This window comes from Malaclemys terrapin, chromosome 10 (genome assembly GCF_027887155.1).
Source record: "Malaclemys terrapin pileata isolate rMalTer1 chromosome 10, rMalTer1.hap1, whole genome shotgun sequence".
Taxonomy (NCBI): domain Eukaryota; kingdom Metazoa; phylum Chordata; order Testudines; family Emydidae; genus Malaclemys; species Malaclemys terrapin.
Window position 1 is genome coordinate 5,750,815 of NC_071514.1, and position 523,731 is coordinate 6,274,545.

A 523,731-nucleotide genomic window follows, 5' to 3' on the forward strand; every position below is an offset into this window, starting at 1 on the left:
CCCTAGGCCTCCTTACGCTACTTTGCTTCATCTCAGGCATGTAAATCAACCAAACACGCAGCCAATTTATATACCAGACACTATATGAGGCAGAGGACAGAGCAGGGTAGAACTTTTTGGGAGATTTGCCAACTTCTTTAGATCAAGTTCTCTTAGCACTTACAAAATTCCCATAAACTGGGAAGGAGTTTTTATTTGCTAGATATAATTAAACTGATTTTAGTAAGGCCAAAGCCATTTAGTTATGATTGGTTATCATTTGTCATTTTTATATCCGCTGTTATTAAGGACCCTTCACCATGGTATCTGGGGCACTTTCCTCCCATAGGAAAGGACTAACACCATGACAAGAAGGGGGAGCCTCTGTAACCACCTACTCAGAGTTCTGTCAAAGTAGATAGTATCCAGAAGATTCAGCATCAGGGAAACCTTGTGCTTGTGCTGTTGGAAATCCTGGATGAAAAGATTTCTCACCCTGACCATGGGCAGGTAGGCGCTCGGGTATATTTCCAGCAGGTTTCGTTCCAGAAATAGGGATCATAGAATATCAGGGTTGGAAGGGACCTCAGGAGGTCATCTAGTGGATGCCACTGACTCCCCCAAATTTCAGCCTGTGGGTATGTAGTCCAAGTGCACTTACCTTGGTAGGTCACAGGGGTTGGGATCTCAGATAAACGTGGCTTGGACCCTTTAAAGGCTTGTAGCTCACAAGCAGCACTTTGAATTGCATCCAGAAGGGATGTGGCAGCCAGTGGACAATGCACGGCAGTCCTTTGCCACCCCAGTTGGAGCTTTGGTGGAGTCTTCCCAAAGCAGCCTCCGCTAGAACCCCTTGCAGCAGTCAGGCCGGGAGGTGGCAAGAGGGCAGCTTACCATAGTGAGCCGTTCTGACCAGCTGGAAATAAAAGAAGCCAATTCTGGCCACTGCAATAGCTGTGCTTCCGGGAGCAGTGAGGAGCCTAATGAGACTTCAAGACTGAATTACTTTCACAACTGAGGTGGGCAGAGACCTTCAGTTGAAGGAGCCTGTGCGAGCTTTGCCAATTCACGAGACTGCATCCCTCCGTTGACCATTATAGTTCTACTGGATGGAGCTGAAGCCAACTGCCTTCCATTCAGGTCCCTCAGCCATTGAGGGGATGGGGGAGAAATCTCAGGATGTGTGGAAAAGGAGATGCAGCACTGAGTATTGTTAACGTGTTGATGAAACATTTTAACTGATACCAGTGCGTCCTCTTGGAGCCAAATACTGCTCTCATTTATACTGGCGAGAATCCAGAGTCACACTATTGACTTCAGTATATTTGCTTTGGATTTGCAGCAGAATTCACCCATGATCATATATTATTGATGCATTCTTATTCTGGCCAGGAAATAATTTGATAACCTCTTCTTATCTACTGCATTTCTAAATGCAAAATATTTGCTAATTTGAATGGTTTCTAGCTTGGTACATGCAAGAAGTGTTCTTCCCTAACATGCTGTATGTCAGCATTCAGAGGGAGGCCAGTGGTGACCTGCATGACAACAAACTTCATGGTCATCAGCCCACTGCACGCTGGGGGCATTGGTAATCCTCATGCTTTTGACTCCAGAAATGTAGGCCTTTTACCACTGAGCTAGCTGAGTGCCTCCACTAATTCATCCAGTGGAAGGAACTTCAGGGAGTCATATGTTTCCGAGCGCTCTGACTTGTTTGCCTGACTTTCAGCAATTGTGTGTTTCTAAGACTCCTTTCTCTGCTTAATTACCATCATGCTAATGGGAAAAAGTCCAAAAGGGCTGATTTATTGGCGGATTGCTTGTGCTCCCAAGTAATGTGAGGGATATGTCAAACACATACTTGACTTACGAGATATATTTACTTTCTACCTTCTGCATGTTATAGCAGAGTTAATAAACTGAGTGTTAATAATTATTTGGTAGCAACTTGTATCCCCAAAGGGTCCCAACGTTATAATTATAAATTATACACTGATGACATACCTGGCTCACTTCACCTGCCTCTTTGGTGGAACACAGCAATTCACAGCAGTTTAGGATAGCATGTGAAGAAGAATGCTTCTGTTAATTGCAAGGGAGATTTAAGTAGGTTAAATGTATGTACTACGGTTGGTCAGGATGCTTCAGTGACTTGCAAAAAGTGCCCCTGGACCTTCAGTGACTACAAGTGATCATCAGGACTTCTCTTGTCCATATCATACAAAGATGGCACAGTGTCTCCTGTCTCGGATGGATTAAAGTCTGGTTGGGAAGGAAGAATATTGCCTATAACGCTTCTTGCAGTCTTTCACATTATTGTGAGGTCTCCTATCCAGAGAGATCAGACCCATGAGATGAGGGAAGCTCACTTCCCAATGCACTGTAACATGGCTGCAGGCAGTGAGTAGTGCTCTACCTTTCTATTTGCCGTCTGTCAGAGCACGGGTGCCCAACCTCCGGCCCGCGGGCTGTACATGGCCCACCAGAGCATTTCATAAGGCCCGTGACCTGCTTCAACACAATATACTAACGGCCAATTCATTAGCGTTTTTGTCATCACGTGTAAACTAAAATGATGTAAACAAGTGTGTAAAAAGGCAATACTGTACATAGGTTGTTTCTGTCTAAATACATATGAAACAAGCTGAACTTAAAATATAAATCAGTACAGGTGACTTTAAATCTTATTAAAATATGTAGAGTCTGTTTGGCCCACACAAGGTTGTGCTTAGGTTTATGTGACCCTCCCTCCTGTGTAGTAAGTTTGGACACGACTGTCCCAGAGGATGTGTATTTAATAGAATGAGGATATTTTTAAATTTTTAAAAGCCTATTGTGGGGCTAGAACAGACCTTCCTTTCCTTCCCACATGTTGTTCCCTTACTTTTTTTAGACCAATCTCTTCATGCTGTCCCCTCTCTCTTCCTTTCTCAACTGCTGTGTGGATAACTGGCTGCTTCCTCTGGCTGTCCGAGTCTGCTCTTGCACTGAAAGAGTTCACCCACCAAAGGTCACACGGGGAGGGAGAAGGGAGTGTTTCCAATTAGCTTGTTACATGTGAATGTCAGATTCCTGGGGCTTGATGGCAGGCAGAAAATGATTGTATGCTGTTGGGGCCCTGCATCTTTCAATCATAATGCCTTTAAACCAGCCCTATAGGGGAGAAAAGCAAAAGTGACCGTTAACGCACTTGCTCTGTTTATGAACTAGCTGCAGTTTATTGACCATCCAGATTGCTTTGGTGTAAGATTTCAGGTGAAAACATTTCAGGGGTGAAGATCTTGTTTCTCTTTGGCGCTATATTTTATTTTATTTTCCGCTGCTGCTTCCATTTCATTATTAACTTTATCTGAATAATCAAATTCAGTGCACGGTAAGAAGTACAATCTGCCAGAGTTTATATGCATAATTCCTTTTAATGTATTGGCACATCAAGAAGAAAATATACCTCTTGGTGTTCTCAAAGTCTCAGCTTGACTATAAAAGATATATTTCTGCAGCAGATGTGCACACATGCCACCATTATAAGGACACTGCAAGCAACATTTTCAAAGCCTGCAAAATGCGTGAGCCAAACAAAAGAGGGGTGCACTCCTTGACCACAGAAATCCTCACATTTTAGCGTGCAAATGGTTATTTCTGGATGTAAATGTGGGGCTTTGATTTCACAAAGGATGCACATGCGTTTTGCACAGTTTACCTGTTGCACAGGGCTTTTAAAATTAGGACATAAATTACAGGGACAATTTGCAATGAATTACCTTAGTACTATCATCTGAAGCCTGGGGAGACTTCAGAGCATTAAGAACCGCTTCATATTGAAATCCTCCACGGAGAACTGTGGGAGATGAAACATCAGGAAAATTGCCTTCTTGTGTCATGTTCCATGTCGCCAAAAGGACTACTATTCTTGTGCCTCTGAATGCAGGACTTATCGACTGGGGGGAGTGTAGTTATGTTAGCGGCCCTTCAGAGTCGGTTTTTCTTGTATTAGAGCACTATGCCACGTAGCTCTGGAGATTATACATTTATATTTAAATTTAAATTTCTGTTTTCCAAACTTCAAATTAGAGGGTTTTTTTTCTTCTTATTTGGTTAGAAATACACCATTTCACTTCATTGCTGATAAAAACATTCATTATAAATGTCTAACTCTACATTTTGTTTGCCTGTATAGGAAATGTAATTTTTTCCCATCAGGACAAAGTCCTTTTCGGATGCGCTCCGTGGTACTGTAATAGAATTAATTAATGTTTGTATTGTTGTGACAGTCTGTTTTGTTAAAAATAAAATGGGCAAATTAAAGTTGAGCTGCTGTAAGCACATCGGGAATATTCAGTGCTCAAAACAACTCCTTATAGAGCTTTGGGGCTGTTTTTAATATGCAAAAAGGTAGTGGGGGGTGGCCATAAATTCATGGCTTTTGCTAAGCATATAACAAAATCAAAGAAAAAGCAACACATGAGCACATATCTAAATAAAGTTACAAAGACCCCCCGGGGACCTTGCAATAAAACTAGGAAGTACCAAACCACACTCATATTGTGTAAAAAGAATAATAAAGTTAGAGATACTAATCTAGACTGAAATAGAATCCAGAACATAAAATTTTATTAATTGTTATGCAGTGCTTTATGATGGACATAAAAAAACTCAGAAAACTGCAATGGCATCATGGCAAGGAGGGTGCATATTGGCCAATATATTTTAGGATTATTTTTAAATAGTATTTTTTTTTACCTCATATTGCTCATTAATTGTGAGCAAATTGTATACATTCGGGGCCAGATCTTCAGTTGGTGAAAATCTGATTTGCCAAGGCTGAGGATCTGGCTAGTGGCTATTGGTTTATGGGGAAACACTTGAGCCAGGCAGCCAGAATCTTTAAAGAGTGCAGAGAGAAAGTTAATAATATCGGGGTCACAGTGGGGTGATTATATTCAGTAGTTTGCATACATTTCGACACTACACTAACAAAAATCAGTGTAGGGGTTAATTACAGCTCATTACAGTTGAAGCCCTACTCATCAGTATTTTTATTACACAAATCTTCATCTTCATACATTTTGAATGGCATGGTGTGAATATTGGTGCTAATTTTCATCAGTATCTTTATCAGTCACTGTTTTTAGCTTCTTTGACTGAATACTGGAAAAACTTGTGTTCTGAGAAATGGCAATGATCCTTAATTTTATTAAAGCTAATGTTAAAAAATGATATAGTACACAGGTTGAGAAAAGAGTGTCTGTACGTTTGGGCATAGTCCTTAGATTATCCACAAATACAAAGTTTGTTTTTAAAGCCATAAAATGCATACAGTGCATTACTTTTGTATCAACTTCATGGAAGTAGGTGGTTTTACAATTTTTCTGGTTAACTGACATCCCATGTAACCTTGAGTTTTATGCAATTCGTTCATGAATAGAGACATTCGTTGCTTCATTGAAATGCCTGGGCAATAGGAGTGGAGTGCGTGGAAACTTTATAGCTTAGCTACTACTAACTTTTATTGGAATTTTACACATTTCTCCAGTCTTTTTCTTCCCGCAGTTATGTTTTTTTTTATTGTATCAATTGTTGTATCTGATTGCAAATGTTATAACTAACAATTTTTTGTCAACTGATGGGCATAATGTACCACGTTAAACTGTTGCTCTTTTATCTTTCTCTTCATCATATATTGAGTTTCCTGAATGGATGTTAAATTGAATCTTGTATGATTTTATCTTTCTAAAATACCCATGAAGAAATGAACTCTATTCATTATTCTTATTTTAAATGCTATTAACTTGCAGTGTATAAAATGTGTCCTCAAACGTGTGTGGCTGGTTCTATAACACATTCCTCTTTCACCGTAAAAGACATTACGTTTGAGTAAAACATGCATTAGGCTAGTATTCGTTCTTACTGTTTGCATTTTGCAATTTTCCCTGCTTTTAACAGACACAGAATGGACCAAAAGTAGCCTGATGTAACTCAGCTTACACCAAAGATGGATTTTTGGCTCTGTTTTACTGACAAGGGCATACTATGGTCAAGACAAAAGTCTTCTGTGATCTTTTTAAAGTATTCAAGTAAATCAGTATTAAAAATCTGTTAAAATATTACCCCATCCCAACCACTATCCCAATAAGGGGGGGAAAACACCCCAAACTAAGCAGTACGGAGTAAAATTGCTTTCTTATTCCTTAATCTTCCATAGGATTTATTACTTCTCATAAACTTTATATAATGGGGCTGGCCAATCAGAGCTAGTGAAATTATTGTCCTAAAGATCAATGTTTTTGAATCACTTTAAAGGTCCCATAATCCCACTTGGTTGCATTAATATTGTAGCACAAGAGTAAAGTGAGTTTATCTTAATGGACATCTTGGGCACGAGACTGAAAATGCTAGCAGCATCTTTGTGATAGAAGGCATGGTGTTTACTCTTTCAAGTTGTCAGCTGAGTGTGAAAATTTTTTCTGACTGCTTTAAAAAAAAAAAAAAAAAAAAAAAAAAGGAACATCCCTTATAAACATATAGCAAATTGTGTGATTGAATTTGCACTTCATTTTAATGTTCGGCTGGTAAAGTTTATGCTAATTTTGACTGATGCATTTGCTTTGAGCTTTCCTTGGTCAAATATGTAAACGTTGGGCAAGATTAATCTGTGGGGCAAGTCTCTTGGGTTCAGTGGAGTTACAGTAGGGATGAATTTAATCTGATATGTTTTAAGTGAGTTATCTGACTTCATTCACCTCTGTCACCATCCTCCATCACCGTTCCTGTGTTGGACAGCATCAGCATAAACTAATGCTTACTGGGTGAAACATGAAACTAGCATATTTTTATTCATAAGCATTGTCTTAACCTGCTGCAGCATCTGTGATTTAGCCCACCAGAAACCTTGCTAATGTCATTGCCCTCCTAGGGTGAACATTTGCACGCCATGAGTATATTTCCATTTCTTATAAGGAAGCAGGTCATGTTTTCTTTCTCAAAAGTGAGTATTAGTCGGAAGCTTTGAGAGTCATTGCATTCAATCACTCTTCTGGTGATTGCTCTTTATTTCAGTTAAATATTTCATTGCAAAAGCCTAGGAGTTTTAACAGGGTCTAATGATTGTTTGTTTTCTAGCTTATTTAACATTGTTTCTTTATTCCTGAGCTCTAGAATTATCATCTATTTTAGGTTAATTACTGCATGATCATCTGCCTTATTGAAATCAATTTCTGCAATCAGGGGATGATAAGGGCCAGAATGTCAAGCCTAGCTCCTGTTGTTCCAGACACAGTTTGCACCAAAACTAATTGTGTCCACGGTGAATTACTGGGGAAAATATTAGTAGGTGAGGTTGCCCATATCTGGTTGTGTTCACCAGCCAGCTGGTTAAACATCTAACTATTCATATGTTCTGCTGCAGATTGCAGGTGATAAAGATGCAGGTGTAGTTATTTGCTGGCACGAAATTCTTTCCACCAGAAGGGAGGCCCATGTGAAACTCCCCGTTAGTCTCCTTCAATCTGTCTAGTCTGGATTTGATTTTCTGAGTCAGGCATGAAGCTTTTAGGAGAACAAAGATGTAACAATTTTAGTTAACATTTTGTCTGCACAAAAAATACATCAGAAGATTTATGCAAGGTTCAAAGCTTGAGTTCTAGGCAGAGATTGATAAATAAGTAGAGTAATTGCACAGACCATGGTAAATTGGATGGCTCACTGCTGGGCTGCACATCTCAAAACCTTTTTGTAATTTGCAAATACCATGGATTTAAAAAAAAAAAAACCCTCCTCCCTTTTATGTGATTATCCCTCTGAAGACAGAAAGTGTGCCAGGTGTCTGGGACACCTTTTGAAAGTTTCTCTCTGATAAATGGTGACTGATGATCTTTGAAGAGTATTTCTCTGGTGCATTGGGGGTATTGCTTCAAATCTAAGGTTGCTGTTGCAGACATAGTTAAATTATTTCAGATCAGGACAAGAGCATTTCTGGTGTGTATACAGAAGTCTCTTCAAGTTCTGATATGATCTGAAAATGTTGATTTCACTTCATACTGCCTGCAAGTGACTACTTTTTTGAAGTAACTAACACTCAGTTACCAACCTCTGCTCCTTTCCTTTGTACCAATTTCATACTTGGGTAGGATTCTTTAAAGGGGTCTCTTGTAGGTTACACATGACCCCTGTAGGTCACACCTTACCCTGTCTCTACAGGAACCTAATAGACTTTTCAGTTACATATGAAAAAGTTCATTTCTAAAACTATGTATGGAATGAAACACAAGACATTCTCTGTCCCGGAAAGCTTACAGTCAATAAAGACAAGTGCAAAGTACTGCACCCAGGAAGGCCAAATCAAATGCACAGCTGCAAAATGGGGAATAACTGGTTAGGCAGTAGTACTGCTGAAAAGGATCTAGGCGTTAGTGGATCACTAATTGAATATGAGTCAACAATGTGATGCTGTTGTGAAAATGGCTAATCTCATCTTGGAGCGTATTAACAGGAGTGTTGCATGTAAGACATCAGAGGCAATTCCCTTGCTCCATTCAGTACTAGTGAGGCATCAGCTGGAGTACTGTGTCCTGGATGCCACACTTTAAGAAAGATGTGGATAAATTGGGGAATGTCCAGACGACAACAAAAATGATAAAACGTTTTGAAAATCTAACCTATGAGGAAAGGCTAAACTGGCCATGTTTAATTTTGAGAAAAGAAAACTGAGAGGAAACCTGAGGACAGCCTTCAAATCTGTGAAGAGCTGTTCTAAAGAGGACTGTGGATCGATTGTTCTCCATCTTCACTGAAGGTAGGACAAGAAGTAATTGGCTTAATCTGCAGCAAAGGAGATGGAGGTTAGATATTAGGAAAAACTTTCTAACTCAAAGGGTAGTTAAGCTGTGGAATCAGCTTCTAGGGGAAGTTGTGGAACCCCTGTTGTTGGAGGTTTTAAAGAACAGGTCAGATGAATACCTGTCAGGGATGGTCTAGGTTTACTTGGTCCAGCATCAGCACCAGAGGGCTGATCTAGATGACCTCTCGAGGTCCCATCTAGCCTTTCATTTCTACGACACAGCTGAAGGACTGTATATTGTTCTGCATCACATGAAGCTGGATCCCCAGAACACTCAATCAGTATACGATGTGTGCAACTTATTATGAAGCCAGAACAGGATTTGCATGGTTAAGTTAGTCCTTAGCTTTTCATTTTCTTGATGGAATGTCATTCAATATCAGACTGTCATTCAGTTCACTGCACAATAAAGATTGCACTGTGCTGTTTCTAAGCCTCTATTTTTTTTCTTCCCCTGGGGCAAAACATACCACATGCTGTATATCTGGCAAAGGCTCTCACTTTGTCTCTCCACCTTTCTAGCTAGCGGCCACAGCTCATCCTACCTTCCGTTGATTTCCATTGAGTTGTAGCCCCTGTCCTATTTCTTCTTTCAGGGTGGCCACCAAGAAATAGCTCTGTTTATTTAGAAACTCCGAGGGCCAACTCCTCAGCTGGTGTCAGTTGCTGTAGGTACCTTGTCTTCAGTGGAACTATGTCAGTTTACACCAGATGGGGCCCTTGGATTTCAGTTGAGCTAGGTAAACTTTACACCCGCTGAAGATGTGGCCCATTGACTTCAACAGAGCGATGCTGATTTACATCAGGTGAGGATCTGGGCCAGAATATGCTACTCGATGGCTTCAGTAACTTCATGGCAGGCTTCAAGCTGCCCTTGGCTAGTATAGGATACTGCGAAGGGCCCTGCAGATTTCTCTGAGGCTTTACAGCATCCCTCGAGGACCCTATTCTTCAGATAAGTCACAGCGGGGGGCACCTAAATGTGTGGTGATTATTTTGCAATTTCATTCCTGAATTGAGTTTTTTCATTGTATTGTGATGTATGGAGAATTTCTGGCTAGCCAGGCACCACCTGGTGGCCCTGTGTTTCCAAATTGCACATCACCCCACTGGCCCTTTCCGTGAATTGGCTCAGACCAGCTGGAAATCTCAATATATGCAAGTAGGGGGTTGGTGCTTCCACCTCGCCTTGGATGGTAACGGTGGATCTGAAGGTTTGTCTTTTTCCGGGAAGAAGACCGAGGCATTGACACACTGCACAACGCATGGTGTGAGTTGATGTCTCTGCATTTCCATGGAAACAGATGTGATAGGCTAGAGTCTAATCTGGACTATTTGGACACACACAAATTGGTGTTAGATACATGCTGAAGACCCCAACTCAGGCAAGCGCTCAAGCACATGCTTATTTTTAATTGTGTGCTTAGGTTGCATTGACTTCAATGGAACATGAGCATGTGCTTAAAGTTAAGCATGTGATTATAGTTTTCCTGAATTGGATCCTAAGAGAGAGATTCTAATTTCAGGTGAACCTTTGCTAGCTGAGCTGTCAGAAACGTGGGAGTCCCAAGCATGCAGAGAGGAATGACTTACGAAGACTTAACTTTATTACCACAATGCATGAACGCTTGTGGAAACAGGGCAAATCAGATTTCCATATATTGCTCACCGGAATTCAATTATTCTGTCCTTTATGTCTGACAGCCCTGCTCAGTTAGGTTCAGAAATGTACTCTTCTCTTATACACAGAGTTGGGGGAAAGATCTGCCATCGCAGTTCACCTTCCCTGGTAGCCCTGTGACTATACATTTCAATAGTTACAAATTCTTTCATAATTTAAACCACTGAATTGCCTGCTCATGTGACAGTTTCTCGAGAAATGCTCTGCACCTTGTCCTTGTCAATAGTAAGGAGGTTACACTTCTGAGATGCATCATAATGTCTGGTTGAGTAGGCATATTGTCCGTCTTCACTCTATCCTCTGTAGAGATTTTTGGTGGATTCCTGAACTGAACATGTGTTTCCGGCGGTACTGTCCACTTGCTGATACAGCACCAAAGGCCGTGCACTCTACAGGCTGCCTCCCAAACTTGGTTCTGAGTAGCAGTCAGGATCTGATGTATCCGTGTTCTTGCTTGTACGTCGTCCAGTAGCATTTTCATTTAAGAACTGTGTTCATCAAAGGTCCCATTGTGTAAAAGGACACTAATTTGTGGTTTCAGCTCCCTCAAATTCCTGCAGCATTCCCCGATTGTTGCTTTGTCTGTCAGTAGAGAGAGACATGCTTATCACCTCACCTACCCTGTCTCGTTAAAATCCTAGGACCAAAACAAGTACAACAAAACTGCAGAAACCATGGACAGCTCCATTAGAGTCCAGCCATAAGCCAGGGCCTGTAGTATAATCTCTGTGTGCTACTCTACTACCGCAGTGGCCTGTTTAGTCCATAGGCCAAGCTTGCCTGTTATACTCACTGGCTTGCCTTCACTATATTTTAGCTGCTTTTGTTATACTCAGCTGTAATGCAAGAAACCTACAGGCCTGTATCCTGTAAGACATTACTACAGCATAAATTAGCACAAGTGGGGTTAAGTAGGCCATAACTTTTGGCATAGATTAATGGCCTAACAATTACTTTTAGATTTTGGGAACTAAGGAAAGCTTACTCACTGTAGGAGTTAGAATGGACCAAAAAGTGCTACCACAAGGCACATGGATGTAATAACCACAACTCCATTTAAGAAAGGGCTGACGGGTCTGAGGATGAGCTGAAATGGCGGTTACATGTATCACTATCTTAACCGATAGAACAGGGGTAGGCAACCTATGGCACACGTGCCGAAGGCAGCACGCGAGCTGATTTTCAGTGGTACTCACACTGCCTGGGTCCTGGCCTCATCTCCAGGGGCCTCTGCATTTTAATTTAATTTTAAATGAAGTTTCTTAAACATTTTTAAAACCTTATTTACTTTACATAAAACAATAGTTTAGTTATATATTATAGACTTATAGAATGAGACCTTCTAAAAAGGTTAAAATGTATGACTGTCATGCGAAACCTTAAATCAGAGTGAATAAATGAAGACTCGGCACACCATTTCTGAAAGGTTGCCGACCCCTGCGATAGAATAAGTACACCTCAGTATTATGTGGGTAAAAAGATTAAATCTAGGCATGGAGGACTCGCCCTATAACAGGGCAGTCACCATGTGGTCTGGGGCTTGATTTCTCCTAGAATACTTCCATTGCTGTCTGCTCCTTCAGGAGCTTGGCCCATCGGACACTGGCACGCCAGACCGGGCTGGGCCTTTTGTCTCTTACCCCAGGTCCTCAACAAAGGGCGTGAGTGTGCAATTCTAAGAGCTTATGCATAGAATGATACCACAGATAACCCTGATATTGTATTATCTCTATCCTGTTGTGTCTTGGGCCTTTTCTAGCTTTATCCATTATGTTAATAAAGATGTCTAAGGTTTTACATTGCCTTCCATGTGAGTGTTTCTGACATCCACCCCGAGACTCCCCACCAGATATTGAACTCTGGAATGTTAGTTCGGTGTAGCCTAATTCTGGGGGAAGAATCTTATCACAGTCAGATCAACTGGCTATTACTCCAAACATTATTAATCTTAGAAAGGGTCAGGCAACAGAGGGGGACAGGATATGTTTGAGAGAGCTTGAGAAATTATAGCTCAGTATTTGATGCAAGGCTCTAGTTCGGTTAGTGCTCGTGCGCTGGGTGGTAGCAGGCTAAAAGCTTTCTCTTTCATCCCTGGTGTAATCTTAATGAGCAAAGTATAATAGAAATAATAGACAGTGGTTATCAATGCCTTTCCCACACTTTAGAAAGAATAAAGTGTTGAGCGGGTTCTGCATTTTTCCCCCTTTGATGGGGACTGTTGTTCGTAGCTGACTTTGCCTTTCTTCTGATTAGCCTTGCTCATACTTAATCTTTAACTTCCTTTATATGGCTGTAAATCCCCAGCACTGCTTGTGGACAAGAACAGATGATTGAGTACCATCTAGTGCATTAATGTACAATCAAGCACAACATACGATACAAAGGCAGCCTTGTTGATTATGCTGTCCAAAGACATGAGGCAGGAAATAGAAAGAGACAGTACTGGGTATTTACTTCCCGAATGAGCCACTTTGATCTTGAAAAATCTTTGTATATTTGTCTTTATAAGTCATCTGTAGGCTTCTCTGACTGCCACGTTGCGGTTGAATTGCTTTGTACTACTGTATCCTCCATGAACACTTCCTTGTTCAGAAAGCTAAGCAAAGCGTTAGTGGGAACAACTGGAAAAGATTTGGGAATTCACATGTGCCATGAGTTTAGTCTTGCTTGAATCAGTGTTTTAAGCTGAAGTTCAGGAGAAAGTCAGCTCTCCAATCAAACATAGCTCTTTTTTATATGCTCCCTGGTTTCGCCTTCATACCGTTCGTAATTTGGCCCTTTTCTAGCTCATGGCAGATGTTCAAAGTTTGCCAGGTACAGAACTTCGGCATTGATTGTGATTTACTCTGCAGTCAAAGGTGCTCATGCTGCACCTGGGGACCTAATACTGAACGCTTGTGGCACGCTTTTTATCCAAGAACTCAGTGTCTTACGGAAGAAGGGCCCTGTTTTATAGGTAGGGGAAACTGAGGCAGGTGAAGTAATTTGTGCAAGTTTATACAGCAAGTCACTGTCACAGCCAAGTTAAACAGTCTGTTCTGAGCAGCCATTCTCAGATTCCCTAAAGCCAAAGCCACTGACATAAAATAACTTTTAGTGATTTTAATACAAAAAAAGTATTCATATTTTTTTCCTTCAGTCCTCAGTTTGCCATATTGAAGCTTATATTTTACTGGTTCCTTAAGAAATGCACTCGAGTGCCATGACAGTCTGTGCTACTGCTGTACGCTCCTTTAGAGCATTGCCTTTCCAATATTCTGTATTGATCCTGCTGCACATGCTGGTTTAGCAGCACTGTTACTTTTAATTCCTTCTCTTTTGTTTGTTCTTCCTTGCCTGGTTATAATGGCTTCAAAGAATGGCCCTTCCCTGCTCATTAACGGTGTTGTAAATCTTACATGACCCTTTCCTAAGCACTGTCAGTTTTAGAGATGAGAAACCTGTTGAGGTGCTGTGCAGAATCCCTCTTGAGTTGAATTCCCTGGTCAGCATTCAGAAATCTACTACCTTAGCAACCCTAAAATCCCTCCTTCGAGCCTGCCTTTGCTGCGATGCCTTCAGATAACAAACCCGTGGTACTCGTTACACTAGTGGCTAACTGTGACATCTGAAAGCCCTGGACAAATGTTACCTTTTATTATTGCTTTTTCCTCCCCTGGGCCTGCTTAGGGATAGTGCAATGGTTTGAGCATTGGCCTGCTAAACTCGGGGTTGTGAGTTCAATCCTTGAGGGGGCCATTTAGGGATCTGGGGTAAAAATCTGTCTGGGGATTGGTCCTGCTTTGAGCAGGGGGTTGGACTAGATGACCTCCTGAGGTCCCTTCCCACCCTGAGATTCTATGTTATCCACCTGTTGCAGATTAGTCAAAATCCCGGATGGTGAGCAGTCTCGGGCAGGGCCTGTCTGTGTCCCTTGTTTGTACAGTGCCTAGCGCAGAAAGGCCTTGATCCCTCATTGGGTCCCTTAGATGCTCATACAAAGGCAGTATACACCTCTACCCCGATAGAACGCTGTCCTCGGGAGCCAAAAAATCTCACCGCGTTATAGGTGAAACCGCCTTATATCGAACTTGCTTTGATCCGCCGGAGTGCGCAGCCCTTCCCCCCCTCCCCCGAGTGCTGCTTTACCGCGTTATATCCGAATTCGTGTTATATCGGATCGGGTTATATCGGGGTAGAGGTGTAGTTAGGAAATTATCGAGCAGTTGAGTGACCAATAGCTACCTCTGCTGTTTTCTCCTATATGCAGGACAATGCCTTGAGTAACCAAACGAACTGCAAACCAGAACTTGCCAAAGTCAGATGTGCTATCTGCTTCCTCTTTCTTTTTTAATAGGAGCTTGCCTTGATGAGAAGGAGAGCTAATACCAGTGCATCGTTTTGGGTAGGGTTCTTAGCATACTGGCTTCGGTGGCTTTTTTACCTCTTGTCCCGAAGTTGCTTCTATCCCACTTCTGCACTATCTTATTTAATGGAAAACGAGGTGCTGTTTCTGGGATGCTTTGGGGTGGAAATCCCAGTGTTAAGGATCGATGAAGTTTATTAGTAGTGATTAATGAGAGAGTGTTGATTGTTGACTGTACTCATTAGAATTACAAACGGTCCGCAGTTGGCAGGGAAGTATAACTGTTCCAACTGCAAAGCCAATTTAGATTCTGTTTTGTTGCACTGCATGCAGTTTGCTTAGTCTTCTTTAGCCAAAACACTAATCAAATAGCTTGACTAAAAACTACTGGTGCAAAATTGCATATTGCAAGCCACCGTTACTGCAAAAATACTGTTTGTATCTCTCCATCAAAGAATCTAGGCTAACCTGTGATTTCACTCATCCCAGGGTAAATCTGGAGTAGCACAACTGGTTTCAGTGGAGTACTCTGGATTGACCCCTGTGCAACTGAGATCTGAAACAGGTCCTTGGGTTGCTAACTTGTTGTGGAACAGATTCTGACGCACTTGTAGGTCTACTCAAGGAGTAAGATGGTACTCCGTGTGAGTGAAGCTGGTAGTATATGCCATGAAATGAAAGGGAAAAATGTGTGCATATAATATATACTGAATTTCACGGCAAGGTAGGTGAGGTAATATATTTTAGTGGATCAACTTCTGTTGGTGAGACCTCTGTCCTCATCCACAAAGGAAACCTGCACAACACAACACCATGACGAGTCTGGGAGCTTAAATTCATAACTTTTTTTTCTAGACACCAGAAATCATGGACTGAATAGAGACACTGGATTTATGGCTTATTATAACAATCTGTAACCCACTAACCTCCCTGTCCCTAGCTGCCTTCTCGCCCTTTCCTTTCCCTCCTATAACTGGAGAGGTATTCACCCTGAGTGGTCCCTTGAAATATGTGTTTACTTATATTAGACAATCTGTTTTACCCTGTGTTTAGCTGTGACAGAGTACCGTTCCCAGACCTGCAAAATTCTGTGTAAGCTTGAAAGCTTGTCTCTCCCCACTACAAGTTGGTCCAATAAAAGATATTGCCTCACCCACCTTGTCTTGCTAATATCCTGGGACTGACATGGCTACTACAACACTCATGGACAATTTGTGGTTGTTTATTATTCTCATTTTATTTTCAGTGGGAACATGGCATTAGCGATGTACTAGGCACTCTGTAAATAGTAGATCTGTGGGTAAATTTGATGATGGTGGTACATCGCTACAAAACTCAACCCTTCCCTTTCATCATGTCATGAAAGAAGAAGAATGCACACTTCCAAAGAAAACCTCTTCCTTTTAGCATGACATAACCCCTTTCTTAGCTGAAAGCGTAGTGCCGCCAGTTGAATTGCATGCTGTTTAATCTGTATTAGAAGCAGCACTATGTAGCCTTTGGCTGTCTTTAGGAGAGTAGGAACTGGTGAACAAAAACAAACAAAAATACATGAATGTCTTTCTAGCACAGATAGCTATTAATGGACTGCAGCTCAGGCCAAGTTTTTACTCACTAGCACAGCAGTTTTTTATATACCAACAGAGGGCTTTTTGCTCTTTGTGGCATCACGCTTTCCTGCTTATAAACAAGAAAAGAAATAAAGCTTGTGTTCACTTGATGAGAAACCTAAACTGACTTTCTATCAAAGAAATACTCTTGTCCTTGCAGTGGGTTGTGAAATTATGCCTTCATACTTGATTAGGGGTTGCCAGGTGGAGTTTTGTAGAGGAAGAGTCTGATAAAACGATCACGTTTCCTGAGTTTTTGTTAAATTTGCTTTCTCTTCTTTTTATCGTGGTTAAAGAATTTGCCTGTTTTTTTCAGCACTGCTGTTCAGGTAGAGGAGCATTTTCAGTAACCAGTGATGAAGACCTTAAGATGTAAGGAGATAGAAAAGAAGGGTGGGCTTATGAATAAAGCACTGCTCTGGGACTTGGAAGATTTGTGCTCAGTCCTTGGCTCTCCTGTGGACTGTCTCCTACCATGTGGTTTGCACAGCACCTGAAACACTACCCAGGAAATGTACATGACCAGGGGTGCTGGAACAGTTTGTATAGTGGGGGAGAGGGGCTGAGAGCCATTGAACCAAACTGTGAACCCTGTATATGATGGAAACCACTTCAAGCCAAGGGGTGCGGCAGCACCCATGAATGTGGCTTGGATAATTGATTTATTTGGAAATCAACATCCTTCTCAGATGTTCCCAGTGTGGAAGAATGGAGCTGATCCTTTTCTGCTCTCATGCACACATCACTATAGTATTGCAGTTCCCACAAGTCAGGAAGAGAAGAGCTCTTCCAGTAGCTGAGTTATCGCCCGTCTAGGCTCCTCCTAGCAGCCAAAGGGAAGGATGGAGGATGTTAATGGAATGAGAAAAGATGACTCAGAATTGTCGTTTCCTCTCAAATTCTCTTATTTACAAGAAGGAAACAAACGGAAATTAAATCAAAAAAATGTTTATGCAACGTTAAGGGTACGCCTACACTACCCACCGGATCAGCGGGTAGCGATCGATCTATCAGGGATCGATTTATCGCGTGCAGTGTAGACACAATAAATCGATCCCCGATCGCTCTCCCATCAACTGCTGAACTCCAGCTCGGTGAGAGGCGGAAGCAAAGTGGATGGGGGAGTGGCGGGCATTGATCCCATGCCGTGAGGACGCGAAGTAAGTAATTCTAAGTCGATCTAAGATACGTTGACTTCAGCTACACTATTCTCGTAGCTGAAGTTGCATACCTTAGATTGATCCCCCCCAGTGTAGACCAGGCCTAAGATTAAAAATGTGAAAACAAGTCAGGAAAATGTAAAGTTTCTCGTGGTGACACTAACTCAGTCACATACACTTACTTCATCTTCTTGAGCATTACCAATTAGGTTTTTAGGTGGATCCAGTATTTGGTATACAGTATGTGCCAATGGCGGAAATTGGTGCAAGGGGAGACAATATGGGACCACACACTGAAGTCCTCAGAAAAATTCCTCCTGTGCTTCAAATTTCCTGTGTGTGGTCTGCAGCAGCAGAGAACACTTGGCCCATTTTTGAGCTTTTTTTTTTTGACAAAACTGGTTGGAGATGGGGGAGAGGGGTGCTGTGAAAAAGACATAGAGTAAAAATTTCAAAAGCACCTAAGTGACTTGGGAGCCTGAGTCCCATTTTCAGAAGGGACATAGTCACTTAGGAGATTACATCTCATTGATGGGACTTGCGCTTCTGTGTCCTAAAATAGAGCAAAGAAAACACTATCTGCATTTTTGAAATACGGGAAACAAGAAATATTTTCAGAAGCACTCAAGGGACTTAGGAACTTCAATCCCATGTATAAGTATACAGACTTACACCGTTAAGTTCCTAAGTCACTTGCTTCTGAAAGTATTTCCTGTTACCCATATTTTGAAAACTCTTCTAATATTTTCTTTGCCTCAAAAATGGCTTGTCCTAAAAACTTCAAATGAAAGATGTGACAGAATGTCTTGCCCTTTGGGCTGGAGAGCTTGGAGTTCAGCCAGCCCGATTACAGACTGAGCCCCACCTGAGGGAAACCAGGCAATTTCCCCATTAAGAGCAGAAGATGGCTTCAGTAATGGCAGAGAGCCAGGCAGAAAGGTCAGAGCGTGAGAGAAACTCCCCAGGCAGAGAGAGACCCTGATTAAGCAGGGAAGAGACCGAGGAGAACTTCAGAGGCTGTGTTCCCCCATCAACCCCAAGGAAGGGACATACAAGCCCATCACAGAGGTTGTCCAGCCCAGTAAGAGGGGGCTACAGGCTGAGGCAGAGCCCCAGAGAGGGGGAGAAATTTTTGTTTGTGTTAAGGACAATTTTTGGGACTTGTAGTTCGCACAGTTGTGACCCTGGAAGGGGTCGACTAAAGAGGGTGACCTGGCTGGAGGGTGAGTCTCTGGAAGTGGAGCCCGAGTGACAGTTGGTAGGGGGCATTAGCCCAATGAGAGAGCTGCTATGCCATGCTGCTCATGAGGGGGCTCCGAGCAGAGCGTGTACTTGGTTACAAAAAGTGTTTGCAAGATCTAGCACGTGGGATGTGTTTTGAGATAGGAAAAAGTGAATCTTTTGGCAAATTAGGCACATTAGAATAGACTGTTCTGTCCTATGTGGGTTCTTACACAGTGCCCATCACCATGGGATTTGGGGGTGTTGGACTCTGTCACCAAATAGTTGTTTCTTCTAAATTTCACCTAATCTCTGAATTTTCTGATTTCTAATTGTGAGATAACTAATGTTCTTGTAAGCTTTTATAACTTTAAGCTACCAATATTTGCTCCTTACCTTAACTCCAGTTTAACCAAGTTTTATTTTGTTCTTCAGGCCGGGATATAAAATCAGTTCGATTTCATGTCAATGTTTTGTTCATGTGTTGCAAAATGATTGTCATAGACTTGCCCTGGCTTCTCTTTGCTTAGCTTAAGTTTGCTATCATTCCTCATGCTTGTATTGACATCCTCTCAGGTGACTAGGGAATCAGAATCGTAACAATGGCAAATCTTTGTATTGTTTCCCATGAGCTGGTAAATGGTTGGATCTTGCTGTCGTTCTGTGTGCAGAGCTCTCACCCGCACCAGTGGAGCTCTGTTTGCAGGTGAAGAGAGAGCTACAGAACAGGTCTGTAACGTTGAGGATAGGCAGATTCCTCCAAGACAAAATTGCTCTTTGTGTGGCACGAGGTGTGATATTTCTCATGCCATTGGGGAATGCGAGCTTTGCTTCTGGAAGTCCTCCTGCTTCAAGCTGGCCTGAGAAGCAAGAACCTTGAGGATTCCCCGAGCCAGGATAAATAATAATATATGGAGATATATCTATCTCATAGAGCTGGAAGGGAGCCTGAAAGGTCATTGAAATAGTCCAGCCCCCTGCCTTCACTAGCAGGACCAAGTACTGATTTTTGTCCCAGATCCCTAAGTGGCCCCCTCAAGGACTGAACTCACAACTCTGGGTTTAGCAGGCCAATGCTCAAACCACTGAGCTATCCCTCCCCCTTGGAACTTGCACAAACTTTTTTTTTTTTTTTTTAAGTCAAGGCAATTTTTCAGCGTGAGCTTGGAAAAAACATTTGAACTCAAGTTTCAGAGTAACAGCCGTGTTAGTCTGTATCCGCAAAAAGAAGAACAGGAGTACTTGTGGCACCTTAGAGACTAACAAATTTATTAGAGCATAAGCTTTCATGGACTACAGCCCACTTCTGCATCCGAAGAAGTGGGCTGTAGTCCACGAAAGCTTATGCTCTAATAAATTTGTTAGTCTCTAAGGTGCCACAAGTACTCCTGTTCTTCTCTTTGAACTCAAGTGTTGGTTCAACTTTATAGATGCTTTAACCCTTAATCTGCTAAATTATTTTTTCACTTCAGATAGCTACACCCAAACAACATTGAGGTGTCAACTGACAAATTGTATGGTAAACTTTAGTCCAGGGCTATATGAAAAATATAAGATCCCAGATGCCTCAAAACGATGGTCATTAATAGACCTGGGAGAAAATTTTCAATCAAAATTTTTTTTGATGAAAAATGCAGATTTGGGTTGACCCAGAACATTTTGAAATCGGTGTAGATTTTGCTTAGTTGTTTTGGTTGGGGAGGAGGGGAGAAATTGAAACATTTTGTTTTGACTTTTTTTGAAATGAAACATTTTGATTTTTTTGATTCAGAACAACAATTTCGTTCAGCTTATTAAAAAACATGAAAAGAATTGTAATTGAAAGAAAACATTTTAGTTTTGGGTTGAATGAAATGTTTGTTTGACCGTGTGACAGGACCGACTAGGCCTGGAGGCCTCAGGGTCCTGCCACACCCTGTCCCAGAAAGGAGCAGAAGAGAAGTCCTGTGAGCAGAGTGGTTGCAGGGAAGCAGCCAATGAGAGAGGCTGCAGGGAGCAACCAATCATGGCCCAGTAGGGTCATATAAAAGGAGCTGCAGGGACACAGTGAGTTCAGTCTGCTGGCAGGGACCATGGGAGTGATAGAGTGGCTGCCTGCCTGCCTGCCAGGACTGAGGCCAAGACAGTTGCTGGCAGGGACCAGGGGGAACAACAAAGGAGCTCCGGGCTGGGTGCTAGGACTGAGTCTGGGGAGGGCTGTAGAAAGGTAGTGTCTCCAGGGAGGAAGCCCTGGGGATATGGCCCCATACCAGGGCTGGGACTAAAAGACTGTGCCCAGGGAGGGCTAGAGAGATGCCAACCGAGGGGTACCGAGAGAGGCCCCTGGTGAACTGTGTATCCTGGAAGGGGTCTGTTCTGATTCACATACAGACAGTGTGTGACTTGGCTGGAGGGCTGTGTAACTGGAAAACTGCCTCAGAACCATTGACAGGGGGTCACCAGAACTGAAAGACTGCAGACACACCCAACCAGAAGGAGGCGCTCGCAAGGGATGGGTGCTGCCCCGTTACAGACCCAAAACAAAATGTTAATGACTTTTTTTTTCCCGTTTGCTGAAAATTTCAAAAGATTTCAGTGTCAGGTTGAACTGATTTCCCCATCCCACCCCTTGGAATTGCCAGCAAATCAAAGAATCCACTGTTTGCACAGCACACGTCCTTACCTGCTATAATAACCTCCTAAAACTCAGTCACGCATGGGAGGCATAAAGCGTTCCATGCAGAACTGGAAATAAAGACTCTCAGACTGAGACAGGCCTGGGAGAATTTACCGGATACCTATTGGCCAAAGGATCAGACTTGTTAGCCACTGCTGATCGCAAAGATGGATCTCTGCTGGAAGTTTATGAAGGGATCAGGTACTGATCTTCTCCTGATGTGGCCCTGTAAGAGTACAGCCTTGGTTACTCGGTTTACATCCCTTGACTATTGGATGTGTGGATGCAGGTTCTGTTCTTCCTTTCTCCTCTTGGCTGATAGGAGGAGGAGGAAAAATTTACTTGCTTTTCGACAGCTGCTGTGTGTAAATCCATTTTCTCCTCCCGGTGACCTTCTCTACCTGGCCAGCAGGGGTGCTGGGGTTGCATTCTCACAGACTTTGGGATGCTTTGCTCCAGGTGCTGTTGAAAAACAATCAGAGCCAATGGCTGGCTGGCAGCATTGAGAGCATTGCTGGGAAAGGTTGACCTTCTGTGGTATAGGGGAGGGCCCGTCCCACACAGCCAGATACATCAATGGGAATTGTTGTATTTTTGAAACATCCTTGTGAATAGAAGTCCTTGGGTTCTACACATGAATCCCTTTCCAGGGGTCTGCCTTCTGAAATCTACTTCTGAGCATTTTTTGCTTGCCGGGCCACGGCGATAGTTCATGTCTATTTCAAAGGTTGTAGTGCAAGGATAGAAAAGTAGCAAGCCACTGAAAATCAGTGGGTAATGATGATGGTTGGTTGTAGTTTGGTGCCTGTGTGTGTTAGCCTAGAAATGGAGACAGCAGTACAGGGGTTTGTCTGCATCTGTGCAAGAGATGCTTTACGGCTCAGTTGTCCCTTGGACTGCATGCCTGCATAGGGGTGTAAGGGTAAAACTCTGCCGTATGCTCTGCAAAGGCTACCCAGACTTTGGTCCAGGCAAGTAGGAGTACACGTATTCAATGCCCATGTCTGTCCCCTGAGTAGGTGCAGAGGGAATGAGTGAATCCTTCCCCGGACATGCCAGCCAGCAAACCCGAAGGGGGAGAATAATCTGCTGGTGTGGATTAGCAGCAAATTACTCCCCCTACCCCAGGCTGCACAATACCCTGTCTATCCTGTGAGTCCCCCAGCAAAGTAGACTGCTTCAGAAGGCCTGCTTTGCCTTCTCCTCAGAGGGTAACTGCCCACAGTTAAGTTACCTCACAGCCCTTTCTAAGCACGCACATTTACTCTTAAGATAAAAACATTACAGAGTAAACATTAAAACAAAAAGAACCTACACACATGCTAATAAACTTGCCAGAGATCACCCCAAGTCCAACCAGGGCTCTGGCAGGTGACCTGTCCTTCAAACCCCACCCAGGGGGTTTTCTGTGGTCACCACTTCAGGACAACTGTTAGCTCAGAACAGGCCCTCCCTGGAATCAGAGTCCCTCTTTATCCAATCTGGGTCTTGGGACTGCAGAGACCATGAACAGATGGTCAGCCAGACAATGGTCCCGTACTCAGCTTCAAAACGGTCTTTACATAACCGGAGCTGGTCATTTGCATTCACCTCCGGCAGGTATTTCCTACGAAACCTGCTTGGTTTGTCTGGCACATTGTTTCAAATAGTCCTTTGAAGCTCCTAACACTTCCCCAGGTTTATATTGGGCACGTCCTCCCCCACCCCAAGAAGTTCCCTGCAAACCCACAATAATACCTCAAATTGCAAATTTAATGCAGTGGACTCCAAAGATACTTAAATTTAATTTAATAAGCTTTAACTTGCTTTCATTGAGGTTTGTTCAGGATATTGGAGGAAATTGCTTATCTGTTACACATGCCTCGTCTCTCACTGAGTTTGTGGCAAAGCCCCAGTCTAGCCCTTTGTAAATAAATAAGGCTCTGATCCTGCCAAAGCTTTCGGGTCTAAAACTCTGCTAAGTTGTTCTTCTCAGCATGAAAAAAATACCCGTACAAAATGTGTAAGTTTAAAAAAAAAATCAATATTGACTGAAAATGTTTAAAATGACGAGCACGCGCTGAATCCATAGCTATGTCCGAGTCTGAGAGGAGGAATCCAATTCTCCTTCACAAACGTACGCTACGTTGACTCAAGTCAGCAGTGTTTTGTTTTAGTAACGGGTGGGTTTTTTTCCCCTTCCCCCCCCAAGCATTCCAAGTAAATGACATTTAATCCTTGGTGCATTAGACCTTGTCTGAAACTGTTCTGTAAGTATTTATAATAAATTAATTAAAGTGGACATTTTAAAACCAATCGATTTTGATGTAATTATGGTGTTGGTGTTTGCTACTCAGCAGACAGAACAATGAATGTTAAGCAGGTTTTTGTTTTATTTAAATCAAACACCCATATCTTAAAATAAATTCTGCATGCGACACAGAGATGATCTCTGTGATTTGCTTTGGGATGGGAAGAAGTTCTCCTGGGACTCTCCTCCTTCCCCTCCCATTTCTAATGCCCATATCACTTCCTCTCTTTGGCAATGAGGGCTGTAAGTAACTCCCAGCCGACGTCCTTACAGGGCGCTAGCCAAAGAGGAGCAACATGAAAATGAGCTGCTTTCTCCCCAATAAGAAGAGAAATCTGCCTCTGCTGCACCCCTAATCCCTGCTGTCTAGTATTCCTGGGACATGCCCATTTTCAACACGGTAACCCTTTGGCTTGTGAAGCTTGCTTGTAGGATGATACGAAATTACGAAAAACTTCTGGAGCCAGTGAAACATCATGGTGGCAAATTGCTGTGGGATGACAACTTTGCCTGGCCAGGTTGGAGAATGGGGCCAAACCATGCTGTGGTGGTTATTGCAAACTCAGGCCTGCAGTAGCCTTGGCATCTGAGCAGTGCATCTTCGCATGCACACGCACCTCACCATCTGCACCCCTGGCCACTGTGGAGCTGTGCTCTACAGCATTCTCTCAGCACAGCCAGATTCATTTTCAAAATCTGGCTGTGCCGAGAGAATGTTGTAGAGCACAGCTCCACAGTGGCCAGGGGTGCAGATTTCCTGCACCTACACCCCGCATCCTGCCTCTGTTCCCTTCTTCGAGTGGGGGATTAGACAGGGCACTGTTTCCCCAGAAATGACTTGGTTCTGCAAGCCTGTGAATCTGGGATTCCTGTTTGAGCACAGACCACCAGCGAGCCTACTCTTAAGTTTCTTCTAAGTAGTTCAGTAGTCTCCATTGTGAGGTAACCTCATTTTCCATTAGTGGGGATGGTGGGTTGCATTTTGCGTATTGCTTTCCATTTTGTATCTTAAAGGCTTGATCGATAGCTCACTGCAGTCAATAGGCAGCCTCCCCTTGACTTCAGTGGGCTTTGGGTCAAGGCCTTAATGACTTGTGTTTTTTCTCCCCAAAACCTTGATTGCATTGGGTATTGCTGAAGAGAGGGCTTTCTGTCCGTTAGCATATAAATAAAAGTCATGCTTCAATTAAGTTTTTATAAGGAGTGTTATTACGTTAATGATTTTTCAGTTGTTAATCCTAACTGTGTGTGTGTGTGTTTGTGTGCGCGTGCGACTGACCCACCGGTTTGCTCAAATGGCAGTTGGCCAAATTTGCTAAAAGAAGATTATGGGTTGTAAGTCATAGTCAACAGCAAATCTGCTGACACAAGTAGGCAGTCTGAAAACATCTGAAAGGCCAACATTTTTTGCTGTTGTTTTTAAACAGGAGAAAAAGGTACGACAGGACTTCCTACTGTTTGAGTTACACTGGATACTACAGGGCCTATGCTAGGTGATCTGCATGCTGCTAGACTCGTCCTGATCTTTTCCAGGGGAAGTCAGTCTAAATCTAAACCGTATGAAAGTGCCTTTGAGGGAGATTTAGGAAAGTAAATTGACCAAGCTGTGATAACAGAAAAATAGAGTTAAATCTGATAGATTGATAAGAAATATTTTTCAAACTCTATTTACAAATCCATTGTTATGTTATATTAAGTAGATATGCTGATTATTATTTAAATGGCTAACAAGTTGCAGCAGAGCATACATACTGGCTGGTGAATAAACTAGCTTTTAAGGCCCAGTAGCTTGTTTAGCTACCATCCGTGAAGGCAAAGAAAAGAAAGCGGGCAACACATTCAGAATGATAAATTTCCTGAACGAAGACACGTGCTGCACACACTCAGGACTATTGAATAGTGTACAAGCAGCAACCTAATTCGACTAATAAACCGTCAATGGAACTCATGCAGTGAGGTCCTTTCAAGCATGCTGATTCCTTGACAGAGACCTTAGATGAGAAAGAGAGCAAATTAAATAGAGGAGGGATTTATTTTAGATTGTGACATTTTAGTGGAAAACTTCAGGAAATGGAAAGGCTTTTCATACACTGTTTTTTAATATATTTATTTGGTTATTTTTGGATCTTTTCCTGGAACTTTGAGTCATTTCCCCCCCCCACTCCCAGTCTTACTGAAGGAGGTTAAAAAAAACATGCATTTCAGGCAGTGATTTATGCACAGCTGGGATTGGAATTTTGCCCCATTTTACAGGTCAGATTAAATGTTTTCAACTACTTTGGGGGCGGAGACCATTACCTGAAAGTGACTATGTTTGAGTCATTTTCAGAGGCAATGCTCTTAGGATCTGGCATTTAGAAACCCGGATGGAGAAGCATAGAGCTTACAACAGGGAAGGGTGCTGCCCTCCCTTTTGCTGAATACCATTAAGCATTGGAGATGATGCAATGGTGTGTGTTTTTAGTGATGACTGGATCTCCAATCCCTTACCCTGGGTTATTACTAAGAACATACATTATGTGATATCTCAGCTACAAGAGTTTAGTGTAGGTCAGGGGTTGGCAACCTTTCAGATTTGGTGTGCCGAGTCTTCATTTATTCACTCTAATTTAAGGTTTCGTGTGCCAGTCATACATTTTAACGTTTTTAGAAGGTCTCTTTCTATAATATATAACTAAACTATTGTTGTATGTAAAGTAAATAAGGTTTTTAAAACGTTTAAGAAGCTTCATTTAAAATTATATTAAAATGCAGAGCCCCCCAGACCGGTGGCCAGGACCTGGGCAGTGTGAATGCCACTGAAAATCAGTTTGCGTGCCGCCTTTGGCACGCGTGCCATAGGTTGCCTACCCCTGGTCTAGATCCCTGATTCATGGCAACCGACCGGACGAGCCTCTCTTTGTCTACTTTGGGCAATGACCTTTTGAACTCTTTTTAATAGAACAGCCATGGATTTGGCATTTGGTTTTTTGCTTAGCTTAGAAGAGAGCCTGGAGGCAATGAGGTTGTCAGGGCCGCTTCTGACGCTCAGCGGACACCTAGCATTTTTCTCCGACTCAGCCGCATCGTGGAAACACTTCCTCCTGGGAGCGTGGACCCAGGCTCAGATGGAGTAAGAGCCTTTCTGCACCTGTGTAGATCTTAGTTGGATTAGTCTGGTCCTTGTGTGGCCATATTAAGAGTTTATTTGAACAATACTGAATCCACCTTTGGACAGGTGGCTTGATGAATGTACAAATCCGCTCTGTGCCAAGGAAACACTAGTATCAGCTGAGAAAACCTGCTATTTCATTTCTTCAACCAGATCTCCTTCTAACAAGAGACCTCCACTCTGTCCCAAATCAATGTTTCATCCTTAAACTTTGATTACAAACTATTGCTCCTTTTATTTGGAACAGTCTCCCACTACTTGTCCTGCCAAGCCCTCTGTGGCTACTCATTCACATCCTACTTCTTCTTAAAACCCACTTATTTCAAGAAGCATCCGCAGTTTGCCGTTTACTTTTCTGCTCTAGTCCTGTGCAGTGTATCTTTTCTGAGTTACACGGCAAGCTCCTTGGGACAGGGAATCTTTTCTTTCTGGGTGTTCTTGGAAAGAGTCCTGTTTGCTCATGGCACGCTAGAAATATTAAACAACATGATTATTAAAGGACGATATTCCTCATTGCCGTGCATTATGCAATATGGTTTTATGACAGTGCAGCATTAGGCCCTAATTCTGCACACTGCTCTCTGTAGACACACCCTAGTATTCATGCAAAGTTCTCTGCAAGATTGGGGCCTTGGATTGCACAGCATCTTTCAGACCAACTTTGGCCCAAACCCTGCCCTACTTGGGAGAAAAATAATGACAGGACCACTGGGAATTTGAACTCATGGGGTTTCCTACACATCAAGCTGTTGGTGCATGCGTTCATTAACAGCCCCACTATATGCTCCCAGATGGTCAGAAGTGTGGCTTCCAAAGGACAGTATAGATATAACAGGAGCACAGAGTGGAATACCCATTTCTGAAGTGGGAGGGAGAAGAGAGGCTGCATCCAAGTTTTTATGACCACACAGTATTCCAGTTAGGGTCAGTGTTGTTTTGTGTCGAATCGGAGGGGGGTCATCCTGTGCATTATATAGCCCTGGAGGTAACCATTATAACTATAATTAAGTGAAATCTTAAAATAATAATAAAAAAAAAGTGGTGATGAAAACAGAAAAAATCTTAACATTCAGAATATTGGAGAATAAAACAAGCCAAGATTGTGAGCAGATTTCAAAAGAAATGAATTGTGCTAAAAGATTAAAAAGAACTCATAAGTAAAAGCAAGAATGTCAAGGTAACTCTCTACAGCACAGCCTCTCTTGGAACAAAGCTGTATAGTGAATATTTAATAAACCAAAGCTCCATGTTTGGCTCCATGGAATTTTTTGGAACACTGGGCTGGGGCTTTTTACAGGACACTAAGACCAGTTTTGTATTCCTTGCACCAACTAAAAGACTCCAGTTTCTTCAAAGCGGACGTTTGTCAGTGTAATGAGGGCAGGTTCAAGTGCCAAATCACCACTCTCAAGGGCATTTTGTGATATGCAACCCAATGTGAATGGATTTCTCTGGGTCTGTTTAAAAAACAGATTTTTGCAAATTGTGGTGAAGGGAGTGACAGGATCCCATCACTGTGTAATCATTTATGGATCAGATAATGATTTTCTCGACTCGGGGGAACCCAGACACATTTGTCAAATGTTGCTGATACATCCACTTATGTCTGCCAATGCTGCTCAAAGAGAACTGTCTTATTTATATGCACTCTCATTGTTAAGTGAGCAAAGGAATTAAATAAGAATTGTCTTCATGCAAAATCACTTGCATGAAAATTCCTTGTCATTTCAGCAAAATGAATGTAGAAAATCGATTTATACATAATGAGATTATTTTTAAAAGAATAGCCATTTTTGTATTTTTTGAAAAAATTTTCAGTTTAATGTTGGAACATATGATTGGATATTACATTTAACAGGTATAGTTACTTTTGTGGGAATTCTGCGCCAAAAATTAAAAATTCTGCACACTATTTTAAAATTCAGCAAAATGTTGCAAATTTTATTTGTCAATAAATAAATGTGGGTCTGGGTGCAGGGGGGCTCCAGATGCAGAGAGTGAGGCTTCTTAGGGTGTGGGTTTGGGTTCAGGAGGGTCAGTGGGGGGAGGTTCTGGGTGAAGGGGATGAGGCTTGGCTGGGTGATCTGGATATGAGGTGGTGTAACTGTGCCTCCGTGGGTCACAACTGAGGATGCCAATTTAGGACGAACTGCTGAGAAATAGGGGAAACATAACCCAAAACTGGTGGCTAATCTTTCATAAGATATACCAAACCAGCTACAAAAGTAAACTCCTGTTTCACCACACTGGCTAACAGGAATTCATAAAAGCAGTTTCCTTGGGCATTCCAGTTCTTATATCACCACCAAAAACACTGGATTCAGAGATGAGTGGTTCTTTACAACCAGTCTCATCAAATAATAGGTTCTTCGGATCCCAAAGGACCCGCTACACACCCAAATCAATATATAACTTAGATCTTACCAAAAAATCACGCTGATGCCAATCCTTTTGTATCTAAAATCTAAAGGTTTATTCATAAAAAGAAAGAAGGAAAGAAAGGTGAGAGTTAAAATTGGTTAAAGGAATCAATTACATACAGTAATGGCAAACTTCTTGGTTCAAGCTTGTAGCACTGATGGTATAAACTGCTGTCTTAAGTCAAGTCTCTGGAGTACAGCCACAGCTTGAATGGGTCATTCCATAGGCACCAACTTTCCCTCTGTCCAGTGGGTGTTGACCCTCCCGTCCTGTCCCGCCCCGCCTTTTCCCACCCCAGCCCTGCCCCCTTCCCGCCCCCATTTCACCCCCTTCCCCCAAGTCCCCGACCCTACCCCACCTCTTCTCCGCCTCCTCCCCTGAGTGTGCTGGGTCCCAGCTCCTCCCTCTCCCTCCCGGAAAGTCCTAAGTGCTTCCAAACAGCTGTTAGGTGGTTGGTGGGTAGGAAGCACTGGAAAGGAGGGGGAGAAGCAGGGACCCGGTGCGCTCGGGGGAGGAGGCGGGGCGGAGCTTAGTGCCTATGGGTCATTTAGTCCTTTGTTCAGAGCTTCAGTTTGTAGCAAAGTTCCTCCAGAGGTATGGAGGATTGAAGACAAAATGGAGGTGTTTCCAGGGCCTTTTATAGCTTTTGCCATGTGGAGGGCATCCTATTGATCTTACTGTGGAAAATTACAGCAACAAGATGGGGTTTGGAGTCACATGGGCAAGTCCCATGTCAATGGAATTTCCTGCTGTGACTAGACGAAATGCATGAAGTGTAGAGGGGTGTCTCCCATGGTCCATTTTCAGTTACATGTTCTTTTGATGGGTCACTCAATTTGAATAGTCCCTCCAAGATGTGCTGGCTAGCTACCTTGTGGGCGTTACCCCAGGAGCAAATACTTGAAATCCAAGTATAGAGCCAATACTTCAAATATAAAAATGATACATGCATACAGATAGCATAATCATAACCAGCAAATATAACCTCTTCATAGACACCTCACTTGACAACCTTTGTACAAGATTTGCAGCAAATATATAACAGTGGTTGCAACAGTGGTCTATATGGTCATATTTTAATCAGATAACGTTACAGATGGGTCCATGACTGAGGAGCGATGAGGGCGGTGATGTGGAGCTTCCTGCAGCCAGAGAGGTTTCTGTGGGTGGGTCTGACCCAGCCCTTGCTGCTCCTTGCACGGAAAGAGGAATTCCTGTCCTCCCCAGCCCAGCCAGGACTAGCAGCTTAGCTTGGCACAGGGTAGGAACCACTGGCTGGGGCATCCCCAGCCCCACCCCCACTGATTTACCTCCCTGCTGGCTGCTCCAGGCGCCCAAAACAATGCACCCACACTGCTGGGAACGGCATGTAACAGCTCTTGCGGCTTCCCTTTGCTTCCACATCAGAGAGTCACTTTTCTGCGGGGAAGCAAAGAAATCTGCGGGGGGCATGAATTCTGCGCATGAGCAGTGGCGCAGAATTCCCCCTGGAGTAGTATAGAGGAATTCTAGACTCTTTCCAGAAGTACATAACTCAACTTATTTTATTTTTAATACAGCAACATAGTTCATAAGTTGTAATGGTTTTTTAATCATGTATGTGCCCCTGGAAAGGAAAGCTTGCTCTTTCTCTTACACATGCACTTGCACATACATACACACGCACATGTGTACCATACCATGTTTGAAAGTGTCCCAACATACATCATTAATTTGCAGCCATTCAGTCAGATAGCTTGACTAGAGTATCGTTCTGCACCATGTCCTAGAATTTAGTTTTCCAAATAAACTCAGTGTGTCGTTGATGCCCAGGGAGGATCAATAGAATGGAAATTGCTTCCAGTTTCCCCTAAAGTGTTGCAATGGATTACTGCTCTCAGTTTTTCACTCTATAGTCTTTTCTCTGCCAGAGAGGGCATGCATTCATTCCAAGCACATACAGTTTTAGGAAACAGAAAAATGAAATCTACAGACTGTGCTCAGCGATCATACTTTTCCTTCTCTTTTCTGTGTTACGTGCTTGTGCCCAATCCTGGGAAGTGCTAAGCTTCTTCATCTCCCAAAGAAGTCAATGGACTCTCAGCACCTCACTAGAGGTGCTCAGAACCTTGCGGGATTGGGCCCTTATTTCTCAAGTGTTGTGTATAGGTAATTATGAACAGAACAGTTTTAAGAGAAGTGTGTTTGCATGCGCACAAGCACCTGCCTCCTCTGATCATGGGGCTGCACTGCCTCCTAGGCCCTGGATTAAATCAGTGCAGCCTTAAGGCTGCTGTAAATGACACTAGCTGCCAATGCCCCCTAAGGGTGTTCTGGCTACTCTCTCTAACTGGTAGCTGGGAGAAATTGGTGTATGATGCCTCTACTCCACTGGAAGATTCCCTGTGAAGGGGGAATCCTTCACTGGCTTATCTGCTGGCTTTGAGGCAGTTTTAAACTGGGAGAAGGGAACAAAGCTTCCCTAACAGATGTAAGAAGTAGGCCTAAAACATGTGTGGATATTTCTTTTTGTGGTTTACTCAACCCTTACTCCTGTGAAACTCCCATTGAAGTCGATCCTTGACAAGTTAATTGAACAAGTTAAATGCAGTTAACAGAAGGCTGTGCTGCTGAAAAGTGTACAGTAGCTAGCCAGTTTTGGAGTGCAGTCTCCTTTCTGTGTAAAGTTTTTTGCCTTAGCATTAATGGGAGTTACTCATTTGCATCAAGAGGAGATTAGACTTCACAGATTGGTTTGTCATCTTTCCAGTTTTCCCTTCCCCACCTTATATTCCGTGTGCCATACAGTGTTTTTGTATTGTTTGATTTTTACCCATATAAACTCAGTAAAACAGCATATGATAATGCTTAGGAAAATAGGGGGACCTTGATTAGAGATCCAGTTTCTATTCCAAAGCAAATAGATTACACTTTCAAGGTTGAGTCACTCAGTATGTACACATGATGCAAATGAGTGAACTGCCTTTAGTGCTAGGCAAATTACATGCATTTTGAGACAAGACTGGACTCCAGCATTCACTAGCTATGCCCCACTGAAACATAACCATAAGCATTTATTTATTACTGTGCCCATTTAGCAGTGCAGCCCACTCTTACAGTTTTCTAGTGTGTTCGGTCTGTAATTATTGCCAAGCTTTGAGCTCAGTGGAAATTTTGCCTGAGTGGAGGATGGAGTGAAAATTTAAAAAAGGTCCCCAGGATCTGCCCTGGAGATTTGTATCAATCTATCTGTCTCTCTAGGGTTTTGTTAGCTCACCCATCACTGTGGTATCTGACTCCTGGGGTCTTTCCCATTTCAGTGACTTATAGAGTGGAAGATTTTTGGGCTTTCACCTATTTCTTTTTCTGGGCTACGGTCATCCCCATCTCTCTCTGATTCTGGATACATCTGCACTACTTGTTTGCAGTCACTAGGATGAACTCAAAGAGTAGCATGTACTTATTACCCCTAATCCACCAATCCGTCTTTCCCACGCTCCCCAGATTAGTTTTTCCACTGCAGCGTGAGGTGTGAGAGAGTCCCATTAGGGTCTCTCCCTTACAGGGTCTCCGTGGCGATCGTCTCTACGTACTCGTAGTCCTAGGATTTGGTTGAAGCAAAACAAGACCCAGATGAAAACCTGGAACTCCGTCTGCATACTGTAGGTTTGTTTGGCACTTCCCCAGTATCGGCCTGTATTTGTAGGTTCCCTGTGGTTCCACCATCTGTGGATGTTTGCTTCAGCCATTGAATGTTATCCCAGTGCCCTATTGTGCTGCCAGATAAAAGGCCTGGTCTCAGGAACAACCTCCTTTCCCCAGTGTTGGGGAGTTCAGACTTATCAAAGGAGGGACACTTCCAAGCTTTGGGAGGGAAGCAGAGGGCAAGAGGCTGTCTGCTAGCTCTGTTCTTTCAGCCTTCCTGACGACCTGCTAATGGAACACCCTCTTGGCTGAAGATAAGGCAGTGAAATAGTGCTGTGTGTGTGTGTGTGTCTGTGAGGGAGCAGGGAAGAACGTAGGGCTCCAACTCTGGTGTGTCCATGGTTATCTCATTTTCACCTACGGTGGGAGAACTTTGCTCTGGTGCTCCCTATCATCTGGCTGTTTGGCACAATAGGCGGATTGTCACGTTTTCCAGATTCTTTGAGTGCAATCAAAGTACATGCTGCAACAATGTCTTTCCTGTATACATGGAAAAAACATTATCAGATAATTAGGCCGCGTGTGTCATGGAGATGTAATAAAAATCTTTAGGAAATTAATTAGTGTTCATGTACAATAGCTCCTTTTAAGCCACAACATTTTAGCCATATAAAATTAGGTTCTTTTTTAAATAGCAAAAGCAATTAGTCTCCTCTGACTGATCGTTTGCCAATTTTTTATTTTTTTAATTTATAGCATTTCTGAGTTATGAGCGAAAAAAACAAAAAATGCCTGTTCTTAGCTAGGAAAGCATCATGCCCTATAATTTTTTTTCTTTATGCTCCATTTTTTTCTTGCCTCTCATAGTCTTCAAGTGAAGCTTTGAAACTTCTCATTCATTGCATCTACAACTATGAGCTGATTGACTCTTTAGCATCAACTAATATCTTCTGAGTTCACATGAAGGAAGTCAGGCAGCATTTGGTAAATCAGATAATTCCCTCCTGCTGGGCTGATTCTGGAATCTTACAAACCCGTCTCCCGGTTCATGGCATCCTGGGTATGAACTCAAGACCCACATTATTGGCCCTGGCACTTGAACCATGATTTTAGAAAAAGTAACCCTGGGGCTTTGGAGCTGTGCTCTGGCTCCGCTCCAGCTCTAGGCAAAAACCTGCAGCTCCACTGCTCCGGAGCTGCTCCATGCTCCAGCTCCGGGCTCCGCTCCAAAGCCCTGCCAAGATAGCCAATGGGAAAGCAGTAAACACAGCATCTCACTAAAACGGCAATAGGCCTTCAGCACTGAACTGAGTTTCCGCATTCAGCCCGGATTCAGCAAAGTAGTAAGCACATGCTTGACTTTAAGCATGTGAATAGTAGTCCCCTTGGCTTCAATGGGTCTAGCTTTGTGATTTACGTTAGGCACGTGAGGTTGTTGAATTGGGGCTTGAATTGTTGAATCTGAGGGTCAGACATTATTTACAAGGGTTTGTGTGGTTACAAATAAATAACACTGCCCCTCCACCCCCTCGATAGCCAGTTACTGATTGTAGCTAGAACTTGTTCATTGCTGGTATTGTCCTGGGACTTGTGGGGTTGAAGAGAACCTATGGTCATCTCTCTCCAGGCATGTCTAGTCCCCTGACCAGCTAGCAAGCATGCTGTTCATGGCAGCAAGTGCTAGCCAGGGAATTCATTGTTTCCTTGCCGTGTGTATCCCAGAACATGCCCTCTGGCTGGCAGGATTCCTTGAGCAGAGGGTGTGTGTGTGTGTGTGTGTGTGTGTGTGTGCCTACCTACCTTCCTACACTACCCACACGTAAAGAAATGGCCTTTACGTTTTAAGATCCTGTGGTAGGAAGAGACGAATTATTGACTATGTGACAAAGGAGAAGAAGGATCACTGTGCATATTAAACAGGGGAAGAGTGATTGCTGAATGCCTGATGTAAAAGGAGAAGCTACACAAAATTAAATACAAACTTTCACTGGAAAATAACTGTTGCCTATAACGTATATTACTGGGTCGACCTATAGTAAATTGTCTACCACTGACAGCTTGAGTTTAATTTTCTTATAATTTCTGGTTGACACATTTACCTGCTTCCCTCTCACTGTGGTGAACGTCCTCCTACAACATCAAACATTTTGCCTCTCTATATAAAATAGTTTAAAAAAATGTAACAATTTCAAGAGAGTTATGAATAATCTTGTGAGGTTTGGGGTTTTCTTTCAGTCTCAAAGTTCTCTCATTGCTCATAAACCTCTTGAGCTTTGCTGTCCAGGTTTATGACATCAGTCAAAATCGCTGGGTTGAATTATAGTTGTATTCTGTTCAATGCTGCTGGATTTACAATGTCCACAGGTTAAGCACAAAAAAAAAAAAGTTTGCGTTAAATTAACTTAAAATGTTATTAAAATGTGATTTTTTGCTGTATGTTAAAGGGCATATTCTAGCCTCTGATACAGGCCTACATTCCCACTGTAGTCAGCGTGACTTGGGTATAGTTTGGTCATTGATTTATTAAGAAGACAGGAAACGATTTTGTTACGCACTAGAAATATCTGGTCTTTAGCTCAGCTTCTTGTAACTTCTAAACAAAGGACCATGGGAATGGTTTTGAGAAGTGTGTTTAGTTAGGTCTAGATGACTATAATTGATTATAACTTTCAGTGCCGAGATTGTGCTCGGCACTGTACAAAACACATTGACACCCGGGCCCCTGGACGCTGCTCTGGCAGCGAAGAAGGGCTTAAAGTGGGAGTGAATGTAATCTATAAGTCCCCTTAGCACTGCCAAAGTGGTATAAAGGGGCCAGAGTGTCAAAGAGAATCAGACTCTAAAAGACAGAGAAAGGTCAGACAAAAATGTACTGAGAGACACAGAAGATAGTAATAACTTAGATTAAAATTATGTATTTAAATTGGGTGCTCACTGGATTGTATTGAGAGGGGTTAATGTTTGACCAGCTTGCTGAAGAAGTATTTTCAGGAGGGATTTGCATGAGGAGAGGATGTGGTTTTAGCATGCTGGGACAGGGAGGTTGACAGGGTGGAACGAGGTCTGAAGAGGGGAGTGGGAGAAGGAAATGAAGAGAGCCCTGAGGCTGGCCTCCTGAGTGGAGCAGAGGAGACAAAGTGGGATGTGACAGTAAACAAGAGCAAAGATGTAGGTGGGAGAAGCAATTTAAAACCCAACAAAGTGGAGGGAGGGGGCTGTTTGAGTAGCCCGACCTTTGGTATTTCTGGCAACTTGCATCAGAGCTTGTCACTATTACTTTGTGACCTTATGGATCTATCTGTTATCTATCTGTTAATGGTGAAGTCTCCTATGTGTCATGTCATTAATAGTGGAGCTTATTCAGCAAGAGTGTGTGACCTGTAATCAATGGCTGAGACTTGAGATGGTAAATTAAATAGCATTTGACTAGCACCTGAGATTGGGTACTGCATAAGTGAGAACTCCAGTAATGGCATCTTATGAATAACATAATAGCCAAGAACCAATGAACAAGTGGAAATACCTGGAATGGAAAGCAACATGATGGCTAGTTTACCTATCACTTGACGTTAAAAAGGGTATAGTCATGGTGTCAGACAGATTGGATGCTTGTTGAAGGCTTGCATGGGGGCATGATCATTTTGCATTATAATCAGTGACTTTGGTGGGTCATCAATGCAAAAGAAGAGGTGGTGTCTTTTATCTGGGTGACTGAGGATAAGACTGAATAAAGGCGGCTTGTCACCTATCTGTGGAATATGGATTTTGACAGCAGATTTGCAGAGGGTCGTATTTTTTAAAATTGCTAAACACTAAGGCTGTCACAGTTCCATGTGTCTTCTCTGAAAAATGAGTGCTAACGTAATAGAACTGCAAACAATTTTTAGGATCCTCTGAGCTACTGCTAGAGATTTGTTTAAATCTTCCTTTTGTTTTGGAACATTACTATGTCAAACCAAAAGTGAAAGGAATGGACATCGTCAAGTAATTTAGACCAGACATTTCACCTGATTTCACCCTGGTATTATTTAGTGGGGGAATATCCTCTAGTGTTAAGATACCTGTTTTTAGAAAGAAAAAAAAAAACCCACTCCCATAACTGAATTCGGAAAAAAAAACCATACGAGCCAACCCAGTAGCTACTCTTGGGATTAATGTTCTGCTGAAATGGACTACAGATGCAAATAGGCAGCCAGCAGATGAAGTTCAAGATAACTAACCCTGGGCCCAATCTTCCCATTGCACAGGGCCTATTAGGCCATATAAGAGGGTCTATTCTTGTGCTTAGGAGCCAGACCATTCTCCAGCACTGATGGATGGCCAAGTACATTTTTTATTTAAAAAAAAAAAAAATTGTTTTCCCAAAATGTCAATGCTTATTCCTAGGTTTCTGTAAGCTCATGTGTTGAGGAGTTCTACCTGTTAGCCTTTCCCTTTCCCACCATGCACCCCACCTCCGTGTGCTTTAACATTAAGGCTAATAAAGCTCTCTCTTGTTTGGGATCTAGTTTTAGAACTGGCTTGTTTAACCGATTTTCCTCTAAAAGCTGCTTCTCTTTCATGTAAAACAAAACTTTGGCTAAGGCTGATCTGCTGCCTTGTGTTCCTAGCCTCTTCTAGCCCTTGTGCTGATGTGTGCTCCCAACTTTATGTTGGATCCAGAAGAGCCTTTCGGGCAGAGGCTGCTGAGGGGATGTGCTGAATTTGCATAGTCAGGGAGGGTCTGCTCTCCTCTCCTCACTTTTTAACCTGTGCTAGTTTTTATAAGGTCTCCAGTGCGGGGGAGGGGAGAATTGTAGCCACTTTCCAGCTCCATTTGGTGGGCTTTCCAAACTGGAATTCTGTCTGCATTTACCTTGGTGTAACCAAGCTTGCAGTCTTATCGAGTATTGCCAAACACAGGCATTCAAAAATAACGCTAAGATCCCCCAAATCATAAAACTGGCTTAAAAATCATGGGATCGTAACACAAGAAAAAGAGTCCCATGGTTGAGTCTTCTAGTGCCGTAACCATTAGAGGTCATGTTTTCAAGATTTTTCTTTGAAACCTTAAGGGCTAAAAACTTTTTAAAATGAAAGGTAAGATTCTCATGTATTCACATGACTCCAGGAGCTGGGGCTTTAAGCAAAGCATCAGATATAGTGAGGCTGACAATAGTTGGCAACACTGTTCTATTTGAATATCTTAAGGATTGAAGAAGTTAGAGACCAGGCACTCAGATTTGATGATGAGTGCAATATAAAAAGCTGAATAGGGTAGAATCATTGTTGCAAGAAGTACAAACGGGAGGGATTGTTGGTACAGGCCACCAGCAATGATGGCATAGAGATAAGCACTCTGGTAGTGGTGTGCTTTGTGACCACATCCTGAGATGTCCATCTATCCCTCACTTCAGCGTGAAGTCCCTCATCTTGCAATTACCTCAAGGCCCATCGTTATTGTTCTCACTATAACAAAACTTGATTGTGGTGCTCAAATTTCTTCGCTTCTGCCCTACTGTTATAAAAGGCGAAAAATCATACTCTGTGATTGGTAGCCAATTTTATTAATCTTCCTGTCAGCTGCTAGAAATCTTTCCAATTAAAATATAATGCATACTCATGAGAACTACCAGAAGTCCAGTGTCTGCCCTCCTCATCTCTTCTTCTTCTAGGAGCTTTAAACAAACTAAGTTGGGTATTTGCTACTTGAAGTGCTGATAATTACTTACCCGCCTCCCTGGTGTGTTGTGAGGATTAATGAATGCGTGCACAGTGCTTGGAAAATACTGTATAAATCATTGTGTAAGTGCTAAGTGGTATTATTATGTGGTTGTTGTAACGTGCAATATGTATAGTGCGTGGTGTGGGACTCGGTTCTGTCGCTGCTTATTACTGTATGTTAGGCAATTAGCGGCCGATTTTGACAAAAGCCTGGAGTCTCTACAATTTGTGCACAATTTGTGCCGGCAAAGTTTGCACCCACGCAGTGCACTAGGGCTGTGTAATCTGCGCCTGTCTGTAGGAGTGGGACTTGTCCCTCTTGTGGAGTTTGTCACATAGTCCTATGGCTTTGTCACTCTGAGATTAGATTACTGCATTGTGCTCCACAGCGGGGAGACCATGTGGAAACCACAGAATGTGGCTGCCAGCTTAATGATCTGTGTGTTGTGCTCAAGCCACCGTGCCGCAGGGCCCTGTAGTCCCTAGAGCCCTGGAAATCTGCGGATATCAGCCCATCATCTTTGCAGATTGCGGATCGGATGCAGATACAAATTTTGTATCCGGGCAGGGCTCTAGTAATCGGCACCGCTAGCCAGTAATTCTAAGGTGGAGTTGGAAGAGTTGGTTTTAACCTACCTGCCCTTGTGATGCCTCAGAGGCCAGGTGTACCTGAGATCTCTCCTCCAGGCACTCCGGGGGTTGCTCTTTCCAAGTGACAGGCTTCTGCCTGCGCTCTTCCAGGGTGGAATTCCATGGGCTCACCCCATTTTAGACTGGACCACCTGGCTACAGCAGCCTCTATTCCCACCATATGGCCACAGTTACAGGGCGAGCGGCTCCTTGGGAGCCCCTCAGAAGTCCACCCCTCTGGTGAGTGCTTCCGCCACCCCTCTCTCTGGGTGGAACCCCCTTCTCAGCCACTCGGAGACAGGATCCCTGGATGGCAGACCCTTGTTTCCAGCTGTGTTAGGCCCAACTGCAGTTAGCACCTGCAAGACATTGTCTGTGGGTGCCTGTGACCAGTGGCTGATGAAAGTGATCCATAACAACCTCTTCCAAACAGATGTACCTAAACCTAAAGAGCAAGCAGGGGGAAGGGTTAGACCCACAGGGGGAAGGGTTAGACCCACAGCAGGTCCGCACCTGCTGGGGCTTGCCTGCAGCTCGTCACCCCTCTCAAAACGTAGGCGACCCCAGCTGTCTGAGGCATGTCTTAGTTCCACATCTGTGCTGCTTGTTCTACCTGTCTGTGTCTCTCCCCAGGACAGCTGTCTGCTCTCCCTTTTTTCGTCTTGGCCAGGGTTTTTTTTACAGCTTGGTGTTCTTTTGCTCATAGGCCTATTTTTCCAAGTCCAGAGATTATCACCCTTCTGGCTACAAGCAGGTAAGGATTTCCCCATGATTAGTTCATCCATTCTTTCTCTCAAGGACCCTTAGGATTCTCCCTGGAGATACCTATCTCTGTTACTGTTGCTGCTTGCTCTCCCCAACTACCTTCATGCACTCAGCCAGAATAATACCGAACAGGTAGACTCAGATGCACATAATCATACAGAATAATACAGATATCTTCCTTCTCCACAGCCCTAAGTGGCTTGAGACCTGGTTACCTGAGAGTTTTTTCACTTTCTCCATAGAATACTGCTGTAGGTGCGATCAGTGGAGTTGGAGATCCCTTGTTTATGTAGGGAAGGCCTCTGGACTATGGAACCTGCTCCCCCAGTTTGGTCACCAGAGGCCACGTTTGTGAACCTTCCAGACATGCTGCAAAAGCCATCATTTTTGCAGGTGGGTTCATGGATTGGTGAGCTGGGATGCAGGGAGTTATTAGCGTGATTACCTGGATGGCTTGTGGTAATGTTATAATGGCAGTTCAGTTAATATGATAAGATCTTAATTGGTGGTGTAGAATATTGTCTTTTTAAGCTATGCAAAGTGTGTAGGGCATGAGAGGGAGTTTTAAATCTAAATAAAACCACAATGCCTGTGCCTCGAACTTCCTTATTAGCCTCTGCCAGCAGATTGTTAACGATGCAAGCATCCACACTCCAACTGAGAGGGTGAAGCCGTTAATGGTACAAATTGTGCCCACAGAAGGGAGGTTGTTAAGGCCCAGTTTCCAAAAATAGAGGCTCCAAGTCCATATGCAGAAAAATATGCATGTGTGCTGGCCAATGCCAGTGACCTCCAGAGCTGAAAGCACAGGTCTCGGCAGTCGGAGCTAAAGAGCGGTGCTTTGTAGGTGGGGCTGTAACAGACTCCCATCCTCTGATATCTGGCATAGAAGGGAACGTGACACGCTGAACAGGGGTTATATAGCGTGACTCCATTTACAGCATGCGCCTACTCAGTTTGCATTGGCAGTTGCCGAAATGTTGACGGCTCCTTTGAGGAGTGTCCCCAGGGGTGCCCCACTATTTGATGGGACGTTTTTGATAGCAGTGCCTGTTTTGGCTTACGCGTGTGCTCTAGAGGTCCTTGTGCCCCATACTGAAGCTAGATAGAGCTGCGTGGGTGAACTGCCCTCAACTGCCCTATATCCTGAGATGGAGCATCTACTAGCCATAGAGTTCTTAGTGTTAGTTTAATTTACTTAGTTTATTGGGGTTGTCTTCATTTAAAACCCCCTTCAGCCTCCTCCCTCCATCTGAAGGGTTCTCTTCGGGGGTTGTTGTTGACGTGGCCTGCCGAGATCCCTGGATTGAAGCACTGCCTCACCTGTCAGGGATCTGTCCTTGTCAGCGATAGCCGTTCCTGGTGCAGCCACTGTCTGGGACACCCACATTCCAGATAAGTGCAAAATCTGCTCCGCTTTTAAGAGCAGATCGCCGGGGGGGGGGGGGGTGGTTCGGCGAAACAGGAGATTAAATTGAGGCTCTTTATGATGGAGCACTCCCTTTGACCATCCTCTGACCAGGCCCAGATACCCCTTTCCATTGACCTCCGAGTGACCAGAGTGCCGTGTCAACCTCCGTACCCCACTTGCCTGGATGTTTATGGATTAAGAACACGGAGTGTCCTGGTAAGGCTCCCAAGAAGAGAGGAGATCCAGATCTCCTCACAGAAAGCCTGCTCCAAAGAAGGCCTTGGTCACCACAGAAATCGATTTGTTTTGGAGACCTCATGTCCCAGTCTCGCTGAGGCTACAGGCGTCTCCAGTACTGAGTGCTCATCAAAGATCTTGAGGTCCTCCAGGACCCACGGTACCAAACATGCCTCAGTACCAAAGAGGTCCTCAGTATTTTCCAAGCGTGGCCACACCAGCAGACGCTCTAAACATTGCGTCAAGGAAGTCTGCACCATCTACAGGCATTTCGGTGCCACCGCCAGTGCCTAAACTGGTGCTTCAGACCGCGGCACTGGTACCTCTAAAGTCTTCAACACCTTTGGTTCTGGCACAATCTGGTCATGACAACTTCTGGTCATGTGGCTTTGCCAATGAACGAGGCTCTATCTGACATTGCAAAGACCATCTGGCAGACTCTGGCTAGTATACCACCTACATGTAAACAAGCCGATTAAAAAGTAATACGTTCCCGTCACCAATTCCGAATTTTTGTTTGCACCCTCCACCCAATTTTTTAGTTGTAGACATGGTCAATGAACAAGGTGGACAACACCATACTAAGTCTGCGCCATACGATAAGGACCAAAAATGCCTTAACCTCTTTGGTTGTAAGACCTACTCCTCCACGACCCTTCAATTTATAATTGCAAATTTTCAGGCTCTGATGGCAAAGTATGACCACACCAGCTACAGTAAATTCTGCACTTGTATTGAACATCTTCCTTCAGAACATCAGGAACAGTTCCAGGCCATCATAGCAGAATGTTAGCTCTAAGTGAGGACCTCATTGCAAGCCTCCCTAGATATTGCCAACATTGCAGTTCCTTCCATTTCTACTGCTATCATCATTCATACAACATCTTAGCTCCAGCAGTTGGATTTCCTAAGGAAGTTTAAAACACTGTAGAAGACCTCCCTTTTGCTGGACTAAAACTTTTCAGTGAGCCCATTGTTGAATCCCTGCACACCCTGAAGGATTCAGGTACTACACTCAGGTTTCTTGGCATATACACACCTGCAAATAAAAGAAAATTTCAGGAGATCCCAGATGGTACAGAGATCCTGTCCATTCCAGTATTCCAGCATCCAGAGATCTGCTCAACCACATAAGAAGAGACCTAGACACCAAAAGAAGAGACCTCCCACTGTGACCATTAACACCACCCAGCCTTCCTCATCATCGAAACACCAATTTTGATGGTTTGGTCGAGGTCCGGAGCATCCTTACCTCATGAATCCTTAATTGCATCACTCTACCCACCTCCCCCCTTTTGCTCAGGATCCTGACAAGGGCATTTGGGACCAAGGGAGTTTGAGGTCAAGTTCCAGGCCAGGGTCAATACCAAGGATCAACGTCCAAGTCAGGTTTCAGGTTCTGGGTCAGGAGGCGAGGTCCAAATCAAGCTGAGGTCGAAACCAGGAGTTCAAGAGCAGGGATCAGGAATGGTCATGGCAGCTATAGGAGATCCATACTGCTGTGTGCACACTTCCTGCAATGCCCCTTGGGTTTATACAAGGTGGGGAGTCAATCAGAAGCCATGAGGCTGCTGCCTGTCAGACCCCTGGAGGCAGGACTTCCATGGTCTGTGTCCGCCCAGCAGGTAGTGAGTAGTGGAGCACAGGCTGGTTATAACTACTATTAGATGGCAACATAGAGATGTCCACTGCCTGGCACCTCTACGGGCTTGGGTCCTAGACCTGTTGTGGGTTACACATTTGGAAACTGACATTTTTGACCTGTGTGGGAGCAAATTACCTCTGAGACTTGGGAGTGAGAGGTTATAATATCTGGTTACTCCATCCATTTCACCGCCATTCTCCCTTCTCAGGGACTCATCTCACAAACATTTGCTGAGACAGGAAGTCATCTCTCTCCAGGGCAGGGGACCAAGAACAAGTTCCAGTCTAGTAGAGGGGGAAGGGATTTTATTCCAAGTATGTTCTGGTCCCAGTAAAGAACAGGGGATGGAGACCAGTAAATATCAGACTCCAAAACACCTTTGTGGAAATGTAGAAATTCAGAATGGTGACTCTTGCAGCTAGAATTCCACCATTAGATTCCCGGCATTGGTTCACAACCCTCGACCTTCAGGACATGTACTTCCACGTTGCTCTTTTCCCCTCTCACAAGGGGTTTCTTTGAATCAGCCAGGGTCACTTCCAGTATTGAGTGCTTCCCTTCAGCCTCTCCTGAGCCCTAAGGGTATTCACAAAAGTCCTGGCAGCGGTAGCTGCTCACCTTCGTTGGCTGGGAATAATCACCTTCCCTTACATCGATGATTGGCTGTCCAAGGGCCGGTCGTATGACAAAGCTCTTTCTGCACTACTGACAGCGATGTGCCTGTTCCACAGGATAGGACTTCAACTAAAAATTGAAAAATCTACTTTGACTCCCATTTCAACAGATAGATGTCACAGGAGCTTCTCTGGATGCCGTAACATCCAGAACTTACCTACCTACCTGCAAACAGGTTTACAACACTAAAAACCTCGTATCCAAGGTTTAAATAAGCTCCCAGACAATGGCAAGAAATTGTCTTCAGCTGCTAGGTCATTTGGCAGCTTCTACTTTCGTAACACAACCCACCAGGTTACATTTCCGCTGCTTCCAGGGATGGCTCAGGACAGTCTATATTCTGAACAAACACAGTCTAGACAAACTGGTGTATGTCCCTTGTTGGGTACTAGACTCACTCAATTGGTGGAAGGATCTGTCCAAAGTTTGTGCAGGAGTTCCTTTCACCCAACCACCTCCTAAAAACACTATGATGTCAGATGTGTCCCTCATGAGGTGGACGCATACCATTCAGGGCCAATGGTCTGCCCAAGAGTCTCTTCTGCACATCAGCTTCCTGGAATTAAGAGCAGTCAAGAACATTTGGATCCACTTCCTCCCTTAATCAAGTTCCAAGCTGTCAAAGTCATGACAGACAACGTAGCCTGCATGTTCTACAGAAATCGTCAAGGAGGGGGTGAGTTCCCTTTCTCTTTGTGCCAAAGCAATAAAGCTGTGGAACTGGCGTATAGCCAATTACAGACTCATCTTTCCAGACATCATGGCCAAGGATCTGAGCAGGCACTTCTCCCAAGATTACGAATGGAAACTGGCTCCTTGATGGTTCTAGAGGATAGAGGTTTCTGGCTTGACAGAGGTACAAGAAGTCCTACTAAACAGCAGGAAGGTTTCTACTAGAAATACTTACCTTCCAAAATGGAAGCGATTTCACCATTGGTATATTTAGAGAGTTTTTACCTGTTCATTTTTCCCGGTCTGCTGTTCTGGATTACCTATTGGATTTAAAGAAGTCAGGTCTTTCTGTGAGTACCGTCAGAGTTCATTTGGCAGCTGTCACAGTCTTTCATTCTCCTGTGCAGGAATTCTCAGTGTTTGCCCACCCCACAGCAGCAAGATTCATCGAGGGATTGGTTAACCTTTTCCTGAAGATTAGAGAACCTGCTCCTGTATGGGACATGAACTTGGTCCTGAGTTTTCTCATGAAACTCTGAATGATGATGGTGGCACATGTTCAAATCTACATAGCCCCAATTAGACAGGACTGTTTAAGCAGGTCTTAAACAAAGGAATGTGTGTGTAGCTCAGTTTACGTATAAGTTGTAAACTGGGTTCTCAGACAGCGAGAGGAGGACAACAGGAGACAAGGAAAATCTGCATTTCAGTGAACAGAGGTTAGACGAAACAGCGTGCAATAGGGTTACCAACTTCCTAATTGCACAAAACTGAACACCCTTGCCCTGCTCCTTCTCCGAGACTCCATCCCCCCTCCCTCTGTCGCTCGCTTTCCCCCACCCTCACTCACTCGCTCATTTGTACCAGGCTGGGACAGGGGTTAGGGTACAGGAGGGGTGAGGGCTCTGGCTGGGGGTGTGGACTCTGGGGTGGACCCAGAAATTAGGTGTTCAGGGTGCGGGAGGGGGCTCTGGGCTGGGGGGTGGAGCTGAGGGGTTTGGAGTGTGGGAGGGGGATCTGGGTTGAGGCAGGGGGTCGGACTGTGGGAGGAGGTACGGGCTCTGGGCTGGAGGTGCGGGTTCTGGGGTGGGGCCAGAAATGAGGGTTTCAGGGTGTGGGAGGGGGCTCTGGGCTGGGGCAGGGGTATGTGTGTGTGTGTTGGAGGGAGTTTGGGTGTGGGAGGGGGTTCCAGGTTACGGCAGGGGGTTGGGATGCGGGAGGAGGTGCAGGCTCCAGCACAGCACTTACCTTGGGGGGCTCCCCAGAAGCGGCAACACATCCCTCGGCTCCTAGGCATAGGGGCAGCCAGGCCAATGGGAGCTGCAGAGCCAGCTCACGGGGTGGGGGCAGTGCACGGAGCCCCCCTGGCCGCCCCTGTACCTAGGAGCCACAGGGATGTGTTGCCGTTTCTGGGAGCTGCCCGGAGCCAGATAGGGAGCCTGCCAGCCCCGCCAACTGGACTTTTAACGGCCTGGTCAGGAATACTGACCAAAGCCGCCGGGGTCTCTTTTTGACTGGATGTTCTGGTTGAAAATTGGATACCTGGCAACCCTAAGGTGCAACCTTTTTCACCACCAGACACTATGTTGCCTTTTTTGGGGAAAATCCAGGCCTGGGAGTGTGTTGAGGTCACCCCGCAAGTAGTAACCATGGCTGCTGGAAGCCAGAGTGCGGCTGGTGTTTGCTGACAGGCTGCTGGGCTCAAAGTTGCTGGACCAGAGCTGTGGCTACACCCAGACACTCAGGGTGGGACCCGCATGCTCTTTGGCTGTTTGTGAGAAGCCCAGGTTGGAAGCTACAGCAGCAAAGCATTGTGAGGCACCCTAGGTTGAAGGGCAGGATGACGTAGCCCCTCACCAGCCTGTACTGCCCACGTTAACCAGGGTTATCCACCCTCCTATTTTTCCCCCAAAGCAAGACCTGATCAGAGAGGAAGCTGCACTCCATACAATGGGCATTAGAAGGGCAATGTCTTTCTATCTGGACAGAACCAAACTGTTTAGATTCTGTTGTTTCGTTAGTGGACTGATCCAGAGAATCTGATTTCCACCCAAGGACTTTCACAGTAGGTTTCTGGGTATATTCTCTCTCGTTACAAGTTTGCGAAAGTTCAGCCCACTCTGCAGGATCCCAGTCTATCCCCATGGCCCCGTTTAAAAACATACCAGTTGCCCAAATTGCAGCCTAGCAAATTCCCACATCAGTTCACACTTTTTCCCCAAACATTATGCCCTTGTACATGCCTCCAGGTCAGATGCTCTTGTTGGCATGGCAGTCTTTTCATCAGTCTTTCATCTGGTTTCAAATCTCCGTTCTTCTTCAGGGGAGACCACTCGAGAGTCACCTGAAGTGAGCCACTTATAGGGACAGTATTTGAAGAAGAAGGTGAGGTAACTTACCTTGTACAGTAAGTGGAGTTCTTTGAGATGGGTGCCCCTATGGGTGCTCTCCTTCCCCTCTGCTTTGAAATCTTGCCTCTCGGTATTTTACAGTAGAGAAGGAAAATGAGGACGGTTCACCTCTGTATATCTTCGATATGGGGCATGAGGGACTCTAGAGTGCTCGTGCAGGCCGCACAGACACTGCTAACAAAAATCTCGGGTCACAGATACATAAGGTTCATGTGCACATAGAGCATGGCACCCATAGGACACGCTTCTTGAAGAACTCCAGTTACTGTACAAGGTAAGTTACCTCACCTTCTTCTTCAAGTACTGTCCCTATAAGTGGCTTTCTACTTTTTTGAAAATGTGTCCTTTAAAGGAAAGTATTTTCACTAGCTTGGGGGTGGGGGAGGCTCACTTTCTCCAGAAATATCTAATTTTAATAAGCCTTAGACTGCAAGACTGAAGGAAAATATAACATGCCTGAATCCAACGTGCCTTCCTTTTTATTTTCTCACTTGCAGGGTGATATATTGTTGTGTTAAATTATCAGGATAATGAACACACACATCGCCTCATCACCACCAAAGAGGTGTATTATAAACAGAGTTTTATAGTAACATCCAATTCAATTTTAGTCACCTAGTTTAGAGTGTAGTTATTTCCCTTGAAATGTGTATCAACCATCAATAGAGAGGGGTAATGAATTACCCAGAAAGGGCTTGGATCAGGGGTGGCCAACCTGAGCCTGAGAAGGAGCCAGAATTTACCAATGTCCATTGCCAAAGAGCCGCAGTAATACGTCAGCAGCTCCCCCATCAGCTCCCCCACCCCGCTCCCAGCGCCTCCCGCCCACCAGCAGCCCCGCCAATCAGCGCCTCCTCCTCCCTCCCCGCACCTCCCAATCAGCTGTGCAGGAGGCTCTGGAGGGGGAGTGGGGAGGAGCGAGGGCACGGCAGGCTCAGGGAGGGGGTGGGAAGGGGTGGAGTGGGGGCAGAGCCCGGGGGTGAGCAGTGAGCACCCCCCGGCACGTTGGAACGTTGGCGCCTGTAGCTCCAGCCCGGAGTCGGGGCCTATACAAGGAACCACAGATTAACTTCTGAAGAGCCACATGTGGCTCCGGAGCCACAGATTGGCCACCTCTGGCTTGGATCATTGTCCTGGATCATTATTTTTGAATATCTCAGCTCAGATGTATCAATATTACCTATTATTGGCTTGTTTTCAGTAGTGCTCCGTGCTAGCTGCTGCACAGACACAAAAGAAGGGTTGGTCCTAGAAGACAAGACAATCGGGACAGAGATGACATAGAAATAACCGGATCAGGTGGTGAATAGCCACATCTGGAATATAGAGTATATTGGTGGTAACTTAAATATTTAGTTGTTTTCCTTAATATATTTTACACCCCCCCACACCAAAAAAAAATCTTCTTCCTAAGCACCTCCACTACCTCACCCCGCAGTCAGCCATAAAGGGTAGGTCTACGCTACACATTTAACCTGGTGATTGGTACCCAGGTCTGAGCCACCCGGGTTAGCCTAGTCCGAATATGAGCATCTCCGCAACAAAGCCCTACCCACGTTACTGCGTCTTCCTTGTTTCTGCCCTTGACCATGTGTGTCTGGCGGCATGTCCCGTGGCCCTGCGTGCTGAGACGCTCGGAGATTCATGGGAGAACTTGTCTGTGCCTCGGGGTGGGGAATGGCTGAAGAATTCGTGGGAAGGCCAGTGGACTCGAGGGATTTTACTTGCAGCCTCACTGAAGCGTGGGCCAGTTCCAGCGCCAGCTGAAATTCAGCTCGGGCTTTAACCCAGCCCCCCAGCTGTGCAAGCAGGCACTGTTTCAAAGTGACAATAGGCACTGCCTGAGGGTTTTGTGTGTGGCTTGTAGGGGTTGGGCTAAAAACACGTGTAGGACCATGGGCTAAGAGTACAGTGCATAGGCACCGACTCCGTGGGTGCTCTGTGGCTGGAGCACCCACGGAAAAAAAATGGTGGGTGCACAGCAGCTCCCCATGGCCCTGCCCCGCCCCCCGCTCCAGCTCGCCTCCGCCTCCTCCGCGAGCGCACCGCCGCATCCTGCTTCTCCCCCCTCCCTCCCAGCGCTTGTGCAGCGAAACAGCTGATTCGCGGGGCAGGGAGGGAGGAGGGAGGACGGGGAACGGGCACACTGGGGGAAGAGGCGGGGTGGGGCGGGGATTTGGGGAAGGGATCCAATAGAGGCAGGGAGGGGGCGGAGTTAGGGTGGGTCTTGGGGGATGGGGTTGGAATGGGGGCGGGGCCAGTGGCAGGGATGGGTGGAGTTGGGGTGGTGTCGGGGCAGGGAAAGGGGCAAGGGAAAGTTGGCGCCTATGGTACAGTGTAGATGTACCCATAATTTCCCGTGGGTGTCATGGTAGAAGTGGGTCTGCCTGAAGGATTTGGAGGCAGGTAGGGCAGCGGCTTTGCGGATGGGCTCAGGCCATTCCGTGCATAGGAGGCAGCAGGGAAAGAAGCATGAAGATGCTCCTGGGGGAAGCAGACAAACTATTGCCAGCAGAGAGGCTGGAGTCATTAGCGGAGCACAGGGGATGGAGGGGACTGTTCAAAAAGAAACGAGGGCAGATGAATAGCGAGGAGCAGAGTTACACAGGGCCTGTCAAGGACAAGAAGCTTGATGCGTTGGGCAGAAGAGGAGCCAGTGGAGGATTCAAAGAGGGGGAAAGACAAAGTCTAATGTTTCAGGGAGTTGCTTGTATAAGGTGATGAGTCAGTCCTGTGCTAGGCTCCAGCCAATCCACAAGCCAGGAACTGGTCTTGTGACTCGCAGACTAGGTATATGAGCCTCACCAGAGGAACAGCACCTGAGTCTGCTCAACGTGACTCCGGGGCTCAGAATTCTCTAGTCCTTAGCCTGCTGCAGCCTTGCATTTGCCCTGGCACAGTTCCTAGCCTGCTCCTAGTGCTGCTCTAACTCCGAGGCCTGATTCGGCCTCCTACCATTAGGCCTGTGTGCTCTAGCTCCGACCACTAGGCCTGACCCATCCCCATCACAGTTTCTGACAGCTTGGCTATGAAAGTTAAAACGATGCCTTGAGGGGATTCCGAATCCAACCTGTCACTAATGAAATTAGTTTCCAGGCTGAATGTGTGGAGGATGTGATGTGCCCATCCTGAATATCACATATTACACTGAGCACATCCACTTTGCAAAATTCCAGGGCCAAGCTGACATGGCCATTGAGCTACTCCTCAACTTCAGAACACTCAGGTAGCTAGTTTCACACATTGTGCATGGTCTAAGAATAAATAGAAGACTGCAGATTTCAGTGCGAGAGCGAGCGAGCACTTAATTGTCTTGAGCACATGTTCCCTCAGCTAAAGAAATATTCTGTCTTCATTCTGTTTTTCTCCCCTCTGCCTTTTTATTAGGAAAGAGGACTGCTGCATCTTTAATGCACTGCTTTACAACCTTTTATGTAGAAAGATTAACAAAAAGGAACCACACTTAATTTAAAATGACAACTTAGGTTTGCTTCTGGATCCTTTTTTGGCAGATGTTCTCTTAGTAAATTACATTTGACAACCTGAAATAAATTCTAACCAAGATTTATGCTTGCATTTGCTCTCAGGGCTTCGGTTCATCAGATTGTACGGTTAAAAAGCTATGAAAAGTAACAACTAATTTAAAAATTGATTTTTAGGCAATGGGATACCCATGCTACCACTTCGTCTAAGGGAAATCAGGTTTCTGAATGCATGGCTGCAGTTTTGCAATTGATGATAGAGTTAGTTACAGATATTTGCATAAAAACAAGAAAACAGAACATTACAGAAGACTAAGAAATGGCTCATAATGATAAATCTTCTGTTGCGACTTAACCAAAAAGAAGGGTTTAAAAACATAGCCAAGGACATGCCATCTTTGAAAGTTTTCCCAAAGGAGAAGTCAATGTTAGCCGAGATTGCCAGAATTTACTTTAGCTATTACTATGGATGAATAATTATGTTCAATTCAGCCAGTGATATGGGTTCACAGCAGGTTAATTGGTAATAATGGGTTTCATTCCAAACAGTGAGGAATGATATTTCAACAAAAAAAAGTTCTCTCCCTGAGAGCTGAAGATGTCCTTGCTTTCAGTGCTACCCATTCATAATATCACATGCTGCATGTCCGTGTTCTTGGTTCTATGGCACTCTGTTGCCCTCACTCGCTCCTGGGGATTGAAGGAGGGTATAGCAACCTGCCGAGTTTGTACAGCCTTGTCCCATTTTTTGTAATCAAGAAATTGCCTTCCAGGGCCTCGGACAGTGATGTTATCTAAGGAGAATGCAGTGACCTTGTTAATATCAACAAAGCAGGAAGCTCCTTGTCTTAGTTATATCAGCATCAACCCGGAGTAAGTCATGTGAAATCAATTACACTGGTATTACTTGGACTGGGGGCAGCGATTGTCTATTGGGGGAGTGTGTCTGTGTCTGGTGCCTAGCACAGTGGGGCCTCTAGGCATTACCACAATACAAATAATAAATCATGAGAAACCCAGAATAAATCCATTGACGCGAATAGAGGTATTGCAGGTTGGTACTGGTATAACTGAGGTCAGAATCTGCCACTCTCTGAGTGTAATATCTTCCCCTAAAGCATGGTTAATTTATGGCACTATGTGGAATTCCAAGAATTAGTCAAGTAGATGTTTGGGATAAGAGGAATCTGAAATTCACCTGGTTCAGAGGGGCAGCAAAGGGCCGATGCACCAGTTAGATCCCATGCCATTCCTGTCTGTGTTGCAAAGGCCCTTTTCACAAGGGTGAATCTCATCCCATGGGAACTTATCAGCTTTCCCTTTCTATTAGCATTCCAGTCACCTATTGCTGCCTTGGTGATTTCTGCATTTGGTGATACTGGTGACTCTATCAGGAGCTGTCCAGACTGTAATGTGTAAATCTTGAGGTTTTTTTAAAAACAATTATTTTAGTCTTTTCATTACTTCTCTTCACAACTCCTCCACCCCCCCCCCCCCCAAGTATATGCAGGGCCAGAAGCAGCTAAATCCAGCTCTAACTGGCAGATTTATAGGCCAGTCAGTCAACATGAAGAAAAGTTGGAAATACATTATAAGGACATTGTCAAGGTTGACTGGGCCAATATTTTATCCTTCACCCTAACAGCGTTTTGTTTTTTTTTAAATATCCTGGAGAGCGAAGGGCTGCCATAATGTAAAGATCCCCACTCCCTATATTGACAACCCAACCCCAGCAATCCCCTGGCAGTGGGGGCTGGCTGCAGGGGGAGTGTGGGGGAGGAAGATGATTAATGTATACAGACTAAGGTTGGGCTATCCCTGTGAACTACATACTCCAGACCTGGCAAAGGATTGAAATTGACAAGACTTCTTGCATGTGAACACCCCATTTGCTATAAATCCAGTGCCTTTGGTTGGTTTGTTTGGTGACTTGCCCAAGCCAAGAACTGGGGTGTTCTGTCCAGCCGTCTGTCAGACATCTCTCTCTTTACAGAATGCTCATCACCACATTTTACCCCTGTTGCAGCCTTTGTTTTACAGATCTGGTAGCTTTTTCATAAGCAGGGGGATGAAGAGGCAAATGGTAAAGCTTACTATATGTAGCAAGAATAAGAGTGAAAGGTATGGATACACTGCTTTTGTTTTTTGACTAGTTCACCTGGATAAAAATTGGTCACATGATAGAAAAAGACTAAGGGCTGGTTAATGCTGGAAAATTAGATCAAACCTGCTACATCACTCAGAGGTGAAAAATCCATACCCCTGAGCGGCGTAGTTAAGCTGACCGATGTCCCTGTGTAGACAGTGCTAGAAGAATTCTTCCATCAATCTAGCTACCACTGTGACGGTGCCCCCCGTAAGGCTTTATGGAATATGCTTATGAATGTATATGTGACATAACTGGAATATGTTTTAGGCTATATATGCCATGTAACATATCTATGTAAAGGTTATGATCTACTGAATGTATTCATCCTATTTGTATGCATGCATCAGTTTTGTATTCGAAGTTATGAATATTGGCTGTGTACTGGCGTGATTTTAACTAGCCTAGTAGAGCATTTGGTCAGCTTCTTGAGAAAAGTGCAAATTAAGTGCCCAATCAAAAACCACTTAAGCCAACAATGAACTTGAAGATGCCAATCCACATATGAGCCTTCCCAGGAATGTGGCTTGGATGGTAAAAACTGAGTCATGCATGGACATGTGGCTTTGCCCATGTGACTCCAAAACTCCATCTTGGAGTTGGACTTCGCATAGGCGTGAGGGGGGGGGGTCTCCACCCACAAGAGAGAGTCTATTTAAACCCCTGGGAGACCCTTCCATTTTGTCTTCAGCTGGCTAAAGAGAGAGCCTCTCCACCCCCAAGGATACCTGAAAGGAACTGGAACAAAGGACAGTAACTACAGGGGGTGTGAGTGATTGCTGGACCCAGACTAGAAGGAGACTAGTCTGTAAAAGAAAGCTTACTGGGTGAGGTTTTTATCTGTATTCAGTTTCTTAGACATAGACTTGCGTGTTCTATTTTATTTTGCTTGGTAATTCACTTTGTTCTGTCTATTACTACTTGGAACCACTTAAATCCTACTTCCTGTACTTAATAAAATCACTTTTTACTTATTAATTAACCCAGAGTATGTATTAATATCTGGGTGCGGGGGGGGGGGAGGAAACAGCTGTGCATATCTCTCTATCAGTGTTATAGAGGGCAAACAATTGATGAGTTTACCCTGTATAAGCTTTATACAGGGTAAAACGGATTTATTTGGGGTTTGGACTCCATTGGGAGTTGGACATCTGAGTGTTAAAGACAGGAACACTTCTGTAAGTTTCTTTCAGTTAAGCCTACAGCTATTAGGGGATGTGGTTCAGACCTGGGTCTGGGTTTGCAGCAGGCTAGCGGGTCTGGCTCAAACCAGGCAGGGCACTGAAGTCCTAAGCTGCCAGGGCAGGAAAGCGGGGGCAGAAATAGTCTTGGCACATCGGTTGGCAGCCCCAAGGGGGTTTCTGTGATCCAACTCGTCACAACTGCTTCTCCGGGAGATGGATTTACAACAGCAACAGGAGAACCCCCCTGGACACTGTAGTGTCTATACTGAAGTATTATGGCAGTGTTTAAATGTAGACATAGCCTAGGTGTTAATCTCTGGTAAAATATGTATGTGTACAGCATCTGGCACAATGGGGCCTGGGTGCTGTTGTAATACAAGTAGTAAATAATAATACATCATCCAGTCCAATTCTCTTGGGCCTGTACAGGATTCTTCTCTACATGACATTTTCTAATGCTCCGTCCAGTGATCGTGTGTCTACCTTTTCTCTTTGGGAGGCTGCCCCCCCCCGCTGCACCTTCCCCCCCCCCCCCCCACCCCGACCATTGATAGATTTCATCGTCTGGAAGTTCTCCCTGATATTCAGTCTAAATTTTCCCATTCTTAATTTCTTCTTCTTCTTCGTAATTATAACCCCTCATGCCATCCTGTGCAATTCTTCTCCCTCCTGGGTGTTTATAGCCTTCAGACATGAGTAGGCTGTTATCAGCTCTAAGCAGAGGTAGGATGCACTGAAGGGAACATATGAATAACTCACCTTGATGCCTTTATCTGCCATAGATAATGTTGGAAGACTGGCCAACAAGGCTGCCTGTCTTCCCCCAAGGGCTGTCTATCAGTTCCACCAATGTCTCCTCCTAGAGAGTCCTAGCCAACAGCTGCCCTGCCCTCTCCTGCTAGCAAGAGGAGCCAGCAAGTTTCCCAAACATTGCTTACTTACGGGAGTGGGTTGTATGCACTGTAGTCCATGGGCACACAGGGGGCCTGGTTCTCCTCAGACCTACATTGGTGGAGACCAGGAGGAACTGCTGAAATCAAAGGTGCTGAGCTGCCGTGTCAAGAGCAGATCGAGGCCCAGCAACTTCAGTGCATTATGTTTTTGGTGCAGAAATCTTTGTGCTGGAGTTGCCATGGGTCAAATCCTAGGCTCTTGCATGAATCTTTAAAGACATAGAGGCGGCCAGATCCCCACTAGTGTTGTAAATCAAAGGTCTTTCAAAGTCATTTTACATCAGCTGGTGATCTGGGTGTTTTGTCTACTGCATAGTCTCAGATCCACAATCATGGACCAATTACCCATGTCCATCATCCCTCGCTGCTCTGCTGCGGGATTGGCCTGCCTTGCATGATCTCTCTATGCCTTGCTTCTTTATTCTTGCTCCCATGTACAGGAGTGTCCTAGAGCTGAAATTCTGCATTTAGGGCCTTCTGCAGGTGCAGAGGGGAGGTAGGATTAGGCCCCGTGTCCTTGATGACTTCAGTATATTAGAACAACAATCCAAAAGAGTAATAAACCGAACAGTGAATGTGTTGGCTAAAATTAACCTTCTGCTTTGGGCATTATGCCTCTCGGGAACCATATTTTATCCTCTGGAAATATTTCAGTGCTTCTGTTCCCTGAGCCTGTCGCTAGTGTAATTGCATAATATACACACCATGCAAACACGAGGTGAATGCTGTGCTATGATGAAGGGTTTGCATACACAAACCAGGACATTCAAAGTTAAGCCGGGGCCTGATTCTGATCTCCCTCTCACCAGTGTGAACTCTGCTTCTGTCTGTGGAGTTATTCTGGTCTGAAACGGATGTAAAGCGAGAGCAGAAACAAGCGACTAGCTGTTATTGCCGTGCATGCGCACACAGTGCATTTCTCTCAAAGCAATCACCTGGGGTGAGAGCCTCAGCTGGTGTAAATCGGCATAGTTCTGTTGAAGTCAATTCAAGTGTGAATTGACCCAGGCAATTTATCTGTCCCCTTTAACTATGGATCAGGCAATCCTGTGATACTTTAATTTAGGGCGAGGTCTGATCCCCTTAAAAGCCTATTTAAAAATCGCAGGCACCTCTGCGTGTGGAAAAATTTGTTTAAAAATGTGTTCCCCTCCCCCCAAGTGTTTTGAGTGTTCAAAGGCAGTCTTGCAGTGTTAGCTCTTGTATGGAGATGGAGGGATTTGGAGGAAGATGACAGGAATGAATCGAGGCTTGGAAATTCTATATTGAAAACATTGGGATTGTTTGCTTTCAGAGAGGAGACAAATAAGAGGGACCACGATAAAGATCGACTAAATGAGTGGTCTAGAGAATGTAGATCAGGAACTTCTATTCACCTTATTCCCATAACACAAGAGCAAAGGTCATCCAGTGAAAATGAAAGGTGGCAAATACATTGATAAAATGAAATATATTTTTCACACAATGCACAATTAGTCTGTGGAATTCACTGCCACCAGTTGTTGGTGAGGCCAAGAGCTTAGCAGGGTTCAAAAAAGGACTGGAAATTTATATGGATAATAAGACTATCCAATGTTATAATGGTAGGGGTTGAAAAAGAACCTTGAATTTTGGATGGGATATAAATAGTCATACTTCAGGGCATCAGCCAACCTCTAGCTAATACAGGTCAGGAAGAAACTTTACTTATGGATAGTTTATTAGGAACCACTGTTTTTGTTCTGTTCGTATAGCTCTTAGCACAATAGCGGTGTGGTCCATGAATAGTGCTTTGCAACATTGTGGTAATAAAATAATAATAATTATTATTATTAATAATTGCCATCAAGTTTTCTTGCATCTACTTCTCAAGCAGCTGGTCTGACCACTGGTTAGTATCTTAGAAAGAAGGCTGATCTAAATGGACCGCTGGTCTAATCCAGTGTGGCAGTTCCTAGTCCTTATGTTCCTATAGCTTTTTCAGTGTAGGGAATGCACTAATGCAGCAACGATAGTTACTGTGCAGTAAGTTTTTGGCTTATCAGTTTAAGGAAAACTTCTGATTCTTCTGGCCTTGTATCACAGGAATTAGACTCTTGTAATCAGATTCCAGATCTTAAATATATTCTCTTACTCAGGCTCAAGGAGAAGATTTATTAGTAAAAAATCAACTCATTGATTTTTATTATGCTTAAGGTAGTGGGAATGGTATTGATTGATATCCCGTAATGATATTCACTTGTGTTGTTTATATGTTTTCATGAGTGTAACTCAGATAAATGAGGACATATATCTATAATGGCAATATATTAATTCTGTAATAGTACAAAGATCTAGTTTCCATTAGTGCACCCTTCATACGGTCCTTTAATTCCTTGAGTTGGTCCTCAGACTAGTGACGGGAGCTGCAAAACTACCTCCTCCCGGCCATTCCCAGTCACTGTTTGCTAAACATGTTTGATAATCCACAGATTGCATCACCCCTAGTTCAAGGACATAATTTACTCCTGCTGTTTCTATCCCCTAGGAAACTGAAACCCCTGGCTAACACCAAGACTTTATTCTAGTTAGGTTTGCTGTCACCTCCCGCTCCTCAGAATAGGAACAGTGCACAGCTTGTTCCAGGTGTGAGCACAGCCAGTTCTCCTGTTTATTTCCTCACCACTCCCTCAGCCATCCCAAACTGCTCTGCTCCAAGAGGGCAGAGTAGATGACATCTGGCTCTAGTCAGTGCCACTCCGCTAACTTGCTCATGGAGACACTCCTCCGGTAGTGGGGATGTGTGCCATGTCCCCAAAACATGTGGGGCCCAATTTTCCACTCCCGCAGATGTAAACCAGATTGTACTCCATTGAAGTCAGTGCGGTATAACCAAAGTGTGCGAATGGAGGAATTTGGCCTATAGAATCTACTGGGTCCCACATTTGCCACTGAACCCAGGTGGCTCAGAACCAGGGGTGGACAACAAGAGAAAAAAAAATCAGGGTTGAACACTGTCATCTTCAGTGTGTAGGGTTTTTTTCCCAGGGGTTCTGATTTAATCTGGATTGACACCAGCCTTGTGTAAATCTCTAGCTGCATTACTCCATTTTAACAGCTGCTGGGGTTGCTTGTGTGGCTTGGGTCCAGCAAACATACTTTGGGGAGAGCTTGTTAAAACTTGATGTAGGGAAAGTGATGTTTAAATTAGGCTGCAGAAAAGCCTTAAAGGTTTACTTTTTGTTTATTGCAAAAACCTACCATTGGTAGTCATTTAGAAGAAATCAGCCTTCCTGCATTCTTTGGAAGTGCACATCAGCGATCAATATGGAGTAGTCTCTGAGCTTGTGATATCAGCAGAATGTGTGAGAAGAATATTTTCATGCTTCCAAAGCTGTTCATCAGAAAATATTTTCAGGCTTTTAAAAACAATCAGTGTATGGTTGGGGTTTTGGTAACATTTGTACGGCTTCTAAAACTTTAGGACCAAGATTTTTCTACTGGTTTTGGATCCCTCAAGTTTTGGGTGCCTGATTGGTGGAAACACTTTTGCAGGGCTGATTTTTCAAAGGGAAGGTGCTCCGTACTTTCAGAGAACCAGCCCTGTTGAGGTGTCTCCCGGTCATCATAAAAAATTCTGAGTCACTTGTGAAAATGTTGGTCTACACACTGGAGTGCCTGGAGACTTTGTAGACCCTTGCTAGGATAGTACATTTCAATTTATATTAAAATATTTGGCAAATAGGATGTTAGGAATAATTAAAAAGGGGATAGAGAATGAGATGGAAAATATATTATTGCCCTTATATAAATCGATGGTACGTCCACATCTTGAATACTGCGTACAGATGTGGTCTCCTCATCTCAAAAAAGATATACTGGCACTAGAAAAGGTTCAGAGAAGGGCAACTAAAATGATTAGGGGTTTGGAACAGGTCCCATATGAGGAGAGATTAAAGAGGCTAGGACTTTTCAGCTTGGGGGATATGATAGAGGTATATAAAATCATGAGTGATGTGGAGAAAGTAGATAAGGAAAAGTTATTTACTTATTCCCATAATACAAGAACTAGGGGTCACCAAATGAAATTAATAGTCAGCAGGTTTAAAACAAATAAAAGGAAGTTCTTCTTCACACAGCGCACAGTCAACTTGTGGAACTCCTTACCTGAGGAGGTTGTGAAGGCTAGGACTATAACAGGGTTTAAAAGAGAACTGGATAAATTCATGGAGGTTAAGTCCATTAATGGCTATTAGCCAGGATGGGTAAGGAATGGTGTCCCTAGCCTCTGTTTGTCAGAGGGTGGAGATGGATGGTAGGAGAGAGATCACTTGATCATTACCTGTTAGGTTCACTCCCTCTGGGGCACCTGGCATTGGCCACTGTCAGTAGACAGGATACTGGGCTAGATGGACCTTTGGTCTGACCCAGTACGGCCGTTCTTATGTTCATTATTTATATTTTTTTCTTGGCACTATTCAAACAAATGCAGGTATTGAAAAATAGCACCATTCATATACAAAGCAAGTACGAAGAGAACATCTGTCAGATTCATAGTTTGAGATATTGAGTTACCTATCCGTCGGATTATAATTTAAAATAAATTCATATTGCAGTTGTCATTTTAGTGTCTTGAGAGTTGTATTTAGTACATTTTGGACACCTGGAGAAAGTGATTTGTGGCATGAGACTTTGAGCATTTTTAGCTGTGCACCTGTTATCCCATATTCCCTTATTTTAATGATCAGTTTGGGCAATAAAAGTGATTATTTGTTTTACGTGTTTTCTCATCTTTTTGGCACAGGATCCCTCCTTTTTCCCATATTGTGTTGGAACTTTACACCTCTTCCCATTAAAAAAAAAAAAAAAAAAAAGACTTTAACCTTCCTTTAAGAAAAGCATCAGAAAGGTCAACTCTGTGTTTCCTCTGATTTTCAAGGCTCAGCTGGGAACTGATTAAAGCTGCCAGCCATGGCTTGTCAGGTTTGTCAGAGACAACTATATAAACTCTTTGTTATTCACTTTGCTGTATATGATAAATATATTTATCTTCCTCTGTCAGGCATCGACAGGACAGATGCTCGAGGAGCAGTGCGGCAGTGGCATTAAATGCTCTATCTGTGTCATTAGTTAGTAACTCGCACCAGGAAGCATGCATAGGATATTCAGGAAACTCGCCGTTGCTCTTCCCTGAGGAGCTAAGTGAGAAGGAAACGCCACCCTGGCATTATTTATTTTTAGGAGACGTGAGCTCAAACCCTTTCAGCAAAGCTTGTGCAGTATTTTGCCCATTTTTCTTTTTTTTTTTTTTTTTGTAACCTAGAAATCATGGGAGCGGACATCTGTCTTAACACTCCTAGAGAGAGTATAGAGACATTGTTAGTATCAGTCGACCAGGAGCACTCGGAGTGTAATATCATCTTGTGCAGTACATTGCATCCTGAGGGTTGTCTCTCTTTGGAAATGTGATGAGAATTCTCAATATGAACGTCCTTCTCTCACTTACTCTGGTATAAATTCAGAGTATCTCCTAATGAGTTGCGCCTCATTTCCAGCAGCATAACAGAGAAGGGTTTTTGGCTCCCTGGCTTTTGCTTTGGTCAGGAACCTGAACTTTGCAGACAGGGCCCATATCTATGCTCAGTAGCTGTAGTGGCAGTCTGGGCAAAGGCCCCTAATAAATAAAATACCTTGGTTTGCAGCAAGGAGAACGAAGGAAAAGAAACAAAATAATGAGTTGAAGTGGGAAGCCAGGAAAACGCAATGTCTTCTCCTGCCACATTAAGTGTTCCTGTTTCTCTGGAAGTCAAAGGGAGTTTTGCCACTGACTTCTGTGGGAGTAGGATTGGGTCCCTAATGAGATGACTTGCAATATATTGCTAGATGGAAGAAAAGAGCAGCTGGGGTATTGAGCCGCTGTGTGTGGCTTTGGGAACTGAGAAGGTGGCTGGGACGTGGCAACCACAGAGGATTTTGTCACAGCAAATAAGCCAGAAGATGTAGATGCCTGAAAGCATCCAAGAGCTCTGTGCAGCTGTGACACCCCTGTGGCTTCATGTAGGGTTGGGACTGTAGTGTTCTGCCTTTGGATCAATTCAGGGGGGTTTTGCTGGCAAAACTCATCATGGGGTAGTGGGTGGATTCCTTGCACAGAGAGGACCTAATCCTGCTCGCTTCACTCGCACAAAGAAAATGGGCTACTCCTGTATGGTGAGCAGGGTCCAGCCCCAGGAATGCCAGTGGTCTGTCGTTCGTGATAGGAAGGCTAATGTGCAGCTCGCTCTGTGGCTGGCGCTCAGGGAAGGTGGAAGTTGATTGCTTTTCGGTAGTGCTGTGGGGAATTTAAACCGTGCCGATTCACTCGGGTCCTTCAAGTAGGGCTGCTGTGAGAGTCAATCATTAGCTTAATTTATGGATTTTTAAAATGTGTTAATTAAGGACTCTGTCCTGCTTCTGTTCAAGTCAGTGGCAAGCGGAACAGTCCCTGGACGTTAATATTGTATATAAAAGCAGCACATATTATTTCCAGCCAGTGTCGGATGTTTGTGGGCAAAGTAGAGAAAGCAGGCTAGTGCTGTTAAAGGGGTGTTTTCAAGGCTTTAAGCCACAATATTCATGTTTTCTGTAAATATTGTAGCCCCGTCTGAAAACCAATGGGGCATTTCCTTGTCAACCAGTTCCCTACACCTTACTGTCAAACTAACAAACATACTAGGGTAGTTTGGGCTCCTGAAAGCAAAACCTTCCAGATGGGGCCATTGTCAAGGTGAGGTCAGTTCAGTTTAAAAACTTCGGCGGTGCTCTTTTAAAGTAACTGCTGTGACGTTTCACTCCATATTCTTTATGAAAATATGCAACATTTAGACTAGATTAGAATATTTGTTTTTAAACCCCAGTAAATTGAAACTAATGTTGACGTACAGTATTTCCACAGATTTATTGTATTCCACTCTCATAGTTGGGAGACATGGCTTTTAGTTGTGCTTAGCCACACAAGCAACATGAATTTAATGTTTTTAACAAATTCCCTCACGGACACTTTAATCAGGAAAACTGATGTGTACAAATTTGAACATGCTGTACAGTATAAAGACAACCTGTTGAAAGAGGCGGGAATAGAGTGGAGAAAGGCAAATGGAGGTTTTCTTCCAGGTCATGTCTGAGTGATAGCATTAATACTCACATTTGAGGCAGATTTAGGTTATAATCAATATTTGACATTAGTTTAATCACAGGAAAAAATAAGCTGGGAAAATAAGCCAGATTTCCCCTAGGAAAACCAAGAGGAGAAAACAGTTCATTGGTGATCTACCTCTAATCCAAACCAGTGCTTCAGTGATCTCTATGCTTTGTGACAGACCCAGACCAGTGGGGTACAGGAGTCTGGTAGAGGGCAAATATACTGGTCACTGGATGAGTAGTTTTCTGTTCCCTGAGTGACCAGAGCAGGGGCTGCACTAGAGTAATCAGGAACCTGCTAGAACCAGTTAAGGCAGGCAGGCTAATTAGGACACCTGGAGCCAATTAAGAAGAAACTGCTAGAATCAATTAAGGCAGGCTAATCAGGGCACCTGGGCTTTAAAAAGGAGCTCACCCCAGTTTGTGGAGGGAGTGTGAGAAGCTGGGATCAAGAGGCACAAGGAGCTGGGAGTGAGAGGTCGTGCTGCTGGAGGACTGAGGAGCACAAGCCTTATCAGACACCAGGAGGAAGGTCCTGTGGTGAGAATAAGGAAGGTGTTTGGAGGAGGCCATGGGGAAGTAGCCCAGGGAGTTGTAGCTGTCATGCAGCTGTTACAGGAGGCACTATAGACAGCTGCAGTCCACACGGCCCTGGGCTGGAACCCGGAGTAGAGGGTGGGCCCGGGTTCCCTCCCAAACCTCCCAATTGACCTGGACTGTGGGCTCTTCCAGAGGGAAGGTCTCTGGGCTGTTCCCCAACCCACATGGTGAATCTCTGAGGCAAGAAAATCCGCCTATAAGCGCAGGACCCACCAAGATAAAGGAGGAACTTTGTCACAGCTTATTCATTTGTTTGTCCCCGTTTCCTCTCTCTGGTGTGGTTCCTGATAACTTGGCTAGACAGCTGCATGAAACAGCAAAGTACTTCCCGTGTGGATTTGTTATCTTTAATACAGTGCAGGGTGTTTCTTTACTTTTGGTCAAGTAAAAACCAAGTTAGTTTTACTAGTATTACCATGTTTCTTCTGCAACATATTTTGCAGGCAGATACACCTGCATGGGCTTGCCCATGTGCACACTCTACATTTTTGCCCAGAAGAACAACTGCTGCAGGAAAGTTAGGTTTGTAGTTGAGGCATGTGTTACTCCCATGTAAATAATCTGAAGAGCTATGTAATGGGATTTGAGTTGTGACCAAGTGCTGCAGTGTCAGGCATTGTGCCTCTTTAAGAATAATGCCTCCTAGGCTTTAGGAAGAAGAGTGGGGCAAGCAACATTTGCTTTACCTTTAAAAAGGTACCCAGTGTTCCTGCTGCTAGTGGCCTTGCTAGGGCTTGTGCGTAGAGTTGGGTGACATTTTTCACGCAAAACTTTTTTTCACCAAAATAAAGGAAAAATTTGCAGACCAAACCAATTCAAAAATTCGAGTTGGTGTTGGGAAATTGTTTTGGTAGTGGGAGGGGGGAGCCCCCCAGAAATGTCAAAATGGTTCATTTCAGCATTTCCAAAATGAAATGTTTCAACTTCATTTCAAAAAGGTGTTTTTTGTAATTTCCTTTAAATGATTGAAAAAACTCTCAAAACTTTAAACTAAACATTTAGTTTCAGGTCAATCGAAACATTTTTGATCGACCTGCAACACATTTCTTTATTGTGTCAGAAAATTTGAAACATTTTAGTTCCAGGTTGATCCAAAACTATTTTTTTTCTGATCTGCACCCAAACGGACCATCCAGGCAGCACTACCTCTGAGTCCATGGAGGTGGCAATGGTTCCCAATCCCCTCCTGCTCACAAGCTCCTCCTTCGGGCCATGGAGTGTTGCATTCAGGGCTGGGTCCCTGGCTTGCATTCCCCAGTGCCCTGCAACCAGGCTGTGGCTGTCTGCTGCCTACTCTTCTCCCTTGCAACCCACCCACTCAGGTCCCTTCAAACTTGGGGGGATAGAGAACAGAGGCTGGCACCCCCAGTCTGTAAACTCAGCCCTCTCCATCCATGTCTTTCTGTAGCCTTAAGCCTCTAAATAAGAGACTCCCAACTCTCACAACTGTATTGTTTTTTTGGGGTGGGGTGGGGCAGGGACTGGCTTGAAAACCAGAATTCCATTTTATGAAAAATATCAAGTTTTCAGAGCTTGTTTTTGTTCCACATTGGACCAAAACTTAGACCTTTTGAATTTTTGTGTGAAAAAACCAGGAGCAAGAGAGACCCTCACCCATCACACTATATCCCCTGGGGATAGGGAAATCCCAGGTTTACATCCCAACCTGAGGCTGCTACATGCCAGGTGAGTGCTCTAACCACCAGGCTATGGCATCAGTCTCTCTAGCATAATACATATTTAATAATTTATCTGAAGTGAAGCAGCCCCAACAGGCAAGATGGAGAGAGAGCTCTTAGAATAGCCCATAGAATAGCTCTTAGAATAGCTTGCTGGTTAGGGCACTCAGCTGGGATGTAGGAGACCCATGTTTAAGTCCCTGGTCTTTCAGAGCAGGAATCTGAACATGAGTTTCCAACATCCTAGGAGAGTCTCTCTCTCACATGCAGCAGAAATTCCATCCTGGACCTTGCTCACTAAAGTTTGGTCAAATCTGATACATTACTGCAAAAAGTTCCAGTTTTGATGAATTGGTGCTTTCCAGTGGAAAAACATTTTTGAAAAATTCCCAATCAGCTCTATTTTTTTTTCCCTTGTGTAACCTTGGGAATAATCAGCCCTCTTCAAAGTCAGGAAATGTAGTATATTAAATGGTCTCGCATCTTTTCCATTTGAAACTGAATCTTGTTAGTTAGTTTGTGAATGTAAGGAAGCCCTTTGTCGGAGAAAAAGTTCTCACTCTCTTTAGTTGGGTGCAGCAAAGTCAGATACTCTATTCTCAAGCAATTGCATAGAGGGAGAGAGTGCACTAGGACACACTGCTTGCCCCTCCTAGGCAAGTGTCTCTCCAGGTAAACAATTACAGCAAGCATTTATACCTTTTTGTTACATACAATAATGCGCAACAGCTGCATTTTGTTTATACATAGGTCATCCTATATCTTATTTTTCACATCTATTTAGACTCTAGTCTACATTCCATATTTATCTACACAAGGTTGCAACAACTTCTCACACAGTTCTTTCCCACTCGCCTCACACAATCCTCGCTTCTACAAATCTCGTGTTATTAGGATAACAGCTAGCCTGACTCTTGCTCACAGAAGAGACTATTTAGACATTGAAATCCCCTTCAAATCCCTGTCAGTTCTTGCTCTACTTCCACACCTTAAAAATGGCAGCTGTACAGATCAGTAACTAGTGGAGCGTGACAAGTGGAGAAGCTTGGCCAGTTGTTCATGTCCAAAGTACATGCCGCAAGAATGTCATTATCTCTCTTTCTTTTCTAAGGTGTAGTTGAGCTAGCTGGTAACGGACCTTACAGATTATCCTCATCTACAAAGGTGAGAATTAAGGTAGTATGAAATTAAAATAAATAACTCCCTCTTTATGATATTGAGTCAGAGGCCGCCTAATAGTCTAGTGTTTGTGAAACCTGGGATTATTTACAGCCCAGTTGGTTACAGAAAAGTAAATGGGAATTTGAGACACTCAGCGTTTTTATTTTGAAAGAAGCACTGTTTCCTGATTAAGTCTCCATCTCAGAGGTATGTTTGTCTCTTTTTAGGCAAATATTGTTTGACACATCTCAGAACTGATGTTTCAGAGCTGAACAGCTAGAAACTGGGAAATCGTTCAGTTGCAAAAATAAGCAATAGTTCAGGTGTTCAACTACTGATGTGGAAAATTGCTCTGACAGTTATGATGTTGCTCTTCCTTTTAGTAAGACTTACACTATCATTTACTTCAAATACATCAGCTGATGTCGTGCTGCCTGGTATAAGCCAACCTGTGCTATGTTGTTGCAGTGATGTGTGCCTGCTAAAACAATATACTGAATGAAGAGGGGCAAAGAACTTTGCTTTATTGTATCTCAGATATGGGAGGAGTTACCTGTGTTGCAAATTTGTGTGTTTGCTGAAGCACACTATAGATATTAATGCAACAGACAGGAACGGCTTTGTAAAACCAGCCTGGGGTTTTGTGCCTACATTTTTACACCTGCAATTTATTTTGGAGGCAGACATGCAAGCAGTCACTAAAGGCTGTCTTTTGAGTTTAAATTTCTGTCTTCATTTTCTAGATTCATGATTTGGTGATGAAGGAAAAGCAAATGAAATTAGGAAAAGTTTTGGTATTTCAGCTCCTCCAATCTGGAAGTCGCTTTAGTTGTAGCTTGGGAGAAAGGGTTGCTTTAGAGAACTGTGTATGTATGTGGCCCTGGAGATTTTTAATAATGTATCTATTTATTTGTTTCTATATGCTGTGGAATTATCTGGGGAAGGAAAATCTGCGAAAGCTGTAAGGAACTAAAATTCTTAAGTGGCCGCTGTTGCTACTTGTGAGACTGATTCTCCGAATTTACACTCTAGGAGACCAAAAAAAGAAGAACAGGAGTACTTGTGGCACCTTAGAGACTAACAAATTTATTAGTCTCTAAGGTGCCACAAGTACTCCTGTTCTTCTTTTTGCGGATACAGACTAACACGGCTGTTACTCTGAAACTTATCTAGGAGACCAGTAAATCTTACACTGTACTTTTAGTGTCATTTCATTCATTGTGGAATGTACAAGCACACTATGATGGCTTAAAATGCATACAAAAATGACTTTGGGAACTACTTGAAAACATTGTCTGCTGTAGATAGGTACCTTGTGGAAAAATATGCTAGCAATATGATTATGAGAGAGAAAAAACGATTGTCCAGTCACACAAACTTGGTACACTTGTAACTTAGCGAAATAGAATCAGATGGTTCTCAACACTTGCAGTAGGTACATCATTTTTCAATTCAGGAAATATATAGAAATAAGCCTTTTTGTTTCCTTTCCCCATTTATATTTAAGTTCCCCTCCAGCCATCCGAGTGATGAACCCAGCGCAGAATCTTTCCCCAAACACGTGACTTTTTCTCTACAGTACTAAAGTGGCTGAATTTGACTAAGAGGTATGAAGGCTGATGGTGGAAGGGAAGATGAGTGCCCACAAAAATAAAATTTGGCCATGAGGAATATAAAGACCTCCCTGATGTGAAAACTCCTTCACAAAAATGATGGGTTTTAGGATGTTAATGAATGAACACCCTCAGACTGCTAAAAATGGCAGCGTGGGGAGAAATATCAAAGAATGAGCATCAGCTGTGAGGCTTTCTGATGTCATAGAATCATTATGTCACTCAATGCCAATTGATTTCTAAGGCTGATTGCGAGCAATCATTAATCATTTTGTATTGAACAGCATGCCAGCTCCATCGCATCTGGGGCAAATACAAGCGGCACCTATTTAACCAACATCCTGCTCTCAGCGCTTTCATTCTTCAGCTTTCAAAGTAAACCAAATTGCTAGAGTTGCAGCAAGGTTGCTTTTTCTTTTTCTTTCTTTTGCCAGAGATTCTAAACCGGTCAAAATGAAAGCCTTGGCATGCTTGTGAGCTCGCTGCTGTTTGCCCATACTGACAGCGATGTGCCACTGCACTACCAGAATATGTCCGCCTGTTCCAAGTGGAAGCTAGCGTGGCCACTGTAATAATACTTGGAATTTCAGAACTATAGCACCGCATCATGAGCGCCTACTAACGGTGTGATATTTTGTATGTGCATTAACCCCGGGGAAAGGAGGGACTATGCTACTGACCACTATTCATGCCACGGTAGCTTGGGTTGATGAGCCAAAAGCAAGATGGAGGCCCTGTTTTGGAAACGTTGATGCAAACGCTTAGCGTTATAAAGAGCCCTGTGGCACCGTGCAGACTAACAGACGTATTGGAGCATAAGCTTTCGTGGGGGAATACCCACTTCGTCAGACGCATGTAGTGGGAAATTTCCAGAGGCAGGTATAAATATGCAGGCAAGGATCAGTCTAGAGATAACGAGGTTAGTTCAATCAGGGAGGATGAGGCCCTCTTCTAGCAGTTGGTTCTCCTCATGGTTCCCAACTGCTAGAAGAGGGCCTCATCCTCCCTGATTGAACTAACCTCGTTATCTCTAGACTGATCCTTGCCTGCATATTTATACCTGCCTCTGACGAAGTGGGTATTCACCCACGAAAGCTTATGCTCCAATACATTTGTTATAAAATTAATAAGGAAACACGTAAGCATTTGCAGGTTCAGGGCCATAGCTTGCGGGAAATCAGGATCCAAATGAGGTGAGTTTTGTAAATATCACCCCCTGGCAGCTGTCCTACTGCGTTACTGTGAGGCATTCTATCCATTCTTTGTGCTGTCGTCACATGAAGCCAGGTGATCTTGTGTCTTTAAGTTCTTAAGAAATCCTTCACCAAGTCACCATAGTGAAATTAAAGTTCCTTTTCACCATAAAACTTTGACGCTCATAATCATTTACAGAGACATTTTTTTTTAGAAATCATTTGGAAATACATTTTTTAATATAAATTTCCCTCAATACCTGCTCTTGGAAGCTCTATTATTTGTAGCCGAAATGTCATATTTCAGGAGATTATTAAATGCTCTTGCTCTGTTCTTATCTCTGATTAAGAATCTTACTTACTCTTTTGAACTCTCTACCTCATTTCTGTTGGTACAGTCTTATTGCATTGTCAGAAGCCTGGGTCATAATAGATCAGTGTCAGTTGCCCAGAGGCAAAAGAAAAATAAAACTTGTGAAATGGTCCCTTGTGGCTGGTGCTGTTCCACAATTTGGGAGAGAACTCACCTACAAATTCAGATGTTATAAGTAGGACATATCTCATTACTAAACTGGGCCATCTGATATATACACTCAAATGTCACAAATTATTTCTGTAGAGAAGAAGAAAAATGTTAATGCTAATTCCTTCCTAAAGTTTCCTAAACAATAGTCATTGAAGTAAACCTTAAACTACAGATACTACATATTTTTGTTTTTTTATGTAGCGTAATTAGATAATTCTCCAAGGAACTTTTTATCACATGTTTTCCTTAATTAACATTAAATGTCAGGAGCAGTCAGTCAACTTCACTTGATCAAAGATAGTATCGTATTTTGAGAAATAACATATCATTTACTAATTATATTATTGATCTTTATGGTCTGAAAAGTCCTAATTATATGTGATTCAAACTGGACTTGGCTGAGCCTGCTGGGGGAACTTTGAACATGAATAGTTCCTGGCAGTTTTCAGCATCTCACTTGTATAAATCACTTCTGGGGCTGATTGTGCATCTGTTTTCAAAGGTGATGATGTTTTAATGGACTTTGAAATCTGAAAAAGTGTGTTCCGTCTGACTCCGCATGAAAGAGGAAAGCGCGTTGGGATTTTTTTAGTTCTGATTTTAATCGTTCTGAAAGAGATTTTAGATCTGTAGGCAGATACATTTGAAAAGTAGAAGTAAGATGTGATTAGTTTATTTTAATTAGTGGGCCATCCTAATACAGATTTTCCCAAAGCTCCCAACAACATTTTTTTAAAAAATTTGATTTTTAGTACATTCTTCAAAGCTAACAATAATTTCAAATGTTTGAAAGCATAGCCTTGTGCAGCGGTCGGCAACATTCGGCACGCGGCTCGCCAGGGTAAGCACCCTGGTGGGCTGGGCCAGTTTTACTTACCTGCTGACGCGGCAGGGTCAGCCGATCGCGGCCCCCACTGGCCGCGGTTCGCCGTCCCAGGCCAATGGGGGCAACGAGAAGCCGCGGCCAGCACATTGCTCACCCGCGCCGCTTCTCGCCGCCTCCATTGGCCCGGGACAGCAAACCGCGGCCAGTGGAGGCCGCGATCGGCCGAACCTGCCGTGTCAGCAGGTAAGTAAAACTGGCCCGGCCCGCCAGGGTGCTTACCCTGGCGAGCCGCGTGCCGAATGTTGCCAATCCCTGGGCTTGTGGAAAGGTAAAAATGTGCCAAAAACACATGTCAGCTGGTGACAATTTGATCAGCACAAAGGCTATATCAAGTAACAGAAATTATCATTAATGTGGCTCATGGTGAAGGAGTGAAATGCTTTCACAGGAGAGAGACAAGGAATTTAGATCAGCGACGTAATTAGAAAATGTTACTCCTTTCCCTTAATGGCTTATGCTTAAGAACTTGAAAAGCCCTGTTTTATACAGAGCATATGTGTAATTAATCTATGCAGTTTCATGACATTGCAGTTTACGCTTAATTCATCGTAATAAGGAGGTAAGACATTACTCGCAGATCTTTTGTTTAAACTGTAAAATGCTGGGCATTATTCAGGCTGCAGCCTGATCTTTAGTTTTTCAGCTGTCACTTATGTGCCACTTCTCCATTTCACACTGGGATGCTGTAAGGAACTGATAGGAATATGATGCAGAAATAACACTGTCGGATGTTTAGTAAATGCCAGGAGCGCTAATTGCAATAAGCAAAAAGGACTGCTCTTAAGCCTTATGGTCACTGTAGCGGGGTGAACACCCGCTCCAGCCCTGAAGGGGTTGGAAAAGCTCTGCAGAGGGCTGGGGCTATGGAAAGGGGCAACCCCGGCTGATTGGGGAAGTGGCCGCAGCTGGGGCCACGCTCCAGCCGAGTAACTCAGCCTTATAAGAAGGCCAGGGCAGCCAGAGACTGAGGAGTCTCCCTCTGACTGTAGAGAGAGACAGGCCTGGCTGCAGGGAGCTCACCCAGGGACTTAGAGTGAGGCAGGGCTGGGGAAAGGCCTTGGGGACTGGGAAGCCCTAGGCCTGCAACTCCCCAGGCTGCAGGGCCTGGTCCTAGGCCCGTATAGGTATTGGGGTTGCAGAGGGGCAACCTGAGGGTGGGTAAAGGCAGTCAGTCCAAACCCCTTGTTGCCTGTGATGATTGGCTGATAGACTGCAGTCTGCCCCAGGACTAGATGGTGACAGGCAGTAGCCATGACTGAGGTGACATTGGGATAGGGGGTGGGGGTTCCCCTGGGTGGGGAGACCCAGAGAGAGTGGGGTACTGCCAGGGGGGGCAGCACCCAAGCCAAGGGCACCGAGGTCCGGGAGGGACTCGGGGGCGTCCAGCAACAACAACAGGCGGGACACCTGGCCTGCAGAGGGCGCTCTGGATGCTGGTGAGCTAATTCCCGAGATGACCAGTAGGAGGCGCCACAGGGGTGAGTTGATGCCTGATTAGTCTCCAAGAAATTCAAGTATTTTTGTATATTCTAAATTCTGGTTCCGCTTAAGTTAATGGCAAAGCCCTATTGATGGGGCCAGTGTTTGGCCTTATGTTGTGTGGCTGATGTTACTGTCTGTAATATTGGGAGAGTTTTGTATCAGAAATGATTGTGCATGGGCCTAACTCTACTGGCCTTTATGAGAGAGGCCCCAGCTGAAGTCAGTGGGATTACTTGTGCACATAGGGTGGGAAGGATTTGGCTTATATGAGCTGCCATAATATGTAGGCACAACCAGGACTCTCAGGAGCCACGCTGCCAGGCTGTCCTTGACTTCCCCGCCTTCTGAGGGTTTTGGAGCTCAAGGAGCACCATCCATAGGGTCAGCTTTACCAGACTCTGATTAATCCTCACAGAGTTTGTGGAGAGACCGTGTTGCTGAGGCTGACCTAGCCATTCTCACAGATTCCAGTCAGGGTTACAGCCTGGCTGGTATTTGCCAGAAAAATAATGTAATCTGCTGGTTTTCTTTTATGTGGGTCTAAAGACTTGCGTTGTTACCACAATACACTGGGATATCTGCCGTTAAAAGTTTGTGTCCAGCTTAAGGTGCTGCAGTATTCCCACTTCCACAGTTTATGCGATAACCGATCAAAACTGTTGAAAATACAGCAGCTGTTTGCCCACCAACGTACGTGTGTGTGTAAGAGAGAGGGTTTGAGTGACTATAAAGGGCTGTTGAAGGGAAGGTGCGGAGTTGCCTTGTGGTTGGGGATTGGGGTTGCAGCAGGCTTGCCTTGTGTGGAGGGGTGTATGTGTGCCGGCTGAGAGTGTGGTGTGTTTGCATTTCAAAGGTGGTAACCCTAATCCCAGTCCCCATGGAGGGCACTCACAGAGGGGCTTTCATAGATTATAAAGCCAGAAGGGACCAATATAATCTGACCTCCTCTCTGTATTGGCCACAGGAATGTCCCTGTATTGGTTCTTGAACTAGAGCCTACAGGGGGAAAGGAGATGGGGCAATAGAGGGGTCATCTTTCTTTCCTTTCAGCAGCCACTAGATCGGTCATCTCCACTAATGTGGCAGCGAAGGTATGATGTTGTGTTGCCACCTCAAAGGGTGTCGTCAACTAGCCAGCGCTACCCCCTTGCACGGTGCGTACACCTGACAGGAGCAGAATTTCAGTTCCCTTTAGGTGAGTGGTTGTCTGACTCTGGGTCGGGACCCCAAAGTGGGTCGCAACCCCCATTTTAATGGGGTTGCCAGGGCTGGCTCGGACTTGCTGGGTTACAAGGCTTCAGCCCTGGGCAGCAAGGCTCAGGTTATGGGCCCCTGCCTGGGGCTGAAGGCCATGAGCTTCAGCTTTGCTCCCTCCATCCGGGGTGGCAGGGCTTGGGCTTTGGATTTCCCCTCCTCCCCCATGCGGGGCCGCAGGGCTTGGGCGGGCTCAGGCTTCAGTCCCTGCTCCTGAGGTCATGTAGTAATTTTTGTTGTCGGGGGGGGGGGGGGGGGGGGGTCGCGAGGCAATGAAGTTTGAGACCTCCCTGCTCTAAGTGACCGTTTTAAACGGGGAAGCCCTTTGTGGGATGTAAACACTGGACAAAATGTTGCTGATCTGCTTTTGAGGCCTTGAGAGGGGAAGAAGGGGACAGGGGATGTTACCACAGCTACCCGGCCTTCTCCTGCTGATGTTTTGTGGAGCACAGATTGGGTCAGTCAGAAACTTTAGACAGCCTGTAGGGTAATGTTAGGACAGTTCCTAAATAGGTGGGTTACAGATGCAAACAGTGACACCTTCCCTCTCTCCCCCCCCCCCCCCCAAACAATCACTCACACCTCTCTGATATTTCAGCAATAGATGGAATGTTTTCACTCCCTTATTATATTATACTGGAGAGTCCAAATGGGTAAAAAATAAGTGTCATCAGTCTAAAATAGTCTTTAGTTGTGTTAGCTCAAAAACCAGCTCTCTTTCTTGACAAAATTTGGGAGTAAGAGCTGTCTATCAATGTATCTACATATCTATGTATCTGCTATTCTGTCTGACTTATCTTGCAAGCTCTGTATCTATCATTCTATCAAGCTGATCTTGCTAGCTCTGTATCTCTTTATTTATGGTATTTTTATAATGCCATCATAGTATCCAGGCACTGTAGGCTGTATTAGAGGGATGGAGAAAGGAGTCCATTTGTTTGATTGGCACATTTTATAAAGCCATTTAAAAACCAGGAGAAGAACTACCCCTAGGGACTGAGAGTAGCACAGTGACAATGCCATTAGTTAAGGGATTGTTTTGAACTCTGCTTCCCATGGAGGGGGAAAAAAATCAAGTAATAAAGGTTGTAGCTCTTCTTATAGCAGATAATTTATTGAATTTCCAGCCAAATAATGTCATGAAGCTGGTGTTCTGCTTGTTCAGAAAATATGTATCGGTAACAGGAAGGGGAAATACCCCATTTATAGAATTGTGTGTGTTAAAGATCTAAAGCCAGGACTTTAAAAGCTAATGTTAAACTGAAAATAACCCAAATATTAGAAAGCATGGAAATGCAGAGTTAGGGTACCACTGTGCCTCCTGTCAGGTAGAGATCTAGTGGACTGAGCATTGTGCTGGGACCCAGGAACTCAGTGTTCTATTCCTGGGACTGCCAATGAATTTGCATTTGCATTTAGGTAGCACCTTTCTTCAAAGTGCTTAACAAACATTAATGAGGCCTCACAATCTCCTCTGTGAGGTTTAGAAGAAGTACTTGCCCCATTTTACAGACTGGAAAACAGAGGCGGCGAGAGGTTAAGGTATATGCATACACAGCCCTCAGCTTGCATGTGCGAAACATATGCTATTCTATTCTTTTCTATTTTATACACGTTCTTCTATTACTTTTATCACCAAAGTATCTGAGCACTTTCCAGTGGTACATGAAGTGATGTGACTAATGTCTCTCACGTGGTTCATTCTTTCTCTCATCTTCTCCCCAGGGAGAGAACTTGGGCACATGTACAAAAGCACATGGAAAACTAAGGCCCTGCTTTGCACATCAGGTCTGCTACACAGCTGGAAATAGAACTCTGAACGCTTGACTCCCATTTTTGTTCTTTAGCTGCAAGACCATCCTATATGAATCCAAACGGTACCTTAGGAAGAGTGTGGGGAAGAAAGAGCACTTTGACAGAGCAGGCTAGAGAACTGTTCAGTTAGAAAGGGTAAGGTCAAAAGTCTAGGCAAACATTACATGCTTTCATTCGCATGTCCAGTAAGGGACAGCAGGTCATACGAAGACCTGGAGGGACCAGCCTTCTAGAGAAGTTCAAGCTGTGTGTTTCGGGTTTGCTATTGTCTTACCTTGTTACAGCCATTTTTATTTCAGCGTTATTGGGTGGGAAGCAGAGAATAAAAGGTTACTTGGCTGGAAATGCCCAGAGCTTTTACTAATGGTGCCCTATCTAGCAAGAGAACTGTTAGCCTCTCTTTTTTTATTGTGGAAGAGGTTAATTAAGTGTAGGCACAGTGCATGCTCCTGCCCACAGATTCATAGGTTCCAAGGCCAGAAGGGACCGTTGTGATCTTCTAGTCTGACCTCCTGTATAACGTGGGCCATAGCACTTCCCCCAAAACGATTCCTAGAGCAATTTTTTTAGAAAAACATCCACTCTTGATATAAAAATGGTCAGTGATGGAGAATCCAACATAACCCTTCCTTAGTAAATTGTTCCAACTGTTAATTACTCTCACCATTAAAAATGTATGCCTTATTTCCAGTCTGAATTTGTCTAGTGTCAATTTCCAGCCATCGGATCACGTTATACCTTTGTTAGATTGAAGAGCCCATTACTAAATATTCAAGCTGGAAGGGCATATCAAGTGGGGTCTTGAAGGGATCAGTTCTGGGTCCAATTCTGTTCAGTATCTTCATCAACGATTTTACATAATGGCCTAGAGAATACGCTTTAAAGTTTGCGGACAATGCCAAGCTGGGAGGGAAGTGCTTTGGAGGATAGGATTAAAATTCAAAATGATCTGGAGAAATGGTCTGAAGTAAATAGGATGAAATTCAAGAAGGACAAATGCAAAGTAGTCCACTTAGGAAGGAACAATCAGTTGCACACATACAAAATGGGAAATGACTGCCTAGGAAGGCGCACTGCAGAAAAGGATCTGGGGATCATACTGAATCACAAGCTAAATATGAGTCAACAGTGTAACACGGTTACAAAAAAAGCAAACATCATTCTGGGATGTATTAGCAGGAGTGTTGTAAGCAAGACACAAGAAGTAATTCTTCTGCTCTGCTCGGCATTGATTAGGTGTCTTGAGTATAGTATCCAGTTCTGGGCTCCACATTTCAGAAAAGATGTAGACAAATCGGAGAAAGTCCAGAGAAAAGCAACAAAAGTAAGTAAAGATCTAGAAAACATGGCCTATGAGGGAAGATTGAAACTGGGTTTGTTTCTTCTGTAGAAGAGAAGACTGAGGGGGGACATAACAGTTTTCAAGTACATAAAAGGTAGTTACAAGGAGGAAGGAGGCAAATTATTTTCCTTAACCTCTGAGGATAGGACAAGAAGCAATGGGCTTAAATTGCAGCAAGGACAGTTTTAGGTTGGCCATTAGGAAAACTTCCTAACTGTCAGGTGGCTAAGCCCTAGAATAAATTACTTAGGGAGGATGTGGAATCTCCACCATTGGAGATTTTTAAGAGCAGGTTAGACAAACACCTGTCAGGGATGGTCTAGATAATACTTAGACCTGCTGTGAGTGCAGGGGACTGGACTAGATGACCTCTTGAGGTCCCTTCCAGTCCTATGATTCTATGCTTCATTTATGTGAGTCATGGAGAGGAAACAGTAGCTTGTATGGAAAACACAGGATTTCCACAGGCCAGGTGTTAAATAAAACAGGCTCACAAGCTTACACTTGAGCTGAACAGTGATTGAGGTTGTGGATTGGTGTCTAGTCAGTGCAAGAGAGGGGCATGCATGTAGTGATCTATTGAAAAACATTCCTTTGTCTGAGGTTCACCTGTCCCCTCTTTTTTTAGATCTACAAAGACAGGCTTTAGATTTCTTGGGGCAAAAAAGGAACATGTGAGAGCGTACTATTAAGATCTGGACTGCTGTGATTTCCTCCCTGGGACATATCCTCAATCACTTTTTGGCAAGTCACGGGGCTCTTTTTTCCTCTGAGCAGCTAGGCAGATTCCAACTCATCCGTTCTAGCTGGAGAGAGTTCGCTAACACAGAAACTTGGTCAGCCTTCCATTTAGAGTCATAGAACCACAGATGCAGGATTTGTTGTGTCTAAACCAGTGGTGGACAACCTCTGGCCTGTCAGGGTAATCCTCTGGCGGGCTGTGAGACAGTTTACATTGACCATCCGCAGGCACAGCTACCCGCAGCTCCCAGTGGCCGCAGTTCGCCGTTCCCGGCCAATGGGAGCTGCGGGAAGTGGCGCGGGCCACAGGGACGTGCTGGCTGCCGCTTCCTGTAGCTCCCATTGGTCGGAAATGGCGAACTGCAGCCATTGGGAGCTGCGGGCGGCTGTGCCTGCGGACGGTCAATGTAAACAAACTGTCTCGCACAAGCTGGGTGAAAATCCGATTGAGTTTTCCCTCTGAGTGCCAGGTGTTTGAAAGCGAGAGGGGAGAGCCGGCTATGGAGGGGGAAGTAAAAGATCGTACCTTTTTATTGTGCCATTCTTGATCAGAGGGAGAGAGAGATGTACTTGTTCTCAATTGTGCAGAAAACATTAATATGTATTGGCTCTAAAATCCCCTTGAAAGCCAGAGCTCAGCCCACCACTTTTATCTCTATTACAGTGTAATGACTTTGGGAATAACAATAACAGTGTATGACAGCAAATTTAAAAGGGCAAGGCCCGGGAGAGAGATGGATCACAGCCACCTATAGAGGCCAGATAACGAGATCTGCATTTGCCCTTCAATTAATTCCTGTGACCCTTGCGCCATCTGCATTCAAAGACCGAACTGCTAGATCCAAATTCTCTGCTGGTGGAAACTGACACATTGACTTCACCAGAACTGTGTCATTTACACCAGTAGAAAATGTGGCCCTTCTGCATTATATTTAAGACATTTCATTGCAGTCCCTTGGTTCATTATGGGTTTGCTCTGTCTGATGTATTAATGAATGTTCTTCCCCATCCCTGATGACAGATTTTTTTTGCCTGGTGCTCTGTTACTGTAAGCCAGGTGCTTTTACCCTTAATGAACAATTTCCTGGAAAAAAATGAAATAAACAATAGATAAAATGGGCCAGAGAGGCAGCAGAGTGAAGAGCTTAGCACAGTTATGTGAAATGAAATAGGGGTTGGGGTCACGTTCTCGTTTTGTCTCTCTCTTCATTATTCTAACAGTTCAAAGCCTTGGAACAAATTTTGAAAATTTAAATGGTGGTTCCTGGAAAGGTGAGGATGCTCTATGGGGCCAACCAACTGCCTGGATCTGCTGGGAAGTCTGGCCAGATCCACCTTTCTCCAGCACACGGCACAAGGGAGAGCAAAGGAGCAGAAACAATCCCCACACATGGAAGCGGAGGACTCGCAACTCCCTCCAAGCTCCTGGAAACCCTTCTGTATGAATATATGATTGGGTCCTGTAGGCATTCAGGGTGTGACTAATGGGGGGGTCAGTAGTGAGGTAGTAACTGGGCAGCATATTCCCTTGAAGGGCTCAAAAGCAACTGCAAACAGCTCTGAAAACTAGCACTTCTTTAGCCTTCGCTATCTCCTCCACAGTCCGCCTCCCCTTCGCTGAAAGGGTCGACCTACTCAGCCACTGTGTGGGGCTGGTTGGGGAGCCAGTCGCAAAGAGACGTGTGTACAAGCCATGCTATCAAAGCAAGGTTTGGGCGGATGGAGGAGCAAACTGCCCCATACATCTAGCTGGGGGATTTGAGATGTCTCTTCCCCAGCCTTGGTGGGTTTTGAAACCCTTTCTCTGGGCTTCATCAGTGAGCTGCCATCCCCACCTGGCTGAAAGCATGATCTGGTGACAAGGGCCTGACTAGAATATTCAGTGTGTTTTTCCCCACCCATGGGAGAGGAGCCCCGGGCCTCTGAATTTGGCCTGTGTATTTAGCTGTCAGGGTTGTATTAGTTGAGATTTAGGCCTGTTTAGGGGGATGGTCTTTAACTTGCCAGTTGTATTACCTAGGCCTTAAATAACACGTCACCATTTTCTCAAAGTTATGTGGCTGAAACTAAGCATCTGAATCCACATTTAGGCACCTAAATAAGTGGCTTGATTTTCAGATGTGCTGAGCATAGGAGACACAGGGATTTAAGAGTGCTCAGAACCCCTGAAGATCAGGGCACTTATTTAGGTGCCTAAATATGAATTTAAGCTCCTAACTTCAGGCTTCCAACTTTGACACGGTGGGGCAAATCCCTGTACTCCAGTATCTACTGTAGTCCAGGGATCCCCAGTGGGGAGTATAGGGAAGTACAAAGGAATACTATAGCTGGGTAGCCTCATGTGTGTTAGGTAAAATGGGCAATCTTTTAAAGTGCCATCACTACACTTTATTTTCATACCACTGGAAATGTAGAAAGTGATTAAACAACCCTCTCAGACTTAGCAAGAACTTGGCAGATGGTGATTTAAAAAAAAAAAAGTGAAGTTTCTCTCTTGGCTGCCCTGCCAATGCCTTAATGGATATGAAGTTGGAAAACTTTGGATTAAGGTTTCTAGAGGCCCAGGGGAAAATTGCATGCTGGAAGAGAAGTCTGACTGCTGCTGTAACTGAGAATACAACAGAGGATAGAGTGCTGGGGAAACAAAGTGATCTGGAGAAGGGGATCAGATAAAGACTTACTCTGTCGGACCAGTGAGGTTTCTAAGGGTGAAGAAGCAGGAGAAACAGATTGTTTTACATTCCTTCATACACACTAAGGAAACAGTTTTGACCTGTCTGCAGCATTTCATGAAAATCTGAGTTCAGTTTTCAGCGGTTTTGTTTTATTTGGATTACGATCTCAAGAGTTTCTTTGGAGACTAAAAGGCATTAGCAAGCTTTGAAACCAGACTGGAAAAACTGAATCTGGACTCGCGTTGATGTCTCCAGGTTTACAGACCAGACTTCTCCCAGAAACACAGCACTGTTCAGGAATAGAAGAGAGGGGCCTTGGGGTGAAAAATGAGATGTAGCATTGGGATTCAATAGCACTGTTATGGATCAGCAGCCATCAATCTAATTTAGTTAATTTGTCACTTGCTCAACTGTTCATTGTACTTGGGCTTTTTAGTTGTTTGGTTCATTATAATTTCCTCCAAGATAAATGTAGGCAAAAAAAGAGGTGATAAATAGCAGCAGTGTATTCAAATGAAAATACAGAGGAAACTTTACACTTCCTAACAGAGGCTTCTGCTTGACTTTTGTGCTACGTTAGAATGCTGCTGTATTTGTTCAGTTACACATATTTGAAGTTGCTTATTTTTCATTCAGTTGTGTCAATGCCACTTGTCACTAATCTTGCCCATAGCAGAAACATACATGGGTTTGTAGTTCAGGCAACATCTGCGTATGTAATTTTGCACTGGTATAATTATTTCTGTTAGAGGTGTGATTTTTTTTGTGTGTGTGTTTGTTTTCACCAAAATAATTACACTGGTATGATCTCCTACTGTGGATGCAGTTATACTTGTTTAAAGGTGCCTTATACCAGTATAATGTCTTCCTCTTTCCCCACAAGAAGAGCTATCCTGGAATAAAGCAACTATATACTGGTATAACTGCATTCACACAATGGGGTACTCCGCTTTAACTATACTAGTATATAGTCAAAGCAATACAACTTTTGTGTATAGACAAGACTTACATGTGTGGTTACCCTAGGCATACTGCAGCCTGGTGGTGGTAGGATGTATGGGATACAAGATCTGTGTTATTTGAAGTAGCAGGTAAAGCAAGGGTTGCAAGTGTTTTAATGTAACTTTTAAATCTCGCCCTGTATCAGGAATGAGGCGATTGGGTGGCTTTCTAGTGTGAAGGATGCTGGGGACTGTGATTGCTACACTTGATCTAAGGCTTACTTGAGGCTATACCTCATTGTGATCATGTAGGGTGAGCTTTTCAAAAGTGCTTCAGTTGGAGCAGAGTTAGGCCATTGCTGAGTACTTTTGAAAACCCCATCCTTAGCTACTGCTATTGGTACCTGCAGTGATCGCAGGTTGCCAAAGCAGAGGCCACGGTGAGGTCGGACTAGATTATCACAATGTTCGTTTCTGGTCTTCGAGTCAGGCTGAATCAAGCCCATTCTGCCTAAGCCTATGACAAATAACGCTGTAGTTCTAGTGAGAGAAACCATATAAACTAAAAGAACAAAGGTTCAGCGGTTTGTACATGTCACTAGAAAGACTCATTACAAGAACAGTTTAATGCTTTGGGTGTGGTTGGCTATTTCATGGACTGATGTAGGTGCCAGCAAAATAACACAGTCAGCGCATGGAGTTGTCAAACAATGTAATTAAGGCTACATCTACACTACAGGGGGGAGTCTATTTAAGATACGCAAATTCAGCTACGTGAATAGCGTAGCTGAATTTGACGTATCGCAGCCAACTTACCCCGTTGTGAGGACGGCGGCAAAATCGACTTCTGCGGCTTCCCGTCGACGGCGCTTACTCCCACCTCCGCTGGTGGAGTAAGAGCGTCGATTCGGGGATCGATTTCTACCCGCCGATTCAGGCGGGTAGTGTAGACCCAGCCTTGGATTCTTGTCCTTGATACTGTAGAAGCACTAACCAGAGGGGTTTGGGAGGACATAGTCCTGCAGCGGATCAGCTTACTTGCCTTTCACTCTATTTTGAGTCCCAGTTTATAGCTTTAAATCACAGGAGGGAATGTACATAAAGCTGTGAGGGTGCCCAGGTACTGTTATCTCTATGGGGTCACTCCTCCCCGCCACACACGCCGACTCTAGCTGCAAACAGCAGTGCCTGTATAATCTCCTTGCACCCTGGAGCTAAAGTGGGAAGAGGAAGGGACAGTGCCGGGGTTCCCTACACTCTCCACAGCTCCCTGCATGGCAGTGCACAATAGCAGGGGAGAATGGGCTGAGGAGGGGTGAGACCAGAGAATCCACCCAGTGGATTGCCAGACCCATAACATGGGTGCGTTGGGACCATGGACGACTTCACCAGACACTGGGTGGGCTTGCCAGCTGGTCCATAGCCCGCAAGCCTTCTTCCCCTTCGGAGATACCTCTGGGTGTCTGGATTTTGCCCACAGTGCCTGCCAATGTCCCTTTGGAGGAAATTGCTGTTGAAGTGTTTGCCGTGTGTGTGTGTGTTATTTTTCCCCAGTCGAATCCACCATCAGTCTCTGTGTCGAGAATGAACATTCACGTCCCAATGAACTTCACTTTAGAATTATGACTTAAAAGTCCAAACGTTCAAAGACCTGACTGCTCATTTTGTGCCAGTTGTTGATTTCAAGCGCAAAATTACAAGATAACATTTTAATTTTGTTCTAAATAAAATGACAAGCCTATTTTTTCAAAAATAATCTCTCTGAAAGGGAACCAGCAATTGTCTGCACTTCGGCTGTGGTTTGCTGACATTTTTATGTGCTGTTGATGTAGAGTTTTCATTATAGTTACGCTGGGCTGTCCATGGATTGTAATTACTCAGTTATTTAAGGAAAAGATTTTTTTTTTTGTATTTTTAAAATTAGATCGTTAAAGATGTAAAATCACAAGTATTGACCCCAAATGATGTCCCAATTTCCTAACCTATTGATCTAGGTCTACCTCGTTACCCTAGTGCCCCACAATCTTTAATGTATTTATCCTCCCAACAACCCTGAGATATAGGGTGGTGCTATTAGACCCATGCTCTGGATGGGCACCTAAGGCACAGAGACACTTAGTGACTTGCCCAAGGGCGCACTGCAAGTCTGGGGTAAAGGAGAGATTTGAACACAGATCTTCTTGGTACTAGACTAATGCCCTAACCACTATCCCAACCTTCCTCACACCAAATGGCGTTTGTAGTCCTTAACAAAACCAGTTACATATATTTCTTTTGCTTTCCTTTCTGCTAGATCATTGAAAAAGCAGATGAATAATGGTCTGTATGTGGCACTCTGGCCTCGCTCTCCCTTGAGGGTTTTGGAGAAACTCCATGCATTTCCAAAAATCTGCAATAGATTGATTGAAACTTCTTCAATTATTGTTCATTCCATGGCATTGGCTTTATCCTGCAGTCCTTTATCCAGCCAAGCTCCCAATGAAAACTTTCTCAATGAGATCGCTACAGACTGCTGAACTAGGCTTTTAGAGCCAGATTTATTGAAGGAATTTAGGTGCCGAATTCCCATTTAAACTAATGGGAGTTGGGCACCTAAATACTGTTTAAATCTGGCCTTTCGATGTCTCTGCAGTATGGCCCATGTACTGCTCTTGGTAACAGTTTAAATTGACACTGAAATATTTTACAGGTGAGACATTCAAAGCTGCTTAATGGATTGGGATGCTCAATTCCCATTAGAAATGGGCATCCCGATCCCCTGGTCTGTTTTGGAAAACTCTGCTGATATCTGTCAGAAAATGTGCTAAGAGATGACAACTGGGCATCCTTTAAATATAGTCAACCCCAGCCCCCCCATGGTTAGGGCTCCTGTAGGGTTTTCTACAGTCTAAAAGAATCCCTTTAAAAATAGGTCTTGGTAAATGTAACTTCTTCCTTCAATTTTTGAAGAGCAGATTCTGACCCTTGTGAGCACACTGAAGCTCCAGGAAGAGTCCTGATGAAGTAGATTCTCCTCAAATTGAGCAAGAGAATCAGGACCTGGCCCTTTACATGACTTCACCCTCTTCCCTCCTCTCCCCCCCCGCCAGCTTTCTCAATAAATGTGTAAACTCCGTAATCTCCCTTTTCTTTTCTTTCTATTTCCTATTCCACATCAATTATCTAACATGTCACCTGATCCTTGTTTAATTTCGGTTTCATTCCTGCCGTTCACTTTTGCTCCTGCAATAAAACGTTGGCCGAGCAGCAGGGGTTCATGGCTCTTGTGTGTAACTTTTTGTGTAGTTGATAGCATGATTTATCCTGAAAACATGAGTTTCCTGTTGTTGCTGGGACATCTCTACGTCTGGAAGGACAGATTTTGTACTTATGTATGAGGAAAGAGCAATTCTGGTGCTAGACACAAGGGCAGACTGCTAATGCTGCTGGCACTGTCCTCTCCAGAGGGATTGGGAACAAGCTAGCCCTGCACAATGGGGTGTGTGTGTGTGTGTATGTCCGCGCTCTCCTTCCCTTCTGCTCCTGTAGGCCCAATAGGTCCCATTCATGGTTATGCTATGGCTCTTTTATGCTAATTCAGATCTGGTCTAGGTCACCTTGCGCAGGTACCCCCAGGGCATGAATCATATTGGGGCTTTTTGCAGAGATGAGGGACATTCCTGTACCCCAGCTATTTCCAGTGGCTGGACTGCCCCCTTGAGGCCATAGGTGGAAAGCACAAGTTAAGGGAGCCCCATGGCTGCTCTAAGCCACACCAGGGCCTGGTTGTGACTGCAAGGAATAAGGGAGGAGATGGATTTATGATAGCATTATTTTTGCCTGGTGCCCTGTTACTGTAAGCCAGGTGCTTTTACCTTTAATGAACAAAATTGGAATGGCAATGAATTCCAGAGGTTTCAGCGAAACGTCGATTGTTAGCAGAAATATTTCCTTGCCTATCGTGCCGTGTATTCCTATTAACACCTTAGATAATAAATAGAGGAGTAATTCAGAAATCCAATGCCCAATCCAGCGTTTATACTGATGGCTTTATCATTTGTACTTATCAAAGCTTGGACAATGAGAATCAATTGAGTTGGTTTCAGATAATCTGTGTTTTAATGTTGGGTAACAGACATTTCCAGTAAAAGTTTACCTGTTTTTTAAAAACCATTTTCCAAGGGAATTAAAAATAAATTATGGAAACATTTCTGTGGGTCTTGGCCAAGATTTTCAAACATGGCTAGTGATTTTGAGTTCCCCAAATTTTGGTCGAGACACCTTGAAGCGACTTGGTTTTCAGAGTGCTCAGCAATGTCTGAACATCAGCCCTCCTTATGGTGTCTGAAGTTGGTAACCATAAACTTGCTAGTCAGTTTTGAAACCCATGGCCAAGCTTCGCTTTTGTAACAGCCTGTTTTTAACAAGGTCTAGTGTGAAGCCAAGTGTCTGTTCAAGTGGTCCCTTGCTTAAACTATCACAAAACCCTCAGATGGGGAGAAAGGACTGGGTTCCATCTGTAGACAGTAAAATGGTATGATCAACAAACACACAGGCACTTTTTTCATACTTCGCTCAATGGTGTCTGTCTAATTCATTATCTGCCTCAGCTGAAATGGATAGTTCTGTTGTCTTGCAAAACTGCTCACATACATTTATGAGTAAACACCCCAGTACCTTTTAACCCAGTGCCTATTGATTTCTCCGGTTAGGATATCTGCTTATGTATGCATGTTCCTCCCATTTCTACCTTAAGCCACTTCTGCTCCCTCTCACCACTCTTTATTGACCTGTTTTTGTACCTCTTGACTGTTTGCAGTGCCCAACGAACTTTTGAAGAGCCCAGCTCTGCCAATGCAGTGTGCGTTCCTTAAAGCCCTGATAGTCTGTAGACACAGGATCCAGGAGGAATTTTCAACACACTGAGGTAAGGCAGTGTAACACAGATGCTTCTGCTTTCCTATAGGGTTTTCAGAGGAAGAAATGTCTTTTTGTTCACTGCATTGGATGGAATCTGTGGATGTCTACCTCAAAAACGTAGCTTAGGTTAGTTTCCTGAATCTACATTTAGGCGCCTAAGGGGGAGAGTTTCAAAAGCACCGTGGGGATTTAGGAGCATCAAATCCCATTGAAAGGTCACTTGAGTTTTGGGTGCTTTTAAAATCCTCTCCCTTAAAATGCAAGTGTCCTGACTTTCACAGGTACTGGGGAACCCCAAACGCTACTGAAATCAATGGGACCTCTGGGTGCCCACCACCTTTGAAAAGGGAATATTTTCTGCTACATGTGTGCTCTACTCAGCAGGTGTCCATTGAGTTTTTGTCCCCTCTGCTTGTAGGCCTTGATCCTGCTAGGTGCTGTGTGATCTCAGCTCATGTTACATATACTGAGGGTTGGGGGAAACAATCTGTTTTTATCTGTTTGTGTGACACTTCATTCAGTTTAAATGATTATCTGCATCTTTCATTGTCTCTGCAAACCCAACCACGTTTCACCAACAAAGCATTTTGCAAAAGGAACTCTCAGACAAATAAATCAATGGCTTGCCACTTAGTGGGTTTTCTGTAGCTAAGATTAGTGGGTTAACAGTGAGAATGCATTACCATTCTGCTGTGATGAAACCAGTGGAGTGGGTTTCAGGATGAATACTCCTGTGTCAGTACTATAGCTGAGGTCATGAAATTAATTCTAAAAAGAGCCTGGTATGTGAAAATGGCTTTATGTATAACAGACACGTGACCCAATCCGTTGTGATTAACAGAGAGCGACACCATGGGAAAAAATTACACCATGAACATTTTGGACAGCAAGGGCCCCTATTTTGTCAGATCATGCCTAGCCTTGTGCACCTTCAATTCCCAGAGCAAGCCTCTGGAGCTCCATGTGGGCCAGCCAGTCCGTCATCCCTGATGGCCCACTACTGGCCCACAAAGAACCCACTGGTTGGCTGGCTTGTGGGACTGAGCCTTGAGGTGAGAGATTGGGAAAAGCACAAATTGACATTCTCTCCCTGTTGTTCCTCATTCTCCCTGCTTGGTGAGCTGGACCAGACTGGGGTTCTTCTCTGTGGCTTTAGGGCTCTGTCTGGCGTCTGATGTAATTGGGATGCTGTTATTAGTGGTGACTGGCAGTAACCCACTGCGTTTCCTGAAGTGCGTGTGCAGCCTGGTGAGATAGCTTCATTTCTACCACCCTGCATGAGAAAGGTCACAGCTTTGTCTGCTGTCAGGCTGAGGGCAGGTAGCCTTCACAAGAGGTCAGATTTTGCTCAGGCTTGCATTCAGCACCGAGGCTGGGTCCCAAGCCGGTCCTTGGGCTGAGGAAGTCCAAGGACGTAGCGCCACACTTCCAAAGCACAAGGGGAGATACAGCACAAGGGCCCATCTGCCTCCACGTCAGACAGAAGAAGGGGGAGAGAGGAATTGCATACTGCAGCAGTCTCCCTCTTCCCTCCAGCAATGCAGGGCTCCCTACAATGCAAGTGCGTCCAACACAGCCGATGGCTTAAGAGCCATGTTACTGCCCTCAGTTGTTAGTGCCTTCAGTCATTCTGCAGGTGGGGAAGGTAGGCCCAGACTTAAAAAGGTATTTAGATGCTTAAAGGTGCAGAGTGGGGGTATAAAAGGGCTTGAAATCAGTGGGACTTAGGTGCTTTTGTAAATCCCACTAGGCACCTAAATACCTTTCAGTCTGGCTCTTGGTCTGTTGTGGGATGAGTTGCCTCATAAGACCTCAAAAAACCCACTTTAGGGGTTGCCAGGTTTTGGCCTGGTGTCTGCTGTAGCTGCAGGGCATTGTCAGACATGCTGGTCTGGGTCAGATGGCCAGGGCTGTGCAGACTTCTACGAACCATGAGAAGTTCCTGCACTTTCTCATTAAGCTCAAGGAGCTGCCAACAGTTAGGAGCCTGGCTGCACTTGCCCTTAGGGGTGTAGACAGTACTCACAGCAATCGATTAGTTATGTCTTTGACCACAATTTTATTAATGTGCTCCTTTCCCTCAGAAAGGTGTTGCATCCTCCTTAAGCGGATATCCACAGCATTAAAGGAGCACAAGAATGTGGGGTATATTATACTGAACAATGAAAATTATAGTTAAAAAGCATAGCATAGGTGTCAAGGCTGCTTCCCCACTTGGAACTTTAGGGTACAAATGTGGGGGCCTGCTTGAAAACTTCTAAGCTTAACTACCAGCTTAGATCTGGTCCGCTGCCACCATCCCAAAGCTAATTCCCTTCCCTGGGTAGCCTTGAGAGACCTTCACCAATTCCCTGGTGGATCAAGATCCAACCCCCTTGGATCTAAAAACAAGGAGAAATTAACCCCCCCCCCTTCTTCCTCCCACCAACTCCTGGTGGATCAAGATCCAACCCCCTTGGATCTAAAAACAAGGAAAAATTCCCCCCCCCCTTCTTCCTCCCACCAACTCCTGGTGGATCAAGATCCAACCCCTTTGGATCTAAAAACAAGGAGAAATTAACCCCCCCCCTCCTTCCTCCCACCAACTCCTGGTGGATCAAGATCCAACCCCCTTGGATCTAAAAACAAGGAGAAATTAACCATCCCCCCCCCCTTCTTCCTCCCACCAACTCCTGGTGGATCAAGATCCAACCCCCTTGGATCTAAAAACAAGGAGAAATTAACCATCCCCCCCCCTTCTTCCTCCCACCAACTCCTGGTGGATCAAGATCCAACCCCCTTGGATCTAAAAACAAGGAGAAATTAACCATCCCCCCCCCTTCTTCCTCCCACCAACTCCTGGTGGATCAAGATCCAACCCCCTTGGATCTAAAAACAAGGAGAAATCAATCAGGTTCTTAAAAAGAAGGCTTTTAATTAAAGAAAAAGGTAAAAATCATCTCTGTAAAATCAGGATGGAAAAATAACTTTACAGGGTAATCAAACTTAAAGAGCTCAGAGGACCCCCCTCTAGCCTTAGGTTCAAAGTACAGCAAACAGAGAGAAACACTCTAGCAAAAGGTACATTTACAAGTTGAGAAAACAAAGATAAACTAACACACCTTGCCTGGCTGTTTACTTACAAGTTTGAAATAGGAGAGACTTGTTTAAAAAGATGTGGAGAACCTGGATTGATGTCTGGTCCCTCTCAGTCCCAAGAGTGAACAACTTCCCAAACAAAGAGCACAAACAAAAACCTTCCTCCCCCCCCCCCCAAGATTTGAAAGTATCTTGTCCCCTTATTGGTCCTTTGGGTCAGGTGTCAGCCAGGTTACCTGAGCTTCTTAACCCTTTACAGGGAAAAGGATTTTGGAGTCTCTGGCCAGGAGGGATTTTCTAGTACTGTACACAGGAGAGCTGTTACCCTTCCCTTTATAGTTATGACAATAGGTCATTGTCTTAGTCCGTTTTGGGTGATCGTTTTTAATATGTGATCCTAATTTTAGAGTTTTATTCTAAATCTTGTAATATAAACTATCTGGCCTTTGAGAGAGAGAGATTTTCTATCAAACGTGATGAAAGTAAAATATTTCATAAACGTTAGGGTACGAGCCACTCTGGATAAATGAGGGTACTATTGTATTTGGAAAGTTGCATATTTCTGTAATCTGATTTAAAAGGTTGGGAAAATTCCTTGCAGAAAGCAGTGTATTTATAAACAAATAATAAAACAGTATTAAAAGTTCAGAAAAGTGTTTTGAATCTTTCCTGCAATACATTCTAAAATTCCCCCCCCCTTGTTCCAAAGGCTATTTGGCATTACACGTAATGACAATTTAGGTATTTGTTTGAGTTAGAAAACCTATTGGCATTTTATCACTTTAGGAATCTAACTGAACATTAGGAGAGTTACTGGATTTAATGCAGGGCTGCTGTGGGTAGATGAGAAAAGATTATTCTTCCGTCCTTCGTTAATTTAATGAGAAACACGTACTTTAGTGTTCCTAAGAATCTAACAAACGGGGCAAAAATTGTGTTGATTAAAAATAAGAAATAATTTAAAAAATCCCCTGGATGATTGTCTTTACTTCAGTGGGTTTGCTCTGTACTTCCTTTGAGGGTTTCTTTTGTTTAGAAGTAGTCTTTCCTTTAGAACTCTTTATACAACATTACTTTGTATCAAAGCCAAAGCAAATCTACATGGGGTAAATTGCAACTGATAAAAACAGTGATCACTAGAGCCTGTCCTCTGTTCTTCAGAATTATCCAAATGGTAGCTAATCAGTGCAATATCGTAGGTGCCTCTTTGTAGATATTCTTGTTAAAGAACTGCCCTTATATTACATTGTGCATTACTGTGGCGCATTACGTTTCAAGATGAAATACTGCTCTCTAGGAAGAAATATTAAGCAGCTCTCAGCAAACTTTTAAACACCAGTATGGTTAGGCCTTTATTGCACAAGCCCTTGCAGGTGGGCAGCTGGGAGTTCAATGTTGTTTTCCTCCATGCCCAGGCAGGGTTTGGGGGCAGGTCTGGTTAAACACTCCACACTGAGGAAGTAAGACTGAGTCCTTCTCATCACCAGCTCCCTTCATCTCCTGAGTGCAGGACAGGAGAGTCTTTCCATGGATTTCAGTGAGCTTCGGAGCAGGCTGTGGGTGGGAAATGGGCATGTCTGAATAGACACAGGCTTAAGTGTATTCTTCAGCGTGCTAACGAGCGACTTTGCTACGTGTTCCTCTCTTTATTAGAGCTACTAGACAGGAATCGCTTTGGAGCCTCACAGGAAGGGCCTGATCCCAAGCCCATTGAAATTAATGGGATTCTTTCCATCTTGTTCTCTGGGCTTTGGATCAGGCCCCAATACGGGATCCGCTTTCCCTCTCTTGTTCATTTTACTTTGTGCTTATATGCTCAACGCGACATCTGTGCTGGGCAGGATCAACCCCTTAATGTGGTCTTTATGCCAGTTCCTGCAGTGAGGTAATGTAATGAGAGCCATGTGTTTTGTAGACAGCAGAAGGGAGATCTGTTCTGTTGCTAGGGGAAGCCTGCTGGCAGTGTCTGAGGTTAAGTTATGGAACCATGTTGGTTACAGTGCTATATTAGAGGAGGACATATTTATGTCAAATGCCTGAAATCGAAATTGTAATTTTATTGTTCACTGAGTTTTAATACTTTATTTCCTTAAGAGGCTGCATTGTTGGATGCAGGGTTGACATATTAGCCCCAAGTTTTCCATCCAGCTGGAGTTCTTGACAGTTGTTTGAGAAGTCTTGATTAGTAGCACCACTCTGGTCTGAAGATCGAAGTATGTAGCCTAGTTGTAAAGAAGAGGTTTGCAAAGCCTTTTTTCCCCAGGCTTGTACGGGTTGAGATAGTTGATGCAAGGAGTGTGAAGAGGTTACAGGGGAGTCTTTGGAGTTGTATCCTACTTTGCTTGTTCATTTTAGTAGTCTCTTTGAAAGCATCTATTCCATTCTATATGCATCCGAAGAAGTGGGCTGTAGTCCACGAAAGCTTATGCTCTAATAAATTTGTTAGTTTCTAAGGTGCCACAAGTACTCCTGTTCTTCTTTCTTTGAAAGCTGTTCTCATGAATAAGATAAGAGGAATTTTGGCTCTAGGTGATTTTCAGTTAACCTCAGTGACCACAACACTGACCAATACACTGTGTTCAATTTATATTTATAGATCTATGTATAAATCTTCGTGTATATATAGACTAACACTTCTTCAGATACATCTATCCTTATAACATCGATTTAGATGACGAAGAATCCAAACCAAATGAGTTCAGGCATTTCTACTTCATATGTTCAACATGTCTATTATTTATTTCATCATTAGTATGACATGGTGCAATCAGCTGACCTCTGTCACTCCGAATGGACGCCTCTTAATAAAAGCTGAAAAGTGAATTGATTTTCCCTCGGTCATGTAATAAGCATATGTCTTTGAGATCTAGCCTACTCTAACGCATGTAAATCCCCTTAAAATTAATGGGAGTGGGTTTCACCCATGGGTTGATGGGAGTATAGATTATTTTAATAGCTCAATTATTTACTTTATTTGTGAAAGCAGCCTTAATGATATTCGGTATCAAAAATCTTCTTGGGAAGAATCGTGGGTATTGATATCTTGGGTAGCTTCCCCCTCCAATTTAAGCTCAAACCTACTGAAATCTGTTTAGATTCCTAACTTTAGGACATGCCTCTGCACTTAGTAGTGGCCTGATTGCCTTTTTGCAGGTATGAGCCCCACTATTAAGGCTGTGTTGAGATTTGCACTTAAAGCAGAAGTTAAATCCTCTTTGAACATATATGAATAATAAAATGTATCCCTCACGAATTTACAGCAATGGCTCTGATTAGAGGATGAACTTTTTGAGAATTTTTCTGTAAATTAGTTTCTGAGTTATAAGCATGTTAATATAGTTCCTTTAAGAAATTATTTGGTGAGTCTCATCTATTTTTTTTTTCCAGAGCTTTCCAGTAAATACATTCCTGATTGCTCAGATCTGAATATTGACTCGTCTAGATTGTAGCAAAATATAAGGCATAGGCCACTTACTGACTTTTTATTACGGTGTCAGTATTTTATTAACATTTCTACTGATAAGCCTTTCTGTCCACACCATGATAATAAATAATTGTCCCTTGGAAAGATTGTTTGCAGTTCATTATGAGTGTGAGGAAGGGGATCAAAATGAGTTTGTGCTGAAGTTCAGGCCTAGTGTTGGAAATATTAAGCAGATGTTCTTTCATACTGATCTGTTAATGAACATTGTTTTGTTCTCTTCATCTAGAAACAAGGATGGTGGTCTGCATACTGTTGTGGTGGATTCTAAAAGTGCTTACCCTGTCTTGCTTGCTGAAAACGGCTCTGTCCTTAAATCCAGATGATCCCAATGTTTGTAGTCACTGGGAAAGGTAATGTATAAACAGTGTCTCCTTCGTTTGATAGCCAGTTCAGATTTGTACACTGTAAAGGCAGAAGTATTATCACCAGGAGTAAAATTCTGTCACCACTGCGCACGAACAGACACTGATCTATGCTGCAGAGGCAACACGAGTGAGCACCTGTGTCTGAATTCAGAGCAGCCAAAGTAGTCAGCGCCAGGGATATGCATGAGGGAACATAGTACCATAGTACTTATCTTCTGTTCTGCTCTGGAATGCTCCTTCGGAAGAGGAGCTCTCTCCATGCATTCAGGGTTTGAGTCTGTCTCCCTCTTCTATTGGTGGGTGCAGAGTTCCTGGCCAGTGGCTGAGCACAGTGTTTGGCACTAAGTCTTGATCCTTTGTTGGTACAACGTGCAGGTTTGTACTGTGAATTCTGAACTTCTTGGTTTTGCCTGCGGAATTGCCATCAACACCAGTGAAAGTTCTGCATATGAGACGAAGGCGGAATATGCAACACAGCCCCCTAGACTAGAGAGCTCTATGCACTAGAGACCCCAATTGTGAATTAGGAGAATTTTGCTCACAGCACATCTTGTTATAGGGATGTGCTGTCGTCCTATAACTGGATCTGTGTTGGTGGGCTCTTGTGTCTGCATGGAGCCCTTTTGCCTTCAGTGGGGCTCCATATGGATGCTGGGGACCATTTGCAGCGACCACAGATACTAAAGTTGCTGCACTTTTAGGTTTAACTCATGGAGCTTCCATCCCAGTTACGTGTATTATTCCAGCATAGGAGTGAATGGGGCCCTGACATTTCTCCATAGCTTATACTACAGCAAGCATGGCTCCTGTAACAAGAGTAAATATGCATATGTAACACAGTGGCATTTATGAAGTTCATTATGATTTGATTTTTGGAGGTCTTTGTTAGAGCGTGAAGTGGCTTACAGGACAAATGCAGCTGCAAAGAGAAGCATGTTTATGTGCAGAAATGGTATTTTGCAGTCGTGGTGAGGGGAGATGCATTCAGAGCACAGGAATAAAATATTGATTTTGTGTGAAGAAAGTCAGCAACCTAGAGACCCAGTGAAGGAGAAACAAAAATTAAATAGCAAAATTGATTGGTTGTACTGACCAAGACGACTTTGTTACTTAGATGTTAATAAATCAACTGAAAAAGATGAAGTTGGTGTAACGCTGGGTAACAAATAAGTTCATATAATAATAATGATTTGTGGATGTTATTGTTATACATTTATAATGAGCAATGTAAATAAAAATCCCACCATCAACAAAAACCTCCAGCAAGTTGTTATACAGAGAACAAAAGTGATTGTCTTGTGGCTGCCCAGGTAGAAGGGAAATATGACCGGTAGATCAATGTATTAAGAGCCCAATCGACTGACTTCAATAGGAGTCAACTCTCCAGGCAAATATTGTGACCTTGTCTGTTATTAAGAGTGCAGTTCTGAAGCCTTTAATCACGTCAGCAGTCCCATTGACTACAATGGGATTGCTTGCATGATTAAGACCACTGATTTAATTAAGGGCTTGCAGGATTTAGCTCATAGGTCCAGGTCCTGCAGTTAGTAAAGATGGTAGGTTTCTGCAGGGAAGATCAGTGCAGGATCAGGGCCTTAGAGTGCAAGATTCTCAGCTTTGTGTTTGCCTGTGTGCAACACGCACACCTAGGGGGCTATGGGTGGAATTTTCTAAAGCATTTAAGTGAGCTAGGAGCACTAACACAATTAATGAACTGCCTCAGTATTTCCCCTTCCTGTTCCCTTAAGGGCACCCAACTCTAGGCTCCCAATTCCTCAGCTGTCGCCTATCTCGGGTAGAGATCCACGTCTTTTTTTTTTTCTCTCCCCCCCCCCCCCTTCTCACTGGGGTTTTTCCAGGCTGCAAAGTTCCCTGCCTACAATGAGTTGTCCCCCGCAAGTCAGACTGCCTAAAAAGTCTGCATTTTGCTTTCTCTGCGAAGGCTTATGAACAGCTGGAATTGCCGACGGTTACAAGTTACCACACAGCTCTTTATAAGCAAATACATTTATTCTTAAGGTGAAAGCCTTACAGAGAAAACATACTGAAAACAATAAAAGAACCTACACACATGTGATAAGCTTACCAGAGATCACCCCAACTCCAACAAGGGCTCTGGTAGGAGTCAGTCCTTCACACCCCACCAATGGTTCTTTCTGTGGTTATAAATTCATAACCGCCTTAGCTCAGACCAGGCACACCCATGAATAGGTTAGTCTTTCCTTTACACAGCTTGGCCTTTAATCTTCAGATTATAGGTAATCTGCAGACAGTGGTTCTCTCCTTTGGGAGTAGCTTCAAAAGGCTGGATTTTTGCATCACTAGAGGTGGGGTATTTGCATTCACCTCCCCCTAGAGATTCCCCAGGTTAACACTGGACACTGTTTGTCCCCAAAGTCCATTCTTGTCTGGCCCATAGTTCAGTCTAGTTCTTTGAAGTTCATAGCACTTCCCAGGGTTCAAATCCCATCTGCCCCGCTAGAGAAGTTGCATGCAGTCCCAACCCACAATAATGCATAACCTTTGCATTTAATACAATGGACTCCAAAGATACTTAAACTTAATTCAGTAAGGTTCTTCAAGGATGCTGCAGGAAATTGGCATACATCTCATTCCCACATCAGTGGGATTTGTGCTTCTAAGTCACTTAAACGCTTGAAAATACCAGCCTCATCCAAATAAATATAATTAATAATAGTAAGGTAGTACCTGTTGCACAAAATAAGTAATATGTAGGGATGGGGGATGACTGCTGACATCTTCCCAATGTCTTCGCTCTTTGTAATTTTTAACTAGTTTACCCAATTTCTGCCTATTGCAATCTGTTCAGGTCTGTAAAAGATATCACATTCTGTCCGAATCTCAAAACCTTAACATGCCCAGACAGCACTTAACTCATAATTTTATGATCTGCAATTAGTTCCCAGGTTATTTCTGCTACAAATTACATAGGATTAAAAATTGTGCAGTTTAAAAATAAACACCCTTGAGACCTTTTATAAATTATCCCTGGTTTGATTGGTGCTCCCAATATTTGTTGAAGTAATGACGCTCCTTCATCATAAAATGAAACATAAGAATCCCACCATGCTGGTAAAACTCAGCAGCATTAAGTTAACATGTGCTCACATTAGCATTTTGGTATACAAGGAAAAATTAACAGTCCTAATAGGAAGACCTCTGATACGATTTTAAAGACATGGAGGATTTTTTAGCTCTTCTAAGCCAAACCATTTTGCTCTACATACTTTTTGTTTTAGAAAAAGTAAAGCATTTACCAGTTGCCCTTCCCAGATTTTAAAACACGTAATGCATTTTGGGGAACATTTATTCCTCCCTCTGAAAGAAATGGATTTTTAAATCCGTCGAAAATACTCCACAAATGTCTCAGTTGTGCCTTTATATGCAATGGTCCGGGCTGGGAGCAGAAGCTCTAGGAGGGATTTTGCCTCTAGGTGAAAGTGGGGAGAGAGGGGGAAGATTTCTTTGGGCTTTGGATCAGGCCCATAGTTTCCAAGGCTGTTGATTTTAGTTATTTCTCAGGCTGGAATTAGGTGTGGGCGCATGTCAAGGAAGCAGAGGGTTTTTTCACGTTGTAAAGAACTGCCTTTCCCTCTTTCATTGTCTGTTCCTAGCTATGCTGTGACAGTGCAGGAATCTTATGCGCACCCTTTCGATCAGATCTATTATACGAGATGTACTGATATACTGAACTGGTTCAAGTGCACTAGACATCGGTAAGTGCTGTTGCCAAGATATTTTAATTGTATTTCGCCTTTTCATCTCCCCGTATATCCAAACCTTTGTGTTACCTTCCTGATACTGAAGGAAATACAGGCCTTTCTGCAACAAAATCCTCGTGACTGATACTATTTCAGAAGCCTTTGTACTGAGAAATCCAGAGTTCAGGGCAATCTAGGAAACCAGGAGAAGGACAGGTTTCAAAGTAGCAGCCGTGTTAGTCTGTTTCTGCAAAAAGAACAGGAGTACTTGTGGCACTTTAGAGACTAACAAATTTATTAGAGCATAAGCTTTCGTGGACTGTAAATTTGTTAGTCTCTAAGGTGCCACAAGTACTCCTGTTCTTTTTGCAGGAGAAGGACAGTGACTCTCTCCTGAACTTTGATCCAGCTACATCAGGGGTTCTCAAACTGGGGGTCGGGAACCCTCAGGGGGTCGCAAGGTTATTACATGGGGAGTCATGAGCTGTCAGCCTCTACCGCAAACTCCGCTTTGTCTCCAGCATTTATAATGGTGTTAAATATATTAAAAAGTGTTTACATTTATGGGGGGGGGTAGCACTCAGAGGCTTGCTATGTGAAAGGGGTCACCAGTACAAAAGTTTGAGAACCACTGAGCTCCACAGAATAGTTCAGTTGCCTAGTGCAAGATGGGACCAAATGGCTTGGGATGTATCACAGAATCTCTTTCTCTTTTAGACTGTTAGTTTGAATATGGGTCAGGTTGGTGATGTCTAGAAATGGGACCAAGCTACAAAGTTGGCATCCAAATCTGAAGCTGAACTTCCCATAAATTTGGAGTTTGGGGCCCATCTCCATTTCTAGCACGGAGTGAAAGTTGTTGCCATCTGATCAGATTCTCCTGGGTGGTGTGAAATCAGTTATTGGTGGCTTTGCTCCCAGTGGAAAGCCATTCAAGTAAACACCCAGCACAATTGATCCTCTTGGGGTCTCTTCCTGCCAGCAGCTACTAATTGGGCTCAATTCCCATTGACTCAGTGGCAACTGAGGGCACTCAACACCTTGTAGGTTTGGAACTTCATTTTCGTTTCTGTGGTCTGGTGCCCAGAACTGAGCACAGAAGTTGAACTGCTCATGCCAAGAATATTGGTTTGGTTGGAGTATAGCAGACTAGGTGGGGTTGACTTGTCTAATAGAAAGAACAACAAAGGCTGAGCCAAAGTACATTTTTCCAAAGTATTGTCCTCTGTGCTGCATGGAGAAAGCTAAAACTCCTACAGAACGCTCAGTATGGTGGCTTTTTTTGCGCATTAGAGGCTCCTGATAGAGAAAGCTGCCTTACGGTGCTTTCTTGATTGCAGTGTTACGCCACCTTGCAAGGGAATGAAGTCTGGGAATAATTACCTAGTGGAGACATTACACTTTTGGGGGGTTAATTTCCCAGTCTCCTGTAACAAGAACTAGAGATGCGAGGCATGCTGTAATAGTTCCTTGTGTGGCATACTGAAAACGTAGTTTCCATAGAAGATTGTGTTGATCCCATCGCTCATAGCTGACCTTGCTGAAATGCAGAGAAGAATGGTTATTCCTGAAAGAGCTGCTTGCCCTCTCTTTAGTTCTGTGACTATGTTCTCAGATAGCAGTACCACGAAGGGCTATGTAGGCTGATAGTCGCAAATACTGTGTTTATAATACATGTTCTATTGCAAGTTTCAAAATACATATCGATTTTTTTATGGTGTTTTTTAATATCAAAAGCCTTCATGCATTTTAAAGTAATTATTGAATGCTCTCCTTGCTATAATTTAACACAAATATAATTCCAACCATAGGCATTGATTTCCAATACTGTCAAATGGCTTTCTGTCTTGCAATTTAGAATAAGTTATAAAACAGCATATCGAAGAGGACTAAGAACAATGTATCGGCGAAGATCTCAGTGCTGCCCTGGATATTATGAAAGTGGAGACTTCTGCATCCGTACGTATATAGTTTTTATTCATACATTACAATTAAAAAATCTCTTCACCCAGAAAGTGTAGAAAAATCAAAGATGCTAATACAACAGTAATCAATAAAATTAAGGGCTGATTTTAGAGCTACTGAGCATTCACCGCTCCTCCGACTTCAGTTAGAAGTGTGGGTGCCCAGCATCTCTGAAGGTCAGATCTGGGGCCCTGATTCAGGAAATCATTCCAACTTCAGCACGCACTTAACTTTAAGCATATGCCTAAATCCCAGATAGTTTGCATTATTTTTAGGTGCCAGATGTTTGCCACATTACTTTAAAAAGTAGTAATACTCTGAGTCTCCAACCAACAGATCAGGGCATGATAGCACATTGTATCTTTCCAGTGTAATATTTTTCTACCTGGTTCTTTCTCTTTCTAATGTGTCAAGTCCCACGCTGGTTTTGTCCCTATTCATTTTCAAGAGCTATTTCCACTCTAAAGATCAGGTTCTTCACTGATCCTTAACTGCAGTCATCACAGAACCCGCCCCCCTCCTCATTCTAGGAGAGTGATTTTAGGTGGAGCAGACTGTGGCCTTGTTTTCACTGCTAAAAAAGCTGTATTTTTTTAAAAATCTCCGTGTAACTAATGTGCATGAATCCATCTGAGCCATCCCGAGGTAAAAACCCAATGAAGACCAGGCACATCCGTTTTACCAGGAGGTATACAGCTGTGTGCCCCTTCCAGGGGTTGATCTCAGTGAGTTTACCTCCCATTAAAACTAAAGTGCCTGGTCTTCACTATGTTTTTCCAAGGGATAGTGCTCACTCATTTATGTGCATTGGTTTCCCTGATGTGCAAAATACACCCTTTTCAGCACTGAAGACGACTTAGGTCTGTGTCTACTGTTGAGATCCTTCCCGTCGCTTCCCCTTCTCATCCACCACCCTGTCTCTGGTTTTTTTTAGCCATCCTGCCACTTTCTGTTGGTTATTTTTGTTAGTTTTTTTTTACATGGTGATCACTACCCTGCTACTATCCCTGGACCATCTCGCTCCTAGGGGTGTAAAGTATCTTGCTCCCTCCCATGGCAGAACCCCCAAGAAGAGGTCCAGGGTCACCTAGAAATTCACCTTATTGAATTCCCTTCCAATGCTGCCTTAATGAGAGGAGGGGGAATGGTTTGGAGACTGGGATTCAGCCTCCAAACTACGCAGATCCTGGGTCCCACTGGGGAAAGGAAGCTCCAGCCACTACAGAGGAGATGCTCCTCCACATTGCTTCACTCAGCCAGTCCTTTAAAATCTGTTTCATTAGGATTAGTGGGAGTCGATGTCATGTGGCGAGGGGAGACTATATCCCGCAGTGTGTATGATGATCAAAAGAAAGTTTGATTAAAAAACAGTGTGTAGATTAAAGGCTAATTGGGTCTTCTTTCATTAATAGCAGCCTTTATTTCTTGCAAAAGTTAAATAGCTTTGTAATTAACAATGACATGCTTAGGCTGCTGAAGGCTGAGTTTAACTTTCTATTACTGGCTCTCAGATTAAAAGCAGGAGAGACGGCTTTTTTGTTGTTGTTTTTGATCCTTTTCCCCTCTCGTTTATTGTCCCTTTAAAGAGGAATGTCAGATTTTTTTTTTCTCGGCTGTTGTGTTTGGTATTTCCAGTGTGAATTAGCACTGATATAATCCGTTTTGCTTAGTCTTAGCTACTCAAGTAATCCGGAGATGCTTGGCTCTGCCTTTCATTCCGTGGTGCCTTTTTCACCCTTCTCATGTCAGTGATGATAGGCAGGGGGTCAAATATTTTTTTTTTCTTTTTTGAATTGGAAATCTGCCCAATTCTGCATTGTCTAGTTGGAGTGAGATCTCTTCGGGACAGGGACCAGTCTTTTTACATGTCTGTAAAATGCATAGGACAATTTGGAGTGCAGTGTAACACTAATTGCTAATTCAGTGTCCTGTCTCTGGTACGGGAGCAGCTATCAATGTAGGTTCTCATCTTTAGCTCCTTGAAGTCTCCAGCAAAACTCCCATTGCCTTCAGCAGGAGTGCGAGCCGGCCTCTGTGGCTGGAATCATTTTGTTGTTAGTAATGAATTTGGGATACAGTCAATCAAAGAATCAATGTTGTTGCTAAGGAGTTGGACTAACGTCGACAACTGCCGTGTGACATTCCTTCTCACGAAACTCTGGCAGAATTATTTGGTTACAACTTATACCACCCCTCACTAGTTAAATACTGGTAATTTTTCAACAGAGATTGCCATTGGGGCTGAATTGTACTGAGCAGAGCTCTTCCATTATGGAGGAATGTTTACTAGGAAGTACATTGAGCCCATCAATCTAATTTTATTGGTGACCTAAGATGGATGTGACTGCAGGTGCAGAGGTGAAAGATTAGAGAATTAACCTATTTCAGCATCTTACCATATAGCTTTGGGAATTTAACTTTGAGGGAGGAGTTTGTCTTTGTGGCATTTGCTTTTATTGCCTCACTAGGCAAGATTTAAAAAAATCAAACATGAAAAGTGGACGCTTTTCTCCCCCCTTCCCTGTTGGTGTCTTAGAAATGGTCCCTACCAGTCTGGTAGTTGTGCAAAATGTTTTTCCTCCTCTATGCATATATTTATACATGACAGAGTTTTCCACTGAGCTGCCTCTGAAAACAAACTGCATCCTCCGGGTAGTAGATCAGAGCAACTATGATTTAGTATACTTTGTTTGCTAAGGGAAGCTTTTGGCAAAGCAAGTGCATAAACTACAGAAAATCTTTTTTAAAACGACGACAAGGGTTCAAATGCCCTTCGGGAAGGATTTTTAAATTGTACCAACTAGATTAGCATCTGTGGTAGATAAAGCAGCTTTGAACGCTTCCTTGTTGCTTTAAAAAAGAATGTTACATGGGTCTTTTGTTGTTTTGCCCTTTGAGCAGAGTGTGATTGAGGATTTCCCTTTAAAAAGTGCATCCGGTGGAAAGAGCCCCTAATTCACTAAATGGACATCTCTTTGTCTGGGAGACCAATGCTTTCTTCAGTCTGTCCCTTTTAATCTTTTCTTGCAGGTCAGATTTATATAAAGCATCCACAGGAGAAGTTTGTTCTAGGTAGCACAAGGGGCAGATATCCAGACATGAGAAAAGTGTAGGGGAAGGCAGAAAGCAGCATATTCTCCCCTCCACCCCAACCCTTGTATATTGATTCTAGGCAGGAAAAATAGTCAAAGGACAGGAGGATGGCAATTCACTTTTTCTTCACATTCACATTTTGGGTCATGGAGTATTTTAATCACCAGATGGTTTTTTATTTTTCATTTTCAAGGCTAGTATTCTGTTTTCATTCACTTTCTAATATATATCCCTATGCAGTGTGACTAGATAGCTCAGAGATTTGATAATGGCAAATGGAGTTCTCTAGGTCTTTGGTTCAAACCTGACCTAGGTCAGTAGTGTCTGAAATTGGTTGTGTCTTGGTGGTGCTCTCTGGGATGAAGCTAGGTGATCACAGCTTGCTTCCAGTGAGCAATTATTTGTGTTACAAAAATATTGTCCGTATTACTACTGATTGCCCCCCTTGCTAGGAGTCTTTATAGAGAAACAATGGATTCCACTGGTGGAATCTCCACTCTGTCAGCCAGAGTGGTGCTCCATCACAGTCAGTCTAGGCACATGATGATGTTTGTGGGTCGGTCTGTTCTGTCAATAAACAAAGGATTTCATCCAGTTGCCAGCGCAAGTCGTGACCTTTGAATTCACTTTTGAACAAATGAAGAATGACGTTCCCATCAGGAGCAGCCTGTGAATACAGTAGGACCCGCCTGATTCACCCCTCTCCCTGGCTGGCTGTGGAAGTCAGCAAGTCTCTTAAGCCCAATGGCCGCAACTGGTCTCTGGTTGCTCAATGCTAATGCCCGAAGCTATGATTGCGTCTGTGCCTGCCTTGTTCCCAGCCCTGCTTCCCTACTGGAGTCCTGGCTTTGGTTCCTGACTGGCTCAGACCCTTTGGCTCTGATTACTGGCTGTGGCCCCTGGCTTCAGTTTCTTGCTCCTGCTCTGATCACTAGATCTGATTCCAGTTCCAGCTACTAGGCCTGACCACCCACATCTGGGTTCCTGACCGTTATTACAATAGTAAGATAAGATGGTATTATGTACAAGTGAGTTTTGGAAACTGATTTTTATCATGATTTTTAAATCGTATATTCCATGTCTAATATTTTAAATAATACAAGCGACAAATTGCAGTATATAATTTTGTATTCTACTCGTATGACAACTCATACCTTAGCATTATATGGGTTTACAATCTTGCAATATAGTGTCGTTTATTTAAAAAAAATTCTGTGAAAAGATTGTTTTATTGGCGCCATATGGCCTGATTGTTAAACATCTGTGTAGTAGAAGTAACAATTCCAAAGCGTCCTGCTATCTGGATGAATTCCAATACTTGCAGTTTCATGCATGTGATGCAACAACACACTGACACAGCAGTCAAGGATTCTTATGATGAAAAGAAAAATAATAGCATCTGTGATCAGTGCAAAAGTTGGACAGTCAAGGAAAACACTGAATCAGCGGTTTTAACTTCCTGAATATTCATAGCAGTTGTTTGTATCATGTCAGAAGATTTGTTAATTTTTTCCCCCTCCTTCCCCCCCCCCCACTGCCCATGGATCATTAAAATTTTAAATGTTGGCCTGTGATTTTAAATTGCTCTTGGCCAGCAGTCCTGTAACTTAAAGTATATTTTCTAAATCTTAACACGTTTCAAACAATATTTTTTTCATCTTTGTAGAAATGTGTTATGCCAGTGTTAGTGCTTTCTGTAAGAGCCTTAGTGATACATTATTCAGGCATCCAGCATTCTGTGCATCAATAATGCATCATAAATAAATGGAAATGATATAACTATACATAGACACTTCATAGCAGGGAACATATATGCGCGCTCTCTCTCTCTGGTTTTATAGGACACACACACACACACACACACACACGGTGGGGAAGGCTATTGTTCCTGTGGCCTTAGTAACTATGGAATTGAAGTGACGATGGGAAACACGTTCTCAGCTCAGATATAACAGTTTGTTTGGAATTCCTTCTTTTTATGCCCATTTTGTGTGTAAATTCACACAGGTTCTCCTGTGCCGAGTAACAAGGATACACAAGAACTCTTCTCCTCCTTCCCCCCCCCCCCCCAAGCCTTCCTAGCTACACACGCCTTTGGGGCAGTGTTCTTAGTTCCTGTCCCTGCTGAGCCTTTCCTCTAAGGGACTAGCTCCCCATTCTCCATCCTTCCTAGCTGGGTTCTGCTCCCTGCAGCTTAGCCCTCCCCCAGCCCCTCTGTCTGGGTGCTAAGGAGAATCTCTCTGTAGAGCGGCTCAGACAGCCTTCTGGTCCCTTTCAGTCTCTCACTGAGCTCATGCTGACCTTTCTATCTCCCAGCAGGCCTGGTTCTTGATCACATGCTCCTATCCTGCAGACCCCTGTGCTTGCTCATTCCCATCACCTTGGGAGGGAGGCTAGGCCTTGAGCAGGTGAGACTGAGCCCCAGCCCTCTGAAAGGGCCAGGGTACCCTGTGATTCAGACAAGGTGTAGGGCAACTATTAAGGTAAGGGAGTGTGTGCAGACCTCATTGGTGAAGATGTGACAGGCATGAGTCTCTTCTGCTTATGCCATTGTAAATCAGGAGTAATTCCCTTGAGGTCAATGGAGTTCCACTAGTGTAAGTGAGAGGATAACGAAGTCCCACCAAGGGAAGGTAATATGGAGAAGATGGGGTGGAAAGAGGAGGGGTAGGACAGTTCACAGACCTGAAAAGAGAGAGGAGTGGAGGAGAAGAATGTAACAGCACAAGGGGTGAGGTGCAGCTATAGAAAGTCTTAAAGTGGATAAACATTTAAATTAAAAACTAAGGCACCCTGGTTATCTGGGAAAAGGAGGCAGAATTGCTATTTCTGTAGAATGACAAGAAAGAAACTTTTCTGCATAGGCAGGAAATATAACAATCAAGAAGGACACAACAGGCAGGATCAAGGTTCAGCAATGCTCATGTGTGTATTTGTGTTAGCAGCGTTCCAGTGCAGGAGGGTTTGTGGGAAGCAAACATAAGAGTCACAGATATAGTCAAATGTGAATTCACTTTCAAAGTCCAATATCCAAGGATCTATTTTCTTGGGTTAAGTTGCTTAGTTCTAACTAGCCCTTTTTTTTATTTATAGAGAGAGAGACACAGACATCTATCTCCTAGAACTGGAAGGGACCCCGAAAGGTCATCGAGTCCAGTCCCCTGCCTTCACTAGCAGGACCAAATACTGATTTTTGCCCCAGATCACTAAGTGGCCCCCTTAAGGATTGAACTCACAACCCTGGGTTTAACAGGCCAATGCTCAAACCACTGAGCTATCCCTCCTCTCTTTAAATGGAGAGTTCCCAAAGACAGGCTTGTAGAAATCAGCATAGTTCCATCAGTGTCAATGGAGTCTGTGTATTGCCTGTGAGGCTTTATATAACCTTCTCCCCGCTACACTTTTGCTTTAATATCTCTCTGCTCCCCACCTTATTCTTTAGTCTTCTCCCACTTTCCTCCCCCTCTGTCATCACTGCTCTTATGCGGATTTGCTCTAGTGAAAGATCTATCCTGAATAAGACAATTACTGGATTATAACGCGTGCAATATGATTATTGAGAAATCATCATAAGTGATAATTGCCACCTATGCAATCAATTCAGGTTTATTATAGGCTTGTCACTCCTGAGTAAGTAACTGACTTAGTCCAGTCTGTGTCAGTTCCCATTTTTTGCTACCCTTGCATGGATAATGGTTGTATATGGATCTTTGAATTACAATTTAATGCAAAGAAGTTTTAAGCTATATTGTTGGCTCTGGCAGCTATAGCTGCTGTGGTGTTTGTGGCTTGCAGGGCTGGCACTTTGCTAGGGGAGGTGCATCATGTCCTTCCTTCAGCATCCGTGTAGTGCCATCAGCTGCTGAGCAAGGCTGTGGCCCATTTGGCATGGGTGGTGCTGCTGATGGTTCTAACCATGGCCCACATGTTGCAGTCAAAGGCCTAGGTTGCTTGGCCCATACTCCTGCTGATAAGCACCTACTCACATGAGTAGTTGCATGAGGTGAGTGCAAGCAGCAGGATTCTGGCTGTCCCTATGTGGACAAGCTCCCTTGCATCACTGCCTCCTTGCACACTTGTGTGTGAGGCACTTACCCTCAGTGGGCACGGTGAAACTCCAGAAGATGGCAAACATTGTCACCCCAAAAAGGAATTGTGAAGATGATTGATAGTCTGGGAGTGTGGAGACATCTTGAAATCAATAAGGTTGAAAAGCAAAAGGACATGTGAAGTGAAATCCATGTTTAAAATTAAGGTTGTTTTCTTAACCACTCCTTTCCGTCCCTCTTTAATGGAATTATTTTCCTCTGCTCTGATGTACTTTTAGAGTGGGGGGAGGGGAGGTGGATAGGGAGGAGAGAGGAAAAATAGCAACTAAATCAAGATAACCTTTAAAAAGCACTCCTAGTGCACATACAAAATCTGAGCTAGCATCTTTTTCAATTTCTCCTATTGTAGTCTCCTCCAGCTGTGACCCTCCCCTGACTGGTCCCTTGTTCTTTGTCATACAATAGCTTTAAACATCAGGGAAGCTATCAGAAATAGGGGGACAAATCTCAAACAGATTCCCTCGTTGATTCAGGAAAAGAGCTACTGCTAACCTGGGTGATTTTTTTTTTCTTCCCATTTTTGGCTGCCTTACACCTTTTTAAACTCTAACTGAAAATGAATCAATATCACTACAAGGACATTTGACGAGCATATAAAACAGAATAAAAGTGACATGCAACAGTGCCATATCTGATAAAACAGGGTCATCAATAGGACCCTAAGTGAATTTTCTCACGTTTACCTAGTCTTTGTAGCTCTGTTGTTCTAATGGCAACAGAGAACCATTCAGAAAGCTGGTGTGAAACAATCTTTCAAATTATTTCCCAAGATAATTTAATAACCTATATATGCCACTTCCACCTTAAATGCTGAACACAGTAATCATATACAGTATTTCCCCTTTACATTAACATTAGGAATTTGCATGCTATGAATGATTCTTTTGTCTTACCACTTCCTCTGAATTCCTTACCACAGATCCTACTCATATTAAACTTGCTGGAAAGCAGCAATGCCAGACGAGCCTGTCACTTCAAGTATTAAGTCAAAATGGTTCCATCCAGTGACATTAGTTATGCTGTGCAATATACTGCAAGATGTCTTAGGAAAACAACCCGGCTCCTATACAGCTTAATGCAAATAGATTGTATTTTAATTATTAAACAGGCCTTCAAAATGTGTGTGGAACTTAGCAAGTAACCACAGAGGGTGAAATTGTGTTTTAAAAAAGCCTGCGATTTAGTGGCTTTCAAAAGTGGCTTAGGGACAGATTTGCAAAAGTATTTAGGTGCCTAAAGATGCATATAGATGCTTAGTAGGGATTTCCAAAAGTGCCTGAACTCCCATTGAAATCAATGAGCACTAAATTCACTTAAAATCTCAGACAAGAATTCAAGACAAGCATAGATAAATGAAATGTTGAATGCAGGGCATTCGGATCTGATCTCACTAAGTGCTGAAGCCAACGAAAGTTCTGCCATTGGATTGGATTCTGCCTCCCTTTCCCCATGACTAGCAAGCACTCCGCATAAGTGACCGAGGTAGAGTCTGGCTCATAGACTTCGCTGGGCACAGGAGCAAGCCTCTTGTCTTTGTTCAGGACTGTAAAGAACCAAACACACTTTTGCAATATTAGCCTGATTTTTTTCAAAGGTGCTGAGTACCTGCGGCAGCTTCTGTTGACTTCTCTGGGAATTGTGGGCGCTCAGCATCTGTGAAAGCAAACCCAAAGAAGAACAATAATATGTGCTCGGTTTGAGAGTGAAACTAACTGGCCAACTGCTGGTTGCAGTGGTGCTCTTGGTGGCCATGCTAGCTTTTAATTTATTCATATAGTGCTGTAATTTCTGTGCGTTCAGCATTTGTCGCTTTGGCCCGGTGGAAGGTAACTGAGCAAAGGAGCAGGAAACTTTAGTAACCAAAAGTAAACTGAAAAATGTGTGATAGGTTGAAATAGCCAGAGGAAGTGAATTCAGGGCTGGTCACTTGCATGCATATATCAGTTGTAGGTTTGCAGGGGAGCCACTCATGAAATTGGTGCTCATTTCTGGTTCCCTACTTGTTTTCAGCCAGGGAACGGGCTGAAATTGGCTAATTGATTGGAAAGTAGAGCTTTGAAAATCCAGAATATCCGTAGCCCCTTTTTTGTGGATTGTGGATGGAGGCGGACCCAAATTTTATATCCAAAACCTTGCAAATCTGCAGATAGCTTCTTTATATCTGTGGCTCGTTTTTGCGGATTGTAGATTGGTTGCGGATACAAATTTTGCATCTGCACAGGCCTCTATTGAAAAGCGTCTGTTAGCAATTCTGAACTGAGTGCTGTGTAAAAGAACCCATAAGACATCAAAACCGATGTCTGGTATCCCTCTCCCCCGTGTGTTTTACTGTATCTGTAATCAAGATCTACCCACAGCTAGATCACCATGGAGAAATCTATATTTGCTGCATGGCCAGGCCTGGTATAAACTCCTCTCTCTGGATTGGGTACAGAGACACACCCAATGCTTTCCTCTTACAGGCTTTTTTTTTTGTAGGACTGTAGCATTTCACTTTAAATGTGCATGTGGTTGTGTCTTGAAGTCTATACACCCCATGGTGGTTTGGCAGCCAAAGGGTTAATGAAGCAACTGTCTACTCTGTCAGAGCTGATTGGCAGCCCCACAGCAGCTGAGAGGATAAGAGGGCAGGGTGGTGGCCAGAGAGACTGAAAAGGGATTTCTGCAGCAGACTAGTGAGAAGCTTCCAGAAAAATCCAACACTCCAGAGGCAGGACCAGAGGCTGGGGGAGCAGCAAGGGACTGAGGGGGGCTGGCTCTGGCTGTGCCAAACAAGGGTCCTGAGCCGGAACCCAGTGGAGAGGGCTGGAAATCCATCCCCTACCAACTCCAGCCAGGGGCTTTTGGAGGAAAGGGTCTTAAAGGCAGGAGACCTAGGGCTGATTAGTCCCCACTAGAGCCACAGCTTCTGACTCCCCACTATCCTAAAGGGAAAGGAGACTACTGAGGTCCTGGCCAGGAGGGCTCAGGTCACAACAAGGTCTTGACAAATGCAAAACTGGGTGTGATGGCATAAAGGGTAATGGCACCAGGTTGGTGTACCCCCCTATCTTGCCACAAAAGGGGAACTAGCAGACAAGGCCCCCATATTACAGGTTGGTTCTATTGTGGTACATGCATTCTCCTTAATAAATATTTCTTAAAGTCCTCCAGGGAAATTGTGCTTGAAACTTGGAGCATTAGAGATTTCATTGAAAAAAATAAAATTGGGGTTGGAGGGTTCAATTTATTTCCAGCTCAGTATTTCAACCATTGATATTTATACTTTCCAAACCTCACTTTCTTGGATATGGTGGGAAAAGAGACACTGTCAACCTATTTATGCCCAAAGTTTACTGTGCTTTAAAAATACAAATCCCATTTACCATCCCTGATGAATATTACAATGATTTATTTGTATTACTGTAGCACCTAGCAGCCCTGGTCATAGATCAGAACCCCGGTGTGCTAGGCACTGGACAAACACAGAACAAACACATGGTTTCCTGCCCACCATCCAAGTTCATATATTGGGCCAAATCCTGAGATCTTTACTGCCTCAGTAAGGAATCAGCAACTACCCTAGTACCTAGGGAGATGCACATCATGTATGCAGTCTTGAAAAAAGACTCGATTTTTTTTTAAAATCAGACCAGCTATCTTCTGCAGCATCTTTGTACAAATACTGTACATAAATAGGCAAAAGTCTGCTCGCAGATTCAATACAGTAATCAATGGATGAACTGCACTGAAGTTAGAAAAGTTATTGGTAAAACACAGGTGCAAGAAGGATCAGAAACTGTCTGTCTGTCCACCTTCACAGGTCTCAGATTTTTGGGGTCTTCTGTAATCTAGATCTAGCCACTTCCACACTCCTTATTAAAATGATGTATAACAGTTACCTTTATGTAAATACTACATAAGATTTACCTCCCTTTTAAGGGGGCCTACGCAGGTTGACCAGAATCTCAGTAACTTGTGACAATATATGTAGAGGGAAAAGAAGTCTCTGTCTCCAAGGGCTTTTTTTCTGGTTTGGAGTGGGTGCATGGATTGTGGGTCGTGAATCGGACCATAAATCTGACTGTTGCGATAGTAAAGGGTTCCCCTTAGCGATTAATTACGAAGGCAAGACAATGGGCCTGAGTCTGCCCTCATTGCACTTGAGTAACCGAGGCTCATCAAGTTTCAGCGTGGTAGCCGTGTTAGTCGGTATCAACAAAAAGCACGAGGAGTACTTGTGGCACCTTAGAGACGCATTTATTTGGGCATAAGCTTTCGTGGGCTAAAACCCACTTCATCCAATGCATGGAGTGGAAAATACAGTAGGAAGAGATAGATAGATATACAGAGAACATGAAAAGATGGGGGTTGCCATACCAACTCTAACGAGACAAATCAATTAAGGTGGGCTATTAGCAGCAGGAGGGAAAAAAAACTTTTATAGTGATGATCAGGATGGCCCATTTCAAACAGTTGACAAGAAGGTGTGAGTAATGGTAGGGGGAAAAATTAGCATGGGGAAATAGTTTTTACTTTGTGTAATGACCCATCCACTCCCAGTCTTTATTCAGGCCTAATCTGATGCATCCAGTTTGCAAATTAATTCCAGTTCTGCAGTTTCTCGTTGGAGTCTGTTTTTCAAGCTTTGTTGTTGAAGAATTGCCATTTTTAGGTCTGCAATTGAGTGTCCAGGGAGGTTGAAGTGTTCTCCGACTGGTTTTTGAATGTTATAATTCTTGACGGCTGATTTGTGTCCGTTTATTCACAAGTATTACGTTGGTGGCCTGAGATCAGAATCAGCCCCAGTAGTTGTACAGTAATTTATGTCCTGGATCTCTTTCAGCTCAATTCTCGAAATTACTTTGAAATGTAGCTAGTATTTTGCCACAGTTTCTTTTAAAGGCAAAACTATTGTATTCATATAAATATTGCATCCCCACTAAGGTTCGTCTAGCTCTCCCAAAACACTCTAGCATGATCTTCAAACTGATTGCCCCTCTATCCCTGATCTCATCGGAATGACCTCCATTTGCAGTGTGGGGACTCATCTGAAATGAAATCTGACTTTGGCCCTGTAGGATACGTGTTGTATAATATCCCAGCTTCAGTCACAGCTCTAACTTTAGCAATTTGGCCACATTCACCCTATTTATTTTTTTTGGAGGGGGGTGGGGTGAGGAGGATTTTGTTAGATTTGTTTGATGGAAGTTGGAATATGACCGAACAAGGATCTCATTTGAAAAATCAATACTTTGCTCCGTGCACTACAGGGCTAAAAGTCATCTAGGGAAATCTGTGTAATTCGATTTTATTAGGTCTTGCGTTGCAGTGCAAAGAACGCAAAAAGCATAGTGTGGCCAGGAGTTCTCAATTTGTCTACTTTTGATCTTTCTGTTGTAATAACGTTTTTGGGCACCCATTCTCGCTCACATACACAGTACGCGCATTCTGCCTATGAAGATCAGTCGGCAGTGAAGCAGTGTCACTCACGGACAGAAAATATGATTTTCAGGGGAAGAGGGCCATAATTCATGGCAAGCCAGAAATCAGGGCGTTATGGACATGTGGCAATGTTTTGGGATACAAAAAATATGTTTCACAGGAGCTAGGTTATGATAGATTGAATTTGTACCACAGGGGAATTCACTTAATATCCTGGGTGTGTAACTTCTAGCAAAATGTGCAAGCAGAGCAGTTCTGAAGTAATTTCTAGATCTCCAAGGCTGCATAGCTTTGAGACTGCATTAGAACATTTAGGGCCAAGTTCTGCCTACGTCCCTGTCACCATGGCTCCAATTGCACATCTCAGGGCAGAATCTGGCCCTTGTAATTGATGTTATAATTGCTTTTTTGATAGTAGCCCATTTACTTTGGCAGTCTCTCACATGCTTCCTTTATCACAATTGAAATCAGACAGGCACTAGACCAACGCCGGAATGTAGAACGTCTCAGCATTATTTCAGTAATGCCGTCATCGGAATAAACCAGGACTAAGCATAAATCAGAGCAGGGTGTTGGAAAATAATAGAGCTGAACGGGCTAATGCGAGGCCCTGCTGTCTAGGAACAGAATCTCCCTTCAGCTGAAGGGTTCTGTGTGTCCCTGCCCGTACATGATAGAAGTATTTACGTGACCGTCTAGAAATCGGCTCCTGCTTCATCTGCAGGCCTCGGTATGCTCCAACCTCTGTAGGTGAGGGAAGTGCTCACTTCTCTCTGACATCCCATTTTTAGCCACAGGAGGGATACTGTGCATGTTGGCTATGTTACCACTTCTAGCTGTGTACTTGGCAGCCGGGACTCCTCTCCCACTTGAAGCCATCCCCTGGGCCACCTCTGCTACAGGGCTCCTATGGAACCCTGCCCTCACTCATAGGCGCCGACTCCGTGGGTGCTCCGGGGCTGGAGCACCCATGGAAAAAAAATTGGTGGGTGCTCAGCACCCACCGGCAGCTCCCTGTGGCCCCCGCCCCCCTGCTCCAGCTCTCCTCCGCGAGCGCGCCGCCACATCCTCCCAGCGCTTGCGCCGTGAAACAGCTGATTTGCGAGGGAGGGGGAACACAATGCGCTGGGGAAGAGGCGGGGCTGGGGCGGGGATTTGGGGAAGGGGTGAAGTCGGGGCGGGGAGCGCGGGCACGCACCAGTGCCGGAGAAAGTTGGCGCCTATGCCCTCACTTAAAACTGCCCTCCCCAAATACGCCCTTGAAGGAGGGCACCAGTCTAGACACCACCTGTTCTCCCCCAGGAGTGAGTTCTGGCGGGCCCCTGCTTGTTTAGGGTGTGAGTTTAGTTTCACCTTCCCTGGGCTTGTGTGGGTGAATCAAGTTCAACCTGTGCAGATTATACCAGGAAGACACATGGTGCAGATCATGCCGCTCGATGGGGACACCTCTCCTTCCTCCATCAGGCGCTGGTGCTTCTCTGTGTCCTGGCAAGATGCCCCAGAAACTCCTTAGCTAGGTAGCAGCTCCTCTCACTCTTCCTAATTCAGATTCCGCAGCCTGGTGAGATCTTACCTCAGCACAGGAGGAGGGAGAGCTGCATTCCCACAATCCTTGGAGCGTGGGCAGCAATCTTGCTTTTAGCAGAGCAGGAAGAGTTGCTTTCCCCTCCGGGCCTCATTCAGGCAATACTCCTATTGACGTCAGAGTTTTGCTGGAGTGAGGCCAGCAGGATCAAATCCTTCAAAATCAATAATTTGCAGCACACAGCACGAGAGAGAAGTGTTAAATATTTCTCTATTGCTCAGAAAATACAATTTGTTACCTCACAACAGCTACAACATACAATACTATTCATAGGTAAAATCACATTAACCTTGCGGATACCAAGGATCAGTTTCCAGAAGAAAATCTGTGACTGGAAGAGTGTCTTGTTGGTGAATTTAAAAGAGAGAAAAAAGAACCTTTCCTAGGTCAGGTGCTGTGCTCTGCTGATTCCGCCCCTGTTTTAACCTCATTAACAAGTTGAACAAGTGTGTTCCTCCTTGCCAAGTGCGCTAATGGTTGTTTTAAACCTTGCAGTCGGGAGTGGAAAATCATTTATCAGAAACCGTTAAATGCTGAGAATAATCCCCAAGAATATTATTGTACTAGAATATCGATTAGCAGAATTGATTGAAGCCATGCAGCTTTCACCTGAACATAGGAGGAGGAAACGATTGTTTTTAGCTGGAGCAGCAGCAGGGACTTTATAAAACCAATTGCTGACTTTCACTGATGCACAACTATTAATATTTAAACCACTTTGAAAGAGTCTTTGCAGGCCCAACCCTACTTGCCTTGAGAACAGAGGGAAAAGATTGGGCCCTAAAAGTGGCAGGGTCGATGTGGGCCTAATACTTGTAGGCTATTTTACAAAGAAATGAGTTTGCCTTCTTCACACAATGGCTAAACCCAGGGGGTGAGGTTAAGCTTTTTGCGGATTCCTTGCAGAGGGTGAAATCCTTGTCAATTGACGCCAATGGCAAAACTCCCACTGACTCGATAAGGCCAGGATGTCACCCAGAGTCACACATCATTGAGGGGCATAATTTACTTCCTTATTCCACAGAGCAGGTTGTGGGGCCTGTGACACTCCCAACACTGACACAAGAGTCTGAGGGTTAAAAACCAGGGTACAAACTCCAAATTGGTTGTGAGCTGTAAATTTAGATTTCACCAACCAACTTCACCAAGTGCAAACTCCTCAGGCACTTTGACCGCCTTAACACGGCATCAAAGACCGTCCCTGTGGGTACTCCCATCTGTCTTGCCAGCGAGGAGAGCGTGTCTCTGTGATAAATGGTCCCTTATGCCAAGAATCATGGCAATATTTAGGTTAGTCCTGGTCCCAAAGGACCGGTCACTTACGCCAGGTCAGTTTTGGTGTGAAACGTAAAGCACAATGCTTGCAACCAATCCTATAGTAATCTATATGAAGGTTTATTAAATAGGAAAAGGAAATGAAAGAGTTATTTACAAGGCTTAAGCAAACGAATAGTCAGGTTTTAAAAATAATATAGGCTTCTTTATTCAGCAAGCTCTGCTTTCCTTTAGAGCTATTCCCAGCTGGGGATCTTTTGTTTATGTCTAGAAACTCCTCCCGAGTTCAGGCAGCATAGAGATCCTTAGTTCCTTTTGGTTGGGGTTTTTATCCCTCTCCTGCCATGTGCTCTGAGCTACAAACTTAGCTGATGGGAAGAGTCCACCTGGAGGACTCATCTTCATGGGGAAGAGAGCAGAACAGCAATAAGTATCTTTAGTCTTTTTGTTGGGGGTTTCTTGGTCCAGATGTAGGGAGTTTCCAGTTGTAAGATCCAACCACAGCCCATTTGGTATTGATGGGTCTCCTCTTTCTGGAGGGTCTTACCAATTTCTGTAGAAGAGCTGCTCGTCACACTAAGTAATGTCCCTCTCCTGTATGGCGATTCATTGGTCACAGAGGCTCACAACACAACCACTCAAATATTACATTACGATTTGGAACACTGATATTATAAGTAAGATGAATAAATACAGCAACTCACAAGTATTCAATAGAGCCTAAACATTAAATGCAGTCCTATCATTTGAATGCCTATTTTATCAATACTAACGCATGAGTGAGCCAGACCGATCCTAGCTATGTGTCTGTCAGTGTCCAGTTGAGAGGTGGTGATGTTGGCAGGCCAGGTGCCAGCTCATGCCAGCATCACAGGGCCTGCCTCCCCAACTCCCATGGATCCCTGGAAGCCAGGGCCATCCATATGGAGGCTGTGGGTCCTGGACCCTGGCTGCATGGATCTCAAGGTTCCCCCTTAAATATGACTATGTTCTTAGCACTCTTGAAACTGGACATTAATATGTCTTCACTGCAGAGTTAGGCTTGGGCTCTTACTTAGGTGTTCTCCTAACCCTGTGTCTGGTCCACAGAAAACCCCTCACCTGAGGTTGGTGGTTCATTAAACCCAACCTAGCTGGCGTGGCTGATGGTATAGGCTTGAACTTGAGTGCGGCTTTCACATGGGCTGGTAACCTGCCCACTTTGCAGTGAGGCTAAATCACTCAAGTGCTGATAGTCCTCTAGTGCCCAGGACAGACAAGTTCTCCCACAATTTACTGGCAAAGAAGCCTAGAGTGACTCAGCTTTCTGCAGCACAAAGAACCAGGATATGTGCCCCTGGCAGTCCTAGCACCACACGGAGAGCAGGGTACAAATGAGGAGACAGTAATTCAGGTAAGGCTTTGCAGTATGGCTGCTCACTTCCAGGTCAGGCTAACGCAGGTGCTCAGACCCAGGTGCTGATCACCTAAGTTAATTCTTCAGTGAGGACATACTTTAAGCAGCAGAGACGCCCACCCATAGCATGGTGCCATGCAAGAGAAGTACACTGTGGTATTTCCAAAGCTCCACAACCAGGAGACCTGGATGATCTTTCAGGTTATCAGACAAAACACTAAATTTTTCTAATCAACTCTTTAGTATCTGGAGCCCAACGTTACTACAGCAATTAAAAATAAACACTAAAGTTAGAGAAAGCTGAATAACAATGCAGAGTCTGGGAAGAATTTAATTTGTAGGTCTGTTTCACTGAGGAATGACCTTACATGTGGAGTGAATCAGTGTTTGTAATTATAAAGTGAATAAGTGATAAGTATCAAATGAATTGTTTCAGAACTCCCTTTGTTGACTTTATTCCATGATTAGGAGCAGTTGCTGTGTGACCTTGAATATGGTGAAATAACTCATGCTAAACGCATTGCTACAAAGTTGGCATTTTGGCAGGACTTTGATGTAGGTCATTTTATTACCAGGCTGAATCAAACTACAAACTGATCTCATACTCATGCCAAGAATGCTAATAATAAACTGATCAATGAGGTGCTGGATTGTTCAAGAGAAGGTGATCAGGGAGGAAAATGCAGACATAAAATCACTGGAATTCCAAGGGTTGAAGTGTCAGCCTTTGTGCTGGGAGGGATTATATTACTTGCATTAGTGCAAGTTTTCTTCATTCCAGGGCGTTCTAGCTGTGTGTCAAACAGGACGGTGTCAGAACGCACGCACTCATCTTTATTTTTCTTGACCTTTCCGTGCAAGTGATTTTTATAGTTCCATTAACTAGTAAGATCATTTGAAAACCACTGTACAAAGTTTATTATGAAGAATGCCTTGGGGCCCATTGTATCTTATAATGTGGAATGTTAATAGAATGAAAAATTAAATTAAACTCTAAAGATTATAGCAAGACAAGACTTCCCATTTTATATGGGAGAATTTGAAATTTTTACTTGCAATGGTGATATTTTGGAGTAATGCCCTACTCTGACCTTTTATATGGATGCTATAGATCTGATTCAGATCAAAGACAATAACAGCATTCCAAATTATACCTATCCTAGAATAAATTGGCTTATGTCAAACTAGCCTTCCACTTAAGGCAGGGGCTTTCTGTACCTTTTACACACAAGGCCAGTCAGCAGTAATTCCATTGCTTTAAATGGCTTTCCTTCAGTAAGTTTAGAACTGGGGCTCTGCCCTATTCATTTAACACATTCTGTTCTGTCTTGGGCAGGGCCCTGTATAAAAAGACAAATTGGGTCAAACCAACTCAGAAAGTTGGTGGCCTCCAAAAGGGAAAGCTAGGGACTGAGTTGTGGGGTAGTATGAGTAGAGTCCTGCAAACCTGCGGATATCTGCTTTATGTCCGTGGAATGAGATGCGGATATCCACGGACCATGTTTGCGGAACGCGGATTGGAAGCGGATACAAATTGTGCGGGTGTCTAGGCATGAATCTCAGTGGAATTTTTATTTTCATTTCTCTTGGACTTCCAACAAAGGCTAAGATGTGCCTAACTTTACCAGCTAGTGGGATGGGATGTTCACCGATGGAAAAAGCAGATTTTTCCCATTGTGTTTTCATGTCAAATTTTTTTTTGTCATAGTGAAAAACGTATCTTTCACATTTCACAGAATGGTGAAAATAAGACTTTTTGTGCAGCTCTTATGCGGGATGCAAGGTTCTTTTGGGCTGTGTAACAGCAGACATCTATTTAAGGGCTGTAATGTATCACTTTCTCTACCTAGTAGACATCTGTTTGAGGCATAAAATATGCTACAATATGCTTCTATGTCTGGTGCCATTTAAGCTTAAATAATAGACCAGTAACACACTGAAAATGCCAGTCAGTTTCACAAACTGCTTAGGTGACAGAAATCCTGGTGAGGGAGGGAACAGAAATGTCTCCTGGTCAGCCTTCTGCCTCACAATGTATGCTTTAGCCGGGAGCTAAAATAATTACCCACTTTAAAAAAATAAAATAAAAGTGCTGCACAGTTTTATAGAAAGAAGATGATCTGCTGTTTAAAATATACGTAAAGGGAACAGAAAGCTCTTGGACTCTTTTGGTCTAGATTCTCTCCTGTACACCAATGTAAATCATGAGGGGGGTCTCTCGAAGTCAAAGGACTAATACTGGTGTCAGTGAGAACAGAATCAGCTTCTAGGCTCTGGACCCTGCCAGCAGGTAGGGGATCTTGGGGGACAACTACTGCACTGGTGGGGTGTAAAATAAACTTTATTAAGAAAATGCAAAAACAGGGAAAATTTAATAGTGAGGGGCATGGGGTTTGTTAAGGTAGACAATTGGGAGGGGTTTCTTTTAATAAATAGGATAGGGGGTTTCAAGAGTGGGGTACAATACAGTGGGTAACCAATTAACAGTGAAATATAAATGTAACCGGTAGCTAACAGTTTCTATGTAAAGGGTGTGTCACAGCAGCATATAACCAACTAACAGTTATGGGTAAAATGTGTTAAATAACCAACAACTCTAGGTAAAAATGTTTCACAGTGGTGTAAATGTAAAATGTGAGGGGTGTTAGAAAGGAAAAGGGTAACCAATGGGGTTTTATGCTAGACTTCAGTAATACAGTTGAGGTTTGGCAGCAGTAGGAGCAGGGTGAGCACGTGGGGGAAGGGATTGAGAGAGAGAGAGAGCAGACAGGCTGCAAGTTTAAACAGCAGAGAGACAATTATACAGAACACAGCAAAATCTTATCTATGATTTAATTTAACCAAGACTACACAAATTAGCAAGTAACAAAACACAATGCAACAATTCTTTAAGCCTAACTTACAGAGTACAATGCAAGCAATTTTCTAAACCTAACTTAACCACAACTATGCAAAATGAAATTACAATTTATCTAGACTAAAGGCTAAATCTAACTTAATGGGTGCACCTTATACTAGGGGTAGTTCCAGAGGGCAGAGTGGTGCGTGCCCAGGATACAACTTCAAGGGGGGGGGGGGGAGTTGTTTAACTAGTGGTGGCTGCAAGCAGGCTTATTTCTAGCAGCAAAGACTCTGCGGAGCTAGAAGCAGATTACAGATACAGACCAAGGAGTTAGCTTGGGTTTGCCTGCTGGGGAAAGGAAGCCAGCAGCTAGAACAAGGGGAGTGTGCAAGAGGTTTTTCCTTACCAATCCCCAAAGCAGCAGCAGGAACAGCAGTTTCAGCATCAGAGGACGCAGAGAGGGCTCGATTCGCTTACAATAATCAGGAGATCTCCAGGCACAAATTCGTTGTTCGGGGGAGGGGAGTTTAAAAACAGGGGTACGCTCAAAAACAAACGAGAGCGGGGAGAGGGCCCCCCAAAGATCCCTAGCTGATCAGACCAGGTGGCAAAGCAAGGACCTTCTCCGTGGGTCTGATCAGAAAAGGTCTGGTTTTAAGGGCAAACTCAGGCAGTTTCCCGCCAGTAACTTTGATTGGTTCCCCTTAATCCAGCAGAGGAGAGAAGGCAGGGAAACTGCAGGTAGGCACAGGACCTGCCTGGGCAAGCTCTGAGTTACAGGTATGACTCATATGTTTAGCTATGTGGCCACTTGAGGTCTTGCATACCTGGGCAGAGCACCCTACACCGAGCCGGGTCCGAACAAAGAAGCTAGACAAAGGAGCGAAAAGCCCCCACCTCCCTGAGCAAAGCAATGGCTCCAGTCAGTCTGCACAAGCCATTTCCATGAGCAGGGCCAGGCTGTGACTTTGGTCAGTTCCATGGCCGGGGGCCACTCAGAATCCAGCAGGGGGACAGCTGTAACAGACTGCTACGACTAGGCATGACATGTGCAAATGCTGTTCAAAGTACTCTCCACAGCTCTTCCAGCATATTGAGCCTTTATATTGCCCTGTAACTCCACTGCTGGTCCATACTCTATCTCCTCCTGCCTGTAGATTACCAACGGTCCTGAAATGTCTTTGCTAAACTGTGTGGTGGCTCACATTTCTGTATGAATGATCTCCATTTCTCTCTTGCCCTGGCATGGATTTGATCCCATGCTTACAGAGCAGAAGAATGCATACCTGTCTTTGGAAACCCTTATGGAAATAAAATAAATGCACAAAATAGGGTAGGATAATTAGAGCCTAGAGTATTAGTGATCGATATTTCATACTCCCTGCAATGGTGTCCAAACAAAAGATATGAAATATGAATGAATTACAGTTTTGACACACACAGAACCCACAAAGGAAACAAGCTAATAGAGAGAAATCCTGCAGTCTTTACAGTCAGGCAAAATTCCCATTGATGTTAATGCAGGATTTGACTGGCTGAGGTCTATACATTTTGTCCTATAGGTAGGATTGTAGGAAAACCACTTACGAGTTGGAGCTGGAGAAACTCTTAGTTGTGAAATCCGAACAGTGTCCCTAATGATCCAAACCCAGAATTTTCAGAGGAATGGCCACCTAGGGTTTAATACCAACTTGTGCTGAAACATGGCTGTAGAGCTCCTAGCTGGTATTCAGAACAGACTGCCAAATAAGAGAGCCCTTTCGGACACATGCCTAATTTGTGGGGATCCTAGGTAGTGATCACAGAGTGATTTCCCCCCAAAGCACCTGACATTAGAAGACAGGATACTGGGCTAGATGGACCATTGGTCTGACCCAATATGGCCGTTCTTATGGTCACATGATGGCTGTTCACTGGCTAATGTGAAAAGAGTTTGGTGATCACAGCGAGTATCCCAAAAAGATACTTTCAGAGTCAGCCCTCATAATGGCCTTGTTTTAAAAACCACTAAGCTCTGGACATTTTAGTTATGGAAAACCTGATGCCCTTGAAAAGACAGGGGTACAACTGTAGCACTATGTGTAAAATTATTTCTTTTCCTCAGTCTATTTTGACAAATCTGTTTTGGATCTTCATACATCTTAACACCGAGTTCTTTCTTTCCTTATGAGCTGTAACACTTTTGTCTGATTGTGTTATAAGAAGCTGGCATTCTCGAATTACAATCATAAGGGTCAATTTGGTAAAGGTTTTATTTATTATGAAGTAATAATTGCTACACAAAGTAATTACTGGTGTCAGGGTTTTTTTCATTACAAAAAGTCAGATTGGGATATGAGATTTTTAGTGTCTAACAAGAGAGACCTATATGGTTACTTTAATAATCTAGTATTAATTAAAATCTGCAAGTAGCGCTTTTGTTTTTTTAAAAGAAAATATTGACCTTTATGATGCAATTTAAGTGTTGTGCTTACCAATCATTTCACACATTTGACAATACCGTGTGACGTTTCTCCTTCACAGCTCTCTGCACAGAAGAGTGTGTGCATGGAAGATGTATATCTCCAGATACCTGTCATTGTGAACCAGGCTGGGGAGGCGTTGACTGCTCCAGTGGTGAGTAGAGGCCCAGTAAAAAATATGGGTATATTAAAGACACACACTGTTTTTAAAAACAAGAAGTCTGAATGAAATCGGTGGCTTAGGACACGGTTACTTTAAATAGAAAATGAGAAACATCAGTTTGATTATTTTGCAACAGTTAATTAATTTGGGGAATCACTCCTGCCCTGCTAATAAAGAGGTGATGGCTTTAATTTTCTTTGTTCTTGTCTTTATAAAGCTTTATTAAATGCAGCGGAGGATATTTTTAAACTCTTATTTCCTGTTAGTCAAACATTAATGATAGATGCTCATACAAGACTGTCTCTGAAGTGAAATTGCTTTGCCTCGTGTTTTAGCCATGCCAAAGTCTTCATCAAAACACTTCCTGTGATGGACATAGGTTCTGGATGAAATCCTGGACCTGTGGAAGCCAATGGGAGTTTTGCCATTGACTTCAATAGAACTAAGATTTCACCTCCTGATTCTAAGCTTGTGCACTTGTCCTTTATCCAAAATGCAGGAATGGATGATGGTAGCTGGTGGGTGTTGTGCTCATTTTAGATATTTTCATTAGAAGATTCATTTATACTTTAGGGCTCAAGAGTCTTTCAGTTGGAGAAGTTGCATATGTCAGAGCTATTCTTAGTAAAAATAGGTTTCTGTCCACGTGATTAGTTCATGCTAGAATGAAACGGCTAGTGTTCTTTCCAGAGTAAACATTGGAGAGTTATGCAACGTAGGCTCCAGCCATTATTGGCATAATGGGAATAAGTTCACATGAAGGCTCTTTGTGTGGCAGGCAACTACATAAAGCTGCATCATTCTAGAAAGATGCTGCAAGTCACGGACTGAATGGTCTTGTTTCCTCCCACCGCTTTCCCAAATTGATTGGAAGCTGGAAAAAGACACATTCTTACCAACCATCAAGACAATAGACAAAGTAACTGTAGAAAGAGACAGGTTAGCGATATTGACAGGCTCAAAGGGCAGTAGCAGTTAAATATCCCCCCGGGGTAAAAACAGTTCCTGAGATTTTACCGTGTTGCCTGAAGCCAACGCAATGGAACTTTGTCTGGCCAAGGACATCATGAATGTTCTGTGTTCAGCTCTTGCAGTGTCTTCAATTGAGGGAGCAGAGGCAGTTGTGGGATGGGAGAGAGTAGGAAGTTCATGAGGACATAAGGATTCACTCTGTTTAGGGGATGGGAGGGCCTCTAAGGCTTCTCCGCTGGGGAAAAGAATCAGAAAGGCAGCATAAAATATTGAAATAGCTATTTCGAGTAACTTTTTTTTTAAAGCCCTTGGGAAAAAACTCCTTCAATTATGAAATATTGCCCAGAATCTCAAGAACGAATTCTACCCTTTGGTTATTTTTAAAAAATAATGCTTTTGCCCCCAGTCATTCAGTATTTGTGCCGTATATAGATAAGCACTTCACTTATGGTTGTAGAGATGTTAAATAACAAACCTGGGAGGGGAAAAAACCTTGTGATAAAGTACATACAGAGTAATAAAAGCTCCATTCTGTGTAATAACAAACAGTAAAGGATGAGATGTCAACATGGAGATGGGTCTCATGGACTAAAACTGCCCAGTGCCTTTTATTAAATTGTACTAATCTTGCAAGCGAAGATAAAAAGAAAAAGGGGTTTTTCCTATATTGAATATTTAGCTTTTTAAAGTAATTAGGAATATTAAAGCACTGACAATGATTGAGATAGAAACATTATTCATAACTTTTATTTCCGCACTGGGCAGCGATCCAGTATATTTCATTTATGAGATTTCAGCTGCGAAGAGAGGCGAGTTAGCCAATTCTTAAATTAAATATGCCCTGTTAACTTTTATAAATGATATTCCCAGGATTAGCCTCAAAATTTAAGCTTTCATTTTATTAATAGAATTACTGTATTCACTGGACTATAGTGTCCATTGTGTCTCTTCCCATTTATAATATGTAGTGCAACAAGCATTCTTGTCTTAAAGCCGATTCAACAAGCACTTATGCTACCAAGCGTAGTGCTTATTACTGTGAATGGTCCCATGGACATCAGTTATTACTGACGTCCATGGAGCTACTCGCAGTACAAAGTGTTGTGCTTGGTGGTTAGGGATTCGAAGACTGGACCCTTAATCCTAAGGGGCTTTGATTTTGTTTAGATTAACACGTACACAATAGATTTTGATTCTATATAGTGCACAAAGAATCCAAAAGAGCTTTTGTTATGAGTTATGTGCTGGTAATTTAGAGCTGGTCAAATGCCGGTGCCTCAAGAAGCTTTCTGAGAATGGAATTAATTTCTGGTGAGCTGAGCGAGAGAGAGTTAGTGAGACCGAGCCTGACCCAGAATAGCCAATAGCCTGGTTGTTATAGTCCTCACCTTGGTTGCGGGAGAACCAGGTTCAAATCCCTACTCTGAATAAGGTAGAGCAGCAACTTGAACCCTATTTGGCTGTTCTGGGATGGGTCTCTCTCCATCTCTCCTGTTGGAGCTTGTGACCTCCTACTGGTTGTCTCTGGGAATTAGCTCAGTCCAGTGGAGTGCCCTCTCCAGGTGGTGTCCCGTCTGTCGTCTCGCCCTTGGTTGGTGTCTGAGCCCGCGTCGCTCACTAGCTCGCAGCGTCTTCTTCAGGACCACTGCCCTCCGGCAGTGCCCCTTAGTCCATCCACACCCCCTTCCGGGGGTTGTGTGATCAGCAGTCTTCCTACACCCCAGCCACCATGTCCAACCACACCCCCAAAGTCTAATCCCTCTTGTCAGGGATCTGGCGTAGTCTATGATGGCCGCTCCCCACAGCTGATGGCTGGATGTACTGCAAGGGGGGAAGGGGGGGACCCAGGCCTGCCCTCTACTTGGGTCCCGGACCAGGGACCCTCTGGCAGCAGCCTCGCTGTCCTCCTCCTCTCCCCTCATCTGTCCACTTCCCTGGGCCACTTTCCCCTTCGGCCCCTTGCACCCGCTAGGCCCTTCCCTTCAGGGCCTGCAGCCTGGTAGGCTACGGGCTAGAGCTCCCTTCTGCTCCCCGAGCCTGGCCAGCACTGTGCTGTCCATGGTGCTAGTCTCTCAGCCCTGGAGACAGACCTTCCCCTGTTAAAGGTCTGGGACAGACTGACTGCTCTCTTCCTGGGCAGCCTTTATATAGGGCCAAGCTGAACCCTGATTGGCTGTCTCCAATCTTGGCTCCGATTGGCTCCCAACAAGCCCTTTTCTAATTGGCGGCCCATCTGCGCAGGCACACTGGCCTGCTGCAGCCTACACTCTCAGGAAGTGGGGCAGCCGCCCCACTACAGAGCTGTACCACTTTTATATAAAAAAAAAAATATTTAGTATGGCAGGGACTTGAACCTGAGTGTCCCCCTTCCCAGGTGAGTGCCCTGGCTACTAGTCTACTGAGGGAGGTGGGGGTCTCTTGATTTTGTCCTGATGCTGAATGGGAACATTTTTGACATCTTGAAAATATTTGTGGGATGGGACAGTGAGCGTAGCTCTGCTGGTATCTTTGTGGGCAAAGACAGTGGCCATTACGCTCTCAGCGCTGGATATCTTAACTGTTTTAGTGGCAGAGGGATTGCAGAGTAGATTACTTGAGTCGCCACCTACTTTCTGGGTTCTTTTAACTGCTTCCTGGGCAATCTCATTTAGGGTTAGAACCTATTCAGTACTGAGCACACTCCACTCCCATTTACTTCAGTGGGAGTTGAGGCCGCTCAACCTCTTGCAGGAGAAACGACGCTTCCTAGGTGTGGATCCTAGCGCCTCCCCAAAACCAAATGCTGCACTATGGGTGAAATTCACCCCTATGCTCAATGGTGCCATTTAAATCCTCAACATTGGACTGAAGCGGGACTTAGGTGGTGCATGGGCTTTCTGTTGGCTCTACACATGGGTGAATTTCACTCTGCCAGGAAGGATTATGAGTCGAGGTGCTGACACTGAGCACAAAGCTATGATTTTTTTTTACTCATTGGCGAGACTCTCACATTAAATTTAGATCATTACCGCTAGCCGTGTCAGTTGACTGGAATAGATACCGTAAATGTTTTTTAAATAGTTGCATCCATGGCTGTAATTACTCAGGCAGCTGCAGACGTTCACGCTGATAACTCGTCTGGTAGGACGACATTCAAGTTACGATTCTCTGCAACTTCCCCATGACGGATCATATTGCGTGTTAGAGTTCAACGGCTGCCAAGGTTAAAATAACTTTGGATGAATTGCTAAACAATTCCAACCTTCCCTCCCCCAAACCCTGTGCCATATTCAGCTCTGCATGCTTCTATACCTGTTTTACTGCATGCTGTCGTACATCTGTTGATGCCCGCAGGCCTAGCCTTGATTTCATACTATAAAGCTGCAATATATTACGGCGCGATTACCATAACAATAAAAAGGGGAGTAATGAGGTATTAACTCAAGAAACTGTTGAATAAAATGTTTTTCAAGGTCTTGATGATGCTAAAAGAGAGAATTTTCATTCATTAAAAGAAAAATCATTTTAAAACATCACTCTTGCCCCCTTTCTTAAACTTGCTTTCTGAAGCCTGCTCATTTTGGCCGTGCAATCTGCAATGTTTTTTCAGATGCAAAGGAAGACAGCAAATGCTCCATGTGAACTTTCCTGGTCACCTGTTCAATTATTTCAAAGCAATTAACTTCAAACAGCATGACATAGTGGCTTGGATTTCTAGTAGGAAAGTGATTTGGTATTGGAGGCTTACCTGTCTTCATCGTTCTGAATAATAGCCTTCCCAATTTGCGAGTATTTAGGCCCTGATCCTGCCAAGTACTTAAGCACATCCTTAACTTTAAGCAGGTGAGTGACAATGGAACTGTTTATGGGCTTAAAGTTAAGCATGTGCTTAAGTGCTTTGATGAATCAGGCCTTGAGGACTTAATCCAAAGCCCATTGAAGTCAGTGGCAAGACACCTGTTGAATTGAACAGGCTTTGGGTCAGGCCCTTATAAAAGTAAGACTTTTCTTTTATTAAAATACTATAACTCATCAGGCCAGACTGTTGAAAGGAATTAATGGGGTGGGTATTTTTCATTTTGGGGAACATTAACTTGTGGCCCACCCCCCCCTTCCTCCCAGCAGTGGGATTCATGTGCATGCGTGAAGAAACTGACAGGCTAACTGGGGATGGGCGTGAGGCACACAGTTGAGATTGAGAGCTGACTTTCCTGAGAGTTTGGGTGCCAGGATCAGGGAATTTAACTCTAAGGGAGCAGGTAATAAATGAGATTTTCAGGATGTTTTACTGTATCAGTTTGGGCAGCAAATATAGGACTCACCCAAATAGTTAATTTAGGGACTGTTGTATATTACTGCCACAGAGCAGTGGGGGAATGCATCCTTCATATCCCCTCGTTTGAGAGACCGAGATTCTAACAGTCCTGACTTGTGACAGGTTGGTCAGCAATATATACAGGTAGTTTAGTTTTCATCAGAATTTTTTTATACAAACCATCATTAGAGAGAGAACCTATTTCATCTTTATCTCTGTGTCAAAAAATAGTGAAGGTCATAACAACAGGCAAGTATAACATCTCAGCAAGATCACTTTTAAGGGTATAGCCCTGGAGCAGCTGGAATGCTTCAGTTCTGAGATTCGTGATGAATGAGAATGGTAGCTGGTTTGCTAAACCTGAAGGTGGTTTGCTTGACTAACCATGAAAACAGTGGTAAAAATCAGAGGAGGAAAATGGAATATTTTTAAAATGAGTCTGACATTTTCCAGGCTTGATTTTTTTTGGGGGGGTGAGGGGGGGCTCAAATGTTCATAAAAAGCTTTGGACAGTTTCTGAGTGGACAATAAAAGCTCTAGGGAACCACTACTGATTTGTGAGTACAGGTCAAACTCAAATCAAGGCAGATTTCAAGGACTGAGTCAAAAGTTCAGCACAGTTCTATCCTCAGCTTTTTAAAGCAAGTGGGGATGTCTGGTGGAATAAGTGGTTGTGACCTGGGCCACTCACATGACCTGGACTTTAAGGGGCGCATCCTCAGCTAATGAAAATTGTCATAACTCCATTGAAGTCAGTTACATCAGTCGAGGATCTGCCCCTGAAGGTTAACACACTTCCACAAAGGAATTTAGAAATTTCTTTTCATCTGAAGAAAATTTAAAATTGGCCCAAATAAAAACAGTTCTTGGGGGAGCACCAGTTGTGGGCTCACATGGAAGTTACCTGTCTATCTGTGCTTGCTGCTTTGTAGTCCAATAACATTGTCATTCCTTACTCCTGTTGGACTGAAGAATCTCTCTTTTGCGGGAGGAGCACCTGATGGAATCTATTGATTATATGCTAGCCACAAAGAGCTCTGAAATCCAGTTCCTGTGCCCTTCAACATGTTCATTTTCTCCACCTAGCTTGATTTAACAAAAGACTCTGAGAGTCTAAACCAGGAGTGGACAAAATATGGCCCGTGGGCCGGATCCGGCCCATCTAACATTTCTGTCCGGCCCACCAGGCTCTTTGGCTGCCCCTTTGCGATCTCCGGGCCACTAAAAGTCTTTCAAAGCTTGGTCCAGTCTTGAGTGAAGTTGGGACTGATTTATACATGTGTGGAGTTTGCAGTTTTAACATGGTCTTCAGTGCAACCAGGTCCAACTTTGACTGTCTTTTATTTTAGCTTGAATTGAAAATTAAATGTGAGGATTTCATCATGCAAATGGATGCAAATGCACGTGGATCAGAACAGAAGCTAATGCTCAAATGAAGCCTTGCTAAACAAAAACCCACTGAAGAGCCTTCTTGGCCAACCTTTATAGGCAAAGGAGCTTCCTGTAGTAATTAAGGAGCAGAATTGATTTTTGTCTTTTTCAATCCCAACAATCTGCTCTTTCCTTAAAAGTACTTTTAAAAACACCCCAGTCCATCCAACCGCTGCCAAACTGGTGTAATCACACCAAGGTTAACAGCTTGTGTTTATGTTTTTCCTCTGCTGGATGTTGGGCCCACGCACATGGGCCCATGTGCCCACTTTGTGTGTGTGTGTGTGTGTTTTACAGTGTCTCACTGCCAGCATAGGCCCAGCCTACGCAGGGCTCTCTGGGTCCAGAGAAGTGAAGATGTAAACACAAACTGCTTTTTAGTGCAGACAAGAGCACGTAGGGATATTCCTGTAGGGTTTTAAACTTTGGCTGAATCAAACTGGCCTGATCTATCGTTTATCCTTCCATGCCGCTCATGGAATTCTTTTTCCTGCTGGTAAGTATTAAAATCTGCCTAATAGATTTTTCTCGCTGTTAGTGGCTGGGGAATATTCTCCACTTTGCAACCTCTGTAACAGAGCCACGTAAGAAATGCCAAAATCTTTGTCGTGTTCAGGGCAAGATGCAAAGCTCGTCTTTTGGTGTAGCCTTTCCCAGAGCCAATAGAAGACGGTAGCTGCTTGTGGTTTAAAAAAAAATGGGTAGGATGTTTTTGACAGAACTGGCTGTGCACCTTTATATGACTCGCATGCTAGAAATGTGTCCATCTAGCCTGGTACCAACTGCTTTGGAGAGAGGCAAAATTCACATTCCCTGTGCACTCTGCCTTTTCACACCAAACGATGCTAGTCTTTGAATTCTTCCAGCTGCCAGAGGACTTTCTTCTGAGCCCTGCTCCTTAAATCAGCTATTGGCATCTGTGATCAAGGGAGTGGCAAGAAGTTTTCTCCTAGCAACAGCAACCTTCCTTTGAGACGTCCCTCTTTGCTTTTGAAGGGTAGGTGCAGTTGATGGACCTGACCCCTCTTGTCGGGCTCTGGAGGGGACTTCCTTGGATCCTAGCTCCCTTTGTTAGGGTCCGATCTAGCAATGTGCTTAAACATGTGCATAGTCCCATTAAAGTCGGTAATGGAACTGCTTGAGTGCTCAAAGTTAGGCATGTGCTTAAGTCCCTTGCTGAATCACAGCCTAAGGAGCTAAGATGGGGCACCATAATGATGACCCCCCCCTTACTGCTGAACAATGCAAGGCAGTTCCTCCAGTGATTGACTAGCACTCCCAGGTCGTGCCAATCCAGAGAGGCTGGAGCTTGACTCCAAATATCCTGCATGGCAGAGCACAGCCAGCAGGTCAGTGAGCTGAACCTACTCGTTCATTTTAAAGAGTGATGTTATTCTAACTTAACAGCAACTGAAGTTGTGGGTAGGGGGTGGGAAGGCAGGTTGCTTACCAGGCCTACCGTTGTATAATTAATAAAGATTTCAAAACTGTAATATATTATTGGAATAATTCAATGCAATTATCTTAAGGTTACAAGAGTCGCTGCTTTTATGGAAGCAACCAGTTATTTCCATGTTTGGCTCCTTTGGTTAAGGAGGTGAGCTGGTAATGGGTTATGCGCTGAAGTGAATATTCCTGTATAATTTAGATAATCTTCTGGCAGTGGACTCCTGGTCTATTAAAATCCTCTTTCTATTTGTATCCCGTCAGAGTGGCACCTGCTGGAACAGCTTTATGGTAACAGCTTGTACTGTCCACATGTCCTGGTGCCATGCCACCTTGTCAGCTCTCTCACGTGTTGAGGCGGGGAGTATGGGTCATGAGTAAGTTGGGAGACCTCCAAGGAACATCTTGGTGCGTCAGGAAATACTGTGGTGACTCCGAAGGTCCCGCTGCCCCTTCACAGTTAATATGGAAGCAAGGCCTCAGAATTGCACTAGAAGTTGTTGTGCTTCTGGAGGTGTTGGATGGGAAAGTCAAACTCGCCGAGGGGATTTAAATGCCCAATTCCCCTTTTATTTCTAATGGGAACTGGGTGTCTGAATTACACAGGTGACTTTGGACATCTTGGCCGCTCTCTTTTTGGTAAGACGTAAATCAGAGACCCTGAGCTGTGGCTAACTTGCAAAATACACCTCTACCCCGATATAACATGAGTTCGGATATAACACAGTCAAGCAGCGCTCTGGGGTGGGCGGGGCTGCGCACTCTGGCAGATCAAAGCAAGTTCGATATAACGCGGTTTCACCTATAATGCAGTAAGATTTTTTTGGCTCCCGAGGACAGCGTTATATCGGGGTAGAGGTATATTAATTAGTTTATGTTTGAAGGTGTACAGAACGTATGGTGATTGTTCATAAAATAAAATAAAAAACGTCTCATGGCACTTTCCATGGTAAATAGCATATATGACTCCCAGGGGAATACTGCACCAAAAAAATTAAAAATTCTGTGCACAATATTTTAAAATTCTGCATATTTTATTTGTCAAAATAACACAATATAATCATGCCAGTTTCAATTATTTTGGTAATTTATTTCAAAATACCTGTCAGCAGTATGTCTATAACAATACAGCCAACAAAAAAGATTCAGGAAATGTTTTTTGACAAATAGATTCCTTACTAGGCATATTAATACAGAATTTTGAGTAATAATTTGTTTAAACTACAATACAGAAACGTCTTTCTCGCACCCCTCAGAAGCAGTGCAAAGCGTTAAGGAAGTCAGGAGGAACAGAAGAGCTGAGGGAGAGGGAAGTAAATTGCTGGGTAGGAGCGTGGAAGGGAAGCTGGAGGGTTATTGGGTGTGGGTGGGAGAAGTATGGAACAGTTTTTCGGGGGGGGGGTTGTTTTTGAGTTGGGTGGGAAGCCTCCCCCATGCAGACCCTGGCTGACCTCAGCCACTCCCATTCAGTCAGGCACAACTGCCCCATCCCCATGTGTCCCTGTATGTTCCCTCCCTCATGTGTCCCTGCACCCCCACTCAGACACCCCTCCATCCCATCCACATGTGGCTCTGCACCCCCATCCCAGTCAGCCTCTGGCTCAGTGCTGTCACCTCCTAGCTCCTGTGCCCCCACCCCAGTCTATCTTCCCCACTAGTCCTTCTGAACCCCAGTCTGTGACCCCCCCCCAGCAGCCCCATGTACCCCACTCCATACCCTGTGTCTCCTCACTTGGCCCTGCAGGCAGGGCACTGTGAGGAAAGCAGGCACTGCCCCCTCCTTCTCCACAGCTGGGAAGCCTAAAGCAGGGGCATAGCCATCTGTAAGCCACATGGCTTCTGGCCACTGAACGTGGTGGGCATTCTGTCTAGGGTTACCATATTTCAGCGAGCAAAAAAGAGGACGGGAGAAGCCCCGCCCTAGCCCCGCCCCTGCCCCTCCCACTTCCCGCCCCCCCGACCTCCCAACCCTCCCCCCGTTCCTTGTCCCCTGACTACCCCCTCCTGGGACCCCTGCCCCTAACTGCCCCCCAGGACTATCTAAGCCTCCCTGCCTCTTGTCCCCTGACTGCCCCAACACCCCCACCCCCAGACAGACCCCTGGGACTCCCACGCCCCATCCAACCACTCCCCACCCCCTGACAGCCCCCCCCCCGAACTCCCAACCCATCTAAACCCCTCTGCTCCCTGTCCCGACTGCTCCGATCCCTCTCCCCACTCCTGCCCCCTGACAGCTCCCCCCCAGAACTCCCAACCCATCTAAACCCCTCTGCTCCCTGTCCCCTGACTGCTCCGATCCCTCTCCCCACTCCTGCCCCCTGACAGCTCCCCCCCAGAACTCCCAACCCATCTAAACCCCTCTGCTCCCTGTCCCCTGACTGCTCCGATCCCTCTCCCCACTCCTGCCCCCTGACAGCTCCCCCCCAGAACTCCCAACCCATCTAAACCCCTCTGCTCCCTGTCCCCTGACTGCTCCGATCCCTCTCCGCACTCCTGCCCCCTGACAGCCCCCCCCAGAACTCCCAACCCATCTAAACCCCTCTGCTCCCTGTCCCCTGACTGCTCCGATCCCTCTCCCCACTCCTGCCCCCTGACAGCTCCCCCCCAGAACTCCCAGCCCCCTACCCCCCGCTCCTTGTCCCCTGACTGCCCCCTCCTGGGACCCCTGCTCCTAACTTCCCTCCAGAACCCCACCCCCTACCTAAGACTCCCTGTTCCTTGTCCCCTAACTGCCCCCTCCTAAGACCCCCCCCCAACTGCCCACCAGGACCCTACCCCCTACCTGTACCCTGACTGCCCAAAACTTTCTCCACTCCCCCCAAAAAGCCCCCCCCGTTTCTTGACTGCCCCCTCCAGAACCTCCCTGCCCCTTCTCCTGCCCCCCTTACCCTGCTGCTCAGAACAGGGTGTTGGGCTCTGTGCAGCCGGACACGTGGCTGCGCTCCCCAGCACAACAAAACCCGGTCCCTGGCCCTGCACAACAAAACCCGGTCCCTGGCCCGGACCGGGTTGCAGGGGAGAGCTGCCCTTGTATCAGCACAAAGTGCTCTCGCTCCCGTTTTGCTACGCTGCATGGCAGTAACCGCTCCCAGCTGCAAAAGGGGAGGGCTGCACTTTGTGCTGAGACACTTGCTGGAATGCAGGGCGGAGCTCCTCTCCAGCTGCTCCGGAGTCCAGCCCGGGACTTTCCTGCAGCCCTCCCAGCCGCTCTGGGGGAGGGGGGAAATCCCGGACATTGTGAGTGCTTTACAAATTCCCCCCGGACGCTATTTTTAGCACAAAAAGGAGGACATGTCCGGGTAAATCCGGACGAATGGTAACCCTAATTCTGTCCCATTCCACGGGAGTTTGGAGAGCACTCTGGCTGATCCTCAGGTGGTGTAACAGCTACTGGGGGCTATTCTAGCACCCCAAATGCCCCAAGAGTGGCAATGTCGAAAGGTGGGGGAAAGACAACGCTGCGCTCTTCCCCATTTGCTGTTCTTGGGGATCTGGCCCAACTTTCCAAAGGGGTCAGGGGACACTATTTCTCCACTTGGCTATTGTATTATTCTTTGGACTGTGATTAAAGGTTACAGTCGGAAAGGAAAAATGAAAGGTTTTGCTCAGGGGACAGACTTGGAATGCACTTTAACTATTTTCCAGCAAATTTTACCTGCTGGAGGCCTAGTCATTCATCATCCGGCATTAGGTGCTTTGAGCAGATGGTTCCTTGAAAGTACAGAAAAGCTAATAGGATCCAACAGCAGCCAAAGAGTACTTGAGTTTCTAAACCCTAGGGTGAGAGCCTATAAATCGAGTGATTGTTCTGCTACTTTCTAGTAAATCTAAATGGTTTAAAATAGCTTCTCGTGACCTTGATACTAGCTCGAGCACTTGGTTAGAGATCAGCTTCGGCTGAATCACTATGAAGGTTTTAGCTCTTCATTTAAAAAGTGTAATTTCACTGACCTCAGCGGAGTTACTCCTGATTTATGCTGGGGGAAAGGAGCACAGATTCAGTGACCTCATTCAAAATACTCTCAAAGAATGTGTCCTAAAGACGTATCCCCGATGCCAGGAAAGGTGTGTGGGTGGGAAGTAAGGATTTGGGAATGCAGCACCCCTCTACTGGCTGGCTGGCTAACTGTAATTTCTTGCATACATGTGCAAAGAGGCCACAATGCTGTATTTCCACCAATAGCAGCTAGACTCTCGACCCCTCCCATGTTTTCACTGCTCTCCTACCCTGGGCATAGGTCTGTCTGTGAAGTCAGGGCAGTGCTCTTGTTACCGGCAGAGTGTTGCGTGCTGAAAACTTGCCCCCCACCTCCACACTGATGTTGGGTGGAACCAATACAAGGTCCTACAGTGAAACGGTGAACACCTGTAGTTACCACAGACTTCAATAGGGGTTGAGTGTGATCAGCACCTTCCTAAATCAGGCCCTTAATCAGATCAATAACACAATCAAAAATTGAGAGACCATGGTGGGTTGGTAAGAGTTCTCCGTTTCTGAAGAACGCATGTTTGCCATCAACGGAAGTTCTTCTTGAAAGGAGAATGAGGTAGAATATGGCATCGAGCATTGATACCATGTGTTGGAATTCAGTATGCAGTCTGGCAACTGATTTGCTAACTTTAAATATATACATAGATCATATTTTTATGTCTGCAGAAGAATACACTAAAATTATGGATCATGACAGTTCAAAATGAGAGAATTACAAGCACTGTGTGCTCCTTTGCATAATGGATATACAACAATACATAAACCATTCCTTTACTAAATGTTGCTATGGAAGTTATTTCCATGTAAGAGATATTTGTGCATAAATGCAAGACATTTTCAAGAGACAAAATTAGTAATAAATATGTCACTCTACAACAGGTAAAATTCAGGTCAGATCCTTCTCTGGAGTTTCCAAAGGCATTTTATAATAACCTCTCCACTGCTTGTCGTTGTGATAGGTTTTCAAGGCCCTAAGTCAGTGTTTCCCAAACTTGGGATGCCGCTTGTGTAGGGAAAGCCCCTGGTGGGCTGGGCCGGTTTGTTTACCTGCCGTGTCCGCAGGTCCAGCCGATCACGGCTCCCACTGGCTGCGGTTCGCTGCTCCAAGCTAATGGGAGCTGCTGGAAGTGGCGGCCAGTACGTCCCTCAGCCCGCGCCGCTTCCAGCAGCTCCCATTGGCCTGGAGCAGCAAACCGCGGCCAGTGGGAGCCGCGATCGGCCGGACCTGCGGACGCAGCAGGTAAACAAACCGGCCCGGCCCACCAGGGGCTTTCCCTATACAAGCGGCGTCCCAAGTTTGGGAAACACTGCCCTAAGTAGTTGCTATGCTTTTGAAAATAACTTCTTTTAAAAATGGGAAGCAGCAATGGGCTTTCTCGTTTGTACTGTCTGCATTGCCATAAAGTAAGTGTGTGTGTGTTTATGCACACGACTTGCAACAATTTGAGGCCTAATTCATCACTGTAATACTCCAACCTTATGTCGGTGTAACTCCATTCAAAACAAACTAAAACTGTTTGGAAAACTGAAGTTTTTGTCCCATGAGAAATTTCAACCTTCCGAAACTAATTTCCATTCAAAGAAACAAAAAGTAAAAAAAAATTAAAACTTCACAGAATGCAACATTCCAAAAAGTTTCAAATCAGAAAAGTTGAAATGACAAATGTTGATATTTTTGATCAATTTGAGACCATTTGATATTTTGAAATGAATTTTTTCATTTTGATTCTCGCGATCAGATAGGGTGACCAGACAGCAAATGTGAAAAATCGGACAGGAGGTGGGGGATAATAGGAGCCTATATAAGAGAGAGACCCAAAAATCAGGACTGTCCCTGTAAAATTGGGACATATGGTCACCCTACGATCAAAAAATTGAAAAACTTATTTGAAATCAATATTTTCCCTTGGAAAATGTTAGTTTCAATGGATCTACATTTTCTGATGGGAACATTTTTCATGCAGTGTGTGTGTGTGTGTGTGTGTGTGTGTGTGTGTATACCAGCTGTATCCAAAACAGCAGAGTTACGTCAGCCTAACATGGGAGCAATACACTGGTCAGTCAGGCCCATAATTTAAGCACAATTGTAAAGCCGCCTTTGATATCTTGATCTGCATCTCTATACAAAAATACATGCCATTGTTCCTAGGAACCTGCCTACAAAAGCAATGGACCTGGATAGAGTATATGTCTCCACTCCTGTCACACAGGAGGTTTGGGAAGCCCTGGAATGCTGAAATCTGTTTAGACAGCGGTTTCTAAGGGAGAAGGAACCTAATGAATACCAAGCAGAATCCATGGCTGAGTTGCCTGGTAGCTCTCAGAGCTTTCATGAACCAACAGCCATGGAGGAAAATCTGGTTCGGAGAGTGCTAATATTTTCTCTCATAAAGAATAACTCCTGGTTATTCTGTCTCTTCCCAAGGAGCCAACCTTGAGTTCTCACTCTACCCATGTAATGCATTTCCAGACTGCTAATGGAAACAACGTTTCGATATGCAAACTTTATAAAATGCATATGTTTCCAATACTTTTTAATTTTAAATGCAAAACACTCACCACATCACCTTAAGAACATTTTAAGCAAATTTGATATTTTTTTAAATTTTATTTTCCAGAGTCACTTTCTAAACATAAATTTGAGCTTAGATTGGAAACGGAACTTGCTCTCAGAAGAAAAAAAAATTGTTTTACAATTCCTGGGCCAAATGTTGCGCTGGGTTGTATATGTGATTCCCATTGGAACCAGTGTTTTGAATCTACAAGTGTGCCTGATAATCTGTACAAATCTCATCAGCCCCAAGAGAGGCCTAAATTAATATACTGTCATTATGGAAGATGATAAAAACAAAGCCGGTTTCTCCAGTTTGAAGAACAGAGGGATGTATTCCTCAGATATGGTGGGACTAGTGCTTCTAAATTCAGTTCTGGTGTCCACAATTCAAGAAGGATGTTGATAAATTGGAGAGGGTTCAGAGAAGAGCCACAAGAATGATTAAAGGATTAGAAAACATACATTATAGGGATAGACTTAAGGAGATCAATCTATTTCTCATCAAGAGAAGGTTAAGGGGTGGCTTGATTATAGTCTATAGGTACTTGCATAATACAAATGTACAAATATTTGATAATGTCTTCAGAGTTGCAGAGAAAGGTCTAACATGATCCAATGGCTGGAAATTGAAGCTAGACAAATACTAACTGGAAATAAGGTGTACATTTTTAATAGTGAGAATAATTAATCATCGGAACAATTTAATTTCTCTGTCACTGACATTTCTTTACATCACGATTGGATGTTTTTCTAAAAGATCTGCTCTAGGAATTATTTTGGGGAAATTCTGTGGCCTGTGGTTGTACAGGAGTTCAGACTAGATGATCAAAATGATCTCTTCTGGCCTTGGAATCTGTCATTTAAGCTCTTTGGAAAATAGGACCCAGAGCCCTCAAATTATGCCCTCATGCTTGTCAAGAGTCTTTGCAAAAGGATGACCTGAAGGGTAGCCATAGGAGGAGGCATCTTACATCTCTGGGTCATGTGACTATGTGTGCAATCAGGTTGCCACCATCTCTTGATAATAGTGAGTGAACTTCGTTAAAACACGGCGAACAATTATAAATGCCAATCTGAATGTGAATCCAGGATTGTTCAGAAGAGAGTTTCTGCTCTGGATACCCATAAGTGGTGGGCATTTTGCTTTGCTTGCTAATCTAGCATTGGCAGGGAACGTAGAAGAGCTTTGGATTATCTACAGGGAAAAGCATCCAAGATGAGGAAAGGTGTGGTGACCAAGGAAAATAAATGAGCAGATGGTGTCCTAACCTGATGCTTCTAGAGGAGATTAGAGTAGTAAAGCTACAAATTACAATTGTGGTTGAGAACAAGGGGCCAAACCCAAGAAGATCTCAGGGGAATAAAGTGCAGTAACATGAAATCAAAAGCAACAAGAACTAAAATGAGACCGGGCAGGGAAGAAGTCTGGGGAAAGGAAACAGCTAAATCAGAGCAAGCAAACAGGTGAACTGACATGAGAAAACCATTTGGGGTGGAAATAGAAGTGGGAAGTGGACAGATGACTGGAATTGAGATAGCAAATCGCAAGGCTCAAAAACACTGAGATAAGCAGCATGCTGCATATGTGGGGAAAAGAGTTTCACGGACGTTTGAGTAGTCGGTTGGTGGCTGACACTGCTGAATGTAAATTACAAATTGCATCAGAATGATAGAGAGAGACGGTGGGAAAACTAGCAGAGCCAAGGCAATGATGTTGGGAAGAGAGAAAACAAGAGAAAAGGTAGATTAAGAGACGACGAATCTCATGAGTGTGTAAGACTATCTCAGACAGAGGAAGCTGACCTGCTGAAAGAATGGACCGTATGATTGTAAAGTAGCAGTAATAATTTGACAGCAGAAGGAGTCAGAGATGAGTATTCCAGCTAAAGAGGCATTTATCTCCTCGTGGTGCCCGCAAAGGTATCTGTTAAAGTGTTTATTAAAGAATGTAAAGCTCTCTTTTATAGTAGTCATCAGCACTATAGCCTCAATAAACATTGTTTAATGTTTAAACATGACGTATTGAAGTGGGATGCTGGAAGTTACAGTGCATTCAACTGCCAAAACTGCTTTTTCTCTTCCAGAAGAACGTTGCAGGAAGAAAATGCAGTTTTCAGTTGTCAGTTTTTATTTTGTTACTGGCATCAATGTTGGGTGAAATACCAGAAATTTTGCAGTTTAAGGAGTATTTCTGCAAAGGGAGAAGTTCACTGGTATTCTTTCGCTTGTGAAACCATTTGCACATCTCTATCCTTAACCCTTTGATCATCACAGATTTCTTTCCTATCCTGTCTTTAACCAGCACTACTTTGAGTCACTTCCCTACAATTCAAAGTCACTTGCCTCAGTCCAGAGAATTTGTAGCTTTTCATTTATTAAACAGACCTATGCTAAACCCAGCAAAAATCAGGAAGTTTTGAAATTAAGTGAGAGTCCAGAAATGCTCCATCTTCCTGAAGATAGTGTGGTGAAGACTATCAGAGAACCTGATAAAGATCCTGGGAGTTATAGATTTGGGTGTCGTCATCTTTGCAATGGCAAGTATATTGAAATCTGAAGAATGAGGAGGGCTGCATAATTGGAGCAGATGTGGCGTTCCTGTGCTTGTGTGACTTATGGAGCGCAATAGAGAGAGAATGATTGCTCCATGGGGAGTGATGTTTAGTGAACTTTGGGAATGACTCTGGAGAAGGGATGTGAGAGAGGGCATGAAACTAGTAGTGGCCAGTCATGGCTACTGCATGGTAGTTAGGAAAAAAAGCAGAACCCCTATAGTGTATGCTGTTCAAAGAAGGATTTCGGGCCCAATGGGGATCACAATAATTGCCAAATGGAAATTTATCTCTGTAATGTCACTGAGAGGATCTTATATCAAGAAATCCTTGGTGGGCTTTGCCTATGAAGAGGAGATGAAACATTCATTCTTCATCGTTGGGGAGTGGATATGCCATGTCCTGTACCTGCATCTCTCCAGTTCATCATTCTTCATTGGCTTTCCTGTCTGGTATGCCATGCCTGCTCATGTTCTATCGGTTAGCCCCTCCCAGGCCAGCCAGAAGGATAAAAATAATGTTTGTCTAATGTGGTGCATATTGATTTTGTGAAATTATCCTGCACAATTCAGGTTTCAGCAGAGCTAGCTAAAGCCTAAGTGACAGACACTGATACTAATAATAAGAGGTTGAGGGGCTTAGATCTCATCTCAAGCATTCATTCCCCTGACAGAACTCTCTGTAGAAGAGCTGGAGTTTACTGCAGTGTTCCTGCTCATGCCACAGTGTTTCTAAATAACGAAAAATTGATTAGAGGAGAGTTTAATAAGGGCTCAATGTAGTTTTCCCAAGTAAAACCGAGGGCAAGATTCTCCTGTGTTCAAAGTGAGTGACCAGACAGCAAATGTGAAAAATCGGGACTCGGGTGGGGGGTAATAGGAGCCTATATAAGAAAAAGACCCCAAAATTGGACTGTCCCTATAAAATTGGGACATCTGGTCACCCTAATCTTCTGCAACATTCCCAGGCAAGTCTGTTCCATTGTCCTATTGTTCTTACAGTTAGGATGTTTTTCGTGAGATTTAATCTAAATCTTCTCTGCTGTAGTTTGAACCCATTGCCTCTTGTCCTGCCCTTTGCAGCAAAAGAGAACAACTTTTCTCCATCTTTTTTATAGCAGCCTTTCAAGTATTTGAAGACTGCTATCATGTCCCCTCTTAATCATCTCTTTTCCAAACTATAGATACCCAGTTCCTTCAGCCTTTGCTCATATGGCTTCATCTCTGCATCCTTTCCAGTTTCTCTACATCCTTTTCTATACATTGGTGACCAAAATTGGACACAGTACTCCATCTGAGACCTAACCAGCACTGAACAGAGCAGTACTGTCACCTCCCATGACCTGCATGCTATGCCTCTGTTAATGCAACCTAAAATTGCTTTTGCTTTTTTTTTTTTTGCAACAGCATTGCATTGTTGACTCATGTTAAGGTTGCGATCCACCACAGCTCCCAGATCCTTCCCAGCAAGCCAGTTATCCCCCATTCTGTATTTGTGCTTTTGGTTTTTCTTCCCCAAGTGTAGCACCTTACATTTGTCTTTGCTGAATTTCATTTTGTTGTCTATACCCAGTTCTCCAATTTATCAAGATCCCTATGAATTTTAGTTTGATCCTCCAAAGTCTTTGCAAACCCCCTCAACATTGTGTCAGCTGCAGTTTTCATCAGTCTGCTCTCTAGTCCTACATCCAGATCATTATTAAAGACGTTAAATAATACAAGATCCAGAATAGGTCCTTGTGAAACCTCACTTGAGACCTCCTTCTAATCTGACATCATTCCATTAATAGTTACTTGTTTGCGGCTGTTTAACCAATTATATATCCACTTAATGGTATTTCCACCGAGCCAGTGGTTCTCCAGCTTACTTATAAAAATGTCATATGAGACTGGACTTCAGCAAGGCTTTTGACACAGGTATATTATGTCCATTGCATTCCCCCTATCCACCAAACCAGTAACCCTGTCAAGGAAGGAAATCAACCTGATTTGGCATGATTTGTTCTTAGTAAATCCATGCTGGCTGCTAGTGATTTACCCCTTCATCCTCCAGGTATTTGAAAATTGAATGTTTTATAGATTGCTCTAGTAGCTTCCCAGGTATTGAGGTCAGGCTTCCTGGTCTACAGTTCCCCAACTCCTTCTTTTCCCCCTTTTTAAAAATGGGCACTATGTTAGCCCTTCTGCTGTCATCCATGAGTGTGCAAATATTATTGCCAGGGGCTCTGAGATTTCTTCAGCTAATTCCTTCACTACCCTGGGGTGAATAGCATCAGGCCCCACTGATTCGAATTAATGGAAAATAGAAGACCTGTGAGATGTTCTTTACTTATCCCGATCCGTGTCCTTTCCCCTTTTTTGTCTATGATAACTTTGCTAGTCATCTGGTTACATGTTTTTTTGAGAAGACTGAAGCAAAGTAGGCATTTCTTGCCAGCTGTTACTCGTTCTTTGCCTTGACTTTCCTGATTTTTGTCCATACACACTCATGCTATTCCCGTGTATACATCCTTGGTGGCATGCTTCTTTTATTCTTGGTTCTTCTTAGCTATCCTGTTGCTGTTTTTTTGGGTTAGATGAACAGGTGGAGTTGAGATGAGGATGCTGACATCTAGTACCTCAATGCAGAGATTTATTCTCTTCTCTTTCCGTAAGTCTCACTGCAGGTAGAAGGCACCTCTTTCAGGAGCTTGTCTGGATCCAAATATCAACTGCTGTGACCTTTTCATCAGCCCAACATCTTCATGGGATGGATTTGGTAGCATCTTCAGCTCATGAATACACAATGTACCAATGCATATGCAAAAGAGTTGTAGCTTCTCTAACTTTGCGGTTATATTGCTTTGTCTTTGTGGAGGAAACTTCTCCGTTTTAACTTTTTTTTATTCAGTTGGTTTTCTGAGTGATCCTTTCCATTAATAGCAGTTGAAATTCTGTTTCAAATAAATTCAAACATCCCATTTTCTAAGAGAAAGTCTTTCAGCTTTTGAAATAGTCTTTTAAAAGATTCTTAAAGAGAGGTTTTTAAATGGTCATTAAAGAAGGTATTTTCTCTTCTTCTTAACAGTCCTTGGAGAGGTTCTTCCTGTCTTTTCTGAGTTTGGAAAGGAAGTTGCTTTAAGATAACTAATTAGTGTAAATATTTGTATAGTGAAATGACTTCTTATATTAATAACCACTTTTAGTGGGGTCATTTGATTCTATATTGGCACCTAAAACATCCCATTATTCACATAACAACGATATCAGGAAGTTGTTGCATTAGATGCTTACATTTAGAAAGAATTTGCAAATGAAAATCAGAAATTAAGCTTATACTATCTTAAGCATTTAAAGAATAAACAAAAGTTTTCACCTTTATATGGAATCATGAGTTTAGGAGTAACCAAAACATTTCCCAACTATAGATGTTTTCCTTAAGGGTAAGAGAAGGAACGTTTTAAAGTGTGCATGAAAGTCTCACTACAAATATTTCTAGAATACTTTCTGTGTGTGTTTAAAAGTGAGGTTTCTCTCCTTGAAGAAATGAGGGGGAGAGAAGGTGATGAAAGCCTCTTGGTTTAGCTTTTGTGGTCTCCATAAACCAGGTGCTACACATCACTTCTCTTTGAGATGTTCTAGAAAAATGTGTCCACGTTCTTTAACAAGGGAGTGGTGTCCTGCTCTTTGAGAAGACACTCCTGGTAGTTGTTTGCCTTCTAATCAAACAGTTCCCAACATTACAATGTACAGTAACTTCACCCACAGTGTGTAATTAAAGGCTTCTACCAAATACTCTATGGAAGGCAAATATCACAATATTTAAGTAAAATATAAAGTATAAACCTGAATTCTGGAGTTTTTGCAATCAAACCTGGTGATCATAGGTCCAATAGAAGTTATGGCCAAGGAGGTGGTATTCTTCTTGGCATCTTTTGTGTCTGTCCCTTATCGAGAGAGAGCAGAAATTTCCTACCAGTGTCTTTAATTAGCCTTAATGTGTCCTTTAATAAAACAAGCAATCAAAAACATAAGCACATGAGCTGTCATTCTTCATGCATCGTGTATATAAGAATAACTATATTTCCTAAAATTCGGTAAAGGCAAGTTTGCAATAACTTAAAACTATCATAATAAATTGGAACTGTATTAATAATATCTTTAAGTAATATATTTGAGCTTTATCCCCTACACTCCCATTGAAAGATCACGTCGGAAAGAAGGAAAATATTTTTAAATATTCTGATTGGGGGACCTATTTCTGTTGCCAAAAATTTACCTTTTATAGTGTAAGTCCATGCCCTTAGGGTGAAATTTGCTCATCTGAAAAGGGCCAGTGTGAGTTTATGCACATTTAGTCTCATTTAAGCCCTCAGAGTAGGGCATAAGTGCTGGAAGGGCCTGGTGCTGATACTTAAGTCTAGTGGTTCACTGGTCTTGTGTGACTCCTCTGTGCGGGGCTGAATTTCACTCTTACAGTACACAGTGCATTGTTTACATTTCCAAAGCTTTGTCATTATCATATACTAATGGCTGTATGACTGATTAGCATTTATTTACCTCACTCCGAGTGTCTTCCTCTAGAGCAGGGGTCGGCAACGTTCGGCACACAGCTCGCCAGGGTAAGCACCCGGGAAGCGGCGGCCAGCACATTCCTCGCCCGCGCCGCTTCTCGCCACCCCCATTGGCCCGGGACGGCGAACCGCGGTCAGTGGGGGCCGCGATCGGCCAAACCTGCCGCGACAGCAGGTAAATAAAACTGGCCCGGCCCACCAGGGTGCTTACCCTGGCGAGCCACATGCCGAACGTTGCCGACCCCTGCTTTAGAGCCATGTGTATTCATGGATGCAATCTAGAAACTGAAATTAAATGTCAACATAGCCTCTGATGCTTCCGAGGAGACAGGCTTGGAAAACCCTTATAAAAATAGTTGAAAGAAATCATTTGAATTTTATCTCGGCCCTAACCCGAGATATAGTTGATTCTACCTATATGCTGGCTGTGTGTAATTGCTTTTTAAGTAAGTGAACAGACTGGCCTCAGATGCAGGATTATTTGTTTGGCCGTAATTAGTTAAATTAATCACCAAGTTTCTAGTGCACAGTGCAGTTCTTCTGAAATGAATTGCAAATGACAAATCTAGCTATTCACTGTGCTGACAAGGTTTAAAATACAAAGATCACTAAGGTGAGTCAAATTTACAAGACTATTAGGCTCCGAGTAAATGAGACGAAGCTTTCAAACAACTCCCGCGGAAGGGCACAGACTGTTAGTGTTACACTAGATATGCTGAGGTTTTAAACGGGGACAAAAACCTAGATCCATCTAATTTAGCAGTTCCTCTGCTTGTGAGCTAAAAGCGTGTACATCATTGGATGTTAAGTTCAGGCAACAGATGGATATTAATTTGTTAATGCAATGTTGTCCCACCCTGGGGGCTGTATCTGGACTGTCTATCTGTGCCTACTGATATCAGCGATGTGGTTCCAGAAATGTATCTGCTTCATAGTCTGGATTGTTTTGTGTTCTCCTTAACTTACGTAACATGCAGATTGATAGTGCCACCAGTCCTTTTAAAGACCAAAGTCTACGTGGCTGAAGTCCTTTACACAAACCCCCTGTTGTTAGCAAAGGGATATCTGACAATTAATGGGAAATACAGAACGACACCTTAATGAGGCTTTCTCATTTGTCTGCCTTTTTATGTCCATTAGTCTTTCAGCACACTGATCCTCTGGACATGCTAAACATGAATCAGTCCCTTTGTTTTAGTAGTTGGAGTGCAGTCCCATCCCTCATTAAAAATCTTAGTAAAAGCAAACAATGTCAAGTTTCTAAAACTTTGATTTTTGTGTCTTGAATTTAAAGAAGAAAAATCTGTGATTGTTGAATTTCATTTTGTTGTCTATAGCTCAGTTCTCCAATTTATCAAGATCCCCTTGAATTTTAGTTTGATCCTCCAAAGAGTTTGCAACCCCCCTCAGTTTATAAGTCTCATAAATGTCAAGTTTCTAAAACTTTGATTTTTGTGTCTAGAATTTAAAGAAGAAAAATCTGTGATTGTTTATAAATCTCATAAAGGCTGTAGAGAAGCCCAGCTTTTCCTGGTTACTGCTTAGGAAAAGTCCTTGTGACGTAAATCCGGGCAGTTGGAGACTTTGTTGCTACAGGTTAGTGGATAGATAACTTCCAATCCCCTCGTGCTAGGCTCAGACATACACCTCTACCCCCGATATAACGCTGTCCTCGGGAGCCAAAAAATCTTACCACGTTATAGGTGAAACCGTGTTATATCGAACTTGCTTTGATCCTCCAGAGTGCTCAGCCCCGGCCCCCCCACTCCCCGGAGCACTGCTTTACCGCGTTATATCCAAATTAGTGTTATATCGGGTTGTGTTATATCGGGATAGAGGTGTACTTGCTATGTGTGTGTCTCTCTCTCTCATCAGCCCTTTTTTCTCTTCTCATCTTCTCTTTCACTTTCTATTTTCATTCGTTCTCTTCTTCTTCTTTGCTTTCCTCCCTGCTCCCTCTAATACCACATGAGACTTGGGGTGAGTGCTCCAGTGCTGGGACATTTGCCTTCCCCTCTGAGCTGCATTATGGGACTAGAGAGACGTAAGGCTTGGGCCAGCAAGCTGCTTCTGAACTTGCATCTCTGTATGGGCGAGCTACTCTTGTGGATAGACACAACCACGGGGCAGAGAGTAAAGTGGGTTTCAAGGAGTTGCCCACTGCTTTACCTACAACAACTTACTTTCAGTAGAGACTAAATGGCTCTCAATCCATGCAATGTGTTTTAGAACCCTGCTGTTCCTCTCCTTGCGCTTTACCCACTAGTCCGGTGCGGCCTGAGGAGCCTACCCCACGGATAGGGAAACTGTTTTATATCATGGGCGGGGTCCCAAATGAATTTCAAAATGACACAACTCTTTTTCAAGCCATTCACACAAATAATATTTATTCAGTGTGGCTGCGTTCTGAGCTGAATCACTGTTTAAGTGGGAACAATCAGGCAGTTGTGGTCTCCCTCTCTGATTACTGTGCATTTGCGTATCATATGTTCAAAGCAGAGCTGGGCAACGGAAAGCACTTACTTAGTGTAATTTGTTACAAGTGAATTTAGTACTTGCGAGGGATGCAAGACTGACAGCCCTGGAGACTGAAGTCATCTATTTATATACTTGAACTTTAATTACCCACCCCAAAAAATGTATCATCATTTACCAGATGTTTCTTAAAATTTGGGAACTAAGAGCAGACAGTCTGTAAAGCACAAGCAAGCTTGCTGTGTTTATTGTTTCACTGTATTTTTACTAACTGACACAAGTTCATATCTGCAGAATCAGTGGCTGTTGCTGAAACGCATTAGCGCTACCATCTGAACCTGATTTCACATTGCTCTTCGATACAGGTGCTCCAGCTCCAAAAGCATAATTAGAATGAACAGAATCACCTTTTCGTTAGAAATTGAACCCAAACCAATCTGGGATGCTGGCGTACTCTGAGAACAGGTGGAGATGATGAGGTTTCTGGTTTTGGCCATATATTGCACCAAGTCTCCTGGCAAATAGACACTTACTTGGTGTCTTTTATTACTTATGATCATTAAAAAGTAATTAGTGGAATTAGTGAGCTCTTTTGGGGGTAACATACTGAATATTTTAAAGCTGTTTTTGTTTGTTTGTTTGTTTGTCCCAACTTATTTCCTGATGAAGCTGTTTCCTTTGGAACTCAACAGGGTCAGAATATGCACATGTAAACTCCTGTGTTTGCTGTGCATAGAATAAATGTACGGAGCTAAATTGTACCCTGCCCTAGTGGGTGCATGAAATGGAGCGTGCCAAGAGCTTCCCCTCCCTGTGTAGTCCACACAAGAGGAGGCAATAATAACAGTAATGCTCCTTTTCTGCCACCCCAGTGCATAAACCACTCCACAGGACACCCCACCCTCTTTGTACCGATCAACCCCACTAGCTGTGTTTGTGCCTGGGGATTGGGCTACAGGACCAGAACAGCATGTGCATTCTTGGTGTGTTACGGAGTTCCAGGAGGCAGACTGAAAGCACGGTCCCTTTGGGAGTTCCCCCTCAGCTGATCGTTTGCTCAGCGCCGGACTGTGTGTGTGCGCACGCATAGGTGTGTGATGTGTTACCATTCATTTGTGTAGCACCTTTCATCACATACCAAAGGATCCCTTACAGATTGGAGCCTTAGCCTGAGATTTCCAATTGGAACTGCCCAAATCTCAGCCTTAAAGTGTAAGTCAAATATTCACTTCAGTTCTGTGCTCACTTTACTCTAAATTTATTATTTTTGTAGAACTAGCCAAAGTTAACTCGGCTCCAGCTTGAAAGAAGGTGAATATGCAAATATTGCTTTAACTTGTGGGGAGCTGAATTATTTGTTTCCAGCGTAATTTTTTATGCTCCCTTTTTTATAGCAATTAATATTTAACATTGTCTGAAATAAAACTGCCACAAAATATAGTCTTAGCAATATGATATTAAATTATCTACCTATTCCTTATAAACCGTTGTAATAAAGCACTGGGACATCCATATTGAGTAGTGATTTAATTCAGTTATATTAATTCAAATACAAAGATGGGGCTTAATAACTCACCTCATCTGATTCCATTTAATTTTTTAGCTTTATGCAAGAGAGAGTTTAAAAAATGCAGGGTATAAGGACTTTTATGATTTTTAAGGTATCCGTTCAGTGGTTTTTCTCTCTCACGTTTTGCAGGCTGTCTGGGAATGTATTTCAATTTAATTCTCTAGTTATAAGCAATTTGCAGCTTGAGGAATAATCTTCATAACCTTTGCTACAATTGTGTCCTTGATGTAATAGGAAAAGTTAAGGTAAGACATTAGTAGTCCCATGCTGAACTGTGGCTTTACCTGAGATCTAATGATATTTAACTCTGGACCTAATTTGAGCTTACAAACGATTACAAGCTGTCCCCTGGGACATTTGCTGCAGAAGAATTTCCAAGTAATTCATCACTGGTTTGCAACTTAACCTGTAGTCCTGTCAAAATCAATTATCTCGCATGACAACTCAACTATGCATTCTCCTTTGTTGTACTGCAATATGCTAAAAATGGGCAAAAAATAAACCAAGTCCATGAATGTCAAAATTCTATTATAGGATTACTGTTCCAGATTCTGCTTTTATTGTGCACCCAATACTCCCATTGACGTTAGCAGGAACTGTGGATGTGCATGTGCAAAGAATCCGTGTTCAAGCATATCGTTCATAAAAAGTGATTACACTAAAAATGCCACCAAAAACTTTCTGGTTTACACATTATTATTCCTGGTGGTGTCCAATCCGTTGGCCATCTTCCACTTTGGGGTTCTAAATCTACTTACTATTGATGAGCTCAAGCGGCAAAATTCATGTCTGGATCCAAGTCCTGGATTGCAATACCCTTGAAGATTGGGAGTGCGCCAAGACTGTTCTAATTTACGCCCTTGGGCTCAGTGGACGGCAAAGTAAGCTTTGAGCTACCATTACCCCTTTGTATCTATCCTGAGTGCAGTTTAGATAGTTCCATGAACCTGGCCTGTGCTGTTGAGGTTTTGTAAAAGTTGACACTGCTCAGACCTATTGTTTTAGGCTGTCTGCAGACTCAGGAAGGCAATGCTGCATCTGTTTATACTCAATTCATGTTAAAAGAAGAACAGGAGTACTTGTGGCACCTTAGAGACTAACAAATTTATTAGAGCATAAGCTTTCGTGGACTACAGCATATATGCATCCGATGAAGTGGGCTGTAGTCCACGAAAGCTTATGCTCTAATAAATTTGTTAGTTTCTAAGGTGCCACAAGTACTCCTGTTCTTCTTTTTGCGGATACAGACTAACACGGCTGTTACTCTGAAACCTGTCAATTCATGTTGTTAAGGTTCTCTTCCCTACTGTGGTGCCCAGAAACATCTTTTAAAAAACATGGAGTCTGTAGCTGTGAGACTGCCAAATACATGGAGCCCTGTTTATGACAGTGGTACCTCTTGCTCCAAGATTCTTCAGTGGCTTTGGAAGTGTAAATGAGTAGAAGTATATTGCTGGTGGAAGGAATTGTGTAACGATTCTTTTGCCATGGAGTAAATACAGCAGGACCCGTTAGGATCCTTTACCCCAGTCGTTCTTTCTTTTTAGTCTTCGCATTGATTTTTCTCCTCTTCGTGCGTGATCAGCTGCGCGTCCCTTGACCTGTTGCTTGGAAATACGTTGTGGCACCAACAATAAACCATGTTAAAAGACAAAGTTGGTTTTCAGTATATTTAAAGGGATAGGATCAGTAATATCAGTACGCGGAATCTGATCTGTACTGAGAAGCCAGTCAGGTCTGTGCACAACATATTTATCTGAGGCTTCCTGCTAGTTGCTGAACACAGCGTAAAGAACATAGTCCGTCCTGAGGCTCAGCTATTCCACTGTATTCATCGTATGGTAGAAGAAGAAACCTTGTGCCCGATATTTGGAATTTGACACTGAAACAGAGGGTCAAGCAAATCTCTGCCCTCGGTTTCGGCGCACAGTTATCCAGTTTGGATGCGCTCATTTGCTGAATGCCCTGTGGCTAACACACTGAGCGTGTCTTCTTGCTAAGAAGATGTACAGGAAGGGGGCAAAGGTGGTGGGGGGGGGAACATGTGTATGTAACTTGGGAAAGCTGGAATAGAGTCCTTAGTCTCTTTTGAGAGGATGTTGCGTAAGTTTAAATGTGCCATTGGCAAAGAACTTCCTGAAAGAACATCTGTGCTTTTGAATGAAAGCCTCCATTTAAGATTTCATGGTTGCTTTTTAACAATTAGTTCATCCATAGTAGGGACCTATATGGACAGTCTGAGCATCTGCAGGTCAAAGTGCAGGATGTCCCACTGTAGAACCTTCTCCTATGACTATAAAGGCTGTTCTCTCTCGGAGCGTTATTCTGGGTCCAGCCACTTCCTCTTCCTTTGACCGTTTTTTTCCCCTCCAAAATGCTCTTAATATTTATTGTTGTCGAGCAGTATTTTAATTTAAAATATCCACCCGGCAATACTTGATATCGCAATTACTTTGTGACTGTTCCAAAGAACAAATATAGTGAAGGTAGAAATTTCATAACTCTGTACAGTGCAGCTTTGGATTTCCTACAGTGCAATTTTTAATAATACAAATAATGGTAATTGTTTTATTAAAGTAGGACCTAGAGATCCCCTATCAACCCTGGAGCCCCATGGTCATAGGCATTGTACATACATAGTAAGAAATAATCTCTTCCCCAAAGAGCTTAGGGGGGAAAAGGGTAAAACAGAGACCCCAAGAGCCAGGTTTTCAAACAAAAGCACAGCACCCAAAATTGGGGCTGGATTTGCAAAAGAGCTCAGCTCCACTTTAGGCATCAAAATAAGTGGCCAGAGTTTAAGAAACTCATTTAAATATCCAGCCATGAGTGGCACAATGGGAACTGCTGTGTGCTGAGCGCTTTGGAAGATCTGGGCCCAGTTGTGTATGCTGAACACTTGAAAAGCCAGCCCAGGCAAGTGCAGTGACATGCCCAAGTCACACAGCAGGAGCCAGGAATAGAACTCAGGTCTCTTTAGTCCCTGTCCAGACCATGTGCCCTTTGGACCATGCGTGCAGTTTTCTAGCACCGTGCATCTGAAGCATCACAAAGGTTTTAATTGCACATTTTTGTTTTCATTGGAAAAACGCTGCACTTTTTACTGTTGGTGTTAGTTTGTGTTTTTTTTAAACACTCTGTTTTACAAAGAAAGATAGGGACCCATTGATAAAACATGTACAATGAAAGGGTGAAATCTGGGCCCTTTTGAAATCACTGGGAGTTTTGCCATTGACTTCGGTAGGGCCAGGATTTTACCCAAGATATTCTTCTTTGTCAGGGTTGCTCATGTCTGCTGTAATGTAAATAAATACCAGTAGTGAAAGTTATCCAGCTGCAATTACTTTGTGCATTACATCCTAAATATCTACTTGTACATGACATTTACTAAAGAAAAACACTTGCAAATTACATGTTTGATTAACATTACATCTTTCACAATTTAAAAAGGGTAAGGTAATTGAAAGCAGCCTTACTTAAAAACCATGAACTTTATTTGAGCTCCACTCTGACTACAAATCTTTCCATTCTTTTATTGAATATTTTTCTCTGGATTTATTAACATGTGTTTCATATTGTGTGTGGGGAAAAAAAGCCCTCTTAAAGCAAACATTCCTGAATCCAGAGATGAGGAGTCACTGATATTTCCTGCTTTGTCCTTCAACAATGGGACAGGGAAGATGCTACTGTGAGTAGCTATAGGAAGAATATATGGGGTGAAATCCTGGTCCTATTGAAGTCCATGGAAATTTTGGACCAAATCCAAATCCGGACTTCAGCGGAGCTCTGCCAGCATGTGCCACTGGTGAATTGGACTCTACGGCATGTCACCAACCTTGAGGACAGTGGGTGGTTTTTTTCCTCCTACCAGCTGAGGCCATGTAAGGACATCTTAGCTTTAAACAATGGACATGTGAGGAAGGGGAATAACTACACTGTATTTAGGGCGCCCCAGCAAAATAGAATTAGGAGTCTTTGTGAAATGGGCATCTGAGATATTGTCCCCTCAACTTTGTGGGCCAGATTCTCAGCCAGGGTAAACTGGCACAGCTCCATTCACTTCAGTGAAGCTCCACTGATTAACACTGTGAACTGACTATAAATACATTTAGGCTGGAAATTAGAAGAAGGGTTCTGACTGTCAGAGGAGTAAGGCTTTGGAACAACTTCCCAGTAGGAGGAGTGGGGACAAACAACCTAGCTACTGTGAAGCTGGGGCTTGATAAGTGTATGAAGAGAATTACATGACGTGCCTGTGATAGCAGGGGACTGGACTCATTGACCCAGAAGATCCCTTCCAGTCCTATGTACACCAGCTCAGGATCTATCCCTGTTTCTCCAGCTGCTGTTAACCGAGTTCCCTGCATACTGAGCTGAACGATGTCCCTTAGTCACATGCAATGCACTTTTAATGAGAAATAAAATCCTCAAAGTGTCTTGGATGTGAATGTATTGGGAATATGAGAGGATTCCGATGGGAATTTTCCTGCACGGCAGTCCAATTCCAATGAGCAAAAACGAGGCTGATGTTATATGGATATTTCCCTCTGCAACTCCTATTTCAGTCTGTGCTGCAGGTGCTCAGCATCTTTGAAAATCAGATCCCTAATTTTTCTGTTTGGGGAGACAGTGTTAACATGAAAGTGAATACGATGAATGTTAGCACTGACCCAAATAAATCGTACCTAGGCTCTTTTGTTGCTTCTTATGATGCGTGGATGATGTAAATTCTGAAAATCTGTTTTTGTGCTATTGCCAGAAGCCTGGAAGTCGAGTAAATAAGAGTTATGGCAGCATTAATGGCATCACTTATGAGGAAATAAAAAAAGGCAAACATGTCCATATAGTACATATAAATCTATTATAAATTGCTATCTAAAGTTTTTGCTAGGTTGTTCTCATATTATCTCCCTAGCACCATGCAGTTGATGCAGTGGAGAGAATTTACTGTGCATTAAAGTTGCAAACAGATTATCTTGTTTTAAAATATTGGAATTTTTTTTTAAAAAGCCCTAATACATTTTAAATATATGAATGGCTGTAGAGGGGTAAGATTTGTAAAGTCAATTAAATGTGAATTTGAAAGTTATTATTCATTTGTAATTGCAGTTGGATGCTCAGAAACATTTTCACATGGCATTTACTGTCCGAGGGCCGGATTCCAATGTCAGCTGCACATGGCACATTGGGACTGATGTTGAGAAAATCACTGCCACCCTTGCAGGCACCTGTTGTCAATAGAAATTCCATATCTGGATCAAGGGCAGGAGGTGGCACTAAAATTGGAATCGAGCCTCCGAATACCATAACCTGGTTTACTGATGCATGTGTTGCCTAGATAAACTCGGCTAGATTGTTACTGTAAGTGCACCCTGAGCATGAGGAATACTTAAGTTGTACTTCCCCGGTGGGAGACATGGGGTAGGGGGATACAGTTCCTCCAGGCCTACTTTTTGCCACCGATGGGGGAGGGGGCAGTAATTTTGCTATTGGCCTATACCAGCCCCACACTGGCTCAGCTGCTCTGGGTGGGGGACAGGGGTGGAGCCAAGGTGCTGGCCAGAATTTTCACAAATGATTAGTGATTTGGGGTCCCTCCATTTTTGGTGCTGAACTTGACACTTCCAAGGGCCCTGATTTTCAAAGGGCTCAGCACTTTCTGAAAATCAGGGCCCTGTTTGAAAATATTGTTTCTGCCCCCTCACCCCATCTACCTGCTGATTGATTGGCAGCCTTCCCGCTATCCAACCCTGCCAATCCCCAACAGTTTCCTTCTAACCAACCTGCTTGGAGCCAGGACTCTCCTCTGGAATGCGTTTGTGTGCCGGTTACCTTGTGTAGCTCTGCTCCTCCGTCCATGGTCTGGCTCCGATGTGGGCCTTTCCATGAAGTGAATTTTACCATAAAAGATTTGTAGAGTTGAATGGAACTAAATGGTGCAAAATATAAATTCACAATTAAAACCTCTGGACATTTCCCCTCAGACTGGGTTTTATGGTATTTCAATTGTTGATTCACCCATACCACATGAATGTTATCTCCTTATCTCATTTCTCAGACTTCGCCACAGCTCCCAGTGGCATTCCCGAAAATGTCATGCTTGCTTTTTTTGTTTTGTTTTTAAACCCTTTGGGTTCTGCCCCCTGCAGTGTGCTCATATGCAGTAAGCCGTGATGATTAATAATTGTATTTCTACCCATTTTCTTTCTAGTGTGGCCTTTGCCCATACTGGAGCAGACAGGTCACCATGCAATATAATTAAAAATGTAATGACACAGAATCGAAGCATTGTGGTTAAAAAAAAAAACAAAACTGTTTCAGGGAAAGCGTTAAATAAATCGAACCGCGCTGGCAAATCTAGGGAAGCTACTGCACTTGCGCTGTTCAGGCCTTTGAAGTACAGTAGTGTAATGTATTATTTACCATGCATCTGCTGCTTCCCCAATAATTGCTTATGGGGAGGGATCTCGTAGATGTCATTTAAGAATGTAGAGGAACATGAAGTAGCCCTAGTGAATCACACACGTTAGGCCTGGCTGTTCCTATGTGAAGGAGCTGCAGGTGATGGAACTTCCCACTTCTCTGACTGACTAATGACTAACGCGCCGTGAAGCTGTGTCCATGGAAAGGAAAAGAACTGATTTGTTTTTTGTCACTAGGTGAGTGAAGGGCTGGAAGAATAAGTACTTGGGGCCCCAGTCGGCCTCTGCATTAACAGGGCCTACAATGCCCCAAGGGGTGACCCACCTCCAAGGAAGGGCAGACTGTTTCTCCAGTGCCCCTTCAGGGAATTGCCAAGCATGGGCAGAATTTAGGCCTTGATTCAGCAAAGTGCTTAAGCAAGTTCCAATCTTTAACTCCCATTCATTTTGCTGAATGACCATAAGCCAGTTAGGCCCACTACGGTTCCTGTCTCCCATCCATTCATAATCTGCCCCAGACTCGCCCCCTGCGCTAGGAGCTGTGGGAAGTAGACATAGGCATTGGCTTCACCAGATCTGTAGCTTCTGGGGACTCCCCCATTCTGGGGGTATTCCTACTCGGGCTTGTACAGCAGCTTTCCCATCCCATTGTGCCCCTTGAGCTGTGGAAAGGGGAATGGATTAAGATGTAAAATTTGTCCTGTAGCTCTGCTTCTAATATTGAATCCCAACAAAGCACTGAGAGGAAGAACTTGCTTAGGCTATGGTGATTCACTTGCGCTTATTGATGCCGTAATGGGCAGACACATGACTTTTCGGGGGGGAAGGGAATGTGTCTAGTGATGGGAAGCCAAGCAATTTGGCAAAGACTTCCGAACTGCTGGCTCTACCACAGACTTGCTGTGTGACCTCGAGCGGCTGTTTTACCTCTGTATGCCTCAGTCTCCCCACCTGTACCCTGGGGATAACAACACTCACCTCAGGGATGTTGTGAGGCTGGATGCTTGTAAAGCACACTGGGATCCTCAGGTGGAAGATTCTAAATAAGTGCCAGGAATTATTATCTCGTAACTGCCTTGGGAAAAAAGAGTGTTTGGCTGGAACATTGGCTTTGCAGCTGGTATATTCCTATAATAAATATGTTTGTTTTAAAATTTCATAAGCTGTGTTTGTTTACTACTGTACATGAACTAAGGAGGGTTCTCCATTTCAATGATAATGGAATTCTCATATTTGCCTGTCTACATTATATAAATTATCTCTAGAGCACCCAATTTAGTACTATTACAGTCCAGATGAAATATTTGTGTAATTTCCCTTCTTTTGGTATAAAGTTCAGTTATCTGGAGAAAATTGACTGTAAAAATGACATTGTAGGACTCCGTATTTATCCTCTCTCAGTGATTTCCATATCAAATTGACTCTGTTTGCCAGTTAAAGGTTTTATTCTTTTCTCTCTCTCGCCTACTTGTAAGCATGGCAAACTGAGCATGAAATTGTAACATCATGCTGTGTTACTCCAAATCACACTTGTCACCCTTGCTGGTAATCTCAGCAGAGGAAAAAGACTGACTTAGCATACAGGCTACACCTCTAGCAATGATCCCTCTGCCTTGGATGAGCCCGAGTCAGCTGGCAAGGGCCAGCAATGGTTTTTTTTTTTTTTTTTTTTTTTTTTTTGCTGTGAAGACATACTATCTGCTGAAAAAGAACTGCTTTTCAGGGATGCTTTGCAGGGAGTACCACTGGGAAAGGTAGAGGTTAGAGCATGATGTGGAGGTGGTGCTAGTAGATAAAGTTGCTTATTTAGTAGCGGGCCCTGAACACATCCAGCTTAAGAAGTAAAAGTGACGTATTGAGAAATGGAAAAGAGCCAAACTAAATTTCAAGTTAGATGGTTGGGAGAAACTGTTGCAATAAAAGGCTGCTTTTTCAAAGGGAATGGCATTCTTGGTTCGGCTAAAAGCAGGTGCGTTTCTCTGAGTTTACATTGTCTGTAGTGACACATCAGATGCTTGCTGAATCTAACCCATAATTTTTAAACTGCCCTGTGCCATATCTTGTCTTCCTACTGAAGAAGAACTCTGACTATTAAGTTTTTAACGCAAGTGAGGGAGAGAAAAAATTCTGACTGTTGAACATAAATACAGATTTAAAGCCTGGCGGGGTATTCCATGTAAAGTCAAATTGGTGATCACTGTTACTTTAAATAGATTGTTTGTTATTTCTTAAAGGTGAAATCCTATTTTATTTTAAAGCTTAATTTAAAGCTTGTATTTTACTGCCAAGCACTCATTGGTTATTGTTTAAATCCGTGATTAAAACAATGAACAATCAGTAAACAGAAGTTCTACACACGGACTTTTGTCCACTTTAATTTCAAAGAGTCTATTATTAATACACTGTTAAAGAACATCCTTTCAGTCCAATGAGGTACCTTCTTACTGACATGAATTAATTTCCTATGACTATCATGCACTAGTACAAAACACACTACTGTATATTCTGGATTGTGCTGCAACACTTAAAATTGCTGTGTTCCTGTGCTCCATTGCTGAAAAAAGGATGGTATGTTCATAACTGTAATTTACAGATGGCAATTAGCTTTCTAAACCACTAACCTTTCAATCTCCTTCCTCTTTGCGCTGGGGAAAATATTGACATTTGGAATCTGCAAGCAAATGCTGCAGTAAGAAAGTGAATTTTTTTAAGGGAACTTCTGTCGTGTGTGTGTGTTGGTGTGTATAGGTATATATAATTTGCATGCATGTTAATGTATATATTGTGCTGAATTTTAATGGGCTGTTTTATATTGGAGAAAAATAGCTGATGTAGTAGCCAGGACTTAATGAGCATGATTTTAAACATACCCAACGTGGATGAAATTCACCCTCTGCAGAGGGCCAGAATTACTGCCCTCCAAACAGGGCTGATGTGCTAGCTACGAGAAGCTTAACAACAGTTACGTAGCTGGTGTGCTAAGAGCGCTGCTTATTATGCTGATCAGGATTGTTTGATTGTTTCCTTGTGTAACCCTTCTGCCTGGTGGAGCCAGCAGCAACCAGGGCTGGTTCAATATCTAGGGGTTCCTTTCAATTGATACAACACAGGACCGGCTCAAGCCTCCACCCAGTAACCTGGAAAATTTACCCCCCACCCCAAGTGCCTCTGAGAGGCAATACTTCACCACTCGCAAGCACAGAGTCTGAGGGTAGAAAAGAAACTTTTAATAAAAGGAGGGAACCAACTTGGTGTTAATCTGGGAAACTCCACAAACAGGGTTCATAAACATAAACCATGAGACCCACCCCCAAGTAGATTGGGCAGTGTTTTATTAACCATGGGTTGTTGAAGTCTCCAAAGTGGCTGTGAGCAGGTGGGATAATTAATCAGAGTACCATAACTATAATTATTGGAAATTTTTGAGGGCTTGTGACTGCAGGTTAGTGGCTTGCTTTTCAGAGGGGCTTGGTTTGTAGAGACTATTAAGGAGTAGGATAGAACTGGTACAGCGTGGAATAGCAGTAACACAGCAAGCATATGCTGATAATATCACTGCAGCAGGAATGACTGTATAGAACAGCTTCCATTGGTTCTTAAACCATCCACCAACATGGATTTTGGTAGAAATCTATGAGGAGGATGAGGCTGTGCTGATAGGAAAGAAGGGAGGGAAACAAGGACAGATTTGCATTATTAATGAGCCATTAATGCATGCTTAATCAAAGGTGAAGCTTTACAAAAGCCACAAACTAATTTAACTTAATTCTATGAAACCATAAAAGTGCTGTGGATATCAAGGAATTGTGTGATCTACCTGGACTGTTTACTTGCCTCCTGTCTGAAAGGAAATCTCTAGGCCACAAACGATCAAAATTAGTATTTGCATTGCTTTCATGAAAGGTTACCTGGAGAGCGCCTCACATTCATTGTGAAATTTATTTCCTGATGAATCCAATTTACATTAATGTGGGCTCATTAAAAGATAATTATTGTACTGAGAAGAGGGCCACAGCATACATCAATGGAACATCTGTAATTGTGTTAGTCGTATGATAAAGAGATAGTCCTGAGTTCAGCATTTCATAATGCCACGTTTATAAATGTCAAAACTAGGTTCTTATTTTAACAGCTATCGCAAAATGTAATTGTCTCATTACTCTTATAATTGTTATCAAGCTGAGGATGCCTGGCACCAGATCACCTCTTTGATGTTGCATAGAATAAAAATCTTTAATGTTTTGCAAAATTGGGATTTAAAAAGTGACCATTAGAACCATAAATATTGTAATGACTGAAACAGCTGAGTTCTGCTGAAGGAAAAAGGTCAGCTTCTGAGGGATCCTTTCAAAGAGACTATCTACTAATGATCCAGTTGCAAAAACATCATGTACAATTTCCCAATTTTCGATAAAGCTTGGAAGAGTTCTGTAATTGTACTAAATGGAGGGTGCTGCTTATTCTGCAGGGATCTGACTAAAGGTTTGAAAATATATACTGCATCTCCAGTTTTATTAGCTGACCCCTGCTTGACACTACATAATAATAATTAATGATTACTTAGCATTTATATAGCTTCCTTCATTTTCAAAGTACTTCACAAACATTAACTAATGAATTCTCACAAACAGCTGCATGAGGTAGGAAAATATACTGTAGAAGAGAACTCATGGTCTGTAATCCTAGTCTTCCAGGACAAAAGCACAATAATTTCTTCACAGTGTGTGTAAACAAGTGTCTTGTTAAATGGAGGAATGAATAAAGAAAATGAAATGGGCAGGAAGGAGCTTGTACAGAAAAGCAGATGAAAGACCCAGTCTATGTCCTATTGAAGTTGGTGGAAGTGATAGTTTCAAGAGTGCGCCGTTTGTGTGTGTGTAAATAGGTAGTTAACAAAAATGCACAAATAGATGGTGATCAAAAATATGTAGCATTGTTCATGGGTTTTGTAGGCTCGGTAAAGTTCATTGTGTTGTGCCCGCAGAGGGCTTCTTTGTGCAGCTGTTCCCATCGGCTCTTAAAGTGCCTCTTTGGACTTCTTTGGATGCTGGGTTTGGGCCCAAATTGAAGCATAGATGGTGGGTTTGGACCTCTTTTGCAAAATGAACGTACATTTTATTCCTGCTTGTGGCACCTAGAGATAATGGTGACAGGCACATTATCAACAAGAAGGAATGCTTCACTGTCCAGAAAAGAACAGATGTTTGTCTGCTGAGGCTGTTAAAGGTGAAGTGCAGAGCTGTCAACCAAACCAAACCAAAACCCTGAACTTGTGATCCCACATCTGTGTCAAAACTGCTGGATGGCATACACAAGAGTAATAATAATACTTTGAACTTCTAAATCCCTTTTCATCGGAGGATTTCAGAGCATGTTACAAACATTAATTAAGCTTTTCAGCAGTTCTCCAAACAGATAAACTGAGGCACAGAAAGGCTGAGTTGCTCCAGTGTCACCCAGAACATCAGTGGCAGTCAGCAATTTTTCCCAGAGGTCCTAAATCCCAGGTCCCTGCTCATACCCCTAAATCATACTCCATCTTCGAACTATAGTACAGCATGTATGATTTTTTTCTATTATATTTTTTTATTTCGTTGCAAAGGGAGAGGGACCTTCTACTGTTTTTACATTTTTTAAAGTGTATGTGTGTCTATATTTAAGCCCTGATTCAGCCGTTCATCCCTATTTAGGAAAGCACTTAAGCACATGCTTATTAAGTCCCATAAGCATGTACTTAAAGCTAAGTGTGTTCTTTTAATGCTTTGTTGAATCAGGGACAGAGGGAAAACCTGATGGCTTGATGTTGTCTAAGGCCTGGTCTACACTGGGGGTGGGGGGAATCGATTTAAGATGCGCAACTTCAGCTACGAGAATAGCGTAGCTGAAGTCGACGTATCTTAGATCGACTTAGAATCATTTACTTCACATCCTTGCGGTGCGGGATCGACGGCCGCGGCTCCCCCGTTGACTTTGCTTCTGCCTCTCGCTGAGCTGGAGTTCAGCAGTTGATGGGAGAGCGATCGGGGACCGATTTATCGCGTCTACACTACACGCGATAAATCAATCCCCGATAGATTGATCGCTACCGGCCGATCTGGCGGGTAGTGTAGATGTAGATGTACCCTAAAAGTTGTATCATTGTTCACAAGTACCAAAGCCAGTCATGATTTCTGTGACCATCTCAAATGAGTGTTGATTGCATCTTTATACCACACTGCCCATCACATAACTCTGTACATGACACATGCTTTCCAGACCAAAAAAAAAAGAAAAGGAATTTTACAAATGTTCCTCGGTGGATGGAACATTTATTAGAATTCCTATATGTGCATCTGTCTTTAAAGTCAGATGCCTGAGTTAGCATGAAGCCAACTATACAGAACTCAGGGAGAGCTTTGAACACCTTCTTAAAATGATCTGTAATAACTTTTCTGTACTAAAAAAAAAATCACCATTGTAAGGTCCAATATCTTGGCCCATTCCATGGCTAGAAGCAAGTTCATTTCCAAACTGGGAGTCTCCAGTTACCTAGAATATATCATTTGGATCTCACCAGCACATATATGGTAGAATGAGCGTAGATATATGTATCTGTATGGGTAGAAGATAATATAGATGTGTTGTATACCCACACTATTAAAGCAATCTGTGAAGATGTTTTCATATCCAGAACACACATCTGAAATATCACGTCACATTGATTTCTGAAGTAAAACCTAACCAGATGTCCTCCTAGGAAGACAGGAGATTGATTTGCTTACTAAGTTACCCAGGGGGCAACGCTGATGATAAAAGTTAAAGCAATTACAAAGAATGGAGAACAATTGGATCCGAATCTAAAGTGATTTTTTGAGAGGGCTGTTCCATTCATTTCCTTTGACTTTTGCTGTGATGTAGGCATCTATTCCCATCTCCCTGCCAGGGTGCTGCATGCATAAAGCCATGCTCATTGTGATGGGCCTGTATTCTAGGGCCTGGACAAACAGATCTATAGTTTCTTTCTTCTCTCTCTTGTTCAGTTTACAAAACCGTCCTAAAGGGATTCATGTCTAGATATATTCATGAAGGTGCTTCAGCTTAAATCAAAACTAAAGATCTTGGGGGAGGGGAGGAAACGTTCTGCTATTGGTTACCCCTGTGCAATGCCAGTAAAATAAACAGTGGGGTCATATCTTCAGCACCGAAGTCTGTGGAGCCACAGAGCTTTGTCAGTTTATACCAGCTGAGGGTCTGGCTCGTCGGGCGTGTACCGTTTTTTTTCTGACAGCTGAATTTGGCCCATCCTGCTAGAACAAACGTGTGAAAAGAGAGAACAAAATATACTCTGCCAGTGTTTGTATTTTATTAAGGGCCTCTCCCTCACAGTCCAACTTATTTTGCTTGAACCTGCAATGAAGCAATATAACCAGGTAGGGCCTCAAGCGGTGTTAATCTGTGCAGCTTCAGTGATATCAGTGGACCAAACTATCGTTGAAGCCAGTGGTTTTCAATCTTTTTTTCATTTGTGGACCCCTAAAAATTTCAAATGGAGGTCCGGATCCCTTTGGAAATTCTAGACATACCACAGGTTGAAAACCACTGGTTTAAGCACAAAAAGTGGCATATGTAGCTCTCTGCAGTGCTTAGTAAACATGGATGGAATAGCCATGCAAAGCATCTGAAAAGAGAATAGATTTGTGCTGCAGTTTTGATACATCTGAAAGTTTCCCACTGTGGAAGCCTCTTCCCTTTCTTTAAAGGATGTTCCCGCGTGCCATTGAACCTTTGTTACTAGCTCCCTTTTTTATGTTTAAAAAAACCCATGAGAATGTCATATGCAGAGTTGGAGTTCTCTGTTAATGCTTTATAATCCTTCATTTCAATCATTCTGTTGCTTTTGAGTTTATTCTATGAGAACAGCTATCAATTCTGTTAAATTATCTGCCACAATGATCACAGCTAATTATGATGATTAATACAGCCAGATCCACTCGAATTGAAATAAACCCCCGGTAAAGCACTCTTGATTGGTAAAGGGTTAAAAAAGCCAAGTCTGCTTTGTCACCTTCAGCTGTGACACAATGTTCTCCCCTCCCCCTCGCATCTTAACACCAATTGCAACTCGGACAGAAGCCAGCAAGAATCTGAAAGCTGGAGCAAGTCAATTTGCTTAGACAGTTTAATCCACCTTCTCTCAGCTGCATATGTGAGGGGAGTCGGCAAGCACCCAGTTTCTGCTGATTTGGAAAACACTGCTTAGGAGTGCCTGCCTGAGAGAGGCTTGGCAGACCTTGAATAAGCAAACCGCAAACATCAGCGCTATATTTAGAAAGGACCTGACCTTCTGTTGTCCTCCATCATTGATTTGTGATCAGTAAAAAATGAATAGTGGAATTTGATAAGTGACCTCTGACATGCTGGAATACAGCACCTTACATACGGAAGCAGCAGCCAGGGAGTAAGATACCTTTCATGTGTCATTTACAGATGGAAGGCTGATAAGGAATAGGCAGCCATATGTTTCTTGCTTTTTAACTGTCCTTGTTTTCCCTGGTTTCTTTCTTCACCCTCTGTCAGAAGAGAGATGATAGTAAAGAAGTTTTATTACACATTAAATTAGCATCAGTAAGTGCTGTCATTAACTAGATAATAAAAAGAGGTGTTGAAAAATAATTGTTTTTAAAAACGTCAGATAATTACCAAATAGCTCCATCACCTGCCTACTAGCTAGCTATCATTTCCAATAATGGAGACCCCAGCAACGGAACATAAGCTTGTCTACTCCCCCCTCCTACAAAGATGTACGTTAAATGGGCCCTCATCCCTGGTGTAGAAGTGGCTTTGGATAGTAGCTGGTCCAAATTGGGCCCTGGTCCTCTCCACTCAGTCCTTGTCGCTTCTGGACATTCCAGAAAGGAATGTTGTCAACGGGATGATCATAATCGTGTTCTGTAGCTGAACTTTGTTTCACAAGTAGTCTCAGTGATACCATGGGGAGCAAGGCGTGAGGGAGAGCTAGTGGCCCAACCTGGCCCTAAATGTTTGTTTCTGTTTAAGCTAAGAGGAGCAGTTACACAACAGAGCAGAGGATGGGGATATGCTCCAGGAGGCAACAACCTTACATTTTCATTCGTCTGTTAAAACATACGTATTACTCTTGATGACCCCAATGCAGAGGCTGTATAGAATATCGAACCGCCATCTGAAAACCAGCTTCTCATATTAAGTTGGAACATTAAGCTAACATTTTACATTTTCATAGTGCCGTTTGTGTGAAAAGTGAGCCTGTGTTATTGTGGGGATGGTTTGGGATAGGATGGTACCCCATTTTCCTCCAGGCCTCTGAAAACTGGCTTCTCCTTTGCTGTGCATGGCTCTGACTGAATCTTGACTGAGGTGGGTTAAAAATCTCACCTGTTTATTCAGAGGAACGCTATTTTCACTGTTCATGTTGCCTGCTGTATTTAAGCCCCGATTCAACAAAGCACTAATTTAAGCACATGCTTAAATGCTTTGCTGTATGGGGATGGTCTTAGACACCCGTTGAAAGTTAAGCATTTGGATAATTGTCTTGTTGAATCAGGGCCTTCGTTATGATTTTGTGCCCTGACAATTATGGGTCCTGTCCTTCAATCTCTGTGCATCTAAAGCTGTCATTTACTTCAGCAAGTAAGCAGCACTTGCCCAGAAAGAATGTTCAGCAGCTGGAGTTGACCATCAAGCCTTATTTACAGTTTAATAAGGAATAATCAGTTACATTAATATATGGTACCATCCTGCCTTGAATATTCATGCCCCTCCCCCCATTCTGCCTGTCTGTGTAGCATAGTGGATAGATTGCAAGAAACAAATGAGACGTTCTTGCAAGTGTTGTATAGAAAGTGCGCAGTCAGGTGCTGCTACCTTTACACTGTTCTTCAACGCCCATTGACTCAAATGCCAGGATTTGGTCCCTTATTAGCGACAAGTGAAAGGGACAGTTATCAAATAGGTTGATCCCACACACACACACTCCCCAGCAACATGGCCACCTCTAAACTGAGGCCAGACTATGGGTCAAATTTTAATAGGGAGCTCAGGGAATTAATTAGGCTGTAAAACTTGTCAACAGTAATGAGAGCTCCTTGCCAAATATGTAACCTATAGTTAAAGAAAAGTTATCACCTGGGGACATATCCAGACACTGATTTTTATGTAAACTCTCCTTGACTTCAGTGGGAATTGAGTGCATGATGTGAAGGTGGAAAATGACCCTCTGGTCATCGTTCCTTGCCCACAAGGTGTGGTACAGAGAATAGTTCTTCCGGTGGAGTGGCAGAAGGCTTTTATTGATGTGAGTTTGGGGTTACTACATAACCCAGCAGTGACAAAGCCATTAGTAGATTATGTGGGCCGTCTCAGATTCATGCCACTAAAACCTACATCGTGTGTCACACTGTCATCTCTTGTGTGTGTGTGTAAGTAAAATATTCGGCATATATTAAGAAAAACTGGTTTGCAAATGCTTTGCAGAGTTCTAGTACACTTGTGTGGGACTATTTTTCATATCCCTGCACCAGGTGTCATAGTTACGCTATGGTTGTCACTGTATAAAAATCTCAAAAAGCAAATCAAACCCTCTAAATGCTCCTTTGCATTTCTGTGTACAGAATATCATGACTTTAAAGTCTGTTCCCTTGGGACTTTCCAGGCTAGGAGTTAGTGTGGGGCCTTTGCCAATAAGAAACTGAGAATTTTCCCCTTTCCAGCAGTACAAAACTCTCATTTAGCTCATGGCGTGTATAGAAAACCTGTTAGTGTTTCAGGCCGAATCTTTCCCATGCTGGACCCTGGGCAATTGGGTGTAGTTTTGGACACGTGGGGATGAGGGGAGAGGGAATTGACCTTCGGTTTTTTGTTTGTTTGTTTGTTTGTTTTTAAATGGTGCCTTGTCAGGTAGGGATTTGGAAGATTGAATCAGTCCCCAGGAAGATGGATTACTGAGCAGATCTCAGGTGAGATGGACAGTTTCATGATAAACTCATTTATCCCATGGATTCATATTGTACGTGTGGGTGAATATATGTATGTGTGTTTAGATATTGTGACAAACCCAGACCAGTGGGGTACAGGAGTCTGGTAGAGGGCAAATATACTGGTCACTGGATGAGTAGTTTTCTATTCCCTGAGTGACCAGAGCAGGGGCTGCATTAGAGTAATCAAGAACCTGCTAGAACCAGTTAAGGCAGGCAGGCTAATTAGGACACCTGGAGCCAATTAAGAAGAAGCTGCTAGAATCAATTAAGGCAGGCTAATCAGGGCACCTGGGTTTTAAAAGGAGCTCACTTCAGTTTGTGGTGTGAGTGTGAGGAGCTGGGAGCAAGAGGCGCAAGGAGCTGAGAGTGAGAGGGTGTGCTGTTGGAGGACTGAGGAGCACAAGCATTATCAGACACCAGGAGGAAGGTCCTGTGGTGAGAATAAGGAAGGTGTTTGGAGGAGGCTATGGGGAAGTAGCCCAGGGAGTTGTAGCTGTCATGCAGCTGTTACAGGAGGCACTATAGACAGCTGTAGTCCACAGGGCCCTGGGCTGGAACTCAGAGTAGAGGGCGGGCCCGGGTTCCCCCCAAACCTCCCAATTGACCTGGACTGTGGGTTCTTCCAGAGGGGAAGGTCTCTGGGCTGTTCCCCAACCCACATGGTGAATCTCTGAGGCAAGAAAATCCACCAGTAAGCGCAGGACCCACCAAGATAGAGGAGGAACTTTGTCACAATATGTATGTGTGTGCATATGTATATACAATAAATAATATAGAAAGTTTATTCCTAACCAAGAATTATTATTACAATACTGATGAGATCATTTTGGCAAGGAAAGCAAGATGGTATTGAACAACGTCTCGGTAATACAAAGGGAAATCTTTGGTGCGTGGCTTCTTCATGAAATGCTAAGTCCAGTAAAGTGACTGCAAAATGCATACAAGGGAGGACCACAGGAGAAAGGAGAGGGAAGAAAAGAGCAAAAAGGAGGGAACTAACAAACCAAATCCTGACTCCGGACACAGACAGGCAATTCCCATTGGTCCATATTCCAATCTCAGTTACACAAGTATGAATCTGGAGTAACTCATTGACATTAATGTTTTGTAGACCAAATTAAGATAGAGGTGGAAAGGAAGAGGAGTATTAGGAAGTTGTAAAGGAGGAAAGAGGACTTGGACCAAATGTAGTGGTCTCAACAACAAAAGATCTGGGGGTAAAATTTTCAAAATCTGACTGAGGAGTCTACATGTCATTGGAAATAAATGCACTTCTGAAAATTTGACCCTAAATTCAGTATTTTAATTATAAAAATTAAACAAGTCCATAGGCTACCGCATCTGTGCAATTCTTTACTGTGAGTATGATGAGCATTTTCTTTTGTGTTTGTGATTGCTGAAAGTCACTAGTACGGAGGTAAATTTGAAGTTGCTGTTCTTTTTAATAACTTAGCTACGCAGTCCCTAAAACTGGGAGGGGACTTCCTGGGCATTGGTTTCTAAGCGTTTCGCATAGTTTGGAACTGAACCCGTGGGATGCTGTATGCAGGGCTTTTATCATTTTTTGCAATATTTGGAAAGTATTTAGAAAAATCAAATATGTGAAGAGACTAACATGTTGTATATTAATATGATGCATTTTTGAGGCTCTTAAGCTGTTATTAAGACATTACAGTGAAAAGTCATTCCATCTAGAACACATTATCAGTTAACGCAAACGCAAGGTTTTAAAAAAGCTATTACATTCTTTGTTGGTGCTTGCAGCAAGGAAACAATAAAGCAAACACAATCTCATCAGCTCACATTTGTGACCTCGCAGGAGGTGACAGTACTTCATGGTGCTCTCTATAAAGTTATCAATAACCCACTGTATGACTCCGTTATTCGCTGTTCAGACACTTAACTCTTTTTGGAAAACAGAGCCTGCTTCGGACAGCTGTGACTCTAATTAGAAGACAATAGGCAGTCACAGCTACAAAATCTTCAAAGTGGGTCAAGAAAACCTTTTGATCAACTAATAGAAGCATTTTAGAATGGAAGTCACAAATGTTAAAAGCCCATTTCAAAGCAGTCTTGGAACAGAATAGGCAATGCTCTGAGCAGCTGAGGTCAAGCAATTGTTTAGCAGCCGTTCTTGACGCAAACGACAATGGTTACCTGGTTGGCGAATCAACAGGCTGGTGCTGGAAGAGGGTGAAATTACCTTCTGAGGTTCAAATGTACACCTCTACCTCGATATAACGCTGTCTTCGGGAGCCAAAAAATCTTACCGCGTTATAAGTGAAACCGTGTTATATCAAACTTGCTATGATCCACCGGAGTGCGCAGCCCCGCCTCCCCCGGAGCGCTGCTTTACCGCTTTATATCCGAATTCGTGTTATATCGGGTCACATTATATCGGGGTAGAGGTGTATGTCCAAAAACCTAGGGCACATTATTCTACAGAAAAGTGCAGCTGCACAAATGCAGACAGCTAAGAATGCATTCCTATTCACAGTAGTGAAGAAAACAGCATATGGTCTCATCCAGGGAGGAAAAAGGGGTATTACCTTGGGGAAAAATGCATTATGCCGACCATGCAATCTGGTGGGTCGCGCACTGGCTGTCTGCTTGCAATTGATCTCAGCACCAAGGGTAGAGCACAAGAGTTGCTTCAATCTTGGCCAAACTGCCAGTGGAGAGGGGAGCTGTGTGAAAGGTCAGCCCAGGTCAATTGGTAAGGGAGATAGTGAGGTACCTTCAGAACCCAGTAGGTAGCATGGGGAGGTTATCTGCCACAGATGCCTGCTTGAATCTGTGTGTATTTTTGTGCCTGCATTGTGGTATACTGAGGCCCAACCCAGCAAAGCACTTAAGCCACAAACATAACTTTAACCACAAGTGGGGCCATTGACTAAATATCATGAACAAATGCTGTGTAATGCTTTAAAAACATTACTCCGCATACATGCGCTGAATAAACGGCACTATAAGTAAAATAAAAATCATTTAACTAGCAATCTTTAGGGTAGGTAGATAAATGTCCACCTCTAATTGAGAAACATGGCTTTGAAAGAGTCCATGGATGATCTTTTCTTGATTCCTCAGGTGCAATTTCCTGGCCCCACTGAACTGTGGTATCTATAGTTAGCTTTTGAGTTAGTGTTTGCCCTGCTCCTTCACAAGCAGGAGAGCCTGCAGGAGTCCTTTCTTTGTTGTAACCCAGTCAGTGGTGTTGTCGGTAATAATAAAAGAGTCTGTGTTACTAGTTGATTAGAATTAGGTAGTAGTTTGCCACATGCAATTTTGCCTATTTTGTCACCTTTGATCATCTTCTTATTTATTTGTATTGCTGTAGCATTAGTTACGGACCAGGACCCCACTGTGCTAAGAGCTGTACAGACACCGAACAGAAAGATGGTCCCTACACCAAGGAACTTACAATCTAAATATGAGACAAGAGACAACAGATAGATACAGACAGGCAGGGGGAGCACAAGTTAAGAATAAGTCAAAGCAGGTCAGCATGATAGGCAGTGATCTCTTATTGTGTATAACACTTTTTATCTGTGACTGAGTGGTACCTAGCTCCCATATTTGTCTTCATGGAAGGCTGCTGCCAAACTCTTTGCTCTGTATCAATTTACATAAGATGGCATGTTGTCTCCTGCCAGCTTCTTTTATGTGCTTATTATAAAAGATTCCTCAAAATTCTGGTTTTAGAAGATCCACTTGAGAAAGTTTAGTCCAAAAAGTAAAACCGATGGTGCCTGGAGGGCTGTTCTGTTCTGTAGCTAATGTTTCCGTTAATAAGTAAGATGATGAGCAGTTTCTTTCTGAGTGTCCTTTTCTGACTTCATGGGATGCAAGTTGCCCTTTAACATTTGAACAAACAGCTCAGCTGTGCCATTGGAGTGTAGGTAGTGGGGGGCAGTTGTTGGGTCTGTGATTCTATTTAACATTATAAATTCCTCAACTCCGATGAAGTAAATTGTGGACCATTATCCCTGGTGGTCTGCTTTTGGATACCAGTTCTTGTAAGAGCCAACTCCTCAGCCGGTGTAAATCAGCTCCATTGGAGCTAGGACAATTTACATCAGCAGAAGATCTGGACATAAGTGCATAGTACTTGTTCGGTATGTGCTGATGAATACGTCTGGCCATTTCACAGCCCGGTCCTGGAAATGTCCCTTGAAATCCACATGCTGCTATAGTATCCTCAGCCTCCCTCAAGAATAGCTGGTGCCTCATCTGGTGTATTGTGTATTTGTTGAAATGTTGGAAGTTGGTGAGTGTTTCAATTTGGCTATCCCTGTATGGCCACCGAACATAGGTTCTTTCCAAAGCTTTCATTGTAAGAATCTCTAGATGGCCTAAATTCATGTCTTCCAAAGCTTGTTTCTGCTTCCTCGGGGTGACTATTTGAATGCCCACATTAGGAACCCACTATGAATGACAAGCTCTTCCTTGTGACCACAGAATGAGGAGAGAATATACTGGTGGTCAGGCCTCTGTCCTTTCCTAACGTAACTGTGCACAGAGAGGATCACTCCTCGTTTCTGTCCTCCGGGTCACACAGGATATGGGTAAGGTTTCTATCTGAGATATAGTAAATACATCCACTGAGTGTTCTGAATGAGCAGAGTCCATCTTAGTCTCACGAAAGCTGGCAGTTGCATTTGCAAGTGCAATTTCTGAGTGTCTGTGGAAGTCTTACTGTGATTAAAAACTGCAAGTGGAGGTGAGAACAGTGAGAAGAGACATAGATGCAACTCAGTGTGTTGGTGGAATTCATTGAGTTAGCAATTCCTCCAGAAATGCATAAATCTATAGGAGTCTAATGCAAATGCCTCCAATTTGTTTGAGCTTTCAACTGGTGGCACCTTGTGGACCATGAAAAACTAATGTACCCTCTTGTTTTGCATTCCTTTCCTCTCAATATGTGCATTACCCTCCCATCCACTTAGTATGGGATTGTGCTGAAATTTGGAGTGAATGTGATGTGATATATCCCCTAACTCCAGGGTTATCATAATAAGGTTAATATAGGCTGAATAGCAATTAAATTCCTATAATAAAGAAAAGATGGGTTAAACCAGGTGGAACAGCACATGTACAAGACTTGAAAGCAAGACTGGATTTGGAATTTATAACCATGATCTTATAGTCACTGAGAAATAATAGTTCATGCAGCCTTGGGTTTTCTCTTCTTGCCTGGGCAACTGCCCAAATTTTGCATCTCTGAGTTGCAAGGGGAAGTTACATTTGGCACTAGTACAAATTCCACAGTCACTGAACTGCTTTCTTCATTTAGTTAACGGTCTTTCTGAGCAACACTGGCTTGCATTCATCTTTATTATACAGCGATGGGAGTCGCTGCATGATAGGCTGTGATCGGGAGTTCCGCATAAAATTGCAGTTTACAGATGCTTTTATCTCGCAAACCATTAGCACAATAGACTTGAAATTGATATCTAGGTAGGTGTCTGTCATATCACTTACCTACAAGTGAAGAGTGATGAAATTTAATGTACTGCCTGTGCTTTGGAGCTGCTGAGCTGTGATGTGACCCCCACATTTAGAAGTACAAAATGTCCATCACTGCCACTGACACATAGTAGAAAAATTGTAAATGTACTGTGAGAAATAATTCAACCATTTCTGCAACAGTGGGCAACTTTAAAACGCCTTACCACACTGATACTACATTTTAAGTGATTTTTTTTTAAAGTAATTTTTCAGGCTAAAGTCAATGCATTGCAAAGATAAATGATTCCTATTTAAAGCTGTCCGCCATAGTGTGGGTGTCCCAAGATAGCTCTGGATTTTCACATTTAAAAGATATGGACAGAGAAAAAGGCTTTTGAAAATCTGGCTTAGTACAGTATAGTAAAATACAATTGCAAAGGGAAAAAAGCTGCATGCTGAATTTCTAGAGGGCGATAGAAAGGGTCAGTGTGAAGCTGAATAGGGGGAGGGGAGAGAGATAGCTCAGTGGTTTGAGTATTGGCCTACTAAACCCAGGGTTATGAGTTCAGTCGTTGAGGGGACCACTTAGGAATCTGGGGCAAAAATCTGTCTGGGGATTGGTCTAGTGGGTTGGACTAGATGACCTCCTGAGGTCCCTTCCAACCCTGATATTCTATGATAATTTATTATGTGGCACTTGGGAGCCCTCAAAATGGACCAGGACCCCTAGGCACTGTACAAAAACACAACAAAAATACTATCCCTGCCCCAAAGAACTTGTAGTCTATGAGACGAGAGAACAGATGGATGCAGACAGATACGAGGCACGCAAGCAAACAGTGAGACAGTATTGGACAGCATGACAGGTTCTGGTATCAGCATACCAGCAGGCTAACCTTGGCCCAGTTTTTTGTAGGCATCACAGAAAAGGACCATTTGAACAAGGATAATAAGATAGCTTTGCCGATGTTTACTGGAAGCTCCTCCCAAGTGAGAGGCAATATCAGAGACAGCACCAAGGTGCAATGGAGGCTCGCATCATGGGATGATGGAGGGAGTGGACTTCCTGATAGTGAATGAGAGATGATAGGTAGAGTGGGGACAGGCCATGAAGGACCTTGGAAGTATAGCTTATGTACGATGTGATAGAGAAGAGGGAGCGAGGCTGTGGAAGGATGCAAAGAGAGAGGAGACCTGGTGAAACAGATGGGCTAGTAAAATGATCTTTGCAGCAGCATTCTGTGTGGATGTGACTGGGGCAAGGTTGCATTTATCAAGTTCAGAAAGGAGGATGTTGCAGGAATCTATCATGTACAATACTTGATGATTACACAAGGAAGTATGGTGTAATGTAAATTGATGTCTTCTGCATTCCAATAAAACATGAGACTCTTAAGTACACCTCTACCTCGATATAACGCTGTCCTCGGGAGCCAAAAAATCTTACCGCGTTATAGGTGAAACTGCGTTATATCGAACTTGCTTTGATCTGCCGGAGTGCGCAGCCCTGCCCCCCCGGAGCACTGCTTTACTGCGTTGTATCCGAATTCGTGTTATATCGGGTCGCGTTCTCCAAGGGCATAATTTGACCCTAAGTTTGGAAATGCTGTAACTACCAGTGTTGTATGAAATAAAGAAATATTAGTGGATTTACATGCAGTTTTTTCTTAATAATGCTAGGGGAAGTGTTATCATTCTTGTAATGCAAACTTGAATCACTACAGCAATGATTATTAGACTGATCAAACTCTTGGACACATGCTAATGATTACAAAACAGTCATTTAACTGTCTTAGCTTTGGGATTTATGCAAATAGTGATTTTATTTATGGTATTGTTTAGATTTGCCCATGTTTATAAATTTTTATGCTGCTTAAATATTTAGTGCATGAGTCTGTGCATAACTGTTGTTAGCATTTATGGGTTTCTGTTGCCTAAATTATCCTGAAAGTTCCCCCATAATTATCCCCTAGCTTATGACTAAGCACATAAAAATTCCAGCTATAAGGAACTTTCTTGCAGAAGTTTAGAAGAGGGTAATTAAAATGAGGGTTAGAATGGAAACTGTCTCACAACCACAACAATGTTTAGCTCCATGAGCTATAAAGTTAATTGCTTCAAGTATGAGCTGATCACATAATTAAAACATGGCTTAACATCACTTTTGTTCACTTTTTTCCTTGTTCTAGTCTCCTTCTGCTTCTTCACATATGAATACATAGATTAGATACATGCACGTATGCCTTGGTAACAATGAAGTTGTTGTTCTGGGCAGATATTCGTGCCATCTGCAAATGTTGTATATGGTTAATTTATATTCTGATTTTAGAAACATAATATGTATATGAAGGCTGCTGTGACTAAATACAATACAGGATCTAAACCTGTTAATGTTCAGTGAAACTACTGGTCTTTTTTCCTTTTTGATGTCTCGTGTATTTCTGTATGTTTTAGAAAGGAACCAATGGCACTTGTAAGAACTATTCTCATAAGTCACGATTTTGTGGTCAAGGTTCGTTCTTTCATTAAAATGTTTTGACATGTGGAGGGAAGGATCAAACTCTTTCAAACAATTTATGAATCACAAATCAGAATTAGGAGACCCTTTTCACCCACCCCACGCTACCAAAGGTGCAGTGACCGTTACGTGAATATTGGATGCTTTACTGAAGTTTTTTACAGTTCCTATTTTTTGATGCAATAAAGACACTTGTTAATGATTTAGTACTTTCACCTCTGTTGCCAGAGCCAAAAACCTTTTCTCTGTATTACCAAGGTTCTGGTCTCTGTTTCTGCTCCATTATCAATTTGGGCAACTTTATTGGTTACAGTATCTAAGTTAGAATCAAAACACCCCTCAAGTGTGTGAGCAACTGTAAGATTTGATTCAGTGGAGCTATTAGGTATAGTAAATGGTTAACAGGAAACAGGTTTTCTGAAGTGTAACTTCAGGCTGGTCTACATGACAAAGTTAGGTCGGCTCAAGAGTTCTTCCATCAACCTAGCTACTGCCTCTTGGAGAGGTGGATTTACTTCAGTGACATTGCTATCATAAGTGTCTACCCTACAGCCGTGCTGCTGTCATGTGTCTAGTGTAGACATAGCCTGAGGGAGAACATGGTGAGGATTGGAGCACGAGGGAGGGCTTCTTTGTGTTAGCCCCATGTGATGCCAGAAGAGTCTCTGTGAAAACATTTCCTAAGGCAGTTCTCTATCTTTTATTGTATGTAATCCTGCAGCCCTTACACAAATATCCCCATTAGACAGGTCCCATGAGTGAGGACTGATCGCTGGAAATGTAGCAGGAGCAGGCTCTTTATTTGTCATTCTTTGATTGTAAACAGATTACAAAGGACAATGAAGTGTAAGTTAAGGAAATTAACGAGTGGCAGCGCAAATGAGAAGTACTGCGTTATTACCATACTATTGTGTGCTGTGCAATGCAGCCTATTGATTTGGTGTTCGCTTGTCATTTTCCCCCTCTCGCTCTCTAGTATAAAAACAACACTAAGATTTATATGAACTGTACTGTTTTAGAATACCAACTAGGCCTGCAAAACACAGTGTGAACCTTAGGAAACTTACTATTGGAAAAAAAGAGCAGTCTAGGTTAATTCATAAAGTGCTTTACAAAATAGGATGAATGCCTTGTGTTACACGGTGGGATTCCTTGGCTTTTTCCCTCACACCTGACTGCCTATTAATCTGCCTTTTAACTGTGCCTGCATGCAGCCGCACATGGCTAAAATCACCAGCAAGGTACCGCTCTCCAGGCCTCTCCAAACTGGGTCACCCTTTTGCTATTGGTTAGCATTAAATTATTCCCTTTGAGATAACCAAGACACTCCACGGTGCTATCTATTGTCATGTTCTGGCACTGAGATTTTATAACAGATTATGGGCAGTCTGTCATTTTAGGCTGTTCAAGGATTTATGAAAAATTAGACACACGTTGATCTCTCAAATTGAGGAATTTTAACAAAAAATTCTTTTCTCTTATAAATGCGTGTTCCATTATTATTGCCTTTTAAAAATGTTGTGATTAATAAAACCATGATATGTAGTTCAAATAAAAATTAATAATTTTGGTGAGTTAGGTGAGCATTTCAGATAATAAAAACATTCGTATGGGTCTTTATGAAGAAGAATTTCAAATACCTTCTGTTAGCCTTGCCATGAGGCTCCTCACTTATGTCAGAAAACGCCAGCCTGCAATAGTGATTTGCATGGACACAGAGGTACACTTAGGTTCTGATTTCAGGATTTGGGCCAGCGGCGATGGGTACTGTGGTGTTTAAATGAACGAATACAGTTGTCAGTCAGTTTCACCTTTCGGTTATTCTGTAATGAATGTGTCCGAAGGTTACTTTACATGTTGGCTTCTCCTTTTATTTGGTTAATGAAAATCTAAATGGTTTCCAATACTGATGTTTTGATTTTAGAATGAGGATTTTCACTTTGGCCTAAAACATACACAGCCTCTGGCCTGCATTCAGCAAAACACCGAAACGTGTGCATAACTTTAAGCACACGCTTAAATCCCTTGTTGACTTAAACACTACTGATGCCTCCTTAATATGTTGTCATTTAGCCCCAGATTCAGAAAAGCACTTAATCATATACTTAAGAGGTGGAGTTCAGAAAGTGCTTCGGTCCTTTCCTGAATTAGGATGTAAGGACATGATCTAACACCTGCTGAAATCAATGGAAACATTTGTATTGACTTCAGTGAGCGGTAGATTGGGCCCATGAACAGTAAATATATCTGAGTGCGCATACGTGGATGTGAATGGATTGATACGGTATTAAAAACTATCTATGTGTGTTTGGATGTATGGTATGCCCATATGCATGTTACAGATATGTATTTATATACAGCCACACATGTATGAGTGTGTGTGTTTGTGTGTAATATAAAATAGACTTTCTGTATTTAATGAATGATAATTCCAGGCTTCCTGAGGGCTATTAATGTGTAATGAAGACTCTAATCATATGCGCATACCGTAGAGCGAAATAAGCGACACTCTTCCATTTTGCCAGGGTTTAGCTTTATTGGCTTTCATGTCACTTCCTTTTACTGACCCTTATTTCTACTCTCTAGTCCTTTCAAAAGAGCCTTTTTGCTAAAATGGAGGCAGCTGGTGCCCTTCACGTTCCTTTATTTGCTCTTGTCAGCAGTGCTCCCCTTTCTTGTCTTTTCTGCCTAAGAGGGCTTTTAAGTTCAAAAAACGTCATGGTCTTTTTTCCCCAGACATGAATTTGAATGGTGCTCTCTGTCTCGTTGAATGCTCTGTCTACAATCTCTGTCTGGAGTTCCTCTCCTTCAACTCCACCGAGCCCCATCTCCACTCTGGCTTCTGTCCCTTGAACTCCACTGGAGCTGCTCTCACCAGGGCCGGCTCCAGGCACCAGCTAAGCAATCTGGTGCCTGGGGCGGCAGACTGTTTGAGGCGGCATTCTGCCCAATCCTAGGGCGGCACGGCCACTTTTTTTTTTGTTCTTGTTCCGCACCAGCCGCCCTGTAGGGGGCGGCAGCGCGGAGAACCAGAGCGCCCTGCAGGGCAGTTCTCTTCCTTCCCTCCCCGCCGACCGGAGCGGAGCCCTCGCGGCAGGCGGCAGGAGGCGGCGCAGTGGGAGGGGCTGCGTGGCAGTGCCCCTGCTGTAGCCCTGGCCACCCCCTTCTCTCTCTCTCTCCCGCCCGCTCCCTCCCCCGCCCCCAGCCGGTCCCCCTGCACTCGTGCTCCGGCCACGCCGCAGGTTTTTTTTTTGCTTTGCCATTCTGGCCGCCCCGTTTTTTTTTTTTTTGCTTGGGGTGGCCAAAAAGCCAGAGCCGTCCCTGGCTCTCACCGAGGTCTTCTAGTGAGCTCGTCCTAGCCAGGCCCTGGCTCTCACCGAGGTCTTCTAGTGAGCTCGTCCTAGCCAAAGCTCAGAACCTTTACTCCATCCATCTCCTCCTTGACCTGTCATCGGCCCTTAACAAAGCTGACAATGCCCTTCTTGGAATCGTGTCCTCCCTTGGCTCTGTCCTCTCCTGGTTCTCTGCCTACTTCTCTTGTCACTCCTCTAGTGTGTCCTTTGGAGGGTCTTCCTCGTCCCCTCTCCAACATTGTGTGTGGGTTTTGCAGGACTCTGTCCTTGTCCCCTTCTCTTTTCCCTCTACACCTTCTCTCTTGGTAATCTAATTCACAAACACAAATTCAGCTACCATCTCTATGCTGATGGCTCACAAATCTACCTGTCTACTCTAGATTTGTCTCCTTCTGTCCATATTAAAATTTCGTCTTGTCTCTGACATCTAATGGAAGTCTAGCCATCAACTCAAGCTCAGCATGGGGAAATAGAGATCATAACACCTCCCCCTCGCCACAAGTGTTCTCTGCTACCTCCTATCTCAACTGCTGTAAACACCACCACCATCCTGCCTGTTGTTCAGCCCCGTAACCTGGGTGTCATCTTTGACCTGGACCTCTCTCTAGGTCCTCACCTTCGGCTATCTCTAAATCTTGCTGATTCTTTCTGCACAGTGTCTAATGTATGGCCTTTCCTAGCCACCTATGCAGCTAAAACTCTCATCATGTCGCATCTTGATTACGGGAACTTCCTTGTCTCTGGCCTTGACAAATACAACCTTGTCTTGTGCATGTCTGCTCTGAATGATCTTTGCAGAAGCATTTTCCTAGACTATCACTTTGACATTATCATCCTTTCACTGGCTTCCCTTCTGTATCACATCACACATAAATTATTGGTCCATTCTCAGCCTGTCCTCACCTTACCTATCATCTCTAATTCACTACTGAGATGTCCGTTTCCCTCCTTTGATCGGCCCAGGATGTCAGCCTCCATCACCCACTTGTTAAATTTTCAATCAAGCACCTTCGTGCTTTCTCCCATGCTGCCCCTGACACTTGGGAGGAGTTCCCTGCAAACGTTCACAAAAATTATCCTCCTTCAAAACTCTCCTTAAAACTCTACTTTTCCATGGGGGCCCCCAAAAAACTTGCCAGTGTCTAGGTTGCTGGTGTGCTGGGACCACTGGCTATCATGCCGACCAACATTGTCACGTTGTTTCCTTGTACTCTGTCTATATCCATGGGTTGCATCTCGTCTTTTACTTAGATTGTAAGCTCTTTGGGGCACAGACTGCCTTTTTGTTCTGGATTTGTACAGCGCCTAGCGCTATGGGGTTCTGATCCATGACTAGGACTCCTATGTGCCATGGTAATACAAATAATAATTATTATTAATAATGTCTGTTCTGCACCTCTTCTGCAATATACATTATATGCAGCTCTCCAAACCACAGCTTGAGAGCCTGAGGGCTGGGTGCCGGGTTTGGATGGGACTACTCATGGACGAAAGCACATTCTTAAGTGCTCTGGTGGATTGTAATTGGTATATTCAGCCCATTTCTGGATCAAATCCTGAATTTGCAAAGTGCTGAGTGCCCTCGGTTCTTGTGGATGTCAGTGGAGTTTTAGGAATTCAGGCCCTAGATCAGCAAGGTACTTTTAAACTCATGGGTAGCCCAACTGAAGTCAATGAGACTATCTCTATGCTTCAAGTTAGGTGAGTGCTTAGGTCCTTTTTACTGAATTAGGGCCTCCGAATTTTGCAGACTCTGCCTCTCATTATTGTAAACTCTGGAAAGAGATAATCTCTGATGTTTAAACATTGCCTGTTGGTAGCTGTGTTGAACATCTTTACTTAATTCTGTGCGTTAGGGGGAGAATTGTTTTTCAGAATGAAATTTGCAATACAAACATTAAAATGATACAAGCTGTTTAAAATGTCACATCTCGAGTCAGTGCAATGTGTAATACTTTCCAGTGTGGCATGTGATTTTATATCAGCGTTCACAGTGGCCATGACAAAGAGAGAACACAAGTGGAGAAGTAATTACAAAGCATGTATAAGCCAATCGACTTATTGAATACTGTAAATATTTTAATATTATTTATGGAGAGTTTAAATAATCAAAGCAGCAGCTTCAGAATATTATGGAAACTGATTTTATTCTATTATAAAAAATGACTTACTAGCACAGGGCCGGATGGTGACTGCTACCAGCCCTGAGAAAAAGGAGTTGGAAGGTGAGCTGTTCCGGGGCTCGCGTGGTGGAGGGAGTTAATCTGCACCAGCCCCATACTTGGCTCAGGTTGCTGTGTCAGCTCAGTTGTGCTGGCCAATTCATTAGAAGGATGAAGGCTGTGTTTAGCTCACTCCTTGCCACCTGAATGGGACGGAAAAAGCATCCCCCAGAGAGGCTGCTCTCCCCTCCCTCTGTGATGAGCGTTCCAGGTAGTGAACACAAGGGGAGTTAGGGGGTCCATTGTGCCCCGTATACCACTGCCCGGTCATATGGCAAGGGTCACAATCTGCCCCCAAACTGAAACCCTGGTCCTGATCCTGTAATCATTAGACAGGCAACTCTCCCCATTGAACTCAGTGGGGATTTTTGCCTGAGTAAGGATTGCATGGGACCCTAATGTGTAGTAACTTCATGTGAGACAAAATAGTATGTGGAAAGCAAACCACTCCGTATTTTTTCCTTGTTTAGGCAGTTGTGCACCACGGATACATGTTTACTAAGTGGATCTTTATTTGTGTTGCATCTTCCCCCAGCAAACATCATTTTAGGAAGCTGTATTTTATGCGTTCGTTTGGTGTGTACATTGTGAACTCTGGAAATGGCATGCTGAGTTGACATGATAAATAAACGTCAGACTCTGAAATGCTTTGCCAGTCTTGGCATCAGAAGCCAAAGCTTAAGCTTCTGTTCTATCGGTCATGAAAAAACAGGCTCTTTTCAGTCTATCTTGCCTGCGTCACTTGATCTGTCTGAATGCTTATAGGTTTCTCATGGTAACCCAGTCTCACGTCAACCGCAAGCCCAAGAATGATTTTTAAATGGTGTCAGAACATTTGTCTCCTGGCCGCTTGGACAGTAGAATGGGAGCGCTGGGGAATTCTGAATGTGCAAGGACAGCAGAATCAGGATCTGTGTTAGCTCCTGTTGCGACGGTTCCCATCACGTGGCTGAATCTCGTTTGTTTGTGAGCCAATGCCTTCATTTGAGTTTGACCTCTGAGCAGGCAGTTTGCAAAAGAAAAAAACCCAACAGCTAACTACATATTTGAAGCTTTCTTGCTGTGTGCAGCAAGCTGTTTGACAATACACAGTACTGTAGTACATCTAGAGCCTGCTTTTGAATATTGCATGCCCAGAAAGGTATGTGCCGTTGTGTTTCTAATTTGTATGTGCATTTACCATGATTATGGAATCATGGACAATTAGATGCATAAATAGCCATCTGGGAATATTAAAAAATAGGCAGGGATGTTTTGGGGTGCACATATGTTTAAGAAAATCAGGCTTGTAATATAGTCCTCAATTCAAGTAGGCTGGAATGAAATGGACTAGACCAATTTGATCTTTGATTTGACAGCCTGTATTCCTAACAAGTGCAAGAAGGGAACTTGAAATCCAAGGGACATAACAACTAAAGCTTTAACCCCGAAGTTTAATCACTGTTAGTCAGGGAAGACTAAAAAGCCAGCTTTATTTGACCTGCAGACAAGATTCATAATACAGGGCATGGGAATGTCACGGAGACAACCAGGCTGAGCTGGGGAAGGCCTTTGCATTTTAAAAAGGCAATTTTAAGATCCCTAGAGTCACTAAGAACTTTGTCCTCAGCATTCTGTTCAAGTCATATATCTGGGACCCTGGATAATAACGGAGCAGAGCATGGATTACTGCCTCAGTATTAGATAAAGACATCTATATGGAGATATTTACAATAAAATATAGATTTATATAGTACCTGTCATACAAGTATTGCAACAATTTCTTAGGTGACAGAAAGATGCTCCAGCTACAGATGTTATATCATGCTGGGAGGAATATCTGTCTCAAGAACGGAATCCATATTCGTAGCAACACCTGCAGTAGTGATATAACTGTGTCAGAGCAAGAACAATATTCCAAAGCCGGGTAGCAGGCCCCCCATTGACTAATATCCAACAGACAGGATAAAAGTAAACAATGGTGACAACTATAATAATCTGCTGCTGCAGCAAGATAGGTTGATTATCATCGGCATAGCAACGATCATCTCTGTTCATTGTGAAAGCAGGATCCCAATACACTGATTCAGTCACATCTCCAAGAGGGCTGGATCTTGATGATGGAGGGTTGTAACCCTGCAGTAGAAATCCCTCGAAGGAAAGCATGTGCTCACCTCTGTGGATTTAGCTGTCCCTTCACCACCCTCTTAGAAGTAGCCTGCACTCGAGAGGATACTGGCAGAGAGTAGTGCCCAAGACTCTGCCCATCTCCCGCATGTTGGCATAAGATAGGATCCCTGTACCCTTTCTGTTCCCCTTAAGCACCTGCATTTGTCCAGACATGATCTAGTCTGAATATGTATTTGAATCACTCTTACATGCACCTTCTGTTTACTCAGTTTTACTGCGTGCTTGTGCAGAGATGTGAAAATATAGTATCCATTGTAGCCAGAGTTAGATTTTTTTTTTTCTTCAAGCAGTTTGGTAAGGAGCTCTTTAAATATTCCTATAGATTGTGGCACACCCTACATTCTCAAAGTAATGTAATGAGTTGTGGGTGCTTTGTTATCTAATGGTATCTGCTGCTGATCATTCTCATTCATTTCCATGTTTCACTAATTGCTAAATTTCTAGCACTAGAAGGTATAAAATTGTCAGCCAGGAAGCCATTGAGTTCTTTGGATAGAACAGTAGTCGGACCTAGATTCATCATGCATGATCCTTAGTACTGTGGGTCTTCCAGGTGCCTTTGGTGGCAGTTCTGCATGCAATGGCAGCTCTGGGCCTTTAGCTCCTGTACCTCACCCTCGAACTCCAGTGAAGGAGGAAAGATGTTGCACAGTGAATGCTTCAGAAAGAAGAGAATGAAGAAAGGATTGTTCTCCAGGAGAAAAATAAAATGAGTATTTGTCACCCATACAAAAATGTATACCTCCCCTTAATTAAATCAGGTTTGAGTGAAAGGAAAGTAAATGGCATGAATGAATTCATCTTGAGTGAAATTTCCCTCTGTGCAGAGAGCCTGCACCAGGCCTGTTTTAGATTGCGAGCCCTTTGGGGGAGGGGCTGTCAGTTACTAATGTTTGTACAGCATCGAGCACAATTGGCAGGCACCGCCAGTGTGCCCTAGTAGCTAGAGCACTTCCTTGGGACTCAGGAGACCTGGGTTCTATTTCTGGTTTTGCCACTAGCTTGCTGGGTAATTCACTTCAACTATGTGCCTCTGTTTCCTCATCTGTCAAATGGGGATAATGATACTGACCTCTTTGGTAAAGCACTTTGATATCTATTGATGAACAGTTAGGTATTATTATAAGCACAGTATAAATATTAAATTATAATAACAGTAGCACACCACTTAGGTGCCACTTAAGCCCTCGATGTTGGGCTTAAGTAGAAGTTAAGTGCTATCATTGGTTTTGTGCTGGCTCTGCACTGGAGTGAATTGCATCTTGGATGCATACTTGAATTTATCACCCCTGTGGTTTTTAGAAGCTCTACAGCACAGCGGACTGGATTTTTCCAAAACAAAAAACCTCTAGCCTCTGTGATTATTTTTAAGCCTGCAAGTTAGTTAAACGCTCCCTTTTGTTTTTCTGTTTGCAGTCTCTTTCCACATGACTGTTGATATGATTTGCAGTCTCATTAATAGCCATGTGGCATCATGTTGACACTAAAGACTGGTATGGATTGTAAACAAACACTACCTTGATGAAATTCCATGTGGCCTTTACATCTTGCCATACAGCTCAGTCAGCTTGTACAGTATAAAATTAGTGCAGAATCTGACCCTTTTCATGGTCCGTACTTTTTCTGAGAATCCTATTACTAGGGCTGTTAAAAAAAAATTCCATCACAACTGTTTTTCAGTGGGAAAGTGAATTTTCAGTTACATGAAAAAATTTGTGGAAAGTTTCTTCTTGCTTCAGAAACTTTTGGCTTTTTATCAAAAATCAAAAACTTTTAGCTCAAAAACCAAAAAAAAAAAATTATTATTATTTTTTTTTTTTTGACAAAAAGTAGAAATTTTCCATGGAAATTTTTGATGATTTTTTCCCATCGTTTTAAATTGAAATTTCCACTGGGAAATTTTTTTTCCAAACCATCTTTCTGTATAACCACAATGCAAATATGGGATACAAAGAAACTCCTCCTTGGGTGGTTTCATCAGAGCCCTTAGACAGCCTGTGTTTGCATGAAAAGGCTGCTTAACTATTATTTTTTATTATCCTGCTTTACTCTCGCAGGACCTGAAATGAAGCCTGTTTAAAGCCAATAGCAGTTCTCCCACTGACATCAGTGGGCTTTGGGTCTGCCCCAAGTATTCTCAGTGTATGTGAAAAATGAAGGTGATAGAGTTCAGTGACAGATGCACCTTTCCCTTCTTTTACCATCTTTTGCTCTCCCATGTCCACTCTTCCTCCCTGCTCCCCTTTCTTTTCCCGTTCACTGTCAGGAATGGCCACCTCTGGAGGTCTGGTTGAGCACAGCATCACGCCGGCAGAGCCTAGTGGAAACCGCAGCTACAACAGTGAGTGGTTTCAAAATATCAAGTGTCTAATTTTGGGGGGGGGGTCGGGTGAGTGGGGGGGAATTAGGGTGTTTTGGTCCAAATTGTTCCCTGTGCATGGTTTTTCTCCTACATGTGCCCTGACTGACCATGTTCCTTTGGAGCCCGATCCTGACAGATGCTGAGCACCTGCAATTGTGCTCCAAGCCAGTGGGAGTTGTCTACCTTCAGCTGGTGCTCCGCACCTTTCAGGATTTGGTCCTTTGTTGTTTTTAACTCAGTTGACTCTTTTACACTCCTGTGTTTTAGGCAATTGATGGATGTGATTTATGGTCCGTATTTTTCCCCTCCATATCTTGAGCTGCGATCCTGTCCGACATCACAAGCTGAGCAAGCTCAGGCAGGGTTGTTCGAGAAGCCTCCAAAAGGCCAGCTAGATGCTGCATGAAATGGGGTTGATGATTTAGTGCCTGCATTCTTTCCCAGCGTGGTGTTGCTGAGAGATAAAATTGATGTCCTGACCCCTTGAGGTCATTAAAGATCCCATGACACTTTTCATTAGACTAGAGCTGTTAACTGCATATCCCAGCCAAATTTCAACTTGGGTAATTATGTAGGACAAACCTTGAGGTCCTCGCTCAGTTTTTACTAATTCTTTACTCAGAGCCCTAGTGAAACCGGCTCTCATTCAGTTTCCATTGCATAGAGCAGTTTTTGCTTGCTGCTGTATTCTGTTCTGCAGTGTTTCTCGCCACCCAACAGTTGCTGTGACTTACCCCAGCGGTTAAAAAGATCTTTGTGTTGTCTGTGTATTAGTTTATCTAATGCCTTGCAAGCCTTTGGCATGAAAGGCACTGTATGAGTGGAAGATATTATTACGAAGATTGCATTATTATTTTCAAGGACTTGACTAACGATCCCAAACTAGGGATAGATTCACAGGCTCACTCCAGTTGCTTTGCGCTGCTGTGGCAAAACAAATCCAGCCAGCTAAGCAGGGTTCACAGCTGCTTTGCGTCACCAAGGCAATGTAAAGCAACTGATGTGTACTGGTGAAGCTGGTGGTTACTGTTTTTTCACGCTGTTTCCCCTTATGTGTGGGTGGCTCGCAGTAACAGGTACTGAGGCTAAGTGGTAATGGAACGATGATGTGTGTAATTAACACACTGGGACCAAATCTGCTGCACCGCTGGTATAAGTGGAATGACAACAGCAGAACTGCACCCGCTTACACCAGTAATTAATCTGATCTTGTTGAAAGTGGTCTTATGAAAGCATGGGACTTTCTTTTGACTAAACTCTGTTAAAACAGTATTTACAATGGACCTGTATTTGCTACTATTGTAACCTTGGTTTATTTTTTTTTCATGCATGTATGCGTATTCACACTGCATGGGCATTTAAATGCCAGTGGAAAATATATTTACAAAATCTATTAAGCGACATTTTTAAAAATGGGAAGTTGTAAAAATGGAGTTGGTAATAATAACCAGACCAAGGATTTGGTATTTACTGTGCTTGCACAAAATAGTGATTCCCTCATTAGCTACGCATGAGTGAAAAGGTATTCCCATATCTCCTGGAGATAAATTCCAATACTCTTTCATTGCTAGGACAAATATATATATGTGTATGCATAAAAACTTCTTGCATTGCCAAGTAACATTGACTGATTAAAGTCAGACACTTGTTTTTTGCTCTGATCTAGGATCAATGCCAGCAATATTACACAGCAAAAAAAGGCAGGCCAGGGCCTGATTCTGCTCTCAGTTATGCTTGGCTAATCGAGAGCAGAATCTCCCTCAATGACACTGTTGCTAGTGTAATGAACCTATCTTTGGAATACTGATCTTTCCCTTATGAAATCTGGACACGTTCAGAAACAAAGTTGTGATGTAGTTGGAATTTACATAATAAAAAGTTAGGTGATATATTTATAGGCTGTGGACTAGTTTTTGCCCTCAGTGGGGTCAGACATGCGTGATAAGTCCATAGGGGGTCGCATAACAGCCAGAAACCCCGGGATTAATTCTGGATTTCACACAAGCTAGACAAATTCAGACTGGAAATAAGGCATACGTTTTTAACAATGAGCGTAACTAACCACTGGAAAAATTTACCATGGGTTGTAGTGGATTCTCCATCAAGGGCAATCTATAACTCAAGACTGGATTTTTTTCTAAAAGATTTCCTCTGGGAATTATTTTTGGGAAGTTCTGTGGCCTGTGTTATAGAGGAGGTCAGGCTAGATGATCACAGTGGTCCCTTTGGGTCATGACATCTATGAATCGACACACACAATCAAAGAGATATTTGTCTGGCAATGTCCCCGTGAAATCAATCCGAAAATAAAAGACCCGTGCTCACATAGTGGGGCTCTCTATCGTCCTCTGATGGCTGTACCATGTACACGTTTATGAGTCTGTAGAGCCTGTGAGCGGAGTCTCTTAGCTGACGTAGTAGAAGTTCACACTTATAGATCCAGAGGTCCAGGGTTCAGTGCCTACCAGAGTCAAAGCATTACATTTGCAAGAGCATGTCTATCCAGAGTCGGGAAATCAGGCCTCTGACTTCAGTGTCAATGACTATTCCAGCCTCTAGGGCAATAGATTCTCACTATAATGCTCAATCTGTCTGTCTCTTTCTATACCAATGGCTTTGTATATGTGATATACCTACATGCACTGTGTATGTATGTTATTATTTTAAAGACTTGTCTCGTTCATGGTATTGTATGTAAAATATACATACGTTGCCCAGGATATTTTTATATGACTCTCTGGAAAAACAAGGTATACACAACTGTAATCTTCACATTTCAGCATGCAGCTTGTATCTGCTAACAGATGGGCTGAATTTTGGCCCACAGTGTTTGTATGTGAAGTCTGCCATAATATTCTAAACTAAATAAAACCAGAAACAAATTATACAGGAAAAAATACATGAACAGTTTAACAGCACGATTATGTTCCACATTCTATTGCTTTTCCGTTGCCATTTCAAGAATAGTAAACATTAAACATGAATTTAAATAATTTACATCTTAAATTAGACATCTTCCTTTGTGAAACGAGCCTAGAATGAAAATGAGCTGGGATTGTAAGGCCATGCATAATGGAACACATCAGTGAGACCTACATTCTTAATTATCTGTCCATCCAAAAGGCGAAAGAGCCATCCATGGCCCTCCCAGCTTCTGTTCTGCAAAGCCATAGGCCTTGGTGCTATTGTGCAGGTGGAAATCAATCCCTGCCTGTCTTAAGGCCTCATGTGAGCAATTCACTATTAATGTCTGATTTGTGCTTGAGACTTTGTGGGATGAGTCAAATACTCCTCCTCCCAACCCCCACATACTGACCTGATGCTTCAGCCCAGCACCAAGGTCTCTGCTCTGGGTGCTCCCATAGCTGCAGTCTGTCTCCTCTGCCTTTCTCTTCTTCCTGGTATGTCTCTCATGAGAACATAAGAGTGGCCATACTCGGTCAGACCAAAGGTCCATCTAGCCCAATATCCTGTCTTCCGACAGTTGTCAATGCCAGGTGCCCTAAAGGGAATGAACAGAACAGGGAATCATCAAGTGATCCATCTCCCATCGCCCATTCCAAGCTTCTGGCAAACAGAGGCTAGGGACACCTGCTTGCCCATCCTGGCTAATAGCCATTGATGGACCAATCCTCCATGATTTTATCTAGTTCTTTTTGAACCCTGTTATAGTCTTGGCCTTCACAACATCCTATGGCAAGGAGTTCCACAGGTTGACTGTGCATTGTGTGAAGAAATACTTCCTTTTGTTTGTCTTAAACCTGCTGCCTATTAATTTAATTTGGTGACCCCTAGTTCTTGTGATATGAGAAGGAGTAAATAACACTTCCTTATTTACTTTCTCCACACCTGTCATGATTTTATAGACCTCAATCATATGCCATCTCTTTTCAAAACTGAAAAGTCCCTGTCTCAATCATTTAAATAACTTTTTCTTGCATGTGTTTTTCACAGTCCTGGGTACGTGCAATTTTCCTCCAGAAATTATTATTTAGGGGGCTGATGTGGGATTCAGTTGATAAAGGATAGGAAAATAATTAATTCCAGTCAACATGATTATATGGAAAATAGGTCTTGTCAAACAATCCTGATTTCATCATGTGAGGAGATTACACGTTTAGGTGATAAAGGTAACCACGTAGATGTAATATACTTACTTTTGTAAGGCGTTTGACTTAGTACGGCACAACATTCTAAATAAAAAAAATTAGCAACTGTACAATATTTATAAAGCCAGTTCTTAATATATTTAACTGATGCTAATTCAAAAAGTGGGCAATCATCATTGTACTGAAGTGTTTCTAGTGGGGTTCTGTGGGGATTGGTATTAGGTCTAATGCTATTCAACATTTTCATCAATGACCTGGAAATAAATATAAAATCACTGCGGATGATACAAAGATTGGCAAGGAATGATGATCAGGAATGATGACAAGGCAGTCATGGAAGGTGATCTGGATCACTTGATAAGCTGTGCCCATTTAAACGAAATATGTTTTAATACATCTACAAGAAATACAGGCCGTACCTACAGAATGGGGAGGCTGTATCCTGGAAAACAGGACTCTGAAAAGGATCTGGAATCATAGTGGACAGTGTGAGCTGCCAGTGTGATGCTGTGGCAAAAAGGATGAATGCAATCTTTGGCTCTATAAACAGGGGAGTAGTGGGTAGGAGCAGGGAGGTCATTTTATCTCTGTGTATGGTGCTGGTGTGAGTGATGGTGGACTACTGCATCTAGCTCTGATGTCCATGTTTTCAAATAGATGTTGAAAACTTAGAGAGGGTGCAGAGAAAAGATGCAAAAATGATTTGAGAGCTGGAGAAAATGCCTTACACTGAGAAACTTAGAGAGCTCAATCCTTTTAGTTTATCAAAAAGAAGATTGAGAGGTGATTTGCTTACAATGTATAGGTACCTTTACGGGGAGTGAATACTCGGAACTAATGGGCTCTTTAATCTATGAGAGGAATGCGTTACAAGAACCAAAGGCTGGAAGCTGAAGCCAGAGAAATTCAAATTAGAAATCAGGCACGTATTTTTAACAGTGAGGGTGCTTTTCTTTGGTAGTTTGCTCCACAGGTTAGTGGTGGATTCTCCTTCTCTTGAAGTCTTCAAATCAAGACTGGATGCCTTCCTGGAAGATGTGCTGTAACCAAACACAAGCTGTTAGGCTGAGTACAGAAGTAACTGGCTGAAATGTAATGGCCTGTGTCATACAAGAGACCAGACTAGATGATCTGACTGTCACTTCTGACCTTAAACTCAATGAATCTATAACTTGCTGGCTGCGGACACTGGTAATGGGAGACAGAGCATTTCATCACCAGGACAGCAGTTCTTTTATGACCCAGGTCAGCAGAGATACAGACACAACATGTATCTGACCGGACTCAATACTGCTCTTAGGGCTTAATCCAAAGCCTATTAAAATCAATGAAAAGACTCCCATTGATTTCAGTGGGCTTTGGTCAGGCTCTTAATGCAGGTACCCCCATAGCCTCATTGAAGTGTAGGGCTGGAAGAGACCTTGAGAGGTCATGTAGTCCAGGCCCTTGCACTGAAGCAGGACCAAGTACACCTAAACTATCCCTGGCAGGTGTTTGCCTAACCTGTTCTTAAAAATGACGGGGATTCCAAAACCTCCCTTGGAAGCCGGTTTCAGAACTTAACTATCCTTATAGTTAGAATGTTTTCCCTAATATTTTTACGTATATCAGAAGCAGGAAGCTTGCCAAACAGTCAGTGAGGAGGGAGGCAGTACCCCATCAGGTTGGGCATCAAATTGTTGGCTCTTTCCATCATACCATTGCCAAAGAGGCTAGTGGGGATTTCTCCTCCTCACCTTTGGAGTCCACTTTGGCCCAGTGGCCATCCCTCTTCTCCGTGGCTGACTGACACAAATCTGTCATTTGGAAAGACACCAGTTCTGGGGATGTTAAACATCTTTGGGTCATACAACAAATCACAAATCTTCCCAGGCTTACTAACCTCCCATTCCACTTCCAGTTATTGTGGGCAGCTACATAGTGTTCCAACCAACACTGCACAACTGCTGCTGGAGGCACTGGAGAAGTAACTTTCCTTGGAACAGCAAGGAACCCCAAGTCTGGGTAGCCAGGAGGGTGCTACAGAGGTTGCCTTTCCTCTTAGCTTGTAACATTCTGAGATTTATCAGCAATTCAAAATGGGCCGCGCTCAGCCGAACAAAATCCATCCATCAATCTACATTTGGAACATGGCCACAGACTACACCCGAGGTGACTGTTCAATTGTACTAATGATCAGCCTCACTTATGAATTCCCTTCCTTCATTGGATTCTTTTTCTCTTACGATAATTTAATTGATTGAGCACACTGGCTTCTACTTATGAATCCCTCCTTAGCATAACTCTCGCTTTTCAGAATCATTGCTTAACATCCCTATAATTAGAGTTTGTTGCTAAATCTGTATCCAGGTGATTACCGGAGTACAAGAGAGACATATCTGGAATTGATCAAATCAGGGATTTTTGAGAAAAAATGCCCTTGATCCATATTTAACAATTTGTTGATATATTATGCTCTCTAGAGTGACATTTTTTCCCAACCCATAGGACTAAATGAAGTAGAATTATGGAGGTTAATGTAGAATTAGGAAGATGAATAATTTTCAGAGTTCTATCCTTACTGTTAGTGGTGATTTTTAAAAAAATGCATAGGATGATATGCATGGTTCTTTAATGTTGTATTTATAATGGAGAGGAACTCAGAAGCAACATAGTTATGTTCCATTCTGGAGCCTGCAATGCAATATGTTCCTCTGGTCAGTGAGACCAGTCCTTCTTACTATTCCATTCCGCAAGTGATTCATAATAAAAAAAAAAAAAAAAAAAACCCTGAAACCAGATGAACTGGTTTGAGGTTTTCTTCCAATTTCCAGTGGTTGATCCAGGTTCACTGAGAGGTTTATCAACTAGCACAGACCTCTGTGCATTGCGTTAGTCCCACTTGTACGCTGGAATGCCCAGGCCTAGTTTGTAAGGGGTCCAAACTGGGTTTGGAGCAAGTCTGGAATGGTGTATGGTTTCAGGTGGAAATGAAAGAAAACTCTTCACACTTTGACGTGCAACCAGGTGAAATATGGGAGATTTGGCATAATTTCCCTTTCCCTTTTGTTTTGAGTCCAAATCACACAGCCAAACTCAAGAGGTGCTAACCCCCATCAATCACCACTGAGAAAATGTCTGAATGACTTTTGTAAACCTGAACCCAGGATACTTTCCCCACAGTCCAATTGATGACAATGAGGACTTTGCAATTAATTTCAACAACAGCAGTGTTGCGCCTTATGAGAATATGCGTAGTAGGTCAATACTTTTCTTGTAATTTGATCTCATTGGATTGCTCAAATCAGCGGTACACATGATTTGTGTCTTTTTTTGACTTTATAGGAGACACCAAGGTAAAATTTGATTTTGCTAAATTTATGGTATGATCAATCACCCTAATAAAGAGTAATGGTTCCACAGTCTGACCTTGTAGGGTATCTGCTATGAAACTTAGTATGACTGTGGAAAGATTGTTTACAATATAACTCTTAGCTAGGGTATGACAGTCTATTGACTGAAATACCTTTAATGCGCAAATGAGATTATAACCCGAGAGAGTCTTGATTGCTCTGGGTCTTTTATTTGATGCAGTTTTCTGTTACAGGCAACTTTTGGACACCTTTTTTTGAGACAGTTGTACATAGCCAAGACATTTCTTTTGTGAAAAATGATACATCAGTAGATGCTATGGCTAGACTATTTTCTGAATTCTCTTCCATGTTTAAGAGACTTGGTTATGATGGGGCCATTGCCTTTGGCTGCTCTTCATCCTTCAGATCTCATACTCTGTAATGGTGTCTTCAAGCTTTATTGGCTGTTTAGTTTTCTGGAAAGTCCAATGTGGACAAGACAGGGAGAGCAAGCACAATTTCACATTCTAGTGGGGCGTCATTCTGCAGCTGGGGAAGAAGTGAAGAATGGCTTTAGTGGCCAGCCTCCATTCCATGTAAATGAGCAGATCTGCTTTACTTCCCCCTTAGGTCTAACAATTATTACGAATTTATATTGCTATTCATTCTCTATAATAATGAACAGAAAATGTTTTTGCACTCTTAACCTTTGCTGTTAGATAGAAATAAGGAAGAAGTAGTGATTACAAAGTCATCTTATGTGTTTGTGGCACAATACTTATTGCCACCATTTGTACTCTGGGAGACAACGAGTTTATGCTATATCATGCCTGTGCTCCCTTACAGCAAAAGTAACCCGTTAACACTTTCTTTTTCTTCCTTGTATATTTGCAAAATAGATTGATTTATTGCTTAAATAAAAGCATACAACGTTCCATGTATATTCTGCTTTTTTTTCAATTAAATATATATTTAATTTTAAATACAGGAATTGCCCCAAAAGTAGCACTAATGTGTTGCAATCGAAAGTACATTTCAGTATCTTATTAAAATTTAAACAGCCATTATGTACCTGAAAGAATTTTTTGTTGTGGTTTGTGAGGTGGTATAACAATAATTACCAGAGTGCATCAATCATTTTTCATTGCCTAGTTTATATCAGTGGGATAAGTAGCGCCAATTAAAATCCCATTTTACATAAATAGCTATGGTTTGGAACAAATCACACTGTTTCCCCCTCTCAAATACCCTGCCATAGGAAATCTTTCTCATTATTCAAAACGTATGCTGTGCACTGCTTATCTTTTTATGCTTAAAAAGACATAACTCTGCAGGCAGGCAGGCCTCGCTACAGGTTTGGCAGGAAATAAATAACTGTTACTGTAATTATCTATCAGTTTACTGTTCCAAGTATTTTTAGCCAAAAACTGATTTAATACAAATCACATGTTTATTACTGACACATCATGGATGGAGTAAGCAGAAATAAAGGATATTTCGTATGCATTAACCACTGTATTTTCTTTAATATTAGCGATTTGAGCTCTGTCGTACAAGTGGTATGCTGAGGCTGCTTGGACTGTAATGTAGAGAATTGTGAAAAGTGGAAGATTGGGCAAGTTTCCTATCACTAGAGTGAAACTCGCCCTGCAGTGTTATGCAAAGAATGGACAGACTGAGCCTTTTCCATTTGCTCCTGTGCACAATAACTTTTCACAATCCCAGCCCTTTGCCCCGAACACCAGGCTAGTGATGACCACAGTGCTGGGTCCCTTGTGTGGGGAAGGGCGTGGAGATGGTCAGCTGCCACTCCTCATTGGCTTTTAGAGCTGGGGGAAGAGGGAGGAACACTTGTTAAAGGCTGTCACCAGGGATGTTCTGGCCCACGTTTCCCTTTGCTCCTGGGAAATGTACCTCTGCACCTCCCCACTGCATGCAGGCAGTGGTTTACATGGCATGCCCTCCTTCTCGCTGGGGTAGGCACAGAGTTCTGATCTGATTGCAGACATGCATACAGCTTATGGAAGTGCTCCAACCATTGCTGTCACAGGGGAGCTATATCGGTTGTACCAATGGGGTCGGGAGGATGCTAGACCCTGGTTTAGAAAAGCACTTAAGCATATGCTTAAATCCCACTTACTTCAATGTAACTTAAATGTGTGCTTAACTTTAAGCATGTGCTTAAATGCTGTCCTGAACAGGGGCTCTTTGGTGAATCAGGGCCTTAATTCAGACTAGGCTGCAGAGGTCACTGTCAGGAAGCTTTTCCTGATCTCTCTTAAATTTTTCCTTTTCTTCGGTGGACAATGTCTTCAGAAGAGAAGAGTGAAGGGGGATTTGATAGCAGCCTTCAACTACCTGAAGGGGGGTTCCAAAGAGGATGGAGCTTGGCTGTTCTCAGTGGTGGCAGATGACAGAACAAGGAGCAATGGTCTCAAGTTGCAATGGGGGAGGTCTAGGTTGGCAATTAGAAAAGACTATTTCACTAGGAGGGTGATGAAGCACTGGAATAGGTTACCTAGGGAGGTGGTGGAAACTCCATCCTTAGAGGTTTTTAAAGCCCGGCTTGACAAAACCCTGGCTGGGATGATTTAGTGGGGTTGGTCCTGCTTTGAGGAGGGAGTTTGATTAGTTGACCTCCTGAGGTTTCTTCAAACCCTAATCTTCTATGATTCTATGAATGTCTTCTAGCTTTGCTTTCCGCAGCTTGCCGCTATTATGAAAATGCCCTAGGTTGTATCAGAACCACAAAGCACCAGATTCAATTCCTGAAGTGCTGAAGCAGTAGCTAGTGCCTGTGTTTTTATTTGTAAGGTGAAGAACACCAGCTCATAGCTTAGGGATCATCAGGCTGGTTAGCTGACAGAGTCAGTCCCGCTCGTGGGTCTTTTTTACGCTTTCTCAACAGGAAATCAATTCTGTCAGGAACATTGGGATCATTCTACTCTTCCAATCAATAAGCTCTGATTAAACCAGTGGTGTCTGTTGGGTAAATTTGCTGCATCATAATTAGAATTATTAATTAAAAATAGGAAATCAATTGACACAAATTAAGCAAAAAAGAAATTTGGTTTATTTCTTTGACCTTGTCTCCAGAGGCCCTGATAACTGTGACAACATGGATGTGACTGAACTCATTTGTCAGTTTTTAAAAGTAAGAATCGTGTTTTAAAAACTGTCTGTCTGGTGAAACGTAGCGGGTGCCTCTGAAATCGTCACCGCAGACTTGAGGGGTTGCCTGTGTGAGAAATGATCATTTGTTTATTACATTTAATCATTTCCTGCGTGTTGAAGGGTGACAGGCAAATGTCATCTGAGCATCAGTGAGGAAAAGAAAATAGCTAGAGACTCTATGGCTGGGTACAGGCTGTAGCTTACCCCTTCTATCATTGTTCTACATTTTCTCGGTTAACAAGGGTAAACAGATTGATTCGTTGCATAGTAGACCTAGTGGGCTACCCACTGTTGCTAACTTACTATTACGTGGTGGTGACCTACATTGTTCTCCAAGGCCAAATTATGTGGGCCACTAACATGGAGAAACCTTGCTAAGCTTTTTTGCAAGGGCAGTAGCAATAAAAGTCCCCCCTTCACCTCCAACTGTCTCTACCTCTCCTCTCTCAAGTTTTTATTTCTCTCTCTAGTTGTTTCTGTTTTTTCCCTTCCTCTCTTCCAGCCTCGTCCCTCTTTCCTGTTTCTTGGGGGGTGGGGTTCAGATTTGTTGACTTCCTTTAATTCCTTTCTCTTTGCCTTGTTTGTTTTTCATTCTTCTATCTAATTTTTTCTCTCTCCTACATTTTCTTCCTCCTCCTTATCCTCTTTCCAGCAGGCTCAATAGAGTAGTGCAACACTACGTTCAGGAATACTTTGGGCATGGCAACTGGCAAGAATGGAGCCAATGCACAGCCAGTATGCTCTTGGGCACTTTATATCTGCTGCTAATACCAGGTGTTTTGCAATAACTTGCATTCAAAGGGTATTCTAGCTGTTGGGAAGCATGGTAGGGTGCTTATATATGACACGGGGCCAAGAAACTTTGTTGTTGATGCACCACATTGATTGTTTGGGGGAAAACGTGTTCTTAAGTGTTTTGAGGCTAAGTATATAATTCCTGAATTATGGTTGAATAAATTCTGATATATTCAAATGGTAATGGGATTTGACAGTGGGTCAGGAATGGATAAGTGCTAATCTTCATGTTTCGTTATGATCCCCTGCATAAAATATGGGAATAAGGAATCTCATGCATTTATCTCTTAATAAGTACATGCATGTAGTGATTTTCAATGGGTTCTAAACCAGTTAGATACCTGTATCCAATGACTTCCAGTTACAGTTAGCATGTGACTCCCATCCTAAAGTGTTCATCTGTTTGTGCCAAGTTTTGTTGCCATAGGTGAAGTTAGAAACTGGTTCAAAATGAGTTGTCAATTATGATGATGTAAATCTAGAATAACTCCCTTCAGGTCTATGGAGACACTCTGAATTTATACCAATGTTACTGAGAGCAGAATTTGGCTACTTTGCCATAGTTATGCTTAGTAAAATTTTAGTTTTAAGTAATATGCTCTTTTCCGAAACGAATGGTAGCTAGTGAATATTAACCTATAACTCCGATAACCCCAAGGCACAAATTACAAGATAGTTTATATGCAAGCAATTAAGGGTCTGATCCTGCAGTCTTTATTGGGACAAAACTTCCATTGATTTAAAAATCAATGTGAGTTTTGTCTGAAGGACAGTAGGATCAAGGCCTAAGGCTGTAAGTAGAGACGTAAGCTTGAAACTCAGCTGAACCTTTGCGGGGGGGTGGCTTTTAAATTTAAACCCCTGCATCTGAACCTGCTCCAACGGTTATTGGTTCAGGGTCAGATCCAGATCCAGAAGGAGTCTATTCCTTGATCCAGTTTAGAGAGACAGGGAATCTCCCAAGATTCCACCATTTGGGGCTAAAATATTGTAAGATTTCAGCACTGTCCAACCTCAAACCGTTACACCAAACCCAACCTCATGTGGTACCATGTCTGGGTATGTATCTGGATCTAAACACTACCTCTTTGACGCATCTTGATCTGTAAGTAGACATTTTCTGCCACACAAAGATCTGGCCATATATGGGCCCTCACTGGTTCACAGAACAATGCTAGATACAGCATGTATATGCAATGAACTTTCTATCACAACCACCAGATGCATAAAACACATTTCTGCAATCCCTCCCAAACACTGGGAAGTTTTGTTGAAGAGGGACACAGGAGGGATTTGGCACCTTGAGTGAAGAACTTGTCCTGAAAAGGAGAGCTAGACTCAGGAAAGACCTGGAGGCAGAGAGACTGGGTAGGTGGATGGCAGAGCATAACGTGATGTGTATTTACTAATCCTTAGTGGTATTATTAGTTTCCTAATGATATCAATCTAGTCTGATTATTTAATTGCTATAGAAGTCTTGGTCACCTGCAGCATAAAATTAGCATATGTAGAAAATGTGCTTAATGAAATCTGAGGCCGTTACCTTGGAAATAATCCTTAAGCAAGAACAGTGGAGTGAGTTTGTGTGCACAGAAGCAAACCTTGTCTCTTCTTATCTTTGGGATAAGTTGAGTAATTTATTTTTTGTTTTTTATAGACATTGAATTATGAGTGGCAAAGTTTCTGGGCCATTTGCGTAAGATGAATGGCCATGAGCCTTTACTGAAAACTTGTACCACAGTAAGATTTAAGAATCAAGTTTACAACTATTCCATTGAGAGAAGCTTTGCTACTTGGTTTCTATATTAAGATACTATGGTACTTCCTAATGTCACAGTGCACTTTTCAAGTGCCGCTAAATGAGCTTTCATTAGTCCACTGGGAATTGTAATAGACATTATTCTTACAAACCCTGGCATTTTTATTTTTATGTTTTTAATGTCCTTATTTTTCCAAGGAATGGCTCTTTTTATTTTAGCATGTAGTAAGTAGCTGACGACCTGAATTGTTCTTCTGGGTAAAAAAAACATTATTCTTACAGTCTTCACACTGTAGGAAATCCAAAGCCAGCAAAAATCTAATCAGCTCAGTTGTGCCAAGCTTAAAATATTTAGGAATTCAAGCCCCATATTTGTTTATGATCAACTTAAAGTTAATTTGGCTTAATAACTTTTACAGAATAAAATAAGGAAGTGTTTTGTGGGGAGATGCTGACAGGAAAACTTTACTGTTTTTTAAATTATAATTAATGGACTTGTTTATTGGGTATTATATTACACTCAGACTTAAAGTAATACTTTAAGTTGCTATTTATTACTAATATAGAATTCTAGTTGTACCATGTAAGAGAGAACAAGAAGAAGATGATTAAGAAATACCAAAGAATGGTTGTGCTGACTCAGACCAATGGTCCATCTAGCCCAGTGTCCTGTCTTCTGACAGTGGCCAATGCCAGGTGCTTCTGAGGGAATGAACAGAACAAGGCAATGATCAAGTGATCCATCCTCTGTCGTCCAGTCCCAACTTCTGGCAGTCAGAGCTGTACCACCCAGAGCATGGGGTTGCATCCCTGACCATTTTGGCTAATAGCCATTGATGGACCTCTCCGCTATGAATTTATCTAATTCTTTTTTTGTGAATCCAGTTATACTTTTGGCTTTTACAGCATCCCCTGGCAACGCGTGCCACAGATTGACTGTGTGTTGTGTGAAGAAGTACTTCCTTACATTTGTCTTAACCTGCTGACTATTAATTTCATTGGGTGACCCCTGGTTCTTGTGTTATGTGAAGGGGTAAATAACACTTCCCTATTCACTTTCTCCACACCATGCATGATTTTATAGACCTCTACCTATCCTCCATAGCCATCTCTTTTCTAACCTGAACAGTCCAGGTTTTAGAAATCTCTCTTCATATGGAAGCTGTTCCAGATCCCTAATTTTAAAAATCAATGTTACATTAGCTACCCTCCAGTCATCTGGTACAGCGGCTGACTTAAGTGATAGGTTACATACCATACTTAGTAATTCTACTATTTCACATTTGAATTCCTTCAGAAGTCTTGTGTGAATACCATCTGGCCCTGGTGACTTATTACTGTTTAATTTAACAATTTATTCCAAAACCACCTCTATTGACACCTCATATTTTTCATGTAAAAAGAATGGGTCAGGTGTGGGAATCTCCCTCACGTCCTCTGCAGTAAAGACCGATACAAACAATTCATTTACCTTTTCCACAACAGCCTTGTCTTCCTTGTGTGCTGCTTTAGCACCTCAAATCATCCAGTGGCCCCACTGGTGGTTCGGCAGTCTTTCAGCTTCTGATGTACTTAAAAAAATGTTTGCTGTTAGTTTTTTTGTCTTTTGCTAGTTGCTCTTCAAATTCTTTTTTGGCCTGCCTAATTATACTTTTACACTTGACTTGCCAGAGTTTATGCTCCTTTCTATATTCCTCGCTAGTATTTGACTTCGTATTTTTAAAGTGTGCCTTTTTATCACTAACTGCTTCTTGTACTCTGTTGTTTAGCCATGGTGGCATTTTTTTGGTCCTCTTACTGTGTTTTTTTTCAATTTTGGGGTATACATATAGTTTAAGCCTCTATTATGGTGTTCTTTAAGTTTCCATGCAGCTTGAAGGAATTTCACTCATGTGACTGTTCCTTTTAATTTCTGTTGAACTAGCCTCCTCATTTTTGTGTAGTTCCCCTTTTTGAAGTTAAATGCTACTGTGGTGGGTTTCTTTGGTATTTTGCCCCTACAAGGATGTTAAATTTAATTATATTATGGTTGCTATTACTGAGTGGTTCAGCTATACTCACCTCTTAGACCACATCCTGTATGCCACTTAGGACTGAATCAGGAATTGCCTCTCCCTTTGTGAGTTCCATGCAGGGCTGGCTCCAGACACCAGCCCAGCAAGCAGGTGCTTGGGGTGGCCAAGGGGAAGGGATGGCACGTTGGGCTGTTCGGTGGCAATTCGGTGGCGGGTCCCTCTCAGAGGGAAGCACCTGCCGCCGAATTCCCGCCGAAGAAGAAAGCAGCGCGGTGGAGCGGCCGCCGATCGCAATTGTGATTGCGGCTTCTTTTTTTTTTTTTACCGCCGCTTGGGGCGGCAAAAACCCTGGAGCTGGTCCTGGTTCCACGACTGGATGCTCCTAGAAATTTTATCTCTGCATCATGTCCTGAGGTGACACGTACCCAGTCAATATGGGGACAGTTGAAATTCCCCACTATTACTGAATTTTCTGGTTTTGGAGCCTCTATAATCTCCCTGAGCATTTTATAATCACCGTTACCATCCTGAACAGGAGGTCGGAGGTATACTCCTATTGCTATAATCTTCTTCTTCAAGCCTGGGATTTCTATCCTGGGAGATTCTCTGGTACAGTTGGATTCATTAAAGATTTTTAATATATTTGACTCTATGCTTTCTTTCACAGTTTCCATGCATCACATATAGTGCCACACCCCCACCAGCATGACCTACTCTGTCATTCCTATATATTTTGTACCCTGGTATTACCATGTCCCATTGATTATCATCATTCCATCAAGTTTCTGTGATTCCTATTATATCAATATCCTCATTTAATACAAGGGACTCAAGTTCACCCATCTTAGTATTTAGATGTCTAACATTTGTATACAAGCACTTATAAAATTTGTCAATATTTAGTTGCCTGTCGTCATATGATGTAATTGAATGGGACTACTTTCGTTTGATTGATTATGATGCATTTATGTGGTACTCTTCATCCATGGTTTCTAAGGTATTTTGTAATAATAGTAATCACATTTTATATAAGTATATTTCCAGGAACAGTCAAAAGTAGCAGCAGCAGATACAAATGTCTTTAGTTTAAATGCCAAGACAGATGGAGCACCTTGTGCAGGAATCAGGAAAAGTATAGTTGTTAAAAGCCCTGATTCCAAAGACTTATGGCTATATCTTGGGCAGACTGAGCAAGCTGTCAGTTGTGACCTCACTAACAATTGAGAACATATGGATACCTCAGAGGATCATTCAGATATGTTGGAGCACAACTGTTGAGTGCCTGCAAAATAAGCTGCAAAACTTTGGCATCAGTAACTAATTTTACAGGGAGCAAATGTAAATAGTGTAAAATATGCTGGATGTGTTCAAGCAATCAGAACCCATGAGCAGGTATGCTGGCAGCCACATCCTGAACTGTGTGCCGAATGGGACCTAATAAAGAACACCCCCGTGGGAAAAGTTACTATAATTGAGCCTTAGACAACAGGGACTTGGACCAACAGTTTCAATTCTTCCTTGCTAAGTAAGGGTCTAGACCCAGTAATATTTTATAGTCAGTAGCTAGATCTTACCAGAACAAATCAATGGATAAACTGGATGACAGTGTAACACTCCAACTCTTTATTTTCAGTGATGGTCTCAAAAGAGTATTATCAGGTGGAATTTCCTTAAACTGAAAACCTCACTTAGCATGTGCTTAGACCCAATTAACAAGACTTCTGTGATCTCCTACTCGGCTAGCTTGATTATCACTTCAAAAGTTTTTTTTTTTTTTTTTTTTTTTTTTTTTCTCTTAATTAATTGGCCTCTCAGAGTTAGTAAGACAACTCCCACCTGTTTATGCTCTCTGTATGTGTGTATATATATCTCCTCAATATATGTTCCATTCTATATGCATCCGAAGAAGTGGGCTGTAGTCCACGAAAGCTTATGCTCTAATAAATTTGTTAGTCTCTAAGGTGCCACAAGTACTCCTGTTCTTCTTTTTGTTATCCTTGTGGAGCTTAGATTTTTTTTTTTTAAAGTATATTGTGTCTTTTTTTTTCATTTTGTTGATTATATAGTCCTTCATTTCAAGCAAACAGGTAAAATAACACACTGCTCATTTAAATGTTACCTTTTAACGTTTAACTTTCCCAGTTTGCTATGAAAGTTAGCTCTACTTCTCCTACTAGCATCCTCTCTCAGTGAACATTGAGACAAGATAGTGCTTGTGTTAATAACAACAACTAGGAACATTGACAGGTATCCAGTTAGAACTAACTACAGAACTAGCTGCCTTAAAATCATTTATATCTTCGAAGTTATAGACAGCATGAACTATGGGCTCATTAGGGTTTTCCAAGACATTAGGCATAAAACCTGTAATGGATCCACCTCTGCGTTGAGTTTAAAAGAGATTTTGTTATGCAGTTACTAACAAAGTGTTTTTGAGTTGTTTTTAACTCCATTCAGCTTCTGTTTTCGATGATGTTCCAATTCGATAGCAAAAGACCTGCCATGTTTGACTGCCCCATTAGTGTTAAAGAATTAGAATAGTGAGAGATCCACAATACAGTTCAAAGGACGTGGATTGAATTGCTACGTTTACTGTGTTTCCTCAAGATCTGCTTATGAAAGGAAATTTAAAATGTAAAAACAAATTATTTTTTTAAACTATTCATGGGCTCCCACCTTTTAAACCTGTCTATGAAGGGTACCCTCTTGCGTCTTTAAGCTTGTAGATCCAACTATTTCCATCACTTTAATGCCAATACTGAAAACTAATTTTCTGCATGCCATCAAAAAAGGGATAAATCTTGGACTCATGATGTTACTTTCAAGTCTTTCTTATTTCGTATTCACTGGGGGTGAGGGGAAGAAAGAGAAATATGCTCAACATTTGGACATTTACGCTTCAGTCAGTACTTACACTGGCTTTACAAGTGAGAATATTAAAATCCTTCTAGCACTCTAGAAATAACAGATATGCTGAACAGAAGAGCCTGCGTACCTGTGATTTCTAGAACAATACAGGGTTTAAGCTTTGCTAGTTATAACGTCTCTGTAAGGAATGAGGAAAGCTTCTTTGCTACAGTGTGAACTTAATTCCTTTTACACTTCCTGGATCTTAATTAAAGAAGACTTTAAAGTAAAAATGAGTATCAGCTCCTTCAATATCTAAACACAAAGTTTTACGGCCTTTTGAATTCTCGGGCTTGCCAAAGTCTAATTCTCCCAGCCTGGCACCCAGTTACAAAACAATATGTAATGTCCCAATGTAACTTGAAGGAAATGGTGGCAAATACTGAATCATTGTTCTTGAATTTTTTTTATTAGATCCAAAAGAAATGGAGACTAAATAAAGAGGAAAGCAACATGGTACTGAGAAAACTGATATGCGTAATGTGCATGAAAATACTGATAGATGAAAGTATAACGAAACAGAATGGGGACTGAGTGTTCTAACTGTGTCCATTCTGTAATTCTTTTCAAACATGGCATTGTGAAGTGGGGGATGACAATCACCTGATTTGGAATCTTTTTATTCAATTTCTGCATTGCGTTCATTGTAACTCTCCAACTTGGCCTTGGAAGTTTCTGCAAGCTTCATTGTGTTGAGATGCGGTTTAATATTTGTGAAAATGTTAGCTGTTAGCTTCACATCTAAATCTGGAACAGGAGTGCTCCATGACTAGGGAGAGCCCATTTGCTTATCTCTTTTTTTTTTTTTTTTTTTTTTTTTTGTCCATCCAGGTCCCATTTCATTCATATTCCACAAGTTTGAGGGAGGGGAAGTAGATAAAACAGAGAAGTGATTGCTGTTTTAGCCTTCTCTAGGTAGAATCAAAATCTCCTGTAAAGAAATCATTGACTCAGGGTATGTCTACACTACCCGCTGGATCGGCGGGCAGCGATAGATCCAGCAGGGATCGATTTATCGCGTCTAGTCTAGACGTGATAAATCGATCCCTGAGCGCTCTCCCGTTGACTCCTGTACTCCATCACCACGAGAGGTGCAGGCAGAGTTGACGGGGGAGCGGCAGCAGTCGACTCACCGCGTTGAAGACACCACGGTAAGTCGATCTAAGTAAGCTGACTTCAGCTACGTTATTCACTTAGCTGAAGTTGCGTAACTTAGATCGATTCCTCCTCCCCTCCCCAGTGTAGACCAGGCCTAAGTGTCACTTATTAGCATTTTTTTGTATCTTAACTAGCGCTGGTATGAAAAGCTTAGATGAAAATATTTTCTGATGAAAAATAGGATTTTGTTTTCATCTACAATTTCTGTGAAACCCCATTTTCTACACAACTGTATTGCTGTCCAGAACATTTCTTCTTCATTTTTTGATCAGGGTTAGTTTATACCTACTCTGAATTCCTTTTCTTTGACATGTGTGACTGATTATTTTTTTGTGAGTCTGTCATTTCTCAAATAGACATCGGGGGAATGGTAGTGTGTGTTGCTATGTTTATTAGTCATATGTTTCAGCTTCCTTTTTGGATTTGTATAAATTATACGTCACTGGGGACTGTGATGTCTTCCCAGCCAGCTATATCTTCTTTGTTACTGTTTGAAAAGGATTGAACAAGTCAATTATTTGATAATTAAATATCTTTAAAACTATTCAGCAAATTAGAAGTGACAGCTTATCTAATGAAACTGCCATAGTCATAAAATGAAATAACGTAGATAAAGATATTGCATATGCTACTTCAGTTTTAGGATTGGTTATTTAAAAAAAAAGTTTATACAGTAATATTGATGAGATAAAGAAAAAAATTTCCATCTGCAGCTGCTATCTCTAGATGCTTAAAAGAAACACCTTTCAACATATTGATTAATCATTAACTAACCTTATGTTTTCTGAATTCAGTAAAGCTTGGAATTAGAAAAATTATTAAGGAATGTATTATACAGTATTTATCAAATGCTCTGGGTCTTATTTCTGCAATCTGAATCTATTTCAGCCTTGCCACAAACTTTCCACATGGCCTCAGACAAGTCACTTACTACAACCTGCCTGACTCAGTTTCTCATCTGTAACATAGCAGTCATATTTGGCTTATAAAGGTGCTATGAAGTTTGGTTCATGTTTGTACGATACTTTGAAAATAAAGGCCCTGATCCTGCAGTCAGGTCCATGGGCCCTGATCCGATTGTAGAATCAGAACCCTAAACTATTGCATAATATCATTACTAGTATTTGCTATTAATATTAACTATGTAGTATTTTGTTCTATAGGTGCTGGAGCTACGGGTGCTGAGGTGCTGCAGCACCCCCTGGCTTGAAGTGGTTTCCGTCATATACAAGGTTTACAATTTGGTTTAATGGCGCTCAGCTCCCCCACTATACAAATTGTTCCAGCCCCCCTCTATAAATTATTTTGAAAATCCAGTAATTAGCAATTGTTTGTAAAAATAAAACACACAAATCCCTTGAAAATTGAATGTCATAGACTGAAATTCAGCCTGTGATGATCAGGAAGGAAGACCTTCATAACAAAAACATGCTACAGATAAACTTAAATCTTAATATAAGTTATTTTTAGTAACGTCTTCCAAAAAAAATGCCAATTTTCTGTCTCATCCGATTTGTGTACACACGTCAGAAGAATTTCTGAATCACCTTGTTCTTGACAAACTTACCAGATAGGGTTCACTATTTCCCTAGATGTTTCTTGTCTAACAGCTAGGAAAATGATATGATCTCAGGTCATGGTCATTTTTCTTCCCAGCCTCGTATACAAATAATCTGTCCTCCATAGTGCAATCACATGCAGTTCCCTTGCTGGTGTTCTAACAGGAAGTCGCATGCTTCTATTATTTCACTTTTTCATTTTCCCAGTGGCAGCTGTCATTTTAAAAAGTAGATAGATGACCAGACAATCACTGTTACAGTAGGTTAGTTGCTTTAGACTGCTAGCCTTGACACCGACGCTCAACGCAGCAAGATGCTACAGGCCGAGCTTCCATTGCTGTAAATGTTTCCAGCTTCATTACCGTCAGTGGGCCTGGACCCATATACATAAACTGAGCTACCATCCCGTGAGGCATAAACTTGAAGAGAAAGGGGTAAACTAATTATTGATTACTGTTGTTTTTCCACATGAGACTAGTCAGAGCAATAGTCCACGATGGGTGAAATTCATTCTAGTGCACAGGGCCCGAACCTATCACTACGCACTAGAGCCGGTCAGGAATTTTCTGATGAAATGTTTTTTTCACTGGAAAATGCTGATTTGGTGAAATGGAAACAGTTTGCCCAAAAGCGGCAGTTTTGACGAATCTCCCAATTCAGAAACTTTTTGGAAAAAAAGAGTTTTGAAATTGTTGCACCGTCCCATTTTCTAAACGAGAAGTTTCATTTTCTGGTTTGAAACAACATTTTGGTTTAAAATTGTAATTAATTTATACTATTAAAGGAGGTTAAAAAAAAGTAGTAATGGTCAAATCAAAATGAAGCGTGTCAAATTAATCAAAATGAAATGTTTAGTTGACCTGCTCCAGTTTGGTTTTGGATGATCAGTTTGTGAAAATGTTGATTGTGTCCTGATTCGGGATTAGAAATCTCAAAAACTCCTGTGGGACAGGAAAATGATTTCCTGCCTCCTTCCACCCCATGCAACTTAAGCCCTGCAGTGGGACTGCATGTGGTAGGGGCCACCAGGGGAGCAGTAGGGCAGGCTGTATGTCATGGAAGGTGATAATGAATGTGCTGATCCTACACGGATTGGCACTGGACAAAGGTCACTAGATCTGCGGTGGTTCAGATCCACTGGCTTTAGCACCCTGTGCAAATGGTGTGGAGAGGCTGCAGCCTATTTCAGAATAGCATAGCAGCTGTGAAGGGAATTGGTTCCTATGCCCTGTTGTTGGGTTGGCGGTGGGCATTTTGCCCCTTCAAACCTGCCATGCAGCATCCACATAAAACCATAATTACTTGGGCTTTATGAGGGTAAAACAATTCCACCCCTTGCAATTAGATATCATCTACAGTATCATTCTATCTTGCTGTATCTATCTTTTGTATTACTGTAACACCCATCGCCTTGGTACCTAGACCCTGGAATACAGTACAAAAGGGGGTATAATATTCCAAATAAAAATAGGTTTTATTCTCACCTTGCGAAGATTAATTGCCTGTACTTGTATTTTTCTTTTTCATCCTGTTACTAGAATGGTCTCTTTCATACTTGCTGGTATTTCTCCACTGTTTTCTAATAATAAATACCAGAAGCTGCTTCGAAGAGGCTATGTCCAATTTTACAATAAATTTTTGATGATTGAACTTCCTAGTCTTCACCGGCTTATGTAAAGCATTGACCAGGACTTTAGAAAAAAAAGAGTTCTTCCTTTTATGTGTCTAAAAGGGACACTGGTGTTAATAGTTTATTGTCAGAGAAAGACAGCAGTGTATTTAAGCTACCTTGAAGATTTTATGTAATGTTAAAGACCTGTGAAGATTTAAATATGCCTCTTAGAAAAGAGAACAGCAAGTAGGCATGTGTAGATATTTGCATCTAGACTTTTATAAATCTTTGAACTCTTTTAGATATGAAAGATACCCGTATTTCAAAGGCCATCAGGCATGCTGCTGCTCTAATTCTCTTCTGAAGTTCTTAGGGAACATAATTCCCTTTAGAGCAGTGGTTCTCAAACTAGGGCTGCCGCTTGTTCAGGGAAAGGCCCCGGTGGGCCAGGCCGGTTTGTTTACCTGCCGCGTCTGAGGTTCGGCCGGTCGTGGTTCCCACTGGCTGCGGTTCGCCACTCCATGCCAATGGGGGCTGTAGGAAGCGGTGCGGGCCGAGGGATGTGCTGGCCGCCCTTCTTGCAGCCCCCATTGGCCTGGAGCGGTGAACCGCGGCCAGTAGGAGTCGTGATCGGTCGAACCTATGGATGTGGCAGGTAAACAAACCGGCCCGGCCCGCCGGGGGCTTTCCCTGAACAAGCGGCGGCCCTAGTTTGAGAACCACTGCTTTAGAGCATTTAAGATCCTAGCCGGAACAGATCACTTGGGGGCACAGCACCCTTAAAACTAAACTCGTTTAGTTAAGGAGCTGCGCACAACTGCTAGAACGGGGTGCGTAGGTGCTGTGGCAAATGGGAAGATGCAGCACTGTTAATTTTACAGCCATACTGTCAAAAATAAAGCCAAATATCAGAACCCACACTGTTTACTTTGGTATCTAACAGTGTGGCACTAGAATGAATTGCTTATTGATCACATTAAAAATGAAGGATGAGTTAGCATTGTGCTGCGCTACGTGTAAGGGATACGGTTCTTTGTCCCCTTGATGGGGAATCTTTATTAGTAGCTGTGGCATTTCTATACCCAGCGCTGTTTTATCTCGGCACCGTTTTTTTCATAGATCATTCATATGTTTTAAAATGCCAATTAAATAATGGACTGTATGAATTTGCATACTGCCCTGTTCAGTGGAAGTAGGGTGACCAGATAGCAAGTGTGAAAAATCGGGACAGGGGGTGGGGGTAGTAGGAGCCAATATTAAAAAAAGCCCCAAATATCGGGACTGTCCCTATAAAATCGGGGCATCTGGTCACCCTATGTGGAACTGAAGGGATAAAGATGCCCTCGGCATAGCAGTTGGGCTGGGACACTGGAGAATGAGAAGAGAAACATTCTACAACACTTGTTTTTGTGACAGAGTATTCAGTTTTACCCTTAATAATGTACCTGTAGCTATAGCTACACTGCCTGACTGCCATAGAGAGCATCATCAGAGTTACCTTCTGGACTTGCTCTTTGGATGCCCTGTTTATGTGCTGCTAAAAAATAAATAAATAGGGACAGTTAAAATGCTGGGCCCGGGCATGCATTGAGTCATGCTTCGGGAGGAGTTGCACACTGTGGGCCATATTTTGGCTCCCATTCTGCCTGCTTTGCCCTACAAAGGAGGTGTCTAAACTAGTGAGCTAGGGTTACCCTTCACATAGGCCATCAACAGAGGGCCCACACTACTGCCCTGCTCAACGCCATGAGCGTTTGAAGGGCGTGGCCACGGAACAGCCGGCATGGTTGGTGTGCTTCTGCATTACTGCCATCCCCAGCTGCTGGAAGGTCTCACTGGCCCTTGCTTTAAGTGGCCCTAATATCCCAGAGAGGGGAAGAGAATCTGCCTCTCCTCACCCAACCCTAGGGTGCCAGGCATAAGACCAAAACAGCTGAGCATCTGGCCCTACATTTCTTGTAGTACAAAAAGATTCTGCAATACATGCCTCTTAGGCGTTTTTAGTTCTTCTTTAAGTGATTGCGTGTGTCCATTCAACTTAGGTGTGTGTGTTCACCACATGAACCGTTACCGGCAGATTTTCCCTCAGCATTATCCATAGGGGACCGGCTCTGGTGCCTTCTGGAGTGGCATGCGTATGCCGCGGCATATAGAGTGCCACCGACCCCCTCCACCCTCAGTTCCTTCTTGCCACCAATGACGGTGCACGGACCTGGTGCTGCTTCAGCTAGAGCTGTTGCTGCTCGTTCGTTCGAACTCATTTACCTCTTGCAAATATTGTTGCATATTGTTTCCCTCTAGTTTAGTTTAACTATTTGTTAAGTTAGAGACTTAGTAGGTCCCGAACTGGACTCCGTCTCGGTACCACTCATTAACCGTGAGGCATAGATTGCCGGCCCGGATCCACCGAGCACCGCCAATCGCCAAGGCCCAATCCAGACACTCGTTGAGGTCAACCAGTACCAATCGGGACAGAGCCACCACTCAGCCCCATCTTGGTTGCAGAGGAGTGACCATTTGGGCTCTGGCTCAGGTTCGGAGCAAGGTTCCCTAGCAGCGGGACAGGCTCCGGCATCGGCGACACCGCAGCTGAGCCCATAGCCTCAGACTCCATGGCCAGCACAGTGGTACCCCTGGAACCCATGGGGGTTCACTCAGCCCTCTCAGACCGCCCGCTCGGTATCCGGAGCTTCGGAGAGACCAGCTACCGCCCTCTCCTGCCCCCCTCCAGCCCAAGAGGCCTCGACTGCAGGCATCCTGCAAGCACAGAAGGAAGTGGGCGAGCAAGCCGCCGGACCCCTTGGTACTGGCTTCCTCCTCCTCGTCACCAGACAAGGCCATAGTGGGCCCCCCTCCACCAGTGCCCCAGGATGATGCTAAGGCTCATCGGGAGCTGTTAAAGATGGTTGCCGCCAATCTGGGCCTCCACGCAGAGGAGTTAGAGGAACCTGCAGATGCCCTCTTTAATGTTCTCTGCCCCGTGGCCCCAGCCAGAGTAGCTTTGCCCCTACATGAGGGGGTTGCGAAAATTATAAATGCTCTTTGGCAAACTCCCTCCTCCTTGCCTCCGATCTCCAAGAGGGCGGAGCGCAAGTGCTTTGTGCCATCCAGGGGCCCCAAGTACCTTTATACCCACCCTGCTCCCAATTCCCTAGTGGTAGAGGCAGTCATCACAGGGAGAGATGGGGTCAACTGGGGGCTACCCCTAAGAATAAAGACTCAAGGAGACTGGACTTGTTTGGGCATAAAGTTTATTCATCCTCCAGTCTACAGTGCAGGTGGCCAACCATCAGGTCTTACTAAGTCCCCTATGATTTTAATATGTAGCAGGCCATGACCAAGTTCGAGTGCGCCCTTCCTGAGGCTTCCAGGAAGGAGTTCCGGGCGATCCTGGATGAGGGCTCGCCAGCGGCCAGAGCAACTTTTCAGGCGGTGGTGGAGCGTGGAGGACACTGCCGCCCGTACCATAGCATTGACCATCTTGTTGCACAGGGCTTCATGGCTGCTCCTCTCTGGTCTTTCCTCGGAGACTTAGCAGTCACTGCAAGACCTCCCTTTCAACGGGCACGCCCTGTTCGCAGAACACACGGACAATAAACTCCATGGCCTGAAAGGTTCCCTCACGGTTTAAGCTGCAGCAGCCTCAGAGCCAGGGGAGCCACCTTCGCCAGGAGCCTCCCCACAAAAGATCCAGGGGCTACAACAGGCGCCCTGGCCACCAACCCCCATTTACATCCCAGGCGGGCTCGACTCGCAGTAAGCAGACGGGCTAGCGCCCGTTTCGAGGGTACATCCAAGGGCGACCTACCGGAATGTTCCCCTGATCCTTCCTTCCCTCTGTTTGCCAACCTCCTTTCTTCCTTCCTCCCTGCATGGGGGTCTATAACATCGGACCGATGGGTCCTCAATATGTTGGTGCAGGGTTAACCCTTCAGTTACTTTCTACTACCCCTCCCACCCCCTCTCCCTGTCCCTCATCAGGGATCCCTCTCACGAGAATCTTCTCGTATAGCAGGTAGAGAGTCTACTACAGCTGGGTGCGGTGGAGGTAGTTCCTGAGGAGTACAGGAACAAGGGGTTCTATTCTGGATACTTTTTAATCCTCAAAGCCAAGGGCCGTCTGTGGCCCATACTAGATCTGCGGGACTTGAACCGCTTCTTAGCGAAACTGAAGTTCCACATGGTCTCCCTGGCCTCCATCATCCCCTCCCTAGATCCGGGAGACTGGTATGCCACCCTCAGTCTGAAGTTCATCGGGACGGTGCTCGACTTGACCTGCACTAGGACGCGCCTGCCACTGGAGAGATTCAGGGCACTGATGGACCTCATTGCAGAAGTCCCCGCGTTTCCCCTGAATAAGGCCAGGGTTTGCCTGTGCCTACTAGGTCACATGGCAGTGTGTACATATGTGGTGCGCCATGCCAGGCTCCAGATGCGACCCCTGCAGCAATGGCCGGCGATGGTCTACTCCCAGTCCAGTGGCCACCTGGAGAAGGTAGTCACCATCCCTGCAATGGTACTTACCTTGCTGCGATGGTGGACCGACCCCAGAAAAGTCCTGGAAGGAGTTCCCTTCGTCAGCACTTCTCACTCAGTCGAGTTGGTTTCGGACGCCTCAGACCTCAGCTGAGGGGTGCACCTTGACAATCTCCAGACCCAAGGTATGCAGTCCCCAAAGGAATCGATGCTACACGTAAACATCAACGAGCTCAGGGCGGTGCACAGAGCATGCATGGTCTTCATATCTTACCTGTCGGGCACAGTGGTCAGAGTCCTCACGGACAACACAGCCTCGATGTTCTACATCAACGGGCAAGGCGGAACGCGATCCTTGGCCCTCTGCCGAGAGGCACTCCGTCTCTAGGACTTCTGCATCGGCCACAGAATCCATCTAGCAGCGTGTCACCTTCCAGGTGCCAGGAACACGCTAGCAGATCACCTAAGCAGGGACTTCTCTCACCACGAGTGAGTGCTCCATCCAGAGGTAGCCGACACGATCTTCCAGATGTGGGGAACTCCCCGAGTGGATTTGTTCACCACCAGGTAGATCAGGAGGTGTCACAGGTTTTGCTCCAGACGGGGTCTGGGCAAGGGCTCCCTCTCCGACGCCTTCCTCTTGCCTCCGATTCCACTCATCAGCAAGGTCCTAGAGAAAACCAAGAGGGAGAAGGCTCAGGTTATCATGATTGCCCCTTTGTGGCCTCGCCAGCACTGGTTCGGGATGCTGTTGAGCTTGTCAGCAATCCCTCCCTGGCCCCTGCCTAACCGACCAGACTTGCTGTCACAGGATCACAGCACCCCAACCTCGGGTCCCTCCACCTCACGGCGTGGATGTTGTGTGGCTGAACCCTGATGAACGGGCCTGTTAGGACAGAGTCCAGAAGGTCCTCTTCGAGAGTAGAAAGCCCTCTACTAGACAGAGTTACCTGGCAAAGTGGACGAGGTTCTCCCACTGGGTGACCGAATGGGGCATCTCCCCTTTGCATTCTTCGGTGCAGTCAATCTTGGACTATCTGTTTAATTTAAGGAACCAGGGCCTGATGCACGTCTCTATTGGGGTGCATCTGGTGGCCATTTCGGCCTTCCATCCACCAATCCAGGGGCAGATGGTGTTTTCCCATGACATGACGATCAGGTTCCTTAGAGGCCTCAAGAGGCTCTTTCCTCAAGTCTCATCCCTGGCCCCTCAGGGATCTCAACTTGGTTTTGTCCAGGCTCACGGGTCCGTCCTTTGAGCCTTTGGCCTCGTGCTCTCTGTCTTACCTATCATGGAAGGTAGCTTTCCTGGTGATGGTGACGTCAGTGAGGTGAGTCTCTAAGCTGCGAGCCCTGACCTGAGAACCGCCATACACTGTCTTCTATAAGAACAAGGTCCAGCTCTGGCCCCACCTGGCCTTCCTTCCCAAGGTGGTGTCTGCTTTCCACATGAGCCAGGACATCTTCCTTCCAATCTTCTGCCCTAAGCCCCATGAGACTGGTAAAGAGAGACGCCTTCAAGCTTTGGACATAAGAAGGGCCCTGGCTTTCTATCTAGATCAGACAAAACCTTTCCATAAGTCAACTCAGCTTTTCATCTCTACAGGTGATAGGATGAAGGGCCTCCCAGTGTCCATGCAGAGGATTTCTAACTAAATCACCTCTTGTATTCACACCTGCTATGAGTTAGCCGGAGTCCCTCCGCTGCCGATGGTCAGAGCCCATTTGACTAGAGCGTAGGCATCCTCGGCAGCATTCCTGGCACACGTTCTGATTCAGGACATCTGTAAAGCCACGATGTGGTCCTTGGTACACATGTTCACAGCCCACTATGCCATCACACAGCAGGCCAGGCACGATGCTGAGTTTTGCAGAGCTGTATTGCAATGTACATGTCCGTGAACGTCTACCCACCTCTGAGGGGTACTGCTTGGGAGTGACCTAAGTTAAATGGTCATGAGCAATCACTCGAAGAAGAAGACGACAGTTACCTTTTTCCATAACGTGTTCTTCGAGATGTGTTGCTCATGTCCATTCCACGACCTGCCCTTGTTCCCCACCGTTGGAGTTTCCGGCAAGAAGCAACTAAGGATGGAGGGGGCCGGCAGTGCCCTATATGCCGCTGCATACATGCGCCACTCCAGGGGTGCCAGAGCCAGTCCCCTACGGATACTGCTGAGGGAAAACCTCTGGCACCGGTGCATGTTGCGAGCGCACACACCTAAGTTGAATGGACATGAGCAACACATCTCGAAGAACACCAGTTATGGAAAAAGGTAGTTGTCTTTTCTGCAGTATATGGAGCTTAGACGTTGTAACCATAGGTCACCATAGCTCCGTGCCAGAGGGCTTCCTCTATCTCTACATCGGCATTGTGTAGCTCCTGTTGGAGCAGCGACACGCCTGACCCCTCCACCTCCCTTGAGGGTGGAGACTTTTGTTCCCAGGGATATGGTGGCAACAGCTGTATGCTCCATAATTCAGCAGTTTGACCCCAGTTGCCTTTCCTGTTAAATGGTGAACTGTTTGCTAAAGAAAAAGAGGAAAGAAAGATAGAAACAAAGGGAGGGATTTTTCTCTTAGTCTCGTGTAGACTCAGTTGCTGGAAGTTGCGTGCCTGAAGGTCGGGGGAAAGCAAGTTATAAAGGCTGTGGGTTGTTAGCCCTATTCTTGCATGCTATTGGTAGTGCTCCACTCCATAGCTATTGCATTGCCCAAACATCTGTGTTGCCTTACTGACTGCAGACACTGTCTTTGTATCCGAACCAAAAGGCCTATTGAAGTCAACTGGAGACTTTCTATTGACATCAGTGGGCTTTGGTTTATGCCCTTCTAGCAGGAAGCTGATCTGTTCGTTCATTTCCTCTGTGCCTCTCTTCTGTTCGGTTCTCAATATACTGTTTCCAATCCAAAGTGCCTTAGGCACATCCAAATTTGTTTCTGTTCCTTGTAGAGTCTTCCTAAAGAGAAAACCAGTAATGCTTCCCTGCAGAGGCATTAGAGCAAATTTCATGCAACCATACGCAGCAAATGGTAATGTGCCTGGCAGGTATAGGTGCCCACTGCCAGTGTGAAAAAAGGATTTTGCCTTATTAGTGGAGGGATTTACTCACTCCACAGAGCCTAATACTGCAGTCCTTGCTCCGCCAAAACTCCCAGTGAAAAAATGAGAGACTGATGCGAGTTTTGTCCGAGCAAGAACCAAGCAGAAGAAAGACAGCAAATTCATTTGGTTTTATTAGACGCTTGGTGCCCATGCGTTCTTCCTCCAGTGCAGTAAAATTCTAATTAAAGAACAGATCCTACCTCCCATTAATATGACTCTAAAGAAACATTTTAAAGATTGTAGCATCTTTTTTTTAAACCAACCTTATAATGCAAAGAAAAGCAGCCAGTGTTGTATACAATGTTCTCTCTCTCTCTCTCTCTCTCTCTCTCTCTCTCTCAATCTCTTATGAAGCATTTCATGATTTTGAACTTCTGGTAATGTCTGGAATGTCAGAAGACTTAAAGGCTCATTTAACCGAGCAGTAATTTCTACAAAGGAAATGACCGGCTTTCTCTGGAAAAAAAAATCAAATTTCAGGTCTTTCAAATCCTCCCCTGAAATAGCCCTTGATGAAAATTCTTAAAAAGCTTCTTTGATGTCTTTATCAGGAGTAGGTCTCATTTTCCTCCCTCCCCCCGCCGTTTTACTGCTTCCAAAATATAGAGAGATCATTATAGCACTTGCAAACACTCTAACTTTCCTCTTCCAATTAAAGGAGGACTTAGGATGATTTTCTTTTTATTTGAACAAGGAGTAAAATGTCTGAGAACAATCGTACAAATGTTTTAGCCTTTTCACAGAACACTGTGGGGATGTTCTTTAAACTAGGATTACTTTGAGAAGAAAATATTTCCACAAGGAGCACTAGCTAAGGAAACCGGGAGGTCTCAAATGTACAGCGATTGAATTAGGCTCCACATCTTGGAGAGTCAATGACTAGTAAGATCATCATCCAAGATTAAATCATGACCTGTATTACCATACAGTTCCTGTCAGATGTAGACAGTGAACTAATCAGTACAATCTTTCCCTGAAGGATTCAAGGACTTCCTTGCATCCATTTAAAAAATGAAGTTTAGATAGATTATTCCTCACAGGACGAAATTAATCAGTTTAGGAGAAAATCACTGATCCTACTGAAGTTACCTTCCCTTCTTTTCCCTTCTCACAAATGAAGGAAGATCTTCAGCATTGGGAAATTACATTGAGTTCAAGTTCTAGTGGGTTTCAAATCAACCTCTGATTTTATGTCCACCTATGTTCCCACATGCAACTAAGGCATATGATCTCTCAAATGCCTGTATGCGTGTGGAAAGTGTGTGCCCCACCCAGTCTTGCAGATGTAAAGACTAAGATGAGCATTTCCTTTTGGTGTAATATTGGACACCAGGGCTGAAAATTTGGCACTCAAGATAAAGGTTCCAACAAGTTCAAAGCGTGGTGTGTATATATATATATATAGTATTATTACACACAACAACCGACATAACAAGAACATTAAGGTTGCAGAGTCAAGCACGCAAAAGTTAGGAAATGCCAGAATGTGGGAAAAATAGTATGTGATCATGTAATGAAAGACTATCATCATGCATACACACAAGGGGCCTGAATTAAGATTGCACAGGCGACTTTAATTCTGACACATCCTAACATTTGAGTGCTGGGCTTTGTAACTCTTTGCAATTCTTTGGAGTTCTTTTATGATCGTTTTTTGGGTATAATATCATAGCTTTTTAAAAAAGCAAACTGAAAGAAACAGATATTCCATCAAGTGAGAAACAAATTGACATCCACATGAGTCATCAGCATGGTTGGAATCTTTAGCTCCATAGCATAGACCTCTGCCACTTGATCTAATGAATTTATAGTAGAAGGTTGTCGTCCTCTATGTGCACCAGTCACTAGAGCGGGATGAGAGAAACAGTTACCCTGGGCTGCCAGGAAGAGCAATTGCAAGGAAAGTCCTAATAAGTCCCTGAAGTCCTTGGCTACAGCATGTACAGTGCAGGTGGTATTTTAGGAGAACTCATTGCCAAACTATAACAAATGTATACCTAGCACAAGCAAACTGCAATTTTTAAAACTGGGTCAAATTGGGGTGGATTTTCACTGGGATTACTTAAAGCATATCAGTGATGTGCGGGCAACTCTCTGCTAAATCTCAAGCCCTTTCTCCAAAGCACAGAGGTGCTAGAGCTCCTCTGCAAAAGTTGTAAGACTTTTTTAACATGGGCAAAACAATATATTTTCCCCTGCTTTCAGTCTCTGAAACAGCAGAATCATTTCGGTTGAAACTATCCAAAAAAATTCATCCTGAGGGAGACACCTGGCATGGGAAAATTTAGACTGATGAGTTAAATTATGGCAGTGTTATAAACAAATGAAAGCAGGGTCTTATAGTGGAAAGTGATGGAGAATCTTAACTATAGGCAGTGGTACGAGTTCTGCCTATAATTCATAGGTCCACAGATTCCAAGGCCAGAAGGGACCATTGTGATCATCTAGTCTGACCTTCTGTGTAACACGGCCCATAGCACTTCTCCAAAATAATTCCTAGAGCACATATCTTAGAAAAACACCCAATTTTGATCTCAAAATTTCCAGTGATGGAGAAATCACCATGACCCCTTGGAAATTGTTCCAGTAGTTAATTGCCCTCACCATTCAATATTTATGCCTTATTTCCAGTCTGAATTTGTCTAGCTTCAACTCCCAGCCATTGAATTGTTACACCTTTCTCTGCTAGTCTGAAGAGCTCATTATTAAGTATTTATTTCCCATGTAGATAATTATAAACTGTAATCAAGTCATCCTTTAACCTTCTCTTTGTTTAAGAGAAATAGATTGAGTTCCTTTAGTCTCCAGCTATCAGGCATGTATTCTAATCCTTTAATTATTCTGATGGCTGTCTGAACCCTCTCTAATGTGTTAACATCCTTCTTAAATTTGGGCATCAGAACTGTAGCTAGTACTCCAGTAGTGGTCACACCAGTACCAAATACAAAGGTAAAATAAATAACCTCTCTGGTCCTACTTGAGATTACCCTGTTTATGCATCCCAGGATTGCATTAGCTCTCTTGTCCACAGTGTTTGGGAGCTCAGATGCAGCTGATTATCAACTACAACCCCCAAATCTTTTTGACGGTCACTGCTTTCCAGGAAAGAGGTTACTAAACAATCTAGATCGCTCAGAATCAATGACCCGTCCTCTTCATTATTTACCACTCCTCCAACTTTTGGGTCGTCTCCAAACTTTATCAGTGATGATTTTATGTTTTCTTCCAGGTCATTGATAAAAATGATAAATAGCATAGGGCCAAGAACTGATCGCTGCAGAACCCCCACTAGAAACCCACCTGCTTGATGATGATTCCCCATTTACGCTTAAATTTTTAGACCTATTAATGGGCCAGCTTTGAATCCATTTAACGTGTGCCATGTTAATTTTGTAGCATTCTAGTGTTTTTAATCAAAATGTTCTTGGGTATCAAGTCCAACGCTTTACAGAAGTTTATTATGTCAGCAACTATTGCATCCACCAACCAATACCCTTCTGATAATCTAAGACGATCTTTGTAACAGAGTATTAAAATATAGTTTTTAACGTCCCAATGTCCCAGTAGATCTTTTATCTACAGAAACTCAATGTGTTAACTTCTTTAATGGTTGTAATGTCTTTCAGTCCTGTAGGGATTGGGCAATGTGTCTCGACTTGCAGTTTATCATCACTATCTTGATAGTGTTGGGAATAAGCATTGTTTCAATAGTGCATCTTTATCCATCTGTATTCTCTAGAAATCTGGCATTTTGACATGGTTCTCCATTATTTTGCCATCGCATAATTTTGATGTTTCTGCCACCGAGCTTTTGTGCAAAATTCTTTGAAAGGATCTTCTGAAGTTGTGATTATTTTGAGGACAGCTGTGATTTGTAAGGCAAGTGTAGGAAGCTGTTAAGATAAGCAGTCTTCTGGGTTTAGATTCAAGCAGATCAGAAAGAGATTTCCTTTGGGCATCAGAACTGTAGCTAGTACTCCAGTAGTGGTCACACCAGTACCAAATACAGAGGTAAAATAAATAACCTCTCTGGTCCTACTTGAGATTACCCTGTTTATGCATCCCAGGATTGCATTAGCTCTCTTGTCCACAGTGTTTGGGAGCTCAGATGCTTTCCTGCATCTTATTCCAGTCCTGGGCATCTCTTGCCAACTGGGCTGAATCGTGCCAAACTGAATGGTGTGGTTATAACATGGTTAAATGTAAGCTGGGTACAAGAATGTGACCACACCAGATTTTCACTCTTGACATAGTACAGGATTTGCAAAGCTAATGGATTATTTTAACTCTTTGCTCCTAGTGTCCTGGCGTGTGGTATTTTAGGTTTTACTGCTGTCTCTTCATGTTTGTTAGAGGCTTGGGTCATGTGTTCCAGACTCAGTGTCATATAGAGATGTGCAATTATGTCCTAAGGCAGAGTTAAAGACAAATATAGAACTAAATTCTGCACTAATTATACCCATGCAGTCCTATTAACTTCAGTAATGTTGCAGGTGTACAGTTATATTAAGGGCAGAAACTCTTCGTGGTTTCAAAAAATGCATTAAATAACTCACGATAATCCTACTTTACAGGCACCTTCTCATCTCAGATTCAGGTCGTTTCGTTTGATTTGTTAAGAGGATATATAACAAGGCTAGTGTTTTATTTAAACATTCCCAATTGAATTTAAAAATATTCCAGAATAGTGATTATGGGCTATAATCTGCTCTTGGTTACCCTGGTGTTAATCTGGAGTAAATCCCTTGAAGGTAATGTAGTAACTCCAGATTGACATCCGCATAACTGACAGACGAATTTGGCCCTTTTTTCTTACACTGAGATAAGGATGCCTACGTTACTTTTCTCTGCTTTATCTTTGATAGAATGTCAATAAGATTCTGTTGATTGTACGCACATAGAGTATGAATTTGGTCACTGTTTAAAAAAACAAGAACCCACCACACACGTAAAATGATGATAGTGGGGTGAAATAAGCACAGCCCTTAAGGGTACAGGCTGTGGTGCTGGTGCTATATAGGGTGTCTTTTTCATATTAATAGTGTATCTAGAGTGTGATGGAAATTCACCACAAGGGCACTAATGACTGTCTCTCATTGGCATAAGTTGTTTGATAAATGGAGCAGTTTCCTTGGATGTCATTTTATTTATCCGCTTGATTTTTAGACCTCTCTGTTTGCTTCATCTTTGTCCAACTTGTGTTGCCATGCTAGATTCTCGGTAGATCTACTCACCCTGAACACAGTGGGAGAATACAATTGTTCCGAGGTGGATGGGTTTCTCAGACATGTCCCTATTTGGTGTGTATTGTGAAACTAAACTGACAGTGGAAGAACAGAATTGGGTGATATGATAATACATGTCATAGTAGCTCTCAGAACCCAGTGCACGATATAATTAACATGCACTTTAACTAGGCCTGATATTTTGTATTCTATTAGAACCGTGTGTATTGCAGAGGCATGACTTGCTCACCTGTAGATCTGTAATATGCAGACAACTGTGATTACACTTACACACACACACACACACACACACACACACACACACACACACACACACACAGAGTCTGGAAGCAGCAGTCAGACCTCCCTGACATCACCGCTCTCAGCTGGCTCTCTTACTGATGCTGCGGTTCCAGTCTGTGCATCATTTTGACATTTTAAATAGCATGTGCACTTACAGTATAGCTCCTGTGTAAGCTTCGATCAGTCTCCCACTCTCATGTCGTTGCTGTTGTTATTTCTCTATTACAGTAGAGCCTAGAGCAGTTGTTCTCAACCTAGTTACCATTGTGAGCCATGTCTGCAGCGTTCTATGCATTATGTGGGCTGCATTCCCACAATAGATATACTGCCTGTATGGCCCTGAGGAGGTCACATGGGCTGCAGCTGTGAGTTGATTGGGCCACAAGCAGCCTGCAGGTTGAGAACCACTGGCCTAGAGGCGCCATCAGGACCAGGGCTAAATTGTGCCAGGCCTACACAATGTTTTACAGAAAGATTTTAAAATGACAGCTCTCTGCCCCAAGGATCTTACAGCCTAGAGGCTTAACTGTGTGTGATGCCGAGTGCTCTGAACTCCATCATCCTCACCTGGAATTGAGTCCACGCAATGGGAGTTGAGGCCATTTACACTGGTTTCACGGGTATCTGAATCTGGAGCCACTACTGGGACATAAATTAGGATTTCACACACTACATTCCATGGGAAAAGGTTCTTTTCTGGTTAAGGTTTCATCTGCTGCTAGTGTTTTATTCTCCAACTTGAACTGCTAGCTAGACCCTGATCCTGCAACCACTTACCCAGATGAATAATTTTACACACACGGGTAGTCGTTTAAGCACAGTGGAACTACTCAGACGTAAATATTTGCAGGGTCTAGGCTTTAGTGTATGAGCTCTTTGGGGGAAGGACCGTATCTTTGCATGTGTCTATATAGTGCTTAGCACAATGGGGGTCCTGGAAACTATTGCAATATAAATATTATATCATATAAAATAAAGTCCTAAGGCTAGATTCTGCTTTCAGACACAGAGGTGAAAATCCAGGGTGACCCAATGTAAGTATTTTATAGTGATGTTCCTGGAACCAGAATCTGGCCCACAAACCCCAATCTTTATTTTTATTTTACAATGATCCATCTAGCAACGACACAGTTTGTCACAGAGGTTTATGGCTTTAAGTGAGGAGTAAACAACAGGAACTGATGCACTTTTGAGTGAGAAAGTTCCAACTTTCATGTTAAATTGCTCAGACATTAAACCTGGAGGAGATGGAGGTAATGAAAATCCAAAATGCTTTGTATAAAATCCCCATGACACCTCTGAATACAATAAGCTGCTACTCCTCTAACACCCGTTTTACAACAGCACAGTGGTACTGAGTTCACCTGCTTTACCTCTGTTATAGGCTTTCATCCAGCTCTCACTGAAGTTAGTGGAAAGACTCCTAGGCATTATCTATACCATGAAAATTATTTTTTGCTGACAATAGGCATCAACACTGGGTGAACAGTGCTGAATGTAACCATAGGGATGGAATCAGAGACCCCTGGATCTAAACCCATGAACCTTTATTGCTTGAGATAAAGGGTTCGGTCTGCAAACTCAGAGGCAAGTAGTGGACTCATAAATGTGATCTAGCCAATAAAGGGCGACAGAGAGTGACCGACTATAGCTTGACCATGTACTGTTTCAGAAATTGTGATTCAAACCTGCCTGTAGTTTCTGTAAAGTAGAAAAGGCTCCATCGACTTCAGCAGGAGTTGGATCTGGTCCCTGGGGCACTGGAAATGAGAAACAAATCTGGCCACATCTTTTTTTTTCTCCTCAGTGTTTTCCATGAGGAGTCTGCTGCCTTTTTAATCCTTATTTGTATGTCTTCTTTTAAATTTGTCCCAATGAAATTCCCATTCTCGGTATCTGTTATGTGCCAAGCTTTTTTATTTAATAGAAAATTAAAACATTTTGGCTGGCTACCTTGAGCTAAACATACTGAGTGGTGTAATGTGTGAGCATTGAGGCATTGTGTTTAAAAGCCTTTGAAAAATCCATCCAATGGCCAGCCAGTTTCCCATCCACTACAGGCCGGTTTTACTATCAGAATTTTTTAAAATGTTACAGCCAGTCAGAGGAGTTGCTACTCCTTCCTGGTGCACCTGATCTTCCTAGTGAATAAAAACACCTTGGCATATTTAGTCTTGAGAAAAGAAGAATGAGGGGGGACCTGAGAATCTTCACATATGTTAAGGGCTGTTATAAAAAGGATCAGTTGTTCCCTATATCTACTGAAGGTAGGACAAGAAGTAACTGGCTTAATTCGCAGCAAGGAAGATTTAGGTTAAGTGTTAGAAAAAACTCTCTAACTATAAATTTAGCCCTGGAATAGGTTTCCAAGGGAGGTTGTGGAATCCCCATCTTTGGAGGTTTTTAAGAACAGGTTTGGTCTAAGTTTATTTAGTCCTGCCTCACCATAGGACCTTTTGATTTCTTGAGGTCCCTTCCAGTCCTACCTTTCTGTGATTCTATGATTATAGCATGGAGTGAAATTTGGCAAAGCTAGAGAAAGAGAGAAATTTGAAATAAAGGTTTAAATAAAATGGGCACATATAAACGTGAAGTAATATCACAGTGGTGTTTAGGGGACAAATCTGGACTAGCCACTGTCTAAACATAGACAACTTTCCCTGCCCCTCCAGCTTACATACAATACTTTTCTTAATGCTTTACGAGATACACACATACATATATATCACACAGACACTCAATAATTCTGGGAATGGCTGAGCCATTACAAACGTTGACTATCTCCCCTTGTAAGTACTCTCACACTTCTTATCACACTGTCTGTACTCGGCTAGCTTGATTATCACTTCAAAAGTTTTTTTTTTTTTTTTTCCTCTTAATTAATTGGCCTCTCAGAGTTAGTAAGACAACTCCCACCTGTTTATGCTCTCTGTATGTGTGTATATATATCTCCTCATTATATGTTCCATTCTATATGCATCCGAAGAAGTGGGCTGTAGTCCACGAAAGCTTATGCTCTAATAAATTTGTTAGTCTCTAAGGTGCCACAAGTACTCCTGTTCTTCTTTTTGCGGATACAGACTAACACGGCTGTTACTCTGAAACTTGTCAATAATTCTAGATAATACTTAGTCCTGCCTTGAGTGCTGGGGACCGGACTAGATGACCTCTTGAGGTCCCTTCCAGTCCTACAAGTCCATGATTCTAATTCAATACATGTGAACAGAGAGATTTGTATTCTCAGACCATTTTACACTGCTACCTGCAACTTTGATAAGCATCGTCCCTGTTGTATACTTGAGGGAACTGAGTCAGAGCAATAAAGTGACTTGCATAAGGCAGAGCGAGGATTAGGCCAAAGTTTCTCACACCCTGTCCTGTGCTCAGGTCAGTAGGCCATACACCTCTCTCCATGCAGCATGTAGGTGTGCAGTTAATGAGATAAAGTTGTGCCTAGGACAGGTAGCTGCACCTCTTTTTGAAGCCAGTGGAGTTGTTCCTTCTCCCAGGTTGATTTTGGCCTTTTATGCTATTCAATGCAGGCTTTATTTAAAAAAAAAAATTGAAGATCAGCGATGCTGGTTGAATAATGTATCTTCCTCTTCACCCTTGCTGAAGTTCCTCATTCCAAGCCACTAATACGCAACTTTCCAGAAATAAGAAGGACAACAAATTATTATCTATTTTTCATGGGAGAGACTCCACCTCTGATGGAAGCTATCTGAAGAGTAGAGTAGACCTTGCGGATTGTAGGACGAGTGCTTCCAATGACTGTGGCTTTACATTTTACATTTTGAAGTCTTGCAACAGCAGTATGAAGCATGTGTAGCTTGACTTCAGTGCAGCCAGGATTTCAACCTATACATCTAATTCCACCCTGGGTTTGCTCCTTCCAGCTTTCTCAGGCATACTGGCAGAGAGGAGATTAAAAGATGTAGGTTCTAATCCAGCAAAGCACTTAACACTGTGCTTTTAATTTTAAGCACAGGACTAATCCTGTGCACTACTCATGTGCTAAAGTACCTTGCTGGATCAGAGCCTTAGTTAAACAAGCGTAAAGACCTTTGAGTAAGTGCCTGATATTAACCATGCCTTTTTTCTGTGCGTGCCAGCCTAAGCTACGGAGGATAGAATGAGACTCTATTAATGCACTCCCCTAATCAGCTCAGTAAATGAACGTGTCTTTTACAGGTTGTGATAGCGATCACTGGGGACCACATTGTAGCAACCGCTGCCAATGCCAGAACGAGGCTCTCTGCAACCCTATCACTGGCGCCTGTGTCTGTGCAGATGGGTACAAAGGATGGCGCTGTGAAGAGCTCTGTGACCCTGGGACTTATGGAAAGGGCTGCCAGTTTAAATGCCAGTGCTACAATGGAGCAACCTGTGACCATAAAACAGGAGAATGTCATTGTGCTCCGGGATACACAGGGGTATTGTAAGTTCAATGACAGGCATATTTTACTGTGCATCACTTAACAGCCTTGCTTTGACCCCGCTTAGTGCAATGCATGTTTGATAAAACGTACACAATCGATACATTATACTTTTTACTCTCTAGAAACCAGGTAACAGGATTTATGGGAGACTGAACAAAGGAGCATTGGTTATCACTGCTAATTACAGCTGTCAACATGTGGAAATCAAATTTTAGTCTAGAGAGAGATTAAAAATTGAGGAGATTTACCTGCGAGTAAAATTACTGTATCTGTGGTGTGAATATGAGAATCAAACCATAGTGCTGTACTTACAAGCAATCGGATATACGTGTTTAGCGATCCAGTGCAGTACCAAATGGAACTCCTTTTCTCTGGCTTATCTGACTTTCAATATAACTGAGGAAGAATTGAAGATAACTCGATCAGCTTAGTATCTAGGGGGCAAATTTCTAGCTCAGTGACTCCCGTTAACTGTGACGAGAATCATGTTGCTAAATCCCCATATCCCATGCTGAAAGTTTACGAGTTAGATTCACCAAATCTGCATATTAATTTTAGGGCATCTGAGCAATAGCTTCTTGTTTAAAATTGCCCACGGTGTAACGTCGGTTCTCATTAGAGATCTTGCAGTAGTTTCAGTAGTAATTATGCTTTCCAAAATTATTTAAAGGAAACAGGAGAATTTCCTGGGGGGGAGAAGGGGGGAAGGGGTATTTTGTTCACTGAGGCCTACTTACAGCTTTTTGAAAATCTATGACAAATGCCCTACTTTTTTTCTGTATGCAGGGTAGTTGTAGCTGTGTTGGTCCCAGGATATTAGAGACAAGGTGGCTGAGGTAATATCTTTTGTTGGACCAACTTCTGTTGGAGAGAGAGACAAGCTTTTGAGCTACAAAGAATTCTTCTTCAGTCCCACTGACACTGATGCAGACCTGAAGAAGAGCTTCTTGTGGCTGAAAAGCTTGTCTCTCTCACCAACAGAAGTCGATCCAATAAATGTTATTACCTTACCCACCTTGTCTCTCTACTTCTTTTTTTGCGGGGGGAGGGAAGGGTGTTGTAATCTAGCATTGCTTATGGGTCAGCATGAAGGAAAGAATGCTTATGCCTAGATAGAAAATAAAGATCGTATTAACCTGTACCAATAAATTGTGTACCTTTAAATATTTTACTACTTACCTGATTTCCTTGCAATATTATGGACTCAATCTTTTATAAGCACTTACTACCAAAGGTTCTGCTTACTGTTGAGTAATCCCATTCACGTTGATGGGTCCACTCACCGCAGTAAAGTGTTTGCAGGGTCAGCAACTAATGTGTTGCATGAGCATCTCTATTTGGAGGAATAGTCGGTTGTTTGCTTGTGAAGAGCCTAATCTGTTAAAACTGGTAATATGAGAAAGCAGCAGCCAAATGTGGTGAAAAGCACCCAGGTGCAGAGAGCTAGCACAATGCCTATCTGGGTCACTTCAGTATCATGAAAGCCATGCAGTCCTTGCATTGACCTCAGCGGGCATTGGATGAGAATTTCGGGGCTCAGGTGGCCTTGTGCCTGCCCTCTGCACAGGGGGGAATTTCATTTGACATTTTGTAATAATTTTGGAAGAACAAAACACTTCAACGTTTTGCAGCATTTTAATCCTGTTGTTTTATTTTGTTTGCGGCTTGTTTTATTGCTGCGTTGCGTAATTAAGCTTTAAAGGCTTGATCCTGCAACCCTGATGTGCACGAGTTGTCTTTACTCACGGGAGCAGTTCGACTGAGTAAGTGCATGAGTGGGACTTCATGCATGAGCAAAGAGTACACGTGTGAACTAGGGTTGCAGGATTGGCTCCTCAGAACACAGACACAGCGTCTTGGAGGAACTTAAATGTTGGAATTCTTAATTAATTGTTTTTTTCTGTTGACATTGCCCATTGAAACTTCACTGGTTTGCATAAGAGCTCCCATGATGCTCTGTGGTGTGGATTTGCCCGTTTCTTGTTAATGTTTGCTTTTAATGTGTTTTGATTTGTGTTTTGTTCCCCCACTGTCCCCACCCCACTTGCCCCCCACCAAGCTGTGAAGAGCACTGCCCTCCAGGCAGTCACGGAGCTCAGTGTGAATTGCGCTGCCCGTGCCAGAATGGGGGAGTCTGTCACCATATCACCGGCGAGTGCTCCTGTCCTCCTGGATGGATGGTATGTAACAAGTTATTACTCACCCCACTTGTAGATCTTTGCTTATCGTTACTTTGAAAGTACATTATAATTTACTTACTCACCGTCGGTACCTTGGGGCTCCCTCTGTCTGCTCCCGGTATCCACCGGCGGTCTCTTGTCATGTGCTTTGACTGTCAACACATTGCAGTGGGGCCCGTCTTTTCAGTATGTGCATGTACAGCATTTACCGCAGTGGGGCCCCAAGGCACTACTGCAGGGCAATAAACACATAAGAGACTGACTGGCCTTAATGCACCTGCACAGGAGAGCGAGGAGGAATAAGGCTCCTGCACCCCCATATGGACCCCCCCCATCACAGCTGAACATGTGGAGAGGAGAGCAGGGGCTGCATGCCCTGTGCTACTTCCCTAAGCAGCCGGGTACGGAGAGGGAAGAGAGGGGTAAGGAGCGGGCAGAAGCATGGTTCCCCCACACTCAAGTGCTGAGCAGCAGGGCTGAGCCTGTGCTAGGAGCGGGAGTGTGCTACACCCCACAAAGAGCTGCAGCACACAGTTCTCCCCCTCCTCCAACAGCACCCCTGTGGGCAAGCGGGGAGCAGGGAGGAATTGGGCCTCTCTGAGTTACAATTCCTCCTTGCGCCTTCTCCTGGGGTAGTGCAGCTACATGCCACCCTTACTCAGAACGCTGAGCAAATGCCCAACGAAGTCCTAAGCACGGTGTTGTTTTCATAACGGGAGAGGGAGAAGGTGAGAGGATAGCCGTGGTTTGACAGGCAATGCTACAGAGAGAATAGATACAGCATCACGGGGCCACGGAGATCGGGTCAGTGCTACTGTCCTTACACAGGCATAATTCCCATTGATTTTAATAGGAGTTTTGCCTGCGTGAAACAGTTGGCCCTGAGAGAGCAAATTACCCTCCGCTTTCATTCTGTGTGTCGAGAAAGCAAGGCCAAACATTTAAAAATCCTTAACTTTATCAATAATGTGATAATTAATTCTCTCCGGATTTGTCAAATCTCCCAGGCCTGCACACCATTCAGCTGTGCTTCGTTACCTGGCACTTTGCCAGTATTAGCAATTAGTCTCTTGGCAGTCCTGCCGGAATTGAATGGAAAACAATGCCTGTGATTTTTTCTAATACCTGGTACGCTACAAAGATCATCACACATTACAATTTGATGAGGACCTAATTCCACCTGGGAAGTGCGGGAGTGAGAGGGGACTTTGTATTCCTCTAGCTCTTTAAAATACCTCCATGTGCAGGATGGAAGAGGGAGAATTGTGCAGCATATCCTGTGTATGGAATGCTAATGTAGAGTAGGTTCACCCAGTTCCCTCCTCTGATACACAAATGAGCATCTTCCATTTCCCAGAAAGACATCCAGGTGCCGCTTCTTTGATTTTCTAGATGCATCGTTCTGCTATGACAAGTAGCCCGATCCTTAACAGTGTCCTCATTGTCAGCAGTCACAAGCTTGCAGGGGAATAGAACTGGTGTTTGGATCCAAACACTGAAAGATAGTGATCTAAATGTCACTGTGGTGTAACTATTGAAGTCAGCAGAATTAAACCAATGATGGATTTGATTCAAGACATTTTTTTCATCCCCTCTGTCAGTAATAGGAATCTGCCAACACACTGAGTGCAAAGTCATTGCCGGTGTAAAACAGTGCACCTTCATTGATTTCAGTGGGACTGGACCAGCTTACACCACAAGGAATTTGGCCCCAAAGAGGTTTAAAAAAGCCACGTTACCTGGAAGATAAACTTTGGTTGCAAGAGAGTTGAATTACCTTGTCAAAGACATTTTGATCATGGTGCTAGCTCCAGATAAGATACTTTCCTCGAGATTCTGGTGGCAGGTTGTAAGATATCACAGGAGGATAGGGATGCATGAGCGAACCATCCCTTCACAGACTTTTCAACCTAAGTCTTTCTCTATGTTAAGAACTCCTAGTGGAGCTCTCTCATAAGACACTCATAGCCAAAGTGAGTGGTGACACAGTGATGGCACGAAGTTGGTCCAAAAACAACAGGGTAAGTCACCCTCATTTGGCATTCAGTGGGTGAGCAAAAGACCGTTCCTCCCTGAGGGGTGGGTAGCTAACAGATGAGGCAGGCAACCCCGTTGTTTTTCTCAGGCTGGCAGACGGTGCTGCCACACTGCAGTTCCCCTGATAGATGATTAGTAAAAAGGAATGAGCATCAGTATGCCACCCAGGGATTTTTTTTTCTGCCACCAGTGCTCCCCTAATATTTGTATTCCACATACCAGCATTTCTGAGAATCTAAATTGTCTTACTGGACTCCCCCTTATCTGCTGTCTGGGCAGGAGACCTTTTCTCGCAGGGTGGAAATGTCACTAAAGAAAAACAAGTATGTGGAGAAAGATTAGAAAGTTTTAGAAGTCTTTTAAGGTGCACGGTGGGCTGATACTGCGGAGCAGGTGCAGCTATTCGTTCTGTCCCGTTTGTGCTGTGCAACTTGAAGCTTAGAATTTTCTCTGCAATACTCAATGTCCCAGAGGAACTTTCCTGAAAACTCTGTTGTTGGCTGCTTAGTCTCCAGAGCAAAACCTGGAGTTAACAATTGATGTGTTTGAACTGAGCATAACTAAAAATTGAAGTGAGAGATCAAATATTCTGAGGGAAGAAACTGAAATTATAAGCAGAAGAATTCAGCTTGTAAATGTTGGGATTTTAAATTTAAAGGGACTCTCCAGGGTTTTCATGAAAGGCTGAAAATCCAATGCCTAGAGAAAGAGCAACTAATTCCTGTCTCTTGCTGGAGTTTTAACTCTTGCACGTGCCGTGGTTTGTGCAGCCAGACACAGGTGGGCAATAAATGAGCAGAAGAGACGGGGTTGCTAGATTGTGTTCATTTTATTTTATAGTATTGATAGTCTTTCTTTGACAACCAGAAGTTTACTTGCAGAGGAGACTTCAGTCTCTCTCTCTCTCTCTCTCTCTCTCTCTCTGTGTGTCCATGTCCATGTCCGTGTCCGCCATGTGCAGGTTTTTTGTTGTGGTTTTTGTAAAATGAAATAAACGACGGGGTGGGAAGACCTTTTCTAATAATCTTCCTAATAATGCTGGGAAACTGTATTAAAAGCAGAAGCCCGAGAGTTTGGGGTCTTCAAAAATAAACTGATAAGATGCGTAAATTACTAGAAACTTTGGTCTGACAGTTGATCTTCCACAGAGGGGCGTTTTATATTCTCTTAGCACACATTAATTCCTTTGGCTACAGGGGATAGATCTCAGAGTATTACTTTGTCATTGTTTGTTTGATAGAAATCCTGTTGTTTTGTTTTGTTTTGTTTTTTGTTTTTTGAGACATGAAGTGAAAATGCATTTATCCAGATAAATGGATACCTGCATTTCCAAAAATATAGTATTGCTTATTACTCAAGCCTGGAGAGACATGTTTGTTACAGCAGAATCTGACTGGTCTTGAATTGAGGCCAAAATGTCTGTTTTCTAGCCAGGGAACCACCTATCACAAGGTTGAGAAAGGCTTGAGGGATCTTGTTTATGGTTAGAGAGAGGGGCAGGCTTTCCATTGCAGGTGTGTTGCTATTACAGAACTTTCTAAGCTGTTGACATTGGGCCCTGGAGGAGGAGCTGTAACAGTGAATATCCTCAGTTGTGATGCTCCGTTTTTCATTTTTGTGTAAGATTTATTCAATAGGTGCTTTGTTCAAAACGAGGAGCCCCTGGCACTTGGTTGGGGAAATGAGACTTCACAGAGACCAAAAAAAAACCACTTCAAGGAAAATCCTCACTGCTTTTCTGTCAGATGTTGTGTGTGGTAGGTGGTGCAGGCAATGCCTCCCATGCTTCAGGTTTCCCAGCACGTTCCATTGTAAGACCCTGCCTCAGTTGCTTATACTGTGTCCAACTAGAATGGTTTGGGCTGAAATTTTGCATGCTAGGTGTCTGCCTCCGGCTGAGGTTAAGGGAAAACCTATTCTTTTGCCCATGTAAAGTCTTATAACCTTTTCGTTGTGGAGCTCTAGTGCCTCCATGCTTTGGAGCAGGGGGTTGAAATTTGGCAGGGGCATCGCCCTGGAGTTACAGATGTGCCTTTAATCATCCCTGGAAAAACCTGCTCAAATTTGGTGAAGTTGTGAGCCTCTGGAAATCTCAGTTGGTACATGCTCTGTAGTGACTTGTTAGAGTTTTGCAGCAAAATTGTCCCAAGACGCGATCTACGCTGAGTATGTGCTATCCTAGGGCTACAGGGGTGGATCAGGACTTTCACAGCAGTTGCTCCTCCTGGCTGTCGGGGGTTGTTATGGTACCGGCCCTGGAACCGAGAGGAGGGAGGCTGTCTTCCCGGCCTTCAGCTCTTCTGCTGCTACTGCCCAGACAGCATAGAGAAGGAGGGAGGAGAACAAAGGGGTGGGAGGAGCAGAGGGATGGGAAACATGGAGCCGAGGGGATGGGATTGGGACTGGGATGTGGAGGGCCCAAATGGGCCATGGGTAGTTTATGGGCTTGCTGGTGGCCTGATGCCCCAGGGTGAGTTTCACCGTGTGTGAACAGCCTGTTGTTTGTTGAGTTGTGATGGGAATATTTTCTCTCCCCTTTGATTTCAGTGGGAAGAGCATTCTAAACTGACTGTTATTAGGTTTAACACTTTCAGGTGAAAAGGCGCTGCAGGAGCATATTTTAAATGAACATGTTTTAGTTTATAGGCCGATGGGGTTTGTACATGATGCTCGTCGGTCTGTGCTGGATAATGCTCAGCCGGTCTAAAGGCTGGGAATAAGTGTGCAGAGAGATACTGAAGTGGCAGGTTGAGGGCTGTTCACAAATTACGGAATGCATTAGGGGGTGAATGGGTCCTTAAATGTGTGTATTTGTCTCAGTGTTACAGGAGGTGGGTGGATCTTGAAAATCACCAAAAAATGTGGTACATCATTTATGGACAGCGCCTTAAGTAGCCATGGCGTATGCAGGTTAATTCAGAGGGATCGTCCCCTGCAGAGGTCGAGGTTGGAGGCTGCAGAGAAGGAAGTTGGGGCATGGCTCTGTAGCCATGCAGATGAACATCAGTGAGGAATCCAGTTATATCTCTACGGATCTTGGTTTGTCCGTGCAGAGAGCTGCCAGGTAGCTGTGCCTTGCATCACGCATTGGCGTCAGTCATGTCAGCAGGCCCCCATGTCCTCGCCCCACATGGCTGCAGGGACGGAGAAGAGGTTTCATTGCAGTTACTTCTCCTGGCCACTAGACACCTGCAGCCTGTGATGGGCCTTGGGACCCAGATGGCCTCTCTGTCGCCTGTCTGGCAGCTGTCTACTCCCCCTGCTGGTTTGCAGCCAGCATAGTGCCCCTGGGTTAGAGGAGGAGGCGTCTCTGTCTCTCAGGCCTGGTCTACACTGGGGGGGGGGGGAATCAATCTAAGATACGCAACTTCAGCTACGAGAATAGCGTAGCTGAAGTCGACGTATCTTAGATCGATTTAGAATTACTTACTTCGCGTCCTTGCAGCGCGGGATCGACGGCTGCAGCTCCCCCGTCGACGTTGCTTCCGCCTCTCGCTGAGCTGGAGTTCAGCAGTTGACGGGAGAACGATCGGGGATCGATTTTTTGCGTCTACACTACACACGATAAATCGATCCCCCATAGCTCAATCGCTACCCGCCGATCCGGCGGGTAGTGTAGGCATACCCTCACTACCTTGCTGCAGGGGAGGAGAGGGCCCAGTGGAAGGGAGTAGGATTGAGGCAGGAGTGTTGGAGTGGCCAGGGGTTGAAAGGCAAGACAGGCTGAAGCCAGCTGCCCCTGGCACTCCTCAAGCCCTCCCACCTCTGCTTCTGAGGGGCGCAGAGTCCGTAGCATTCTTGCTTCCTGCTACACCTGCTGCCTTTGCTTGACGAAGCCCCCAGAGAGAAACCAATGACTTGTCATCACTAGGGAGACACGTTGTAAATGGAGGGCTGGAAGGCAGGAGTTAATTTGGGTGGCAGAATTTTTAGGCTTGTTTTGATCTTACCTTAAACCACGTCCACGAGAAACATTGCCAGCTCATTTAGATCAAAGGTGTTGCAAGACGGACAAATAAATATACTAGCCCAGGAGTCAGCAACCTTTCAGAAGTGGTGTGTCGAGTCTTCATTTATTCACTCTAATTTAAGGTTTCACGTGCCAGTCATACATTTTAATGTTTTTAGAAGGTCTCTTTCTATAAGTCTATAATATATAACTAAACTATTGTTGTATGTAAAGTAAATAAGGTTTTTAAAATGTTTAAGAAGCTTCCTTTAAAATTAAATTAAAACGCAGAGCCCCCCAGACCGGTGGCCAGGACCCGGGCAGTGTGAGTGCCACTGAAAATCAGCTCACGTGCCGCCTTCGGCACCTGTGTCATAGGTTGCCTACCCCTGTACTAGCCACAAATAAAAGCTCAGAACGTTGCAACTTTTCACTGAAACGCTGCTCTTTCTGCACCTCCCTAGGGTTTTGTATGTGCTCAGCCATGCCCTTCCGGAACCTTTGGAATGAACTGCAGCCAGGATTGTCCATGCCATAACGGAGGACAGTGTGATCATGTGACAGGAAAATGCCTGTGTACAGCTGGATATATGGGAGACAGGTAATAAAACACATTGCTCTTCAATATTAATCTTAGACAATCTTGCTCTCTGGAAAACAGTGTGTTACATTCCTATTGCTGCAGTTAGGTGCCTCTTCCTAGAGCGGTTCAGGCTTTATAAATATGCCTTTGTTATTACTTTTCAGTGGCAGTGCTCGCCGTTTACTGTTCGTTTTCTTTTTTTTTTTTTTTTTTTTTTACTGTAACTCTTTTAAAAATTTAATGGATTCAATTAAATTTAGATATTTACAGCGACAAATTTAATAGAAAGCATTACATGTTTACAAGATATGTAAATGAACCTTATTTATACAAATTAATATCCTCAAGAGTAAGCAATGCAGCAGTTTAATATGTCCCTCCCTTCCCATCTGGGTTGCTGCAGTCTCTGACACCAGCAAAAAGTGATAAATCCTCAACATTTATAAACCAGAGGAGCTACCTTAATTTGATCAGAAAAGATGATATTGTTTTACAAAGCTGTCTTGGATTAAGCGACTTCATTGAAGTATATTCAGAGGGCCTATACATCACTTAAGTCCATCTTAAGTGATAGCCCACTGAATTTTATCCCTAATGCAGTGGTTCTCAACCAGGGGTACGTGGGGGACGCAGAGGTCTTCCGGGGGTACATCAACTAATCTAGTATTTGCCTGGTTTTACAACAGGCTACCTAAAAAGCACTAGCGAAGTCCGTACAAACTAAAATTCCATGCAGACAATGACTTGTTTATACTGCTCTATATACTATACACTGAAATAATAATTATATTTATATTCCAGTTGATTTATTTATAATTAGATGGTAAAAATGAGAACGTCAGCAATTTTTCAGTAATAGTGAGCTGTGACACTTTTGTGTTTTTGTGTCTGATTTTGTAAGCAAGCAGATTTTAAGTGAGGGTATGCAAGACAAATCAGACGCCTGAAAGAGGGACAGTTGTCTGAAAAGGTTGAGAGCCACCGCCCTAGTGCATAAGGACGTTTAGAGTTTGTTGGAGTGTCTTATTTCTTTTCGTCTTTATTTGTGTAACTGTCAGCTATTCAAAGGACACAAGCAAACTAGCCGTAAATGCTACACTTACATTTAGAAGGCCATTCTGCTGTGTTGCAGCCATGTAACTTCTGTTGAAATCAGGTGTCTTCATGTAACTGATGCCAGTGTTTGCTTTGGGAAATGTGTCAAATAGCAGCTGCAGCTAGGTAAAGCAGATAGAAGTAGAAGTCATTCTAGGGAACGTTGCTTTAAGGAAAATCCCCAGTTATTACAGCAGCGCTCTTTATAAAGCTGGTGGTTGGGACCTCCATGGCACAAAGCCAGTGCCCCTTTAGTTTGGGGGAGCCTTTAAATGTCCTGGCTAATCTTAGCTTTAACTTTCTTTTAATTATGGAGATAGCTTTCCAATGAAAAGTGATCGCCAGGGCTGAATATCTATCATGGTGATTGTGCCTGAAATCAGAGGCTCTTTGTATACTTAAGCCTGGTCTACAGTTGGGGAGGAAGGGAATTGATCTAAGTTACGCAACTTCAGCTATGAATAATGTAGCTGAAGTCGACGGACTTAGATCTACTTACCACGGTATCTTCACTGAGGTAGGTCGACTGCTGACGCTCCCCCGTTGAGTCCGCCTGCGCTTCTCACTCCAGAGTCGACGGGAGAGTGCTTGGCGGTTGATTTATTGCGTCTTCACTAGACACGATAAATCGACTCCCGCTGGATTGATTGCTCCAGAGGTAAGGGTAGACATACCCTTAGCCTCAGCTACGAAGGACTGGTTTGAGGCCTCTCCAGCCAATGGCTATGGGTCCCTGGTTTGTTAGTTGGGAAACTCAACAGTGCTAGAGTTGTCATGAGCTCCCAGCCACCAGCCTACAGATAGGCCAGCTCCTTCACTCCATTGCCAGCCACAACGGGGGATGGCGCCGCAAAGGAACTGGCTCTGCGAGAAATAAAGGGAACTGCCCCCCAACACAGGCAGAGTGCATGCAGCAACAGGACCAGCAACAGTCCCTTGGGGATTTGGAAGAGGAGACCGCAAGCAGTGGGCAAAGGAAGAAGGGATCGAGTTTGCCCATGCTCTTGGCAGCAACCCCCAGAGCCAGGGAACGGAAAGGGGGGAACCTAGCGATGGGGGGAGGGACAGAGGAGCACACTCAGGTTGTGCTTTAGAGGTGTGTGTGTGTGGGGAGAGAATAAGGAGGATGTGGCCCCTGGAAGGAGGTGGGATCTCAGAGGGGAGAGAGAGGAAATAATAGGGGCCGACTGGAAGGTGTAACAATGGAAAATGGGCAAGCCAGGGAGATAGAGAGGTGTGAATATGGGCCCCGATCCAATCAAAGCTTCTAAGTAAGTAGGGCCTGTTGGAAATGCTCAGATGCTTATATGATTTGCTGGACTGGGAGCTGTGAGGAGCAAAATAGACACGAAGGACAGGAGAAGGGGGGTCAAGAGGAAGTGAGGGTATCCCAAAGGGAAGCAGGGAATAGGAGAAGAATAAGAGGAAAGGAGATTCATCTGTTTTCAAAGCCAATATGCATAGACTTTCACACTCAACTTCTCTAGCAGCAAGAGAGGCTGGGAGCAGCCTGGAGATTCCCACCCCCTATTTAAAAGACTCTTCAGTTTAGATGAACCCCGGAAAGTTTATGGGAAGCCCAAAGAATTACCTTATCGGTGGGTAGAATCCTGGCCCCACTGAAGTCATTGAAGAGTTTTGCGATTGACTTCAGTGGGGACAGGATTTCATCTGTAAAAATTTGTTCTTAAGGTGGGCACACTTCTTTTACCTATTGTCAAATACAACTACACCTCTACCTCGATATAACGCTGTCCTCGGGAGCCAAAAAATCTTACCGTGTTAGAGGTGAAACCGCGTTATATCGAACTTGTTTTGATCCACCAGAGTGCGCAGCCCCCCCCCCCCCCCGAGCACTACTTTACCGCGTTATATCCAAATTCGTGTGATATTTGGTCGTGTTATATCGAGGTAGTGGTGTAGTTAATGGTAAATCCCCCATTGACGTTAATGGTAGCAGGAGCAGGCTTAATATTTAACAAACCTAAATTACCGTTACCTATTAATGCTGTGATTTCACTCAGCTGGGACAATGGGACAAACTAATCAGATTCATTTTAGGGCTATTGTCCATTTTGCTTTCCGGGTCTCATACTATCATAATGCTACAACATTCATTGCAGCCGCAGCAGGGGAATATGGTTTCCAAACAAAACAATATTTTCTTTGACTTTTTTTTTAAATCGGGAGAATATTTCTATTAATACTAGATATTGTAAAATCATTTTTACTAGATCTTGATTATCTGCCGATGTTCCTTTTTAATTGTCTGTAAATAGCCATATATAGTTTGGAGTCCTGTAAGACAGATAATGACATATAGTTAGATAAATATTTGTGGACTTAACTAAGACACAAAAGCCTGTAGAAGTGTAATTGTCACTTTTTGTTCACTCCCTGCTTTCTGGGAAGTGGGACCACACTACTTACCTAGAGCAAATTGACAAGCACTGTTGATAGTTCCAGATAGCTTTGTGCTGAACTAAAATGACTTAAGCGCCCATGTAAATGTCTGTATTGTAAATTATTTGAATGGAATAATAGCAAAAGCTGGACATAAAAGTATGAAAATTCTATGGCTGACAACAACAAAAAAGTGAACCTACCATTTTAGCTGGGTTTTCCATCTCGCCATCGAGCCGATAGATTGAATCTTAATAGGATAAATACTACATTTGTTATGATAGAATAAGCAAACCTGTTCTCTTGTTTTGTTTGTATAAATATTTCATAGCTATGAAAACTGATCTCCACAGTTTTTAAGTGTATTTCAGACAGCTTTTGTCTATTGTACAAAAGGTGATCCTTGTAAAGAAAACAGAGCCATTATTCTTCCATAAGAACCATTCCTAGCACTAATATTGGAAAATAACGTAGGTGATTGTAATATTTTCTTCTGTTAAACAGGCTGTCTTATGTTTAATATTTTGTGAAATTGCTTCCATTAATTCTACAGGTGACAGCCATATTATCCCAGCCCAAATAATTGTAGAACATATTAAAGTTCAGTAGATATTATAATGCGAGTCTCCCCAGATAGGCAGAAAGCCATGTAAATTAAACAAGAAACACAACTAGGGCTTAGCAGCTCATTTTGTAATTTAATTGAGCAATGTATCTGGTTGTTAATGGTGTTATGGACACATTAGATTGATATGTTGCTAAGGAAGGATGTTTCAGTAGAAAGCTAATTCCTGCTGTGATTATCCTTACGTTCCAGAGGAATCGTTATTAGTATTCTTCGTATAAAATTCATTAGCAGTAGCTGCTTGATCTCCAAATAAATAAGTTGGTTAAATTGTTAGTAGAAAATGGCTAATTATGTAAATGGATTAGGTCGTCAATATTTCATTTCCAGATGCTTTTTTCCCTTCTGTGTAATGCTTCATCTTCTATAAATATAGAATGATATAGTGCCCCATCGACTGTGCATTCATCTTGTTGAGTACAGTCGTCTCCTGCTCACTAGTAGAGCTGCATGGGGCAGTGGAAACATAAGACATCTTAATACATTCATTGCATTTCATTTGTTTTAAGTGTTTCAGTCCTATTCCCATTCTTCCTTGTTGGCTATTACTCCGCAGTTGGACTACACTGAGGACAGCAAAGCGAGCAGCCAATAGTTAGCTCAGGGTGACTCTTAAGAGTTCTTTCACGGCCATTTTTCCCACAGGTTCCTCTAACGTTGGATCCCAAGTCTGAACTTGAACAGTGCAACAACGACCATGCTGAAATATGCTGTAATTAAATCACTACCTGGGCTGTTTTACTTTACTTTATTTGTTTATTTTTAGTAAAACAGCTTCATCTGAGGCTGCAGCCATGATTTCTCTTCTTAAATATTGAGCGTGTTCATTTCAATTTGCTAGGCTTGCGTTGTACCTTAATCTTTTACATATTCAGTCTCCCATGCCAGCTGTGAAATGACCTGCAGAAAGACATTTAACACTGACCTCTCTCCACTGCATTTACAGTATACATTTCAGTCAATGCATGGGATTAAATTAATGCTGATAGGCTATTTCCAATATCTGGTATCCATGAGATAAGGGAATTGGGTTTTTAAATGAATAAAGCATAGCTGTGCTTCATGATGAATCATGTAAACTGAGGTACTAATACCTTGTAAAATTCGGAACCCATCAAGTTGCACCAGGCACAGAAACAGTTCCATTTTCTAGGACTTTTATTCAGGACCGGCTCTAGGCTCCTGCAAAGCAAGCACGTGCTTGGGGCGGCACAATTCCAGGGGGGGGGCATTCTGGGCTGTTGCGGCCCCCCCCCTTTCTTTGTTCTTGGACAATTGCGCTCTCTGAGCTTGGGACAGCAAAAAACCTTTCAAGTAGGAAATGGGATCTCTTGGATTGCTTTGCACAGCACTGTGAAACAGACTGTTTAGAATGTATTGCCCCAACATTTCATAAATCATCCAGTAGGGAAATATTTGAAATATTACAGGAAAGGTGCAGTTAAAAACTATCTGTATATACTGTTCATGGGGTTCCAGTTTTGTGTGTATCAGTTATTACAAATGTTGTTAATTCTGGAGAAGAAACTACACTGAGGGTGAAAACTGTCTGTCTGAGCTTTTGTGCTAGTGACCATCCCTGTAATAATAAATGAAAAGAGGATTTTAAGTTCAAACTACTGTCAATAGACAGTACATATGCAACAAGACAAGGGGCCAGATTCACTTTTGGTATAAAACAGGTGCAAAAGCAGCATAAAGGGAAAATAAAACCATTCTTTGTTGTAGCACATTTTTCTTAAGATTGCTTAATTGATCATGCTTATTTTTCAGCCCTGATTAGCATTCCAAGTGTATGGTACACATTTAAGGAAGTGTGTAGTGCTTTGAAAATTTGAAAAAAGCAAATATAGATGACTTTCTTTCAAGAAAGTAGCTAATTGTGTATCAAATTGTTCATGCTTTCTGAACGTAATTATTGAGGAAGTGATAGCGCAGTCACTTTGTTAACACTAGTGTAAATACTGTGAAATTTAATTGGACAAAGATTAAATACACTTTAGGTTAGCAGCAATTTACATGCTCAAGATAACACATCACCTCAATGATTTCATTTGTTCAGTACATTACTTAAATAAATGAGGTATGATTTTATGCTTAATATATCAGCCAAAATATTCCCTTAGAAAACTCATAAATGGACTAGCCTCTCTTTAGCATTTGGCCTTCATCAGATCTCACATATTTCTTTGCAGGTGTCAAGAGGAGTGTCCTATTGGGACATATGGCTTTCAGTGCACTCAGAAATGTGACTGTCAAAATGGTGCAAAGTGTTACCACATAAACGGAGCATGTATGTGCGACCCTGGGTTTAAAGGGATTCGTTGCCAAGAAAGAATGTGTCCAGAAGGGCTTTATGGCCTAAAATGCCACAAGAAATGTCCTTGTAATATTAACAACACTCTCAGGTATGTACATCATACTTTCTACTAGTAGCAGGACCAGGGCCGGCTCTAGGTTCTTTGCCGCTCCAAGCAAAAAAAGTTTTGGCTGCCCCCCCGTCCCAGCCCTGGGCTCCTCGCCGCACCCCCCTGCCGTCCCAGCCCTAGGCTCCCCCTACCCCCCCACCATTGCCCCCCACACACACCTCCTGCCGCCCCAGCCCTGGGCTCTCCCCCCCCATCCCCCGACACCTGCACCCTCCTTCCGCCGCAGCCCTGGGTCACTGGTAACTCGCTCCCAGGGCAGGTCATTCAGCAGGAATTTTAGATGTGCACAGAACACAGACAGGATTGGTTCCCATATGGTTACAGAACTGCAGTAAAGTGGAACAATTTTCAGTTTGTGTGATTGGAGGATATCTGGATGCATATTGTAAGACTATCCTCCATAAATGAGGAAAAGTTGAGGTGCCTTTATTATTCTTTTGTTCCACTCTTTCTTTCTATGGGGAATTTGCCAATGCAGTATCACTGTCTTCCTTTTAAACAAACAAACAAAAAGGCAATGGCTGTTGAAAATAGCAATTCCAGTCCTAATAACCACTGGGAAGCATTTCTTGCTCAATTTTATCCTACTTTTTCTACAGCAAGTTACAGTGGATCAGTATATTTGATTTGGGAGAAATGAAGTAACAGCTGCCCAAACTGAGCTTGAGCACTCCTGAATTTTGAGGTGTTCAAATCTGGAAGGCAGGTGCTGGGGGGGGCTGTGGCTCCGCAGGGGAGCATGGCAGCATGTATGCAGCAGCGTGTCTGGCACTGGGCAAAGCCAGACACGCTGGTCTGAGTGGCACGGTAAGGGGGCTGGGAGGTTGGAGAAGGGGTAGGAGGTTCCGGGGGGGCAGTCAAGGGACAGGGAGCAGGGGGGGTTGGATGGGGCGGAGGTTTGGGGGGGCAGTCGGGCAGGGAGAAGGGGGTAGATGGGTCAGGGGTTGGGGTGGCAGTCAGAGGACAGGCAGCAGTTGGATAGGCATGGGAGTCCCAGGGGTTTGTCAGGGCACAGGTAGGGGGTGGGGTCCTAGGGGGGAACTTGGGGGAGGGTCTCAGGAGGGCGCAGTTGGGGACAAGGAGAGGGGAAGCTTAGATAGGGGGTGGGGTCCCGGAAGGGGGCAATCAGGGGACAAGGACCAGTGGGGCTTAGATAGGGGGTGGGGTCCCAGGAGGGGGTGATCGGGGATAGGGAGCAGGGGGGTTGGATGGGTTCGGGTTTCTGTGGGGGGCAGTCGGAGGGAGTGGATGGTGGCAGGATGGGGCTACCCTCCCTCCCTGTGGAGTATCCTATTTTTTGAATGTTAAAATATGGTATCCTTTCCCTTCCCAGTGCAGCTCTCCATTCATAGCAGGCTGTAACATGAGGTCTCAGCTTCCTCCCTCCCTCCCCCTCTTTCCTGTTGGTAGTGGCCAAGGGAATGCTGGGAAATGTAGTTCTTTCCCTGCTCCAGGGCTGGCTCTATAGGCAGGGAGCTAACCAAGGAACTACAGCTCCCAGGGCCCCTGTTGGTTCTCAGCTCCCATGCTGGATCCCTGCCGCCCCTGCAAATGGGCTGCCCCAAGCACGTGCTTGCTTTGCTGGTGCCTAGCACTGCCCCTGAGCAGGACTAATAGATACAAATAAGAAAGCATTGAGGAAAAAAAATCTGTATTTGATTCCATCCCTTTCTCCCAGCAGTTTTCCTTAGGGTCCAATCCAACGCCTGTGAATTATTTCTTTGATTTGAGTGTCTACAGGCTTGGAATCTTAAGTCCCAGTTCAGCACAAGACTTAAGCGCGAGTCTAACTTTAGGAAGACGACTAGTCCCACTGAAGTCCTGCACATTCTGATCTATGTCCCAGTCCGGTAACCCTTACTCGTGTAAGTCAGGATTAGTCGCACAAGTAAAGGCTGTAATATGAGGCCCTTTATGGCTATGCCTATCCCTTTTAGAGACATTGCAAACCATCTGTATCATAGGCTGCAATTCTCACTGTCTCTCACAGACGAAAGGATCCCGACCACAACATGTTTTATCATCACATAAAGCATCAGAAGGATAAAAACTTTGCAAAGATTGGATGGATAACACCATGATGCTGAACACGTCATTTTTAAATTTTCAGTAAAAATATTTTGCATTTTTTATTTTAAAAAAAACCTGTCAGAAGTTCAAAAAACAGAATTTTTTTACTAACTTCCATCTCTCAGACTCGGCTTATGACATGGAATTCCTTGTTGAGTCTACGCACTCCAAACACAGTTGCAAAATGAAATCTAATTTGCTTCATCTTATGTCTCATGGCAAATTACCTTGTTGAAAACACTTGAGGCAGATGTATAAATAGACGTAAATCAATATCCCCCAGTCACTCTCCCGCACTCTAACGAAGTCAACATTGTCAAAATAGACTTATCTCCCCTTCTCATATGTGCCTATTTTTGCTCTTCGTTTAGTACGTGCATGTGTAAAATATTCAAGAAAATAATTATCAGGGAAGGGTACCTGAAATGGAATAAACCTCACTGAAAAGGTCAGATCTTAATTTTTTATTCCTTTTTGCTTCATTTAAGATCCAATCCTGCGAGGTTCTGATCACTAAATTCCTGCAAGATGCTGAGTGCCTGTTGCTCCCAGTTGATTTCAGTGAGTTACTGAACACCTAGCAGGAAGTGCTCAGAATTGGGCTCTTCATCTGCCAGACTAACGCCATTGTATGTTGACACTTTTCTACCAGGCAACAATAGAACGGGATAATGTAGGGGCTTGGATTAATAAATGAAAGGGATTTTTTTACTCTCCCTCCTGCTCTGATTCCTGATGTCCCATCCCTTACCGTTAAACATTCACAGCCAGGCCAGGGTTTTGTAGGTTTCATAAAGAGGTAGGGATAATTGATGCTCAAGCAGATGTGCCCTTGATATAGATATTCTTCAATTTTAAACCAGACTGGTGGAGACCTGACTGCTGCTGCTGACAGACCTACATTGCAATCTTGCAGCCTGCTAAAACACAAATCCTTACTCCTTAATTATATATGTAAGCGGCACAACTAAATTCTTGCACACATATAAAAATACTTCAGGCAAATCTGTTGCTGTGTTTGACATAGACGGTATCAATCTGGAAAACAATCAGGTGATCTTTCACGTGGAATAGCTCAATTGTGAGTGTTAAGACTTTGCGACACTAAGATTTGGCACTTTTACTTTAGCAACTATGGGTGACTTAAAAACCCCATTGTTTTGAGCAGAGCAACAATTACAGGTGTGTTCTCCCCAGTGAAATTGTTGCTTGCACTGCGTGGTTTGCCTCTGAGGAGATTCTGCACCTGCTAAGACCAGGCTCACACAGCTCACAAGTATTTTATAGAACAGCATGGAAGCCACTGCAGTGAATAAGAGTGCTAGGAGTGTATAGCTGAGAGTTAGACACGGCGGGTTAAGGCCGGATCCTTATTCCGAGGAGGACTGAGTGTAGTAGTGAGGCAGAACAAGTGCAGGCCCGCTTGATTGCTGTTGGCTCGGTTGCCGGCTGGAGTGGTCAGGGCTGTCTCACTTGGGAGGAAGACATGGGCGGCGGGTATCGTAGGCCGGGGAGGCTAAGCCTCCCCAATTAGGCCGTGTCTGCGCCCCAAGGCCCTGCCCTTGCTCTCCCTCTCCCCTAACGGCTCAGGCCAGCATCCAGGGGCCCCAGTGGTCGGGCTGGCCGGCAACATGGTGCTCGGGCCAGCCAGCTGGCCGGCAGCCCAGGGGTTGGGCTGGCTGGGGCCGGCCAGCGTGCGCACCGGGGCTCCTCCGGCCGCGGAGTGGGGGTGGCTCAGGCAGAAGGGGCGGGGCCAGGGGGCTATGCTCACCGAATGGGGCGTTCACCCAGCGCCCATGGAGGAAGATGAAGGACTCAGGCAGGAGTGTAAGAAAGGTGAGCACACTCTGAGGGAGTAGAAGGAAGATCCTTTTGGAGTGGCTGGTTGGGCTGGCTGGAAGAACCTGCATTGCATGGGGACGGGCTAGGATGAACAGTGTCTCAAGGAGGGTTAGGGCACGTGTTTTCAGAGAGACTCGAAATGTTGGTGGATCGAGGCCCCTCTTAGCTTTGATCCACCGTAATAGTTAGTTACTGTCTACAGCTGATCTGCTCTGGGTTGCTGCACAGCCAGTGCTTCCGATGCCTTTCCTTCCATCTCTGCCCCATCAGCTTCACCTGCAGCAGCGTCTGCTCAAGATGGTATCTCGCTCTCCTTAATAAATGAGTCTAGTCTCTCCATTGATAAAAATCTGTCTTTTCCCTGCATCTTATCACCACTGTTGTGGAACAGAGCGATACCAGCAAGCTGTAGAGCTGTAAATGTTTTTTCATTCATCCTGGTATTTCAGCCTTCCACTTTTCAATGAACTCCACAGAATCCTGCCAATTTCTGAGACAAGGAGTGTCTGAGCTGATAGGAAATGACCTTCTCCAAAGACATTCCATATTTTGAACAACTCTTTGTACAGACTTTCTACTTGGTCCCATGTAGTGCATTCCTTACCCAGATTTTATCTCTCCTGGGGCTGCTGGCTTCCAAAGTGACTCAGTTTCTGACAGCCAACTGCTTTCCAAAACTGCCATTAAAAGCTGATGCCTAGTTTGTTTTGACACCTTAACAATCTGGGATAATGTTATTAGCCACTGGATAGGATGGATGGGAGAGGCCGGCTTCTTTTTCTGTCAATAGTTTTGTCCTGTTCAGTTCAGTCCTTGGACAACTAGCTTAAACTGTAGCTTTTTGAGGGGAGGCGGGGAGAACATGATTTGAAATACAAGATCAGCTTTCCATAGAATCGGAGATTATAAAACCTGAGGGGCCCATCATGATAATCTAGTCTGGCTTCCTGCATAACAAAGGCCCAATAATTCCTACACCAAGGCATTCTGGGAACTCCCATACAGGGTTTCAGCCAATCCCAGCGCTAAGTACAAAGGGTTCAATTGTGACTTGAACTGTATACCCAAGGAGGCAAAGGAATGTAAAGGTGTAAGAATCCCCACTCCTGCCCAGAGTCTACCTGGACACTGAGAGCAGGTGTGCAAGAGTACAAAAGGCTTTACTCCCTTATGCCCAGCAGATGGGCGAAATCTTGGCTTCATCTCCCCAACTTGCTGGCCAGTGCAGCTGAGCCAGCGACAGGGATTAGCAGTTTTCTGCTAGCATGGGCCAGCGGCAAACGTTTTGTCCCCACCAGCAAAGGCAGAGCAAGAAGGGGACTAGGACTCCTTGTGCTTCAGCCCACATGTACGAGCCCACCTGGAACCCTGAGTAATGACTAACCCATGCTGAAGCCAGTGCTTCTGTGCCTTCAGTGCTCTGCTGGCTAGATTAACGCTAGCTGGGGTTTGTCCATATGAGTTGCAGTCGCACCCCATGATTGCGGAGTAGACGTACCCTAAAAAGCATTTCTTAAAGGGAAATTGAGCGGGGGGGGGCACCAACAATAGTAAAATAGCAGCAAATAATTAATAGGAGTCGGGCTGATGCTCATTATAGCAAAATAACAGAGTGTGGGAAATGTACTGCTTTTACATGGGAGTGCAGGAGCAGAGGAGACTGTTCTAACCTACGGGCTGCACCAGAGCAACTCCACTGTCATGCCGGGTCAGAGGGGAGATCACTCCCCATTTCCATTTCTCCCCTGCCCCCAGCCTGGCTACTTGGGCCTGGTGCCAGGGACATGTTTGGCCCTTTGCATTCATTCTGTCTCTTCCACATCTCTCCTGCCTAACATGGGGGGACATTTTAAGTAATCGTATTTGATAAGACTTGGTTTAACATAGAAACACACATTGCAAGATGTTGCAAGAGCGTGAGGGGAAACGAATGTCCCCTTGCTGCAAGAGATTGAAAAGCAGATGTTAGTGAGATTGCTTTCTCCGATTTGTCCACAGGTCTCATGTTCCCTTACCAGCTCATTGGATTGTCTATATTGTTTGTGTTTCTTAATTTCAGCTTATTGGCTGGCAGGGAGAAATTTCTTTTACATGTTATCCATCAGGCTGCCTGAGCATAATGTAGACAGATGGGCTTGAAGGGGACATTTTCAAAATGGGGAGAGAGGAACTATGCACATCTATCTGATTGTTAATGGAATTTCCTGTGCATTACTTTAAAACTTTTACCTTCCAGTGTCTAAAGTCTAATACAGTGTCACTTTGACCTACTGTATGTGGTGAATTAAATTCACTAAATTATATATATAGTTAAGTTTACACATGGACTGGATTTTTACAGAATGGTGATCACAAAGAAGAAGAAACAGAAAAGGAGATTCCTAAATCTATCTCTGTTTTCATGACAAGGGGCTTCATTTAGATTATTATGTAACTCTACTGACATTAGAATGCAGTGGTATAGTTCACAAGTACCAGAGTCTCAGCAATAATATCTCAATACTTGTATGGTGCTATCAATTACAAATCTCAAAGGGCATCATCATCCCATTTTACAGGTGGAAAAATTGAGATGCAGAGCGAGGGTAAGTGACTTGACCAAGGTCTTGGCAGAATTAGGAAGAGAACTCAGGTTTTCTGACTTCTGGCATAGAGCCAATCTAAGTCCACGAGAAAGGCTGTCCATCAATACAACCTGGCTATCAAAGATTAATGTTATGTTTCAGTGCACTGTATCTCTGTGGGATGTTCACCTACTGTTTCTACTTCCACCGAATAGAAAAAAGATACCATAAAGCTCCGTTTTATTAGAGGATTTTCCTGGTTCTCTGGTAGCAGCACTCTTTAATGGAACATACAGGACATACCTTTCGAAGAATCCTAAGAAAGACGAGTGCCGGGCCTGAGGGAAAAAAACAGTCTCATTTCTCTAGTATGCTTGGACTTTGGAAGAAAAGGCTGATTATGTGAATCTAGAGGCCATAAGCTTCTGTCGGGCATGTGCAAGATCGTTGCCCTCTTCCAGTCTGGAAGTGGAATTGGATCCATGGAGGGGTGACAGTGCTTCCACATACCTGCTAGTGGACCTGAGGGTGGATTCCATTCCCCCAACTCTTTTGCCGCTCCCTGCACAATGCCAGTTTACTCTAGTTTTGTTGCGGGTGTTAGGATGAATTTTGCCCTTAATAAATAGCCTGCATCCCATGCAAAAAAGCTGTCCTATTTGATAAAAGAGCCAGCCTTCAACCAGAAATGCTTACGGGGTAGACTATTTTCAATTGAATTGTCATAGACTGATTCAAACTGCTGTGATCATATATTATTTTTGAAAGATTTAATTTAGACAACAGATGCCGCACCGGTGAAACCCTATAATACGTGCAGTAGAAACAAAACCAAAGAAACCAAAAAAAAAAAATCCTTTCCAGAAATATTCCTTTAATGTTTGGCTTTCTGCTCCCATTAGATAATGATGAATAGATGCACAGGGAGAAAAAATGAGCTTTTATTATTTTTATCTAAATGTTAAGAGGTGCTGCGTGAGCAACCATCATTTCAGGGGATGCTTTGTCAGAAGAATTTCATGGCTGGTGGTTCATTAGGCTGATGAATTGTTTTAATTAGTCAGTAAAACACTATTTATGATGAAACATATGACAGTCGCAAAATGTGGTGATTCTTAGTCACAACAATATGTGACTAATCTCTTCTACCAATGAGTGCATAAAATAGGCTCACAAGCGAGACTTTATGAGGTTACCTTTAAAATGAACATAGAGGATATTAATGGTAAAGCTACGAAGAAACCCATTCAATCAAGCCATGCCAACAAGTAACTATAAACAGTAAATAGAGTCTGGATTGGTAGGAACCAGGAAAAAGATTCCTAGGATGTTCTCTCTCTCTATAGATTTTATGTTCGAGAATAGGAGAGGAAATCCCCACTTGTCGCAAAGTTATTCCTCTTCTCTCTACCCGAGGGCCAGATGGTGCCATTAAGGCACCAAGTCTTATGGTGCAAAGGCCCAGAAGGAGAATAGTGCTTCCCTGAGTACCCCAGCACCCAGGAGAAGCTCATCCCCTGGAGCATGTAACATCTTCTGCATCCAGCTGGCTTCACTGGTCAGTGTAGAGGAGCGGCAAGGTGATGGGGGGAGCTAGAAGGGAGCAGTTTCTGCACAGAGAGGAGGAAGTGCGGGAGGAAGCACAAGGGGGTGCCCACTGGCTGCTCCATGGTATGTGTGTGTGGGGGGGGAGGCATGCAGGGACAAAGGGAAGAAGGATGCTTGTCCCTTACCCACCTTGGGACCTGTATGAGGACCAGGCACAATCTGGCCCTTATAGCTTGATTTTTATTTATACTTTGGCCCCTTTCTGCTGCCAGATGGGTGCCAAGGGGCCTTCGTGAAAATGGGATTCAGGCCCTTAATGGCTAGTGGAAACACTCGCTATTCAGCATTCAGGTACCTTAGAGAGTTCTGTTGTGTCACGCTCACAGAGGCCCTGGCCTGCCTCTCTGCTCAGTGGAGAATTTGTCACAGGACTCCCGTTGATTCCAGCCCTGTGCACAGCTTCAGGACTGTGGCTTTGCTGGGCCCCATTTGATGTAGCTGAGGATTCCGGGCATGGTCTTTTCTGCGAGAGAAGAGATGTCCCCATCTACTTTCCCTGTGTCTAGTTTAGCTGCCCTTTCTGAAAGGTTCTGCCCTGTCATCACTCACCTCTGTGCCAGGAGGCTTGGAAGGATTCTGTTCAGAGCTCCCTTCGTCTCTGATCACTACACAGCGATCTCCTCCTCCTTTAGTTTATTGTTATCTTCAAATTGTTCCGAGCCCCTGCCCATCCTAAACTGACCATATTGTGCCTAAATACTGCCGTTTATGTGAGGCCTCCATTGATGTCTATGCCAAATCTCACATTGATTTGAATGGGGGAGAAGAGCAAACGCCATGGTGTGTGAAATCCTCTGCTCTTTGCAGGTTTCTGAATGCCTGTGACAGGTTGGCGTCATGTCACCTTCATTTCCTGCCTTTTATAGCCTCCCTGAACAAATTTTAGCTTTTTTGTCATTTATAATCTAACTCTGGCAGATATTTGACTTGGAATTTTCTACTTTAAGGTGTTATTGCTATTTACAAAGAGCATTGTTTATTCATCTGTATCTCTCCGTAACGCCTGTCTTTCTTCATTAGCTGCCATCCACTCTCTGGAGAATGTACCTGTAAAGCTGGCTCAGCTGGACTCTATTGCAACGACACCTGTCCTCCTGGATCCTATGGCGAAGGCTGCCAGCTCACCTGCCTTTGCCAGAACGGTGCAGATTGTGGTAGTGTGACAGGAAAATGTACCTGTGCTCCAGGATATATGGTGAGAGAGAGACAGAAATAACTGGGTATTTAACATGGGGTGCCTGCAAACAATAAAAGAGGAATTTGGTCTCATGGTCCTTTGTTCTGATGATCCCCAGCTGCTGTCTCCAGAAATGGGGGAGTGCAGCGATGATTTAAGCCTCCTTTGTCCCCTACTGCAGGTTCTGAGTTGAACCTGAGGATTGGAGTCCCAGTCTGCTTTTTAGCAGTTGTCTCAATGAAGTATATATTTTTAGACTTGTGGGGTAGGATTTTCCAAAGTGCCTAAGGAAGGTAAGTGCCTAATTCCTGTGGGGAGTCAGTGGTTGTTGGACACCTAACTTGCTTAGGCATTTTGAAAAATATAGCCCAGGGAGCCTAATTCTCCACTCATTAACTCAGGAATAAATCAGGAGTCTATCCACCACTGAGAAACCAGTGTAAGAAAGAGGGAGAAATCAGGCCCACAGCATGCTAATAGCAACTGTAAAATAAAGATCTTCTTTCTTACCAGGAATACCATTCAGATTTACAACATACAAATATTTTGGGATCCTTTACTCTTCCTATTAGTAAAAATATATATTGCAATATATATTGCTCCCAGGCTGCATTACTGCACAGATGAAGCCTAGTAAATTCCTATAACCTTGCTTCAAAATAATATTTAATCTCATAATGAAGAGGCTTCTTGCACAGACATTTAAGCAGCATGGTTATTGAGGATAGCTCTATAGTCACTGAAGCATATTTAGGCATTAGTATCATTGCTTTCTCATAATGTACTATAATCTCTGGCAATTAGTCCATGAGGGGATGTAAAGCCTTGAAATTGCTAATTTATTGCCTCTGAAGTGTATTTGTCATTCATACGCATGCCAGATGAATCAAGTTACAATAGTTTTTTCAGATGATAGAGAATATAGACTGCAAGGAAGATTCGGCAGAATCTCAGCCACCTTTTCTCCCCACCTCGAACCCCTTTCCCCCACTGAACTAGCTTTGCGGCACGTTCCATCTTCCGGGTGTGGAGCAAATATTAATGCTCCACAATGGAGCAGCCTGCAGGTTGTGCTGTAGATGCAGTGGGGCCAGAACCCTCTCATGTCATAAAGCAGATCATCTCAGTGACAGGCTTGAGACCAGATTCAGCCCCAGGTGTGCACGCACGGCTATGGCTGGAGCAGTGGGGAGCTGTCAGAGCAGAATTTTGCCCTTGGACTCCAGCAGCCCTGGGTGTGAGTGGAGTGTTTCTGAATGTGGGTGGCTGGCACATGGCAGCACAGACAATAGAGTGCTGCTGGTATGGAACTGGACAGAACTAATTAGTCGGGGTTGGCATAAATGAATTGTTTCATGCTTTTTTTCCCTATTGTGAAGCTTGGTTGCTGTAGCCCAGAGGGCAGCAATTGTGACATGTAATTGCAAAGAATTAATGTGAGATAAAAATCAGACATTCTGCAAAAGTATTGGATCTAAACAGAAGTTTCCATAGCAGGGTAAGGTAAAAGGGCTCATGTAAGATAGGAAGTTGTTTAATCTACAATAGCTGGAAAGGCAGATAGGTTGGAACCAGAACGTTTCAGTTTGTTGGATAGCTAGAGAGTGTAGTGACCAAGAAATGGCAGGGCCTTTTCCTGGCAAAGAACTCCCTCTACCCACTTTTCTTGCACAGATGGTCTGTTTTTTTAACTGTGCCATGGCTCGTCTGTGTCAGGGCAGCTGGGCAGGGTTTCAAAATGAGTCATCTGCGAATGCAGCCAAAACTGGGAAATTTTGTTGGGACGTAGAACAAGCCATTAAAAACACAAAGCATCTGGTCACCTTTTCTAAATGTATTTAAGTGGAAATACAGCCATCCCATAAGTTGAAATGCGTGTGAGCAGTTTGCTAAATTTTTGGAAGTTAAACAGATTTTAAGTTTTAAAATGAAAACGTACAGTGTCGCTGTGAAAATATTTATTAGGTGTCCCACTTCTAAAAATTCAAATGCCAAAGCAAAATATTGGCCAGCTAAAACATCTTGGATGAGGTTTCAGATCATTTTATCTCTTTATTTTCCTTGATGGACATTTTGGATGAAAGTCTGCTGCCAGATCTCCACATACATGTCTCCAAAAAGTGACTAATGCTGGTATTAAAGGTGCCTGTAGGGGTATTGCTTGTTTCTGCAAATGTACAGTAAGTAAAACTCTGTCCTCGCTAGGGGATTAGACCACTTTAACAATATTGGGTTCTAGACCAATATAGTTGAAGTGGTACAAAAACTGTGTGTAGACCAGCCCTAAGGGATGTCTGAAAAACCTAACTGATCTGTGCAATTTTCCCATATTCCTAATTGTGTTTAACTGAGTCCTGACCTTGCCAGGAATAACTCACTGGAGTTAATTGCTTCCCTCGCTTACTGTGGATTTGCACTAGTGTAACAGAGTTCAGATTTACATTGGTGGAAGTGAGAACAGAATCTAGCCCACTGCCAACAGAGTCTTCAGATGAATATGTAACTCACATGTAAGGTGTGTGTCACATCCCTGTCTCATGGCTAGCATGGAAGATAACAGCCAATTACTTCTGAAGGTGACAGAATTATTCTGTTAGCTCAGGAGGTAGAAGTCTGTGCTGTGGTGCTGAAGTCTAGCGGTTCTAGCCCTGCAGATGACCTGTGGTTCCAAACATTAAATGTAGCCACCAAGGATATGCCTACGTCCGTATCTTTACACATCTGCTAATGTATACGGCAGATGGCAAATTTCAGCAGATAGGAACTTTGTCTGATGGTGGTGACAGGTTACCGTGTGTATGTGGTGAGGTGGCCCAGATGGCGGCGGCAGGATACCGTGTGTATGTGGTGAGGTGGCCCAGACGGCGGCGGCAGGATACCGTGTGTATGTGGTGAGGTGGCATATACGGCGGCGGCAGGATACTGTGTGTATGTGGTGAGGTGGCCCAGACGGCGGCAGCAGGATACCGTGTGTATGTGGTGAGGTGGCCCAGACGGCGGCAGGATACCGTGTGTATGTGGTGAGGTGGCCCAGACGGCGGCGGCAGGATACCGTGTGTATGTGGTGAGGTGGCCCAGACGGCGGCGGCAGGATACCGTGTGTATGTGGTAAGGTGGCCCAGACGGTATCTTCTTTATAATACAAATGGAAGTGTTTTTGTCTGTTTTGAGGTAATGGGGCATTGGGTAGGGGAGATGAATGATTATTAATACATTTCAGTTCCGATCTTGGCCCCAGTGTACAAGCAGAAAGTGGGTTGTGTGATGGGGGGGGTCCATGGGAGTTGAGGGGAACAGAATCGTCTCCCTGCTGGCTGCAGAGCAGGCTCCACAGCTGCTCCAGCAACATCGGGGCTGTAATTGGTCCTGCAGCTGCTGAGTCTCTCCTATGCAGGGGATCTGAGGGGCGCAGCTGTGCCGTTAAGACAACTATGGAGCACTGTAATGACAAGCAAGCCCACTGGGAAGTTAGTATGCAGCACTTTTAATAAACATGCATGAGGACAGTCCCTGATTACTGAGTTGCTTAAGCACCAATCATGGATTTGAAAAGCCCTCCCCCAACCGTACCTGTATATTTGGAATGCACACTAGTGATACGGAAGAATCTGATAAACACATACAGGAAGCCACTGTAAAGCAGAGGAAACTTCTCTAATGGTAGAAATTCCACCCACTCACCCCTGCCACAGAAAGTCACTCTGTATTCCTCGTGATAAATGACTTGAAAGTAATTGTGGAGGTGGCAGTAGGGTTTACACTGACTCACTGTGTCCTCCCTTCCCAAGTTTTTAGCGTTTTGTCTGTTTTCCAAAAGTCTAAAGGCCAGATTCTGCCCTCACTTACACTGTTACAAGCCCACGCAAGGCGATGGTGCTACTGGGCTGTAAGTGAAGTCAGGATTTGCCCTGACCCTTCTTTTGTTTTTGGTTCACTGAATTTTATTTCTGTAATTCAATAAACGAGGCAAAGAAGGCCAGAGGATATGAATTAAATATGACACAAGACCACAGGAATCCTGACCTTCTGTCTCGCAAGGAAATCTTGAAACCAACCCCCAGCACATACCTATCAGCTTTCCAGTTACTCAAGTCATTATATATGCTGCTGAAATCAGGCTGAAAAGTTCACACTCTCCATTCTGCAAATAATTGCAGCTCTCTGAGAAACTATGGTTAACTAGCTACTGAGATCTTACTTGTCTTTATGCCTTTTTTCTTTGTGGGTGTTTTGTTTTTCCTTTGAAAAACGTATTTACCTTCAGATTCTTTTTTGCTATCTGGTGTTGTAAGGAGATACGGCATAAGAACATTTCTCAGGCTAAGACACTTTCAGCAAACTTTAACACTTGTAGATGGAGTGTTTGGTCAGCTTTTACTTCGGTGGGTGCGCAAAGTCTATATTTCATATCTGGATGACAGAACTTATATTACTTTAAAGGTTTCATCTATTTATGCCGCAGTTTTTTGAAGACCTGTCTATTTTTATTGAACCCTGCATGCTGGCAAGCAAAGCATTCTGACACTTCTTTTTCTTGACTATATTGGTAGTTCTGATACAGGCCCATCCCTGTATTATATGGTAAGGAAAGGGATGGAAACTATAAAAATAATATCTCTTTATAAGAGATGACTTTTCTTTTGGAATATTCCTCTGAGTCCTTTAGGCTTGCCCAGTTATGACCCTGTATTATGCATCTATAGTCATTTGAATCTTTTGTTATTACTCCATCAAAACTGGATTTTAAAAATATTAATAAAGGGATGTCCTTAGTTTCTATCCTGATCTTTAAACCTTTATGTGGATGTAACTCCCATTGAGCTCAATGGGGATTTTGTCTGCAGAAGGACTTCAAGTTTTGAGGACTTTGGACCCAAGTGTGTCTGAATCCTTAATTTTGTGTGTTAAGTGGTAGTTTCTGAATGCAATCCTTGGTCCACCACTGAGAAACAAATTCAGCCTTTGAGTTTACATATACGTTTCTGCACATGTTTGGAGTAGAATCTGTCTGCTATAACACTCCATAAATAACAGGGTAAACACTGTATAATATAATTAAATAGAAATCTACTACAATATACAGAACAAACCTAACAAATAATCTATCAGTTAACACAAACAAAAATCTCTGGCCAGTTTTCAGCTCCTATAAAAGAAACAGGCCCGCACAGCCCACACCAACATGAATAAAACCACCAACTACCTTTTTTCACATTCTAAATCTGTAAAGGGGGACTGAAGTGGTCTTTTGAGTGTTCCCTCTGGACTCTGGCACACAACATCTGTTCCTCGATCCTTGAAGGGAATACACAAAAGCAAGGAAAGCCATTCGTTCATCTGCAGCCCTTATTCACCCATCACTTTGGCCTGAGAGCAAAGAGTCTTGGGACCACAATAGTGAAGATAGTAACCTCCTGGAAAGAATTGGGGGGAAGAGATGCATTGTGCCAGAATTTAACTTAAATTAGCAACGATGCATGGTAGAGAGGGTCAAATAAGAACATCCTTGGTATTTTTACCTTGACTGTGTAGATGCACGTACAGAAAGTGACTGTCTTTCTATCCTGAATGTTAGTTCATGTCTTGACATGTTGCATTATGTGGTGTAACTATCTCAACCTACACCAAATCTCCCTCATACTTTTTCTGCAAAACAGAACTACGTCTGGTACCCACTCTCCAGTTCTGGCCCTTTAAAATTTCCCCCTCCTTGAAGGAAGGGAGCATCTTACAGAAACTTAGTGTTCTTCAGCTGAATTTACCAAGCAGGGTAGAAATCCCATGCAGATCAGGAGGAATTTAAAGGGCCAATGCTTTCTCTAACACTCATGATTGATAAATATAAATGTATCAGAAGAATCACATTCTTCCACATATTTGCTTTCATCTTTATTATAAATGTACCATCCTTCACCATTTCAGAAGCAATATTGGCAAATGAATGAGATTCTTCATGGTCTCATAAACCCTTGATTCAGTAGTAAAGGTATTTTATAAACTTCACAGGATTCTTAAGAAAAATGATCCTAGGGTTGAGATAGTGGATCTGTTTTGGGGTCTTTAATTCATTTAAATGATCAGTTTCTCTTTGAGGCAATTCTAAAAGTACTTCAGTGGAAGCTCATCTCAGAGCAACAGGGCACCTCATCAAAAGATTTAAAAAAAAAAAAAAAAAAAGAGGGGGAAAAATCTTCAATAGAGCCTCTCTCCTTTTATCCTTGATTTACCGAGCATATCGGTTACCCCCCTTTGTGAACAGCTCTTTTCATTTACAAGTATAAAATAAATTCAACTCTTTTATCATGGTGTTTTTGTTACCAATCACCAATATAAATTTTACTGGCTGGTGGGGGCGGGGAAGGTTTTGTGGCACAGCGATTGTCAAATCAGCTGGAATATTACAGGCAACAAAAATAGTTTGCCCAGTCTTATTTCACGAATTACATAATGGCACAAACAAGTTGCATTTTCTGCTTGCCCATTTGTATTCATAATCCACTGCTTCAGAATGAAGGTGAACAGCTAGTAATAGTGGCAACCGCCAACAGAGAGGCTGTACATGTGGCTTTTTGCTCAGTGCTAGCAAGGTGTGGCTGAATCAATAATCAGTTGCAAGACCAAAAAAAACCGCCCTGCATCAAGGTCCCTAAAATAAAAAGGACTTTGTGTGGCCAGAGTCTGAGCTTGGAGCATGATAAGGAAGCAACCTGGCTTTATACCATCAGCCTTTGCACTCTTCCTCCTCCCCGGATGTTTTTTCAACATGCCATTTATTGCCCCTCCTTTGTTTTCTTCCCTTATAGTCATATAACTGTCCCTAGGGGAATTAACTGTCTGAGGTGGAGTGAGGCCACAAAATGGGGCATTTTGTGACCTCTCCTGTATTCTGCCTCTTTTGCTGGGCATTGTTGTCAGCTGTGGCTTGGTATCTTGCCACAGAGAAGGAGTGCCTATCTGAACCCATCTCCACTATCTCAGCTACCCAGGAAGTTAAGAGACAGGGATCATATGTGGGACAGGGGTAACCCATGAAGGACTATAAAAGTGAAGACCAATTTGCGGTGGTGGAAGGGGGAGGGGAGCCAATGGAGAGATGCAAACAGAGGAGTAACATGATCAAACCAATGAGCGAGGCAGATGATTTTTGGCTGCAGTGTTTTGAATGGATTTTAGAGGAACCAAGGTGCTCTTGTCAAGGCCAGAAAGAAGGAGGTTTCACTAGTTGACATACATGGTAGCAAAGACTTGGATAAGAGTTTTAGATGTGTGGATATAGATATTGTACTGAAAGAAGTACAAGATTTAGACACGTGGATGTGTGGGTCTAGAGAGAAGGCCACATCGAAGATGATGCCCAGGTTATGGATCTGAATGAGAGGGAGGATGCTAACATTAATTAATTAATCTGACCTTGTCTGGAAGTTCGTTCCACAGCCAGGTCCACTCCACTGAGAATGCTTTATCCGCAGCTCCCACACACTTGGTTCTGGGCTTAGTGATCTGCACTGCCCAGTTAATTGTTTTTGTCTTGGTGCTTCATAGACGGAGATGCAGTCTGTAATGTAGCTGGAACCAGACCTGTTCGTTGCTTTGAAGATTAGGACCAATGCCCAAGACTCGTTGCACAAGTGCACTGGGAGGGACTAGAGCACAGATTTGTTGAGTGAAATCCAGTGAAATCCTTGCTGATCTTAAACATAAAAAAAGAAGCTTACAGGAAGTGGAAGATTGGACAAATGACCAGGAAGGACTATAAAAATATTGCTCAGGCATGCAAGAGTGAAATCAGGAAGGCCAAATCACACTTGGAGTTGCAGCTAGCAAGACCTGTTAAGAGTAACAAGAAGGGTTTCTTCAGGTATGTTAGCAACAAGAAGAAAGTCAAGGAAAGTGTGGACCCTTACTGAATGAGGGAGGCAACCTAATGACAGAGGATGTGGAAAAAGCTAATGTACTCAATGCTTTTTTTGCCTCTGTTTTCACGAACAAGGCCAGCTCCCAGACTACTGCACTGGGCAGGACAGCATGGGGAGAAGGTTACCAGCCCTCTGTGGAGAAAGAAGTGGTTCAGAACTATTTAGAAAAGCTGGACGAGCACAAGTCCATGGGGCCGGATGCACTGCATCCGAGGGTGCTAAAGGAGTTGGCGGATGTGATTGCAGAGCCATTGGCCATTATCTTTGAAAACTCATGGCGATTGGGGGAGGTCCCGGATGACTGGAAAAAGGCTAATGTAGTGCCCATCTTTTAAAAAGGAAAGGAGGAGGATCCGGGGAACTACAGGCCAGTCAGCCTCACCTCAGTCCCTGGAAAAATCCTGGAGCAGGTCCTCACAGAATCAATTCTGAAGCACTTAGAGGAGAGGAAAGTGATCAGGAACAGTCAGCATGGAGTCACCAAGGGCAAGTCATGTCTGACTAGCCTAATTGCCTTTTGTGATGAGATAACTGGTTCTGTGGATGAGGGGAAAGCAGTGGACATGTTATTCCTTGACCGTATCAAAAGCTTTGCTAAAGTCTCCCACAGTATTCTTGCCAGCAAGTTAAAGAACTATGGGCTGGATGAATGGACTATAAGGTGGATAGAAAGCTGGCTAGATCCTCGGGCTCAACGCGTAGTGATCAATGGCTCCATGTCTAGTTGGCAGCTGGTATCAAGCAGAGTGCCCCAAGGGTTGGTCCTGGGGCTGGTTTTGTTCAATATCTTCATTAATGATCTGGAGGATGGCGTGGACTGCACCCTCAGCAAGTTTACAGATGACACTAAACTGGGAGGAGTGATAGATACGCTGGAGGGTAGGGATAGGATACAGAGGGGCCTAGACAAATTAGAGGATTGGGCCAAAAGAAATCTGATGAGGTTCAGCAAGGACAAGTGCAGAGTCCTGCACTTAGGACGGAAGAATCCCATGCACAGTTACAGACTAGGGACCGAGTGGCTAGGCAGCAGTTCTGCAGAAAAGGACCTACGAGTTACAGTGGACAAGAAGCTGGATATGAGTCAACAGTGTGCCCTTATTGCCAAGAAGGCTAGTGGCATTTGGGGCTGTATAAGTAGGGCATTGCCAGCAGATCGAGGGACGTGATCATTCCCCTCTATTCAGCATTGGTATGTCATCTGGAGTACTGTGTCCAGTTTTGGGCCCCACACTACAAGAAGGATGTGGAAAAATTGGAAAGAGTCCAGCAGAGGGCAACAAAAATGATTAGGGGGCTGGAGCACATGACTTATGAGGAGAGGCTGAGAGAACTGGGATTGTTTAGTCTGCAGAAGAGAAGAATGAGGGGGGATTTGATAGCTGCTTTCAGCTACCTGAAAGGGGGTTCCAAAGAGTATGGATCTAGACTGTTCTCAGTGGTACCAGATGACAGAACAAGGAGTAATGGTCTCAAGTTGCAGTGGGGGAGGTTTAGGTTGGATATTAGGAAAAACTTTTTCACTAGGAGGTTGGTGAAGCACTGGAATGGGTTACCTAGGGAGGTGGTGGAATCTCCTTCCTTGGAGTTTTTTAAGGCCTGGCTTGACAAAGCCCTGGCTGGGATTATTTAGTTGGGGATTGGTCCTGCTTTGAGCAGAGTTTGGACTAGATGACCTTCTGAGATGCTTTCCAATCCTGATATTCTATGATTCTATGAACCTAAACCATGGAGGAGGCAGGCAACTACATCTTGCACCAGCCTGACCCTCATCCAGAAAGTGGGAGATGGAGTTTTCTGGTGAGATAGAGGTGAAAGGAAGTGTTTTTAGTCATTGATAATTCCAAGTCATACAGAAAGTTTCTCTGTCAGTTGGACTGCCTGCCTGTAGGCCTCCATTCATTGGTGTCCAAGAGAGTCCTCTGTGGCATGTTCCATATTTTACCACTCCATTCTACCCTAATAAGTTCCAGCATCTCTACAAGGGTCCACCTTACTCGTTTTTACCATTCCCCATCCAGGACCAGCAGTTGGAGGCCACCGTCCTGTCACAAGTTGCTTTTGAGAAGCAGACATCCTGAAACCATTTCCAGGAACTGTCTTTGTTCATGTCCAGGTGAAGTAGCCACTCTCATTTGGTTATTGGCAAGGATGCCTAATGTGGCAAAGGGTTTAAGAAGGCTTGGCTTTCCTGTGCAAAAATGGACTCAGCCAGATGGATGACTTGTAATCCCTGGGAGTCCCCCACTGAATGCTCAGAGATCAACGGAAGGTCCTCGTTGGGTCCCACCTTGATACCCCTGCAAAATTATCATCTCTGAATTTGCTAACCTATCTGCTTGCATGCACAAAAGATCTGCATATCCAAAATGGCTGCCCTGGCCATTTTAGTGGGCATAGGGGACTGGCTGCTCCAGGAGATAAGCCTTTCATCCCTTGGCTACTGGTGCAAATCTGGGCTAAATCAGTACAGATTGGAAATTATCTTCTGTTGGCTGTTCAATGGCCTGTATGAAATGAATTTGGTCTCAGTCCAGCTCCCAGTGGGCATGTGTCCACATCACTAATCCCATCTCTGTTGGCACTGATTGGCAAGCTTGCTGCTAGACTGAACCACCCTTTCACCCTCAAGGTCAAGGTCAATGATGGGGCCATGTGACCAAGCTTATAATACCAATCCGGGGCTGAAGTGTTTCTGTGGATAAATAGAGAACTCCGTCCCTTAGAACTGTCAATCTGGCGCCTTTCACGAGCATTACATTCATCCCAAACTGTGTTCTGTTTTTCTTACATTGTAGACGCCTTTTTGAAAACTTGGTCCCCTGTGGAATGGCACCACCAGAGCAGCAGCCTGTAGAATTGGGGGGGAAATGGTTTAGCTGGAAGCGGGGCAGGCACAGTTTAATCAGGGCCAATTGCAAGAGAGGAAAGTTTTTTCTCAGCCCCAGAATGTAAAACAGTAAGACATCCTGCAACCTGATCCCAAAGTAGGGTCATTATTGGGAGACCACCTGTCCATTTCCAGGCTTTCAGATGCAGCTGCTTCCCAGCTGCCTTTTATACCAACAGACCAGGTGCTTGCTGCCTATTAAACTTGTCCTCCTTCTCCCCCTGGAGCTTCTGCTGACCAATTAGACCTTTTTGCTGGATCACTGGCAGCTACACTGTCTGGGAATCTTTGTGTCTGTAAACCTGACAATGTTCACATCAGCCTCTGGCTGTAGGGGACATAATGAAGGGTCCCCTTACACCCACAGGCATTTGTTGTGTGCTTTTTAAGAGGTGAACTATTGTGCTGAAATATTTAGCAAGGTCAATGGATGCAGTTCACAGTGGTTCTGCATGGTTTGCAGAAATTATGCCTCTTGCTTTGAAATCCTTGCAGTTTTTTTTTCAAATCTCCGTTACGAACTTCCTTTGTTTTGTTTTGTTTTTCTCTCTCCAGTGGAGGAGCCTTTGAACCTGTACTGGGAAGGCCAAATTCTGCTCTGTTACTCCAGGTTTACTTTAGCATCAATTATTGGCTTCCATGGCATTGCCCCAGATTTACAGGAGAACAGAATTGCCTTCCTCTATTAATGAGCCATGTCTGTTGTCCCCCTTTTTAATACTTGTTCAGTTACATGCAGCATGTATAATCTGATAACAGCAGTAGTCAAGTCCCAATTCTCCTCCTCTTTCTTCTTTTGTTTGCTTTTTCCTGTAAGTTCTGCTGCTGTTCTAATTACCTCAGTACTCCAGAATTTTGTAAGTGGGTCCAAAGGAGCTAGTTTCATATAGGAACTCAGAATGCTTCTCTTTGCTACCAGTTGACATATTGCTTCTGTTTCACCTTTAATTGGCAATGTGGCTATGTCAAATTGTATTTCCATTTCTGTAGCCTCATCCAGTACCAGAGGGGCTCAGTACCTAACTGCAGACTGAGTTATTTTATACGAATTTTGCAGGGAAATCTATTGTTTGTTTAGTCTCCAACTATTAAGCTTCTAAACTTAAATATCTTCATTGGTGCTATTTGCGTAGCTGTGGACATGTCTTTGCATAGTTGCTAGTTGATTCTCTTTCTAGTTCAGATTCCAGATTGAAAACTTAAGGGTTGCTAAAACCACTACAATAGAATGTAAATCATTGGTTAGTTTTTCATTTCATTTTCTATTTAACTGTGGTCTCTGAGGGCTCGATTTTATCCTTTTTAGAAAAGTGCACGTAAATCCAAAATCCCAGCGTAATTTTGCATTCTCGTGAGGGCAACAGAACTTCTACCAGATACTAGTCTGTTTTTTCAGGCTGTGTGTGCGTGCATAGGTATGTCTTGTTTGTCTGTCAATGGGTTCTTCGCTTCGGCTAAATGTGGTTTAGTGTTGAAGCCATATTTACTGTGTGTGTATATACATGTTTGTATTAACACACGCACATTCTTAACCGCGGAGGTATTGCCATGATTTTATAGTGTGTGTCTTCAGTATTCTGACAATTCAATATAGAGCTGAAACCCTGATCTTTTTTTTTAATGAACATGCACAGATCAGATAGTAGCAGTGACCAGAATTATGTTAAGTAGACAATGCAATATATGCATATTAAATTGCCCAGTTCAAACTGGTAGAACCCTAAATACGTAGCACTGAAAAATGTGATGGACCGAATTCATCCCTGGTGCAAGCCCATTGCAGTGAGTAGACTCACCCAGGAAAGGGTTTGGCCCAGTATATTGTCACATTTTGTACTACAGGCTTGCTGTACTTAGTGTGGGATGATTGAAGAGGAAGTCATGTTACACTGGCTGCTCAAAAGGTGACGTACCTCAGCCTAAAGCCAGCACCCGCTCTGCTGTTCAGTTCTTGCCATAAAAAGCACCTTCTCACCTACACAGCATCACTGGAGTTTTTTAAGAACAGGGTAGGCAAACACATGTCAGGGATGGTCTGGGTTTACTTGATCCTGACTCGGCACAGCGGGCTGGATTACATGACCTGTAGTGACTCGGGCATGGGCAGTCCCATGTCTAATGGGCTAGTCAGGTGCCACACCAAAGGTCAGAGATGGAGTCAGTCTCAAGGGTGGGACGTAGGAACTGGGACTTGGAGTGAGGCAGGAAAGCAGGGACCACGAACAGATGGGGATAGGATAAGGAGGATAGGAACAAGCAGGAAGGCAGGGCTCTGGAGTCAGGTAAGCAGGCAGAGTCCGTGGCAGCAACCAATCAGGGATTCCTCTAATTTCTCAGACAACTTCCTTTGCCTCGTTCTGGTTTAAATAGAGCTCCCCAGCCAATTAGCGATGCTGGAAGTTTCCCCCAGTCTGGAGCTTTGTGGGCAGGTCCCTTTGTGAGCTAGCGCTTTGTTGGCTAACGTCTCCAGTTATTCAGGTGAACTGCCTGGTGGCAGCCATGGGCTGAGCTCTGCCCAGGGATCCATGGGCCCAGGTTCAAGGCCCCAGTCCCTTCTGGCCCTACACGTCAGTGTTTCTCTGAGAAGTAATTTGCTTTCCATTGAATTCTCTCACCAGCGGTGTCCTGAGGTGGTTAACAAAGTCGGAGAATACTGCCAGTTCTCTAGTAGATCTGTAACAGAGAAAAAGACTACATCTGTGAAATGATGGACTCCAGTCATTGACTTCTGGACCTCCGGGGAGTGTTGCAAAAACTACAGGATGCTCTTGAGTGCTAGATTGTACGTTTAGCTCTCTGCTTATGCTGACCTCCCTACTGCAGAGCTGTGCAGCCTTCTCAGTTGGGGGCCAAATGTACTAGTTCCAAAAAGGCAAGAGGCTGCAATCAATACTTGGAGGCAGATCCTTGTCCCATGCCCCTTCCTTTGTGCCACTTTGGCAGTGCAAAATGAGCAGAAACCACTCCTAATTCCCAGCTGGGGATTTCCCCCACATGGAGGCATTCACAGCCGATGCAGAGTTGGCATAGCCAGCTCCTACATCGTCCTCCTTGTCCAGGGAGCAGAGTGGGATGGGGCCGGAGTGCAGTGTGCTCTGGCTATCCTCAGCTGCTGGTATGGTTTCTTAAAGTTAGAGCCACCCCCAGATTGAGTTACCCTGAGCCAGGGCTGGATCAGAGAATCAGGGAGCTTTAGCTAGTTGTTGGTTCTCATTTTCCCCTCTGTGTGCCTTGCCCTGGGCAGTGATGTGAGGAAGGGAAGCCCTCCTTGACTAGGCACTCCCTGAGCTCGGTCAGAGCTAGGTAAGCTTCTGTTGTGCTCTCCTTGGGGCTCCCAGAGCCTGACAGGAAAGCAACTCATGGAGCAGCCAGTGGTACTTTCTCTGCCCTCCCTTGTCATGCAGCTGGTGTAAATTAGGTTAGCTTCATTGAAGTCAACAGAGCAATGCTGATTTAGACCAGCTCTGGATCTGGCCCATTATCTTTGTTCAATTCGGTATGTATTTTGTTTAACGTGCATGTCTAGATGATTTGGATCATAGGAATAAAACTACTCCTGGAATCAGGCCCATGGTTTTAATATGCAGAATAAATTATTTTTATTGAAAATTTGTTGTAACTGATAATGTGAAGGAGGAAAAAAATCACACAAGGCTAGATTCTGCCGCCCTTTAATCACACTGAGCATTACTTCATGCCACGAGTAATTTCATTGAGCCAGAACATTTCCCACCTTTGATGCATGAGGTGTGTTAGTACTAAGCACTGGACAGAGTGTGGCCAGAATAGTTTGTGCTATTCTGTGAAACTCGCACATCCTTAGGGAACTGCTAGTGTAGCCGAGAGCAGCTCTAATTGACACTGGGAAATAAAGTGGCCCCAATGGGGGAGTGGAAAGGTAGCTTAGAGCACAGTCTGGCCACATTCAAGGTTCTGGCCCATTTTCTTCAATGGGACTGCTTGTGAAGTAAAGTACTGCTCACCATGAGTAAAGTGGCAGAAATAGGCCCATAGAAAAAACATTTGGGCTCCAATTCACTAGATACAACTGTCATCCAGACTGCATTGGAAAAAAAACACCAAGGAGTGTTTAGTTTTGTTGTCAATTTCCACACTCAATTCTCTCTGCTTTGTTTATGCACAGCAGGGGCTTTGGTTGTTACACCATTAGAAATGTAGCCAGTACTTCCTTGTTCTGATCTTTGGGATTTATGCACCTGTATCTCAGATCTCACGATATATCTACCAACAGGACTCAAAGTATGTTTTATTTTGCTGACTAACCCTTTCCAGGAAGTCAAGCTTTCTGTTTCTGTTTCACTAAAACCCTTTTACAATAAACTAAATTTCAGAATTATTACCAGGAAGGCAGATTTTTGAACTCTGCATTTACTATATCTACTGTATACATTAATATATTAGGACAAATTCAGAGGTGAAGTAAATGCCAATGTCAGTTACATCCATTGGTAAATCAGTGTAAGAGGATGTAATTTAAACAGCAAGGGATAAAGGGGTCAGATTTTAGAAGAAAAAGCAACACATCGCACCCACATCCAAATGCATCACCGCCACATGTGGCACTAATTGGTATAGTTGTGTTTAGTCTCGCTGGAATGCCCTGGGATTGATTGGGTGTGGAGAAACTGAACTCACCCCTCACTTCTAGAATTGATGTCTCCAGAAGAGATATGATGCCCTCAGAGGAGTAGAATGGGGAAGCCTTCACTGATGCCATATTGAAACTGCTTTATGACTAAATAGAGGACTTCGGTCTCCAGGACCCTCAAGGCCTGTAACTTTCAGGAGCACTAAATTCCCTCTTTAAACAAGCATCACCCTCCCTCTCCCATCCCCTCCCCATCTCAGAAAAGCAAAGAGTGAAATAATGAAGTGAAACTGTCACTGGAAAAGGTTTCCCAGTGGCTACTGGCGTATGTATGTGTATTTAAATATCTGGCACAGCTACATCAAATGACATAACAAACCGAGTAAAGGAAAATGTGTCCTTTCTCAGGAACAGTGATTATCTGCAAATTTAAACCCTAGATTATACTAGTAACAAGAACCTTATGGCTGTTGCACTAACCTTTTTTCTGCATTTTATCATTAGCACCAATAACAACATCTGCAGGGAGTAATTAGTATCGCCCAGAGGGGAAAGGAATTCTGCCGGAGGACATCATTATGTCTGGAAAACTAAAGATGTTGTAGCGTAAGGTCATGAATAAATTGCTGGTGTCTGGGGTGGAGGAGAAAACAGATAAAAAGTTCAAAGTTTCATATTTCTGTTAATGTGCCTAAGAAGAGCACGTTAAAATTTCCATTGGAATGTCATTAGGGAAATTAGTCAGTTCCACCAGTTCACTTTGCTGGATACCATATGTTTACCTTGGGGGAATGTTTGGAGAGAACCACTTTGGGTTGATTGTAAATGTCACAATTAAATAAGTAAATATTACAGAGCTGTATCTGTGATCTGCACCAGTGCACAGATCCTGTATACCAGCACGTTGGTGTGTCCTATTATGTATATATGCGCATATAAATATGTACTTTGATGGAGTAAATCCATAGCAATCAGCTTATCTGGACACACAGACACCAGCCACAAACAGCATCCATATTTTGTCTTCCTGATCTGTTTTATCTCTACATATCTAATGCACTGTACTTGCCCTTCTGCAACCATTTTATGCATGCATTGTAAACTCGGAGAGCCTGTGCGTGGGACATCCCATGTTGTGGTTGATAGGAACTGCATATATAACTCACATGGTGCAAAAAAGATATTCTGTAAATCTTTCAGTTTTCAGAATATCAAATTAGCCATATAGTGAGTACAGTTTATTATTGGCCCAAATATGTGGGACAGTAAATGTCTTACATTTCTATTGATTCTGCTAGGCGATGAGGGTGCTGCGTGGACCTTAAGAACACTTACACAAAACTGTCGCCTAGGTTTTTAAAATGTAAACTTAAGACCACACTCAGTAACAACTCTGTTAGCCTTCTGCACTGCAGAAGCCGTGGAAAATTGATTTTCCGTTTTCCCATTGGCTTCAATGGATCTAGATTTGGTCCCGCAGTGTAAACTTTTCCGCTGGATTTTACCCACTTTTCAAAGTTTTAATTTCTCATCTCTTAAACGTTCAAAATACAAAAGCCACCAATTATGGCCACAGCTTTGTGCTTGGCACAGTTGCTCATTTTTAGAATCACAGCTGGCATCAGAATACTGGATACCAATTTCCAATATTTTTCCCCCCGAAGGCTGCTTTTTAGGCATTTAAGGGCATTAAAGTTAGTGAGAGTCTTTCTGTGGACTTCGATGAGCTTTGTAACAGGCCCTTAAAATGTGAGCGCCATTGTTTAAAGTATAGCAAGAGCATGCCTTTAACAGAAACAAATAAGCTTACACATGCTGTTAAGGCAATCATGAACAGGAAAAGTGCTTATTTCTTTAAGGATCCAGAATTTGTTCACACAATAGCACTTAAAGCCTGGGTGTGTTTATAAGCTCTGCTTCCCATTTTACAATAACTGTTTTGGGGAAAGGAAATCTCCACCTTACTTGTGAACAGAAACAAGACATGTTATCGACTGCCATCTGGGAAGATGGATGCTCTGGCCCTCATGAGTCTATTAATATTTGATGCTGATGGATGTGAACTGGCAGCTTGCATTATTGATGGAATTGGGTTCCTTGGACCTAGCGTATCAATACTTAGGGGAGAATTAACAATAATGAGCGTTGCATGCCCAAATCTCTGCCAAGGAATGTAAAAGCCTATCATTTAGTTTTAGCAACAATTAGCTAATATTTCCTGTATTATTGTTACTATTAATCAACTATTCATTCTGATTACAAGTCAACTCTTTGGCGTCACCGGTGCCAGACATCCCATGTGTGTATGCTTGGTGCACTGTGATGTTCCCATCATGTTCAGAATTAGAGCAAATGAAGCGCCTGCTCTTTTTAGTTGCTGAGCATGCCAAGAAGTGCTGAGTAGCCTCGCTCCTGTTAAATGGAGGCAGGGCCGGCTCTGGCTTTTTTGCCACCCTAGGCAAAAAAAGCCACCCTCCGCCGGCCCCCCCACCCCCAGCGCGGCATGGGAGGGCGCCGAGCCCGGCTGCGGGCCTGCAATCCCTGACCGGCCGGAGCGCCGGGAGCAGGGCAGAGAGCCCCCGGCGGCCAGAGCGCTGGGGGGAGGATGGCGGAGAGCCCCCGGCGGCCAGAGCGCTGGGGGGAGGATGGCGAGCCCACTGCGGCTCCGCTCTCCCCTCCCCGGTGGCCGGAGCGCCGCGGGGAGGGCGGCGAGCCCAGTCGCGGCCCCTCTCTTGGGCCGGAGCGCCCCGCCGCCCCAAGCACATGCTTGGTGGGCTGGTGCCTGGAGCCAGCCCTGAATGGAGGTGTTCAGTATTTCACAGGATTGGGCCTGAAGAAGATGTTGTGGGAAGTGAGAGAACATGAATCAGGCAGACACTGCTTTACAAGGGGAGATGGACTTTAATGTCACAGTTTCCTGAATTAGAGCTGATCCAATTCCCGTTAAAGCCAATCAGAGTCTTTCCATTGACGTAAGTGAGAGTCGGATTTGACCCTTAAAGCCATAAAGTTTTGTTCGGATGGATACGAGGCATACATTTTGATGAATTGAGCCTTCAACTTGAAATACCGGAGCAACCAAATGAAGCGCTTCTGAACGTTTATGATGTCCATATGGATTACTCTGGTATGGAAGAGAGACGTTAAATATCAGGTTATTTATAGCTAGATTTTTTTTAATATCGCTGTAATGTTTTCAGGGGTATACATTTGATTGAATTAGCTATTCCTTCCCATCTCACATACCAGATTCAGGCTTTTCACTATACTCATTAACCTTCTGAACTTCACAGAAAAAAAAGAATAATCAACATAAGGTGCACAGCTGTTGATTAATTTTACTAAATAGGATAGAAATATAAAGTGCCATATTGCAAGAGGGAAGATCCAGTAAACAACATTTGATTCCAGTTTAATAGAACATATAACTCATTAACAACTGGATAGAAATGTACTGCAATATTATCCAGTGAGGCAGGTGGGAAGAGGTGCATGGAATTTACATATCTTTAACAGTACCTTAATGTATTTAATTCACAGGTCAGTCTCCCAAATCAAGTTCAAAATGTTAATAACTGGTTCTGCATTTATAATTAATAATATCTTAGTGCCAGTGCTACAGTTCAAGTGCATTTTCCTATTATATAATTAAGAAGTTAAGTGTATGTGGCAGTTGTCACTCAGAAAGCGTTCTGGAGGTCTGGCTAGTTATAACCAGGGAGAGAAATCTCATTAAGCCAGCTAGGTGGGGGAGACAAGGTGTTCTGTTTTGCTTTTTTAATTCAAGGTTGTTCACACAATAAATATAACTGCGAAGGGACAAAGTAGCTAACTGCGGTTAAGCCACAAAGTACAGTATACACCTCTACCCCGATATAACGTGATCCGATATAACATGAATTCGGATATAACGCGGTAAAGCAGCGCTCCGGGGGGCCGGGGCTGCGCACTCCAGCGGATCAAAGCAAGTTCGATATAATGAGGTTTCACCTACAACATGGTAAGATTTTTTTGGCTCCCAAGGACAGTATTATATCGGGGTAGAGGTGTACTTAAATTACGTACCTTAATGGTCCCCAAAACCCAAAGACTTTTAGAGTAAAGGCTGAATTGTCATGGTGGTACTGGGCATTTTTTATAACACCTTTCTTCTTACGAGCTCAAAGTGCTTTATAAACATTTACACCCCTCATCCCTGTGACTAAAGTGGGAAAATATTATTGGAGCCAGACCTACAGCTGGTGCAGATAGTGATAACTCTGCAGGGAATTTGCACCACGGGAGGATCTGCCCCTTGGTATCCATGGTACAGCTGGCACAGGGGGATGTTGCATCTCCATACCCATAGTCACCGAGTTAGCAACAGAACCAGAAGTCCAGACACTCCATCTCTAGGCCACACCTTCATCCTACTTACTGGAGCATTTTAGATCCATGCCCTGTATTGCCACAATGGGGTGACTGAACACGAGACTTTACAAATAGCTTTGCTTTTCTTTCCTTCTACAAGAAAATCGCTTTTACTTCTAGATCACCGGTTCTAATCCAGCACAGGTTGTAGTCCATCAAAAATTAGTAGTGACCACTGGCTGTTCCATTTCCTGTGTGAAATGAGTTGGAAATCTCATTCAGGTTTCCCCATCACAACAATCTGATCTATAAGTGGCACTAATTGGCCACCTCATTGTTGCTCTCAGCAGAAAGGCGAAGGACTGACCGGGCATAGAGACTGAATGTCTCGCTAACATCCAGATCAACTCCCGGTTCCCCCACATCAGTCTGGAGGCACATATGGCAGTGTGGGTGAAGAGAGCACTTCAGACACCCTGGCTGTCAAACTGACTCCTCTGTGCAGCCAAACGTTTTTGGGGGCCTTGTCTCTCTCTCTCTCTCTCTCTCTCTCTCCACTAAGGTCTCCACTAAAACCATCACCTTTTACAAACACAACATTCACTAAAAAATTAAACTATAGGATTTGCTTCTGGACAGGGCATATTTGTATGGTCTAGCTACCATCCCCTTAAAACAAGGATTCGTTGTACAGCAAAGGCTGAAAGTCTCTTACTTACAGTCTCTTACTGTACAATAGAAAGCTGAAAGTTCTCTTAACCATTGTGGATTTGTAGTACTATAAAATCTGACCCTATTTCCTTTTGATGTCTCATTTGCTGCTTAGTGCTGTAATACGTAGTTTCCCCCAGTGAGGTGATACTTTTTTAGAGCCTAAGCAAATTGACATTTTGTACATTTGTATCTGCCGATAAATGCATAGTCACATCAAAGGAGTGATGGTTCTTCTCCTGGGCATACACACATGAAATCTGCACCTTTGATCTTTAAGATGTGGGTGTCAGTGCAGTGCATGGTGGCTTTCTGTGACATACAACTGCATATTCTAATTGAATTCACTGAAGAAGAGCTTCAGTTTAAGAGCTTATTGTGACTTACACAACATTGCTGCACAAGGGAGTAGAAGAGAGGGTATGCTTTCCCTGTACACTTCCGCGAGCTTCTCAGATCTTGGGTCTGGGCATACAGGACTAAGGGGATACTGCTCACCATTTTACTCCCTTGCTGCAGCAGGTGGAGAGGGTATGGACAAAGTCTTGGTTCCATCTCCCTACTTGCCGACTAGTACAACTGAGACAGCTCAGGGAACACTGCAATTTACTGCTAATGCACGCCGAATTACTAGAGCCCCTACCCTAGAGCTAGGCAGAAACAGGGGCCGGGCTATCACCCAGAGAGGTGTCTGAGTCACAATGCATCCATAGCTGCTTCTCCAGCAATTCAGGTTACGCATCACCCCTTGTTCAAGGCTCTGTCAAAAGTCACAGTCCAGCCCTAAACAAATTCATGCGCCAGCTAGGTTAGTTTATCAATATGACGGTCTAATGCACTTCACTACTTAATTTTTCACGTCCATGGTCTGTGGTGGATGCATACACACGAGCTCTGTTAGGCTTCGGCTACTGAAAAATCCTTTCTTTGGAGCATTTGTGTCGGCTCAGATGCGACCGAGCTCTGCAGAGCTTCAGACTCTGTGTTTTGTGATTAGTGTTTCGTAAGCGATGTTTTGGTTAAGGCACTAACATCTGTTCTAGGCAGTTTGTTTTTGGAAGTTTCATGCCTCCTGTTGAATGGCAGCCAGAAACTTGTCCCTTTCCTCCAAGTCAATCAAACCACTAATTGCATCATAATCACAGGCCTCAGAGGTGACTGTTCAAGCACTGAAGACTAAGCTATCAAGTCTTAGTGTGCTGTGTACCTTGCTGAAAGTGAAAGCCTCCTTTATGTGCAGACGAGAATTTCCTGAAATCCATATTTTTCTGCCTGACGCTGGTTTTATTTTGGTTTGCAGGGAGATGATTGCTCCATTACTTGTGGGGCCAGAACCTATGGAGCCAACTGCTCGTCAGTGTGTAACTGCAAAAATGATGGTGCATGTTCCCCCGTGGATGGCTTGTGTCTTTGCAGAGAAGGTAAACGTAATTCAGATGGAAGAGCTGGCTGCTGGTTGCATTGGGTGCCGTAAATGTCGCTGTCCCTTTTAAGTTAAAACAATGCAACTGTATGTAAATTGTAATTGATTTGCAACTAAGCAGAATTGCGCCGTCAGCAGCTCCAGTGTGTTCCATTTGTAAATTATTAACTGTCTCCATGTGTTTCTGAAAGAGTCTGAAATGGCAGGGTTCACTACAGGCCAGATTGCATTTGACAATCTGCCCAGATGAAGGGGCGGTGTGGAGTTGTACTGCCTCTCTAGCAGACCAGCAAACAAATTGTGATTCAGAGTCACAACTCCTCCCCCACTGCCCATTGCTCTAGGGGCAATTAGTTACCTCTTCGCGTCTTGTGTAGCAGCTCACTCCCTGGTGTGCACCTGGACTGCCTCTCTGGCTGGCAAATGGAAGGGAGCAGAGCTAGGGCCCCTCACACTCTCTGCCCCTTTCTCTCAGGGTGAGTAGCTCGTGCTCTCCCACAATCTGAGGCCTTCCTTCCTCCTCTTCTTCCGCTGTGTGGCCGAGCAAGGACTGTGCCAGTCTAGCCCTGTGCTGTTACTCAGTTAACTTACTGCAAATATTGATTGAATGCGGCTGGTTCCCATCTGGGTAACCGGAACCTCCCTCCATCCAGAGACCTCCACAACTGCAGCCATAGTGCTTCCCCAAACACAGACCCTGATGTGGCTAGCATTGCCACTGGGCCATCCTTCAGATACACACACCCAGGGCTGGCTCTAACTTTTTTGCCGCCCCGCCGTCCTCCCCCACCGCGAGAGCCGCCGAAATCCCCGCCCCCCCCCCCCCAGCACCACGCAACCTGAAGCCCCCGCCCCCCTTCCGAGCGCCGCACCACGCCAGACCCCGAGCCCCCGACCACCACGCCACCCGAAGCCCCGCCCCCCCCCCTCCGAGCACCACGCCGCCCGAAGCCCCCACCCTCCCTCCGAGTGCCGCCCAAAGCCCACGCCGCCCCTCTGAGCATCACACCGCCCAAAGTGCCACCCCCCCAGCACAACGCCGCCCAAAGCCCCCCCCCCAAGCGCCGCACCACCGAATCAAAAAATAAAATAAAATAAAAAATCGAGCTCCGCCCTGCCCCAAGGTGCTGCCCCAAGCATGTGCTTGGTCGGCTGGTGCCTGGAGCCGGCTCTGCACACACCTCTCTGCAGACTGCGGCACCTCCTTCGTGGGGAGCTCTGGGGCTTTCGGCCTTCCTGACCCACAGTGCCTTCTCCAAGCCCTCTTTGGATTGTGCATCTTCTCACTGCCCCTGACAGGCAGCTGTGTCTGTATGGCCTCATATGGCAGGCTTGAACTCTAAACCCGCACTGAAGCAAAGAATAATAAAGACTCGAAGAAGAGCTCTATGTAAGCTTGAAAGCTTGTCTCTCTCACCAACAGAAGTTGGTCCAGTAAAAGTTATTACCTCAGCCACCTTGTCTCTCATATCCTGGGACCAACATGGCTACAACAACGCTGCACACAATAATAAAAGCTGGCATTTCAAGCAGGAATTAATCAATCACTGTATAACTCCATTTCACTACAGTGCCTAAATCATGGTATTTCTGCTAAACTCCATTACATGTAGTGGCAGCGTATTGAATTCCGCTCGGTGTCTGGCAGTTAAGAGCTGAGCCTCAATGGTGTGTGTGTGTGTGTGTGTGTGTGTGTGTGTGTGTGTGTGTGTTATATTAAAGAGCATTCCCACCAAAATAGAATGTAAAGAACCAGCAGTGTCATGTAACTGTTCTTCCGCTTATGTTGTATACCAGCTCTTCAGTATGCAAAAGGTCTTGGTTGTTCCAGATTCTCTCCCTGCCTCAGACCCTTAGCAGTGCTGGGGCCAGAGAGCCCCCAGGTCTCCCCAGCTAGTGCAGCCAGCATAGCTGTCTCCTGTGTCTCCCCCACCCAACTTCTGGCCCTTAGGAGTCAGAACCAGCAGGCACACCTTAGCTCGAGGCTGCTCTAACATCTGCCAGGGCCAGTGAGAATCAGAAAGCTGCAATTTCTGTGCTCTTCCTCCCTGCCACCTCCACCCTATTGCACCTTACAGATCCTAGGTGCAACAGAGAATCTTGGCCATTCAGTCTGTGTGGAAAGTGCACATGATACAAGCTGTGCTTATTAACCTGCTGGCTGTAGAGAACAGTGTCATACTACAAATGGACGCCCCGTAGCTCTGCATTCATTTTTCTTTTTTCTAACAATGAGGAAACATCACCGAACATTGTTTCTGTTGCATGTCTCTTTAGGATGGCAGGGGGTTGACTGCTCCATTCCATGTCCAAGTGGAACTTGGGGTCTTAACTGTAACCAAACATGTTACTGTAACAATGGAGCAGCCTGCAATCCAGTGGATGGGTTTTGTCTTTGTTCGCCTGGATGGCAAGGAGAGTACTGTGATCAGGTGTGCCCTGTAAGTATTAGTAGAGTACATTTGCATCTGTTTTCAGTAATATCCCCAGATGATGTGCATGGCACATATATATGATAGATCGATAGAACGTTTTTGTCATGGGCTCTAATGGAGGAATGAAGAAAGCAATCTGTAAATAACCGATCAAAGTTCTAAGTAGTCGGGTAGACTAGTTACATTTTGTACTACATGCTATCAGAGCTATGATCATGTCGTCTGCGGTGTCTCTTGAACATTGTTTTGTGTTCTGAGTTTGGTTCTTTTTAGAAGTGGTAGGCATCATGTTTTTTTCGCCCGGACTGTCGCATGTTAATTTAAAAAAATGCAACTTAGCTTTAAAATGGGCATGATAGATGATTGTGCACATTTAAGGACCAAAATCTGATTACTAAGGCGCTTTTAAATTTATGTTTTTGGAAGGATGGAACATATGGCCTTAATTGCAGTGAACACTGTGACTGTAGCCATGCAGACGGGTGTGATGCTGTCACTGGTTATTGCTGCTGTCTTGCCGGGTGGACAGGTAACATTACTAAGCTATTCTGTGTAATACGCACGGTTCTGATTCTTCTATCACCTCCTTAGCTCAATTGGCTGTATAATTTTAAACCAAATATACAGGCGAGAGATTATAAGAATAGGCCGATCAGAAATGCTCATGATGATGGGATAGGCTAAATGGCTTTGATTAAATCTGTATTCATATTCATTGAAGAAGGCTTCAAATCCTTGAGCCAGGTATTACCCTTCTGTAAAAAGAATTCTTGGTCCCGAAGGAGCTGTTTTGGAAACCTGCAAAGTTTTCCTCGTGCAGTTTTCTCTTCTGTTGTCCTCTCCATAGGGAGACATTTGTGGCCTTGTGGAGCCTGGGACCTGCATATCAGGGAAAGCAGCTAGCAAACACAGGGATCCAGAAATTCATTACACTTGTTGCTTCTCCTATGGCAGGGTAGCTCCTATGGGACTCATATGGCCGCGAGCTGTCTCCTCTATATTTATACTTTACCCATTAACCACGCTGCCAAGAACAGTAGGTTTGGAGAGCAAGTTGATGCTGGCTCGGCAATCCATTCTCCTGATTGCATAGAAGGAGCAGAGAGAGGCTTTCCATAAGATCTCAGAGAGTGCTGGCCAGCCTTGGAGATCCCAAAACGCTGTCTGGCTCAAACTGAAAGTCTAGTGCTAAAGAGTCTGTGTGGCCATTGCTGGTCTTGGGTCCTTGAATATTGATGTGATTCTAAGAGGACAGCAATGAAAATAACCCACAGCTTACACAAAGCCCCTGCTCTGTTCGAAGCAGGGCAGCAGCAGCTGGAAAACCTATGAGACGTGCTTTTAAAAAATGGAAGTTTATCTTCGTGGCTTTGAATGCAAAGTCACATCATTATCCCGGCTGCCCAAGGGTGGCAGTAGCAATGGAGATGCAGTAACAATGCAGTTGCATTAACGGTCGCTTCTTTGGGGAACGCAGCTGCTTTCCTAAGAAATGTAAGATTTGGAGCAGGAGCGGCACTGGGTGGTCTGAGCTAAAAGCAGCCAGCACATTCAGGGTCCTGCAACCCAAGTCCTAATTAATGGCATAAGCCACTGCCCCCCTCATGCCGAGTGGACGTCTCAGCACAGCAGCTCAGGTTCCTAAGGAGAAAAGCAGACAAAGCCACGTGAAGTGTTTAACATTTGAAAACAACTTTTATAATTAAATAAGATGTAAAAATAAAAAGTGCAGTGCACTGTTTAAAAACTGGGCTGCTTTTTAAACAGCATACTGGACACGCATACTTTAAAACCGGCCTTCCCCAAGAAGATCTGTTTTATAAGGTCACTAACATACTCTGGGCTTTGCATTCCTCGCTCAGTATACCTACGTGAGAGTGGAGTAGAGGCGTTCAGCTGTCCTTGTGCCTCTCTGCCATCAGTACATCCATGCATCAGGCTGATCGTGTGTTATTGATGACTTTTCAATGAGGAATTAGAGCAGGGGTGGCCCACTTGTGGCTCCGGAGCCACATGCAGATCTTCAGAAGTTAATACACGGCTCCTTGTATAGGCCCCGACTCCGGGGCTGGAGCTACATGTGCCAACTTTCCAATGTGCCGGGGGGGTGCTCACTGCTCAACCCCTGGCTCTGCCACAGGCCCTGCCCCCACTCCACCCTCGCTCCTCCCACACACCCCCCCCAGCCTCCTGCAGGCCACGGATCAGCTGATCAGGAGGTGCAGGGAGGGAGGGGGAGGCGCTGATCGGCAGGGTTGCCAGTGGGTGGGAGGTACTGGGAGCGGGGTGGGGGAGCTGATGGGGGGCTGCTGACGTATTACTGTGGCTCTTTGGCAATGTACATTGGTAAATTCTGGCTCCTTCTCAGGCTTAGGTTGGCCACCCCCTGAATTAGAGGGTACTCCCTTCCGACCGTTTTTTGGCCACCATTTCAAAAGAGATTAAATGATCTTATGGAAGTACAGTTAATCACAGAATTGGGTATAGTTTTGGAGGTAGGAAGGAGGAGAGTTTACTATGTTCTAGGATATTTTTTTTGAACGCCTTTTTGCATGTAGCATTCCACAAAAAAGTGTTTCTTGTCCTCAACTGCTATTCTGTACCTCAGGCTGATATAGCCAAAAGGAAGATTTCCAATGAATGTTCTACCCTTCTCACAAACACAGGCACACTTGCAAATGTACCACACACGCAGGTGCAAGCCACTCTTGCTAAAAGTAAGGGTAATATCAACACTACCCCCCTTGTTTTTTCTTTCACTACTGGATAATATACATACTTGTTACCTGCTAAGGCCTAACTGCACCCTGCACATTTTCCAGGCATGGAACGCCACTGACTTCAGTAACTTCAGGATCACGTTCCAATTAGGGAAGAAAATATTAGGTTAGAATTTCAGCCCCGGTTGAAATTGACATCTAGATGGTAAAATGATGGGTACATAAAAAATGCTGATAGACAGAGCCAACAGGTATTTTGTCAATTCTGCTTTCAATGTTTTTCCATTTGGCTTCACACCAAATAAAAGGATAAATTCGACTCATTTGTGTTTGAAAGTATGTAATTTCAGAGACTCGTCAGTTAGATAATTATATATTCACATTGGTGAGTATGTCATCAGAGAAGATTAATCTTATGGTCTGAAGTTGTTGTGAACTACTCTGTGATGTGTGCTTTACAAACACGATGGGATAAATAATTCAGGATAAAGTTTGTGCTTTCCAAGTTTGCTACTAATTAGACATGGCCTGTAAAAGATGAGGAAAGTTCAGGAACATCTGAAGATTTGTATTACCCACTCACACCAGGCAGAGAAATTCATGTGACTTTCCGATCCTAATAGCCACAAAACTTCATCTGAAATAGCATATTCTGTATGTTCATGCTACATATGGGACTCCCATTGATGGCAGTGCTCTGTGCAAAGATCAAGGGGAAGATGCAGCCCATGTTCTTTAAAGTAGGTTTTCAAGATGTGACTGATATAAACCTTCAGAGAGAGATAAGATGATAGGAGCACACAGGAAAGACTGGGTAAGAAAACTCAGGGGGGGAAGCCTCATAAGGACTGAGTATACAAGGGTACTTATTAGTAGTCCCCCAACCCCCTGTTAGATTATGATGGCACCTATTGAGACTCAGTTGTACGATGCACGAGACAATCTGTATCCTGCCGAGTATACAGCCTAGATTAAGACAAGATGCAATCAGTGGTTGTGACAGACAGCGGGGTGGAGGGAGTCAGAAGCATCAGCAATGGAATCACAAAGTTGCATAGACCAGCTGTGTGCATAAATAAGCAATTCACCATGTCAGCAACAAACTGTAAGTGCTCACTCTGGCCCAGATCCCACCTTCAGAGAGATGTACATTATCGTCAGTGGGAGTCCCCCACACACGTTCAAAGGTAGATCTTGGACCCACTTAAACAGATGAGAGTTGAGACAATTTCTCCATGTCTTTATTACTGAAAATTAACCCCCAAAGGATACCTCAGCCTGATACACATAAATATCATGAGTACTTGTGGCACCTTAGAGACTAACAAATTTATTAGAGCATAAGCTTTCGTGGACTACAGCCCACTTCTTCAGTCCACGAAAGCTTATGCTCTAATAAATTTGTTAGTCTCTAAGGTGCCACAAGTACTCCTGTTCTTCTTTTTGCGGATACAGACTAACACGGCTGTTACTCTGAAACTTGTCATAAATATCATGTTACTAGTAGCTTTGGAGATCTCTTGGAGGGCATCTGTGATTAAAAGAACAAGAAAAGTTGGCAAAGGGCTCTCAGATGGTAGAAGTCAAGTGAGACGTGTTCAACCTGGGCCAAAATCAGATCTCAGACATGTGCACATGCCGCTGAATTTTGTTCCACGTGGAGGAAGTGGTAAATGTTTTAAGAAATAAGGTCTCAATCCTGCAGGGAATTGAGTGCCCGTGGCCCTGAGTCAACACTGCATTTAAGCACTTGAGTAGTCTCATTGCAATTAAAGTAAAGCACATGTTTGAGTTCATTGCTAGACAGGAGAGGCAGAGAGTTCAGCGCTTGGCAGGACAGAGCCTGAAATGAGAAAACTCAGAGCTTTTTAAAGATTTGCAAAGGTCTCTCTTGTTCTAAGATCAACTGTGTATTTCAGCACCCATCACTTTGTATTTTCTTCCGCACGGTGCACGGTGCAGGAGGCCGTGTGCATTGGCCTTAGACCTGCCAACATGGTAGTCATTTGGAAGATGGTTTTTCCTTGCACGTTCAGGTTAAAATGAAAGCCCTCAAACATGGAGTGCTTTAATGTTAATTGTAGTGGGTTAATTTGGGACGTCATGCACATTGAGTTCCTTATGAGATAGTAAACACTGTAGTGTGAGATAGTGAACGCTGGAGGATAAGTGCAGGCTGGAATATTTGCTGGTTTGCAGCAGTGTGCAAGCAAACAGGGCAGAGAGAATCAAGAGTCCCTAGATAACCTGGTGAAAGCCAGGGGCACTCAGGCATTGCGCTCTGGACTTAAGTTCAGGCCAGGATCCTCTGGGGTTTTGTAACTAGAAATTAGAAATAATGGTCTCATTTGCCTTGGTGGCCCAGCCCAGGGTGAGCTTTGGTAGACGTTATCCATGAAGTAGGCATAATGTCAGCTGCAGGTCCCAGGAAGTACAGCTACTTTGCCACCCTTATAAAAGGGAGGTGCTGCAGGAGCTCCTCTCTGAGCCCTGCCTGCTTGGCCCTCCCTTCCTTTGTTGTGGCTAGTGGTGTGAGCCAGGAATAGGCCTTGCACACAGAGAAGCTCAAGGACTACAGTTGGGCCCAACTCTTGCGCAGAGGCACAAGAGTGGGGCAGCTTCTTGCATCTACCCCCTCCCTCATGCAGGAGATGAGCCCAGTCTGGCCCAATGAGCTTGGTGTTTGCAGCTCAGTTCTGCAAGGACAATGACCTCATCACAGATACCAGCATCCAGTTGTCATTAATTGGCCACTTAGTTGGTAGTCTCAGTAGAAAGGCCAAGGGCTGAATTAGTCATGGACATGGATCTGTTCTCTCACCACTGCAGGTGGCTCCTCTAAAGGAGTGCCGATTTGTTAACCAGAAACTGTTCACGAAACTGGGTCGGTTTTGACAAATCTCGACTCAAAAAAAATTATGGAAAAAAATTGAAATGGTTCCATTTTGACATTTTTTGAATTGGAAAATTTTGGGGTTTTAAGTCAAAATGATTTTTCTTTTTGAAATGTCAGTAAATTTAGACTAACAGGGAGAAAAAAAGGGTTGAAATCCAATCAAAACATTTTGATGGACGCAAACTGAAAATATTTGTGAGGCTTGCGAAAATTTCTGAGAGTTCAACTTTTCATCGTTATTCGGGATGGGAACAATTTTCAAATCTTGAAAATTTCTCCCAGGATGGGAAAAACACTCCGTGCCAGGACAGAGGGACATTGGCAGGACTGTGTGTGGAACCATGCACTGCCAGAGCTGCGCTGCATCTCCAAGATCGACATTGCAGCACCTTTCACAATTGCACACCACGTTCACACACACACACACACACACACACACACACACACACACTTAAACAAAGCCATCAGTCTGTGCTGACACACACAACGTGTCTAATTCCTCTCTGCTCTGACTCGGAATGTTCTGCCTAACCCTTCGAGTTAATGGTGATGGTGTACATTTTGCTATTCTTTTTGATATTGCAGTGGGATTAAATAAGATAGTGGGAAATTTTCAGATCCTTTTAAAGTTAAGGTCAGCACAATCCTGTTTAGCTGAATTCCTTGAATCTGAAATGCTCTAATCTGAATCCTGATTGTCTTCTTTTCTGTTTCTCTGATTTTTATAGAATGCCAATAATATCTAGATTCTCCCAATGCGAATAGTTTAGTTTAGCCAGTAACTCCTCTGATTATCCAAATGCTTTTGATGTCCCCAAAACATGCAGAATAAATGGGTTGTACTGTAAACATAAAATGGAAAATACTCAACAGTGTGGCTAATTATAAACTCCACTGGGAAGAATCAGCAGGTTTTTTTATACACGGTCCCATGATTGTTTACCTTTAATTAATCAGGACTGCAAACACAGTCCGGGAAATGATTGTGCTGTTGAGAAAAAGGTATCCCATTATTTCACTGATGCTTTTAAACAATTCAGTTTGTTTGTGTTTCACAAGTTTAAGTTGCATCTCTGACATAACAAATACAAAGTCACAATATGAATTTACTGTCATCCATAATCTTAATCGCTTTCATAAATCGCTAGCCATATAAGGCCTAATTGTCTCTTATTACATCCAGAAATATGGTACAGTGGGTGTGGTAGTCTCAAATTGTAGGGATTTCCTCATGTGGTTGTATAAGTGAGCTAATGGGGTCAGGAAATGTAGGCTGGTCACAGATAAGGTTAGCTTTGAGGCATGAGACTTTGCCTTGGAGAGAATTTGCAGGCTGCAAGCGACATCTGCACTGTCACTCAAACACAGAAACATGTTTCTTCTCTCCTGTGGACACATTAATTCAGTAAAACTGATAAGCCTTTTACTCAAGGGAAGGCCTTTTTGAATTTTAAAGAAACAGTGTCCACTTTGACAGTAAGCTCTGATTTATTTTTAACTTCTCTCTATTTGGGCTCTTTGTGAAAAGATGATACACTTTGCAAGGAAGGAGGAAAGAGAGAGACTTTCCATTAAAAAAATATAAAATGCCATAAAAATGAATGTTTATATTAACATGATCCTTCCCCATTTATTGCAATATTTGGTTTATACACCTCTACCCCGATATAACGCTGTCTTCAGGAACCAAAAAATCTTACTGCGTTATAGGCGAAACCGCGTTATATCGAACTTGCTTTGATCCACCGGAGTGCGCAGCCCCATCCCCACGGAGCACTGCTTTACCGCGTTATATCCAAATTCGTGTTATATCGGGTCGCGTTATATCGAGGTAGCGGTGTAATAATAATTTTGTTGTCATCAATGGAGATTCTCCAGGTTTACACTTCCATAACTGAGGATAGACTCTGGCCCTATGCATTTAAAACCAGGAGAAAATCTAGAAGTTGTGCATTTTAAAGTAACTACAATAGGGTTTTAAGTAGTTGGATACGTATTATTTCAGGCACACTTAAAGCTACTCCTTTACCGTGGTTACTAGTTCTCTGCAATATTGCTTCACTCAGTATTCGCAGAGAGGAAAGCGTAGCAAAGCTTGCGACAAAACCGCGTGATATGCCACATCGACCATTAATTAAAAACTTGTTTAATCTACCACATAGTCGTCTGCCCTCAGAGCACCCATTGTGGGTAAGTTTACCAGGTGAGGGATTTACGATAGAGACCGTGTGGAGAGCTTCATGATCCGTAGAGAAACTGACAAATAATTATCTTGTCTCGGACCCCAATCAACATCAACCCGGGGTTGGTTAACCACGAAGGCAATGGAGCCCCCAGAATCGGTTTCATACTGGACATGGAATTTGTGCTGCAGCAGAATTTCAGTGGCGTTTGAGACAGGCTACTATGTTGGTGTGGGCAGCCACAAACAATGGCACATATTGTTGAGGACTGCAAACTAACTCCACTTCCTGGAAGTCCTCATGCCTTGAACATCGTTGATAAGATCTCTGTGGCTTGGCTTGACCGGAGTGCATATGCCAAATAAACAAACAGTAGGTTGATACACAGCACTTCAAAGTGCATTATGTTGTGATATAAATAAGCCTTTTTCTTTTAATCAGACTGTTTCACACTTTCTTGGTTTGTGATACTAAACATAAAATATTAGAATGAAGCAACAGCAAATTCCTATTAAACATGCAATTTCTAGATGTCTAATACCATTTTACAAGCCATATTTTAAACTTTATCATTCTTGGCAGTCTTATCCCAGATTTTTAAATTAATAATTTATTTTTGTGATTATTCTGTATCCTTATATTAGATTTAAACAGATGGGAAAACTAGACATTTCAGGAGTCATTTCATTCTCTCTCTCCTCTGGATGGTGCCTTTCAAATGTAAAAATCATTTCCATCTGAAAAGGTATGTGGTTACTCTCTGGGTTTCCACAAGTGCCCTTCAGTCTATAAATGTAACATAAGCCTATTAGAAATTAGCTTTAATTTTTCATTGACTTAATTTCAAGTGAGTTGATAAGATTTTAATGTCATTCTGTGCTTAAACATTCTCTCTTTGATGGGATCCTTTAAGTATGGTTCCTGCTGATATAAGGCAAATTTTCAAAAATATAAATTATGAAGTTATATCAAAGACTTCATTGATGTCCCACTATTAATTATGGCAGTGGCATTCCTTGACCGATATCTAGGGGGCCCCAGAGTCTCATCTAAAGCAGACTTAGTTGTGTTTGTCTTAAGCCAAATCTGAACCAAATTTAGGGCACAGTCCAGTTTTGATACCTCGGTGGGAGCAGGATCCGAGTACAAGAAGACATAGGCATATTGACTCCAATGAGACTACACTTGTGCTTAAAGGTAAGCTGTGCAGGATCAGGGCCATAAATAGGGAAAGTATGGACATAATTTAGTACAATTTTAATTCCTTTTGGTTTTCATCCATAGTCAGATTCTTATCTGGTGTAAGCAGATGTAGCTCCATTGGTTTCATTGGAGCTATGCTGACTTAACCCAGCCGAGGGTTTGGTCCAAAAAGTTTAACTTGGCGCTAGATATATGCAGCTATTTTCACTTAACAAACACGAATGTATGTTAAATAAAAGTTTGAATACGTGTACGGTAAGTTATTCTGTAAGTAGATCTGGGTGAATAATAGTGCAAATAAGTTAGGCACTAGACAGTTCATTAAATACTGAATGTCAGAGCGCTGTGTTTTGGAAGGAAGGAAGAAATAAATAAAAGCTATTTGAAAAACAACTAGTAGGCTGAACATTTTCATGTACATTTTTGATGAAGAACTTTGGGGGAAAAAAAAGACAAGATTGAAATTCACTAAACATTATTCAGTATAAATCATTTCCCCAGCTCTACTAGTAGACTAAGATCCTGCCAACGATCTTCCCAGCTCATGAGTTATTGTAGGGATTAATCAATAAAAGGACTGGACAACAGTTTAAATTGCTACCTTTAAAAAGCCCCTCCCTTGCCAGCAGATGGATAGCTTGGTTCTGCCCCATTTCATTCCTGCTGCTCCCTGGCCAGAAGTCATGTCAAGAGTATGGGGTTGAGGTATAATGGAAAGGTACTAAAAGGAATGGGCTGAAATTGACTCCCCCCAGAACCCTCCTCCCTTCATCATCCTTTCTCCCTGGTGGCCATAATCTCTCCCTCCTCCCTAGTGAGCCCCAGAGAGTATCTCATAATCCTGGAAACTGGCCAATCCTTAAGGCAGAAAGAAAACCTTAAAAGTGTTTATTGTACAAATTCCCAGGTTTCCATGCTTTATATCTGAACTGTTCTATAGATAATTGAAAATGGTGGTAGGAGTGGCACTCCATAGAGGTGCAGTAGGCTGTAAATGAATTACAATCAGAAAAACACTTACAGTAATGGGCGTTTATATCCCCCATGCATTGATGAGAGAAAAGACAATTTAATCTTTCACTGGCTGCTGGAGCAAACCTTGTACTTCATCATTTAGGGCCAGGCTATGGAACCATTGCTCTGACTGGTGAGCTGTAACTCACATGAGTAAATGCTCACCAGCATGAGTATCGGTTCCACAACTTAATGCTTAGGATGGCTTCTTGGCTACAATTGCACTCTGAAGACTACAAAGAATGTGTTGGCTGTCTCCTCTGTAGAATAATTTCACTTTGTAAAAACAAAAATCGCTTCTACTTTGCAGACTTCACAAATGGTTATCAATTGCTAGTGTTTTCCTTTCCCTTTAAGGGAGATCCCGTTTGATTTGTTTCTATCTCCTGCTCTTCACAAACAGAATTTTCTGGTTCTCCGGCGTTCCAGGAGCTGAACGATTTTGTCCTTTTGAATTTTACTCTGGTGTTCCTGATTGGATCTGAATCAGCCACTCAAAGCAAGTCTAGAAACTGGAATAAACAGAGAGATGTGGGGGAAAAAAAGGAAAGCATCAGGAATTCTTTACGCCATTCTGTTTATGTGCTACCCATAATCCCTTCTGAATGACTGGTACAGCGCTAATCAGACACAGTTCGGTCTAGTGTTCTTATTGAATTTTCCTTTACCTAATGCAGATGGAAGCAGCAACATATTCAGTACATAGCAAAGCATGCCGATCCAGTCTGTAATACAAAACAGATTTAAGCAGATGTTATAGATAAAACAAGAGTATAGCCGTATTAAATGAACAATGGGAGGAGAAGAGGGAAGGATAAGGAGATTATTATAGATTTTCTGAGACATTTGCTTTGATTGTTATGTATCAGAAAATTAGCATTCCCAGATTTTGGTGAAACCCTTTTCTGTTCTGATCTTGATGGCATCTCCTTGTTAATTAAACACGTTGGGCTAATTGCACTCTGACTTCCTTTTGCTGTCCCACTGAAGTCAAGGGGATGGCAAAAAAGCATAACTCAGTCATGGCAGAACTTCACACGCCAGGCTATCTACCTTTGCTTAGGTGCCTGGTTCTACAATTAGGGGCAAACACTGGCACCTAGACACTAAGGCCCAGAGTTTTAAATGTATGTGGGTGTTGATCTGCTCAGCCTTGTAACATCCAGCTGATTTAGGAGCCTAAGTCTCATTTCCAAAAGCCACTTGAAAGTCAGTGGGCTGTAGGCTTCTAAATCAGTTGGGTGTTGCAACAGTGAGCGGAGAAATGCCTAGATCCCTTTAAAGATCTGGGCCTAAGGGCCTGTTTCAAAGCCCACTGAAGTCAGTAGGAGAGTTCCGGTTCAGTGGGCTTCATGGCGTGAGGACTTAGACTGGGTATTTGGGTGCCTGAGTGCCCAAGACAGCTCCCTGGTGTGAAACTGGGTGCCAGCTATTGGGGCACATGGCTGCTTCCTAAGCATGGTGCAGTAAGCAGGTTGCCTCACATGATAAAGGCGGGCAGGACTGTGTTTTGTGAAGGCACATTTCCCACTGGAGCTAAAGCCACACAAGGCACTATCTGGCCCTAAGTCAGCAAATAAATACATGTCTAAAGCAGTCTTTCAGCCTGTGGTCATTAGGAGATCTACCCATTTTTTAAAGTGGATATTATTATGGTTTCAAGGTGTCCTCAAACTAGCATTAAGAATTTTACTGATGGAGATAAAGGTCAGCTGGCAACCCAGAAAATCAGGCGTGAAACACCAAGCTTCAGGCTTCCACTGTATTTCCTGCACAAATTTGATGCCTGTTTGTTCATAGAAAAGCAGTTCTTTCCAAAGCTATTTAAATGCCAAGGATAAGAGATTATTATGACATCATATCATACTGAGAGACAGGTGGAAGAGAGTGAAATGTTTGTGTTGGATCCAAAATGTCTATGGAAATCACGCCTTTCATTGCTAATTCACATTACATCTGTCTTTGGATTGTGATTATTGAGAAAAAGTTGAAGACCTCATTCAGAGAAATAATTACAGTTGTACATCAATAGATATATAGTTAAAGTACATAGAAAAAACCTACTTCCTATAATTTATCATCCCCAGAAAATAATTACTCTGTGCAGTACATGGATCCTGCTGCAGAAGCTAATGTCAAGTATAGATTGGCCCAAAACAGGACACTGGCTCTCATGTATTCTGTCACTTTTTTCTCCCCTCTTTGTTCTTCTGGAGGCAAGTTAGAAAAACAACAGCAGGCTTCTTTAAGAGCAAAAGATACAACCACTGAGCATGCGCAATCTGGAGTGAGGGACCCCGGTACCAACCTCCCGGGACCATTCACCGGCACCGAGACACTGGTCTCTGGCACCAGATGAGCAGCACTGCTCCCCGGTGCTGTAGCGCTCGGCACCACCGTGGACGTCTAGGTCCAGGTCATCGGACTCAGAGGCTAAAAGGCGCAGCCGGTACCGTTTGGGCAGGCGCAGGCAGTACGCTAGTATGGCGCCGTGGCAGCCGCCAGCACAATGGTCCTTTTGGACCTCGTGGGCCTACCACCAGGCCCATGGCTCTTTCTCCAGGGGCCCGCAGTCGGTGGCCTCTGAGGGAGGCGCGCCCCCACCAGCCAGGAACTGTCCTCCTCCTTGGGGTTCCGAGACCACGTCGGCTCGTGGCACTCTGCGAGATCCAGCTTCTGCACCTGCGCCCGGCACCGAGACTGCAGTCGACAGCGAGAGCCCTGGGGCTGATCGGGACGACAACAGGCAGCTGGAAGGCTAGGAGGGCATGATGCCGCCTCTGGCTTCGTCGACTTCATCACCTGACGAAGCAGTGACAGGATCTTCTGTCTCTGGATCGCCCCCCCATCGATAGCCAGGCTCATCGGGGCCGGCTACACAGGATCACCCACAATATGGAGTTGCAGGCGGAGGAGGTGGTTGAGCCTGAGGACCCCATGGTTGACACAGGCACCAGCGGTGCGTTCCACAAGGGCACAGGCCTCCTCGGCGGCGTTCGTAGCCCGGGTCCCAATTCAAGAAATCCACTGGGTGGCAACGTTGTCCTTGGTTCATACGTTCACCTCTCATTACACCATTACCCAGCACACCAGAGACGATTGCAGCATTCGGCAGAGTGGTGCTCCATAACTCCGACCCCACCGCGTAGGTAAGGAGTCACCTATTCAGAATCGATAGGAGCAAGTACTCAACGACGAAAAAACCGGTTACTTACCTTCTCGTAACTGTTGTTCGTCGAGATGTGTTGCTCATTATCCCCCCGCCTCCCCGCTCTTGGAGTAGCCAGCAAGAAGGAACTGAGGCGGTGCCGGATCAGCAGGGTCATATAGTCACTGCCATGGAGGCACCACTCCAGGGGGCTCCACGGCCAACCCGACGGCTGCTGCTAGGGGAAAAACTTTCTGACAACTTTGCATGCAGCAAGCACACCTAATTGGAATGGATAATAAGCAACACATCTCGAAGAACTACAGTTACGAGAAGGTGAGTAATCATTTTTACGAGAAGGTGCATAACCGTTTTTTCTTTTTCAGGAGCACGAATCCCAGCTTTTCAGTGAATGTTCCTTTCCCAGAGGAAGCCTTGGCACCAGAGGGTTAATGCAGAACTAGTGCCGTCGTTAAAGGCACTAACCATTCCCTTTTTGAGACCTGTGTTCAAATCCTCCCAATTGCAGAGAGTGAGATTATCTCATTGCGCGGCCTAAGGAGTATGTTCCCCATCTCACCCATGCCTGGGCTCAAGATGGGCCAAACGCTGATGAAATGCAGATCAGCAAGTGTTTTGCCAGGCAGAATTAAGGTGCCCTGACGGAACCCTGGGGGGAGACTGCGTAGCACCTAACCACCCTGGAGCTGCTTCAGATGAGGGTGGTCACGCTTGCCTTTTATGCTAAGAATAAATTCTGCCCTTTTAAAATAATAACAACTGAAAATCAGCATTTCACACGCTTGGTTCCATGTCTGTTGAGAGTGGTTTGTTTATTGGGTGTAAATGACTATGCAAGGCTCTCTGTACCACTCAGGCCATGTGGGGTATGCGTTTGAATATCTGGGTTGGAAGGGACCTCAGGAGGTCATCTAGTCCAACCCCCTGCTCAAACCAGGCCCAATCCCCAGACAGATATTTGCTTCAGATCCCTAAGTGGCCCCCTCAAGGATTGAACTCACAACCCTGGGTTTAACAGGCCAATGCTCAAACCTCTGAACTATCCCTTCCCACTGGGAGAGTGGCTATACGAGACCACAAATCCAATCAGCCAGCTCAAATGCCAATCATGGCAACAGGTGTTGGGATCATTGACTATGCAGATCCAGTGACCCTAAACACTCCCATACCTCAATGGCATAGAGGGGACAGTGGCCAGGACTCCATTTTGCAAGCTGGCTTAAGGACTGGGATCAAGAATCTTGCGTTGGCCCCCAGCACCTGCATCTTTTGCTCACATACAGCCGATGACTCTGGCTTTACGTGAGTGACCATGAATTTCACTCACTATCTATCCCCAAATCATTGTTTGAAAAGCTCTTGGTGTGCTACCAGGGAAGCGTGATTTTATTCTCACATCAGCAATTGCAACAAGACGCTGGTACAGTAAGTCATTTCCTAGCATTCAGGAAATGGGGTTCATGAGTGGAACTGCCTCCTGCAGCTTTGAGAATGTATTCTTATGGTAGTTGTCTTCCTAATTTGTGCATAACACATGTGAAATGAGGCATTTGTTCATAAATCACGAACCTTTGGTTGCAAGTTGAAATTATGCTGAAATGTGTGGAATTCAGCATTTTTTTTATATTTCTGGGAATTACATATTGAACACTAATTGCTTATCAAAAACGTTCATCTGCAAATTTCTAAGTAGATTAAAGTTTTACATTAAGGAAGCTTCATGCTCCAGTAACTCTGATTGTGAAGTAGCTCGGTGTGATATACTCAACCTTACTATATTGTCAAATTAGGGAAGTGTAAACTAAGGTGCTTCTTCAGCAAAATTCCATACAATGCACATGCCCAGGTTCAAATTTAACTGCTTGTTTTCACTTGCAATGCGAGGTGGGTATTATTTTTGAGCCTCCAAAAGAGAAGTCTTCCAGAAGAATTACTTTAGAAATAATACAAAGGGGCTTCTGTAAAAATGTATTGCAGAATCTTTTCAATGGTCTTTTGAATATTAATAAATAAGGAGGTGTAATGTGTGGAATTTGTCTTCTACAAAGGCTGGTTTTTCCCCCCCTTCTACATTTTGTTAGAACAATCAGCCTCACAATTACTCATTGCCTCAGTTAGGAAGAAGAAGACATCCCTCATTATTCATTACTTAGGCAAAGTCTTTTCTGCTGCAAAGAACATCTATGGCATTCTAATTCAGCTCCTTTGAAAGGAGAGGAGTCAATGTCATTCTTTCTCAACTTTGGGAAAAGAGACCAGAAATAATGCGGCTTAATTGTCTCCATTTATAAATAGCCCCTCCACAGGAGGGGAATTGTATTTTTAATACTGCAGTCAGGAGGAAAAGGCACCCATCCCTCTAAATGTATGTCTTGGGTTTAATTTTGGGAGCTGAAATGGGGGCATTTAAAAGTATAAATAATAAGCGTGTATAGTGTGTACATATAAAATGTGTACTTTATTTTATTGAACTAGTTATACTACATTATATACTTACTCCCCCCCCCAACCTAAACAAGCCAAAAGATTTTTTTTATTTCAGAGATATTTTTGTTATGACTGCAGCTTTCCCTTGTATTATTTAGCTCATATAAATTCCCCTGTTCTTCTAGTCCCTTGTCTTTATATTGAACCCTTTCTGTTTGGGTTTGTGTATTAAAATGTGAAGAGGGGGAGTTTTGACTATGGGTTTTCTTGTATCTTAATTTGTTTTTTATTTTTTTAAGTTGTACAGCCTTGGTTGTGGCTCTTTAAGTAAAGCTCTGAGGATGTATTATTAGAAACTCCATTTTAAACTGAACTTTTAACTTTCCACCCCTGCCGACCTTTGTTAAGATTTTCAAGGAAGGTTCATCGTAATCATGTGATTAATCTTCAGAAACAGGAAATTTTGGCTCTGTGATATTTCTCAGTGTATTTACTTCAGAGAGTTATAAAATGAACTTGAAACTGCACTGTAAGTGTGTTTATAATGACTTTTAGCTGATTTAATAATCCTCAACATTTGGTGACGGTACAGATTACAGCTTCACAAATACAGTACATTACCTGTAGCATCCAGATGAAGATATCAGAGGTGTAGGAAATTACTTGGGATTGTATTTATCCTTAGTAGTGCATTAATCCAGCCTCTGGCTGAGGCTGGATCTTTCAGCATCTTTGTCTGCATTTATCCCATTATGCAGTGGGAACATGTGCATGGATGATAAAGACCTTCTTCATGTTGAGAAAATAGCTGGGGCACGTGTACACCATGAAATCCTGGCGCAGCAGTTGTAAAGCACCTGGTGTGGTAATGCTGTTAGGAGAAATTTTAAGCCAATAGATATTTTTTATATCGATATCTACAATGTGCCAAAGCTAATACCACTTCCTACTTCTGGCTGCTCTTTATGTCTCAGCTCCTGATCTAGCAACCTTTTACTCACCTGAGGAGCATTTAATCATGCAGGTAGTTCTGTTGATCTCAGTAAGGGGTCCTGGTTGATCTTAGTGGGCCTACTCACATGAGTAAGGGCTCCTCATGGGGGTAAGGGTTTGCAGGGTCAAGTCCTTAGTTTGATTCAGGTGTCTACAGAGACACAGCACAGGATTGTATTTAAATGTCACCAGTGAAAACAATACTAAAGAAATGCAGCTTTTAAGTCCCCTGGCAGGGTTTTTCTGCCCCTTTGAAGCTTTGATGGTCATAAGAATAAATGTCAAACAATTGCCTTGGGAATAATTTGAGGCTGAATTTGCGATTGCCAGTCTCCACTTGTTTACATGTCAAATTGTGTGCCGACAGACTCCTGCCCGCATGTTGCTTGCGGGATCAGGACATTAACGTATTAACATACAGACCCTCTGTTGAAAACACAGCAAGCTCTGGGGTGAAATATGGCAATGGTGCAATAACACAGACCCTATACAGCGGTTTAGGACAGAAAATGACAAATATACTGGATATAATTGAATCTAAGTACAGTGGGGAATTTTAGAACTAAAGTATTTTCATGGCGCTGTGATTCGTTTTTCTTTTTCAATCTTATTTCACAGCAATGGTTTTGTGACCAGATTTCAACTGACTCTTTATTTCAAGACGTATTATTTGAGATACTTGGTGATCTTTAAAAATTGTTAGTCCTTGATCCCACCGAAGATGACTAAGATACGTCTACACTGCAGCGGGGAGTGAGACTCCAGCCTGGACAGACAGACTTGCCTTAGCGGACCTCGAACTAGCATGCTAAAAATATCGGTGTGGACGGACGGATGTTGGGTTGCAACTCGGGCTCTCAAGAGAGCCCAGGGTGCCACATCCACGCTGCTATTTTTAGCGTTCTTGCTCAAGCTCCGCTAGTATGAATCTGTCTACCTGGGGTGGGCGGCTTGCTCTAGCTCCGGTGTCGACATACCCGTAGGGCTCAATCCTGCATGGCGTTCAGCAACTTGCAGATTCACTGTTGTGCATTTTGAACCTTCAACCTATCAGGCAGGTAGGAGAATAGTTATTTTCTAGCCAGGCTCCCTTGCTTGCTCTAATGCCCTGTAAGTTAAGAGCCTACCCAAGCATCTGTTTTATCAGCGAACTGAATGAGCTGCGCTGAAAGCTAATGTATGCATTTGCATTCTGTAGGCATCCATTGTGATAATGTATGCGCACAGGGCCGCTGGGGACCAAACTGCTCCATCTCTTGTAACTGTGAGAACGGGGGATCCTGCTCGCCGGAGGATGGGACTTGCGAGTGTGCGCCAGGATATAGAGGACCCATGTGCCAGAGAAGTAAGACTTACCATTTCTGCGGTGGGCGAGGTGCTTCTGAAGCGAAGCGAAGCAGGACGAAAGAGAGGCCCAGAAAAGGCCCTCTGGTAGTAAGGGGAAAGCACCATGCTCATAGCACCATGCTCCTGCCTCCTTCACCCATTAGGGACTGCCCAGCCCACAAGAAGGATTGTAGCATGGTAATTCAGTTCCTGGAGGGTGGAGTTCTCAAGAGAATACCAGATTTTGTGTTATTTTGGCTCCATAAATGGGCCTAGAGAATAAAAAAGGACTCCACGGGGCAAGATATTCTTGTTTAATAAGTTGTTTAGATGTAGGCAGAACCTGAAAGCACAGCCCTAATAGCCAGTCCCCCATTGTCCTTCCCAAGAGCCTCATTGACATAGAGTCAATTGGGTGCGGGGGGCGGCAGGGACGGCTTTACAATGCTTTATCCGGCATTCCATAGCCATTAGGGAGGGGACATTTACTGCTGGAAAGGCGCAGCCTCTGTGGGTACAGAACTCAGGAATTAAGTTGTGCCAGGGTAACTGTAGGATGCTCTATTTTGGGATTCAGTGAAAGAGCACAGGCTGCGCACAAACAGAAATGGGAGAGAGGGAGGAGCTTTTTATGTTTATTTTTATTATTGTGCTTGAGTGTCACATGAGGTCCAGTGAACAAATGTAACAGACTCTGGAAGTAGAGATCATCGTCCGTCCAGCACAATGATAAATGGAAGTCAGATCGGGCCTGTTATATACTGAAGAGTGGCTAGTCATTGGCTATCAAAATAATGTGGCAACATCATGTCAATGCCAAAGTTAGTTTCAAGATCCTGCACTCTAGAAAAAGAAACACACAGGCTAGATGCCAACCTGGTATAGCTGCAGTCTCCTGCTGCATATTAAAATGTGCCATGGAGATAAAATCTTCTCATTTGCCTTATCTAGAAAACCACTTCTCTTCCCCTGTACCCCACATTTGATGCCTAGTAGCTCTTCATACATCTATGGAGGCCACACACCACTTTCTTGCTATCTAAAGAGAGATGGATTCACCTTTATTAATTTCTTTTGCTGCAGTACCCCTTCACACCCACTGTCCAACCCCAAATCACACGCCTCCTCTGATTTTTACAGGCAACACTTGCCACCAGCACACACTCATCTCTAAAAATAATTTGTAGCTGCCAGTTTTTATTTAAAGCCCTTATAGTGATGACCTCTGTCACTGCTGTAGTTAATGGCCTATAAGCATTTTCATTAAAAACCCCTCTTTCCGGGTGCTTCAGCATATCTGTGCCGCTGTAAAACTCCTCTCCAAGGCTGACACATGGCACTCAAAGCTTCAGGGAATTGGGCAGGAAATTGTATTACAAGTTTGAAGCCCTAAGAGTGCAAAAGCAAAGGAAGTTAATAGTTTCTGGCCTTCCTGAGCTGAAAAACAGCTTAGTTTTATCAGCTGGAGGCATGGAGGCCATAAGGGGCATCTCCTGTCCCCAGAGCACAGCTCCAGTAATGAGGCTGTGCCCTGACAAGATCCACTGGGTACTTGTGGGAAGAGGAATTCTTCCCTAAGCCACCGAGGGAATCCGTGGCTGTTCGTGCAGTAGCTCCAAGCCTCTGAAACCCCCTTCTGTGGTGGAATGGCTAGAGGATCCAGCTCTCTCCCACGCTGACCCTACAATTCCCTGGGCTCCGGCATGCAGTGAGCCCCTAAAGAGTACAGCTCTGAAGCTGCAGGAGGGTTTGGCCTCCCTAAGCTTGTTCTCAGAATCCTTCCCCTTCCCCTTCAGGAAATTCAGAGTTAGGGATGGAATCCAGGGCTAAAGGGCAATTTTGCTAAAGCGGTACCTTCTTCCTCAGCCGGTTTGCTTTCGGTGTGTATCCAAAATAACTTCACTGACAAAAAGATTGGATAGTTGTTAGCCCTGCAGACCCATCTGGGAGAGGGATTCGGATTGCTTTATGGCTACTGTCTCATCAACAGAATTATCAGCCAGGTCTCAACTGCGGAATCTGTAGTAACATAAGGACCTCGATCCCATAGTGAATTTATGAGCTGGCAGAGAAGTCATCATTTGGCTCTAAAACTGAGCCAATGGGGAATCTCATGAGTAAAAAAGGGGAAACACATGATGTAATTTTTGCGTTTTTCTTACTGCAGTTTACACTCAGAGTGTGTCTGCCTGTTGCAGGGTTTTCCATACACCACGTGCTTAAGAACAACAGTGCAGGTTTAGAAAAGACACTTAGCCCTAATTCTGTTTTTATTCATTTGTGTGCAAATCCTACAGCGTTTTTGACTTAAGTTTTAAACAAGTTAAGCTCGCAATGTCTGTACTAATTGATATAGGCATCTGTTGTGATTGCCCATGCAAATTGGGTAATTTTGCTTGTCGCTACCATAATTACCCTTTTACTCTCACAGTTACCTTTGTTGGGTGCTGCCACTGCAATTGCATGTACAGATTAGATGCCCAGTTGCGCATGTGTTCTGCATCTAATTTGTTTAGAAATCAGGCACTTAATGTAGTGGGGTGGAAGTAACTGAAAGCAATTTCTAATATATTTTATCTGATATTTTTAGAAATTAAATGAGGCTGTTTGCCTTAGATTATGGCACAGGCCGAGAGCCTTATAAAACTGATTAAGGGAGAAGGTTCTGATCTTATGAGAAGACCTCTGAACTCCAGTGACTACTTGATCTTGTTCTTGCTTTAGTTTGTTCACCTGGCTTTTACGGGCATCATTGCAGTCAAGCATGTCCCCCGTGTGTGCACAGCAGCGGGCCTTGTCACCATGTTACTGGACGTTGTGATTGTTTGCCTGGATTCTTTGGCTCACTCTGCAACCAAGGTACCAATCCCAAGATACTCTCATGCCTACTTTTTCCTACATTTATGTGCAAGGGACTCTTTGCAGCAAGAACTCTTACAGACCACTTTCAAGTTATCTGGTTTGTTTTTTAGTCTCAGCAGTTGAGATCACAAGAAACTGTTTTACTTCACAGGCGAAATGCAAATGGGTACGTAGTCATCTTTTTGTAAATATGTTGTACTCTGACATGCATAAATAAAACAGCTCTGCAGCTCAGTATTGAAGCATATAAACATATAAAATGTGACACTTTCTGTAAATAAATCTGCTGTTCTACCTTTTCATTTTCCTCCTGTTAATCCTCGTGTATCCTAAAGGTATGGTGACACTTTCTAGGACACTTTTTAAACCTAAGAGGCTCACATCAGTTAATATAAATATAAAGGCCAACATGCTGAAACTTGGGTACTTAAATCTAAATATAGGGCCAGATAATTTATGTGACCCTTCTTGGCAGTGAACAGCACCTGACTCCGTGAATGGTGGCATTGAAATCAGGTATTTCTGAACACAAGGAAGGGAGGCAGGAAATTTGTTCCAGGGGCACTTAAATCAAAGTGGCTTGATTTTTCAGAAGTGCAGAGTAACCCTAGCTCCCATTAAAGTCAACCTCTGAGCACCTTTACAAATCCAGCCACTCTTATTTAGCTAATTTAGGCACCTATGTTTGAAAATGTTGGCCTCAATTTTTTAGTTGTATCCTACACCACCTGCAAAGTCATTGCCATGTTGTGCAGGACCTGAAAAGTTAGCCAAATTTCAAAGTGTAGAACTGGGCTAATTATCTGGTTAAGAAAACTCAATTTTATTTTTGCTTAACTGTTGAGTACTTCTGGGTTTACTTTGAAATGTTGATCTCTCCAGCAGAATCATTTTAAAATATTAATGTCCTAATTAAAATCAAATTGTGTTGCAATTTGTCCTAATGCGTTATCATGTAACTTTATATTTCTAAAAAGAAGAATGCTAGCATTTGTTCATGGTAGCGTATACCTACAGTACACTCTGTAACATCAGAAATTCCATGTATTGACACAGTTTTGCTTAGAATTCTAAGCAGCAAGCAACTGAGCAGCTGTTTTTATAAATATTTTTTCATAATCATGTATCAAATTGGATTGATGATACATTGCGGCTGCCAGAACACACCTGACATCTCAGTGGGACTCTTAGTCCCACTTCTGAGCTTTTATAACTAATTAACATCACAATCAGGGTTGTTCTACCCACACAATACTTGCATATAGAAGCACTAGTAGTCCTTATTTCAGAGCTGTGTTTAAAAATATCTTGAAGCTAATAATAAATGTTTGTTTGGTGCTCACCACTTGAAAGGAGAGTCGTCATATTAGATCGTAACCAGGTTTCCAAGCCTAAGGAGAGCAACCATGTTAGCAGAATAGTTCTTCTACTCGTTCTGTGTTAACATCCTGTAGTACATGGTACCAGTCTCCGAGCTGGAGGAAAGACAAGCAGATGCTCACACAATCCCACCGCTATCCTCCATCTCCTGTAACCGGAAGTTTCACTTGTGTGATATGTAGCCTGTTGCCTGTGTCAGTATCAGAATTAGTATCACAAATCTATTCTCAGGCACTAGTGTTCCATATTGCAGAGTAAATCAACTACATGTTTAAGAAAGCTTTTTGAGAACTGTTATTTAATTAAAAAAAAATCCAGCTCTCATTTAAGTGATGCTATCTATTTCCATCTTAAAGATGCAATAAAAATATTGAATTGAAGTACTATGAATAGAGCATGGGATGGAATAATGGGACAGAGCACAGGTTGACAGAGCCTTTTAGTTCTTTCTGCGTCTTGCTGGTTTTTCTAACTTTTTTTCTTCTTCTTCTTTGTTCTGTGTAGTTTTATCTCTTTTCATTTAGAGGACTATTCTGTTTAGTACATAATTTGAAAGTCAGCTTTATCCCTCTTGGAGATAAGTCTGTAGCTAGACTATATGCTATTGTCCTCTTCACCATTCTTAGGTTTCTGTTGTAGTAAGGGTAGAGGATGGTATACTGTATAAGAGCAAATGAATCACAGCTCAGGATTCCAATCTGCGACTGATTCACATTCAGAATAGATTGAGGTCATCTGCAGTGAATGCATATAAGAAAGCGAGAATAGTTGAAATGGTAAAATAGTTGAATAATTCAGAGAAGTGCCTTTTCTGACATCACTATTATTTACAAGGATAGAAGTCCAGTTCCGTTTGTTACATTCTTCACAGAGATGGACTGTGTATTTTATCTTGTTTTGAACAGACATCTGTTTTTGTCAGGGAGCACAGCCAATAAGAACCCAACAATTCATTCATTGTGCAGAATAAGACAAATACGGAGCAAAGCTTTCCATCAGTTTTAATGTTAAAGATTTTCTATAATTTTGTAGGAAGTTAAAGACATACCTATCTATTCATTTTTATATTTCTTTGCCTACACTGCAGAGAAAAATCAGACACAGCTTTTTTTCCCCATCTTCTTGAGTAAACTGCACCAGGTGACCCTATAGGAATAGTTTTGGTTTGTTTTAATTTGTGGAATACCTCTTTTAATAAAGCACATCCAGGCATATCTAAGACTTTTGTTGTGATCCATTGATAAACATGATTATTGTTTATGATTTTATCATAATGGTAAAACTTAGCTTACAGTGATGGCTGCGCTTGTGTAGATAGCTTGATAGATGCTGACTGAGCGAAGCCTGAATTTTCAGCAGTAGCACTTGTGCTTCCTTGTGGCAGATGTCTTTCTCCAAGCTGTAAATATTCAGGCCTTGTTGGCTTGTCATGCCTTTCCGTTATCCTCCTAGGGCCTGATTCGGCAAGGTGCTGAGGGTCCCAACTCCCATTGACTTTGCTGAGAGTTGGGAAGCTCGGGGGAGATTTTCAGAAGTGCCTAAAGGATTTAGAAGCACAAGTTCCATATCTCCCTCCTCATGTCATGTTGAGATTTGCAGGATTTAGTGCAGTGTTGTTGTCACATCAGTCTCATCTATCATGAAAATAATTTTACACTTCTTCACACGTATACGCTTAGTTGTACAGCTAGTGATCTTGTGAAGGGGGATTGTATATTTATAGGCAAACTCCCTGCTGGTTTGTAGGCTGCTGTGCATCCCAATATGAGAGACTTACACTCTGTGCATTAATGACTTCAGGTACTCCGGTTGTTTACCTTTCCACCGAAGACATCCGTGCCAGGTTAAAAAGAAATGTTTTCGATTCCTCATAATATGCATCACATTAATGAGACTCCCATTCTTGGGCCAGACAGGCAGAGCACAGATAATTGGTGTGTCGATAACTTCCAGTGCTCTGCCGAAAGATGTGCAGTATTGTTCTTCGGTGTTCCAAAGATTTATTCACAGAAAGTTTACAGTAGCATGCAGGGCAGATGCAGTTAGCGCCTCAGTTGTAGCTTCCAGCTATATTCAGTCCACATTCCTGGATCTCAACGGGAATAAGTCTAGCCTTCTTGAGACTATTTTGCTAGGACATTGTTTCCCAAACTTGGGACACCGCTTGTGTAGGGAAAGTCCCTGGTGGGCCGGGCCGGTTTGTTTACTTGCCGCGTCCGCAGGTCCGGCTGATCGCAGCTCCCACTGGCCGTGGTTCGCTGCTCCAGGCCAATGGGAGCTGCTGGAAGCGGTGCGGGCCGAGGGACGTACTGGCCGCCGCTTCCAGCAGCTCCCATTGGCCTGGAGCAGCGAACCGCGGCCAGTGGGGACCGTGATCGGCCGGACCTGCAGACGCGGCAGGTAAACAAACCGGCCCAGCCCGCCAGGGGTTTTCCCTAAACAAGCAGCAAACCAAGTTTGGGAAACACCGTCCTAGGAGAGCCCACCATTAGGACTTTTTTTTTCTGATATTCAGCGTAAATTATTCATTTCCTTAATTTAATCCCAATCATTGTAGAATCAAATAAATGTAGGGCTAGAAAAGACCTCAAAAGGTCCTCAAATGTAAAGCAGGGCCAAGTATACCGAGATTGTCCCTGAAAGATGTATGTCTGGTTATAATCCCTTGAGCCACCTTAACAGTCCCATTCCTTCTTTGGAGTTTTCTTCCCTCTGTAGGCATCATTTGTCCGACTCCTTAAATCAGTCCCTTCTGCCCCCTCAATTATGTCTCTGAATTCCCTTCAATTTGTTTTTCTCTTTCTGGTACTGCAGTGCCTACAACTGATTGGTCTGCCCCCTCTCTTTCTTTAATTTCTTTCAGTTATTGTAATCTTAGGTGATACTGGTAACCACCTTTTCAATCAGAAATATGGGGTTTGAGGTGCCAGTGTTACAAGAACGTGTTTTATACCCAGAATGTTGCCAGCCAAAATGGACTTGGTTAGCTTCTTCCTTCTAGGCTTTTTTTGTTTTGTTGTTGTCGTTGTTTTGTTTTTGGAGTAAGAGTTGTCCCTGTTTGACTTACACCCTTTCTAGGACAGGTGAATATCATTATTACTTTTAACCAGAAATCGCTAGCCATTAAGTCATGTTATTTCCTAACACTTGTGCCTTGTATTTCTACAGTGTGTGCCAGTGGAAGGTATGGGAAGAACTGTGCTGAGGTCTGTCAATGTACCAACAACGGCACATGCAATCCTATTGATGGAACTTGTCAATGTTTTCCAGGATGGATAGGGAAAGACTGCTCTCAGAGTAAGCAAAATTTTGGTTTTTACATATCTTATTTTAAGTTTATTTGAGTTTTAAATGCTCTAAAGTTAAGGACAAAAATGATATTTCCAGGGAAATCCCTAAAGTGTTCTAGCAGTCAGTGCTTTATTCTCTTTATAGTTTATTTCTTTTAATTAATCTGTTAGCTTTGGCTTGAATTAGCTTCTGCATTGGAATTTGCATGGATAGTTACTAGCTCCTATGATTGTATAACAAGGTCACAAGCTCTTCTCAGTAAAGAAAGATCCATGCTCCCTTTTAATTTCTAGTTGAATTCCATTTTTAATCACTTTCTTTCACCTATTACATGAGAAATTATTAGCCAATAAATGTTTTTAGGTACCAGGCCCACACCGTTGAGAAATTCAGAAGATGATATATTCCTATTAAACGTAATTTAATTGTAAAAGGCAATGTGGGTTTGGAGGGATGCATAGCTTCTTGCTGAAAATTGCCCAGGTAGAAGATTGACATTTGCTGATCTTCCAAAGTGTCATTTCCTGAACATGTTCCTTAATTGAAGACAGATCACAGTGGGAAGCAATATCCTATCATTCCGAAACGTTACTTCATATTCAGGATACAACTAGCGTATTAGACAGCATTCAGAATAAAATATATTAAACTTCGGGTGATAAAGTATGAATCGGATAAAAACAGATGGCTGTAATTTTGCTATTATTGTGTGTCTTCCACCGGCAGAATATTGCTGTCACTCAAAAAAATAAAAAAGCTGTAAACTCCATGGATTGTTCATTATATTTAACCATGTAATTGGGAAATGACTGTTAGTGTCTGTTAACCTTGGAAAAAAAATTGGGTTTTTTGCTTGCTGAGTGGGACCTGATGGTTTCTTCGGGGTTAGAAAATGTGAAAGTCACCAAAATGAACTCTGAATTCTAGCTGATATAGTTCTAGGGCTGTCTACTGCAATCATTGAAGTCAATAGGTAAATTCTCCCACAAAGAAATGGGATCAGACCTCCCAAACACCGAGAGTTACTTGGGGCGGCTGAGAGGGAGAGCTGCAAAGGAGACGGTTGTGGCTTCTGGGTCCCAAAACCAGTTCTAAAGCAGCTGGAGAAGTGTGCAAGTCTCCTCTCACAAAGGCAATGTAGCCAGATGGGCATTTCTGCTGGGTTCTAGTGTGAATACCTTGCACCAGATCCTCTCCTAACTTGCACCTTGTGAATTCAGTGATCTTTTCTGCAGTTTAAGTCATCTTATCTGTATATCCTGGCCACCCACTTAGGTAGGTCTGTCATACACCAGAACCCCGTTATTTACCTTCCAAGCTGCTGCCAGTGGAATTTCATGGGCTGGCTAGCGCACAGAGATTTGTGTACAACGTATGTGGCAGCATGGCTAACTCCACAAACCCTAACACAGCGGTTGTATCCCTCTCTCACAAACTGAGCGTCCACAACACCGAAAGAGGGAGAACTCTGCATATCAGGCGGCATGGAAATGTTCACCACTGCTGTACGTTCAGGTTGTGTGTGAACTATTTCTTGCCTTACAAATTCATGTCTTCAGTATGAATCAATGGAAATCAATGTTTTTTCTTTGAAAGGCAGCAAAAATATAGGTGTTATGCTGAAGGGTTATTAACTGGTTGGATCTTTTTATCTGGTACCAATAACTATGTGACTTACTGCAGTCACAGGAGGAGGCTTGACACGCTAACTTTTGAAAAAGCATTAGCATACCTGAAGACCTTAATTTATCTTAAAAAAAATCCTCATCAACATAAACAATTGGATGTTATGGATTTGAATTTACACTTTATGTTGTTTACTCTTTTACAACATTTCACTACTGCTCTGTAGTACAAACAAAGTCAGGAGTTTTAGTACTTGATTGCAAATCAAATGTAAACTGTGAATAGCTGTGTTGTATTATGCAGGAATTCCAGAATATGAGGGGGGGAATTAAATTATTTTCGTATCTTAAAACTCTGTCTAAATTGACTCTGCAGATAAAAGCCAGTGAGGCAATAAGATTGAATAGAATAGTTAGAGCAATATGCTGTCTGGATCATGGAGATATACCTATCTCATAGAACTGGAAGGGACCCCGAACGGTCATCGAGTCCAGCCCCCTGCCTTCACTAACAGGACCAAGAACTGATTTTGCCCCAGATCCTTAAGTGGCCCCCTCTAGGACTGAACTAACAACCCTGGGTTTAGCAGACCACTGTAGCACCTCACAACTTTAATGTGTTTCTCCTCAGAACACACCTATGAGGTAGGGCAGTGCTGTTATCCCCATTGCACAGATAGGAAACTGAGGCACAGAGAAACTAAGCGACTTGCCCCTGGTCACACATGAAGCCTATGGCAAGATAGGGGATTGAACCAGTGGCTCCCAAGTTCTAGGCCAATGCCCCTGCACATATGAATCAAAAATCTTGAACCTACAAAATGACCTGGCTGATGGACCAGTGTACCAATATGTAGCTCCACTGATTTCACTGGGTGTAAGGATCTACCAGCATGGATCAGGTTGCAGGATGTGGGCCTAAATTTGAAGAAGGTTTTCCTTGGCTTGAAGCTAATTGCTGTTGTCATGAAATTAAGCTCTGCAGTGTGTAGGAGGCTGTCTTTGTATCTTTGTGCAGCACCAAGCATGTTGTCATCACTTAACAACCATCAGTAATAATCACATGTTAGTCTGAGTTATTAATTGCACTCTCTCTCTCTGTCTTTGTAGCTTGTCCAGCTGGTTTTTGGGGTCCAGATTGCTTTCACACGTGCAACTGCCACAATGGAGCAATGTGCAATCCTTACGATGGAGAATGTAGATGTACCGCTGGTTGGACTGGGCTCTACTGTACTCAGCGTAAGGCTTTTAGAGACACTTTTCACCTGTTGGTGAATCTACCAGAGTATATGCTGCTACCTTGTGTCAGTTCTGGGCATTACAACACTGTGTGTTAATACACACGCTAGCATCTGCGAATCATTTTATCATATCACCCACAAAAAAGGCCCGTCGGTATTGAACGTCCCTAATAAATGGGCACCAGCCACATAGTTTTGTGACTTATTTTCATATTTTCACAAGCTATAAGTAAGATCCAGGCCTTTAAATGCCCTGATACCTAGAGCCTAGTCCAGACAAAAATACAGCAGGCTTCTTGACCTGTCAAGGCCAGGTTTCAAGCCTTGAGCAGGTTCCTGTAAGAGAGAAGGTGGAATTTTGGAGGGCATGCAAGAAGCTCCCGTCATTTGCAAATAACTGATTGATCTGTAGCCTTTAAGATTGTTTCTCTCTGTAACCATCTTCTTGTACTCTTTAAAAGTACAGTTTATATAGATGGTCAGGTTTTCCTTTGAATCACTAAAGAGGCAGTTCTGAAAGATGTCCAGGAACATTGACTGGAGGTTCCTCTCTGCATTTAGAGTAACCAAAAATATTATTAAAAATGTGTAGATCTTAAAACACTTTGTACTTTTAATGCTACTAAGTTTATGTTTGTGTATTTCTGATTCTTTCCTTGTTCTGATTTTTGACAGGTTGCCCAGCTGCCTTTTATGGAAGAAATTGTGCCAATGTTTGTCAGTGTCAGAACGGAGCAGATTGTGACCACATCACTGGGCAATGCACATGCCGAACTGGATTTACGGGCAAACAGTGTGAGCAAAGTAAGTAGCAACGTTTCTTCATTTCCCATGTCTCCTGAGGTGCTTTTCACTTTAGAACCTTGGTGGAAATTATAGATGTGGTACTGCTCGCAATTCAGCTTGAAAGAGGTTTGCTGTAATGAATATATTCCCTGAATTTCTTTGACAAACTGGGAAATATTCAGGCTGATCACTAATCTTCTCTTTGTTTTCTACTGTAGTTTGTCAGGTTTAAAGGAATGGAACATGGGTTTGTCTCCCAAATAGAAATCAATACAGAATGATTGGAGCGTCTTTGCCTTTGGGTTCCAACAGTGCCAGGCTTCCTGGAGCTTTATTTGTCTTGGGGTTCTAACTTGGCACTGGGCAGTTAGTAACAAATCATGCTTTTTCTTGACAAAATGCTGGCTAAGTAGCAAAATATGGAATAATCTGATGTTTCCAAATATAATGCTTTTTAAAATTAAAATACTCGTAAGTCATGGAGGGATATCAGAGATGGAAGAGACCTATGAATTCATGGAATACATCCTCATGACAGTGCAGGGATAGAGTCAGTTCCCAGAGGCAGGTCTATCAGATATTAAACTAATACTGCATTTGGTCCTTTGAGGCATTTCAGCCTGTTTGTGGGGCTGTGGAACAGTACAGCGAATTCAGTGTAAAACTGGGACAGCTGGATGAAAAAGGAGAGGGGGTGAGGTGGGGTGGGGCAGTCCTTCCTAGTAAGAAGCTACAGGCATGCTCTCAAATTTGTGCTCAATGATTTTTGCTTCCTTGAATCCCTTCGGTGTTATCCCAACAAGTCCTTTATCTCACCTCAGTACACAGAGCATTTGCTGCGGAGCTCCTGTTAGTACTAATAAAATAATGTGACAGATTTTCAAAAGCCCATGCAACAGCTGCGTCCACAGTTGTGCATGCAAATCAGCTAGTTAGACATGCAGTCAGGAAGCTGTACATGCAAATGTGAGGTATTGCAGACCCAGTGGTCATGTGTTCATTGACTTTTGGAATGTGTGCATCGTTCCTAGATAACCCTTGGCTTTCAGAATTACATGGACTGTAGCGTGGTTTGCATGCCACGCATTTCATGCTATGGAAAGCAAAGAACGCAGGCTCTCCTTAGCCACGAGGGAGCAAAGACAGAAACAGAAATGTCCCATTTGTGAACCTTACAAATGACTGTCTTTGCATCCCAGGGAGTGTTGGGATGTCAGGAAAAAACCTGATTGGCAAAGCTGGCTCTGAACCATTCGACACTATCCCCAGCTGTAGCCGTCAGGAGGGCCTCGCTGCCCAAGCAGCCGATTCACACACAAGAGTTTTAAGAAACAGGAGGAGGCCTGTCAAAAAGAGACATTTCTATTTATATCTCTGCCTTCCTTCCTTAGGGATTTCTGTAGCACCTGTCACCCTCTATAGCACCCAGTCACCCTTGGATCGAAGCATTTTCACCAGTCTTCTCTGATTTAGATGCCGTGGGGGAAATTTTCAAAGGCACGCAGGGCAGTTAGGCCCCTGACTCTCACTGAAAGTCAATGGGAGCTGGGCACCTAGGGCCCTTTTATGCCTTTGAAAAATCTCCCTCTAGTGAGTTGCCAGCCCTGCCGTTTTGGGGAATTATTTACTATCACTAAGGGGTATTCACTGTGCACCACCCTATCCCTGCCCCACACCTGCAGATATCACTGCTACAATGCACCAGGACTCTTACAGTCACCCTCTGACTTCCATAACCAATATGATATTACAGCAGCTAGAGACTAGAGATGAATTTTAGGCACAGCCTTGGGCAAGGGGTAGTGTGCAAGCAGCCTCAGGTGGCGTCGTGCCTCAAGGACAGCCCTCTGAGTAACAAGTCCTCCCCTGCTTCCTCCTTGCTTCCAGAGATTAGTAATTTATTCCTGGTGTATATTCTTGCCAGCAATAAATTGACTGCTCAGTCATTCTGCCCAGTAACTGAGGTCTGGGTGGGAAGGAGCAAGGCGGCTCTGCCCACTCCCTTCCTCTCCCTGTCTGGGGAGGTGGCAAGCAAAGAAGTAGCCTCACTTACTCCTATGTGTAGCGGCCAGTACGTCCCTTGGCTTGCACCGCTTCCAGCAGCGAACCGCAGCCCAGAGCAGCGAACCGCAGCCCGGAGCAGCGAACCGCAGCCAGTGGGAGCCACGATCGGCCAGACCTGCGGACGCGGCAGGTAACAAACAGGCCCGGCCCGCCAGGGGCTTTCCCTACACAAGCGGCGACCCCAGTTTGAGAAACACTGTTCTAACAACAAAGAATAGGGTAGGGGATCCTGCATGTGTTGTACTTGAATAATTACCAGCTTGTCTAATGTAGTAAATCAAAAGAGAATTCCCACACACTTATTTGAATTCCAAATATAGGGTGAAATCCAGCTCATCTTCTTCATGACATTAGTCCAATTGATTTCTTTGCCTGCATACTGGTGTATGCCTAGCTGATAATTGTAGAGACAAGATGGGTGAGGCAATATCTGGACCAGCTTCTGTTGGTGAGAGAGACAAGCTTTTGAGCTTGCACAGAGCTCTGCTTCAGATGATATTGTAACATTTCTGCCAGAATTGCAAATAAAATCCTAGAAAATAATATCCGCGAGCTTCTAAGTATGTGTTCTTTTATTCATCCTTTCAGATATATGTGTATATATTGATGAGATGCGTGAATGTGTTTGCCTGTGTGTGCCACGCAAGAACATGTGTAACTCGTTAGCTCAGTATGCTCAGTTAGAGATTGAGTACAAGAGGCTCATTGCCATCTTAGTTGTCCATTTGTATGCACACTTATTGCAACTGCGCATGCAATAGGAACATAACCACATAGGAAATTCCATACTGGAACAGACGCGTGGTCTGGTCAATCCAGCATCCTGTCACCAACGGTGGGCAGTACCAGATGCTGCAGAGGAAGATGCAATAGGCATTTATGGGGTAACCTGCCTTCACTGAAGGCTTCCTCCTCCCCCATTAGTTGGCGCTTGCCTGATGCCCTGAAACCTAAGGGTTTCTGATGCTTCCCAAACTCGTTTTTATTTTTAATATTTACAGTCACTCTCGACGTTCTTGATATCCTTACGAAAGGGTAAACTTTCTTGGAACCCTGCAAAGATCGGACACAGCATACAAATCCAAATACCTTTTTTGTGCCTCATTCTGAAAACCTAGCCTTTGCGTTGATATCAAACCGGGCACTAATTAGACCAATTTTATTTTTCTCATCTAGGAATTTGCATGCATAATGAGAGAGAGAAACAATTTGTATAACTTATTAAATATGTTACGAATCATTATACAGATACTGGCTAATATTCAATACTTAATATTAACGTTTGGCTACAAGAAGTTACTTATCTAAGGTTGACATTGGGAAGGTGTCATCATGCGGTGCCATTTGCTCAAAGTAAAATATAGGAAGTCATATCTTAAAACCAGTAACATTTATTATAGAGAAACATAGCAACTGTATATATATATATTCAATAATGCGCCTTCTTTATATAAAGTAGTAGGAGTTGCCAGAACTTGTTTACGGGCTTTCTTTCAATTTGTTATTGAATGTTGCCTGAAGAAGCATAATAAGCTGCCTACAGATTTATTGTAATAGGCCATCATGGTAATTGTATGAATAAATTTCTCAGTTAGACATTCAATCATTTTGTCTGTGATAGAAATACAGGAAGTCTAATATCATATTAGCAGAGCAAACCGAACCATTCAGATGCTCAATTTTGTAATTCCATCTGCACTATTCTGTCTATCTTTTGGTATTAGTGGAGGTAATTATGAATGTATGTGGTCTTTTAATAAAAATCTATTGGGTTCTTATAAATATACATTAAAAATCACATTTGAAACTCTTCTGGAAAAGTTCTACAGAATTTAATGGAGAATGATAACCTCTGACTAGAATTTTTAAACAGCTTCTGAAATTCTGTAGAATGGACCTGTAGGCATTTAATGCAATTGTTAGGGAGATTTTTTCATTTCTGTAGAACCCTATCGATTTCATCCCCATAAAGTCATATCAGACTATTCCAGAAGTAAAATTAAAACCCACTAACTAGCACACCAGGCTATTATTATTGTTGTTTATTTGTGTTACCATGGCCCCTAGGAGTCCTAGTCAGGGACCAGGACCCCAGTGCGCTAGGCGCTGTACAAACACAGAACAAAAAGACAGACCCTACCCCAAAGAGCTTACAATCCTAAGCATAAGACAAGAGACAATGGTGGATACAGACAGGCAGGGTTGTAGAAGGGAACAATAAATATAGAATATTTACCTCCTGGATTAAAATATTAAGATGAACTCTGTGGGTGAAATCCTGGCCCCATTGATGTCAAGCTCAGATTTCCCCCTTCCTTGATAAAAGTAATAAGGTTCTTTCCAATCCTTGTATTTGAATTTACAGAGTGTCCACCAGGATCATTCGGTTATGGTTGCAAACAGCTATGCGAATGCATGAATAATGCTACATGTGATCATGTCACTGGTACATGCTACTGTAGTCCAGGCTTCAAAGGAATCAGGTGCGATCAAGGTATGATGAAATTCCGTGCTTTTAAAAAAAAAAGTGCTTTCTTAAAAAATAAACCTTGAAATATGACTTGTGCTATTCAATTTACAGTGTGTTATGAATTATTTTTAACAGCGGCTCTTATGATGGAAGAATTAAATCCCTATACTAAAATTAGCCCCGCTCTCGGATCAGAGAGGCACTCAGTGGGAGCGATCATTGGAATTATTATTCTCCTTCTAATTATTATGGTTTTGCTGGCACTGTTTGTGTGGTATCGACGGAAACAGAAGGAGAAGGGGCATGACATGCCAAGTGTATCTTATACTCCAGCCATGAGGATGACTAATACAGATTACTCACTTTCTGGTAAGGGTCTTTTTATGTTAATCAAATGGGGATTCACATTACTCTCAGTTGGAAAAAATGAGTTTGTTGTGTACAATATGCAGCACTTTGCTTCAGGAATAATTGTACCTATATTCTTCCTCCAAATGCTGTGAGCTTTTACACTCACTAAGGGATTGGGGGGCATGCCTAACGCACAGCTTGATATCAACTAGGTAGCATATGAAAAAATAACTACAGTAAACTGCCAGCGACCATGGCACGATGTGTGCAGTGTTTAATATATAGGGCCCAGCCCTGCAGCCCTTACATGGACTGCATTCCCCATTGAAGTCGATAGGAGTTTCCCCTGGGAGGAGCTGCAGGATCCAGGTTATTCAAGTGAGGAACGGGATGACTGTGTTAATTGTGGGATTTTATCTGACAGTGGCATCTTTTGTTTTGGGAGGGAAGATTTGCCCCCTCCCAGGTGGTGTCACCTTCTTCTCCGCAGCTCCTGTCTGCCATCCTCTTACCAGCTGATGAAGATGGGTGAGAGAAAAACCAAGCTCTTGTGATGGTCTAAAGGGAGCTTTAATAGTAGCTGGGCAGTTCTGCTCATTTGTTTTCTTTATCTTCAGTAGTTGGAGGAAGCTCTTCTTGATGGCTTGGCTAGGTTTTGGAGAAATTTACCTTTTCTTTAGTGACCTTTTCCCCCTCTCAGTTCTTCCTTCACTAACATAGAGTAAGATGCTCCATGGTGAATTCTCTGCTGGAAGGTTGTATCCTGCCCCCTGTAGGGAGCTCCCTATAAGCATTAGCCCTCTGGCTGTGGTTTGTCCCTTAAATGGCTGAGAGGCTGGAGCTCCTGCTCTTGAGGTGAACAGAGACTTCAGGAACTGGTGGAGATAGATCTGGCACGTGTGTTTTCACCAGTCCTGCATTGCCCTCGGAGTCCTGCTACTCACTGCTGTGTCTGACTTGCGGTAGCCACCATGGCGACATGGAGAAATCATGCCCTGTGTGAAAGGAATTCTTTTGGGTGTGAATTGCTGCCAGTTTGTGAATATAATTGTCTATGAAGGACATGGAAGGGGGCCTGTCCGTGTCCAACAAAGTCTGAGCTGGTCAGACTCACTCACTACTTGGATGTGTTCAGGTGCTGGGTTCTACAAAGGTATCAAGTCTTCAGTTCTGATGGCATCTGCATGCTTGGCTATCCTATAGGGTTAGAAGGGACCACAAGGGTCATCTAGGCTAACCCCCAAAGATGAGACGAGAGGATATGCAGCATCTCAGACTTTGGCTTCTCATCCACTCAGTCTGAGCTCTTCTCTGGTCCACCTAGCCTTCCTCACCTGGTAGCTACAAGATAAAATCCGCTGACAATAGTCCTCAGATCCCCTCTGCCTATCTCTCTTGTTGGATTTTAGTCACAATGTACGTAACTCTCTGATGGAGCTGCCTATTTGGGTAGATTGTAGTGTGGGACAGTTGCCAAAGAGGGCTCCTCTGACCATCAGACCAGAGACCAGCACAGTTTGGCATGCAGTTTGCCACTTCAACAGGATCGGAAGAGCCAAGCTGTGAACCCCCAATAAGAGAAGTGTTGCAACAGGGCTGACGGTGAATAGGTATGAAGTCAAAGCCAGCCAACCTTCCCCTAAGTGGAGAGGAACGTTCTGATCCTCTTGGCTGTTCATGTTCTTTCAGGTTGGTTTTAATTTCTTTACAAGGTTTAATCAACTTAATATATTTGTTTGGTTTTATAATTAATGGCACCCAGTATGTGCAAGAGGCGCATTGGAAAATAGAGGAATATTGCTGTAGTTTTGAATTGCTGGGCAGAGCTGGTCCAGCCAGACAGGGGAGTGAGAATTGCACCCATTCCCTTTCCTCTTCGATTTGCTGCAAATGGAGAACTCAGTTAAACCTGATGGCCTCCCTGTCGGACGTTCTTCATCAGGTCAAAAGATCTGCTAGTGCTGGGAGTGAACACGGCCTCTCTCATCCCTGCAAGTTACACCTAACCAACATCTCCTCTGCCCATGCCACGAAGACAAAGCCATTAAGATTGTGGCAGCCCAGGACTAGCCCAGGAAACCTTGCTTTCGCAGGCTGCTGAATCTCTTTAGACCACATTCTCCATTCCCCCCGACTTGTAACTTCCATCCCAGGACTCATTATGCCCTCGTCACTTGTTCCTGTTGGCCTATCTCTTGAGCAGCCGCACATGCCGCGGGAAAGGGTCCTGGGAATGGGTGACTTCCAGGCTGCTGCAAAAATATAGGAGCTCTGCATCTTCCACGTGCTGCAGCATCTGGGACACCTTCGGGACCTGGGGCCAGGATAGAAAATAAATCCTTTTACATGTGACAGTCATGCCCTATACCAGGGTGGCCCAGTTACAGGCTGACGGGCCAGCTCCTTGTTCCAAGTAACAGATACTGGGGCTCGGCGTCATTGTCTAGGCTTCCCTTGAGGGACACTGGATAATAATTACTTTAGTTCTTCCAAGTCCATCTCATCCTGTCCGATGGAAGCTAGAGCTGGGGGGGGTTAGGTCTGGGTTTGGATGTTTTTGAATTTTTCCTTATATGATTTTTTGACAATAGAATTGTTATTGCTCAGGAACCTGTAACTGAGAAGGGTCAGCCAAACCTTTTTGCAGGGGTCACAAGAACAGGGCTTCCCCTCCTCCCCCCGGTGTCTCCATGTGCTGGTAGGAAGATATATCATGCTGTCTGACCTAGCTGTTCTATCCGCTCTCTTTGTGAAAATCTCCTCTTGGTGTCCAAAATAGTTCTGCAGAGCTATTCATTTTCAGAGGCCTTCATTTTCATAGGGCCTGATGCGAAGTAACACATGGGGACTCCAGGCAATTCCTTGCCCAATTATGACTGGGCCCATCAACTCCGTCCCCAGCTATCTTCTGCCTGTCTGTAACGCCCTGAACTTTGACCCTTTCCCTCACCTGTTTGGGATGCTCAACAACCTCTGCTGCCTACTCCTTCTATAGCCCAGAGAGCCAGGAGGTGGAGCACAGAGAAGGAAATAGGGGGCTAGTGATTCAGACAGGAGCACAGATAGGGAAGGCTGGCAGTCTGGCGGGAGGGATGGGGTAGGGCCGGGGGGTTGTGGTGGGAAGGGGGCAGTGAACCTTGAGGATAGGACTTAGAGGTTTTTAAGGTCAGGCTTGACAAAGCCCTGCTGGGATGATTTAGTTGGGGATTGGTCCTGCTTTGAGCAGGGGGTTGGACTAGATGACCTCCTGAGGTCCCTTCCAACCCTCATATTCTAGGATTCTATGACTTCAGTGCCACCACTCATGTCACCTACACCTCAGGCTGACACTGGAATTCTGTACATGGATTGAGGGCACAATAGGATAAGGTCATTTCTACTCCCAGGTACCTACAGTGACTCTCTAGTCCTCCTCACCCCTATGGAGCAGCTTCTTACCTAGCTGTAGCCACGCTGCCACCAGCTAGGAAGTATGAAGCGTCAGTGCCCAGGGACATCAGTGGGAATTTGGCTGAATAAGGACTGCATGATCAAGCCCTAAGTGGGTCAGCTCCACAACATGGTTATCCTCTGTGCTGTGCACAAATTGTGATGCCAAGACCATTATTTTGCTAGTTTTCTTTAGTGGCCTAGGGCTGCTCCTGTGTCTGGAGTCTGTCTGCTCCCTTTCGGCTCGCTGGCTCCCAGAGATGTAGAGTAAACAGTGAAATTCCTTTCCAAAGTCACACATTATTTTAGTTCTGAGAGATGGTGTGAGAGCTTTGACTTTTAGACATTATTGAGGCCAAAAATCCATGCTCATGTGTAGTAGAGATTATAAAAACAGAGGGCCCCATGGGCAGCCCTTAGACTATTTTGCATCAGTGGACAAAGAATGTGGCAGTAAAATAGACTCTCTGCTCTCAGCTCTGCCTGGCTAATGATGGGAGAGAGAGCAATCCCAGGCAGGGAGAGCGAAATATTGGCTCTGAACTGCATCACGTGGATCTGAAAGCAAAAGTTCTCCCCGAAGCTTGAAAGCAAGTACATACGCCCAAAGATGAGAACTATACACTCACTTCCGGCAGAGTATTTTAAACCACATATCACAGAACTAGAGCTGTAACAGGGGGTTATGTTATTTTTACTGTGTCTGAGGGTCTTTCTACACTACAATTAAAAAACTTGCGGCTGGCCTGTGCTAGCCAACTCGGGCTTACTGGGCTTGGGCTCAGGCTACGGGCTCGATTAATTGCAATGGAGCGATATTGGCCCATACTGCAGCCCGAGCTCTGGGATCTTCCCACCTAGCAGGGTCCTAGAGCCGGGGCTCCAGCCCGAGCCCAAACGTCTACACTGTAATTAAATAGCCGCTTAGCCCGAGCCCCGCAAGCCTCTGTCAGCTGGCACCTTTGGGCCAGCCGCTAGTTTCTAATTGCAGTATATACAGCCCCATAATGCTTTAGAGCTGAGGAGGTTTTCATTTCTAGGATCTATTTTAAGGATTCCTCCAACTACATGTTTTTGTTCATTTGTTTGCACTAAGGGTGAGGAGCAGCACAAAGCGCTACGGGGCTAAGTGGTGTCCAGGGCTGTGCAGGCTCTTGGCTCAGGGGTGAGTTTCACCCCGAAACCCCCTAATTGTGCAAGCACCATCCTGATAAGTACAATTGACCCCGCTCCTGCTGCAAAGAGTTCACAATATAACAAAGACATTTACAGATGAGGGCCCTGGTGCTGCCGTGTGATCTGTTAGCACCAACCCTCACAGTCAGAGTCCACATGCTCCCGTGAGTCTCTGCATGGATCATAGCGAAGCGATGGAAGAAAACAATACACTGGTGTGTGGTTTGTTTTTTAATTATTTCATTGCTTCCAAATTCCCTCTTTTGTTACCAGACTCTGGGCCTGGCTGCCACTGCCTCACTTTGAATTCTTTGGCCTGATTTCACCAGGGGACATGTGTGAGCAGATCCTTGTGTCCTCCTGTTGTCCCACTGTCGTCACCAAGACTCTGGATCGTAACACCTGTACAGTGTCCCATTGAAGTCCGGGACGGGGGCTGGTGTTGATCCTGCTAGGTGCTGACAGAGGTGCTGGAACTAGGGTGCTGGGGGGGCTACCGGACCCCTTGGCTTGAAGTGGTTTCCATCATATACGGGGTTCACGGTTCAATGGCTCTCAGCCCCCCCACTATACAAATTGTTCCAGCACCCCTGCGTGCTGAGCACTCTGGCCCTGATCCAGGTGTTAGCGGGACTACTCATGCAGTTTAAATATGTGTTTAAGTGCTTTTACTGGATTGGGGCTGGACTGCTCAGCACCTTCCAGAATTGAGCCCCTCCACACAAGCACGAGAGGCTATCTTCATGGACCCCTGAGCAGGATAGATCTTTCCATTCTAATGTGCATTAACCCTAGCCTGGCATCCCTGGGTTTTCACCGGTTAGAATGGATACAAGAGAAGTTGTTTTTCAACAGGGACAGCAGTTGATCTGCACTTGACACATTTTCAGCCAGCATTTATTAGTGCTTCTTGAACAAGTGTGTAGAAGTCGGACACTGCTAGTCAAGGTGAATCAGCCTATGCGGATACTTAATGGAATTGCATAGACGTTGTCATTCTGGGTATGTGGTGGTGCCGGTAGTAAAGGAAGAAAAGGTTTTTGGCAATTCAAACTTGTGTATGTATCTCTCAGTGACTACAGACTCCTTAATCCGGCATTGAGTTTGGTATTCGGGCAGCCTGGTAACACTTTTTCAGCTGCTTTTAGCTACTGGTTCTTCTCCGATATGAAAAGGGGCATCACAGATAACAGTGAGGGTTACATGTCAGTATGACTCAGCTGGTTGCATTCACCTCTAGGCCAGGAGGTTATGGATTCAAGTCTGTAACTGGGACATACACAATACTGACCCATACTTCAGGGGTACTGCCCCATCTGATCTTTTGTAGAGGCTGTCTCGGTGAAAGCTAAAGATCCTCTGTCTTTTAGAAGAGGGGGAGAACCCAAGTATCCCGGAGAACATTCAGTCTCTCAATAAAGCCGGTTCAGGCTGTGTGTGAACTACTGTATTTCTGATGAGCACATAATGGCTACCACGTTTGTGCTCCAGTTGCAGTTCTCGTTTGCAGTCGCACAGCGGTGGCCATGTCTTGTTAAATTCGATTGTAAATGTCACAGAATTATAGTCCTAAGAGGTGGCAAGGTCCTGGCAGGCCGTCTAGGCTCCCTGTCCCCTACAATGTGCAGCATTGTCCAATATACTGTATATTCGTTCTGGATCTGTCTGTCTGCATATTTAGATACTTATATAGCCCCTCGCACTGTGGTAGCTGAGTACTTAGGGGAAAGAGTTTAGCTTTTCGGGTGCTGTGGTTAAAGACAAATGCACAAATCCGAGCTGAAGGAGGTTAAATACAAAGACCTGTAAACAAAACCCTGTGTAAGATGTGACCAGAATACAGTACACCAACTTTAACCCTCCAGGCCTGGAATCACAATACTCTGGTGTGATGTACTTTGTTGGCAATAGGTTCACAAAAATATCTGAAACGAAAAGGTTGTCTCACAGTTAATGCAAGAATTCAGCTCTATATTACAGTCAAAGTATATTTGCCGCCATCAGCTGTTCACTAAATTGCTCTGGGTGATCCAGCAACAAGTTTGCATGGTCAAAAGTGTAGGTTCATATGTGCCTCTTTATTCTGTATTCTGCCCTAGCTCTTCTGTTAGGTGCACAGTACAGATGAAACCCTACAACTGAACCCTTTGCAAATTAGATCTCCACAAGATGTCAGCAGAGCAAAGTACATGTTCCCATGAATACGCACATGTGTTGTGTAAAACTAATCCGTTTGCTCTTCACAGGGCTTTGCTTGTTGTGCTGTTTCTATTTTTAACCTTTCTAACCTATCATCCTTTCCTTTGCTTTTCAAAGACACATTTCAACAATTTATTGTTAAACTGAAAAAAAAAAATCTGGATTGGTGTTTACAGGAGAACTGCCAGGATAGATACCATGCTACTCTTGGTAACATATTTTGTACAATGAATAAGTGTGTTCTTAATTAACAAAAGAAATACGGAAATGTGCCTTTAACTCACCAATACAATTACTGATGTTTGCATCTCAGTGGTATAGCACTCCTTCCCTTAAGCCTTTGATCAAAGACAGGTATAGAAAAGATGTTTAACCCTTGGGACAGACATTGACAGGACCTTTCTTTCTAATATTATACACGCGTAATAAAAGGTTGTAATTAAATGTTTCCTAAATATTTTTTTCATTAACTGACTGTTAGATGATTTAATCTATAGAAGAAAGTGTGCGATAGACTTGCCATTCTCCAAGTTTTGCATTTCATCTTTAAAATATAATGCACTTTGTCTACCAGAAAATAGTTTTATTTTTTTATGGATGATCTTCAAAAAGATAAAACGACGTGTTCCTTAAATCTTTTGCTTTTGTGGCTGATTTGTAATCGTTTGTCTGTTAAGAGTAAAGAATCCAGCCCATCCTCAGGTCAATACAAGATAATTTAACTGATCTGGAAATTTATGATCTATCGACTAGTGTATGCTCATCAGTTTCTGGGGCCTGATCTTCCCTCAAGTGTATCACCCATTTGCGACTTCCAAACTGTCTTTATGGCTTCCAAAGTATTTTGTGATGACTTGTTTTCTTCCCAGATGTATCTCAAGGTAGCAGCAGCGTACATTGTTTTTCCAATCCAAGCTACCGCACTCTGTCATGTGGTGTGACTTCACGCTTCTTTACCAATAATCTGGATGGAAACAGCTCCAGTAAGGTAGATATTGTCACACCCCAATGTAGCAATGCTCTTATCAGTTCAAGGAAATATACCAAAGTAATGCCTTTTGACTGCTGCTTTCTCCCAGCCTGATTGTAATATTCTAATAATGACGAATCCTAATGCTTCAGCCTAAGTTACACCAAAAAAGCTCTGCTGTCCCATATGTGTATCTGCATGATCTCTGTGCATGCTAATTGGAGCTTCAGCATCTGCAACAAGGGGACAATAGACCTCAATGTTTTAGCAATCTGAGTTTACTTCATGGAAAAACCAACAAATCGCTGTCCTGGCATTTATTTAAATTTAAATCTCCACTTCTGAATAAAACAAAAGTAAATGAATGAGCCATAAATTCAGTAAGCCATATAACGTCACTGTTCGTTGTTTAGCTGATCGATCCCTGTGTGCAGAATACCCAGATGTAAAGGAAAGTTGCAAGACGTTATCTAGCCCCTTGGTGAATGTTATGCTGTTCTAAGGGAGCACCAACAGCTCTGCTGATACTCACTGCTGCTCCGTAGGGGTTCTTTCAGGTCGAGTATAATACCCTTACATTGTGCAGTGTCTTACTCAACACATTCCCATGGACTTTAGTTGGACTTATTCATAGTCTAAGGTACTACTCACTGTGAATAAAGGGTTCAGAATGTGACACCTTGGCATGACATTTAGACGCTGTTCTTTGGTGAGAATACCTCTTCCTGGGGGGCCACACCAAGCAAGCGATTCTTTTAGGAAAAAGTCGTAATTGATTTAACTGGGGACGTCTGCTCAAGAAGTGATGGTACGCTGTGGTCTGTGTCATTCTGATCAAATGTAGCGCTTCTAACCAGAAAGCCGCCGGGGCAATAGTAAGAAAAAAAGAGTTATACTACTGCAAAGGATATGCAAAATGCTTGCACGCATCCTCCCTCCTGAATACTAAAAGAAAATCTCATTCCAACATAATAGAAAATTTGGCTCCACAGATTTCGTTGAGAAAAGTTAAGGCAGATATGTAAATAATGGAACTGCCTTTTCAATTGATTGATTGGTTTTTGTTAATAATGCATTCTTTTTTACATGCAGATGCCCCCCTCCGCATTATACGGTTTTGCGCCCCAGATTGAAAGTGCAAATGCTAATAGTTGTCAAAATTGAGGTTCATCTCCACAAACGTGAGCCTTCACAGCTAATCCTTCTGAACTAATTGCAATGAATTCTGAAAAGGTCAAAGCAAGCACCTAGCTTGGATTCCCAGCCTGCAGTGCCAGTTTGTCACCTCGCCTCTTAAAATATTCAGCTGCTGGAAGGGAATAAAACCCAGAGAACGTTTTAGACCAGACTGGAAGCCATTTCCTTTCCTTTACTGCCCTCTGTCAATCATTCAGTTAAAAGGTTGTCACCATGTTTTAAATGGAAAAACAATGGATTTTATATTTTTCTTAGAGTACTTATCAAAATATATGGCCTGGCTTTTCTTTTAGATTCCCCACTGTCTTACTTATTCATGAGAATGTGCTACCGCATTGTATTAGCTAGGCTGGCCTCTAATATGCTGCTTCTCTATGCAGTTTTCTAGACAAGTAAGACAAAAGAGCATATAAATCCCCTAACGGCCACCTTAACGATTTTCATTTCCTAATCAGTTTGTCTGATGCCATCCCACCTCTCTGCAGTGAAATGTGCACACTTTGTACTCGGAATACATGTCTATTTACAGTGCGGGCTGGGGTCACAACGGTCCCAGGGACAGAGCACAGAAAAGTGCGAGAAGAAAATGACAGGAATTCCCTGGGGTGTTGAGTGTGCCTAGACCAGAGAAAGTTGGATTTATAACCATCCCTGTACTCGATAAGAGGCAGCAGACCTTGGAGGCACTGAGCGGGAGCTGTTCTTCTAAGATTTCCTTATTAGAGGGCAGGGGACAACATGGGTGGAGGGGTAAGAGAAGAGGACAAACCTTGGTCGAGGTTGGGAACTCTTTTTCTCTCTAGTGCTGTCTCTCTCTCCCCATCTCTCCCTTCCTCCCACTACCAGTCTCTTCTTTTTCACTTCCTCTCCTGCTCCCTGTTGTCCCCTCCCTTTATTATCCTTTCCATTTCCCCCTCTTATCCCTTTACCTGTGTCCTGTCTCGTCCTCCTGCATTTTCTCTATCTTCCACCCTCTCGCCTATTTTCTCTCCTCCCCCAGTTCCTGTACTATGTCCCTGTTCCCCCCCCCCCCCCCGCTCAGCAGCAGAAAGTCAGTTTCATTGAATGTGAGAGAGGTCAGGATGTTGGCCAGATTAACTGGGAAACAAGGTGGGTGGGGATGGCTTTAAGCAGAAGCAAAGTGAGTAGCCATTAGTGACCCCTCTCTTGCCAGACTTCAGTCTGACGAGCCTGTCTTCTTTTCTGACAGTGAAACTAGAAAGAGAAGAAATATTGCTAGACCCCCACCCTTCTCCAACAGCAGGATAAGGGTGGGAGGGCAGCTTATGTCCTGATTTCCCCTTTTGGGTCTTGACAGTTGCTTGGTCCTGGCAGATTGTAAAAGTAGCCCTTAATCTAGAAGTTTGAGTTCAGTGAGAGAGAGAGCCTGGTCTGGTTGCCAGTGTGAGTCAGCAGAACAATTCAGCATCTACATGCAGGGTCCTAGCTCCTGACTCCAGAGTGAGGCAATAGAAGGGCTCTATGCCTCTGTACAGGGTGTGACCATGGGACACCCTGTTACACTAAGTTAGCATCTTCCTTCCATAAGAGTGAGGTTACTAGTCCAATTACTTGGGTCAAATTCTGCTGCCACTGAAATCAATAGCAATATTTCCATTGACTTCAGTATGGTCAGAATTTCACTCTTCGTGTTGTCTCTACCTGTCTCTTGGATTGTTAGTCCCTTCAATCAGGGACTGTCTTTATTTTTGGGTCTTAAATGGCACCAAGCATATTGCTGGTATTTACCAGATCAGAATAATGATTCAGGTTGTGCTGGTTTTTGAACAAATTTATCCCTGGTATTAACTCCATTGACTTCCCTGCAACTGTGCCATAACATTTGCGGGGCCAAATTTCTCCAGTGTGGATGAATGGAGTTGGGCATTCAACTCCGTATCTGCATTCTTCATGTCGGTCCTTTTAGTCGCCTCCCCTGATTTTTAAATGTGCTGTGGACCAAAACCTCCCGTTGAGTTCACTGGGATCATTCATGAGAAGAAGGACTGTTAGTGCTGTTAAGCGCTGCAGCGTCAATCCCGTAGACTCCCGATTTATCTGCAGCTGTTAAAGCAGTTTCTAAATTTCACCAAAAGCTTCACATAAAATAAGAAATTGCAAAACAGAGGTCGCTGGGACGCCCCACTAGTTCAAATTAACTTGTTCACACAAAAAAGCTCTTTAAAGTAGTTTTGACTTAAATTTACCAAAGAAAGGAATGAAAGTTGCAAATACGGAAAAAGGAGGCTTGTGTTCACTTGGTCCTCGGTAGCTTATACAGAGACTTAGGCTGGGCTGTGAAAGGCTCCTAAGGGCTTGATTCTGCTGCCATTAATATCAGAAGCTAAACTGCCATTGACGTATGTGGTGCAGGATCAGTGCCTAAGGGAGTTAGTTACTTAGCTAACGTTAAGCTTCTTCAAAAATTCCATCCTTGTCAGATTGCAAATGGTTGGCCAGATAGTCCTAGAGATATTTATACTCAGGCTAGACTCTCATTGATCTCAATGGAAGTTTTGCCCAGATAAGAACTAGATTTCAGCCTTATATAAGTTTATATGCTAGGATTTTTTTCATTGGGAAAATTTACTATAAGGGGAAAAATATTCCAGAAACAGTTGCTCTCCACGGAAGATGAAAAGCATATTCCATCTTTGCAGAAAATAACAACTTAACATAGCACAAAAAGACAGTTGTAATCAGACTTCATGCAATTACTGCATAGTAAAAACTCAGAAATGGCCCAAAACTATTCAATTGAACAGCTTTGGACCAGAATTGATTTTTTTTTTTTATGTCCAGTTTTCGTTCAGTGGGCTGAGTTTAAATTGGCTTGGAAGGATTAGATTTTTATCAGTGAATGCCAGTAAACGTCAATCACTGTACACACACAAACCAACCAACTAAAAATACTTCCATTGATAATAATCGAAATTTACCGATAGGCAAAGTAAGAAAAATGCAGCTTGAGAACTTAGGGTTTGATTTAAGGATATTTACTTTACATATTTTGACATGTGATATTGACAAATTGTATTTTAACAGTGTTAAAGCTTTTATCTTTTGAATCTCAACGTCTATTGTCATTAAACAGTTATTGTCTGAACCTCCCCTTGATTTCCCACAACTGTGAAAATTTTAAATCAATAATAATTTAAAAAATTTAAAAATGAATATCAATACTACCCATAGAATTTCTTTTTTATTTTTAAATCTAATTCTGCCAGACCTATTTAAAAACCCTGGGAAAACAAAGCTTTTAATGAAACTCTGTGACCCAAATGGTGCAGCTGGATTAGAAATCACCATTTGTTACTCGGTGTTGCTACTGCAAAGCCTCAAACCAAAAGAAGGGGGCCACTGGCTCAGCTGGTACAAACAGATATTGAAGCTGTGCCAGCTTACACCATATAAGGATGTGGCCCAAATTGTGTGGTTCCTTTCTGTGTTACAATGTGATAAATAGGCTTGGCAGAATTTGATTGATTTTTATTTTTTTTTTTAATAATTTCAGTCGGTAATTCTGAGGCTTATTTTTAAAGGCATTTTTTTATTTCTATTGATTTTAATAGAGGGGGAGGGATAGCTCAGTGGTTTGAGCATTGGCCTGCTAAACCCAGGGTTGTGAGTTCAATCCTTGAGGGGGCCTGTAGTAGGTCCTAGCCGGGGCTCGACCCTTCCGGGCAGGAGGGGAGCCACACCGACTCACTACTCTGGGAATAAGCAGTCAGTTAGTCCTGAAACTCCGGCTCTTTGGTGCAGAGTCGGAGCAACCACAGTTAAAGCTCAGGAGCCCAGGCCCTGGATCAGGGCGGGGCAAACACAGTTAGCTCAGACCCTTGCTTGCTGGGCTGAGCGGGCAAATAGTTCAGAGCCCAGGCCCTGGATCAGGGCGGGGCAAACACAGTTAGGCTCAGGTCCTTATGGCAGGGGCTGAGCGGGTAAATAGTTCAAAGCCCAGGCCCTGGATCAGGGCGGGGCAAACACAGTTAGGCTCAGGCCCTTGTTGCAGGGGCTGAGCGAGCAAACAGTTCAAAGCCCAGGCCCTGGATCAGGGCGGGGCAAACACAGTTAAGCTCAGGCCCTTGTTTGCAGGGGCTGAGCGAGCAAATAGTTCAGAGGCCAGGCCCTGGATCAGGGCGGGGCAAACACAGTTAGGCTCAGGCCCTTGTTGCAGGGGCTGAGCAGGCAAATAGTTCAAGGCCCAGGCTTCTGTAGCCGAGCGTTGGGTGAGGGGGAAGCCTGCCACCCGTACGGAGGGTGGCAGGGGGGAACGCAGGCCCACCCACTCCACTGCGTTCCAGCCCGGGGCCCTAACAGCGGTTGCTGCCGCTGCTGGTCAGTGGGGTATCCAGGCCGCAACACACTGACATAGGCTCACACTCAGTTGCAGCCGGACCGGGGTCGGCTACCCCCGGGCTACTTCCGTGATCCCCCTCACAGCCTACCTCGGTCGTTGCGCCGGGATCGGGCCAGTCCACCTGCATGGGCTCCTCTCTGCCCGGGCTCGGCGGCAAGTCTGGTAGCTCTGCCGGGAAGTCCGGCCAATGGTCCTCAGGCGGCTCCTCTGGATAGCAGCAGGGGCTGAGGGGTTCGGGTCCAGTCTCACCCTCAGGGTTAGCGGGGTTCGGTTCCCAGGGGTTCTCCCAGTGGCGGGCGTGAACGGGCTCCGGCGGCTCCTCCTCGTAGCGGGCCCGGGGTAGCTCAGGCCAGCTAGGGTCTTCGACGGTCTCCTGGCCGGGAGCTCCCGGCCACACGTCTGCTCCCTGTGGTGGCTGGCCGCCAACTGAGCTCTGGCGGCCGGCCTTTATACTTCCTGTCCCGCCCCTTGACTTCCGGGGGGCGGGGACAGGCGGTGGTGGTCCCACCCACTCTGGTGCCGGCACGTGGGCTCCCTCTTCTGGGCAGGAGGGGAGCCACACCGACTCACTACAGGGCCACTTAGGGATCTGGGGCAAAATCAGTACTTGGTCCTGCTAGTGAAGGCAGGGGGCTGGACTCAATGACCTTTCAAGGTCCCTTCCAGTTCTAGGAGATGGGATATCTCCATTAATTTAAATTTAAATTTTCACAGTTGTGCAAAATTAGTGGGGAGGAAGGTGTCAGACAACCAACCTCAGGGCAGATTGTTAAATACCAGGGGACAAACCCCAGATTGGTTGTTTGTTCTATATTTAGATTTCACCAACCAATTTTAGCGGGAACTACTCAGGCACTATAACAGCCTTAACATGGAGTCACAGACAGCCCCCCTTGGATACTCCAGTTATCTCGCCCCCCTGCTGAGCCTGCCTTTGTGATAGATGGTCCTTTACACCAAGAATCACAGCAATATTCAGGTATCAGAGGGGTAGCCGTGTTAGTCTGAATCTGTAAAAAGCAACAGAGGGTCCTGTGGCACCTTTGAGACTAACAGAAGTATTGGGAGCATAAGCTTTCGTGGGTAAGAACCTCACTTCTTTAGATGCAATATTCAGGTTACTCCCAGTCCCAAAGGACCAGTCACTTGCCTCAGTTCAGTTGCACCTTAGATCTCTCGCCAAAGACAACACTTGTAGCCAATACTATAATAAGCTCTATAAAGATTCCTTAAACAGGAGAGTTGTTTACAAGGTTAAAGCAGATAAACTTAGATACACAAATGAGTTACAATTTTAAGTTTCAAAAGGTAATAGAAGCTTCTATAATTAGCAAAGTCTGTATGCCCTATAGGGCTAATCCAGGCTAAGCAGCTGGGGATCTCTTGCTTGTGCCTGGAAACATGTTGCCCCTCCCTCCTCCGGAGACTTGAAGAAGAGCTCTGTGTAGCTCAAAACCTTGTCTCTCTCACCAACAGAAGTTGGTCTAATAAAAGATTCTACCTCACTCATCTTCTCTCTCTTATATTCTGGGACCAACATGGCTACAACAACACTGAAAAATCACAGATTGTCAACATCACATGTCAAAATAAACAAAGCAAATTCTTTAAATCAAACTCTAAGAAGTCCTCGGGCAGCATTTTTCGTACTTTGCCTATCTACATATCAATTATTATCTGTGGAATATTTTTTTCATTGGTTCATGTGTACAGTGAAACTGACATTTACCGATACAAATCTAATCCTTCCACGCCTAGTTGCAAAGCTATCTGCTTTTTAGTGATTGATTGCTACTTGTCTGTGTTTGTTATGACTATACCATCTCTGCACATGGCATATGATCATCTCTGTCAATGCTTTCCTTGGTTGAGAGAGAGAACAAGGAAATGCTGAATAAAAACCGAATGACTCCTGTCTTGTCTATTAGTGCAGTCCAGATACACAGAGGAGCCAGCCAGGTGTGAGCATGCCCAATCACCAGCCACTGTTCTCAGGCGGAATGACTGTGATTAGAAATATCACACACCACCAGAAGGTTTATCATCTTTGTCTCTGCTTCTGTCTATCTTTTGGGGATGAGGGAATGAGAAGAGAGGCTGAGAGGCTGGCAGGGAGATGACTAATGGGCTGATAACACATTTTAGCTTTGCTGATTGAGCAAGGCACTCGTAGACAGAAAATTTGAAGGAATAGAATAAAGCAACAGACATTGCTACTGTTGCTCTGTCTGGTCTATCTAATGTTAGATTAATAGAGTCTTAGGCTTTAAGGCCAGAAGAGATCATTGTGATCCTCTAGTCTGACCTTGTGCCTAGCACAGGTCATAGGACTACCCTGGATTAATAGTCGTGGTAGAACTGAAGTATATCTTTCACAGAGATTAGGAAAAAATTCAACTTGGATATTCTTTTCCTTCAAATCTAGTGTTCTAGCATTAGTCCAAATTGTGTGTGTGTTTAATGGGTGCAATCACACCTGTTATGGCCTGAACCCTTATTCTGATGTGCAAACCAGCATTTGTTGGCCCAAGTATCCATTTGTGTACACAATACCCCGCTTTATAACTCCAGATATGGGGACTCAGTGTAACATGTCTTCATGTTTATTTTCAGCTAAACTGTTTCAGAAAGCAATTAGAGAACCACAGTACTCTAGGTTTACATGTGTACATGTAGATATCGTTTCTTGTATTTTATACGTTGAGTGCACACATACAAAATGGGAAATGACTGCCTAGGAAGGAGTACTGTGAAAATGAATCTGGGGTTATAGTGGATCATGAGCTAAATATGAGTCAACAGTGTAACATTATTGCAAAAGAAGCGAACATCATTATGGGATGTATTAGCAGGAGTGTTGGAAGCAAGATACAAGAAATAATTCTTCCAATCTACTCCCTGTTGATAAGGCCTCAACTGGAGTATTATGTCCAGTTCTGGGCACCACCTGTCAGGAAAGATCTGGATAAATTGGAGAAAGTCCAGAGAAGAGCAACAAAAATTATTAAAGGTCTAGAGAAAACGACCTATGAGGAAAGATCAAAAAAATGGGGTTTGTTTAGTCTGGAGAAGAAAAGACTGAGGAGGGATATGCTAACAGTTTTCAAGTACATAAAAGGTTGTTACAAGGAGGAGGATGAAAAATTGTTCTCCTTAACCTCTGAGGATAGGACAAGAAGCAATGGGCTTAAATTGCAGCAAGAAAGATTGAGGTTGGACATCAGGTCTGGGTAGTTTACCACGGGAACAGATTGCCTAGGGAGGTTATGGAATCTCCGTTGCTGAAGGTTTTTAAGAACAGGTTAGACAAACACCTGTCAGGGATGGTCTAGTTATTACTTAGTCCTGCACTGAGTGCAGGGGACTGGACTAGATGACCTATTGAGGTCCCTTCCAGTCCTGAACTTCTACGATTCTATGGGTTCTCCGTGTGTGTACTAATGCACATTGGTACTCAATATATAAAACACCTGGGACTCCTCCAAACAATTAGAAGTGAGTGTGGGGGAGTAAGAACTGCATGATTTGGCCCATGGTTATTACAAGTCTTCCCTTAAACTAAACTCCAGGAAAACGGAAGAGCAAGAGCGTCCAACCCTGCCCTGGTGCAGGAGGAAAGGGAGATGGCATAAGGAGTCCCCCCAGCTTGTGCCCCTGTGCATTGGCTGCAGGACTTGGACCCACCCAAGCACAAAGACCCTACAGGGCTAGGCACCTAAATGGGATGAGCCAATTGCCCTGCTCCCCACCTCTACAGCAGCTAGCTGAGCTGCCCCACGCAGAAGGGAGTGCCTGGCAGCAGACTTCCAAAAGGTGGCAGAGTGGCCAGGCCTCCCCTGAGCTCTGGGGAGTATGGTACATGCTGCGGGCACATGGCTTTCTGGAGCTCCCACTGGAGCAGTGTGCATCGGCCTTGTCCTCTACCACGAGCTGCACTAGCTTCAAATGGCTCCAGGGTTTGTGATTCCCATGTACCTGTCTTTTTTTTTTTAAACCTACCGTGCCCACAGCCCCTACCATATCCATACAGATTTAATTGCACAAAACTAAGTCTCACCAGTAAAAATACAAATGCATCCCTTGCACTCCCTAAAAGAGAGCGTCAGTACAGAGCTGCGTGCAATGCTAATAACAAGCCCCCAGCCCCTAAGGATCTTGTCCGATTCCATATGCTGTTACTAACTCCAAACTCAGCCGTGATTTAGGAAAGTTCCCTGAGCCCTTCAGGCAAATCCAATTCATGCTTTCACATTAGAACTGTGACTTTGGACATCTTTGCGCTGAGGCCAGGTGAAACTTGGCGGTTTCAGTTGGAATTCACATGGAGGTTTGGATCCATTCAAACCCAGAACAAAGTGAAATTCTGGTGGTACGAACACATGAGAATCACACTCAGCGTGAATGAGCTTTGCACAGTTCCAGTCTCACTATGGCACTAGGAGCACTCACCCAGTACCATGTGAAGTTTTGTTCTACACTAGGAATAGCGAATTTCAGATTGTTCCACTAAGGTGCCACTTTATATGCATTTCGTGAGTAAGCTGTTAGCCTTAAGCACACTACATACGGTTCAGTACACGGCAATAGATATCGTATAGAAGAATTTAGTCTGAGGTAGCTTTTGTTCTGAGTTTGAAATAAAAATGGACACCTGTATATCAGATTCACTGCGTGCAGTTGGAAATTTACCATGGCATTTCCATTCTAACCATAGGGAATGCCAGAAACACTGGGCTAAAGTCAAACACCGGAGCATGGGAAATAAATGTGTTTTGTAAAATGGTGTCCACAGTAACTAGATAACTGCTAAGGCTGGGCAGGAAACAATTTTCCAATCCCAGCAGAGTCTTCAAGATTTCAAAAAAATTTCCTGGCCCCAGATCTATCAGAATCTTGAAAATGTTGTAAACAATAATCCAAGAGAAATTTCAAATCATGTTACTTGAAAGGTTTTGTTTTGAGTTTGACCTTTGCTTTTTTTTGTATAAATTAATTGAAAATTTGAAACACCCCAAAATTTTCATTTAAAAAGGTTGAAATGGAATGGCTGACAGATTTCAAAACTTTTTTTTTTCTTTCCAGAAATGTTTTGAATCAGGAAAGATGTCCAAATGGCCCTTTTGCTGCAAACAGTTTGTTTTCAATGTATCGTCATTTTCTGACAAAACATTTCATTGGAAAATTCCCAACCAGCTACAGCAAATCACAGGCCCTTCCTGTTTATCCATAGGCACCTTGGCTCTGAATGTAAGGTCCATAAGTTCAATAGTGCTAACGTCTCTGCATACAGAGACCCAGAACCTGAGTGAGCCCTGCACAACCACCAGAGTGCATAAGGACTCTTCCCTTCTGCTCCTTCCAGTGTGGGGATGGAGTCCTAATCCTTCTGCATAGGTCAACAGACAAGGGGAGCATTGTGCATCAACTCAATGGTTGCTGCGAAGTGCCCACCCTAGAACAGTACTAGGGAGATCATGCCTCAGATACCGATTTCTCCAGTGCTGCTTCTGGGCCATGATGTCTCTGCAGTGCCCCCTCGACCAGGCTTGTGGCTAAATGCTAGTCTGGCTCAGTTTAAGCTTCTCTTGACATACATTCTAGAAATGGCAGCAAACTCAAGAGCATATGGTAACGTGCCTTCACCGGCCGCTGCTGTTTTCTGTTGCTGGCAACCTGGGCTGTTTTCCTTTTCGACTTTCTCTATCTGCTCTAGCCCAGAAGCCAGCTGCTAGTGCAGCCTTGGCACATGGCATGACCCAGATGCCAGTCTCTAAGATAAAACTTTCCAGCAGTGGTGTATGGATGGAAGCCCTGGACTCTCTTCTGATGGTGTTGGCAGATCTGCCTGTGGCTTCATGCCTGGTTCTTCTTGATGTTATTTTCCTTGAATTGTGAGAAATCTTGTCTCTTTTATATCTGTTCACTAAATATATCGATGCATAATTAAATTCCCCTTATTCCAAACAGCTCATGCCTGCATGCTTATGTAGGGTTTTTTTGCTATATTCATAGTCATCATTTGCTTTGAAGCTGCCAGTATGTCTCTCCATTTGCACAAACATTTGATTTATAATTAATGGTTGCCCTAGGAAGTCATGCATTTTTCCAGCATGCTTGTGTACATTGCTTAGTGAAGTGTCCTTCCTTTGTGATTTTTCCCGTATGGTAGCTAAAAACTTTCAAATTATATATATATGAAGAACTGAGTTGGTGAGGCAGAAGTAATGTTCACCTACCATTTTGGTTTATGGTATAGTTGGGTCAAGGTCTTGAGTGGTGGGGTTGTTTGTTTCAGTGTTAACTCATTGTCATGCTTTTTGAACAGCTCAGTAACAAAGTCCTTGACAGAGAAACTGCAGACCGGAGACCGTACAGCTATCTGAATGAACTAGGTCAGTAACTTTAAACAATTTAATTGTTTAAGTAGAATTTAGAGCAATTCCAAGGCCAGTTCAGTCATCCATAAAGGCACTAACAATAAAATAATATTGGCATTGTCTTTATTTCACTACAAGAATTACTAGCGATGAAAGATCTAGACTTGACAGTAGTTTTCTTTACCACGAACCACACCTTGTGGAAATTGAGCGGACGGTCTGGCTTTCTGGTTTGGCCTGTTGAACCACATTGATCTATTCCAGGGGTAGGCAACCTATGGCACGTGAGTGCCGAAGGCGGCACGCGAGCTGATTTTCAGTGGCACTCCCACTGCCCGGGTCCTGGCCGCCGGTCCGGGGGGCTCTGCATTTTAATTTAATTTTAAAGGAAGCTTCTTAAACATTTTTAAAACCTTATTGACTTTACATACAATACAACAACAGTTGAGTTCTATATTATAGACTTCTAGAAAGAGACCTTCCAAAAACGTTAAAATTACTGGCACGCGAAACCTTAAATCAGAGTGAATAAATGAAGACGCGGCACGTCACTTCTGAAAGGTTGCCGACCCCTGGTCTATTCCATGCATGGGATGTCTTTTTGGAACTCACTTAGAACAGTGAAACATATTCAAGTTAAGATTTCTGTCCCTCTTTCCTGCTTAAGTGCTATAAATTATTAAATAAGTTGGGAACCCTACAAGCCTTACTCAGTAAAATTCCCTTTGAAGCCTGTAGCTAGAAAGGAGGGGTGAGGTAGGAGCTACTACATCCCAGTTAATCCTCCAGTGGCCAGCTTTAGATCTGCTTGGCACCACCAGTGTGGTAGAAAGCAACCCAACTGTAACAGTGCGTCAGGCCCAATGTTCCTTTCCATTCCCCAGCATGAGTTCTGACATGGTTTGAGCAGCTGGCATCTCCAAGTAGGTAAAATGCCATATTTTATATGCTGCTGAAAAACTATCCTGTCTGAACACCTGAAATGTAGCTCGTCAATGGCAGAAAGCATTTGCCTCTTACTTCTGGTATTGGCTGCTGAAACCTTGCTGGAAATAAAGTGTGCAGAAAGGCTAGTGGTAAGCAGAATTATGTGAGATCTCACAACACTCTAGGCAGAGGAATGAATGTGAAATACCATTGGGCCTTACGTCTGTCACTATTCCCTTGGTTAAACAGTGCTTTATTGGCTGAGGATAGCAATGCCTACACCCATAGACCAAGTGTCATTTTCAATTCCTGCTTCAGGAAAATCACAAACCTGTAGGATTTCAATGCAAAGCTTTCTGTCTCACCAGCCATTGATGTGCTCATCTGCATGGTAATTCATAGAGCTGCTGGCTATCCTGATGTGTGTTTGCCTATCGTATATAGAGATTGAGGGGAAGGCATATGAATTCTGCACAAATGAAGTTTATCTTCATCTTAGTTTTTCCTCTACCACTTTATCACTCCTTTACTTGCAAACACTGTTTTCATTTGCTTGTGGCCTCTTGCACCTCCTGTGTACCAGACTTGGTTTGTACACCTGCGTGGGTTTTTTTTACTAGCAAAAGCATTTCTAGGTGCCTTTGGATATGAAAAGAGTGACATTCAATAATGATGAGCAGATTAGTAAGAGATCTCATTGCACTTTGTTGCCCAGATGTCTTGTTTTAGACCAAATTTTCCAGAAAACGTTCAGTTTCACATGGAAGCATAAAAAAATGTGCATTTTCTCTGAGTTTCAGCATGGAAATTGAGGATCACCCAGCCTCACTTTCAAAATGTTGAGGTTTTTGCTCCAAAACAAGGCCATTTTTGCATGAAAAATTAGCAGATTCTCATTTGAAAATGCCGCTGCTTTTGAGCAATAAAAGGCTCAGAATCAGCCTATCTTCTCAAATTCACATTGAACTGTGAAAACCTCAAATTCTGAGTCGCAAATACTTTACAGAGGTAATTGTATCTGTTTAAGGGGATTGGAGGAACCTTGATGGCGACAGGCATGCTTCTGACAGATAAACCCCAGTACAGAACTTATTGTCATGGATGCGCTGCAGAGAGATCAGTGTTTGAGCCGTAGACTTTGATTCGGGGTATATTACTTGGCTGCATTACCTGCATGAAACCTCGTCCTGTCAGCTTCAGGGAGTGGCTTGTCTTTGTTTTTTCTCTTCCCTGCCTCCCATTACAGGAATATTGAATGTATTGCCTGTTTGTCTGGCTTTAGAATATTCTGGGTCATGTTATTCTGGTGTGGGTGACACGCTAAAACAGTGGTTCTCAAACTGAGGCCGCCGCTTGTGTAGGGAGAGCCCCTGGCGGGCCAGGCTGGTTTGTTTATCTGCCGGGTCCGCAGGTCCGGCCGATCGCGGCTCCCACTGGCCGCGGTTCGCTGCTCCAGGCCAATGGGGGCTGCGGAAAGCGGCACGGGACAAGGGGTTTGCTGGCTGCCACTTCCCACAGCCCCCATTGGCCTGGAGCAGCAAACCGCAGCCAGTGGGAGCCACGATCGGCCAAACCTGCAGACCTGGCAGGTAAACAAACCGGCCCGGCCCGCCAGGGGCTTTTCCTACACAAGCGGCGGCCCCAGTTTGAGAACCACTGCCCTAAAATAACAAGCTAGTACGTGTGTGCATGGAGAAAAAAATACCAGTAAGTGTACAGGTTTTAGCCTCCGGAGCCCATGCTAAATAGGTCCAAAGTCTCAAACCACTCAATAAGTTTACAAAAAAACCACATTATTTTGCTAATTAAATCAAGTCTTAGAAGCAACATGCTGTAAACAAGAATGGCTGATGCTGTCTGCCATGGGGCTTTTCATAAGACTGTCCACAAATGCAGTGTCTGAGCACCTCGTTTTATATTTGCAACAACTAAACAGCCATTATAAATACAGATATGCTTCAATTGTTTGAGATCCACAATGTTTGGATCCAAATTTGGTTCAAAATTGTTTCAAAGATCAGGATGTATGGGAGAAAGCTTCAATCCAGGATTTTGGTGTAGTCTGTAATAGAAGAGGCTAGTAGCATATCGGATTTAGACCCAGACCTAAAATTTCCCTAAATTCAGGATCTCCAGAACTGGAATATTTATGTATTTTCACATTCCAGTTAACAAAATAATAGAGCACACATCTCTCAGCAGCTCTGGGGGCCCTGCAGGAGAATTTTGAGGAGTGTTGTAAACACCAGTATCAAAAGAGGGTTATGAAAGCATGATGTAGCAGAGACAAAGTGTGTGGGTGGGTGGGTGGGTGTGTTAACTTGCTTATACGGTTTTGGAAATTAGGTTGAATTGTATTGATGTTACTTCTGTTAATTTTCCGTTCATCTCTTTCAAATCTTGAGTCCAGATAACTACAACAAAAGAAACATTTATGAAATATACACTATGTATGGAACATACATATATGGAATACATATATGTATACATATACATATACATGGGGATCAGTCAACCAGTGCTCTCTGGCTCAGTGGAAGGTGACTTGATCATTAATTTGGTCTGTCTGGTATCCTGTTCAATAATAAAACTAGCAATTATATTGTCTTTGGCAGCTGCCTTACCACAGGGCACCTACCAGTATGTCTTTAAAACGTTAGTTGTCCTAGTTTTCTGTCACTTTTACGCAACATTTAGTGAACATATGATCTGTTCTGTTCTGGGCTCCATGTCCTCTCTGTTCCACTTCTCCGGCCTGTTTTGGTTTTGCGTTTAGCTTATTAGGCAATAGAAAAGAGGGGGAAAGTCATGAAAATTACACTGTGGGGTTCTTTGAAAGATCACGTTTGATTCCACTGGGGGATAAGGAAGTGATTGCCATTGCATTAGGTAAAAGAGACCTAACTTAAACTTTTGCAGTCCTAGGGTTAGTGCTTCACTAGGCAGACAGCAGCTTTCCTCATGCCCATGCTGCATTCTTACCTTTAGCGCAGGTGCATTATGCTAACCCAGCCTGCTAAATCCTGGCCTTTCCATTTCAACTGCCCATTGCCTAACGGTACACAAATACACCCTCACAGAAAACTCGGTAATCAAGGAGAATCTCCAGAGGTTCTTTCTGTTTACAAATTGGGCTTTACAGGCACAATTCTGCAAACCCTCATTCAAGCAAGTAGTCCTTACATGAGTAGCCCCCTGGAGTTCAGTGGGACTTGCGCTGGTATGGTCCACTCATCTTGGTAAGGCCTATTTCCATGGGTAAGAGTTTGCAAGACTGAGTCCTGTGCATTCAGAAAAGCTTGGTCTAACAAATGGTTAAAACCAACAGGGGAGGCGACTGTTCGAGACGGGCCCAAGCTGGATTTGGATGGGAACGTTTGGGACGATTGGGGCGTCTGGATCATGAGTTTTGATTCAGCCTCTTCTCTCCTTTTAATGAGAAATAGACAAATCTTAAATATAAAGGATATATTCAAGGTTATGCAGCAAAATATTGACCTGCCTGGAAAGTAATTGGAAAAGGCAGATCTCATTATTATTCCTGTACTACCATAAGCGTGCATGGTGGTTGACAGACAAACAAAAGCTGAGGTCCCTGCTCCAAGCAGTTCACACACTAAATTCCGCTCTCAGTTGGAGTGAATCAGGAGTACGTGTATTGCCAATGTCAATGGTACAAGCTCCACTGAAATTACACCAAGGGAATTGAGATCAAGAATCTGGCCCTCATGAAAAGTTACTGAGGGATTTCACAAAACTGGGTGACTGGACAAAAAAGTGGCAGATTAAATTCAGTGTTGATATATGCAAAGTAATGAACATTGGAAAACATAATCTCAGCTCTACATACAGAATGGTGGGGTCTAAATTAGCTGTTACCACTCAAAAAAGATCTTGGAGTCATCGTGGAGAGTTCTCTGAAAACATCTGCTCAGTGTGCAGCAGCAGTCAAAAAAGCAAACAGAATGTTGGGGATCATTAGGAAAGAGAGAGATAAGAAGACAGAAAATATCATAATGCCACTTTGTAAATCCATAGTATGCCCACACCTTGAATACTGTGTGCGGTTCTGGTCTCCCAGGTATTTCAAAAAAAGGTATATGAGAATTGGAAAAGTACAGAGAAGGGCAATAAAAATTATTAGGTATATGGAATATCTTCCATACGAGGAGAGATTAAAAAGACTGGGACTGTTCAGCTTGGAAAAAAGACAACTAAGGGGGGATATGATGGAGGTCTATTAAATCATGACTGATGTGGAGAAAGTAAATAAGGAAATGTTATTTACTCCTTCACATAACACAAGAACCAGGGGTCATCTGATGAAATTAATAGGAGGCAGGATTAAAACAAACATAAGTAAGTACTTCACACAACGCACAGTCAGCCTGTGGAACTCATTGCCGGGGGATGTTGTGATTGGCCAAAAGTAAAGCAGGGTTCAAAAAAAATGAGATGTTCCTGGAGAATAATTCCATCTATGGCTGTTAGCTAAAATGGTCAGGGATGCAACTTCATGCTCTGGATGTCCCTAAACCTCTAATTGCCAGAAGCTGCGAGTGGATGACAAGGGACGGATCACTCGATAAATTGCCCTGTTCAGTTCATTCCATCTGAAGCCTCTGGCACTGGCCACTGTTGGAAGACAGGATACTGGACTAGGTGGCCCATTGGTCTGACTCAGTATGGCCGATTTTATGTTTTTAGCGAATTATCAGTATGCTTAGGCTACATCTACACTACGGGGGGGGTCGATTTAAGATGCGCAAATTCGACCTATCGCAGCCGACTTACCCCGCTGTAGGGACGGCAGCAAAATCGACCTCTGCGGCTTCCCGTCGACGGCGCTTACTCCCACCTCCGCTGGTGGAGTAAGAGCGTCGATTCGGGGATCAATTGTCGTGTCCCGACGGGACACAATAAATCGATCCCCGAGAGGTCGATTTCTACCCGCCGATTCAGGCGGGTAGCGTAGACCCAGCCTTAGTTTCTGAACTACCAAATTGCAGGAGCATGTTAGTGGATCTAGACAACAGTCACCGATCATTTATTCAGAACTCTTCATCAGGATGTTGCTTTAGATCTTCATAGGTGTAATGGAGAGATTTCTGTATACATCTCATGAGGGCACCCAGCCTAGATATAACAGTACCGTACATAGACTGACTTCATGTTTCAGTGAAGATGACTTCTTGTTTCTTGGGGTAAAACTTGACCTGATAAGTCACTAAATCATGCCGTTCCTCTCTACAGACATCTTTATCTGCTCATTAATCCCTAACATCTACTGGGATACCGCCCTGCAGCATCGCTCCAATTTTCTTCCATTCTTGTTTTGTCTCTAAATATGATGACGTTAGTCAATATTTTCAAGCCGTTTGCAGGGACTAGGTCATGTTCTGAGGATTTTGGGCCACCAAGCAAGGTTGTTCCTCTCTCTGCTCTGCTACTGCTTTTGTAGGTCAGGGACTCTTCACGGGATACTGTTGCATTACATAAGCCGTGTCCCTTCCTATGGTCCCCACCCATTGCTCATTGTAGGCTGGGACTCCCCTTCGTCTCTGCTGCTGCCTCCTTTATACTGGGATAACCCACTCCACCTCACTAACCCTGCTGCTATCTCTATTCCATGCAGGCCGAACTGCTTAGCTCCATCCCAATTACTATTTGATTGTAATCGGGCTCCATCTCCTTGCCCAACCCTGAACAGTACACTGCCCCCCATTCATTCTCCATCCCCACTTCTGCAAGGACGCTGGCCAGGTAGCTCTGCTCCTTGTGCTGATGCTGTGAATGTTGACTCTTTCGACAGTTATTCTGGACATTATTAAGGGCTCAATGTCCCCTTAAGGTAGTGCCCCACATTTGGGGATGCTGAGGAGTTGGTGCACACTCCACTTCAAAGGTGAAGCCTCCTGGAGCACCACCAACCCCAGGGGACATGTGCCCACTTATAGCTCCATGCATGTAAGCAGATGAGACTCTGGTACGCACCAGGAGACGCTGGACTGAGTGAGAAAGTGCCGTTTTTACAAGGTTACTTTCCACTTCAGCTGCACTGGAACCAGTTCTCCATTGCACTTAGAGCCCCTTTCTGCAACTCTGGTGAAATAAAAGAGTCTTCAAGAGGGCAGAAATAACCCCCTGGGAATCCCCCTATGGAAGAGGGCTCCCCCACTGGCCTCGAACTGCCAGTGTAGCCTTTTCCCGCTGCTCCCAGCTCCTGGAGGATATGCTGGGAGAGGACGGAGGGCAAGGAGGAGGCAGGCTGGGACAGGACAGTGGTTCATAGCGGGCTATGGGAAGCAAAATTCAAGGTTGCTTTACTGTTGCCAGGGGCTCGACCAGCCCCAGAATACAGGGAGCACGAAGGTGGTGCAGAGCCACCTCTGCCCTGCTCCTCCAGCCCCCTTTCCTGTGCTCTGCTCAGGGATGGAGCAGTTGTGAATCAGGGCCGATGGTTTGTAACTTTGGACTGTTGGTAGCCTGAGGGCAATGGTGACTTATTCAGTGAAAAACAAGGCTGCAGCCACCGCCTCTGGCATGAAGAAGGAGCAGGTTGCTGCTGTGGGGGATGGGGTGAGAGATTATTCTTGTTCTCTGCAGAGACCAAGGAAGCTCTGTTATTCGAGAAGCCCTGTGAATAAGATGTTCAAGGATTCTCCATGGTTAGGAGAATCCTTGAACATCTTATTCACAGGGCTTCTCGAATAACAGAGCTTGTGAATTTTAGAAGTTATATGGTGCTATTTCTGTAACTGAGTTTGCATTGGCTCTGCTAGACTGTAAGAAATGCCAGACGATGGAGTTAAGAAGAATGTAGGAGCTAGAGTTGGTGTTCTCTTAAACCTGGTTGTTACCTGGGGTGATTTTAAGCAACACCAGCTAGTAAACTCAAATAGGATCCCCTCCCCCGCAAGTAACTTGAGTGGCATGTTCCTATGGAATTTCATAAGTCGATTTCTTTGAAATTGGCAGCCTGCTGTAAATTGCTACACTTTGAGCCAGCTGTGCAACCACTTCAGGATAATTGTCTTGTCTGTTTATTAAATCATGTGCAGATAAATGAAGTCAACGTCTCTGAACCAAAGCTAGTGAATAAATAACTTTCAAATCCACAGATGAAATATCCCCTAAAATTAACTGTCTTGCAATATAACCTGGTCCATAATCTGAAACGTCTAGTGTTACATTGGTTTGTTCGGGTGGTTTTTTGTTTGTTTTTTGCATACATCTCTAAACTAATTGCTTCAGGAGTGAACTTATCAGCAGATTTTTTTTTTCTGTTCTCCTGAAGGGTAGTTTGTTCTTGGTGAGAAGTGGTGTCCTGATTCAGGAAAGCACTCCTATTCAGAGAAACTCTTAAGTAGGAACTTAACTTTAACCATGTGCTTAAGTCCTGTTGACGTCAAAATGGGGCTCAAGCACATGTTTAAAGCTAAGCCCATGCCTAAGCGTGTCCCCAAATAGGATCCTTAATGAACAGAGGGGAAAGAATATATGCTACGCATTAGTCAAAGCACTCCAATTTACATAAATATTCATTTGTTTTCCATTATATATCATTTTTATGCAGGTGCTTGTGGGATGGATAGACGTCAGAACACATACATAATGGAAAAAAACTTCAAAGGTATAGTATTGAATGCCTGCAGTAACCCTAGCAAGGAGGTTGACAGGAGGGGTGTGGTAGAAGAGGTGAGATAGGAATCCTGAACACCTGAAAAATGGTTGCCTATGAAAAGAAAGCAACAGAAGGATGAGGTACAAAATACGCCTGCATGGCTTAGCAGGTGGCCCTCCTGACTCTGAGCCAGAGGTGTCTGACCCTTAAATTATGGAGGCAAGTCTTCACGAGGTCATAGGCTTAATACCTAGTGCAATACTTGGAGGGGTGCTGCACTGCCATTGTCATTTGGATGAGTTGGTAAACCAAGATGTGTCTAGCTAGGTGGAAGTTAAAGGTCCCTAGCCCAGTTGAAGACCCTAAGCCTGCATTCCTACCAAGGCTTTGGGGAACAATGGCTGAATATGTAATGGCTGCTGTGTATGTCTGCTAAGTCACTAAACATATTGCATGGTAAAGCTCTTTAGGGGACCTTTCAGTGTGCACAACACTATTATAAAACAAATTGCCTTCTGTCTGTGCACTACCCAAAGAGAATGTACACAACAGGCATTTTAATCAATCACTGCAGCATTAAATAATTGAACAAACACTGAGCTGAGTGCAGCTCGCACCGGTGGAGCACGCAGGACTTGCCTGAACACTGCTCAGACCCGAGCCCAGCTTTCTTTATGTGTCAGAAACCCAGGGGCTGCTTTATTGCTAATTGACTTGAGTTATTCCGGTTTTGAAGGCGAGAACCACACACATAGTGAGCCCTAAGCCCACAAAACCCTTCCTCAGGCAAGACTCTCATTGACTTCCATGAACCTTTGGGCCAGTGAGGACTGCAGGGTTGGTCCAGAAGGTGAAACTAGGAGGACTCAGTATCCCTCTAGAATATGCAGGTTTATGAGGCCAAAATCTCAGCTGGTGTAGACTTCAATGGAGCCACCTCAGTTTGCACCATCTGAGAATTTGGCCCTGTGTATTGATTTGGGGAACTAAATATTTGACAGTCTCCTTCAATAAGATACTTTGCAACCTTACTTGTGCTAGCTGTCCTGACATGAAACCAAATGGGACTGCCTATGTGAGTAAGGGTTGCAGGATCTGGCCCTTTTTGATTAAATTGATGGAAGATGGCCCATGAGTCTGAAACATATATATGGCAATGACCAGCCCTGAGAGGTGTATTACTAGCCCTCAGCCAGGCCTAGAGAATGAAAATATTTTTTGTTCATAAAAATAATATAATATGTAAGAAAAGATTGATTTGTCCCATTGCCTTAAGTGAGAATAGTTAGTACAGCTTCAAGGAAACTCACTATACATGATCTGTCAAAATATTAAGAGGAAAAAATGTTAGTTTTCCATATGTTTTTCCTTATTCCATTGACTGGTATTGCTTCCAGTGACTTGACTGATATCCCTGTTCAGTAAAAGCCCTTTATCTTCCAATGAAAGAAAATCTACTGTACAATAAATTACTCACAGTATCGTCAAAGAAACTATCAGTACAAAAGTAGATTAAAATAAATCACCATTTATTTTTACAAAGTGAAAATAATGATATAAACACACAGTCTGAATTCACACCTGCACACCTCATAATTAAACTGAAGAAGAGTTGTGTGTAAGGTCAAAAGCTTGTCCCTTTCACCAACAGAAGTTGGTCCAATAAAAGTTATTACCTCACCCATCTTGTCTCAATAATTAGGCTTGGCAGAATTCAAATTTTATTGTTTTATAATTTCAACAGATAATATTGATGTTTATTTTTAAGCTTTTTTCTGGTATTGATTTAATTTTTCATAATTATGGGGGATTAGGCAATACAGTGACAGTAGACACTGATATTCAAAAAGTTAAAGTTTTAGAACCCTTAAGGCACAAATTGTCAATATCACAGGTCAGAATATACAAAGTAAATATCCTTAAATCAAACTCTAATAAATTCTCAAGCAGCATTCATCTTATTTGCCTAGCTTCCGATTTTCATGATCATTGATGAAAATATTTTTTCTTCGGTTTGTGTGTGTGTATGGTGAAATCGACATTTACCGATTAAAAATCAAATCCTTCCAAGCCTAGCCAAAATATATATATAGAGAGAGACATATTTATGACTACATATGTGAAGATAAAGAAGCACAGTCCCAGTGGTCTATGGAAGGTTTTCCCCACTGTTACATATTTCATTACTTATTTAGGATTTTAGCCTTTTTCTTCGCACGATCAGTTCACTTTGCTTGTTGCTGTTCAAAATTCACACCTGCAAGTGGTCCAGGCCACTGAGAATTCCGTTACTTCTCTTGGAAGTAAAGGTCTTCATTCGTTGTTCGAGCACTATAAACACACACAGCTGATCGTTAAAGGGGTGTGTCACTGACTGCAATAAGCAATGAGACAGGGCTGGATTTTCAAAGGAGTTTAGGTGCCTGCAGATGCAGAGAGGCACCTTGTGGGATTTTCAAAAGGGGCTGTGATGGGATTTCAAAAGAACTGCACTCAGTGGGCAGAGCTCAGTAGGTGTGAGCGGAATTCTGCCCATTGACACCAGCAGGGCAGGTGGGGTTGCGTAAGCGTGTCCGGTTTTATTGTTTGTGTGCAGTCACTCTGTGTAGGTTAGCCTCAGTGCCGTACAGCACATAGGGAGCTGTGTCACAGACCTCTACCCGGTCATGAGGTTTTCCCCAGAACACTTTCAGTAATTTGTATACGGTTAATGTGATTCATGCATCAGGTATTCAGAGTAACTGGTTTTCTGCAGCGAACAGGCATTTAAACGACAGAAATGTGTGCATCCTACTGAGACTGCGGTCTGGGGTGCTGGGCCCTTGGGGGTGCGGTGAGGGTGAAAAAAAGGGAGGGGAAGAGAGGAAGAACTCCTGGAGTGTAGGCAGTACACTGCTATTGCTCTTAATCCAGCAAGTATCTTGTTTTAATAGAAGGCAGTATATGAAACATCCGATGAGTTCAGTTCTGTGCGGGGGCATGTTCTACTCACAGCACCCAAGCTACTGATCTGTACATAACTCTCCGAACCCATCTTCTGCCCCTGAGAGCGGCAGCATGTCTGCAGGCTGAGTCACTCAGAAAAGACAGTCCCAGGACAATTGGAGTCGCACAGAGAAAAGCTTTGGCATTTATCCCCCTAACCATGCGTATAAGTCATGGTTGCTTAGGCGAGGGTTCACCTGAGCTCTGTTGGTGGTAGAAATCCAGATCACTCAATGGGGATAGAGTGATCTACTACTGCTGCACATACACAGAGAGGAAACGTAAAGAAACATTGATACAAAATGCTGACACCTGATCCTGCAGACCCTACTCACCCAAGTCTCCCAGCAATGGGATGACTAACCTGAGCAGGGCTTGGAGAATCAGGCCATTGACCCTTCTATTTCCCAATAAGGAATGTCGCATTCTTTTTGTTATTTGTGTGACAGCAGGACCTAGAGGCCCCAGTCTCAGTCAGGGCCCCATGGTGCTGGCAGCAGTACAGACACACAGGAAGAGATCCCCCTTGCCCTGAAGAGCTTACTGTTTAAACAGAAGGGCAGAGAGAGGAAGTGGCTTACCCAAGGTCACACACAGCTCAGTGGTAGAGCTGGGAATAGAAGTGTCTGGACTCCCAATGCAGTCCCGCTCCACGAGACCATGCTTGTCTCCTAGCTTAGCTCTGCCTTTGCCCATGTCAGTTGTTTCTGGAGAAAACCTGCTTTGCATTTTAAAATGACTTTTCATTCTCGGCAAATGAGTTCAGAGAGTTGCATACAGCTCAGCAGCAGAGAGCAGGTGACAGTAGCAACCATAAAAAGGAGGAAGCTAGCACGAGGTGTATGGTGAATACCGCTGCATTCCCGTTCTCCCATCTCATCCCTTTTCTTCTTGTTTTGCTCTGAGTCTGCTTTAAAACAGCTTCCAATGACACATAACTTAGTAAAGTCTGCAATCATCTCAAACTGTGTTTTGCATGGGTGTGTATTTTGGGTGTGGGTGGATGGAAATTGTCATGGCTTTTATAAATAATGTTTCTGATATTCATGATTATACATTTTAAGTCTTGTCTTTGTTATGCCCTAGGATACTCAGGAAGTGTATAGCAAAAGGGCATGAAGGCTGATCTGTGGAAGGGAGTAGCGTATTCTGATGTTAGTAGAAAAAATGAAATCTCATTCTGTGGCATGGTCCTCACAGTGTCTGGGGAACTTGGGCTCAGGGGGTTAAACTATGAAGAGCAGACATTCCTTTGATTTCTATTTGTGTCCCATTTAATATATTTATTGAACATAAATGCAAAATATAGACGTGCTGTTGTGATCCCGTAGTTAAGGTTGAGTTTTGCACTTAACTCAAGGATTCAGACACTTTGTATAAAAAATACAGCATACCTAGGGTTGGTCAGAATTCTTTTGTCAAAACAGTTTTCCATTGGTTCAACAAAACTGAAATCTTTCATGCAGTCGTATCAATTTTGACAACATTTCATTTAGGAAAAAAACTGAACATTTTTGGAATGAAAAGTTTTGATTTTTTCATTTCTAAATTATTTTAGTTTTGACAGTTACTTTATTGTATAAAGATAAAAATTAAATAAAAGGGTTGAAACATTCCGATGTATCATGAAACATTAAACATTCCAAATGTATCAAAAAGAAACATTCAGATTAATTTGAAATGAACATTTTTTTTCAGAATTTCATTTCACAATAAAAGTTGAAATTTTGGCATTTTGTTCGGAACTTGGGTGATTTTATTTTTTAAATCTTGATTTTTTGTGTGTGATAGGAAATTTATTTTTACCAGCTCTTAGCAACACCCTCTCCCAAAAAGCCCCCCATACTGATGCTTTGAGCACAGAACGAATTTTCTGCGAATTATAAGTAAATTGGTAAATTGGTTTGAGTTAAACTTAATTTAAAAATGGGTCTTGTAACAAAATTTAGCACCTCGTGTTAGACATTTTTTTTCTCCCAAATCATCTTAATAACAAACTAACACGGACTCTTCCAGTCCTCTTAGAGTTTAAACTCACTGTGCTCTAGTGCATATTGTACCTAGCTGATAATGGCTCCCAAATGCACCATGTTTCCAGATACGTGCCGTGCTCTATAAATTACATCCTGTTCAGAGTGAGGGGTCGAGTCTCTTTGTTTAGGCACATAACTCCCATTAATGTCAGCAGGGATCTTCCCTTTGAGATACTGCTTCTCCATGCCCACTGCTAAAGGCATTCGGCCACAGAATGGTGCAAATGAATCTATGTGGTCACTGTGACACTTCTCCGATACTTTATGGCATAAATCCATTGATTTCACTAGTTACTTCTGATTTACCCGGCTCTGAGGCCCTGCTTGCACTTTAGTTACGGTTCTCGCAGCAGTTCTTTGTAAACCCTCATTTGGGAGATACAAATATCTGAGCCGGATTGAATCACATTCACTGTAGGGTGGGAATGGCCTGGGTCAGATCCGATGGGCACGTTTTCAAATAAGAAACAGCACAGATTAGTTCAGCTGTTTACTTGCTCCAGGCAGAACAGAAATAAATGTTTTTAAAAGTTGTAGATGAAATTGTTCTGCTGGAATCTACTTTTCAAGAGTTTAATCCCCAAACCTGTGCAGATCGGGTCTGTGCTGGGCCTTCGGGCGGCTCTAGCCGGTGGACTCTTGGGCAGTTTGAAATCTGCTGGTTATCTTTTCAGCTTGCTTTGACCTTTATGATGTTCTTGTTGGTCCTTAAGGCTACAGGGCCCCTATTGATTACTGCCTTTCGTCTCCTGGGTACACCCATTCATCACCATGAATGGGGCGAGGGAAGTAGGTTTGCTACTTTAATCACTTTACTTGATTAAACAGTTTCTGTTTCCATAGAATTTATAGCCCATTTTTATTAAGGTCTGTCCATCAGTTCCTCGTGAAGGGTAATTTGTCACATGAACAGTCTTTGCTATGAATATTTACTAGCCACTAAAGGATGTCTTTTGCTGACCGCTAGCTGGGGCTTCCTTTTGCTAGAATGGACTAAAAGCAATGTTCCTGATACTGCAGTCCTAGTCAGGGCCTGCCCCTCTAAATTGCTGAGCGCTCCCTCACTGAGGTGAACCCAATGGGAGCCAAGAGCACTCAGCATCTTACAGGATCAGGCCCCTCAATCCTCACTCAGACAAAATTCCCACTGAAGTCAATGAGAGTTTTGCCCTGGTAAGGGCTGCAGCATTGGGCCCAATGCATACAGGTCCTTTCATTCTAGGGCTTTCCATTTCTTTGCACGATTCCTGTATCCTTTGTGTATCGCCCCTCAGCTTGTTAAGCAGGGATGCACCACAGATCTTTATGAACTCAAATACAGTGTGAAAGGGACAAAACACAAAGTCGCTGGAGCATGGGAGGCTTTGATCTTTTGGGGCCTGATCCATTGAAGGGAGTGGAAAGCGTCTGCTGGTTTCAATGGATGCTGAACCAGGCTCTTAAAGTCAGAGGGCCAAATTCTGTTCCCATTCACACCAGTGTAAATCTGGAGTAACTTTTGTAGTCAGTGGGGTAACACCACACTTACATTGATGTAACAGAGCAGAATTGATTTGTTGTATATCCTTCCAAACCTGTAGTTTTGTAACGGTAGGAGAGCCTTTATTTGATGGTTGTATGCACTGCATTGGTACTCTGGTTCCTGCAGTGCTCTCATCCGTTACGTACACGCCTTGTGGGTCTGGTCTGTGGAGCTCAGCTCTCCACGTCTCTCCTCGCTGATCTGCTAGCCTGCTCGTTCTCCCCAAACTCCCCCGCTGGTCTCGCCCCACTTGACTTCTCACCAAAGGTTTAAGAGCCGAGTGTTACAATGAAAGTCCCTTGTTGCCAAGATTCCAGTGCTTATGCAAAATGCACTCTAGCAGGTTTACTTGGACACTGTGAAGGGTTGCAAATAACTGAAAAATCAGCTGCGGTTTTCAAAAGAAGTAATGTGTGTTTTGTGATGCAGGATTCTGGAATTGTTTTTGCCCTGCTGTTAGCTTTCTTGCTACACAGATCGATGCTGTAAATCCTTACTCACACGAGTAATTAATAACCGCCAGTGGGATGGTTGTAAGAGCAAGGGTTTGCAGGATCAAAGTTTAGAAACGCATTGTGGGTCTCCTGGTCATTAGCATGAGTTAATTGGCTTCTGCTCAACTCCTCCTGTGAGATTCACAGTGTAGCTGGTATAGGGATGCCGTTAATTTTTGATGGGTGGTTTTTGCTCGGTCACAGATCTTCATTGAAATGGGGAGAACAAAATATTTCCCAAGCAGATGCTGCTTAGAGAGGGTTTCAGGATTTTGTTGTCAATCTGAGATCTCCTTCTGGAGTTGAAGCCAAGCATCAGAATAGAAATGGGAAAGTACAGACAGCCTGAATGCCCCGCCCTTCCCCCAAACCCCTCTATGTGGAGTTGCCTTTTCCAAAGGGAGGGCACACCTCTGGTCCAAAGAGCTGTGTGGGAGGAGCAGGCAGGCAGGGTGGAGGGGAAGGCACATTGGCTCAGGTGCCCGAAGGTATTTAGGAACTGAACTCACACTGATTTCAGTGGAAGTTAGGTGCCTAAATACCTTTGAGGATCTGGGCCCCTGTCCTAATGGAATCATGCTGTCAGGAAGGAGTGGGGAGGTGTAGCAGGGCCCTGGGACATCACACACACGCACACACACACCGCTGAATCAGCGAGCAAACTTTCCCACAAGGATTGGTACCCAGACTGTGTCTGTGAAGAGAGGAGATTGAGTTTGCTCCTTGCTGACCTCAGCTGAGGGGCTGATCCTGCAAGATACCGGGTGCCTTCATCCCCTTTGGTGGGAGTCACGAGCTTTCAGCACCTCACAGGATCAGACAACGCTTTTTGGTTCATGTATTATCCCAAACATCATTATCCCACAGGCGGGGGCTGTACTAGACTCTACATACACACGAACTCCTGGTACAGCATCCCTAAAGCTTATATGGAGATGATTACACAACAGATTAAAGGGAACATACGATACTGGGTCAGACCAAAGGTCCATCTAGCCCAGTATCCTGTCTTCTGACAGTGGCCAATGCCAGGTGCCCCAGAGGGAATGAACAAAACGGGTAATCATCAAGTGACAAAGTATCTCATAGTAGGGAAACAAATAGCAGCAGAGAAATATTTGTAAAGGGGAAGAGATGTCTTTGTTGTCTGTTTATTTCTTAACCTGAATTTCTCTTTTTGTCTCCCATACTAGACAGCGGGGGCAACTGGGAATTCAGATATTTTGCAAGTCCCACCATTGCACCGGGCGTGTTTCATAGATACCAGGATCTGCCTTTGTACTGTAAACCAGCACAAGAAAATGCCTCATCTTTCATTGCATCGCTCTAGTTCTAAATTAATGGCAATGCACAGCAGCAGGACTGCACACAGCAGCAATGGCACGTTATTGAAAGTCAATGTTAAGACTTATTTATTCTTTCTTTTTTTATTCTTTTTAAATAGCACGACTGGCACTACTGGTTGTAGAAGGCTGAAAGTCTCAGGCCAGTTTCAGGACTGGGTAGTTCTTGGCGGCTTCCTTGTCTCACGCCAACTTTTCTCTCCTCTTATAATTTTGCCTGTGTTACAGTCTGATGTCTTTATTTCGTATTGGGGGAAGGGAACGATCAGTGTTACAGCATCAAAAAACCCCAAGAGACATAAGATGGGCTTCATCCCCCTGGAGAGCCTGAAGAATTTCTCTGAGAACAGGGGTCTCCCTTACAGAATTTTTATCATCAGAAGGGAACATGAAGAAGAAATCTAATCCTTCCAGTGCTGGATAGCCCCTGAAATTACATCTCACAGAGACCCACTAACCACTTTGAGTGAAGCAGTTCTAGGGCTGCTGGAAAATTAATTTTCAAACATACGGCATTTGATATTGACTGCAGCTTGGGACGCTAACCCTGTAGCTTGTCTAGCATACCACGTACCAACAGAAATGACTACTTTCAAAGCTGGCTCAGAGCAAACCTGTGCATGCTTCCCTGGGTCAGGGCATATAAAGAAGGGATGACATTAGCACGTAGGTCCTTGAGGGTTATGGAGGGCTGGGGAAAGTTGCCATCTGAAATTAAATGATGTTGCCAATTAGTGTCATGAAGGGCGGTTAGACCCTTTTACAGGAATGGCCTTGGTACCAAGTGGGGTTTTCCTACTAAATGTTGAGATGGATTGTGGATGAGTTTGGATAAAGGGATGATTTCTAGATGTCATGCTCTGGATGTGCCCAAAGTGTAAGTGTTGGATTTTTGTACTAGATGCCTCAACGATTAAAGTTCTTCCCCCTCTCTGCAGAGGTTCAGTTGTCGCCGTTCACATCTATCTGGCCTTTCTAAGAAATCTACTCTGTTCTTGTTTTGCAGAGTATATGAAAGAATCTGTGTGTAGTTCAAGCACCTGCTCTCTGAACAGCAGCGAAAACCCATACGCCACCATTAAGGATCCACCCATCTTGACATGTAAACACTCGGAGAGCAGTTATGTGGAAATGAAATCACCCATTCACAGGGATTCGCCCTATTCAGAAATGCCAACCTCATCAACGACTAATAAAAATATATATGAAGTTGGTAAGTGTCCTAGATAACCAAGGAAGCTCAGTAGTTCAGCAGAAGCAAACATTAATTTTAGTAGTATTCTCTCTTGAGTTTTACATTAGGGGCAGTCGTCATTAGGACTTGGCAGAATCAAGAGACAACAGTGCTTTATGGGATAGGGACGATGTTGATTTTTCCTCTCTAGGGTCCCAAGTTTGGGATCAAAGAGGAACACAACCCTTCTGTGAGCTTGCTTGTTTTCAAACTGGTTTGAGTTTCAAATCCCAATTGCAAGATGAAAAAAGAAATAGTAGATCGTTTGAAAGCGTTCTTTGCAGTGCCCTTGGAACTAAGTCCGGAGTAGCAGAAAGAGCTTGGAAAGGATTTGCCTTTATGCATGTGTTAACGTGAGCATGTAAAACTCGGACGATCAGAACTAGCAGTCTGCTAGCCATTGTAACCCATTTTTCATTGTATCTTCAGAGCCCACTGTCAGTGTGGTCCAAGAAGCCCGTGGTCGTAGTGCTAATTACAACCAGAATCCATATGACCTGCCGAGGAACAGCCACATTCCTAGTCATTATGACCTTCTCCCTGTAAGACACAGCCCTACCCATGGGGCATCTTGGGACAAGCAGTCTTAAAGGGATACGCTTCGCTGTCGCAATGTGCTGCGAACATTCTCTCTGACTAAATGAAAGAAACGAAGACAATCCTTTTTGGTTTTGCAATACACTGACGTGACTTGAAATAGTATTACACAAGGAACCTAACCTAACAGAACATTCGTTTGGGCCAACTTGCTGCTGCATGATATGGAAAAAGATGTTTTTATACAGATCACAGAAAAATAAAGAACCATCATCTCCATCTGACTGGAATAATTACTCAAGGAAGCAGTTTGCATAGTCCAGTCAAAGACTCTACAGACTGTGTTCTCTTAATTGTAAACTAAAAACAACCCACCCACCCCCAACTGTAAGTACTTACAGCTACAGATGTACATTTCTACCACCCACATAAAGAGACCTTTACTGTTAGAAACAAGATGTCTAAAAAGATGCTGGAATATATTTTACATACGCATCGTGGAAAAGGATACACTCAAAAAAACCAGGAAAGACTGCTGTTTAATTCAGCTGATATAATTTGTAAACCTTGGTTCATGCTGTCGTCATATCCATTCTATGTACATGTCGATTTTATTCTTGGTAAATTAGTTTTGTAATAAGTTCCTGTTTCTGCTGGCTGCCAAGATATTTTAGTAGAGGACTATTACATATACACCGTCTATGGTTATTCTCAATGCCTCCTGTTCACTTTAAGCGATGTAAATCTTCACAAGTCTCCAGTGATCTTTAACCATAGAGCTCATCTAAACCATAGAGCTCTCATGCGCAACATATATAACAATGGCCATGCTGGGCCAGACCAATGGTCCATCTAGCCCCGTATCCTGCCAGAGGCAACGGACGGAATTAATAGAACAGGGTAATCATTGAGTGATCCATCCCCAGCATCCAGCGGTCAGATGCTTAGGAATACATTTTTAACAAACTGTGGAAGCCTTTGATTGTTGGTGGTGTTTTATTTGGCCTTCTACAGCTGCTACTTTATTCGATACAGTGGCCCAGACTGTCGTCTGCTCTAAATTGGCATATAGCTTCAGTGACTTTAATGGAGCTCTGCAGATTCACAGTGGCTGAGAAGCTGTTCCACTGTCAGTGTGTCAAAAATCTAACCCTGTTTCTGTTCTGCACCCAAACCAATGCTTTCTAAGCCATCATGGGCTTTCTAGACCATCTTTACAAACCACTCCATCGTAGCTAAATTAATTGCATGCCATTTATAATAAACCCTTTCATTTCATCTGCATTACCATGTAGTGCAACTTTAACCACCACTGAGTCTACCTGAAATGTCATTAAACTGAGCTGTGACCGGATTTCCTTTTTAAACAGCTGTTTGTGGAATAATTACCATGAGGTTTGCCTGTGGTATGGCTTTGGAATAAACCTCCCAGATTATTTTTTGTAGTCCTTGACATAGAAAATAGAATACTTGCTATTAAGCAGTTTCTTGTAGATCTTGAGCATGAAGTAGTATTGATGCTAAGTATGTAATTTTATTAGGCAAATGTGGGAGTAGCAAATTGATTGCACCTTAAATATAAAAGTCTGTTGCGCTTTTGCTGTTCTGATGGAACTATAAGAGAAAGAAAAGCAACTGTGATCAGTTTGTTAACGCACAAATTGATTAGTTAAAAATACTAATGCAGGAAATAGTGGCCTAAGGGCCTGGTAGTAAGATTCAGAGCCTTTCACCTCTAGATCCCCGGTTTGAATCCGGCTCCAGCTGGGAGTCATGTTAGCGGATGATAGGCCTACAGGAAATGAACTGGTCCGGGGGCCAGTCTAGTTCCTAGCAGACAGGAGTTTAATGTCATATGGAGAAGCCCATCGCAGTTTGAACCCTTGATGGTACTCGCCCAGAGGCCAGGAGCCGAATGTGCTGTGGAGACTGAACTACCTGCTCAGTGCTGGGATCGAGGCCTAGTGCCAGGGCTGTGCAAAGAAGCTTGCATTAATGCTGACTGAGCCTGTACTCTACTTCTTTGTGCTTCACTGCCGTCAATCCGGTAACGTACTAAGTTCTCTTGGCAAGGGGTGGGGAGAAGCACTGGCAATACAGCATTAAAAAAAAAAGCTGGAATCTTTCATAGGCAGAGGTGGGCACAAGTTCAGAAACCCTTTATGCAACTGGCAACTTCTGCAGTTCAGCCAGAACTCCAGAGAGCTCTTTCCCCATAGGGTTCAAAAGAAGCTGATATTCACGTTGCAAGGAATACATAAATATTTACATGAATGCTGCATGTATGCATGGGGGCAAATGATTGATCAGCAATAGTAATTTTGCTTTCCAGAAAAGCCTTCTTCAAGATGTAACTAGACAATTCTTTTGTAGGGCCAGGTAGGAATATATTTTACTTAGCATATAAAAAGACTTACCTCAGAAATATCAATAAAAAGGCAGTTAATTACGTAAGGCTATTGTTAGAGACTTACCATACGTCTAACACTAGCACACAGCAATGTAAGCTGCAAGCCTAAACAACGTGTATGTTGTGTTTCTGTACAGTACGAGATGGGACTTTGGAGAGCAGCGACACGCTTGACTTTTTCAAAGCTGGATTTCCAAACCAAATGAAACGATGTGCATAGAGGTTAACAGGAGGGGGGGAAAAAATACATTCTTGTACATTAGCATTAGTTTAGAAATTAGACACTGAAATGGCAATACTTTTTTAAAGCAAGACAGATTTGTAATATATTTGTTCACTGTGCTAAGGTACTTCTACCTTGTACAAAATAAATGGCGTTTCTCTCAATGTGCACTTCTCAAACGTACTCATTTGCAGCCTAAACATGCTGGAGGCATGAACATGGTCCGTACCACAGGACTGGTTACCAAAGGGCTTACATTTGGCTACCCAAACAACTCTGAGAACATTCAAGACAATATCAGGCAAGTAAAGTAGAAAAGTTAATTTCAACAGTTCTGAGAATGAGTGAATCTCAGCCCCAAAATGAAGTAAATCAGAGAATAATTCCTAAGCCAGGGGTAGTCACATCCTAGCTTTAAAGCAAGCTGTAAGTACCAGGTAAGTACCTTTTCATCAGTTGCTCTGGCAACTTTTCCTTGCCCATAAGTTAAACATGCATAAGCAGAATGGAGCATCATAATGGTGCTGTCAAAGACTGACCCAGCTCACATACAGCTGTAAGAGCTATTTCAAACAAGGTGCAACGGTGAGGTCCCTTTAGGCTTTTCATGCAGTAAGCTGAGGCTGCGATCCTGCAACAGACATTCTTGTTAAGGCTAAGATTTTGTCATGGTTATTTTTAGTAAAAGCCATGGAGAGGTCATGGGCAATGAACAAAAATTCATGGAAGCCGTGACCTGTCTGTGACTTTTGCTGCTGCAGCTCCATGTTTCTCCTGTCACCGTGGTGGTTGGGACTGGGAGCTGTGGTGTTCCCTGCATGTGTTAGGCTGTCCTCTGTTGCTGGAACCCTGAGGTGGCTGTCACCTGTCGCAGAAACCCCGCAGGGGGGCCCCGCTGGCTGCCAGCTCCAGTGCCTCGGCCCCAGGGGCTGAAGCAGAAAATGTCATGGAGGTCTCTGGAAGTCACAGATTCCGTGACTTCCATGACACAAATGTAGCCTTAATTATTGTACACAGCTGTACCCACAGGGAGCCCCATTGACTTCAGCTGGCTCACTGTAGTCCAGCCATGTGGTGTCAGGGCCTAGTCTATTGTATGTATTAATGCTAATCAGTAAATTACAAGCTAAATTGTGCAGCAGAAGCAGCTACAGAATTAAGCTCTCTCCACGGCCGTGTAGTGAACTGCTAAATTGAGACTTTCAATATTTGTAATTCAAATGTCCAAAAAATCTTGTTAACCAAAGCCACATACACAATCCTCTTATTTGCCACTCACTAAGCTATTCAGCTCTGGAAATTCATCAGGTTTAAACAGCTAGATGTAAGTGATTGTAATAAGGTGCTATAGACAATAATTCTGCACCTTTTACCACAAATACAAGGTGGAAACTACTGATGCTTGCAATATGGGTTTATAATTGCTAAGATTTGGGCTTTCAAAAAAACTGTGCAAGTAAAGGCTTCTGCTAGATAAACCCCATTTCATAATTTAATGAAAAACTTGTAGGGCCCTCTAAAGTTATGCTGGTGCCCAAGCACTATATAGTATAATGAAAAGTCACCTATGTGAGAAGAGAAGATTCAGTGTCACGTACACTGCTGAGAGCTTAATCTGTAATGGAAGGGCAGTAAGGCCCCTGCTGGGTCATTTGTTCAGTAGCAGCTCAGAAGGCACTGTTACACCTAGTGAATACTTAAAGGGACTTTAAGCACCTTTTTTATTCCTTGGGGATTTTCCCAGCTGAGTAACAGGCAAGACCAACCCTGCTTACAGGTGGAGGGTGGATGCGATCAGAGCTTAATCTGGTGCTACATATTTGGACAAAACATACTGCAGAGACAGGAACTACCACCAAGGGCTTGTAATGGGTAAGAACTCACCTCAGTAGTAGCAAAGCAAGCAGCGTTGGCTTTGTTATATTTGAAATGTGCATATCTATCATTTAGTAAGATTTTTCTTTGCAGAGTATTTCATGAAATTTAATTTATAATTCCATTTTGCAGCAATCCATGAGAGGTACAGAATCTAGGGGTTTTTTTCCCTGCAAGGGATTCCTGTGTAAAATTTAATGTTTTTAAATCTTGCCCAGATCGTTACAGTTATCCTACCTTTTTGGCACCAATAATGCAGCAAGCACAAGGCAATTTTGGAGTCACCCTCCATGCTAAGAGGGGCCAAGTGGGGAGACAAGCTGGGCAGGCTTCAGTGAGAATTTCTGCACTTTGGTGGGTTTCATTTTTTTGTGGCATCAGCAAGGAAAGGATATGTTTTACATAAGGGATGTTAAGCAACTTAGAAGGCTTATGTCAACCTGACGTTAAGCATTAGCATGGCTATTTCGTGAGGTGAATTATTTGTTGAGCTGGACAGTCACAACATGACAAAAGTTTGAGGGGAAAGTGAAAAGGCTTCCAGTGTTTGCAGTTTGTCATTGTCCATGTAACGAATCAAGTCTTGTAAGAAATATGATGAGACTACTCTAGTGGTCACAACCATTGGCAGAGCCTCCGTGTTATTTCTCATCAGAAACCCTATCAGTCACTGGCTCAGTGCTGACTCAGAAGGGTGAGTGCCACCTGTTGGATCACCAGTAGTACTGCCTGCCACACTGTTTTCCTTGGAAGTCTCCCATCTGTACTGACCAAGCATGAGACTGCTTAGAACAGCGGTCAGCATCCCTAACACTGGCAAAGGTAACACCTTATCCAGTTCTAGTGCTCCAAGAGTAACTTTGGCAGGAAGGAACTGAAAGAATTGAAGAAAGAAAGAGTTGGCAGGGTGTTGCATTTGATCTCCAATACTATTGCTAATTTTCTTGGCTACATGATCATTATTTGAAAGAAAGCTTGCAGAAGCTATTTACAAGTGAAAATGACAAGGCATGGAGTGCAGCTGAGGGCACAAAAATGTCTTGGAGCTGCCAATCTCTGGTGAATGTGTATGTCACTGAAACAGATGACTGTGGGCCTGGATTCAAAACACTTCAAGCGCAGGTGAGATAAATTGAGCAGCATTGTCCCTTCCTTGTCAATTGCTTTAGGTGTACTCCAGATGTACCCTTGGGAAATTCTTCCATTACAATGCACATCCTTAGCTGCATACATAACATGTACCCTGAAAGACAACCTATCATTTTGCCAAGACAAACTCCAGTTCCCAAAAAAATACCCATGACACTATATGGAATAGTCCCCTGTAAATCTTTATTATCATGAATGACTGTATTTTAAATCAATATTTAAAAAAGAATCAAGTTACAGAACGTGCATAAAATACAAAGTAATTTACAAACAGATCCAATAGCATCTTCAGAACTGATACACGAACAGGAGAAATGGATTAAAAAAAAATGACTGACTACAGCAATGCCTTCCGTGTGCCTTACACATCATGAGCACCGCAAGACAGAAAGGTTGGCTAATAAATGCAGCAATTTGTGCATGCCCACATACAGATGTTCCAGGTTGATTGTATCAGTGTCTGAGGAATGTCTCTCCTCCCACCCACGCCGCTCCAATACTTTTTCATAGCTTTTTAAGTACTGTAGGAGTTTAAGTGCCAATAACTCAAACCATTTACTGGACAGTTCGGAGATAAGAGTATTATGCAGTACTTTCAAAAGTCTAGTGACAGAAGGCACAGTTCACAACCTTATCGCTCAGTCTATTGCAACTGCTGACTGACTTGTACTGAAATCAGTCTATTAGACTTTAAACATCATGGAAGTTGGTGACCCCCAGCATTAAGCATTTGCAAATATAAATAAACTATGGGTACATGACACAATCTCCCTCAAGTTTTCTACTCATTTGTGGAAAGGAAGAACTTTCTCATCCTCTGATACTGCCTGTACCATGGAGTGCAATTCCCGGGCAACACAAAGTGCTGCAAGTTCCAATATTAGAGAGAAAAGTGAATCCGTTACTTAACTCATGTTGCTTTGTCTTATTTCAGAAGAGGCACCTTGAATGAGCTCCCACCACTGTCTCCCATTTCAGCCTCCCAGCAGCACTTCCTCCCTCCCATGATGACCTCATTTGCACAGTAATTAGAACTCAAGAGCACCATTGCACATAATGAAGTCTGCAGCTTCGATGCAAAACAAGAATCGTTTTTGCCATAATATTTACTAATAAAAATCCACATACCTTGACCACCTCAAGATGTAACCGAAACATTTAGCTTTACTGTAAAATTGCATTTAAGAGCAATGGGTGTTTCATAAGCAATTTTTGGATGCAAGACCTAACAGCTGAAGTGGAGAAAGATGATCTAGTTTAAATAGCCCAGAGATATTCACTAACATTGACAGTAATGTTTTGGGAAGGTCAGAATTAACATTTCTGAGCTGGATTACAAAATGACATTCTAGTAACCCAACTAGTAGTCATCATGTTGGAAAGTAATCAGAACTTCAAACAATTTATTAAACCAAGACTGGCGAGTCAGAGTTGTGAAAATGCTGCAGCCATTTGGAAGCAATAATGATTTTAACACTAAAATCAAAGTGTTAAGACGTGAAAAAGATCAGAAGGAATAATAAGAGGAAGTAATTGAACACAAAGAAGTAACCACAAGAATTACAAATATATTTAAATCTTGGACCTGGGGAATATACACAGCCTTTTAGGAAAGAAGAAACAATTATATATTCTGACAGCACTGCATCTTTGGTTTGTTTTCAGTGGTTGGTGGGACATGGATGGGAACCACATTGTTGCTTGGAGACATATCATTTTCACGTCTGTCTGACATTTGCTTTTGAGAAACAATACGATAGATCTCTGCAAAACGAGAACAGAAACCAGTTACTATGCACATATTTTCAATCACAGCAACACCAATAAGTTACTCAAGTTTAGCATCTTCTGGACTTCATATATAAACCAGCAAAGTTTGTCAATACTTGGAAACAAAATGAGACGCACAGCTGTGTAGGTTACATCATCTAGGTATCTTCACAATCAGTTCAACTGTACCACCACATTTCCACTATCCTGTGACCAAGGCTCATTTGCTTTTTACAGGACTACTTATAGCTCCCTTGTATTGTTTCTTCCCTTGAAGAGAGCTATTTTGCAGCCAGAACTTGCAAGCAAGAGGATTAGGCTATGGGAGACTGAAATGCCCATGCTAGTTTTTAAGAGCTGTATATGGCTCCTGATGATCGTAAGGCTGTGGATACGTCTGCAGATGCTAGCATGGCTGAATGGAGCTGGTGGCTGCTACATTCCCACCTTTTGGAGAGGGCTCAGAGAGGCAGTTGCTCCTCTGCTCCAAAAGACCCTCAGGCCTATCTTATGTCTGATGTATTTGCTGTTGGGAGAAGTCTTAGATTGTAAAAAAATTATTTAGAGGTGTCCAGAGTATGGGACAGGCCTTGTTTAGGTTTAGATCCAGGACACACAACCTGGGGAGAGTTACAGAAAGTACCCCATGTCTGAACAGCAAAGCTCTGACTTTAAATCTACAGACAAAATTTGGACTCCAAAGTGAAAGAAAATAAAGCTTGAAATGGAAAACTCAGCTCATTCTTGTTCCATTCCTAGTGCCTCAGAGGTGCAGCACATACTTGGATTTGAAGCCTCACCTCAAAATGTCCTGCAGTTAGTGAGTGCAAAGCAGACCCTGGGCATTAAGCATTTCTGCAGCTGTAGTGAGTGCATCTCAAATGCTCAAAGAGAAAGAAAGGACAGTATAACCGCGCTGGCTTTAGCAAGGAAACTTACTACTTGCCTCAAAATGGAGGAGTAAATGAGAGAATCTCTTGCAAATTCTTATTCAAAACTACAGTCCCTTTCCAAGCTTTTCTTAGGTAAGTGGACAAGTTTTTTGAGATCAGGCCAAAGCTACCCTGATTTCAAACTAGAACGAAGTATGCCAATTGGTACTGCCTCACCCTCTGCTACAGCCAGGGGAACTGTTCTTCTGGGGAGGGGGTGAAAATAAATGAACTCCTCCACCCAGCAGTTTGCTGCTCCACAATACGCAGTACACCAAGAGTTCCGAGGGCTGGAGCACGAGACATTTGCACTTTACTCTTTCTTCTAGGGCAGAACGAGGAAAAAGCATAGCTCAGCAAATATCCCTCGCTGCACAAAAAGCTGCGATCGGAGTTCTCTTGGAGTGTCCCAGTCAGTTATCGGTACAATAACAATTGCCTGACTGGCACCTTATTTAACCCCAAACCAAGAAATATTTCCTCCACTAGAGAGTAGCATTTGTTCAGAATGTGAGCAATAAACTGCTTAGAAGTGAACAGCCGGACATTTCAACACAAGCAAATTGAGCAAACGTGCAGATAAGTCTAACATTTGCTGCTAAGGGCTGAATACACACAGCTCTGTGTCTGCTTCTGTAGCTAATAGGAAGTGTGCTAGAAAGAGGTCTTCCAGCAAATGGGACCGGGATAAAGGTGCAGGGAAAGGGCAGCGTTTTGAACAAGTTGTGAACAAAATTAAACCCCAGCAAGTGCAGTCACCCAGGGACCGAACAGGCAAGTCAGACCTGAAGTTCTCCTGCAGGACAGGCAGCACAAGTGCATACAGCATCTGAATGCTGAGTAGCAGGGTAAACGGACAAAATCACATGAGCCCAGCGTACAAGGCTTGTTGATAATACAAAGAAAATACCACTATCTGCCAGTGGCACCTTCGTTCAGAGAAGGGCAGCAAGTTGGGGATTCAGAACCACCACATCCCACCTCTCATTAAATACAAGAGGAAGAACCTGTTAGGATGATCTCAGTTTGACACAGTTGACTACACACGTGAATTGCTGATCTAAGCAAACCCAGCAGTTGCCACACTGAAAGGAAGAGGGTTTCTGGTTTCAGAATTACTACAGTTTTCAGTCAGGTCTTTCCAAAGCAGCCTGAAATAGCATTAATGGTCTCTTGTGCATAGGAGCAAATTCAGGTTGTAAATGGGGTGAACTTCAATGAAACACACACATTCCTCTAACAGGTCTCCAGCACTTAAGTCCCCAGGATTGCGGAGATAGCAATTCTAAGGGCCCACGCTCTGAGTTTATGCATCATATAAAGTCTGTTCTACAAGCCAAAAACCCACACACATCACCTTCCATGGAACACTTGAAAATTCTTCTTTAGATAACACATGCAACTCATCATGTATCAGGGCATTTCACCCTGAAGTACTGCTGGGTGGGGTGGAATCGGAGCTCCTCAGGCATCAAGATCTTCAGGCCAAGTTTTACCATCACACGGCTCCTACTGACGTCAGTAGAGTTTCCTGTGCATGTCCAAGGGCAGAATCTGACCTATTACTATTTAAGAACAAGTGAATGCTGCTGCCTTTACAGTTACAACTCACCAGCAGCACTTCACCAGTGGATAACCTCTGCCGACACCAGGCTTGAAAACAGTATTTTCATGAAGAAGCATTACTGAGCACACACTCCAGTGCATTAGCACTAACAGTCCTGTAACATCAGACATCACACCCGTCCTGTTCCACAGCTGCCAGCAAAGATTTGCAACTTACAAAAGAGAGGCTTCTGTTTTCACATCCCCATATCCTACAGGCTTCAAGCTCCCTCACCACCACTACCCAAGAATTGGATGGCATTTCACAGACTCATGCACTGTTGATTCCTCCTTTGGGTGCTGAAATTTACCCTGGTCTGACATGGGATATCTATAGCCTGCCTGCCGCACGGCATCATCCTGTGGCAGCAGCAGCAGAGGCTCTGAGGCCTGCACGAAGATTATCAACATATCCAGGCCTATGCTATACAACTAGCCAGTCCCTAAGGATTGCACGCTAATGAAGACATGCAGGAGGAGAGAGATTACTAGTTCACACTCCATTCAGTAACAAAATCCAAGTCCCTATCAAGTGCTCGGTCAGTAGCACGGGTCGCTGTAATTGGCAATCTCTGCTCAGAAAAGGCCTTGCACTGCAACAGGGCTGGGAAAGTGACATGGCTCTAGGAGGAACCTTGCACAGGGCCTGCTTAGGTCACTGCAATGTTGCCCTCATTCTTAGGCGCACCAAGCTCTTTAACGGGAAAATCCCCAGGTTGTCGTCATTGGTGGGAACCCCCCATAGAGGTAACATTACAAATCACTAGGTGAGAAGGCAGCCCCAGAGGAAGGGCAGAGCAGCAAGAAAGAGGCTGATGGGGGCGGGGGAGGGCAGAAGAGGAGGAGACAGCACGTCACACACTTGAGACCGGATTCCCATTTACACTAAGGCCACTGTCCCTTGCTCTGGCCATGCAGAGGATTTGACAGTGGCTGTAGTTATAACAAATACTCACTGTAAGGCCCCCGTGCATTGCCAGAGCAGTGTGCAGCGCTGCCCGTGGGAATCGGGCCCTGGAGGGCTAAATGTTGCCGTGTTAACAAGGCCATTTGGATCATCTGCAAGGACAGACATTGCCCGATTTGATAACAGTCCAGAACCTGTACTCCTAAGCAGCTGAACCCTGCACCAAGCTGGGCGCTCACTGGGTCTGAGCTTCTACTCCAGCTCCACCTTGTCACGAGCAGCCAGGCTACGAAAGGGCATTCTGCCCCTCTCCACCTGCAATCGGGGTGGAGTACGTGCACAAGCATAAGCTGCCATAACACCAGCGGACCCATCCTTCCCATACCCACGAACCCTAACATTTAAAGCTGCTTTTAAAAAGAAAAAGGAAAGGCCGTGAATGACACTGTTCTTAGCGGGTGCTGGAGAACCCTGAAGTTGGCCTCGCTGGTCCTACACATTGCAGAGAAATGGCTCTAGCTATAACTAACACCAGTTCAGCTGACGTGCAGTGAGCAGCGTTGGGAGCCCTACTACAGGCTGGCTGCCAGTGCTTTGAAACACCATGTCAGACCGGCTCTGTGCAGGGTTGCATAAGCAACTAGATGTGGAAAACAGCAGCCATCGCCTGTTTACAATGCGGTTCCAGCCCTGCCAACGCTGGGGGACGTGACGGAGCAGTCAGTCTCTACTTCTGTGTGTCACACTGGTTATTAGCCTGTCGGGTTTTAGGTTTATTATGGCTCCGATCTGATTTGCTTTGTAGAAGAATAAGAAATGCTTCACCCTCAACACCCTAGTCGTAGAGGTGTCAGGGACATAACTCTTTGCCAAGAGTAAATTGTGCAGAGCAAGTAGGGACTGGGTAGCACCAACCAATTTGAATTTCACACTTGAAGTAACCCCCCATAATCATTAGTAGGTTTTGGCTGGAAAGAGCCAGCTATGACAAGTGTTATCAAGAAGTTTACCGGGAGAACATTCATCCTTCACACGCCAGCTGAAGTGCGGATGGAGGCAACCTGCTGCTAATATATTTACTTCATTTTATCTCCCTGACACAGGAGCTCAACTAGAACAAGCCACATGCTCTCTAATCAGTAGAAGTGTTTCCTCAAACACGATCCAACTCCCCCTGAACAGGAACACCATCTGCATGCCCGACAATTCTTTATCTAAAATACTGTCACCACAACACACAGGGAACATCTACATTTGTTGAGCAGCAACCAAACCTTCCAGAAGCCAGTGAGGGCAGGATTTGATTCACTTATTCTCCGATTACAAAATGCACCTCGTGAAGGAAAATTAAGCATGGAAATAGAACATCCACTAATTATAATCCAAAACAACTTCTGGAATAAAAGATGCTGATAAGGGCATGTAAGACAAGGTAGTATAGGCTGCTTTGAGAACAGCCTTCATTCATCTAGCTATTCCCCAAGAGGTACATTGCTTCCCCATGGCATTAGCAGAATATTAGTCTGATTGTGTAGCTAAGACAGCAGCCTGGTGCAAACAACAAACGCCTTTATGGAACAGTACGGTGCAGCAATAAACTAGGGGCAATTTATACAGAATTTGACAGCTTCGGAAGAAACCAACTTACACAGCATTCTATCTGCTGGATTTCCAGATTTCTGTTTCCTTTACACTGCCAGAGCTGAACTAATAAGCTAAAATACTAACACCTGTGCCAAGGGTCTTTACCCCTACCAGTCAAGATGGGGCAGGCAGTGTAGCTGAAGAGAAGCTATTCAGTTTGAAGTGTAGAACACATCCATAAATACACACTGCACACTCTGACATACATTCTGATCACATGCTGAAATGTACATGACCCTGAGAGATGGCGAAGGTATTTGGTTGCTGGGACTTGGTGGAGGGCAGTTAGAGAGACTGCTTCTCCCAAAACACTTGTGCAAAATTGGCATGCCTCAGGCTGAACCTTGCAGACTGCCTGAAATGAAAATGAATGGAATTCCAACAAGCTTGCTAGCACCTGTCTAATGCTGTCTACCTATTACACGTCAACCACTCCCCTGCCCCACACCCAGAAATAGCATCGATAGATACTCAGCAGAGAGATATGCAGGTTAATAATGCTCCTTGTGTTGTCCAGTTTTATGAAGTTTACTCTTTCAGCCTTAATTTTAGTATTCATAGCAATCACCACGGACTGATCTGAAGTTTTTAAAAAAGGAGCCACAAACAGTGATTAGAGCAGAAACTGGGAATCAGGACTCCTGCATGCTAATCCCAGCTCTACATGGACCTGAGCAAGTCAATTAACCTCCTTGGGCCTCCGATCACCTGTCTGTAAAATGGGTACACTTATGTACTATACAGGGATGCTGAGGGATTTGGGGTTTAAAAAAGCATTTCAGGAGCCTCCAAGAAACATTAAAAATGTAATTTCAATTGCAGTAATAATTAAGTCTTCTATTAAACAGGAAATTCATGAAGAGGAGAATCTGTCTCAAACATGTAGCATTCTTAAAAAATCCTGACACTTTGGGTACTTCCCTAGTTTAACAAATACCTGGCTGTTCTTGGCAAAACATGCAAATTACCTAGGAGTCAGCAAGGACTGCTTCATTGTTCCTACAACAGATGTAAACTCAGACAAGATCAATTGCTATAAGTAATTGTCCTGCCTCAAAGTGATCTCCAAGGTAATTCATGAATATTGAATGATTGGTGCAAGTTATCTCCTCTTACATTTTCACATTCTAATATAGCTGCTGACAGTCTGGTCCTCTTCAGTGCATTTTAAAGACACAAAGTATTAAATTCTCTGGCCTATACATGGGCATTTTCCAGGTAAGAACACATTCAAACAGACTAGTGCCTGCTACCACAGGAATGGACCATGGGCGGGTGCTGAACAGTACAGAGACAGGTATAATTTAGAAGTAGGACTGCACTCCTACCAGGGCAGGGCAGCCAGCCAGGCACAGGATAGATGCAAAGGTATATGGGCTAGACCGGTGGTTCTCAAAGTTCTGTACTGGTGACCCCTTTCACATAGCAAGCCTCTGAGTGCGACCCCCCCCCTTCATAAATTAAAACCACTTGTTTATATATTTAACACCATTATGCATGCCAGAGACAAAGCAGGGTTTGGGGTGGAGACTGATAGCTTGTGACCCCCCCCCATGCAATAACCTCATGACCCCCTGGGGGGTCCCCACCCATTTAAGAACCCCTGGGCTAGACTCACTGCTGAATACAGTTGCAGGGGCACCACAGAAGAGCTGGTTGCAGCTCTCTGATGCTGTGGTTGGTTCTACTCCAGTCCTGGTCTGGTGTAGATTCTAGCAGTTTAGAGGGCCCTCTGGGCTGTTCTAATTTGCACTGGCTGGCTATAGCCAGTAAGGAGCAATCAACTAGGGAACTGTAGGAATTCGACATGCTGCAGGCAGACATGGCTTCTCTTGCCCTACTATGTCATGGACTGCAGGAGGTGGGGTTCAAGCTGGCTATGCCTGCTGGGAACTCCAGATGTGGCCAGTTTCCAGCCACTATGTACTGCTTGTGCAGAGTAGAGGACATCTAATGTACTTGCATGGCCCCAGCACCGTACTATCTGAGTGCCTCACAATCTTTAAGGTATTTATCCTCACAACCCTCATGGGAGGTAGGGTAGTGCTGCTCTCTCCGTTGTTTACAGATAGGGAGTTGTGGCGCAGAGAGGTTAAGCGACTTGCCCAAGATCACACAGGAAGTCTGTGACAGAGCAGCAAATTGAACCCCGATCTCCCAAGTCCTAGGCTAGTGCTGTAACCAGCAGGCTAGAGAATCTGGCCCGTGGTCTCTAAATCTAGGGGAAATTGCATGTTTAAATGGCAAAGTTGCACACAATCTGCAGTTCCTCCCCTGAGCAGCGCACACACAGACCGCACAAAGCATTACAAGGCTCACCTGTCAGAATAGTCTGGAAAGCAGCTTCCACATTCGTAGAGTCTAAAGCAGATGTCTCAATAAATGACAAGCCATTCTTTTCTGTGTGGGCAGAGAGAGATCGTAAATTACAGTGCAGGCATCGCACAAGTGATTCCAATCAAGCAGTCCTCCTGTGCCAGAGACTGGATTTATTGCAGTTCATGTTGAAAACCTTGTGTACCGATATAAGTGTAGTTACAAACAAATGTTCTCTCTTCTAAAGGGGACAAGGAGAACAGTGCTGTAATGGGGGTAGTCTGTCCCCATAAGGACAGTAGAGCCTAGGGGGTCAGCCAAGCCTTGTTCTGTAGCATGGCCCTGCTGAGAGGTTTGGGGAGTTCTGAGGTACTCAAGGGATTAAGAAAATGGCAGAGGCAGCTATGGGGGGAGAATACTGGGGGTCATGGGGAGAATACTTTGTGTTTGTGGGAAATGTGTGCTACTGTTCCTTTAAGGGTCCAGAGCCAGGAGCCTTGTAAAGAGGGCGGGGCAAGGCTCCTTGCTCTTCCAACCAACCAGGACTAGCTCTGGGAAAGAGGGCTGTATATATTCTGCCTCTTCTCTGAAAGCAGTGAGCCACCACCAGGAGAAAGTTACTGCCCAGGAAGCTCTCCAAACCCAGGGAGAAAAGCACTCAGGTAAGAAGGGCCAGCTGGGGAGGAGCTAGTTAGAGGCCACAGCTGTCCTGAATTAATGAGCACAGCCCTCCTTGTTGGGCTGTGGGCTTCTGTACCAAGGAGGAGGCTGGGGGACCCCTGCACCTAAAGGGAAGCTCTCTTTATTAAACTAAATAAATTAGACCCTAAAAGTAGGGGAATATTGTTTAAAGACTCTGGATGAAGGTGGTTTATTTCTGAACTCCAGAAGAGGTAGCTGAGGGAACCAGGCCTGCAGGGCCTCCCCATACCATGAGGGGACACTAGGATGGCCACCTGCCATGAATGCCCAGTGCCAGTAACAACACACTCACATGCTGCATGTTTTAGGCACCAGTCTACCCCAGTATGTGCTAGTGAGACTTTATAGCAGTGGTTCTCAACCAGGGGTATGTGTACCGCTGGGGGACTTAGATGTCTTCCAAGGGGTACATCAACTCATCTAGATATTTGCCTAGCTTTACAACAGGCTACATAAAAAGCACTAGCGAAGTCCGTACAAACTAACATTTCAGAAACCATGATTTGTTCATATTGCTCTGTATACTCCACACTGAAAAGTAAGTACAATATTGATATTCCAATTGATTTTTTTTTTATAATTATATGGTAGAAAATGAGTCAGCACTTTTCAGTAATAGTGAACTGAGACGCTTTTGTTTTTTGTCTGATTTTGTAAGTTTAAGTGGGGTGAAACTTGGGTTTACACAACAAATCAGACTCTTGAAAGGGCTGCAGCAGTCTGGAAAGGTTGAGAAACGCTGCTTTATAGTACTTCCACACAGTGGGGGGGAAGGGGGGCTTCTAGGGTTATTCCTCAGCTAGTGCCATATCTCCGCCCTGCCACAGCAACTCTATGATTTAACTTCTTGAACGAGGTAGTGCTGCTTCTGCAGGGGTAAGGTTAGGTGTTGTTCCAGTGTCCTGTAAAGGAGAGCTTGGTATCCAAACTTTACCCCTCTCCCCCCAAGCTATTCTAGAACCTCACTTCAGTGTCACCAGAGCACGGAGGTGTGAGTCGCCTCAGGCAAGGAGTGATCACTCAGAGTGCAGGAAGTGAAGGAGTCTGTTTTAGTTCTTTTAAGTTTGACTTCCATGTTGTGGTTTCTTCCATTCTCTCAACCTCAAGTTTGGATGTTAAGTGTTACATGAAAGAGGGAAACCCTCCTGCAAGCATCTCAAAGCTGTCCCCTGTGTCAGAGGGGAATGATCCTCAGGGATTTTGAGTCCAAAAATGCAGTTTCTGGTGTCATCCTACTTGCATGCAAACATCCTCACTTAGCCTGTGAGGCAAGCTGCGTGCAAGCACCTGCATAAATCAGTGACTAACTGTTATTAATGCAGGGAACCCAAATCCATGTTCCAGTACAAAAGAAACTTGGCCTGAAACTTGTTATTTATGAAGGTGACAATGACTGACCCAGGCAGGTGACCCCAGAATTTAATTGCACATTACTGACATGATCACTATGGTCCCTTCTGGCCTTAAAGTCAATGAGTCTGAGAGACAAAGCTCTCATTTGATGAAAAGGCCTTACCAGTTGAGTTTGATACCTGCTGGGGGTGCTCAAAACCAAGTTGAACAGTCTTATGTCTTAGCCTCTGAGTTGGTAAGACAACTCCCACCTGTTCATGCTCTCTGTATGTGTGTATATATAATATATATATATCATCTCCTCAATATATGTTCCATTCTATATGCATCCGAAGAAGTGGGCTGTAGCCCACGAAAGCTTGTGCTCTAATAAATGTGTTAGTCTCTAAGGTGCCACAAGTACTCGTTCTTTTTGCGGATACAGACTAACACTGAAACCAGTCTCATGTCTGTATATTTGCTGCCTTCACTGCTGTGTCTACAGTCGTAAACGCTAAATAACGCATGGGCGGTGGGTATCATAGGCTGGGGGAGGCTGTGCACCCCCCAAACAGCCAGGCGTGGCCCTGCCCCTACCCTATCCTGCTTCCTGCTCAGCAGTGCGCACCCTCCTGACACCAGGGCTGGGGACGCTAGCCTGAGGTGGAGGCCGGCAGCTGTGTGTGGGGGGAGCGGAAGGGGAGGGGCCTTGGGCAGAAGGGGCAGGGCTGGGGGCTAGCCTCACCCAGCTGGCAGGTCACGTGCCACCGATGAAATAAAGGTGGGTCGGAGGGATTGGCAGTGCTACTACCCAAGAGACTTAGGGTCTTAGCATCCCTGAGAGTGTTGGAGCTCAAGAACGCATGAAACTCTGCACCTGGGTTTAAATGGATATTGTCACAGCCCAAATGCCTGTGGCTGATCCAAGGAATGGCATCAGGATTGGTGCCACTAGGCTGCTTGCCGAGAGCAAAGCGCTGATGTCTATGGGGAAGTGTGTTAACAGTGGGCTGAGAGGGCAAGTAACAACTCACTCCTTTGTTCTTTAAAAGCCTGTCTGGATTTCCAATCCCCAGAGAGGGGTTACCATCAACAAACTACATTTAATCCACTAACCTGCAAAAGCTCTGGCCTCATCCGTAGGGACTGCACGCAGGTGACGCAAATCACTCTTATTACCCACCAGCATAATGACAATGTTACTGTCAGCGTGGTCTCTCAGTTCTTTCAACCATCGCTCCACGTTTTCATAGGTAAGGTGCTTGGCAATATCATAAACCAACAAAGCCCCAACAGCCCCACGGTAGTACCTGTGGGCAGACATGTATTCTTGAATCATCAACGAACAATATGATTCGAACAGTCTTCCTCTGTGCCGTAACAGAAGGTGAACCAAATCTCACTGACTGTGCTATTTGACAATCCATTCTTAGAATAAGCAGACCCAATTCCATTTTGTTGTCATTTACCTTACACTTTAAGCCAGACAGTTATTCCAATTAGCTAAGGCTGCTGCATGGGGACTAGTGGTGTCCACTACAGCATTATTAGAGTTTCTGCTTTTACAATAAAAATGATAAAACCTCAAAGTCCAAAAAACTTAAAGGGTTATAAATAGTTTGTAGTTAGCTGGGTCTCCAAGCTCTTTACACAGTGGCAGGGCCGAATTAATGCAGGGGCTGCAGCTAAGGGGGGCCCCGCAGGCCCGATGCAGCCTGTTGCTTCTTTTCATCCGGCCCACAGCAAGTCTCCATGCCATGGGTCGGACACTGGTCCCCAAGCCTTGGCGCTGGGCCCAGAGCTGCGAGTGCTGGCTCGCTGATGTGGCCTTGCAGCCCCTAGGCAAGGGGCCTTCAGGGAATGTCTGTGCACTGCCCCCAGCTGCGGGGGCAGCACCTGTGGGCACGGGCAGCTTGCACCTTGCAGATCAGCCTGGCCCCTCTGCCTAGGGGCAGACATGCCAGCCACTTCAGGGAGCAGAGCACCATGGAGCTAGGGCAGGCAGGGATCCTGCCTTAGCCCTGCTGTGCCACCAGCCAGGTGCCGCTCGAGGTAAGCGCCTCCTGACCGAAGCCTGCACCCCCTCCCACACCCTAATCCCCTCCCTCAGCCCACTCCAAACCCCAGGGCCCCCCCAAAAATTTAATAGCCCGGGGCCCACAGGAGAGTTAATTTGGCCCTGCACAGTGGGTAAGTAATATTGCCACTTACAGATGGGCAGAGAAGCAGACAAGTAAGATGCCTTAGTCAGGGACTGGCTAAAGAACCTGGGGTTTGGTTTGGTTTAAGACTGCTACTCCAGACTTCCATCCATATATTAGCGACATCTGATGTACTTTATAAGATCCCAAATATCCCATTTCCTCTCACCAATATTAAAATAGCCCCATACACTCAGTGTATCTGAAGGGGGCCTAAATTAATCCAATTCAGAATTTAATAGAAATATATAACACTGAAGACAATTTTTACTCCTGAAACCCAGTAAGTTTGCCTACAAAAATACCATGCTTTTACCAGTCTCCGGTTTAACCACTTTACAGGGAGATGTTTTCAAGCATTCATTACGGCACAAAGGATTCTGAGTTCTAATTTCTCTCAGATTCAGGAGAAAACTGAAACCAAACACTAGTTCCAGTAAAAATATACACTGTGCTTATCACTTACGCTGATGTTATAGCTCGGTATCGTTCCTGTCCTGCTGTGTCCCATATCTGAGCCTTTATTGTCTTGCCATCAACTTGAATGCTTCTTGTTGCAAATTCCACTCCAATAGTGCTTTTGCTTTCCAAGTTAAACTCATTGCGAGTGAATCGAGAAAGGAGGTTACTCTTGCCCACACCAGAGTCTCCAATAAGTACAACTAAAGACAAGACAAAAAAAGTGTCACCAGAATTGCACATCATCCGCAAATATACTCCGAGCAATTGTTATAATTAGCTTTATTCACAGAAACATTTACTTTACACAATGAGATGTGGGCAAAAGAAGGCAGCAAAGCCAAGCCAGCTGTCTTAACTGCTCAAATATTCTCCACGCCTCCAAACAAGTGGAGATACCAAATCCAACACCATTTGAACAGGGTCTTTTTACCATTATTTAATTCAAATCTTAGTCTCCCACAGTGCAGTAAAATACTCCATAGTTATCTAGCTACTTATTATGGTAATGAGCCATATCTGAGCACCTCAGAAGGGCCAACAACTTGAATTTCACATCAAGGCAATCCTTGGAGTAAAGTCAGCTGGAATTTGCCAGTTGTGTTTCTGTAACCAGAGTCCGTGGGCTCTCAACTAGATCTCCTTTGTGTCTTTTGGCAGGAAACCACGAGCTTCCCCAAGGGGAAAGTCAGGGATTCCTAATACCAGGGGAATTCCTGGGATGCAAAAAACCAACATGGTCAATCAGCTTTGTCACCTTCTTGAGCCTGGTAGGGTGCAAGCAAAGCCACAACCCAACACATTCAGCAGTCCTCTGCTGGTAGAATTTGCTTTAGGATGCTGCTTTCCAGTGTAAAAATTAGAGCAGTCCATCATACCAGAGCCGTTTTGGCCTTTGCCCAGCTCCAGAATGAGTGGAGCAGAAAGATATTAGAGCCCCCACCATTTCGCCTGCCGATTAAATCCAGCTCATCCAGACCCAGGAACCTGCCCCCTTAGGGCTACACCATGAGCCTCACCCCAGCTATGGTTTGGGGATTCAGCTATGGATACATTTGCAGAAGAAAGGAGACTGACAGCAGGTCCAAAATCCAATTCCTGGAGCAAGTGATGATCTTGTGAGGGTTATTTGGAGCAGGCTGTGCGGCTGAGGTTAAAGACACAGCTTTGGGTATAACCTAAGGGCTCACAACAGCGTGGAGGTGACCCATTCAAACTCTAGCCATGCCATTCCTTTGATTCACAGCAACAATGGACCAGCCGGATGATCCTACGCCCAGACAGCGATAAAACACTGCACTGATAACAGGGAAAACAAACAGGATAAATAAGGGTCTAGAGAAGGAAGGCAGATAACCTGCCAGCTGGGAGTGAGTCAACGCCAGCAACAGCAAAGGAGAGCCCACAATTGCATGGCAAGTGATTTTGCTGGGCAGCTTTTGTTTTTAAAGTCTGCAATATTTGCTCCTAGCACCTCCGAGTTAGCATTAAAAATGGAGGTATTCCAGCACAAAGTACGTTGAGGATGCCTTCTGAAAGAGTCACACTCTTTCAAGGTATAAGAAGAGTGGAATGGTGAAATTAAACACGGCTCAAGTATTAAAAACCAAACCCGGGCTGAGTTCTACGTCTGCAGAGAGACCTGCTGCAGCTTAACACGGCAGCTTTCCCAGTTACTGTCCACTGCTTCTGAGGCTTCTGGGCCTAATTTAAAAAAATTCAAAAAGCAACACTGGTAAGAGGAATTTTCCTTTATTATAAAGGCCATCGTACCAGTGACGCATCTTCTGAACTCCCCCCCCCCCCCCCCCCCGCCACAAAAGGGAACACATACAGTAGCATCAAGAACGGCCTTAGAGGGAGTACTTCATGAAAACATCTCTCTGGCTTCCTCTGCCAGCTGACTCAGCAAGAAGTTAGCCATGCTGCAGAAGTCGTACGCAGCACAAAGTCTCGGTTAACCATTTGTTTAGAGATTGGGTAATTTTAGGCTTGTGACATCCACATTTGATACAGACAGAATCTGGCTTTTAGTCAAGAATGACAGCTCAATGTTGTCAAATTTCAGTTGTCCTCCCATAGCTGATTTTGCTAACACAGGAGATGCAGGATTGGAACAACCCAGGTGCAAGGGACAAGTCTATTTAATTTACTCCTGGGGGAATTCTGCTCCACTGTGCACATGCAGAATTCGCAGATTTCTTTGCTTTCCTGCAGAAAAGTCTTTCTGACCCAGAAGCAAAGGGAAGCCACCCGAGTGGTCACGTGCCCCCCCTCACAGCAGCGTGGGCAAGTGGTTGCGGGTGCCCAGAGCAGCCAGCTGAGAGGTAAATCACTGTGGGGAGGCTGGGGATGCCCTGACTGGTGCCCCCCACCCTCATGCATGGAGGTCAGACCCCCACCCTCCATGCATCCAGACCCCCAGCTGAGCCTCACCCCATGCACCCAGAACTCCCACACCGAGCCCTACCCAGGGCTGGGGATGTGGTGGCTCCTACCCTGCCACCGGGCTCAGCAGCTATTCCCAGCTGGGCTGGGGGAGGAACACACTTCCACTTGGAGTTGGTCAGACCCCCCCCCCCCCCACTCCACTTCCTGACCCATTGCTCCTTAGCTGCAGGGGGGAGGAGTCACTATATGGGGGCCTGTCCACCCATCTGGATGCCCCGATACCCAGATCCCCCACCCCACTGCATCCAGATCCCCACCCCTCTGCACCCAGACCCCCTTGGATCTGGACCCCCACCCCTCTGCACCTGGACTCCCCCAACACCCAGACCCCTCTGCCCCCGCTGAGGCCTAACCAACTGCACCCGGAACCCTCCCAACAAGTCCTTGTGCATCCAGATCCCCACTGAACCACCCACACCCAGATTGCCCCACACAAAACCCTCTCACTCCACACCTGGTTCCCCCCCCACACACACACACACACTAAGCCCTTCCACACCTGGATCCTGCTGGGTTGAGCCTGCCTGCCCACACCCAGTGTGCTTGACAGGGATGCACAGAATTCCCTCAGGAGTATTAATTGCATCAGTGTCACCTGACAATTTACCATAGGGTTTTCCTTTTGTTGGCAAAACTCAGTAACCAACAGGACAATGCAATTTTTGGAATAAACATGGGAATCTCAAGTAGCAGTAGAGAGGTTTTCACCTCTGCTTTTGGCACTGATGCAACCGCTGCTGGAATACTGCACCCCGTTCCAGTCCCCACAAATTTGAGAAGGACGTTATAAATTGGAGAGGGGTCAGAAGGGCCATGAGAATTATTAGAAACTAAAAGGTATGTTGAGAGACAGAGGGCTCGTCACACTTACATTTTATAGCACTCTAACTTGCTGGCTCAGGGGTGTGAGCGCCAGCGCTCAGAGCTGTCCTCTCGTGGAGGTGGATTACCAGAAGCGCATGACCACACTCGCACTTCCCGCGACAGCGCTTTGAAGTTCCTAGTGTAGACGGAGCCTCAGAGCTTAATCTATTTAGCTTAACGAGGTTAAGGGGGTGATTTATTAGTCTACAAGTACCTACATGGGTAACAGATAATTAATCTAGCAGAGAAAGGTATAACATGATCCAATGACTGGAAGTTGAAGCTAGACAAATTCGGACTGGAAATAAGGTGTACATTTTTAATGGTAAAAGTAACGAACCAGTGGAACACTTTAGTAAAGTCATGGTGGCGTCCCCATCGCTGACCATTCTAACATCAAGATTAGACTTTTTCCTAGATCTGCTCTAGGAATTATTTTGGGGAAGTTCTATGGCCTTTGTTATACAGGAGATCAGACTAAACAATCACAATGGTCCCCCTTCTGGCTTTGAAATCTATTAATCTATTCTGACAAGCTTAGGCCAAGTTTTACAATGTCAGAAATTGCATACCTGTAGAAGTTATTGGGAGAGGGAACCCTTCAAAGTCCTTTTTTACCAAGTTCTATCGCCTATAATCAATCTCCTAGCAGCCAGTTGTTACGCTAGGGATTGAAGAGTTTTCTTGTTTAGGTAGATTTCTACTTTCCCCAAGTTCCCTGTCCCCAGCAGGTTGTGTAGTATGACCCTGCAGCATGGATATCAGCTAGTTTAGCTATCCCTGCTCCCACCATCACCAATGTTTTTGCTATTTTTCCTGAGTATTAAACATGAAAACCTTCAGTCATTCCACAAAACTTGCCGTGGTTCTCTCTCAGCTAGCCCGAGTCCCATGCTGTTGCGGACATGAGTGAACAGTTACTGTGCCAAATTTCAAAAGGAGCTACAGTGATCCAATTAAGTGAAGAAAATATCAGACACTCTTCCCCCATCTCTGTATTTTCTCCACTTAATTGGGCCATTGTAGCTCCCCTTGTACATGGCAGGGGGACTTTGCACAACATCAGCAGACAACTGGGCTCTAAGCCTGACAGAGGCAAAGCAAAGGCAAGATTTTTATTATTCTTTAAAAACTACTAAGAAGCTGTTCATAGCTAACACACACACATACTGAAAACTAAATTTGGTAACACTTTAAAATAATCTCTGCGTCCCTCCACACATACCCACTTCGATTCTGGCATTTTGATACCATCCAATATTCTTGTGAATCCTTAAAAATTAACATTTTCAATCCTTCAGAAGCTTGATCCCATGCCTTCAGATAGAAACACACTGTACTAGCTCCAAAAGTGACAACAGCTACTAAAATTCTAGTCAAAACTGAAGTGTGGGAGAAAAACAAGGATGATCAAAGTGTAATTCAAAGGTCCTAACCATCAGGGCTTGAAAGTAATTATGTATGCAACTTTGGGGTTTCCAGTGGGTTTTATGGCATTTGTTTCAAGGCCTACGGACTTGTCTACACTTAGAGTGCTATAAAATGTAACTTGCTGGCTCAGGGGTGTGAAAAATCACCCCCCTGCGTGCAGCAAGTCTGAGCGCTTTAAAGTGCTCATGTAGACAGGCTCCAAGTGCTGGAAGCGTGCTGCAGGTGGATTACCAGGAGCGCTAGAGAGCTCTCTCACAATTCAAAACGCTGCCGCAGGAGCGTTCCCACGGCAGCACTTTGAAGTTTCCAGTGTAGACATACCCTACATTTGCCACACAATGGGCATTAGCAGTCACTGATCTAGGATGTAAGCCAGTAAGTCCCATACTTTGGAGCAGTCTATAGCTGCACATGGCAATCGGGATCGGAGAAGTATCAAGGTAGGGAGAGCAGATGGGAGAAAAGGTATATTTAAAAAAAAAAAAAAAGCTACAAGACGACTCGGGCTTACAGAGCATTAAGGCTGGGCATCTGTACCAGCCACAGCCTTCACAGCTGCAGAATGAGGCCCAGAGTGCTTCCAAAACCCAGCTTCCCAAGAGCCACTTTCTTACCGAACAGTTCAGCTCATTACTCTTCGCTAGCAAACAAACTGAACACAGTATTTTTAAAAGGCGCCTCGGCAAGTGTTTTCCCAGTTTTCAATTGAGACACTTCATTTTTAGTCACCTTGACTGATTGCAAAACATTTCTCCTTTGAGTTCACTCTCCCCTGCCAGGTTGCTGTATCTGATTGTTACTTGTGAATGAAGGTAAAAAATATGGCTATTTGTTTTTAATCCTCAGTATGACCAAATCTCTATGAAAGCAGAATCCAAGTGAACAGATCTTTGGGGCTATTTATAGTTAACCACTGTGCAACAGGGAAAATATTATACTTTTGTTAAATCATACTGAAATCTACTGTAATAGCAACTGAACTATTGATCACCTAAATCTATTTACAGTTTAGGAGACTGCTTTCTTGTGAGTGGCAATTAAACAAAATCAAACCAGGCTTAAAACTCTTGCCATAGTCCTTTAAACATTTGACACCACCAAAGCTAGCATGTCCACCATCTAGAACAGTGGTTCCCAAACTTGTTCCACCACACGGGTCAAGGGTTGTGCTGGCCGCCACTTCCAGCAGCTCCCATTGGCCTGGAGCAGCAAACCGCGGCCACTGGGAGCCGCGATTGGCCAAACCTGTGGATGCAGCAGGTAAACAAACCAACCGGGCCCTCCAGGGGCTTTCCCTGCACAAGCGGCGTCCCAAGTTTGGGAACCACTGATCTAGAAGATCAAACAAATTAATGAAAGATTCCAATTTCTAATACCGAGCTTCCATCCTATTAAAAGGTAGTCCTTATGTGACTTACTTTTAGCTAGTGCAATTAGTGTTAGCATGACACTAAGCACTTGTACAACCCTTTACAATAATAATTCAGCTAAATGTTAGTAGTTTTACTGTTGCCACTGCCATAGCAAGTCCCATATTTTGGTGAACAAAATGAAATGCCTTTAATTGTAGTTTGTTTGGTTGGTTTTTTTGGTTATTAGATTCTCTAGAGTTCTGTACAAGTCTAAAACGTATATAAATTCAGCATCTTAGGCTGCATGAAAACCAAACTATTAAGATGAAAACCCATGTTTAGCTTTTGCCTTAAAGCTTAAAAGCAACCATTTTCTCAAGTGTTTCAACTAGCTAGTGAAATTATATTCTCAGACTCCAGTTTAAACCTTAATGGTGAACCTATAACTACAAATTTGCATTGTCTAATGTATCACTGATAAACATTGGGGTGGAATACAACAGCTAACCTCATCATCATAAAGTTTAGGACACATTTACAAGCATTGAAGGGTTACTTCTGAAAACACTTGGATTTATTATTTATGCTTTTGTTCCCACCACAGACAGCTGTATCCAATAACAAACCTTTCCTATATTTTGTGATTTTATATCCCTTATACACGTGAGGAACTCTAAGAGTCTGCAAAGTTACTATACTATCCTTCAAATCTCTCCTTAAAACCCACTTATGCTGTGATGACCAAAAAAACCTCTCTAGAATGGCTAGGCAGTTGTTAAGCAGTGATAACAGTGAGAGGATAAACATAATGTGTTAATCTTGTGCCCTCCCCCTTTGTCAACCAATTGTCTCATCTTATACTAACACTGGAGGACTCTGGGTTAAGGGACAGTCTGTTCTATGTATCTGTAGTGCATAACGCAACCCAGCTGGAGCCTCTAGGTAATACCATAATACAAATGAATAAATACAAATCTTGTTCTCCACATTCATCATGAGATTTGCTATATCACAAGAAAATGCCTTCACTTGTAATGGAGAGAGAGGCCCCAATAGGGTTTGCTAGCATTCTAAATAGCAGTGGCTTTCAGGCGACAGGTTTTTCCATGAACAGAGCAAGTATGAGACAGTAATGAGAGGTCTGAAACCCAGACCAACAGGTTTGTGCAGCTTTAGCAGACCTTCTTTGATTTAGCAATCAAGTTGGAGAAAAATGAGCAAGATGCAATAACTCCTCCTCCTGTCAAGCATATCTACCAGTCAGCTGATTGTCAGTGCAGTCAGGCCCAAATTCAGAAATGGGGAAGCGAGTTTGCTAGCTCACTGAGCTGTAGCTCAACGAAACATCCAGCCAGTTGGACAACTTTTATTTCCATAAATACAGAACCATCATTTTGGTTGGACTAGTACCTACGAACGGTTTTTATAGAACTGAAAGATCAGGATGAGCATGAAAGAGTTTCACAGAAGGTGTAATTGACAATGTGCAGCAAAGTCATCTTAAGATTCCTATAACATATCCAATACATAAACTCACAGTGGGCAACAGTTTGCACTGTCTACTCTAAGGAGTGATATGCTGCTTAGATAACAGCCTGGTTCTACAACATGGGTATAAAAATATTGATAAATTCCTATCTAATCCTAAATCGGGTCATAAGAGGGCAGTGGCTGTCACAAGGACTTTTTTTTTTTTCTAAAATAAGAGTAAAAAAAATAAATTAAGTGACTGAAGCTCGTAGATCTCATCTGCTTTCTGCAGTGCAGCCTCAGAGTACTCTGGCCATTGCTGTCTTTCAAGCAGTCCAAAGATAGGAACCTTAAGGGCAACACATTGGAGTGGGACAGCCAGAAATAACAAAACCCGACTTTTTGTAAGTCCCACTGAACCATGCTAAAGTCTTGAACAACAGAGTCAGGAGACAGCTAAGTTGCAACAGCTCTCCTGACTTAGTTGTCACTGTAGTGCAGGTTGGCCCATACCCTAGGCGCCAGCATTATCAACACAGATTTGGAGATAAGGTTGTCAGTCTCTGACTCTATAGAACTAATACTGTAGGTCCTGTACAAACAGGGGAGGAGGAGTAAGAGCAGGAATAGAAGATATCACCCCTGTTACTTTAAGGTAGGTTGAAGATTGAACTCAATCTCCTCATCCATAAAACCTCCCTTATGCTCACTTTATTTTCTTGCATTTTTCCTTCTTCTGAAGATAAACATGTGTAACATTTGGATTAGAGAAGTAATCAGTTTATATAAATTTAAACTAATGTTGCATTTTTCCATACAAAAGACATCCTTTAATATGTCTAATTTATACAATTTTTGTAGTGCTTGTGATTTAGGATGGTGGTTTAATAATTCAGTGTAAACAGTAGTGTAACCAAGACAGGATGTGCTTAAATTAATGACCACCAAGATAGTTTTTCTACACTGCAAAAGGGACATGGATTGTAACCTTGCCAGGTAACAATTGCTGTTGTAACCAGATTCCCTGACTTGGTTTTAGTTGTAATATATATTTACCCTGACAGATGTTGTACTTAAGGAAAAGTATGATAAAAAAATGCTTTCCAAATGGAAGAACATACAGAAAAGTTTATTTAAGTTATTGCAATTAAATATAGGGAGAGAAAATCGTTGCATTTTCCCTTTTGAGGTCCATCCTTACTGCTATGACAGTAACATTTCAGAGCTCCTTTGCTATTACAAGGTACAAACTAATATTTTAAATCCAGTGTTCAATACATGCAGATTTCCACTCTAGTATTACAGCATGTGGTTACCTCTGAAATATTTTCAAAATAGGCAATTTAAGTGTTTGCTTTAAAGTTAGGAAATACTCAATGTCACCATTTCACTGTGCTTTTGCAGCATGTCTTACTTATGAAGATTTCCAACAACTGCCGTTTCATTTTGTCAGAAAGATAAAGGTTAAATGGACCATTTGCTACATTCTGATGCATTTTTAACAAAACTCAGTTGAACCAAAATGAGAAGAATCTGCCTAGACCCTGGAAAACAAGGAATTTCTGCCTTTATCTTCCGGGAGCTTTATGAAGTGACAAGACAGGAAGTGAGGTCAGTGGGTGAGAGATAATGGTTACAGTAACCACTGGAGCACAACTCCAGCACAGTATGAGGCAAGTAATGCAATATTTACTACTGCATGAAACTAATTGTGCTTATGATGCCAACGTCAACCCCCGAAAAGGGATAATTTGCCTTAACAATACTGTTCAACCTGTAAACTGTAATAGGAAGTGACTTCTACTTTCCCTCTGTGCAACCACTAGTTATTTTATTCAGCACATTGACTGCTCTCTTAGTTCAGGAGCAGAGCAGCACTGCACAAAGATCACAGCCCAGGATGACTGTTTCACATTAAAACTGCTCCAAGATTTAGTTTTATTTGGTCACTTTTGAGTGGGCTTGTCCAAAGCGACAGCCATCCCCTACAAGGCTAGTATAGCAATACTCACACCTCCGTATTTAAAACCAACACTCTAGAAGTGCAGAAAATCTGAAAGGGTTTCTGGAGTTCTCTTTGGTGATCATCATTCAGCCTTCTTTGGGCACGAATAAGAACCTGACAACACAAGGCTCCCTCCAAAACAGATGGCAGGTCTCCATCTTATAGTCGGACTATAATTAGAAACTGAAATGTAAATGTTAAATCACGTGTTACCCTATCAAACCAAGAATAAGCATCTCGGCCAACCCATTTCCTCGGCCCCACAACGGAAAACCAAGCTTGAGGTTTACTCAACCCCCAGGGAGAAATCAAAGACACTGACGTTGCTTTGTGATGATGACGGAAAGGGTTTACAAAAACAAGTTTCTTTTAATAGTGAAGCAACCTCCGGACTACACTTCACGGCCTCCCCTCAGTCAAAGGCTGGGGCGCACCAACCAGGACCACCAAGCTGTGGCCCGGGACAAGACTTGGCGGGGGGACGGCTAGGCGAGGGGTCCGATTCCCCCCGGGGCATTGAGATGCCAATGCAGGGACCTGGCCCAGAGCCGGGAGCATCTCGCAGCGGCACAAGGCTGGCCCGGGCGAGGGGGCTGCTCCCCCCAACCCACCCACGCCTTGGGGAGGAGAGGCAGGCCCAGAAGGGACGTTCCGGCGGGGAGGCTCCGGGCTGAGCTGTCCCTGCTGCGGACGGTGCTGAGCGCTGCCCGGCCTGGAGGCGACCCCGACCCCCCCCAGGGCAGCGCCCCCCGCGCAGCCCGGCCCCGGCGGGGTGTGGCAGAGCGGGCGGCCGGCCCGCCCGCGTACCTTTGAAGAGATAGTCGTACTCGTCGTCGCGGGTGCCCATGGTGCGCGGAGCCAGAGAGCGGGAGCCGCCGCAGGACTGAGGAGCCGAACCCGGGGCCCCTCCTTACGGCCGCTGCGGCACTTCCGCTCTCGGCGCCCCGCCCCACCGGAGAACTGCTTCCGGGGTCACCGCGCCCAGGGAGGAGAGCCGGGGGGGGCAGCCCTTCCGGGGTCACCGCGCTGACTCCGCCCACCGGCGGGGCGGGGCCGGTCTGCCACCGCCGTCGCCTCCCGCGCTGTACGGACGGCCCCTCACGCCGTGATTCCGACGCGGCCCGACAGCGCTGTCCCGCGCCGCGCCTCACGGGGCGATGCGGTGCCCGTGCCTGGGAGCGCCCGACCGGGCCCGCCCCTGGGCGTGGCGATAGGCTGTGGCACCCGGACTCCCCTCCGCCCCCCAGAGACGGGCGCTCCCCAGCCCTGTACCCGCCCGTAGCCCCGGCGATAGCCCGTCCCTCCAGGCTGCCCCCGGCTAGGCCCGGCCCGCCTGCCCCCCGTCCCCTGGGTCTGTCCGCCGCTCGCCCCCTCCTGCTCCGACCCCCTGGGCCCGGACTGGGCTGCGCCCTTCGGCGCCGGGCGGGCAGGACCCCGCAGGGCGGTCCCGCCGCAGGCATCACCGGGCGGGGGCAGGGGGCTGTGCCGGAGCAGGGGGTGCTGGGGTCGGGGCACATACCCGGGGGTCTCTGGCGCTGGGTCGGAGCCCGCCCGCAGCAAGGATGACAGGCCGCCGGGGCGTCTTACTGCCAAGGCGGTTCCATGGTGTAATGGTTAGCACTCTGGACTCTGAATCCAGCGATCCGAGTTCAAATCTCGGTGGAACCTGTTCCTTTTCGCCCTCCCCCGAGCTACAGCGAGGCAAGGTTCCTCTCCATCTTACACAGCCTTTCCCGTGAGTTTATAATAACAGAATCATTATTTTCAATAAAAATACGGTATTTATCCGTTTGGAATCCCTTACCCAGCCTAAGTGCATTGGGGAGTTATTGTTTGCATCCCCGTAGTTGATATATAGTTTTTCTATTATCCTTATTAATGATTATTAATGTATCCTTAGGGGCGGGTTAATATTCAGAAGGAGGCAATGCGTGAAACCCTGCAGCAGTCTCTTTACAAAGAGCAGCCTAGAGTTAGGTCAGCTCTCACAAACCTCTCAGCAATAGCACCATGTGGGCTGAAGCCATCCAAGTTACAAGCAAATCAAAGCTGAGTTGGGGTTTGAGTCCCTTTGCCTAGGCTAGGTCGAATCTCTCCAATACAGGTATTATTAGGGAAGTGCTTGAATTGAAAATGTGCAGCCTTCACATAGCTTTCTTTGGCCTTATGACTACAAAGCACCCTCTGGAGGGATGCTTTACATGCAAGTAACTCATCACCCACAAGGTGTGAACAACATGGCATAGGAGTTTTACATGGTGGATTTTGTACTCTAGGTATTACCAAGCACGGCACTCTGTACAACAGTCAACTGAAGGAAATGCTCTCCAGTTGTGGGAGTCTCCAGTGAGATGTCGGTGATCTGGCAGAACTGTCACATCAACAAGGACAGTGAAGGTAAGGGCATGGCTACACTTGCAGATGTAGAGCGCCGGGAGTTGAACCAGCCTTCGGAGACAGCAGCAGGGAAAGCGCTGCCATGTGTTCACACTGACAGCTGCAAGCGAAGTGGCGTGGCCACATTTGTGGCACTTGCAGTGGCATTGGGAGCGGTGCATTATGGGCAGCTAGCCCACAGAGCACCTCTTCCCATTCTGGCGCTGTGGCTTGTGGGAAGGGGGGGAGAGCACGGGGCATCCTGGGTCCTGTCCCAATGCCCCGGGAAGGCATCGCTTCACATCCCAGCAATCCCTGTGCTTCCGTCCACATTTGGTGCCATCTTTCAGCGTTTTTTTTTTTTTTTTTTTTTACTGCGTGCTCTGTCTTCCTTTTTGGTCTGCGGGAATGGATCCCGAACTGCTGAGGAATATGCTGATAGGTCTCACCAGCACATCACGATTGCAGTCGAGTTACTCCTTAAGCTACAAAGTGACAGTGAGGAGTCCGACGATGATGTCAACACGCATAACACATATGACATGAGATTGCTTGTGGCATTAACAGACATGCTCACCACAGTGGAACGCCGCTTTTGGGCTCAGGGAAACACTCACTGAGTGGTGGGATCACATCGTCATGCAAGTCCGGGATGACGAGCAGTGGCTACAGAACTTTCAGATGAGGAAAGCCACTTTTATGGGACTGTGTGCTGAGCTCACCCCCACCCTGCAGTGCAAGGACACGAGATTGAGAGCTGCCCTGACGGTGGAGAAGCAGGTGGCTATTGCGATCTGGAAGATGGCAACTCCAGACAGCTACCAATCAGTCGCTAACCAGTTTGGAGTGGGGAAGTTGACCGTTGGAATCGTGTTGATGCAAGTGTGCAGGGCCATCAATGGCATCCTGCTCAGAAGAACCGTGACTCTGGGCAACATGCATGACATTGTGGCTGGCTTTGCACAAATGGGTTTCCCTAACTGCAGAGGGGCGATAGATGGCACGCATATTCTAATTCTGGTACCAGACCACCTAGCCTCCAAGTACATAAATCGGAAGGGGTATTTCTCGATGGTTCTCCAGGCGCTTGTGGATCATCGTGGACGTTTCATGAACGTTAACGCAGGCTGAAAGGTTGAAAGGTGCATGACGCACGCATCTTTCGGAACACAGGCCTGTTCAGAAAGCTGCAAACCGTGACTTTCTTCCCAGACCAGAAGATCACCGTAGGGGAAATCGAAATGCCCGTTGTGATCCTTGGAGACTCCGCCTACCCTTTAATGCCACGGCTCATGAAACCCTACACAGGGAGCCTTGACAGCAGTAAGGAACGGTTCAACAACAGGCTGAGTCGGTGCAGAATGACTGTTGAGGGTGCTTTTGGCCATTTAAAAAGCTGGTGGCGCTGTCTGTATGGGAAGCTGGACCTAGTCGATGACAACATCACTGCAGTTATAGCCACATGCTGTACCCTCCATAACATTTGTGAAGGAAAGGGGGAAAGCTTCACTCAGGCATGGACCACGGAGGTTCAACACCTGGAGGCTGAATTTGAACAGCCAGAGACTAGGGCTAGTAGAGGGGCCCAGCGCGGGGCTGTAAGGATTAGAGATTATTTGAGGGAGCAATTTGATGCTGAAAGCCACCAATAATGTTTGGTGCCCTGCACGGGAGTGAAGTGCAGTGGTTCCAATGCTAGTAGGCATCTGTGTTTGCTGCACTGACTTGCAGTGCCTGTTGCTTTCCTGAGCTACGCTGTCTTTTACTTAATGCAATAAAGAATGTTTGCAAAACCAAAAAATTCATTTATTGAAAAGAAACACAACTGCTGGGGAAACACACATGGCATGACACATCTGTGCTGTGTGGGAGGAGGGAAGAAGGCGGGGTGGGGAACGGAACAATCACAGATTTGTGTATGTCCTGTTAGCATATTCAGCCTTCCTGTCTGGAGTGCCGTGCAACGAGTGCTGCTCTTCAGGCTGGCTAAAATGCATGGTGATGGGGGTTGAGTGCAGTGGGTAAGGGTCGTAGTTTGCAGGGCTGGGTGGTGAATCTATAGGTGTTGCAGGCAGCTGGTGGTGATAAGAAACTGGATGTTGGGGAAAGTGGGTTTGCGGTGACATGGGGGCACAAGGGAAAGAGTTTTGGCACAAGGGCTGCACGGGGGAGCAGGCACGGATCTGCTCCGTATGCAGTGCTGTGAGCGCTTGCATTGAGTCTACTTGGCGCTCCATAATGCTTAGGAGCCGCTCCGTGGTTTGTTGCCGGCGAGCCGCATTCTCCTAGTGGAGCCTCCTTTTGGTCTCGCGCCACTCCTGTACTTTTTGATTTTCTGTAAGGGACTGCTGCATGACTTCATGCAGAAGGTCCTCCTTGCTTCTTCGTGGCCGCTTCCTCATTCTTTGCAGCCTTTCGGCTGTTGATAAAGGATGGCTGGGATCTCAAGGTTGTATCTGTAAAGCCAAAATGCAACATTTAACAGAGGTAGCATTGTTCACACTAGACAGAGCAATGATTCGGCCGAACTTAAAGACAAGCACAGTGCACACAATAGCAGAAAGTGCCCATCCCAAAGCGAGTGCACATAACCCACAAAAGCCCCAAAATGGTGAGTAAGCACAGGGGCAAGGGGGACTGATTGTTTCAAGGCCATATTGTCCTCTGGGGTTCTGTGCCTTGGGGAGAGCCAACAGCTGCAGGGGGCCCCTATACTGAATACTGTCCCCACATTTTCCACAGGATGAGTTCGTCCTGCAAGATATCTCACTGCTGAGGGTGACCTGGGAAGCAAGGGAGGGTCTTCTATTACAATGCGGCTTCCGCCCTGGTCCTTATGCAGCTTGCCTGTGTGCAGCAATGGTCCCCCCGCCCCTCACGGCACAGTGGCGCGGACATGTTAGACTGACTGGGACAAGGAGCACAGTAGCTCTGCCAAGGAACCTGCACAAGCGGATTGCCCAGCTTCTGCATGAGACCTTCGATGAGGTCACTGAGGCCGATTACCGCGATGTGAGAGAGCACATCAATGCCCTATTCCGCATCTAGGCATGCATGCAGCCCTAACCCTTCTTTCTGCAACCCTCCTTGCTCCAACAGCCTGCACCAAACAACTCCCTTCCCAAAATAAAAGCCGCTTACCAGGCACCTCCTCTGCTGTTTGTTCTTCCACAAGCACCGTCCGCTGCGACTAGCTACCTTCCTCCTGGCTTGAAAACAGATCCTGGCTGCATGCATCTATGGATGCTGGGACATCCTCTGGTTCTGGGCCCCCCCTTCTCCTCAGCACCCTCGCTCCCACTTTCCTCCTGCTGCCTTGTTGCACTCTGGGCTTCCACAGCCTCTGAAGTGTCCATGGTGCTCTTCGGAGTGGAGGTGGGGCCGCCTCCAAGTATCTCATCCAGCTCTTTGTAGAAATGGGAGGTCGTGGGCGCAGCACCGGAGCGGCGGTTTGCCTCCCGTGCTTTGTGGTAGGCATTCTATAGCCTCTTCACTTTAACCCTGCACTGCATCCCAGTCATGGCCCCTTTCTATCATGGCCCTTGATATCTGCCCGTAGGTATCGTAATTCCTACGGATGGAGCGCAGCTGGGACTGGAAGCTTCCTCCCCCCAAACACTGATGAGGTCCAGCACCTCGCCATTGCTCCATACTGGGGATCGCCTGGCCCGTGGAGGCATGGTCACCTGGAAAGATGCGCTGAGAGCACTCCGCCTTGCTGAGCAAACAGGAATGGGATTTTAAAAATTCCCAGAGAATTTAAAGAGCAGGTCTGACGGTTGGTCACCGGAGGGCAGGGCAGTAGAGTTCAAAGTGATGACCAGAGTGGCTAAAACAGACATTGTGGGACAGTTCATGGAGTCCGATCAGAGCGCATTACTAGACCAGGGCATCTACACTGGCACCGCAGCGCTCCAGCCGGGGCGCAGCAAGCTCTGTGCTTCTCGTGGAGGTGGATTACAAGGGGCACTCCAGCCATGGAGTCCGGGCACTCTACGTGCCTTGCCAGTGTGGACACCTCGGGAGTTAGGGCGCCCGGGGCTGATTTAATGCGCTCCAACTCGCAAGTGTAGCCAAGGCCTAAGCTAATATTCCAGACTGTGAAACAGTCCAGTATGTAGAAGGCTCGTGGTGCTGGGGCTTGGAGAGGGAAGCGGGTAAGACCAAGCCTTGGGTGTGTGGATCTCTGGAAACATTCTGCATCTGCAGACAGAGTTAGAGAACTCTAGATCTATTTGGGAGCAAAATGAAAGAACAGTCAGTGTGCTCCACTTCACATCACCTCAGTTCAAAGACGGGGTATGTTTTGGATCAAGCCTGTCTCTAGTCTTAAAGATCTTTACATCTTTAGGAGGTATCTTTCTCCTGAAGAAATTAACTACTGGGGGAAGGAGTAGGCCATAAAGTTCTGCTTGGCAGAAGGAGACTGCCCAAATAAATTCAGGGAGGGTTTGAAAGACTCATTTAGCAGGAGGGAGCAGAAGAGAAAGATATTGAAGCATTAGTTGGGGCCAAAGGAGAAACAGTCTTGAACATGGAAAAACATGGCAATCCCTATGTCCTGCATGATGTGAAGCCCAGAATAAAAACCCGGTGCCGCAATGTCCCTCTTAGCAGGGGATCAGAAAAGACACAGGTGAGCAAAGCTGCTTTGTGCACTTATCCAAAAATACTGGTGGGAAAATGAGTGTTGTTTAAAGGCAGTCTACCATAAAGCAATCATGCTTGGGTCCAATCCCTGACATGCTTATGTTATGGGGTCAAATTCATATCTATGGAAGTCAATGAGAGCTTTGCTATTGACTTCCATGACACAGGATTGAGACCAATATGTGAGGAGTTAAAATGATATTCATAGCCATATAATTGAACTGGAGCCTTTAAAATTTCTTCTCTTCCACAGGATTGCTTTCAGCAGTGGAATTGATAGGTTACTCATCTGCATAATTAAGGGAAATGTTCTCATCTCCATGTATAGAAATGTAGCCCATATCATTAAGGAGAGTTATGAATGTCAAGCACTCTTCATTGGGATAAGAAGAAATCCTTTAACATAATTTTTGTTGTTTAAAAATACATGATGCTGCTAAAATAACACCAGTGTGCACCTTTCTGTAGCACTGAAAATAAAAGATTGAGTAGAGACATTGATTTGCAATAAAATAACAAATTACATAATAGCAGTTCAGCTATTAAAGAGGAAGGATGGTCTAGTGGTTAGGGGACTAGATTGGCACTCGGGAGATCTGGGTTTCATTCCTTGGTCTACCACAGCCTAGCTCTGTGACCCTGGGTAAGTCACTTAGTTTCTCTTGGTATGTCTACATTGCAATAAAAACCCATAGCTCCGAGATCAGGTCAGCTGATTCATGCTGCTAGTCTGAAAACTGTATTGTAGATGCCTGGGCTCTGAGACCCTCCTGTCCTGGGGTCACAGAGCCCAGGCTCCAGCCTGAGCCCAAACAGCTACACTGTAATGTTATAGCCCTGCGAGCCCGAGTCTGCTATCCTGTGTCAACCTCAGGTCTTTTATTGCAGGGTAGATTACTTTCTGTGTCTCAGGGCAGAAGCTCTGACTTGTATTTTTCCCGGTGGGTGCTCCATCCCTGCCCCCGCTCTACCTCTTCGCACCTCCACTCTGCCCCTCCCCTGAGACTCCGCCCTCACTCTGCCTCTTCCCACCCCTGCTCTGCCCTTTCTCTTGAGCCCCCCGACCTCCCGCTCCCTGCTTTCCACCTCCCTATCCCCAAGTGCCTCCTGCCTGCCAAACAGCTGATTGGCAGCCAGCCCTGGGGCCACTGAGCAATCGATCGGCAGGCAGCCCCAGGGCCGGAATCTCTGTGGCTAGTGGGTGCTGAGCACCCCCTGTTTTTTTCCTGTGAGTGCTTGAGCCCCGGAGAACCCACTGAGTTGGCGCCTATTCCTCAAGGTATGTTCACACTACAAAATTATATCAATCTAAGTTACTTCGCTGTATAGCCACTGCAGTAATTAAATCACTTTTGCATGTCCACACTACACTCCTTGTCTCGGCGGTGAGTGTCCTCGCCAGGAGCGCTTGCACCAATTTAACAGTCAGTGTGGGGCATTGTGGGATGGTTTCTGTAAGGCAGCAAACAGTCAATGTAAGCAACACAGTGTCCACACTGACACTATCGACTTAACTACAGCAACCTACGTGCTACACCTCTCGTGGAGGTGGAGTTATTAAGTCAGAGTATGTCTCCGTTTACTGGGGATCAAGGCTGTGGTGATGGATCCATCAGGGTTCGATTTAGCGGGTCTAATGAAGACCCACTATATCGACTGCAGATCACTCTCCCATCGACTCCGGTACTCCACCGGAACGAGAAGCATAAGGTAAGTTGACGGGAGAGTTTCTCCTGTCGACCCAGCACGGTGTAGACACCACAATAAGTCGACCTAAGGTACGTCGACTTCAGCTACGTTATTCACAAAGTTGGAGTTGCATAACTTAGGTCGACTTAACCCCGTAGTGTAGACCTGTCCTCAGTGTAGTGGGCAAATTACATCAGTGGGAGCTACATTTTAGTGTAGACGCTTACAGAATTAGCTCGACTAAGCTGCCTTGCGTCAACCTAACTCTGTAGCATAGACCAGGGCTCAGTTCCTCTTCTGTGCAATGGGGATAATAGTGCTGCCCTACCTAACAGGGGTGTTGTGAGGATAAATACATTACAGAGTGCGAAGCTCTCAAATACTAAAGACATTGGGGGGGGGGTGTCGCAAAATTACCTATGGTGTGAACTTGAAATTTGTTAAGCTTAGTTTCACCCTTTAAAAGACAAAAGATTTTTTTTTATGGTATTGGGAAAAAATAGCACAAATCAAATGACTTTTTGTTACACAGCTGTAAAAAAAACAAAAGAACAACAACAAAAAACAGCAACACAAAAAAACTAGTTGTTTTCCTGTGCTTTTATAGATAATATTTATCAGTTGATATTTCAGAAAAAAATTTTAATGACACTTGTATACAAGAGTCATTTCATCCTGCACCTAATTGCAGTTATTTCTGGGGTGGAACTAGGTAATACAACGTAAGAGTTTAGAACAGAAAGTAAGAATCGATACTGTAGCCAACTGAAATGAGCATAATGTTCTTTATATTTCTGTACGGTTATGACCTAATGTAAATTATAATAGAGGGCTTTTGCCAATCACGTCTTTTAGGGTGAACGTGACAGCAGATTGCCGCATGCATGAGTGGTGGTAGGAGTTATCTTTAGCTAAGCCAATTTAAACTAATTAAAATAATTTGTAATCATTCTCTTCTTGAGTAAATAGGCCACATTAATATATCAGAGAGAATAGAGGTGCACTGACAGAACTGTGGGGGGGCAGGATTGGGATAGCAGGAAATGCTGCAAATCAAGAAAGAGGAGTGTTGGCATAGCTGTGAGGGCAGCCAGGTTTGGATTATATGGGCTACTTCATGTCGGTAATGAAGTGTATTAACACTACTAATATATATGTGCTCAGCACTGGAATAGCAGAGGAATTGGCAATTCAGGGGTGAAGTCCATTGGCAAAACTGGTCTCTGTGCTGCTTGTATCCTGTCAGTGCCATTAGTTTCTCATTTGCGTAAGCATGAAATTCAATCAAAGGAAAAAGCCACAAATTATCACCACATCATAGTTTCTCCATTCTTCCTTTAGACGCACATGTTTCTGTAGTGAGCAGAGAGACACAGCACATTCCCAAAAGCTAGAGCACAGACAAAATATGAGATTCACATAGCTCCTGAATGTTTTATGTGCAGGAGAAAAGGAGACCAGGTCGTACTTATAACTGTTCATTTATGACCATGTTCTGGAAATTCATAGACTAGCTACCAAAACAAGCCCAGAAATATGCTGCAACAGCACCATTAATGTATGCATGTAGGTATCTGTGTTACAGCTATGAGCTAGGCCGTGCATGTCCGTGACTTGTGAATGAGACCTGCAAGGAGCACAGATCAACAAGGCACCATTGATGGGTTAAGGGTATATAGTCAAAAACACAGAGGCATCTACCCTTAACTTAGGATGAAATCCTGGTCCCACTAAATTAAATGGTAGTTTTCCCACTTATTTCAATGGTGCTATGATTTCACCCTGCAGATTGGTCTCTACCTGGGATTTGAAGGAAACAAAATGAAGGTTGGCAACTGTCCAGCACTACCATCGCTGGTTGCAGGTTTTCTGGCAGATGCCTGAACTTGGCCCTACATTTCCAGTATATGTGTTGCAAATCCCATCAAACAATGAGCAGTTCAGAGAATGATTTGGATCAGCAAGTGACAGTCATTCAAAATTGTCCTTGAATGGCTGATGACCCAAGTTCCCACTTTCCCAATCAAAGGGACAACTGGCTTTCCCTGTTAACAGGCAAGAGGGACAAAAGCAGAGCAACACAACCTACACTACTCATTCAGAGGAGAAATATTTCCTAGGGGGGAAATCCAGTCAATACTTTCCAATTTTCTAACAAGCAATGAGTCATTACAATGATGCAGAGGTAATTCACTCAGCTTTCCAATCAAGCCTCTAAATTATAGAAGAGAAGAGTCACTTTAGGCCTCACCAGCTTCAGTCTCACATAATGTCACTCAGAAAAAGAACTCCTGAGTATAAAATCTGTCCGCTTAAATAACAAACTTCCTTTTTAAACAGACCTGACCAGATTAAAGGGACTATGGTGTACAAGGAGTTCCACTCTCCCTGGCACTGGTGAACGTAATAGAAATGCAAAGCGGTTGATAGCTTAGCTAACTGAATTACAGCTCTAAACTCTATACTTTCTAGTTCTACAGCTCATTTAACAAGAGGTGGGCCCTGACTAGGTCATTTCCTGTAAATCAACCTTCCTCTCCCCAAACTGCAGAGTTTGAATAACGTGGGACCCGGATCTGAAATTACCCTAGATATGTTTTCAAAACTAGCCCTACTTTTGCTACTCTCTACGTATCTGTGTATCTCTGCTGGAGAAAGAGAAGGGAGTAGGTCTAGAAAAAGTCAGCAGTTCTCTGGGACCAATGTTAAAGTAGATCAGTGTTGAAGTAAATGGGAAGGAAGAGAAACTTTCTCCATTCTGTGGGAAACAGGAATTTAATGCAACTGACCAGATGACTCAGTGCTTGATGAGGTGAGTCTGTCATGATGTGAAATCATCTATTCCCTGTCTCCATTCTGGATTCCACAAACAAACTTCCCTGGCCTATTGCCTCCACAGACACATTTTGAAAGATAGCGCTGGCTGCTCCGTGATGGCATATTGGTCAAGAAGTAATTTCTGAAGTTTGTGCTTCAGCTCCACAACTTTTCGTACCGCTTGTTATTTTCTACAACTAGCCAAATTCTGCTCTCAGTTACACCCGTTGCACTTCACTGACATCTAGGTAGATTATCTGAGTATAAATACAATCCACAGGACAAGTGCAGCAAGGGCAGCACCAGAACAAGCTTCTCTATCCTGCCCACCAAAACACCTTGATTTTAATCTGAAGGGACCGGCTCTAGGGGATTGAGAAAGCAGTTTAAACATCACGGCCAATTCAATCCCTGCTCTTGCTGCTGAGACGGCCAACAATGTTGGCAATTAGTGCCCAGCACGGTGCTATTCCTTGCCACGTAAGCACCTGTCTGCCAAGAACTGGACTGAGACTATCAAACTCATCACATTTAGATCATTGAACAGTCATCAGCTGGGACCACTATCCATTGCTGCCAGACAACATTGGTTTTGATCAGGTGAAGAGCTCTCTATCACGATTCCAGTCCTCAGATACAGCCAGTTTCCCATAATGCTTTTTTTAAAGACACTGAGATAAAAGTAATAGTATTTGAATACAGTCTAGTAATAATAGTAGCTGCCTCTTAAGGTAAATGGGGAGCTGTATCTAGATTCATTTAGTAAACAGATCCTGATTTTACTATCCTTCCTCTACAAACCTATTCATGGTTCATTATGTCAGGAAAATGACGAAGTGCTGATAATAATCCTTGAAGATATTCCTTAGAAATCCACTAGGTGTCCTACCCTTTTCAAATAATTTAAGATGCAGAGAGTATCTCACTAGTATCTGAGTTTGGGCTTCATTTTTCTCTTTAGCAGATATTAAACCTGGACTTTCAGTGGTGAAGAAAGCTCTGCTTTCTGCACCTTGCTGAGGTATTCAAGCAAGAAACTTGGCTCATTCTGGTGAATATCCACAAGAGCTTTCCACAAAGACCTGCGCAAGGATGGAGGTTTCTTTAAAGAATCTGCCTCCTTCCCTAGAGAATGCAAAACTTAGATTCACCAGAGCCAAATATTTGCCTTACTCCGCCTTGGGAAGCTATTTATAGGAGATTTAAAGTGAGTCCTGTGCTGACCTGGAGGCAGTGATGACACATTCTTAATTGCAGAAGCTCTTCAAATAGTGCAGTTTTGACATTCCTGGACAAGATTCCAGCCCCTCGCACTTGAACACAATGCGCAGACTGGGGCTCTGGCATACCAGCACTCATGCCTATCTGCTAAGGCTGTCACTGTACCCACTCAGAAGGTGTTCTGTCAGTTCCAGTACAGTGTGGCTGGCAAATAGCTGGTAAGAGAGACAGGCTGCAGAAGAGTAAACAGTGGCTTCTCTTGTCCATGAGACCCTCTTGTTTGCCTCAAATACCAGCTTGAGATTCCAGACTTTCTTAGTGGATTCATACTTGTAGATGTATCAGAGCATTTTACTAGCATTCCAGTCTCTTTCAGGGTTCAGTTATCTACCCAAGGGGGGTATGTGCAACTCCTCAATGAGGGATGATTGCGAAGTTGCTTCTTTGGCATTTCTCTCACTGAAGCACAAATCACCCTCCGCAGAAGCGCTGTAATGTTGCATCCCTCCACTAAGCAAACTTTGTTGGCACTAAGACTACATTATGGGCCAGATTTGCCTTTCATTTACACCAGTTTTATACAGTGTAACTCATTTGAGTGTAACGGAGTGACTCCTGATTTACTCCGGGTAAGAGAGTAGGGAATCAGGCCCATATTCCTGAAAATGCAGGAGACAGGTGGATTGTCAGACAATGAGTTTAGCACCTTCTCATTACTATGTTTAGGAAGCTTCATTGCCAGAAATATCCTTATAGCTATTAACTGTACAAATAGGCACTAGACAGGGTGTCTACAACAGCTTATGGCATTATCTATAAGGGGAATGGGGCTAGGGTGACCAGATAGCAAGTGTGAAAAATTGGGACAGGGGGTGGGGGGTAATAGGAGCCTATATAAGAAAAAGACCCAAAAATCGGGACCGTCCCTATAAAATCGGGATATCTGGTCACCCTAAATGGGGCTGGGTTCTGACAACAGCCTTGTATCCTTGGGCCATCAGCATTCTCTGCTGCTTGATACTTTGCCACCGAGGAAATGCCTTGCATATCTCCCACACTGCATGTTTCATTACTGGGTGTCTTTCTTGCCCTCTGTGTTAAGTTCCTGATGAGTGTTTCCTCACCACACTGCGAGGGAAAAAGAAGGCCTAATCTTTCAACCGTACGTTTGTGATTCAGAGATAGCTGTTCTGGTGCTGTCCATATGGGATGCACAGCTCACCCTGAAAAGGAATATATTCAGGAATCCAAAATGGTCCAGCACATATATTTGCTGTCATACATAACAAATACCTCAGGCCCTGCCATGAGTCAGTACATTATGTGTGGGAGCCACCTGGTCCCGCATCTTTAGAAGCAAACTGGAACACCGTGGATGCCTCATTTGTAAAAGCACAAACCGTTGAAGTGAGGGAGACGAAAAAGATCTGTTGACATTCTACTCGAGATTCTCCCTCTAGGGGACTGGTTTCATGACTCATTTCATCCTTCCTGCTACTCTAGAGAGTTACAGTCAGGCAGACTGTGCTGTCAGGTCTGTCAGTGTGAACACCTTTGGGATGCTAAAAATGGGTTTCATGTGCTTGGACAAACCCAGTGGGATAAGGCTTTTCTCATGAATCAGCTGTGTCATAGCAAGCTGTGCAAGATGTTCAGTGTAGAGTGTATTCCAGGGGTAGGCAACCTCTGGCACACGTGCCGAAGGCAGCACACGAGCTGATTTTCAGTGGCACTCACACTGCCCGGGTCCTGGCCACCGGTCCAAGGGGCTCTGCGTTTTAATTTATTTTTAAAGGAAGCTTGGAAACCTTATTTACTTTACATACAACAATAGTTTAGTTATATATTATAGATGTCTAGAAAGACACCTTCCAAAAACGTAAAATGTATTACTGGCACACATAGAGTGAATAAATGAAGACTCGGCACACCACTTCTGAAAGGTTGCCAACCCCTGGGGTATTCCATAAAACATTGATCTAGAATTCTGATTTGTCCTAAACTGCACTGCATGACTAGTCATTAGTATCTGCTCAACACCATGCAGGACCGGGCCCTATGGTTTTGACAGACTGAAAAAAAAGGTCACACCTAGTTTATTTAGATGGTCCCAGCTCTAGAGGATCCAGGAATGCAGAAAAATCCTAGGCTGCAATAGGAGATGGATTACCAGAAGATGCATCAGGGAACGCAGTCCAAATAGAGGGTGGTAGGGTCTGGTACTGCTAAGATTTGGTGATGGTTTCTTGTGCATCTAGGACTAGATCCTGAGCTGCTGGAGATACTTATAGCTTGATCGTGGAGTTACACCACTTTACAGCAGCTCAGTAGCTGGTTTCTAATGTCCACAAAGCATAAGAGAAACAGGCATACAGAATGTGCCTGTGTTTGGGAGTCTGCACAGTGCAAGTACGCACCCGCGGCAGGTGCAAGTTTGTTTCCCCAGACACCGAATTAATAGAACAGAGAAAAACAAGTGATGGGTTTGTTGTTCCATGATGGGAGTTCTAATGAAAGATCATTTCGGAGTTTGGCCTATTTCCAAGATAGTTAGATACAATACTCAGATTAATCCAGACCAGCCTTCCTGGTGCCACGCTCCTTGAGAATAAATCTGAAAAAGTCAGTTTGCTGTGAAATGGAAGAAGTAATAGAATGTTATGCTTATGCAAATAATACAACACTTCCAACTTAATATAGTTCAGCTTCATTCTCAGCACTTTCCACACCAGACCAGTATGAGCAGATGTGAGTCACTGATAAAAGAATAAAAGCTTTTATTTATTATTCCCCAATCTCCAGGGTTTAAAACCACTTAAAGTTAGTGCATTTTCCCATATACATTATTTAAAATGTAATAGTAGGCCATATACACTGCCAAAGTATCTACTATGTTGTATTTCCTTAGACCCTCTTACGAGGTCCCTGTCCCACATAAACTTCTGGTTCTAGACATAAGAGGGTGCTTTGTATTTAAGGATGACGTGGCAGGCATTATGTTTCTTGCTTTGATCAGTATGTCTCAGCCTTTATGATCTCACTAGCAATGGCACTTGATAGAATTCAGTTTGAGTGTTAGTATGTAGCATTGCTGTGTCTGTTTTCCAAACTAAGGTCCTGGTTTTCTGAAAATAAATATTTGAAGGCATCTTTCTATTTAATGTATTTTCAAATAAAATGGCATCCACCAATAGGTTAAGAACACAACACACAAAGAACTCCGTAAGACTCCAAAATATAACACTATGGACTTTCATGGCCAAATTCTGCTCTCATTTATACATGTGCAAATCTCCTTTGACCTCCCTGGTGTAACAGCAGAATCTAGCTCTCTGAGCTTTGACATGCATTTCCATTTCACTAGTGTCAGGTCCAAAGTGTCTACCATATATGGATAAATACAGTTTCAACATAACTGTTGCAATTTCCTTGGGAAAGTTACGATCTCAAAGGAAGTATATGAAAACGTAAGTGTTTACAGTACATAAACCCCAGTCCTGTAACAAGTATGTGATAATTGCTGTTGGTTAAATGCAAACAAAAATATAGGATCAAATTTTCCACGAGTTTAGCTGCTCCACTGACTGCCAGAGAGTTTTGCCCATTAACACCAGCAGAGAATTTAGCCCATATGTTTAAGTTTGTTTTTTTTTAATTTGTATGTTCTACAGTTGTTCCCTGATCTTTTAGAGAGAAACAGTGTTTGCACGAAATTGCTCAATCCAGCTGTAAGTGAAAAATAGATGTAGTATGCATTCCTGGTGCATCTGTGTTGTGCAGGGGAGGGCGTAGCTCTGTCCTGTTCACTAAGAATTGATTGATATTTGTACATATTTAACTACCTTTTCCTTAGCTGTGAGTGCTACATATTGTAGCTGGAAGGGTTTACCTTAGCAGTGATATTAGGTTGCAAGTAGATAGGGCTCCATAGGCCCTGATTCAGGAAAGCACATAAGGATGTGGTTTCCTAAGCAGAGTTCTAGTTGTTATTCTGTAAACAGGGAATATATTTTTGGTCTTCTTTAAAAAAAACAAAAACAGGCATGTTAATTTCTGCACCAAGGGAAAACATTGAATTTAAAAAACATCAGTGTTTGCAAAATGGAAAATGACAAAATCTGCAGAAAAAATCTCCCCCCACCTCCCCTTTTCCCCCTTCCCCAACCTTCTAATGGGTATTGTAGACAATGGAGAGAAAAAAATACATTAAAAACAGCTAACAACTTACATGGCAGTGATCTTTTAGAAAAGACTTTACATATTATTTTTAAGTTACAATTTTGCACATATGCTGTTCAACAGCTGCTAGTATTAAAGTCCAAGCAAGCGGTATCAGGAATGCAGGATCTGAAGGTTTTCAGCAGTTGCTGAAGGCAAAACCTCCTGAAATTGTAACAGATGTTGCTTACTTCCTGTATACTTATCAACCACTGTAAAAATGTTTCTCCTTTGTAGTTGTTATGTTGAGCATAACTATGGAGATTCAACACAGTCTATGCAACACTGACACATTGAGTGATTTACTGTATATTTGGGTTTTGAATAGTCAGCCAAAGAATTGTTCTTACTAGAATCTCCCTGAACACTTTGAGGAAGTTCATTAGTCACTGGACTTGAAATCTAATGACAAACAAATGACAGTACAGGAAATAAGTCAAATGTTACTACTATATTCAGTAAAGATGGGTTTAAATATCGCAGATTTACTGTTGCTTACTGCACCTACAATGGAATCCTTTTAACTGAAGACCTGATAAGTAAGTAACACGCCCATTTCATTCGGACAATTGCCAGAGCAGAGTCAGTGTAATGCAACTTCATGATACTAAACAATTGGTAAATGGCATGACTAGTCTGTTTAAATGGTGTTAATTGCAAGCCTGTAATTAAAAGATGTGAACTAGCATTTGCTTGCATAAATTTCCTGCTGTGCAACCCATTATTAACTTCAGCCTGCTTGCCTGCACTTTTATGGTCACCAAATGTGTTAGTTTGGTCTTAATGTGTTAATTCTTTGTATATTGCTTCTTGCATGCTGAAATAAACAGCAATATATCCCAGACCAGTGTGTTCTTCTGAGGCCTTGTCTATACTAGAAAAGAGCATCCATTTAACTAAATCAATTGAAAAATCAATTTAGTTACACCAGCACTAGCCCCTAATGTAGATGCACTTAAACCGGTATAATCCTTGCTTATGTGGATTTAGCTTCCATTCATAAATTACAAGTTTAATTTAAATTGATATAAGCAAGGATTAACCAAGTGCATCTATATTAGGGGCTTGTATCAGTTTACCTAGATTGATTTTTAAACTGACTTAGTAAAACCAAGGCATGTTCCTAGCATGTGATAATCAGGCTGCAGATAATCAGGACAACCACTTCACAAACACTTTTCTTTTCCCTCTCAGAAGTATCTGCCATGACTTTCTGCTGCTATGTTTTTTGCTTTGAGATTTTAAAAGTTAAGTTCAAAAATAGTTTTGGAGTGTTTCCTCTGGCTCTGTAGACAGAGGTTGATGTTGGAGATCAAAAATAACATCTTGTATCTGGCATGACTGTCTGAGACATGATTATACACTGTCCATGGGAAATGAGAGGTTTCAGAGCAACTGCTGCTTCATAGGTGTTTATAGTGTTATACGTGATATTATCAGGAGAAAGGGCACAATTCATTTCACTTTTGCAACCTTCCTAGCAGCTGGGGCATTGGACTGCAGCCTTGAAGAAGAGTTCTTGCATTGACTGTCACTGTAGGTATATAGACATCTATTGATGAAATTATTATTATATGTTTTATTTCTATAGAACTATAAAGCTACATGGCACTTTACAAACATGGGCCCTAATCCTGCAAAATTATACCAGTAATGCTTACTACCTTGAAGCTAATGGGACTGTTCATGGTAATAAGCCTGGGAGTAGGTGCTTAAATGTCTGAGGATCTGGGCCTAAGAGCATGTTGGCTCAGACCTATAGATAACCCACACTCATTGCCCTGAAGAGACAAGTTAAGCATGTACAAGACAAGACAAGCATTGAGAAGAGGGAGGTTGTGGAGATGAGTGGTGAGGAGGAGAAGAGATGGGGGACCATTTGAAGAGGAAGGATTTTCAGGGGAGTGAGGACACTTGCTGGATGTGGACAAGGAGACTGTTTCAGACATAATGGAAATCACCATAAAAGGTGGGAAAAGCGGAAGGCTTAGGAAGAGCTGTATAGTAGGTGGGACAAAATTCTGGTGAGGAATCAGAGCTAGACTATAATGCATGCAAGTAGCCCTCTTCCTCTGCTGTGGTTAGAGTCCTTGCTTTAGTGAATGACTGGTACCTCTAACTCATATGGGGCTCAATCCTGCAAGGTGCTAAGCACTCTAGCCCCAAAACCAGCAAAGCCCTTCAGCACTTACTTAACTTTAAGCATGTGAGTAGTCTCATTGACTCAAGTGTTTTGCTGGATCAAGACCAGCGTGATCAGCACCGTGCATGGTAGAACCTTGGTTTGCACAAGAACAGTCCTGTAGGAGTCACTGAAATCTAGTCTATTTCAATTGGGAGTATGTCTAATGGTTAGAGCAGTGGACTCCTAGCTCCTGTTCTGTTCTTCTGGGGTTTGTTCTTTCACTGACTTCGTTCTTGACTTTTTGCAAGGCCTGTGTTAACACCCTGTAATACAGTCTAACCCATTTGTAAAATGGAGATAACAATATCCATTTTGCACACATGGGAGTCTTAAGGATTCAAGGCATGCTATAAGTGCAAAGAAATGTTAGTATGAATGGTAATGATAATGAATATCTGTACATAACTGATATTTTAAACTAGATATTAATACTTAGACTGGACAAACCATTAGTAAATGTACAATAGGAGATAGTCTTGCACTGTCTGAGAGACAAACTAGATGGTCTAAGAGGGCTTCATTTTACCAAAAAGGATTTAGGTTTAATAATTAATTCTATTTTAATAATAATTAATTCTATTTTAAATGGGCTTTACTCTGCATGCTTCAAATTTTGGAAAAGCTGCTATTCCCTAGCCCCATTGTTAGTGTTTTAGCAGCTGTTTTCCATTGTTTTCTCAGTAAGAAAAATACATATCACTAACAGGAACTATCAGCAGCGTGAAACAAGCTGACTTGCCAAGAACATTTCCCCCACTATTGTTATTTATAGTTATTTTTTTTTTTTTTGTACAGCAAGTCAGACTGTGATTCAAGGAATTTGCCAGATTTCAGGGCAATTTTGTGCCACAAATGGATGGGTGTGTTTCACACACAAGCCACAGTTTTCCATTAATCTTCACCCAGATAGAAGTATAGTTTATATAGCTCCTTCAGTGTGCAAGGTATCCCATAATGCTACAGGGTCCTGATTCACAAAAAAGCATCTCTATTCAGAACACTTGCATGCATGCCCAAGTGCTTTCCTGAATCAGGGGGCATACTAATACTCAGGGGTTATTTCAGCCAATTTTACATGTTTGAGGAAGTGTACAAGCATTCACTAATCAATCCGTAACACCCCTGTCTGTCTGTGCTATTACATGATGCTCAGAACTGTGGTATCTGAGTGCCTCCCAAAATTAAGAAGTGTCCACATCTTCTCCCAGTGCTTTGTTTGTAATGAAAGAGGTACCAGGGATCAAGCAATTAGGTACCAGGGCTCAAGCAATTTTTTTTACATTCATAACTGATGCAGCAAGCCTAGTGGTGCTAGAGCTATGAACTGCCAGAGGTACCAGGGCTCAGCCCTGCAAACCCTGGCACAAAGTAAGCACTGCCCTCCTACAGTTAGCAGGGACTGGATTTTGAGGATACGTTGGTTGGGTTTTTCTAGGGACGAGCTAGCGGGGAAGTTATGGTGTTATTTTGGTTGGATAACTGGGTTGCATTTTATTCTGAAGAGGCATTTTCTTGGAAATCATCCATGACAATTAGTCAGAAGAGGCATCCAGTGTTTTCTCGCCATACAAAATAATTGTTATGCTCAGTGATGTCATTTGGATGGAGTGCTCTTTGTGTTTCCAATGAGGTGTCCCGTTCAAGCTTGTTTGGAAGAAAATAAAAGGCTTCTTATCTGTGTGAACAGTTATAAACAGGGGTCGCACATCAAAACCCAGCAACAAATCTCCTGGTCGTATCTTAACAGCTCTCAGTCTGATTTTTAGGTGTCCTGAGTTTATAATTGTCAGGTTATACCCCCCAGATATGTACAGAAATGGGGTGCTTGATACTCTGAATAATTAATAAATTAGAGATGGGTCATGATGTGTTGTGTCTTTGAGTTGATTTAGTTAGTTGATTTTGAGTTCTGTATTATTTTAACATGCCATACATGTGGTGGAGACTGTTTTATGGATTAAAGAAAATATGTTCTTTAAGTGTATCGATCAAGACAGAACAACAGAAGGTTACTATCATAACATACCACATAGCAGTAGTAGTAAATGGAGACCTGGTTCTCAGTATAGTTTTAAGATTGCTCAGCCAAAAACAGTTTTACATCTTACTTTTCCCCATGTCTGCCAAGATATTAGGCTATTATTCATAAACAGGAGATTGTAAATTAATAATGATACTTCTATAGTGGCTTTCTTCTGGGGATTTCAACATGTTCTACAAACACTAATTAATTAAGCCTCATAAAATCTCTAAGAAGTGGGTAAGTGACACATATAATTCAGTTAACCCACTGTGATATATAGTAGCCTCTGGAATGCAGCAGCTATTTAAAAAGTTATTAAAGCTAATGTTAAAAAATTATGTAATACATAGGTTGGGAAAAGAATGTCTGTGCATCTAGGTATAGTGCTTATCATCCACAAATATAAAGTTAGTTTTTAAAAGTTATATGATACACAGAGTACATAATCAGCAATAACCCACATTTAGGTGAATAGATTTAACAATACAGTTTAGATATTAGAATCCAAATACTCGGGTACATCACTCATGAAAAGTTGTACAGAGATTTGGTTGTGGAAAGCAAAATATAACAATGAATGGAGATTGCCCCTCAGTAATTGAGAATTAGGTAAGTTGTCCATTTAGAAAATACAGTCTATGAGGAAAGTATTTCAGTCTAACACTGCATAAAAGTTTAGGATGGAAAATGACTATCTTGACCAATGGAAATTGCATGGAAAGTTTAGATATAGAGTGTAATTACATGGACTGGGATCTGGCCATGATTCTGGAGAGAAGACTTATTCTTCCAAGAGGTAAAAGCATGAGATCTTTAGTGAGCAAAGGTGCTCATAACCCTTGTTTTGTATCTCCTCTCTAAAGGATGGTATCTCCTGCATGGTGGTACCTCCTAGCACTGTTCTGGGCAGGAGGTTCTCTACTGACTCAGAGAAAAGAATGCCACCTGATGAATCACCTACATGCCTTCCCAGAGCACACAGTTCTGAACAGTTTTCCATCTCAATACTGATTTGGCCTTTCTTGTATGAGTTGACAGGAGCACAGCAAAGATGGTGTGGATGCAGGCTGCTATTACATATGCTTCATTCTCGTGGAAGGTCTCCCCCTATCACTTGACATTGAAGGGGCCATTCAATTAGTATGGTCCAGCTGTAGGTATTTATAGGCCAACAGCAACAAGAAGTGAAGATGTATGGCATCCAGTATGCTCAGTGTCACATTAGCCCAATGTCCTATCATAGCCACAAAGCTTAGCACAATGGCAAAACTGGCCCCTGTTCCCCTCCCATTAGTGCAGACATCCTGCCAGTGTATTTGGACCTCCTGACATTTGCATGGAAAATGTTGCAAAGCTGGAGCAGCTTGCAAATAGTTCTAACATTAGTGGAGAATAATTTCCTGGTGCTCGCTCTAAAAGTCTGAGGACATAAACCCTCACTGTACAATGAAACGAGAGTGAGTTTTTATCAGACCCTTGTTTATAGAAAAGACAGAAAGAAATTTAGGTCACTTCTTTAGAGATATTTTCCTTGTTGTTTGTGTTTCCCAGTCCTTCTGCATGTCTGCGTCTGTGGCCTCCTTTACTGGCTGAAGTCCTGCATCAGTACTCCACAGAAAGCCTTGCCGAGGCAATCTGCTCACAAGGGGACACGTCTGCTCATTTTACTCAAGCAAGCACAAACCCTGACAAACTAAATGGTGGAGCAGGCCTTGTGTTCTGCAGTGACATGACATGGTCATCGGCTCCTGGCTTCCTGCAGAAATGGCTCCGACACCTCCACTTTATTACCACCGATGTGTACCTTATTTGTGTTATATCAGCCACCACCCTTTTACAGTTCAATGCAACAAGGCTATTTACAGTGACATATAATTATTATCCCCTTTTACCAGAGAGGAGAAATCCATCCATGCAAAGATCTCTCCTGATTAGCTACGTGCTCCCTACTCTCCTGTGTTCATCCTTCCTGTGTTCCTTTTCTACTCATCTAGTTAATGGGCTAATTATCTCCTTAGATCCCCCTAGCTCAGGCTGATCTAGGCCCTCTTGGGATGCAGGGGGGTGGGACTAATTGAATGTACAGTGACCAGAGTGCTGCTTCAGCTCCTGGTTCTCATTATTCTAGCCCACATCCCTATGCAGTAGGGTGGTTGTCATCCTTGCTCATTTGGGGCAATATTCTGCACTGTTATTTGCACTGCAATCAGGGGCAAGAGACATATCACTGAAGGCAGAAATTTGTGCTTTTGTGAATCAACTGGTTCATGTCATAAATGGCCTTAACCATACGGACGTGATCCAAAGCCCATTGAAATCAATGGGCGACTTTCCATTGACTTCAGTGGTTTTTGGATCAGGCCCTGTGTTTGATTAATTTATTCACATTTTTAGCTGCTGTAGCACTTTCCAAGTTTCCATATCTGGAGAAGTGTTTGAAATCTTTTTTTTTTGTTTTTTTTTTTTGTTTTTGCATGCACAATAGTCTGTAGCCTCTTTTATAATTTATAGGCAGTGAGTGTCCCTGCAGTTTAAAAGCCTTTCTGAAAAACACTGCATTGAGAGCAACCAAGTGAAGGGTGATTGCACCAGTTTACTGCCACATCATAACATTTGAATACTCTATTTTGTCCCGCCTGCTAAAGTTTAATCATTCCAACCAGGGAAAGTCAAAAGGGATCAATGCCAAATTTTCAAACAGGCTTATTTTTTAAAAATTCCTCATGAAATTGCTGCCCAATTTTCAGTATGAATATAGTTTGCCAAAACCTCCATTTCAGTGCATAACCCTCAAGATATAGATACATTATTGTATTGCAAGTGGATTACTGGCGAGAATAAGGTAATTTATCATCTGAAATGCAGAGTCTTGTTTTGTCAGTTACAAGTTTTCTAATTACCCATTATCATTATCTTTATAGTTATTTTTTCCAAGGTTATGGATATGTCACATCTTTTAAAAAGATGTTCTGTCAGGTTTTTGTTTGTTTCAACATATTGAAATCTGATTCTCCTTTCACATCAATGTATATCAGGAGTATATACACCAGAACCAATTGAGTTCCACAGGAGTAAAACCAGTGTGAGTGTCACCAGAATAAGGCCCCAAAGTTCCAGGTTAAAAAAACCTGTCATGCCAGTGAAAAAAACAATTTCTATAGGGAAGTAATAATAGTAGTAATAATAATGTGCATTCTTAGCACCTTTTAAACCCATCACAAAGATTAAGGAGTTAAGCCTCACAACATTGGGATAAAAAATTTTAAAGCAGGGTACTGGGACGCACGAATTCTCGGTTGTATTCTTGGCTCTTCCACTGACCATCTGCCACTTAACCTCTGTATCGCTTCAGTTTACCCATGTGTAAAACTCACTTAAAATAAAATCCATGCTCTGAAAATGACTTTAAAACCACAAGTTAGAAATTTTGGTTTGCAGCATGGACAAGAAACGGTTCTGTGGCTGCTGGTTCATCGAAATTCCCTGGCTGCCCTGTTGAGAAGGCTAAATATGATTGATGAGGCTCCACCCAGTATTTCAGACTCTGAAATGCTAGGCTGCGGAATCATAGAATCGTAGGACTAGAAGGGACCTCGAGAGGTCATCTAGTCCGGTCCCCTGCACCCGTGGCAGGACTAAGTATTACAGTACCACTTTAAAAACAACAAGGAGTCTGGTGGCACCTTAAAGACTAACAGATTTATTTAGGCATAAGCTTTCGTGGGTAAAAACCTCACTTCTTCAGATGTATAGAGTGAAAGTTCATCTGAAGAAGTGAGGTTTTTACCCACGAAAGCTTATGCCCAAATAAATCTATTAGTCTTTAAGGTGCCACCAGACTCCTTGTTGTTTTTGTAGATACAGACTAACACGGCTACCCCCCTGATACTTAGTACCACTTTAGGCACTCATGTTTCCAGCCCACTTATGTGGCAATTGTTCCCAATTTACTTACTATGCACAGTAAGAATGTAATCCAAAACTCACTGGAATAAGTGGGAAGGTACCTAATGACTCAATTAACTTTGAATCAGATTTCATGTGGGGGCAAGATCTGTCTAGAGGAAATTCCAGGAGTTTTCCCTAGAGTTCTCTAATGTTCTGTTGAAGGGAAGGGCTTTGCACAACTGACTAACAAATCACTTCTGTGTAATGAGCCTGCAAGAGCACTCTACTCACTGGTTCTGATTATCATTGTTACAAATACAGTATTATACTCATTGTCTTCACATGTGGCATTACACAAGGCTTTGTAGAGAAAGTAAATGACAAGCCAAACAGAAAAGTTTTTAAGGCTCGTTTTAAAGTGGGCGAGATGGCTTGATGGCTCAGAGGAAGGGAGAATATTCTGAGTACCCGGGACTGTATGAGTAAAAGACTAAATCGTTGTAGCAAAGAGCTTGGGGCAGATCTGAGGGTACCCTGACTGACCAAGAAGAAAGAGTGGTAGGTGGGTCAAAGTCAGAGAGCAGGTTGGAGCTGAGTGGGGTGATCAGTGTACACTTTATTTGTATGCTGCCTAGCACAATGGGGTCCTGCTCCATGCAGCGGGGGCTCCAAGATGTATAAGAACATAAGAATGGCCATACTAAAGATCTATCTAGCCCACTATCCTGTCTTCCACAGTGGCCAATGCCAGGTGTCCCAGAGGGAACGAACAGAGCAGATAATCATCAAGTGATCCATCCCCTGTTGCCCATTTCCAGCTTCTGGCAAACAGAGGCTAGGGACACCATTAGATTCCATGACAACAAAATTAGCCATAGACTCTTCCCCTTGCTAAATAATGGTCTTCAGAATCTCAGCTTTCATTACAAATATAAATTTCTACTCCTAGTGATGGAGTGTTGTGGAGACAACCTCAAAGAGGTGATCCAGCTGTGAATCAATGCAGAGATGGTCTGCATGAATGTAGAATGCCTGGAACAATAGCTCTGAGAGGTGTGAAATGCTCCATTAATCCCAATCAGGTGTTAACTGAAACCTGAAGATGACACTAAATTGAAAACTCAGCATGTACAGCTAGGATAAAATATTCTGAATGTATTATCAAAATAAATAACATAGGTAATTGCATAGATTGTGTTATTCATCTTCATATTTAATTAAATACAAATTTCTATTATTAAAATATATCTTAATCCACTACAGAATTTTGAAGAATTTTCACCAGAGCACTGCACAGTCTGAGGACATTGCTGCAGAATGTTCATCCAGTTTGAAGCAAACTACAAGAGGCTTTGGATATAGATGTCTTGTTTATCCCATTGGCCCAGATCCTCAGAGGTATGTAGGCTCCTAACTTCTATTGACTGCGTGCCTGGAACATTGTGTCTAGAAGAGGCCCTAAAAGGTCTTTGTGGTGAGGCTGTGTAGGTAACTGGTGTTTTGTATTCCTTGCTCAAAACAAGGATTTATTATAATCTTTAGCACTGAACAATGTCAGTGCCTATTCTTTTATACTTTTGATGTTACAACCTGATATGGGCTGTTAAGACTGCATAAGGTTCTCTGGCTGCTTGTTCATGTGTATTGAAGATAGCTGACACCTGATTAGGTGCTAATTGGTTTCACCATATTCAGGTGAGTTCAGAAGCCACAATAAACTTCTGGGGTTAGAGATGAGTTTATTACATCTCTTGCGAGAAAGAAGCAGCTGTCTATATGTGGGCTTAGAAATAGGAATCAGGGAAATGATCAATAAGTCATATTTTAAATTTTATCATGTATTTTTCTTAAAGTATAGTTGCAAGTCTGCTGACTTGGAAGGGGCTTGGTGAGGGAAACTGCTTGGACAATGAGGAGTCCTATACAATATTTGTGTTGTTCAGGGGCTTAGAATAAGAATTAGGATTGGTTTTGTGTTGGAAAGAACATATGTAAAACTTCAGAATATAGTCAGCTGTGTTGCTATTTATCTGAATCACTTGATCCTGAAAACCTGTTCCCACCGGGGAGAGACTGTTGTTGGTTTTTTTTTCTGCCCCAGGCCTTGCTGCAATTGTGTTGAGAAAGCATTTGCAATTCCATTGGGGACTAACCAGAAGAACTACTACTAGTTCTGTTGGTGTTCCTGATACCAGGGGCAGGAATTGAGAAAGTTGTGTTGAAGTTGAGTGTGGTATGCTTCTATCAAGAAACTTTCCCTACCTTTGATCTTCAAGAACTATAAATAGAGGGAGGGCAATGAGAAAAACATCTTGTCTTACTATAGCACTCATGATTACTATGTTAAAGCTTTCTCAAACCCATTTGACGGTACAGCACTGTAGAATTCTAGTTGTCAGTGTACACAAAGTATCCTGCTGGGGTGAAATTTCAGGGAATAATTGTCCTGACTTCTCTCTTGTAAGTGAGCTGGGTCAGAGGGGAGGTTACTTGTCCCTGAGCCATTAATATCTGGTCTGTGGGTACCAGAATCCTTGGCTTTATTGTTGATGTGTTCAGCTGTAGGAAGGTCCTACTAATCTAATGATACAGATAGTGTAATGGCTAGGAAAGGGTGGATTGCTTTTAAAGATGAAGTAAGTCTAGGGTGAATTTAAGATTGATTCTTATCTCCTTCTCCTGGTCCCTGCCCCATGTACTCTTAAACCCAGAAATGTATAAAAACTAGCCAGTATTTCTACAGAGCGCAGACCAAGTGGGCATAGTCTCTTCAAGGAACAGGCAGTATATAGAGAAGTGGTAGGTAGCTGAAGACTAGACTCTACAACTGATGAGAATAGGGAACAGCACGGACCAACCTTGTGTAACTACAAGGAGAGGGAAAGCATGGACTGTTCTTGTACAAACCATTCTGTCTCCAGAGGGGATGGGGATTGTCTCTCTAGAAGCTGGGTGAAGCTATGCTGCCCATCTGGGTGTGAGCTGGTTTCAAATAGTTTTGTAACAGGCAGGTCTGATTGGGAGGGGGAATTAAGGGGAGAGACAAGTGCACCTGGGCCTCAGCTCAGGGGACACCCATCCCAAAGTCTGTAATCTTGTAAATAATGTAAAATGGTGGGGAGTGGGGCCCTAAAGTTCTCTGGAGGGGCCTGGTAACAAGCCAGGGGCTCTTACTGAATCAGCTAGGCCAGCGATACTCCGACTGAGGCACCTGAGCTGCAAGTATCAGAGGGGCAGCCGTGTTAGTCTGAATCTGTGAAAAGCAACAGAGGGTCCTGTGGCACCTTTGAGACTAACAGAAGTAGTACTTCTGTTAGGGTACATCTACACTACAGGGGGGAGTTGATTTAAGATACGCAAATTCAGCTACGTGAATAGCGTAGCTGAATTCGACGTATTGCAGCCGACTTACCCCGTTGTGAGGACGGCGGCAAAATCGACTTCTGCGGCTTTCTGTCGGCGTCGCTTACTCCCACCTCAACTGGTGGAGTAAGAGCGCCGATTCGGGGATCGATTGTCGCGTCCTGATGGGACGCAATAAATCGATCCCTGAGAGGTCGATTTCTACCCGCCGATTCAGGCGGGTAGTATAGACCTAGCATTAGTCTCATAGGTGCCACAGGACCCTCTGTTGCTTTTGAGCTGCAAGTGGCTCTTTAAAGCAGTGATTCTCAAACTTGTACTGGTGACCCCCTTCACGTAGCAAGCCTCTGAGTGCAACCCCCCCCCCTTATAAATTAAAAATGCTTTTAAATATATTTAACACCATTATAAATGCTGGAAGCAAATCGGGGTTTGGGGTGGAGGCTGACAGCTCGCAACCCCCCACATAATAACCTCACGACCTCCTGAAGGGTCCTGACCCCCAGTTTGAGAACCCCTGCTTGAAGGTCTCCTGTAGTTCTTTGCAGCATATGGTATTAAAACACTGTGTGATTTAATTATTAGCCACTCAGGGTGTTTTATTATGTTACTAACCAACTGTAGTTGATACAGTTGACTGGCCAGATATTATTGTAAGACTAATATACATGTATATAAAAACTCAATAGTTCCCCTGGCATGGTGTTGGAAGCGGAATATAGTCCTCGTGTTTCATTTAGTATGAAGTCGCAGGACTGTGCCTCTTTCGGGTACTGTTGACTGTTGGGTACTGGTTCCTGAGGCTCCCGGAGCTAGGAGCGGTGGCGGTCTGTGGAGGCGGGTGCCCCGGGGAGCGGCAGGGGGCACAGCTTGCCCTGGAGGTAGCGGGGAAAGGGGCACTCCTCGCGGGGAGAGGGAAGCGGTTAGGGGCGCTGCTGGCCCCCACCTGAAGCCGGCTCTCGCCCCGTGCGCGGGAGGGGAGCCGAGGGCAGCCCCTACAGCCACATCCGGCGGGCCCAGCTCAGCGCTGGTCTCGCTCCCCTCACGGCGCCCCCCCCCTCCAGCCAGGCAAGATGGCGGCGGCAGGAGGCGGTGCTGAGGGGAGGGGGGATCCCGCCTGAGACACCCACGCGGGCGGGCGGGCGGGGGAGGAGGCAGCGGCGGCTCGGGCTCCCGTTAGGATGAGATAAGGGCGCCGGGGCCGGCTCGCGACGCGCTCGCTCTCTCCATCGCGCAGGGCGGGCGGAGGAGGAGGACCCACCAGCCGCCCCCATGGGGAGCGCAGCCCCGGCCTGAGGTGAGCAGCGCCGGGCGGCCGGCGGGGGGAACGTGCGGAGCTGTCACCGCCGGAGGGGAGGGAAGGGGTGTCTCCGCCGCCGTGGGGCGCTAGCCCGGGGCCGTGTCGGTGAGGCGGGCAGGAAGCCCTGAGGGAGCCGGCCTGGCGATGACGACCGGGGGGGTGGGGGGCGACATGACTCGGCTGCAGCCCTCGAGCAGGCGGCGATACGCGAATATGTCCTGCCCCCTGCCTGTCGTTGGGGCTAGCGACTGGGGGGGGGGCGATCCGGGGGTTCCCGAGCGTGCATGGGGCGGGGGCGGCTGGGAGGCGTGTGTGTGTATCCCGCGCCCGACGGAAGGGAAGCGGTGCCCGCCCGTTCGCTGCCGGGGATTTGGGGCACCCAGCGAGGCGTTCCTTCGCCAGTCCTGTCCCCTGGGCCGCTCCCGGCAAGAGCGTGCCAACGTGGGGTGGGCGCTCCGGGGAGCCGGGGTCTGGCTGCACGGCAGCAGCCGCAGCGCTGTCTGATGCGGCCAGGCGTGTGACTTCCCCAAAGGGGCGTTAAAATGGCCCTGGTGTAACGCCGCTGTGTAGACGTGGGGGCCTCGCAGCGTGCAGGGGCAGCGATCCCCTGCTGCGAGAGATCGCGTGTGCACGGTGCGTTGGAGCGCCGGCTGCCCTGCCATGTTCCACACGCAGGGCAGGACCGGGAGAGCTGGCTTGGGCAGCTGCAGGGGAAGAAACGGGTTGAGATGTCTGTTCACACGGAATCTGTAAATTCCCATTCACTTTACTAGATAGCTAATGGGGATTACAAGCACAGATCTATGCTATTTCCCGCCCCCCTCCCCCCCCCCCATGATTTTCCCTTGGCTCCATACAGGTTACTGCAATTTTGTTGGATTAGTGTAACATCCAGCATCATGGTAAAAAAAAAAGTAGTTTCTAGAGCCCTGAGATTTTTGTGCTGTCTTAATGTCAGAATTTACTACAGACTCAGTGGGCCACATGGTAATAATGTTTAATGGATTGTTATTTATTTTGATGGCTTTGAGCCACTACTAATCTCAAATTCTATTTAAAGAATGCATTCGGTCCCAGCACCCCAATACGGGTCTGTTTACAATGGAAATTAGGAGATGTAGACTTGGCAGTTAGATCTGATGTTTAATGTTTGAATTAAACTGATCAGAAGAGTAATGTTTTGGACAGCTTTTTACTTCATTTCACAATTTCTTCCTGAACTGTTGCTCAGCCAGTGTTTTCTGTCAAACAATAAAATGTACTATACATAATCCTTTCACTTTCAGAAAGATTAAATATTTCTGTATTTAATCATGTTATTAGGCCCTCTGGTTTAGGGAAACTATTTGAATCAGTCTAGCCAAGAAAGGGGTCGAGGAGTACACGGGTGAACTTTGGTTTGTGCTGGATGTGCAAGCCCAGCTTTGCAACAATCTTTTAACCTATAGGTGTTCAGAATCATGCTGTTGAAAATGAATCAACTAGTAGGGATCTTGAGTATAGTTTTATTGTAAAATGAATGTGAAAACCGAACTGTTTCCTTGACAGCTTAATCCCTCTAAACACATTCAGGTTTCATTGGGCTGTTCATGATTCCTGGCATTGACTTCCTATTTATTTATAGGAAATAGAGCCTTAAAGCTTTTGTGGTCAGTTCTTGCAAAGAATCACATAGTCTGCAAAGAGATACAAAGGACAAAAAAGGATAATGACCTACAGCCTTTGCATGGTTTCTGATTATTAGATTTTTATTATGCACATCTTTTAATCAGAATTGATTTTTAAATAATGTAGTCTGAAATTTAAGGGCCCACTGATGTGAGGAGTCTCCTACAAAGGTGCTGAGGAGCTTCCATCCCTTTGAAGCAAGTTTTATCTAAGAGTCTAATCAGGTCAGGAGAGTATTCACTTACTGGAAACTAGTGTGGACAAGGTTTTCCGGCTTATTGTAGGACCAGAACTCTTTGTGGTTTTCTTGTTCAGTATTCATTCAAAAGTAACAATTATCTATTGATAAATACTTCTATATTAAGAAGATTCATATACTGGAGTTCTTGGATTATTTTTGTATCAGTATCAGCCACACTTTAACATTCTTGCAGACTACTTGCTTTTCATTTGTGATTATAAAACATCTCTGTGGCAATTTCTGTCTATGTGGCGGTAATAGATATAAATTCTATATGTGAGCACACTTCGCTTTTGACACTTTTATCCTAGTCACAGTTGACAGAGCCTTGTCTCCACTAGGGCTCCCACTGGTGCAGCTGATCTAGTGATAGCATTGGGGGACAATTTTTCTGTTCTAAAATAATTGCTAGGCAGCAAACACACAAGTCTGGCCAACCATTCTTTCTTTTTTTTTGGAGAGGATGGGGCCCCAGTTCATTCTTGTTACTGTGGTCGATATATTAAAGGTACATCAGGGAAAGTTCTACATGCTGCCACCCTACATCACTTTTCCACTGGGAACTGTGGCCACCACCATTTTGACACGAGCTGCCACAATTAAATACATTAAACAATTTATTTACCGTAGCATGAATTTGTGCTACAGGGTCAGATGAATAGTTTATCACTGAATCATCTATATGCACATTTTCTAGTCTGAATGTTGTCATCTGGTTAATTTGAATAATTGTAATTGGATTAATAGGTTTCTAAAGTTGAAATCTGAATTTATAACAAACAAATATTATACTTAAAATGTAGAAAATCTCTCCTCTTCCATTCCCTTTACATATATTTGTTGAGAATTGGAACTTCTTTTGCAAGTCAGGACAGGTTGTAGTACTTCATAAAACAATAGCTACAGAAGCCAGTGTAATCATGGAGAAAGTTAAATTGGTATGTTTCAGAAAGTAGAACGATTCTGAAAGGACTTCTGCTAACTAGTGAAACTAATACTTACAGAAGACCTTCTGTTTTGTTAGATTACCATTTATTCACTCTGCTGTGAACATATTTATAAGCACAGTGGCAGCATGCTTTTGAAAAGTTGGAGGTTAAAGCAAGTTGCACAACTTAAGTCAGGTCTAATAAAAAAGAAAAATATGATGTAATATGTGTTCAGAAACAATGGCTTAGCTCCCAGTAGCAAAATAGCAGTTTCCTAATATCTTCCTGTTTGACATAGGAGGGAATTTAAGTAGAATAAATTCTACTGCCTTGTGAACAAAGCCTTAGAGGGGAAGCATGCCATTGCTCATACAGATCTAATAAACATGCTCTTCTGGTCAAGTCTACACTTCCACTTTCAGCACTAAAACTTTAGTCATTCAGGGGTGTGAAACTCCCACCCCCACCCCCCAAAAAAGTGCCAGTTTAAACAGCGGGTGGTTTGGTGGTTTTTTTTTTATTGCCAGAGAGAGCTCTCCCCCAGTGATAAAGCGTGTCTACACTGCCCACTTCACAGCGCTGCTAAAAATAACCCAGCAGTAAGTGTAAGGCATGAAATTGATTAATTTGTAGGCAAATAAAAAAAAAAGTCCGAGGGAAACCCCCTTTTGCTGAAGCAAGCTTATACAAGTAAGCAGAAAATGACTGTTGGGTCAGATTCTGATCTTGGTCACGCTTCTGTAACTTCAGAATGAGCTCATTACCTTCAGTGGAATTATTGTGAAAATACAATTGTGTGACTGGGCCAGATTCTGAGCTGTCCGGTTACAAAAGTAGGTAGCTTTGGCTGTATAATTGCATAAATTTAGTGAAAAAAACCCAACTCCTTTCAAATGCTGCAAGTGCAAAAGTAATTAGATCCCTACTACAGTCATGCTAACCAAACCTATATGTAGAAACAAAGTGTGCAATCCTGTAGTCAGACTGAATGCTTGAGCTCTTACTCAGGCAGGGAAGGAAACCTCTACAGAAAGATTATTTCCTTGTGATTTTTCCACCAATTTCCTACCATTGGATCACTTTTAAAGAACGCACTCAGAAGATCACTATTCTTGGCCAAAGATGGAGAATGGTGAAAGGATACTTAGTTAAATTTTAGGCAGTGTGTTCACATTCATTAGGTGTTTGGAGGGTGAGTTTCTCACTACAGCTTTGGCCCTGGACATTGCGTATTTTTTCCTTGCTGTACATGTTTACTTCTGCTTCTGGCTAGAAGGTGTTGAGTGAATTTAAGTTCTGGGCAATGCACATGTTTTTTATCTTCTGTATTTTTAAATGTACAACTTTTTGTACGTAACTGAGCTACTAAACTGAAAATAAGAGATGGGTCAAAACAGACTTTGTATTTTAAGCCTCACATGCACTTCCCGATAGAGCTGGGTGGAAAATGGTAGACGTTTTCAAGTCTTTTTGAAAGAAAAAAAAAAAAAAAAAAAGTCTTCTACAGGATTAGAACATTGAAAACATTGAGAGCTCTTAGTTCTGAAAACTTGGAGTATGGGGGATTTCATCCTCTTCCTTGCTCGCATCTTCTTTTTCTCTGTTATCCATTTTGCCCCCAGAAAAGGGACTAAAAGGAAAGCCAAAAAATACAAAGCTTTTCTTCCCTTCTTTAATTTCTTTTAACAAATTTTCATTTGAAAAATGTTAACCAGCTTTATCTTTGAACTTTGGTTTGGATTAAGTCGCACTTGGATCTGAACTCACCTTATGTGACATTCAAGCATGCAGGCCACCTTTCACACATTCCCACAGCCTGGACTCTTATGTACTCTGCTGGGGTGCAGAAATGTCCTGCAGAGCTGCACAAAACTTGACATGTAGGCTTGCCAATCTACTCACTGGCTCTTTGTATACTAATGTGTTTCTTAAAACTTCCTGCAGTTGTTCCACCTCCAGTTCAGCATTGGGGAAGAGGGAGCTTAGTCTAGGCTGGCCCCCTGCTCAGAGGAGACCTATACAGTGTAGTGGTTTAAAATCAAACAGTGACCATCTGAGCTCTCTCTGTGTTGGTACTTCTCCCTATTGCTACCATTTGTGGAGCTGCAGCAGTGTCGTCCAACTGTAGGAAATTTTAAGAAAAAAAGCAAATGTAGACAGTGCATAGTGAAAGGGTGTTGGGTACATAAGGAATTCAGGGACCAGCTATCTGGAGCATAGGGGTGAAAATAAGACATTGGGGTGGAGAAGGATGGCAATCCGAATTCGTTGTTAGCCTACCTGATAAGGTGAAAGCCACCTACTCAAGATAGTTCAGTCCAAAGCAGACTGCGAAGAGCTGTATGTATAACTTCCTCAGAGTTGGGCTTCAGCAGGCATATTTTGCTGTTTGCAACTAGCTGTCATGGGATAAGAGGGAAGGTCCTCTCATGGATCAGTAACTGGTTAAAAGATACAGAGGGTCCTGTGACACCTTTGAGACTAACAGAAGTACTGGGAGCATAAGCTTTCGTGGGTAAGAACCTCACTTCTTCAGATGCAAGTAATGGAAATCTCCAGAGGCAGGTATATATCAGTGTGGAGATAACGAGGTTAGTTCAATCAGGGAGGGTAAGGTGCTCTGCTAGCAGTTGAGGTGTGAACACCAAGGGAGGAGAAACTGTTTCTGTAGTTGGATAGCCATTCACAGTCTTTGTTTAATCCTGATCTGATGGTGTCAAATTTGCAAATGAACTGGAGCTCCGCAGTTTCTCTTTGGAGTCTGGTCCTGAAGTTTTTTTGCTGTAAGATGGCAACCTTTACATCTGCTATTGTGTGGCCAGGGAGGTTGAAGTGTTCTCCTACAGGTTTTTGTGTATTGCCATTCCTGATATCTGACTTGTGTCCATTTATCCTCTTGCGTAGTGACTGTCCAGTTTGGCCAATGTACATAGCAGAGGGGCATTGCTGGCATATGATGATTCATAGATTCATAGATTCTAGGACTGGAAGGGACCTCGAGAGGTCATCGAGTCCAGTCCCCTGCCCGCATGGCAGGACCAAATACTGCCTAGACCATCCCTAATAGACATTTATCTAACCTACTCTTAAATATCTCCAGAGACGGAGATTCCACAACCTCCCTAGGCAATTTGTTCCAGAGGGGCATTGCTGGCATATGATGACATATATAACATTGGTGGACGTGCAGGTGAATGAGCCGGTGATGTTGTAGCTGATCTGGTTAGGTCCAGTGATGGTGTTGCTGGTGTAGATATGTGGGCAGAGTTGGCATCGAGGTTTGTTGCATGGGTTGGTTCCTGAGTTAGAGTTGTTATGGTGCGGTGCGTGGTTGCTGGTGAGAATATGCTTAAGGTTGGCAGGTTGTCTGTGGGCGAGGACTGGCCTGCCTCCCAGCTACAACCAGACCAGCTACAACATCACCGGCTCATTCACCTGCACGTCCACCAATGTTATATATGCCATCATATGCCAGCAATGCCCCTCTGCTATGTAGAGAAACTGCTGAGCTCCAGTTCATTTGCAAATTTGACACTATCAGATCAGGATTAAACAAAGACTGTGAATGGCTATCCAACTACAGAAACAGTTTCTGAAACACACTTTCATTTTAAAATAAGTGCAAAAAAACACTTCAGAGAGGAAGATAGAAAATTCCCAAATAGGATGAAAGAGCATTTGGGATATCAGAAGACAGTGAAAGAAGTGAAATCAAATTACAGTTATGTCTACACAGCAGAAGTTGTGCATGGGCTAGCCTACTCAAATGAGCTTGAATCCATCAAGCATGGATAACAATAGCAGTGAAGACAGCACAGTGTGTGAGAGCATTGCTAGAAAACAGAATGGGTAGCCAGATGGGAGAGGTTGATGATATTTCTATCACACTGCTATTCTGGTTCCTGGATAACATTGGTCCCTGGATAACACTGGCTAATAAGTTTGAAGCTCCACTTCTTCTGTAACTTTGGGGGGGGGGGCAGCAAGTGAGGAGAGTCTCTGATACGCGTTTTTTCCAAAAAGAATGAGGAGTACTTGTGGCACCTTAGAGACTAACAAATTTATTTGAGCATAAGCTTTTGTGGGCTAAAACCCACTTCATCATATGCATGCTGTGGAAAATACAGTAGGAAGATGTATATACACAGAGGACATGAAAAATGGGTGTTGCCATGCTTACTATAACAAGAGTAATCAGTTATCAGCAGGAGGGGAAAAAAAACTTTTGTAGTGATAATCAGGATGGCCCATTTCCAACAGCTGAGTAACAGTAGGGGGAAGAGGGGGGGAAAATAGCATGGGGAAATAGGTTTTACTTTGTGTAATGACCCATCCACTCCCAGAATCTTATGGCTGCTGACAAGGGATTATTTGTATGGGGCCTTTAGTACTCTACCTCTCACTCTGTGTCTCTTTTTTGCCACAGGAGAGTTGGGGTTCTTTGCTTTGAATAACTGGAGTTCCTCATAGTTTCACCAAGTTGCAGTGCATAGTGACATGATTCATGACAATCTTACTTCCCATAAATAGTTCTGAATGGCCACAGTGAAACTGATCAGTTCTTGTTAATTTCACTCTCCTGCTGCTTGGCAAAGTTATGAGTAGCAGTAAAGGCCCTGAAGTATTCTGTTTACATGCTTAGGAAGGAAATATTGCATTTGGTTCCTCTTTGGAGGGCTCGAGAGCTACTAGAAGCTTGCAGACAAATTTCCAAAAGCAGTCACTGCCTTCTTTTGTGTTTTTCAATTTTTGGGTATCCAAACTGAAGATTTTTTTTCTTTTTTAAGACTGCAGTATTAGTGAATATGCCTGAGAACTTTGGCCTTAAAATTGTTTGTGTGGTTTGTTTGTTTTTTTGCTAAATTAAAGTGTAAATTATGCAGAAACTGACTATGTAGTCTTCCATGTTTTGCAGAGAAAGTTTCCTACTTGCTAATGGAGATTTTTATTCCCTGTTCTTTGGTAGAGCATCACTGTACAGCTAGGCAAACAAAGAAAACCTCTTCTACTTCAGACATAGTTAGCAGAGACAAATACCACTTGGACCCTAACAGGAAAATTTAGTTAATAACAAGCTGTTGAATATTCTCAAAGGAAAATGCAGGCAGGAAGGGGAATCAGGACAGAAAGATTAAAAGATGATCTTGCAAGATCAGTGGGATCACTTAAACTATTAAATATGTTTGTTACTGAAGATCGATTAGTTGGTGAACATTTTTCTTAATTTCTTACTTGAGAATGTACATAAACTGGTTTAAGGGCCAGCATGCTGTCTAGATACCCACTAATTCCACTGTTTTGTTTGTGATTTTTCTTTTCATTTTGTTTGAATGGAAGCTGCAGACAGTTCTAAAAAACAACAGAAAACCACATCTTGCCTTTATTGGAAGTGTAATGGTGAAACTAGTATGTGTGCAGTACGTTGTAATCCCAGTGATATTTCACTTGTCTTAAAAGGGTCAGCTTTTTCTGTATGATGGGTATTGTAGTAGTGTTTTGCCATTTGCCATTCTTTACTGGCAGCTTCTGAAACTACATGATTTTTTTAAAATTACTTTTTCCAGTTGTTAAGTTCCTGGTCATTAAGGCTGAAAAAAGCAACAGAGGGTCCTGTGGCACCTTTGAGACTAACAGAAGTACTGGGAGCATAAGCTTTCTCTTGCATCTGAAGAAGTGAGGTTCTTACCCACGAAAGCTTATGCTCCCAGTACTTCTGTTAGTCTCAAAGGTGCCACAGGACCCTCTGTTGCTTTTTACAGATTCAGACTAACACGGCTACCCCTCTGAAGGCTGAAAAAGTATGTCTATTATGCTGTCCTACGCCTCTAAGCATCTGTTTATAACCTCAGAATGTTTCACGCCATACACATGGTAGCCTGGTTTCTTTATTCAGCACTAAAATAAGATACATACATTTAATGAGTCTTAAAATGTCTTATCTTTTCAAGACTCTTCCTTTTGCATAATTGCCATCAGGTCCATAATAATATTGCTGCTTTTTGTTTGAGAAATAGTGTTTGCTTTTTAACTATAAAATAAAAAAATTCTTTATGCGTTAATCTAAAAATAGATTACTTTAAAAAGTAAAGCAGGGTATTAAGCACTAGGGAATATCGCCTTTTGTTGTTCTCACCTGTCACAATTAGTGTTTCCTTACCTTAAAAAGAAGCTATATCGGTACACTCTTAGGTATATGTGTCGAACCTCTGATAGGGCTCTATTCTTTAAAAAAAAAAAAATTAAAAAGGAAAATATCCCAAATCTGTATAATTTAAGGCCTGTTTTCAAGCTTTAGAGGCTACATGAATGGAGTGGAAACCCATAGTTACCTCCAGAGAGCTCTGTAACCGGTTACATTAAGACCATATGGCTTTCTTCATAAGAGCTTTGTCTCAATGTGCTCATATCCACAAGTGTTGTGCAGTGTGGTGTGCTGTACCTTGTTTCTTCCCTCCATGGGATCTACTTGCAGAATGGTATCGTATGTGTATAGTTATAAAGTACTTTGGAGTCATTTGGCATGAAAGTTGCTATAGAAATGTTCATTACTCTGTTAGCTATATTGTTACAGTTGTTCAGATTAATCTGTGTGTGTACTATATTTGCACAAGGACTGTTTACTCTGCATTACCTGAGTATTACCCCTTTCTCTCCCCTTTTTGAGGACTGAAGTGTACAATTCATGTAATCTCATTACATCAAAAACTGCATTTGAATCCTTCTCAGCAAATCTATAAGTATAAGAATCTGTTTGAATAATCAACCACTGAATTAACTTTTGACCTATTTTTTGTTTTATCATATATTTAATAGCTGCAAGGCTTTGTATCAAGAAAAATAAAGATCTTAAGGGGAGCGGTAGCATCACTTAAACTTATTTTTTTAACTTTCCAAAAGTTGCAGTTAAATGACAGAAGTAGCATATAAGAATCATCGAGACTTGTGCTGACCTGGGGAAATAAATTCAGGCTATACTAGGCATACAGTATGTGTGTGGGGAGGGTTAAGATAAGCCTTGACATGGAAAAGATTTATATAGAAAATGTGTATTATAAATGGGTAGCTGTTTGCCTCTGCCTTTTTGAATCTGTCTGTCTGGGATTAAATGTATGCTACTAATTTGGTTAGGGGATTCTTAGATTTTGGGCAGAGCATCAATAAAATAGAAAGAGATGTTTAGCTTCACAGATGTGTTAAGACGTAATTTATAATGAACCTAGTGTTCAGTGAGTAGGAGCGCAATTAATTTGATCACATATTTATATGTAACATCTCATTGCCAGCACCTCTCCTTGGAGCTGATAGTTTTTTGAATATAACATAGTGCTGAAATGACTCTACAGAAGGATCTTAAGTGAAATAAATGTGATGCTTAGATGTTAGAAGGGGATATCTACAACACATTACCATCTGTACATGCGTATTCTGTGTATGTGTATGGTTTCTTATTTGTAGTTTTAACAATCATAGTGTGTATGTTATTTGATATGATAAAGCAACATTTCAATACTTCCACTATAAATGAGCACTACAAATTGCTATTGAAGGTGACAGAAGAAGGCCATAAAATAATGTAAATGTAAAATTTGCGGAACTCAGAAATCTAGCTCTCTAGCAAGCATTACATTTCAGTTCAAAATCTAGTTTTGTGCTAGTTTTATTCAGTCTCCTGAAGTACATTTTCAGCATTCCTTTCTGCTCGCCCCAAAAATGGTTGTATGGTGTGGGGTCACTATCCTTCCCAACTTCGTAAAAACAAAATATGAATGAAAAATATCCCTAACATTTACGAAGATCCACAATTTTCAATTTGGCCACTAGGTTCAGTGGTAGCAGCTAAAGTCTCAAAGGTCTCACTTGTGCAGGGAAGGATCCCACCCAATTTAGGGGGCACCCCCACAGCCTTAATTTTCCAAAAGTTGCAGATAAATTACAGACGTCTCAATGAGTCTTATATGCTACTTGTTCTGAATGGGGGAAATAAATTCACACTATACTAGGTGTAGGTAGGGGAGGGGGGAGATAAGCCTTGGCATGGAAAACTGTTGAGAGGAACCAGACAGAGACTCCAGCTTACATGGGCAGAAGAAGCCAAAGCATGTACTGTTGGGCTAGAGGCAGAGGGGATAAAATGCGGCTCTGCCAGGGCCACCCCTCTGGACCCAGAACTTTGCAGCAGAGACTTTGAGTTTGCAAGCACTAGGACCCAGGTGGTGGCTTCTCAAAAATGTGGCTTTGTGGGGGAAAACTGTGGCAAGGAGCCAGACATAGACTCCAGCCAGTAGGGGCAGCAGCAGGCAGAGAACACCTTTTGGTCTTAGATATGGAGAACTTTCTTCAGTTTTGACTGGGCTGTCTCTGCCCTATGCTGATTGGCTGTCTGCTCCAACGCTTCCACTCCTCTTCCATCAGAGTCTCTTCACCTCACCTTCACTCCAACCTGCCCCTTCATCCTCTTCTCTCCTGCCTTGTCCCTCTCTCTCCCTTCCTTTCAATGTCCTCTCTCTCCCTTCACTTTTCTTTCCATTTAGCTGATCTCCTCTTATCTAACCTCACTTCCCCCCCAAAAATTGTTGCACTAACATGCCATTTTCCATCACACATTGTTTACTTTACTTGTGTGGTATAGCCCTTCCCCCCACCCTGTGTGGCTCTTATCTAGTTAGATTGTAAGCTCTTCAGGGCATGGGTCTCTCTTACTCTGTACAGTGTCTAACGGGGACCCATTCTTGGTTGGCCTTTAGGCACTACCATAAGAAACATGATTAATAAAATATTCTCTTGGAACAACCTGCATCCCAAGTGACCATGACCATAGGTGTGATCTTCACAGCATCCTCTTATGAGGCCCAACTTCCCTGACTTGAATCCTTGGTTTGACTCCTGCAAGTACCAACAGCATTCTAGGGGGATGCTCTGGGTGAGAATTTCAGTGGCTGTAGAATGCTCAGAGAGATGCTCTAGGCAAGAACCCCCTGCATGCTAAATGGCAATATAAATATAGAGTCAAGCATAGGTAGGAGAACATTGATAAATGTCTGTGTCTTAAATATACATTTAAAAAAAAAAAAAAAAAAATCCCTTATATAAGACAGGCCCACATCCTCAGGTCAGTGCTTTGACCACGCTTACCACCACATTTTCATAAAATCCTTGGGAAGTGCTATTTCAATTCTGTTTTGTATTGATAATAGCTTGAGTGACACTTCCCAGCCTATCCAAATTAAAGACCTTTCACAAACGTATATACTACTTTTAACTAAAAATTGACTCTTTTTTATTAAACTGATGATCATAGTAGAAAGTGTCCTCCATTTTTCTGCTTAACTGATTATTCAACACAGCAGCTATGCTAATTTTATACTACGTTTAAGTGTTGATTGAGCTTAAAGAATAACATTTATTTCTGTATTCTTTATTGAATTTTAAAAAATGCTTTATAATATACATTGCAGGAAAAACAGTCATTTGTATTATTTAATGAGCATGTGTGAATGTGTGTGTCCTGGATAGCAGCCACTTCCCCCTTCTCTCCTCGTGTGCTTTTGCCTGTTTGACAACTGCCTGTTCTCCCATCTTCACACAGCCATCCTGCAGTTTTCCTTTCTGGATAGCCACACTCCTGCACAGTGTAGGAGTCTTGCATCTGGGGAAGCAGCCTGCCAGAATTCTATGCACACTGGAATATAAATTTAGGGAGATGTTCTTTGCTACGTAACCTAAGTCTAATGTGTTGCCTATGAGGTGCTATGTAGCTTCATTCTAGTCTATCCAGCAGCACCAATTTACTGTGACATGCTGATGAGATTTTATTGGCTTATTAATAGCCTTGTATAGCATACATATCATTTAGCACCTTAAATCTCAAAATGCATTACAAACTATGTGTAATATTACACACACAACACCCTCCCCCCCAAATGTTAAAAGGCTGTTAAGGTTGCAAGGTCAAGCACTCAAAAGGTAGAAAATGCCAGAATTAAGTCCTGTGCAACTTTAAATATGTCCCCTTTGTGCATATGCATTAATTACATGATCACATTACTTACATTAATTCATGATCACATACTATTTTTTCCACCACAGGGCCCCTGCCTCATTCAGTGTAACCCTTTTGCTCCTCTTTGTTCTTCAAGAAATCCTTTCTATTATTTACCTGGTGGACTGTCTTTGACCACTATTACTTTGTGATCTCTATTATGAAGCATGCATTTTCCTCTTGATACGTTTCTCAGTGCACTCTCAAAAATGATTTGATATTTTTAGGCAACTGCATAAGCTCTTTTGTATGTTTTTATGCTGATAGTAACAGATGTTTGTGTACTGTATCCTAAAAAATGTTGTGATCATTCATTCATTGGTTCAGAGTGGCAGCTGCTTGGTAAAAGGAGAGAGTTTTCTTCTCTGTTAATATTTAATATACAGTAGGGAAGTTTTATAGAGGATGATAGTATCACAATATGTACAGTACTTTATTTGAATTTGCATAACTGCAAAATATTAGTGTTTGGAAATTAAATTAGGTTAGAGACACTGTGTTAAATCGCCTTATCTCTCTAAGTACTGTAGCTAGCCTGTGCTGGTTTTATCGAGGGCATCAGATACAGCACATATTACATTATTGTTGAACTTGTAAGTCCTCAGATGTATTCCTTCAGCATCAGGTTCTGAGTTTATAGAGTCATTACTTTCATATATATCTTGTTAGCAATACCTTCTCTCTTATTCTCCTGATTCTATTTTATACCAGAACCCTGATTTATTTTGATCAAATTAGTCCTGACGGTTGAACTAAATAAAAAAGATGTTTATTCTCTGATATAGGTCAATATCTGTCTAGGTACTTTAAGGCTTAGTTAGATGTAACTATTGCACTCTACTACGAGTGCCGTATCTCAAGATTCTTTATTGCACTTGTGGGCATTAGTTTCTCAGTAACCGTGCGTGACTTTAAACTCTTTTACTTCATTTACTCAGTATGCAGGAAAAATTGCAAGTTACAGCCAACTTTGTTTCACAACCCTCATCTTAAACTATGGAAATTACAACCAAAAGATTAGAGAGAGAAAGGGGCGAAGTAGTATCTTTCGCGCTTATGCAGAGCTCTTCCAACATGGCTACAACAACATTGCATACAACCAAAAGATTCTCAGTTTACGTGCAACTTTATAAATAGGTCAAGTCATTTACTCCACCCGAACACGGAAAAGATGATGGGAGAAGGAAAACAAAATTTGAATTTCTCTTCTGGTCAGGTGGATGATGGGGGTGGTTTTCCTGTTATGGATCAAAGGTACAGTCTCCACTTTGGACAGAGTCGTCTCACTTCTCTCTCCTCTCTCCCTCCTTTCCAATGCTAGATGACCAAGCAAAACAAATTTAGGACTAGCTAAGGTTTGTGAGTAAGACTCAATAATACCATGATGTGAGGCTTGATACCCGTAACCTGGAGCAGAAAATAATGAAAAGCAAAAGAAAAAACAGCCACAAAGCAATCAAAACAAAACTGACAGAAATAAACAGAAGACCAATGCTGTTCCATGGTCTACTGCTAGGTTCTTCACAGCAGTCCCTTACAGGGTCTTCCAGTGCTATTTCTGACACAGATAGCTCAAAAACAAGAGGACCTTGAGTAATTTCAGAACATGCCTCCCCTCACAGCCCCAGAACAAAGTGACAGATGTCTAGTTCTTGAAACAAGCTTTGGCAAGGTTTCAGCATGGATTGGGTGGCTTCTAGTGTGACTTTGATACGTGATTTTTAGGCAGTTTTCCAAAGGTTTATGGTAATGGTCCATAATGACCCATTACACCAGGGGTCAGCAACGTTTGGCACACGGCTCGCCAGGGTAAGCACCCCAGTGAGAAGCCGCAGCCAGCACATCGCTCGCCCGCGCCGCCCCCATTGGCTCGGGACGGCGAATCGCAGCCAGTGGGGGCCGCGATCGGCCGAACCTGCCGCGTCAGCAGGTAAATAAAACTGGCCCGGCCCGCCAGGGTGCTTGCCCTGGCGAGCCGCTTGCCGACCCCTGCATTACACAGTATCATTATCTTTATTTTGCAGATAGAGACAATGAGACACAGAGAGGTTAGATGACTTGCCCAAGGTCATTTAGGAGTCTATGGCATAAAGCTGGGACTAGAACCTAAATCTCTAGACCAGGAGTCGGCAACCTTTCAGAAGTGGTGTGCCGAGTCTTCATTTATTCGCTCTAATTTAACGTTTCGCGTGCCAGTAATACATTGTAACGTTCTTAGAAGGTTTCTTTCTAGAAGTCTATAATATAGAACTAAACTATTGTTGTATATAAAGTAAATAAGGTTTTTAAAATGTTTAAGAAGCTTCATTTAAAATTAAATTAAAATGCAGAGCGCCCTCCCGCCCCCCGGACCGTGACCAGGACCAGGACCCGGGCAGTGTGAGTGCCACTGAAAATCAGTTCACGTGCCGCCTTCAGCACGCATGCCATAGGTTGCCTACCCCTGCTCTAGACATCTAGTCCCCGGACTTAATTTCAAGGCTATCCTTTCATCTTGCAGGGATCACTTCATCCTGCACTAAAATTCACCCGCCCTAGGGTAGAAAATGACAGCTATTTAAACACTGCACAATAATACTATGCAAAACAAATTAGGATTGGATGTGAAGATTTCCTTATTCAATTGATATAATGGGGTAGTTTAGGTAGATAGACTATAATTTCCCAAACTGGGATCTGGCCAGAACAGCAGGATTAGCATCCCCCACTGTTACGAAAAATTCCATGTGATTTTTTATTTTTTTTTTATTTTTTTCTATACTGATCATTTGATTGTTGAAGGGACTAGATGTTCAGGTTCTTGGTTTTACATGTCATCCAAAGGCTCACCTCTCCAGCTGCACAGTAAATCTAGTTGTATTCTGGATACTCTGTGTGAATACAGACCCAAGGGAGCTGTATCATTTATTGAATTGGTACCAGTTATTAGGACACCAAAATATTCCTTGCAGGTCTGGCCTTAATCCTGGTTATGTTGTAAGATCTGATGAGCTCATGGTGCAAGGTGATATGACTTCAAACATAATATAACCTACTATGTTTAGAATATGGAGGACATTTCCTGCCCATGTGTATATATATTTAAAAAGTAAATTAATTGACTAAGATTATACAAAAATAAATCCACTTTTGTGATACATATTGAAATATGTGAGCATATGCGAAATATGCGAGCACTGACATTTGGCTCTACAGCGAGATTTAACTAACGAGCTATTCCCAAACTGCACATTCTTGCTTTCGCTGATGATGCTGATACACTAGTATGTAAATAACAAAAGGAGGCCATATGAGTTCTCCTTTCCTTTAGAAAGATAAAAATCTGTGTCAAATAGTATGAGCCAAAAATCAGTACAGACAAAATGTGAGAATTCTTAAGTGTTGCAAACTGGTAATTAGAAATGAAAAATGTTACAGCAGTTAATTTTAGGTGTGGGTGTCTCTTTTTAGTATACTCCATATTGTGGCTTGTAGTTCATATTATGATGCAAACTTTTTGATTTTTTTTTAACTATATAGTTATAGTGATGGTTTTTATTGCTTAATGTGCTTTTCTTACATATTTGAGAATTTTCTATTTCCAAAAACGTATCTATATTTATTACTTACCAGATATAACTTTCTGTGATGGAAGATGGAAGACAAAGGCGCTCGTGTTGCTGACTACTTTGTTGTAGCAGGATTGACAGATATTTCAAAACCACTAGAAGAAGAAATCCACTTCAATGATGCTTGCCATAAAATAGCTAAACCAAAAGAACCCATCACTGATGTGACAGTAATTATTAAATCTCTGGGGGAGGAAGTGCCTCAGGGATATAAATGCATAGATGTTACTCCATCAGGACTATCAGCAGATCTCAATAATGGGAGTCTTGTGGGTCCACAGATATTCCTTTGCTACAGGAGAGGAAGGGACAAGCCTCCACTTACTGATCTGGGGTGAGTAATTTTTTTATTAGTGCTATTGATTCGAGTAATTTTAAGTGGTACCAACGATTAACAAACATAGTACACGTTTTACAAAAATACATGCAATACTAAGAACTTGATGTATTTACACATATAAGACCTGATCCAAAGCCCTCAAAGGAAGGGGTCCTGTTGACTTCAGTTGGGTTTAGATCTGGCCTCTACTGTAGAAGAACAACATGTTCTTTAGATAGGTAAACATCATATCTCATTTTCTACATGAATGAGGCACAAGCTAAGTGATGTGCCCAGGGTATCACATAAAGCAGTAATAGAGTTGAAAATAGAACCAAAGAAGTCTTGACACCTGTGTGCAAACCACTGGGCGATGGTTCCCTCCCATATGTCAGGAATAGTGATTTGTTGAATTATGAGCACAGATACAATAATGAGAGCTCTAGCTACAGCTTAGGAGGCTTTTAGTGGTTGAAAACTGCATGTGAATACACATTAAAGAGTAATTATACACAAAGAAAATGGGAATCTAGCATCAGAATGGAAGTTTCCTGTTGGAACATGTTTTTATATAATGTGAAATGAAGTAGCTTTACTTTTCAGTGAAAATATATTCTGATCAGAGGCAGGACAGGATTTGTTCTTAAACATATAGTCTTAAATTACAGTTCTGGATCAGTCTTCACTGTGTTTAAACAATTACTTTTGCCCTTTGATATTTTTTTTTTTAATATAGGGTTTTATATGATGGGAAAGAGAGATTAATACAGGGCTGTGAAATCATTCAAGCCACTCCATCGGGTCGTCCTGCAAACATTAGTGGCAGTGCCTCATCACAAAGAGTATACATCACTTACCGAAGAGCCTCCGAAAATATGACCCAAAACACCTTGGCTGTCACAGATATATGTATAATTATACCGAGTAAGGGAGAGAGCCCTCCACATACATTCTGCAAGGTTGACAAGAATCTTAATAACAGTATGGTAAGATTACATGTTTGGATTTGTTCAGTTAACATTTAACGCTTTAATGTTTATAGAGAATTTATACCAAGAATCTTTGAGAGACACTGGTGAATAATTGAACTGATTTACCTCTAGCAAGTAATTAAAAGGTGTTTTTGGAAGGGGGTAACATTTCCTTTGTCCCTATGTGGGAATGTCTAAAAATGCTGGATTATATACACCTTTACCTCGATATAACACTGTCCTCGGGAGCCAAAAATCTTACCGTGTTATAGGTGAAACGGCATTATATCAAACTTGCTTTGATCCACCGGAGTGCGCAGACCCCCCTCCCCCCCCCCCCGGAGCGCTGCTATACCGCGTTATATCCGAATTCGTGTTATATCGGGTCGCGTTATATTGGGGTAGAGGAGTATGTTGATTTCAGTAGGCTTTAGGTCAGGCCTTAGGGTACAGTCATGTACAACTGTATAGCCATGTGCAGACATGGAGGTATGTAGTGAGATTTCCAACACAGTGACCCACCCTCAAAGTAGAATGGGATTTCTAACTCTGAGAACTGTGTTTTAACCATATTACAAAACTATGCTATAGACTACATAAGGGGTGAGTAGATAGTGGAGGTAGCTTCTCTAGCAGTTTCACTAGCACTATGCTCAGAAGAAAATCTTGTTCCACATAGTTCCATGTTAGACTACTGCTAGCAATAACCGTGTTGGAAAACTTTTATTAGCAGTTTTGATCCCCATTTTGGTAGAGGCTCTGTTTAATTACCTAAATAAGACAGGATTCATTAATCAATTCAAGAACTGAATTGAGTCTTTATTTCTGCCAGTTTACAAATATTTAAGAAGAAAAAAGTCACTAGCTGAATTAAAAAAAGGAGATTATGTATTATATATTCATGGTTCTGGTCATGGATGCCAGCCACCTTTCTCTGTAGATGCTAACTGATGTCTAAGTCTGGCATAATGTTGGTGAGCACGCCAATATTATGGTTATATTTTAATTTAATATTTAAACTGCAGCTTGGCAAAATTAAAAAGTTGTTCAGTAAATCTTCTGTTCCTGAGATGAGTGAAAATTTGACAGTGTCTTCATAAAAGAATGCCAAAGTTTGTGACTGTGTGGATAAAGCAAGTGGTGAATGTGGAACTTGTAAAGGGATGAAAGCATACTGCTTCTATATCTATTAATCTCTGTTACTCAGCTAAACAGCTGCATACTTTTTTTTTATTTAACTTGCAGACTGAATACTGTTTGGTATATGTTACTATTACGTTATTATTGTTAGTTTATTGTGCAGAAAGGCACTCAGACACTACAGTGATATGCATGGTGTAAAGATAGCTATTGATATATTTATTTATAATTATTTTGATTTGGAGGGGATCTTGTATGTGGTGTATGTTCTGGATAGTAGTAAAGAGAAAAAACAATTTCGTGGACTTTACAAAAAAGAAAAATAGTTCATTCTGGGCATGCCAACTTTGACAGTGTCTCTTTAATAAAAGATAAGCTTATTTATTGCTTAATGTTGCAGAGGTATAGTCTCTCTGAGCAGTGTTTGATCCTTTTTGGGGCAGCTGCTTCAAAGAATGACACTCAGTTTCTGGATTAGAAGAGAAACACTGCTGTTATGATAGTTGATAACTATTTGAAGCTTAAATTAATAAACTGTCAGCAGACTGTTAACTTTCTGAGTCTAAGTCATTATGCTGCTTAGTCTACTGTTTCATGTTGTGGCTTGTGGTCAGGCAATTTTCCTTCTTTTTTTTCCACGTGAGAACTTTCTAATGGCTTGTCTACACAGCGCCAGGCATCTGATTTGTAGTGTGTTGGTCTCTAACTGCCCCGTGTAGACTTTCATAGATTCATAGATTCATAGATTCTAGGACTGGAAGGGACCTCGAGAGGTCATCGAGTCCAGTCCCCTGCCCGCATGGCAGGACCAAATACTGCCTAGACCATCCCTAGTAGACATTTATCTAACCTACCCTTAAATATCTCCAGAGACGGAGATTCCACAACCTCCCTAGGCAATTTGTTCCAGTGTTTAACCACCCTGACAGTTAGGAACTTTTTCCTAATGTCCAATCTAGACCTCCCTTGCTGCAGTTTAAACCCATTGTTTCTGGTTCTATCCTTAGAGGCTAAGGTGAACAAGTTCTCTCCCTCCTCCTTATGACACCCTTTTAGATACCTGAAAACTGCTATCATGTCCCCTCTCAGTCTTCTCTTTTCCAAACTAAACAAACCCAATTCTTTCAGCCTTCCTTCATAGGTCATGTTCTCAAGACCTTTAATCATTCTTGTTGCTCTTCTTTGGACCCTTTCCAGTTTCTCCACATCTTTTTTAAAATGCGGCGCCCAGAACTGGACACAATACTCCAGCTGAGGCCTAACCAGAGCAGAGTAGAGCGGAAGAATGACTTCTCGTGTCTTGCTCACAACACACCTGTTAATGCATCCCAGAATCATGTTTGCTTTGTTTGCAACAGCATCACACTGTTGACTCATATTTAGCTTGTGGTCCACTATAACCCCTAGATCCCTTTCTGCCGTACTCCTTCCTAGACAGTCTTTTCCCATTCTGTATGTGTGAAATTGATTTTTCCTTCCTAAGTGGAGCACTTTGCATTTGTCTTTGTTAAACTTCATCCTGTTTAACTCAGACCATTTCTCCAATTTGTCCAGATCATTTTGAATTATGACCCTGTCCTCCAAAGTAGTTGCAATCCCTCCCAGTTTGGTATCATCCGCAAACTTAATAAGCGTACTTTCTATGCCAATATCTAAGTCGTTGATGAAGATATTGAACAGAGCCGGTCCCAAAACAGACCCCTGCGGTACTCCACTCGTTACGCCTTTCCAGCAGGATTGGGAACCATTAATAACAACTCTCTGAGTACGATTATCCAGCCAGTTATGCACCCACCTTATAGTAGCCCCATCTAATTTGTATTTGCCTAGTTTATCGATAAGAATATCATGCGAGACCGTATCAAATGCCTTACTAAAGTCTAGGTATACCACATCCACCGCTTCACCCTTATCCACAAGGCTCGTTATCCTATCAAAGAAAGCTATCAGATTGGTTTGACATGATTTGTTCTTCACAAATCCATGCTGGCTATTCCCTATCACCTTACCACCTTCCAAGTGTTGGCAGATGATTTCCTTAATTACTTGCTCCATTATCTTCCCTGGCACAGAAGTTAAACTAACTGGTCTGTAGTTACCTGGGTTGTTTTTAGTTCCCTTTTTATAGATGGGCACTATATTTGCCCTTTTCCAGTCTTCTGGAATCTCTCCCGTCTCCCATGACTTTCCAAAGATAATAGCTAGAGGCTCAGATACCTCCTCTATTAGCTCCTTGAGTATTCTAGGATGCATTTCATCAGGCCCGGGTGACTTGCAGGCATCTAACTTTTCTAAGTGATTTTTAACTTGTTCTTTTTTTATTTTATCCGCTAAACCTACCCCCTTCCCATTAGCATTCACTATGTTAGGCATTCCTTCAGACTTCTCGGTGAAGACCGAAACAAAGAAGTCATTAAGCATCTCTGCCATTTCCAAGTTTCCTGTTACTGTTTCTCCCTCTTCACTAAGCAGTGGGCCTACCCTGTCTTTGGTCTTCCTCTTGCTTCTAATGTATTGATAAAAAGTCTTCTTGTTTCCTTTTATTCCCGTAGCTAGTTTGAGCTCATTTTGTGCCTTTGCCTTTCTAATCTTGCCCCTGCATTCCTGTGTTGTTTGCCTATATTCATCCTTTGTAATCTGTCCTAGTTTCCATTTTTTATATGACTCCTTTTTATTTTTTAGATCGTGCAAGATCTCGTGGTTAAGCCAAGGTGGTCTTTTGCCACATTTTCTATCTTTCCTAACCAGCGGAATAGCTTGCTTTTGGGCCCTTAATAGTGTCCCTTTGAAAAACTGCCAACTCTCCTCAGTTGTTTTTCCCCTCAGTCTTGATTCCCATGGGACCTTACCTATCAGCTCTCTGAGCTTCCCAAAATCTGCCTTCCTGAAATCCATTGTCTCTATTTTGCTGTTCTCCCTTCTACCCTTCCTTAGAATTGCAAACTCTATGATTTCATGATCACTTTCACCCAGGCTGCCTTCTACTTTCACATTCTCAACGAGTTCCTCCCTATTTGTTAAAATCAAGTCTAGAACAGCTTCCCCCCTAGTAGCTTTTTCAACCTTCTGAAATAAAAAGTTGTCTCCAATGCAGTCCAAGAATTTGTTGGATAGTCTGTTCCCCGCTGTGTTATTTTCCCAACATATATCCGGATAGTTGAAGTCCCCCATCACCACCAAGTCTTGGGCTTTGGATGATTTTGTTAGTTGCTTGAAAAAAGCCTCATCCACCTCTTCCACCTGGTTAGGTGGCCTGTAGTAGACGCCTAGCATGACATCTCCCTTGTTTTTTGCCCCTTTAAGCCTAACCCAGAGACTCTCAACACTTCCGTCTCCTATGTCCATCTCTACCTCTGTCCAAGTGTGTACATTTTTAATATATAAGGCAACACCTCCTCCCTTTTTCCCCTGTCTATCCTTCCTGAGCAAGCTGTACCCATCCACACCAACATTCCAATCATGTGTATTATCCCACCAAGTTTCAGTGATGCCAACAATGTCATAGTTGTATTTATTTATTAGCACTTCCAGTTCTTCCTGCTTATTCCCCATACTTCTCGCATTTGTATATAGGCATCTAAAATACTGGTTTGATCTTTCCTCCCAGTTTTTTCCTGACTCTCCTTTCTCTCTGCCAATATAGCCCACACTCCCTCTTGTTTCCGACTCATTTCCCCGGTCTCCATGTTCCCCACTTACCTGTGGGCTTTGCTCACCTGTCCCCGTCGAACCTAGTTTAAAGCCCTCCTCACTAGGTTAGCCAGTCTGTGTCCGAATAGGGTCTTCCCTCTCCTCGAAAGGTGAACGCCATCTCTGCCCAGCACTTTGCTGGTGCCTTCTAAAAGATACCTAGTTCGTGTTCACGTAGTCCCATTTCAAACAGGACAACATTAATAGAAACTAAGTGGCTTTTAGAGCGTGCCAGCAGGGTGTACGCAAGGCAATTAGAGTGCAGTGCGGTAGTGCGTTTTACAAATCACAACCCTCTATCACACTTTGCTGGGCCATGTAAACAAGCCCTCAGGCTTCATGTAGGTTGATGTTCAGGGCTTGATCCTGCTCCCATCAGTGGACATTTTGGCATTCATTTCAATTGGGCATAGGCTCAGGCCCTTAAATAGTAGCTAACAGTGCAGAAACAGCTCCAGCAGGTGTGTAAGAGCCAAACATACTGGGTTTTGTTGTATGCTGTATCCACTCTTTACTCTGAAGACAGAATGCTGTGATCAGGTTTTCAAAAATGCAATGTAAAATTATGCCTCTAAATTTTGCATATATGAAAATCCATGTTTGAGCATGCAGATTGGATAGGCACATAAAGATGGGGTTTCATGTGCTGAAAGGCTTTTTATTATTTTTAAATGTGACCTTTGTTTCACATTGTGATCCTGCTGTTGCCCTGCATGATATATGTTGGTATGACAGCAAAGAAATACTTAAAAGCAGTTGATTCTGAAAGAGCTGATGGTTACACATCTGTGTAAGACCGGACTTTCCACTCCTATTAGAGGAGGTGAGTATTAGTTTCTTGATTGAGGAAATACTGGGTACCAGCGCCCATATTACAGATACAATATTACAGTCTTAAACATGGACCAATGAATATGTAACAGGAAAGATGACTGCTAAAATTTGAGTATAATGTGGCTTTCTTTGTATTGTGAATAATCAGCATGTAGGGTCAAGTAATAATGGCGGAAAACATGCATACAGGTCTGTTGCATCTTACGCGCATTTAACATGCACGATTTCAACTTTACGTGGTCGGCAAAAACAAAAAATAAGAGAAAAATAACAATTTTATTACTATACCTGTAGTGCGTGCAATTCCGCCCGCCATTGAACTCAATGGAATTTTGACTATAAACAGTTTTCGTTTTACACGCTAACCGCGGAACGGAACCCCTGCGTAAGAGGAGACAGACCTGTACTTGGTATTAAAGGGACACTGTCAACTTGAAATCTTGTCAGTTTCGAGTTTAAAAGTAGTTTCTCTGAGCCCATTGCCAATTTTTGTGGTTTTACCGAGATTTCCTGTTCCTTTTTGTTTGTTTGTTTTTTTTTGTTTGTTTTTTTCAGTTTCTCTTCTCTACTGCTGTTTGGGGGGGGAAAACCCACACAAACAGGCAAATAATATTGACTCTGTACACTGAATGTTATTATATGCAAAAAAAAACCCCGAAAAATCAGACATTTTTTCTGATCTCTGTGCTAAAGTAATTTATTGGTATTACTTTTAACAGTAGCAGATTTTTAAAAACATTACTTCTGGGTTTTTTTTAATTGATTGTCCCTTTAATTCTCAATGTTGCCTTATCGACTGAAATTTATTAAAGAACAGATATTTTAAAATTGCTCCTTTAGTTCTACCAAAGTCACTCTGTCGACTTTGCGTAGTTGACACTTAAATGTCCAGTGAGCTAACTTGCATGCGTCCTCCCTTTCCTCCCTGGAAGATTTTCTATGTTCTGCATACATTCATTAGCAGACCTGGCTCTTATTTCTAAGACCTTCCCATTTAGGAGTTGGGGCATGAAAACACTTTCCTTTAAGTGAAAAGTTATAATTATTGTGGCTTAAAAATCACTACCAACAAGAGAACTAGTGTTGTTTGAAAATCGTAAAATATTATGACATTTGTGCTGAAAATGTTTCACAGAGTGTGAAATTACAGGTTAAGTGGAGCAAGCCTGTTAAGACTATGCGTCAACATGATTAGTGGAAAAGCTAGCAGAGAAAAATCTATTACTTTATGGGTCAAATCATGCTATTATACTGACTCATGTGAGTAGTTCCCACTGAAATCAGCATGACTGTCAGTGTGAGTAAAATAGCATAATTGAAGCCAAGAGTTTAGCAAAAGGGATCAGACATGCGTCTGGGTACCAAGAATATCTAGAGTTTTATAGTTAATGCTAAACAAAATTAGGAAGGAGTATTAAACCTCATGCTTTGACCCTTAAGCCAATTTCTAACTATAAGAGCTAGGAGGAGACCTAAAATGAGGGGCAAATTATCTCACATGTGCTCCTGTGTGGTTCTTACACCTTCCTCTAAATTGTCTGCTACTGGCCACTGTCAGAAATGGAATACTGGATTAGATGGACCTTGGGTCTGATCTAATATGGTAATTCCTGTGTTCCTACCACATGACTCTATGAAAGATAACGAGTTGTGAGGAGTCCTTCCCTAAACTAGTTCTTTTCTCTGTTTCATTTCTTTTTTTTACACCTTGTCAAGTAAATCAATAAGAATGTGTTGATTTTTTTGGTGTTGTTTTTTACAGTGGGGCTCAGCAGTATACCTATGTTACAAAAAGTCTGTGGCAAAAACCAATACCATATCATATAAAGCTGGTGAGTAATTATTTTATAGCTTTGTTGCTCTTTTAAGTTACTGATATGTACACTCAGCTATACCTTCATCTTGACAGAGTTTTGTCTGGGAATTATTTCTCTAAATACAGGCATTGTCTTTGGCATTGTAAAAAATATAATAAGCCTCTGACCCAAAGAGCTTTCTAATTTAAAAAAAAAAAAAAATCCAGACTACTGTCTTGTACCATTATGTCTTTCATTTTAAAAAAATCTGTATTTAAATATAAGCTTAGTCATCTTTTTGTGTGTTTCTTTTTAATTCATTGTAGTGCTCTCAGTCTTACTGTAAATTCCCATTTCTATTGCAGAATATGGCAAAGGTACTGTAATTACCTTTTGGGTTTAAAACCAGGTCCCATGGAAATCAATGGCATAACTCCCATTGACTTAGTGAGGTCAAGATTTCACCTGATGTTTTGTAATAGTCTTGTAATTTTATTTAATAAAACATAGTTGATTTTTCATTTTGTCATGAACCCCTCCTGCTGTAACCCTGAGTGCATATACCAAGACTTTTTGACAATATCAGAATAAATGAACTCAATTCTGAAATATTTCTTTCACATTCACACTGCCTGTGGCAGAAGTTGAAGGGAATAGAAGAGGCTTATGTAGTGCCCTAAAGGTCAACTGGCTTGAGATCTGTTTAATTATACCATATTTTGAAACTTCAAAAAATTTTTGGGGAGGAAATATAATTCACTGAGGGCCTGATGATGCATGGGGATAAGCATCCTTGTTTCCCACTGAAGTCAGCATTAGATGGGAGTGATTTTCACCATGCAGAACTAGGTCTTAAATGCATTTGTGTTTTTACCGGGATGTGGTAAGAATATGCCCCACATATGCTAGCGTAGGTTAGGGCTCTGGCTAATAGGTACTTACTAATGTAAAAAAAAAAGATACATTTTTGTGCCTCTAGTAATAAATTTACACAGATTTTTTGTATATATAAAACACAAATGCTTTCCTGTTAAATTTGATTGAAGGAAAATATTCTTTGCTAATTTACAGTGCATTATACTTCCTGAGACTAGCCTTGTATCATAGGGTTTCATGTTTCTCTAGAACACCAGTTCTCAATTGTTTCCATACTGTGACCCCCAAACGCTCCCAACTGTCTAGTAATAGGGAAAGGACAGGTGGTTGCAACTCCCTGACACCTGTTCAGAACCCCCAGGCTGAAAAACCTTTGCTCTAGAACTTGATGTATTTTGAAGTTGTAGCTAGAAATAAAAATGGTTAGTCTCATATATCTTAAAAACTTAGAGTGAGATCCTCAGCTAGTGTTGATCAGCATGACTTTATTGAAGTCAGTGGAGCTATTCCCATTTATGTCCCCTGAAGAGCTCTCTGGCTTTTAATTACCATTAAAGTTTATATAAAGGTAATATAATTACCATTAAAGTTTTCTTCCCTATATATTTTTTTAAACACATTGTTAAATCTTACTAGAAGACTAACTTTTATTCAAAGACTTATTACCTTTATTCATCACATTCAGGTTTTTTTTTTCTTTGTGGATCTGAAATTTAATTTGTTCATTGATATTTGTGATAAAAATTGTATAATATTTATAGATGAAAATGTACTTAAGCCTGTAGGTATGGAAAAATAAATTAATAAGATTGTTTACTGTGTAGTACCTAGAGAATCAAATAATTCATAATATTGTGCTTAGCCATGTGATTCCTGTTCTTTGGAACTGTGCTGTTAACCTGATAATCATACGCTAGGCCTGACATTTTGAAACTTCTTCTAGATCTCCTGACGTGAATTTGTACTTTTATATAATTAATGTGTTAGTGTGAAATCCGTTCATATATACACACATTCACACACTTCTAACATAGGATTTGTTCTGTAACTGCCTTTTTAACAATTGTTTTAATAGGTTTAATATGCAGATATCCTGAAGAAGACTACGAGTCATTCCCATTACCAGAATCAGTGCCTCTTTTTTGTCTACCCATGGGTGCATCTATTGAGTGTTGGCCATCTAACAGTAAATACCCCCTTCCAGTTTTTTCTACATTTGTACTAACTGGAGCTTCGGCTGAAAAGGTATTGGAAAAAAATTAACAAATATTAAATTTTGTGACTTTTCTTTTTAATAACCTTGTATAGTTAATGTTCAGAAAAGTAACCGATTATAAGCACAAGAAAACTACATCAGTAAAACATTTTGTTACACAATTTGACATTTGTTAGAGTGATAATAAAAGACATTCACCCAGATAACTAAAAAAAACTTGAATCCTGTTCTTTAAGAGCTTGACTGAAAGACTATTAAAGACAACAGTGGGTCTTTCTGTTGACTTCAATGGGTTCTGGATCCGCCCCTAAAACAAAATTCCCTTCCTCCCCCTTTTTCAATTACATTAGTGTGTGAAAACAGAAATCTAAAGGAGAGTAAAGTAAATTTGCATGGATGCAGCCAGGATTTTCATATTGTATGTGACACATAATATAAGATGGATTTCAGGAGGGCTTTATTGAAGAGTTGTGTCTACTACTTTGAGTTGCTTATAGAGCAGCCCAAAAGGTAGCTTAAATGTCAGTGACAGAGACAGCTGTACTCTGTATCATTATTTCCTTGTGTACCCTAAGAACAGTTTTTAACTTTGCCTTTTCATATATGGCTTTATATTTGTTTTTTTAAATTCATTTAAAAGGGTCTGGTTCATATGTGATCATAAGAATATTTTTAAAGAAATTTCAGAAGATACATATGTCCAATTTATCACACTATAGAATACTCTTGATTTGCTTGCAACTTTAGGATATGTTGGCTTGCTTTAAAGATTTAGGCAGATGTACGTAGCTGTAATCAAATATATTATTTTTTGCAGGTATATGGTGCTGCTATTCAATTCTATGAACCATATCCTGAGGAGAATCTCACAGAAAAACAGAAATCTCAGTTAGGGTTAGCAACTACTGGAGATGGAAAGTCAGATAACTCCAAAACAGTTCAGACTAACAAATGCATTTGTCTGCTCTCTCACTGGCCTTTTTTTGATGCTTTCAAGAAGTTTCTTACCTTTCTTTATCGTTATTCCATCTCTGGTCCTCATGTCCTCCCTATTGAGAAGTAAGTTATTTCACAGAAGAATTCTTGCTGATAATTCAAGTTGTTGTGAATTTTCCATGTTTCTTCGATAATTGATTAGACTTTTTGTTATATTAAAGTATTTTGTGTTTAATTCTCAATTCTGCTATTATGGTGAATCAAATGCTCATTTTTCCCATGATAAATGTATCTCTTTGATGTACTCTTTCTTTAAAAACCTCTTTTTGTTTTTAAAATGTATTTTATCTCCTATCTACGTACCACTTAAGCCATTCATTTCTTTTTAAGATTGTCTAAGTGGCTCCAGGATCTTTAAACATTTTGTTTAGGAGAACAAAGATTATAAACCCTTTGTGCTATTGTCAGATACAGTTGGTCAAAAAGATTATAAAAATGCTTATTCACATGTGCATGTTTAGGAGGATAAAGGAGTTAGTTTTATAATATCTTTGGCCCTTTGGAATGAGTAATCTGTCAAACTCAATTCTAACACAAGTGAGAATAATCCTTAGCTGTTTAAAGTGTAATGACTCCCTATACCTAATAATAGTAATATCTATAATCTGAATGAAGATTAAGCCTTGATCTACACTTAAGTTATGTTACTGTAGCCGCATTGGTAATTGGTGTGAAAAAACCACCCCTGACTGACATAACGGTTCTGACAATCTCCAATGTAGACATATCTATGTCAATGGCAGGAGGGCTTCTTTTGATGTAGCTAATATCTTTTGGGGAGGTGGTGTTCCTACACTGACAGAAAAACTCCTGTCAGTGCAGGCTGCATCGCAGTAGGAAGCTATGCCAGCATGGCTATGCTGACATAGCCATCATAGGCTAACATGGGCTCTATAATGTAGGCATACCTGAAGGAGACGCTTTTAGGCTAGGCAAAGTTTACAGCACAACAGAAAATATCGAAGCTGAGACCTTCTTTGTTCTTTTAAATGGAGTGTAGTTGTAGCTATGTGAGTCCTTGGATATTAGACAGACAAGGTGGGTGAGGTAATCTCTTTTTTTTGGACCAAGCTTTCAAGACCTTGTCTCTCTCACCAAGAGAAGTAGGTCCAATAAAAGAGATTACCTCACCTGCCTTGTCTCTCAGATTTTTTAAAGGTATTTAGACACTGTTTCTCTCAGCATTGCAACATCCAACTGACTTAAGTTCTTAAGTTCTATTTTCAAAAGTGACTTAGGCACTCAAGTCTCTTCAGCTCCTAATGGCGTAAGTCAGTTTTGAAAATAGAACTTATGAGCCCCTCAGTCAGTCGGGTGTTGCAATGCTGAGCAGAGCAATTCAAGTATCTTTAAAATCTGTGCCTGTATATGCACCATTTTTTTTTTTTCAATTAAACTTCAATGTAATTTTATAAAATTCTTAACGTAAATATAGTTCTCACAGTTTAGGGTAACTGCACTTGTATTCCCCCTCCGTGGTTCCTTGAGGGCACCCGCTTGGGTGGTTTCTGTCTTGGGTGGAGACCCATGTCTCTCTCCTTCCTGACTGGGGCTTTTAAGGATGCACAGCTCCATGTCTACACTGTGATATCCCCAGCAAGCCAGTTTACCTATAGGCCAGTACCTGTGCTTCGCTTTCTCTAAGAGAGCTATTAACAGTTTTGCCAGCTCTTACAAGTTACCACACAGCTCTTTCTAAGCAAATACATTTATTCTTAAAGTAAAATCATTACAGAGAAAACATAACAAACAGATTTAAATACACACTAAACCTAACAGGAGTCACCCATCAGTCTTATGGGGCCCTAGTAGCTAAAGTATTTCCTACTGTTCTGCAAAGGTCGGGCCCCCTTTTGGACAGAAGGTCCTGTCTGTTTGCTGAATCAGAGAGAAAGCCCTGTAGCAGTTTAAAAGCAGCCTTTTTATGCCAAAATCCATTTCTTTGTGTTAGCCTCTGAGAATAACACTGATGAAGCTCTCCCATTGCTAATAATAATAGGAAATCTCAGTACAGTATATGCTTTAGTTTCATGTGCAATATGGAGACCAATTAATCTGAAAATTCCAAGTATTTTTGTGAAATACATAACTCTTATAAGCTTTCAGAATTTTCTATTTCCATTTTGAACAATTTCCAGGATTGCAAAGTTTAAAAAAAATTTACAGTTTAAAAAAATTAATAGATTTATAGTCATGCATTTGACAGGACAATGTCCTACTTTTTTTTTTTTTTTTCTGTCACTGATCTTTAGGTACAATTTGTGTCTGAAAGCTTGAAAATAAGCAGAAGTTCATTAACCTCATGGTTTTACCTAATGTTATTGTGCAAGAATCATTTGCAAATGGTTTTAACAAAGTAAACAGACTAAAACTATGACACTGAAATCTAGCTAGTTTCTAGGGTTGCCAATTTTGGTTGGACGTATTCCTGGAGGTTTCATCACATGACATCTTTAATTAAAGATTAATCTTAATTCCTGGAGATTCCAGGACATTCCTGGAAGGTTGGCAACTCTATGATAGTCTCTGAAAAGTGACGGTATAAAAATGACAATATAGATTTCAAGATCAAATATTTGTAGTTTACAACTGGAAAGATTTTTGTAACTGCCAGCTTGCAAACTCAATCCTGGAGTCTGAAAGATGCCCTGAGTTGCTGTCATCTTGCACACTAACATCAGCAATATAGGTTCTGAAGGCCAAATTACATCCTCTGTGATGCTTGTGTAATCCCATTGCCTTCAGTGGGCTTGCACAAGTGTAAGAGAGTGGTTCTTTGGTTGGAATTTTATAACCAGGTGAGTTGATTCACAAGAAGGAATTAATACAAGAGTTTTCATTGCATAAAGGTGTTCAAATACTTCAATGATCAGGATATAAGAACCTAAATTGAATCTACTTCACTCTGTTGGCTCTGTAGTACTAACAAGAGTAATAAATATCAACAATTTATGTTCATCATTCAAATAAGCAAATATGACTGAATATATTCAGGGAGCCAATGTACTGAGCAAGATTGTGCCATTTTATATGGCCACTTTTCATGTTGCCTGCAATAAGCACTTGAGTGATGTACAGCATTTCACAAAGTTTTCAAATAGTGATTTCTATTATGTTTAAAGTTAGTATTTTCTTTTTCTTCAGACATATTTCACATTTTATGCACAAAGTTCCTTTTCCATCCCCTCAGAGACCAAGAATTTTAGTTCAGGTAAGTTTAAAATCTTCCTTGCCTATCTACAGTATTGGTCATTTTATACGGCTGCTTGTATGTGAAAATATAGTACAGTTTTCTTTAAATATTCATATAAAAAAGAAACATCTACAGCCAAATTCACAAATATTTCACACTTAGAAATAATTGATGTTGCATGTTTCCAGTTTAATTTAGGACTATAATAAAATATTTTCTTAGGCATTATATTTCATGAGGCATATTTGATTTTGTACTTTAAAAACACAAAAAAACCCTACGTGCTAGTTAAGGGATAAATTGCAGAAAGCCAGGACGGCTATGCAAGTCTCTCATAGTTCTTGAAATATTTTCTTCTTTTTATTTTATTCAGCTTAAACAAAAGTGAGATCTGTAGGCTAGACCTCTGGAGTATGTTCTTCATGACTACTTTTTTTTCAAAGGGCCTTATTCTGCCCCCTGCATGTGTATGGTTCCCACTGATGCATACAAGAGTTATGCACATTCAAGAGGCACAATTTATGAAACTTACAACTAAGGCTACGTTTTAGTCACAGATATTTTTAGTAAAAGTCATGGACAGGGTCACGGGCAGTAAACAAAAATTCATGGCCCGTGACCTGTCCATAACTTTTACTATATACCCCTGACTAAAACTTGGGGGGTAGGGCTCCGTGGGTGCTGGGAGGGGGGCGGGTCTGGGGCAGACTCCTTACCTGGCTCCTGGGAAGCGGCGACCTCCAGCTCCTAGCTCCACGTGCTGCCTCCACTCCACCCCAAGCTCCGTCAGCACCATCAAAGGGAAAGCTTGAATCTGAAGTTGGCGTCTCAGGTTGGCACCTAGGTTACCAAACCCTGGAGCTGTACTATTCCACTTCTAGGTGTTTCTATCCAGGGTTACCTTGAGATCCTGCAACTGGAATCAGATCAGGCAGGTGTCCAGGGAGTCCCTTGGACCCGACACCTGTCCAGTGGCCTTTTGGAAGCTATGGGAATTCCTCTTAGTTTCCAGGTCCTACATAAGTTATTCCTGCTCTGTGTCCTAGGGGAGACATGGGGACTATACTCACCAGGTGCCATCTGTTTGAGTCCGGTACTGGGCCTGGCACTGAGCAGGAAGAAGTGGTTCAGGAGGAGCCTGCTGAACAGTTAACAGAGGAAGGACATCTTCAAACTGTGCTGACTTCATTGTCTTCCTCCCCTGTTGAGGCAGTTTCCTTGGGAGGCATCTCACCCCCTCCAGCTGATTGTGGAGCATGACAAGAGCTATTGAAGAGGGTTGCCTCAGGTTTTGGGATCCAGATGGAGGTGGTTATGGAGTCTTCCCATTGCCTCATTGACATTTTGGCTACTATCAGGCCATTGCGGGTGACCTTACCAATTAATAAGGCAATTTTGGAGCCTGTTAAGTCAATATGGCAGACTCTTTCGTCCCTTTCTCCCACCTCAAGAAGAGCTGAAGGTAAATATTCTGTTCCTTCCCAGGTTTTTTTCTCCATGAGAGGTCTTGAGGACTCCTGTTTTTTCCACCAATTTCCCTGGTCCTCAGGATAATGTCAAGGATTCAGGAGACAAAGCTATGGTCATCATAAAAGTCCCTTGCTGGCTGAGCAATTTTATCTGTTGGTCTGGCAGCTCTCCACGCGACCTCCCCTTCACCTCCTGGCCTGCCCAGACATCATATCTCAGAATCAAATTCTGATCTCGTACAAACCAGAAAATCCTCCACTAGGAAGACTTGTGCTTAAAGTAAAAGAGATTTTTTCCCTTTGGGCATTTATCGAGGGAGGGAGGGAGTGTTTTGGTGTCCATGCCCAGCATTTGGGGAGGGATAGCTCAGTGGTTTGAGCACTGGCCTGCTAAACCCAGGGTTGTGAGTTCAGTCCTTGAGGGGGCCACTTAGGGATCTGGGGCAAAAATCAGTACTTGGTCCTGCTAGTGAAGGCAGGGGGCTGGACTCGATGACCTTTCAAGGTCCCTTCCAGTTCTAGGAGAGAGGATATCTCCATTATTACCGCCTAGCAGTGAGAGTCTGTGTCCGTGTCATCCAGTGGCGAGGGTCAATGGCCAGGGGTCAGGGAACCCAGACCCTCCCTGCTCCACTGGGTTCTCACCCAGGGCCCAATGAAACAATAATTCAAAATGTGTGGCATAGGGGGTGGGCACCCCTATGCTTACTCCCTGGGCTATTTCCTACTCTGGCTTTGGTTCCTCTGCTAGTGCCATTGGTTTACTGCTGAGTTTTCTCCAAGTGTCCTCTCTGGTCGCGATCTGGAGGATCTTCCTCTCTCAGTTGGGGTTTGTCATTGCCATCCTCCATGGTTGAAGGGCTGTGGTGGCTTGGCAGTGGGGCCTGGCCCCTGCCATGTGGGGCCCCAGCAGTTTCTCGGCAGGAGCCTACACCACATAACTGCTCTCCTTCTCAGTCCACCTAAACTGGGCTGAGCTGCTCCCCTTTGAGCTCAACCTCCATTGTGTGCATGCGCAGCAGGGGCGGCAGGGTGTGGCTTTCTGGGCCCAGAGCTGCTCCTTAACCCATCCCTCACCAGAGTGGGGATTGTACATCCCATCACAGCAGCTCAGAATGATCTGGATCCAAGTGAAAGCACTGCTATCAAAGATCCCGGATTATGTGCTACTCCTGAAACAAGCAGGCCTGGCATTCGATTATCTCAAGATCCACCTTACAACAATATCAACATGGTATGCACTCATGTGTTCTCAGTCTTTTCCTTAAGGGCTGTCTCCATATTTTAATTTCCAGTCAGAGACTTGGCTCCCTCATAAGACCTTAATATTGTCCTTCTGAAGCTCATAGAGCCTCCATTTGGGCCACTGTCCTATTGTTTCATATACCACCATACTATCAAGATGGTTTTGTGGCCATCACCTTAGCTCAGTCAGTGAGCTCCAGACTTTCATGGCAGAACTGTCTTATACATCCTTCCAGAGAGACAGTGGTGTTGAGACCACACCCCAGTTTTGTCTCCAAAGTGGTCTTGGATTTTTACCTGAACCGGGTGACTTCCTTGCTAACCTTCTTCTCACACTTGATGCCGGGAATGAAGAAACTGCATAACTTGGATGTATCCAGATCTTTGGTGTATTACCTTAAATGGACCAAGTTTTTCCATTAGTCTCTCTGCTCTTTATTACCATTTCTGGTCCATTTAAAAGCCAACTCATCTCTTTATAGAGAATTTCCAAATGGATCACACAGTACATTTCCACCTGCTACCAGCTGGGTGGCAAGCTTCTCCCTTCGAATATCAAGATACATAGTACCACAGCACAATCTGCATCTACCGCCTGCCTCAAAAACATTCAGATCTCTGAGATCTGCAGGGCTGCCATGTGGAGTAAACCACTGGCTTGTGTGAAACCCCGTGCCCTTGACATGGGATGCCAAGTTTGGGAGAGCAGTACTTCAATCATTGTTTGACTGATTCAGCTGATATTCCTCATTCCCACCATCCAGAGGGGGATATTGCTTGCCTGTCACCTACAGTGGGATCCACATTGACACATACTCGAAAAAGGAAAAATAGTTACTTGTCTTACAGTAACTGTGGTTCTTTGATATGTAGTCAGTGTGGATCTTGTGACCTGCCCCTCCTTTCCACTTTAGGAGTCCTTAGTTAGTCTTTGATTTGTGAAGGAACTGAGACAAGGTCGCAGCCACTCTGCCCTTTATACTCTTGCATGAGGAGGGATAGAGCATGTGCCTGGCCCCAATGGACTGTGCTACACAAAACAAATTCTGATTTTGTTTGGATGTGCATCTACAGTGGGATCCACAGTGACTACAACATCGCGAAGATCCGCAGTTACTGTAGGTAAGAAATTGTTCTTTTCTGGCAGTGTAGTTCCTGAGTTTGATTACTGAAAGATACACTTCGCATTTTATATATAGGGTAATATAATAATGAAAATAATCTTCCTGTCTTCATTTTGAGTACATGTATGGTCTCGCTTGATGCCATTGTTGAAGTCTTTGAAAAGAGGATAAATGTATTAATAAATTCTTGGGTCAGATCCTCAGCTGGTATAACCTGTCTTAGTTCGAATAAAATAAATGGAGTTAAACTGATTTACACTAGCTGAGGATCTGGTTCTCTTTTCTTACAGAGAAGATGATACTTGGAAAAAAGTCTTGTAGTATCTGAGCTGTGGCTCCTCACTTATCCCAGAATATTAATGAATTGGAGCGTTAATAAACTTCCATTGAGTTGTTATGCAACGTTTTCATCCCTTTTTTAAGATAGGTAATGTGATGGATCAGCTTTCTGTTTAAGTGCCGGAGGCAGAGAAAAAGTGTCACCTATGACTTATCTAGAAATAAAATATAATGAATGATGATTTTGCATGTTATTTCTTCATTATTTTACACATGCCTGAGCTACATAATGTTTAATATAGACTTTTTTTAAATGTTCAAATTATAATTGACTGTTGTACAATTTCTGTAAAATATTGCTAAGGTCCAAAATAAAAAGTATATATGATTTTTTATTTTTTTTATAGCTATCACCACATGATAACCTGATTCTTAGTCAGCCAGTGTCATCACCTCTACCACTGAGGCAAGTAGAACAGCTCTGTTTAATTGTGAAACATACCTTGATCCATTAGTGACATGAAGCTTTAAAGCTTCGAAATATGAAGTAATTTTAACAGTCTACTAAATTTTGTAATTGATGTATCTGGCAGTGATTTGATTTTTTTTTTCTTTAACCAATTGGCTGTTTTATAAAGGCATGAATCTTAAGTCTTCATATTTTATAACTGTATCTGAAGTATTGTAAGTCACTATTGCAACAATAACAAAAAGGTGTATATATATTTTGGTACTTCATATTTAATCCTTCTCTCAAGATAGTTTGCCTTATTTTTTTAAAATCTCACTTGCTACTGCAGAAACCTCATAGTCCATACAGCTTATGAAAATCGTATGTTTTTTATATATATGGATAAAGTTCTTAAATGGGCTTTAATATCAGGCATAAGTTCCTGATTTAGTCAAAAAGTAGGTGGCCAATCAGTCTGAAAAGAACACAGAAGGTTAACTTTTTTGCACATTGAATTTTCTGTTCTGTTCTTGTTTGGTTTCTCTTTATAATATTTAATAGGGCCAAAATTCAAAAGTCTTCCTATCTGATGTGTCCATTGCAATCCTAGATTTTCATTTTTGACCAATAATCTCTTAATCATTTTACCTACACAAAACTTGCCCTAGAGAGCTGGTTTCTGAGTGTTGTCTATGGGCTTTTGCTTTTATTTGGGCTTTGTTTTAATGTTGGCTTTAGAATCATTATTTAGCTATTCCCCATGTTGCTGTAACAGAAAAGTTTTTATATGCTGTGTACTCAAACCTGAATGGTTGGGAGCCATATAAACACAAGCCTGTTTGATAGGGAGTCAGACGCACCCAATACTTTTCTATCAGTAATTACTTTTCTGGCAGATTTTATCCTAAAATGAAGGTGGTTTTGTGCACAGTTGCTGACAAATGAAATATTCTCCATCTGCAGCTGCATTTTGCCCACCCCCTTTGTATCAAATATCTCCAACCACTAGTGTGGGAGGAATAATCTGGTGAAATGATGTGTACAGAAGGGGCAAAATGAAGTAGAGTTCAGGATGCAGAGAGAGATCTGTGTTATAGCTGCAATAATGGTAAAGGTGTTTGCTTGTGTGTGGAGAAGTAGAGTGTATGTACTCTTAGGTAGCTTAACTTTTCACTTCCTTGCTTTTGTGGGTTTATGTCAAGTAAGTGTGTGTGTGTGAACCCTAAGTGCTTCACAACAAAGTTATATGTATTTATTAATTCATATATTTTATGTAAAATATATAATTTTTTCCAAATATTCATTTAAACAAAAATAGTCCATACTTTTTATATGACGAATAAAGATGCTGTTAATATTGAATGTTAACTCACATGAAGAATTCATTTTTGACTGGGGGAGATAAAGATGTATATTGTTGAATAGTCCATGAAGAGCAGTTAGCAATGTGAGAACTTTCTTTCTAGTAGAATAGCATTCACATAATAGCTATGTGATTGTAGCACAAACCTGAGGAACTGAGCATTTCCCACTATATTGAAGGGAAAATCACTAGACCCTCCGGCATTTGTTAGAGAATTACAGAACAGTTTCATAAATGTCACTGTGTCTGGGTATTAAAGTTTTCTTTAATGTCTGGGAAATATCAACACACTAATTCAAAGTATTAGTCACACATTTTAAAGTACTCTGTAATCTGAAGACATTGGTTAGATTTATGTAAAGCAGCTTTTATTATTTCAGCTTTTTAGTGAAATAATTTTACATCCTTTGAGTATGTCAGTGTGGATCCCACTGTAGGTATGCACGTGCCTCATGAGCATGAGATAAGAATCTTTTGAATAGCCCTGTGTGTCAGGGCCCACATTTGCCCTGTGTTTCATCATGTGCCCATGTCTGGGCATAAAAGGCAGTGCAGCCTTGACCCTCCTTCAGTTACCTCTTGCTGCCACTGGCAGAGATGGAACTTAGTGAATATTCAACCCGCTTGTCATTCATTCTGGCTAAGCTCTTCAGAAATCTTCCGCACTCTCATCTGTTTGCTCTAGGAAACAACAAACAAACAAACATGACCCATCAGGACTTATTCTTGGCAGTTAGACCACCTCCCCTGTAGGGTAATGCTTTCTGTGATGGACTAACCCTGTTAACAGATGTACATATCAGATGTCTCTTCTGCTTGGGTGAGCGCCATATACCAGACAGATGGTTGGTATGCTAACACCTTCTTCCAAGATTCTCAAGTCATGCGAAGCTCAACTGAAGTGCTGCTTGCTAGAGCAGTCTGTGAGAGGGTCTTCGGACTTTGAGGAGTCAGGTACCAGATCCAACCAGGTATTGGAGAAAATTACATCCATGAGTGCCCCCCTTCAGTAGACATGCAGTGCTGAAAGCCAGCACTTTGCCTGTTGCCCCTAAACTCTGGCTAGGTCAGTGTACTCCCTGTCCAGACAGCACGTGAACAAGCGGTCACAGTCCCACCTCAAGTCCTGCAAAAGCTGAGATGGTGGCTAGATCCTGAGAAAGCACGAAAAGAGTTACATTCAGTTAGACATCTGACTCCTGCATGGGATTTCAACATCATCTTGTGCTTCCTACAGCTCATGGAGCCTCTTTTTGAACTGCTGTCAAATTGCCGTTTATACCATCTTATCCTGAAAGTAGTCTTTCTGGTTGCTATTGCCTCAGCCAGAAGGATCAGTGAACTCTATGCCCTCATGACGGTCCTCCCTCTACCTCCTTCACAGGGACATGATGGTGCTGTGACACCATCCCAAATTCATCCCTAAAGTGATTCAGAATTCCACCTGAACCAGTTGATTTGAACTGCTTTTCTTCGTCTGTGTCAAGTGTGGTTACAAGAAGGTACAGAAGCTACACACACTGCATTTTCCCAGGCTCTACTCTATTACACTGACAGGACCAAGCCTTTCAGGCTGTTTCCTCATCTCTTTGTGGCCATTTCCAGCCTTGTAAAAGGTCAAGTTATCTTGTCACAGAGAATCTCTCTTAAGTGGATCACATGATGTATTTTCACCTGTTATCAGACAGCTGGCAAATCTCTTCCTCCAAATGTCTAGGTGCATTCCACTGGAACAGGCAGCAGGATCAGCCTGCTTCAGGAATGTGCCAGTATCTGAGCCCTGGTCTACACTAGGGGGGGATCGATCTAAGTTACGCAACTTCAGCTATGTGAATAATGTAGCTGAAGTCGACGTACTTAGATCGAATTACCGTGGTGTCTTCACCGCAGTGAGTTGATTGCTGCCGCTCCCCCGTCAACTCTCCTGTCGACTCCTGTACTCCGGCGCTGCAAGAGGCGCAGGCAGAGTGCTCAGGGATCGATTGCCGTCCGGCAGGTAGTGTAGACATACCCTGAGATCTGCAAGGCAGCAACAGGGAGTAACCCAATAACCGTAGTCAAACATTATGCCCTTGACTTAGTGGGTAGGACAGATGCCTAGTTTGGGATTGGGATAATGGTGCTTCAATCATTATTAGATTCAGCTGAAACTCCTCATTGCCACCAGCCAGTGAGGATACTGCTTGCTAATCACCTAGGTTGGGCTGCATGCTGACACATTTGAGAAAAGGACAGTTACTAACCCAACAACTGGTTTTTCGAGATGTTGTAGTCAGTGCGGATCCTCTGTCCAGTCCTTCATCCCCACTTTGTGGAGTCCTTAGCAGAACAGCTTTGAATCATAAGGGAACTGAGAGGGGTGTCATGGATGCCCCACCCTTTATGCCCTTCCATAGGAACCCAAGATGCATGTGTGGCCTTGACTGACACAAGAATTCAAAAGATTCCATTCTCCTCTGCTTGAAGTGTATGTACCGTTACAGTGGGATCCGTACTATGACTACAACATCTCAACCACAATTACTGTAGGATAAGTAGGTTTTTTTTTTTTTTTTTTTTTTTTTTACTGGATAGTGAAACTAAATGAAATTGCCAAGTTTTTCTTATTAACAAGAATGCAAAAAATAGAAAAATGGAAAACTAAGTTTGCAATGTGTTTACAACACCCTAGCTTAAATTCAGTTATGAATTCTTTGTATTTGTTCATATTTTCAGTGCAGTATATTATAATATTTTTCTGCCTAATTGTTTGATATTCACCAATGTTTTATTTTTTGTAACAGTGGTGGCAAGTTTTCTACACTGCTTCAGAACCTAGGGCCCGAGAATGCAGTAACTCTACTTGTATTTGCTGTAACAGAACATAAAATTCTCATCCATTCCTTACGACCGTCTGTCCTTACTAGTGTGACAGAGGCATTAGTCTCGGTAAGTAGCATTATCTCTTCTTAATAATATTTTTTAGTGAGAATATTGTTCAAATAAACTGTAAAACAAATATATAGTACTACTTCTGGGTTTGAGTGTTGTTTAGAAAATAGGGACCAGATTTCCCCTCTGAGATACCACAGAAGTAATTGAGGTTAAATGAGTTGAGGGTAGAATTTAACCCTATCTTTGGCTTTTGCTTATTGCAATATTGTGCCAGTCACTATCATATGTAGGCACTAAATGCACAAACTCCTTAATTTCCTAAATGGCCCCCTGGTAGGCCTATATTCTTTGTTTCTACCCTCAGAGGGCTTGTAGAAGTATATTATTTTTATGTCCTTCCTCTCACAGACCAGTGTTAGTGCCTCTACTGAGAAATGGCTAGTATGCAGAAGATTTCTGTTTTTACAGATTAAGAAAACTAAAAATTAAGAAAAATTAAATTGCCTTTTTAATTGACAGCAGCTATTTAATATTAGAGTTTACAATTTCAATCATATGCTATTACTTTTCTTGTTAAATGTTTTTATAATGTGGAAAATAGTCTGAGATTGTATCCTTCTATAAATGTTAGTTGAATATTATGTTTGTTTGTTTTTTAAAGATGATATTTCCTTTCCATTGGCCATGCCCATACATTCCTCTTTGCCCCTTGGCACTGGCAGCTGTGTTAAGCGCACCATGTCCATTCATAGTAGGAATTGATTCAAGATACTTTGATCTGTATGATCCCCCACCAGATGTTAGCTGTGTTGACCTAGATACCAACACCATTTCTCAGTAAGTATTTATTACTGATTTTCTAGTATGGTTGTGATATTTGTTTTATTTCCTGTGGCAAAAACCTGAAAGATTCCATTTGAAGTTTGTTTTTTAGCCATTATGTTTCAATTGTGTAGCAGCATCTTAACACTATTTCTTCTATGATGGGTCTGCTTCTCTGGCCAGCAGCAACAGCTGATTGATATTTCTGTCCAATTCAACAGAAAGGAGGCAGAGTCCTCGTTTACCATCATCACTAGGCATCATCTATCGGTCTGTCTGTCTATATATAGCATAAGTAGTAAAATTCAAAACTCTGCTACACCCTAAAAATTATGGACTGAACACACAAACTGGATTTATGGCTTATTACAACAATCTGTAACACACTAACCCCTTCTTTTTTCCTACAACTGCAAAGGTCTTAATGGACCAGTTTGCCTTGAATGGTCCCTTAGACTATATGCTAACTACTTATGCTAAACCATCTGTTCCACCTTCTAAAAACGTTAAACCGTATTACTGGCACACGAAACCTTAAATTAGAGTGAATAAATGAAGACTTGGCACACCACTTCTGAAAGGTTGCCGACCTCTGTTCTAGACATTTGCAGGCTAAATGGGGCCTGGACAGGCTAGAGAGAGAATTTGGATGTTGCTGAAACAAAAAATAGGTCTGTGTATCTTTGTGTATAAATCCAGTGTCCACGTATCGTCCACCAGTGAGAACTTTTGCACTGAAAAAATTAAGCTTGGTACAGTGCTCTGGGATAACCCATAAAGATGAGACACTCTATTTGAGCAATATTGTCCTAAGGAGAGAATTTGAATAAAATGATTCAGAATTAGAATCCTAGAATATCAGTGTTGGAAAGGACCTCATGAGGTCACCTAGTCCAACCCCCTTCTCAAAGCAAGACCAATCCCCAACAAAATCATCATTAAAACAAACTATACTAAGTTACTCTAAAAAGACCTTTGGAACTATTGTGTACTTAATAAAGCTTTATATAACTTTATATAATACAAAAGTTTTAAGACAAAAATCAGAAGGAAGCAGTGTTCGTCAAATATCAGTTAAATATATATGTAGGTCATAAATTTTAAGAATAGTCATTTTTTTATACCAAAAGTCTGATCAAGTTTATTTTAATGTTATCCGACTGATAGCTTTTCTTGTCAGTATCATTCTCATTTATTCTTTAACTAAAGAAGCTGGTGAATTCATTAACCTTTCTTTGTTTTTAATTTATCATTAATAATTATGGAATGGTTATCTGTCTAATTTTGTCTAATTTTTTAGTGCAAATTTATGGCCACAATTTAAAAAAAAATCGTTGTGAATAAAGATTGTTAAGGCACCTATGCTGATCTCAGAGATTTTGTACAACTCTCCTCTACTCTGCATTTTTGGCAGTCAATTGAGAACGGACTGTGATCTGTTTTTTGTTTGTTTGTTTTTTTTTTTTTTCTTTCCTTTTTTTCGGGGAAGGAAGGGTTCCATAGAAAGCAGCATTTCTTTCCCACTGCTGTCTTTTTATGTTAATATTTTAAGTTTTCTTTACTTTCAGGCTTGTTGATTCAGCCTCTTATCTTCTGTTTCTCAGTATTGCTGTCTTCATGCTTCTCCTGGCAATTACTAGTTTCAGATGCATTTTTTTTGAGCATGTGAAGTCTGTGGATATCATGTACATAAACTGTTTGGCAAAAAGCTGATGGACAAATGGTTGAGATTTTTGTGGTTTTGTGCCTTTGATATGGTCTAAAAGACTTGCCACGGCCCTCTGTTGACTGTGAAACAGTGCAACTTTTATATCACCTCAACAGCATGTTGTATGCGGTGAAGTGTGAAAAATCAGGACAGGAGCCTATATAAGGAAAAAGCTCCAAATATTGGAACTGTCCCTATAAAATCGGGACATCTGGTCACCCTAGCGGTCACGTCTACCTCAGCTCCCAGCAAAGTGGCTTTCACCTCATGTATTAATTTATCCAGGTCATTGCGTAATTTCAGTCATCGCATCATTCCAGTCATTTCCACCTTCTAAATCTAAGTCACCATAATTTAGAAAATAACATATATAGTTGCCATATTTCATAATATTTAAACCATTCCTGTTCTGTGCAGCAAAACCATTTTTAAACTTTATGAAATAGAAAGTCGATAAATACAGAGCACAATAAATAGTATGCAACCTTTTTACCTCTTTAAACTGCAAAGGTTGCGGCTACCAATAGGGCATGGCAATCAAGGTTTTTTCGTTCGTTTGGTTTTTTTGCCGTGGTTTCTGGGCGCAGTCCTTGAGCTAGATCGTTTGAAGTAAAATGTTTAAGCCCTACTGTGCATCATTGGCTGTGTGTACTACAATGACCTAGAAGTAAAATAACAAGAATATTGAGGTGCCCCAGTGGAAATATCTGGGAAAATAGATTTAATCTTTGCCGACACTATGGTTGGCATTAGGTATTGTTACTAATACTCTGTTTTCATGTGCTATGAATGCATTACTATTTCTATCTTTTTAAAGCATAATTTCTCCCATCTCTCTTGGGTTTGGCTCAGAACGTGTGGATAACCAGTTGGATAACTATGTGACCACATCTCCATACAGTAAATGAAATGCCTATTTTTCCCTCCCTTGCTCAAAAGACCGTTCTTCATATAGTGAATTGTGAATGCACACTCATTTTTATTTATACATCTAGGATTACATCCTTCTGGATATGACCCTGTGCAGAAATACATTTTCCGTTATTATTTTTATTTATTTAGTTGTATTACTGTAGCACCTAGTCATGGACCAGGACCCTATTAAGCTAGTTGCTGTAGAAACATAGAACAAAAAGATGGTCTCTGAATATTAATACTTTTCTTCTTCCCTTTTTAGAACTGGAGATAAGAAAACTATTTCATGGAAGACCTTACCAAAGAAACCTTGCAAAAATCTAATGAACACTTTAAATAACTTGTATCAACAACTGGCAGAATGTGAGTGGGGGAAGTATAAAACAAGATTTTCACTAACTGTGGTACATTGTAGCTAATGTTAACAGATTGGTAGATTTTAGTTACAGTACAGTTTGCTGCAGGCATCCTTCACGATAAGTATCACAAAATGTTTTACAAAAAGGAGAAGTTTTGCATAAACGTAAAGATTAGAAATAATCACAGTAAAACCTCAGACTTGCAGACACCTCGGGAATGGAGGTTGTCCGTAACTCTGAAATATTCGTAACTCTGAACAAAGTACAGTTCGGGTTCCGGATCCAGCAGCTGACACTCCAAGCCAGGTTTCAGCAGCAGCTGAGCTCCTTACTCAGTGCTGGCATGAGTTTGCAAGACTATCCCCCTGGAGGGGGTGGGGGACAGAGAGAGAGAGAAAACAGCATGTTCCCCTCCTGGGAAATGGTTTTTTTTTTTTTTTTTTTTTTTTAAAAACAGCCCATCCCCTTCCTTGGGAGGTAGGGGGGAAGGGGGAAAGCGGTACAGACCCCAGTGCTGCTCCTACTCCAGCTGCCTTGGGCTGGCAGTTCTAGCATCTTGCTGCAAGTGGCTGCCCTGCGGGTGGGGTGGGGTGAGGACAGGCAGCCCAGATGTGCCTACCTTTAAGATGCAATAAAGGTACAGTACAGATTTGCTTTTTTGGGGGTCGCTGCTGCTGCTGCCTGATTGGTTATTTCCGGTTTCTCAAGGTGTCTGGTTGACCAGTCAGTCCATAACTCTGGTGTTCGTATCTTTGAGGTTCTACTGTAATTGGCTTTTGGGGTGGGGAAACATCAATAGGGATGAAGCACTAGGGAAAGGACATCTCATAAGTGAAGAGTCATGAGGAGGGGAGACAGAAGAGCAAAAAGTTGGCCAAGACCTGTAAAGCTATTGACAGATTGCACATTACAGACCACTCAATTATCCTCATGCCTTTATCTGACAGTTGAGGTAGTTTGGGGCACACAAGCTAATAGTGCTTACTATCCTGATTCTCCATTGCGCCATTCCTGCGCATAGTTTTATTGTGACAGTTACAATTTTTGTATTCTTGGGGCAGCTGCCCAGCCCCTGGTGTAGACAGGGCAGCCTGAGGGTTATGCTAGGGCTGCTGTTGTGAGGCTGGTAGTGGTGGTGAAACTACAATAGCTGAAATCCAGTGTACACGGTTGCCACTCTTTTCTCCCTCACTCTCCTCCCACGCAGCCAGTGCCAAGGGTCATGAGTGGGACTGCGTAAAGCTTTGCTGCTGGGGTCTGTGGTAGCTATGTTATGTACATTGAAAACTACCATTTTTAGAAGACTGATGTGCACAAGCAGGAGATGAGGTTAGAGCGGTAATATGGACCAATATGGATCCATAGTTTTGAAAATCAGGAAGGAAATTTTTTAATGGAACTGTTAGGAAACCAGGTGATGTGATGGAGGATGGAGGTAATATGACCCTGTTCTATGAAGTGAGAGGGAAATCTTAGCAGCATTTTGTAGTTCCTAACAATTAAAACCAAATCCAAATCCCATTAAAGTCAATGGGAGTCTTTCAATTGACTTTAATGGGCTTTGGATGAGGGCCTTAAAAAGCAGAAGTGGCTGAAAGTCATATAAGACTAAATTGCACTGGCAGAGATAGCAAGTGGTTAAGGCATGGATTAGAATAGGAAGGGGATGGAGTCGTTCCAAAGCAGGCATGTTTAATATGTTGTAGAAGTTAATATACCTTAGCCAAAATCTTAAAAAATGGGCATCTAAAGTTAGGGTGGGTGCTCAGCACTTCTGAAAATCAGGCCACTTACTTTTGGGCCTAAATATATTAGGTTCCTAATTTTAGACACCCATTTTTAACAATTTTGACGATCGAGGATATCAGAAATTAATAATGTTTTCTATTGTTCAGAATATACTAAAAACAGCATGCTGCATGAATGGCAGTATGTATTATTTAAGATTAAACTATTGTGAAGATCATATAGTTTCCTAATGGTTACATTTAACCTTACAGTCGGAAAAGGATTTTCTTAGCAATTTCTAAAATACGTATACGGTCTGTATAATATAGAATAAAATGGATTCCTTCTTGAATTGTCACCAAAGTCTAAATTCATATAAGCATGGTTTCTAATAGAGACTATGGCTGCAACCATAATGTGTTGGAACAGTGGAATACAATATTGAAACCATATTTCTGTTCCATATGGGCACCATTAGCATGTTACCACTCTGTGTGAGTGGGGGAAAGAAAAGCAGAGAAGCCTTGGGAATCAGGGTCCTAATGGCTTTGTATGGACACTAAAGACCTAAAGGCACCTTTCATAAGAGTAGGGATTTGTGCTAGTTTCCTTTAGCAAAGTGCCCCCATTTCTCCCTACCCTCGTTGTGCACTGTACTGTGCTTCTGATGGTTGCCATATGCATTTCAATGATTTTGTGTGTATATATAGTGTCAATAAAGCTCTTGCTGGCACTTTGGGAAAGAAGGCATTCTAAAATATATATGCATCCCACATGTGTGATTAACATATTCTTAAAAACTCATTTATTGTGCCAACTAATTGTATACATTTCAACGGATTCCATAAACTACCCTTTTTATTAGCATGTCACTCAAGTGTCCATACCAATTCTGTCTTTGTTGCCATAGTAACTGTACTTACAAGGTAAATGTGTTTGTCTCTCTGCCTCTTGTAAAACCCACAGACTTGTGATTTATGAACTGTCACACTGAATTAATCATCATACTTCACTATTCTATTTAAATCTGATATAGAATATTATAATAGTAGATTCACTTATCACCCAATAAGATAAGAAGGAAATCATAACTTTGGTCAACTCTGAGAATTTTTTTGATCTAGGAGAGTATTTTAACACTATTGTTGTTCACAGTGCAGCAAAGACCAAGAGAAGATGCATTAATGGAATTAACAATGAATGACTATGATTTTAATTCGGGGAAGAAGTTGCATTTGTTAGATATGGAGATCCAGGAGGCATTTCTTTGTTTCATGGCTTCGTTATTAAAAGGTTATAGGTCGTACCTAAGGCCAATAACACAGGCGCCTTCTGAGACAGCAACAGATGCAAGTTCCCTCTTTGAACTACAAGGTAAAGATTCATATTCTTGATTTTTAATCATAAGCTAATAAAATATGCAAAAACTATTTTTCACTGGAGTGATGAAGAAGAAGAAAACATTTTCATGATACTGTGCTGAATGGAAAAAATCAAAAGACGATGTAATGGTAGTAGGCAAAAATGATATGTTGCCACTGGCAAAACAGTACTGAAAAGATTTTTTAAAAAGTATTGAAAAGGTGTCTAGTTGATAGTATTTGTTAACACAATAATAGAGACATTTCATAACAATTGCTAGTTTTTAAAGATAATTGTTGTAGAACTTCTGTAACTATTATTCTATTTGTTAGTGAAATACGTGCTGTTTCCTTTGCTTCAGAGTGTTCTTACATGCATATACTTTGTTTTATAGGGTTCTTAAAAAGTCGAGATCGATCACATCAAAAATTCTACACATCAATGACCAAAACTCAAATGTTTATTCGCTTCATTGAAGAATGTTCCTTTGTTAGTGATAAGGATGCAAGCCTTGCATTTTTTGACGATTGTGTAAATAAAGTAAGTGTGGTTTTAGTATGTTTGTAGTACTTGATTTATATTTTTTCCATTGCTCACTTCCACAGGTACTGTAGATAGCGTAATATGTTTGTATATAATTGTAATAAGCTTGATATAGCTTCATTATAAATTATTTCCATTTCTCCTTTTTCTTTTCTGTTCCACTTCTGTTTTCTGATGCCCTAGTGTAACTGTTACTCTAGGGTCACTTTCCACCGATGCTGAAGTGGAAATTCGGGTAAGTAAATAGCTAGATAGCCCAAGTATTCAAAAGTGCATCTGCAATGCTCTGTGCATGCATGCAGGTTGTGATTTGACCATGAACATACATAGACATTTTGAAAGTTTTGGCCCATATTAAGAAATATGATATTCCTAATAATTTGAAGAGTTGTTCTTCCTACAGTTCACCAGCACAATACCACATTCCTTAAATAGTAGTTTAGTTTTCATAGGATGTATGATATTTTATATAATTGTTTGGAACTGAATAGTATCAATTAGTTACTTTTTATTTTTATACAGTAAACCTAAGATCCACTTGATCTTTGCTAACATTGGGTTGATTTCTTTTAATCAATTCTACCTCAGCACTTGCAGCTTTTCTAATTTATTAATTTTAAAAAGTTGTTTTAGTATAGACCCTCTGATGTATAATGAGAACATTTATCTGTATCTTTATACTCCTAGGCAATAACAATTATATATGGTTCCCATAAATCATAGGCCTCCTTCCTGTTGTAGCTGTTTTATATCTAATTCTTTTATTAATATTCTACTTTTACCTGTGGATATTTCTTAATAGGCTTGCTATCAAATGTCTTGGATATCTTGAATGGAATTCTTCAGCTAGCACAATACATTATTATATATTTTGAAAAATCTTCATCAAGTTTTCTTATGACACTTTTGTGGGTAGCATTAATTTAGCATCATGTCTTCATGCTGCATTTAATGGAATGCTCTCTGCTGCTGTAGTTTCTTATTGCCAGGCTGTTCCCATATCTCTAACACACACAGAAGAGAAAAGATAATTCTGTCAAGGGCATGTGGGAGTTCTCCAGGATTGTGAGTGGTGTCTTTCAGCAGGTTATTGACCAGTAGCTATTGACCATAATAGAGACATTTCATAACAATTGCTAGTTTTTAAAAGATAATTGTTGTAGAACTTCTGTAACCATTATCCTACTTGTTCGTGAAATACGTGCTGTTTCCTTTGCTTTTCTAATTTCTATTTTAATCCAAATCAACTCAAATTATTAATTTAAAGTGGATTAGTTAAACCACATTAAGCCCCTACGTGAAAATTCTTATTCAGAATTAAAGTAGCCTTAATTCAGTTCATCTTAATTTGTTTCCAAAGTGAATTAAACTAAACTGAATTAAGGGCTACTTTATGTGGACACTCTTATTCAGAATTAGATATTTAATGTGGTTTAATCAATCCACTTTAAATTCACACTTTTAGTTAATTTAGAGTCATTTTTCTGAGTTCCCCATGTAGACAAGCCCTAAGGTTAGCTTTTTGGAGAAGGTCTGAATGCTTTGCTGGATTTGGCTCATAGTGGCAGGTCGTTTTACAGCCAGAATGCTGAACTTCCCATGTCAAAGTAGGTTCAAGTTTACTGCGTCATTTGCAGAAGTAAATTTGTTTAGCCTAAGTACCACCCAGACTTTAAGCCCAATCTGTTTTAGTGCATACGGTTGATAGTGCCCAAAATAGTGCACATGCACTCAATTGCCATGTTATGGCTTTGGTACAGCAAAACACTTATGTACGCATTTTACTGATGAAGTTAGTTCCATGTGCTAAAGTGGGTGGGCAAAATTGGCTTGATCCTGACTGAACAGTCGACCTCTTATTTTCTGCATTATGCTAGAAGAGTGTGTATCTGTTTAGGAAGGATTAAATTGCAACCCACATTTTTTAATATTATTTGGCCATAGTGTACTGTAACAAAAAGTTCCTGTTAATATTGTCGGAAATATAAGACCTGCTTGTTGTCTTGCTAGGTACCTGGAACATTCTGTTCTGGGACATTGATGTATAAGCAATGCATGCTGTTGTCTAGGATTTCCTGTAAAGTAGGTCACCTGCTGTTTGTTCCATGGGAATTAATGTTGAAGATTATTAGAATAGTTACTTGTTAGGGGGCAAAGCACAGGAAAGTCTGACTGAAGAATCCGTACTTTGAAAAAAAAAATCTGAGAACAGCTCTGACTTATTGTGCGGAAAAATTTGATTGGTATTTTATAAAGTGTTGTAATTTTGCATAATTCTCCTTTTCTGCTTTTCCAGCCTTAGGTCAGTTTTCAAAAACAAATTAATAAAAGAAAGCATAATTGTACATGTTTGTAGACCATGGATTGATTTAATTAAACATTTATGTTAAACATTCAAGATATCTTCACAATTTAACAGCAAAAATCTTTAACGACTTCCTAGTGAAGCATGTGACCCATTTTAAACTTTTTAAGAAAGGAAAATTGCAGACAGACAAGAATGTACTCTAGTGACTAACGCTGCTGAGCAGCATTCAGATCTAATTGCAGTGTGGACTAATTGTGTGTCTAATGTTAAATAGGGCTTTTATTCAAAATGAGATGATTATACAAATGCCAAGTTCACTCTGTTACATTTCATTTTATTTTATTGAATGGTTTCAGTGTGCATATAAATCAGTGTCTTAGCTAAAATTATTATTTGTTCTGGGAGTTCAAACAATACTCTGAAGGAGGAACTCTTACGTTGATGCTGCCACTATACAATCAGCAAATAGTCTATGCAGGTCTTAAGACAAAGCAAGAGGTTCTACTTTTAGAAAATAAAATAAAAATCAGTGTGTTTGAGTATAAGGCTGTTTGCCTGGAACTCATTTATTCCTGTCCTAGTTCTTTCTCTGCTTCATTCTGTGGGCAACCTGTCTACAGTACGTCTGTTTCCAATTCCTAAAATTAGGATAATACTTACTGTCTCATCAGGATGTTGTGAGAATAAAAGTCTTACACAGTGCTTTATAATCTTTGCATTGCGCTTTTTGTCCAAGAATCTCCATGAACTTTACAAAAGTGGGCAGCTACTTCTAAAGATAGGGAAACTGAGGCATAGAAAAATTGTATTACGCACCTAGGATTTGCTGATCTCCATGGAGTAATTTCCCCCAGCCAGACCTTTCTCAATAGGATGACTAGATCCTCACAAAGGGATTTCTTCAACTTCAGAGCAATAGTAAGGACCTTTTACACTGTATTCCTGGGCCCCTGTACTCCTGATATTGGTTTTGGGTTTATGATATAAGGCTTACTAAAATTAAAAATGCAAGAACTATACTATAGGAAAATCAACAGTTAGCTGGGTTATTCTCCTCCTTCCCATCCGATAACCAGATATTTATATTGTCCATCTGTCCATGGCTGGAACAGTACAAAGGTACCTGTGTGGTTGTCTTTGAACACAACTGAATGATGAGGTTGCCTACCACCATCTTGTTCATCTTTAAGATAACTAATTTTATGGTATGTACAACTGGAACCAGTATGATGGCCCTGTTCCAAACCCCCACCATGGGAGCATCTCAAGTCAAGGCATAGTCTCTTATTCATCTCAATTTCCCCTACACAGAAGCAGTTCTTTATGGATTATCTATTTTGTACACTAAAAGGACATTGCTACTTAACTTGCAATATTGTGGAAATTATGAATTCCACTATATTAGGCTTCCACTGCACTTTTGATAATGGGAGCCCCAATATGTGCAGGGTTGACAGTGGGAGTCCCACGCAGCCAACCACAGAAGACCCCACTCTCAGCCCCAGGCAGCCAACAGCAGAAATTCACAGAAAAGTAATAATGAACTTTATTACCACAAATAATAAGGTCCATTATTATTTTTCCGGAATTTTCCTTGGCTTGTCTGCAACTCAGCTGCAATTTTTGACTATTATCTCACAATTCAAGTAGGGCCTTAGACATTGCTAAATTGTTTCACAAGATTTCATTTTTCCTGAAACAATTCAGAAATACTTCAATCCATATAAATTACTGAGATTAACATACTTTATTGCTGAAACCAAAAATAAAAACTTGTTTCTGTGGTTTCTTTAAATATTTCTAAAGATTTTAAATTATCAAGTAAAGTTTATTTCTGCTTTTTAAAGAGCCATATGTTATTGCTGTTCACATGATTAAATAGCTAATCCTCTCAATCTGTCTCATGCAGTAAAATGCATAATTAAGAGCATCTCTAAGTACCAAAAAAGCTGTTTTATCAAATTTTAAATGTTTTCAAGGATCCTTTCGAAACTATATTATATATGTATCTGTTACACAGTAAAGAGAGAAACTGTGAAATTATTTTAATTTTATGTTGCTGGAGTAATCAGCTTTTTCTGTACCTGAATCTACATGTACAGACTTCCAGGAATCGACTGTCAATTTGTAGGTTTCATAGTTTAAGTTCAGCAAAGTATTTTTCTATAGAAAAATGCCTTTTGCTAAGCTTTTAAAAAACAGGCATTGTAGTCAGTGACAGTTTAGCACAAAAAAAGCCCGGGTTCAGAGCGTATCATTTTCCTAGTGTTGTATGTTTAGGATGGTACAAGGAGTTTTGACTTGCAGGATGCATGGACAAATTGTTTGTTTCAGTGATCTCCAGTTGAAATCTAGCTCAGGCTAGTAATTGACAGCCTGCGTGAAGTGACTCAGTAAGTTGTTTTATTGGTATTATGGTGTTGACCACAATATATAGGAAGACAAAAACCGTACCAAATTGTAAATTCATCAGAATAGTATCTGAGTCCAGTTTCTAGGGGACATATTACCTGTTCAGTCTCCATTCCTATTGACTCATTAGCTTCCTTGCAGAGAATAGACTGCCTACTCATCCCTTGGAGAGGTCCCTCGAGGTCAGGCATGCAGCAGCTTAGGGAAGCCTATACTGCTGCTGCTCATGGTATGCTTGTGTGCATAAACAGAAGACTTCAGTCTGTAGGCTCTTCAGTTTGGCACTTTTGACCAGCACTACATTTTTGGCTTTAAATGTACTTTTAAAATATATTAATTATAATTCGTGTGAATCGTCCTGAATTTTAGTGCAGGTTTTATTTATTTAAAATCTGTATAAGCATAGTGCAACCAGCTGCTGTTGATACATGTTTAAACTTGAGATTCCTTTTTTAGGGGAGTTAACGGAGAAAAACATTTGCACTTTGTTTCAGCCAAGTACAGCTCTGAATCCGGATTAGATAACGTGCCCTTGCAATTTCTGATATGATGCTTAAAGTGGGCTGGAAGACGATGATGATTACTCTTCCAAAAGAGAGCAAGAGCACATTTTTAGATCATTGCATTGAATGTGAAGTAGGTGTCATGGTATCTGAGTTGAACACAGCAGCTGCAAAAATTGAGCATTTTCGATGTCCTAGGAAGGAGGCTGACTTCCCCCTAATGTCAGTTCATTGATGTTGGAGAGGTGCATCACGTTACCAACAACAACAACAAAAAGTTGCAAGGACAGAAAGCCAGGGTAACTAATTTTTACAAAAGAGACAGTAGCAGAGGTTGTTGATCTGACCAGTCAGCATTTCTTGCAAGAGAGAGTTTGCCATCCAAACACAGTAAAAGTTCAGTTCCCTTCTGTGTCTGTGATAGGTAGGGCCCTACCAAATTCACAGCCGTGAAAAACGCATGAAATCTGGTCTCCCCCTGTGAAATCTGGTCTTCTGTATAATTTTACCCTATACTATACAGATTTCATGGGGAAGACCAGTGTTTCTCAAACTGGGGGTCCTGACCCAAAATGGGGGTAACAAGGGGGTTGCAAGGTTATTGTAGGGGGGGTCACTGTATTGCCACCCTTACTTCTGCGCTGCCTTCTGAGTTAGGTGGCCAGAGAACGGCAGCTGCTGGCCAGGCGCCCAGCTCGGAAGGCAGCACCCTACCAGCAGCAGCCCGGAAGTAAAGGTGGCAATACCCTACCAGGCCACCCTTACTTCTGTGCTGCTGCCTTTGGAACTGGGTGGCTGGAGAATGGCAGCTGCTGGCTGAGGTCCCAGCTCTGAAGGCAGCATCACAGAAGTAAGAGTGGCAATACTTTGACCTACCTACAATAACCTTGTGACAGGCCCCCCCGCCCCCCCCAAAGTCCCATTTTGGGTCAGGACCCCTACAGTTAACACCCTGAAATTTCAGATTTAAATACCTGAAATCATGAAATTTTACAATTTTAAAAAATCCTATGAATGTAAAATTGACCAAAATGGACCGTGAATTTGTTAGGGCCCTAGTGATAGGATTGAAGACTTTGTAAGTGTTACAGTTGATTAGTTGCTGGTGTTATGCCTTCAAAGTGCAGTCAGACTCATTTCAGATGAGTTGTTGGTGCTTTTATCCCCAGTGTATTTCTTCTAGTTTTCCCTTTCAACGTTCTGTGGTGTGTTTTGTGTAAACACAATGCACTTGGCCATTAGGATCCTGACTGCAAACGGTATGAATTTGCTGCTGAGCATCTGTAGCTCCCATTGACTGTAATGGGAGTTGGGGGTGCCGAGCGCACCTGAAAGTCAGGCATAGGGACTTAATGAAGCTTTTGTCTCTCCTTGAAGTGGATAGATTTACCATCCTTCTTGTGCAGTATTCATAGAGAAATGCATGTTTAAAGGAAAAGAATATATCCTCCTACAGATCCGGTATGTGTAATAAGCTTATTAAAAGCAGCTGAAAGCTCACACAGTAGGAGGCTAAGTTTAGGTATGTGCTCAATCACTGTCTTTGAAGGAGAAAAGACTGAGGGTAAAAACCCAGTACATTGTCTTACAGCCAAGGGAGCCTGCCATATACTTGACATACATGATGAAGGTATATGGCATGACTTTAATTTTAATTGCAGTCCCCTTCTTGTTCTTATCGCAGTAGTTCGTTTCACAGCCACACAGCCATTCATGTAATTTAAATGTTGGTGTTGGGCTAATAAAATGTGTCCCGGGTGAGAAATAGTAATTGAGTAGCTTGTTTTGAGAACCATCGGAAATTCTACAGTTTCCAGCACAACTGCTGCTGACGCACACAAACGATTCAAACTGTAATGCCAAGAAGATCTGTTGGTATGTGGTAAAAATTCTTTTTTTATTCTTCTTCTCTTCTCTCCAGTGGAACAACCACACTTCCTTGTAAGAATGTTTCTGTGGCTCAAGGAATGGAAAGAAAAGCTTTCAGTAATATTGCTAAGCCACCTCTGCTTCCTTTTGGTTCTTGAGGAAAACAGCGACTTTTGTTTTGCCTAATTGAATGTTACAACTGAGTCCATTTCTTCCTGTCTAACAAGGAGCAGAAAGTTTGAGCAACATCCGTTACTTTGGATAGGTCAGATGCCTTAAATCTGGCATCTCTTTAAATATGTGTACGCTAAGCAGACAAAGATTTGCTAGTTTATATCAATTACAGAAGTTAATTACTATGTAAGGAACTAAAATTGCTGTGCAGAGCTGTCTGTTCTCACTAAATTACACTATTTGGATCAGGTTTCTGTTACTAGTCCAGTTAGCGATCAAGCTGGAATAGAAGAACAGCTGTAAATTTTCATATTGGAAAATTAAATTGAAGCAATTTCTTCTGTTTGCACACAAGTTTTGAGTGGTTTACCTCTGAAAGATGGTGTTCCTCACAAAACCAGCTGCTCTGGACAGCTAAAGGGATCCATGAGGAAACAAAATGGCCATGAGCTTATTATATTAATGAAAAATAAATTTGTCACTAAACAGATAAATGTTCTGAGATGGCTATCTCAAAGGTGACCATCAGGTCGGTGCTGGATGGTTTATTTGTAACTATTTTTAGCACTTCAAGTGTCAAAAGGTGTTTTCTTAGCAGCATTCCTTCCCTGGTTTGGGGGCTGTCACATACATTTAGACTGGAAAAAGGCTTTAGCAAAAAGGCGCATCAACATGACATAGCTAGTCCTCATTTAACCTCCCCCCAACAACTGTGCCTCTCAATCATCACCTTGCCAGGAGTTCCTAGCTCCCAAATACAACCCTTTGATGCTAACATTTCATACTGTTTGCCTGTGCTGTGCAATAGACTTATGTTAATTTCCTGTAACCAAATATAACTTTGACACACACTGTTCTTGTAATTAAATTTCTGCAGGTAGATATGGACAAGAATGGTGAAACACGGCTTATAGAGCTGGATGAGTCCTACAAGAGTGAACACACAGTTTTCATAACACCACCTGAGATCCCTCACCTACCTAATGGCGAAGAGCACCCTTTGCAGTACAGGTACTCAAGGGAACAGCATAAAATACTTGCAAACAACAAAAAAGTGCCCTGTTGCCTTTCTACAGCTAATTTATAGAGCTGTATTGTGATAGCTATAGAATACAACTTTTCCAGCCCCACAATTTTTCATTCTGTAAAAAAATCTTACATGTGAAAAGCCTGCTGTGCCAACTGAATTGAAGTTTTAATGACTTATTTGTGTGGCCATCAAATTACTTTATTCAGTATTTTAATTTTAGTCATGCTGTCTGTTAATATTGATATCTAAATTTTAAAACTGAACATTCAGGGCCAGAGTCTGCAATTTACAGAAGACCTCTTGTAAAATAGCGTCCATCAGCTCCCATTGATTTCAGTACAAGATGAGGATGCTTATTTCTTTGCAGGAGACACTGATGTTATTAATTTGTTTGTTACATTGCTCAATTAAAATGGACTTTTAGTAATCTAATTTTATCTTTCAGATGGGTTTGTAGTGCATATATTGATTTTTATGGGCCTCTGTGTTCTGCTTGGTTCATTAGAGACTAAATCAGCACATGAGTTTCTTCTACTAAGTACAGTCAATACTAATGCATTTGACTTGTGCTAATTTATTGGAATACTAATAAAGAAAAACTGTTACTTAAGAATCAAAATTGGTTAAGTGGATGAAACAAGTTAAGAGCTTGCGTGTTTATGCAAGTCATCCAGAACTTTCAGTAAAAACCTTTGTTCATCTTACCTGAGGAAAGTATGACTGCTTTTATCCACTGACATTCTTAGACCTTATGTTCACTTCTGATTGAAACTGTGTTATAAAGGTTAGATTATGGCATATTTTTCTTTTATAGCTATAATGGATTTCCTGTGCTGAAACTAGATTTGTTTGACCAACCTGAGGGATTCCTGACTACACCAAATAATAAACTGTCTTCAAAAGCCAGTAGTCCCAACAGCCCATCCCCAATGTTCAGGAGAACAAAACAGGTACTTTGAAATATTTAAATTACTAGAGAAGTTTTAAAAGTTTATAAGGGCCTTCTGCTTCCAAGCTTAGTTATCAATACCCTTGGTTACCATGGTTGTAGATGGAACTAAAAATAATTTTTGTCACCAAGGGCTGGTCTACACTGGGGGGGGGGGGGGGGGAATCTATCTAAGATACGCAACTTCAGCTACGTGAATAGTGTAGCTGAAGTCGAAGTATCTTAAATCGATTTACCTTGGGTCCTCACAGTGCGGGATCGTCGGCCGCGGCTCCCCCGTCAACTCTGCTACCGCCGCTCGCTCCGGTGGAGTTCCAGAGTCGACGGGGAGTGCATTCGGGGATCGATATATCGCGTCTTAAAGATACGCGATATATCGATCCCCAATATATCGATCCCCACCCGCCGATACGGCGGGTAGTCTGGACGTACCCCAAGAAACTTAACTTGGGCAACATTGATGATTCTTCTTCAAGTGCTTGTACACACATATTCTGTTGTCATGTGAGTTTGGATTCTATTGGCCAGCCATGTCCACTGGGAGCCCTGAGCGTCCCTGTGCTCCCAGCTCAGGGCATAAATGGCGAGGTGATGCTAACTGTCTCTCAGGTCCTTCTCATCACCCATGGCTTCAGGTAGGAACTCTGCAGTGTCCAAACCTCTTTGCTCACTGTGTGGCCTTACCACCAATAGTTAGTGATAAAATTAGTGTAGATTTACCATTTCCCGTCTCCTTTTTTTTATTTATTCCGTGATCTTGAGAATGGTTCCCCCAGAGCTAGTCCAGTACTGTGTTCACCAAAGTCTCCAGGATTCAAAATATGTCCCACCTGCAAGGCAGTAATGCCTCTTAATGATGGATACACCAGATGCCTTTTGTGTCAGGTACTTAAGTTGTTCTCAAAGACAACTTAAAAAGCTAAGAGGCACGCTTGAAAATATTTCTGATGAAAATCCATGTGTCCCTCCTCAAACCCTGTGGTCCCTAGGGCTGAAAATCTTCTCTGATGTGGATGTCGTCAGATAATAGCTCTCAAAGCAGAGGAAGAAAAGAGCATTCTGATTTTAAGTACTTTTTTTTTAATCTCGCAGTTAATTGCGATTATTTTTTTAATAATTTGACAGCCCTACCAGAAACCTTTCTGTTCAATGACATGTCCTCATGATTCTTGAAAGGATGAGTCCCACACTGAAAAGTAAAGAGGATTTCAGCCATCCTGGAGACATGACACTAGTATAGGAATCCCATATTTCCTTTTTTCCCCATGATATATACCAGTTGTAGCTCATAATTTCCTGTAGAGACCGCTAGACTTGGAGTTATCTCTAAATGATTCTCTTTTTCTACTTAAGGGCACAAGGACCTTTCTCACCTTCCTCTTCCATAGTTATTTAAGAAGGGGACATTTTTTTCTGCCTTCTGTTTTGTGCCACCTGTATCATCAAATCAGACGACCAAACAAACTTTTTACACTATTTTTAGAGCAATCTCCATTCTATTAGTATTCATTATTTAGATTGCTATAGCACCGACAGATGGGTAGATTATCTTCCTGTGTGTTTGGAAATCCAGTTCCTCTCCCAAAGAGTGTACAGTCTACAAATACACAAACATAAATGAGAGGTTGTGGGAAAGAATTACAAGCAAAGTGATCAGGGTAGTAACAGGTACACATTTTTTAATTACATGTGTGTGTTCAAACTCACTAAATTCCCCTCCCTTTTTCTCTCTTCCCTACTTATCCTCCCCTTATTGCAATTCCAGTGATCGTACACACCCCTTTCTCCCATCTGTAAATCTCTTCCCTCCACATAAAGGAGCAGTCCAGTGATAAGATAAATAACTGAGATAACTAGATGTCTGTCAGCTAGTTTCTTGTAGGCCTGATAGTAGGGATTTCTCCTTAGAGGGTGGCAGTCTCAAGGACCAGCTCAGGAAGAGTGGGGTCAGTTTGTGGGGGATGAGGTTGTGGAGTTTCTCTTGGAGTTGTTTGGGGAAGGATTTGATGATATCCTTAAATTCCTGGGTGGATTGGAGTGTGGGGTCATCTTTGTGTTCTTTATAGTAGGTGGTGACCATTTTCACAGCTTTATTGAAGTACCTTATTTCTTCTTCCCTCCCCAGCCATTGCTATAGATGACTCAACATTTCTTCTCTGGGCTTGTTCAGATACATCTGAAAAAGAAATGTCCAGGCCTTTTCAAATTGTAATACAAGTTTTTAAAAACAGACTTTCTCTAGTAGGTTTTACAGTCTGACAATATTGATAAATCACCTAATGTCACTTGTTTCTTGCTTTACAAATTACTGATGAGCACTAAATTGGAAGTACAGTGGCATGCACACATTGTGCTTAATTTAATTAATGAAAATTTCTTTTGAGTATATGATTGGTCATGTAATCAACTTTTGCTTAATGAGTGAGCACTTGCAATCATTACTGCTACAGAGCTCCCTTATCACTATTCAGTTCACTATGTCTAGATTTTTATGATCTGATGTGCCCCTGACTTAAACAAGTATTTTAAGTAGCTTATTTTCTCCTCTAATGGACAAGTGCTGAGAATTACATTTCAGATGAATATTTGCATTCTGTATATGTAGTAATGAAATGTCTTTTGAAATCATTAACATTTGGCACTACAAATAGTTTACCCTTTAAAATGTAGAATTCTGACCCTACTGTATTTATCCATGTTTCTTTCCCACTTCTGGCTACAACATGCGGTTTCTTGAGATATAAAACAGTGCCAGGCCCCTAGACTTTTTATTTCCATGTCTTTTGCCTCTTTTTTTTTTTGGTCCTAAAAATGCCTTAACAGAACAGCCTCCTTCTTAGCCTTGCTATATAATACTGTCCATTTTCTTCTACCTATAGACGGGATCCAAAGATAACATTGTGTTCCAAATTTTCAGTTTGTAGCTGGTTGATAGTCTCTTTTCATAGAGATCTAGTTGATATTATTGGTAACAAAAAACAGTTTGCTGGGCCTTTCACCAGTATCATAAGCTATGACATCTTGAAGAACCAAACCTCTGCAATGGTTTGGTCTTAAAATCACAGTGAGTGCTAGATCATAATGCATCCAGAGTGTAAAAAAGCTGAAAGTATCTGTGCTTTCACTGGTCTTCATAGTATTCTTCTACAAAGTTTGGTTGTCTTGTCAAATAAAAGGAATTACTGTTTTGTCCCCATGTTTCCTGATCTTAATCATTAAGAAAGTGAGAATTAATCAAACTGGAATATTCAAGATCATTGCTAATAAGAACTCAGGTTGTATTAGGAATCTTTCATCTTTGGAACCCATTTCTGATCTTTCACCTAATTTAGCATGTAGAGGTTTTAAAATTATTCCAGGCTGGCTTTCATGAATTTGCCGAGAAACTGTATGAAAACAGGGTTTCCTTCCCTCTTGTTCCTGGTGACTGAAACCTAATGGACACAAAACAAAACAAAAAATTTAAAAAAAAGACCACCAACAAAAAAAACATTGTGATAAGATTCTGTACTTCTACAGTATCTTCCCTCTGAGTACTTTATTGTGGGAGTATTAGTAATTAAAGTCACAATATAAGGATCTCTGGTGCAGAGTATGCTGTTCTAACAACGTAAATAGTATGTGGCAATACCTCATGGTAGTTTGATAGTAAGTAAAGAATGCGGTATACAACTGTGAAAGTGCCTGGGAGTAGTAAGTAGGTAGAATATAATACCTGAGTTGTAATCTGGCAAGAAAGCACCCTAGGATCTATAATAACCACAAGTGGACAGAACTTAGGTTCTATGTTTCCTTTGAAAGAAGTCACCATTTGTGGTATGGTGCTCTTTGACCATGCTGGGTGTTTTGGCTCAGTGCTGATTCAGAAAAATATCTTGTGTCAATTTGATAATGCTATTTCCTAGGATCCAGATAAACCAGCTAAATGGTCTTTTGAGGCCTCCTTCCAAATTTAGACCTAGTCTAATTATGCTTAGTTCATGAAATCTGACAAGATCATATCAAAATGACATGACTGCCGGCCATACCCCATCCACCTAACCTTTGAGTGTGCAAACATCCACAAAATATAATGGGTGTTTGAAACTTGTTTGGAAAGAAGCACAAGATTTAGGATCTTCTGGTTTGGTTGGTTTTTGTTTTCTTTACTTTGAATGTTGTCACAATTTGGAATTGGACAATTCCTTTTTGGTATCTGTCAGTATTATGAATTAGTCTCGCAAATGTATGTTAATATTTGATTATAAATCAGATGCTTTTGATTAGAATCATGAGAGTACCTTTCCATGACACTACACAAATGATAAAGGTAGAAATGAGGGGGAGGGAAAGAGAAATTATCACTGTATAGAGGATTACTTTTTTATTTATTTTGTCTGAATGGACAAAGAAAAACTATTGAAAACTGAGTTGACTTAGAGGCCTGTGCTGACAACTGAGTAATTTCCAAGACCTAATATGCAATATATTTATATAAGGACAGCTAATCACCTTGAATCACATTCTCAGTTATTCTCGCCGTGTGTGTGTGTGTGTGTGAGAGAGAGAGAGAGAGCGAGATGGGGGAGAGACTATTTGTTTATGCAAGCAAAAGGCTTCAGTAATTTAGTATAAAGTTTTTGAGAAGTACGTAGCTTTTTGTGTGTGCAGTTATTAAGTCCACAAGAGCTGATTCTACAAGACACATCTCTGCTTATCTCAGATAAGAACTGAGCCCCTTGTGTGGTGCTGCTTCTCCTGCCTGTCTTCCAGCTTCTGGCTTCAATGTCAGTGTGTCTAAACTTCTTCTGCCCATAAAGATCTCAAAGCACTCATGCAAGGTCTCACTTTTATGAGCAACTGATTCATTTCTAAAAAATCAAATATGTATATTAAAGATCCTAACTGAATACCTCTTTACAGGAAATAAAGTCAGCCCATAAGATAGCTAAGAGGTACTCCTCCATTCCTCAGATGTGGTCCAGATGTTTGCTGCGTCACTGCTATGGCCTATGGTTCATCTGCCTTCCTGCGTATGTGAAAGTGTGCCATTCAAAAGTCAGGGCTCTGAGAACTGCATATGACGTGCTGCGAAAAATGCATACCAAAAAGATAGATCCCCCTGATGAGGTAAAAAAGTGAATCCTGGGTTTTTTGTTTTGAATTTTGTGTAAATTCTGTTTATAAAATAAAACACTAAAAATGTCTGTTTTCAGGTATGTTACCGGGTGCTTATGCAACTGTGTGGGCAATATGGCCAGCCTGTGCTTGCAGTGAGAGTCCTTTTTGAAATGAAAAAAGCCGGTATTGACCCTAATGCCATTACATATGGTTACTATAATAAGGTAAGTGTTTTGGGCAAGGACAGGAAGAAGGCTGATATATTCTTATCATTGTACATAATTAAATAGTAAACAAATTACTGAAGGAATCATTTTTTTTTTTTTACATTCTAAGATTTACTTTATTAATGCAGCGTGTTTCTTGCCAGTTTGATTTAAGTCAATGAACCACTTTTTGAACATCCTTGCATTTGAATATCTTAAGCAAATCTGTAACAGAAAGCAAAGACTTCTTACAATAATTTAATCTGACTTTATTCATTGAATAGGCTGTTTTGGAAAGCACCTGGCCTTCAAGTAGTAGAAGTGGCTATTTCCTATGGACGAAGATCAGAAATGTTGTATTAGGAATAGTGCAGTTTAAAAAAGCTTTAAAAAAACTACCTGCCAACACACCACAAGCAGCTCTTTCCGGTAGAGTATTCATACATTTTTATATACACTTACATTGATGAGCAAATTGCATTTAAAAAAGAAATCTGTCAAAGGATTGAATTACTTCTATATTATTAGTTATTTAATAAAAATTACATTAGCGTTAATATTTTTAAATAAAAAAATTTGTTTTCTGTCTTACAACTAAAATGCCAAATGTTCATCTGTCTACTTCATTCATGTTACTAGGACACTTCTCAACGCAGCATGTATTTTATTATGTAACTGATTTTTTTTTAGTCAAAGTATCACTGCTGATAACTGTGGTATAGATTTGTGTGTATAATAGATATTGTATATAAGGTTATGCTAATACATTCTTTCTTTGTACTTTATGTCATCTGACATGGTGTCTTATTAACTATTGTTTTGCTTTTAACTTTATACATTACCTAGTAGAGGGGAATTGTACTGTTAAATCCAGTATGAGTATTTGGATTATATTAAATGTAAAATGTGTTATTTTAACTAAGTATTGAAGAGTCATTAAAGCAGTTATATTTTACAGTTCTGTACCTTAACTTTTCAAAATGCATGAATCATTAGTTACTGCCTACAACTCTAAGTGAAAAAAGACAAAAAGAACAAAGAACAGGAGTACTTGTGGCACCTTAGAGACTAACAAATTTATTAGAGCATAAGCTTTCGTGGACTACAGCCCACTTCTTCGGATGCATAGTCCACGTGGGCTGTAGTCCACGAAAGCTTATGCTCTAATAAATTTGTTAGTCTCTAAGGTGCCACAAGTACGCCTGTTCTTTGTTCTTTTTGCGGATACAGACTAACACGGCTGCTACTCTGAAACCTAAAAAAAGACAACAGCTCTGCAAGTAGCATGTGATGTTAGAAAACCATAGCACTTGGATAACGTTTCCAGGAATCAGTTTTTTTTCTTATTAGTCACTGGTCCAGGACCATTGCTTTGAAAAGTCTGTCACAGAGCTTCTAGCCCTAGAGGGTGATGTATTTGATTTGAGCCCTGATGGTCCGTGAGACTCCTCATTTTAAATGTTATGGGCCCCACTCTCTACCTTGGACCAGTATTTCAGGGTCTCTGTGCTACTGAAACTGTCACATTCATTTCATTGGATGTCTGACCTTGACATTTATGGGACTGATTATTGTAATGAAAGAATTATGGATGAAGGCACACGTTAAAATTAAGATTTATTTTTAATAACTAGATTTTCATTGTGTCTTATTGTATTTAGTATATGGCATCTCTTTCCATAAGTAAGAGAGACAAAAATGGGTGAGATAATATCTTTTATTGGACCAACTACTGTTAGTGAAAGACAAGCTTTCTGGGGGTAGAAGAATTGTGTGGAAATGTTATCCCTTGTTTGTTTTTTTAACTCATTCAGCCAGAGCTATACTAGTCATCCTCCTGTCAGTGATGCCTATCAAGAATTGCCAAGTAACTCTGTGGGCTTTCACATGATTTTACTGGGTATTGCTGATTAAAGACTTTTCATGTAAAGAAGATCTCAGTTGATTCTGCATTATTTTAAAAGTGCAGTTTCTATTAAAAAACAAAACCAGGAGACTTTTACATTTCATCTTAAAAAAAAATTTACTATTCTTCGAATGCTTGCTCATGTCGATTCCAATGTAGGTGTGCGCGATCCCATGTGCGTAGTTGTTGGAGACTTTTGCCTTAGCGGTATCCATGGGGACGGCCAGGGCGCCCCCTGGAGTGCCATGCTCATGGTGTGGTATATCGGGCACCACCGTCCCTGCACCCTCTCAGTTCCTTCTTACCACCCGTGGTGGTTAGTCAGAGTGCCTCTCTCCCTTACTTCGCAAGTGGTTAGCGGTTGTTCTTGCTTCGTTAAGAGCTCTTCAGCCTTAGGGTTTTAATAGTTTCTTGTAGTAAGATAGTTGTAGTTAGTTGATAGAGTACCTAGTGGGACTTTGCCCAAGGAAGGGCATGTCCCAATCCCTTGGGTTGAAACCTTGCACGGACTGTAGCAGGTCTATTCTTGTTAGTGATCCCCACGGCAGCTGTTTCAAGTTCTTGGGCGAATTGCATGTCGAGGAGTGCCGTAGTTGTAAGCACTTTCAGCCATGAACTCAGAAAGAGCTGGATATTAGACTCTAAGCCCTTCTCATGGAGTCGGCCCTTTGCCCGGCGTCCAAGCCCTGCCACCAGGAGTCGGCGAGTACCTCTGCATCCGTGCATAGCGCACCCCCAGCAACGGGCTCTGCCCAGCACCATTCAAATTCCCTGGTGCCTAAGAAGGCCCTGAACCACAGCTCACCGGCACCAGGCAAAAAGGCCCAAGGGCCTTTGGACAAGGGACCTGGTTCGGCCCGCCCAGCCACCCCGGAGCTGTGAGGGCGCGCCTCTCCGGCGGAAATTCTGAGCCCCTCAAAAGGTCCATCACCGACTCAAGAGAGCGGTTTGGGACCCAAGCTCCCATTATCCCCGGCGCCTGCCCAAGCCTTCCCAGTGCAAAGGGAGCAGAGACCTCCACCAGTACCATGGCGCAGCTGGGGCAACAAGAAGTGGCAAAGACTCCCCAGGAAGGCAAGCCAGCTGCTGTGGCTTCGGGGGGAATAGCAGAGAGTACGGTCGATCCTAGGAGGCGAAACAGCACTCTGATGCAGCAGCGCCAGTGACACCGGGGATACCAATGGCACCAGGCTCGGTGCGTGACGATCGCTCAGAGGCTGGGGTTGAGGAAGCAGTATCTACCCCGAAACCTACCTCCCTCTGGGGTGAAGAAGCCATGGACCTCGCTCCAGTAACTCGGGCATCCTCGTCATCCCCAGACGAAGCAGAGATGGGTCCTTCAAGGGCTAGCCTGCCTAATGATTTTAAGGAGCATCAGGCTCTGCTCCGGAAGCTGGCAGACAATCTGGGCTTAGAGAAGGAGGAGATGGCCGAGCAGATGGACTCATTGTTCAATGTCCTCTCCGCTTCCACCCCGGCTCGCCTGGCCTTGCCAGTCCACAAAGGAGTCTGAAAGATTGCCAAGGCCCTGTGGCAAACCCCCTTGTCTGTCCCTCCCACTTCCAAAAGGGGGGAGAAAAAATACTTTGTTCCAGCTAAAGAGTTCAAGTATTTATACACCCACCTGCTCCCGGGCTCGTTGGTCGTCTCCACGGCCAACAAAAAGGACAAACAGCTCCATACCTCCTCCACTCCTAAGAATAAAGAAGCCAAAAGGCTGCATCTCTTTGGGAGATGTATTCAACTGCCAGCCTACAGTTCCGGGTGGCAAACCACCAAGCTCTCCTGGGAAGTTACAACTTTAATTTGTGAGATACCCTCTGCAAGTTCCAGGAGTCCCTCCCACAGGGGTTAGCCCAGGAATTCAGCACCCTGGTTGAGGAAGGCACGGCGGTAGCCATGTGCTCCCTACAAATGGCCTGGGATGCAGCAAACTCTGCAGCTTGGGTAGTTGCGTCAGCAGTGGTGATGAGGTGTGTAGCTTGTGGCTACAAACGGCGGGCCTCGCAGGAGATGCAGACTTCAATCCAAGACCTCCCTTTCGACGGGGTCCGTCTTTTCTCCAAGCAGACGGATGCCAGGCTGTATGGGGTGAAGGATACAAAGACCACCCTTCGTTGGCATACATATGCCGCAGCCTGCTCGGAAGCCCTTCCGGCTGTCCCCGCCACCAGGACCTTGGCAGCCCCGCCAAGGTTCTGTAAGAAGAAGGAACAGTAGCTTCAGTCAGCGTTGCCCCTCTTCTTCCCACTCACCTACACAGCCTGGACCCTCTAAACATCCTGGGGGCCAGAATTTTTATGTACATTTGGTGGCACCAGTGTTGTATTAAATTAATCTATTCTTGTCCTGGCATTCTATGGCAATTTTTATGTGGTAAAGTGTTCAATATTTTTAGCTGGAATTTACCTAGTAAAAGAAATTATTGTATTATGGAGATTTCATTTGTTCTATTACACAGTATTTCATTGTATGGAAATATAGAGTTAATTTTCTTATCCTGTCAATTCTCCTGTTACAATAGGGGGACTTTCAGATCTTGGCAGTAACTTGTTATCTAAAGAAGAATTTGGGCAAGGGGAAGCATCTGTTCAAGATATAAAAAAACAAAAAGAGGACAAGAGAGAGAGTGATTCCAGTTCTTGTATGTATTTTATAAATATTGATGTCCAGTTCATTGTGTATAAATGGTGATGCTTTGATATCCAGTAGGGGGATGCATTGTGGAGAGCCTGCTAGTCCCCTCTGTAGTAAGTACAGTTTTGATGTTCCTCTCCATCTGCATACTTTCATCAAACCTAAAGGAATTGGCCTAACATTTTATAAACCAGGGTAGTACTTATATGGCAATGTTCACGCAAATTGGGCAAAGGGTTTAGAGAGATGGGGTCCCAAAATACCAAGGTGATCTCACTTCTTGCATGTTTTCTAATTATTTAGTAACGTCATAACTCAGCTAGGCCTACAGACTCTGGACTTAGTTTTATATGTTGTCCCTACTGAGTACCTTTGACTAATTTTAAAATGAATTATTATTTTATTAACAGCACTTTTAATGTATGTTCTGTACATCACGTCAACTTGTACTTGTTTTGGATAATGTATCCTGATCTGTTACGTGCGTCTGTCAGTGCCTTGTGTTGTTTAGATAGCTCATAAGTAAAGGCTGCATGATTCCTAAGCAGCAAATGTCAAGCCAGAAGTAAGGTCCACAGGATTTCTTGCAGAGCTTGCAAGAGGGCTTGTAAAGAATAGAACTTGAATTCTTTGCAGGAGTCCATGCATACTTCATAATCTCTGCAGGAGTACCTATCCAGTTTGCAAGCTCTAGAGACCCCCCGCTTATCCACATATACATATGAGAACACATTAATCCTTTTTTGTGTGTCCTCCAGACTCAGAGAGGATTCCAAGGAGGGGATTTCTGAAACCCTCCATCACAAGATGCTTTCTCATTGCCATCTTATATCTCCTAGAAAGCGCTCAAGTGGTGAACTCAGGGACTCTCTTCTACTGATCATTCACAGGATCGGGGGAGGTGAAGGTCCAAATGAAGCAAGACCTCTTGTTATAGAGCAATTCCTTATGTTTTTTAAATAAAAAACATTTAAGCTGAAATTAAGTTAAAGGAAAGATCAGTTACTTAAAGAGAAAAATTAAAACTGTTGTATTTTTAAAAGCCAAAGCATAGACATCCAGGAAATTCTGAGTTAAGATGGTATTTCAGAAAAAACAAAACAGAAATGCCAGCTATGAAAATGCACAGTTAAGGTGTGTCACCTGAAGTTCATCACTTACATTAGTTTTAAAAACATAATATCACCACTAGCTTTGCTGAAAATGTTTTGCACTTGAAAATGATCAGTTGCATGCATGTGTACTTGAGCTCCTGGTTAGATGTGCAGTTGCCTGCTCTGTGCATTTAATTATGATGCATCTTTTTGGAAAAATCAGTTCTAAAACAAATACAGATTCTGTGCTTGTAAGTACTGCAGCATTACATATTTGCTTAAGCTTTGTGTTCAGTGGAAATGTTGCGTGGCACAGCTATACTGCTTGTAGCCCTTCAGTGTAGACACTCACTCACTACAGTGATGGGAGAGGTTCTCATCTCTGTAGTTAGTCCACCTCCTTGAGAGGACATAACTAGGTTGATGGAAGAATTCTTCTGTCAACCTAGCAGTTTCTACACCAGGCATTAGGTTGGCTTAACTCTATCGCTCAGGGGTGTGGATTTTTCACAGGCCTGTCTGGAGTGATGTAGCTGGGTCGACCTAACTTTCTAGCATAGATCTGGCATTAGTTACCTCTCGAGGGACATTGGGTGTCGCTGGATCTGCATTGAGGCAGATCCAGTGGCGCAAAGATATGAAAGGGTAGCAGCCTGTATTTTGGCTCCTAAGCCTCTCTTTGGATTGAATGGATGAATTCCATTTTACCCTCGCCAAACACCATTTATTCCATCACACAAAACCTGGTTTCTCTGACTGTGTGTGTGGAGGGGAATGGAAGAGAGAGACAACGGTTGTTTAACAGTGTTGTTTCTTTGTCAACCCTTTTTATTATCAAACAAACCGAGATGAAATGTTCAGTGGAGCAAATGTGCACTAGCACAGAAACATCAAAATCTTTTAGCTTCTTCGAGTGGTTAATTTCCTAGTCTTTTGAATTTACATTATTTTAAAATCTCTTGTGGACAAATCAGTTTTATGTTACCTAACCCAAAAATGAATAAAAGTAAAATCTTGCTGTTTTGCTCGAGACTTAGTGTTTGCACCTGGAAAACTTCCAAGGATTTGTAACTCAACTTTCAGAGCTAATTAAGTAAGAAGACATTTCAATTTTTTCTGATGAATATATCAGAGTAACTTTGTTTATCCTGAAAAGTGAAAATAAGAATACTGATACAGTCTAGCAATCAGAGTAAGTACCCCGGGTCCCAGGTGGGCTTGTACATGACTGGCTAGTCTGTGCTGAAGCCAGTGTCACTGCATTTTCACTACCGTTACTACCCTCATTAGCGAGATTAAAGCTAGTGTGGGTAGGCCTACCTACACCACAGTCACATCTTAATTTGTGGTGTAGACATGCCCTTTTAGTGGTGATTAAACCTCTGTAGCTCCCTTTGACTTAAATTTGGATTGTAGGTGCTCAGGAGTTCTGAAAATCAGGCCCTAATCCTCTTACAACTAAATATATTTTGGACAAATATATTGTTAACTACTGCTTTCAGTGGAAATGTTCACTGAATTATCAGTTGCCCTAGGTTAATAGGTGTTTTCCTGTTTTTGCAGAGTGAGGACGTATTGGACCCTCTTTTGTATTTGTTTTCCTTGAAACAAAATGCGAGTTAGTTTAAATTAAGCATTACTTAATAGTATATGTAATTGGTTCCACTGAGATGAAACGTGTAATATTGCAGCATTCAAATGTAAGTTGCAAGTTCAATAAATCTGACATCAAAATTTTATTGCTCTTGTGAGATCTAATGTTCTAAAAGTTTGTTGTTCTTTTTTAAAAACAGCAACACTCATTTAGAAAATTGTATAAAATTATACTTAGAAAGAGAGACTGTAGTTGGTCACTAGAAAGTCTCATTTCATATTCATAGATCTTAAGGCCATAAGGGACCATTCTGATCGTCTAGTCTGACCTCCTGCCTAACACAAGCCATAGAGTTTCTCCTAGTAGCATTATAATATCATTGCATTTTGGAATCTTGAAGATTACAAATTTATATTTGGATGCTGTTTTCTCCACTGAGCTCTTCTAGAAGTGTATCATTTAACAATTCAGTTAGCCATTCTTTGGTGCAGTAATCTTTGCTAATATTGCCACGGGGGATGTCTCAGACTAGAACATCTCAGCTTACTTTTGGTATAATTGATCAGTATCACCACATGCTGTCATTCAGTTTCTTAACTAATCCTGTAAAAAAAGATTGCCTATAGATAATGGGAATTTGAAACTTGTTCTAAGTGTTACCTCAGTCCTAATGAAATTTTTCATATATTCTTTTATGTACACAGTGTCTGAAACAGAGAGTGCAAAAGGAAGTGGTGACTGTCTTCCCAAGCTAAATTATCAAAATTCAAGTAGTACTTCAATTCAAGTAGCAAAAGCCACTTCTAACATAGTACGACTCAATGGTACCATTGATAATGCTGACAGTACAGCTGGGGAAGTCAGCACTGGTGAGTTAATCGTTGTACTTCATCTTTATTTAACGGTAATTGGGTTTTTTGTTTTGTTTTTTTTATCAGAGTATAACTTGCATTATTTGTCATGGAGCTGCGTCTCTGCTAGGTTTTAGTTTTTGTGTACGCCAATATGGTGATAGGGAGAAAAGTATTGGCGCTTAAACAATTCTCTTTTCTCTGGGCCAGCTTTTTATGTTTGTGCTGGTTTTAGTTTCTGTTTCCTTTTTTTCTCCCCTTAACCACCAAAGTTGCTGGCTGCTATTACAGCAACTGACTTGTACATAATTGTATACTGCTCTCCAAAGTCACGATAATGCTGCTTTGGGCTTGGACCATGAGGGTCTTTGTTTCGTCTACACATCACCTATGTTACAGTCGTGACACGTGTATTCTTCGTTAGTCTGAAAAGTAAAAGTGCTGGGTTTGTACCTGAACTCTTGTCTTGAATCATGGTAGCAACTCTGCAGCCTCCACCACTTGTATTTAAAAAAAAAAAAAAAAAAAATGGCAGATGACATAAATGAAACTCTTTTCAGTAATGTCAGTATGGGTTAGATTGGGTCTATCATCTGTAAGTGCTTGTATCAAGGAGACAACTTTGTGAATATTGTGGCTGGATTTCCAGAATTTTCTTTTCTTGACTTTTCTGTTCATGTTTCTGCATGTGCTCCCAAACACCCAAAACTCTACACATGGCATTTTCTTCTGTCTCTCACATGTGACCTCCTGCAAGTATCAAATTCCTGCAGGTCATTGTAGAGGTGTCAAACCAGTATAATTAAATGACGCTTCCAACTGTTTTTACATGCCCTTTAGTAATGTGAAGTCTGATTATTCTAACACTGTCAGCTATGGTTGAAATAGTGTGATGTGTCATGTTTTCAGGTCTGTGGATTCTAATGTAGTGACAAAACTAAGGAGTCTGCTCTGACATTCAGACTTCTTTCTTTGGCTCTAGTTAATCACATTAAAAAATGTTGGTTTTTGTCCTCAGAAACGGTTCTGTTTGTTGACCCCGGCTATTACACCTCTTATTAGTGAATAACCATTTCCGTAAAATGGGAACCTAATTTAACGAGCCTTAAATTTCTTGCTGCTGCTTTCAGAATATGCTTGGATGCTGTGACTTAGAGGGCCTCTGACAGATGCTGCTGTTTTTCTAAAAATCATTTTATGGGCATCTCTTTCAGTTCAGATTTCAATCCCTTTTACGGTGTATTGACATCCAGGGGTTAGAGAGTATGAGGGAAGCTGTGTACGTTCTTCTGGGGAGCATAACTCCTTCCCTTCCTCTTCCTGCTAAAATTAGAGGGAGAGCTCCCCTTTTCTCCCCTTCACAGATTCCAAGGCCAGAAGGGGGGACCGTTGTAACCATCCGGTCTGACTTCCAGTATAACACAGGCTATAGAATTTCCCCCAAAAAATTCCTAGAGCAGATCTTTTAGAAAAACATTCAGTCTTGATTTTAAAATTGTGAGTAATGGAGACTCCACCACAATCCTTAGTAAATCTTTCCAGTGGTTAATTACTCACCCTTAAAAATTCATGCCTTTTTTTTCCAGTCAGCGTTTGCCAAGTTTCAACTTTGAGCCATTGGATCATGTTATACATTTTCTCTGCTAGATTGAAGAGCCTATTTGTTTCCCATGTAGATACTGTAAGCCCTTAACCTTCTCTTTGTGAAGCTAAATAGACTGAGGTCTGTGAGTCTATTACTATGAGACATATTTTCTAATCCTTTAATCATTCTCATGACTCTTCTCTGAGCCTTCTCCAATTTATCAACATTCTTCTTGAACTGTGGGCACCAGAACTGGACCCAGTATTCCTGCAGCATTCGGACCGTTGCCAAATATAGAAGTAAAATACCTCTCTACTTCCCCTCTTAATGCACCCCAGGATCACATTAGGTCTTCTGGGCAAAGGTCACCCTGGGAGCTCATGTTCAGCTGAGTATCCACCACAATCCCCAAAACTCTTTGGCAGTCACCACTTGCCAGGATAGAGTCCCCCTTCCAGTAAGTACAGCCTACGTTCTTTGTTCCCATATGTATCTACGTTTACATTTAGCTGTATTAAAAAGCATATTGTTTGCTTGTGCAGTTTACCAAGTAGTCAAGATCACTCTGAATCAGTGACCTGTCTTCATTATTTACCATTTCCCCCAATTTTTGTGTAATCTGCAAAATTATCAGTGAAGATTTTATGTTTTCATCCAGGTCGTTGGTAAAAATGTTGAATGTCATAGGGCCCCACTGGACAACATAGCCGCTCAATGACAATTCCCCGTTTACAATGACATTTTGAGACCTATCAGTTAGCCAGTTTTTAATCCAGTTAATGTGTGCATGTCAATTTTATATTATTCTAGCTTTTTAATCAAAATTTTGTATTATACCAAGTCAAAAGCCTTAGAGAAATCTAAATCGATTACATCAACACTACTACCTTTATCAACCAAAATGGTAATCTCATCCAAAAATATGAGTTTGTTTGACAGGATCTAGTTTCCATAAACCCATGTTGATTTTGCATTAATTACAGTACCCTCCTTTAATTCTTTAATAATCAAGTACCATATTAGCCACTCCATGATTTTGCTTCCCTTCCCTCATTCCCCAATATCCCCTAACTTAGAGGGGAGGGATTGTTGTTCGAAGGGAGGCAATGGCTGTACAACACCTGAAGGAGCCTTACTGCCAAGTGGGGGAAGCCCAGGCAGTGGCACAAAGAAGCTGACCACCACATGGGTGTACCCAGTGATGTGCAGGATTTCCCTGAATATCTCTGGACATCTGTGCAGTCAAGCCAACCCAGCTGTAGTATCCACAAGCTGATACTATTACCAGTTTGAAAGATTAAGCAGATCTACATTCTAGTTTTTTTGCTAATGTTGACTTTTTTTTTATTTCTTATTTGACAAAAGTAAAATAACTCATTTTTGTTTTTCAGAAAGCCCAGCAGGGCTGCTTTTCACATCCGCTTTTGAGGATACCAATGAAGCAGGAGTTCTGCAAAGTAAAACCTTAAGAAAGAGACATAAAAGTGCTGTGGAACCTGACCTAAAACAGATGGCATGGGGAAGCAGGAACCGTAATCTGAGTGGAGATGCCCTGATGGGGCTCATGATAAATAGAATTAACCAGAATGCAAGCCCTGGAGACATTGTGGAAAAATTAGGAGCTGATGCAAAAATACTGTCTAATGTATTCCAGAAGAGCATAAGGCCGAATAGTCTTGACATCAGGAAGTCATCTTTAGGGTCTAAGAGAGCGAGTATGGAGAAGGAATCTAGTGATGAAGATGCACCTTTCTATGGCAGTTTTGTAGATAAAACAGAGTCTCCTGTTATCTTTGATTTAGAAGACTTAGATGCTGAACCTGACACAGCTAAAACAGTAAAGTCGTCTAATGAAAAGCCTAAGATGTTACAGCGTAATAGCAGCTTTCTAATAAAACCAGTTGAAAAAACAGATGTGGAAACTGGATTTGATCCCCTCTCGCTGCTGGTTGCTGAGACAGAACAACGGAAAGAAGATGATGAAGACGATGATGACAAAAGTGTTTCAACGCCATCTGCAAGGCGAGATTTAGCTGAAGAAATAGTGATGTACATGAACAACATGAGCAGCCCTTTGACAAGCCGTGCACCAAGCATTGACTTGCAAAAAACATACGATGACAGAAATGTCAGTAAAAAGAGTCCAACAGTCACCCAGCCATGCAGAAGATCCAGCCTTCCCCCATATTCCCCCAGGCCAGTGAGTCTTATCAAATCCAAAAGTTATCACATAAAAAATGAAGAAAGGCCAAGGGACAGGCTTTGGTCCTCTCCATCTTACAGTCCAGCGAGGGAACAGTCGCAGGACATGGCTGGTGCATTAACTCTAGTGTCTCCACCTTCGTTCAACTTAGATACACTATTAACACCTACATTTGATGTTCTGAAAAGCAGCATGTTTTCTGCTGGGAAAGGCGTTGCAGAGAAGGCTAGCAAGTGGTATTCAAAGTTTACTATGTATGCTGCATCCTCAAAGGTAAACTTTCACAATTACTTTGAGATTTTTCAGAAGATACATTTCTGTGAAGAAAGGACATAATTCTGTAGAGCCTGAAACACTGAATCTTGTGTATGGAAAAGGTCTAGTTGGCTGACATACATCAAGGCAGAGTATATGCACAACATCCATTAGTGATGAAATGGGATTTGCCAGAACCTGATTTACTGTACTGGATCAGACCATTATTCAATTAAATGCAGTGACTGACATTTTCAAAGCAATTGAAGGTCCTAGAAAGTTTGACAAGAAAGTCAACAGCAACTACAGATTCAGTGTGTATTCAAGTAATTATAGTATTAGCAGTACTAGTTTCTCACTTCCTGCACCAGAAGTTTCTGGGGATGCAATATAGATAGCATGTTGCGCCCTGGAGCAGGAGCAGATTAGATAACTCTTGTCAATTAGGAAGCAAGACTGATGGATTTGGAAGGGCATCTTATTCGTTCAGCTACCAGCATGGTGTCTTTAAGTGGGTTGCTTGGCATATGAGGGGGAATGTAATGTGAAGAAAAATAGGGGATTCTTGAGCATTTTCAGTTAGGCTTAGCTGGCACAAACACAGAAAAATTCTTGGTGGTTATTGCTCCCAACAGATACTTTTCCTCTGTAGTGTAAATCTTTTACTAATGACATTTGGGAACTAGATGTGTGTGTTTTCCAGTACCAGACTAAAATACGTGCAGCTTTTATTTAACATATGTCTTTATGGAGCAGAATAGTGGTTACTCAGACTAGGAAAAGATTCTTTGGTCTTCACTTTAGAGAAGTAAATGAAAGCTTGTCCATCATAAGCGAGAAATACTCAGATAAATGCAACTTAACTTTGAAATGTACATTTCGTGTATGTACAGTATTACAGCTACTAGACCCTTTCCTTTTTATATAAACTATCTGAAATATTGTGCCCTTGGGAAAATGGTTTTTTCAAATAGTCTGAATGATGCAGTATTTTTTGTGTAGCAAATATCTTTTTGTATATGTCCGTTTAACAGACACTTCTGTCTGTCTTTAAAGAGAAACAATTTGAAGAAAAATTGTTCCAGCGTTAATTTGAAAAATGGAAGTCCTCTTATATTCAGTGATTAGCTGATCTAAAGCTGTGTCTGCATTAGAATTGTTTTGTTTGAATTCCCACCAATGCTGCCACTGGTTCAACTTGTATCAATCATAGAAACAGTAGAAATGCTAGTGTAGACAGGCTCCCAGTGCATGTTGGGGATCTAACCCAAGGAATTTTTAAAAAGGAGCCCATAGAGATCTACTGAATAAAGACTGACTTATCTTTTATACAGATACAGGTTCTCAATACAAATCTGAGGTGAATTGTCTATCAGGGAGAAATACTTGGGTGTCCAACTTCTCATAATAAAATAAAAATAACATTTTTATCTTTCAGAAATGTTTCCATTTGCCTTTAATTTTCTGAGCATAGAAAATAACAATATCACTGTTTCTTTGTAGGATCAAAATTCAGACCGAGCAAGTGTTTCATCTCTTGGAATTCTGGATTCAGAATCTACCTCTCTAACTGATGAAGATGTCTGCAATGACTTTGAAGGTACTTCTTCTCCTCAAGAGAACAATGACACCTCGGTAATTAAGGGAATTGGTCTAAGTAGGACAAGCCTAGAAAGTTCAGCTTCTCATGATGGCTCATCCAAGCAATTCTATCACTGTGGTAAGAGGTTTTTTTATATTTTCATTAAATTTGCAATCCCTTGCTCAAAACTATAGTGTTGAAAGCTGTGGCATCTCTTCATAATTTTAGTTCATAATTTGGGATCACATTAGATACATTAGCCCTTTTTGTGAGGGGAAGCAAACGCATGCAGCGAGGTAGTAATTTGCATACATGTCCTCACCCGTGTGTGTATTCGTACTGCAGCTCCTTGGGAAAGGGACCATCTTTTTGTTCTGTGTTTACGCAGCCCCTAGTACGATGGGGTTCTGATCCATGACTGGGGAGTACAAATAGTAATAATAATAATGATATTCTCATGAACCTCTATATTCCATCTCATTGTTCCTGGAGTTGATCTTGTATGGCTCCAATATCTTCAATGGCTAATAGAGACAACTGCACTTTTCGGGTAAGAGAGGGTTATATAACCTGCAAATGTCTTTAACAAGGCTTGTTGTTTGGTAGCTCATTTTATTGTTCCTGGCTTCTTTGTTTTTCTTCTTAATAGCAATAATACAAATTCTTAATAAAAGTAACGTGTTTCCGTGTAGAGAGCAAGACAGGCATTTTACTGAATTGTCTCTAATTTTTAGAGGAGATTAAATGGTTGTTTTTTTGTGTTGCATACAGATTTCTGCATAAATATCATGATAGAGTACCCATTTTAACCACAACCAAATTGAGAGGAAGCATGGTTTAGTGAGGAAAGTATGGGACTGGGAGTCTGGAGAGCTAGGTTCTCTTTGGGGCCATGCCACAGACTGTCTGATGTTGAGCAAATCATTTAGTATTACCATTTTTTTCCTGCAAAAAACAAATTCATTCATTTAACCCCTTCTGGTGAGAAATGTCTGTCTCTCTCTGGAGAGCAGACAGTAGGAGAACTTCAAATATCTTTCACGGAGCCCTGCTGCTGGTTTCACAGGAATGGACCCAGGGGACAGAATTTCAGTTCTGCTGCTGGAGTGGGAGTGTTTCTGGAGTGGTGGTGTGTGAATATGGGGCAAGTTAGGGGACTGCAGCATGGAAGGGAAATAGGTTTATAGCAAGAATTAATTTCTTGTTTAAGAGGGAAGGAGTTCAGCACGGTAACTGTTTGTTTGGAGTAGAGTCTGTGCATGGAGGACAGGCATACCAAGGCTGGGGGAGGTGAAAGCTGCATGGCATACTCTGAGGGGTTATTTGGGTTCTATTAGGGGTGACCGTGCTGGGCTTTTTTAGTAAGAATTGAAAGAAAATGCATTTGGACCAAAACAATTGAAACCTCTTCCCACTCTCTCTTTCCTGTATGTGCACGTGAAGGCATGCACACGTACATTGTCATTAGTAATTGTCAAGTTATCCCTTAGTGAATTATCAGTGTTTTTTTTTCCTGTTTGTTTGGTATGAGAGAGATTTTAACCACCTGTACTTCATTTTTCCCCATCTATAATGGTGGTTCTGTCTAGCTCCTTCTGTAGCAGAATCTTTCATCCCTCCTTAGCTCTGATTCATGCAGGAACCATATGAATTGCTTCATCAGAACCTGTTCCTAGCTATAAGCATGCTCCTTGCACAGAATCTACATATACTGGGTTTCCATGCTTGGCAGCTCACTGCTATCCCTGTTGTTGGCACCAGGCAGCAGCCTCAGGCCCTGTCTTAGCAACTCATTCTGTTCCAGGGCATCTCCAGCATAACAACTGACCTGCTGTAACTCCCTAAATATACTTTACTATGTAAAGTCATTGGTCAAAGACCAATCTAGATTCTACTGTAAATTTATATTCTGTAGTAACAAATACTTCCTTTTATTTGTTTATCCTCAATTAATAGGTTCCCTTTCAAAGTTCCCCTTGCCTGACAAATCAGAGTTGATGTCTTCTTGCAGCACAAGTAGCACCAGTGTGTTTCAGAACTATGCTATGGAGGTATAGTATGATATGTCTTGCTATAGCATCTTCATTTGGATAGAAAAGAAATAATTTCTTCATGTATTTCTTAAACATATTCTAAATAAAGACCAAAGAACATATTCCAAGTAACAATGAAATGCCACTTTAAACTCAGTTAAAACTCCAAGTTAAAAAGTCAGTACAGTAGAAATCAGTAAATAGGTAAATGCTCCTGCTCTAAAACTGTCTTGATTATTCTTGCAATCCCTTAGTTTAGAATAAGGCTGGGATTTTCAAAGGATCCTGAGGAAATTCGTTGCCATGGGATTTGGAAATCTACAAGAAATAGTAACACATCTTAAACAACTCTGTCAATTTAAAAATTATACTTTTTTTTTTTTTTTTTTTTTTTTAAATGGTAACTGTGATTAATTTTAGTTTCTTCCTTGGGTCTTTGTCCACACAGAACCTGCTGTGGGTGTGTAGGCCCCATGCACATGAGCCTGGAACCTTTTAGCCAGCAGTGCCTATTGGAGCTGCACACACATCCTTCCCACCCTCGCACATCTTGTAGGGAGGGTATGAAGGCGAATTCAGCCATTCGGTTCCTTTTCGCTGCCCATGGTAGTTTGTCACCACCCGCTGCCCAAAGTGTCTAAGATTTCCTACTCATTCACACCTCCTTCCTCTTGAGTTAGGGCACACTTTACTGGGGCTCAGTTGACATCTGTAGCTTGCTTTAGGGGAGACCCTATTTCTCAGATCTGTGGGATGACTACTTGGAATTTAGTTCATACATTTACCAAACACTGATCCATTGTGGCAGCTTCTAGATCTATTTGGCAGGGTTGTCCTAAAGTTGTTATTTAGATAGGACTCCTGTCACCCACCTCTCTGAGAGGTAACTGCTAGTCAGTCACTTACCATGCAATCTTTGTGGACAAATGCTCAAAGAAGATAGTTACTTCCCTTACGGTAACTGGAGTTCTTTGAGAGGCTTTTAGTCTGTGCAGATTTCACAACCCACCCACCCTCCTTCCCCACTGATATGGGGCCTTTATTTGGATTTCTGTATGTGTGAAGGAACTGACTGGTAATTAAGGCTGATGCACCATTTATACCTTGGGGCACAAGGATGTGCAGAGAGCATACCTTGGGGCACAAGTGCAGCCCCACATACTCTGCTGGCTAAAATGTTCCAGGTTTGTACAGATGTGTGCACACACGTACAGTAGGATCCATGTGGGCAATAATCCCTTCAGTAACTGGAGTTCTTTGAGATAAGTAACTTCTCCTTATTGATGTTGAAAGAATATTTAAGATGTGATTTATTTTTACCTCTAATGCTGTTTATGTACTTTTTGCATTTTACTGAATTTGGACAATGAAACTAGACTAGTTCCTTTTCTCTGTTCAATTAGATTTTAGTTCTCCTGGACTAACCATCATTACAGAGGAGTGCTTAAATTCAAGCAGTTATTTATTTTGTTTAAATTAATTAAAATAACTTGTCTACTATTAGGGTGTTTGGGTTTCTGGTTTGGTTAACAAATCCTACCTTTTAGGCCTAAACAACTTACAATGTCCCTTTGGCAAACTGATGATAAAGCCCACATTATTATTCTAGATACATCAGTGTTTGTAAGGCTTGAGCTATCCTGGTAGACCAGTCAGAAGGGAAGCCAACCAGTTCAGCTACAATGTATTTGTGTACTGCATGAGCAAATTAATTCAGTCCCTAATCTGTTTATATTAGCCCCTGATCTGTTTACATTACAGTAGATCTGAGTCTTCACAAACTCATTCTTGCAGGTAATTAATTCCTCTGAGAGATCTCATTCTCTCCATCATTCGCTTCTGTTTCACCCTATGACACGGATGAGTCCATGAAAGCATCGACTGAACACTAATGTACTTTGGATTGAAGCTTACTATTGATGTATTGAAATACATAAATTCAGGCCAAAAAGTTCAATCTTGAGTGCTTAAAGTTAGGCATTTACTTTATTTAGGTACTAAGCTTTTTGGCACCTAAGCATGAACATCTTGGCCTTAGTCTGTTGTTCTCGTCTATGCATTTTCTTTGTAACAAAGAGCAAAGAGGTTCTGAAGCCCCTATAGAACTCCTCTTAATTAAGTACTATATACAGGTACTCATCTCAAGCTGTTCGCGATGTCGAACTTGTGACTGTCTGGTTCATGATGAAGAAATCATGGCAGGATGGACTGCAGATGATTCAAATCTCAATACCACATGTCCCTTCTGTGGCAACCTATTCCTGCCCTTTTTGAATATTGAAATCCGAGATCTGCGGCGACCTGGGCGGTAATTTATTATATGATTTCTCGCTCAAGGTTTTATATGCTCAAATTTTAATTTTTTAAGACTTTCTTACATTACATTAACCCTTCATTTCCTCATAGGTACTTTCTGAAGTCCAGTCCATCTACAGAGAATATGCAGCTTCCCTCACCTTTTTCAAATCAGACAGGAAAGTCCTGTATCTCTACTCCCACATCATGTCTTGCTACATCTGTAATGCCTGTTCAAGATGATTTTATTTCAAAATGGTAAATGTGCATTTTCTATTGACTGATACTTTACCTGAGATAATTCGGGGGCATGTGTAAGTTCATAACTAATGGAAAGAAATTGTATTACAAAGATTAAAATGTGAAAAGATATAAGAAAAGACTGTTTAACATGAAGACCTCCGTACTATTCCTCGCTGCCCCGTGCGAGCTGGACATTTGGCAGATTAGCTGGGTTAACTGTTCCCATTCCCTCCCTATAGCAGAAAGTCACTGACAACACATCCATAATCCTGCAGCATTGGCTGTAGTCCCTGACTGGGGCCCGTGTCCATCATGGTTTTCTCATACCATGTTGCTGTACAAAAAGCATATTTCTTCTTATGGTGTTTCTGTTCTTTGCAAGGAGAGAGTCTCTTCCCTGTGACATGGGCAGTGTGGTTGGCTGGGTGGAGTCTGAGGTGCCACTTTGGGCCTGGGGTTCTCAGTCATAATGAGGGTCAAGATCCAATGAGTAGTGGGCCAGTTAGGTTTTTGTTTTACATCTTTGTCTATTTAACTCCCAGTCTGTATGAACACTCAAAGAACAATGTGAAAGCTGGTCTTGTTTGTAACCATATCTTTTCCAGCAAATCTAAACAGCAGGACAACTCTTGTGCCAGAAGTATCCAAATCCCTTCAGGAAGAAGACAAAATATTGCTGGGTCAGAGTGTCCCAGTCACGCTGTAGCAAGAAGTGTCAGTACTTACGGACCACTGGAAGAGGATGAGAAGGGAAGCCGGAAGCTCAGCCATATTGTTCCCACTGGCAGCCTGCCCACCACTTTGCAAGGAACAACGGTGTGTAGTGGTTTGTTTCTAATTTAAGCAACAGTTTTAAATATGCAGTAGACTTCAGCATGCACAATAGTAGTAATGTCATCTGAAATCACCTTCCCAAGTTAAAAGCAGAAATAGATCTCATGATTTTAATTTGAACTAAAATTAATTTCAGCATGTAGACGTTGGTATTGCTGGAAGGGAACAGTTAACATTCACAAGATTTATTTTTTTTATAAAGTGCTACATTTCATATAATTTATTTTCTTCCTTCTTTTACAATAGGATTCTTTGGGACTAGAATGGCGTTTATGTAGTCCTGACCCAATCACTGTCCCTTACCTAAGTCCTCTAGTGGTATGGAAAGAGCTTGAAAGCTTGCTTGAAAATGAAGGGGATCGTGTGATAACAGTGGCAGATTTTGTAGACCATCATCCTATCGTGTTTTGGAATTTGGTGTGGTATTTCAGGCGTCTGGACTTGCCCAGTAACTTACCAGGACTAATACTTTCTTCTGAGCACTGTAATAAAAACTCAAAGGTATGAAAAAAGATAGGGCAGTATTGAATGATGAGGTCTTGAATGTTTGTCTTTCAGTGATCAATCTGATTCTACAGTCCTTATGTGGAAATAGCTCTTGTGCAAGTGTTTACAACTAACTGGGCCCAATCCTCAGCTAGTGTAAATTGTTATCGCTCCATTTACTTTAATTGAACCAGTGTATTTCCATACCTTCACTCTTGAACTTTGACCCAGTAGTGCCTGTGCTGGGTGTAGTGCACTACTGGTGGCAGCTTCAATGAAATTTGGTGTGCTGTTCCAACTACAAGGGACTTCACAACTCACATTTTTGACTTTATTATTTCATGGCCAAAAAAAAACAAAACAAAAGGCAGCAGCTGACTGGACTAGAGGGTGTGGAGGTGTTTGATTGTGGAAAGATGAGGAGGAGAAGACCCTTTAGGCCTTGTTTTCAGAGCCCTGGGCTTTCATCATTACCAGGATCCAGACTACAATGGGAAATAGTGGTTTTGCTATGAACAGCCCAATTTACAGTGGCTTAGGTTAAAGCTGTTATCCTCTAACCTACTGGTCTGATGTATATCAGTTAAACTGTGAAAGTCAGCTGTTGTAACAGTCATAAACTATCGCTGTATTCAAAGGCTTATGTATTAATCTTCCTATTCAGATTCCACGAAACTGTATGTCAGAGGACAGTAAATATGTTCTCATTCAGATGCTATGGGACAATATGAAGTTGCATCAGGATCCAGGACAGCCTCTCTATATTCTGTGGAATGCACAGAGTAAGTTGTCTATTTGAAAACCAAAGTAGCTTGGATTTTCAGCAACTAAAAAACATATTTTGAAAAGAGATCTTTTTTCATTTTAGTTATCCTGTATAGATATACAAGTGATTTTTGATCAAACCACTTTCTTTGTCTTGCAGGTCAAAATCGTACTCTTTTGTTTGAGAGTGAGTGTTATGTTTGTTGCTATTGCTAACTTTTTTGTGATATTTATTTATTTGGTGTGTGTGTCTGTGTGTGTGTTTTACAAGTAGATTTTAGCTTCCAGCATACTGCTGCAACAAGTTTTGTTTTCCGGTATAAGTAGGCCACCATTTCTTGTCAGTGTTTTCTTTATGGGAGAGAAAGGAATAGTAGGATTGTGCTTGGTGATTAACAAAACTTATACAGTAGTTTGTACAAAACATTTCAATAAATCCATCCATTTAGCCTATTTTCTTATTTTAGAGGTTTTTGTTTTTTTTTTAAACTAAGTACTTGATTGCTACTAAAAGACCTGCAAATGGTCAGTAGGCCCATTTATGGCTGTTTATTTGTGCTTGTCTCATATATTCCTGTTCTCTTTCTTTACCCTGATGCTGTTCTGACTTGACGCTTATTTTTTTATTATTATTTTTTTGGTAACGTATTGAGTGTATCCACATTTTTATAGCCTTCCATTGTTTTTGGTTTTCTCATACTATGCTGCTTACAAAAAGCACACTTCTTCTTATGGTGTTTCTGTTCTTTGGCAGCCCAAAAGTATCCAGTGGTCCATTTATTGCAAAAAGATGATGACTCCTTTAACCAGGAGCTCTTGAGAAGCATGGTGAAAAGTATTAAGATGAACGATGTCTATGGACCAATGAGTCAAATCTTAGAGCGACTGAACAAATGGCCACAGATTAAAAGACAGAGGTAGGAATACTCATGTATCAAATTGAAGCAAGCTTTTGCAATGAGCATGGTATCGCAGTATGAATAGTATGTTCAGAGGTTCACAACCTTTTCAAGGTGTTCAGCAATGTTCTCCCAAGAGTATCTACTAAATATGGTCAATGTTTTTAAAAAAATACTATTGCAAAAGCTTTATTTTAAAAACCCTTCGTTTTCTTAACTTCATTCCAAATTTTACAGTAATTTGTTGGCTGGTTGGGTTATGGTTTTGTTTGTTTTTTTGTTGGGGGGGGTGGGGGGGTGTTTTTTGACAAAATTCAAGAGTTTTTGCTTTGATTGTTGTTTTCATTTTGGGGTGGGGTTTTCCTCACTTTCTTTTATTCCCCTCCCCCCTTCTATTATTTATTTATTAATTACTTTTCTTCCCATTTTTTTATACTCGTAAGGTGTATAGGAGTCTGAAGAAGGGAGAAAAATGTTACTTAATTTCACCTTTTAAACTTTTTGCCTTCACTTTTCCAGTGGAAAAAGGGGGGAAAGGTAAAAAAGTGAAAGAGGAAAGGGGGGAAAAAAGAAATGAGATTTTGTTTTATTTAGAAAAAATGTGGACATTCCTAGAGAATCAAAATGTTTCCATGGAAAATCTTTAATTCTCTCAAAAAATCACTTTTCTTCAGAAAAGTTCATGACAACAAATTTTTTTTTACCGTCTCTAATATCTTTTATCGCTGGAATATTTTGTGTCTGTCCCATGTCTGCATGTTCCAGTTAGTCTGATCCAGACTCCAGTGACTTCACTGGGAGTTGGATCAGGCCCTTAGCCTATAAACTCCTAGGTAAAGGGACATTGTCATTTTCCATGTTTGAGCACCAAACACAGATCAGGGGCTCAATAAATAATGATTTTCAAGGTGGCATTTTTTTCAACAATGTGTTTAAGAGAAGTCCTGTTTGTTTACTTATGTTTTGCCATGATTTTGAATTGTCTGTAGTATTGATTACAAATACTACCATCTTTCAGAATGAAAATTAATGGCTTTTTTTTTTTTTACATTTTTAGGAGCCTCTATAGAGAAATATTATTTCTTTCCCTTGTTGCTCTAGGGAGAGAGAACATTGATATAGGTAAGTTATAAACTGTATTAAGGTAAATGTAGATTAATGGTTTATACAAACCATTATTTCAGCTTTCAAGGAGAAAATATCTATTTTGGTATATTTGAATGTGCGCAGTGTTAATGAAAACTGCTGATAATATGCTTTCCTAGTATGTGTCTTTTACATTTTTATACACGTTAAAGTATGGTTACAAGGACTCTTCAGCTGTTTCATGAAAATAGGCACAACTATACTATTGGCATAGGGTTGCCACCGGTCCAGGTTTTACCCAGGCAGTCCAGTTTTTGGCTTCCGTGTCTGGGTGTGATTTAGGGTTGCCAGGTGCCTGGTTTTCTACCAGAAAGTCCAGTCAGAAAGGGGACCTGGCAACTCTAAATAGTACCCAAGCCAAAAGCCCAGTTACCAGAGGGCATGGGGATGCGCTGGGTCATTAACCCATGCCGGCCCCTGCTTAGCTGGGACCGCCTCCCACCTGCAGGCAGGCTCCTTGAGAGGAGGCAGCAAGTGACAGGGAGGGAGGAGAAAAAATAGAGAGAGATGGGGCAGGGAGGAGCAAGCGATGGGGCGAGGCCTTGGAAGAGGTGGGGCCTTGGGGAGGAGGCGGAGCAGGGGTGGGGCCTAAGGGATCTGGTTACCAGCAACTAGAAAGGTGGTAACCCTATTTTAGCATCTGTATAAGTATGGTACAATACATAGATTTTCTTTTTATTTCTGCAGATGCTTTTGACAGAGAGTACAAAATGGCCTATGATCGTCTCACAGCTAATCAGGTCAAGAGTACTCACAACTGCGATAGACCGCCAAGTACTGGAGTGATGGAATGCCGAAAGATTTTTGGAGAACCATATCTTTAAAAAAAAAAAATATATATATATATATATATATATATATATATATATATATATAAATGAATTGTATACGTGTGTGAAGTCACAAAGAACATCTCGGTCTTCAGTGTTTGAAAACATATTTACAAATGTACTGTGTCAGAAGACTGGAAAAAATTGGGCCTATGTAGGTACAAAAATGGACAATGAGCAAAGAAGGGGCCAAATACTACTTTCCTCTCCTTGCTTCTCTCTGCAAATCATTTTGTGGAGTAGGCGACCGTAAACTAAATCAGTTCTCTAACAAGGGACAACATTTTACAGTCCTTTAAAGAAAACTTGGGAGAGGCAGACAAAAATGATGCACTGAAACTAGCAAGAGTGAAGTAAATTCTGCAAATCTGTTTACATAGAATATTCAAAATATTATGAAGCGCATACAAAGTTGTATTATACATATTTTAAATTGTTTATAGTAAGTTGATATTTTTTTAATTTTTTAAATTACTCTAGTGAATTTTAATGAACTTATTGCATAAGCAATACAGTGCTCATTTTTTTCTGCTATTTATAGTAACTGGTCCAATTAGGATTTGAAAAAATCATTTGCTTTTGAAGTGGTCTATAATTTCAGCACTGTCCTAGGTAAAATTCTGGGGCCAGTATTTCTCTTGCACACACAGAATTATGTACCACCACTGCAATCAGATGAAAAGTATGGCAAACTTGTGTAAAAATATGGTTATTAACACTCTGACTCTATAGTATCTTTCTCTCTGTAGAAGTCCCCCACAAAATTCTGTAATACATTGAAGGTTCCCACAGTTTACTTTAAGGAGATCCAACGCTTTTTAGCTGTTGGCATTTACTAATTTAATATATCTATGGGTATATATTACAAGATGTATAGCAAATAGCTTACAAAAATAGTTCCACATAAAATGTATAGTGTACAGTCCTGTATATGGAGGTGTAGGTATGTTTGTAAATGCCCTAAACATGGCACTTAATTCATTGTGGTCCAAAGTTACACTCTTTTTTTAAATAAGAAAATATGCTCCATGAAATATATAGGGAATTTAATCCATTGGGATATGCTGTACGTAATAAGGTATATTTGTAATGACTGATCCTGTATTTCCCAGGCAACACAGTAACTTCGGCTCTGTAAAGAAAATAGTGCTGCATAACTCTCCACCTTGGAGTCATGACTTCTGGCTCATGCTTTGACGTTCTAGAAATTTCGGAAAATGTTACGCACTCATTCACAGCAGCTACACACCAGAAAGCAGGTGTTATGTATAAAATATCAGAGGTTCTACGTGCATGTTCTTTTTCCTACCACCCTGCAGCATTGGAGATGGAGAAGATACTCTTTCAAGCTTTGAGAGACAGGTTTGGGTTTGCTTACCTGCAGACATCTCTCAACCTTTCTAATTTCCAAGAGCAATCCTACCATGATATTTACCTAGATGGAAAAGCTAAATATACCTTTTTGTGGGAGTTTTCTGCATAGCCCCAGACACTCGCACCTGCCATCTTGTCAGAGTTAACGAGGGGCAGTGAGGACTCCATCCTGTTTCCACTGAAGTAAATTGAAAGATTCTAGTGACGTCATTATTATTATTGAATGGAAATATGATTAGACCTTTAGAGGGTTATTTTAAAGCACCTACCAATTCCTCTTCAAAAGAGTAAGGGGATGCTGCCCTAAGCAGACTGTTTTAAAATGTCAGGAGCTGCAGTTTACTCTTAATGTTACGTGCAAAATACATCTTGCCCCACGTTTGGTCTTTTTGGATATAGCTTTCATTGAACAATGCCTCTTTTCTAAGATGCTGCTAACTGTGCAGGTTTTTTTTCTTTAGGTGGAGATAGTAACGTTACATTTCCCACCAGTTTTCACATGCTTAATTATTTTAAACATTTGTGATGCTTTATTTTGTAGTGCCCACATTTTCTAAAAAGTATTCCTCCCTGATGTTGTAAAACTACCATATTAATCATCAGTTACAATACATGATAAATACGCTGCCAACATGCTCAACTCAGTCATCAAAACCAGCGTGCGGAATACATGGTCATTACTTTTGAGCTTACTCATTGTAAATCCTAGTGACATGTATGCATGCTGTGCTGTAGTTACATTGTATTTACCAAGTAAAAGTTACCTACAATAGTTGCCATGTATGTAAATAACTACCTACATATTTGTGCTGTGTATAATGCAGTGTTATACCACTTTCTTTAAATCCTGTTTCCTACTACAGTTACTACTACTTGATAATCCCCATTCTATAGTACCCAATAGCCATGAAGGAGAACAAGCTGTTTCTCCAGAGCTGTCATTGATGTTCTAGAGGTACTTGGAAAGCTATGAGGCAGGCTTCATGTTTTAGATTGAGCAGTTAACCTGTACTGGCACAAGTATCTGAGTCTGGTCTCCACACCAAGTCTCGTTTGATGACATTACGTTGCAACTATGCACTTGTGCTAGCACAGAATATCAACATATTTAATCCATAGCCCAATCCGTTAACCCAGCTTGCTTATGAGTACTTTCTACCACCTTAATTGTAGAAGACCAAACAAGTTCGCCAGCTTCTGCAGGTATGAAAAGTCCCTTCAGTATTATATCGAAAGCACATAATGTACCATCAAAATCTTGGATATGTCTCATTATTTCAGACAAGCAATCTTAGTGTGCCCTTGCCCTCTTAAGACTGCATTTTTTAAAGGTTGCTGATGTTTAGTTGTGCTTGCTTTACATTAATATACCATGTAGTTTTTATTTATCAAATGAAATCATTCTACACTTAACTTTTAAATACTCCTTTGGCAAAACCTGTTGCAAGTCAGTCAACTGTAGAAACATTATAACATAAGAATGGCCATACTGGGTTAGACCAATGGTCCATCTAGCCAAGTGTGCTGTCTTCCGACAGTGGCCAATGCCAGATGCTTCAAAAGCAATACACAGAACAGGGCAATTATAAAGTGATCCAGCCCCTGTCATCCAGCCCCAGTTTATGGCAGTCAAAGACTTAGGGACATCCAGTGTTGCTTCCCTGACCATCTTGGCTAATAGGTCCATTAATGGCTATCTTCCATGAACTTATTTGATTCTTTTTTTTTTTTTTTTTTTAGTCCAGTTATAGTTTTAACTTCTGGCCATCACAATATACCCTGGCAACAAGTTCTATAGGTTGACTGTGTGTTGTGTGAAGAAGTACTTCCTTTTGTTTGTTTTCAATCTGCTGTCTATTAATTTTATTAGATGACCCCGGGTTCTTGTGTTTTATGTGAAGGGGTAAATAACACTTCCTTATTCATTTTCTCCACCCCATTCATGATTTTATAGCCCTCTATCAGATCCCCCTTAGTCATCTCTTTTTTTCCCAACCTGAAGAGTCCCAGAGTTTTTCATCTCGCCTCCTATGGAAGCTGTTCCATACACTTAATCATTTTTGTTGCCCTTCTCTTTTTTTTTCTTTTCCATTCCTAATACATCTTTTTGAGCTGGGATGACCAGATCTGCATGCAGTATTCAAGGTGTGGGCATACCATGGATTTATATAGTGGCATTATGATATTTTTATCTTATTATTTATCCCTTTCCTAATGGTTCCTAACATTGTTAGTTGTTTCAACTGCTTCTCACATTGAGTAGATGTTTTTAGAGAATGATCCATAATGACTCCAAGATCTCTTTCTTGAGTGGTTAACAGCTAATTTAGACCCCATCATTTTATATGTAAAGTTGGGATTATGTTTTCCAGTGCATTACTTTGCAATTAGCAACACTGAATTTCATCTGCCATTTTGTTCCCAGTCACCCAGTTTTGTGAGATCCCTTTGTAACTCTTCGCAGTCTGCTTTGGACTTAACTATCTTGAGTAATTTTGTATTATCTACAAACCTTGCCACCTCATTATTTATCCCTTTTTCCAGATTGTTTGTGAAATATAAAATGATATCTGAGAAACTGATATATTTTTAGATGAATGAGAAATTCTCTTCATTCAGATTGTTATAATGTGGTGGTCAGAATGCAGATCCTGAAAGTGGAAAGTTTTTAAGCATCATACAATCCAATATTGAAATAATTTTCAGCCTTCACTGTCCTTTATTAAAAAAGCATTTTGATTATGTTTTCCAGTACTGCTAGGATGAATATGTTTTCTAGTACTTCTGGAATATATTTTCAATTTTAAAAATTGTAAAATATTGTGTGTGCTATATAGTGCTTCTTTCCATTAACTTTAAATAAGTGTTTTACATTTCAGTGCAATATATACCATGCTTTTCTCTTGTTCCACCATAGCAGCAGGGGGCGGGGGAAATACTGTTAGGAATGGAATAATGAGATGCTATTAGAAGTGGAAATTTTTCTCTGTGACTGTTAAATACTGCCCACTGCCATTAGGTTTGCTCTTGGTACAGTTATGATAAAATGATTTCTTAAATTTCCACGGACAAATGAAATAATTTCTACCCCAAAGAAAGAAAGGCAAAGATTTTGCATGCAGAAATTGTTTATAACAAATGGAAGGTACAAATTTTAATTTCAGAGAGGGGGTATTTCTAGATATAATAATATTCTCATCTGGATTTTAAAATGGTACTTTGTTAGTTTGCAAACAGCACTTTTTAAATGAATGGTTGTAGATTTGTAAATATGTAACGTTTAAATTTTATTTACCAACATCAGTTTGTTGGATGTTTATTTTGTTTTGTAATTCATTTAAAATATATAGGTCACTGTTCACAATGATAAACTTTTTGTCTCATCCAAAAGAATAAAAGTACAAAGTTTTACAAGTAAATAAAAAGCTAAAGTTCTCAGTATGGTTATGTTCATTTAAATTTTATTAAATGGTTTAAGAATGACAGAAGCATCTATAGTTTCTCATCACTTTGCTGGTTTAATTGAGGCATTGGTAACTTTAAACCATACAGGCTAATTGATAATGGTGGATGACAATTAGCATTTCTTCATATGACACAATTATGCAAAACACATTAATGCTAACAGGAGTTGAATACAGTCACTTTCAGGGGGTGAAAAGCAATATAAGATCATTTCAGCTTCCTCTTTTTATAACAGTTTCACTTCGTGTTCTCTTTACCTTTTACTGGTTTGCAGTGTGCTCTCCTAGTCCCTGAATCCTGCAAAGCAAATTGTACCAATGGACTCTTAGATCCACATGGAGTCCCTCTGGTTTATGTAGGACTTCACCATGAGTTTAGGGATCACATTGCAGAATTATATGCTTATTTATAATGTGGCAGGGATTGCTGTGTAACTGGTAAACGCTTTTCCCACTGATTACAGAAATCAGTTTATTGCTCTTTCTCCAAAGGGTTTAGGGTGAAATTCCCCTCTGTTTAGAGGGACCAACTCAAGGCCTGTTCTACACTTACATCCCACTTAAGCCCTATTTTGGGGGTGTAAGAAGATCAGCACTGGCTCTCTCCACAGGGCTGAATTTCACCATCAGGGTCTGATCCCACACCCATTGACAAAGCTCCATTGACTTCAGTGGATTTAGGATCAGGCCCTTTCATTAATAATTTAGACCCTGATTCTGCAAAAGACTAATAATACTCTGACTCCTGCAAAAATTGCCTGGGATCTTTAATGACTACAAGTGGGCAGAGCCTCGGTCTTGAAAGTAATAAGATGAAATAGGACTACTTGCAGTGCATAACATTTTAAACACCTGTGTGGGTCTTTGCAGGATTGGGGCCTAAATATATATTAATGCATATAAATATATTAATAGAAATCTTTATTTGAATTTAAGTTTCACTAAGCTTAGTTTTTACAATTTTCAATAAGCTTACAATTGGTTTAAGTAAGTAAAATATAACTACCTTAAACCCATTTTCAAGTTCATTTACACATACTGTATATGGCGATCACATCGTCTTGTGCGGCCCAAAGGGTAGTTACACCCAAGCCTCAGACCGATATTGGGCAGGATATGATTCTCTCTTCTAGCATCACACTGATAATCAAAAATACAAAGTAAAGAGCAAACATGGTGAGCCCCAATCGCTTGTTCATTTTCCATTTAGAGAGCGCAATTGAGATGATCACAAACAAGAGCATGAGAAAAAGCAGAACAATTGCACAAAACAACCCATTACTACTGACAGCAACTGAGCTGAGTCCATTGAAGACCGAATAAAGGAACCAAGGAACTGGCAAGCTGTAAGTAAGGGAAAAGCAGTTTAAAGGAATGCGTAGAGGAGTTCATGCAAAATTGAATTTTATACATAGATCTAAAGCGATGGGTATCAAGATCCATGCAGAAAAACGTCATGTGCAATCTTCAGTCAGTTGTTTTATCTAAAACTGACTTATCTTGCTTTCTACCCTAGGAATTGAGTTTTGGGCTAGTACTCTGGACTGCTTTCATCCCTTTCAGGAATCCAGGCTTGGAGCTTGTCTTGAGTAAAGTCACACTGGAAGCCTGCATGGGACAAAACTTGGATCTCCTACCTCCAAATGCTGAGCATTAGGCCAAGAGATCTTTGTTTCTCTTCTGAAAAACTGCTACTGGATGATCCCAGTGTAGCCTAGGGAGGGGCATGCTCAAACTTCTTCAGAGCATGGGCTGCATCTTAATAACCTTCCACAGACCACTTTTCCTCCTATGAATGGACCACTTTCCCTCCGATGTCTATCACACAACATCCCTGCTGCAGCAACACTAGCTGCTAACATAACTGAAATGCAATACATGTGATCTGCCCTGCTTTGGGGAGTGGGGGGAGTGAAACCTGATCCCACCATCTTCTCTTGCCACTCATTTCATCTCTGCTCTCTTTCTACTGTCCATCTCTGATTCCTACTCCCACACATGTGCTTCTCTAGTGCAGGGGTCTCCAACTTCATTGCACCACGACCCTCTTTGGACAATAAAAATTACTACGTGACCCCAGCGGTGGGACTGAAGTCTGAGCCCCCGGTCGGGGAGGGGGGCAAAGCTGAAGCCATGAAGCTCAAGGACTTCAGGCAGGGGGCCTGTAACCTGAGTCCCGATGCCCAGGGCTCCTGGGCCCCAGCAAGTCTAAGCCAGCCCTGGTGCCCCCATTAAAATGGGGTCGTGACCCACTTTGGGGTCCCTGACCTACAGTTTGAGAACTGCTGTTCTAGTGCTTGGTCTCAGGTGTCTCTTCCTCTCCGTATGCTTTCCTGCTGACCTGTCCTCTTCCAGCCTTGCATGTGCTGCCTAGCCACCTAGTTTCCCAATACATCTGCTCTTAATGACAGGTCAGGGCCCACTGGCAACTGGTGTTTCCTGTCCTGCGGCTGGCTTTGTTCCTGTTTCTGCAGTCCAGCGGCCCCCACGTTTCTGCTACATATGGGCTATTCCCTTCCTGTCGGCAGTTCAAAGCTGTAGCACAGCCTGTATCTGGCCTGCTGCCAGTTATGTGTCCCCGGGGCAATCAGAGGTGGGCCTCTGGGCTCCTGACCTTTTCTTTGCCTTTTGCGGGGTTTGTTCTAGGGCAGGCGGTAGCAGCCTGCTTTGTTCTCTCTTCCTCTTGGACCAGGTATGTAGCAGCATGTGGCTCAAGCACCTCTGCCAGCTTTCAGGGATGGCAGAGCAGCCGCGCAAGCTCCCAGCGGACCCCAAAAGGGGCTCCATCTTGTGAGGCAGCTTCATGGCCGGCTCCAGGCACAGCTTAACAAGCAGGTGCTTGGGCGGCCAAGGAAGAGGGGCGGCACCTGCAGCAATTCAGGGCTGGCAGGTCCCTCACTCCCTCTAGGAGCGAAGGACCTGCCGCTGAACTGCCGCCACCGATCACAATTTTCCAATTGCTGCCGCCGATCGCGACTTTTTTTTTTTTTTTTTTTTTTTTTTTTTTTTTTTTTTTTTTTTTTTTTTTGCTGCTTGGGGCGGCAGAAATGCTGGAGCCGGCCCTGGGCAGCTTTAACAGGCTCTACAGAGGGCAAATTATGCCCTGCCTGTTGTCAGCTAGCTGACCCTAGGGCTGCTAGGGCACGGAGCTTGGGGTCAGACAGGCAGCTTGGGACCTGTATCCCCCCAGGAAGCTGTGACTCCACCACAGAAAAGCGTGACCAGGAGACATGGAACAGAACAGGGAGCGGCTCTAAGGACTTCATTCAGCCAGCCTGGAGGATGGGAGTCCCGGGGCAATTCAGGACCTTAAGGACAAGGCTTCTGGCCCCACCCCACATCCTGAAATGGGTCCAAAGTGCCTTGGGGATAGAAGCAGAGCTCACAATCAGCACCCCTTCCTCACAGCTTGAGGCAGGAAACTGGCAGTGAATCCCCATCCCCTGGCCTGCGGGAGTGTGAGCCTACAAGAGACGAATCAAAAGGAGAAATTTCTAGGGGGCTCAAAGCCCTGTGCAAGGCTAGCCGCAAAAGGGCCTGTCATAGATGGTATCTGTCCTTTGACTCGGACACCTCCTCCTCTGCTGCGGAAGGAGAGCTAGCAGACTGATTCTGAGCAGGACATGGACAAAATGCAATAGGTTTTTTTCCCACTGGGAAGTTTGTAACCACGGGCAAAGAGGTTATCTCCACACTTGAGATCCAGCCTGAGCAGGCCCTTGAGCACAAACCTCAGAGCAAATACCTCACTGCCAAATCCTCCCTGGAGGCAGTGATTTCCCTGCACCCTCCTTTTCCAGTCGTGTTTTCAGACTTTTCTCTAAAGAAGAGCTAGTAAAACATATTGATCAAAAACTATCGCTGGGCTGTGTCATGCTCTAAGCTACACTAAATGCGCAAGCCCCTTTAATTTTTTTTAAATGACAGAACTATTTAATTTTGGAAAAACAGCTACTCCGTGGGTACCACAGTATGTCTGATTTTAAAATTAGCAATATCAGCTGAGTGCAGCAGATCTCTAGATCTTATCATATAAAAATGCATCAAACTGTAACAGGATCAATGCAAGTCCCATTACCCTAAACCATTAAAAAAAAAACACATTAAATTTTAAAAGAGGTCAGTTAAGAAAGGGAAACATTCTCAGTTAAAGGAGGGACATTGTCACTGTCTCTCACACCTTGGTGCTGAAAGATTAAATGTTTTTGAGGCACGCTGAGATCTTCGGGTCAAACTGCTGCTATTTATTTTAAACCACATACTCATGTTCAGTGGCACTACAGCTGTTTAGACTAAAAACTTATACCACTTAAAAAGGCTTGAGTTATCACCATACTGCAGTACCTGGCATTGGGTTTTAGTTAGAAACTCTCTCTTTGGGTCAGGTTAACTAAAGAAATCTGTTCAAATGAATGTGTGTCACTAATTGTCCAGCTGTCCTTTAATTTGGTTTGTACCCAACACGAAAGTAACGAGTCCGATTTAGACTGGAATAGAAATGCAGCATTTTCTACTTCAAACCAAACGTGACTCTTAACATGTGGCTAGTACTTACCCAACAGTGATGTCAAAGATGTTGCTGCCCACAGAGCTGGAGACAGCCATGTCACCCAGGCCTTTACGTGCAACAATAACGCTTGTGATGAGGTCAGGGATTGAAGTCCCTGCTGCCAGGATTGTTAAACCCATAATTTCCTCCGAAATCCCAATTGTTTCTCCAACCTAATAAACAGCAACAATGGTCCTTAGTTTTGAAACAAAGAATGTAATTAACCCTTTTCATTCCTGAAGGCTTGATGCTGTATTTGAATTATGATTTTATTTGAAATCCCCTTAAAGGCTGCAGCCTATTTCTGCTTTTCAAGATACAGGATGGCCTAATTCTAAAGCTTATTGTGATATGAAATACTTTCTTTAATGGAAATCTATTTCCTTTATCCCCTTCTAACTGCAGAGTTGTGCTTCAGAGACAAGACCAAGTGGGAGCGTGTTCAGTTGCAGCACAGCACACCTCTGTCTTGGAACATCTCCAGAAGATGTGGCGTTATCTTTCCTCTCCCAATTTTAAAACTGGCCCAAATCATGATAAATTCTTTATCTGAGTGGTCTTCCTAGTTAGACACACAGTCCCATTTGCTGCTTGACATCTGTACTGTGCTTTGGTGTCCACAATTTCTGTTGATTTGTGGTTTGATATACTGTACATCTATCTTATAGTTAATCACCAAATACATATTGTAGGCCCCAGTCCTGCAAGGGGCTGAGAACCTTTCACCTCTCCTTGAATAGCAAATTGATATTAAGGCCAAGGGCATTAAGGGTACTCAGCACCATGCTATATCAGACCCTATATTCTTAGAAATTTAATTAGATAAGGTTCAAACACTTATGTCCCCCATAGAAATATGCATTGATAAAAAGACGATGAAGATAATTGTCAACTTGACAACATGTCTTCCACTGATGCACAAACTCCCTTGGAAACTGGGGGTGGGGGCAAAAATTAATCTTTGTCAAATGAAAAAGGATGAAAGTGAACATTCTCACTTGGGTTCTCCCAGAACAAAATGTCTGGCGTTAATTGGATGGCAGTATCTGTAAAGTCATTGAAAACAAAGGGTAATATCTATACTACAAAAGCACATCTGTGCTGCTGCCACTGTAGTATAGACGCTTCCTACATCGACAGAGTTATTCCGTCAATATAATCCACCTCTCCAAACGGTGGAAGGTAGGTCAGTGGAACACTTCATAGGCTGACCTAATTGTGTCACACGGGGTGCAAAATTTTTCACAAGCCCTAGCCATGTAGCTAGGTCTATTTAATTTGTAGGTGTAGACCAGGCCAAAGGTGTCTGCCACAGTGGGGCATTTTCCCCCTCTACTTGTTTTTTGAACCACTCTTTGTTTCTAGACAGAAAAAGAACCTCTTACCTGATGTGCCCACCACACCATGAGAAAGGAAAATGCTGCAATCCAGATGATGGCTCCTAGAAATGTGATGGCAAAGAAGTTTCTAGACCTCTGTTCAAAGCAAGTTTGAAAACGATTAGGAGTCTGATCTTCCCAACAGCCTGATCCACCCTCCATCACTTCACCTCAGGCAATTATTTGAACATGGCCCCATAGTTTCTGGTATCGTTTTGTTTGATTTTTCACACCTCTACTAGGTGCCCAGTTTTTGCTGATACCTTGGGTGGCTGCTTAAAACAAGCTGCACTGTGCTTAGTTTTCAGTCCACACTATTTTGTTGCGTTTCATCCCACTGCCAGTATTTTTTGCAGAGGCCCTTGCATCCTGTCACACGACTGTTCAGTGGGCAGATTTCACCCTCATTGCTAATGGCCTGCAGCCATGTAGTAGAGCAGCGGTTCTCAAACTGTGGGTCGGGACCCCAAAGTGGGTCGCGACCCTGTTTTAATGGGTTTGCCAAGGCTGGTGGCTCAGGTTACAGGCCTGGGGTTGAAGCCCTTGGGCTTCAGTTTTGCCCCCACCCTGCAAGGGGTGGCGGGGCTCGGGTTTCGGTCCCCCCCCGCATGGGGTGGTGGGGTTCGAGCAGGCTCCTGGGGCCGTGTAGTAATTTTTGTTGTCCGAAGGGGGTGGCAGGTGCAGTGAAGTTTGAGAACCGCTCTAGTAGAGAAATGTTTGATGTAACCAGTGCCACTAGGTGCTATGACTACACGCTGCCAATGAAATGCCCTGGATCTAGACAGCAGTAGTGTGTAGTAAGTCAGTCTCCTATCGGTTAATGTACTCTATGACCAGTGCTACGCAGACACAGAAACATATTTTGTTTATTTCTTCTTTACATTTTTCAGTGTTTGCTTTAAATTAAAAAAAAGTGCTGCCGTGGGGCGTGACGTTTTCTAGCTCTGAACAGGTATAACGAACGCAGCACCAGTGCAAAGCAGCCCACGCTTCCCTGCCAATCTGCCTCCCTCGCAACATGAACCAACTCCTTGGCGAGGACAGAGGGTAGCTCAGGCTCTGGGCTCGTTCTGTTGTTAGCCTCTCTTCTGCCTCTGCTAGCTGAGAGTCCCAGCTGCAGTGGTGTTTCTGTCATATCGAATCTGGGACTGACACAGCCACCGTGGTTTCCTAGAGGAGTCTCTGCTACTCGGCATTAGCCATTGCCGGCTGGTTTTGCCTTGTAAAATTCAGGGGAAGGTAGAGAAGAATACCTGCTTTCAGTTACTTCTCACCTTTGAGAGCAACCCCCGTCCCAGAACAGGGGCTCCAGCTCCCTCCACCAGCATTGGGAAGTAGGTACATAGAGGCCCGAGCGATCTATGGGGAAAATAGAGACCCCGTGGCTCTGTTGCTAATAAAGCTTTATCCATCGCAGTGGCATAAAGAAAGTAAAATCTTACTGGGTTCCTAACGTCGGGCACTGTGAGCCAGAGAGGGAACACAACGGGCAGGAGGAAAAGGTAGAGAGCTTGTTTTCTCCAGGTCTCTGGCCATTCGAGGGATAACGGCTCGTCTTTTTCTTCCTCCTCATCTTCATCCTCACTCTCCTCATCACAATCTTCCTCCTCCTCAGAGCTGCTGCCTTGTATATCCGGAGAGAGCTGTGACCCAAAAAAACAACCAACCCCCCCAAACACATTTTGAAACAACTGCATTAGAAGGCTGCATTGGTGGGGGGGGGGGGTATTCACACACACACACACACACACACACACCCTACCTGTGGATGACTGTGTGTTCCTATCCCCCAGGGCAGAGATCTAGTTTTTGATGATCCCATTTGTAAATATTTGCAGAACAGTCTGTCCCCCGGGTCACTATTACGTGACCACATAGTGAACGATCCTATCTCAGTGCAGGCGCCCAGCGAGGCTGCAGTCAGACTCCTGAATATCTTAAGTATGTGTATTGCAGTAGTGCCCAGAGGCCCTGGTCACGGATCAGGACCCCATTGTGTTGGGCACTGGACACACACAGACAATACATGTTATCTGGCTTTCCAACCACCAGGTCTTCAACACAGCAAACTATCCTCATCTCTTTAAAGGGGCCACCATCCCTTCCCTGGGTCAGGGCACACATCATTAAAACAAAAAGAACTGCCAGAGAGGACGACACAGTCTTTGCTCTAACCAGTTTACACAGGTTGTCATACCCTCGTTTCCACTGCGGAGTCACTTACTCCTGGAGCAGTCTCACCGAAATCCATGGGACAACTTGAGGAGTAAAGCAGTATACTACGTAAGGCTACCACAGTCCGCTGCTGTAGTACCTCTGAGCCTGGATTTGACTAGAAGGAGCATTTTGGGGTCTTAGCTGACCGGATCTAATTAGTTACTCATGTTAGCGCTTTCTGTTGCCACTCAAGATAACTTGTTACTACAAGGACGGTCTATTTAGAGTGGCTAATGACTTGAGTTGGGTTGTGCCCTCTTTCACTGGACACGGCACTGAGGGTTTGGCCTGGGCTGAGCTCTTGTTCCACGTGGCTCCAGTTCACAATACCTGCCCGCCAGGCGGTGTGTCCACATTGTGTTCATTCTCCACCACGCTGAGGTTGGAGTCGCTGGCAGGCGTTACTTGAACGGTGGTTGCTAATTCTGCTTCTGCTTTGTTCTCTGGTTGAAAGGATAAGAGAGAGAGCTGGGCCCAGCAGTAAGAGATGACCTCCCCGCATCAGCAGGGAGCTTGAGAGTGCGAAACATTTACGTTTCTGACCCCATAAACTGGAGCAGTGCAAAGCGAGCTCTTTCTGAAGGGTTGGAAGGTCAATCTATTGTTTGTTCCCTCTGATTATCCTACAGCTTCACCCCAGTTAGAGAGTCTGGCCAGCAAAAGCAGGGCACAATCAGACCCGCTAACCTTAGTCATAAGATTGTTGCAGCAGCTTTGCCTCGTGTCTTTGTGCTGGGGCATCACTTATGTAATCCCCACGCGGCTAAAGGCAGATCTAGCGAGGGGAGGGAGTGCTGATTGGCTGATCGCTAATGGACACAGAGTTTGAGAATTCTATTAAAGCTAGCCTCAACAACCAGGCAGGAGGCAGGGCTCTCTTTCCTTCTCTCCACCATGACGGGGGCATTCTCTAGGGGCTGGTGGTGTTCAAGTTTTCTCAGAAACGACTGTTCTGTCTGCCAGACTTTAATCCCTAATCACCGGGCACATGTCCAAAGAGAAAAGTGCTGACACCCGATAACACAAAGGAAAAAATCCCCAGACTCCTCTGTGCTGGTCCCTCCAGGAATGTAATTAACCCCTGTAACCGAAAGCAAGAGAAACCTGAAAACAGCCACTCCGAACAGTGCTGGACCATGGATATTGGATAGTGGCGGGAAGAGGGGCATTGAGTCAGAGAGAATAGGATCTTGACATGCTGCTGTCATGTGGCTTAGCAAATACATTCTGGGCCCATCTATATAGCCAAATCTGCCAGGTCAGGGGATCATGTTATAACAGGATCATACCTAGACTAGTATTGTAGGATGGTTTGGCCTGAGCTGTGCAGGTGAACCTAATTCCCTTATAATGGTCGTAGTGATCCTGTTTTTACAACCTTGTACAAATGTGAGGTCAGGTTTTCAGAAGCTCTCCTTGGCATGTGCCATTTGGGGGGTTGCATAATGAGATGCACAGAAGTGGGACTTCGACAACATCTGGCCCGAGGATATAGCACAGTTTGGTAACATGGAGAGGATGTAGCCTAGGCCCATCTATACAGGAAAGATCCTGTAGGGGGCAGAGCCTCACCTGGGGTAAGTCAGTGGAACTATGACAATTTGCTGAGGATATGTTCCCAGATCTTCATTTAGGGCTTTACCACAGCTTGGTCCTCATCTACACAGACAAGACCAAACTATGTTATTACATGGTCAGGGCACTCCAGTGGTATAGCACCGTGCCTGTGGAGATGGGCACTTCAGTGTGAATTTTACCCATCCACTTTCAGATGGCTCCAGCCCCACGAATAGCACAGATCCATGTTACAGCGCTGGACAGCGACCGCCTCTACAAGTCTTAGCTCAAGCAGCCTATGAATCGCTACTGAAATACACCTCTACCTCGATAGAACGCTGTCCTTGGCAGCCAAAAAAGCTGACCGTGGTATAGGTGAAACCACGTTATATCGAACTTGCTTTGACCCACCGGAGTGCGCAGCCCCGGCCCCCCCCGGAGCACTGCTTTACCGCCTTATATCCGAATTCGTGTTATATCGGGTCGCGTTCTATCGGGGTAGAGGTGTAGCTAAAGCCAGCAACTATTCAGAAGACAATCGCACGGGACATTTCTTACTCTGTGCCCCCTCAGTCACGCTGCCATGTTCCAATCGAGGAGTCAGACCCAGCTCCCAGGCTAAGGCTCTTTTGTTTGTTTTAAAGAACAAATCCCATTTGCAGCCCCTCCACCCCCACCGGTGTCTTAGTGACGCAACAGCATCCACCTGCTGAATGTAATGGCACAATCTGCCCTTCTGATTGAATAGCCCGTCTCATCCCGGCCATTTCCATTTGGATGCTTATTTCACTAATGCACTCCCAGGGCTCGGCAGGAATTAACTTGCTTGCCAGCTCTTGGTGCCGGTCTATATCCCGAGCGTTTGCGGCTGCTTTTGCACAGACAGCTGCATGTGATCAGTGCTCACGGCGTGGAAACGTGTGTTGCACGGCTACATTTCATGGGCAGCCCCGGACCTGCAGCGCTGGTGGGGTGAGCAAGTACAGTGCAAAGCAAAAGGACTCTACAGGCAAATGGCGCAGCTTGCCTTGAGCTCACCTTCCGGTTTCACTCCTTGTCTGACCTGAGAGCCTAGTTTGCCCGTGGCCAAGTTGCTCATGATGTCAAGCTTGTCTTTAAACTTTGCTGGGAATGAAAAGAGGGACAGGCCTGACATCAGGTGTAAGGAATTAACTCCCACCCAATGAGCCTTGTAGTATGGGCTGCAGCCAAACCTGAGACCCAAGGAGTTTTCAGCTCTAGAGTGTTGCTAGCTGACCAGGATTGTTATACTGTAGTCTCCAGGCAGTTAGCACTTAATAATTATCCCTGAGCTCTTAAAGCGTGGTTTGCCTGAAATCTAAAATAACCAGCTTTGAAAGAAAGTCTAGATAAGACGTGTGGGGGGAGAGGGAGCACGGCGTTCCTTCCAGTGCATCAGCATGGCCGATATTCAATGCTGCAGAGCGAGCGGATGCGGAAGGAAGGCATTTTGAGGTAAGATGCTGTTGTTACCTGAGTAGTGCTGACTTTGCTCAGTTTTTGATTACATGAAAACTAAAGCAGCTCCTCCTCCTGTCATGGGACTGGAGATGAGGTTTGGCCAGTGTGCCTGCAGCCTGGCAAACCCAGGGCCTGGGATGAAAAATGCTCTTTACATTTCATTGATCATGAAGACGACAAACTCCTCTGAGTCCCTGTTAGGCCCCTCGTCACTGCAGTGTTAACTCGTGTCATTGGCTCGTGGATTGGCCTGGCCCAGTTGTGAGCAGCCACACCACAAAGCCTCCTCCTTGAGTCACGGGCACTGTGCTCCCCCGTGTGGTGCTAGGATGTCTGGGGGTACGGCCCTGGGTTCTTTGCAGTAAGCTGAGCTGCTCTATAATTCTTTCCCCGTGAATTGTGGGAGAACCTGGCTGTCCTTCCGGGCACACTGGGCATTGTGGGAAGGCATTGGAGGACTATCAGCATTTGAGTGGTTTACCAAAGTGGGGAGGTTACTAGCCCCAGTGAGAGCAGCACGTGGGATCTAGGCTAGATCCCAGGATGGGGCAGCCAGCCTGGGTTGAAAGCACCACTAAGTTCCGGTGAGAGGTTTTGAGGGTGGAGGGGACTGATTAACATTTCAGGTTGTTCTGCAGGGGATGGTGAGAGGATAGGGCTGCTCACATGCTCATCCGATATTATCTCTCACTACTGATCACAAATACAGAAGCGTTTCCTAAGGGTGAGTGTTGTGAACAGTCATTTTAATAATACTGGGCCTAATCTTGGGACAAGAACCTATCTGAGTGTTAACTGGGAATTCTGAAGTAATCAGTATAATTAATACAGAATCCATAAATCAGGCAACACTAGTGTCTCAGGCCACGATCTCATAGCACCTGACACAGGCAGCTGGATGTCAGAGTTGGTTGGGGCATTTTTAGCCAAATGATATTTCAATGAGAAATGGGACGGGGGGGGGGGGGGGGGGGGGGGGGGGGGGAGTTGGGAAAATTGAAGCCCTGTGTTTTTAGTTTTCCAACCCGCTCTAGCGCTCATCCCCCCGGTACAGATGGGGAAAGGATGAGTCAGAGCCAGACTCCCTGCGGCCTTTCCCCTTGTATTGTCATTTAACCCTGTGCAGAGTGGGTATGGGAGGCTCCAAGACTGAGCTCCCCCATTGCTGTGCACAGATGCAAACAGATGGGTGCTGTGGCAAATGCTCAGTCTTGCTCTCTAACCACTAGACCACCCTGTCTTCCTGACACTCTCCCGGCTGCTAGTGGAGATAAAGCACTTGCATTGCAGAGGGGTTGGATCAGGGCAGCCAGGCCCCAGCCCTGAACGGGACTAAGCTGTTGGCTCCCTGCCCTTGCCTGAGCTAAAGCTATGGAGTCCTCTAGGAGTGGAATGTGAGGGCATCTCTCGATCAAGATAAACTCATTAGCTTCAGGCCTGACGGGCCACTGGCCAGTTTGCATGCGATCAGCCTCAGTGATTTGAAAGTGGGACATTAATTCTCCTGACATGCGTTCCAAGGGGGGGCTGTCATTGGCCGAGGAGGCTGCATCACCTGAAGGCTGGTGCAGGGAGAAAGGGTAGTTGTAGGTTAAGTCTCTGTCAGTGCTCTGGCTTATTCAGCAGCCTCGCTCCACCATCGCCTTGCCCCCATTTATCCTGGCAGTGCTGTTCACGCTGCCCGCGTTCAGGACTCCTCGCGGAGTTAAGGCTTTGGCAGTATTTGGGGGGGGGGGGAAAACACACTAATCAAGGTGGGCTATCAAGATACCTCACTAGGCCCTGAATAATCCAAAGTAACTGAACAGTGGGGGCTGGTTAAATTCAGTAAGTCCTCCATAAACCCATAGTCCAATCCAGGAGCCATACTTGTGAGAAAGACACTGTTGGGAAAATACGGTGATCTTCACCTATGTTATTGATCCTTCCCAGATTGATTCCTCTCTGCTGATGGCTAGCGGTATGGTTTCCTATAGCAAAGCAATAAACCAACCCGCTGCAGAATGGTTTGTTTTCTCCATTCCAGGTGGCAGCTTCTTTCTTCCCTTCAGCACATGTGCCACTATTGTTTGCAAGTTACCCATGAATCTGAGCTTTGTCTCTCATGGAGAAGCTATCAGTTATTCAAGGTGGCAGGTAACTTGTGTCAGCCTGTGCATTTCAGCAGCCTAACAACTACTAGAGGATCCGTGTCAGCTATCCCACCCTCCTGGTTTGTTTGTTAATTTCTTGTATATTCCTCTTTTGGAATTGGCTTCAAGCATTCCATGCCAGGAGATCAGCATGGCCTAGTGAGCCTATTGAAAAGAACTGGTAGCCCTGATTCTGTTGTTCTGCATCCTCCTCCTGCCTGGCTGTAATGCTCACAGGGCCAACTGCAGCTGCGGTGTAACAAGAGGAAAACCCCCTGAAGTCACTGGTGATCTATTTCTCTTCAACTGCTAGTTTAATCTGTTTAGTTGCATTCTTTTTTCTATAGTGCCTGTGACTCTGACAGACCCATTCAGGTCAGAGCAACAGGCCAATTAACTTATGTGTGAATATCAAAGGAATGTTAAGTGTACTAATTCGCTGGAGGGTTCATAGGGGTCAAAGGAAATGTGAATGATATTGTCTGCACTTATCTATTACCTGTTGATTGCCATCAATTTACATTATGTATATCCCTGTACTTAATTAACCCTAGATCAAAAGTGGGTGTTAGTATCACTTCTGATACTGTTTCATGAAGTTCACACATCAAGTAAATTCTCATCTTAATACTTTGTTATGCATGCCAGATAGCTGCAATTATATATTAGAGGCAAAATTAGCTAGCGCTTTCATTAACATTTTGAAACATGCCTACAGCCACTGGGAATCCTGGGGCACTATGGTGCCACCTCCATAACATAAGGGGAGAGGCTGGCATCATATGGAAAACACCAGACGTTGCATGCTGGTTGGAAGCAAGTTGACCTCAGTAAGAACCGAAGGCCTCGGGTTAGGGTTGTAATTTTAAGAGAGTTGTGTGTTACCAAAGTAAGAGCGCTCAGCCTTCCAAAACACATCGATGTCAGATTTACCCTCAGCAATCTCTACATTGCTTATTTTATAGCCTGGCGAAAAGAAAACATCTGGCTAAAATTCACGGCACCATTAAACATCAGCTTGGAAAAGTGCATTTTTATGTGACCCGTCATCCTTCATCTGCTGGGGAAACTGTTCAGCGCCACAGCCACAACAGATGTGCTGAATTTGTCCTTGCTTGCCTCTTCCCAGGTATGTTTAATGAGTCTGGGTGGTTTTTGTTGTTGTAATAACAGCTCCCCTAGCACATCAGAAATGGAGTGCCATTTCCCCCAGGCACAGGGCCCTGGATCAGAGAGGGAAAGGACTCCCGTTCTGAAATAATCATATGCACACTCTGCTGCGGCTCAGCTCCTCAGCTGCTGTAAACTGGAATAGCCGAACTGATCTGAATGGATTTTCACCAGCCAAGGACCTGATCCTGTGTCTATCGCCGTGAGCTTTGCCTGCCTCCAGGCTACAGAACAGTGTCTAATCACACAGAGGTGGGGCATTAGCTCACCTTCGGCCAGGGGGTCCAGGGTGCGGATCATGAGCTGGAAGATGGTGGTGCGCATGTGGCTGTTGTGCAGAGAGGCCGAGCTGCCTCCTTGCGGTAAGGATGGCATGAGCTGTAGAACAGGGTGAATGTACAACACAGCCATTAATCCCAGGCCCCTTCGCTATTTCCCCACAGTCAGACTATTCCTGTCCTTCATTACTGTCTTTTAGTCCTGGTGAAAGCGGGATTGACACCCCAGGAGACTGATGTCCCCGAGCCAATCAGCAGGGCCAGGACAGGCAGCAGCAATGCAGGTTTCCCAGCCCTGCCTCACTAATGTGTCTCAGCCAGCTCCAGGGAAGAGAGAGGAGTTCAGTCTCCAGAGCCTATCCATGGCCTCTCTCCAGAGACTGCCAACAAGGAGGTCCCTAAATTAGGCCCTGATCCAGCAAAGCATATGCTTAAAGTTGAGCACATGCTTAAGCTGTTGGCTGGCTTGGGGCCTTAGTTCCAGTTATGGTGGTTTATCTATTGTGGACTTTTGTCTGCTCGGAAGTGGACTGAGAATCATCAACATTACTCTGACTAAGCCTGCCTCTCTGATCAAGTTCACCGTATCCCCAAGAGTAGCATCAGATTACAGCACTGGGCTATCCTGAGACAACAAGCCAGTTTCTGCCTTAGTTTCCATTTGCTCAATGCCCATGGCTTCTTCTGTTCACAAAGGCAGGATTTGGTTCGTATTTCCTTACACCGAGAAGAGGACACATCCTGAAAGGAGTTTGTGTCCTTTCCTTTCCTGACCAAAAAATGGTTTCTGCTTGGTGCATCTATTTAAATTCAGGGCTGGTTCCAGTTGCAATACATCCAGATCCATATAGTGTTGCACAGACTATTACATCCACTTACCTCCAGTCTCTTGCTGTCGTCTGAGTGCATTGCTCCATCCCTTGCAACTGACCCATTGCCTTGCTACATGGAAACAAGAATATAAAATTGTGGGAACGCCATTAGTTCTTCATCAACCTGCACGGATGCTGCCCTTGCATGGAAGTGTCTACAAATCTCTGCCTATGAGGTTTGCTCACAGAACTGGAGTCACACACTTGCCTCAATGGGGAGGAACTCACAGCCACATAGAGGAGTAGAGGGAGTGGCCTGGAAACCCTATAGATCCCCAGGGTCTGTGAGCAAGATAAAACACAGTCATATGGATCTTGTGCCAGACCCAGGATGGCCTCCCCTTCTGCAGTGCTTCCTGAGGAGTTGGATAACACTGCCTCTGTCCACAGCATCTATGCCTTACCCATCTTCTGAGAGGGAGAGCCGGTGCAGAGGGGGTTAACCCTGCACTGTGCAGCATTGCCTTCCGCACATGGAGTCTGGGATCACATTTCTTGCTCATGGCTGGTTCCAGCACCTATACAGTCGTCTGCTGTCTCACAGCTAGAATTCTCCCTTAGTTCAAAGTGCAGGGGCCTGGGCCTTGGGTGCAGAAGACCCCATGTTTGATTCTTGCTGTTGACCAGGGTGTGTGTATCAATGTATGCACGCAGCTGAGGTTACATAGGGGTTTCCTATGGGAAATCTGCCATGTTCAGAGGGGAGCATAATTCATGGACTGGCAGCTCCTGGGCCCCACACTGACCCACCCTTGAACCATGGATCTCCAGCCCCCTCTTGCTCCCTTTGTTCAGCTTCTTTTAGGGGAGCAAGAGGGGGTTGGAGATCCACAGTTGAAGAAAGTGGCAAAACTCCTTAGAAAAACTCTGTTCCCCATTAGATCAGGTTGTCTTGCAGTATTTGCGCACATGTCTCCTGATTTACGTGGAGCGCTCTCTGTGCCACTCATCCCTTTCGGTATCGTTCTTTGGTCCCTGCTCCTTTTCAAATTCTGTACAGAAAAGGTGCGATGACACCACAGTTACACATAGTTTTCATATACCACAGGAGTCAGTAGCCTAGACTGCTCAGCATCTAGCCCAGGGGAGGGCAAACTACAGCCCATCGGGGTTTCCAATCCGGCGTGTGGGATTGCCAGCCCTGTGGCACAGCGGGGCCTAAGGCAGACTCCCTGCCTGCCCTGGCCCCGCGCCACTCCTGGAAGCGCCCGGCACCACATTCCTGTAGCCCCTGGGGAGGCAGAGGGCTCCATGCACTGCCCTCGCCTGCAGGCACCATCCCACACAGCTCCCATTGGCTGGGAATGGGGAACTGTGGCCAATGGGAGCTTTGGGGGTGGTACCCGCAGGCGAGGGCAGTGCACGGCAAAGCCGCGAATGAACCATCTCCAGGAACCACTGCCAGACATGCTGAACGCTTCCAGGAATGGCACAGGGCCAGGGCAGGCAGCAAGCCTGCCTTAGCCCCACTGCGCGCCACTGCCACCCTGGAGCCACTTGAGGTAAGCGGCACCAGGCTGGAGCCTGCACCTCTCCTGCACCCCAACTCCCTGCCCTGAGGCCCCTGCCGCAACCTACACCCCTCCTGCACCCCAACTGCCTGCCCCAGCCCTACATTCATGGCCCTGCATACAATTTCTCCACCCAGATGTGGCCCACCCCTGATCTAGCCTGATAGGTGAAAGGGAAGGGTTGTGATCCTTATATTGTTTAGATTCAAACAACCAAAGAAATGCTCCTGTTAGCTCCTAGAATGCACATTTCAAGCCAATGTGTCTTCTATGGTTCCCGACTGCTAATGTAGGCCCTGAATCTCCACCACTGAATGGGACTGAATCATCTAGTTCCCACTAATGACAGCTGAGTGGAAAATCCCATACATCTCTCTGAAAATGCAGAGGTGCACCTAATGGATACAGTCTGAGTTGTTCTACAGTTGAGCCCCCTTTGAATGGATTATGGACTTTTCCTTGATTTCCCCCTCACTTCCTAATATTTAGATTACATTCCCTCACCTTTTAACAATCATCAGTAAGTAAAGCAATTGTCTTAACCAACCGTTGTAGTTTTGAAAGGATTGATTAGGTTGGTCTCATGCACCCTTTCCCAAGGAGGCTCAACCTTTCCTTGTGCTTTAAGTGAGAACAAATACTCCCAACGAGGCAACAAAACAACGAGGACACTAACCTTCTTTGTGTCTTCAGAAGCGGCTACCTTCACGGGATTTCTTGTCTTGTTCACCTGTTCCTTCACCCATTGTTCTAAGTGAACGTTCCATTTCATGGTGAGCACATAGAGGATGTAGGCACTCAACAAAAGGATGCTTTCCCACCAAACAATGAAGCTGTCTAAGAAAAACAGGATGAGCATCAGTAAGTCTAGAATGTAGAATGAGACGTCTCTAAACAAGGGCCACCAGGTCAGGTGGAGTATCTCCCTCGAGAAAAGGGCACAGGTGCCAATGACAAAAAGAATATTAAACACTGCTGAGCCTACAATGGTGCCAATGCCCACGTTGCTGTGTGAGATGAAGACACCTATGAGAGAGGTGAAGAGTTCTGGTGCTGATCCGCCTGCTGCCATGAAGGTGGCCCCTGCCACATCATCGGAGATCTGCAACTTCTCCGTGATTACATCCAACGCGGGGACAAAATATTCATCACATACTATGGCCAAGGCCACAAACACATACATCATGCCAAAGATGTGAAGTATGACCCACCCTTTCCTGCGCTCCTCCAAGCTAAAAAGGTCTTCAGGGTATTCTCCATGGGAGGGGGGTGTTGGGTAACTTCCCTCTTCATCCAGGTGGGTCAGATTGACACTTCCTAGGGGTGGGGTTGCATTCACTGATGATGTGATGGGCATGGTTGGCGTAGGGTCCACATATACACAATGCCTTATCTTGGATGCTGTTGTTCCATTGTCTGCTGCAACGGCTTTGTTGCTGGAAAGGTCCCTGGTGGTCACTTTCACTTGGTCCTCAGGCTGAGATGCTGTCCAAGGTGCTGAACGAATTTTAGGGCCACAGAGAAGCTGATAGATGGAAAAAGCCAACACCATGGCCAATAAGAAAAGAACCCGATTCCTCTGAAGCCTTCTCCTCAGTGGTAAATGCATTTCCCGAATGCTCACGAATCTGATCAATGTTCCTGGAGCCAATGGAGACTTCTCCTGGTCACCAAACTGCATTTACACCTATCATTGGGAGTCTCTTGCTGCTCCTAGATGTGGGGATCTCAACAGGACCGGAACTGCATGCTATAAAAAGTGTAGAATCCTACAAAAGAAGAAGTTTTAGTGTGAAACACATAGTGCAAGGATCTCCTGTCACCTAACTCAACTCAACCCATTATTAACTGGCATTATGTTTGCATTATACAAGATGGGTCCAAACTGGCAAATTTAGATCTAGATCCAGCTTTCAACCCCCTCATTTCCCAAAGTTTGGGGCTGTACAGATCTGGCATTTTGGTTTGGCTCATTATGGAGATGAGCCAGCCACAACATTCAGCTCTGTATCTGAATTCTGCTCTCCCCCATCACTTCGTCCCACAAAGCTCAGGGTTCTTCAGATCTGGGTTTTGATTTGGGTCCAACGGATAGTTTGTAACACTCTGCTCAGTGCTTTATAAGCATATAAGTCAACATGGTCCCTGCCCCAAGGAGCTTACTTACAGTCTAAATCACTATAGAAGATTAAGTACTAAGGATGAACCCAACATGTTAAATCCACTCTACATACAGGCCAGTTACTTACCTATATAAGCTTGACACGTTGCTGGAAATGTACCTGGCAATTGCTCTAATATCTCCCAGCTAGTGCCACTCCACAGCTTCCCAACGTTTGCACTCTCACAAGATACAAACCAAGCAAAAGGTGATTTCTATGTTTGCTTTGTTTGAGAAAAGCAGAAGGCAAGGCTTGGCTATAGTAAAAACAAAAGTGCTGAGCATTCATTTGTTACTATGGCTACACCTCTTCAAACCTACTGTCCAAATTAGGACTGGCAAAGTGGACTAGTTATCACACTGTCTGTTTGGGGATAATTAGCATATCTTCCGTACTTACAGAGGGAGCCAAATTGTAAATACCAAAGCAACAGAGACCTGGGCTATGGAAGTACAGAAACATTGATGTGGGGGTGAATAGCATTCACCTTGCGGTCTGGAGTTGGTGTATTGTATCGTAAACTATTATTTTGAACACAGTATTTTCAGAATGGGATTATTATATTAAATGAGGAGAGGATGTAAATAGAATACAACTCTAAGCCATTCACTAAGTTGTTCTTCAAGCCCACATATTTAAAACTCCATAAGCTAATCAACTTAGATTTCTAACTAGGGGAAAGGAAGGGACAGGTGCAGATGTTGCTATCTCTGTTTTAAATACTTGGGAGGTGCTCAGAGACTCCAGTGATGGGGGGCTACAGAGAGAGAGAGAGGTCGATCATATAAATCTTATTCCTGGAGTCTAAAAAGTACCCGTGCATGTGCATACCTTAACTATAGGCATGTAATGGTACAGTCAGCTGTATTCTTCAATAAAGTGTATAGAAGTAAAGGAAATTAAGTCACCCTTCATAACACAACAAAAAAAGCAAAATAAAAGAAAGAGAAGAAAAATAGAGAACAGAAAAAGATACCTGAACTAACCCCTTATTTAAACACAACCATTTCCTTCTCCTCTCCAAAACGAGCTACCTAAACAACTTTTGCATGTAAAGGGCAGATCATCAGGTGATGGAAATTGTTACAGCTCAATGACTTTAATATGTTCTGAGGATCTAGCCCTTGTTTTTCCAGTCTCATTGATTGAACACCATTTTAATATTCTTTTATAAGCAGAGTATTTTCTCTTACCAGTATTATTCAAATCCATTCCTTTACCTTGTGATCAGACTATCTTATCTAACAGAGATCTCTCAGGCAATCATATGAAGCTCCATAGCTTACCTTCAAAAATGATGTTCAAGAGGAACTGAGGTTCCATTGCTAACATTTAGTGCTGGAGGCTTCTTTGACATGTAGCACCCAGAAAGGAGATGAGTTATGGGTAGAAGCAGCAGAAAATTATCCCATTTTTGTTAGGTCTCTCCCAGCTGAATTCTGATAAGAGACAGGGTCAGGTGTGAAGGGCATATTGCTGGAGGAATAGACAATCCAGTTTAATACCTGCAGCCCGTAAGAAGATTAAATAGTATTTTATAGGTTCGGGACTCTCTCTGAAGCAAATATCTTTGTCTTAGACTATGGGATGTTCTCAGTTTCAGAGCAGGAGATAATCCCCGCAATGAAACACACAATAACAGCAACAACCCTGAGATAGTAAGATGCTACCGATCTTTCCAATGGCAGACTTCTGGGGACAGAGCCTCGGTTGCCATAAACTGTCATAGTTCCCTTGGCTTCAAGGAAGCTATGATAATTTACACCAGTTGTGGATCTCCCCCTGAGGTACTTGCCATTAGCAGGTGGCTTTGTGCACAGTTTCATTTTAATGAAGCATTGCACATGGCTAGCAATTATTTCCCAAATCAGAATTTCTGTCAGCAAAAACACTGCTACAAGCTAAAGTTCAATAACTAACAGAGGAAAATGGGCCAGACCCTCCACCCCTTTTTTGCTACAAATTAAATCTGCTTTGCACCTGAAATGGCTAGTTGAGAATTCTGTCTGCCGTAGCGGCTCCTACAGAGCCACCTCCAGCATGGGGGTCATGGACAGACAGAAGGAGGCATGAATGGAATATCCCTATGCTCTGGCAATTCCTGGCTGCTGGAACAACTCCTGGGGGGGCAACATAATGTATTTCATGTGGGGGGGGTCACTGGCACAGAATGGCTCCAGGATTGAGGGAGCATGAAAGCTCTGGTCAGATATTTCATTGTTCTGCATTAGGGTGAAATGCTAAATGCATTGCAATCCATCAGCAGCGTTGCTAAACGGAAATAAGTAAAAGGTGATTTGGGGGGCTTAAACTGTTTGTTTAAGGGGGGCATTGTTCTGTGCTAAATCTCTTCTCTGGAGCCCCTTTGTCTGTGTGGACAGAACCTGGGACATGCATGGAGCCCCAATGAGGCACCATGCAAGCAGCTCAGCTTGCATGAGTTGGGGCAAAGATTGTAAGATCTTTAGGGCAGATGTTTGTATCAAGTGCTACCTGGGCATGCAGGAAGACAATTTTGGCTGCTTTAGAAATAATAAGAATTGCTTGCCATGATCATCTCTCCTGGTACTAGGTCTTTACTGGTTGTTAAGTTCAGTGTTGGGATTTCTTACTTCATTCTCAAATCTGGATTTCTAAACTGTTCCCATAAATATGGCAGGTTTCAGAGCAGCAGCCGTGTTAGTCTGTATCCGCAAAAAGAACAGGAGTACTTGTGGCACCTTAGAGACTAACAAATTTATTAGAGCATAAGCTTTCGTGGACTACAGCCCACTTCTTCGGATGCATATAGAGTGGAATAAATATTGAGGAGATGTATATACACACATACAGAGAGCATAAACAGGTGGGAGTTGTCTTACCAACTCTGAGAGGCCAATTCAGTAATAGAAAAAAAACTTTTGAAGTGATAATCAAGCTAGTCCAGTACAGACAGTTTGATAAGAAGTGTGAGAATACTTACAAGGGGAGATAGATTCAATGTTTGTAATGGCTCAGCCATTCCCAGTCCTTATTCAATCCTGAGTTGATTGTATCTAGTTTGCATATCAATTCCAGCTCAGCAGTCTCTCGTTGGAGTCTGTTTTTGAAGTTTTTCTGTTGTAATATAGCCACCCGCTGGTCTGTCATTGAATGACCAGACAGGTTAAAGTGTTCTCCCACTGGTTTTTGAGTATTATGATTCCTGATATCAGATTTGTGTCCATTAATTCTTTTGCGTAGAGACTGTCCGGTTTGGCCAATGTACATGGCAGAGGGGCATTGCTGGCACATGATGGCATATATCACATTGGTAGATGTGCAGGTGAACGAGCCCCTGATGGTATGGCTGATGTGATTAGGTCCTATGATGATGTCACTTGAATAGATATGTGGACAGAGTTGGCATCGGGCTTTGTTACAAGGATAGGTTCCTGGGTCAGTGGTTTTAAACACTCATCCCCTGAGTGTTTGTATGTAGCTTTTAAATTAAGCCAACTCCTGTTCTTTTTGCCCATCAATATGGCAGGTCACATTTTAACTGGGGTTTATATGGTGATGTGGCCTGCAGGGTGGCACTATGGGCATACTATACAGCTCCATGTTTATTAGGGAAGTGAGAACTTCTTTCTGCCTTTCCAGATGAATTTTTAGGGGTAGGGTCATCTTCAGACCACATTCCTTCTCTTTGCCTATGTGTGAGTCCAGTTCTTTAGTTCACAGCTCCTTTTAGAAGATTTCTCCTACTGCCTGTCCATGGCACAATATCAGGAGGCTAAGGTAATCCCTTGAATATTAATTGCCAAGAACATGATTGAAATGTATGAAGAGGATGCTGGGGGAAGGCACGGACTGCCTTGGGGAAGGAGAGACTGCCCAAGGCAGTTTTCTGTGGCTGCTGGAAAGGAGATGCTTATGTGATGACCACCATCTTGGCTGAGAACTGAACTGGGACCTCCATCCCTAAAAGCATAAATTGCTACAGCTTGAGCTATCCAGCCTGGTTTTATGATGGTGCTATAACAGACACACACTCTTTTTGGCTCCAGCACAATGAGGGATTCATAACACACACTGACCAGTGGGTTACATCTACCCATCAGCTAGCGTAGAATCCCCATGATTTGTGACTCTTTGTGGTTCAGTAATAATAATACTCAGCTCTTATCTAGTACTTTTCATTGGTAAGTCTCCAAGCATTTTACAAAGGAGGTCAGATCAATATCCCTATTTTACAGATAGGGAAACTAAGGTACATAGAGGGTGAAGCCAAGACTAGAACTGGGTTTTTTGAGGTCTGGTCCAGTCCTCCAGTGTAGGCTCCTTTTGTATGCACCAACCCCAAGAGTTTGAGCCTACTCTCCATTATCTGGGTGTAAATCACGATGTGGCTTGGCAAATCATGCATTGTACATGTATGCACAAGTCCTGTAACCTCCTGGCCTGATCTGCCAAAGTGCTAAGCACCTACACAGCCCATTGACTTCAGTGAGCTTTGTTTGTGTTCTGCAGATCTGAAAAATCATGGAACGGTTCCAAGATGTACAAAGTTGTTCAGTATTAAATTGTAGCGCAGAAGGCATGTTGAGCTCCCTCTGCTGTGTGACAAGAGTTCTGTTGGAGTGGCACAGTTAAGGATAATGAAGAATTCACACATTACATCAACCACCAGCCCAATCCATACCAGACAGTAAAGCACACATATAGGGCCCCCCTAAAGTCAAAATACAAGTTTTGCCAGTGGCTTCAACCCGAGCAGAGTAGGAGCCAGTCCATAATATAAGTATGTAATGTGGCTAACCTGGTGTTCAAAATTTAAGTCAGGCTCCAAAAGATCATGAGATTTTAAAAACCAATAGATACACTTGGGGGCTTTCTATTTGCCTTCTGATTTCTGAGCCATGAGGATTTATTCAGGTCACATTTTCATGCTTTTCTCTGCTACTATGAGGGCTAGAAACTTGCTTTTTCAACTGAAAGCTGAGATTCTCATGTAATCACAAGACCCCAGGAGCTAAGTGTGACAGATTTGGCAATTTCCAAAGCCAACTGTACTGAATTAAGTGTAAAGACCTTAGAGGTTCATTGTATTAGAAATGCAAAGGTGTGAATATTATTGTGGGATTGTATGTAACATCTCTGGGGGGAGACATAACCATTGTGAAACCTGGGAAGTGTTATGAGCTTCAAAGGACTATTTGAAACAATGCACCCCCAGCAGCCTACCTGTTGTCAAGCTTTTTGTAGGCATCGCAGAAAGGAGACTTTTAGGGAGGGATTTGAAAGAGGATAATGAGTTAAGTTTTGCAGATGTTTACATGGAGCTTCTCCACACAGCACTCTCCAACTCTCCCCACTGAGCTCCCCATACAGCACCTCCCAGCTCCCCCCACAGCAACCCCACCTCTCCCCCCACAGCACCTCCCAGCTCTCCCCACTGAGCTCCCCCCACAGCAACCCCACCTCTCCCCACACAGCACCTCCCAGCTCCCCCCACACCAACCCCACCTTTCCCCACTGAGCTCCCCACACAACACCCCCTCTCTCCCCACTGAGCTCCCCCCAGCACCTCCCCGCTCCCCCCACAGCAACCCCCCTCTTCCCACTGAGCTCCCCCACACAGCACCTCCCAGCTCCCCCCACAGCAACCCCCCATCCCTACTGAGCTCCCCCACACAGCACCTCCCCGCTCCCCCCACAGCAACCCCCCCTCCCCACTGAGCTCCCCCACACAGCACCTCCCCGCTCCCCCCACAGCAACCCCCCCTCCCCACTGAGCTCCCCCACACAGCACCTCCCCGCTCCCCCCACAGCAACCCCCCCTCTTCCCACTGAGCTCCCCCCCAGCACCTCCCCGCTCCCCCCACAGCAACCCCCTCTCCCCACTGAGCTCCCCCCCAGCACCTCCCCGCTCCCCCCACAGCAACCCCCCCTCTTCCCACTGAGCTCCCCCCCAGCACCGCCCCGCTCCCCCCACAGCAACACCCTCTCCCCACTGAGCTCCCCCCCAGCACCTCCCCGCTCCCCCCACAGCAACCCCCCCTCCCCACTGAGCTCCCCCCCAGCACCTCCCCGCTCCCCATACATGCAGCTCCCCCTCCCCACTGAGCTCCCCCACACAGCACCTCCCCGCTCCCCCCACAGCAACCCCCCCTCTTCCCACTGAGCTCCCCCCCAGCACCTCCCCGCTCCCCCCACAGCAACCCCCTCTCCCCACTGAGCTCCCCCCCAGCACCTCCCCGCTCCCCCCACAGCAACCCCCCCTCTTCCCACTGAGCTCCCCCCCAGCACCTCCCCGCTCCCCCCACAGCAACCCCCTCTCCCCACTGAGCTCCCCCCCAGCACCTCCCCGCTCCCCCCACAGCAACCCCCCCTCCCCACTGAGCTCCCCCCCAGCACCTCCCCGCTCCCCATACATGCAGCTCCCCCTCCCCACTGAGCTCCCCCACACAGCACCTCCCCGCTCCCCCCACAGCAACCCCCCCTCTTCCCACTGAGCTCCCCCCCAGCACCTCCCCGCTCCCCCCACAGCAACCCCCTCTCCCCACTGAGCTCCCCCCCAGCACCTCCCCGCTCCCCCCACAGCAACCCCCCCTCTTCCCACTGAGCTCCCCCCCAGCACCTCCCCGCTCCCCCCACAGCAACCCCCTCTCCCCACTGAGCTCCCCCCCAGCACCTCCCCGCTCCCCCCACAGCAACCCCCCCTCCCCACTGAGCTCCCCCCCAGCACCTCCCCGCTCCCCATACATGCAGCTCCCCCTCCCCACTGAGCTCCCCCACACAGCACCTCCCCGCTCCCCCCACAGCAACCCCCCCTCTTCCCACTGAGCTCCCCCCCAGCACCTCCCCGCTCCCCCCACAGCAACCCCCCCTCCCCACTGAGCTCCCCCCCAGCACCTCCCCGCTCCCCCCACAGCAACCCCCCCTCCCCACTGAGCTCCCCCACACAGCACCTCCCCGCTCCCCCCACAGCAACCCCCCCTCTTCCCACTGAGCTCCCCCCCAGCACCTCCCCGCTCCCCCCACAGCAACCCCCTCTCCCCACTGAGCTCCCCCCCAGCACCTCCCCGCTCCCCCCACAGCAACCCCCCCTCTTCCCACTGAGCTCCCCCCCAGCACCTCCCCGCTCCCCCCACAGCAACCCCCTCTCCCCACTGAGCTCCCCCCCAGCACCTCCCCGCTCCCCCCACAGCAACCCCCCCTCCCCACTGAGCTCCCCCCCAGCACCTCCCCGCTCCCCCCACAGCAACCCCCCCTCCCCACTGAGCTCCCCCACACAGCACCTCCCCGCTCCCCCCACAGCAACCCCCCCTCTTCCCACTGAGCTCCCCCCCAGCACCTCCCCGCTCCCCCCACAGCAACCCCCTCTCCCCACTGAGCTCCCCCCCAGCACCTCCCCGCTCCCCCCACAGCAACCCCCCCTCTTCCCACTGAGCTCCCCCCCAGCACCTCCCCGCTCCCCCCACAGCAACCCCCTCTCCCCACTGAGCTCCCCCCCAGCACCTCCCCGCTCCCCCCACAGCAACCCCCCCTCCCCACTGAGCTCCCCCCCAGCACCTCCCCGCTCCCCATACATGCAGCTCCCCCTCCCCACTGAGCTCCCCCACACAGCACCTCCCCGCTCCCCCCACAGCAACCCCCCCTCTTCCCACTGAGCTCCCCCCCAGCACCTCCCCGCTCCCCCCACAGCAACCCCCTCTCCCCACTGAGCTCCCCCCCAGCACCTCCCCGCTCCCCCCACAGCAACCCCCCCTCTTCCCACTGAGCTCCCCCCCAGCACCTCCCCGCTCCCCCCACAGCAACCCCCTCTCCCCACTGAGCTCCCCCCCAGCACCTCCCCGCTCCCCCCACAGCAACCCCCCCTCCCCACTGAGCTCCCCCCCAGCACCTCCCCGCTCCCCATACATGCAGCTCCCCCTCCCCACTGAGCTCCCCCACACAGCACCTCCCCGCTCCCCCCACAGCAACCCCCCCTCTTCCCACTGAGCTCCCCCCCAGCACCTCCCCGCTCCCCCCACAGCAACCCCCTCTCCCCACTGAGCTCCCCCCCAGCACCTCCCCGCTCCCCCCACAGCAACCCCCCCTCTTCCCACTGAGCTCCCCCCCAGCACCTCCCCGCTCCCCCCACAGCAACCCCCTCTCCCCACTGAGCTCCCCCCCAGCACCTCCCCGCTCCCCCCACAGCAACCCCCCCTCCCCACTGAGCTCCCCCCCAGCACCTCCCCGCTCCCCATACATGCAGCTCCCCCTCCCCACTGAGCTCCCCCACACAGCACCTCCCCGCTCCCCCCACAGCAACCCCCCCCCTTCCCACTGAGCTCCCCCCCAGCACCTCCCCGCTCCCCCCACAGCAACCCCCCCTCCCCACTGAGCTCCCCCCCAGCACCTCCCCGCTCCCCCCACAGCAACCCCCCCCTCCCCACTGAGCTCCCCCACACAGCACCTCCCCGCTCCCCCCACAGCAACCCCCCCTCTTCCCACTGAGCTCCCCCCCAGCACCTCCCCGCTCCCCCCACAGCAACCCCCCTCTCCCCACTGAGCTCCCCCCCAGCACCTCCCCGCTCCCCCCACAGCAACCCCCCCTCTTCCCACTGAGCTCCCCCCCAGCACCTCCCCGCTCCCCCCACAGCAACCCCCTCTCCCCACTGAGCTCCCCCCCAGCACCTCCCCGCTCCCCCCACAGCAACCCCCCCTCCCCACTGAGCTCCCCCCCAGCACCTCCCCGCTCCCCATACATGCAGCTCCCCCTCCCCACTGAGCTCCCCCACACAGCACCTCCCCGCTCCCCCCACAGCAACCCCCCCTCTTCCCACTGAGCTCCCCCCCAGCACCTCCCCGCTCCCCCCACAGCAACCCCCTCTCCCCACTGAGCTCCCCCCCAGCACCTCCCCGCTCCCCCCACAGCAACCCCCCCTCTTCCCACTGAGCTCCCCCCCAGCACCTCCCCGCTCCCCCCACAGCAACCCCCTCTCCCCACTGAGCTCCCCCCCAGCACCTCCCCGCTCCCCCCACAGCAACCCCCCCTCCCCACTGAGCTCCCCCCCAGCACCTCCCCGCTCCCCATACATGCAGCTCCCCCTCCCCACTGAGCTCCCCCACACAGCACCTCCCCGCTCCCCCCACAGCAACCCCCCCTCCCCACTGAGCTCCCCCCCAGCACCTCCCCGCTCCCCATACATGCAGCTCCCCCTCCCCACTGAGCTCCCCCCCAGCACCTCCCCGCTCCCCCCACAGCAACCCCCCCTCCCCACTGAGCTCCCCCACACAGCACCTCCCCGCTCCCCCCACAGCAACCCCCCCTCTTCCCACTGAGCTCCCCCCCAGCACCTCCCCGCTCCCCCCACAGCAACCCCCTCTCCCCACTGAGCTCCCCCCCAGCACCTCCCCGCTCCCCCCACAGCAACCCCCCCTCTTCCCACTGAGCTCCCCCCCAGCACCTCCCCGCTCCCCCCACAGCAACCCCCTCTCCCCACTGAGCTCCCCCCCAGCACCTCCCCGCTCCCCCCACAGCAACCCCCCCTCCCCACTGAGCTCCCCCCCAGCACCTCCCCGCTCCCCATACATGCAGCTCCCCCTCCCCACTGAGCTCCCCCACACAGCACCTCCCCGCTCCCCCCACAGCAACCCCCCCTCTTCCCACTGAGCTCCCCCCCAGCACCTCCCCGCTCCCCCCACAGCAACCCCCCTCTCCCCACTGAGCTCCCCCCCAGCACCTCCCCGCTCCCCCCACAGCAACCCCCCCTCTTCCCACTGAGCTCCCCCCCAGCACCTCCCCGCTCCCCCCACAGCAACCCCCCTCTCCCCACTGAGCTCCCCCCCAGCACCTCCCCGCTCCCCCCACAGCAACCCCCCCTCCCCACTGAGCTCCCCCCCAGCACCTCCCCGCTCCCCATACATGCAGCTCCCCCTCCCCACTGAGCTCCCCCACACAGCACCTCCCCGCTCCCCCCACAGCAACCCCCCCTCTTCCCACTGAGCTCCCCCCCAGCACCTCCCCGCTCCCCCCACAGCAACCCCCTCTCCCCACTGAGCTCCCCCCCAGCACCTCCCCGCTCCCCCCACAGCAACCCCCCCTCTTCCCACTGAGCTCCCCCCCAGCACCTCCCCGCTCCCCCCACAGCAACCCCCTCTCCCCACTGAGCTCCCCCCACAGCAACCCCCCCTCCCCACTGAGCTCCCCCCCAGCACCTCCCCGCTCCCCATACATGCAGCTCCCCCTCCCCACTGAGCTCCCCCACACAGCACCTCCCCGCTCCCCCCACAGCAACCCCCCCTCTTCCCACTGAGCTCCCCCCCAGCACCTCCCCGCTCCCCCCACAGCAACCCCCCCTCCCCACTGAGCTCCCCCCCAGCACCTCCCCGCTCCCCCCACAGCAACCCCCCCTCCCCACTGAGCTCCCCCACACAGCACCTCCCCGCTCCCCCCACAGCAACCCCCCCTCTTCCCACTGAGCTCCCCCCCAGCACCTCCCCGCTCCCCCCACAGCAACCCCCCTCTCCCCACTGAGCTCCCCCCCAGCACCTCCCCGCTCCCCCCACAGCAACCCCCCCTCTTCCCACTGAGCTCCCCCCCAGCACCTCCCCGCTCCCCCCACAGCAACCCCCCTCTCCCCACTGAGCTCCCCCCCAGCACCTCCCCGCTCCCCCCACAGCAACCCCCCCCTCCCCACTGAGCTCCCCCCCAGCACCTCCCCGCTCCCCATACATGCAGCTCCCCCTCCCCACTGAGCTCCCCCACACAGCACCTCCCCGCTCCCCCCACAGCAACCCCCCCTCTTCCCACTGAGCTCCCCCCCAGCACCTCCCCGCTCCCCCCACAGCAACCCCCTCTCCCCACTGAGCTCCCCCCCAGCACCTCCCCGCTCCCCCCCACAGCAACCCCCCCTCTTCCCACTGAGCTCCCCCCCAGCACCTCCCCGCTCCCCCCACAGCAACCCCCTCTCCCCACTGAGCTCCCCCCCAGCACCTCCCCGCTCCCCCCACAGCAACCCCCCCTCCCCACTGAGCTCCCCCCCAGCACCTCCCCGCTCCCCATACATGCAGCTCCCCCTCCCCACTGAGCTCCCCCACACAGCACCTCCCCGCTCCCCCCACAGCAACCCCCCCTCTCCCCACTGAGCTCCCCCCCAGCACCTCCCCGCTCCCCCCACAGCAACCCCCCTCTCCCCACTGAGCTCCCCCCCAGCACCTCCCCGCTCCCCCCACAGCAACCCCCCCCTCTTCCCACTGAGCTCCCCCCCAGCACCTCCCCGCTCCCCCCCACAGCAACCCCCCCTCCCCACTGAGCTCCCCCCAGCACCTCCCCGCTCCCCCCCACAGCAACCCCCCTCTCCCCACTGAGCTCCCCCCCAGCACCTCCCCGCTCCCCCCACAGCAACCCCCCCTCCCCCACTGAGCTCCCCCCCAGCACCTCCCCGCTCCCCATACAGCAGCCCCCCCTCCCCACTGAGCTCCCCCACACAGCACCTCCCCGCTCCCCCCACAGCAACCCCCCCTCTCCCACTGAGCTCCCCCCCCAGCACCTCCCCGCTCCCCCCACAGCAACCCCCCTCTCCCCACTGAGCTCCCCCCCCAGCACCTCCCCGCTCCCCCCACAGCAACCCCCCCTCTTCCCACTGAGCTCCCCCCCAGCACCTCCCCGCTCCCCCCCACAGCAACCCCCCTCTCCCCACTGAGCTCCCCCCCAGCACCTCCCCGCTCCCCCCACAGCAACCCCCCCTCCCCACTGAGCTCCCCCCCAGCACCTCCCCGCTCCCCATACATGCAGCTCCCCACTCTCCCCACTGAGCTCCCCCACACAGCACCTCCCCGCTCCCCCCCACAGCAACCCCCCTCTCCCCACTGAGCTCCCCCACCAGCACCTCCCCGCTCCCCCCACAGCAACCCCCCCTCCCCACTGAGCTCCCCCCCAGCACCTCCCCGCTCCCCCATACATGCAGCTCCCCTCTCCCCACTGAGCTCCCCCCCAGCACCTCCCCGCTCCCCCCCACAGCAACCCCCCCTCCCCACTGAGCTCCCCCCAGCACCTCCCCGCTCCCCCCCAACAGCAACCCCCCTCTCCCCACTGAGCTCCCCCCCCAGCACCTCCCCGCTCCCCCCACAGCAACCCCCCCTCTCCCCACTGAGCTCCCCCCCAGCACCTCCCCGCTCCCCCCCACAGCAACCCCCCTCTCCCCACTGAGCTCCCCCCCCAGCACCTCCCCGCTCCCCCCACAGCAACCCCCCTCTCCCCACTGAGCTCCCCCCCAGCACCTCCCCGCTCCCCCCACAGCAACCCCCCTCTCCCCACTGAGCTCCCCCCCCAGCACCTCCCCGCTCCCCCCACAGCAACCCCCTCTCCCCACTGAGCTCCCCCCCCAGCACCTCCCCGCTCCCCCCACAGCAACCCCCCTCTCCCCACTGAGCTCCCCCCCAGCACCTCCCCGCTCCCCCCACAGCAACCCCCTCTCCCCACTGAGCTCCCCCCCAGCACCTCCCCGCTCCCCCCACAGCAACCCCCCTCTCCCCACTGAGCTCCCCCCCCAGCACCTCCCCGCTCCCCCCACAGCAACCCCCCTCTCCCCACTGAGCTCCCCCCCAGCACCTCCCCGCTCCCCCCACAGCAACCCCCTCTCCCCACTGAGCTCCCCCCCAGCACCTCCCCGCTCCCCCCACAGCAACCCCCCCTCTCCCACTGAGCTCCCCCCACAGCACCTCCCCGCTCCCCCCACAGCAACCCCCCTCTTCCCCACTGAGCTCCCCCCCAGCACCTCCCCGCTCCCCCCACAGCAACCCCCTCTCCCCACTGAGCTCCCCCCCCAGCACCTCCCCTCCCCCCACAGCAACCAATAACGG

General features: G+C 43.5%; 4 protein-coding genes and 1 non-coding gene across 7 annotated transcripts; 3 read left to right on the forward strand and 2 right to left on the reverse strand.

Moving 5' to 3' along the window:
• Window positions 1–91,670: 91,670 nt before the first annotated feature.
• MEGF11 (multiple EGF like domains 11) lies at window positions 91,671–345,176 on the forward strand. Of its 2 annotated transcripts, XM_054041093.1 has the most exons (24): window positions 91,671–91,747; window positions 95,398–95,499; window positions 97,343–97,443; window positions 119,697–119,789; window positions 220,845–221,091; window positions 223,152–223,272; window positions 229,723–229,859; window positions 236,160–236,372; window positions 245,498–245,672; window positions 267,431–267,551; window positions 269,831–269,994; window positions 270,415–270,517; window positions 287,792–287,938; window positions 290,644–290,778; window positions 295,330–295,458; window positions 298,188–298,316; window positions 298,994–299,122; window positions 303,534–303,662; window positions 303,774–304,007; window positions 311,663–311,781; window positions 323,646–323,712; window positions 332,201–332,257; window positions 341,632–341,838; window positions 342,289–345,176. In XM_054041093.1, the coding sequence occupies exons 3-24, from the start codon at window positions 97,383–97,385 to the stop codon at window positions 342,447–342,449; spliced, it is 3,078 nt and encodes a 1,025-aa protein (XP_053897068.1). In that variant the 5' UTR covers window positions 91,671–91,747; window positions 95,398–95,499; window positions 97,343–97,382; the 3' UTR covers window positions 342,450–345,176. The 2 variants fall into 2 exon arrangements, with proteins under 2 accessions (XP_053897068.1, XP_053897069.1); XM_054041094.1 differs by lacking the exons at window positions 311,663–311,781; window positions 323,646–323,712 and having other exon boundaries at window positions 91,695–91,747.
• Window positions 345,177–348,214: 3,038 nt separating this feature from the next.
• On the reverse strand, window positions 348,215–372,444 carry RAB11A (RAB11A, member RAS oncogene family). The gene is made up of 5 exons (XM_054041766.1): window positions 372,302–372,444; window positions 361,929–362,124; window positions 360,378–360,571; window positions 357,231–357,311; window positions 348,215–349,817 (listed from the first exon to the last, which is right to left on the reverse strand). Exons 1-5 carry the CDS (start codon window positions 372,339–372,341, stop codon window positions 349,678–349,680), a joined length of 651 nt encoding a protein of 216 aa, XP_053897741.1. The 5' UTR covers window positions 372,342–372,444; the 3' UTR covers window positions 348,215–349,677.
• Window positions 372,445–373,018: 574 nt separating this feature from the next.
• Window positions 373,019–486,765, forward strand: DENND4A (DENN domain containing 4A). 2 transcript variants are annotated; one of them, XM_054042763.1, is made up of 34 exons: window positions 373,019–373,229; window positions 373,771–373,891; window positions 397,825–397,959; window positions 417,714–418,043; window positions 418,765–419,014; window positions 426,426–426,495; window positions 428,411–428,580; window positions 429,369–429,610; window positions 432,692–432,758; window positions 437,265–437,323; window positions 441,455–441,599; window positions 442,207–442,382; window positions 445,253–445,353; window positions 448,233–448,451; window positions 448,834–448,979; window positions 457,126–457,259; window positions 458,093–458,228; window positions 463,130–463,336; window positions 463,423–463,551; window positions 463,818–463,962; window positions 467,964–468,083; window positions 471,469–471,633; window positions 474,592–475,676; window positions 477,162–477,378; window positions 479,197–479,291; window positions 481,406–481,581; window positions 481,680–481,826; window positions 482,417–482,627; window positions 482,892–483,146; window positions 483,796–483,913; window positions 484,057–484,083; window positions 484,651–484,813; window positions 485,853–485,917; window positions 486,629–486,765. In XM_054042763.1, exons 4-34 carry the CDS (start codon window positions 417,736–417,738, stop codon window positions 486,763–486,765), a joined length of 5,685 nt encoding a protein of 1,894 aa, XP_053898738.1. In that variant the 5' UTR covers window positions 373,019–373,229; window positions 373,771–373,891; window positions 397,825–397,959; window positions 417,714–417,735. The 2 variants fall into 2 exon arrangements, with proteins under 2 accessions (XP_053898738.1, XP_053898739.1); XM_054042764.1 differs by lacking the exons at window positions 373,019–373,229; window positions 373,771–373,891; window positions 397,825–397,959 and adding an exon at window positions 401,082–401,221.
• TRNAQ-CUG (transfer RNA glutamine (anticodon CUG)) lies at window positions 373,091–373,162 on the forward strand. Its single transcript has one exon. It is a non-coding gene; the product is annotated as a tRNA-Gln (tRNA).
• A 4,875-nt stretch (window positions 486,766–491,640) lies between the features above and the next one.
• SLC24A1 (solute carrier family 24 member 1) lies at window positions 491,641–512,221 on the reverse strand. Its single transcript, XM_054042514.1, has 11 exons — window positions 512,205–512,221; window positions 509,433–510,525; window positions 507,253–507,315; window positions 506,365–506,473; window positions 502,350–502,436; window positions 502,018–502,020; window positions 500,085–500,197; window positions 498,980–499,180; window positions 497,544–497,633; window positions 496,165–496,331; window positions 491,641–492,953 (listed from the first exon to the last, which is right to left on the reverse strand). Exons 2-11 carry the CDS (start codon window positions 510,435–510,437, stop codon window positions 492,704–492,706), a joined length of 2,088 nt encoding a protein of 695 aa, XP_053898489.1. The 5' UTR covers window positions 510,438–510,525; window positions 512,205–512,221; the 3' UTR covers window positions 491,641–492,703.
• Window positions 512,222–523,731: the final 11,510 nt, after the last annotated feature.

Bases quoted from the DNA above. Each gene is read 5' to 3' on its own strand.
- RAB11A (XM_054041766.1), bottom strand. From the start codon at position 372,341: ATGGGCACCCGCGACGACGAGTACGACTATCTCTTCAAAG. The intron at 362,125-372,301 runs GTACGCGGGCGG...TCTTGTCTTTAG, and splicing joins GTACGACTATCTCTTCAAAG to TTGTACTTATTGGAGACTCT. The intron at 349,818-357,230 runs GTGAGCCTTGTA...CTCGTTTTGCAG, and splicing joins TTTCCAGACTATTCTGACAG to AGATCTATCGTATTGTTTCT.
- SLC24A1 (XM_054042514.1), bottom strand. From the start codon at position 510,437: ATGCAGTTTGGTGACCAGGAGAAGTCTCCATTGGCTCCAGGAACATTG. The intron at 507,316-509,432 runs GTTAGTGTCCTC...GTTTCCATGTAG, and splicing joins CTTCTGAAGACACAAAGAAG to CAAGGCAATGGGTCAGTTGC. The intron at 492,954-496,164 runs GTAAGTACTAGC...CCTTACTTACAG, and splicing joins ATCTTTGACATCACTGTTGG to CTTGCCAGTTCCTTGGTTCC.
- MEGF11 (XM_054041093.1), top strand. From the start codon at position 97,383: ATGTATCGGCGAAGATCTCAGTGCTGCCCTGGATATTATGAAAGTGGA. The intron at 290,779-295,329 runs GTACCAATCCCA...GTATTTCTACAG, and splicing joins TGGCTCACTCTGCAACCAAG to TGTGTGCCAGTGGAAGGTAT. The intron at 298,317-298,993 runs GTAAGGCTTTTA...GATTTTTGACAG, and splicing joins TGGGCTCTACTGTACTCAGC to GTTGCCCAGCTGCCTTTTAT.
- DENND4A (XM_054042763.1), top strand. From the start codon at position 417,736: ATGGAAGACAAAGGCGCTCGTGTTGCTGACTACTTTGTTGTAGCAGGA. The intron at 441,600-442,206 runs GTAAGTAGCATT...TGTTTTTTAAAG, and splicing joins TGACAGAGGCATTAGTCTCG to ATGATATTTCCTTTCCATTG. The intron at 481,582-481,679 runs GTAATTTATTAT...ATTTCCTCATAG, and splicing joins GATCTGCGGCGACCTGGGCG to GTACTTTCTGAAGTCCAGTC.